Source organism: Cavia porcellus, unplaced genomic scaffold, assembly GCF_034190915.1.
Source record: "Cavia porcellus strain 051 isolate PalLab524CR breed Dunkin Hartley unplaced genomic scaffold, mCavPor4.1 scaffold_10, whole genome shotgun sequence".
NCBI lineage: Eukaryota > Metazoa > Chordata > Mammalia > Rodentia > Caviidae > Cavia > Cavia porcellus.
This window is the reverse complement of record NW_026947493.1, coordinates 44,201,796-44,778,511: the sequence shown is the minus strand read 5'-3', so window position 1 is coordinate 44,778,511 and position 576,716 is coordinate 44,201,796. Positions and strand designations below refer to the sequence as shown.

The window sequence follows — 576,716 nt, the reverse complement described above, 5'->3', positions numbered from 1 at the left end:
TTTGAACACCTTTTTCTCTGAAAACCACAGATAAAGATGGGCACAGACCAGGAGACAGCTGTTTTTTTTCTATTATGAGTCTCAGAAAACTATGTGACTAAATAGTAGATAAAAAATAAAATTTAATATGCAGAATATTAAATAATGGCATTACTCAAATGACTGTTGAGAAAACTTATTCCTCTAGCTCAAATTCTTATCATAAAATATAATACTGTTTTTCTTTATGGGAGTTATTATGGAAAAGTTATGCCTATTAGCCAGAAACTTGTAAGTATTTAAGTGAAGCAATATAAACTTTCTAGTATACGATTGTTTTTGAGTACTAATTTTTTTTTACATAAAGAGAAACTGGTTTTTTGAGTGAAGAGTAATGTATGTAGAATAAAAGAAGTGTATCAATAACCATGAGAGAAATTTTATGGGGTATTGAATTTATGGATAAGCAATAAATTGCAAGATTTTCTTTATTGTGTTATGTACAGGCCCAACAAAATATATCAAAGATATCAGTTGTTACATAACTCATATCTACAAGACACAGGCCTGGGTAGGTCGCCATGCACCCAAAACATTGCTTTTCTCTCATTGCCTGCAAAATGAAGGGTAAACTCTTCGCCCTGTCATATGGCACTGCATGAGCGCTCACCCTAAGGAATTCCACAACTCATTCATGCTCATCCCTCCATGAGAGTCAAACTGAGCTTCCAGAAGTTTGCCATAATCAATTCTTTAATTTTCTTTTTTGGCATTTCTTTTGCTATTGATTTTTAAGATTTTTCTTCTTGTTCTTTAAATTACATAATTTCATATTTTATATCAATATGTATAAATCATTAAATTAAGCTTTAATAAACCTTTAATAATTTAATAATTTTAATAATATTCATTTTTATTTTTTTGTATAAGGATTGAACTCACCATCTCATGCAGGCCAGGCAGATTCTGTACTGCTGAGCAAAATTATCTTAAAATTATTTTATTTTAAAAATGAAAGGGAATTAAAAACTAGTAATTTTGTATTTCCTCCTGGCCATAATCTAATTTAGCTTCTATTATTTATAAATATCTTCTTGAAAGGACTGAAAGATATTTACTGGATAAAATTAAGAGGCTACCTTAACAAAAATAATGTCAGTGGAATGCTAGGACATTATAGAGATAAGGGTAGATAAATAAGGAATCAGAAGAAAAAACGGAGCTATCTCTAGTCTAACAGAGAGCAATACAGATGTTAGGTCTCTGTCTATCTGTCTGTTTCTCTGTCACTGTTTGTCTCTGTCTCTATCTCTCTGACATTCTATCTCTTTTACAATTGCTCATCTATGCCAGTGTAGAGATCACGCTCAGCACACAGGTGTCACTATCTTCCAATAAAACTTGAATTTGGCCAAGAGACACAAAGTTTGCTGATTTCAATTTTATACTTTCTTTTTTTTTTTTTTTTCTGTCTTTTTCGTTTTTATCGGTACCAGAGATCGAACTCACGACCACACACTTGCAAGGAAGGCGCTTATGCCGCTGAGCTAAATCCCCGGCCCCAATTTTATACTTTCTAATGTTACATCATAAACTTTTTCAAGAAGTCACCTCATTATAGCATAAGAGTCTTCTTCCAGAAGAAAGGGGCATAAAGCAAAACAAAATCTGGTAACTGAGGCAGCAATGAAAACACTTTTGAGCTCCTGAACTAAAACAATAAAACACAAAATAGCAGAACACTACTCTCTGTTAAGATTATGAAATTAGGGGCTGGGGATTTAGCTCAGTGGCATAAGCGCCTGCCTTGCAAGCAGGCAGTTGTGAGTTCGATTCCTGGTACCAGTAAAAAAAAAAAAAAAGAAAAAGAAAAAGATTATGAAATTAAAATTCTAGTCAGTCTAATTTTATAGTTACTAAGAGCAAAGTCTTGAAAGCAGTAAGACAAAGGTATACCTGGAACACGGTAAGCGTCCGACTGATGACTTGTTGACTTGCTCAAAGGGTAGCATAACTGGGAACACAGTGTAGCTTTTAAAGTCATATTCAGGGAAAAAATAGTTACATTAGGATGTATTTCCACTCCTTCTTGTTAATATCATGAGGACAATGTTTCCCACATATGTGAACTGGCATGATTATCAAACAGAATATGCCACTTCTGATTTAATTTGCATCCATTTGAGAAGGGTGAACTCTTCTCTCATCTAGTCTTTCAGGGATGCAGATGATGAAGGCTTATCTCTACTTTTCCATCCACAGTCATCCAAACAGACAAAGAGCAGAATTCAAAGGCCTGGTAACAACCAACCACAATCAAATGATTCAATCAGGCATTAACACATTGCACGTCTGCTCCAAGCCACTGGCCAGAGCTAGCCATAGGACCAGGCCTCATTTTAAAAAGCCAGGAAATAAAATGTTAATTTACACCCAGAATAAGAATGAAATGGTGTTTCTGAGTTGAGAATGATGTTTGGTAGGAAAACTAGAGAAAAAATTGTTGACAAATTTAGTATATAAAGATTTTCTTTATGTTTGAAATAGAGGAACACTGCAACCCCCACCCTGCAAAATTATAAGCAAGGTCCAAGAGTTTGAAAGAGTAAAATGTGGGGTTACAAACATAATGCAAACAAATTTTTGTCAGCTTTCCAGTTATGGTATAACTGGACAGAAACAGTGACTTTTTAGATGTGAGAAAATAATTATATATTGTAGACTATATGTCTTTCTGTACATGATAAAGTAAAAGACAGTCATGATGTAATAATAATTTTGTCCCCTCACATCCCAGAAGAGAACTAAACCTTGTCAGACTTGAATGAGAATGGGCACTACACAAAGGAAACAGCTAAGTGATTATCGTAGAAAAACAAAGTCGCATTACTATGGGGCATCATTGTCAGGTGTGCTGCTTAGGTAATAAAATGACTCTTAGCTTATTTCCACTCAAGAGAAGTATACAATATACTTACTAAGTGCAAAATATTGTAATGTGGATATAGCATGAAAGGTTACATTAAATGAAATTTGGGGGAGGCCATTGTTTTGCAGTGAACTTCTGTACCAGAGCCTACTAGACTAGACCAAATCCAAATGGGATCACCATGCTAGGTACCAAGGTGTCAAATTGTATTTTAAAACTGCTCAGTCTTTCCCCACAAAGGAAGAGTCATGTCAATGAATGAGAAAGGGCCTAAACTGCCGAGTCAATATTAAAAGGAAGGCCACTCTGCTTTAACACTATTAAGAAGCAACCAAAGTACTTTCATGGCCAGTTTCTGCTTTCTTCAGCTCTTTCCTTTCTAGAAAGCCAGCCCCCTTTTTTGAGCACACTGGAGCACTCTTCCTGTCTCTTATGTGGGTGCTATTCCATGCATGAACTGCTTATAAAAGTCAGGTAAATCATTCAGCTAAATTTCTTAATTTTTTTTAACAAGAAGTAAGATGATAAAAACAGTACACAATACACTAGCAGAATAAGTAGTGTCATTTTCTTCTTATGTGCCATTTTTACTAAGGGTCAATCTTCGGGACATGAATTTTCACAGCATGGGTATGCTAGGACATGGAAATTAGCTATTGTGATTAAAAGAAATCCTTCTGCAGTATTTTTTCCTCTTTGGTCAGACTAATAACTTTTCTTCACATAAAATTAAAAAAACACTGAGGGAGAGGCAAGAAGATGGCAGCTTGATAGGTAGCTGGGTGGAGAGCCTCTCTGGGAAAAACAACTCAGAGGCTGGAAATTGACAATATGGAGAGGGGCAGATGAGGCAGGAGGGATTCTCGTGACCTAGGAGGAAACTGAGGAAAAAGAAAAAGGGAAAGGGCAGAGGAGGAGCTGGGCAGATCTGGGGTGCCCTCACTGGCCTCTCTGCGTGTCTGGAGGACTCTGGATTTCTGCGCCCAGACTGCTGGAGTTCCCTCAGGCTTCCAGGTGCAGTGAAGGAGAGAGGTGGGTTTGAGGCTTCCACATCAGCCTCCCCATTCCCGGATTCATTTGGAGACCTGCTGAGCGCCCGATAGGTGGGCTGGCCCACACTACCAGCCTAGCCCAGCCTGTTTAGCAGCCGCGCCTGGCCATAGGTCTGCAGAGGAGGAGCTGGGCAGATCTGGGGTGCCCTCACTGGCCTCTCTGCGTGTCTGGAGGACTCTGGATTTCTGCGCCCAGACTGCTGGAGTTCCCTCAGGCTTCCAGGTGCAGTGAAGGGGAGAGGTGGGTTTGAGGCTTCCACATCAGCCTCCCCATTCCCGGCTTCATTTGGAGACCTGCTGAGCTTCCGATAGGTGGGCTGGCCCACACTACCAGCCTAGCCTAGCCTGTTTAGCTGCCGCGCCTGGCCACAGGTCTGCAGAGGAGGAGCTGGGCAGATCTGGGGTGCCCTCACTGGCCTCTCTGCGTGTCTGGAGGACTCTGGATTTCTGCGCCCAGACTGCTGGAGTTCCCTCAGGCTTCCAGGTGCAGTGAAGGGGAGAGGTGGGTTTGAGGCTTCCACATCAGCCTCCCCATTCCCGGCTTCATTTGGAGACCTGCTGAGCTTCCGATAGGTGGGCTGGCCCACACTACCAGCCTAGCCTAGCCTGTTTAGCTGCCGCGCCTGGCCATAGGTCTGCAGAGGAGGAGCTGGGCAGATCTGGGGTGCCCTCACTGGCCTCTCTGCGTGTCTGGAGGACTCTGGATTTCTGCGCCCAGACTGCTGGAGTTCCCTCAGGCTTCCAGGTACAGTGAAGGAGAGAGGTGGGTTTGAGGCTTCCACATCAGCCTCCCCATTCCCGGCTTCATTTGGAGACCTGCTGAGCTCCCGATAGGTGGGCTGGCCCACACTACCAGCCTAGCCCAGCCTGTTTAGCTGCCGCGCCTGGCCATGTCTGCAGAGGAGGAGCTGGGCAGATCTGGGGTGCCCTCACTGGCCTCTCTGCGTGTCTGGAGGACTCTGGATTTCTGCGCCCAGACTGCTGGAGTTCCCTCAGGCTTCCAGGTGCAGTGAAGGAGAGAGGTGGGTTTGAGGCTTCCACATCAGCCTCCCCATTCCCGGATTCATTTGGAGACCTGCTGAGCGCCCGATAGGTGGGCTGGCCCACACTACCAGCCTAGCCCAGCCTGTTTAGCAGCCGCGCCTGGCCATAGGTCTGCAGAGGAGGAGCTGGGCAGATCTGGGGTGCCCTCACTGGCCTCTCTGCGTGTCTGGAGGACTGTGGATATCTCTGCAACCAGGGAGGGTCCACAGGTTCCTGAAGCACTGCGGCCTGTGGTGAGTACCCTAACCTGGCTGCGATTGAAGAACTGTGGAGCTTCCAAGGGGCAGGTGGGCGCACAGTGTCTCTGAGGCCCAGCTTGTCTGGAACTGCGGAGTTCTGAGCAGGCAGAGGAGGGCCACTGGTTCTGTAGGCCTAATGGCTTGGAGTAGCGCGGCGCCAGAGTCCCAGTAGCTCCAAACATAGAAGGGGATTTTCAACAGATCCTGAGGAAGCTTTCAAATAACACTTGAAACACAGAAATATAGGAAAATGACAAAACGAAAGACCAAATTACAACCTCAAACCTCCAGCCCATCTCAAGAAACCCTAGGAGCGATGTATATAGAAGAAAATATATCCCATCCACCTCATATATCGGACACAATAGCCACTGAAATTGACAAGCAACTCCAGGAAGCTTTAAAGAAATTCAAACTCGAAATAATCTCCCAGATAAAAGAAGAAATGATAAAAGAAATGAAAGAGATTCTAAATATATCTAAAGAAAACACAGATAAAAAATTGGAGGAACTAAACAAAAAGATAGAATCCGTAGACGAGCAATATAAGAAACAAACAGAATACATAATGCAGATGCACAGAGATATACAGGAAATAAAAAACTCCACTGAAAGTTGTAAAAACCGCCTTAATGAAAGTGAAGATAGAATTTCAGACCTTGAAGACAGGATTGCAGCTAGTGAACAGGAAAGGAAAGATCTTTTGAAAATAACAAGGAACCAGGAAACAACAATTCAACAACTGCAAGACGATGCAAAGAAGAATAACATAAGAATGATAGGGATTAATGAAAGAGAGGGAGACAACATGAAGGATGTCAGGAGGATATTTAGAGAAGTAATAGCTGAAAATTTCCCAAGCATGAGATCAGAAACTGACATCAGGATCAGTGAAGCATATAGAACTCCAAACAGTCATAACCAAAATAAAACTACACCCAGACATATAATAGTCACCATCCCAGAAATCCAACACAAGAATAGATTATTAAAAGCTGTCAGAGAGAAAAGACAAATCACTTATAAAGGAAAACCTATCAGAATCACAGCAGACTTCTCAGCACAAACAATAAAGTCAAGAAGAGCATGGAGTGAAGTATTCCAGATCCTAAAGCAAAATGATTTCCAACCAAGACTGATATATCCTGCAAAACTATCATTCAAAATAGATGGTGCAATACGATACTTCCATGACAAAGAACAGCTGAAGAACTTCATGAACACCAAACCAACCCTGCAAAAAATATTGAAAGACAGTTTAGATACACAAAGGAAAAAACCACTAAGCAAAGCAAATAATTAAACAGAACCGAAAGATAAAGATGCAACAGCAGAGAGATAACATTCCTACAATTAACCAGCATTTAACAGTAATAACCATTAATGTAAATGGTCTCAATGCACCAATCAAAAGAAACAGACTAGCAGAATGGATCAAGAAACAAAATCCAACCATATGCTGTTTACAGGAAACCCATCTAACCCAGAAAGATACTCACAGACTGAAAGTCAAAGGATGGAAAACAATTCTTCATGCAGCAGGAATCCAAAAAAAGGCAGGAGTAGCCATTCTGTTTGCAGACAACGTGAACTTTAAACCAACAATGACCATAAAGGACAAAGAAGGTCACTACATACTCGTAAGGGGAAAACTCCAAGAGGAAGAGATAACTATCTTAAATATATACGCACCAAACTCCAGAGCACCCAGTTATATAAAACAATTATTAACAGAAATGAAAACTCAAATTATCAGTAACACAATTGTAACAGGAGACCTTAATACACCACTGACACCAAGGGACAGATCAACCAGACAGAAAATGAGCAAAGAAATAACAGAACTGAATCACACCTGTGAACAAATGGGTTTGATAGACATATACAGAATGTTCCACCCAACAACATCAGAATACACATTCTTCTCAGCAGTACATGGATCATTTTCTAAAATAGACCATATATTAGCTCTCAGAATATATTTAAGCAAATGCAAAAGAGTTGAAATCATCCCTTGCATATTATCGGATCATAGCGCTCTGAAATTAGAAATTAATGACAAAGGATACTGCAAAAATTCCGCAAACACATGGAAACTAAATAACACACTCTTGAGTAATCAGTGGGTCACAGAAGAAATTAAAGAAGAAATTAAACAATACCTAAAAGAAAATGAAAATGCAGATACAACTTACCGGAATCTGTGGGATGCAATGAAAGCCGTTCTGAGAGGAAAATTTATTGCACTGAGTACCCACATCAGGAAAACAGAACGAATACAAATAAATAACTTGATGCTACACCTCAAACAGCTAGAAAAAGAAGAGCAAGTCAAGCCCAAAGCCAAAAGAAGAGAGGAAATTATAAAAATCAGAGCAGAAATCAATGCAATAGAGACTAAGAAAACAATCCAAAGAATCAACGAATCAAAGAGTTGGTTCTTTGAAAGAATAAATAAAATCGATAAGCCCCTAGCCAACCTTATTAAAAAAAGGAAAGAAAAAGCTCAAATTCATGCAATAAGAAATGAAAAAGGAGAAATCACTACAGACCCAATAGAAATACAGAGGATCATCAACACCTATTTCGAAAACCTCTACTCTCAAAAGTTTGATAAAACAGAAGAAATAGACAGATTCTTAGAAGCATATGAAGTACCAAAGCTAGATCAAGAGGATATAAAACTGTTGAATAACCCAATCTCTGCTAATGAAATTGAGAATGTAATTGGGTCCTTGCCCACCAAGAAGAGCCCAGGCCCAGATGGATTCACTGCAGAATTCTACAAGAAATATAAAGAAGACCTAATGCCGACACTCCTCAAACGATTCAATGAAATTGAAAGGGAAGCAATCCTTCCTAAGTCATTCCTGGAAGCAAATATTACTCTAGTACCAAAACCTGAGAAAGACCCAACTATAAAAGAGAACTATAGACCGATCTCCCTAATGAACACAGATGCAAAAATCCTCAATAAAATATTGGCAAATAGGATCCAGCAAATCATCAAGAAGATTATACACCATGACCAGGTGGGATTCATCCCAGGAATGCAAGGATGGTTCAACATATGCAAATCAATAAATGTAATCCACCATATCAATAAAGCCAAAAATAAGAATCACATGATCATCTCTATAGATGCAGAAAAAGCCTTCGATAAGGTCCAACACTTATTCATGATAAGAACTTTACAGAAAATTGGAATAAATGGTCTTTACCTCAATATAATAAAGGCCATTTATGACAAACCAACAGCCAGCATCATACTAAATGGCCAAAAATTGAAAGCCTTTACTTTAAAATCGGGTACAAGACAAGGATGTCCTTTATCACCACTCCTATTTAATATAGTACTGGAAGTACTAGCCAGAGCAATTAGGCAAGAAAGAGAAATAAAAGGGGTAAAGATAGGAAAAGAAGAAGTTAAATTATCATTGTTTGCAGATGACATGATACTCTACATAGAAGACCCCCTAAACTCCATTGAAATACTCTTAGATACAATAAATAAATTCAGTAATGTGGCTGGATACAAAATCAATACTCAGAAATCAATAGCATTCCTATACACGAACAACAAAATTACAGAGAGGGAAATAAGAGAAACTGGACTATTCACATTAGCAAGCAAAAAAATGAAATATTTAGGAATTACTCTTACGAAAGAAGTGAAAGACTTATACAGTGAAAATTATAATACACTGAAAAAGGAAATTGAAGATGGTCTCAGAAAATGGAAAGACATCCCTTGCTCATGGATAGGAAGAACAAACATTGTGAAAATGGCCATTCTCCCAAAACTGTTATACAGATTCAATGCAATCCCAATAGAAATACCATCAACATACCTTATAGATCTAGAGAAATCACTCCTAAATTTCATCTGGAACCAGAAGAGACTTAGAATCGCAAAGGCAATTCTAAGCAGCAAAGACAAAGCAGGAGGCATCACAATCCCTGACTTGAAGTTATACTACAAAGCAACAGTAGTAAAATCAACATGGTACTGGAATCAAAACAGAGCTGAAGATCAGTGGAATAGATTAGAAGATACAACCACAACTACGAACACACTCAACCACCTTATTTTTGATAAAGGAGCCAAGCAGGTTCACTGGAAGAACGACAGTCTCTTTAATAAATGGTGCTGGAAAAACTGGCTCTCCATTTGCCGAAAACTAAAGCTAGACCCATGTCTATCACCATGTACTAAATTAAAATCTAAATGGGTCAAAGATCTGAATATTAAAACAGAAACACTAAATCTATTGGAAGACAAAATAGGTAGAAACCTTGGAGACATAGGAGTAGGTAAAGAATTCATGAACAGGACTCAAACCGCACGGGAAATACTTCCCAGAATCAATAACTGGGACCACTTCTTATTAAAAAGTTTCTGCATGTCAAAAGAAATCTCCAGCATAGTGAAAAGAAAACCCACAAACTGGGAAAAGATTTTAGTGAACTCTCTCTCAGACAAGGGCCTCTTGTCTAAAACATACAAAGAATTAAAGAAACTCAGACCTCCGAAATTCAAAGATCCAATCCAAAAATGGGCATCTGAGATGAATATGCAATTCTCAGATGAAGAAATGCAAATGGCAAATAAATACATGAAAAAATGCTCATCATCATTGGTCATTAGAGAAATGCAAATTAAAACCACACTGAGATACCATCTCACTCCTGAAAGAATGGCCAGGATCAAGAAAACCGACAACAAATGCTGGAGAGGCTGTGGGGAAAAAGGAACTCTCCTGCACTGCTGGTGGGAGTGTAGACTGGTACAACCTTTGTGGAGATCTGTCTGGAGATTTCTCAAAAAGTTGGGACTGGAAATCCCATTTATTCCAGCTATTCCACTTCTAGGCATATTCCCAGAAGAACTGAAAGCATCATACCACAGTGATATATGTGCACCTATGTTTATAGCAGCACAATTTGTAATCGCCAGATCTTGGAAACAACCCAAGTGCCCATCAACTGAGGAATGGATAAAAAAGTTGTGGTATTTCTATACAATGGAGTATTATTCAGCTATAAAGAAGGATCACATTGAGATATTTATCAATAAATGGGCACAGCTTGAGACCATACTCATAAGTGAAATCAATCAATCTCGCATGTGTGAATACCGAATAGTTTCCCTAATGTAAGTAATGATTCAAATATATAAAAATATGTGGTAATCATGATTCCCCATTAGGTGGCCTTGAAGCCTTATAAAGTTTTCACTCATTAATTAGAAAGGCTTTATTCTGGGCTTCTTGATATGAAAATATTTGAAGTTAGAGTATATGAAGTTTTACCCAAATATTTCAAGAAAAAGACACTATGGTAACTACTATTAAGTCAGGTTATAAGGTGGTGAAGTACTAGGTTATTGAAACAGTCATGCTGTGACCTCTATTGTTATATTGTTATGTCCTGCTTTATCTCAATCTCCCCCTTATTGTTTCAAAAAAAAGTATTTAGTCATTTCTTATGTTTGTCTTAATTAAAGAAAAAATTCAAAAAAAATTAGGATATATAAATAGTAACTCTTTTCGATTTCCTATTAACTTGTTTTGAAGTCCTGTAGTACTCCCACGATCTTGTTTTGACTGATTAGACTCTGTTCCATTCTATATGATAGTATCAAGTTTGAAGACATAGGCAACTACTTTGAAGACAATAAGATTCACTAAGATACCCATTCTGGTTTGACTATTGTCTTCTTTGGAAGTCCTGTAATGTTTACAATGCCTAAGTTTTATTGGTCTTGTTCTCTACTGTTTTGTCCAACTTTATAATATCTAATAAGATAGACAATTCTTTTTAAGGAAACAAGGGACAACGTTGATAACCATTGTTGATAAACTTGTACTCTGTTCTACACCATGTGCTATGTCTATCCTTGGTATTGACTGACAGCTTTGTTTTGCCATATTTGACTGTATTCTTCCCCCCCCCCCCAAAGAAAGTAATAAGCACTAAGGAGTAATAAAATCCAAGATGTGTAAATTTTGTTGTAAAAAAGAGAGGGAAAAAAAAAAAAAGAAAAAGAGCTCTAACGGATATAACAGCAAGTGTGTTTGGGGGTGTTAAATAGCTGACTTTATCAATGTTTTTGGAACATTGAACACAGCTGTTTGCAGTCTCCCTGTTTGAATGTCCACCTTGTGTTCTTTGATACTGTGATTTGAGGAACTATTTTCAAGAAAATAGTGTGTAATCTACTAGCAGGTAATTTCTTACTGTTATGGTTTTTTGTTTTGTTTTGTTTTGTTTTGTTTTGTAGTTCTGTATTGCGTGTACCCTTACGCCGCTTTGGTTTGTTTTGTGTTTTTCTCTTTTTCCTCTTAAATAAAAAAAAAATATATATATATATATATATAAAAAAAGAAATTAGTAGGATCTATATAATTTCAAGGTTTTCCTGAATGTCTTTTGATTTCTAGTTTAATTCTATTATGATAGAGAATATATTCTGTATGTTTTCAACCTTTTAAACTTATTAAGATTTGCTGGAAGATCCAAGATACAATACATTTCAGTGAACATATCATGTTTATGTGAAAAAAAATGCTTATTCTGGGATGGGGATTTAGCTCAGAGGCATAAGCACCTGCTAGGCAAGTGTGAGGTTACAAGTTCAATCCTCAGTACCAAAAAGTAAAATGAAATAAAAAAAGAATGCTTATTCTGAAGTTGTTGAGTGTTCTTTATATGTAGTTTGATGTAGTTTTGGGCAAAGTAATGGTGATTTGTTCAGTTCTATCTGTTTAATTGATTTTTATCTAGTTTTATCAATTGCTGAATTATGTTAAAAATCAACTATGGTTATATAATTATTTATTACTCCCATTAATCCTTTCTTTATTGTTTCATGAATTTTTAAATTGGTGAGAGAAACTATGAATACTGCCTTCTTAATGAACTGACACTGTTAGTATTATGAAATGTTCATTTTTATTCCTGCATTCTTAATTACTTCCTGAAAATCTGAATTTTGATGTGGTTTCATTTTCCTACATCTGAAGACTTCCTATTAACATTTCTCAAGAGGCTTGACTGATGGTAATAATTCTTTTTTCTTATTTAAAAATATCTTTACTTTTCCTTTTTTGCTGGATATAGAATTTTGAGTTCAAAGATTTTTTGCTATTCTTTCACAATCCTAAATGTGTTGCTTTGTTCTCTTATTCATCTATTTAGAATGGGCTGTTTTCTCTTAAATCTTTCATTATTTATATCTATTTTGATATTTGCCTTATGATGCAGAGTCAAAATTTGATTTTATTTTCTTTTTTCATTTTGGAATTCATTAACTTTAAGAAGAGTCCTGCACAACTGTCCCTAGAAATTGATGGAAAAACAAGGTGCTTCCAGGATAAAAAGGAACTAGGGGAATTTGCAACCACCAATTCAACTCTACAGAGATTACTGCAGGATATTCTAAAAAAGGAAAATACCAAGATTCCAGAAACAGTGGCAGAGAGGCCACAATGAATGGAGCAGAAAGCAAAATGAAGAGGACAAACTGACAACTAATGACAGAAAAAGAGCTCAACAGAAATGAGGCAGAGAAGGTTGGATGGTAGGAACAGCCATTTTGGAGAAAATAAGACATCATAATAGGTAGTGCTGATTTAATATCCTCTTGTTTTGAAGTCCCATCAAGCTTTTGTTCTTCTGTCTCCATTGGTTTTAACGTGTTGTATCTTATTGGATTTTATTATATGTGATAATATAAGCAAAAACTTTTATAGACAAGGAGATTATATAGAAACCATTGTTCATTTTCTGTTAGTTGATTCTAAATACCCTGTAATACTGTCATTCTCTTGAACGGTTTTACATTGTCTTGATATGTTTGATGCTACAGTATACGAAGTTATACCCAAAGATTTTATGGGAAGAGACACTATGGTAACTACTATTATGTCGAGATTATCTTGTGGTGAAACACTGTTTTGCTTAAATGGCTATGTTTTGACTTGCGCTGTTTTGTTGTTATGCCCTCTTTTTTATCTCAATCTCCTTTTTATTATCTACTTTTTCATTTTTATCCTTTTAATTAAGTGAAAAATAAATAAAAAATAGCAGGATATATTATAGTAACCCACTTTGATTTCCTATTAACTTGATTTGAAACTCTGTATTGCTCTCACCATCTTGTTTTGACTGATTTTCCTCTATTCTGTTATGCTTGATAGTACCAAGTTTGAAAGTATAGGCAACAACTATGAAGACAATAAGATTCATTGTGATGCTCATTCTGGTTGACTATTATCTTCTTTTGAAGTCCTCTAATGTCTCCAGTGTTTTGGTTTTACTGGTCTTAGTCTTTACTGTTTTGCTTAATTTTATTATAACTGATGATTTAGGCAATTATTCTTAAGATAGCAAGTATGGTAACCGTTGTTGATCACCTTGTATTTTGTTTTTACATTATGTATTATGTTCATCCTTTTGATTTGACTGACTCTGTCATGGTATGTCACATTTGGTTTTACTTTCTTCAAAAAAAAAAAAAAGTAATAAAAACTGTGGGAATAATAAAACCCAAAATGCATCTAATTGTCATTGTACAAAAGAAAGGAAAAGAAAGTTCTCTAAAAGATATAACTGCATATATATTTAAGTGTATAAGATAGATAACCATATTACTGAGTTTTGTTGGATCATCGAACAAAACTGTTTGCAGTCTCACTATTTGAAAGTCCCCTCTATATGCTTTAATTTTGTAGCTTCAACAACTATTTCTAAGATGACAATATGTAATTAACTAGTGATTTCCTACTGTTTATTTTTTCTGAAAGTCTGTATAACTTGTACCCTTTTTCTGCTTTTTTTTCTTTTGTCTCCTTAAATAAAATTTAAAAAAAATAAAAAAGAAAAAAAATTTTAAAAAGAGTCTATTACAGTGTAATTCACATATGATAATACCATATATTCAAATGTATAGTTGAGTAGATTTTTCCATAAATATAAATTCAGAAAACCATCATTATTATCAAAACATTAAACTTGTCTATTCAGAAAGTATTTTTCTGAACCTTATAAATTCCACAGTTTTCTACTCAATTCGTGAACTACCACTGATATTTCTGATACTCTATGTTAGTTTTCACTTCCTAAGATTTTACATGTATAAGCTCATACACTTTTGCTTAATTACTTTTAATTATCAACTAATTGTTCTGCAGTTCATACCTTATGATGTGCATCATTAGTTCATTGCTGAGTAGTACTCTGCAGTGTGACTATATCACAACATGTCCATTCATTCTTCAGGTAATGGACCTTAGGGTTGTTTCTACTTTGAATTCATTGCAAATAAAGTAGCCAGGAACATTTATACACATTCTTTTTTTATCTTTCAAGTAATTTTCTAGGAGTGGAATGGCTGGCTCATATGCAGATGGTTGTTTAACTTGTTTGTGATTTTGTTTTATTTTTTTTTTTTTTATTTTTAAAGATGAGGTCTTGCTCTTTATCTCAGGATGGTCTTAAACTCACTCTGTTAGTCCTGGATGACCTGATATTCAAGCTCTTCTTGCCTCTGCTTCTTAGTGCTGGGATTACAAACTTGGGCCATCATACTTGGTTTGAATGTTTAACATTTTTACCAATCCACTTCCCAAGAAGATAGTAGCATTTTATTCCTCTTTGAAGTATTTAAGAGTTCTAGTTTTTCTACATCACCACCAAAATTTGGTTTAGGTAAATTTTCTCAGCTTAGTAATGAATAAAGAATTCAATAGTTCATACAGTTTTGTCACCAGTGTACTTTCATTTATCAAAATGGTTACTAATAGATTAAATATATAATGAAAATAATATGTAAGATAAAAATTTTCAGAAATACAGGCCTATGCAAGAAAAGTTATCAGTAACTATGTCAGCTATAAGGTAAAACTAAAATTCTTACCCTCACTTAAAAACAACTCTCCATATTCCTTTCCTCTTCCCCATTGAAAACTGTCAAAATACTTGCTGATTTTTAAAAAGATCATACCTTTGAGTTCTTATCTTAGAAATACTTGTTTATCTGAAATGAAATACGCTTTTTCTTTTAGGTTTTTTTTCCCTGAAAGTTTTATAAGTTCAAGTTTTGCATTTATGTTTATGACCCATTTGAGTGAATTTTTCTATGTGGTTCTCTTAGGTACTTTTTCTCATTGCTTAGACAAAATACCTGACACCTAAAGTTAAAGAAGGAAATGTTTATCTGGTTCACAGTGCATAGAGGTTCAGCCCATAGTTGACTAGTTCCTAAGGAGGTTGACATGGTGGGGGTATCTCAGAAGACAAGCAATCCGTGGCAGGTCAGTGCAGGCAGAAGGGAGCAAGCAACAAGCAAGTGACATTCAGCAGCACTCTTTCTGTCCCTTATCTTATTCAGGCTACTGGCTGTTAGCTAGGGCAGAACTCATAGCCCTAATCCTAGTATCACACCATGAGTCAATTACAGCATCACATCCTTGCTCCAAGAATCACACACTCTAGGCCCAGCCACCTCTGAAAAACCACATGTATGACTACATGAGGCTTTGGGGGAACATCTAGATACAAGCCATAACAATGGTAGAATATATGGCTAAATGTTATTTTAAGTAGCATATATAATTTTATTCTTAAATGACATATAATCTTTCCACATATTTATGGGATATAAAAATTTTATACATATGTTGGATATGTAATGATTAAATCAGTATAACCAACATTTCCATTTGTTCAAGAATTTATCATTTCTATGTGTTTGGAAACCTTTGGAATCTTTCTAATTATTTAGAAATACTGTATATTATAAACTGTAGTGGACTATAGTCACTCTACTGTACTATAAAATACTAGGAAATATCTAAGTAAGTCTTTATTTTTTATCAATATTTACTACCTCATTGTCACGCTAAATTTTCTAAAAAGTATGCACAATGTAATCTCACTCCTGTAATTTCAGATACTCAGGGGACCGAGGTAGAAGGAGCAACTTGAGGCCAGGAGTTTGATTCCAGTCTAGGCAACATTATGAGATCCTGTCTAAAAAACATCAGTTTTGGGGACTGGGATTTAGCTCAGCAGCATAAGTGCCTTCCTTGCAAGTGTGTGGTCGTGAGTTTGATCCCTGGTACCGATAAAAATGAAAAAAGACCCAAAAAAAAAAAAAAAAACCACATCAGTTTTTGTCCTTTGAATGGTTTTTGTAAAAAGTGAGCTTTCCATTTGCTGTATATATGCATATATTTCTGAATTCTCTTAACTATTCACTTGATCTCATTCTAGTACCACACAGCTTTGATTACTGTAACTTCACCCTCAGTATTAAAGTCAAATGACAGTCTTTTCACTTTCTTCCTTTGCTAATTTCTTAAATGCCTGCTGACATTAGGTACTGCTTTTATTTTTAAAACTAATGTACTAAAAGAAAGATTACAAATTACTCATAGAGGACTGTAGAATTCTCTAACATACAACCTTGCTGACATTTTCTGGTCATTTTGGTATAAAATGGTCTTTCTTCAGGGCCTAGATAAGTACCCCTGATAATCATATTGATACTGAAAATAAATCTACAGTTGGTGACTACACATATGTCTTGAATGAAAATCATTTATCCACTCACTTCACTTGTATTCTTCCATGTTTTTCTCAGTGATTCTTGCCTATGGACTGAATTTGATATATTAGGTTAGCTATGAAAACCAAAAACAATCAAGCAGAAATCGCTTGAAACCTTAACTGTTGCTTTAAGTGCTGGGTGATAGCATGATATGCAAATGACCATTATATTTTTACTGGAACTTGATTTTATCCTCAGGAAAAGTTTTCTTTCTCCCATCATTCTGTACTACTGTCATACTGAAGTACCTCTATTTTGTCAAAGAGAGCTTGATCTTTTACATTTCCATAAATATTTCACAAAATATTTTTTTTCTGTAATGCCACTGCAAATATGTGTCTCTGTTTGAATTGTAGTACATTCTGCTAGGGTTATTTCCAAAAGATGAAAAATATTAACAAAAGATGAGAAATATAAAATAAAAAGCCGCTTTTATTCTGAGAACACGGAGAGAGATGATCGGCACCCTCACCGCTGGCATCCAGTGATCTCTCCAGCGGACACGTGGCCTGGCGTGGGGGCCTGTAAATAGCCTCGGTTTGGGGTGGAACCTAAGGCGGGCATTAGGGATACACAGGTAGCCCATTGGTCCTAGGTTTGGCGCCATATGTAAATTTCCAGGGGCGGGAAGATGGCGTCACAGGTAACTTCCTAGGGACAGGGGAGATGGGGCTTCCTGCTTCCGGTTGTGGCTTTCCTGGCTACAGTGTCCTTTCTGGGCCAAAACCCTTTCACATTCATATTATAATAGAAAAACCCTCCCTCTCCCCAGGGACAAGTTGTTGGTTCCCAGCAATGTAAACGCCAGGATACTTCAGTTTCTGTTAGTTTCTTTTGCCCAAGTAACCTCCAGCTTACTGCAGTTTCTGTCATTTCTGTTTCCCAGAAACAGCTGGTTGCTATGACACATGGCTGGTCACTATGATGCACATTGTAAGAACCAATCCCCAGCGATGAGCGACTCTGCTTCTGTACTTCCACTTTGCAACCTCAAAAAATCCTCCCTGCCTGAGCCTTTAGGGGTTGATTTCTTTAGGAAAGATCCCAACCAGAACTGCAAGGGTAATAAATGCTGATTCTTGGTTCAAACCTTCCACTTGGTTCTTGGTGAGAACTTCACTGCTACAATATGTGGAGTATCAGCTGGATAAATGTATACAACAGCTTTTAACTAAATTTCAGTTAGCAATAGAGATGAAATGACTACTTGTAATATGTGGAGGCTTATCAATTATAATTGACACACTCTGGACCTGGTACATAAAGTTAGCCCAAATCTTTTCCAGATTTTGTTATTAAACTATTTGAAGGAGAGTTCACCAGCCATTGTGTGAATCTGTTGAAGCATTAGGAAAAAATATTCCAACAAAATTTAGCCCAACAAGCTCGCACTAGCTAGGCAGGCACTTAGGCCACTGAGCTAAATGCCCGGCCCTGTACATAATTCTTCAGAGATTGCAAAAGATGCACCAAGTCAGAGCCATAAAAAACCTGACATGATAAAGATGTACCATTATAAATATCAGAAGATTATGCTTTTCAGCAACTTCAATGATGAAGGAAAAATATGAAAGTGAAATTATAAAGAACTCCATCTTGATTTTATTATGTCTAATGCAAATCTCATAATAGTTAAATGAAATACAATTCTGAAAATAATACTACTACTAGTTTCCTGAGAATCCTTATAAATTTCTTCATATGTAAGTGAAGTAAATGAAAAATTTAACCATGGAGATATTTTCCTAAACCATGTGTGAGACAAGATACCCAACACCCAAAATTAAGGAAGGAAAGGCTTATTTAGCCCACACTTTGTGGAGGTTTCAGCCACACTTGAGTGGCTCCACAGTAGAGTGTCCCATGGCAGAGGGCAACAGTGTATAGTGGTGGAAGACTAGAAAAGCAAAAAGGAGAGGAGAACACCAAGAAGACTCTTTCTGTCCCTTATGTTGTATGATGGCCACATCCACGTGGGTTTAGCACTCACACCCATAATCCCAGCATTGGACCATGTATCAGTCACAAACTCCATGCCTGCATAAGACTTTGGGTGGACACCCAGACACAAACCATAGCAAGCTGGAACCCAGAGAATCAAATGAACACGAAGGATAAAGCATGATCAAATAATATTACTATGCTCAGTGTTTTCATTTGTGACTTTTATAATAATTTAATAGAATTCAAGGCAGAAAGGAAAGGATTGGTACTGTAAAATATCTATAAACCTACAAGTCTGCCCAAGGCTACCAAAATTTCTCTGATGACAAAAATGCTCTAGGCACCTAACCACAATAATTCCCAGAAGTGTTTATTGATTTTAGTTGTTCTTTTTTGACCAGGTCTTTTTTTTTTAAAGGGGTCTAATTTTTTGGAGTTCCTTATGTATTTTAAATATTCATCCTTTCTCCAAAGATTAGCTGAAAAATAGTTTTTCCTATTCTATAGGTTTTCTTTTTCCTCTATTTTTTTTTGCTATTGGGGTTCTGTTCAGAAAGCCTTGCCAGAACCTATTGAAGAAGTATTAATGGCCAATAAATACAGGAAAAGTTGTTCAATGTTGCTGGCCATTAGAGAAATGCAAATGAAAACAATATTAAGATTGCACAGAAAAAGAGGTTATCATCAAGAAATCAAATAATAATGAAAAAAGAAATCAAATAATAACAAATGTTGGCCAGACTGCAGGGAGAAAAAGAAACTCTTCTACACTGCTGGTGGGAATTTAAACTAGTACAACTATTATGAAAATCAAGAATCCTCAAAAAATTAAAAGTAGAAATTCCATTGGACTCATTTATTCATCTTCTGGATATCTTCCCAAAAAGAGTTAAAGTATCAGATTACAGTGATGTATGAATATACACATGTATAGCAGCACAATGTATATTATTTAACTCTTGGAAGTGGTTTATATGCCCAACAAAAGATAAATTAATAAATAATATGTGATCTTTATGTACAATGGTGTGTTCTTCTTTCATAAAGAAGAATAAAAGTGCCATTTGTAACAAAATTGATGACCGCTGAGGCCATAATTTTAAGTGAAATTAACCGGACACACAAGCTTAAATATCACATGGTTTCTCTTATTTGAGAAACTAAAAATATAAATAAACAGCCAACAAGATAAAAGGTAGATATAGGAGATAGATATTTTATAAAAGAGGACTAAAGGATGAAGGGGGGCAAGAAAGAGGGGAAAGGAATGAAAAAAGAATTAAGATATGTTGTATACATGGACTACTCTAATTATTACGACTGAAAAACATGTATTAAAAAAAATTAAAAATTGAAAGAGTAAAACAATCCCCAGCTGTTATGGATTAAAATCTGGTGGTCAACTTAACGCCAGCCGGATTACATCAGCATGGCTTTGAGTAAAGATGCTCCACCTGAGAAAAGTCGCCAAGAAAAATAGGTGGAAAAGAAGGGAGGTGTGAGAGGGTTGAGGCGTTAAGGAAGCATTGTGGGTTCTCCTATGAGTTGCTGTCTGAGCTGTTGGTTCTCCTGGAGAAGCTTTGGTCCTCACATGGAGCATTGCTTCCTGGCTCTGGAGGGGAAGACATGTGCAGCCTGGTCTCCAGGATGAACTCGTCACGCTGCTTCCTGGCATGCACCCGACTGTGCATGTCATTGGAGGAGCTCGGGGCTCCATGTCGCTGAGGACATCTGTGGTGCCTTCACAATAGCCCTGGTCTTTGTTGTGAGTGTGACTTCTCGGTTCCAGTGTAGAACCCTCATCCCACTAGCACAGCTCCTTCGTCCTGCTGGCATAGACTTTCTGGCTTCCACTGCTGACCCTTGGGTCTTCCCAGCACCAACCCATAAAAGAGACTGGCATGAGTCCTTCTTGTGGGCTCTGGACCTCAGTTGGACTCATGGGAGGCATTGTCCTGAGCTGTAGATTTTTATCTGGACTCATGTGGGACATTTGCCGTAGGGTTTAGGTTCTCGACTAAATAATCTATGTCTTTGGTGTTGCGAATAGATTTCCTGCATTTTCCTGTGTTAACCTCCAGTGACCATTATAAAAATATTATAAACTCCATGTCCTAATCCTAGTTGTTCTCTGTGTACAACCCCTAAGTACAACACCAGTCTCTTTTCTTGTAAAGCCTTCAGCTATCTTGGGGTAGCTTCCAGCAATTCAGATAATTCACACTTAGAGAAGTTTAAGAAATACTGAGATGTAGGCCATAGTTATGAGCAAAGCTTAATGGATGCCCATCATTTGCTTTGCATAAGGCCAGCTTTGTTAATGTATTGTAAGTAGCTATGATTGTCATAGCATTACATTTTTGGCTTTAAAATTTGAAATGGTCATTTATTTTCAGATATGGGATTTCAGAGATCTCAGTACGCCCAAAAGCTGTCAAACTGAGATTCCATCTTCAAACCACAACTAATAAGACCCATTGAAATATCTCAGAGAACTAGATATAGATAGAAAGATGGGTGAATGTATGGATATATAAATATCAGAAAGTACATAGTATGTATACACACACTGTATACTCCATTTAATAATTTAACAGTTTTCAAGAAAGAACCATTTTAAAAAAGCTGGTAGAGAGCCATGAGTGTCAGTATCACCCATCGAGACTGTAAATCAAATTGAAAGTAGAAGCAAAGCCTTTATTCACTTACTCTGATAGTGTGAGGAAGAGGCCATAAAGAGAAGGGAGGTACACTGTGTCTCCTCAGTGCTCCCTTTCCCCATGGAGCAGCATCAGAAGAGGGGCATATCTGTTAGCCCACACAGCAGCAGGTGAGTGGTCATCACATTGGCCACAGAGCCCTGAACAAAATATTCTCCTCATTTGAAATTTCCTGAGAGGCAAAAGGGTCAGAAATGCCAGGATATCTTCGAGGCTTCCCCTCTCCTTCCCCAGAAAGGTCTCAGAATGAAGGCAAATGGACTAGAAATGCAAATGTGATACCGTTGTGCTTTATCCTCAGCATTTGAGGTGGGGGTGTGGGGGGGTACTGAAACTCTAACTGCAACTCCCCCCAGAGTCTTCAGTGCACCACTGTGTACAAGGGCTGGTGTGGGGAGAGCAGTTTGCCATTAGTTAAAGCCACTTAAAGCTTTTGTAATTTCCTATAGGTGAATCAAAAATCATACATAAGATTTTGGTATGGAACTTGAATTCCCAAAGGCTAGTATAAATCATTGGCATTTTTCTTAAGTTGAAATATTCTCTTTTTAAGGAATGGGTTGATCTAATCACAATTACAAAATTCAACATGGAGATAAGTGATTTAATGGGCAATAAAGATTGACTTACAGCTTTAGAGTTAATATTGATAATGTCTTAATCATTAATTCACATTCACTTATCTAAATAGTAAAATAATACTGATTCTACCCAAATATACTCAACTTTTTTCTAACAAAAGTGCAAAAGTGATTCAGTGGAAGAAGGGTGAGGTTTTTCAATAATGACTGTTAATACAACTCCATATCTATATCCAAATAAACAAATACAAATAAAGGACCCTCGCCATAGATTTAAAACTTCATCGTAAAAGTTTACTAAAAATGGACCATATATCATAATATAAAATATAAAGACAAAGACTTTCTTGAAAGTACAGAAGAAAATCTTTGAAACTTTGTGTATTAGTTTTTTTACAGATTGTGGAGACAAATATCACAGACTTGGTGGCTCAAATAACAGAAATTTATTTGTACATTGCTCTGGAAGATGAAAGCCCAAATGAGGACAGTTGTCGGCATATTTGTTTCCAGTGGAGGGCTTTCTCTTTGGCTTAAAGATGGCTTCTCCCCGTGAACTCACATGGACTTTTCTCAATGTGTGTGCATCTGACCCTGGCACCCCTCCCTCTTCTGAGGTCATCTGTCATATTCAATTAAGGCGATACCTTAAAATTCAAAAAGTGACCATACAAATTGCTAGGCAAGATCAAACAACAGAAACTCATTCATTGCTGCTAGAAATAAAAAATGATGCCGCCATTTTGAAGATCACTCGGTAGTTTCTTACAAAGTTAAACAGTCTGACCATATGATACAGCAATTGTACTCCCAGGTGTTTATCCAACTGATTTGAAGACTTTGTCCACACAAAATCCTACACACAAATGTTTATAAAAGCTTTGTTTGTAATTGCAAAAAGTAGAAGCAACCAAGATGTTCTTTAGTACATGAAAGACAAACATTGCGGCTCATCCAAACAGTGCAATACTACTTGTTGACAAAAAGAAATGCGTTACCAAGCCACACAAGGATTTGAATGAGCAGAATGAAACTGAAGGGCATAAGAGTATGTGAAATAAGTCGGGCACTGAAAGGCAAATACCATATGATTTTATTTGTATTTGAAATCTTTAAAAGGGTAATTTTTATAGAAATATAGAGTAGAATAATGATTACCTAGGCTAGAAAGTATAGCAGGAAAGGGGATATAAGGAGAGGTTGGTTAACAGTCACAGAGTCATAGATACCTAGGAGAAGTACATTTCTGTGTGCAACTCCACAAATGGGTAATTATAGTTAACAATATTATATTGCATATTTAAAAATAGATAGATGATAAGATTTTTTGAATATTCTCATCCCAAAGAATGATAATGACTATATTAGTCAGGGTTTTACTAGAGAGAACAGATATAACACGAGATATACAGATGTAAAAGAAACAACAAGATTGGCTTACAACGGTCAGCCACAGAGTCCAATGAGGAAACCTGCAGAGGGTGTCTACACACTGGAGGCCGAAGGATTCAACCCAAGGTCTGGAGTTCACCCTAGTATCTTGTGCAAGTCCACACCAGCAGGCTGATGGGTCTGCGACAGAAGACCAAAGGCTCTAGGATGAAAGGTTGAAGAGTCTATGCTGGAAAGCTGGAGAGTCTACACTGGAAGCCAGGAGACGAGGTCCAAACCAAGGGGGAAGACTGGAGCTTCTCCCAAGAATGGAATGCATTTGTCCTTCCTCCTCCCTTGTATACCTCCAGGTGATGAGCCACCCTACAGTGGGTCTTCTACACCCTTGGGTATATAGTTGCTCAACCCATTTAGTTAAGCTTCTAAATGTCTGAAGTTGACATAATCAATCAACCACTACAATGACTGAGCTAGTGAATAAACTCAGTACTCTGTTCCACCATTATACAGTCTAGCAAAACATTACTCTGTGCCTCCCAAATATGTCATATTAATTTTATTTTTTTTAATTTTAAAAGTGTGGATGAATCAAAAGTGCACATTACTAAGTAAAGGAACTAGTCTTAAAAGTTTCAATCATAAGATATTCCGGAGAAGACGAAAATGTAGTAAAAGTAAACACACCATTATTTGAGTTGAATGAGAGTTAGAGAGTGTTACACAGGTACAAAACTATTTCATGCTATAATGGGTACATTTGCATTTGCCAAAACTCACAGAACTTTAAACCCCAAAGAACAAATCTAAATATATATATACTTTTAGAAAATAATTTAGTAGAGTGGACAAGCTCAGAATGAAGTGAAGAATATAACAGTTTAACTGTGTTACACATGTATGAAATAACTGTCCTAAGGGTTAGGGAGATTGGACAATGGTACTGACCTAAATAACTTGGAAAATGACTAGAGCCTCTCAGACTAAAAGCAAAAAAAAAAAAAAAAAAAAAAAAAAACCTCTGCAAAAATACTGTATTCTGATAACATTGTCTCCCACAAAGATACAGGGTACCAGTTCTGTAAGTTCTGTAAGAGGTTTAGATACTTGTCACCAAAAAGGATATATGAAATGGAAATAAACACATGAAATAATAGTCAAGGTCAATCCCCGTGAAGGAAATGCACTATACCACACATGTTATGGTGACTAAGGTAAAATTTGCTCCCCATACCCAAGGCTGCTGAGAGTACAGAACAACTGGCACTCTCACGTGTTTCAGGTGGAAACGTAAAATCACACAGCTACTCCGACAGACAACTCAGCAGTTTTCATAGTTACCAGATGACTCAGCTTTCTAACTCTTAAACCCTGGAGGAATTAAGCAAGTGTCCACAAAGCCCCATATGCAAATATTCACACTGGCAAAGAATGAAAACAGTGTACGCGTGCTTCAGTGGGTGAATGGTTAAACAAGGTGGCAGACTCACTCAATGAGGCACCACTCAGCAGTAACAGAATGAGGATGTTTTATTTGACTTAGTTTTATTTAATGTATCAAACATTTGATTCCAATTTTTGGAAAATATTTAAAAACATATTTTGAATTGAAACACAAAAGCGACCCTCAGAGGGAAAAGATGTGGTGGGGGAATTCTTAGACTCTAATCCGTGACCTGTCACCCACTGATGGGGAAGATAGGTCTTTTCCTTTGACTTCTCTTGCAAATATGTAGAATACACCTTTGCCTAGCTGCCTGTGTTATTGCAAGGACCAGGTACAGTTGTAACAACAAAGGGAATGCCAGGATGTCTCCAATGACAAAAATAGTTGCGGATTTGTATGTTACATTAGGAGACTGTTTAAACAACAGTGGAAAATTAGGAACTCCTAAACCACACCAGCAACTGGAATAAAATTTTCTTTGTTAAAGGAAGCTATCTGATTTTGTATCAGTGTTGTCTCACAAAGTTACCTGTGATTCTGTACTGTAGACTCGGTTTTAGTTTCTATTTTCACTAAGACAAGTTCTTATTTGTCCTGTATCAGAACATCTTGGATATTTGAATCCTCTTTTTCAACTACAAATCTTATAACATCTAAATACAGATTAAGTAGTTCATTTAACAAAATTTAACTTTCAAGTTGAGTGTGCTACAAGGATAAAATTATACACTGGATTTTAAAGAGTCAACTAAAATATAAGATATTGTTTTATTAGCATGTGGAATGTATTTTGAACTGACAATATTATGTATTTATTATTACATAAAATACTTAAATTTGTATTCCATTACATTAAAAAAACCATATGTTTTTTATTCTAGTTGATGGGCATTTGGATGGTTTCCAAAATTTAGCTATTACAAATTGTGCTGCTATAGACATAGGTGCACATAAGTGGTGCAACTTGGGATCATATTCACAAGTGAAATAAATCAGACCCATAGTTGTAACATATCATTTGTTCACTAGTGTGAGAAGCTAAATGAGTAAATAAGACCCCAAAAAAGGAAGGAGCAAAAAAAGGAAAAAAAATATATATATATATACTTATACACACAAAAAATAGTTAAGATAATTATAAAACTACTTTCTCTCAGTTCATTGAAAAGTAAGATATGTGTTAATATTGACTGGACATTGTTTCATGCCTGTATCTTGTATTCTGAGTAACTACTATGAAGATAACAATGTGCAGTGTGTTAATTATTGTTACTCTCCTATTAGTGTGATTTGAAACTATTTTCTTTCTATTTTTTTTCTTCTTTTTTTTATTTTAAAGAGAATAAAACAAAACAGAACAGAACAGAGCAAACCAGAACAGAACAATACAAGCAGCACAAGGTTTCAAAACAAGACAATGGGAAATCAACAGTGACTACCATGTGTCTTGTGTTCTTTGAAATAGTTGTCCACTATACTTTCACACACAATAAAACAAAACAAAATAGTATAAAACCTATCAAAACAAAAGAATGAAAGCATTATGGCACTTCAAAACTAGACAATAGGAAATCAACAATTGCTACTATAATGTCTTGCTGTCTTCAAAATAGATGTCCATATCTTCACACATAATGAAATCGCTGTAAGGCTTGCTTCCCACAGGCAGCCAGCATGGGCAGGGATATGTAGCCAGGTAAGCCTCCTACACCAGCAGGCCACTCTTGGAGACCCTTGCTTCCTTCAGGCAGCCATCATCCATCAGGAGACTCAGACAAACACACCCCTGTGTGTTTGCCACCATTGCAGGGGTCACTTTGTAGACACCCAGGCTGACAGAAGAAGCAGCCTCCCCACCACACACCCCTGGGCCACTGGGGAAGCCCCAGTGTAGTGAAACGGGTCTGGAGAAGCCTGCCCCATGCCCTGCTACCACCCTGGGAATCTGAGTTTAGAGAAATTCAGATGCTTGTTCCATTTCCCTACACTACAGAGGAGCAGCCCACATGGGGAGTGCTTGGGACCCCACAACTGGCTTGTTGGGATGAACCCAGTAGAATGTCAAAATGAAGGAGCAAAAGACAATCTCAGACATCTAGCCCACACAGAACAAGTCTAGGAGATACAGTTACAAAAGAAAAGGTTAAGTCACACCTGAAATTTGCAAGAGGACAGCAACTGAAGTAAAGAAGCAACTTCATGAGGCTGTAAAAATAATCATATCAGAAACAATCTCTCTGGTAAAAGAAGAAATCACAAACATAATGAAAGAATTGCTCATGTAATGTAATGTAATGTAAGTGACATATCTAAAGAAGACACAGATGAAAAAGAGGAGCATACGAAAATGATGGAAACCTTGATTAAACAATATAGAAAGGAATTACAATGCATGAGACCGATTCAGTGAGATACCCAGGAAATTAAAAAGTCAATCGAAAGCTGGAACAACCACTTGAAAGAAACTGAAAACAGACTTTCCAACCTTAACGACAGGATCACAGCTAGCAGTCATGAAAGGAAAGATCTCTTAAAAGTAAAAGGAACCAGAAAAATAACAATTCAGTGGCTGTAAGATGAAGTAAAGGAAAATAATTCTCTTTAAAATAAAAATTATTGTGTAGTGGACATAACAATGAAAGGAAAATTGATAGAGAAAATCACAGAATGCCAGAGAGCTTTGAGAAAATACAAGGAACAAGTAAAAGATTCTAATAATTCAAACTCCACAGCTAAATTGATTAATTCAAGTTCTAAGGTTTCATTCACCAAATATTAGACTGATTTCTCTTTGTAACAAATTAGCCAATGGAGATCATAGAGATTAGTATCATTTTAAAACTAATGAAGAGAAGGAACCCAGACATTGTGTATCATTTCAATAATTATTTCCTTCAGAAGTTAGATAAGAGACAACACGTTGACATTTTAAAAGTATAAAACCAATTCTTAAGGCAGATAAATGCGTTAGCCTACATTGGTTGATCAATTTTGCCATTTTAAGAGGAGAACATTTGAGTTAGTATAATAAAGAACATATTGCATTTGCATTTCAATCTTTAGAAATGCAAAATATGATGTGATGGCATCCCTTTATCTTTCTATTTTCCTAAATAGAAGTAAAGCAGTAAAGCAGTCCTGAATCTTTTCATTGCACTGCTTAAGTCAGAATGTTTATAACTCATCTATTACAGGCACTCCTTGCCAACAAGCACAGTGCATCCAATCAGATTCCAAGTTCAAATTGAGTGATAAAATGTGAGTCGTTTTTTTCACTATTCCCAGAATGATAAGAATAATAGCTCTTTCAGTTTTTAGATGAGTGATTGAATCACTCTCACATTTTTTAGGTTCTGATAGACTAGCTTTCCTTAGTTCAGTGAAATTTTTGTGGTAATATCGATTTGTTTCTTGTTTGTAAGAAAGAATCTTTTCTGTTTGTGTCAGGTACTCTGAGTAAATTCTATGAACATAGCAACATAAGAATACACAGTGTATTAACTTACTATATTGTCATAAAATACAAAAAAAAAAAAAAAAAACAAGACAGAGTGTGTCTCAGCCAATAATACGAGGAAAATAAGGAGAAGAAAGACCCAGCAATCGATTTAGTATTGATTAGCTACTTCCTTCTCTATAATAAAAGACACCTTTGTCTTTCTCTTTTCTTCTATGTCTACAGGATTTGAACAGATCTGAAGAGAGTGTAAACCATGTGATAGAACCTTAATATGATTTATGATCATGTAATGTAATGTGATACTCTTACTCTTAATTACTTATACCATATGAAAAATTTACCAGTTGTCTTTATTTTCTCCTATAGAAAATGACTCATCAAACAGACCCCAAACTGAGCATAGGGGCACATGCCTGTAATCCCCGCACTCAGGAGGCTGAGGCAGGAGGATCATTGCAAGTTAGACCAGGCTGGGCTACAAAGTGAGCTCAAGACCAGCCTGAACTGCCTGGTAGGACCCTGTATCAAAAGGCAAAAAAAAAAAAAAAGAAGAAGAAGGAGACTCCAAAGAAACAGGTCTTGATATATCATTGTCTTTCAGTCTTTTTTTAAATATTAGTAATGCTTCATTTGATTTTATGAGAATATTTTGGCATTGTTACAGTAATTTATTCATACATTTTAACTGTTATTACATGTTAAATGTTATTTGCTAAAGCTTATTGACTCATTTAGTTTTTAAAGCTAAAATTCCAAACTGAATAAATTAATAGCAATGAAAAAGAAAATGACAGAAAATACATTGAGATATTTTTGTTTTATTGTTATTGCTTTGAAACCAAATCATACTGTAGGTAAGAGTACAAAAAGAACAGTTCAGAAGAGCACAAAAGAAGTTCAAATATGAGACTCTGCAGTATCTAGATTCTGATAGCTGCTTGCTGCTCTCAAGAATTCATCCCTTATTTCCTTATTTCCGTAATTACCACACTCTTTCTTCAGTTCCCTTGAAATCCACAAAGCTTTCAAGCCTAACTCACATGGTGACTTTCCAGCTACCCACCCACACACATACACACATACAAGCAAACCTAACTAACACTCAGCGCTGGTACGGCGCACTGGCCGCCTCCTTTCTAACTACTTGGCCATACTTCTCTATTGACTGGAACTCATACTATAACACACACAATTTTTAAATTTTTACTTCTGCTACTCATTATTAATACAATGAATACACGTGGAACTTCTGCTCTAGAAACTTAAGATAGCATAGTACATAAAAATCAATCCACTCTTTGCCATCAGAGTTAATAAGCAAGATTTGGTCACACATTTGACAGTGATTTTATTCTAACTATTGCAAAGTCACATAAAATGCTTATATACATACGTGTCTGTGGTAGGTAAGTAGGTAGACAGATCGATTTTGTGTCTGTAACTGCATTTCAAGCATTTATTTACACCTGACATAATACTCAAAATCAAAGAAAACTGGTAGACTCATTCATTAAAAAATGAATTACAGAATAGGAAGTCGACAAGGAGAAGACTGAAGAGTCAACCTGATGTCACACGGTGAGATATTCTAAATCTCTGGTTCAGATTCTTAGAGAATCTTCTGAACAGTGTCCCTTACTGGCTAGTTTACACTTTTCACATCAGTCATGGTTTGTTTAGTAACATTACAAAGACAGATTTTAAATGAATCTCATTTTACAGATGGGAAAATAAACCAGAGGACAACGTTATTTGTTCAAGCATTTATCAGCAGAATATAGACAAGTAGCCGCCACAGCAGTAGCACAATTTTTTTCTTATAGAATGAAATAAAGGTATCACAGTGAGGGAGATAAGAGGCAAACTTGATGAATCAAAACAGAAGAGTCCTGAAATAAATGCACACAAACAAAAATCATCTGATTTTGAAAAATAACAATATAAGTTATAAAACATAAGCTTTTAGTTAGTTTAGGACTTCTAGCCAAGACAAGGTGGTACTGATGTTTTATTTCTCTCTACTCTTACAGAATAAGTGAAAAATAATGCAGTTCAAAGGGGAATTCTGAAAGGCAGGCAAAGGAAGAATAACTAGTTTGTAACTACAGGTCTAGAGGAATAACACAATTACAAGCCATTTGCTGTCCCAGCTCTCTCCCCACACAAAAGAAAACAACCCAGGCCCTGTGTTTTCTGATGTGCAACCTAGCAACAGCCTAGACAGTTCAGGTAGTATTATTCCTTCTCTGAATCATACCTGAATTCCCCAACAGAAAACAGACAACAGTAACAAACCCATCACCAAGGTAAGGGGGAGCCACTGGGAAGTTTGATTACGTAATTCTACAGGGAAAAGGCTGTCCTCAAGCAGGCCTGACACATTCCTCTCTCACCATGAGATACAGTCAGTAGAGTGCCACCTGGAAGAAGAAGCCCACCTTGAAAGTTACCCCAGACAGCTTCTTTTTTTCCAAATGTCTGAGACTTCCCTTCCTAGCCCAGAATCAGCTGAGGGCACAGGGAAATGACATCCATACAAGAAGCACCTGGCCAACAAAAAACTTCATCATCAAGGGCCTCATACTATACTTGCTTCGCCTGAAAAAAGATACCTGGCACCCTGGTTAAGGGAAACCCATTCTGCTTTATCAGCTAAAACCATCAAAGTAAGCAGTGGTCCTACGGTGCTGTGTAACCAACCAGACCAACACACTGCCACACAGACTCTAAATATTCAGCTGTCACTGAAACCAAAGCCCCCCAAATATGACCATAATCTGCATGCTAAACCAAGCAGAAAAACTATCTGGTAAAAGACTAAGAAACATAGATTTTTCCTAACACAACCAAAATGTCTAGGATACACAGAAATGTTGTTCCTGATACTAAGGAAAACAACCCCTTGAATAAATAAAAATCTAGGTGATATCAACATAGTGCTAAATCAGATGTTAAAATGGTCTGACCAAGGATTTTACAGTAGTCATCATAAAATCTGTATCAAAAAGAAGATGAATAACTTTAAAATATAGGATGTAGAAAAGCTGGCTGGGTGAGCTTAATGGGATAGTAAAGATGGGAAAGCATACAAGGTAATAAAACATACAGTGAATGTTTAAATTTTTAAAAATGGTAAGATACTATTGTACCCCAAAAAACAACGCCCCATGGTGTTATTCAAGAAAAAGTTAAAAAAAAAAAAAAAAAAAAACAGGGCAGCAAGTCATCTTTTTTAAAAAGAAGTGCTTTTATTTAAGCTGGCACCAGCGATACAGTGCAGATGAAGTTTGCAAAGCTGTGCAACTGAGTTAGAATTTTGACAGATTTTTATAGCACATTAACCGAGTGACGTGACAGAGCAGGAATGAGGAAGGCCTTTGTTTCCCTTTGCTTGAGATCAGAGACTTCTCACAGTTGGTGGTTAGCCTTTTTTTCCCCCTTAAGTTACAGCCCTTGGTCTGCTAATTCTAGGAACATTTATGTCTCACAGAGTGAACAAAGGTTGACACAGCATCATTTGTCTCTCACAAAGGGAACAATAGTTGACACTGCAAACAGGTTACTAAGGTGATGATGCATACAGAACAGTATGGCAATGCCTCAGTTAATTTATAACTAATTTATAGCAATGTGGTCGGTGCTCCAGGTACATGGTTAATAGGGTGATAAGCATAGAGCACAACAGATACACTGCCATTTTTATCTATCAAAAACTCCCCCTCGCTTCAAATGCACCTATCCCATCTTTCTTGGCATCTTCTGAAGCTGCCCTGGAAGTCCTCTTTCATGAGTGTGATGGCCTGTATCTAGATTTCCTTCCTGAAGTTTCATGTGTTATAGGGTATGTAATTCTGACAGTAAGGATGTATTACACCCTAAATTGGTCCACTGATTTGAATTAGCATAATTCTGGGGATAGATAATGGGAACCCCCACCTTGCGTGTGAGTGGCACCACCCAAAATGTTTGTAGTAGGTGAGATACAAGATTCTTGCTGCTCTCTGCCTGCCCTGCTGTGTCACTAACAAAGGTTTCTCCTCTGCAGTGCCCCTCTACCACGCCTCCCCATGTGGAGCCAGCCAGCTGTGGCCTAAAACCACTACAAACGATTAGCTGACATAGACTTTTTCTTCTTTAACTTCGGGTATTAGATATTTTGCCTCAGTAATAAGAAAATAACTTAGACAGTGAATGACTGTATTTGCACCCTTGTGGCTGTGTCAGTGTTGTGAATCATTTTAAAGTCTCTATCTTTCCTGGTCATTTTGACTTGGAGGAAGAGCCAGAAATCACATAGCGCCCAATTCATTGAGTAAGGTGAGTGAGAACACATGTAATTTTTTTTTGACAGAGGTTGCCATTACCATTTTAAATTGGTTTCAGACATCCAGGCAGCAGCAGCAACCACAAAAACACTCACAAAAGCAGACTTTCAGGACTCCTTCAGAAAGCAGCAAGAAGGAGAGGTTAAGTGTTCCAAGTGAGGGGTGATTTGATGGAGTTAACAGCAATGTGTTTTTACTGTAATTGTTTTTTTAATTTAAACATTCAGTGGATTTTGTAATCTTACCACATAGAATCAGTAAAGTCAAAAAGAGCAACTGAATTTATTTAATTAGAACCATAACAAGAAATTAGAATAAAAATAAACAAACCAAAACCTCACAACAAGCAGGGCAACATCACATTCAGTGGGGCAACAAAAAAATTAATGATATCAGAAATAGAACAACAAAAAGTCAGTTTTAAAAACTGCTCAGAATAATCACTAAGATTCATAAACCTGATACAAAACTTAAAAAGAAAAGACACAAAACATCAATATCAGGAATGAAATAGAGGCTCTCACTAGAGATGTTACACTTATTATGGTACCAACAGGAAAATACTACAAATAGCTTTACACTTCTGAATTTGACAGTTTAGAAGAAATAAGCTGTTTCTCAAATATCACACCTATCTAGTAGTATGGGGCTAAAATTAACACCCAATGTTATGCATTGCATTAACATCTGATGGGTTTGGGAGGGGCTTGAATGGCTCAACTGCAAATTCCTCTCCAATAGATAAGGTCTCCATTTTGGCTCAGTGGTCTGGGTTTCCTGCCAGCTCACAGGACTATCTAAACAAGCAAATAAACAACCTTTGTTAAAAAGAAAAATATAAATGATGTATTTATTTAAAGCAAGGTAAGGCAGACTTTATCCAGGACTCTTGAAATAAATACAAGGACCATAGCAATGGGATTTTGCAAGGGGAGAAATTAGGCTGAACTTCAAATAAAGGAAGGGCAAGTAATAATTTATACCCAACAAGGAAGATCAATCAATGGAAAATTACTATGGAAAACTTTAGAGATAAGGGATACATTGGCTACACTAATATAATAGAATTCTTGCTGAAGTCAGGCAAGGGTGTTAGACCTAAGATGTCTCCTAAGATGTGGTGGAAGAAGTGGAACCTAGTCAGATACTGTGACAGTTAACTGGAATGTCGACTTGAATGGGTTAAGGAATGCCTAGTGGATTAGTGGAGCACAAAACTGGATGTGTCTGGATTACTGACATGTAAGCTACACACTGAAGACAGAAGACTCACCCTGGATGTAGGTAGCACCAACCAATAGACTTGTAGCTTGAATAGAATAAAGATGGAAAGAAGAAAGTCTGGCTTTTTTTTGTTGTTGTTGTTCTTCTTCTTTAGGGGAAGTCTGGTCTTTGCCTTCACCTTTGGACATTGCCTTCACCTTTGCACTGAAGCCAGTTCCTTCATGCTTCTAGTGCAGACTTCAGTGTTCCAATGCTGACCCTTCAGTCTTCCAGCACATCGGTGAGTTCCAGCCTTTCAGCTTTCAGCGGGATCTTCTGGTGCTCCAGCATGGAGACAGCCATTTTGCATTTCTTCTACCCTTGAGTCTTCAGGAAGCTGTTATAAACCTGCTTCGTAAATATATTATCTATCGTATCTATCTATATCTATATCAACCATAACAGGTATGTATATTCATATAAAATCTGTTCCTCTAGTGACCCCTAAGTGATAAAGATGCCAAGAATAACCAGAAGCCACAGATAGTAGGATTCTTGCTAGCATAGTAAGGTTATTTGCTTAAATTGAGTGTTATAGGAAGGTACTGAAATGACCCTAAGAGATGAGTTAGAAACCTCACTACAGTTGGATCAACCAAAGAATCTTTGTCACCAACTATAGGAGTAAAGGGGCATTCTTCTCTATTAATATTTCAAAGCCTGCCATCTACAACCTCTACAGTCTCCACAGCCTCAGTTTCTTCACTCTGTTCCTGAAGGGAGCCCACTGTCTCTGTGTGGCAAGTGGTCTCCTCCCCTAGGCTGTGAATGTAATAACCAACAAACTCTCAGTTCATCTCATCTGCCCAGTATTGTCCATGTGGTTGGCATAATCTCAAAGCTACTACCAAACATCAACCAAGATGAAATAGACAATTTATACTGTTGAAGGGACAGGCACAACCATCAATGAAACAGGAAGGAAAACCTATAAATAAATCTGCATAAGTATGAAAAATTGACTTCTGAAAAAGTATACATGCAGTTCAATGAGCAAGAATAGCTTTCTCAACAAATATATTGTCACAATTACATACCCATAAGAAAAAAAGAAAGAAAGAGAACTACATCTTATATTTCATACAAAAATTAGTTCATTTAAATGTAAAATGAAAGTATATTAAATTCTTAGAAAATAGGTAAAAATCTTCAGAATTTAGAGCAAGACAGAGTTCAAAGACAAAGCAAAACACAGTGGACCAGACTTCATCAAAATTTAAAACTTTTCAATGAAGACCATGTTATGAGGATAGAAAGCCTGCTAGACTGGAAGAAACTACAGTATTTTCAAACCACATTATTAATAGGCCAGTGTGTAGAACTTAAAAAGGATTCTCAAAACTCAACAGCATAAAAGCAAACAATCCAGATAAGAAACAGAAGATAATAAGAGACAGTTCCCTCAAAAATACATACAGATGATGAATATACAAGTTAAAGATGTTCAGTATATCAGCCATCAAGGAGATGCTAATTAAAACCTCAGTAAGACTGCACTATCTACCTACCATAATGAATGCAATAAAAAATAGTGGTAACACATCAGATGCTGGAGATGATGCAGAGGGAGTGGATCCCTCATGCACTGCCTGTCAAAACGTCAGTGGTACAGCCATGCTGGGACACAGTTTAGGAGTCACAATGTGACCCAGCAATTGCATTCTCAATCACGCATCCCAAAAGAATGAAAGTTTTGGTTAACACAAAAATCTGAATGTGTATGATTCTAACAGCTGTATTCATAATAGTAAAAAACTGGGATCAACCAGATATCCTTCAGGAGATGACTGGCTAAACATTGTATGGCGCCTGTATTATGGAATACTACTCATAAATTCAAATAAACAACCTATCAATGTAAGAAATAATTTGAGAGAATTTCTGAGGAACTGCACTAAGTGAAAAAAGCCAATCCTAAAGTGTTCCAAAATGTATGATTCCACTTATACAAAATGTCTGAAATGACAAAAGTTGAAAATGGAGAAAAGCTTCCTAAGAGGTTAATGAGGTAAAAGTGGAGGGAAATGGCTTTAGAAAGGAAAAGGCTCCAGTAAAGAACCTTGTGGTGATGGAATTATTCTTTATCTTGATTGCAGTGCTGAATACACCAGCCTATGCCTGTGATAAAACTATACAGACAAATGCAAGTGCATCTGCTCATATAGGCCCCTCCACAGACATGCCAATGAGTAGTAGTAAAACTGAACAAGTGAATAAGATCAAAGTGAGTCCTGTTTGTGGTCATGCATCAAAGTTTTATACAAATTTTTGTAAGATGCATTGTGGATTTAGTTCAGTGGCACGAGGGCCTGCCGGGCAAGTACGAGGTCATGAGTTCAATCCCCAGTCCAAAAAAAAAAATTCTTTGCAAGATGCTAACTTTGGAGCAAACAGGGAAAAGTACTAAAGATTGGTGTTTATTATTGTTTTGTAGCTACATGAAAATTTACAAATGACCTCAAAAATATTTTAATTAAAATAAATTTAAGTGCTTTAATCCCAGTACCCTGAGAGGTTAGGATACAAGGATCACAAATTCAAATTCAACTGGGCAACTTGGTGAGTTCCTACCTCAAAATTTAAAAAATAAAGTAAAATAAAAAGCTAGGTATGTAATTCAGTGTGAAAGCGCTAGGTTCAATTCTTTAGTATCACAAAAATAAAAAAAAAAATAAACAGGAATGGCAGATTAAACTAATCTACAAGTGTAAGAGAAATGTTGCAGGGTAGTTATCTTTCTATCACTGTAACAAAGGGCCTGATGCAAAGATCTTAAAAGGAGGAAAATTTTATATCTCAATGTTTCAGAGGTTTCAGTACATGGTGGGCTGGCTCCATTGTTTTGGGGTCAGTGGCAAGACACAATATAATTTCAGATGAAATTCAGACATGATATAATCTGCTCCTGATGGAGAAAATCTGTTCGCCTCATGGGAGCTGGGAAGCAAAGAAAGAGTAGAAAGGTTGGTGCCCTAATATGCTCATGCTGATAGTAACCTAATTCAGCGAAGTCCCAGCCCCAACAGTTTCCACCACTTCCCTGTAGCCCAAGCAGTTGAACATCAAACCTTCAACACAGGGGCTTTGTAGAGGACACAAGATCCAAACCAAAGCTTGGTTTCTTTGGTTGTATAATAATTTCATAATATGAGAATATGAGAATTTTTTTATTCTTAAAACTACAAGCAAAACATGTATGTTTAATAGTTCTTTGTACAGTTTACAAAGCAGAGTCTCATGTATTAGGTCCCGTGATTCTTATTGGTCTTTGAGATAGTGTTATTATTAATTCAGTTCTATAGATAAGGCAGGGGGAAAGTTTTGACAACTGTGGTTTCTTCAAGGGGTCTAGACAGTATAAAACAGTCTTTTGATTCCACATTATATCATCTTTGTCACACTGACTTAATAATTCCCTGGTGATTCAAAAAAATCACATTTTCTGTTGTGTTAGATTATCAATAGTCACATTAGTCAACATAAATAGCATTGCAGATGGTGAGACTCTGAGAGTCTTAATTTGGATTAACGGTGACACGTTTTTTATGTCAGTATTCTCATTCTGAACAGAGCAACAAAATTTTAAATCAGAATAAAGAAAAAAAAGCACTTCTATTATGGTTTATACCTAAATATCCCCCAAAATTCTCACTGGGTTGGGTGATTGGATCATAGACTGCTACACTTACCAGTGGATTTATCCATTAATGAGTTCTAACAATGCTATTAGGAGATGGGTCCCAGTTGGACTCTCCTCTCTCTCTCTCTCTCTCTCTCTCTCTCTCTCTCTCTCTCTCTTTCTCTCAGCTGCCATGGGTTAAATAGCACTTCTGTGAAATGCTTTTCTGCCATGATATTTCTATCTTGGAGGCAGATATACATGAAATAAATCCTCTAAAAGCTGTGAACCAAAAGAAATTTCTTCACCTTTTTTAAGTTACAGGGGTTTGGTATTTTGTTCCCAAAATGGATCAACTTCTTCCCCCTTTGGAGACTTTGAATACCTTTTGCATGTGCCCATTTTCCAAATAAAATACATTAATATAAAAGAAAACATTGATTTTAATTAAAAGGACAGAAACATTAACAATTAGGTATATAGGAATGATCATAGACCAATTGGATGCTTCAAGAACTATCTGATGCAAAATGTTCTTATTCTTAGTAATTCTTACAGTTGGATTTTTGGGTCAAATGTGTTGACTTGCACAAAGCTCACAATACTGTGCGTAATAATGAATTTTCCTTGAGTGTTACTCATTATAAAAATGATAATGGATTTTTGTATTAATAGGCTATGGCTCTGTTTAGACTTTAGTTGAGATAGTTACTAAGAAATGTTATCTAAATTTAACCTTGAACCTATGACTTAATTTGATTTCACTCTGGGATACTGTAGAAACAAAACAAACTTGAATTATAGACTAAAAAAATTATCATCAACAGAAATATGAGTTATTTCATAAAAAACAAAAAACGAATTTTAAAATCTTTGAAATTCTTCAGTAAATTTTATATGTTAACTAAAGGACAAAATGGATATGATCTGTGTTAGAAAATTCCTGTGAAATCAGAACTAAGGAGTGGTTTTCTAAACCAGAAATTGCAGTTCAAAGTATAAGGACTAAATTCTTTCTATACAATCAAATTGAAGTCATTGCAGCTTGACACTCAGCTCCTCCTCAAACCATTTGAAGCTGAGGATGCTATAAAACATCCTCACCTTAAAGCAGGCCTCCATCTGACAGCCTTTTAAACTGAATAAATTTGAGAAGAGAAATCAGTTTAGTAATAATATAAGATCCATGGAATTAATGAATTAATATAGATTTCTTGGCATGAATTCTAGGTACTTATGAACCTAGGCAATTTTAAATATTATATAAGCTTTAGGACTCAGCATTACCACAGTGAGAAACCACAAATATGGAATCTCAGATTATCTCTTTTCTACAGATGACAAAATAAACTGTTCATCTCACGCATACCTTCTTAAGATAAATAACTTCTTGCACAGAGAAGCTCAAATTTATACTCAGCAGCTCTGGATGTGGCTATGTAACGACACTCCTGTCCGTGGTACATGCCCATGACACAAGAGGAGTTGTCTATCCCAACATTACAGATTTGCTTGATAAGCCCATGATACTTAAAAACACTTTTTAGGAGTGAATGACTAGTGACATTTTAAAAGTCAGACTTGGGATAGTAATGAAATATCAGATTTTCCTTCTAAAAAGAATAAAAATGAGAACAATGAATGAGCATTTTTTAAAAAAGCAGTTCAGATAAGGAAACTGAACAGAACACAAAATCATCAAGAATCTAATTTCCAACCTGGGTAGGACAGAGAATGTTAATGCTTTAACATATACGATAGTTTTTTTTAATATTTTAATTTTATTGGTGCATGTTTGCAATACATAGTGATTGTGTTTCTCAGGGACAGTCGGAACATATACATAACACATTTTAATTCTTTTTTCGTCTAGTGCTCTTTCTCAACTCTCTCCATCTTTTGGTTTCCTTCCCTTTTGCAAAATATTCATTTAACTTTTTTGAAAGGCAATCCAACACCATTGTTAAAGTAACTGCTAAAAAGCAATAGTATCTAAAAATATTTGCTAAGATTATATTGTTAATATCCTAAATCTGATAACCAAGTTTATAATTAATTTCAACTGTAGAATTTTTGAGCATGAATGCGAAAAGTAATGTACCTGTTCAAACTCGGTGATCAGGTAGGATCACAAATGCCATCTAAAATGAAATTCTTTTATATTTCCTATAATATATAGTTTAGAGTTGAACATGCAGCAAGGTTGAAATAAATGCAACCTCTACTGTTCTAAGCATTTTTAAAGTAGATATTGCTATCTTAAATGATACCTGAATTTCCCAAATTATAAATATTGTTTCACATGCAATAACCATATGCAATAGAATTATATGTACAAAATAAATAGTCACTGTAAATCAGTGACAATTCCATTTACACTATTACTTCTCATTACAAGGATAAGACATTCCTGGCTGCTTAAAAATAAAATTAATAAAACTGAGCAACAAGCCTACCACTTGGTGGTTGACCTATGAAATTCTAGAAGCAGGAATTTATCTTTTGCATGTATTCCATAGTTTATTATTGTACCTTTAAAATCAAAAGAAAGAATTACGTAAAAGTAAAAAGGCTATGACCTAGTAAATACTTCTTGTGGACAAAAGATAGCTAAATGATTTACTTTTGCAAAAATCAGGGTTTTTTTACATCTAGCTATTGAGTGATCTATGAATTAAATTTTTTCTAAGTATACTTGATGTTTTCTCATTTATTAGGGTTCATATCAACTCATAGAAGTAATATTGATTCTTTTATCTCTTTTTAAAATTTTATTATTAAGGTAATAAAACAATCAAAACAATAAATCCAACCAAAGCAAAGCAGTGAGATTGTACAGAACAACAAAGCAGGATAATAGGGAAACAACAATAACTATAATATATTTGTTGTCTTCACAATAGTTGTCCATTTCATCAGACATAGCAAAATCAAACCAAAACAAAACAGAGTAAAACCAATCAGAACAGAATATTGAGTAAAGCAAAACAATTAATTGAAACAAAGCAAAACAGTGAGAACAATATTGGATTTCAAGAACAAGGTAGAAGGAAATGCTCCCATATTTCCTCCATATTTGCTGTATTGCATACTGTCATCCTCCCAATAGATGCTCAGATCACTGGTCCCTGGTCTGAAAAATCAACCAAACAATATAAGCCTTCAGTTGCTTTTTGTACCTCAATTGCTGTCAACTCAGCCTGTGCTCCAAACCAGCCAGTTGCTTGGGGGGGGGGGGGGACCTTGAGTCTCACTCACTCACTGGATAGGTTCACAGGAGCCTGACTCTTCTCTTCCTGAGCACCTTACAGCTCCAGTGGCTTACCAGAAAGGCTGGCTAGTTGGCTTCTTGGTGGGCTCCTCTCACTCAGCATGGCCGATTCTCAGGAGGCACTATCTGACAAGTAATACTGATTTTAATTACTCATGTGCCTAACTCTTTAGTAAGAGTTCAATGTAATGTAAAAAAAAAATCCTTCAGATAAAACATATTCATATAGCATAAATAGTCTTTTTTTGAAAAATCAGAATTTAATAAATTGATCAGAAGAGTAAAAACCTGGAATATTCTTGAATATTTGAGATGCTAGGTTTGAATATAAATTTCAGTGTTTTTATATAGCACAGCAACAAAAGTTATGGGGAACAAATGGATAAATCAGATGTAGAAATGATTTAATTGAAAATAAGTTCTAATTAAAAGAAAGAAAAAAGATAAAAAATATCTTTAAAAATAATAGTACTAAAAATTAAGTTTGTTTTACCTAGGCCTTATGTAAAAGAGATTTATTGTGTTTATTGACATTTTAACTTATCCTAATGACAGGTATTTCAAGATAATTGTTTAATTATCTCAGAAAATGTAATTTGATTTAATAATTGCCTTTTTTAGGCATCTCAATAAAGGACTTTTTACTTCATTGAGATTTCAAATGTGCATTCTAAATGCTTTATCTTTTGCAGAGAAAATTATGTTTACTTCATCATTGATACCTGATAGAACTGTGGAGGGGAAGGTGGAGGAAGAGGAGGACGGGCGGCGACTGAAAAGATAAGAAGTATGAAATATAAATAACCTTTATTTTGGGAATGCAGGGAGAGACACCCCCGACCCCCTGGGGCGTGGCATCTCCACCCTGGGCGGCAATCTCTCCGTGGAACACTTGGAGTGAGGCACATAAGTAGCCTCGGCCTGGGGTGGAACCTAAGGGGGCATTAGGTATGCACAGGTAGCCCATTGGTCTTAGTTTGGCGCCAGAGGTAATTCCTAAGGGTGGGGGGAGATAGGAGCTCCTTGGCTTTACCCGCTACAGTATCCAGCCTGGGCCAAAACCCTTTCAATACCAAATCTATTTGATGAATGATTTAAAAATAAGTATCACTGGTGAGTATCCATGCACCAGTCCAAGCCCCAGGAGTCTAAGATCATCACTCCCACAGGCCAAGGAACTTTCCAGCTTCCTGCCACACTCGACCAGCCCCGCAAATCTTGGGCCTGCCTGTGCTACCCTCAGTGACCCTCTCTGAATCCAGGGAACTGGGTGGTCAGAAGTCTTGGGCCTGCCTGCATCACCCACAGTGACCCTCTCTCAATCCTGGGAACCGGGCAGCTGGAGGCTCTGCAGGTTTCAGGCCTGCCTAGGGCATGCAGTGAATTTCTCTCAGTCCGGGGAACTGGGTGGCCAGAATCTCAGGAGCTGAAGGCATAGAGGAGGATTTCCACGAGGCCCAGGGGAATCCTTGGAACAACACTTGAAACAGGGAAATACAGGAAAATGACAAAATGAAAGACCAAAATGCAGTCTCAAACTTCTAGCCCATCCCAGAAAAGCTTAGGAGCTATGTACATAGAAGAAAATATATGCCATACACCTGAAATACCTGAAATGATAGCAACTGAAATAAAGAAGCAACTCCAACAAGCGTGAAAAGAATTCAAAATAGAAATAACCTCCCAGGTAAAAGAAGAAATGATAAAAGTAATGAAAGAGATGCTGAACATATCTAAGGAAAGTTAAAAGATTAGAGAAACACAACAAAAAGATAGAATCCCTGGATGAACAATATAAGAAAAAAACAGAAATAAAAGGAGGGGCTGGGGATTTAGCTCAGTGGCATAAGTGCCTGCATGGCACACACAAGGTCATTAGTTCAATTCCCAGTACCACAAAAAAAAAAAAAAAAAAAAAAAAAGAAAACCAGAATACATGAAGCAGATTCAAAGAGATATACAGGAAATCAAAAATTTCATTGAAAGTTGTCAAAACCACCTCAATGAAACTGAAGATAGAATTTCAGATCTTGAAGACAAGATTGCAGCTAGTGAACAAGAAAGGAAAGATCTTTTAAAAATAACAAGGAATCAGGAAATAATTCAACAACTGCAAGATGATGCAAAGAAAAACAACATAAGGCTGATAGAGGGATAAATGAAAAAGAAGGGGACAACACAAATGATATCAAGAGGATATTTAGAGAATAGCTGAAAATTTCCCAAACATGAGAATGGAAACTGTTATCAGGATCAGTGAAGCATGTAGAACTCCAAATAGCCATAACCAAAATAAAACTACACCCAGACATATAAAAATCACCATCTCAGAAATCCAACATAAGAATAGAATATTAAAAGCTGTTAGAGAGAAAAGACAGATCACCAATAAAGGGAAACCTATCAGAGTCATACCAGACGTCTCAGCACAAACAATAAAGTCAAGAAGAGCATGGAGTGAAAATATTTCAGATCCTAAAGCAAAATGATTTCCAGCCTAGACTGATGTACCCTGAAAACTGTCCTTGAAAATCGATGGAGAAATAAGATACTTAAATGACAAAAAACAGCTGATGAACATCATGATCACCAAACCAACCCTGCAAAGAATACTGAGAGACAGTTTAGAAACACTTACGAAAAAACCACTAAGCAAAGCAGACAATTAAACAGAAAGGAAAGATAAAGATGCAACAGCAGAAAGTTAACATGTCAACAATAAACCAATATATAACAGTTATTAATGTAAATGGTCTCAATTCACCAATTAAAGGAAACAGACTGGCAGACTGGATCAAGAAACAACATCCAACCATATGCTGTCTACAAGAAACCCATCTAACCAAAAAGGATACTCACAGACTGAAAGTCAAGGGATGGAAAACAATACTTCATGAAACAGAGACCCTAAAAAAAGCAGGGGTAGCTAATATGTTTGCAGACAATGTGAACTTCAAACCAAGAATGATCAGAAGAGATAAAGAAGGTCATTACATACTGAATAGGGGAAAACTTCAAGAGGAACAGATAACAATCTTAAATATATATGCATCAAATTCCAGAGCACCCAAAGCAAGTATTAATAGAAATGAAAAATCAAATTAGCAATAACACAATTATAACAGGAGACCTTAACACACCACTGACACCAAGGGACAGATCAACCAGACAGAAAATCAGCAAAAAAATAACAGAACTGAATCACACCTGTGAATAAATGGACTTGATAGACACATACAGAGTGTCCCATCCAAGAACATGAGAATACACATTCTTCTCAGCAGTACATGAACATTCTCTAAAATAGGCCATATACTAGTTCACAGAACATAATTAAATAAATGCAAAAGAGTTGAAGTTATCCCATGCATGTTATCAGATCATAGCTCCATGAAAATAGAAATTAATGATAAAAGAAATTGCAAATATCCAAAAAACACATGGAAATTGAATAATACACTCTTGAGCAATCAGTGGATCACAGGGGAAATTAAAGAAGAAATTAAACAATACCTATAAGCAAATGAAAATACAAATACAACTCACCAGAATCTGTGGGATGCAATCAAAGTGGTCCTCAGAGAAAAATTTATTGCACTGAGTCCCCACATCAGAAGAACAGAATCAATACAAATTAATAGCCTGGTGCTACACCTCAAACATCTATAAAAAGAAGAGCAAGTCAAGTCCAAAGCCAAAAGTAGGGAGGATATTATAAAAATCAGAGCTGATATAAATACAATAAAGATTAAGAAAACAAGCCAAAGAATCAATGAATCAAAGAGTTGGTTCTTTGAAAAAGTAAATAAAATTGATAAGCCCCTAGCCAACCTTATTTAAAAAGGGAAGAAAAAGCTCAAATTCGTGCAATAAGGAATGAAAAAGGTGAAATCACTATAGACTCTGTAGAAATACAGAAGATCATCAACACCTATTTTGAAAATCTCTACTCTCATAGGTTTAAAATAAGAAATAGACAGATTCCTAGAAACATATGAAGTATCAAGCTACATCAAGATGTAAAACTTCTGAATAACTCTATTTCTACTAATGAAATTGAAAATGTAATTAAATGCTGACCTACAAAGAAAAGCCCAGGCCCCGATAGATTCACTGCAGAATTCTACAAGAAATACAAAGAAGACTTAATGCCAACACTCCTCAAACTCTTCTGTGAATTGATGGGGAAGCAATCACTCCTAAGTCATTCCTGGAAGCAAATACTGTTCTAGTACTAAAACCTGAGAAAGACCCAACTGAAAAAGAGAACTACTGGCCAATCTCCCTAATGAACACAGATGCAAAAATCCTCAATAAAATATTGGCAAATACGATGCAGCAATCATCAAGAAGATTATACACCACGACCAAGTGGGATTCATCCCAGGCATGCAAAGATGGATGGTTCAACATACATAAATCAATAAATGTAATCCACCATATCAATAAAGCCAAAAGTAAGAATCACATGATCATTTCCATAGATGCAGAAAGAGCTTTTGATACGATCCAACATTCATTCATAAGAACTTTGAAGAAAATTGGAATAGATGGTCTTTACCTCAATATGATAAAGGCCAACTATGCCAAACCAACAGCCAGTATCATACTAAGTTGTCAAAAACTGAAGGTCTTTACCTTAAAATCAGGCACAAGAAAAGGATGTCCCTTATCTCTGCGCCTATTCAATATAGTACTGGAAATACTAGCCAGAGCAATTAGACAAGAGAGAGAAATAAAAAGGGGTAAACATAGGAAAAGAGGAAGTTAAATTATCATTATTTGTAGATGACATGATATTCCACATAGAAGACCCCCAAAACTCCATTGAAAGTCTCCTAGATATAATAAATAAATTCAGCTATGTAGGTAGAGAATTCATGAACAGGATTCAAACTGCATGGGAAATACAAAAATCAATACTCAAAAATCAATTGCATTCCTATACACTAAGAGCAAAATCACTGACAGAGAAATAAGAGAAGCCACACTATGCACACTAGCACCCAAAATTGAAATACTTAGGAATTAATCTCATGAAAGAAGTGAAAGACCTATACATGGTAAATTATAATGCCCTGAAAAAGAAATCAAAGATCTCAGAAAATGGAAAGACATCCCTTGCTCATGGATAGGAAGAATAAATATTGTGAAAATGGCCATTCTCCCAAAGCTGTTATATAGATTCAATGAAATACCAATAAAAATGCCATCAACATACCTCAAAGACAGTTCTAAGCAGCAAAGGCAAACCAGGAGGCATCACAATACCTGAACTGAAGTTATACTACAAAGTAACTATAGTAAAATCAACATGGTATTGGACTTAAAACAGAGCGAAAGATCAATAGAATAGAGTAGAAGATACAACCACAACTACAAACACACTCAACTACCTTATCTTTGATAAAGAGGCCAAACATGTTCACTGGAAGAATGACCGTCTCTTTAATAAATGGTGTTGGAAAAACTGGCTCTCCATATGCCAAAAACTACAACTAGACCCATGCCTATCACCATGTACTAAATTAAAATCTAACTGGATCAAAGATTTAAATGTTAAAGCAGAAAATTATTGGAAGACAAATTGGGTAAAAACCTTGAAAACATAGGGGTAGGTAGAGAATTCATGAACAGGATTCAAACTGCATGGGAAATACTCCCCAGAATCAGTAACTGGGATCACCTCTTATTAAAAAGTTTCTGCATGTCAAAAGAAATCTCCAGAAAAGAAAACCCAGAAAATTGGGGAAAAAATCTTAGTGAACTGTCCCTCAGACAAAGAACTTCTGTCTAAAACATAAAGAATTTTAAAAAATCAAACCCCTAAAATTTGAAGATCCAATCTAAAAATGGGCATCTGAGATGAATGCACAGTTCTCAGATGAAGAAATACAAATTGCAAATAAATACATGAAAAAATGTTCATCTTCATTATTCATTAGAGAAATTCAATTAAAACCACACTGAGGTTCCGTCTTACTCCTGAGAGAATGGCCAGGGTCAAGAAAACTACCAACAACAAATGCTAAAGAGGGTGTGGGGAAACAGGAACTCTCCTGCACTGTTGGTGGGAGTGTAGACTGGTGCAACCATTGTGGAGGTCAGTCTGGAGATTTCTCAAAAAGCTGAGATTGGAATTCCCATTTGTTCTAGCTATTCCACTTCTAGGCATATTCCCAGAAGAACTGAAAACATCATACCACAGTGATATATGTGCACCCATGTTTATAGTAGCACAATTTGTAATCGCTACATCTTGGAAACAACCTAAGTATCCATCAACTGAGGAATGGATAAAGAAGTTGTGATAATTTTATACAATGGAGTACTACTCAGCTATAAAGAATGATCACATTGAGATATTTATAAATAAATGGGCGCAGCTTGAGTCCATACTCATAAGAGAAATAAATCAAATTCACATGTATAAATACCGTATAGTCTCCCTAGTGTAAGAAGTGGTAAGAATACATAAAAGCAAGTAGTAATGATGATTCCCCATTACATTGCTTTGAGGACTTATAACGTTTTCATTCATGAGTTGGGATGGCTTGTTTGATTTTATTGTCTGTGATGGTATGAACAGCTATTTTGAAGAAAACAAGACATTATAATAGCTGGTGCTGATTTAATATCATCTTGTTTTGAAGTCCTACCATGCTTTTGTTCTACTGTCTCCATCAGTTTTATCATGTTCTATCTTATTGGATTTTATTATATGTGATAATATAAAAAAATTTATGGACAAGGAGATAATATAGTAACCGTTGTTTGTTTTCTGTTAGGTGGTTTTGAATGCCCTATAATGCTTTCATTCTCTTGAATGGTTTTTTACTATCTTGTTATGTTTGATACCATAGTGTATGAAGGTATATTCAAATATTTCAAGGAAAGAGACACTATGTTAGCTACTGTTATGTCAGGCTGTCTTGTGGTGAAACACTATGTTGCTTATATTATTGTGTTCTGATTTTTTTTGTTATGTCCTCTTTTATCTTAATCTTTTTAAAATAAAATAAGTCTCACTATAAAAAATTCACATACTTATGTATGAATCTTATAAATTAAAAGTGTGCATAGATGTTGAAACTATAGTGTGAAGAATGTATTTGAGGACTATGCTTGTCAGAGGCCAGATTGTATCTTAATGTCAGAACTGGCTAACTTTGGAGAATACATTCATACTTATTGTTATTCTGCCTCCTCAGTGATGAAAATTCTAATGATAGACAACTTTACAGTGATATCTGTATTATTCACTTAACTCCTTCAGTGTACCAGTCATTTGGCAGGAGTTTGCTTCCTAAATTTAAGGAAGGTACAATTTAATTTCAAGAGTCTGCTGCTCAACAGAACAACTATAACTAAAAATATAATGACAATTAGAAACACAACAGGTGATGTTGTTGACAGTAAGAAGGGACTATGTGAACTTGAATTGTACTCTAAACATCAACTACAAATTACTTCTGGCTTTTTGACTGACCTTGGGGGAGGAAGACTGTTATCTGCATGGAGACAAAGGGAAGGAGACCAGCATTAACCATGTTCACGACTGCCATGGAGGCATTACACCAAGCCTCGGAGGAGGCTTGTATAACTGTAGAACTCTCCCTTTTACCACTATGGCACAAAAACAGAAACTAGAAGAATGTATTTTCCCATGAGAGAAAGCTGGAAGGTTTTGTAAGAATAATATCCATTAAAAGAGATTTAAAAGTCATCATCTAATGCATGCCAGAGATACATATGAGTTAATAAGAGAAGACAGTAAAGTGGCACACAAGGTATAAAGAACAAACTAATGTCATAGGATAATAACAGAATAAAATGACTTAACACAGTAGTGACATACTGTGGAGGGCTGGAAGAAAAATACCAGGATTGAAGAGTTGCTCTGGGATGCTCAACCAGTGTCCTCATTTATTAAGATCCTAGCTCTAAAGACTGAGAAATCCTTCTAAAATTAGTTACTTGATTGGAACACTAATGTAGCATCATTACATTTAGGAGTGGTGATTTATCTTAACTAACCTTTCAAAAATAATAAACCTTGTATTACTTAGAAATTTTGAATTGCCAAGAAAATAAGATATTCCCATTCCTGATTATCATATTTTCTCCCTGCTGAAACATTGTCCTAGAAAGCAAATTAATGGAATATTTCAAGTTTGATGATGGGCAAAAATAATTATTCCTCTGTTTTGAAACTTTACTGGTGTTAGATTTCATTTGATGAACCCATATACGATAAAAGAAAGAATACACAGGTCTGTCAAGTTTTCTTTCTGTTCATCAGTGCTGAGACACATGCGTCATTTGTTTAAGCTCAGAGCTGACTCGCATCCTCTGACAAATTCTATAAACTACAATCAAGTTTACTTCAGTAGTCTTCAACTATGTAAGTCAACACTATCTTTTTAAATTAAGTATTTGTAATACACTATTTATAGATATTTTTAAAATGATATTTTTAAAATTTGTAATACACTATTTATAGATATTTTTTAAAAATTTAAAATATTTTTAAATTTAGATGATTATTCACAATTCCCAGAAGAAGGGGCCGCGACTTATCACAGTGCGGTGTGGGAGAAGCTATAAGAGATGCATCAGAGTGAATCAGAAAGTAAAGATCTAGAGAACTATGGCAAGAGCAACTTTTTGTGGTTTCCACAGGAAGGAACAGGCAAGGCAGAGTAAGCAATTACAGGGCTGGCTACTTGGAATACTTTCCACAGGCTTTTAGACAAAGAGTGTTGTGGTTCATATGTTGTGTCAACTTGAGAAGTCTAAAAGCTTAACTAATCCATTCAGCAGCTCTGCATTCTGGGGTGTAGAGAGCATGCAGTTACCTCTAGGATATTGTTCGTTGTATCAATTTGAGAAAGTCGCAACTTTAGGTGATTCAGCAAGGGGGCAGAGTCCCTAGTCTGTAACATCCTCAGCCTGTGCAGGGCTGACAGATGGTGTGTGTGCTACACCCACCCCAGGGGAGCAGCCTGCACACAAAGGCAAAGGAGGAGGAACTGACTGACTGCTTCTTCTTTGCAGGAGCTCTAGTCTTTGCCTTCAGCTTGGATATTGTCTCCTGGCTTCTGTCACAAACTGTTCGGCTTCTGCCTGAGACTCTTCAGTTCTGCCTGGGACTCTTCAGCCCTGGTCGTAGACTCTTCAGCTTTCCATTGTAGATTCTTCAGTGTTCCATTGTAGACCCATCGGCCTGCTGATGCAGACTTGCACAGGACACCTGCAGTGTGCCTTCAACCTCTAGCATGCAGACATCCTCTGCACGCATTCAGCTTGTGGCTGAACATTGTAAGCCAATCTTGTAATTTCTTATGCAGTTGCATATGTTGTGTTATATCTATTTCTCTAGTAAATCCTGACTGATACAAAGAGGCTATCCCTATTTCTGTAGTCCCCAGCATTCTCACCTGCTCCTTAGGTACTGGTAACACACTTAGCCAGGGATAACCAATGTTTATCAGTAAGCATGAAATAAAAAAGAAATAGCCTAATAAAATTCTTCACAATTTTATATCAATGGCTTAAAATATGTAGACACTAGACTAAATATTGCACTTTGCCTTGCAAAAGACTAAGAGTTTGCCTGAGATGTGTTTGTTGGAAGGACTGAAATTATACCCTATAGCATTATGAAATCAAAGGAAGTCTGCTGAAATCATAGGGAAAGTTGTGACATCAAATGCAAACTGGTATGGCTCATTGTCTTCCTCTTGGTGCTTTTTCTCAGCCTTAAATCCTCAAGCCTGTGTTTTCACCTTTGGGATGTAAATTCTTTGGGACAAATGTTTTAGGTATGTACCTGTGTTAGCGTTCTACTGTTACAACACCACCTTAATGAATTTGTAAAGTGAGAAGCTAAATTCATGGATCATAGTTTTGAAAGTTTCAGTCCAGGATCAGCTGCTCCTGTTGCGCTGGGCCAATGGTTGCAAATTGTGCCCAGAGCAACCCCACCTACCTTAGAGGAAGCAAAAGAAGGTGAGAAGATGACTGGTATCCCATCCCCTTCAAGGGCATGTACCCAGTGACCTAAAGTCCTCCCTTTACCTCCTGCCTCTTAAGTATTGGTCACCTCCCAGCAGGGCCACTCTGGGGACAAAAACTTTGGCAACAGACAGTACCTTGGACATCATTTAAGATCCAAACTATGTCTAGTTCATCAAATTAGAAAAATTTAACCAATACACAATTTTCTTCTTCAAGTAACTTCTCTGTTCTTGGAAATTGTTTTTCAATTTTTCAATTTGCACAAAGACTTTATTTCAATAGCTGAAAACTTTGAAAATTGTGCTGATCATAGGAATACTAATTGTGACACTACTGCCATGAAAACTAACATTAAACAAGTAGTTAAATCATTTACATAATAACCAGACAAGAGTTTCTTTTTGTCGTTGTTGTAGTTTTTCAAGCACTGCTCAGCATTTGAAGCAGGATGCTTAAACAAATTTCGAATGTTTAATAGGTTAAATTCACAGATGGAAAAAAAGGCCACGAAGCATAACCTCATGGGATGGCGCGTGTGGTGGCCTTAGGTAGCTGGTGATAGTTTGAAGTGTGTGTACCATATTCAGTCTGGGTATGCCTAGCATTGACCTGGGTTCACCAGATGTAAATTTTGCACTCAGTTCGCTGGGTTGAAATTTTGCAAAGAAGAAAATTTGGAATGTGCTTATTTTCAAGTTTTTCTCTAGTCTTTTAATTGCCTTGGAACAAACTCACAATTTTAAAAGTAGCTATAAGAAAAGAGGTTGTAAATTTAATCATCATTAAAACAGAAATGCTCCATCAATATTTTAAATATCTTTCTCTCTGGGGGCAACAACTACAACTACTTAGGTGTTGTAGCTCTTCTTGATTCTGGTTGGGAAAATACTACTTTTAGTGTGCCTCTGTGTTTTCATGTTAATCTCTTTCAACTGTTTAACTCTCAGAATACTCATTTGCTTCACTTTCAATCTTGCCTACCCACAAGTAATATGAAAGAATAGAACAGGGAGTGATTAATGTTAATTGTGAAACTCTTGAGAAAACTAAAAATGGCTGATCAGGTGATCAAGATGAGTTGGTGAGTGCTCTCAGCAGTTGGAATAAAGGCCCCAAAGTCTGATGTAACTGTTGAGTTTGTTAGCATATAGGCTACATTGCTGGAGTGGCAAGGAAAGACTTGAGAAACTCTTTGCCATGTGTTGTGATGTGTGTTTTGCTATCTTATAACTCTTGTGAGTCTAAATTGACGTTTTAGTTATAGTTAATGTGAGTATCCTTTGACACCACTAACTCCGTTTTGAGCTTTATCTTGTAACATCAGCTGTCCCTGAGCCGGGTTCCTGGCTGAGAGCAATGTTGACAATTGTGCCCAAATATACAAATACGATAGTTGGTGTCCTGGACGTTTCCCTCCAAAACTGACATGTGGAAGGAGAGTACCATTCTGGAACTGTAACATCAGTGCCTTCTGCGTGGCAATTTGGAGGACATAGCCCTGTGATTCCAGCCTTTGAGTATTCACTCTGCGGTCACATTTGCCAATACAGGCATGAACAGTCCTTTCCTTCAGTGAAGATGACTCTACAGCACTCTAGCCCTGTTCCAGTGTCACCATGTAAGCGCTGACTTCGCAGACCATTTGGACCATTTCTTCCATGGATGCACTGGGTTCGTATCCTTACTAGCACTCTGTACTCATTTTCTTTTTACTTGTTTTTGCATACATTTTCATATTTTCTTTTTGCTTATTTTGCTTATCAAATATTTTGCCATGATATTTTGTAACAAACTGATTAGTTCTATCACTTTGTTTCAACCTACATGTAATTTGATTAGAGAATAAAGAGATTTCCCCTTTCTTAAAAATTATAAGCCCTGAAGTTAAATTGTTACCAGGTATCATGCAACAAGACCAGATTTATCCATTAAGCATGGAACTGTGCTACTAAGTTTGAATTTCATATCTGAGTGACAGTCAATACATAAAAATGTATAGCAGGGTAAAAATGGACTTCATATGTGTTTAGAAAGATTAGTTGTAAAGATAAGTAATTCCCAGCTCATTAAACTTGTAGGATGCTCTTCTTAATTTGCGAACATCAAGAAGTTCTCAGAAAGGCAAAAGATAAACCTGTGTAAGGCAAGCGTCTGTTTATAAAAAAAAAATTAGGAAATTATAATTGCCACTTTGTATTAAGTAGCTAACATATGCCAGACAGCATTTTGTGTCCAATAGAAGTTTTTTTTTTTAAGTTTTCAGTAACATTTATATGAATTTGATCTTACTTGCTCATATTTTTTCCCTGGCTTATTGTGAAATGGATGCTGTGGTTTAATTAATTTTCTAAAATTTATACATTTGGGATGTGTCCCAGTTTATATCAGTTCTCACAATGTAATTATTCACAGTGATCCTTTTCACTCTAAAATATGTCCCAAACTGAGGAGAAGAAAACAAACAGGGAGACATTCTTACATCATTCTGGAATTAGTACAAATATTTACATAAGCCACCGTGCATATTAAAATATCTATTGAAAGGTAATCATTAAAAATCATAAAAATGTAAAACTAAAACATTAACAGAGAAGAAAAAGTACAATAATTAAACATATTTGATTAACCCAAAAGAAGTCAGAAAAGGAAAAATAAAGACTATTCATTAAAAAGTAGATGAAACTAGATGAAAACAAGATTATAGAATTAAATCAAGTAGACCAGTAATTAATTTATATGTAAGTAGATTAAAGCACACAAAAGACAGAATTAACACAATGGATATAAAAAACACCAAGATGCAATTATGTACATTAAATGTCGATTTTAAATATAAGTACACAGATAAGTTATAACTAAATACAAAGACACAAATAAAAGAATGAGCAAGGAAAGAAACATAGGAGATGGTAGAAGGAAAGAAAGGCAAAGTTTGCCAGAAATAGATTTTTATTTAGCTCAAAAGCCATTTTGAACTTATAAGTCATAAATTTCAAAATTTAGACTTCTAATAAGCCTGATACAAAAAATACTATTGTATAGAAAAGAAATTATGAATGCAAAGTTAGGTTAAAGAATAATGAAGTGGATTTGCTAAAATTCAAAAAGTGGAAGCTCAGCCTTTGAACATTAGAAGCAGCTTTTTCAAATATTATGTTGTTTCAACATTTTGCAATTTAAATGCAGCAACATCTGATCGTATTGTCACACAGTCATACTTACTGTTCTTAATGAAACTGTCTTCCCAAGAAAACATAAAACAATAAGCAGTTTATTCAATCCAGTTTTATAACAGCCACATCATAAAACACAAAAAGGTTTTTGCAGTTACTTAATAATAAGGAATTTATGATTTCATAGAGAAAAAATCAATATCTGCTTGACATTTACTTTCTCATGATTTGTTTTATAAACAATAAGAGATAATTGAATTATATTTCAGAAAATATTTCAGTGTAAATTGCATTTTAAATAAAAATTTCATTGCTTGTATATGTAGGTTGCTAAAACATCCACGTATGATATATTACATAATTATAGTCACACAGATTTTCATATTGATCAGAGATAGTAATATGATTACATTTTCTAAAAGCTTTATGTTACACAACTGAAGTGAGTAATTAGAGAATTAAACTAGTTTTCCTAAAGCTTTAAGTAAGTTTTTTGGGGCCTGAGGATTTAGCTCAGTAGCATAAGGGCCTGCCTTACAAGCAGGCAGTCATGAGTTCGATCCCTGGTACCGAATAAGGCAAAAAAAAAAAAAAAAAAAAAAAAGAAAGTAAGTTTTTTGGGTTTTGTTGTTGTTGCTGTTGTTCTTGATTTTTGGATTAGGGATCGAACTCATGACCTTGTGCAGGTGCTTATGCTACCGAGCTAAATCCCTGGCCTTTAAGTATGTTTTATGTGATAAGGTAACAAAGAAAATGTACTACAAAATGTCTTCATGTGAGGTATGCCTTGTGAGCCAGTTACTGTAAACCTTGACCTACCACCAGCTAAACTTCAGTGTAGTAGGAAGACTTGATCATGACCTAGACTATCTGCCATGTAAAAAACAAAAAAGAGTGACTCACTCCATTACTCCAGAGCAGTTACAAATGGGTCTGAAAATGTCTTTTGCCAGTAAAGTAAAAGCAAAACAAAACAAAAACAGCTAAAAGCACTATTTGTACATAGAAACTATCTTTGATTTGTGGCTACTTGTACTTAAAACTATTTTTATTATTTGTGGCTATCTACAGAGCCACAAATATCTGTGTGTTGCCTACCTGTCAGTGTTGAACAAAGGGCACACTTGTTTCTGACACAATCCTGTACTTTGGGATGATCTCCATGCAGTTGTTTTCTATTACGTGACAGTTACAGTTCACTAATTAGTCTCTCTAAGATCCCATCTCATCATATACAAAGTAGAAAGTAATGATTTCAAAGAAAATTCCAAAGACAAAATATATTAGTGTACCTAGAATACCCAGTGAAGATTTGAACTTGGCATATAGAAGAGAATCAATAAAAACCAAGTGATATATTTGTTAAAGATTGTGTTGAAAATGTCTATAAGGTCCATGACCAGTGGACTCTGAGCAGCTGGCAGAGGCCTGAATTGAGTCCTGGGCCCTGAGTGTGCACTGGTTGAAACCCAGCACACAGGGAAGCCTTGGAACTTTGCGCCCAGGCAGTAAGGCCATCCCCCACATCTGAAATCACTGGAGGTCACACCGGAGTTCCCATGGGCCTAACTGGCCCTTGCCCAGCAAACTCCAAGCATCTAGTTGTTGCCTGCTGTCTGCTCCAGGAGCCAAAAGTGGACCAGGTGATTCTCAGAACACAGGAGAAGCCTTGAAACGTAGCTCGAATCCTGGAAATATAGGAAAATGACGAAATGAAAGAGTAAAATGCAATCTCAAACTTCCAACCCAATCCAAGCAAGCCTAGGAGGCATGGACACAGAAGAAAATATAAGCCTGACATTCCTGAAATGCCTGAAACTACTGAAATAAAGAAGTCCAAGAAGCTATAAAAGAACTCAAATCAGAAATAGTCTCCCAGGTAAAAGAAGAAATGATAAATGTAATGAAAGAAATGCTGAACACATCTGAAGAGGATGTAGTTAAAAAATTAGAGGAACAAGCAAAAAGATGGAAACTCTGAATGAAGAATATAAGAAACAAACAGAATGCAGGAAGCAGATTCAAAGAGATATACAGGAAATCAAAAATTCCATCCAGAGTTGGCCAAACCACCTCAATGAAAGTGAAGATAGAATTCAGACTTCAAAGACAAGATTGCAGCTAGTGAACAGTAAAGGAAATATCTGTTAAAAATAACAAGGAATCAGGAAATAACAATTCAACAACTGCACGATGATGCAAAGAAGAACAACATAAGATTGATATGTATAAACAAAAAAGAAGGTGATAACACAAATGATATCAAGAAGCTATTTACAGAAGTAATAGTTGAAAATTTTCCAAACATGAGACTGGAAACTGACAGAGAGATCAGTGAAGCATAGAGAACTCTAAATAATCATACCCAAAATAAAACTACACCCAGACATATAATAATCACCATCTCAGAAATCCAACATAAAAACAGAATATTAAAAGCTGCTAGAGAGAAGACACAGGTCACCTGTAACGGAAAGCATATCAGAATCACAGCAGACTTCTCAACTCAAACAATGAAATCAAGAAAAGCATGGAGTGAAGTCTTTCAGATCCTAAAGGAAAACAACTTCCAACCCAGATTGATGTACCCTGCAAAACTGCCCTTAACAATGCATGGAGAAATAAGATACTTTCATGACAAAGAACAGCTGAAGAAATTCATGACCACCAAACCAACTCTGCAAAAAATACTGAAAGACATTCTAGGCAGACATAGGTAAAAACCACTAAGCAAGGCAAACAATCCAATGGAGTGGAAACATAAAAAATCAATAGCAAAAAGATAACATGCAAAAGTAAACCAATATGTATCAAAATTATAACCATTAGTGTAAATAACCTCAATTCATCAATTAAAAGAAACAGACTGCCAGAATGGATCAAGAAACAACATCCAGCATATGCTATATACAGGAAACCCATCTAACCCAAAAGGAAGCTCATAGACTGAGAGTCAAAGGATGGAAAACAATACACCATGCAACAGGATACAAAAAAAAGGGGGGGGGTAGATAATCTGTTTGCAGACAGTGTAAACCTCAAACCAAGAATGATCCCAAGAGACAAAGAAGGCCACTACATACTAGTTAGAGGAAAACTTCAAGAGAAAGTGATAACAATCTTAAATATCTATGTACCAAATTTGGGAGCACTCAGCTACACAAAATAAATGTTAAAAGAAATGAAAAATCAAATGCAATAATACAATTATAGCGGGAGACCTTAACACCCCATTGACAAAAAGAGACAGATCAACTAGGCAGAAAATCAGCAAAGAAATATCAGAACTGAATCACACGTGTGAACAAATGGACTTAGTAGGTATATAGAGAGAGTTCCACCCAACAACATCGAATACACATTCTTCTCAGCAGTACATGGAACATTCTCTAAAACAGACCATATACTAGCCCACAGAACATGCTCAAGTAAATGCAAATGAATTGAAATTATCCCATGCATCTTATTGTATCATAGTGTCATAAAAGTAGAAATTAATAAAAAAAAGAAACTTCAAAAAGCTCACAAACACAAGGAAATTGAATAATACACCCCTGAGCAATCACTGGGTCACAGAGGAAATTAAAGAAGAAATTAATCAATATTGGCAGGCAAATGAAAATACAAATGCATCTTACCGGAACCTGTGGGACACGATGAAAGCAGTCCTCAGACAAAAATTTATTGCGGTGAACTCCTACATCAGGAAAACAGAACAAACACAAATAAACAACCTGATGCTACACCTCAAACCTCTAGAAAAAGAAGAGCAAGTTAAGCCCAAATCCAAAAGAAGGGAGGAAATTATAAAGGTTAGAGCAGAAATCAATGCAACAGAGACTAAGAAAAACAATCCAAAGAATTAATGAATCAAAAACTTGGTTCTTTGAAAGAATAAATAGAATAAGGCCTCTAACCAACCTTATATTAAAAAGGAAAGAAAAATTTCAAATTTATTCAATAAGGAATGAAAAGGGTGAAATCAATATAGACCCTGTGGAAATACAGAAGATCATCAATACCCATTTGGAAAACCTCCACTCTCATAGGCTTGATAACACAGAAGAAATGGACAGATTCCTAGAAACATGAATTGCCAAAGCTGGGTCAAGAAGATGTAAAGCTGCTGAATAACCCAATTTCAATTAACAAAATTGAAAATGTAGTTAAATTCTGAGCAACAAAGAAAAGTCCAGGTCCAGATGGATTCACTGCTGAATTCTACAAGAAAAAGATTTAACACTGACACTCCTCAAACTCTTCAATGAAATTGAAAGGGAAGCAATTCTCTCTAACTCATTCCTGGAAGCAAACATTACTCTAGTACCAAAACATGAGAAAGACCCAGTCAAAAAAGAGAACTACAAGCCAGTCTCCCTAATGAACACAGATGCAAAAATTCTCAATAAAATTTTGGCAAACAGATTGCAGCAAATCATCAAGAAGACTATACACCATGACCAAGTGGGATTCCTCCCAGGCATGCAGGGATGGTTCAATATATGCAAATCAATAAGTGTACTCCACAGTATTAACAGAGCCAAAAATAAGAACCCATGATGCAGAAAAAGCTTTTGATAAGGTCCAACATTTATTCATGATAAAAATCTTACAGAAAATTAGAATAGATAGTATTTACCTCAATATGATAAAAGCCGTCTATGACAAACCAACAGCCAGAATCCTATTAAATAATGGCTAAAAACTGAAAGCCTTCACTCTAAAATCAGGAACAAGACAAGGATGTCCATTATCACTACTCCTATTCAATATAGTGCTGGAAATACTAGACATAGCAATTAGACAAGAGAGAGAAATGAAAGAAGTAAGAATAGAAAAAGAATAAGTTAAATTATCATTATTTGCAGATGACATGATACTAACTACATAGAAGACACCCTAAACTCCATTGAAAGACTCCTAGGTATAATAAATAAATTCAGCAATGTAGTGGATACAAAGTCAACATTCAAAAATCAATAGTATTCCTATACACTAAAAACAAACTCACTGAGAGAGAAATAAAAGAAACCATACCCTTCATAATGGCATCCAAAAAATGAAACACTTAGGAATCAATCTAACAAAAGAAGTAAAACATCTATTTCAGGGAAAATTATAATACCCTGAAAAATAAATCACAGAGGACCTCAGAAAACGGAAAGACATCCATTCCATGTTCATGGGTAGGAAGAACAAACATTGTGAAAATGGCCACTCTTCCAATATTCTTATACAAATGTAATGCAATTCCAATCAAAATGCCACTAACTTACCTCACAAATCTAGATAAATCACTCCTGAAATTCATCTGGCACCAGAAAAAACCTAGAATAGAAAGGCAATTCTAAGCAATAAAGGCAAGGCAGGAAGCTTCATATTGACTGACTTGAAGTTATACTACAAATCTACTGTAATAAAATCAGCATAGTATTGAAATAAAAACAGACCTGAAGATCAGTGGAATAGATTAAAAGATACAACTACAACTACAAACACACTCAGCCACCTTATCTTTGATAAAGGGGCCAAACATGTCCACTGGAAGAAAGATAGTCTCTTTTATAAAGGTGCTGGAAAAATTGGTTCTTCATATTCTGAAAAATAAAACTAGACTCATGCCTATCACCATGTACTAAACTAAAGTCTAAATGGATCAAAGATCTAAATATTAAAACAGAAACACTAAATTTGTTGAAAGACAAAGTAGAAATCTTGAAGACATAGGAGTAGGTAGAGAATTCATGAACAAGATCAAATTGCATGTGAAATACTTCACAGAATCAGTAACTGGGATCGCTTCCTATTAAAGAGTTTTTGCATATTGAACGAAATCTCCAGCATAGCCAAAAGAAAGCCCATCAATTGGGAAAAAATCTTAGTGAACAGTCCCTCAGACAAAGGACTTCTATCTAGAATATATAAAGAATTAAAAAAGAATCAGATCCCCAAATTCAAAGACCCATTCCAAAAATGGACATCTGAGATGAATACACAGTTCTCAGATGAAGAAATACAAATGGCAAATAAACACATGAAAAATTGTTCGGCATCATTCGTCATTAGATAAATGCAAATTAAAACACTAAGGTTCCATCTCACTCCAGCAAGAATGACCAGTATAAAGAAAACTATCAACAACAAATGCTGGAGAAGCTTCAGGGAAAAAGGAACTCTTCTGCACTGTTGGTGGGAGTGTAGACTTGTGTACTCACTATGGAAGTCAGTCTGGAGAATCCTCAAAAAGCTGGGATTGGAGGTCTCATTTCATCCTGCTATCCCTCTGCTGGGCATATTCCCAGAACTGAAAACATCATATCACAGTGATCCTTGTGTACCCATGTTTATAGCAGCACAATTTGTAATAGCCAGATCTTGGAAACAACCTAAATGCCCATCAACTGAGGAATGAATAAAAAAGTTGTGGTATTTTTATACAATGGAGTACTACTCAGCTATAAAGAATGATCACCCTTGAGATATTTATAAGTAAATTGATACAACTTGAGACTGTACTCATAAGTGAAATAAATCAAACTCACATGTGTAAATGAATACCATATAGTCTCCCTAGTGTAAGAAGAGTACAAGAGAATAAGAATCTGCTTAAAGGGAAAAGGTATCTCAGGGAAAATGAAGAAAAAGAAAAAGGAAAGGAAAATAAAAAACGTAAAATGATAAGCACACATAGAGTAGCTAAGATGATTGCACTACAAACTGTAATTTTTTTTGGAACAAAATAGCTAACATTCATAGGTTTGGAACAATTGTGCATATTATTGTATAGTGATCTGAGGAACTCTTAAAGATCATTATGTAAACTAACAACCCTAGTTATGTTCATACCACCTTGTTTTGAAGACCTACATTGTCAGTGTTCTGGGCTCTTAGCTAGTGTTGTTTATATGGCTTTTTCATTTCATGTTTTTCTAAGAATTTGTTTTATTTTGTGTGTGTTTTTTTTTTTTGTTTTGTTTTTCTCTCTAATACAGAAAAGATAGTTATACATGTAGACTCATGCATACATAGAACTTCCAAAAAGTTTATGAGAATTGATAATATATTGTATGATGACATGAACAGCTACTTTGAAGAAAAAGAAATACTAAGGTACCCAGTGCTGATTCCATATTATCAAAATGTAAAATCCAGCAATACTATTTTTCTTTGTTCAGAGTGATTTTTGTCTGTTTTGTTTTGTTTAATTTCAACATACATGAAGGTATGGACAGCTGTTTTGAGAAAGAGAGACATGATGGTAGCCATTGTTGACTTCCTTATTGTCTAGTCTTGAAGACCTAAAATGCTTCCATCATCTTATTCTGATCAGTTGTATACTATTTTGTTTTGTATGAGTTCATTGTATGTGAAGATATTGACAACTATTTGGAAGAAAACAAGAGACAATATGATAGGCAGGGAAGATCTCTGGTTGTCTTGCTTTGAAATCTATGTCTCTTACATTGTTATCTTATGATCTGTTTTGTTATGTTTAATTTTACCCTCTTTAACAGTAAAAAAATTTAAATTTTTTTTTAAAAATTGAAAAAATGTCTATATGGCTTCTGCCTCTTCATTATCAAATTTGTCATTTCAAGTCTTTCTCTGCATTCATATGAGGTTGAAACATGTTCTTCAGGAGTTAATGCTCCTTAATCCTTGGGAAGAGGCTCTGTATGGCAAATTTCCTCAATGTTCAGGTGTATGTTTGGAAGACTGAAAAGGTGTAATTCTTTTGCTTGCCTTGTAAGAGTCACAACCAACACTTTTGTAAGGATAAGGTTACAAAAGAAAAATATAACAAATTTATTTGGCCAAAATTTACTTGGCAGGAAAGCCTTCAGAGTGAAGACCCTAAGACATTATTTTTATTTTTAGTGTTTATGAAGAAAACGCAGCATGAAGAAATCTAATTGGAAAAAATGTTATGATTTAACCGTAATAGGCTAGAAATTCAATAAGGCTTGTCTACCTAGATTCTTCTGAGCATCTCTGCATAGAATTTCTTCTTCCTCATGTATGAGACCCCTTTTGGAATGAGGGTCTTATGATCTAGCAGACAAGTTGGGTCAGAAGAATTCTGAATTCTACAATTCCCTTGTGGTAAGAATGAGAGTCAGGAGACAAGAGGGCAGGAGGGAGGAGAAACTTTAATTCTAGGGCTGTTTCTTTTCCTTTCCAATGTCCATCATTTGAAAGTGCTCAGCATGCCAAACAATCATATTTTGGGGTATCATTTTCTGAGCCCCAGTGAGTTCACTTACAGGTTAAACCTTAAGAACAACCCCATGGTAATATTCAGTTATACATTCCCTGAGATCTTCTTTCCTGTAGTCCAGACCAAGACAATAGGTGCTGACTTGGCTTTGAGTTTGAACTTGAGCAGATTATGAATCTCTACCAAATTCTAGTGTTTATGTTTCAGAAATGCCTAGAATTCCACTCTATCTCCCCAACGTGTCTTCTGAATCTCATTTTCTACTGAAGTAAATGTCTAGAACCATTTCCTTGTGACTTAAAATAGTTCTGTTTAATATATATGAATAAAATAAAATATCAAAAATAAATATTCAGCAGCAGTAAAGGGAAGAATTTATGTAACAGCTGGTTATTCATAGCAAGAGTTCCAAAATGCTTTTGGAGAAACTGCATTTGTGGATTAGTGACCAAAGCATATGACAGGGTCAGGTGCTACTGGAGCTCCGAAATAAGAAAAATGCCACCAATCCTCCAAGAGCTTGCAGTGTGGTAACACTACTAGGGCAAATGCACTACTGTATCTAAGAGAAGAGTCTGTATGTGCATAAATCTCAAAAAACAAAGCCACATGAATTCAGAGGAAGAAATGACTAAGGGTAATTAGGAAGATGTCATGGAGATTGTGTCATTAGATATAGTTATACTCATATTAGGTAGAATGATTAAGACTCAGACCCTGCTTAGATGGATGAGGATGGGAAAATACACAGCATATCCATCAAACAACAGTTGACTTTGATTTGAACATAGCCTATTAGTAGGGGAGCAGGATTTAAACCAAAGTAAGACCTGCTGAAGATTACAGAATGAAGGAGTTAAATGCCACATAAATATTCTAATTCAAAAGGTAATAAGGAGCAAATACGACTTGTAAATGACCTTATGTGTCATTTTGATAGCAGTGTATAGGAGGATTTGGAAAAAAGAATTTTAGTTTGAATTTGAATTTCAGTAACTTGAACAGGAAGCATAAAGGAACTATAGATGGACTAAGAGTTGAAGAAGGAAAAAATGGCCAAGTTAAAGTCTATCTGAAATTTGAGATTAAGAACACTAGTAATAAGAAGAACAACTGTATCAATTTACTGTTATAAAACTTATGTGACTAGGATATCTTTGCAAATTATTGTGCTATACTGTGTTTACCCTGTTTGTGCTGATGTAAGATGAGATTGGGTGAGTGGCAGAGGCCCTGTAATGTAGTGTTAAGCTACTAAATAAGCTTAGCATACAAGCATGTGATGCTGCAACAGGCTATCTAATAACTGAGAATGCTACAAATTGATTAAGGATAATTTGGCACACAATGCACAAATACACTGGACAAGGAAATGATTTGCACTGTGGGGAGGACAGAGTGCATGAGACTTCATCATGCTATTTAAAACAGTGTATGTTTTAAAATTCTGAATTATTTCTGGAAATTTCCATTGCATATTTTTGGGCCATCATTATTCATGGATAGTTTAACTGCAGAAAGCAACATCTCAGGTTAGGAGAATTACAGAATCTGTTTTTATGCCAGTGGAGTTTGAACTGATAAGAGAAAACAAAGGAATAATTACAGGCCAAAGATTTAGTTCAGAATCTCAAGTGCTTGCCTGGTAAGTGCGAGGTCACAGTACCCCCCACCCCCCACAAAAATTAGACTAGGAAAAAAATCAATCCTGGGAACTGGTTTTGAAACTTTGTCTTATGCAAAAGTTGAAGCCATATACTTGGCAAGATTAGTGACAAATTAATTTAAAAAGAAAATAAGCCATACCACGGTGACCTATCCCATAGAAATCAGGAATAATAAAGACTCAAAAAGACTGATGAAGATATCTTGACAACAGGGAACACTACGTAAAGGTGAACTAATACTGAGTGTGGTACAATATAGAGAACACTGTCCACTGGCCTCATCTTGGTCCAGTTGAGCCCATACTTATAATTCCAGAGAAAAGCTTTGGAATTCCAATGCATAATTCCGATTTACCACTTCCAGAGCAACCTGTGAAGACAATAAAGAAATAAACACATGCCTGTAGTTGTGGGGAGCTAAAGGGATCCTAAATCCAGTTAGAACAATGATCAACCAGCATAAAGGACTCCACCCAGGGCAAACCAGGGCTTTATTAAATCGTGAAGAGGGAGTGGAATGTACGACTGTGAGAATGACGGGAAGCACATGAATGCTATGATCGGGGCTAGGTATGAAGCGTAATAGCACATCTGCAACATACAGAGGGAGGTAGGCAGAAAGAGCAGTCTGATTAGCACAGCTTGAGAAAGGATCTTGTGTTTGGGGTGCGTGAGCCCCAGTGTTTAGCCTTCATGCCTGGACATATCATGAGTTCTTTCTCAAGCCTCAGTCTCAGATCATAGAGCAGTATCCCGTAGACTAGCTCATACAGTAGAGCTAGGAAGCAGAAGGCAGGGCATCACTGACCTGTAGCATTGCTTCAAAGACTGCACATTAGCACCTCAGCTGGACCCATATGCATCACTAAAAGCCAATTGAGGGGGTAAAGAAATATCCTAGCCAGCTCTGTACATATCAATACATGCAGCCAGGGCCAGGTTTAGCCAAATGGAGACAAATACTCTTCTTTCAAGGGAATCCATCCTAGTGGTCCTTTATAGTACAACACTCTGTTGTTCAGGTCTTTTCTAAAGGTTATAGTGTGTTTAGCAATTTGATTTCCAGATCGGAACAACACTGAGCACTTTACTAAGACAATGACAGCAATCAGTGGTTGCTTTTTACTCTGTTGCCAAGGACAGAAGGCATATGAATGACAACAATCAGATCAGCCAGGCTGAAGAATACTACTGGATTAGGCGGAAGCAACAAAATGAACAATGCCATAGATAAGTTCATTAATTCAATGAGTAAATTAAATGAAACATAACTTCAAAATAAGTATGGAAAACCTTCACTGGCACTAACCCTTTATTAAGAAAATCAAATATAATTAACTTTTATTATAACAGGAATAATATATAGTATGTTAGTTTAGCAATTATATTTAAAATGAATCCAAATTATCCTATATTATACACACACACACACACACACACATATATATATATATATATATATATATATATATATATAAAATAAATCAGTTTTCTAGCCAAGAATGCCTAAGGATATCTCTTCATTTTTAATTTGTAATTATATTTTAATGATGATAAACAAGAATTCAGTGTTTGAATTATATACCTAATATAAAACTATATTTTTTTAAAAAAGAAAATCATTTATGAACAAATTAAAAATATTTCTCTCTTTATACAGAAAATTATGATTTTTTATTTTACAGAGACTTAAACCAAACAAAATAAGACAGAATAAAGTCAATCAGAACAGAACAATGAAAGCAATATAGGACTTCAAAATAAGATAAGAGGAAATGAACAATGGCTATTCTTGTTTTCTTCAAAATAGCTGTCCAGACCATTAGACATAATAAAATCAAACAAAACAGAATGTCTGAAGAATAGACAGCTATTTTGAAGATAACAATATATGTTACAGAAAATTACTTTTAAACAACTCAAAAACAAACATCCCTTATGGCTTTTTAAAGGTCTTATTTGATATGAAATTGAGTAGAAAACTACAATAAAAATACACAAACTACGGAATTATAGCATTACCAATTGTCTTTTAAAAAGCTGATATACCCCTCCTAAATATTTCTCAATCATTTGCTAAATTTTCTGAGTAAAGAAGAATGATTTTTTTGAGCGATTTAGTAGTATTATGAGAAATCAGCTTTTGTTTGCATATATCACACAAAATATAAGAACTAGATAATTCTTGTAGAGCATAATGCTAAAAAGCCTGTGTTTGATTATTTGAAGAATATACACATCAAATAATAGCTCTTAGCAGTTTCATAAAACTTATTTGAATATAACGTTCATGATACTTCATGCTTTCAGCACTTTCATACAAATTCTTATTTTAATATAGCGTAGTCATGGTATGTTATGCTTTCAGCACTTTCATACAAATTTTTATTTAGTTCTCATTTTAATCCTGTGTTTCTAGGCATGCCATTAGTTTCTTTTCATTTCATTTCTTTTCTTTTCTTCTTCTTTTTTTTTTTTTTTGTACCGGAAAACACTAAGACTCCAAAGTCACTGACATTTACAAAGCTACAAAGGGGTGGAATTTGCATTCAAGTCTTTTATTAAACTGGAGAGCTCTTCAAGTAAATTCACTGGTATTGAGATTTTTTTTAACCCAAATTTTGCAATATAGTTCAGACATCAATTCATATTCTGATCACTTTGCAAAATGGATAGACATGTACTTGAAGTCATATAAATCTTAATAATGAAATATTTCTCTACAGAAAATTTGAATATTCAGTCTCTATGGTCTTGAATCAGAAATAAACATGTTTTACATTATGTGCACTGTAATTGAGATGGAGCATTCTCACATGTTTAAATTCCACTTTACATGAATCCCTAGATCTTTGTATATAAATGGAGATCCAGATATGATGTAATAGATGCAATTGGTGATTTTTGGATAAAATAATAAAAGATGGCAATGTAAATAAAAATCAGAAAGAAATTCTTTAAAGATTAAATTTATTTGGGACTAAAATAAGATTGTATTGAGAATATGTGTATCATAGTACACTAGGAACACACTCTCTGAGGTTGAATCTGTAGCAGTCTTTTGTGAAGTTAAATTTTTGCCTTGGTTGATTACAGCTGACCCAAACAACACCGTGCTGATTTTTAGAAATCAGCCATGCTCATTTAGAATATAGGTGCAAGTACAGAACATTCTTTATGAAATATAAGGAAAGAAAATTCAGGAAAAGCTCTGGAATAGCTTGACCCACACTCCACCAAATGAACACACAAAATCGTCCCACTATAAACAAAGAAACAGAATCTGAAGCTCTTGCTGCTCCCTCTGCTCTGCTCTGAGGCATCCAAAGGTAAAATAAACAACACATAGCTATTGCTGCTAATAAAAAGGAAAGTTTTCCCAAGAAACAGAAGATTTTATGTAAAATAGTGTTCACAAGGCATTTTAAGTGTCAGGCACTTGGGCTCTGTCACCCAGGAAACAAAGTTTTCCCAGAGGCACTCTTCAGACAATCCCAGGCCACCACCCTTGGGAAGGAGCAAGAAAACAAACACATTCAATGCTTTTAAAGCCACAGTTTGCCTATTTAGGCTGCCCTAGCCAGGCTCTGCTGGCAAAAAAAATTGACACTGCATGTTTGAGAAAGGTGGTTATTTGCTCTCAACCAAAAGAAATCACCATTCAATCAAAATCAATTTCTACTAATGAAGCCTTGATTTTTTTTTTTTTTTTACCTATTTTCATCTCATTTTTCCATTCAGTCAGAAAATAATGTTCTTCATCTCAAAAAGTCTAATAAAGTGCCTGCCTGGCAGGTGTTGAGTTCAATTCCCCAGTACAAAAAAACAAACAAACAACAACAACCACAAAAAAAAAAAAAAAACAAGTATAATAACAATGAATGTGTAAATGAATGAATATATAGTCTCCTGAAACTTGTGATGGTCTACAAGAGAAAATCTAAAATGCTAGAAATTCCACTCCATAACTAGTTTCAGGGCATCTATACCACTGTTGTGAGACACAAAAAGTATTTTCTTGTGTCTCCAGACATGAGGGGAATGAACAGGGAAACTCACCCATGGTCCAGTACCCATGCTACTTACACCTGACAGTGAGGGCACATCCATCAAGGCACCATCTGCAAACATCACAGTCTTCCACAACTGTCACTGTGACCTCAGATGACTGCCTTGGATTTCCTGCCTCAATCCCTCTGCTGGAGGCAGTTAGCTCTTCTAAATTACTAACTTTAAGCAACCTGGAATTCATAGTCCACTTTCCCATGAAACATTAATATTTTTCACTAATTTTAAACCAGCACTCCAAGTCCAAAACCATATGATGTTTGACAAGCCATTATAAATAAGGTCAGAATGGTTACATCTGAATAGGTTACAGATTACATAAATTAGAAACGTAAGATGAGAGCTGATAGGACAGATAACCCTGGGAGTTTAAATGGGAACAAATATCTACAAAAGAGAATGCAAGTGATCCTATCTCTCAGAGGAAAATGCAAAGGATACAGATTGGGGGAGGATGGCATAGTTGAAGTGGCACAGCCTCTTCAGGGTGGAGGCTAATGAATTAGTTAGGTTATTAGGGTTGCGGTCCTCTGAAGAGATGGAAATAGTTCTCATAGAACTTCAGTTGATTCCAACAAGAGTGAATTATTGTACAGAAGTGAGACTGGCCTCTCCTGCTCTCTGGCTTCCTGACTTGCATGTGATCTCTTTCTCTAGCCTACACTCAGCATGATGTCATTTGTCATGATGTGATGTATCCTCTGGAGATCTCACTAGAGACCAAACTAATGGGGCTGTCTGATTAATTAATTGGTCTTCCAGTTTCAAATATGTGAGCTAAATAAACTTCTTTTCCCCAGTGGTATAAAATAAAATAAGATGTTGCCTACTTTATAAAGAAAAAATAAGTACCTAACTGTAAGTATTTTGTTTAGCAGTGAAGAACTAATACAATATTATATTTTTTGATAAAATTGAAACTTTGATGGCAGATACTCATCTTATTTGCTGGCCAAAGACTCTTCATTTCATTTCATGAAGATCCTATAATCTGTTTTTGTGAGAGCTTATATTAAAGGTTGGGGGGAGAGATGTGTGTCATCTAACTCCCAAGCAGTGATACCTGGGGAAATGGTGACATCTCTCTTAAGCCGTTTTTTCTGGAATTTTTCAACTATTACTTTTTAAAAATGTGTAAAGTTCTATGCATATTTATATTTTGAACAAATAAGTTTCATATAGTTTGAACTGAATTCAGATTGAAAATTACAAATCTAGGGGCTTGGGAATTAGCTCAGTGGCATAATTGCCTGCCTTGCAAGTATGTGGTCATGAGTTTGATCCCTGGTACTGATAAAAAAAGAAAAAGACAAAAAAAATTTTAAAAAAAGAAAGTTACAAAGCTACCTTAAGTGAGGAAAATTAACTTTATTCTGATATCAAAAATCAGAGCTTGAGGGAACTTCGTGGATTGCTGTTGCATTGCACCAGCTCTGCCAGTCTTAAGCCGGCCTGCACTGGCCATCCTGCTCCCTGCCATCCTTGGGAGACTCTAGAGTTCCAGGCCTGCCAGTGTCATCGGTTACATAGGCTGGGCAGCCTGGGATGAGTGTCCCCGCACCATACCCCAAGTCCAACTAGTGTGGGATCCTCATTTGGCCCCGCACAGGAAATTTCACAATTTCCTGCTGCACTGGACCAGCTTGGCGGGTCTTGAGCCAGCCTGTCCCACTCCCAGTGACCCTCTCTCAATCCTGGGAACTGGGAGACCAGAGTCCCAGAAGCTGAGTACATAGAAGACAATTTTCAACAGGCCCTGGGGGAGCCTGGGGAATAACACTTGAAACACAGAAACAGAGGAAAATGACAAAACAAAAGACCAAATTATAGTCTCAAACCTGCAGCTCATCCCAAGAAACCTTAGGAGCTATGTACCTAGAACAAAATACATGCCATACACCTGACATACCTGAAATAATAGCAACTGAAATAAAGAAGCAACTCTGAGAAGTTTTAAAGGAATTCAAACTAAAAATAATCTCCCAGGTAAAAGAAGAAATGATAAAAGAAATGAAAGAGATGCTGAATATATCTAAAGAAGACACAATTAAAAAATTGGAGGAACTAAACAAAAAGGTAGGGGCTGGATATTTAGCTAGGCAGCATAAGCACCTGCCTTGCAAGCAGGCAATCATGAGTTCGATCCCTGGTACCGATAAAAAGGATAAAGACAAAAATAATAATAATAATAACAAAAAGGTAGAATCCCTGGATGAAAAAATAAGAAACAAACAGGATACATGAAGTAGATTCAAAGAAATATACAGGAAATCAAAAATTCCATTGAAAGTTGTAAAAACCGCCTCAATGAAAGTGAAGATAGACTTTCAAACCTTGAAGAGAAGCTTGCATCTAGTGAACATGAAAGGAAAGATCTTTTAAAAATAACAAGGAATCAGGGAATAACAATTCAACAGCTGCAAGATGATGTAAAGAAAAACAATGTAATATTGATACAGAAAAATGAAAAAGAAGGGGACAACATAAAGAATGTCAAGAGGATATTTAGAGAAGAAATAGCTGAAAATTTCCCAAACATGAGATTGGAAACTGACATTAGGATCAGTGAAGCATATAGAACTCCAAATACCCATAATCAAAATAAAACTATACCCAGACATACAATAATCACCATCCCAGAAATTCAACATAAGAATAGAATATTAAAAGCTGTCAGAGAAAAGACAAATCCCTATAAAGGAAAACTTATCAGAATCACAGCAGACTTCTCAGCACAAACAATAAAGTCAAGAAGAGGATGGAGTGAAGTATTTCAGATCCTAAAAGAAAATGATTTCCAACCTAGACTGATGTACCCTGAAAAACTGTCCTTCAAAATGGATGGAGAAATAAGATACATCCATGACAAAGAACAGCTGAAGAACTTCATCATCACCAAGCATAACCATGCAAAGAATATTGAAAGACAGTTTAGAAACACTTAGGAAAAAACCACTAAGCAGAGCAGACAGTTAAACAGAACAGAAAGGTAAAGATGCAAGAGCAGAAAGATAAAATGTCAACAATAAACCAACATATAACAGTTATAACCATTAATGTAAATGGTCTCAATTCACCAATTAAAAGAAACAGACTGGCAGAATGGATCAAGAAACAAAATCCAACCATATGTTGTCTACAAGAAACCCATCTAATCCAAAAGGATACTCACAGACTGAAAGTCAAAGGATGGAAAACAATACTTCATGCAACAGGAGCCCTAAAAAAAAAAGCGGGGGTAGCTAATCTGTTTGCAGACAATGTGACCTTCAAGTCAAGAATGATCAGAAGAGATAAAGAAGGTCATTACATACTGGTTAGGGGAAAACTTCTAGAGGAACAGATAACAATCTTAAATATATATGCACCAAATTCCAGAGCACCCAGTTATACAAATTAATTATTAATAGAAATGAAAAATCAAATTAGCACTAACACAATTATAACAGGAGACCTTAACACACCATTGACAGCAAGGGACAGATAAACCAGACAGAAAATCAGCAAAGAAGTAACAGAACTGAATCACACTTGTGGACAAATGGACTTGATAGACATATACAGAGTGTTCCATCCAACAACATCAGAATACACATTCTTCTCAGCAGTACATGAGTCATTCTCTAAAATAGATCATATATTAGCTCACAGAACATATTTAAATAAATGCAAAAGGGTTGAAATTATCCCTTGCATGTTATCATATCACAGCACCATGAAATTAGAAATTAATGATAAAAGAAACTGCAAAAACCCACAAACACAAGGCAAGTGAATAATACATTCTTGAGTAATCAGTGGGGCACAGGGGAAATTAAAGAAGAAATTAAACAATACCTACAAGCAAACAAAAATACAAATACAACTTACCGCAATGTGTGGAATGCAATGAAAGCTGTCCTCAGAAGAAAATTTATTGCACTGAGTTGCTAACCTGATGTTACACCTCAAACATCCAGAAAAAAATGATCAAATCAAGTCCAAGGCCAAAAGGAAGAGGAAATTATAAAAATCAGAGCAGAAATCAATGCATTAGAGACTAAGAAAACAATCCAAAGAATCAGTGAATCAAAGTGTTGGTTCCTTGAAAGAAAAAATAAAATTGATAAGCCCCTAGCCAACTTTATTTTTAAAAAGGGGAAGAAAAAGCTCAAATTCATGCAATAAGAAATGGAAAAGGTGAAATCACTACAGACTCTATAGAAATACAGAAGATCATCAACACCTATTTTGAAAACCTCTACTCTCAAAAGTTTGATAACACAGAAGAAATAGACAGATTCCTAGAAACATATGAAATACCAAAGCTAGGTCAAGAAGATGTAAAACTGCTGAATAACCCAATTTCTATTAATGAAATTGAAAATGTAATTAAGCCCTTACCTACAAAGAAGTGCCCAGGCCCAGACACATTCACTGCAGAATTCTACAAGAAATACAAAGAAGACTTAATGCTGACACTCCTCAAACTCTTTAATGAAATTGAAAGGAAAGCAGTCCTTCCTAAGTCATTCCTGGAAGCAAATATCACTCTAGTACCAAAACCTGAGAAAGACTGAACTAAAAAAAGAGAACTATAGACCAATCTCCCCAATGAACACGATGCAGAAGTCCTCAGTAAAATATTGGCAAGTAGGATGCTGCAAATCATCAAGAAGATTAAACACCACAACCAAGTAGGATTCATCCCAGGCATGCCGGGATGGTTCAACATACGTAAATCAATAAATGCAATCCTCATATCAATAGAGCCAAAAGTAAGAATCACATGATCATTTCTATAGATGCAGAAAAAGCTTTTGATAAGGTCCAACATTTATTTATGATAAGAACCTCACAGAAAATTAGAATAGATGGTCTTTACCTCAATATAATAAAGGCTATCTATGACAAACCAACAGCCAATATCATATTAAATGGCCAAAAATTGAAGGCCTTCACTTTAAAATCAAGCACAAGGCAAGGATGTTCCTTATCACTGCTCCTATTTAATATAGTACTGGAAATATTAGCCAGAGCAATTAGACAAGAGAGAGAAATAAAAGGAGTAAAGATAGAAAAGGAGAAGTTAAATTGTCATTGTTTGCAGATGACATGATACTCTACATAGAAGACCCCCAAAACTCCATTGAAAGACTCTTGGATATGATAAATAAATTCAGCAATGTAGCTGGATACAAAATCAATACTTAAAAATCAATAACCTTCCTATTCTCTAACAACAAAATCACTGACACAGAAATAAGAGAAGCCACACTCTTCACACTAGCAATCAAAAAAATGAAATATGTAGGAATTATTCTCACAAAAGAAGTGAAAGACCTATACATGGAAAATTATAATACACTGAAAAAGAAATTGAAGAGGATCTAGAAAGTGGAAAGACATCCCTTGCTCATGGATAGGAAGAAAAATATTGTGAAAATGGCCATTCTCCCAAAGCTTTTATACAGATTAAGTGCAATCCCAATAAAAATACCATCAGCATACCTCATAGATCTAGAGAAATCACTCCCAAAATTCATCTGGAACCAGAAGAGACCTAGAATAGCAAAGACAGTTCTAAGCAGCAAAGGCAAGGCAGGGGGCATCACAATCCCTGACTTGAAGTTATACTACAAAGCAACAGTAGTAAAATCAACATGGTACTGGAATAAAAACAGAACTGAAGATCAGTGGAATAGATTAGAAGATACAACCACAACTACGAACACACTCAACCACCTTATCTTTGATAAAGGGGCCAAGCAGTTTCACTGGAAGAATGACAGTCTCTTTAATAAATGGTGCTGGAAAAACTGGCTCTCCATTTGCCGAAAACTAAAGCTAGACCCATGCCTATACCATGTACTAAATTAAAATCTAAATGGATCAAAGATCTGAAACACTAACTCTATTGGAAGACAAATTGGGTAAAAACCTTGAAGACATTGGGGTAGGTAGAGATTTCATGAACAGGAATCAAACCACATGGGACATACTCCCCAGAATCAATAACTGGGATCACATCTCATTAAAAAGTTTCTGCACGTCAAAAGAAATCTCCAGCATAGTGAAAAGAAAACCCATAAACTGCGAAAAAATCTTAGTGAACTGTCCCTCAGACAAAGGGCTTCTGTCTAAAACACATAAAGAATTTTTTAAAAAATCAGACCCCCAAAATTCAAAGATCCAATCCAAAAATGGGCGTGTGAGATGAATACACACTTCTCAGATGAAGAAATACAAATGGCAAATAAATACATGAAAAAATGTTCATCATCATTGGTCATTAGAGAAATGCAAATTAAAACCACACTGAGATACCATCTCACTCCTGAAAGAATGGCCAGGATCAAGAAAACTACTAACAATAAATGCTGGAGAGGCTGTGGGGAAAGAGGAACTCTCCTGCACTGTCGGTAGAAGTGTAGACTGGTGCAACCATTGTGAAGATCAATCTGGAGATTTCTCAAAAAGCTGGCATTGGAAGTCCCATTTTTTCCAGCTATTCCACTTCTATGCCTATTCCCACAAGAACTGAAAGCATCATGCCACAGTGATATATGGTGCACCCATGTTTATAGTAGCACAATTTATAATAGCCAGATCTTGGAAACAACCTAAGTGTCCATCAACTGAGGAATGGATAAAAAAGTTGTGGTATTTTTAGACAATGGAGTATTACTCAGCTATAAAGCATGATCACATTGAGATATTTATAAATAAATGGGCACAGCTTGAGATCATCCTTATAAGTGAAATAAATTAAACTCACATGAATAGTTTCCCTGGTGTATGAAATGATAAGAATACATAAAATTATGTTGTAATCATGATTCCCCATTAAATTACTTTGAAGCTTTATAATGTTTTCATTCATTAACTGGAATGTTTTTATTCTGGGTTGTTTGATTATATTATGTGGGATTATATGAACAGCTATTTTGAAGAAAACAAGACATCATAATAGGTAGTGCTGATTTAATATCATATTGTTTTGAAGTCCCATCAAGCTTTTGTTCTTTTGTCTCCATTGTTTTTATCATCTTGTATCTTATTGGATTTTATTATATGTGATAGTATAAACAAAAATTTTTATAGACAAGCAGATAATATAGAAACCATTGTTTGCTTTCTGTTAGTTGGTTCTAAACACCCTGTAATATGTTTATTGTCTTGAATGTTTTTATACTGTCTTGTTATGGTATAGTATATGAAGTTATACTCAAATATTTCAAGAAAAGAGACCCTGTGATAAGTACTGTTATGTTGGGTTATCTTTTGGTGAAACACTATGTTGCTTATATTCTTCTGTTCTGACCTGTGTTGTTATGTTGTTATGTCCTCTTTTATCTCAATATCCTTCCCTTTTTTATTTTTTAATTTTTGAATAAAAAAACTGGAGTTTTACAATCACATTTTGCCTTTTTACTGAAAGTCTTGGTTACTATCATTGGCATCTGACTAAATGTGAAGTTAAATAACTAATTCAGGAAGTAAAGCTACCACAGAGAAGCAGAGCTATGAGCTCATAGTACACTATAAAAGTGAAGAGAAAAGCAGTCATCACAAAGAAAATCTGACCTCTGCTCCAGTTTGTGATGTATGTTATTAATGTCATGATGCCATTGTCCTCTCGAGGGTTGTATTTGGTGACCATTTGCATCAATAGTTTTGAGCCTTCATATAGTGTACTCATCTTTTATTGGGTTTAAAAAATCAAGGGTGATGTAAGATTTTTCTAAGTTCTTCTTTTCTCTAGAACTCAGTGAATTTGATTTGCTACGCTCTGAAGATACACTGAAGACTAAGGAGGCTTCAAGGATTCATGCTTTTTCAACCTGCTGATTTATATGTTGAAAAAGTTTAACTTGCATGCATTCTTAACTAATTCAGGGTGTGCTGGCTGTCTTTTGCTATTTGCCATCAGACTCTTGAGGTTGTTGTCCAAAGCTGATAAGAGGAACACTCTAGACTTCACTTTCCATTGGAGTGAATGAATTAATTCCTCTGTCACTGAAATTCATATATTGTTGAGTAAATAATCTTTAAAGGATTTGCATCAAAATGGCTTATGTTCTCAAACTGAGACAAGGGGTACATATATAGACACAAATGCATTCATCTATGCGCTTCTTTGTTTGCTGGTATAATCATTCTCAGTCATGAAATTAAAGGCAGCTAAATTTGGAAAAGTTTCAGGAGCCCTTGCCAAAAGTATCAAAGTGATACTTTTGATATAGAAAAGGACTCTGTTTCTAATATTATAGTTTTCTACAGGTAGGCAAAATTCTAAGGGCCTATGTAGGCAACAAACTACAAGGAAATTTATCTTTGATTTCTATACATGTCCATTTGGCTCTTCACCACTGACGTGTCTTTTTGGAGTTGATTTTAGCTGCATGCTGAAAATAGGAATCCACCTTGAATTATAGTCCAGGAAAGCTATTGCTTTGGCTTGCATGAGAGTCCACCAAAAGCCTATGTGTTAAAGGATTCTTCAAAATCATGCAGTGTTATTGCACTGAGGGGGAGGAATCCTTTAATAGATGGAAAGAAGTTATGTAAGTAGGGCTAAGTCTTTGAGTAGAATATTAGAATCCATCCCCTTCCTGCTTCTCTCCTTGCTCTCTTTATACCATGAGGAGAACATCTTCCTCCACTACATACTGCTTCCATGATATACTGGCCTGCAACAGGGCTGAGGGCAATGGTACCATCAGACCACAAACTGAAATCTCTGAAAATGAGCCACATAAACCTTTTCTCTGTTTCAGGAGATTGTCTCAGACATTTTGTTACAGTTGTAGAATGCTAACTAATACAGCTATTGATTCTAACAGATCCAGTTAATGCCAACATCCTATCTCGCAGTCATTAAATAAAGAAGACAGTCCTTTGACCACAAAACTTTGGTCTCCACTAAAGAAAGTTACTCCTACTTGGCTACACCTACCTACCCATGTAAGGAAGCTCATCTTTTAAGACAGGAAGTTGTCCACAGGGCAGATGTATTATCAAGCTTCAGATATAACTGTGTGTTTCTGTCCACATCGATAGGGGAGCATCTTTACATTATAATTCTACATAAAGTTTTAAAATAGACCAACACCAAATGTTAATCCCTGTAATTCATCACCATTTTCATTAGCCCAGGCATCCTTATTCTGTTTTTGTGTTTGCATCCTAGTTCCTGGGTTTTTCAAATTGACTTTTGTTCCTTTGAGCCCCTAGCTCTTTCTTTCCATTTAATTCCATCCCATCCCATCTCACATTCTCACCCCCTTTCCCAAAACCTTGCCTTAAGAGCAAGCACTGCTTCCTGGGACTTTGCGTGACTTCACCTCCGCCCCTCGCAGGTTACACCATAAACAGGTCCCTGCACTTCAGCACTCTCCAACATCATTTCTAAACAGCTTCTTGTTCCTCGCTCCCCAAGCATTTGGGCTACTTATCACATCTGATTCTTGCATATCTTCTATTGCTGAGACTGGCTTCCTATTTGGTTACCAGTTGGGGAAATCTGTACACTCCTTATGACTGGAAGATTTAATTGCATCCCTAAGTCCACGACTATCTACCCATATCAGTATTCAGTCACCACCGTAACCTCACAATCTTTTTTTTCTTTCTCTGAGTTACCACTCCCATGACCCCAACCTAGAATTTCCCATCTTCCATATCGTTCCCCTTGCTGAACTCTAGGTTGTATATCCTACTCCTTAGCCACCTGTTCTCCTGATGCCTGAACCTCAGTCTCCTCTTTGCCATCACATTTTTCAGCCTTATTGAAACTGGCAGTTCTCAGGCAACTCGTTTTCTCCCACTCTGTCATCCAGTTATCTGGCCTGGCATCTTTTTCCATTTAGCCTAGACCCCTTCTGACAGTTGCCATCAATTCTACTTCTCTGTAAAACCATAAGGCTTCTCTCATTATATGCTGCAGCTGATAAATCTTGCTAAAGAAATTCATAATTTAAAAAAGCCTCCTACCTGTGGGCTCTCATTAGACACTGAACACATAATTAGAAGCTATTTTACTACTCAAGTGCCATATATTATTTTAAAAATTGAATTAATTATATCGCAATTTAGCTGACTTAAACGATACTTGTTATTGATGCTGTTTGTTGACTTTCACATATATTGTATATGAGATTTTTCAAATCATTAGCATGTTGTTTTGTGATTAAAAATAAAGAGATGCCATATATATCTGGTATATTATCACCTAGACTAGAAATGATAAATGTGCTTTTTCATTATTATTCCATTTTCAATTGGTGTACCAGTGATTTATTTGTATTAGATGTTGGCCACAGAATATATAATTTGATTAACAAGATTTGGATACAAAGGGTTAGATAAGTCAGATACTTCAGAGATTCAAACAGTTTTACGATAGATGCCTGGCTAATACTTATATGTTCTGCAGTTTACACAGACTTTCTTTAGAGATCATCCACCCCTAGGCTTGACTTATATTCCTCCCATACGCTCCTATAGTAACTGCTAACTAGTCACTGTGCCCCAACAGTCTACAAGTTTCCCTAAGGAAATTCCATCATGTTCACCATTATATTCTGTTCTTGGGGTGATGTCTGGCACACAGTAAGTGCTGAATAACTCATAGGCTTTTGACTGCATGTCCAAAGCTCATCTGTGTGTATTCTTCCTCTCTGCCAATCTAGGCCACTTGCTAGTCCTCTAAAGGCCCCATATACACCAATTTTCACTCCTATAGATTTATAATGTATTTAATTGCTCCCCTAGAGCCCAAGCTCAAAATGCTTGATATTGAATATGTATCCTACTGTGTTAGCTACTTTTCTCTTATTAATGGACAAAATACTTGATGCTCAAAATTAAGGATGGAAAGATTTATTTAGCTCACAGTTTGTGGAGGTTTCAGACCATGATCAGCTCCAAGGCAGGGTGGCATGGCACAGGGGCAACCATTCATGGTGGCAGCAAACAGAAAAAGCAACAAGAGCAAAAGGGAAGGAATGCAGAATGAAGATTTTTTTCTTTCCCTTACACTGTATACAGACCTTTCTTTCCCCTACCCTTTCTCTTCCTTATACTTGAACTCAAAATCTCAGGACTGGATCATCATTCATTCACAAATTATAAACAGCATGAGGTTTTGAGGGAACATCTAGACACAAACCATAACATTCTGCCCCTGGCCACTTGCTATTCCTTTAAAGGCCCCATATACACCAACTTTCACTCCAGTAGATTTATAATGGATTGAATTACTCCAGTAGAATCCAAGCTCAAAATGTTCAATGTTAAGTATGTATCCTACAAAAGTTCGTATCTAATTCTTCCTTTTCTAAGAATCGTTTCCTGATCTTTTTCCATTTGGATTCCATGAATATTTTAGTATCATCTTTTTTGTATTTTTAGAATTATAAGGGACCTGAAATTTGACTTGGTTTACTTGTTTAATCCAACATAGGAGAAAGCAGAGTCTCAACGCACCTTGGATTTCCCATAGAGTGACTCTACTCATTGTAGAACATGAGCCTGGAAATCAGCTCTTCTATATTCTTCTCCCTGTGCAAGGCCACCTCCTGCCCTTGGCAGCTGACAGTTCTAACACAGTGTATAGAGGAGACAACATGCTAGTAGACCCACGTAACTGTAGAAAAAATGTTTAAAATTTTTAAAATGCTGTGCAACATCCAGGAAGTGATTTATTTATTCTCAGTATCAGTTGGAGGGGTAAATGAGATATTCATGCATCAGAAATGTTCACGGTGAAATGCACTTATATTAATGAGTATAATACTTGAAGATTTCTCAAAGATTCATGAATATGAACTGAACATATTTGTGAAGATTCTAGGTATTTTTAAAAAGTACTTTAAAGCCAAATATATCATGAAGATATTAATCTCTGAAGAGATGTTTTATATTAGATTTTTAACAAGAATCTAGAATTGAGATGATTTTCTAAACTGAGCTACAGCTTTCTGCTTTCATGGTTGAAGCATTTAGCAGATGCTGAGGTGTTGGCACAGCTGTCTGTCCTTTCCACAGCACTCGAAGAGCTTTAGTTCCATCACCACCCTTCCACTTGCTCTTTTTTGTGTTTAACCCATTAGTGTGTTTTATTTTTTTTTATTGGTATCAGGGACCGAACTCATGACTGCCTGCTTGCAAGGCAGGTGCTTATGCCACTGAGCTAAACCCCCAGCCCCCATTAGTGTGTTTTATTGCCATTGTGGCCATTATTAGCAAAGGTAGATTCAGAGGTCCTCCTAAAAGAGAATGTAAGGATTGTCAGTGTAGCACTGCTCCAACGGGCCCCTGTTTCTCTATCACCTGAACTTTGCATAAACCCCATCCACTCCTCCTTTTTAACACCACCTAGCACAATCATGCTCACTTTTCCAGGTACATCCAAGTTCATGGCCTATATGGAAGATTTCTTGCTCATACCTTCCACAGTGATTTCTCCAGCTGATGGGTCCTAATAGATGAAAGGACCTTCAGACCAGCAGCAGTATAAAAACACAGACACACTCTAAGGTTTGTGAAACTTGTTTTTGCCACTATCTCTTTTACTGAAACACTGGGAAAAAAATGAGAGAAAGTCTGCTCATAATGTGTAGCCTGTGTTCTAAGACGCTAGTCTAGACATTTCTAATAATCATGATGTTAGCCACTAGTTGATATTTTGAATGACATTTGGGCTGAGACTTAAAAACTGATTTTCTTAAAAAATACTTCTGATATACAAACAAATGAGGAAGAGTCTTATTTTTCTAGGAATTGATTTTCACAGAAATGTAATTGTCATGGAAAAAGACAAAGGAAATGTTGATCAGAAAAAGTTAGCATATATTAAATGCTACTATATGCCAGGAATTATTTTAAGCACCTTATGTCATTTTATGTATCATCATTTTGTGAAAGATGGGAACTTGGCTGAAGTGTCTGATTAGTTGATGTTTATGCAGACTGCAGACCAATAACTCTTGTTATATATATATATATATATATATATATATATATATATATATTGTCTTTCCAATTCTCCACACTGCAGGCATGAAGAATCAACAAATAGATGATGTATAAATTATTATAGTCCTGGACAGGGCTTTTCCTATGTGTATGCCCCTGATAAAAAGAATTGGCACCATACAAGCTTGCCATCTGCCTAGAAAGGAAAAATTCAAAGAATTTCACAGATTCTTAGCTGGATATTCAGGCAATACTCACTTGTCTTTGATAATACTTTTTAATTACAACACTATTATTAAGCTAGAATAAACAAAAAAGATAGAATTAATTATAAATTAATTCTAATAGTAAACATGAAGTGTTGGTACTAAGTGAAATAACAAAGCTATCTGTGCATCAGATACAGTTTCATGTCATGTAACTCCAAAAGGTTTGAAAATTTTACATCATATAATAGTTTAGGATAAATGGACATTGAATAAATTTTAGAAATACAAGGCTATATGAGGACTTGTTGGATTATTAAATCCATCTTCTGTTTTGGAGAAGGACTTTATTTAAATATATTCCAATAGATCTCTTTTCTGGATTCTTCAAAAATTTCTTTTAAAAAATGTGACAGAGAAGAAAGCTATATCTCTATTTTTCTTTTTGTAGCAAAATGTTGGTGTACTTGACAAAGACCTAAAAAATGGACTCAGCAATCCGACTTCTGAGTGTTTACTGAACAAATTGAAATTAGTTTATTGAAGAGAATCTGTATCTCCACATTCAGTAAAAGTGTTTTGTTCACAATAGGCTCAGTTATGAGATGAATGTGATTGTTCATCAAGTAAGAATGGATAAGGAAATGTAGTATATATACATAATTGGATGCTACTCAGGTTTAAAAATTAAAGGGGTTCTGTTACTTGCAACAATGTGGATGGAACTGGAGGACTTTATGGTGAGTGGAGCAATTAAGGCACAGAAAGACGGCACTTGTTCTCAGTTGTACATGGAATTTAAAACATTTAAAACAATAGAAGCAGAGAATAGAATGGTGGTTACAAAGGCAAGCGAATTTAATGATCAGCAGATACAAAACCTCAGAAAGGAGAAACCAGTTTTTTTGTGTGTGTGAGATCTATTGCACATTATGGGGAATATCTTGATAATAGTGTGTTGCAATTTTCAAAATAATTGGAAAAAATTGCAAATGTTTTCACTACAAAAATATTTGAGGTGATAGATATCAATTCATTTAACAAAGTTATTCCATATCGTATTCAAATTACTATATTACTTTGTATTCCATAAACATATGCAATTGTTAGGTATGGTGCTGACATCTGTAAGAGAACGCTGGGAGGCTGAGACAGGAGATTCACAATTTCAAGGATAGCTTAGACAACATAGTGACTTAACAAGATCTTGTCTAGGGGTTGGGGATTTAGCTTAGCGGCATAAGCGCCTGCCTTGCAAGCAGGCAGTTGTGAGTTCGATCCCTGGTACCCGTAAAGGAAAAAGACAAAAAAAAAAAAAAAAAGATCTTGTCTTAAAACATACATACATACATTAAAATAAAATAAATATATTAAAATGGGTGAGAAATGTAGCTCAGGGGAAAAGTTCTGAGCCTCCATCATTAAATATACATATGTATGTAATTTATAATAAAACTTTATAATTATATAAATTTAATTTTATATATTGTATAATTATAATTTGTCAATGTACAATAACAATTTAAAAATTACAAATGAAGTAAGTTTTCTCTTACCAATAAAATGATTCAGAAAATATTTTATGCTTTGGACAAGAATGCACTTGTAGGGGATGTTTGCAATCCTAATTTTTTATTACTTTCTGTGTCTTTTAGCACTTGATAACTCTTTACCATTTGACCCATGCAGTGTCATACAGACTGTGGAAACCAGCTGCCCAGAGAGCTTGCTCAACCCTCACCATGTCCCCCATCTTCTCACCCAGCTCTATGGTAAGGATATTGCTCCCAGTCACCCTGTGTTGTTTCCCCAATCATCTTGCTGCTGAGTGAAGAATGCTACAATGCAAGTTGTCCCGGAATGTCTTTGCTGCAGCTAATCCTGGCCCCAGCTCTCAGGAACACCAAACTCCTGCCTTTAGTCCATTCTGCTCCACTAATTTTAGGATTAAATTTATTTCCTGCATTTGCTTTAACAAACTTGGTGGTTTAAAGCCACAAAAATTTATTCTTCCAAAATGCAAGGCTTTGCAAGTCCCAAGTCAAAGTGTTAGCATAGATGCCCTCCCTCTGCTTGCTTCCTCCAGCCCCTGTTGGCCTCGGGTGTTTCTTGGTGGTTGCTAGCCAATCTTTGTTTCTTTGTCTTTCTTGTAACCTGACTGAGGTATTGCTGGCAAATAAAATTTTTATAGATTTGAAATGTACAGTGTAATGTTTGGATATACATTGTGATGTGATTATCATCATCAAACTAATATATACATCACCTCATATAGAACATTTAAAATCTAGTCATAGTAAATTTTTAAGTATTCAAAGCATTATTATTTATATAATTAGCATACTCTATGTAAGTTTCTAGAAATTATACATCTTTAACTGCACACTTGTACTTTTTGGCCAAATTCCCATTTTCTTACCCTTCCCCTTAATCCCATGGATCAGCTTCAATAAATTCTACTCCTTCAAACTTGGTGTGAGAACAGGGAGTACTTGTTTTTCTGTGACAGACTTATTTCATTTAGCATAATGTTCTCTACTTTCATCCATGTGGTCTATATTTACATGAACTTTCAGTGTGTCATATCTCTCTCTGCCTTTTTCTTCTAAAAGAAACTGTCATTGGGTCTAGGGTCCACCCAGGTAATCAAGGTTTTAAACTTAATTCCATCTTCAAAGATGTTTTTTCAAGGTTACAAATTTTAGGGGTGAGTTTACGTACGTTTTAGGGTCTACCCTTCATTCCACTATGCGAATAGCACTTCAGTTATAATTTCTTATTCCTGGATCTTGTTTCTTGAGACTTCAGCATCTTGTTGATACTCCTAGAAATTTATCTCTGATCACTTACACCAAGCACAAGTTTTCCACTACCTAGAAATTTCACTCGCAAGTTCATCCATAGGACAAGTTAGCACCCATTGAGGGGCTTTGAAAGAAGAGGGCCTGGATTTAATACAGATTCTACCACCCTGCTCATTCCTTTGTTCACTCATTCATTCATCAAAATAAATATTTATTGCCGGGTGGTGCCCAAGGAAATGAAGATAAGGCATTTTACCGGGACCAAACTTACCTTCTTAAAGGCAACATTTGAGGGTGGGAGGCAAATGTTATTGTTTATAGGCAATAAATAAACACAGTACATAGTATGATCTCAGATACTAATAGAGCTCTAAGGAATATTATAGTGAGGTAAGAGGACAGAGAGCCTCTCGTCTTATATGGGGTTGATTAGGACTGCTTGCTTGTCCCAGGAGGTAATATTTGAGCAAAGATTTGAGAAGTATCATACTGACTGAGCCAGGAAGTTCTGGGAAATGTCTTCCTGAAAGAACAGTAAGAATGTCTTACAGCACAAAAGATTTTGGTTTAAAACATGCAAGAAAGCCAGTTATTATACTCACTCAAAAGAACATTACTCAAATAGCCAAAGGTTCGTGCAAGTCAAGTGTACATCAGTGAGTGAGTGGGTGCACACACTGTGGTTCATACTTAACAGTGGAATGCCTTTCAGCTTTATAAAGGAGGATGCTATGCCATGTTATCACACTGATGAACCTGAGGGCATGGTGCTAAGTGAAATAGGCCAGTCACAGTAGTACAAGACAGTCACAGAAAGACAAGTTCTGTATCATTTCACTAATATGCCACTCTCAAGAGTGGCCATATTCATAAAACCAGTGGTCTGAAGGAGGAAAAAAGAGGAGTTGTTTAATGGGTACAGAATTACTTTCACAAAAATGTAAGATTTCTGAACATTGATTTCACAGTTTTAATATACTAAAGTATAATCCAATATGTTATATATATTTTACCACAATTAAAAATTGCTCCTAAAACTCCGTAAACTTCAGTTACTTCATGTGTGGAATGGACAACCATAGATGTATCACACGGTTGGTGTAAGACAAGGTTACCCACACAATTCTCTCAATACTGTACAGCCTGTAACTGCCGCCCCTCACACATTAACTGTTCTTATCAGCCAGGTACTGTTCTTGCTGTTCTGGTACCTAACAGCTGTTCTCCAGGCCACTGTCTCCTCAGCCTGTTCTATATTTTCAAAGTGCTAACCTTCTGTCAAGTTATTTTATCTATTTCAGCATTAACTATTTCATTCGCTATCTCTTTCCTGAGAGTAAGAATCCTGATTGTAATGTATCAAGGTGGCCTCACAGCCAGGGGCAGTGCTGGCGTAGAGCAGGCAGTAATACCCCATGTGAACAAATCTGTTCTATTGTTGCTATTATCATTATTTTTTATTTCCTGTAGGCTGGTAAATTCAAATGTGCCCAATGATAAAATTATCTGGAATGATTCCCAGATCCAGTCTAACCCACTGAATCAGGATTTTCAGAAAAATTCCCAGGAATCATTATTTTTAAACAAATACTCTGGGTGAATTTTGTGTAGGGGTTGCTCTTCAAAATGTGATTATTGCACCAGGAAGCTTGCTAAAAATGCAGAGCTACAAGCCTTACTCTGACCCATTGAGGTTTAACAAGATTCCTAGGTATGTTAAAATTTAAGAAGAATTGGCTTAAGTTACATGCTTTTGAAATTCCTAAATCTGGAAGGTCACTAGAATTACTTAATGAAACTGGACTGTGGTCTAAGGAAAGATATATAGCTTTCTTTTTGATTCTCTGAGTGATTCAAATAGTGAGCTGGATTTAGGAACTACCACTACCTTGTCCCCACACATAGAATAGGTCACTAGATGACTTAAGTGGAAAAGAGTCTTTAAGACTGAAAAAAAAAAAAAAAAGTCATCCAGTCCCCTGCTCAATGCTGTGCATATATGATAAACTATTACATCAATTAAGTAAAAATAACGACCTAACCAGCATACCCAGTTAAGGACTCTATGTACAGTAGGGGTTGACCTTAGTGAACCTTATGGAGATGTCTTCAAGCAGTTGAAAATAAGCCTTTACCTCAATTTGTTATTAGCTGGCTTCAGGGATTGACTATCGAAGAGTTTTATTTTCATGTTCTGATGTCCTAAGAAGCAATTTATTCCTGTTCCTTTAACCTTCGTCTACAATTAAAAATAGACTTTATTATTATTCTGGAATGGTGATGTCCAGAGGTCCGGAAACAACTGCTGTTGAAAATGTAATTTGTTATGCTTAGAGAAACCAAGAGAGCAGGACCCTCACACCATGAAAGGTGTGAGGAAGCAGCAGAGTCAGTGAAGAGGCAGAGGAAAAAGGAAGAGACTCCGGGCCAAAACCCTTTAGGATGGTTTCTGTGGGAAGGAACAGGCAAGGCAGCGGATGAAGTTAAGATTGGTTGCTCTGAGTAATCACAGGCTCTGGGGCACCGTGCTGTCCCCTGTGGTCTGTTGTCAGGCTCTGGGTTGCTCAGCAAAGGCTGACAGTAGCCCTGAGTATGAGGGCACATAAAGGAGGTGGCTAGGTGTGTGTGTGTGAATTGACTCACTGATATAATGAGAAGTGCGCTTGTGGGTGAGGTTTTTTCCCCACTTCTATGAATGGACTAGTTCTGCTGGGGTGGTCCCTCCCAGCAGCAATGGCTGGATGTCAAAGCATCAGAAACAAAGAAATAAGAAACGATTGACACAACCTCCCAAGCCTTCCACACTTAAGTTTGCTACAATCAGATCAGGCTTTTCTGGCTAGTCGTAGCATGTGTCCTGACTTAAATGCAGAAAATGTATCTCTTTGATAACATCATCGTCTTCCTCTCCAGCATGCCATGTCCCACCATCTCTATATTTAACAAAATGAGAACTCAGAGCTGTGATTCAACTGTGACATTTCAGATAGTGCTACTCCTGTGAGCACTGGCAGGGGCTGCAATCTAAGTTCCTCTATCTAAAATGTCCCAAACAATTGATTTTTCTCAATCTACTCCCATTAGCAATTGTCAATAACAATGTTAATTTCATGTCACCTGTCACTCTTTTCTAAAGGCTAATCTGGTACATTTGTGTTCCAAGATTGTGTGTTGCCCTGCCATGTACAAACTATTTAGTTTATGTCAAATTGGATGAAATGGTTCTGGGTAAAATGAAACTTTATTACATATCCCTTTTCCCCTCTGGTTGAGGAACTGAGTGACAGTGAGTTAGTCGCTCCAAAAGATGCTTGAAGTGCATCCTAGAAGAAACTCAAGAGAAGCCACTGGCGAGTCTCCTTGGGTCTTTCATGATTTAGAGTGCCAGATGTGAAACACTGTGATGGCTTGTGATTATCTCCTTTACTGAAAGTGAACACAATAACTTGATTTTCAACTCAATTTCAAAGTTGAAGTCTAAAGTCACTGAGGATTATTTTTTAAATTATGCAGTAATTACTACCCTGGTAATGATCATATAGTTTTTTCTGATTTGAGTTTTAATTTTAGCCCAGAAAGAATGCTCAGGAATTAAGTTGAGAATTGTTTAATCCATTGTTTAGATAGAAATTCAAAAAGTGTGCCAAGCACATTTACTCTGCTTACTTTTTAGAGAAAATTTTCATGATCTGTACAATAATGTGAGCCATTTAATATGAAAACTGACACCATTTAGATTATCTGCATTTCAACTCTTGACTGATGTCAGACATGAATTATGAAGCACATGTTGGGACCATCAATCTGCCACATATGCTTTGGGACTCTTAAGCCCATTTTCTCAGAATATATGGTCTCCACCAAGGTTAACATCACAGTGGAAATCCACAGTTGAGTAATGTACCTCTAAGGGCCAAGGCCAAGTAAATCAGGGCAGGAAAAGAAATCCAAAGCAGGAATGTTTAAATATTCTTATGGTGAAAATCCTCTTACCTAATCAGCCACTTGGAAAATAAAGATTTTCATTCTTAACAGAAAAAAATAAACCTTAACCCATCCCTGCATACAAGATAAAACAAAAGAATGAACATTGCTCCCTGCTCAAATGATAGCTTCAGGTCACAGCAACTTTACAAGAAAAGTGATCCATGGTTACTTTGCTCAGTACATAACCTACCATAATCTATTTTGTTAACCAAGAACCTGTGTAAAGATAACAACATTCCTGTTCAATTTTTAGAAGATAGGACATTCAGAGTTTACAGTCAATTTCACATGAGGGATTGGCATGTCAATGCAAGATAAAGCACATAATTAAGGTTGGCAAATGAATACTCCAGCACTGATCTCACAGCCATCTGGTGTTTATGCCTACACAGAATCCATTCCTGCTTGTGGTGAGACAGCCCTGATTTTCTTTTGGTGAATCTGCGATAGCTCTATTCCTCAGCAAGAGCTGGCCAGTGTGATCAAGGTCTGGTCAGTGAGCTGTAGCTTGGCTCTGATTTGTTTAGGTGAACTCATGTGACTCAGATAAAATCAATTGGAAGTAAAGCAGGGTATTGGGGAATCTTTGGGGATGTTATGTTGGAAGTTGGTGTGTGATATACAAGATTGCAAATTCTTAGTGTCCTATTGTGGGGATCGATGATCCAAGCTTAACACTTTACCAACATGCTCTTTTCCATACCCTTTAGATTAACAAATTTTATTTACCTCCTAAATCTTTGTCAAAATGGTCCCTCATCCATGTTTTCTCAATACTCTTTCATCAGGAATTCTACTACGTCTGTTTCAGACTGCAATTCATGAACATGATGTGCAGAAATGAACCATCTAGAGTGTTCACTAAAAATAAAATCTTCAAGTGTAATTTTTCAAGGGATTTTGATGGAGTTTGCCTGAGAATTCCACTCTGAGAAACACTAGTTAGATTATTCCAATAGCCTTCTAACTAGTTGCTAAAAATGCAGCAGTTTCTGATCATTTCATTTGTTTTCCTGCTTGAAACTCCCAACAGTTTAGCTGCCTACAAAGATAAACAACAGCTCTTTAACATGCATCTCACACTTTTAAACTGCACCTAACTCTTCCAAGTGTATTTCCCAATTCAGCAAATAAGCACTGATCTGAAGAAAATGTCTCTGGAGGGTGCATCGACCCGTCTACATCTAACTTTGATCAATTTCATAGGAAAACTTATTATCCTAGCTGGTTACTATAAGATTCTTCTAGCTGTCAGGATCAGAGCTAAATGCTTATCTATATTATCTTATTAATTCATGGCAAAATAAAGGTATTCTTATAATAATATAGTGCAGGAAATCTGAGGCTCAGAAAATAACTTACTTTAGGTCATAAAACTATTAAATTCTGGGATGGGACCCTTAATCAGATTGCTATACTACACATCTGGTTACAAGGTTGCTACTGCTTCTGCAATGTGACTTCCTCGGTCCTCTACAGGGTACCAAACCCCAATATCAAGTCTTTGGCATAGCGGGTGCTCTATTTGTGGAGCTGTCTTTCTGCAGGAATTAGTGCTAGAAGGCAGAAAGAATAAGTAATAGTAAAAATGTCTATTAGCTCCTATTCTGCCTCAAAAAGTGATTTAATTTTCAGGAAGATTTTTTATTAATAAGGCTATCTTTAAAATTACCACATTGGGGCTGGGGATTTAGCTTAGTGGTATAAGTGCCTGCCTGGCAAGCGCATGGTCATGAGTTTCATCCCTGGTACCAAGAAAAAAAAAAAAAAAGAAAGAAAGAAATTACCACATTGAGAGAGTTAAGTTCTTCACATGTGGTTCAGGGACCCCCAAGGCCTCTCTGTACTTAGCACACGCTTTACTACTGAAGTACTTTTGCAGCCCTCCATTGCTATTGAGTTGATTGTAGATGAACATGCAGTTGTAAGAAATAACAGAATGATAGTTCATGCTCTTTATTTAATTGCCCAAAAAGGTAATGATAGAATTCTGGCATGGCTGAAAAGATAAGAAGCATGAAATATAAATGACCTTTATTTTAAGAATCCGGAGTTTGGCATTGTCTCCGGGGACTGGCATTCTCTCCGTCAGAAACTTGGAGTGGGGGGATACATGTAGCTTAGTTTTGGGATGGTGCCTAAGGGGCATTAGTGATGCACAGGTAGCCCATTGGTATTCATTTTGCGCCACAGGTAAATTCCTAGGGGCGGGGAAGATAGAGCCCCTTGGTCCGCCTCCCAGCCTCCTCCCAGCTGCCGTGTCCGGCCTAGGGCAAGATTCTTTCAGGTAACACCTTGAAAATATATAATACAGTTTCACAAGCGGAGGGTATTGACATGAATACCTTTAAGGTTCCCATCGCAATGATTATTCTTGTTGCCCTTACATAGGCACCTGCTTTTCTCTGCTATGTACCCCAAACCATTCTCCATTTCTGTAAGTTTGTTTTTAGAAGAATATTTTATAAGGATGACATAGTAGGTATGAAACATTTTGCATGTTTTCTTTAGTTTATTAGTACATGTATGTGTTACATACTGTCTACATTCTTTGTGTGGCTTTCATACACATAACACATCCTCCTTCCTTTTCTAATCCCCTGTCCTTTCCCTCCCTCCCTCTTCTCTCCTCTCTCCAAGTTTGTTACAGGTTCTACCACACAAGTAATTTATGGCATCAGCCTGTAACTCCCCCAGCCCGTACCTTGTCCTTTCACTATCTTTCAGACAGGTTTCAAAATGGAAGAAAATTTAAATTGTGATAGGATCCAATTTGTCAAGTCTTCCTTTTATGGGTCATGACTTTTTGGTTAAGTCTAAAGATTCTTGCTACCCATAAATTTTGAATTGCTTTTCCATTTTATTTAAAAATGTGAATCAGGCCAGGGATTTAGCTCAGCAGCACAAGAGCTTGTCTGGCAAGCAAGAGGTCATGAGTTTGAGCCTACCAAAAAAGAAAGTGAATCAACAATTGTCTCTAAATAAATTCAATTAAAAAATATGTTTCAGGATAATGGAAACTTTTTTGAGCTAAAGGTGATGATTGCACATTATTATGATTAATCAAATATCAGTAAATTTTATATATACATATAGTTTTATTGAAGGCAAGACAAAAATAGGTTCTACAGAATGAATTTAGGCTAAATAAGAGGGAAAAAAAGTACATACTATAGTGTGAGGGCAGGCCACCATGCAAGAGAGAATAGTGGCCTAAATTGCATATTTTTATTAGGTTAATTTTATGTTGTAAATCTCATCTGAACCAAGGAGTGAAGAAAAATGATATCCAATTGATGGTTTCATTTTGTTTTTTGAGACGGGGTTTTGCTCTGCAGTTCAGGCTGGCCTTGAACTCACAGTGGTTCTCCTGTCTCAGGCTCCTAAGTGCTGGAATAACAGGCATGCACCACCACACCCGGCCCAATCCATGTTTTATACAACTCACATAGGTTTTTCTAAGATTGTGTATTTCATCCTCTAGCCTATTCTTTTTTCAGTATTAGCTTCCAGTTTCCAGATCACTTACTGATAAAGTTAGGTGATTTTCTAATGTCTTGCCTTTGGGTAAATATTTTTTAACAGTGAGGTAACACATGGGCAGTCAGAGCGACAGCAGTTCTTGGTAGATGATATTATTGGCCAATTAATCCCTGTATGTCCTTAGTCATTCTTTGACCATTATTTATATCTTCACTTGTCTTCAGCCCTCCAAATTAAAGTGCCCTTAACAGAACACTCTATTATATCATGTGGTGATTACAGCCTTTTCCTCAGAGCACATCACTCTGGAATAATGTATCACTTGTCTGGCAAGGAGTCCACAGGCTTCTCCTTAGGGAGATCAGCATAGTGAGTCAAAGGCAGGGAGTCAACGAGTCCATGACTTGCTGAATTTCCACATAATCTTGTAGAAACTTCTGTGTATTCACTTTAGTTAACAATGAAATGGCCCCTGTATAATTTACTTTACAGTAGATTTGTAAAACTTCTGAGCTAAAAAGAAAAAAAAAAAAATCATGGATCTGGCTTAGGTGAGAAAAACCTGCTGAGACTTGGGAGGTTTATACCAAGACTTGTCCTAAAGGAGTCAATGTGAAGTTTCTATCACTGCATTTAAATGGCCAATTGATGCAAGCTGGGGAATTCTACACTTTATGTCTTTTAAATATCTTTCATGAATGAAAAAATAACTCTTTTCCACTTTCAGTGTGTGGGCTGCCAAAGCGAGCACGAGAACTCTTTTCACTTTCAGCTCATGACATCCTGGTCTCGGCCATCAGCGATTGCAACGTTAGCTTAGGAATCATGGCAAACTAGAGCTGCATGTAGACAAAATAAAATTCTCTCTAGTTCAGCAGTCCTCAATGTTTTTGACACCATCGGCCAGACTCATGGGAAGGTCCACAAACGGTGTCTTAGTAACTCTTTCGTTACTGAGACAGAATTCCTAATCTCCATGAGTTAAAGGAAGACAGGTGTATTTCAGCTCACAGTTTGTAGAGGTTTCAGGCCATAGTCTGCTGGTCCCAGGCCATGGCAACATGGCACAGAAGCAGAGTCCATGAGACAGCAGGTAGGCAGCAGCAGCAGCAAGCTGCCTTTTCCCTTTTATTCCATCTAGATTATAAACCTTTAGAATGGTACCATCCTCACCAAGGCTGGGCCTTCCCATTAGCCACTCCTAAAACTACACTAAACCTACTTAGTTACCACACATCCTTATACCTCACATCACACATTTTAGACCCAGCCATCTCTGAAAAATACCTATGAACACATGAGTTTGAGAGGACATCTAGATACAAGTCAGATACAAGTTGGGGGAGCTGTTTCAGGATTACATTTATGTAAAGAGTACCTAATCTAGATTCCCCACATGCACAGTTGACAGTAGGGTTCATGCTCCTATCTGCCAGGTGCAGAGCTCAGCGGGTAATGTGAGCCTTGAGGAACAGCTATGAACACAAAGGAAGCCTCACTGACATACCCACTGTTTGCTTCCTGTGGTGTAGCCTGGTTCTTAGGTCATAGACTGGTACTGGTCCAGGGCTTTGAGGGGTTGAGGGCCTACTTTGACATGTCATCCTATTACAAGATTCAAGAGACTAGAAAAGAGCAGAGATATCTGCATTCCTCATTGGAATAACCTCTTCCTGGCCATTCTGACCTGAACAGAATGAATGGTGACAGAATAAAGATCACAATATCACAACTTGCTTTCAATTGTAGTTCATTGTTAATGTTCATTTACTTGTCATGTTTTCCTTTAATCCCAAATGGCATCACATTCAGAGATTCTACCATCTCCCATGCATATATTTACTATTTTTTTCTTCTACATTATGCAGTTTCTAAAAGTTTTCCCACATTGTGCTCTGATGAACATTTGTATTCTGGAAATACAATAACAAGCCTTCAATGAAATACATCTTGCCTTCTAGTGAGTATGAGAAACACAGCGTATCACCTCTATCCTCCTGTCACACTTGTAACTATTACATTAGAAGACTGGGGAGGGGGTCCCATAATAAACCTATTTGTTTTTCTTTATTTTTACCACATAATACTTGCATGGTGTGTGTGTGTGTGTGTGTGTGTGTGTGTGTGTGTGTGTGTGTGTGTGTGTTGGGATCTTACAGCATCTGTAAAACACAGATGTTAGGCAAGGTGTTCTTTTGTTTTGAGACAGGGTCTCACAATGTAGCTCAGGCAGCCCTTGAACTCACTATGTAGCCAGGACTACTATGTAGCCCAGTCCTCCTGCTTCAGCCTCCTGAGTGCTGGGATTACAGGTAGGTGTCCCCAGGTCTGGCTTGGCAAGCTATTCTAAATATGCTTTCAGATTCTGTTTTTATTCTAATAATTGAGTTAAACCTACCATCTTAGAGTATACCAGCAATCTCCAAAAAGCAAGATCCAGTTGTTGATTTTCACTTCCCCTACTTAGTATTAATTTTGACATTTCCGAGCCAGACTTCAAATCAACAACACTGTCATGGTTTATGTCAGTGGCCCCCAAGCCTCATGCAATTATTGACTCAACCACACCTAGCATGACTGGTTTGTTGATTGGTTTGTTGTCTAGCATTTGGATTGGTTTGTTGTCTACCACTTGGATTGGTGGTATGAGTGCCACACCCAACTAGGGGTGGAGCCAGGATAGGATGTAAGTGTGGGAAGAAGGGGTCTCTCTTTCCAGTTCGTGCCTTGCTGTTTGCAGTGGCCATGAATGCCTGTCCCGCCATGCCATGCTGCCTTGGAGTCAACTGAGCATGGACTGAAACCTCCAAGAACTTTAGAAATAAACTTCTCCTTCCCTAATTTTGGCCATCAGGTACTTTGTCTCAGTTATGAGCAAAAAGTAATTAAGACAAACATACACATATTCTTCTAATTCTCTACTTGGAATTCATGATTTTTTAAATCACTGCCACCAAGTATTCATCTCTTTTCTTATGCTTACAATGTCCACTTTCCTGACTTTTTAGCCTGGCATCCAGAGCCCCAAATCATGCAGACCACATCTAACTTACCATACTGCTCTTTCTAACCACATTCACAGCTCTACATCCTCTGCACAGATAAACCTACCCACACACCACTTTACATACCTGGTTCACTTTTTATTTATTACGGTATTTTCATGTTCATCTTGTTAAGGTTAAAAAGAATGCTTTTTGTTTTGCTTAATCTTACTCATGCTGAAAACTGACTACCTTTGCTGACCTAGTATTTTCTGATGATTTTGCATTTTTAAAATATATTTCCCCCTTAGACTGTATATTCCGTAAGGACAATAGTCATGCATGTATTTTTAGTTATAAAATACCCAGCTTAGCTCAGTAGCTGATATTCTATAAATGTCCAATACATTCATGTTTGATTAAATCTAAATTCTTTTGAGTTTCTGTAGTGTATTCTTTTCCTGGCTTTATCTCGTTTGGTGTTAGTACGTGTTATCTCAGGTTGGTAGCTACCATTCTTGCACTTCATGAATCACCTTAAACATGACAAGTTCTTTAACCTTACATTTTGGGAATCACATGCATTTGTAATACACTCTGAAACTGGAGAGTGGCTCTTACGTAAGTACTGAATAAGCCTTGAAGGATCCACTAATTATTGCACAGACTAATACAAGTCTCTCTCCCGTGCAGTTTTCCTGTGTTGGCCCCAGATTAAGCTTCTGTTTTCTGTTTCCTCCTTAGCAGTAAACATGTCTCCAGTTCATATTTGTAGATTTGTTTCACACATGTATTGAGTTTGTGAAATTTTTACTAGTATATATCAGATATACATAATCACATTCATTTTGGGGAACTGGTAACACACACACACACACACACACACACACACACACACACTCATATATATTGTGTTGATCATTTTTATTCCCTCTCCCTCCTTCTCCACATTCACTTCCCATCTTCACAAAGCCCTCAAGGGTGAAAAATCTGTGTTTCATGGTTTCTGTCTTTCCAACAGCTAAGACTGTAAGAGAAATTAGTTAAATATAAATGTAAAGAAACCAAACTGGCCACACTACAATTTATTTTATTATTAACACTTATGATACAATGTTATTACTCTAATTTTTTATGCAGACAAAAATGAATGATATAAAATACATAATTCAGTTTGATAATTTTAACCACACACAAAATATGGAGTGATTGAAACTATGTCACATAGATATTTTACAAAAGAAAAAAGACTAATATCACATTCAGATGAAATTTAATATTAAATTGTGGATGTCAAATTATGTTAAATATAGATTATGTTCAAAACAATTACCATTTAAAGAACCAATTTCATACTCTGCTGTTTAAAATAATGAATATTGAGTACATGAGTACTTATAAAAATATTCTTAAGCAAAAAGCTATGTTCTAACATTTACCTCTCAGTTACAAAAATATATATTCATCTGGAGAACTAATAAATTTTCTTGAAGCATTAGACATTCAAATTCAAATGTATGTTTTCTAAAATGTTTCACCAACTCAGTATACATGTACACAGTATTAGAATAGGTTCATGTTACAAGTAATAGCATTTTAAATAAAAGATACAAGTAATCAATAACACATAAAACATGGCAAATTTTTGATCCAAACATAGTCAACATTTCACCAGATTTCCAGCTGTGCCTTGTGAAAAGTGAATTCTGGGAAGCATTTGTTGAATGAATACAAAGCATTTGCTTTTTCTTTTATTCTAAAATTAACTATTAAAAGCTTCTAATCCTATTAATATAATTTAAGACTTTTTTTTCTTAATCATCTACTTTTGGTGTCAAAGCCAGATCAACTGATTTAGATTGAATAGTGCTACAGCTTGGATGCTGAATGCCCCCTAAAGTCCAGTGAGAGGGCCTCAGGTCATCTGGGGTGTACTCTTGACCCTGTGTGCCCTGGCCCTTCTCTCTCTCTCTCTCTCTCTCTCTCTCTCTCTCTCTCTCTCTCTCTCTCTCTCTCTCTCTCTCTCTCCTCTTGCTTCTTGACCACGAAGTGAGCAGTTTTGCTCTGTCCTGTGCTCCCCAGCCATAATGCACCACTCTGGCACAGTCCTAACTGCTCACAGGCTAGAACCTCCAAAACTGTGAGCCAAATCCAAGTCTTTTCTTTCACACATACCTGGTAATCTCAGGTATTTGTTACAGTGATAGAAAATCGGCCAGCACTAAGAGTAAGCCAGTGATCAAAAGATGTTTAACAGTACTACGCAGACAGCGCTGATGTCTACAGAGCAAACACTGAACAATTCCATCTTTTATCTCTTCATACTGAACAAGACACAAGAATTTAAGTAATTTTAAAAATGTATTATCATAAAAGACAAGCAGACACTGACATACAATGATATAACTGTTTTACTCTATTTAGTAGACTTCAGAAATCTCTGTTGAGTGAGACACACAAACTGTCCTGAGCGAAGAGGGCCTGCTAACAAGTTAACAACTGCTAAACGATGCACAGGCCTTCTTTCCTCATGAGCCAATAGACGTTTGGCAGTATAATACTGAGATCACTCTTCATGGAAAATCTCTAAGGCAGTAACATCCTTCTGAAACCAGAAACTAATCATAGTGACTATTATGGAATTGCAGCACCTAGGAAAATGGTGGCCAATATCCCTGCAAGGAATACCCTGGGGTCATTCATGGCATAGATCCATCTTAAAACTTTCCCTTACCTTTCTAAGAGTAAAGTGTGCTGGGACTCATTGCCCCAATTTCAAATGCTTAATACACCATGGAACATTCTGCTTAACAGAAACTCGGTTCTCCTAAACTATTTCAAAATCTTTTGCCCTCGTATTTAAGCAGCATAACTGACCAGTCTGAAAAATTTGTTTACATATATGTTAATAAAATTATTACTGACTACAGAATACTTTATTAAAGGACAATTTAATGAGTTAATTCACATAAAGTCAGTCAGTAAAAATAAAGTTTCCAAAGATTGAGAAGCAATCCAGTCAAATGTTACAGGTTAGTCAGTATTATTTTTTTTAGCTATGAAGAGCAGAAAGTCTGCAAATTACCTTTAAAGTAAAACATAAAGTTGGAATGACTTGAATAAAGGCTATTCTTTTTAAATTTTCATATCACAATTTTATTAAAATACTTGTGAATAAAAATATGCCTACTATTTTGCATTACATTTTGCTACACAGAAAAAAGACTTTTTAAACTAATAAGATAGTATTTTGAATGAATGTATCAGTTTTAACTACATGGAATAATTTACTTTTAATCAACGCTTCTAAATGAATAAATACTAGCTTACTAACTTTTTCTGGAAGGACTGAAAATTGATTTTAAAAATTAGTTAATATGGCCTTTAGGATTGGTTTACTTATTTATTTTCTTGGCTTGCATACTTAATATTAAAGTCAACTTTATTTCACTATGAATTAAATGATTACACAATTGGAATTCACAGAATCATAACCAATGTCACATACTTTTTAGTCTTAATTCAATATTAGTCTTAATTTAATATTAGTACCATCAATGGACACAAAGGAAATTTGAGTCACTGGAACAAGGAACTTTAAAGACATACAAATAATCTGAGGCTTCAGATTAGGATATTGGTTTATAAAATACAGATTGAACACTAAATTCAATATTACATATCCAATATCAGAAAGACTAGTATAGGAATAATTTTCTCTCTCATTCTGTCTTTCATTCTCTTTCATAATAATTAATGTAAATTTCTAGTTTCAATTTTGTATTTTAAAATTATATATTTGAAATTTATATAAATTATGAATTATAGAAAAGTATATACTTAAAATTAATATTAGGAACATGTAAAGATATTATGGAATGTTGAGGATATATTGGCTATGAATTATGACATTGATTTTTTTAGTGTTCTCATGTTCAGATCTAAAATTTCAATGTAAGACCTGCAATTTATTTAAACAGGGGCAGATGTCCAAACTCAGGACCTGATGAACAGTTAGCAGACTTCAGCAGCATCAGAAGGAACACTAGTTATAAAGAAGCTTGTAGCATTTAGGTAACCATAGTCTAAAGAGTCAAATCCAGTTAAGCATTCAAAGCCACATGGATACAAATTATGGTATTAAAATTCTGTCATCACTCACTGACCCATTAGATATTTTTACTATTACCACTGTTTTACAATTGTAGTCAAGTTTTAACTGATGTACTATTCCACACTTTCAATATCTATCTAAAAGTGTTATCTGTAATTATGAGAAATATGACATAAAATATTTTTTAGGTTAGAGCTGTACTGGGTTATTTCAAAATGTATACACAGAATGTTAAAATTTCCAGGAAATCTTACAGTTTTTATATATTATAGGCATACTATATATTTCCATTTGTTTTTATAAACACAAAATGTATAATTAAGTGGCATTGCATGCATTCTAACTTCAAGTTTAATAAAATAATTGATTCTATTAAATAGTTATATTACTAAAATGTTAATGATATTATATTAAGGAGGCAAAATTTTGGGTTTTAAATTTTGATCTTGGTACTTGTTAGTCATATGAACTTGTTTAAGTCACTGGGCCATTCTTTGTGGGTAATAAAATCTATTATGAAGATATATGAAAGAGTAACAACAAAAGATGAGCAAGACAACCAGAGGTTATGAACAGTATTTAACATACTTCGCTTCAAATCATGAGCAGCCATGTTCTACACAGTGATGTGGTCAACAGTGAATAGCATGTAAGAGTAGCCCCATAATTTAGATAACTGAATGACATTGTCTTAGCTTGTGTAAGTGAACTATAAAATGTTTGCACAAAAATTTGCCTAACAACACATTTATTAGAAATTACTTGTCCTTGTGGATCTTCATAGTTAAGTAAAGCATGGTTTTAATTATTAAAGTCTTTTAAGTCTTTAGAAAATTATTAATTTAAAATCAATGTTACTGTATCCACAATTAAATCAATATAGTGTGATCAACAGTACACATATTTAGAATGAAGATAGAATATACCCTACGGCCATAAATTACCAAGGTTTGTAATGGTTCTTTTAAAGTACAATAAATAAAGCTTTATTTTTCTTATACATATACCTTGATTAAAAAATACTCACTATGGTAGTTTAGAGTCTGACATCTCACAGGAAAGGCTGCCTAACATTAAGAATTTAGGTACCTTTCTAGGTTAAAGTTTTAAACAGATTCATCTTTTCTTTCCTCACTCACTCCGCTTCCTTTTATCTTCCCAGTCTCTACTGCTTTCTGTCCAGGACCACCAAGGCTACAGCACCCAGTATGTGCAGCCTTGGGGAACACGTCCACTGCAAATACCAGAGACGGAGCCAACGCACTGGGACAGTCCGTGGTCCTGAGTACACCAGAAAGCAGCAGAAAAAGTCTTGCTGGAGGTCTCAATATTTCTTCTCTCCTGTGAAGCAGAAAAAGTGAAGCATATTCCTCCACCTCTAAGCATGTGCTTTTCTCTGATGCAAGTGGAGGACAACACACCTGTATCACCGGGCCTAAAGTGTCTTTAACATTTCTGCACCATGATTTGTGTGGCCATCTTTCCTCAGTGATTGACTTCTTCAAGCAAAACCATCCACTGTTACAATGTGTCCAAAACCAATAAAATTAGTAATGAAAGAGGATGCATGGTGGTTATTTTTATCTCTGATATCTTTCCTATAAATTCCAGAGATGAATTTTGCCCTATAGATATAGAGAGGGATCAGTTTTTGGGGGTGAATTTTTTGAATGAACATTTAATGCATACATGTCCAAGTACAAACTGAACATTAGTTATTTACAATATGGCAGGGAAAGCATTACTTCATCTTCAGTGGGAAATGGTGACCTGGCATGTACTTTCTCTAGGCCAGTGTTAAGAAGCTGCTGCTTGCCTGGTTCCTTGGCAATCCTCTTCATTCTTCTCCAGCTGGGGGAGGTGGCTCACAGAGCTTGTATAGCCTAGAAAAGACACAGGAAAGTTTGATTGCTATGCAGAGGTCTGCTCTGATCTGAGAAGCTTTTGTTGGTAGAACAACCACAAAGATAATAATTTCTTAGTTCCATAAATCATGATGACATTGTTTATTTCACTAAAAACACTATGTGAATGAGCAAACTCTAAAATTTTAGACCTCTGATTTAGAAAACGTCCTGTTTCTTTGTATCTCTGGATGGTGACTGATTAAACAATGTTGCATGTTAAAAGCCCTGTTTCTCTCCATTACAGCCCAAGTAAAATCTATTCTCTGAATTCTCCCCTTTTCTGTGTGAAGAATGAAACCCAATTCAGGCAAGCAAGCCAAGTGCTCCATCTCTGAGCCACACCCTTAAACACCTTTTTAAAGAAGCAATCAAAAATGCAAGGCTAGCTGACTTCCTTTTACAGATTAAATTGAACCTAGCTTAAATGAGTTGTTAACCAATTTAGAGAATTATAACCTTCCTCTCCTTTTGACATTTAATCACATGCTAATTCTAAATCAATGGGGGAAGAATGAAAATGATTTAATATTGAGTTGTAAATCTGGTTAACGAATGAACTTTCTTTGTCTGGAAACACATAAATTATTATTGCTGAAGGTTTACAAAATGTACTTCAAGTCTGGAACATGGTTTATGTTTTATATTAGCTCCATAGAAGAGGTGAATACTGAACTAACAACATGTCACATCAAAAAAGTTTATCTCACAGAGAAAAGAATATATGAAGTTAAGCTGATGCACTTGGAAGAAAGCTTTGTAGTTGAAAGATACATACTGCTTCAAGGTGCATTCCCCTGGTTGGAATAATATAATGATCAGAAATTTTTTCCTTTTAATTTTCCACCTCTTATTTTGCTGACAGTGATGCCTAATGAGTGAAATGGCACAATGGCCTTAGACAGTTCAGCAATGAGAATAAATGGTGAGCATCTGAGCAGTGAGCTCTGGGCTGAGCCATCACATGCTATTACCTTGCTCGGTATGTTCCGCAGAATGTAACTAATGCCACCAGTAGATGAGACTTTGAAATGCTTGCCTTACAAACCGGAACAAAGGCTATTCCCTGTGATCATCTAATGAAATAACAACTCTGGGAACAGCAGATCTGGGCAGCTTCTGCTGTTGTGAGGCTTCTTGGAAGACACTCTGGGTTATGTGAGTTCAGACACATTTGTAATGGAAATTGTGGAGCGTTGGGAATTTAGAGCAGGCAGATGAAGTTGGAAAATCAAAGGGAACAGGTAAAGAGCTGGACTCAGACTCTGCACTGAGGCATTTTTATTTTGGCAGCTAAAGTGGTGGGCAGTAGGAGGCCTTTTTTGCCCAACCTTTGGGGCCAGATACTCATGCACACCAGTGATCCTCCCTGAACAAGGTTTATTCTTGGCTTCTTTGTTTCCTATTCCTGTTTGTGCTCAGGCAGTCATTGTGGCGCTGGTATTTTAGCTCAGATCCAAGTCTGCAGAGAACAGATCTATCGAATTCATGCTACAGGCATATCCTTTATCTTTTACGCAGCAAAAATACAGGATGTGTTAAGACAGCCCACAAAGCAAATGTCTCTTTGAAGGTTCAAGTATCAATGATACTGTCGCAAAGGGATTCTCCCCATCCTACAGATAAATAAAACTGAGTCTCACAGAGGAAAAGAAAATACACCTGACTGAATAAGGTCACATAAGAGCTTAGACTCGGAGTTCTAACCAGTTTTTTTTTCCCTTAACCACTGTAGTATGCTGCTTCTCAATTAAACAAATAAAAAAAATCAAACTTTAATAGCATTACAGTTGCAAATTTTGTATAATAACAGAAAATAAGGCCAAAGTGCTGCACTTATAATTCACTGTCCTGTATGTAATATTTTAACTCTTGATGAAGACATGTGTAGGGTCTCTCAGAACCAACACACAGGTGGGAATCAGAAGACAAGAAGGACCGGCTTCTGCCCCAGCTCCTGCCATTCTGTCACAGCACACATTTCCTGATGGCCCACATTTATTTTGTCCTCCTATTCTATTAGGTGGAAGCGCTGTGAACATACGACATATGTGTCATCCACCTTGAGATAGCAATGCCAAAAGCAGTTCTGACACGTATTGTAGAAACCGATTGCTAAACTGTGGCAGAGTCAAGGATGTCCAGCAAACCCGTCACCCAGAACCAATCTGTCTCAGAATCACTGAAGTTCAATATTCTGTTCTCCAGCATTCTGATTCCCTAAATTATCGTATTCACTCTTTCTGGGGTGTAACGCTGGCCACTTCGTCCCTTTGGAATTCAAGTATAATTATCTATTCCTCTCCTTTACTTTCTCTGGTACATTGTCATTCTATAAATCTATTCCTCTGGTTTCTCTTCACTGTTGGTGGTTCCCCTTTTTTTTTTTTTTTTTTTTTTTTTTTTTTGTATCTCTTGCGCACATACTTAATGGTGACAAAATTCTTCTAGGTCTTCACTGAGCCCTGAATGTGTTTCAAGACTATGGCTCTACCTAAACTTCTCAACTTCAAACCAGTGAACTGCACTGCCCTCAAAGGCATCTACAATAGACATCCTCGAATCCTCAGTCTTAATCCAAGCTGAGGTCATCAGTCTTACCCAAATGCACCCCTCCCCCCAGGATCCACTATCTCAGGGGAAATTATCATTAATCCCTTGTTATTTAAGCCAAAGATTTTGCAGTCATCCTAAAATACTCCTTTTCCCCAACTCTTTCCATTTAATTAGTATCCAGAGACTATTAGTTCTGTCTTCTGAGTATCTCTCTAGTGCACTTCCTCATCTTGGTTCTCAATACCACCATAAGCTCTTTTCAAGTCCCTTTCTTCAATCTTAACTTCTGTCCTCAAATGGACCCTCTAATGTAGCTGAAGAATTTCCTACAATTCAAGTATTACAGAGATTAGTGAAGTCTCTTTATTGTCTTCTAGTTACCATGACAACTCTTGAGGATCCCCTATAAATCTCTTCCTGACCTTGTTCCTATCTACACTTTTAGCTTCACTATGCCTTGCTCTTAAATCACATTGAACCCCAGTCACTGAAGTTGAATTCTCAGAGTGCAATTTGTGCTTTGACACCATGTGTCAATATATCTGCTGTATGGCACAAGATCACCATGCTGACAGGACCACAGTATTTTGTGACCTCCCTTCTCCATGGTTAGAATGTGTCACGTACTTTCTCTGTGTTCTCCTGACAGTTTGTATTTATTTCTAGACTTCTGTAAGTGTAACTTCAAGAAACATTAATTATACCAGCTTCACCCACAGATGGCCTGTTCTTGAGAGCCACATATGACCTTCAGCTGCAGTCTTTGGGGCAGGCATGGTGGGTATGCTCCTTGGGGTTACTATCTCCGGCTTCCACAGACTGCATCGGACCCTCTATCTTTTCTTATGTAGTGTTTTCCTCATTTCTCTTTAACTGAAAGTTCCTTGAGGGCCAGGGATACTTTTGTCTCAGGTTCACATTCTTGCTGGGGCACACATTTAGTGTGTTATTACATTTTTCAAATATTTGTAGAATGAAGAAAAGAATAAATAAAATTTTTAAATTTCTCTTGATTTCTGTCTTGGCATTATTACTCTCTTGGAAAAGTGTCACTTTTATAGCTGGTTCATTTTATTGTCTTTTATTTCAAGTACTTTATACATAACCCAATAAAGAAAAAAGTGAGCTCATCAGTTTTTTTCCTTGTGTACAGCTTGCATAATGGTTTATCGATCAGCATGCTAAGAACTCATCCCAATCCACTATTTATTAGTGTTTATAAGCTCTAGCTAAAAACGCCTCGCAGAACTGTTATCTTGTTTTCTTATTGGAATTTTAACGCTTCAGTAGATCTTTTATAAAAATATACCATGTTTGCTCAAGGCACTGGAAAGAGAACGCTTATGTGAAGTTATTCTTTAGCAAAAGTCTTAGGTTCTAATCTAATCAGCTCTGAAAGATAACATTAACAAGACTAGAAGATTACACAGAGTTAGGAGTCAGCACTAAAAATAAATGCAGCAAGCACATGAGTGTTCCATCCATTTTCAGAGGGAAAATATGTTTTCCTTTTTGAAAGCACTTTCACTGCCCACGCAGTTTTTCAGAATGAAATATAACTTCATAAACGCTGCAGTCATCATTCTCACCCTGGTAATGGCGTTGTAAATAGAAACAAATACAGTGTCGTGTCTGAGACAGTGCTTGGAAGAGCCTGCTTTTGGTTAATGCAAATGTATAAAAGCAATCAAACGCAACAGAAATTATTTAGCTTTGACCCATTTTAAGCTAGATGGCTGCCTACCTTAATCACCAAAGAAATCAAACTGAAAATGTTTCTCTATGCCTGTTAACTATATTCATTTATTTTAAAGGTGGATCAAAGTCCTTTCTTTCTTATGATGAAGCGTGAACTGTGAATATTTGGCATAACAAAAAGCTCATTCACTGATTTATTAAGACACATATTCTTAAAAGCAGTTTAAATATTTGATGTCTACTACGTAGGCACCATAATGTAAGCAATAAATAAAACACAAAATACATCCTCAGGCTTCTGAATACTCATATGCAGATTGGGCCAAGAAATATGTTAAGAAATAGTACAACACGACATAGTGAGGGCTATTATAATGCAACATACATGCATGCTAAAGGACCCCAGAAAGGAATAAACTCAAACAAGATTCCAGGCAGAAAATGAGCCGGGTTTTGTGTATTAAGTGGTTTTCCATATAGGCTCAGATGGGAGAGGCAATCACAGCAGAGGAAAGAACACATGTAAATACGGAAGGATAAATGGAAATGCCATTTTGGCAGTTTCACAATATATTCAAAGTATACTTGTACCCAGGTGGATTTCCAATTCCGAATTCATGATAGAAGTAAAATAGAATACTGTCTAGTGAAGTGTGACTGCCTGTGTACTTAATCACCCTTAGCCACTGGGTGTCTAAAGGGACACTCCCCAAGATTATCCTCAGGATGACTCAGGGCATTTCCTGGAACAGGTGTGTTATCCTCTAGTGACAAGGCCTGGGAGACATTGCCACACTCTTTGGGAAAGAGCAGACATGAGTACGCACTTACCTTGGAGCTGACTGAGGGGTCCGGTCTCTGACTCCCAAATTCTTTGCTGTGTTCTGAACTCTTGCTCCCTAAAGGAAAATCACTTTTAGCTCTCCATTGTACCACTTAACATACCATTAAACTCTGAGTGTGAACAGTTATTCCAAAACTATATTTAACAATGAGAGAGACTGGGTGGAGAAGTAGAGAGAAATGACTATCTGAGAATTTTCAAAGTCAACGCTTCTAAGAATCAAAATATACCTTGTTATTTCAGATGATTAACAATTATTTCTGTAGCTACACATATCATTCAAAATCAGGTACGGGCTTCCTGTCACTACCTCATCTTGTCTGTGTTTAGTCTCAGAAACAATTAAAAACTAAAAATACTGAAAGCAGAAAGGAGCAAACTATAAATACCTGGTCTGTGTTATCACTTTCATATTACAAAATCCAAGTGATATCATAGTCTAATACCTTTTCCTTGTTAAGTAGATATTTTAAAATTAATTATATTGGCCAAGAAAATATTTCAAGTAGTTCTACAGTAATTTCTGGATCAGTCATGTCCAGATGACTTTTTGAAATTTAAAAATTTTTCTCTTGAAGGTTATAGTTAAAAACACAATCTTTATCCAAAGTCTCTATAGTCTTCCAAATTCATGAATGAAGTTATAATTATTGCTCAGTTCCTGATAAAATTATTTACTAGAGAGAACTTAAAACCAGGTTTTGTGACTTAGAATAGGTGAAGGAGGATTCCTCAAAATCTCTGAAATTCTTTCAGCTTCCAAATAGTGAACCAAGTTAAAGAAAGAAGAAAAAGAAGAAAGATCAAAGAATATATTCTCTCAATATGAATGCAACAAAAGAAAGCAAATAGAGAAAGAGAAAAGTAGCATAAAGATAGGAAGGAATTTACAACCTGTAAATCTACTTGAGGCAATTTGAGATTTTGAGGAAAGTTGCAAAAGCAGAGCAGGGATTATATAACTTCCCCTAATGTCAACCCTTCACTTAATCACAATACAGTGATCAAAACCAGGAGTTAGCACCGATCCAATATTCTTAACTTCACTGCATGTCTTACTCAGATTCCACCATTTTCCCCACTGATCCTCTTCTTCAATTCTAGGGCCCAATCCAGGATTCTGTATTGCATTTTGCTTTCAAGAATTTTTATTCTTCTGGGACAGTCCCAGCAGATCCTCGTCTTTTGTGACCTTAACACTTCTGATGAGTAGGGATCGTTATTTTGCAGAATGTTACGTTTTGGATTTCTGAGATGTTTTCTCAGGAAAAGAAATACATTTTGGTAAGAAAAACACAGAAATGATGTTGTGCTCCACCTGAGCATCACATAAGGGGGTACATAATATCAACATGTCTTATCACTTGTTACATTAATTTTGATTACCTGGCTAAAATTTTCCCACTATAAAGTTACCACCCTTTCTTTTAGACTTAACAAAGAAGTTGGGCAACATACTATGAGATTATGTGAATAAAAATCCTGTTTCTCTTTAGATTTACCATTTGAGCCTGCATTGGTGCATCTTGTTTGCAATAACAATATTTCTGTGTTTATGAACTAGAATTCTTCTATAAAGCAAATAAAAATTATTTAGTTATTGAGCCACATATTTAACTCAGCACGAACTCATTGATCTTATTCATATGTGATATGATCCAATCATTTTATGCCTCAAATTGTTCTAAATGTGGTCACTGGGTGCTCTTTCTGGTTGCCTCTTGTTCTTCTCGATATAAGCTCCTTCTGTTTTACTGCTTCCTTACTTTCTGTCACCTTGAGATGCTTCAGACTCACCTTTCCTTTCTCATCTGGTAACTCACCACTTCACTGAGGGTGGTGATTCTTTTACTGGAGAATTCTGTTTAGAAGGCAAGATTTTGATATCACCTGTATCCATTACTACTGCTTCTAGGCCTTTCTAGTAAATAGAAATAGTTTACTAATGCAAACATACACATCTATGCTCACATTTACATTTGTCTGCATCTACATGTGTCTTTGGGTGTGCATCTAACAGTTTATACTAGTATCAGTGATTGATGTCCAGTTCAAGGTTCATTCGAGATTCTAATCTTTTTCCCTTTCCTTATTTGTAATCTCTTTCTCTGGCTTCTCATAGAACTTTTTTTTTCCTTTCTTTTCTTTCAATCATACTGTACAGATACATTAGTTTTAGAATTTCTAAGTCATGCCAATAGTGAAAAACATTTACTAGCTAGAATGAAATATTCACATATAATTTGTCTATAATCTTATAAATTCCATTACATAACACAAAGATTTTTGCTTTTTAAAATCCGATGTCTGTCATACTGAACACATATATTGGCACATTTTACTTTGAATTTATCTATATAATCCTTTATATACTAAATATGCTAGATACTTACATTTTTACTCCCTTGTTCATACTGCTATCTCTACCTAAATACCTGTTCTGTCCCTTCCTCCCTGTGTTCATGATATTAATTATTCAAGGCTCACATAAAAAAATCATCTTAGTTTTCTAATAACTGGTCACTCACTATATCTTTTTAAGTGCCTCATGTATACTGATTTATTTAATCCTCACACATTAGAAGTCAAGTAATGTTTAGCAAACCTATTATATTAATGAGGAAACTAAGGAACAGATAAGTTCAATCTTGTTGCAAGGTATACAACTAATAAGCACTGAAGTACCCAAGATTCAAACTAAGTCTGCTTGTCTCTGAGCTCTTAACAAATACTCACTTTGTACACAACAGCTTTTCTCAGTTATACTATTTAAAACCAATTTCATTGAACAAGTACCATTTAGCATTTACACTGTACTAGGTACTATTCTTGGAAACAGGGACAGCAAAATGAGGGGCTCACAGCCCACTATTTGTTCCCTGTTCTATGTCTCGATACACTGAGGGTTACATGTCTTGGAACACTTGCTCATCAGTGGCAATTTCCCCACACAAGTGACTGACTTGAGACTAAGTCAGGACCTCACTGCTCCCATGTCTTCATCCTTAGTGACAGTATGATGCCTTGATAATGAATACTTCGAAAACTTAGTTTTATAAAAAGGTCAAGAAGAAATTTTTGAGTAGACTTCCACCAAAGATCACTTGGAATGCATCATAGATAGGATGGAAAGCTATGTTTATTATTCAATAACAGTTTCTACCTCAATTATTATCTCATCAGCTGGTTATGTTAAAGTGCCACTTCTATTTATAGAAAGTATATACACAAAATCTGCATATGAAAACAATACCACAATTATAAATAAGAACAACAAATAATGCCAAAAGCTTTGTTTTTAAAAACAAACAAAAGTTCATTACATTATTCATCAGCAGTATTCAATTTAATATATAGCAAATAAATTATTATAAATTACAGGAATTGAAATTTAATAATGAAATAATTCAAATATTTAATATATGGTAAACATGGCAAATATTCTGATCACTTAGTCTCTGGAAAGTGGAATATAAATGACTTAATAATTTTCCTGAGGTTGAAAGGCAAAAGGAACATAAAATCTAAGTGAGGTACTTGACTCAGATTTGTATTCCAACTGCTCAGATCCTAAGTGAGTAAGAGTTGGCCTGGGCACTCATCCAGCCACTATTCCTGCTGCAACTGCTGAATACTGAGAAGACTGGCGACAGAAGGACTATTGCAGAAATATTTGCTCTGTACCAGTCTGCTCAGTTTTCCAGAAAAAGGGTCCTACATGCTGTGATCTTTAACAAAGAAGTTATAAATTAGTTCACTGTTTGTCACAACCACGTGGGATGTACAACTTGGACCCAAGAAACTGGTAACAAAAGAAGAAATTACTATTACTAATGTATTTATTATTTAGAAAACAGGGGGAAGAAAATGATAAATACTATAGTTTAGATATAGAGAAAAATTTTTTTAAACAAAAACTGTGATTTTTTTTTAGTCCTTTAAATTATGTACCTCTTTAGTGGGCTATTGTAAGGAAAAGACAATTCTAGTCTATTTTTCTTGTTTCAGGCATAATTTTGAGACGATTCTTCCAAAGTCTTCTTGTGAATTTACTCTGAGGGCAACATGGTAAAACAGAGAAGTGCTTAATCTCTTTCTCTGTCTCAGGAACCCAAATCCCAAATCCACGGTAAATTTAGTTTGATTTATTTTTAAGGCAGAATTTGTACATCTACTCCCCACAAACCCATCCTAAACCCTTGGAAACTTGCACCTGTGTTTACTCTTTGACAAGTGAATGCTTTTGGTTGATCCAAACTTTCCTTAGCAAGTCCTTCCTACATCTTGGCTGTCCAGCCTCAGCTCCTGGGTTCTGACCAGAAGTGTCCATACACTTGTACTCCCTCCCTGTGTTCTTCTCTTCACTGCAGATTCTGGTTTGATGGTGGCATTTTCCCTGATATATTTTCCATTGGCTTGTTCAATAATACATAGTGTAATCTTGTGAGTAAGCCCACAGGGATTTATGTTTGCTTGAGAATTGAACATTATGGGGCGAGGAAGATAGTGGCTTGATAGGTAGCAGAGTAGAGAGCCTCGCTGAGAAAAACAACACAAACACTAGAATTTAACACCATGGAGAAGACCAGATGAAAGGAGAGGGATTCTCATGACCCAGGAAGAAACTGGGGAAAAAGAGAAAGAAAAAAAAAAAGGAAGAAAGGAAAAACGTGGACAAAAGGCTGGAACTAGATGCTCTCACTGGAGCTGGTCTTGTGCTATTCTGGGCATGCCTTGGAGTCTGACAATTCATGGTAGCGCTGAAGTCCTCAAAATTGAGAGTTGGTGAGTCCAGGGCCCTTGGTGGGAGGATGAGGTGCAAGGGAACCAATGTGGAGAGCTACATTAATCCATGGTGAGTGCTAGGAATTGGGTCCCGTGGAGGAAGTGACTGGCTGGATGACATATTGGAGTTGGGCAGGACAGGCCTGAATCCGGAACTGCAATGGTGTCAGTCAGCTGCTCCTGGCCCAAAGAGGATTGGTGGGATCTGCTTGGGTTGGGTCACGCCCCTGGTCAGGACCCAATACCCTGGGTCAAAACTGTCCCAAACTTGTGATGTCCACATGGCACAGACTAACATGTTGAAGACACTCGCCAGTTGACTGGCTCAGAGGAGAGGGGCCAGCCCACATCATCCCTGGGTGCATCTCAAATAACAGTAAAGTGGAGAAGGCAGAAATCCCTCAGCCAGCACACTTTAGCAAAATCATAAGCAATACGGAGAATGCCTGAGACCTCCACCATACACCTGTTTGAAAAAAAACAGAAACATGTTAAGAGAAAGAAATAAGAAAAAGCCTCCAGCTGCTGACCCTGGGAGAATAAGTCCAGGAGAGTAAATACAGAAGAGAGCGAGGATAGCAATCATGCAATATTGGCCACAGTATCAGCAGAAATAAAGAAATACTTTCATGACCTCATAGACAAACTTAAAACTGAAATTCTAATTCAAGTGAGGCAAGATACAAAAAGATTAATAAAAGAAATACTAAGCACCTTTAAGAAGATGCAGATGGAAGAATGGAGGAACCCAGAAAAAGGAGAGAAACCTTTGATGAAGAATATAAACATAATCTAGAATACAGGAAACAGAATCCAAAGAGATTACCAGGAAATTAAAAACTTCATTGAAAGCTGGCAAAATTCCTTGACAGAAACTAAAGATAGACTTTCAAAACTTGAAGATAGATTTGCAATGTGTGATTGTGAAAGAAAAGACCTCTTAAAAATAACAACGAACCAGAAGTAACAATACAAAGGCTAGAAGACAACAAGAAAATTTATAACTTAAGAATAAAACATATGAGCGAAGAAGCAGGAGTAAACACAAATGAATTACAAAGGCTATTCATAGAAATATTTAAGGAAAACTTCCCAATCATAGGAAAAAGAAATGATATTCAGATAAATGAGGTATACAGAACTCCAACCAACTACAACCAAAACAGATCTACACCCAGATATATAATAATCAAGATCCCAGAAATTAATCACAAGAACAGAGTATTAAAACTGGTCAGAGAAATGAAACAGTTCACCTGTAAAGGAAAATCCATCAAAATCACAATAGACTTCTCAACACAAACTATCAAATCAAAAAGAGCTTGGAGCAAAGTATTCCAAGCCCTGAAAGAAAATAACCTCCAACCCAAATTGATGTACTCTGAAAAACTGTCTCTCAAAATAAATGGAGAAACAAGATGTTTCCATGACAAAGAACTGTGGGAGTTCATGACCATCAATCCAACCCTACAAAAAATACTGAAGTACATTCCAGAAAGAGAGAAAAAAATACCAGGATTCCAGCAACAGTCGCAGAGAGGCCTCAATGAATGGGGCAGACAGTGGAATGAAGGAAAAAAGTAGACAATCAACAGCAGAAAAATAGCATAGCAGAGATGAGGCAGATAAGACTGGCTATAATCCCTAACACAGATGGCCTTGATACACTAACAAAAAGAAACACAGGCAGAGTACATCACGAGATAGGGTCCACTCAAGATGCTCCAAATAGGAAATATACTCAACCTAAAAGAGGGTTAATAAACCAAAAGTCAAAGACGAGAAAATGATGCTCCACGTGACAGGGAACCAGAAAGGAAAAGAGACAGCTGCAGATAGGTTGGAAGGTCATGACACTTTTGGGCAGTGGAGACTCAGCTAAGGAAGGAAAACCTTGAGGCTTTAGTCGGTGTTCAGCTCAAGATCAAGCTCAGGGATAAAAAGGTTCAGCACCACTTAGGTAGATAACGGGTTGCCCCCTAATCTAAAAACTAAAGGAGTTAGTGGGACCCAAAATGTACAAAGCACCCTGAGAAAGGGAAAGGGGAGGAATTGTTTAAAAAAAAGAAGGCAGAGGACATTATTAATAGTGTATCCAGATTTAAAAACCACATTAGTCTTACTGCTCTGTTTAGTTTGATTTTATTCTGTTCCAGTGTCTCTACTCATAGTAGATTTGAGGGCTCAGATGGCTATCCCCAAAATAGCAGGATATACTACAGGAACTATTCTTAATTTCCTATTAACTTAAACTGAAGCTCTGTATTATTTACATTCTTATTATGACTGATCTTATTTGAATCTGGTTTATTAGATCATTGTTTTAGCCTGATTTTATTCAAATTTGGTATGCTTAATAGTATCAGGTCTAAGAGTAGAGGCAACTACTCTGAAGATGACAAGATGCAACAGGATACCCATTCTGGTTTGAGTATTAACTGCTTTTGAAGTCCTACAATGTCTCCAGTGTTGTGTTTTTATTAATATTGCTATGTACCGCTATCTTCAATTATATTATGCCTGATGATATAGACAATTCTATTGAAAAAACAACAGACATCATAGTAACTACTGTAGATCACCTAGTATTGTGGTTTTTACATGTGTTTTTTATTTCATGTTTTTCTAAAAATTTGTTTGGTTGTCTTGTTTTGATCTGTTTTTCCCTATAATACAGAAAGGATGTGTATACACGTAGTGATTCATGCATGTGTAGAATAGTTTACAAGAATAGATTATATAATGCATGATTAATGAACAGATGCTCTGAAGAGACACTAAGATAACCACTGCTAATTCTGTAGCATTATGATATAAAATCTAGCAATACTATTATTCTCTTTTCAGAGTGACATTTCTTTTGTTTAATTTCAACATACATAAAGATATGGGCAGCTATTTCGAAGACAATGAGACATTATGGCAGCCATTATTGATTCCCCTATTGTCTGGTTTTGAAGACCTAAAATGACTTCATCATCCTATTCTGATCAATTTAGTACTATTGTTCAGTATGTATTCACTGTGTGTGAAGATATGGACAACTATTTGGAAGAAAACAAGAGACATTATGATAGTGAAGATCTCTGGTGGTCTTGCTTTGAAACTGTGTTTCTTAAATTGTTTTCTTATGATCTGCTTTATTCTGTTTAATTTTACTATTTAAAAAAAATTTAAAAAGAGAATTAAACACTATGCTGGCCTCTAATAAATAAAGTAATCATAATTATAATCAATCCAAGCCAGCAAATAGATGGAATAAAACACAAAATTAATACCTTTCAATTTTTATACACTGTGTTTTTTACTAGATTAAATCCATTTATGAATCAGCAATTTGTACATTTTTGGTACACAAAAGCATTGTAAGGATAAAGTGTAAGCTGTTGCACTTAAAATGCTCTTGTGTTACAGTACAGAAATTCTACTTTTGTAGAATTCTACTTACAGTAAAGAAATTCTCTCATTCTCCTTGTGAAGGCATAGTCTCATCTATAAGTATTTCAGTATACTAAAGACAGTCCAGAGCCTGCTATCCTTCCTCTGAAGGAGAACTTGAGGTCAGTGCTTTATCCTCAGAACAATGTGCGCACTTAGCCTGGGATAGGGCAGACTGCAGCAACAAAGCTCTCAATTCCTTCTCCTTCCTTGCCACTGCCCTTCTCCCAGTCTACTTATAGAACTTACTAAATCATTTACAGTTCCCAGAAAACACACATGACCTTCATCTTGTGTCTTACAAATCCATTTCTGTCCCATGTGCCTGTCTTGTCCCCTTTACTCTTTTAGGTTACTGATATCTTTTTTTCAGGGTTGTACAAGATCTTTGGGGAAAAATAAACATACAAACACAACAAAAAACCCAAACAAAAAAACATGATCCTTGGAGAATGCTCCTGTATGCGTCCATTTATGTTGTCATTGGGCACGCTTCTCTTCATGACTTACCTGGCAGTCATGTGCCTAAAACAGTGCCCATCACATTTTGGCACCTTTCAGATACCTGATAAATAAACAAAAGAACCTTTAACAGCTCCTTTAAAATAACTCCCCTAAAGTATACAGGAGACTTACCTGTTTCCTCATGACATCGGTGGCCTGCATAATATAGCGGGGCGGCAGCCCGTGGCTTCTGGCTAGAATGATGGCCTGCTCCAGCGTCACACTCAGGGTGCACCTGTGTGGCAAGGCAAAGGCGAGTCAGACCCCACTGGTTTCCAGCAATGCCCGCTGAGATTGTTTGGCTTACTCATTTCAAAATCCAAAATCAGCCCCAAATCAGCCTTGTCTACAGTGGTTAGACAAGGATCCGCTGACTTTTCTACATAGAATACTTGGTTAAGGTTATAGAGGAAAGTTACTGAAACTGTAAATTAAGAATTTAAATTTAAGAGTAACCTATAATAAGCTAGATTCATAAGAAATATTTTCCATAGAAAATTAAATAAGTGGAATCAATAAATTGTATTAAATATTATTTATTGATACTTCATACAGTTTAGAAGGAATAACTTAAAAATATTTATTTCTATACATGGATAGTCAGACTTTTACTTTTGTATGTATTCTTAGAAAAATAAACAATGAAATTACTGTTACAAAACTGAGATTTCATTTTAAAAATATGATTCTTGGATCTGATCTAAAAAACTTTCTGTAAAGTTTCAGAAAAAAAAAAGCCTGGCTATTAGTTGTACGGCGATGTTGCTATGGTTTGTGTCTGGATGGTCTCCCCAAAGCCTCAGAGGTCAGAGCTGAGGCGTTTGGAAGGTGACGGGATCCTGGGCGCTGTGCCTGCAGGGATTCATCTGCTGAGGAATCTGCAGCTGAATGTGCTGCAGGGATGTGGGCTCTGGTTGGAAGACGTGGGTCCCTGGGATGTGTGTGACCACAGAAAGTCCATCTCTCTCCCCGGTTCCTTCCTTTGCTCTCTGCTTCCTGGCTGCCAAGACATGAGCAGTTTTTCGCCACCGGTTCCTTCTATCATACCTTGGAGCCAGCCAACAATGAGCTAAAAATGTGAGTCAAAATAAGCCTCTCCTCCTTTTGGGTGTGGTTCAGGTGTGTCATCCAGCTATGGAACAGGGGCTAAAACCAATGTGGTACCCTGAAAGGTATGTTCTAACCAGCAGTAAAGGACTCGTCTTTATTCTTGCCCTTCCCTCTAAGGCATTTCTTTTATGTTCTGCCACGTTTTTCTCCATAGCATCTCTTAGGCCCTATTTTTAGTTGTTAATATTTTTAGGCAATGATCTCTGAATTGGATTTTTATGGGTAGTTTTTGCATATATTTCAAATGCTCATCAATCTTAAATGTTTTTCTGAAAAATTTTATTAAGTTTTGTTATTCTTCCTTATTTTGAGTTACTGTAGTTTGATGTCTTGTCTCTGTTTGTGCACTGACCTCCCTATGGTTTGGTGTTCTTATATATTTTTCTAGATCTACTTACTATGTCCTTTTACAAATAAAGAGAATGAATAACAAAAACAATACCATTACTCTTAGGTTAGGATTATTTAACTCATAATCCATACTTTATGAGGCTGTAACATACAAGTGTAATAATTCAGTAGATTGTAGTGAATTATGATAAAGAGAAACATTTAAAAATTATGGTTATAATATTAGAAAGAAATTGGAAAGTTAGGACCATTTTACAACACCTAATTTATATAGCTACATTCTGAGGAGAAACATGTTAAATGATTTGAAAAGCAATTTCCTCATTACCATTATAGAAAATTCTTTTGAGAGCTTTAATAACACATGTTCATACAGACTAAAATTTTGTAATTCATTTTAGATTTACATGATGTTCACAAGTATTTCACATACGAGTAGGCTTATATGTATGCCGCACAACACTATGCCAGTGAAGACCAAGTAGCACAATTGACAGTTCATGCATAAAAAAAAAAAAAAAATCAATCTTCTACAAAGCATTTAATTGCCTCCTGATTACTCAACAGACCATAACCTTTTCCCTCCATTAGGTCTCCCCTACTCCAATTTTAAATCTTTATTGATATTAACATTTTAATCTATAATGCTTATTATACCAGTTGAACTAAGAAAAAAAATCTCTGTTTTGTTCTAACCAGGCTGGAATATGCCTGTGTTTTCTTGATCAAGTACAACTTGCCCTACTCTATTTATAACAAATACACTCTGTGGGTTTTTTTGTTTTCTTTCTTTTTTTTTTTTTACAGGCAACATATAATTTTTATTCATTTTCTTAATCTTTTTAAACTGATTTATTCTCCCTTTGTTCAAGTTTTGGTAAACAGCAGCACAACACCAAATTAACTGCGAGAGACATTAAAAGACCTTTATAACAATTGGAAAATCATAGAGCCATATCAGTATCATGCTTGCTGAGACAGTGCCTCAAAGTGTCACTTTTAAAGAACCAATCACATATCACTTAGAAAACTACCTGCAAACAGATATGGATTTTTTTTTCTCAACATATTCAAAAAGGATGGCTCTGCATATATTTATTTCTTCATACTAACTACTATTATATATAACCCAATTAGATCCAACACTGATTTAAAAGTTTTATAACGTGACAAATTTTGAACAAGAAAATCATGGAAATATTTGAAACACTGCCTCTATTTAATTCATGGCTAATGGATTCAGTAGAGGCTTAGAATCACAGAATTCCACCATCCTAAATGGGCCTATGAAAGAAAACCAGCGCTAAGTCCACAACTTTGCTATCACATGCTTCATAATTTTAGCTCCTTTCAACTATCTCAATCTCAATGCCAAGCGGAAAATTCGAGTATTCACAGGAAGCATTTTGATTTTTGGCACTGTCTAAAAGACTTCAGGTCCAGAATGCGGCATATATTTTTCGACAGGACATAAATGTATGCTCAGAGTTAGGATCCATGAGAGATGATTTGATTTTATAGGTACTTTTACTTACCAGAGTGACTGGTCCTATAACTTTAGGCCAAGAAAGTGAAAGGAGCATTCTAAGATCAGGAAATATAAGGAATTTCTACTCAGTATGTTTCCTGCCTCATCACCCAATATCTTTTCTAGAAAGGACACGTAAATTGAAATTTAAATCGGTTTACATTTTCATCCTATCTGAAAAATATGGGCTTTCAAAATGTTCAGCTCCTTGTAGCTGTTACATCATTAGTGCTTTTAGACAACTTCCCCAGAGGTCATAAAAAACATATTCATTGAGCAAAGTGATTCCATAATTTCAGTGATGAGACATTCCAATTACTGACTTGTGAGGAAATGCACTTTTGGAGTGTCACAAAGAACTGTTAAATTCCGCAAAGAAAGCCAATAGGAGGAGCCAATATATCTGTACTTATGGTTAATAAATCTCCTTGACACATTTTGTATTGAGAACAGATAACTCAGACAATTAGCACAGATTTAATATGATAAATATAACCTATAAGCTAATGGGTCCAATTTAATTAGAACGATACTTAGCAATTCTCTGGAAGAAACAAAAAGAAGTATTTTTCCATTCATTCATTCATTCATTCAATTATTTGACACATTTTTTTGATATTTATTTTGCACCTACAGATACCACTTGGGGCTGGCAGAATGTATTCACTGCCAAGCTGAAAAAGCTTGAATTTCAGGACTCTTTGCTTGTATAGATCTTTTTTAAGGTTCTGAAAGGGGCCTTAGCAATGTGTTCACACAGTAGCATGTGTTTACAAATCTGCAAAAGCAAAATGCCTCAACTGAAAAATATTAGAGTTATGGTCTTTTTTATATTCTAGTGTCTTCTGTCTTGATGGGTAGTACAACTATTTCTGGAATTGAGCTGAAGGAAATTCAGTTAGAAACACATTCAGAATACGTTTGTTGAGATCTGTGTAAAGGATATACAGTTACTGTCAATTATAGTTAGGTTACTGTGAGTTCTGGTGTAGTAATGGCTCCCAGAATGTCCCTACTCCCCACTGCACAATCCCATGTTAAGAAGGAAGGCTGGGCCAGAGATTATGATGCGATATGCCCACCTGCTGGGATTCCCAGGCCTGGAGGTGGGCCTGGTGAAGAAACACATTTGAAATGCATAAAGCAGAAGTTTCTATGGAGAATAATCTTCTAAACATTATGGTCCATATGTTAAAGAATCTCACAGGCATTTTTTTTTTGTATTTGAGTATAATTTAAAAACACACAAGCCATTAGCAATAATGCATTTTGAGGTTGAAAGGGTTTTCTCAACTTTCAGTGATTTAAATTTGATCACTCATGCTAGAGAAAAGATAGAATAATTTTCTTATTATCTTTAATAGAAAGTTATGTTTCAAAACTGTTATAATTTGAAGAAGCAATCAAAGGCAATGTTACTAAAAATGTTAGGAGAGTCAGGCAGTAATAAAATACTGTTATAGATTTTATGCTTGAAATTATTAGCATTATAAACCTTACAATTTATGTTTTGGCATTCTGGATAAATACTAGTTTGAGTTTCCATTTTTTTGGTAATTTTCTATTCTTCTTTTTAAAGAGGGCACTTAATTTCTGATTCTAGTCTCCATTTTTCCAGTGAGTTAGGTTTGTACCCGTGAACAAAGCCAGGTCCCACTCCTTTTCGTAATCAAATTTTTGTGAGAAGAAAAAGAAAATAAAGAAGCAAAATAGTGCATGAAGTGGACATAAATTATCCAGGAAAGTTAATTTTGTATATAAGATGGAACAGTGTTAAAATGGGGGAGGAATGTAGAGGGTGGTGCTGTTTTTAAGAAAATTATTTCATGAAGAGGAAGTTTCAAGAGCCTGAGATTAATACTTGTTTGATTTGCTCACAAATATGGAATTCAACACACTGATGCACACAGAGAAGAAGGTAATGCGGTTTGGGAAATAACTTGAGCCACAATATTTGTGACTTTGGAGGTCAGAGTGTAGGAGTAAGCAGTCTTCTTGTTTATTTCTTTGGTTGATACAAAAAAGAATTTTGACCTTTATATCACATGATATAAAGGAGAAATTTGTTATGCAACTTATTAAATAAATTTACTAAGTCAACTTTAAAATCTTACCAATATTATATTCAAAATGCTTTCACTTGCATTCCAGTGGCATCATTTGCAAAAACAAACTGTTCATCATGATGCTTAAGATACCATCTTCCACCAATCCCTTGTGTATGTATACTTTAGTTTCTCCACCCACCCTAGAACTTCTTTCTGTTCCATGACAAAATACTTTCCCTAACTTGGAAAGCTCATCCAATTTTATTAGTCTTTCAGTGCTTTTAAAATACCTTGGAACCTCTTCCCCAATATAGAATGGCTGCTGACAACAGCGTTCTCACAATAGAGATTGCTTTGTTGGGCTTTGGGTGGGTGAATTCTAGTTTCTTTCTCCACTTGCAACTATAAGCAGCAAACCAGGTATACTGTCTTCATAAAGTGCCACAGGAATGGCCTGCAATGAGTGCGTGAGGCTCAGCAACGTCTGTGGTAATGCCACTGCCACCTCTCCTCACTACTGAGCTCACGCTGTATGTTTCTGTATGAGCTTCTCATTACAGGTGACACATTATTTGGAAAAGGTGAGGAACATGAGCTTTTCTAAATCCCACTTTCTCAAATTTCACTATATTTTAACTACTTTAAAATGCTAATATTTAATAATCCTATGTATTTTAAAAAGCTATTGGTTAAAGTAGCCCTGAGATAATTTATGTCATAAGGTCATGATAATTGCATAAACTACTAACAAACTTCTTTTATATCTTTTTATAAATTAAAATCCAACAAAGTAGAGTTCACCTGAGTATAATGTCATGCTTGATGATAAAATTCTTTGTGCTTTTTCTTTCATGTGTTTGTTCCAAATGATCTATCATCAGGCTTCAATTTTACATGTCAAACTATAGGGATAAGTGTCAAGAAATAACATGAAATGATCTGTGTGCCAATTCTATTTGCAGATACTAGGGGTACAAAATAATCAAGATATAACCCCCATCCCAGTCTCTCCTCAACTAAGTCTTACTGCAGAGACAAAGCTTGGTTTTTTAAATTGGCTTAAATTTCAAATATTGGATCTTAACATCTACTAACAAAGCTCTAGGCATCTATTGACCCATGTAAGGTTGATTCAAATTGTATTAAAGGAGACCAATCTCCTTGTAGCACCTCTTTCCATCCACTAGGGTGATGCAGAGCTTACAGTGAAATAGACACGGGAACTGGAGTGATTGAGGCTCAGGGCTTTGTTTCTCTACTGTGGATTTATCTGTCAATTCAGGAACTCTGAGGTTTTGCTAGGAAGTTAATTGTTATATTGCCATCTCTTGGGGGCAATCTCAAAAGTTTATACTAGTGGAGGAGGGTTACTCAGTCAGAAGCTGACACAAACTAGGGTGATAAGGCTCTGTGAATTTGTAGCCACAATTTATCATAGATGATATTATGTACATACAGAGGTAAAACAAAATTAGAGCAATCAAAAATAGAAAATGTCACTTTTAATCAGAGATATTTTATTTTTTATTTCCCTATATTTTATAAATTAATTGAGATTAAAGATTAGTTTGAACATTTCTACTGTTTTCCTCAATAAGCTTATATATTCAACCAGAAAAAAGCTATTATTAGAAATGATTGTAATTACTGAATTTACTTGACTTGAGCAGTAACCTAACTTGAGCATTTGGATATGATCTTTTTAAAGTGGTATTTATTATTAGCAGAATAATTTACTGTTAGAAAAACATGGCATTTGATAAAGGAACACCCCAAGTTGAAAGGCATCTGCCTAAGTTATCCGAGTTCAAAGGACTACATGCTAAACAATACTTTTCTCATGGAAGTACACTAGATGTGACCCCTTAACAGTCTGTATAAATTGGCTAACAGTGAAACTTGTGTTGATTCACTTTCAAAAACAAGATTAATTTGATTTTGTAAATATAAAGAGAAATACATATTGAGAGTTTTGAAATTATTCTGATTTTTGACGTGTATCCCACGATCACAGCCCAATTTTGTATAGTTCTAGACTTCCACATGCATTACCTCCTTTTCATCATCCTTTATAACTATGGTGTTGCCTTTAGTAATGGAAACAAGAGGGAGAAAATTCCTTCGGGAATATGCATCCTGCAAACTTCAGGAATAAAGCCAGTCCGAGATCGCTTCATATGAATTATAATAGAATTAGTTCTCAATTTAAATCCATCCATTATAAGAGAAATATGCTTTGATAATATGCTTCATATGAATTATGACTTTACATAGCTATATATTTACATTTAGTTCATACAGATTTAGAACTTAGAATCCAAAGTCATTTTCTTCATTCCGTAAGACTCTTCACTATTTCTCCTTCAAATAAGGCCACATCTTTATCTTTGTTCACAGGACTATCCTGAACAAACTGTTAGGAATCTAGTCAGGTGTGGTCTCTGTGATACTCTATCAGCCTGAAGTTACCTATGTGGCATTCAGATTTTAGAAGAGAAAAATAACCACTCATTCCTACCCAGGGGAACGATGATGGCGGTAAGGAGGGACATTGGCAGCTACTGCTGTTTGCACACACTGCTGTGTGTACAGGAGCTTCTTGCAGCCAATGCCCAGTACTGCTGAGCACCTGATTTTATGCAGTCCAAAGCATCATCTGAAATTCTGTCCTGGAAAGTCTAAGGCAGATTAGTTTTAATAGACTCTGAACTAAAGATGCTGGGTAAATGTTAATGACTGCTCCACTTCTAACTGTGTTCACCTTTTGCTTTTCTTGTAGTCACAGAAAAGCATCGTTTAAAACAGGTTGTGTTAAGAGATTCACTGACCCTGGAAAGAATAAGGTTAAGAGAGATGAGCCATATTCACTGACCCTGGTGAGAGAGAAGAAAAATGATGTACATTCACTGACCTTGATGTGACAGAAAATAAATGAGGCACAGAACTTACTTAATTTATTGTACCATAATTTTTTTTTGTGACTTTAACCTCATTTTTACAAAACCTTTCAGTGTAGGTGTGATCAGGACTAAAGTTATAGGGTTCCAAAAATCCTTATCTAGAAATTTACAACTAGCTATTACACTTTATCTCTCAAGTAAGGACTTTTATAATGTCCCAAGTTATCAAGTTAAACCCATCCTTTATAAGAGTCTAATTATGTATGCATTTCTATATGTTAATGCATCACTGCAATATATTTTGTACTTGCTAATATCGTATTTCTTACAATTGCTCAGAGCTCTTTTCTCTAGCTGTACTGCTAAAGCCATCACCTCCTGCCTACACTGACAGAACTTCATTCCGACCTTTCCTTTCTGGTTTCTTCCCACTGATCTTCCTCTACAACAGAGGTGAGTTTTTGAAAGTGAAGGAAAATGCCAACACTTGAATGGGTTCCCACTGCTTAACATAAACATCAAGGCCTTCGCAATCTGGGCCCTTATTTTCCTGACTTGTACTCTATGCTTTAACTGCAGTGTTTGCAGCTCTCCGCAAATCTCAACTCTCACTGCTCTCATGTGTTGCTCCTTGTCTCTATACGTAGAGACCGCCTTAATACGTACCAGGTTAAGTCACACACCACACCTCCAGTCACACTGTATCATACTCATCTGAAAAGTGCAGAGACTAACAATATGAACACTGGCCTGGCACACGCCGGTAATCCTAACATTTGGAGACAGAGGTAGGAGAATAGGTGCGAGTTCAAGACTGCTCTGGGGTACATAGTGAATCCAAGACCATCCCGAACTACACAGCGAGTCTCTGTCTTATAAAAGAACATTGGAGAAAACTTCCTGAGAAAGACCCTGCCCTGGCTAATAGTTCTGTAACTGTGGGCAAGTTATTTAAATTCTGCTTCTTCCTCTGTAAGTTGAAGTTAATAATAGAATATTACTATTCTGTAATAATAGTGTTTTCAGTGTTACGTGAAATGATTCATGTTCAGTTCTTAGCACAGGACATACAAATATAGTATACTTACAATGAAAGTTAGCAATTTTCATTAATATCACCACTACCGCTACCAGGCTAGACTGCCTACACTGACCGTGGCCTTTCTAGAATGCAGCAGACTTCCTGAGCCTTAACTAGTATTCAATATGTCTTTGGCAAAATTCACGAATTCCTAACGTATCAATAATACTATAGGTGTGTTCCTAGAAGACAAGATTCATTTCCTTTTATTCTATATTTGCCAATATCATTTAATAAAATGATAATACTGAGGGGACAGTCATAGATTCCCTTGTGGCTCATAACTGTAATATTGTTTTTCTTTGTAACTGATGGCTTACATTTATCTTTCTCTGGATTTAATCACTGTTCCTATCACACTTGCTAATTAACAATTCTGAATGAGTTTTGCTAATACTTGATTAATCTTCTATTAACTATTAATTACTATTCCATAAATTATCTACTCATTATTTATCAACATTTTTGAGGAACAATACAGTTGAAACCTCAAGAAAACTAGTTCTTTCATACTGCCAAAATTACAAGCTATATTAATCTATCATGGTTTGAGAAGTATCTGCTTCTTTGGGTCACTTTACTTTAAAAACCCTATGCTCACTTAAAAATATACTCTTCTCATTATTTTTCTTTTATTCTCATTATTCACTTGGTACTCTCTGGTTTGGTTGTGTGTCGCTCCAGCGTGGTTCCTTTAGTTAGGGAAGTGCAGGAAGCATTGTGACCCTCCTGTTTTCCTAGCTGGAGCACAGCACTTGGCACATAGCAGTGCTCCACAAGTAGGCATATTTTTGTTGTGCTGGTTGTGTTTTATGTTTTATTTCTCCCTCAACAAATGAAAGAATAAACAAATGCTAGTCCTTGACTCTTTCAAGTTCTAAATATTATTATAACATATATTCTTGGTTCTTTATTCTGAGAAAAAATTTCCTTATTCTTAATTTAAGGATACCTGTTCTGATGCTCTTGAATGATTTTCTATGAGCTATGAAATAAAAATTGTAGAAATAAGCTCTACTAGGTCCCAGGTTTTCTGTATCCTACTTCTTATAGATCAGAAGAATCAACTGTTGTTTTTATCCTGTGGTGACCCCAACTCTGGTTTGTAATGATGCTTCACAGATTTTTCTCTATGCTAGTAGGTATGATTTAGTGATTTTTAAAAACATGTGTCTTGTGGACCAGGGGGTGTAGCTGAGTGTGACTGAGCTTGTCTAGCATGTATTAGGCCTGGGTTTAATAGGTGATGCTATAAAAAATAATTAAAAGCCAAATACATTTTATATTTCTAACTCTGTAAGTGCGCCTTTGTGCAAGATCATTTTCTTGCTTGTTTAATTTTTCACTCCAGCTTTGTGAAAAAGATTCCATTATTTCCATCTCATCCATGTATCTCTGAGAGATCAGGTGATGTGATCATGTGCTTACATAACAGGATTTATAAAACCATTTTCTGATCCAAAATACAGGACTTCACTACACCAAATTCGTATCATATTATCACAGAATTCTAGGTCTCTGCATCTATAATTCAACCATCACAGTGTTGGGCTCATTATTTATATTATAAAGGCATTGTTGGTAGAAATGAACTCAGGCAGCCCACATTCCTTCACCACGATGTAGAGCTCATGGTACTAAAAACGTGTATACAATTAAAAAGAAACTAGATTAGACACACACTAAATACATCAAGTGTAAAATGGTCAAGTAGTAAAAGAAAAGTGAAGGGAGAATGTGTTCTTTTCCTCTATAGAGATCACCATTTTTCCTATATAAAATGTGCTGTTGTGTGCAAAAGTGTATTCATTTCTACAATGTTCACATTTATTCTGGCTTCTAATTATTTTTAACTACATAACACAGAGTGTCACTGTGAAAAGTCTACTGACAATGGGAATGAAGCACGTGATTAAAAAACAAATTCTTTCACTTTGGTTATATTTTCTCTGCTCCCTTTGACTATCTTACACAGAAGAGAACCGAACATCTGCAGGATAATGCAGTATGTTAAACACCTACCATTCCCCAAGTAGCTGTCCAGGTCCTGCACAGGTGCAGCTCCTGCAAAACTAATGTGGAAAGGCCAGCTGATGACCTATTGATCATTCCCAGATTATGTACTCACACTGATGCTTTGGTGACAAATGAAAATCTTGAGAAAACTGCCACACATCAATGGGAATTTCAGAAACCCAATACTCAGGCTCTCATTCCTCTGTAACAGAGAAGCCCTTTTCTTAATGCAACATATACATTTTTTGTGAAACAAAAGAGCAAACTATTTGTCTTAATGAACTACCTTACACAGACTCTCACATACAGTATATTAAACATTTGTACTTTTCCTTTAGGAATATTTGAATATCAATATATTGATAGCTGTGATCCAAAAGCCAGTAATCATATGGTCTATTTTTCAGAATAATTTATGGGAACAACCTCCAGATATCTCTCAACATTATTAATTATATAGGTCTTGTCAAATAGACTACACTGATGCAATCTCCCCATACATGTACTGTGGTCCTATATTTTATAGTTGGAGAGCTGGAAGGCAAGGGTAAAGGGGTATTTGGAAAAAAGTGAAGACATGACAGGCAGAGAGGAGCCTTGGAGAAACAGTAGAACTAAATGTACAAGTGATGGCTAACAGTTGGAGAGAGATTCTAGAGGCAGAAGCAGAGTTAAATTGAATACTCCACTCACTCCATCTATCTTAAGGCAAAAAAAGCAATTGCATTTAAAGAGCACATTTTCAGCACTGCACAGGGAATTAGCCATGAAATTCTCATTAAAGATAATGGAAATTTCTATTACAACTTTCAATACATTTTCTGAATGTTCTTGGTGTACGTTTTAAACCTAGGCTTATTAAAAACCAACTGCTGGGCAACAACATTCCATAGCCCTCCCATCTTTCATTAGAGGATGGTAAAGTTCAATTTTCCTTGAACTCTTTTCTTGTACAGGTTAGCAGACACGGAATCGCTGACCTTTTTGATTGGCAAATGAGCACACAGACACTTGTAAAAGTATTTACTGTGCCGAGAATGTGTGTGAATAAGGAGCCACTATGTGTAAGTTAGGAAGTTCAATACCCTAAATCACCAGGTTTCAATCTGCTTCTTCGTATTTCAAACGTTTCAGCCTGCAGTTTTTTCATCAGTTTACCTCCTTTCTATTTTGCTCTTCAGGATTTAACTGAATAGACTAAGTATACTCCCAGATGGCTGAGGTTCTTTAATATCACCTCTCTAGTCCTGTGTCCTTCCACTTACCACTAGACTTCTGTTTTTACCCCTCACCGGTTCTCTGATGATATCAGTACTTAAGGAGGTATCTAGTATGTAGTTTTCATCTGTCAGTCCAATTCTCTGGTGCTGTACCATAATTGTTTTTCACTGAGCTGTTTGCCCAAGATATTAAATAGAACTCTATTTCCATACATTTCTAGTTAGAAATCCTTCTGTTTTATTTTGAGGCACTCGATCTTTGGGCTCTACAGTGGATGGGGAGGTACAGGAAATATTAGTATTATATATGCTGTTATACATTGTCTCTTTTCTCAACTTCTACAGCCAGTAGCTGTGTGCATCAGCTTTCTGCTACTGACAATAACAATTTGAAGCAGAAAAGGTTAGTCTGGGCTCGTGAGTTCAGTGTACGTTCAGCTGCCTCCATCGCTTTTAGGCTGTGGTCAGGCAGGAATATCATGTTGGAAGTCATGGCAGAGGAAAGCTTTGTGATGGCCAACAAGAAGGAAGAGAGGCAGAAAGAGAGAGACAGGAAAAAAGAAAGAGAGGGAGCTAGCCACGGGACATGATATTGCCTTCAAAGGTCTGCTTCCATGACCTACAATCTTCCAACTCCTACCTCATAATATTTCCATGGTATCCAATACCATCAGAATCCAATGCTATCAGAAGCATCACAATTCAATTACTTTTGCAAAACCCCTCTCCATATATATTGCTGCATTAGACATCAAACCTTCAACAGATTAGCTTTTGGGTGTCAAATCAGATCTAAACCATAAAACCAGCTGATTACACTTTCTTCTCCATTTCTTCTCTTAGAATGTCTCTCAATCCTAATACCCAAACTATATTCGCCAAAAAGTCTTAGCAATGTTTTAAATCCAAATCAACTATAACTCTGGAAAGCCTTCTCTGACAGGGTGCCCTCCATTCACGGGGCATCCCCATGTCTGTTTTTCCACAGCCCTTTGACTTGATATTTATATATTTGCAGCATCTTTAGTCTTCACTGACTGTGAATCCACCTGAAGACAGTGAAAATCCAACATGTAATAGTGTAAGAGATGTCACCTGAAAATGTGAATGTCTTTAAAATAAAGAGTTGTTATAAAAGGTAACAGACAAAAGTAAAAGAATTAAACTGAAATATACTTAAAATATTTGATTTTTTCCTATTAACATAATAAGAACTCTTGTATTATTTGTCTCACCTAAATTAGCATAAATTTTAGTGCTTATTTGCCTATTTCACAATTCAGCAAAATCTACAAACCTGGATTCATTTCTACTTAAAAGAATGTATGGAGTAATTTACATTTCCACTTATGGAAAAGAGAATGCTACAAATCTACCATGAGTAGGTTATACTTTTTCTTTCAGAACCCCATACGTCAGTATTTTATACTTTTTATCTTAAAAGACTACAATATACCCTTAGAACAACTTCTTACTAGAAATGTACAACACTCTTGGATCATGAGCTGCAAAAAACATCTATTTGGTTCCTTTTGTCATCTTCATAGGGATTTAGAGTGCAAATGCCTCTCTAATCTTATAACTGCATCTTTTAAAAGATGTTTGTGTACAAAACTAAGTGGATACATTAGAAACTTTCATTTATTTATTAAAGTAATTTATTCTTTGTGTCCCATACGTAAATCTAACCCACACACAGATCCCCAGAGTAAACCAACTCCTGTTAATGTATTCATCTTCACACTGTAGAAAAGATGCAGCCCTATTATTTGCTCTGTTGGAATTCTGATTACCTAAGTCAGGCTGCCTTGAATGTGCTCCTGTTACAAGGTTCTCTATTACCTAATCGGAGTCTACTTGTCCAATTTGTCCTTTGCTGTCATGGTGACGACAGAATAAAATATGAAGAAATAGTCTTTTAAAAATTCAAAGTAGCTTCTAAATTTGTTAATCAATATTAACTGAGTAAAGGTTTTATAATTGCTTATACGAACCAAGAGGTACTATACTGTTATCTTCATTTGAAATAAAAACTATTCTGTTAGCCATATTGACAGATAAATTTCTTTCCAGTTACATTTGTTTTGTTTTGTTGGTACCAGGAATCAAACTCAGGACTTTGTCCTTGACAGGCAGGTGCTTATGCTGCTGAGCTATATTCCCAATCTCCTCTAGTTGTATTTGTATAGTAACTTTTTAATTTCACTTCCTTAAGAAATGTTTCATGTTATACTGTGGTTACATGATGAGTTCTAAAGCTTCTGGAGGGCAAAGGGCAGGCAGGAAGGCCCTGGGAACTCACTACCACTGGTAACCTTGTTAAATGTGAAAATATACCTTAATTTCCAAATAATCTACTAATAAGTGCATTTTGCAAAAAGACCAGTTTTAATTTGGTTTCTAAAACTTTACGTATGGTAAAAATAATTTTCTCAACACATTAAATACAGCCTCACACTGGATTAGGCAGACAATGGCTAGCCAGATGTCATCACTATTGTTTGTCAGATGTGGCAGGCTGGCTTTGCAGATGGTTTCCTTCTCTTACCCACTGGGCTCTATGCACAGGAGGGTTATGATGCCAAGGAGCTTGGTGCTGTATGCAGATGCAGTGAAGAATCCTGATGATGCCACTAATAACCTCTAGATAATGGAAGGCAAGGTATGGTCATTAAAAATGCAGGGCCTTATGTTATAGTAGAGACTCAATCTCACAAGAAATCATGAAACAGAAAGTAATTCACATATACAGATCTATAATCATTGATACATTGTATCAACTTGGTAAGTTTAGAAGCTTAACTTGGCAGTGCTACAGCCTAGGATGTAGAGGACATGCGGGAGGCTGTTTACACCTCAGGATTCCATGATAGGTGACTCATTGTGTCAGCCTGAGAAGTTTTAGAAGTTTAAGGGACTCAGCAGGGGGCCAGGGTATTCACTCTGTAAACAACCTCTAAAAGAGGGGAGCACAGAAATGCTGTGAGTGCTACACCTAGGGTGGGTAACCTCATACAATAAAAGGGAAGTGAAGAAGGACTGATTGCTGGTTGAGAGCTCCACTCTTCACCTTCAGCTAGGACCATGTCTCATGGCTTCTAGTATTGATCATTCAGCTTCTGCCTTGATTCTTCAGCCTTCTGTCCCAGACCCATCAGCCTCCTGATACAGACTTCATGGAACATGCTGTGAGCTACAGACTTTGGATTAAACCCTTTAGATATCCTCTGCATGCTTCCTCATCCAAATCTGTGGCTGACCATCCTAGGCCCATCTTGTAATGTCTTACATATTTGTATGCCTTGTGTTGTATTTGTGTCCCTAGTAAACCCTTACTGAAACAAGGTCTCCACTGTTAAAGATGTTACAGACCAGGCTGCATCTTAGCACCTGCACTCAAGTCAGTCACCTGCCTACCAGGCCACATGAAGGCTTGGACACTCCTGATAACTCATTACCAAAAAGTATAGAGTAAAAAAATGAGGACAAAACTGTTAGGAACAAGTCCTTAGAAGGGAAAGCACTTTGATTCCAGATTTCTTGCCTTTTCTAAAAATTTCTTTGCTATATCCTTTACCCATTCAGGTAGGACTGCAACTTTCTACTCACTCGTTTCCACTAGGGAAGGAGGCAGAAAACAACATAGTAGATGAAAAATACTGTCTTCATTTTTTTATTCTGTAAGTTGAATGCTTTTGGTTTTATAACCTACACAGTACACTGATCCATACTGGTTAAAGTAAAAGAGGCTGGCTATTAAACAGGAGCTGGAATAAAGAACCAAAGCAAAATACCAGACTCAATAGGAAGATGCTACAGGAAGAAACGGAAATTTAGAATTCCCTGTAGCAAGCTTTTTGATTGCCTGCAATAAATAACTGGCATGGGTACAAAAGAGAACGTGAAAGTGACAGTGCTGATTCAACGCTTTAAAAAGATTCAGTTTGGCAAAAAATGACTGCCAATAAACTAGGTATATACACAATGTAAGTCTTTGTAGGAAAAGATACAAAATGCTTTCATTTGTCAATAAAGAGGTATAAATTGAAATAGTATGATAATGTAATTGTGTATCTAGTGAAGAAAAACAATACACAAATGAATTCTTATATCCTGTGCAGACAAAGTAAGGGTACAAATGCTACCTACAAAGCTTTCCACTTTCCTGGTTGTACGGCACAATAAAGTGATCCTTTCAGGAGTCTAAACAGTACATTAGCCAAAGCTTTAAATTCTTTGATGCAGTAGTTCTAATTGGAGATATTTGGTTTTAGCCTAAGAAAATAAAACTGATGTTAAACAGGAACATATAGAAAGATTCCCCTCTGCCAGCATTATGTACAACGGAAAAAGAGATTATATGACTTTAATAAATTGTGGCATATGCAACAGTTGGCATATTAAGTAGTAAATAAGCTATGTAGGTAAGGAAAAAGTCTGTGTTAGACCCCGTGGTTCTGCCATCTGAGAATCCCCGAGACTGAGTAACTCATACGTGAAGCTGAGGCATTTAAGGTGGACAGTCCTGCACGTGGTGAGGCCTTCTTGCTACCATATCCCGGGATGAAAAGGAGATGGACAAGAGGGTACAAGATAGCACAAGACAAGAGTCCAACTCACTATTTAGCAACTCATTCTTGTGATAAGTAACCCATTCCCACGATGATGACATTAACTTACTATGTCTTCATGACCTAATTACCTCTTAACTAAGTTCTACTTCCCAATACTATTTCTTTGGGGGTTAAATTTTCAACACGAACTTTTGGGAACACCTTTAAAGTCCACCTGCACATTTTGAAAATACATATACAACTGCTCTAGCACAAAACATTACTAACCACACACTGTTGATATGTCCTCCAAAATTCACATATTGAAGCTAAACTCTCAGTGGGGTAACAGAAGAGCGGAGAAATTTAGGAGGTGAATAAACCATGAGGTTAGAGCTCTTGGACATACTACCCAGGGTGCCACCTGAGAAGCAGACAGGGTCAGGGTCGCTGAGTCTGCCAGTGCCTTGACTGTACACGTACAGCCTCCCAAACTGTGAGGAAGTAGATTTCTATTCTTTTAAAATCATCTGGTCTTGAGTATCTTGTTATAGCAATACCAGCAGTCTCACATACTACATACTCTAAATAAATAATGCTTCAAATGAGTATTATTTGATAGAAGTTGTAAGAGGAGGCAAAATGAAAAAAGGTACATGTAAACAGAAAAATCTGAAATTTTTTCCCTTTATTAAATCACCTTTCAGTTGTGTTTAGGTTGCTTAAAAAGTAAAAACTTGATTTAAAAAAGAGACCATCCCATTCTTCTAAAATTGAGTAGCAACTGAGAACTTAAACAAAAGTGAATGGCTGAAGAGGATACTATCTAGAGAGTTCATCAGCTGCCTTATGTAGCGTGCACAGGATTATCTAAGAAAGAGAATTTAGCAAAAGCCAGGCTAAGTGCTATGAGATGATTTTAATAATTTATCAGTAATTCTCTTCCCACTAATGGTATATTCACTACTGTTTGCAGTTCTAGCATTGGATTCAAAATGGCATTAAAATATCTAGACATTAATGCTAATTAAATCTGCCTTTTTGTTCCAAAACTCACATTCTTCCTTTTAGTATCAAATGTATACAGTATAATTCAGTAGTTTAAAAATATTTTAGATCACTTTTGACCAATAAAATTAGAAAAGACAAGAAATAGATTAATGTGGATACTGTATGTTCTGGCTTGTGTCTAGATGCTCCCCCAAAGCCTCATGCAGTCAGAGGTGAGGATTTTTCAGAGGTTCCTGAATCTACAGTATGTAACCAACTCATGGTGCTATGCTAGGATTAAGAGTAGGTGATTACTAAATCAGTACATGTACTGGTTTTATACCACCTAATCCTGGTAACCTGGAAACAATAAACAGGACAGACAGAAGCTTGTCTTGTGCCTTGCTTCCTTGCTTTTGCTCTCTTTTCCTTCCCATGATCTGGTTCTACTTTGAGATGGGCCTCAGCCATGCCACCGTCCTTTGGAGCCAAGTGATTATGGACCGAAAGGTCTACAAACTGAGATAAATAATTTTTTCTCCTTTTAGCTTTGGGTGTTGGGTATTTTGGATCAGCACTGAGATAAAAGTAAGTAAGACACAATATTGTTGATTATTTCTTGTCTTGACTTGAAAAGTAAATGATAAAAATAACGTGTAATATTCATTCCAATTAATACTGTGATTCCTCCCTTCTGTTGGAAGATGAAGGCAAACCTCCCTGATTAATGTTTCAGGCAGGTGTGGATCAGCTTGGGTTCTTTTCTTGCTACCTGAATTATTAAAGGATTATTTTAGGAACAGCCTTCCTTGGGATTTTGAATTCCAAAATAAATTAGCACACATTTTATCTTCATAAAAAATCTAAGTGAAGACTTTACTGAAACATTAAGATTATGTTAAATTTCCCATTTATTCTCCATAACAGAAAAAATAAAGATACATTATTTTCAAACAAAGTTTAAATTTAGCACCTATCTTGGATGTATTAGGGCCAACATCTTAATAAGTGTCTCCTGAAGTTAACTAAAACTCTATTAATTTTGAATTAGAAATGGAGTTTATTTTAAAATTTCAGTGCTTCTTATAATTCTAACATAATTCTAACTGCAATGAAAGCAGTACTTATAAAATAGTTCTATAAAATCAACCTGTTTCTCTTATACAACACCTGTCAAATTCTAAAAATGTGCATGGTGACAGTAATCTGGACAACTTGGTCATGGTACTCAGTGCTAAACAGCAGATTTCACTGCATTAATTTTCAGTAAATTAATGTAGAGGCAGAAAGTACATGTTTGTAAATTAAGTTGTAAGGGTTTCTTGGTTGTCCCATTGCATCTGGTCCTCTCACACCTATGTGCTGAGGCTACAACGAACCCCTTGCAGGTTCCTTGAACCCTACTGGCACACTCCCATCTTAGGACATTTGTGCTCAAGACATCTTCCATGAAACATGAGCATAACCTACTCCATTTCACACAGGTGTCCAATGAAGTCTTTCCACCCCACGAGAGGAGGTGCCTCTTATTCCTGTCCTCTTACTCCTATGACTCCTATTCATTTGTGTATTTCTTCCACCTGCCACATAGCACATTGTTTACTCTATCATCCAATTCCATCTAACAGTGCACATTATAGAAAATCAAAGACTTTAAAACTTTCTAATGCAAAAAGCCAAGCATCTAGAACACTGCTGGTGCCTAATTAGTGTTCAAGGGACATAAATGGAAATAATGAATGGGTAAGTGGTAACAGACTGAAGAAATACAGGTCTTTCAAAAAGGAAAGATCCCCAATAGTAAAAAGTTTGTAAAGTAACATTTAGACATCAATCGAGCCGTCAGTAAAATTGTGAAAGAGCACAAACCACATAGCAATTAGAATGAAGGCTTTCCATACATTTTTGTCAACCACAAAAAATGTTCACTTCAGTGAAACAGACTTGCCACATTACATAAGCAAGATCATATTGTGTGGGGCTTTAAAACTAGTTAAAATGGGATTTCACAGATGAGAAGCTGCTGCCTTGAATGGCTCTCTCCTGTTTTTACTTCTACAACCTGATCCATCAAACCTCAGTCTGAACATCACCTTCTCCACGGAAAGTTCCCAGATCTAACCACCTCCAGGAATGGGAATGAATCTCAGACTTTAGCTGTAACTTTCCTAGTCACTGATAGTTTTCTGTGTGTTATTATTCATCATTGTGTGATTTTTATCTTACGTTGTTTCATAATTGTCGGTATTGCTAGCTTTTTGTTATTTGCTATTCATGCTTTATGTCTTCATCACCAATGACCCTGACTTCTAATGAAAGAGAACATAATCTGCAGCATCAACTGCGATTCTTTCCCTGGTTTAAGAACCACACAAATTTGAACGAATGCATGCATGAAAAAATACCATCTTCAAAATCTAGCTGGCATAGAACTAAGAAGAGCTATGTCTCTGAAAGAAGGCGATCTCCCTACTCGAATTAAAAGGATGATTTAAAGTCTATTGTATTATTTTCATCCACAAGATTTTACCTGCTCGTGAAAATGAGAGACGGTAGAAAGGGATGACTGTGGGGAGGAATCTGACTTGAGGATGCTGGCTCTCGTCCCCTACATGAGTCCATGTAGCTGGATGAACTCGTAAACCTGAGTGTGACGGTGGAGCGACTGTGTCAATTTGAGGAAGAGAAGTTTAACTGAACTGGCTCGGCAATTCCTCACCCATGGGTAAGGAAGACTCACCCTGGGGTGCCTGTTGCCTGGATGGTATAAAGGAGAAATAAAAAAGGGGGGATCTGCTTCTGTTTCTTCAGAGGGCTTCAGTATCCAGCTTCACCTTGGACATCATCTCCTGGCTTCCAGCACAGGCTCCTTGGCTTTTGTGGCATAGTCTTCAGCCTCCATCACAGATCCACTGGCCTCCGGAAACGGACTTGCATGGGACACTGTAGTGAGCACCATACCTTCAACTGATCCCTTTGGTCTCCAGCGCGCATACAGATCCTCTGCACTCTTCCTCATCCAATTCTGTGAGTAGCCATTGTAACCCATTCTTATAAATTCTTATATATCTGTGTATCTTTTATTATATCTGTTTTTGTAGTATACATTGAGTGACACACTACTGAATGTAGTATACATTGCTGCCTCAGAAAGAATACAGTTGCCTAGGACAAATGTCTGAATAGGACCTGGCAAATATTTTTCCTTGAGTTCTCTAGAAGAATGTTAAGTGACCTCTTGGGCCATCATTGTTTCTGATATAGGGTGAAGCACCAAACCCAGAACATGTACCTCATAGCACTTGGGTTACAAGGATGTGAGCCACTGGTGGCTGTGAGAAAAGTTTATTAAGCTAGTTAGGTTCAGCTCCTATCAAGACATTCCTAGAGCAAGGAAGGATACATATTTTGTACCTAAAATCTACTGTGGTAATATAAATGCAAAAAGGATAAGATTCCAGGCCACCATGATAAAAATGTGAAAGTGCATTCACTTGTATGACTAAATGATCACTAAAAATACAAGAACCAAAATTAGAAAACATCCAGAATCTTATTACAGATGCATCTGGGTCCTTTAATTGCTTGCACCTTTAATTTCATTTAGACAAAATGTAGACGAGAGCCACCACACAAACTGTGAACTAACAAGGATGGGAAAGGTGGGGACGTTCACTTACCGGTGCACGCCATTGCTGCACATGATGATGTGGCAGGCACCGAGCCTGTCGCACAGCTCAGAGGAAACTGACAGCAGGCCAACCCCAGACGCGCTGCATGCTGTGTTTGCACAGGCAGCTGTGCGTTTGGATCTGATGAATGAGGCTACCAGGCGATAAAGCTCATCCAAAGCATTGAGAGGCCTCATTAGCTGCAGAAAAAGTGAGGAACAGAAAGTTCAACATGTTGAGCAGAAATCCTTTTAGCTGGGTTGTATCACAGTTGTGGTAGCTTTTAATGAATAGTTTTATTATTTTGTTATGGGACTAACAGGACTGGAGACTAAATATAATTACATACCAAGCAAGAACAAGAGTAGAAAACTATGGGAGGTTTGTGACTAAGAAAGTATCAATATGTGTAATCATCTGTTTTTACCTTATCTACATAGGCAGCTTTGGATGTGGAGTTCGGGGGGGAGTTTGATTTGTCCAGGTAGAATGCCCTGTAGGAATACAAAGAATATTTGTTTATTGGTAAACAAAATTTAAAATGCATAAACATGTTCAATTTTCATTAAATTTCTTCTATAGAACTGAATAAAGCTATAAACACTAGGATCAGCGGGGGGATGCACAAACGTCACAAGGCATCCATCCATTCAAACAAACAAACAAACAATTAAAGCTACCACTATCTCCATTACATAGCATTTGGCTTTAGAGCAGAGTTGTCCTTGCTCAGTTTTCTCATCTGTAAGTGGACAGCAGCGTCCATTTGTATCAGAAGATTGTCTAGTAGAATCAAAGATTTATTCAGAAAAAAATGCTTAGAACAGGGCACAGCACAAAATGTGTTTTTCAATAATTGTGATAATATCACAAAAGCTGAAGAAATATGACTATTAGAAAACACTATCCAATTTTCATTTATTGTAAGAATGTCAAATTATAAAATACATACACATGTTCACTTTAATAAATGGTGCTAGAAAAATTGACTTTCCATGGCAAAGATTAAAATTAGACCCTTATCTATCATAATGCACTAAACTAAAGTCAAAATGGATCAAAGATCTAAATATTAAAACAGAAACACTAAATCTACTGGAAGACAAGGTAGGTAGAAATCTTGAAGACATAAGGGTAGGCAGAGAGTTCATAAACAAAATGCAAACCATATGGGAAGTGCTTCAAAGAATCCACTACTAGACTCTCCTCTTATTAAAAAGCTTTGTGCTTAAAAAAAATTATCAACAGAGTGAAAAGAAAACCCACAGAATGGGAAAGAATTTTAGCCAGCTGTCCCTCTGACAAAGGATTTATATTTAGAACATATGAAGAATTAAAAAACATCAGGCCATCAAATTCAAAGACCCAGTCCAAAAATGTACATCTGAGATGAACACGCACTTCTCAAATGAAGAAATACAAATGACAAATAAAGACACGAAGAAATGTTCAGTAACACTGGTCATTCGAGAAATGCAAATTAAAACAACATGGAGATTCCATCTCATGCCAGAAAGCATGGCTGGCATCGAGAAGTCAACTGATAACAAATGTTCGTAAGGCTGCAGGGAAAACAGAAATGCTTCTCCACTGTTGGTAGGAGTGCAGACTGGTGCAGCCACGGTGGAAACCAGTGTGAAGACTCCTCAGAAAACTAGAATTGGAAGTCCCATTCATTCTAGTTGCTCCTCTTCTGGGTATTTTCCCAGAAAAACTGACAACGTCACGCCCCAGCAATATATGTGCACCTATGTACAACACATATTGTGATAATGAAAGGGAAAGAAAGTGCTCAAAGGGAAAGAACAATTGAGATAGGGAAAAGGAGAAAGTTCACATGTATATAGGGGTATGTACATGTATGTGTGTGTATGCATATATATACAAAATAGATAACTATACTACTAACCTGTTAGTTCATCAAAAAGAAGTTTGAGCTTTCACCATTTGATCATTTTTTCACACCTAAATCTTGTAACCTGAACAACTACTTCTAAGATAACAATATGCAATATATTAACTAGTGTTAATTTCCTACTATTTTGTTTTGAAATTCTGTATCATTTCTATCCTTTTTTGTTTTGCTTTTTAAAATAAAAAATTAATACAAAAAACCCTTCTAATTTTAAACAGATTAAAAAACTGACTTTTCAGTTGGTAAAGTTTCAGATTGGAAGTTAAACTTTGAGGAAGCCTTGGCCCTTATTTTCACCAGGATAAAACATGCAATGCCTATTAAGTCAAATCTAATAGCTTGCAATAATCCCAAGAACTGCCTTATTGCTTAGCTTCTGACTGCATATTAACAAAATTTAGAGAGTGATCCTTGAAGATAGGATACATTTAAGTTTTTAACCTTCCATTCTTAAAGTTATGTTAAAATGCATATAACATAAAATGTACCATTTTATACATTCTTAAGTATAGATTTCAATGGCATTAAATACTTCCACAAAAACCGTTACTTATTTGTTATTGCTGAAGGGAAATTATTTCTAAGATATGAACATGTAATGACAATATAACAAAGTAAGTCCCAATGTATCAGGATGAATTAGAATTTAAACAAAAATTGATTAGATTGACATTTAAGAGCATCTTTCAAGAATTCAAAATATGCTGAGTGTGGTAGTACACACCTATAATCTCAGCATTGGGGAGACTGAGATACAAGGATTGTTCCATGGTCAGCCTGTACTAAAGGCAGGCCCTGTCCCAAACAAACAACAAAAACAAAAAAGAATTCAAAATATTGGCCAATTATCAAAAATTACTTTTTTCTTCCTTAAAATACACATTAAACACCCTTTTCAAAAAAACTGCAAAAAACTTGGCATCTAAATTTTGGTATTACTCATTAGAATTCACTCTGGATCCTAAGAGATTTGTTTCTAGGTACCATCTGTTGTTCCTCAGCCTGAATCTATAAGTCATTGCCTCAGGGTACATATACTGCCAGAAGCATGGGACTCTAGCAATGCCAGGCTGCACCCAACTCACAATGACTAGGCTATAGTGACATGCATCAGGAATGCTACCAGGTTCCAAGCAAAGACAGCTCCTTCACTGTAATTACTACATCACAAGAAAAATCAGAGAGATTTGAGGCATCATCATCACCATCATATCATCATCATCATATTTTGTGGTACTGGGACCTGAAGCCAGAGCCTTCACACTGAGCTACATCCCAGCCCTTTTTAAATTTTTATTTATGATAGAGTCTTGTTAATTGGTAAGTTTCCTGAGCTAAGCTTGAACTAATGATTCTGAAATATTTCTACCTAGGTACAGTGGTACATGCCTGTACTCTTAACTACTCAGAAGGCTGAGGTAGGAGGATTACAAGTTCAAGGTCAGTCTGGGCAACCTAGTGAGACCTTGTCTCACAAATACAACAAAAAAAATTTGAAAAAAATAGTTCAGTGGTTGCATACCTGGCTTCCATCTTTGCAATGCAAAACCACAAACATCAAAAAGCTCATCAAATCTAGACTTTCTTCAGTACCAAAAAACGACAGCAGAAATCCAAGAAAAATACTGTCATCCAAAAAAGCAAATGTATGCATAGACCGCACGAGGAACAAAAACATGCAATAGAGCTGAGCTGGGTAATGTATGGGCAACCTTGCGAGTCAGCCGCGGTAAACGGTGTAGGGATTTAAGGGCCCTGAAAGGGAGTTCGGGTCTTCTTTTGAGGGAATTTGGGAGTCACTGAAGAGAAAGGACCATCTGACTTGCCCCACTGCGAGAAAACTTGCTAATTTTTAAACTTTATCACTAGGTCTCAAAATTAATGTTCTTCTGAAAGCTCTCTAGGTCTTCTCATCTCTATACAGATATACTTAAGATAGAACTATGAAAATTCATGCTTATATCACCATACTTTAACAAATCTTAGCAATTTATCTTCTGCATATTTTCCCCCCTCAGTACTGAGAAAAGCACCCCACTGCTGCGTACACACCCACCCCCTTTTCACCAGTTACGGGCAGAGCTGACTCCCTGTTCCTGCGGTCCCCATGTTGCCTATTCTTCCCCCTCCCCGTTCTTGCTCCAAGGTGATCATTTTCCTCCCTCCCAGAATGGTCACCTGGAGGTGGATGTTTCTCACTTCCAGGCTGCAGACTGTCACCCATACCATGAGCACAAGTGGAGGCACAAAAGAATAGCTGTGACCATCCTTCTGCATCTTTGTTTACTTTGATTCTCTTAGATTTCCAACTTTGGCCTTTTTACCTTTGATTTGTGTTGTTGGGGCACAATTATAATGCAAGGACACATTTGTAAAATAGCAAATTTATAGGTATTTGATGATACAAATTAGAGGTCTCTGACCAAGTTTCTGCTTGGGAATTCAATTGACCTTGACATTGTCTAAAGCTCAGCTGCACATCTCTGATAAGCACTAAGTCAGAGTAAAGGTCTATACTTTAAGGCACCATGGGCTAATCAGACACCTTTAATTATGCTCGCCCTGTAAATCCCCTCCCCTTGTTACCAGTACATTTCTATATCATGATAAATAACTCATTTCAACAAATCTGTTTAAGACTAGTCAGTCTGTCAAGTATGACTCAAAGCATGTAACCAAATATGTAATGTTTTGTCACTTGTTTTGTCTTAACGCTATATAAACTAAGCTCTGTAAACTCAGGGCTATTGCCTTTGGGAATGATCCCACAACAGTCCACTAGTGCGAAGATTTTTACCACTGTCATAAAGATTAAATGATGCCTTCGTATCTCCTTGGTGAGGAGAGTCTGCCTTTTGGTTTGACTTGGGAATTTTCTTGCAACAGTGTATTTCTGCTGGTCAACATTCTTTCTCTTTCTTTCATTTGCTTGCTCATATGTCTTACCTTTTCTTTTTAAACATAAATTAGTTACAACTTCTGATAGCAAGAGTTAATGACTTTTAAAAGTTTCTGTTTCTCCCTTTTCATCTTTTGTTTTTTAAATGCCATACTTTCTTTCTGGCTTACTTTCTCAAGAATAGTTCTGTTTCTTAAGTAAATTATTCAATTTGCATTTTTGGTTAGCATCTATAAGTAGAATATGAGGGCATGAAATTGTAAAACCTAGACAGACTATATTGTTCTCCCTCAGTATGGTCCTTTACATCTGATTTCAATGTAATGGTATCTGAAGCTAGTCTGTATTTTTTCTTCTGCTAGTGTGTATTCTTTTTAAATTTTACTTCATAAAGTTTAACCACAAAGTGTTTACCACAGATTTTTTATTTATCCAGATACTTCTCAGATTGTACATTAACAAAGAAGCTTGTCTAATCACCTGAAAAATAATCCTATCTATTCTTTCGCCTAATTTTATCTTTCCAACATCATTTCTACTTTTTCCCTTCTGTAATATCCATTACACATATGCTCACATGTTTTTATCTCTTTCTCCCTCTTTCTACTATCCCAAACCCCCTTTGATGTCTTGTTTACAATTACTCCATTTTAGGTAATCTCCTCAGTAACATCTTCCAAATGATTAACTTTGACTGTGTGTCAAGTGCAGAATTTATCCTTTCTATCAGAAAGTTATTCTAATGATTATTGTTTTCATTTCCAATGTTTCTACTTTTTATTACTTTATTTTTGCCATTAAAAAGTAAATGCCCCACTAGAATATTAACCCTAACCGAATATAGATTTTATTCACTTTTGATCATGACTGTGTTAGTCACTTTTCCATAGCTAAGACAAAATACCTGACATCCGCAATTTAATGAAAGGAAGGTTTATTTGTCTCACTTTTTTAGTGAGTGTAGTCTGTAGCTGGCTGACTCCAAAGCAGAAACAGCATAGTGGAAGAGACTGGGAGAAAACAGCAGTTCCCTCCATTGTATCCAGGAAGCAGAGAGAGAGAAAGGAGGAGCCAGTGACACAAATATACCTTTCCAAGTCACATGCTCTGACGTGCCCCTGTGAGCAGGTCTCACCTTAAACAAGAGACTTTGGGAAGCATTTTAGATCTAAACCATAATAATGGCTTATCATTTGTAATGTTGTACAGAACATAGGATGATTTGAATAAATATCTGCAAAAAAATAATTGTAGAATTGACTTATTCTGAGATTTCTTGTCTTTGTTTATGGGTGGAATTTTATAGCTTGCTTTTTAACCTTTATCTCTATCAATACATCAGATTCCCTGGCACACACTGAATTTTAATGACCAGCTTTTCCTCAGTTTTTCTCAATGTTAGGTCTTCTCTTTACAATTACATTTTTGGGCCTTTTTTTTTTTTTTCTATTTTCTTTTTTGGTACTGGGAATCTAACTCAGGGCCTTGCACTTGCCAGGCAGGCGCTGTGCTGCTGAGCTACACTCCTGGCCCTACAATTACATTTTTAAGTTCATCTGAACTAAAAAATTTATTTAGTTTTTTACACAGTTTCATTATTACCTCTATTACCATCCTCCTCTTAATTTGCTTTTTCACTCATTTTATGCCTACATTCAGAGAATGCTAACTTCTTTTCCACTAGTGATTTGAGTATTACACTGTGATTGCATCCAGATTATTAACAGTCCCTTCTTTAACCCAGTGAATGATTTGCTCAAGTTGATAGCTCACCGGCTGGGTTGGGCTTCCGTCTTGATAACAAAGCTATGATCTCAACCAGTGGTCGGGAGCAGAGTTTTCATCCTTCACTCAGAAGTAGACAAGTCTCCATGCTCTGTTTTCAAACAGTGATGTGGGCTCTAGTTTTCCACTTATTACATGGATTGTCCATTATTCAGTAAAAGCTACCCTGGCTCTCTGTGTCCAACCTGTGGAGCTCAGCAAGTCAGAGGCCTCAGCACAGCCTACAACTCATCACTTGCATTTATTTCATTCATGGGCCACAAAGATGATAAATTATTATTTGATCTCAGCTATAACTTTTACATTTGTCTTAGCATTTTACGTATGAAAAGGCAGTGCCATAATGTTAGAATCATCAGAGATATCCCTATCGGGGCTGGGGATTTAGCTCAGCGGCATAAGCACCTGCCTTGCAAGCAGGCAGTTGTGAGTTCAATCTCCGGTACCAATAAAAAGAGAGAAAAAAAAATCTGCACAGAGATACCCCTATCAAACATGCCTGTCCTCAATTATACTTGCAGACAAAGCAAGATGTTGAAAAATAGTACAGAAGTCCTCAATGAATTAGTGTCTCAGCATCTAAGTTTCCTCATTTAAAAACTGTGCTAGAATTTCCTAGAATACAGATGCCATAATATGGACAAGGAAGTCAACGCATATGAAGCACTGTGTCCTGTATTAGCAAGGAAGACTCATCCAACAAGCAATAAAAACTGTTATTAAAATGAATATAGTCTTCAAGAAAACATGTCTTGAGTAATTTTATCCATATAATAAATTAAAGCTGTAGAGTTCCTGTTCTTCTTTGAGGCTGCCTAAAATGTTATGTAACAGGTATTTAAAAATGAAAATTAAGTTAGATTTTTAGTGTCTAGCTAATTTCACAATTAGTGCATAAGTAGATGTTTAACTTTAAATAGAAAAGTACCATTTTAGGTTAAAGAAAAAAGACTGTCACTTAAATAGCTTAGTCAGGTATGTTGACTGTGGAAACCAGCTCTTATAAACTTTGAATCATCTAGGGAGAAAAATATTCTGTAAAAGCAGCCCACGGATCATTAGTACAACCTAAAAAAAGCATCAGTACAGACATCTGTCACCACCTCTGGCCGTAGTCTTTCTTCTTTCAGAAAGACATATTACTTTTTTTTTTTTTTTTAAGTCGCTGATTCAGCTAGTTATGAGCAGTTTAGATCATGTTGATCTGATTCTGCTGTATTCATTTACAACTGACTTGACAAAAATCTTCAAATATTCAAAGGGACAAAGTCTTTCAAAATACAGAAACATAGATGATGAACAGAAAATAAATTAGAAAAAAACTTTCATAGGTTGAAAATACAGTCCACATCAAGTGAAACTTTATTTAGAAATAATCTTTTTCTTAACCCCTATACAGCTAACCATAGAAATATGGCTAATGAAATAATTTAAACATTCAAGAATATACTTAGAAGAGAAAGACTTACTGTAAGTTCGGAGTGAAATATGTTAATTCATCCAAATTTGTGTGAGTAGCTAGTATTTGTTAATTCAAGGGTGGAAAATTAATAAATATTAACAAAATATGGTAAGATATATCAATGAACTGATGAACTTGAGAAAAATACCCAGGAACTGCAGTAACTTCGGTTTTCATATAATATATATATATATATATATATATATATATATATATATATATATATCCAACAAATCTTTAAATTCAATTACTTGATAAAATAACAATTTGGTCTTGGGACTGAAACTAATTTTAGTTAAAATAAAGGTTTATTGGCTACAAGGTTTACAGGTATTCACAGTGCAGTATCACTCATAATATGACAAATTGTGGATAAGAAATAAATTCCTAATACACTATCTTTAATTACAAAAATCTTTCAATGCCCTTTCATCAAATTTTATGGGAAAAGTTAATGGCAAAATTGGATTAAAGCCAAAACTGATGATAGTTTATTATGCTTCTGAGGTTAGCAAAAATGATGTCATGGTTCTTTGTTTGAATATAGAAAATCTTATTAACCATTTTGAAAGTGCTCCTGCTATTTTAAAAGGGGTGAACAGTGAGTTCCTCTTCATGCTGTTGCACATTAGGCTTTATTATGACACTTTGCAAATTATTTTTGCCATGTAAAATGAATATATTATGACACTATTTTTCATTCAATCCATAATGATTGAATAAAACACCAATGAAGAAGTTCGTACATCCTAAGTTTCAACAAGTAGAAGTATAAATATATTCAAGCCAAATAATTACAATGAAACTAATCTTGTCATGTTCTGATTACCATCTGAAAGTGAAGATGAGTACACAAATATTTGCAATGTAAGGTAGAAAGCAATAAGTAAGCTGAAAGGTACAGAGTTCCTGGGTACACAGGGCGGTTACGTAAGAGTACAGGCATTGACTTTGATGCATGGATAGGAAGCAGGCAGGTCAAAGTGGAGGAGCTACAGTTTAAGTGGTGGTAATGTCATGAATACAGCAGGCCTAGAACAAACAGAGCCCACAGGACTAAAGAGTGTGCGCTCATGAGGCAGGGAGATGGACTGCTGGGTGAGGTCGCCTCAATTTAAATACTTAACTAAAAATTATAATTAATTTGTTAAGAGTGGAAAAAATGGCTGCAAAACACATGCTTAAATATTGCCTATGATAAGAATGAACAGAAAGAAATACATTATTCAAACAAAAATTCTGGCATTTCAAGCTGCAAGAAATATTAGAAATGGAAAGAATCATTTAACAACCATAACAAAACCATGGTAATGTAAATAAGGAATTCATACTTGCCATGAGAGAAAGAAAACATGTTTGGAGCATACTGAGATCATACACAGAGTTATGCAAGTTAATGTAATAATTTAAGAAATAGACAATGCTTTCTTGAATTGAGTAAATAGAATTCTGTTTCAACAAAGTCGGGCTGGTGCTCCAGGAATGATTAGTTTTTCAAAACACTCTTATTTAAAATATTGAAACCAATTAACTTTGTCATGCGAGATAAACAGAGGTCAAATTAATGACAAATGTAACATTTTTTTCCCTCCTACCCCCTCTCAGCCTTTTGGGGGATATTCAATTTCTAAAAGAGATGATTAAGGCAGAGAGCTTCTAGTGTTTTGTAAATAAAGAGAAACTACAGTTTTTCCAGGTCAGGTATCTGTTACACTCTTGGCTTCTTCATCAGATCTCTGCTTGTAAGATCATCTCCATATTTTTTAATTATTTACAGAAATTTCTCCTTTGGACAGACACATATATACTTTTCCTAACACAGTATTATATAGAATCCCAAAATATTCTAAACTGTATCAGGTTGTTTTGGGGCATTTTACAAGTGTATTAGATTCCAGTAGTTACTTTGCATTTCAAAAAGAACTGTAATAGTAGGTGAGTTGTGGCTATCAGTCATGGATATGATTGTGACATCACTATTACAATGGTATAGCAGCTGACTACTAGTGTGATGGGTGATGTAACTACTATGGTTAAACCGCATTTAAGTACCATGGCACTTAAATTAAGGGAAACAATTCAATAGAACATATTACTGAAAATCACCAGTCTCTTATATACATAAAAATCATGAGAGATTTAATCTGTGGCCACACAGGACTAAACAGAATACATTCTGAGTGGAAAAGTCAGAGAACTTTACTGTTCACCTTCATTACGCCCGTCTTCCATGCCCATAAGCATTAGTCTTGACTTCTCTGAAACACATTTCAGTTAAAGAGAAATTATAAATATAAGAGAAATTGTAAATATAAAGGGAAATTTAAAATATAAGATCATCTAGGTTTCCCTGTATGTCATATTGCATTTGCAAACTGTCAGAGAACTGCCTATCAGTGTTCAGCTTCATTTCTATTCGACCACTGAAAAGACAAGCACAATAAAGTCAACAGATCGTACGTGATACCACAGCAAGAAAACAGACAAGTATAATTCCTATGACTCCTTTTGTGTCCTGAAGACACAGATGTGGTATGGGAGGTGACTGAGATGCGCTTCACTACCTCTTGTCATGGCTGGGAACCTCACTGTTCTCCTCCCTGAGAACCTACTATGAGTAACCTGACTGAATCAAAATCCATTCTCGAATTTGCATTTTTTTTTTTTTACTTCACTTTGAATTTTGCTTGTCTCTTCATGGGTCATTTAAGGCAACCGTTCTTTACCCACATGTGGAATATGTACAAGTTACTTCAGAAGCCACCTACTGTTAAAAGACCCTTACCTACTTATTTTACAATGGCAGAAATATGCCTTCCCTGAAACATATTACGTGGAAATGAAATGGAAAGGAATAACCATGAAAATCTTTTAAAGTAGGAAAAACTGTCCAAATAATTACCTATATCACATAAAGGTATCTCATTATAAGCTGGAAAACAATGAAGGCAAGTGGTATTTTACTATTAAAATGTTCTATTGAATTTAAAAGTTATAGTGTTACAGTTTGAGCCTGGATGTCTCCCCAAAGCCTCATGTGGTCATAAGTAGGGCTTTTTGGAGATGGCTGGATCTGGTATGCGTAGGGTTGGAATGAAGGGTGTATGATTACTAAATGAGTCCACTGATTGGTTTGGCATAGTTCTGGGTAAGATTAGGGGTGTAAGTGCTACCTGTCCAAAAGGTGGGAGGACTAGATAAGATATAAGGGACAGAAATAGGGTCACTGATGGTTCCTTGTCTCTTGCTGCTTCACTGCTGGCTGCTTTCTTACCCATCCTGGTTTGCCACTGACTGCTCCTTCTCTGTGATGCCCTCTGCCATGCTAACCTGCCTTGGAGTCAGCTGAATATGGACTGAACCCTCTACAAACCGTGTTCCAAATAAACCTTTCCTCCTTAACTTTTGAGTGTTGAGTAATTTTTTTCAGTCACAAGAAAAGTAACTAAGACATGTATTTTAAGAGAATTTGCCATTTTCATACCAGAGAAAAACTTTTTGTTTTAAAATTATAAAAATCTTATAAAGACATTCTTAGCAGTCAGTTGATTAGTCTCCTTTCCAAAATGTTTTTCTCTGTATAACCCATTTAACTCCAGTCTGTCCTTAGGATTAACTATGGAAAGCATGAATACTATTGTTTTATTATCTTAATTTAAAAGTGGTTAAAGGAAGACACACATTTGGGAGTTTCCCTCATCTCTGACCAACAGGCTTTGCCATCCTGTCTCTCATCACTGTGTCCTGTCTTGGTCATGCTCAACTTCCCTGGTACACTACCCATGGAGAAGCTTCCCCACTTTCTTACATATTATTCTCTCCTGCTGGGAATTCTCTGTCACCTCCTTCTGCTTGAAAAAATTCTACTGACCCTACAAACGCAGCTCAAATATGACATCTTGAGAACGTTTCCACTGAAACAAATTTATCTCACTCTATTATATTGAGTTGCACTCATTCTGTTGCTTGTGCTCAACTAGAAGGCAGAAACTTGATTTTCTAAATTTGAAACTCCCTAATCTAAGGAAGTGCCTGATGCATACTATATATCTAATATTTGATGTACTGTTTAACACAAATGAACATTATTCATGAGAATTAAAAAATAACTGATTAGGCTACTATGCTACAAATAAACTAAGTATTTATGTGACCTAAAGATGAAAAGAAACTTGAAAAGTTAATTAAAATTTGAAAGTTAATTAAAACAATCCTTATGCATATTTTAAAAAGAATTCTTTGTAAAGAATGTTAGGAATATTAACATTGAAACATAATACTTAAGTACATCAGTACTTAAAATTAGATAATTACCATTAAGAGAAAAAATTTTTAGTGTTCTTTGCAATCTACAGCACTGCTGTTTTACTTACAAAGTACTCTGGCAAGAAATGATACAGAGAAATTCTTGTGCAGTTATAAATAAAATAAACATGATTATCTACTATTACACTGAGATTGTAATGGTCAAACCTTAGCTTGTATGATTCTGCATTAGAATCTATAGAAAGGCAAGTTTTCACTTATTTGGAAAAAACCAAGGTCCTTAAGTACAGTACCTATCACAGTACTGGTTGTTCTTATTGCTCTTTCTTCAAGACTCATCTTCAATATCATCTCCTGTCTTAAGCTTTCACAGTATCCTTAGTCAGTAGCTCTCCTCTATGCCCTGTTCATCTCTGAACTTCAGGATACACAGTTTTGTTTCTTAAGGATTAGTGTCTCTCCACATTAAAATACCAGTACTCTGAATAGACACAATGTATAGTTTATCTTTATTACCTCATCATGTTACACAGTGCTAGGCACACAGTGAGTATTCCAAAACATTTTATCAGAGTAAGTAAATTGATAATTAATTTTCAAAATGTAGTGATAGATGACATGTTAAAATTGTTTCCAAGAAGAATGTGTCTTCTTTCAAGTTGAGATTCTGTGTCAAAAATATTGAGAATTGGGGCTGGGGATTTAGCTCAGTGGCTTAAGCACTTGCCTGGCAAGTGCAAGGTTCTGAGTTCAATGCCTGGTACCAAAAAAAAAAAAAAAAAAAAAAAAAAATTGAGAATTGTCTATTATACATGGAAACTGTGGGGAAAACTGTAAAGCATAACAAATTTTCTCCATCACAAACTATACATAAATTTTCATTAATTCTCTTATGAACCATACTTACAACAGGAAAAAGATAAATGATGGAAAAAGACAATCCAGGTTTCTGCCCTATCTTAAACTTCCAAAGAGCTTAATTAAAGTCAGCTGAAGCAGCATGAAACTGTCACCAAATCCTAAGACATTAAAGTTGACAACAATCAGGAATGCATCTCATCTTGTAAATAGTTGGGGACATCTGCTTCCGAGGTAAGGGCAGGGAAAATGTAATATGGCCAAAATTATGCATATGCAGACATGAGAAAGACGTCATCAGCAGAATTTAAAGACACAGTGGATAAGGCAAGGGAAGACTACTAAGTAACCCACAAGACTCTTTTGGGGTAACTGCACTTTTCAGATGAGCAGAGAGTAAGTCTTAAAGACGTATTTGGAATAGAACATAATCTGCACAAAGGCTGTGTGTTCAACACTTAGAAAACTGTGCAATAGTAGTTGTTTACTAAGTATTCACTAAATGAATCAAGAGTTAGTAATTTAAGGACAAAATTTAAATAATGACTAACAAGGGAAAGTCTCATTCAATACTGAGACCTTCCTGCAAAAAACTGCAAGTTTCACCAAGTTCCTTCTGTGAAAAATAAATAAATCTTCACTAACTCCATCCCTCTTCCAGACACTCTCCAATAATTTCTAATAAAAAGGTCTTCAAAGGAAGCCAATCAGTAACCCCACTTCCAGCACACTGTCACACCAACTTCCAGAACAGTCCCTCATGATGTCAAGGTACTTACAGTGGCCAAATGTGGGAGACACTCAGAAATTAGGTTCTGAATTTACATAGAGTGCCACGCATTCCTCAAGTGCTCTGATGCCTTAACCGTGTGACTCTCAATCTCAGATACTTTCCTTATTTATCTGTTTTGCATCCTCCATGGAGTCCTCTCCATTGCCTCTCCCTTCCACATCTGTTTCCTAAGACTCTGCCTTACTCACTATTCTCCTTCTCAACAGTCTCTGAGGACACCCTTCTCCTTTCAGAGGAACCCAAATGTCTCTAAACTCCAGATTTGTGTATTAGTTATTTATTTTACAGGCAAATAGTTCATAAGTCAGGCACAGAGCTAGGTATTATGAAAATGAAACAATTTTTACCTGCAGAAAATTACAGTGTAATTGGGGAAAGAAGAAAGTAAATAGATAATTACAATTCAGCGAGATGAATGATCCATAAAGGTTTACCAGAGTGCTAGAAAAGCACATTAGTGAGCACATTTGGACAAGAAGGTATTTGTAGGAAAAGGGAATGAAAGCTCTTTGAGGCATACGAAAAGGAGTGTCCCAACAGATCACATAATTTAAGTCTATGGAAAGCTATTTAATGCCCTGAAAAAGGGGTACGTATGGGAAATAGCAGTTGAGGAGGTTCTTTGTAGATATGATCAGCAACGGAAGACAGTGTGGGAACAATAAGAAAACGGGCAAGGAGCGGGCCTGCCTGTAATCCAGCACTCTGAGACAGCAGGCAGGAGGAGCACAAGTTTGAGTACAACCCGGGCAGCTGGACTGTGTCTCAAAACATTTTTTCTTTAAAAAGGGCCGAGGAGTAGTTAAGTGAAAAGGCCCTTTGTTAATTACAGTAATACAAAGCAAAAGAAGGGAAGGGAGGTTCTGGGGCGGGGGAGAAGGAAGAAAAGGCAAAGGAAATAGTGACAGAAGGAGACACAAAGACATTGAAAGAAATCCCTTACTTACCATGGATTCTATTTGTGTTGTAACGGAAGTGAAGAGCTAAATGATGTGAAATTTAAAAGATTTTTCCCATCCGCTTAAAGTTGATACACTACTGCAAAATGTGTTCAACTCTCCCGAAATCCTTGTGGTATTCAACAACATGGACTGGAAAGTAAAACCATATACCAATCCCACAACTGTGATTTCTGGATATAAGAGCATGTTCTTAATACTTTCACTGAACTACTTCAGAAAGTACTTTTGAACATCAACTTAGGTGCAAAACAACACTCTATATTTAGAATACAGCAGTGAACAAGCACAAAAGGTCCCCGCATTGTGGGGCATATGAGATGGGGTGCGCTCTTCCCTTCCTGGCCAGTCAGAAAAACAGGACTCCTGCAGCCTTATGGGAAAACTGCAGCTCTTCCTGCATCTGTATTTTTGCTATAATGTGCCTCTCTCCAATCACCTTGGGGACATTTCTTCACCTGGACAAGGCTAAGTCTTTCTCCCTCAGAATCTGCTCCCAGTTCACTCTCCAATTCTTGCCTGTTTAGAGATCACACACACAGCCATGCCCCTCAGTAGCAACTGTTTATTGCTTTCTTAAAAATTTTAGCCTATGTGCTGTAGTTCAGTGCCACTCAAAATGTGGCTTGCAGACTAAAGAGACTTGAGGGAGAATGCAGAAATGGAATAATAATTTACACTGATCTTAACTGCAGAATTTCAAAAGCACTTATCTTACTGAACAAGATAGAGACCAGTACAGCAAGTTAAGTGTGGTGTGAGCTGCATAATAATCAAATTCAGTAGGGCCACATCACAGTAATTGATGCTTCAAAGTGAATTTCTCACCTGTAAACCAAAACATGTATAAAAACTGAACACAAATATAAGCATTTATTGTCAACGTGTCACCTGTTATTATTTTGGTGTTTTATTATATTGTATTAGTGCACATTACTATTCCATGATTGATGGAGTTTGGTTTTGGAAACAGATACATGCATTTAATATATTTTAACCAACTTCAGTCCTATTAATCTCTTTTCTCCTGCTTGCATCCTTACAGAAGTTTATCTCCTAGTTTCCTGTCACCTGTAAGTACATATGTAAGTGTATGTATGTATGTATGCATGTTATGTATTTATGTACATGTATGCCTGCACTTGCATGCATATTTTTTAGTTCATCATATACTAGAAAATGTGATAATTAACTAAGTCTAATTAATCTCACTTAGCATAATGGTTACTAGTTCTATCCATTTTTCTGCAAATAACACGAGTTTATTCTTCGTGGCTTAGTAATACTCCACTGTACATATGCTCCACATTTCCTTTATACCATATTTCCTATTCAGCAGATGACAGGCAACTAAGCTATTTCCATGCTTAACTATTGTAAATTGTGTTGGCATAAACATGAGTAAGCATACATCACTATACTACGTAGTCCTTGATTCTTTCAGGAATATACCCAAATGTGGCACCCCTAGGTCAAATGATATTGTTGCGTTTGGTCTTTAGAATCTCTATTCTGACAGACACAGTGTTTGTACTAATTTACATTCCCACCAGCAATGTAGGAGGGCTTCTTTTCCTCTCATCTTAATAAGCATTCATTGTTTTCTGTATTCTTGATCTTATCTGCCAGCTGTTTCAATGTTTCTATATTTTGATTTTAGAACAGAGTGATATATAAGAGATCTTGTTTCAATTTCCTGCATGTAAATATCCAGTTTTCCCAGCATCACTCCATAAAGAGAGACTGTCTTCTCTTAAGCATATGATTTTGGTTCCTTTGTCAAAAATCGGATGACTATAAATGCCTGGGTTTCTGTGTCTACTGTCCTGTCCTGTCCTGTCCTATCCCAGACTATCCTATCTTCAATCTTCTATTCTATCCTATTTTATGCATTTACATTTGTTTTTGTGTCAGAATGATGTTTTTGTTATCAAGGCTTGACAGTATGGCTTGAAATCCAGTACAGTCGATCTGTCAACATTTCCTTTTACTCTTTTTTCTGATTCATATTGCCTACAGTCTAGACTTCCAATTGTTCTTCTTATCACTGTTTCATGTATAGGATTTCTGCTTGGTTCTTTTCAGAGCTTCTGTCTCTTACTAACACAGTCTAAATATCCTGCATTGTTGTGATCGTTTATTTATTTAATTTGATCACTTGTTAACTGTATCCTCCTTGAGCTCTGATCATCCTAAATGTCAGTTTTTTAAATTCTTTGGAATTTCATCCACTTCAGTATCTGCAAGATCAGCTTTTGGGGAGTTATGTATCTTTAGAAGCATCTCGTTGCCTTGTTTCTGACATTAGTTGTGTTTCTGTGTTAAGGTTTATAGAACAGCCTCATGGAGTATGTCTTATGTTTTCTATTGAGGATCATTTTTGCAAGTGACTTTCTCTTTGTGGACTGAACTGAGTTGTAGGTAGGTCTCTATGTGAGAGTTTCCACTCAGTCTGTTCTGGATTCTGAGTGCTAGGTTCAGACCCTAGTACTGCTTTGGGAGAACAGAGCAACTACCAGTGGCATCCACATTTAAGATCTTTAACTTGGATTATACTTATGAACTAATGAGAATGGTCTCTATCTTTTCCTGAACCTAAGAGAGATAGCATAAAATATATGGCTAGAGAAAAATTAAACATTAATGATAACCAAAGTATTTAAAATAGTATATAAATAAAATGAGACGAAGAGATAGGTAGAAAGAAAACAAAGGGAAACAGAAGGGAAGTAGAAACACCGAGCAGATATGTGGAAGGAAGTAAAGATAGTAGAAAGGGAATATAAGAACAGCAAACTTCACCCAGTTGATAATGAAACAAGTTACCCAAGTTGTTCTACCATAGGCCTATTGAAATGAACACAAGGTGAGTTTACAGTTTTCCTGTAAACCCCACTGTCATCCAATCTAGATGACAAACTTTAAGAAGCAAGAACACAGCCTATTTCTCATGTTAAACACTTTAAATACTGGTACATGCAATATCTGACCAAAGCACATGAAGAGATGTTAAAAATAGGAATCTCTTATTTATAACTTTATTTTTGACTGTTCAACAAAAATGACTTTAATAGCAACATTTTATTGACTACCTGGGTTTCAAGGTCTAAACTGTACAGACCTGCATGTGATTTTATGGTTAAAAAGACATTTAACCATAAAATATGAAAGCCTATGGCCCTCTCTAGTTAAAAATCTAGCTTTTTAACTAGATTGCAATTACACGTTGCCTAAAAAGTCCTTTTTCCAGTATTTCAATTAGGGGTGGCTACAAGGCCTCTGCAATGTTGTTCTTAGCAGATCTAGGAAAACATCTTTCCAGTCTGTGATAAATCCAGGCTCAGAAGCGCATCCTTCTAAACAGTTCATCAGACCCTCTACTTTTGTGTGGCTTTCCAGTGTGACATTAAATGCAGCATCTGTATCCTCAGCAGATGTCTGAGTACCAATAAGGCGCTTCCAGGTAATACATAGCTGTTTTATGAGAGCTCCTTTTATATCTTTCCTACTTGGCAGTGACACCAGCTACCCCAACACGTAGTAGTGCCTTGAAGAAACTCCTGATATTAATTTTTCTCTCCAATTATATGCTCTGCAGGAAGCCTATGAAATGCATTTTCAGATACACATCAGCTATTCAGTGTGATAAGAAAACACTGGAGACTGGACTTCTCAGACAAAACTCAGGACAATCATGACAATCTAGCTCAAATGGACAGACAAGGAAACAGGATTGGAGGTATTAAGAACTTTCCCCCATTCATACAGGTAGTCATTGGAAAAATGAGGACTGGAATCCAATTTTGATAGACTGTCCATTCTCTGATAGATAAAAGCAGCAAGTAATTTCCTATCATTATCCTGTTTCTTCTCATTCATGTCACTACATACTTTCTTATTTACCTTAAACTCCCTCTACCATGACCTAAATGCCATTAGCCTGCTAAGCATATTTACTTCATTTTTCTTTCTACTGGCTCAGACAAAAGGTAATGAATGTCATAAGAAATTAACTGAAAACATCTTTCCTTATAACTAGTGAGAGATTTTTTAATCTATTATCTTCCATTGTGTTTTCTGAATGCAGATTAGGATTTTTATATATGAGTTCATTGATGTCTCAAATAGATTAAATTCCAAGTCTACACAAACAAGCACATCAAAGAAATTTTTAAATTATTAATGTGTGTACCCAACTGTATGAAACATGCTATGAATGAGAGAGGGCCATAGGCTTTCATATTTTATGGTTAAATGTCTTAATATTTGAACAGACTTAAATGAAAATTTTCTACTGTTATGTTTTATTCTATCAAAACATTTTATATGCAATCATAGCATAAAGTTACTTTCTGCATATAATTATTACATGTTATTACATATAATATTATATAGTATATATTTTAACACTTTATTTTAGAATCTGATGCCAAGAATAGAGTGATAATGCATTTGGTTGGCATTTAAAATTGATGTAGATGCGTCCTTCTCTGACAACATGTAAGATTCCATGAGTACATTCATTCATGGAAATATAATAGTGGGCTTGACTCAGAATCAGATTCCCAGATACTTCTTATTTTTAAGTAGTAGTAGGATTTCATGTATTTCAGTCCCTCTTCTCCTCTTCCACTGTATCTCTACTTCTCTCAAGTTAGGGTCCTGGTAGCTACTTGTCTGAACTGTATTAATAGCTTCATAACCTGTGTCTCTGACCCTGTGTTTCTGTTCTTAACACTAATTTGTCCTCAATGGAACCAAAAGGGTACACCGTTTAAAATATATCACCCCTGCTCATCATCTTTCTGCTTAGAAGTCATGTAAACTTCATTTATAGGTATCTTGGCATCTGAGGCTTACTGTGGCCTGATCCTGCAAACCTCTTCTGGTTTACTTTCTGCTCTATAGTTCTGTGCTACACTGAAACAGCATCTCTTCCCTCCTCCAATTGGCCTAAGAGTATCACCTGTCAGAACTGTCCTGGCCTCTGAATTCCTCAGTCTTCCCTACATGCTCCTTTTGTATGGTTTCTGGGTACATTTTCACTTTTGCCATGGTGTGCAGCAGAGTATTTCAAAGTGGCTTGTTACATTTACTTTCCTTCCCCTTCAATTTTTTCTGTATCTCCAGGGTTCTACACATTAAGTGCATATAGTACAAAATAAATATTGATGAATCATAAGGAATCATTCCCAAAACAGGATGGGGGTGGATCAGAAGACCCATCAAGTAATGACATCAAAGTTCACAGTATTCTCTAGGTGTCTACCGAAGCTATCAGTACATTGGAAAGGAGGCTGTCACTATTTATATTGTGCATCTTGGTTTGGGTGTCCTAACTTTTGGGCATTTATATACATAAAGACATGTATTAATGATCTATACTTTCTCACCAATGAGTAAACAAGAAAAAGAAAGAGAAAAGGAGAAACACAAGACACTAACATAAAACATGATGTGATAAATTCTACGCAATACACATAAGAGAATGCTAAGAAAAACACTCATTTTGGGGAAGTAGAACGACCTCGTGGTGGTGAGATGAATTCTGAGATGTGTCCAAAAAGATGAGCAGGAATTGGCCAGGCAACAAAAATTTGACTCATTCCTGCTGAACATTCCAAAAACCCAGAAAAAAGTTATTTTTTTCCTAAGTGACTGACAGAACTTCACAAAGTTGGAACTACATAAGCTAGAACTCTGCCCTCAGGCCAACTGGTCTATCTGAACAGGCAGCTATCTTCACAAAATAGTGCTCTATTATTCATTTAAATCATGAGTTTGCATATATTCACATTAATTTCTTATAAGTTGAAATCATATCTTTTGTACTGAAAGCTTTAAAAACAAGTTAAAGTTCCAGACTGGTATAGAGGTAAAGCTCTCAAAAGATAATTTATAATCATTCATTCATCTTCCATGGTACATTCACAAAAGAAGTTTGAAATGTCAGCAAAAAGAACTGAACAAAAGCAATAAAAAAACTCACCAAAAAGCTTTACTAAGATGCCATGAATACATTTTTTTAAGACTGATTGTCCTTGTGATCACATAGAAAAGTCAGCAGAGTTAAAAATAAAAATCAATCTTGCTTCTATAAGCACTAAGAATTTTTCCTCACAGAATATATTTCCCTAACTCATTCTTTGGGGTGTGCTTATTTTCCATTTGATAATTCCAGCTCTTCTTTATTTAAAAAGAAATTCTGAGCACACAGTACTTTGATCTTCTTTAGCTTTGGTAAAAACAGCATCTTTTCTTAGCTTGGAGATAAAAAACAATAGCTTTTCTTAGCATCCAGCTAGAGATGACTCTTTTCAAAGGATGCTTTGAACAAAAGCATGATTTTATCTGCTTCTATTTGTCAGTTTATCTGTTCATCCTTATAAACACTGTCACTATTCAGGACCTACATTTAAAAAGCCAAAACTTAGTGAAGTGATGCTAATTTCCTGTGCTGATCTTATCTAATAACTGCATTATAATTTATTTAAGGTAAAATTAAAATGAATATTAGTTATAATAACTGTCAGAGAAAATCAATTATTCTGAATTCAAATAAGAGTAAGTACAGCCCAGATGAATTAACAGATTACATGCATAACATATATGCAGCTATATTTTATTCTTAGTAAACCAAAGGTGGAGACATTTAATAGAATTATAGTACTTTTTAAATAAAAAGGAGATATGTTGCTCTCAATGTGTCGCTACAACTTCAACTTATCTGATTTGGTCTCATGTGAAATTTATGAACGTTGGCTCTGCTGATGAATTTTCTGAAGAGGTCTCCAGCAGAGTCAGCATCTGTACTTTTAAAATAGCCTGAAAATTTTTGGATATAAAACAAACTGGATTGAATATTTGAATAAATTCCAGAAAACTGATAATATCACAAAATATGATCATGTGTTGTAATTAACATGATTTCCAACTATTTATATAATACTATGTACTAAGTACAATGTACAGCTAGGACCTGGTTGCCTTCCTACTATAGAAATAGGTATGTAAATAACATATAAGCCAAAAGAAAAGGAACCAAAGAGATTGTTAAGTTTCAAAGAAAATGATTAATTTCAGCTGAAGTTGTAATTGAAGGCACCCTGCAGGAAGATAAATTTGAGATGAGTCCTTAGTACTTATGTTCTTCAGCAAATGGTAATGGTGCTAAAGTATGTCCTAGGTGAAGGTTAGGGTAAAAGAAATTTAGAAACAGCCAAATGGTAAAGGGGGTAAACACGAGCATATGAATTCTAGTTACAGAGAGTTTCTTTTCCCCTTTCACTTGAACTCAAGCCTGTGTATATCTTACAATTTTTCCTTCCCCTTTTAGGATTTCACACATGTTCTATCTGCTACAAAATAATTGCCTTCCTCACAAGTTTATCTTCCATGCCCTCTCTCCTGAGCACCATAAGCTCAATTTTACTTTCAGATCTCAGCTCCAAAGTCATTTCTTCAGTAATTCATTCCTGAAGCCATCAACCATCATTCCATTCCCAATCAAGATACATCGCCTTCTTAAACACATGAATAGTACCCAATGTCTTTACATAATTAGTCTCATATGTTTATAAATTATTGAATTTTTTCATATTTATCATAAGCTACAGATTGATTTTTAATTTTCTTTATTTTAAAGAGATTAAGACAAAAGAGGACAGAACAAAGCAGATCAGAACAATGTAAACAACACAGTACTTCACCACAAGACAACCCGATATTAACAGTAGCTACCATAATGTCTCTTTTTTTGAAATAGTTGAGAATATCTTCACATACAATAGTATGAAACATAGTAAAAGTATAAAACCATTCAAGAGAATGAAAGTATTATAGGGCATTCAGAATCAAATAACTGAAAATGAACAATGGCTACTGTATTATCTCATTTTCCATAAAAAATTTGTTTATACTATCATACATATTAAAATCCAATAAAATACAACATGATAGAACCAATGGAATTAGAAGAACAAAAGCATGGTAAAACTTCAAAGCAAGATGATATTAAATCAGCAGTGGTTGTCATAATGTCTTATTTCTTCAAAATAGCTGTTCATACCATCACAAATAATAAAATCAAACAAACCAGAATCAAACCATTCCAACTAATGAATGAAAACATTATAAGGCTTCAAAGCAATGTAATGGGGAATCATGATTACCATAAAATCTTATGTACTCTTACCATTTCTTACACTAGGGAAACTATATGGTATTTAACTACAGATTGTTCTTAGCAGGCAGCTATTGCAGTGCCTTGAATATGCAGTGATGTCCTTGATACAGAAAAGGCAAGCAGTATTTGCTGAACTAATGTTAGTATCCAGGATTTCATTTAATTTTACTTAGTACAAGAACTTGGCATTTAAGCATAACTCGTATTTTGTATATGGTAGATCATTCCTATATTTCATATATAGAAAAGAAGGCTACAAAACCTCTTAAGCATTACAACTAATTCAAATTCTTCACAGACTCCTGTCATGGGAGAATCATTTCTTAGAGAAAACAAAATGTACAAGCTTAAAAATTCTGCATTCTCAATTTGGCAGGAATTGGATGTTCATTAAAAAAAAAAACAGTTTAGAGAAACCAAAACATGGAAGCATCTAAAACCAAACAAAAACCAACTTCAATGAAAGATAATGTGGGAAAAATACAGAAATGCAATGGAGGAGACAAAGTGTCATGGAGTACTCTGTTTAATTTTTTTAAAAAATCATATCAGCTAACTTTAAAGCTGAAGCTTTGTATAGAAAAATAATTTAAGAAAAAAGAAATTTAAGAATATAAGAAAAAAATTTCTGTATGCTAATTAATATTCTCTTATATTCTGCCATTTACTTGTCCCCCAATTTTAAAGTTATATACTCTCATTGATTTAAAGCAATTTTCACAGATGTTCATCAGCAGTACACAAACATTTCTATTTCAAGCCTGGATATACTGCCTGCTATCAGATCAAGGAACAGGAAACAGTATTTTGTGTGCTGACAATGAAGGGAGAAAAGAAGAGGATGCTACAAGCATAGGGCCACGGACAGGGCATAAAGGCACAGAAGCTGAAGTTCTACTCTCCTTTCATCTTCCCCTGCCATTTGAAAGTGGCACTTAAATATGTGAAGTGGCACTAAATCCATGCCATCTTTCATATCTGCCCATGTCAGGAGTGCATACACATGGGTGCATACACACCCAAACAGATGGAGAGAACTGATATATTCATGGAGGAGTAATCATGGAAACAGTCAAAACACTTATTTCTGGTTGACATTTTTAAGCTGAAAAAACTGTCCAAAATATGTAGCACTTAGATTAGATTCTGTGTAGTAGACCGTGTTAACAAAATAAATTCCTTTCACCTCTTATAGAAAATATATGTGGGTTTTAAAAAAACATTTAAAGAAAATGTTCTATTTATTTCCCCAAAGACATACTTGAAAAGAATACTTGCTTTGAATAATTTTATTTTCATCCTGAAAATATGATTAATTTACATGTAGATACACCAAATCAGAAGTAGAAAACTGTAACTTTATGAAAATAATAAATGATGTCAACAGTTAATATAGAATGTTTTCTTTTGATTCTTTTTTCTATTTTCTGTATAACAAAAATAGTATTTAAAAATAATAATGTAGGCTCATGAAGCTTCAAGGACGACTTTGACACATGGAAAACTGTTCACATTTACAATTTATCTCATCAGTCACAACATAGTGGTGCCTTTTGTCAATAGAAAGCATGCGTTAAAATGAAAGGATTTGGTAATGATAAATTACCCATAAGTTGGGCAGGGAAAATGATGCTAATGGAGATGATGGCTCATGGCCAGAGGGAATAAAAATGAAAGTTTTAAGTACTAAAAAAGGAAAAAAACACTAGAGTATCTTCAAGAAACTCGGGTTGGGGTCACCACACATATGGCAGGGCTCCCCAGAAGCTCTCAGTCTTTATTTCTACAGAAGACTGGAGGCAAATGGGAGCCGGCTGGTCTCAGCTCACTTCATTAATGACTTACTGCCCTTGTGAAAACTTTAACCATTTTGAATATTATTTGCATTTGATACGTGAAATACAAAAGGTCAGTATTAATTCAATGAAAATTTTCTACTGGCTTCTCCACTGCCTTACAATTAAATCCAAAACTCTCACAAGGGCTATCTATATCCATGCATAATCAGGCTCTGGTCATATCTCTCACCAAGTATCATTCTTTTTGTGCTAGAATCCACTGGCTTTTTTTTTTTTCCTTTACTCTACTATGATCAGCCTGTTCCTGTTATGTGCAGACATCATCAACTCACTGTTTTTGGAAAAAAACTTCTCTCATATTTTGGCAAGGCTTTCTCCTCATGATTCAGTCTCATGTTCAAATACCATCTAATCATTAGTCATCCTTAATGTCTCCCAAATTAACAACTTCTTGGTATCAATTTGTTTTATATGTTCTTCACTGTAATTTTCATGATCTTAAATACTGTGTCTATAATTTACTTTATTTCCTATATTATATATTCTCACAAAAGTGGCAACTTTTGCTACACTGCATGAATGGATGACTGCTGGTCCAGAATCAGACTAATTGGGGTTATATCTGACACCAGCATACAGTAAAAGAGAATTTGTTGTCTGTGCATGCTTTCTGTGCAAAATATGCATTCATTCTGTCACTGGGATTGCCTTATATAGCATAAAATATAGACATTAAAGAGAAAAAGATGTCTTTGATTTAAATCCCAGTTTCATCACTTATGATTCAGGTAACATTAAGCTCCTCTTTAAATGGGGATGCTAACACGGAGCTCAGTAGGCTTTTAAGAATTCCACACATTTCACTTAGTACAGTGTTGTGACTGCCTCTTGATTTATTCATAAGATTGTGATTATCATTTCCTTTTAAGTAGGAAATTACTTCTATCTATCCGTGGCTGTTCTGAAGCAATCTCTCTGTCAAGCATAGAACCCTTGGTTTTGGCTTATTCAGTATCTTTCACTGATCAGTGGTGTTGCGCCCATTCAGAAATGAACAGATGCCCTGACTTTGGCTAATAAACACTTCCCAGTCCTTTGCCAATGCTGGTGGGGCTGGGAGCACCTTGTCTTTTGAAAACATAACATCAGTTTGTAGTAACCATCTTTACACAAACAAAGAGGCTAAAAGGGAGTTGAAAAGGAAGCCCACACAGAGGAAAGGAGTGTCAATAAATGAACAGAGGAACGGTATTGCTAAGGAACTTGTATCTATCTATGCCAATGCATTATTTTTGCTTATGCTAGTTTTGAGTTTGGCTTCTAAAATTTATAATCTAAAATATGTTTCCTAGTCAAACAGCTTTGTTGTAAGTCTAAGGAGGATTTTCAAAATGGATTTTTCTGTGTTCCAATTAGTAAATAAGTTAATGTCTAGGCTAAAACAGTTTTAAGTCCAAGTGTGAAAAAGGCCTCTAGTGTCATGAGGAAAGATGATGGGGCTAGTTTTTAAGAGGAGCAGTAAGTGTCTCTTGAAATGGCAATGTTGGCTGTGCAAACCATGAAGAGATTGTGCATGAGCAATTTAGAAGTTTTTGAGCTTATACAATAACCAAAACCATTAAGGGTTAATGAATATCTATCTCATTCAAGAAACAAGCAGGAAGAGAATGCAGTATTGGACAAAAGAAGGAAGATAATTGCCTTCCAGTGTAAATGAAATCTGATACACAACAGGGGGTCATTGCTGGGAAGGACACTCAATTTATACTAAGAATTTATAAGTTTAAAAATGCTTTTTTCAAGGAAAGTGACATTAAAGTGTTTTATTACTGAAATAAAATAGCATGTTATTAATCATGTGCTATTTTATTCCTAAAGAATCACTAACAAATAGCTTATTAAGTATTACATTTACACAAATATACATTCCTGTTGATAAAAGAAGATCCTTGGGGTAAGAATAGCTTCTGCCAATTATACCTAAGTACTTTAATGTAACTAAACATGCATTTCTGGAGTTATTTATACAGAAGCACCTTGATAAACACAATGGCACACCAAGATAAATTTATCCCTCATCTCAAAAATCTTACATTGCAATAAAGATGAGAAAGCTGTACACATAACTGTATTACCAAGAAGAAGAAGAAGTGAATCTGATGTTAATCATAAAGCAAAATGAACGGCTTGGAGATGGATGAGATACTCACCTAGGTGTGAGACAGTGGCTCGGAAATTTGACTATGTGAAAGAATAATCAGGAAAGCTTGTTACAACTCAGATTTCTGGGCCCACCCCAGAGTTTCTGGCACATTTGCAGATGATATTGGTACTTGGATTATCCTTTGAGAACTGTGAATCTAGTACTCATCTTCAGTTCTGGCTCACCATTCTAATCTTGTAGGGAGCGCTAGTGCTCAGATTCACTCCAGCACCAAAATTTTTCAAAGTTATTTTACGTATGTGAATCTACAAGAGTAGAACATTGAATCCTACATGTAGTTGATCAACAGTTGGAGACAGAGAAAAGCAAGTGCTGGTGAAGGACAAGGAGTCATCAAAAAGGACAGCTACACTGCACATGCTTAGGAAAGAAAGTTGGCCCACAGAGAAAAGACGTGTAGGGTGAAGCCATGAAAGATAATCACTAAGGAGCTTGAGACTCCTTTGATGGGCAGTTAGAAATCCTTAAAGCCCTGAGGGCAGAAAGGTCATGAAATGGAAGCACAATCCTGAGATTAATGTGACGTCAGTGCTCAGAGACTAGGAGATTAGTCAGGATGCTGTAGCAGTTCTCTATTTTCTCAAACTGGTGTTTAGGGATGTATGCTCAGGCTCATGCACTCTGCACATATACCCTATGATTTTGGATTCTCCATTGAAAGATAACTGAAAAACAGATTTTATTAGTTATGAAGGCAACTTCTCTTCTATGACAAAAATTGTCACGATTTTCAAAGATTGAACTTAAGGTGCGTAAGTCACTGTTACTCAGGAGGCGTATTTGTTAGAATTAAAGGTTATTATTTTCTTTCTCATGAAAAGAGTCAGTTTATTACATGACTTTGAGAAATAATATCTAAAAATGAAACAGGGCAGTCAGAATCATCAGTATCCTCAATCACATTTAAAGAGGAAGAGAAAATTAATCAGAAAAGATCTTCAGTATTTGAGTCTGAGAGCTTTAGAAAATGATAGGATGGTGGATGAAGTAGAGGACCTAACAGACAGGACAGGTTTGTGATATGGGAAAGAGGCAAACCATTTTTAGTGGAAGAAAGGCCTACACACTGGTCAGAAGCAACATACGCACTGTTGGGCATTTTACAAAGAAATTTATCTTCATAATTTGGTCATGGTATAAACAAAAATTTAAAACTGCCACAAGATTATTCTTAATTATTAGAATTCAAGGTAGAATAAAAATATGCTTTAAAAAATATAAGTCTTATAGCTTGGGATATAACACAGTGATAAAGTGCATTCCTGGCATGCATGAAGTCTTGGACTGGTACTTACAACTGTAAAAAATAATTAAGTGTCCAGTAATTTCAAATATGGATGTCAGTAAAATAATTTGTAAGAGACATGTACTAATAAATATAAAAATTTAAAGCTTCTGAATTAATTTCCCCTTTACTGTCTGAGATTAATTTTCCCTACTAGTCATCATTCACTATTATTAGAAGATATTAAGTGAAATCCATATATCTATTTGAAAGAGCCTATTTTTCCAATACCAATGACATGTCTTGTCCTGTCTTCATGTGAAGCATACTCTTTTCCTTGGGAGAAGATACTGGCTTTCAACAGTTCAGGAGGGAATCTACTCTCCTTTAATTTACCAAGCTTCCTTTTGAACTCTAAAATGTCAAGATGTTTTCACTGGAAATAGTCTTATTATATATTTAATCCTCTCATTTTATGTTCAATAGAAGCAAAATAACATGAAAAATTCAAAAAGCTTTTAATTATTTTTGTTTTTTATTTTAAAGAGGAAAAATAAAATAAAACAAGAGTTTTTAAAACAGGCTAGTACGAGAGTAACAATGATTAATACATTGGACATTGTTATCTTTATAGTAGTTACTCAGAGTACAAGATACAGGAATGAAATACTGTCTAAACAATATTAGCACAAATCTTTCTTTTCAATGAACTAAGAGAAACTAGCCCAATAAGTATCTTTGCTTATTGTATGTATACATATATTTTGCTTTTCCCTAACATCTTTTCTCTTTTACCCATCAGAGTAGTTCTTTTCTTTTGAACAGTTTCTTTCTAAGTCACAATAAATACTGTACATTTTGGATCTTGTTTATGCATTCAGATTCTCACACTAGTGAGGCAATATGATGTTCACACATGCAAGTCTGATTTATTTCACCTGTAAGTATGGTCTTCAGTTGTATCCATTTACCTATTTACCATTTACCTCAAGTGTATTCTTCTTGAAGGCTCCATCATATAAAAGAAATATCTCTTTTATACATTCCTTGGTTGATGGGCATTTGGGTTGTCTCCAAGACGTACGTATTACAAATTGTGCTGTTATATACACAAGTGCACACATATTGTTGTGGTATGATGTTTTCAATTCTCCTGGGAGATACTCAGAAGGGGAATATCTCAGTTGAATGGCATCTCTAATCCTACATTTTTAAAAGGAATCTCCACATTGATTTCTACAGTGGTTGTACTAGTCTACACTCCCACCAACAGTAAAGAAGGATTCCTTTTTCCCTTATTAGGCTCTTTTAAAAACTCTTGTTTTATTTTTTCTCTTTAAAATAAAAAAAATAATTGAGAGAACTTTTTTGGATTTTTCATGTTATTTTGCTTCTAATGAACATAAAATGAGAGGATTAAATATATAATAAGCATTTGTTATTGGTTGATTTCTTGATAGACATTCTTTCTGGAGTGAGACAGAATCTCAGAGATGTTATAATTTGCATCTCTTGGATGATCAATGATGTTGAACATTTTTTCATGTATTTATTTGCCACTTGTATATCTTCATCTGAGAAGTATGCGTTCATCTCAGATGCCGTATTTTGGACTGGGTCTTCGAATTTGAGGAGTCTGATTTTTTTTCAATTCTTTGTATGTCTAGATATACGACTTTTGTCTGAGGGACAACTAGCTATAATTGTTTTCCCATTCTGTGAGCTGTCTTTTTACTCTATTGGTGATTTATTTGATTGTGCAAAAGCTTTTTAGTAAGGTGTGATCCCATTTGTTGATTCTTTGTATTTCTTGTGCAGTCTGAGTCTTGCTCATGATGTCTCTTCCCACGCGTATGTCTCCAAGATTTCTACCTAGTTTCTCTTCTAGGAGACTGAGTGCTTCTGTTCTAACATTTCAATCTCTGAACTATTTTGATTTCAGTTTACTGCATGATGAAAGAGGTGGGTTTGGCATGTGGAGTGCCGATTTTTACAGCACCATTTACTAAAGAGACTTTTTTCTTCCAGTGAACATACATCTATTCTGTTCCAATGATCCTCAGGTCAATTTTTTTGCCACAATACCATACTAATTTTATCAAAGTAGCTTTGTAGTAGAATTTAAGTTTCAGGTTGTGATGCTGTTGGCTTGTTTTTGTTGCCCATAATTGCTTTTGCTATTCTAGGTCTTTTATGGTTCCAAATGAATTTTAGGAATGTTTTCTCTAGTTCTGTGAGATACGGTAATGCTATTTTGATTGGGGTTGCATTAAATCTGTATACAATTTTTGGAAATAGGTCCATTTTCACTACATTGGTTCTTCCTATTCATAAGTAAGAAATATTTTCCCATTTCTGATATCCTTTTCAATCTCCTGGGTTGTTTTATTTTGTTTTGTTTTGTTTTGTTTTGTTTTGTTTTAGAGCACTGTAGTTTTCAAGGTCTTTTATTTCCTTTGTTAGACTGATTTCTAAGTATTTCATTTTTCTAGATGTTACTGTGAAGGACATGGCTTCCCTAATTTCCCTCTCTGTGAGTTTGCTGCATGTGTATAGGAATTTTATTCATTTTTGAGTATTGACTTTCTCTAGGGCTACATTACTGAATTTGGCTATTAAATCTACAAGTCTTTTGGTAGACTTTTTGGGATCATCTATGTAATAGAGTATCATGTCATGAGAAAATAATGATAATTTAAATTCTTCCTTTTTTTTTTTTTCGTTTTCATTTTGAAAGTATACAACAGAAGAAGTCAGAATAAAGCCAACTAAGATTGTACAGTGAAATTGGTACAGAAGTTCACAGCAGGTTACCAGGATAACAGTAATAGGTATCACAGTATATTTTGTTACCTTTATAATAGTTGTTCTTTCAATCATGTATATCAAAATAAGATGACATATAGAACGTTATAGAACTTATCAAAACAGAATATTGAATAGAGCAGTAACATTAATCAGAAAAGAGCAAAACAGTAATAAAAATATTTGCCTTCAAAGAAATGGTAGAAGGAAGTCCCCCTTATTTGCTATGGTCAACCTCCCAGGAGATACTCAGGTTTCTGGTTTCCATTTGCTAATGGGTGGGGGGTGGGAAGGAGAAGGAGGATAGGGGAAGTGGGATATTTGACTCTAGGCCATGTAGCAGTAGGTTCACTATTGCTAAGCAGGGAGGCAGGATGGTCATTTGCTTTCACAGCATCCTCGGTTCCAACATGGCATGGATTTCCGGAGATACTGCTAGTTCTCCCCCTGGAAGGGCTGCAGTCTGCCACCCTGCCTCCACTTACCAGGGAGGGGAGGTGCTTGCTTGGCTTCCCAGAGTCCTAAGTTCCAACATGGCGTGGATTTCAGGAGACACTCAATTCTTTCTTTCCTATCCTTATTCCTTTTATTTCTTTCTCTTCTCTAATTACTCTGGCTAATGTTTCTAGAATGATATTGAATAAGAGTGGTGACAGAATGTGTCTTGTTCCTGATTTTAAAGTTTTCAGTTATTGATTGGTTAGTATATTAGCTGTTGCTTTGTCATAAATGACTTTTATTGGATTGAGGTAAAGACCATCTATGTCAATTTTTTGTAGGGTTTTTTACTATGAATGGTTTTAGTCTTTGTCAAATGCTTTTTCTGCATCTATTGAGATGATCATGTGATTTTTATCTTTGGTTCTGTTAATATGGTGTGTTACATTTATTGATTTGTGTATGTCAAATCATTCCTGCATCTCTGGGATGAATCCTACTTGGTCACAGTGCCCGATCTTCATATTGGTTTGCTGCATTATGTTTGCCATTATCTTATTTAGGATTTTTGGATCTATGTTCATAAAGGAGATTACCCTGTAGTTTTCTATTTTGATTGGGTTCTTCTCTGGCTTTTTAATTGGGGTAATACTTGGTTCCAGGAAATGATTCTGGAAGTATACCTATTCTTTTGATTTTCTTAAAGAGTTTCAGCATTACTGGCATCAGTTCTTTTCTAAATTTCTTGTACAATTCAGCAGTGAATCTACTAGGGCCTGGACTTTTCTTTGTTGGTAAATTTTAAATTATACTTTCAATTTCACTGGCTGGTATAGAGTTATTTAGAATTTTTATATCTTCTTGCTTTAGTTTTGACTGTTGGATTGTGTCTAGGAATCTGTCCATTTCTTCTGTGTTTCCCATCTTATTACAATATAAGTTCTAGTAGTAGGTATTGGTGATATTCTGAATTTCTGTAGGATCTGTTGTGATTTCCCCCTTTGCATTCCTAATTACTTAAATTTATGTTTTTTCTTTCCTCTCTTTGGTGAAGTTTGCTAGTGGCTTTTTTCAATTCTATTCTTTCAAGTAACCAATTTCTTGATACATTCTTTGTACAGTTTTCGTAGTCTCAGTTGCATTAATTTCTGCTCATCTTTATAATTTCCTCATTTGTGCTTTGAAGTTGATTTGTTCTTTTTTCTAGAAGTTTGAGGTACAATACTACATTGTTTATTTGAGCTTTTTATTTTCCTGATGTGATAGTTCATTGTTATAAATTTCCTTCACAGGACTGCTTTGACTGTATCCCATAAGTTCTGGTATTATGGGCATTATCATTTAATTATATATAGTTTAATTTCATATTTAATTTCCTCTGTGACTCATCGGTTGCTTAGAAGGGTACTGTTCGATTTCCATGTGTTTGTATAATTTTTGTGATTTCTTTTTGTTGTTGTTGATTTCCACTTTCATTGTGCTATGGTCAGATAGTATGCATGGGATGATTTCAGTTCCTCTACATTTACATAAGCATGTTTTGTGAGTTAATAAGCAAATGGTTTTAACTCATTAATCAAAAGAAACCATGATTTGCAAAAGAAACCATCTCCTTGATTTGAGGGTTTGTGTTGAGAACTCTGCTGTTAATTCTAATGGGCTTTCCCTTATAGGTGATTTGTTTCTTTTTTCTAGATGCTTTTAATATTTTGGTTTTTGTGCTGAATTTCTGGACTCTTTATTATTACATGCATGGTTTATTTTGGAGAATGTTCCATATGAGAAGTTTTTGAGTGGGACACTGTAAACATCTACCAAGTCCGTATGTTTACACACTTTGTTTAATTCTGATATATCTTTGCTAATTTTTTGTCTAGTTCATCTATCTGTGAAAGTGGGGTATTAATGTTCTCTAGTGTAACTGTGTTAGTGTGTATTTGGTTTTCCAGGTCTATTAATATTTGTTTTATGTAATGGGGTATACATACCAGTGTTTGGTGTGTGTGTGCGCACACACACACACACACACACACACACACACTTTTTCTTAGAGTTTTCCCTTAACAAGCATATAGTGACCTTCTTTGTCTCTTTTGATCAGTTTTGGCTAAAGTTAAAAATAGGATAACTATCCTTGTTTTTTCTGGGTTTCTGAGGTGTGGAGAATTGTTTTCATCCTTTGACTTTTAGTCTATGAATTTTGTTATGGGTTAATTGTGTTTCTTGAATATGAGATACTGCTACATCTTGTTTCTTGATCCATTCTGCCAGGAGGTTTCTTTTGATTAATGAGTTCAAACTATTTGCATTGAGGGTTATAACTGTTAAGGTACTGGCTTATCTTTTTCATATTATATTCCTGTTTCTGGTTCCCTATCTTTCGCCTATGCTAAATTACTTGCCCTGCGTGGCATCTTTTTTCTATTGGTGCTCTTGTATTTGTGGTTTTTGAATCTTTCTAATAACACCCTTCAGAGAATTCTGTACAGCTGGCCTGGTGGCCATGAATCTTCAGTTGTTCTTGTCTTATTTCTCCACCAAGTTTGAAAAATAGCTTTCCAGGCAGGGTACATCAGTCCATATTGAAGATTGTGTTTTGTTATAGCTTAAATTACCTCACTCCAAGCTCTCCTTGATTTGAGGGTTTGTGTTGAGAAGTCTGCTGTTAATTCTAATGGGCTTTCCCTTATAGGTGATGTTTCTTTTTTCTAGATGCTTTTAATATTTTGTTCTTGTGCTGAATTTCTGGACTCTTTATTATTACATGCATTGGTATCAACTTATTTTGATGATAGCTATTTAGAGTTCTATATGCTTTATTTATTTGTATGTCAAATTCTTTATCCGTGTTTGGTAAGTTTTCTGCCATTATTTCTGTGAAGAGATTCTGAATGGCTTTTGCACTGACTTTGGCTTTCTCACTGACTCTAGTTAACGGTGCTTTTCTTTGTTTCATATTTTAACGGTTAGATTATTTTTTGTGTGTGATCTCTTGCTGTTTCTTTTTATGGTCACTTACTGCAAGCTTGTCTTCTAGATCAGACATTCTATTCTTACCTTCTTTCAACCTGTGGCTTATACTTTCAATGGAGTTTTTAATCCCCTGTATTTCTGTTTTTGACCTGTTTCAATGATTGCATTTCCATTGTTTTCCCAAGCTCTATTTTTCATGTGTCTGTTTTTATGTCTTTCATTGTCATTGTTATTTCTTTTCTGTATCTTTGAGAATGTTTTTCCTTCTTTAATCTAAATTTCCTTTATTTAAATATAAAAATCTGTTTCGAAATTGGCTGAAATAAAAATCACATTTTTTCATATGTCAGCTCATGGCCACACACAGTACAAGTCTTGAGGAACATGTCATCTTCTAAGTTTTCTTCTGGTCCATACATGTGTTGATGAGCAACTGTTTCTCTTTTCCACACACTGTTGCTTACTTCTCATTGCAATTCTTTCTCTTTAATCAAACTTCTTCTGCTTCATTTTTCCTCGGTTTTCTTGTCTCACTTCCTTTGCTTCTTCTAGTCCTTCCTGACTAGAGTTTCATATCTCCCCACTGTGAATGATGAGGATTCTTCTTCACTATAAATTTAAGAGCTGGTGCTCTTTTTTTCTAAATCACAATTTTTAAAAAGGTATTCTTATCTTGCTTCTGTTTTGATAATAAGCTTATGTTTCTCATCAGGATCTCTGCAGTTACCACAACTTGTCAAACCAAAGTGATTCAGAAGATAGGAATCCATAAATTCTCACATTTTTCACATATTGTGTAATTAAATCCCATAACTGGTCCTGGTTGATGAACACTGTTTCCAACTTTATGTTCTTCTTCTTCCAGTTCCAAAATAAAGCCCCCTTTGGTGTCAATGATTTTGGGGGTTGCTTTTACATTTGTCATCCTTCCAGCAGCTACAGCAGCTCTGTCGCTGGATAGGGCCTGGTCGCCAACTGGGCCTCGCATAGCACCAGCGCCCTGCAGCTTCTGCTGGCTGCTTGGTGCAGTTTCGGGGAGGAAGGCAGCTCCACTGGCTGCTCTGAAGCCACAGGCTCCAGAGATGCCACCTCAATCTCCCCCCGTCTCCAGCCTGTCCCTGCGCGCTAGACGGGCCCACAGCTTGGCCAACGTGCTGGCACAGTCCATGGTGGAGGGTATTTTTTCCTATAGCCTCTTCTATTTGTTTTTTCACTTCTGTTTGGGTGGTTGGCTTCTGATTTTCTCTATCTCTTTGTACTCTGCACTTGTCCTGAATGGGCTTTGCATTTGCGGTTACATTTTGCTTTTTTGTCTTATCATTTCTATTTTCTATTTTTTAATGTTACTTTGTTTTCTGTGTTGATGTATGTAGATTTCTTATGTTAGATAGCTTCCTCTCTGGGACTGAGGCTTTCCTAGGAAATGTCTTCAGGATATATAAGTGGTTCTTGGTATATATGTCTATCCCAAGAACTTACCTTCCCAGTATAGTAAGCATGTGAAGTTTCCTTCTACTTGACTCAGGGTCTATTCCTTTGGTACTGGATTATGGTGACGATTATGAACCCTTATAATCCAAATGTTGTCATATGGAGGAGAAAAACTAAATATAACAGGTAACATCCTATTAAAGTAGTACAGTTAGCAGTAACAACAGGCTCAAGCACAACCTGGTTACTGACAAACTGTAGTAACTATTAGCCTGATATTAACCACAGGAGCAAAACTATGGAACGCTTCACGAATTTGTGAGTCATCCTTGCACAGGTGCCATTCGAATCTTCTCTGCATCATTTTAACTTTAGTATACGTGCTGCTGAAGTGAGCACAGTTATTTTTATTTGGAATATGTGTAGCCACTAGGATATTTGAAACTGAAACATTATATAAGAATTTGTATCAAAATAAATATGATTACCAATAATCATGCAATAAAAATATCACAAATACTTTTCACATGTTAATAATACAGAAACTTACCTAAAAACAAACAAACAAACTCAGGATCACATACCTGAGCTTCTGGTTGTACTGTTTGACCTTTTCCAATGAAGCTGCGTTTATCTGGGCTTGAAATTCTTCCACTGAAACATTGTCTCTGTAGTAATATCCTTCCATGCTCTCCAATGCTGTGTAAACAGGATAATATCCTTTTTATGCAATTATATAACTCAATTTTTCCATATTTAGTCAAATTGTATTGATTATTGGACTATTCATGAAATAGCACCAAGATTATTACATATCTGTGAAAGAAACTGTATTTAATTAGTCCAAAAATGAACAAACACTGTTCTTCTGCTCTCAAAATAAACATCAAACAGCAAAATGTCATCAAATTTTTCTGTTAAGTATGCAAAGAAAATTTCTAGTTTAGACTGTCTTCTATTTTTAAAACATTTGTATGCACTGTAGAAGACTGGAATATGCCACCCCAAAATATTCTTCTTTGGCAGAAGGATTATTTTGAGCTCATTATTTTGAGAAACTGCAAACACAGGAGAAACTCTGAAAACAATGTGGAGGTCACCTTTTGTAGAAAAATTTTGTACCTACAAAGAAATTTTCACTTGGAAGTGTATCTCCCTCTTGGTATCAAGAAAGAAAGATGACTAAATCCTAAGAGACTGATCAATGGAGATGTTGACTTAAATCAGCAGAACAAACATTATTCTCTTTATTCTGTGCTCTTCCTAGTAACCTTATAATTGAGTCTTCTTTCTATTCTGTCTTTATTTCAATAGTTAATAAAGGAATATAAGGTAGGTAGATCTCTTCTCTGAAGGGATACTTTCCAAAACCTCCAGAGGTTGGCTGAAACTATGCACAGTGTAGAACCCTACATACACTGGGTTTTTCCTGTGCACACATACACAATATAATGCCATTTCCATCCTCTTTATCACATTGCAGATGTAACTTTACTGTTTGAAAATTAGCACCAATTTTTTTCTTTATAATTTCATAGGTAGAAGAATTATTCTCACTTTAGATCTCACTAAATTAAGAAGTTTCATCTTATTTAAAGGAAGCCCTTTTGGATTTCCCTTTGTCAGCATCACTATTCTTGTGCTCTAGAGCCATTATTAAGTAAAATGAGGATTATGTAAACACAAGCACAAGTCTGCAGAAATCAACTAAGTGACTAACCAGCAGGTGCTCCATGCAAGCCTGGATATGCTGGACAAAAGGAGGATTCATGTCCTAGCTGGGTTAAAACACACTGCAGTACTATCGATGATGTTTAATTCAGAAGTCATGAATTATTTCTAGAATTTTTGATTTAATATTTAAAGACCACAGCTGACTACGTAGCTGAAACCATAGAAAGCAAAAACACAGATTAGAGGGACCACCTTAATTTTGAAGTTACCTCCTTAAAAATCTTCTCAATTTTGGGGGCTATCTTTCAATATATGCATGAGGTATGTCATTAAACATCCATTTGTTTGCTCTTGTTAATCTATTTTTAAAGGGTATACCCTTACTAAGAACTGTCACGTTATTATAGGCAGTTAAGTTAGAAATTAACACACAGTCAGAGAGAAACTTGGCCCTCAACGAAGTCAGCATCAAACAAAAACAAAAACATAAAACAAAACAAAACAAAACACGAGGGTTGTGATTAAAGGTACATCTGAAGAAAACCAGGCCTCAAGATGAAGATGGAATGAGCATGGATACATGACTCCCTCAGGGATACTTTAATTAGCATCACCTTATCCACCAACTTATCCTGAAAATCTAGGCGCTTTTCTCCCCTTATTTCAAATAAAACTCTCCTAACCTCTTCCTTTGGTTCAGTCTTTCACTCCTTGATGTTGTGGAACCTGACTGGCACATTTGGCATATAATTGGTCAGGAGTTACTTTTCTCCTATGTCATTTTAGATGTCCCATAAAGATAACTGGAAAGAGGTAAGAGTTTGCTTTTGTTCTTGGCACCCCTAAATATTTTGGCTGGATTCTGGACTGTGACTCTCTAGATAATCAAACTTGTCACCTCTCATTTGCTAGTTGCATATGCATTTTGTTGGTTGTGTACACCTTGTTTTTTTGTCCAAATGATAAAAGGTTTAAGCTATGATGGTTTTTATTTGTGTTTCAGGCTTATTTGGTAGTTACAAGATGCCTTTGGCCCTTATTATGTACAGATATCTTCTGGGAATGATTTTTGCCTAATGGCCTGCCCAGTGTGTCTGCACTCAGCCAGAGGCTATGGGACAGGTTTTGCACGTTCACCTCTGTAGGGATGTTATCAGTATACTCTTCCTTTCCAACTGAAGGCTCCTGAAACTTAGAAAGTGATGTCTCATGTATAAGGGCACTGAAGATAGGCATGCCTTTATAGACTACATAATTCCCAATCACCGGTTGGATGGGAATTTGAATCCATGCTTTTCCAGGGAGGCACACCTGAGGGTTTTGGGAGATTTGGTGCCTGGGTAAAGATTTCTCCTAAGATTGGCAAGACAGACTCATCCTGAGACACAAGTGGGACATAAATGATCTCTGGGTGATACTACAATGAGCTACTTTCAAAAGGACACATGTTTATGAGACCAAAACAATACAGTTTAAAGGTACCGCTTCGATATGTTCTTTAATTTCCTTTTTCTCTCTTTCTCTCTCTCAGAAAATGGAACAGTCATTCAGCTTCTTTGATTACTAGAGCTCAGTCTTGGAAAGGGTTTGGTTTTGAACAGGTGAATGGTAAAGATTGGGTATGTGTGCCGTGCAGATGGTCACTCTTCTATTCTGCCCCTGCTCTAAGAAATACAATATATAGAAGTAGCGCTCCGTCCACAGTAGTTCTCTTCTGTAGCTGCTGGATTCCAGGACCAGGCTTCCCAAATGGTGATTTCCCCCGTCTCCGCAACCTTTCCAGAAGAAAGCTGGCCTTTACTGTTAACTCTGACTTCTCCCTGGGCCATATTTTTAAAAACTGGTCTAGATGTAATCTTCAAACGCAAAAGTTTTATCCCAAGTTTATCATCCCTCCTGCCCTTAGGCAGAACTGGAAATTAACTCTCCTCACTTCGCTCTCCCCTCAAGAATGCTGCTACACAGGGCAGACTGGTTTACAGCAAAAGATGAGTTCACTGATAGAACAAAAAACATTTGGAGGGCCTCTTAGAGTTAATAACTGCAAGTGTTAAGGGACGGCCACAACCTTCAGTTCCAAGAGGACTGCCTCTCTCGCCATGATTTCTCTCCAGAACATGTCCCCAGGCTGGCTCTCAGCTAATTTAAATTCACTGGTAAAGAATAGAAATGTCTTTAGAGTTGGTAACATATTTCCATTTGGGACTTCCGGTGTCATGGCTGCCCTGACCACAACGTAGTGCTGAGAATTTCTGTCCCGGCTAGACTGCTTACTGAGACTTCTATGGCCTACAGGCCTCATGGAAGGACTCTTACAGACCGGAAAGACACACAGTATTGTAAGAAGCAGGAGAAAGTCTCTCAAGGAGACGAGTGGGGATCTTCAGAGTTGAGTCACCAACAAATCTGGATGTAGTACCATTTTGCGTGGCAGAGATAACATCCGCACCCCCTCTCACGGTCACTGTGCTGACGCGATTCTAGGATCTTTTAATATATTATGGAGGATGTCAAAGATGTAAGATCTAGCCAATTGCTCAGTACACACAATTAAGTTGCCATTTGACTCTTCCGGGAGAACATGGCGGACAGATAACAGCAACTACCTGCGGCTCTCTGAAAGACTCGGCTCAGAAGCCAGGAATGGTGCGGACTAAGGAGACATAAGCAGGTGGAGATATGCTCTGCTGACTCAGGAACGAACTGGGCTGAGAGAAGCCAACTTGGAATGCAGTCCTGGTGCTAAAACAGGAACAGAAAAGACTCGGTGTGGAGGCTGGAACCGCGCCATTGTAAGCCGCGATTTGGGTTTCCCGCCGCGCAGTGGCTGGCTGCCTCTACAGCGGCTCGGCAAGGGGAGAGACGTGCAGAAGCTCTGAGAACGGCAATCTGCGAACGGCAGGGAGGCGTGCACTGACTTATGGTGAGGTGAGTGAGAGAAACTGACACTCTACCACAGTTTGACTCCAGCAGAGGACTTTCTGGGCCCGAGCAGTCCTGCGGGAGCAGGGCGCGGTGGCGACTCCAGCCACACATCCCCCTCTCGGGCGGGATTGGTGAAAAGTGCCTGGCCTGCGTGACGCTGCCGGCGGACCTGGTAGACTGTCCCAACCCAGATCCCAGAGCCTGACGGTGGCCGGGAGGGGAGACGCGTAGGCTGCCTGGTCCGTAACTCCCTGGTGCGCAGCGGTGAGCAGGAACACCTAACTGGCGCAATTCGATAAGGCTGTGGCTGACTGGGAGAGAAGCTGGGCCTCTTATATAAGCTTGCATATATAAGGAACAGAGAAGAAGAGGCAGCATGGGAAGAGGCAGCAACAAGAAAGTCTCCTCGGCCCCCAATTCTGAGAAACAGGCAATAGCAGACACCGCACCAATACACATAAGGCACCATATAGAGAGCCTCATAGACCAATTCAGGAATGAAGTTATCAACGACCTGAAGCTAGAAGTATGCAGAATAGTTAGAGAAATGCTAAGCACCACCCAAGAAAAAACAGGTGATGGAATGGAAGAACAGAAAAAAAGGGGAGAATTGTTTGATGGAGAAAACAGAGAAAGCATAGAATACGTGAAGCAGGTTCAAAGGGACTACCAAGATACTAAGAAGTCTATCGAAGACTGGCATAACAGCTTGAAAGAAACTAAGGACAGACTATCTGAACTGGAGGGCAGACTTGTAATATGGGAGAATGAAATGAAAAACTTCTTAAAAATAACAAAGAAACAAACAGCAATAATACAAAGACAAGAAGATGATAAGAGGATCCATAACTTAAGGATTAAGAACATAAAAGAAGAAGTAGGGATGCAAACAAGTGAACTACAAAAGCTACTCACAGAAATAATCCAGGAGAATTTTCCTAATTTAGCAAAAGGTAAAGATACTCAGATGTATGAGGCATACAGGACCCCAGCTACCTACAACCCAAACAGAGCAACACCCAGGCATATAATAATAAAAATTCCAGAAATTCAATACAAGAACAGAATATTAAAAGCTGTAAGAGACAAGAAACAGACCACTTACAAGGGAACACCCATCAGAATTACAGCAGATTTCTCTGCACAAACCATCAAATCACGAAGAGCGTGGGGGGAAATAATTCAAGCATTGAAAGATAATAATCTCCAGCCAAGATTGAGATATCCTGCACAACTGTCCCTGGAAATTGATGGAAAAACAAGGTGCTTCCAGGATAAAGAGGAACTGGGGGAATTTGCAACCACCAATTCAACTCTACAGAAAGTATTGCAGGATATTCTAAAAAAAGAAAAATACAAAGAACCCAGAAATAGTGGCGGGGAGGCCACAACAAATGGAGCAGAGAACAAAATGAAGAAGACAAACTGACAGCTACTGACAGAAAAAGAGCTTAACAGAAATGAGGCAGAGAAGATTGGATGATAGGAACAGCTATTTTGGAGAAAATGACATCTTAATAGGTAATACTGATTTAGTATCATCTTGTTTTGAAGTCTCATCTAGCTTTTGTCCTTCTGTCTCCAATGGTCTAAATAGGCTGTCTCTTATTGGATTTTATTATGTACGATAGTATAAGCAAAAACCTTTTAAAGACAAGGAGATTATACAGAAACCATTGTTCATTTTCTGTTAGTCGATTCTAAATACTCTGTAATGCTGTCATTCTCTTGAATGGTTTTACATTGTTTTGATATACTTAATGCTACAGTATACGAAGTTGTACTCAAGGATTTCAAAGAAAGAAACAATATGGTAACTACTTTTAGGTTAGGATTATCTGGTGGTGAAGCACTATTCTGCTTAAATGGTTATGTTTTGATCTGCGCTGTTTCGTTGTTATGCCCTCTTTTATCTCAATCTCCACTCCATTATTTACTTTTTTATCTTTATCCTTTTAATTAAAGGAAAAAAATAGCAGGATATATTATAGTAACCCATTTTGACTTTTCATTACCTTGATTCAAAGCCCTGTATTACTCTCACCATCTGGTTTTTAACTGATGTTCCCCTATTCTGTTTTGCTGGATAGTATCAGGTTCGAAAGTTTAGGCATCAGCTGTGAAGATAATGAGATTCATTATGACGCCCATTCTTGTTGACTTTTAGCTACTTTTGAAGACCTACAATGTCTCCAATGTTTTGGTTTTGTCGGTTTTATTCTTTACTGTTTTGTTCAATTGTATTATAACTAATGATATAGGCAATTCTATTAGAGATAGCGGGAGACATTATGGTAACCATTGTTGATCACCTGTATTATGTTTTTACATTATCTATTATGTCCACCCTTTTGACTTGACCGATTCTGTTCTGTTATGTCACATTTGGTTTTACTCTCTTCCAAAAAAGTAATAAGAACCGTGGGAGCAATGAAACCCAAAATGTGTAATAGTCATGGTACAAAAGAGAGGAAAAGAAAGTACTCTAAACTATATAACTGCATGTATATTTAAGTGTATAAGATAGAAAATGATATCACAGAGTTTTGTTGGATCATTGAACAGAACTGTTTGCAGTATCATTGATGGAATGTCCACTTTACAAGCTTTAATTTTGTGACTTGAACAATTATTTCTAAGATGACAATATGTAATCCATTAACTAGTGATTTCCTACTGTTCATTTTTTTTCTGTAAATCTGTATAACTTGTACCCTTTCCCTGCCTTTTTTTTTTTCTTTTCTCCTTAAATAAAATTAAAAAAAAAAAAAAAAAAACATATTTCCATTTGGGTTGTCAGATAATGCAAGATAATATAAAAAACAGTTTTATAAATGGAATGTCTATCATTGTCAGTGGATAGTACAAAAGAGCTTTCCTTGGTCAAATTTTATATATATATACACACATATACATATATGTACTTTAAAAACTGTTAACCTTTGTGATGAGTCATGTAATGCAACTATTTTGGCTTTATAATTTAAAATTTAAGCTTTCTGTGTCTAAAACAATGTGGTTCTTAAAGATACTGAGATGCTCTTGATTAAACTTACAAAACTAGATTTAAAAGTTAAGGTGCTATATTTTACTAAAATACTTTTCTTTTTTTTCTTTGGTACCAGGAATCAAACTTACAACATTGCGTTTACCAGGCAGGTGCTGTGTCACTGAGGTATATCCCCAACTAAAATACTTTCTTGTGTTTTCATTGTTATGCTTTTGGTTACTAAAAAGTAAGCTTTAAGAGTTAAGAGTATTTGAATGTTAACCTATAAAATGTTTTCAATAATCAGTTCACAAATAGTTTAATAAACAGTATATTTGATTTTATAACAACATATATTTGGGGGACATACATATATACACACATATACATATATATTTATATGCTGTAAGTCTAAGCTTTGAAGTTGTTTATAGAGTTAAGACTAGACTACACGATTTTAATAGATATGAAGTAATGAACAAGTACTCTTTCATATAATATACATTTAGACCTTAAACATATAAAATGATCAAAGTTTGACATTTATTTATATTTGTTCCTGACATCTACACTTGATCTAGATCTATAAGTATTTCGTTATTGTATAAAAGATATATGCATATATTGAGTAGTAAGTCTTTTTTCTGGTAATTAACACTGCTTCCTAAAGTTATAAGAACTCTAAAGATATTCTAATTCCTGTTAGTAAAATTACACACTATAAAAAACTGTTCCTTAAGAATAGAAACTAAATATAGAAATATAGGTAAATATTTCTATATAGCTGTGATACTAATTATTGCCAATTTCATAGTTAGGATTTACTGGTTGGAAATCTAAGGGTGAAAACCTCTATATGAAAGTAAAAACTATGGACAAGTTAATTAATATTTGAGATCCTCAGGTTCTTCATTTTTCACATGGAAAACAGGAGTACCTATTAATTATTATTATGGGAGAAAGAATTTGATTAAATACTGTAATTGTATTAAGACATCCCATGAATAGTTTTATCTATTGAATATGAGTTTTGTGCTCCAGGCAACATGCCAAACACTCTACAGGCATTACTCAAATTTAATTTCCATGAAATATAGATTATGCATTGTTGTGCTTAGCTAAACAGGAAATGTGGAGAACTAAGGGGAGGATTCATGCAAGAACAGTTCCACTGTGAGTTAAGACCAGAAGAACTAGAAAAAGAACAACGGAATGGAGCAACGGTGAAACTGTCCAATGAAAATCTAGTTTTTACAAAGGTTCTGATGGTTCGACTTTAGCCAGAATGGCCAGTCCTGCTCTAAAACCTTGTTACAGCATAGTAACAATTACATAAAACAATTGAGGATAATTTTGATAGATAACTTCTGTATTACCGTAAACTACCATTTTCATTACATCTCTTGACAATATTATCTAATTAGTAAGGTAGTAAAAATTTATAATACATGAAGTTTTGAAAAAAAAAAAAAACAGGAAAAGTATCTAATGGTTTTGCCAAGAAGCTTAGCAAGGATTTTATGGCATATAAATAGAATTGTGACTGGGGGGGAATAAACCAAAAAAGATGAGTTTTCTGTTTAAAAACTGTAATTTGTATGGCCAAGGGACCATATTCCTTATTCCAGCTGAAAAACTTATTGTTATTAAAAAAAAAAAAACAGAATGGTATTCTACCAAATTAAATTTCTATTCTCCAGTAAAAATATATCAGAAAGTATAACAATGTCATGGTAATTTCAAACCTTGGTCCCTTAGCATTTTCTTATCCAGTTTTTTAGTTCGCATCCTTACAGTATATTGTAACATACGTGCTTGAATAAATATTTAATTTATTTAGTAGCATTTACTGATCATGAAGTAGAAAAACAATGAAAATTATTAAAAAAAAAAAAAAAAACCATTACAAGTATGAGAGTGAGCCCCCTCTGCATTCGCTAAAAAAGAAAGGTATTCATGAAGAAAAGCATAGAAACGCTAAAAAGTAAGTTTTAAAATAGTTTCAACTGGGGCTGGGGATTTAGCTCAGCGGCATAAGTGCCTGCCTTGCAAGCAGGCAGTCGTGAGTTTGATCCCTGGTACCAATAAAAAGGAAAAAGAAATAGTTTCAACTGACTGGCTTTCTCTTTTGATAGGCTAATGACACTGTACCTTGTAAATGACATGTGGTTCACCTACTGCTGCAGCTTACAGGAACTGGTGGCAACTGGGCAGAATGGCTCAGAACTGGCTACCGTTAGTGCAAGGAAAGCAAGCTTCGTGGGTGCCGCCATGAGCAACAGAGATGTGGGTTTAGATATTCAAACTCTAACAGTTTGCAAAACTCAATTCTGGGAATAGTTCCTGCATTTTTAAAAAGTTATATATTGTTTCAATTATAACTACTGTATAAAATCCAGAAAGAAAACTAAAGGGCTTAATTTTTAATAAAAAATACTTGAATGAAAGTAACTTAGAAAAAGATTATATTTGAAACAAAATGCTCTTTTGTTTAACGGAGAAAATATTGAATAGTCTAAGAAATTTTAATTAAACTCTAAATAGAGAAAGGCACCATTTATTTTCTTATTTTCCTAGTTATTTGTGGTACTGGGGATGGAGCCCAAGGTATTTGCGTTAAGCTCCATTCCTACTCTTTTTTATTTTTCGAAGCAGAGTCTTTCTAAGTTACCTAGATTGGTCTGGAATTTGCAATCTCTTACCTCCTCAGTAGCTGTGATTTCAGGTGTGTCACCATGCCTGGCAGAAAGACACCTTCCCCCCCCTTCCTCCCCTTTCCCCCCTACCCTTCCCCTTTCCTTCCCTCTTCCTCTTCTTCTTACTCTTTTTTAAAATCAGCATTGTGGGTTGAACCCAGTGGCTCAGTTATACTCAATCAGAGCCACATTTGCAGCCAAAAGATACCTCTTAAAGTAATGAGATTTAAGGGTAGAATATTTTTTATTTTGGTGGCAGCTTTTTATTTTTCCACAAGAGGAAACCACCCCCAACCACCAAGGGAAGAATACCAGGGACCGGGGGAGCCTCTCTCAGGCCTTATACAAAGACAAAATTCTGAAGAACACAAAACATGGACCACAGAGGATCCCCTGGAAGCCACATGATAGAATCCCCCTTTCAGAAGTGAGGGATTCACTGATCAGCTGCTGTGATTGCTGCAGAAGACACTCCTGAGCTGTCCACTCTCCAGACCACCTTCAGCTTTGGATTAAAACACACACACACACACACACACACACACACACACACACAAAACCTCAAGAACTGTCCCACCTAAGGTCATGTCTCCTTTTAGGGCCAAGTTATATTCTAATAATCTTAAGAGTATAAAAAACGGTTTGCATTGCTCCTAACCTCTTTGCCTCATCTTCCCTGAATTTAGATATACTGAACACTTGTGATATAAATTCTTGTAATTAAGGATTAACTGGATAATTTTATAGTATCTCATAATTCACATACACTTGTGAAAGCTGGAAATTTGCTGAAATATCCTGGCATCACCTACTGCTCACACCCAGCAACTCCATCTAATTGATTTGGTGGGTGTTTGGTGTGGTGTAGGGGGGCCAACTTGTGAGCTAGTACCTGACTTAGAGGCAACAGAGAGGATACACAGAATTAGGTTAAAATGCGGGGGGGGGGGGCTTTTCTTTCCCTTTGACAAATAGCCCAGAATGACTGGTGCACCTTGGCTTTCTTCACTAAGACACAGGCACAAGCAATTAGAGTAAAACAGGATTCATCTGTCTCCCACCATCCATGGTACATACCCGCATAAACAACAGAATCTTAGCTGTATTACTTTTCTTGCAGCATGACAGCACACACTCATGCCCTGTCTTTCTCTCTCGTGCTCACAGAAGAGGCCAGTTAGGCCTTAATCTTCCCATCTGATCTCCCATGCTATGGAGCCGAGCACAGGTATTTACCAAAACCATTCTGAAACGATTAATGTGCAGCGGGTTTTGAGAGCCACTGACAGACCCATGGAAATAAATCATTGAGGAGCAGGTGGAAGAAAAGACCTTAAATATTTACCCCTCTTGTTTGGATTCCATTTAAAATTATTTAATTTCAGTAGGTGCTTAGGGATTTGCATCAGCTTGAATACCCTGACCTGTAGGAAGTATGTTCAGGGCAGAGTTTGTGATTTTCATATTCTAGCATTCAGGTAGGCTTTGTGCCAGTTTTCCTGTCTGGTTATTTCCATGTGTCTTACTTTGAAAATCTGTGTCACTTTTGTCTGCCTACATTTCTGTTCTCTCAAAGCCCTGGTTTCCAGCAACATACATTCATACAGAGCCCCCATTCAATTCCCACTCTCAATTTCCTGGTGTAACAGCTGGTCCTGTCTCAGCAAGATACTTCCTCAAGCACTGGATCCATCTCCAGAACTTCATGGAGGTGAGAAAAACAGAAGAGGATAATACATTTGCTCCTTTTATGCTATACGGTATTACAGACAGCTTTGGGGAGGCTGATTTTAATAAATTTTCCATGAAATTTTCAATTCATCTAACTTTTCTATTTTTAAAGACATTTTCTAGCAAAAAAAAAAAAAAACATGCATACACGCATTCACAAAAACTAAAACTCTTAAAACAAACTTTCATCCCAGGAATAGACCCTGATCCCAATCTCTTCCATTTGCCACCACTTTCATTACTAGACGGCAGTATCTATTCAGATCCGGTCCGGATTTCCAGGCTTCACGCAATATGACAAATCCCATGAGTAACCAATGATTCTTCCGGGGGCCTTTATGACTGCAAAGAAATCGGTGTGGCCCTTTTAAATACACCACTTTAGCCTGGCAAATATGTAATGAGACCAACTGCCCTCCATGCTTTTTAATCTTCTGTAACCTCAACTACAAAAATATTTCCCGTGCTTCCTATTCAAATCATACGTATGTTTTAATTCTATGAGAACTGGAAAACCTAAAGTTTACTATAGTTTTTCTTGTGTTATTATATTCAGTGAACTATATTTAGGGGTTATTTTAAAATTGGTTTTGCCAAAATTCTAAATGGAGGATCCTTGCAAAGATAATCTTTCTCCTAGGCATGTCGGCTGCTGAACATGATTACTTAGATATTTAAGGTAGAGGGTCATAAATGGAACAATTATTTTAAAGGAAGATACTAGGTTCCATCTGTCCTATCAGTAAAGATTCTTAAGACAGTTTAAAAATGAGACATAAAGGAAAATAAATGAAGAAACTGGAAACAACTGCAATCCCTAATGAAGCCCTATAAAAGTTAACATTTTAGATCAGAACCTTCCCATCTTCTCAAACTGTGTATTTCTATAAGGACTTTGATACACTTTTGGCTAAACTATTGTCCTGTTATCTTGAAAGGTCTATTTTTGTTCAATGTTTTTTGACTTTACTCTTTTTCTTACAGAATCTTTATTACCTACAATGACACAACCCATAAATCATAGTCCTCCAAACAGAAATTAAAACGCCTTCTAAATCACTCCTACAGTCATAATTTCACTGAAAGTTCCCTCAACATAAATGCAGTATTGTCAAGAATATATCTGAGGTAGTCATAGTTTTCAAACTACAGCAATGTAAGAAAATGATCTATCTTTTTGAATTCAGTTTTTAAAAATAATATGGAAATGTACAAAGCAAAATTTTTACTTAAATTTAAATTTCAAATGCCTGCCTATTCTTCAGTTATATAGAAAGCTTGATTTTATTTTCCTACTCTTCTCATTTTTTATTAGAACATAAAAGTCCACAGCAACACCAATGCAGACCTAGAAAACTCTAAAGAAAAAAACCAAAACTCATGGTATTATTCAGAGAAGTTGATACAATCTTGTGATACATGCTATGCTCACTTTAGGAGCTTCAGGAGGGGCCCTTACTACTTCTGCTCTTTTCAGGGCAGCATAAATAACCTCGGAAATAAAAAAGATCAATGATCTTCCCTGGGAAACCTAGCTCATGGCAAGAATCTTCTTACTCATGTTACTCTTAATTTTATCACCCCTACCACTTACTAAAAAAAATAAGATCAGTAATATATATTTCCTGACAAAAATTTGATGTATAAAATGTTTTTAAAAGCATCAGTTTAACCACTCAAAGATGCAGAAAACATTGCACATACCTAAATTTATATACATATATACAACATAATTGAGATTACAACACAATCAAAAATAATCTGCATGTGTACACTATCACACTTTTTCTATTTCATAAAATATGTTAACCATACATTTTTAATGGTTTTACTATGATTTAACTAATAGCAAGTTCATTTAGCCCTTTTAAATTTATCATTATTTAAGCTACTGATATCATATTTCACCCTTATAAATAATGCTATAAGCCTGTTAGATAAATATTTAAATCATAGGTCATTCTTTCCTTACTACATATCCTCAGAACAAAATATATTCCCTAAAAGCCAAAGAGAATCTTCCAATTAACAAAAAACACTTGATTGTTAAAATTCTGTGTTTAAAATTTTGAGTATTTGAAGTATAGAAAGGAAAAGTTTACCTTGTGCAAAAAGAACAGGATGAATTTTAAACCCTCCTCCATTTTTCAACCGCTGAGGCAGTTGATCAAAATGATAACTATCAATGTAGAAGTAAATTTTTAGAGCTTGCCGGGTTCCTTCTGCTTGGTACGTAAGAGGCACATCTAAAATGACATTAAAGGTTTCATTACTCTCTGAAATCAGGATGTCATACACTGTACATGTATAGATTATCTAAGGTAGTCTTTCAGTCTTTACAAAGAATCCTGAAAATTCCTAGAAAATTATATATTTAAAGTGCTCATGTGTATCACGTTCAGGTATACATAAAGTGCTATTCAGTGAAAGAACATTAAATCAGGTTCTCATTAGCTAAAGCAACAGATTTATTACTGTACTGCACACGAAATTCTGTAATAGGAAACATAGTTATACTTGGACATACCAGATGCCTCCCTTAACAAAATGAGTTCAGCTACACATGGCTTGGATTCAGAATATCCTAGGGTAGCTGCCTTGTTCATATTTTAGACAAAATGAGGCCTTGGGGTACACTTCTTAAGTAATACACAAGAAATTAAATACACAGCAAACAGTAACAAAATTAGCATGGGCTTTGTATACTCCATTCCCTGAGCACCAAATCAAAAATGAATCACCCTCTGTTGATGCCCTACAGTCATTAGAAATTACCTGTCCAAAGTCATGTAGCAATTTTCAAAGATGCCAAGTTTAATTACTTAAAAAATCAAATATTTGAAAAGGTGAAATACTGTATTGTAGAAGTATTTCACAATGATATCCCAAATCCATTCCCTTTTATGATACATAGCTATGGTAAATATTTCTACCCCTTTACAAAAGAATGAAAAATTTTCCTAAAAAGCTAAAATAGTCACCCTAACTAGATAAAAATTAAGGATAAAACACAGTTAGAATTTAATACAAATCTTAGTTTAATATTTATTACTTCTATATCTAGAAATAAACTGATAAAACTAGTGTTCAAGGTCAAGTATCATTTAAGGATCATAGATTTTAGGTTCCAAATGTATAGATTAAAAAAAAATATATATATAATATACACATTTTCATTTATATAAATATACACAGATCAAATATGTATGAAATTCTGCATATCAATAATGAAGATATTGTATTAACACTTATAAATCTCTTTTTTACATGAAATAATGTTTTTTGGTACTGTATTTTTGAAATGGAAAATATGAAGAGATTAATTTAAGAAAGAGCAAAAGCAAGTTTCTTAGTCAAAGGATTAAATATTAATTGAATCTTCATGATCTGGCAAATCCTTTTTTTGTTTTCTAAATTGAAAAAGATGCATGGAAACTGTAGAAATGATAGATTCACACATACTAAGTATTTGCATCTTGTTCTTTTCAACCTGTCATAATACATATTTTAATTTTTTGTTAAGTTCTGTTACAGTTCGAATGTTACATGACTCCAAAGGCCTATGGCGTGGTCACCACCCTAAGGTACTCCTGGAAGGCGGTGGGACCATGAGGAGAGGGCCTATCTGGAGGAAGTAAGGTCACTGGAGTAAGGTCACCCTTGAAGAGGACCCTGGAATCTGATTCTCTCCTCTCCCTCTCTGCTTCCCAGCCACCATGAGGCCAGCAGCTTCCTCTACCATGTGATCGTTGCTCTGATATACTTTCTGTCACAGGCCCAAAGCCAACAGGGAGCTTAACCATGGAGTGAAATCTCTTAATCAGGGGTCAAAATAATTATTTTCTCCTTTTAAATTGTTTACCTCTGGTATTTGTTGAAATAAGGAAAAGCTAAGTAACACAAATTCCACACTCTTACTCTTTACTATCAAGGTAATCAATTTTAACAAAGGATTAATGCTATAGAAAGAAACACAGTAATATAGGAGGTGGAGTCTCACGGGACTAACATAGAAGAAATGAAGGTATACTAAGAACACAACAGCTAAAGCTTACTTAAAAACTAGCAAGTATATATTTTAAAGTGTTGATCACTATGAGTACTATGTTAAAGAATGCAAGTTATTTGCCTCAAAGTACATGCTGTACCCGTAAAAGTGCATAACAATGAATATATGTAAAAATTTTTTTCAAAAACATTTAACAAACCCAATCTAATAATGTATTAAGAAGTCCAGATCAAATGGAATTTATCCCAAGTATGCAAGCAAGGCTGGCTCAGTATCTGAAAATCAATTAGTGTAATCCACCAAAATGAAACTAAAGAAAAATTCCATGATCACAACAATACAGAAAAAATTTGACAAAATCTAGCACTTAATGGTAATAAAATACTCAGTAAACAAGTAAAAGAGGGCTTTCTCAGTTTGATAAAGAGTATCTACAAAACCTCCAGTAACATCATATGTAATGATGAGAAGTCAGCCTTCCCACTAAAATCAGGAAGGTGCAAGATGTCTTCTTTCAACACCATGCTGGAAATCTTAGCTTTTACAATAAGAAAAACACAGTACATTTATTTAAGCTCCCTATATAAAAATGAAATACTTGTGTATTTTAAAAGTTATACATTTCCGATTAAAAATATCAAAATAAATGAAGAACTACCCTATATTCAATACTATTGAGATACCCTCCTCTCTAGGATGAATTCTCTAGTTAGAAAACTTTTCCCAACTTGACCTGCAGCTTTAACATAAAATTCCATCAAAATTCCAAATTATTTCATGATGTAAACAAAATGATTCTAAAGTTTACATGGAGAGAGAAAAGCCAGAATAAAGCTTGGGATGAGGCTCAGCAGTAGAGTACTTACCTAGCATGTACAAGTACCGCACAAAGAGAAAAGGGAATGGAGGAGAAGGAAAGAGAGGAAAGGAAGGGAAAAGTAAGGGAGGAAGGAAAGGAAGACCTAGCCAATATGGCCAACTTAATACTAGGGAAAAAAAAATTGGAGGGCAGACATTACCTTCAAGGATTACTGTAAAAAGCTGTAGTACCCAGAACGTGTGATATGGTACAAAATATAGACAGATAAAAAATGAAACCCAGAAGCTGACCCTCATGAATATATTTCTGATACAGAAGTAAAGGCACACAGTGCAGCAAAGGTAGGCTCTTCAACAAATGGTGCTGGAACACCTGATAGTCGCTTTTAATGTGAAAGTTTTTTAAATCCTACAAGATAACAGGAGAAACCTGTATGACTTTGAATGTGGTAATGACTTTCTAGAAATAACACTAAGAATGCAACCAGCAAAAAAGAATTAATTAGCAGGACTTCATTAAAATTTAAAACTTCAGCCCTGTGAAGGATTATGTCAATAGACTGAGAAAACAAACAACAGATTCAGAGGAAATGCCTGCAAATGACACATCTAATAAAATAGTCATCTAAATTGTACAAAGGACTCTCAACAACATGAAAAATGTAAAAGCTTTTTGAAAATGTGCATAATAATAATGAAGTTGAAAACGTTGCCTTTCTCTCGTGGAAATTTATCTGCTAAGAACAATAAAGTTGATTATAACTGTACAAAGATTAAATGCTTCAGAACCATTATTCTTCGAGGAAAAGCTCTCTGGCAGCAGTACTTGGGACTGAACCTAGGCCTTGTAAGTACTCTCTCTACAGCTGAGCCTCATGTCTAGCTTTATTCTGGCTTTTCTTTCTCCATGTAAACTTTAGAATCATTTTGTTGACATCCATGAAATAATCTGGAATTTTGATTGTAATTTTATATTAAAGCTGCAGGTCAAGTTGGGAAAAGTTTTCTAACTAGAGGATTCACCCTAGATAGGAGTTTCAGTGGTACCTTCCAGTTCCTCCAACATGGCAGCTGGCTACAGAATGAGGCCAATGAGTGTGGCCTCTGTCTGAAGTGAGGTTCACAGGTTGGGGTCTGGTTGAGCTTATCTGTAGTTCACATCTTAGCTTAAAAGCTATTTCCACAAAGAGCCTTCTCTGGACACCCCTTAAGTGGCCACATCACTCTTTTTCTTCATGCATCTGCTCACATGCTTCATAGGATCTATCATGCCCCAACTACCTTTATAGTACTTAATTTCTTATTGTTGTCTCCATTTAAGTTGTCAGCCCCTATTGGTCTCATCCATGTTGCCATTCACTGTTTAGGCACTATGCTTAAGAAATGCTGGGGACACAAATATATATATATTCTTCTAATAATTATAAAACTACCAGTGTCACCACTGAAAAGGACAAGATCTACTGTCACAGGATTCTCTAAAAAATATTTTCCACAAAATAAATTTATTCTACACAGTCTAATCATTTAGACAATTTACTCCTTTTTCACTATACAATGGGACATAGAATGTTCTCTGTAACTTTCATATCAGAAAAGTAGTCAAATTGGCCACTTACTCTTTAATATCTTTCTCTACAATCTAAGCTTCATACTAACAGGGAATTTATTTTATATACATACCATAATGTTCCTAGAATTTATCTCAGCACTTAGTGTGCTACAAATATTTAACAATTATTTCTTTAGTAAAAATGTAATGTCTTCAATTCAGACAATTAAGTTCAGTGTTCTCGACAAACCATAATTGTCCAGAATATCTTGATTGTTTACTGCAAAAATAAGACTATGGGAAATACTATTAATACAGGTTACTAAAAAGAATGTAAAGTAATAAAGTAAGGAGTAGGGACACAAACATTTATTAAGTGACAGATCTCTGAACCAGATTCCCACACAGATAGGAGACAGAAACTCCCCAAGCAGATCTTACTGCTATGAGTGCACAGTGGTAATAAGAATCTACCAGCTTCCCCACACAGCTCCACCAACTAGTAGCTGCCCTGCCCAGCTCCACCTGCAGAGAGCTGATTCCTTGAAAAAACACAAGAGACATGCTGTGCCTGCTACACCACCTCCACCATACCCAATACTGCCCTATCAGCCAGCCCCCGGCTCCCTACTCAAAGATCCAAAATTTTGCACCCCCTTCAGTAAGGTCCCCCTTGCAAACCTAAACTCCCCTATAAAACATGCTCTTGCCCCTTGCTGGGGGCCAATGGTCTTTTCACTTTTGGCTTGACTGCAGTCAGTCTGCAATAATCCCTTGCATATTGCTTAAACTTTGCTTGTCTCGGGGGTCTCAACTGTGCCCCAGTTTACCCTAACACTAAATGCTACAATGAGCCACACATAATGTTAGAGAATTTCCAATGTATTATCTTATATAATTCATGCAACACTGAGCTTACAGCTGAGAATGTGGTCTGAAATTGAACTCTGGTACCTTGAGGTCAGTGATCTCTTTACACTAGTGATAACCAAGGAGGTTGGCTGGCACACTTCCTGGTGTGTCGAGCTGCTGCTCCTTGCTGTGCTTCCTGGCTACCTCGAGATAGGCTTCCTGGCTCTACCATGCTCTGGGGCCCTGATGTTTTTGCCTTGAAGCCAGATGACCATGGGTTGAATCGCTTGACACATGAAACAAAATAAAGCTCTTCTCTTTTAAATGGTGCCTATCAGTTCCTGGGTCCCAGTAACAAAATGCTAACTAATATACACCACATACTTCAAGTCCTTTGTGCTCAGACCTTGCTTCATAGACCGACAGGTAACCAGTCTCATTCCACTGGTGCAGAATTCATTAGCTAATCTGATTTTCCTGCTTCTACACATACAGAAAGATGAAATTACTCACAATGAATAATAAAGCTCCAGTTTTCTTATAGCATTTAAGACATGATGACCCTGAGTAACTATGTAATTCTCTTCTTTCCTGAGCATCTTAAAGTGAGAGCTACATTCCTATCATTACTGTTTTTAATTTGCCAGAATATGTAATTATAAAGCATTGAAACTGCTGCTTCACTATTTTCAGAAGTCAAAGCTATGCCTTGAAGAAATACCCAAAAATATACTGCCATATGCATATCCCAATGTGTATTTGTTACATGCATGGTTACATTTGCATACTAACATTACTTACATGATCTCAGTTACCTTTATATTTAGTTTAGGTTCCAATGTGCCAGTGAAATTTCTTAGAGTGGATAGATAATAAGGAAATATATTACAAAGCTTAATTTTGGCTCTACTTGTTCTACAGATCATTTGCCAAAATATTGCATTGGAACCATGGGAAAGAGATCTCCTGTGAGCCTATATTTTCCCAGGTGAAACTTTAAAAATATATTAAGTTTTATCACAAAATAGTGTTTTCCCTGCCTTCAACAAAACCGTGCCTACACTATTCAAGTAAATGAAAATACATCTTATTCTATCTGTAGACAAAGAAGATCACATAATTTTTTCAAATATTATACTGATCAAATAATACCACTGCCAGGAAAATAAAATCTATCTTGAATATAACCTATATTTCTGGCTGGGGATTTAGCTCAGCGGCATAAGTGCCTCCCTGGCAAGCATGAGGTTGTGAGTTTGATCCCCTGTACCAAAACAAACAAACAAGAGTCCATATTTCTATCTCTGTACCTCATGTTCTTGTTCTCTTTCTTGTTCCCTACAGAAAACAAAGTTTTAATAAAATCCTGTTCTCTTTCCTTGTGTAAATTAATAGAAAATGCATAGACTTTTTAAAAAACAATCTTCACAGCTATCCTTAAGACAAAGTCACTATGATCTCTGACCCAGGTCACTCTGGGGCTTTCCACCTGGTTTCCAGGCCTCTGTTTTTGGCCCTTGAATGGTGTATTCAACACAGCAGCCAGATACAGCCTTCTAGCACACAAGGTAGACTCCCCTGTTAATCTTCTCAATGGCTTGGGTAGGAAAGCATAGTGCTCGCCTGGGCCAGCAAGTCCTGCACAGTCTGACCTTGACTTTGCCCTTGTCTTCTCCACTTGGTCTAATATAGCCAAGTAGACCTGCTTGTTGCCTGAGAGAATGCCACATGTCTTCCTACCTTGGAGTCCAAAGAATCCAGGGCACCTCCTCCAATATCTGCATGAGTCGCTCCCTTAGTCCCTTCTGTGATCTGGGCTCCCTAGTGAGGCTTCCCTCCCTGCCCTGTTATGTCCAACCTCTCACTTGCCCTTTCATCTTTAGGTTACAGTCTCTTTCATTAGTACTTTCTAATTTACTATAAAATTCACTTATTCATCTGACTTACTATTTCCTCTCCCCACTTAAATGTAAGCTCCATGAGAAATTCCAGTCCATAGAGTTCTCTTTTGATGCTGACAAACTAAAACAGTCTTGGCAAGAAGTAGCATTCAAGAAATTTTTGATGAACAAATTATACCATGATCACCTTCAGAGCATGGGTTATAGTATACAGTACATGTATGCTGCTAGACACTGGAAAGATGAAAAGTCCCCTCTCCCAGCCAAGAGGAAACTTCTGCCTTCTACCACCATCACAGGATTCTCACACGTATGAAAAATGAGTGACATATAAAAATAACAGAAAACTCCTGAAAATTTTTTTCTATTGACAGAAATCATTTTAAGAGTATTTATGAAAATACTAAACTAGTAGATGAATAACTTAAAGAACTATAAAACATGATACTGAACTGTAGGTAGCACTACTCTGAATGTGAAAGTTCTAATGCTCTCTAGGTCAGGTTTAGAAGTGGAAAATTAAGTGAAAAGGTTACTTTCTGGTCTTTCAATTTGTAAGTTATGAGGTATAAATTATTTATATCAAAGTTATACCACATTTTATTATGTGATGCTGAAAAATTCTGTAACACATAAATTACTCACTTGCAACAAGTGGTTCCTTTTCTGATGGTTTAAAGTAAAAGGAAACCTTTTCCAAATCAAATAGTGCAACCAGTGTATCTTCTAGCATGGCTTGTTCATCTGTCTACAAAGAAGGAAAAATAAAATATAGCATATTATGTTATAAAGTGTCAAAATATTATGTGAATCTGCAATAAATTATGACATGTACATACAAAACAACAGTATCAACAAACCCCAAGGAATTTCCTGTGTAAAATTAACGATTCTTAAAAATTACATAGCTTTTAATTTTATATATTCCCTTTTCTGTATTTTTAGGTGTTCATACATACCATTTTGTCACTGTTGTACAGTTAGATTATAATTATGGTGACTTCACTTGGAAACAAATCTAAAAAAGCTATTAATTTCTGAAATCTCATGAAAGTAACAGCCATAAAAAAATAAGTAGGTATGAAATATTAATAACAAAGTTATACTACACTTTATTGTCTGAGGCTGAAAAAAATCTATAAACACATAAAACATATTTCGTAACAGGTATCCTATTATACAAAAGATCATTTATTTACTGTTCAGTTTGCCCACTATCAGAACTGTGATAAATGCAATTTCCATGTACATATGTATTGGTCTTCTGAAGACCTTGGTGGCAAGAATGATTTTCACCTCACTTAAAATCTGGTAAATATGGGAAGCAGTTTATTTTAGCCATTTGTTACTTTCTTACAACACATGTCTGTCCAGATGTGACGGGTACGGCTCAGAGGTAGGAACAAATTCATGCAATATCATCTTTTCTGCTACAAGAATCTGGCCTTTCTATCAGCATTTTAATGCATTTTCCTAAGTATCCTTTATCAGTCTCATAAAGAAAGTAGAATTAAGGTTACCACACATAGTTTACCTATTAAAGATAGAATTTATTTCATTTTTTTAAATTCAACATGCATCATATATGTAACAAGTTGCTCTAAATTTTTACTATACTTAAGGATAGTGTAAATAGTCTTTAGGAAGTGTGAAGAATTTTCATTATGTGAAAAAGAAATAGTAACACAGCCCTGGACATCACAGCAGGACACAGCATGGAAACAAATAGGTTGAGCTGTCTGTCCCCTTTGTACCTTGGCATGGAGCTTAATATAGCGCATGGTATATGATAAGTGCTGTATAAATGTTTATTATACTGTTATTTCTAAAAATCCTTTTTAAACACCAGAATGTCTTGAAGCTAAAAGGGAGTAACATGACTGAAGAATCAGTGTTTTTCTGATTGAGAAGAATCCTACATAGGAAAAAACATTTCAAACATTCTGGCCTCTGAGTATTACAGAACAAGTCATGTTTGCCCAGTAGTCATGGACAAAGGCATACTTATATGACAACCAGATGTGCCCAGAGCTCAGGGACACCCAGACGCCAGTGGCTACAGTCCCAGAGAGTCATTTACATTCCCAGGTAGGTTTTATATTCTTAATATAGAGGCAAACTGACCATATACACCTTTGATTAATTTTGTTTTTTGATAACCTTTGGATATTTTAAAGCAATATAAGCTTTTATTTCTGTTAGAGTAGAATTTCTTAGTTACATGGAAATGCTGTATTTAACATTTTGATGAAGTGTTAAACTTTTCCAAAATGGTTGCAATGATTTATCTTCCTGTAACTAACTTATGAGGCTTATAATTTTTTATAATTTCCCCAGGTCCTCAGCAACACTTGTCATTACCTCTCTTTTGGATTGTAGCCATCCATATGACATGCACTGCAGCCTTTCTTTAAGTTACAGTTCTCTAACGGCTAATGATATTCATCATCTTTTTATGGCTTATTGGCCATTTTTTGTCTTCTCTGAAAAAATACCGACTGAAATCCTTTGTTAACTTTAAATTGGGGCATTTGTCTACTGTTGGGTTTTAAGGATGCTTCATATATTGTCAATATTTTCTTTTATGTCTAAGAATGCAAATAAAATCAAGTTTAAAGTAAAAGTAGTAGCACTTGATTAGACCACAGCAGTTTTAAAGTAAAGCCTCATTTATTTACCTACTCGTTCAAGAAATAAGTAAGGCTTACCATATTGTTGAGAAGTGGGCTCCCTAATGAGATATAATTTACATTTGATAATACTTCTGAAAATTCCTTCTTTCAAACTAAACAAATGAATTGATCACACACAATTATGGTGTACATAGTTTTTTTTTTCCTTAAAGAATCAACTTCTATTTCTTTAAAGTACACTGAGATTGACTTCCTTAACTAATCATTCCAGAATGTTCTCAAGCTATAAGGCAGTGCAGAAATCATCTCTCTACCCTAAACATCAGTGGACAAAACTATTATTTAGATATAAAATTATATATAATATATGTAAACAAATATGTATTTGTTATATATATACATATGTACTTGTTTAACATCTCAGCTGCACTACTTAGTAGCTCTATTTTCTAAGTATACTTTAACAAATGAAATAGCTTACATTTAGTCAGATTTCTATTAGTTCTGTTTAATGAGCACCTAAAACTTCTATGTAAAAGTGAACAACTGTAACTTTACATATCATGAAGCATATCACAGCCACAGAAATTGTTTGTGAAAAACTATAAATTCACCATAGTTTCATTTTCAAATATTTTAAAATGTTCTCTTCATATGCATTCTAGATACATAAACATGGCATATTTTACTTAGTACAGTACTCTTAGATGCAACAGAACAAACATGCACATAAAGGAAAGAACTAAAAATTATTTAACACATGCAAATTTCAAGCAGACTGTTAGACAGTACAGTATGGGAGCTGTCTGAACTCATCTGTCAAGTATTATCCAGATTATCAACCTATCAGGAGCAGGGTTTTAGGGAAGGCTGCTTCTTCTGGATCCCACAAAAGAATAGCAACAAAGAGACCCTCTTTCTTCTGATGACTTTGTTCAGTCAGAGCTTAGTGCTACAAGAAATAGTGACAGGTGGGGCTATCTCAGCTTTTAGCAGCCACAGAGAAATAAAAACCAGGGAAGAAGGAACAAATTCTATGTAATTATTAAAACTTGAAAGACCATGGAAAAATACATTCTCTCAAATAGTTAACACGTACAGTAACAATAATTAAGGAAAGCATGAGGGGGAAAAGCCCAACTATTTCATTTTGGCAGCATGTAACGATGTAAGTTACAGTTGATGCAGACACTGGGAGTCATGTGATTCCTTACCAAGTTTGGTGACAGAAGTGACTGAAAGTGAAAAAGAACACCAGCATTCGCTATCTGGTCAAGCCACCTTCTGCTGGCTTCCCACGTTTCCATCTCATTTTCCTTGCTGTTATCAAACATCTGGTTCAAGGCAGCCATGAGCTGTTCAGAGAATGCACAGACGGTGGCCACGAGACTCTGACAGAAAACCATGTCTCTCCGGAGCTGCGTTTCACTGTCTGTGATAAGTAAGAACATCACAGCTTTGAACAGTGTCACAACCATCTGCTAAGCATTTACATTCACTGCAATTTCATCTTTCCCTCAATCCATGCCATGTGAAAAATATAGCATATTAAGGAGCACACATATTTTAGTAATTATACATTCTAGCAAACATTGAACACCAAAAAATTTAGGAATACTATAATTTTTTTCTTAATTCATAATTTAACTCTCATTTGTAATCATTAGATTGCTTTATAAAAATGAGAGAAATAACACTTCACTTATGTATATTTTCTTTACTGATGAGATACAATTTGTATTTGCTACACTGCCTCAAATTCTAGTTGAGTCAGTTTGTGCTAACAAATGAAAGTCAGTATCACTAACACTTTTAAAAAGTATCTACTAAACCGATCCAAATATTGATGTGAAATGCACAGGAAGAAAGAGTATGCTGTTCAGTTGTTTATAATAATTAGCCATTCTATGTCTCCCAAATTGAGACATCTGAATTAATGAGCAATTAATACATCAAATTTATAGGAATTTGAATTCTGATGAGTGCTTTGACATAAGTAATGGATTCATAGTTTTAGTACATATTGATTTTTAAGTATTTACTAAAAGTCTCATCCAGCAGTTAGTTGGAGTTTTAATAGACTCACTTTGAAGATGTGTTTGCCTTGTGAGCTACCATTTCTGAGACAGTTTTTTTCAAATAAAAAGAAACTTACATGCTGTGTTAACTTCTGTCAGTGGCTGGATGTGTACAAATTGCATAAAATGCATGAATACTAGGCCACACATTCTGCACACTAAAAATCATGTGCACTAGAAGAACAACATATAAGAAAAACAATCATGTTTGAAAAGTAGTTCAATATTTTAAAGGTTTTAGTATCCTCTAGAAAAAAACACTGTCAATATTAACGAAAAATGGAGATAAATGTTACTTTTTCTGGGTTGAATACTTCGATTTATCGACCATAATACATAGTTTTTATTATGTTTACTACAAACACTGAACATCTGTTTTCAGTGGCCTTCAAAAACATGTATACATCACATAGTTGCTGTGCATCAGTTTCACTGTTAGTAGAGCTTCTCTCAAAAATTTTATTGGAAAGTATAGTATGCATTAAGATATTTAATTTAATATAGAAAATCTTTATTTGTTAGGTTGAGCAATATGAACTTGCTGCTTTGGTAGGTCCAAATGATGAACTAAACAGTTCAACTAAAGTAATACGCTAAGACTTTTCTCTTAAGCAGTTCTTTGCCATGTGTCCTGTGCTACTTACTAGACAGGAAAGAGTGTTACACAGGAAACACTAAAACCTCTAAACTTGTAATAAACTTTTCTCAAGAAAAAATTTATAACAGAGAATATAAATTCTATATCGTTTCACAAACGAACAAAATTAATAGGCTAGCAGAGCTAAAAATGCATTGTGAATAAATGTATGACAGCATTCTCAGGCTTCTTATGATCTTTGCATTTAGCTTGACTTAAGAGGGTGCTTCAGATAGGTTAGGCTCCCGTGTAGAGATGAAGTATTGAGACAGAAACTAAATTTTAAAAAGTTGTTTTAAACTTCCTGTTATATTTTTACTTTGTTTTTCAGTTATCTTATAGTCAACCTGGGTGAAATTTTAAAAATACTTCAGGGGCTTCAGGATGAATACACCCACTTATAACTCAAGAATAACTTCATAAAGTCTAATTTGAAAAAAACTAACGATATTAAGAATGAGAAACAAAAGCACAGAGAGGCAAGGCTTTGGTTCTACTTCAAGCTTCAGAAGAGATTACAAGAGTCCATCACCTTGCTACTTGTAAAAATAATTCTGGCTGCAATGCTTTAGATATGAAATCTGAATTTTTTCCTTTTTTATTCTAAAAAAATAGATATAAAAAAAATCAAATACCAAGGCAGTTCAAAAAAAAAATAGATGTTTAATCTACTCTGTACTACTGTATATATTCTGCATGCATTAAAACTGAGATTTTCATTCATTCTCATTAACAAATCAAAATATTCACCAGTGTTTCCACTGCACAAAACCTATTGATAAATACAACTGCCACATAAAAGTTACATTCATTCATTAATTCAAAGTTTTAGCAATGAATGTCCATGGACACTAAAAAGCTTACATCAATTAATGAATGAATTCCAAATTGGAGACTCAGGCATGACTGCTCACAATAAAGTGACAGAGATACACATGATGCCTTGGATCACATTCTCATTTAAATTTTAAACCAACATATTTTTAAATGGAAGACAATAAAGCCTCAAGACTTCATGAGGTGATATGCTGCTGCTACTTCCCTATTTTCAACATACAGCTGAAGACTTGGTGCACAGACTTCAGCATACACCTATCTCAAGAGCTTTTCAAGAACTTTTAACAAGTTACATCTCGTAGTGAACGACAAAGCTAGAAAACTGTAGAATAAGCAAGGTCTTGGATATACATCCCTGCTTTGTGTTACAGCTTCTCAGTGTACCCCTTCCCTCCACTCATCTCACAATTCAGCAATAATCTTCATTGCAGTGAGAATATAGTACGAAAACAGAACTGAAAGCAACCGGAACAAAGGATGCACACACCTACCCTCTAAACTACACACCGCTCAGCAGCAGTGAAATATCAGATGCCCTGACAACCCACATTTGTTTCTGAGTTCTGTCAGCAGGCCTATCCTTCCCTCTCCATCTAGCAAACTTTAAACCATTGTTCAATAGTCCATTCCTTGAACCACTGAAGCTTACTGAAGTAATGGAATTTCTACCCATGCCCTTGAGAAATTATTTCTCTCAGCAAGTACCAAAAACTGCTTTCTCTCACCACAGACGTGGGGCATCCTTCAAGGAGGAAGATAATTACATAGTATTGTGCGAGCTCCTTTAAGCATTTATGGTCCGCAAGGGACCATCTGCGCACTAGAGCCAGGAGAAGAGTATAAATTACAAGTTACGCTCGGGGGCAGTGCAGTCATGTGATCATCATTTAGCTCCCCATCACAAACCTCATATTAGGCAACAGACCCCCACCTGTAAAATGGGGTTCACTCCTACTTTTTAGGTGTGCCATTAAGACAAATGAGATTAAAAGAAAACATTTAAAGCAATTATCTTACTGTCTCATCCTGGGACAAAACACCTAACACAACCTGATGGAGGAGAACTTATTTTGGTTCATTGTTGCAGTCCATGGCTCCAAGGCAAGAATGAGCTTGCAGAGGGGCATGACAGAGAAATGGGCTTAACCTATGGCAAAAAGACAGCCAAGAGAAAAGGGAGGAACTGGAAACAAGTACACACATTTCCAGGTATTACCCCAGTGACTCACCTCTAACTTTGCTCCATTTCCTAATAGCACATTCAGCTACTGAACTCATCAATGAATGAATCTACTATTGAGTCTAGTGCCCCCATGATCCAGTCGCCCTCCAAACGTGTGACCTTTTGGGGGGAAATTTTATATTTAAACCATAACAGCATGTGATACTTCTTTTCTAGCCTCTAGCAGTTCCTGGCACTGAGTGAGTGACTGCTCAGTTTTCCTGCTGAACAGAGAAGGAACACCACGACAAATAAAGAAACCAAAATCTGCTTACTCACAGAAAAACATCCAGTCTTTCCCTTTTAATTACGAACTCATTTAAAATTCACCAGGGTCCACCTTTTTCTAAAAATCTTCTCACTCTTTATTTTTATCAAGGTTACAGCAAGAAGTACAGTGGCTGCCTCCAGCTTCTAGCAAAGAAGCAAAGCAAGGCGTTCTGGGGTTCTGTGATAGTTTGCTTGCTGTTCTCAGAAAGTAAGATTTGCCTTGCACTGGGAATATACGCAAAAATAAATCATTTTTGTACTTATCAAAGATTTCAGTTTCATTTTAGTAATTCAGCACCTAAAACTTCATCTACAAATATATTTAAAAATACTAACACTTCATTTCCTCTCAGCTTTTTTAACAAGTTCAAATACTGTAATTAGCTAACTGGTCAAAAGAGAGTGACTTAATTTCTAGATACAATGAATCCTAGATACTGTTCTGATGTGGAAACTGTGGGGAAAAGAAAGAAAAATGAACAACAAATAATAGCAAAAGGTTATTTGAGAAGAAGAAATGAATGAAAGGGGTGAAGAAATGCACAGTATTTAGTAGTGTCTCATTAAGCTTGGTAATGAGGTTGGCTTGGGAGCTGCCAGGCGATAAATAAGGTCCATTTCTGGCAGTATGAGTGGACAACGGACATGACCGGAGTCTGTATCAGGTCCCTGTCCCCCTTCCTCTCTGACAACTTTCCCTGTCTGCTTCCTGGCAGCCACACAGTGAGCAGCTTTGTTCTGCTACAGCACCCACCATGAGATTTGTGCTATGCAGCCAAGAGACCATGGACTAAATCCCCTAAACAGTGAAGTGCACAAGGTTAAATTGTAGGTCTCAGGTATTTTGTCCAGCAACGTAAAGGTGACTAATACTAATACAATATATCCTTTTCAAGTGAAGAACATAACTGCACAGCCAAATACACGGATACCTTGGTTACTGCTTTGGTATAAATGGGAAAAGAAATAAGCAAAGAAATAGGAAAAAAATCATGGTAGGGAAAAAAAAGAAAAGAAAAGCAAAGTAACTACTTGCCAGAACACTGAAATATTAATGAATAAAGAAAACTAAGATTTACAAAGGAATAGATTTAATACAGGACATAATTTATAGAATTATGTTATAATATTCACCTTTAAAAAGTCAAAATCAGCACTAGGGACCCAAAGAATCCAGCTGAAGACCTGGATCCCACACCAATGTATTCTATCCAGGCTATACACCCTAAGGGTAGGTAGCACTCACATCCAGGGTGAGGTTACCTTAATCCCAGCCTTACACAGTTTAGATCCAGCCACCTCCAAAACAAACCTCTTCTATGATTGCATGAGATTTGGGGGGAATATCAAGACACAACCCACAACACCAGCTCTTATTAATCTGTCTGAAGAGTGACTTATTTACCTTTTAAACTGTGAAAACAATATTCTCCTCTAGGGTTTGTAAGAACCCAAGGAAAGCCATGAAAATGGGTTCTTTGAAGTGTACTATTAGCAAAGTTTAAAAACGGTGAGAGACTTTTATTATCATTACTATAGAGCACAAAGCAAGGCAGAAACTTGTTTAATTAAAGCAAAAACCAACCAACCAGCCAAAAAGTCCTCTTGGTTAACTTGGCTTGTTTATCCATTTATAACTGAAAATTTCCAAGTATAGTAGATTGTAAAAGTACTCATACATTCTTCTGTCTCTATGCAGATCCTTGCAATATAAGTTTGAGAATCTTCCCATCAAAGTCAGAATCCTAAGACAGACAAGTGGTATATACCTACAGACTTAGATACTTAGAACGCTGAGGCAGGAAGAACTGCAGTCCAGTCTAGACAACATAGTGAGATCTCATTTCACAAGACACAGCAGAGTCCCGGCCTTATCAACTTCCATTTAATTCTACCAGTCATACACCTTGGCCAACAGAAGCTGACGAGCTCGTGTGCACTCAATCTACCACATGACTACGCCCAGGCTAGCCACACTGATGACGATAGGCCTGAGCCCAAGTCAGCCGTGTACCTCAACCATCATCAGTATCCAATCACTGCACATGTCAGTGAGGTCGCCCTAGGTCACCTGTGCCTAGCACCTGGCTGCAGACACATGGATAAACCCAATCAGTATTAACGTAAGAACAAGTCAGATTGACACTAGACACATGAGGAACGTAAAATCTTGTTGTTTTGAGACACAAAGACTAGAAGCACTTTTTAAACATAACAAAAGCTAACTGATATAACAGGTTATTGTTCAGCTTATACTTTTAGTTACAGACTCTTAGCAAAATATAAAGGAACTATAATGTGCTTATTTCTGTATTTATACACACACACTTGACAAACAGGTTACAGTAAAAATATGCATATATATATATATATATATATATATATATGTCTTTAAATCTAGATGAAAAAGATACATAGTTACATAATAGTAAATTATCCACTCCTATTGGATGGTATGGTTTTGTTTTGTTTTTTGTCTTTTTCCTTTTTATCGGTACCAGAACTCACAACTGCCTGCTTGCAAGGCAGGCACTTATGCCACTGAGCTAAATCCCCAGCCTCCTGGATGGCATGTTTTTAAGTCTTCCCAATTTTATGATCCATATCCTTTTGAAATGCATCTTGCAAAAAGATCTTGTTGAAATACATCATAGTTTTCTCCTTTTTCACTGAAATCAATTTTATTTCATTCTTACAACAGATATTTGTTGAACACTGTGAAAACTATTATTTTAGATATTTCTTGATGATCAAAACAGCCAGGAATGGTGGCACATGCTTGTAATTTCAGCACTCAGGAGGTTGAAGCAAGAGGGAGGGTAACAGCAAGTTTGAGGCCAGCCTGCACTACAAAGAAAGACCCTGTGTTAGGGAGGGAAGGAGGGAGGGAGGGAGGGAGGAAAGGAGGAAAGAAGGAAGGAAGGAAGGAAAGAAAGAAAGAAAGAAAGAAAGAAAGAGAGAGAGAAAGAAAGAAAGACAAAAAAAGGGAAAGTACATTCCTGCCTTTAAAGGCTAACAGCCTATCATCTATTACATAGTGTTTGATCAAGTATTTAATTACTTTTTAGTGTAATTTTCCACTAATATTTTTGCATATTAGAAATGCTATTATATGATTAAGATTTACAAATTTTTTTCCTATACTTTTACTCATTAAAAAATTAAGTATATTGCAGCAAGTTTTATTTGCACAATTAATTTTATCTAAGTTTATAACAGCTTATTTTCATATTTTTACTAATAATCAAAAGTGAATGTATATTAAGTTTTTGTGAAAACTATGTAAGTAGTTTTTAAAATCTTCAAGCCTTTAGAAAAGGCAGAGATCATATACACCCATTTATCTTTGAGAACAGTTGAAGGTATTAGCTTTATATTATTAGACTTCAAAGATTCAAGGCCATGCTTGCTTCAAAATGTTACCTGAATATTCAAGAAGAGCCAGGAGTATTCTACACTTTACCTCTGCAACAAAAGAAAAAGAAACACTTCAGTTAATTTTTTTACCCTTTTTCTGCAATCAATATCACATTCTAATTGGGTGAAAAATGAGAATGATGTTAGTATACTGAGTAATAAAAATCTGTTTATTTGACATACTACTCTTGCCTGTGTGTAGAAATCGTATCTATACTTAAGCCCTAAAACATCTTTCATTTCTGAATTAAATGAGATAATGAAACACCATTAAATATTACTAACTTTGTAGGTCATCTTTAGATGTTCAGCCTGTATGGTGTTCTCTACAGCTATTGCAGTCTATGTCAATAAACTGTCAAATAAATATAAATATATTTTTTCCATTCTCTTTTCCATCTGATCTCACACAGAGCCAATCAAAAATATTTAATAAATATATTAACTTTACACTCATTGCTCTGTTCAATGAGCCAGACATCCATTTGCTTCCAAATGGTAGAGTTCATTTTTAATAGGTAAATTTACAAACTTACAAATGTTCTTCTGTGAGTCCAGTATTATAGATAATATAAGAGGCAAAAATATTTAAGCTGCATCCTAGTCTAGACAGGTTCACAAAAGAGAGAGAAAAAATTAACTGACAAGAAATGCTGGTAATACTTCAAAGGACATTATATTTTACAAGTGAGGCTGTACGAATAACAATCTTTCAGAACCGGGAAGGCATCGTGAACTAAGAGAAAAACCAATCTGCTACATTATTACTTTGTGACCTTTATTTGCTAAATTGCTTTGAGTCTCAACTAGCTCATTCATAAATGAGGTCAACATTGATATTAGCAACTTTATAGGTCTGAGTAGGAAAAATAAATGGGAATATACATTAAAAATCTTTAAAAAGCATTGTTACTACAATATAAGCCTACCTGAAGCTGGGGTAGACTTTTAAGACAAGAAAACATTTCATAAAAATTTGAAAATGTAGAGTATTAGGGGAGGCGTACGTAATGTAACAGTGGGACGTAGTACTAGCAAAGGAATATACTGGAGAATGAATAACAAATACTAAATGATGTAGCACTGATTTTATGATGTCATCAAGAGGCTAAGGTTGGGACACAATTAGAAAGACTACTGAAAAGTAGTTTCTAACATCAGAATAATGAGTCCAGACATTAACAGAAAGCACTGCAAGGTTCTGAGGCAGAGTACGGAAATCATGAACATATTTTAGGAAGATTAACCTATTAGTGGCATATATGGATCAGAAAAAATGAAGACAGGGAGATGACCCAGAAAATCATCATTATTACTGCAGCATAATGAAAAATGCAGAAAATGAGATATGTTTTAGAACACTAGAACAAAATGCAGAAAAAGAAAATGAGAAACTCTATAGCTGAAAAAAATAAGCGATTTTGAAAACACTGTTAATTTTTATATGGAACAAAGAATTGAATGTGTGTTTACTAATGCTGATGGCAGGTACTCAAGTAAAAATGTCTCCCCCAGTTATAATACTCTCACCACACTCAACCACAGTCAATCAACTGCTGGGCTCCCCTGAGCTAGGGGGCACCAATATTCACAACCCATACCAATCAGTATGGACGGACAGTTATCACTGGCAGCTGCTAATTCCAATCTGAGGTACAAAGAGTGTAAAACCAGGACCTGAGTTGAAAATGTAAGGTTCTTAAATTAAGTATGTTTTAAAATATTGTTTTCTATCCTGAATCAGAAATTTACATTTTAAAAATAAAGTTCTTCACATATGATAAAAAAAGTTCATGATTTTGCCCATTCCAAATTGATACATTTAGTCTAAAAACAAATTAATTTATTTCACAATTAACAAGAAAAAATATGATAAGAACAACTGTATAGTTTACAGCCACTGGGAGCATTATGCTACTAGCATCTATTCAAGAATACCTATCTTTTCATACTTTGTAAGGAATATGCTTCAATTCTCTAAACTTACCTCTTTTAAAACTAAATTTATCATTTTTGATATCTGTGATTCTGGAAGAGGATAATTCAGAATTTTCACTAAATGTAATGTTACAAAGCTCAAGAGGTAACCACGATATTAAGCCATAAAGTAAAAAGACAGCCAAGAAACCCAGTTGTGAAGGATAAAAGATTTCGTCACATAATAGAACTGCTGTGATTTGTTTGGGAAAATGTTCCATATTTATACAATCTTTCTTTCTATCAATCTGAAATGATATCTTGAACATTATTCTTGGGGATTTTTAAAATACTAAAGACGTAGTAATCACCAAATAGGGATCATCAAATAGGAATTTGAACCTTCCCTTTTTAATAAACGAGGAAGCTGAGGATAAAAGACTTGAGTGACTCATTCAGACTCCATCAGATACAAGGAACTGTCTTTGCTCAGTGTAGTATGTAGCTCTCTATTCGGCCCTAAAAACATAGTTACTAGAGTTGCTAATACCCAAATATCACACAACTGACTGAAGAATAAAAATGTAAACAAAGCATCATATTTATCATTCTTGTTTCTCAACCTTAGTAACATCAACAGTGGGGGCCAAATAATTATTTGCTGTGAATGACTGCTATCACATTACAGAATGTTCAGCAGCATCCCCTGGTTTTTGCTCAGCAGACGTCAGTGGCACACACAGAACTGTGACAACTAAAATATTTCCAGACATTGCCAATCGCTAGCCTGATCACTGAATACGGAATAGCTAAATGAGACAATTTTTAAATTAGCCAAGTTTCTCGTTTCATATTTTATATCATAATCACTGGATACTCTCAGAGTTTTCTACTAATAACTCTGACCACAAATAGCATGCATTCAGACCAAGTGGAGTTGTCTCCATGTTTTACGTATCCAATTTACAGGCTGCATCAATTATAGAGTGTCATGTAAGCAATGTCATGATGATAATCATCTGAGGCAAAGACTTACAAAAAAGAAACTTAAAAGCTAATGTTGGAAACTGCAATTATTTTCATTCTCATAATGATTCACAATTGATTTTAGACTTCCCATAGCATTAGGATTCGTGCCTTTTGTGAATCCTTTGAGACTCTTCTGTATCAGAAAAATATTAAAAGTCTCAGTGTTCCATTTGTTTTCCTAGGTATCAGCTTTATTTTATTCATTGAGAATGTTCACGACGCTCTCTACAATGTTCTGATCCTTGGAACACAAGGTTCTGCAATGCTACTTCTTTCTCTCTTCCTCCCTCACCTATTTCATTCCTTTTATTTCCTTGCAAAATGAAACGCTGCAAAAAGAAATGAGGCATTACCAGACTTTTAGTTTTAATGAGTCTAAAATGCTTATTGCTGATACTATACAATGTTCTTTGCTGTTCAGACTGACCTTCAACAAATTTTCTGATGTTCTGAGCAAGAGCACGGGTGCTGCTGGGAAGATTCCAGGGATCTTGCTTGATGTGAAGCCTTAATCTTTTCGGACCACTCAGTTTTGGTTCCATTTCTTGTTGAAACTCTGAATTAAAACAGAATGATGTCTCTTTAGTCTCAGCCAAGTCCCAAACAGTTAAGCCTATGGATTTTAGAATTTTCTTTTTTTACTGTCATACTAAAATAATATTATGATGGAAATGTTTAGCTAAACTACAGCAGAAAATTTGCTAAATTAAAAGCTAAATCTTAATAGTAAATGTTTCAACAATGAAGCAAATTTATAGGAACACTCTAAATATCCTAAAGTAGATGTCAGAAAGTATTAGTTATGTATCTTATTCTGTTTGGCCATTCTGTATGGAAATTCATATTTTGTAGGGTTTGTTGGTTCATTTGTTTATTCTTTTTTCTCATCCGGGGAAATAAGTAAGCATCATGTTTAGTTTTAGTAAAAGGAACTTAACATTTATGTAACTTTAATTAACACACTTGTTGGGTCCGCTCCATTGTACATACTAGACATTTTAAACTCTCAAATAAAACTAAAACTAAAAGGTTTCTAGTGATCTATAATAAAAACCTGTATTTTTTTTGTGTCCTACTGTTAGAGATTGAATGCATGGCCTAACATATGCTAAGCAGGCTCTCTAACCTTGAGCTACAACCTCAACCTTTTTTTCCTTGTAATTTCACTTTGAAGTAAGGTCTCATACTACGTTGCACAGCCTGACTTCAAACTTGTAATTCTCCTTCCCAGCAGCCAGAATTATAGGCATGGACCACTCAGCTACTAATTCTTTAACATATTCAAAGATTATTAATACAGAAGTAATAGTGAATTATGAAATATGAACAATCAATTTCTTATGTGATAATTTTGCTTCCTGACTATTATCTATTACTTTTTGTTTCCTAATTTATTTAATTGGTGTTTTTAAACCTTACCTTGTAATCCTCGACCTGGTGTGAGATGCTTGGTCTGCTCAAAGGCTCTTACAACAGCCTGGCCTTTTAGGAGATTGGTAATTGAATCCACCTATCAACAGCAGATATATGAGAATTATACACTTTTCATAGTATGCAATACACATTTTTAATAAATCTCATCAAATACTTTTTGTTTAAAGAAATAATTATTTTTGAAACTCCATACTCACAAAATCTATATTTAAATACATTGTAATAAACTTACCTGCCTGTCATTTACAATGATGATCTTTATTATACACTAATACAAAATATCAATTTACCTGATGAAAGAAATGAAAGACTAGACTAGGAGCTATTTCATAAGTTAAGCTAAAACTTACTAGGATCCTTTTAAAGCAGTTAAACATTTCTATACTGCAAATTTGATTATTTTTTAAACATCCAAAACACCAATATGAACACAAAGACAATCTTGTACTTTTTGAAATTAGGGTGGAGGAAGAAAGGTTATAAAGTATTCTGAAAGTCCCTCCAACAAAACTCCAAATAATAAAAATTATCTTTGTGTATAATGCTTTTTAATTTTCCAAGGATGGTAAAACAGTTGACATTTGCAACAATCCTTTGAGTTGTTTGATTGACCAAAGGAATTTTTATTTTCCTTGTAAACATAAGAGGGTGGAACCATACACAACTTGAGACCTTTTCATTCTACCATCAAGCTCTTTGGTTGTGTCTGCAAAAGGAATTCCTGACTGTTTAGTTGGTGAAAATAAGATCCACAACTTCTCCCACATACCTGGCTGAAAAGATGCTCAAGGCAACTATGTATCTTGTCCTGCTTCTCATGAGAAATGCGAACGCTCAGGGGAAGTTCATCACCTAGATGCAAAATGAAAAAACAAAAGACTATTCACTTCATGTTATGGTTAACATTCCAAAAAGGTTCACGTTAAATAAAATAAACGTAAGCCCTTATTTCATACTAATTCCTATGTTCAGAATAAGAACTTCAGAAGGTTGAATAGCGTCTAAGCTGCTGAAAGCCATGTCACACAAGAATACTGTGCTACCCCATGCTAAGGATTCCTCCAAACGGTCGGGTTCCCTAACAGCTCAACCATTAACATACGCTGCATATTTAACATGTACTATGCTTTACATGCAAACACATTTGTAAACTATTTAGATTACCAGTGTTTCTCCAAACTCTCTTTCCGTTCTTCCATATATAAGGATTGCTCTGCTATCTTTAAAAAAATCCAGTCTGAAACTTCACTGTGCTGAATGTTTTTAACGAAATTTACTTCCTTGATACCTATAATTCTGCAGAATATCGCAGAAAGATTATAATACACATATGATAAAAATTAGTTTTCCTTTCTTACGAATTCATTCTCTTTATAATTGAGATTGGGAAATGGACATCATCAGGCACATTACACTGAGATGTACTAGGTGTGTCCACCAAAAGTGATAAAAGGTAGGAGTACACACAGATCAAAGGAATAATCCTCTAATGGTATCTCTGCTTGGAACAACGTCAAAAGGTGCGTAAGCCGCCACCCCACGCACCCGAGTCCATTTCATCGCTGTGGAAATACGAGCTGCACTGGCTGCTGCAGATGCTGGTGAAGGAGGCGATGGAGTTCCGGTTGCTGTTACAGTCGCTGGAAAGAACACACTGTACGTTACTTGAGGAAGGAATTTACCCAAGACCCCTGTTCTTTCTTATTCTGTGTGTCTAAGTCCAAGCTCTACTTATTAATATGTTTCATAGAAAATTCTGAGGCAGACAAACTCAGGTTATCTCATTTTTAAAAATGTATTATTTTAAACTCAATCATTCCAAATGTTCTTCTGTAATTTATTTATAAGTGATTATTTTAAAAGGGTGATTATAAAACTAGGATTCATATCAAACAACGTTTTTCATGACAATAAACAGTTTTCTAATAGAGACGGTGTTTCTATTCCCACTCTTTCTAGTAGCTTAAATTGTAACACTGGTTCCATTCTGGGCTCCCTTAGGGAGCTACCTTGTCCACCCCACCTGAGACCTCTGCACAGGTAAGAGCTCAATCTGGTGAATATCCAAGAAAAGATATTTAAAATATTTGTGTATGAATATGGACATAATTCTTATTTTAGAAATGGCATAGGAGATAAATTATTTTTTACCCTCAGAATAACTAAAAAGGACTTAACTATAAATTTGAATTTAATATTTTTATCTTAGCCTGGTGGGGAACTGAGGGTAACTGTAATTATCTGATTAATTACAACGTGAAGTAGAAAGTATTTTTAGACATATAATTTCCCACTGGAGAAAAACCATAGATTTCAATTAAAGAGCACACTGCTATCTTTAGATGCTAAAAGGAAATGAAATGGTCAAGGTAGTTAATCTGTGGGATACATTATTAAATATCTAGGAATGATTAACTTTTATGTATTTGTTAAAATCTTTCTTGGAAACAGAAATTGGGATACCAGAATGACTCAGTTACAAACTGTGAAACCAGACCACCTGGATCTAAAGGTAAACTATGTCTCCACTTCTTTGTATGTAGCATCAAATTACTATCAAAATCCACATGTAGTGGGGATTATTCGAAATCATCCTTCTCCCTCACCTTTCATGTAAAACTATATTTTAATGGTAGAGTGTATGCTTAAAAACACTCAAGTAAAATATTTCTAATGCTGTTAGTTTGTAACAAACATCTCTGTTGGAGTTAACATAGTTAATATTTATACAACATCATCTCATTGTAAAATACTATGGAAAATGAGTGACTAAGGTAATTTTGCGTTTGATTAAGTTAAAATGAAACAGGCAACACTGACACTGCACACACTGTGTCTGTGGCTGGTCAGGAAACTCCTCAATGAGCTTTCAGTGATGCAAGGATTCAAGAGGGAAAAAGCAGTTTTAATTAAAGAAATTCAGCAGAGGAGAGCTCACCTGAGGGCCTAGTGGGAAGATGACAACAGTTTGGAGTGAAGAATGTACCCCTCTACCCCCTTCATACGTTGAGGTCTCACATTCAGATATGAACTTATTTGGGGATACAGTCTTGAGGCTCTCAGAAGTAACCAATATTGTCTACCCATTGGATCAGATTTCTGGCCTCCAGAATTATGATAATCAATTTCTGTTGTCTGTACCATCCAGTTTGTGATGCTTTGTTATAGTAACTATATGCAACTAATACAGAAGGCAAGCAAGAGAAGAAACAAACACAAAGACAGGGAAGTGGGCAAATGAAATTAACCCAATTAGCTAGGGAACACGAACTAGAAAAAGAAATGGAGACATAAAGCAAAAACAATCCAACGGAACAACAATCTGAACATGGTGTTGGTAAAGCAGTGGTAAGGATTTTCTTATCTGCTCTACGTGTCGTACATCTGCCTAAGAACAAATCTCCCAGGTTAGCTCTATGGGGGGGGGGATACCTTTTCCAAGCTACTCATTATAAAAGGGAAGAATTTGAAAGATGATGCTGTTCTACTCTGCTTTGTCTGATGTGGGTAATAACAGATAATTATTTTGAAAGAACAATAAACAAAACCAACAACTGAAAAACTTTTCAAGATCTTTAAGGAAAATACAGAATCACATTTGACTTTGTTGACAAAATGCGGTTGAGAAAACTAATGAATTACCTGTAAGAGTCTCTGTTGCTGATGGTGTCATGACCTGAATCCTCCTGCTCATCTCCTGCCACATTAAAACACACACGTTTGCTGTTTCTTTCCCCCTTCTCACTGTCACTGTCTAGTGATGCTACACACTCTGACGTCTTATGCTCCAATTTGGGAGAATTTGTTATGGAAGATAAAAGGCTGTTATGGAAGATAAAAGGCAATACGATGTTAAAAAAACAGTAAGAGCGTATTTTCAAACTGTTTCCTATAGACAACTACCTTTGCTGTTTAATGTGATAAACCTATAATACCTCGAGTCCTCTCGTGTTTCACGTCTAATAAATATTCTCTAGCATAAAAAGCACAAGAGAAAGCTCACTTGTTCTACTTTGAATAATTAACAATAGCAATAGTACACAATTCAAATCAGAAAACTGTTTAAAGCCTGGTTCTACCATGTAGTAGCTCTGTTATCAGGAAAATGGTACAGTAGTTCTTTCGACACATAAAATGAGGATAGTAAAAATATGCAGTCCACTTAATTGCTGTGATGATGTTACATCTGTCCTCTCATTATACCACCACCATTGCCATTATATTAAATAATTGATGTTTGGTTTTATTTTTTAAATTTTTTTAAAATGCAAAACAGAAAAAAATAAATAATACAGAATTTCAACAAAAACAACAGTAAGAATTCAACCCTAGTTAATATATTACACATTACTATCTTAGAAATAGTTGCTCAAGTTACAAAATCAAAGCATAAAAAACGAACAGGCAATCAAGCAATGACAGCACAAAGTTTTAAAGAGCTAATCGAATATTAAATGCCAACACTAGATATCCCTTAGTATCTTGAGTGGCTTACTCTCTGTTAGGGTGGCTACACTGTGCCAACTTGAGAAGTGTATTAGTTTATCTAAGAGACTCAGCAGGGAACCAGGATTCTTGTTTTGTAAATATCCTCATTCTGTGCAAGAGGAGGGCAGAGATTTTGTCAGTGTTACACTGGCCCTGGAGTCAGGGGAGGGATTGGCCTGTGTACAATATAAAGGAGAAGAAGGCTTGTTCCCCTCTTCTTCTCTGGCTGCTTCCTTGAAGTGTTGCCCAGTGCCACATCATCCTCTTTGGAGCCAGCTGATTATGCACTGAAACCTCTACACACAGTGAAGTAAATAAACCTTCCCTTCCTTCATTTTGGATATCAGTGTTCTGTCCCAGCAATGAAAGAAAAGTAACCAAGACACTCTCTAAATGCTAAACACCCAACTATCCACTAATCCATACATATGGTTTTTCCAGAAGTTCTCTATTTAATAGGAAGTATGTCATTTGTCATCCCCTTGACCCTACTCACACAAAAAGGAATCTTGGCCTTACTGATTGTAAGGTGTTAGGCATAGTCACATTCAGCGCAAGGATAGGAGGAGGCAAGGGCTCCTCCAGTGTCACTTGAAACCTAGCCAGAACAAACAGCCACAAATCTGTCCAAAGGAAGTGCTCTTCCACTGGACTCGAGGCTAAAATGTCACATTCAGACTGGATTGGAAGGAAACCTGAGGAAACTGATGACTTTGAGGAGTTTGGACTCTGTCACTGTAGAGCTTGAATATTTGAGTGTTAGAACTTTTATGAGAACTGTCTAATTCAAAATGAGGCAAAATTAGATATAAGCTTTCTTACCAAATTGCATGCTATAAAACTTGCAAAATGAATTAAACCGTATCTAAACCAAGGGCCTATGTGTGCTTTTAAAGCCAATAATAATCTTCTCATTTACTTAATACTTGACATTCAGTTCCAACCAATAGCCCAAATCTTGACATTCAATTTTCCACCGCAATAGTATGATCATTTTGTTATTATAAGGGTAAGAAAATAGTTTATATGCCTTATATATATCCTATGTTATAACCAATGTTGTATATTAGGTAAATTCTCAGTAAGTAATTTCAACACATTTATTGTTCAATATGTTGTTCTTGATGGTCTGAAATAGTAGTGTACAAAACACGCAAGTTCCCACTACTTTGGAACATTCCTCTAGAACGAGACACAAAAATAAACTTTATACAGTGATCCTTTGGCTCACAAACTTAATGCCTTCCACAATTCTGTTCACAGAATTTGCTCTACAAGTATGCTTAAAATTTGGTTGCAACAAAAATCACAGAATGAGTTCTGAGATGAGTTCTCGGATCATGGAAAGAATTAAATTCATGAGCTGAGGTAGCACTCTACTAAATCAGATGGTGACTAATGTCAAGGAGAAAATGGAAAGAAAGCATGGAACTGGGCCAGGGATTGGGGCTCAGTGAGTAGAGCACCTGTGTAGTAGCCCAAGACCCTGGGTTCAATCTCTAGTACTGAACAAGAAAACAAAAAGCACAGAGCTTCAGTTTTATATAATGTTGTCAGAGAAGGTGTTGTTGTGAGGTGATGTTGTACAATGTTTTGGCATTTCATACTTTTAGATACCAATAAAAACTGGAGGAGCTATGTTACGTTGCTCAAGGCTCTGTGAACATTTTTAGTAAGTAAATGCTATGAATTATTTTGAACACACATATTCTATTTGGAAAGATACTTCTATGTCTTGTGAGACAGACTGCATATTTATTCCTTCCTCCCACTCAAAAAATTAAAATATTAGGCTAACCCCAATTATTCAAGCTCCATACTGTACAGACTGTGAACTCCAAAAACCAAGAAGGAAAGATATGCAAGAGTTCCCATTTTGCAAGGAGTCCTCTGTGCTTACGTATATTTTAAATTAGAAGTCACGGGGCTAGGTATAAATAGTTTTTCAAAGTTATAAAAATTGTATTCACAGGTTTGCTTTTCCTCTTAAACAGCTGCAATCATGCTTACAACGACCCTGTGGGAATATGTGTAAGCATACACTATTTTAGCAATAGTGAGACCTCACTGTAATATTTGATTTCTTCATGCAAAAACATCTTCTACTGCTTGTTCTCACATGTAATATTAAGCTACCTACTAATTATCTATTAACCAAAATCCTGAGTAGCATGCTATTCCACATCTGTTTCCTCCTAAGGGCATTAATTAACATTTTTGTGCCTAATTTATCATATATTTATTTGTGTTTAAGGTATCATCATCTTCATCACCTTACATTTACTGAGATCCTATGCCAGTCACTATGCTAAGTACATAACAGGTAAAAATTCATTTAGTCCCCAACCCCATTTTATAGGTGGGATAAGTGAGACACACTGTTGCATATGAATTCTTTGCTAATTAAGCAGGACCTCCTCTCCTTGCACACATCTCACATGTTCTGGTGGGAGCATAGTGGTCATTAACATAGACACATGATTGGGAGGCTTTTCTGGGCATGGCTGTGTGATCTGCTTTAGTCAGTGCAACATGAGTGCACACAACATAGGTCACTTCTCGGTAGAAGCCTCTGTGGCACTGCAGTTTGCCATGTGTCCTTCTCTTGTCACCATCGTCAGAGATATTTCAGCTGAAGGGAGACATATCTGGAACTCTGAGTGAGCATAATGTGGAGCAGAGATTCCATGGCCCAAGACAGACAAGGAAAATAATCTTGAAAGAAATGTATGCTGCTTTATGTCTCGGAGGCTTTCTGAGTTTTTGTGAATGATGAATGGGGGAAAACTAGATATTGTAGAGAAACCAGGAGATGTCTAGAAAAGAAAACTTTAAGTAACCTGGGGGAGTAGCTATTTTAAGGGACAGCTGGGCAAAGCTTCTCTATGGATATCCATCGGCTGACAAGTGCCTAAGAGGCTGCCAGCCACACAGAACCAGGAGGCAGAACCTCCCAAGTGGACAACCCTCAGATGGCACTGAGGTGGTCCCTTTCCAGGAACCTCCAGATGAGAGTCTGGAGGTGGTCAAGGGGAGATCACACAGGAATGTGTAGACACATGAACATTACATTCATGTTATAGTCAGCCCTCCAATCTGTCGGTTCAAACAACTGTACATTACATACTCAGAAAAACAAATTACACCTGTACTGAATATGTCCAACTTTAAATTTTAATTATTTCCCAAACGATACAATAAACCACTATCTCTATAGCACTCATATTAATTAGGTTTTATTAGTAATCTAAGGATGATATATAGAAGCATATGTGGCATAACAATGAACGTGTGTAGGTTATGTACCAACACTACATTGCTTTAGTTAAGGGATTTGAGCCTCCTGGGACTTTATTATCTGTGGGGTGTCCTGCAAACCAGTCTCTTGTAGACATCAAAGAACAACTGTAGTCTAACAGCAATATAATACAATTTAATGGTTTTAAGCAGGGAACTAGAATAATTCACCTTTATAGATCCTTATGGCATCTGTTGAATACAGAATGTGTCAGAGAAAGACACAGGTTGGCAACTCCGTTGGTACTAGTGAAGGATAATGATGACTCAGTCTAGAGAGACAGACCTGAATACATTCTGAAGCGTAACTGGCAGAACCTCATGCAGTACTACAAATGGGAGGGAAGGAAAGAAAAAGACCAAAGAATGATACCTGCTTTCTGGCTTGATAAATCAGAAGAGATGGCGAATAGTTTACAGAGAGGGAGAACCCTAAGGATGGGGCAGAAGCAGTTTGAGTACATAATAAATATAACTCAGTTTTGGAAACATATTTAAATTTGTGATACAACCCAGTGTTTTATAATTCAAACTGTGGAGCTTTGAGAATTAAGTAAGTCAATGCTACCTGGCACAGGAAAACCTTTTTCAGATGCTGGTTCTTGAAAAACTGTGTCCTCTCTTTGTACATTTATCAGCAATATGCTTGAAGAAACTTCACAGCTAATTCCACCACCAACACCACCATTTCTATCTCTATCCCTCAAGTCACAAGCTGTCGTATGCCGCAGTTTGCTCATTACTCAACTCTGGGGCATCTAGCACTTGCAAAGTTAAATCTGTTTCCAAATTTCCTATCTTCACTAGCCCTCATTATTCTCTGATTCCTTCCTGGGAGAATATACACATCCTCTATTTTAAAGCCCTATCAAAGGTTTTGGACTACACATGAATTACTTATCCTTTTACTTATTTCTAGTATCTAAGTGTTAGCCAGAAAGTAACACATTCAAGGACAGATGTACTTAGCTTCTCAAAGTGAAACAGAAATCATAAAGCCTTGGTTATATTCATAGCATCACTTTATGTCAGGCTGGACAGCAAATTTATCTCAGTTCCATCTTTGAATTTGAAGTTAAGTAGGTAGATTTAGCAAAATGCCTCTTTGTTAGGGGAAATTTTATTTCTAGAAGAGTTCCCAAGTCTCCAGACTTCATGGTAAGACAAGCTCCACACTAAGCCTTTCATAAGAATGAATCACTTCAATAAAGGCTAGCAATGAGATCTTATAAAGCAATTTCTCTTAAAACTGGGAAATATTCCACTCTGACCAAGAATAATTAATGTGTGGTAAAGGAAATTGTTTGTAACTAGCTTTTTAGATAATTAGTTAAGCTTGACTGCACTGCAGCATCTCTGAATACTAAGGGCAGTGGCAAATCCAGGCACTTGCATAACTACAATGTTTTAAAGTGACTACACTGCAGATTGAATTATGTGTAACATGTATATATTTAGAATTAAATTATATGTACACAGAAAAAAAACAAGTTAGTTTTTCAACTAGTTGCTTGTTTTGTGTCACTTTTCTAACAAACATGCAGAGTTGTGTAAGGCTTTTAGAGTAACAATAGGGAAATCTTATGTGAAAAAAGAATCATTTTAAGGAGTTTTAGTTAATGAAAATATCCAATCCTTTATGCAATTAGGACTTTAAATATAAACATTTTAAGCCAATTAAAGGGACCTTCTCAGCTCAAATTTTCTCCTCCAAAGCATGACTTTGTACTTGAAAATTAAAACAAACAAACAAAAAAGGGAAAGTCAATAAATTAATGCTGACCAAATCTGGATAATAACCAAGGAAGGCAGGACAGTTGATGCCCTAGAGCGGTGACAACGAACTTCTTAAGAGCTTTCAATGATACAAGCAGTCCTGTGCGGCATGCATGCCACAGGTTTGCTACCACTGCGCTAGAGGCTTAGTCTCTGAAGCAGCTTCAGCAGGGCCACTGACACAGGACTCAGCTGAACAGAGATGTAACTGTGCCTGATCAGAAGTACAAGAATGGTCCAGATGTCCTCCTAAAATTGCTTTAAGAGATGAAATCTATAATTCAACTCTATTTATGGCCTTACTAATAAAGACTCTTCTATATACTTCCAAACTACCTCAAAGGCAAAGAACTGGTTTTTAAAATAGAACATATCATATAATAGGATACCACCTACTGGGTGGCCCTGTGGCCCAGCAGTAGGGTGCTTGCCCAGCATGTGCAAGGCCCTGGGTTCAATCCAAAGTTTCCTAAACAACAATAACAAAAAACACAAAACCTTCCAATTTATTACATAAATCACAACAAAATGCCCTAAAATAATCAACTTTTATGTCACAAGGTTCCAAGATAATTCAAAGTATCATACCACTGCTCTTTCAGCAACTTCAGACTGTTTAATTCTTCTGTAAAGGGGAAGTCTCAGTTTAATGTATAAAAGTTCATAAATAACTTAAAAACCAACTCCCCATTAGGAATGTAATCATTATGAGTTGCAGACATATACTGTATAAAATAAAAGTCTGAAGGAACTAGTTCATTAGACAGAGGAAAATAGAATTTTCATTCTAAATTATCCATAAAACAATAAAACATGTAAGTATATATAATTGGAATTTTTTAAATATCATGCCTTTAATATGGCAATTTTGAACCCTGAATTTCAAAGACATATAAAATTAGAGTATGTCAATTATAACTTCGTTAGTATTAATGAAGTTTAAGCTAATGACAATAAAACTGTGGAAGAGATTCTAAATACTTTGTATCTCAATCAAATTATTCATGAAAATGTGGGATATGTGTGTGAGTCAAACAATAGCTGTCTGCTATGAATGCAAATCCAACATCAAGAAAGTAAACAATAAAAACAAGATAATAGTATTTATATCATTTTCAGAATCTACTAATTTTGAATATATTCAGTAATTCTTATCTCATGAGGAAGCATAATATCAGATACTATGCTGATTATTTTATGTGTTAACTTGTATAATTTCCATGACAAAACTTAAAGTTCATAAGCCAGGTGTAGTGGCAAACGCCTGAAATCCCAGCACACAAGAGGCTGAGGCATAATCCTGTCTCAAAAAAAAAATTGAATAAGTACACAGACATTCAGTATTATTATTATTATTATTATTATTATTATTATTATCATTTACCTACTTCAACAAATGTGAACAAATGTGAAACAGGTGCCTCAAAGTCATGATTTTTGATTGTACAAACTTTTCTAATGTGAAGGAAGCATAATCACATACCAGGATATGACAAATCATTCCACAGAGATCAGGCAATTCTCCAACTTTCAAATTCTTAAATAAGAATTAGAGGTGATCTGGCTAGAAATGTATTCATTAACTGCTTTCATTCTTAACTTGGTTAAAACTTCCAAATTATTGGTCATGCTATTTGGCATATTGCTTAGTAGGTAATTCATTCATCCAAAACAGAACAAAGTACTGGTTGTGGATATGTATCTTTTCCTATTTACTCATTTAACAAGTATGTATCTATTATGTTTCGTGTCTTTCATAGTATCTCTTGAAAGCATGTGTATACTACAATAATGCGCTAAGCCAAATGATGACAAGGACATCCCATACACAGTACACCTTTAAACATATTTTAAATGTAATATTTTCACACTGAATCTTACTATTCTATAAAACAGAATTTGATCATTCTCGTCCCTCATATTAAATGTTTGTTTAAAATATCTATCCATCCATCTCCATCCCATTTTCATCATTTTAACATGTTAGAATGATGAAGATCCATATGCTCAGCACAAATTTCCTACATTTCCTAAAACTAAAGAAAGAATGCATAGATTTTTTTCAAAAGTCACCCTTTCTATTGTTATTTTATTAGATAAATGTAAAGGTACAACACCAAATACTCACTCATCTATTTGACAAACACAGATCTCCACTTCTTTCAGTGCAGTCTGCAGTTTTCCCAACAGTTTCTGGTAGATATCTTGAGTCTCTAAATCTTCTTCTTTTAACAAATACCGGAGACCATGGCCATCCTTCTGTCCCAGAGACAGCCCCGAGGGGGCTGCCATGGTGGTAATTGTATGCTGGATGTATACCATAGGGCTCAGTTTCCCTGAGGAATTAAAATCACTTCATAGCAACGTTTAGCAGTACACCAGCTGCTCACTCCAATACACTTTAGATGTACACGCTGACATAAAATAGAATCCCATTCCAATGCTGAACTTAATTCAGAATTAAAGCTTGTGGAAAATTGTGATTAAAAGGTATAAAGAGTTCAATCCTTTGTCCTACTGCAATAGTGAGGAATTGCTGTATGTATCCCTCATCTGCTGCTTTGGTATTTTTGTCTAAATTACAGAGTCACTTCAGATTATTAGTTTTCACAGCATATTAGTTGGTCCTATCATACATAGGTACATACAATAACGAGGGTCAAATAATCTCCCTTCCGAAAGGGAACATAATGAAAATGCTCAACTCCATTTCCACCCTGCAGATGCTCATGCACAGTTATCTACGTGTTTCTAGAAAGAGGAAGCCTTTATGAAAGGTAGGCTTGTTGCACACCTGAAATCCATCAAATTTTAAGGTATAGGAATAGCTGAAATTGCCTAAGTGCCTTTCTATGATCCAATAAAAATTCAAAAGCTAACATACCTTGCTCAGAAGATTTATTTTCTTTATCATGAGAATTATGTTTCCTACTATCCAACTGCACCCCAAAGGCACTCCCCAGGGAGGTTGATGTTTTAGGATAAGAAACTTCCATCACATTGACGTGGCAGTTGGTAGGGCAGAAGTCACTGCTGTGCAGTGGAGAGATTTTAGATTTGGCTTGCTTAAAGGTGGGCCAGGCTCGATTCCTCAGAAAACGAGAGAACTGCAAATTAAAGAAGAAATAAAAAGTACTTAAACCCACAATAATTACCAACATTTCACTTGGATTATGCACAACTAAATCAATAGGAAATTAAACCAGGTCAAGTGACATAAGTGAAACAAATTATAATTTTAGGAATTAAATTATTTCAAAAACCAGACTTTTTTATTTTCATGGTACTAGATCGAAACCAGGTCCTTTGCATTGAGCTGTATCATCATCCCCCACCTCCATACACATCATTTTTTAAACTTTTATTTTCGGACAAAGTCTTTCTAAGTTGCCCAGGTTTGGCTCAAACATTTGCCTCTTGGCCTGACCTCCCAGAGTTCTGAGATTACTGATCTCCGCCTCCACATCCAACTACTCCAACTATTCCCTTTAAATTCTAATTACAAGTGAGGTATTAAAAAAACTGAACCTCGGTGATCAATACAACTTACTAAGACACAGGCTCCAAGTAACGACAGAGTCTAATAAGGAAAACAGCTTCCCAAACTACTAGGATAGAAAACAGATCTTAAAAGTAAGACAAGACTGGGGCTGGAGATTTAGCTCAGCAGCATGAGCGCCTGCCTTGCAAGCAAGCAGTCGTGAGTTCGATCCCCGGTACCGATAAAAAGGAAAAAGACCAAAAAAAAAAAAAAAAAAAAAAAAAAAAAAGTAAGACAAGACAACAAAACAATACAGGTATCAGGTCAAGGAAAACAGAGGAAGGCACTACTTGAAATATTAAAGAGCCGACCTAAAGCATACTTCTGCATAAAGACCAGAGAGCACAGTGTGGTGATGTTAATGCATAATGGCAGGATAATTGTACCTCCCATGCCTCCTGCTAGTCACAAATGAGATTTGGGGTCAGAATTAACTCAAAGACTACTTTCCAGTCTGATTTGATAACACAGACGATAAAGTGATATTCAAATGATTCATGACTTCCGAGGGTGGCCGCTCCACTGGTTCAAGCGTTTTCCAGTATAATAGTTTTCCATTCAAATCCTTCAGTTTTTGTCATGAACTATATAGTTGTCCAAAATTTGATCTTCCCCTAGTTTATCTACATAAAACTCTCTTCTTTTAATCTCTGAAATCCATATGGCTTTCTCATAGTTTCTCTCAAGTACTATCTAAAGAATAGTTCTTGCAATCTCTCAGTGGGATCATAATTTTCTTCTTCCCTCACTGCCAAACATTTTCCTGTGCATCTTCAGATCCTAATAAATCACCAAGAGGCCTTGCCTGAATCCTAAACCAAGTTCTACCTTCCTGGTTATATGCTACATTACAGCACACTGTAACTTTCTTTATCATTATAATTTGTTTCTTGTCTTTTGCTTACCTGGTAAGATGGAAAACATCCCGAGGGTAATAACTACATCTATCTGTGTATTACAAACAGGTTTCTCATAGAGTTCCACTGAACCTTAGTCTCAAAAGCAAAGGATTGAGAATCCCTGACTATCTGGGAGTGAGGTATTGCTACGAGAGTAACAAACAGAATATTGAGGAAATCTGTATCTTTTACCATTCTTACTAAGAGAGGAGAGAATGCAGTAAGTCAACTGTATAATGTGAGAAATGGAAAATATAACTGAAACAAAATAAAGCAGAGTGAGAGGCTTGGGAGTTTCAGAGGTGAAGCAAAGATTGAATGGTCAGTTCTAATCAGAGTAGTCAGGGGAAACCTCACTGAAGGGTTATCATTTAAGCAAAAACTCAAAGGAAGAGGAGAGTAGTGTATGTGTATATCTAGGCAGAAGCATCTGATTGAGGGAAGAGCTCAGCTGGGTGTGTTCAAGGAATATTAAAAAGACAGAGTAGATCGTAAATGGAACAGCAAAAGGTCACAGCACTGAGCACTGAGAGGTTCACAGTTAAGGAGGCATTCTGTGGCATGCTGTGGGGTCTGGTAGGCCTTAACAAACCAGGTGGGCACAGGTGGGAGCAGGGGACCACTTACAGGAGAAAGATGAAAGTGGCTTGCCCTGGACCGCGAGTGGTAAGAAGCCACAAGGAAAGAGTACAGAGTCTGCAGGCTGAGACAAAAGATTGATGAGAGGGGCAGGGTAATGAACGTATTCAGTGGCAGAATGGATATAATCCTGAGATAGACAAGACAACTAGCAGAACACACTGCAGAGGACAGAACCAGGAACTTATTTCAAACATGAATTAAGCTCAGATGGTGGAAAGTGGTTCAGAAGATCACCACAAGAGAGAGAATGAAGACAGAAAATGAGAAGACCAAGACCTTAGCACCAGGACTCTCTCCAAGGAAGAAAAAGGAAAGAACAGTACTCCTCAAAACAGGATACAGTTTTACATCTGAATGTATCCTCCTCCAGAGAGAGTAAAGGCCTGCTTAAGATTATTCAGGTCTGAATTCAATAAGGTCCAACCTTCTTCATGCATGAACTGAAAAACATCTGTGGGCTCTAAAATTGGCCAGGAAATCTATTATGATCATAGCAGCCTGGCTATACAAACTATAGAAATCAACCAGTTTCTATTTTTAAAATCTAAAACTTTCAGAGTCAAAATAAAGTCAAGCCAGCCTTTTTAAGAGTTTAGTTTCTATGGATACATGTTATTGCACACAAAAAAAGGAGCGCTGAAGCTTTCATCTGGAAGAAAAATATGTTAATAATAGTTTAAAAATAAACATGTCGAAATTAAAAACCACAAAAGCCACAGTTTGTGTTAACATGCATTTGATACATGAATGGGGCTAACTTTATACAGCCTATTAGGGTTACCATCTTACATCTTATTCAAATTGAGATGATCCCTGAAATGTTCTTGTCAATATTGCTTTTCCAATTAGGAAGACAGCCAATTATTTTAAGTATATTTATGACCAAATACTATGATGACAAGGACAGATTTTATAGCATTTAGACTCTCCTTTGCTAGACATGTCTCTTTCATTTCTACATTAAAAATAAAAATTAAAATTAATGACAGAGTACTTCAAACAACTGATAGCTATGTAAGAGAATGCTGGTGTGACTGAGGCAAATTCGTATCTGCAAGGAGGGATTAACAAAGAGTCAGCACACATCACTGTGTGGAGACTCAACAATAATGTACATAAAAGGTCTTTTCTGTAACCCAGTAGTGTTATTTTTATCGTCTAAATTCACTGCCCATCACCCTGCCCCTCTCTATTATAAAGGTTTTCAGAATCTCAATGCTTCATGAGTCAGTGGGTCACATTGCACATTCACCAGGGTGATGATTTTAAGAATCTACAACATTTGAGAACAAACTCTACAGTACTTTCTTCTAACCCCCTGCACAAACACCCCAGTTAACTGAAAATTCTGTCTGTGGTAATTCATCAAGAAATTACAGTGTTTTCATCCATCATAACTAATTCATCATACACTGTATACTTTGTAGAGCTTGCATTGATTTTTTGTCTCCATCTCCAACGCTTCTATGCTACTCCAAGTTACATCCACTTACACCTCTACAGGTAGCAAAGATTGTGTATTAACCTCCTTACCATCGTGACTTTAAACTAGAGGTCCCCAACACTGTGCTACGGAATTGGACCACATATCACAAGGTGAAGAGCAGGCAAGCAAGCAAAGTTTATCTCTATGTATATCTACTCCTCACTGCTCACATCCATTCTTAAGCTCCTCCTGTCCTCAGATTCACAGGGCTTCAGGTTCTCACAGGAGTACAAATGCCAGTATAACCTGCATGTACAAAGAATCTAAGTTGTGCCTCCTTTGAATCATCCCAAAACCATCCACCACACACCTGTCCACATAAAAGCTGTCTTCTACAAAACCAAAACATCTGGAGATCGTTGCTTTATACTATGGCAAAAGATTTTCTTACAAACAAACCTGATTATTATGTGACTTCAGAGTATCACTGGAAAAACTGAATTTTTCAGTTTTGTCTGTTTAATTACTTTCAATTCACATTTTCTTTTCTAGTCCAGGTGGTATACCAATATTTTTTTTACCAAAAAAGTCAATTTAATTTCCATATCTTTGTCTGAACTGATAATAATTCTCTTTACTTGAATGTCATCTTTCCTCCCTTTCACTGTGACAAACACTACCATCTTACAGGAACTACTATATTGCTGACTATTCAATCCACGCTAATTTTTCCTCTTCTAAAATTCTTTTGCTCTAGTAGTCAGAATCATATTCAGTAATACATAAGCTGTGCTATACAACGTCAAATGGAGGGAAAGCAACAACCACATTAGAATAAAAGGGAACAAGGTTCAAATTCCACTGCTGTTACATTTGGGGAAGTTACTTGACCACTCTGAACTTTAGTTAATCAATCAATAAGATGGGGAATGAGTAGTGTGTATCTCATATTACCATTTTGCTAAGTGTATACAATGTAGGAAAATTAAGTATCTCACGCAATGACTATGCCTTGCTCTACATTGCTCCAAACAGTTGCACGCCACATAACTCTATTGCCAGTACGTCAAGTAGCCAATATTACCCCTCACTTTATATATTTTGACTTTTCCTCTCAACTAGACTTTAAGAAGGCAGGTATGATGAGTAACTCTTACTTAAGCCCCTACTTCATAGAAGTTATATATTAGTATTTCCCTATTCTTCCTGTCCCATCCTAGGATAAAACAGCTGTTACAAAATTGAGTCTTTGAATATACTATGAACTCTAATTAGAGACAATTTTTAAAATATCTGCTACATAAAGTAAATCCTTTATCATTTTACCTCTTATGCAGCAGTATGCTTATGGATACTATCTACGGCATTTCTTGGATTTGCTTCTGTGATATCTAGAGTGATATATTTCTTTTAGAACTCAGTCCAAAAAATGCAGTGTTACTTTTAAGAAAAAAATGCATTTTTCACAGGAATACTGATAAATATGTAACAGGTTATATTCTTTTTTATTTTGACTACCAGATAGATGAAGGCCAACTTTGGCAAAGTCTTTGAACCTGTTTACACAGAACCCTTTCCCTGAGAGTCTATAAACTCTATTCTAATACAGCGTTAGCATGTATTAGACATGGATAATTTCCTCCGATATATATTCTCTTCTTTTTCCTTTTAGTAATAAAACTTCCTGAATTTTAACTAGGCACTCACACCAGCTGGTGAGAACATTTCCTCAGCCTCTCTGTTGCTGAATAACTAATGAGGTGTGCACAGGAGTGACAGGATAGCTTCTGAATCACGCTCTCACACAGAAAATCTTACACTCTGCCTTTCCTTTCTTCCCCTTCTGGGGGTCATACATCTGACATATTGATGAGCCAATTTTGACCGTAGAGAAGAGGACAATATGCTAGAAAAAGACAGAAAAATACAAACTGGAGAAGACTCCTACCAAGCTGTCACTGTCAAACACTGCCCTGTAAACTCCAGGTTGAACGTCCATATGAATGAGAAACAGATCTCTCTTGTTTCATTCTTTGTTATTGTTATTTTTCACTAAAGAAGCTTCATCTACTTTGATTCCAGTTTTTAAATGAAGTTTAGCTTTTCCATACATTACTTCCAGTGATTTGTTGGATGAAATGATGGCGGTAAGTAAGAAGAAAAGCCGAGAAATAAAAGTAAATGGCACAGACACAGTGACCAGTTCAACACCTGGAGTCCCTGAGTCCTTACACTTCCTATACAGGTCTATCTTGAAGCAGAACAATCCTGTTTCAAATGTGTTCAATAGAAGACTACTAATTTGCATTTGTTTAGAGCCTATTTTACTTCAAAACTGTCACATCTTACATAGGAAGAAATGAAAGGCGAATTTTCTCTATTTCAGGTTCCAAAAAAAGGCAGGTTTCTGGACTCTAGCCAAATTGAAGGAGGTAAGCTATGGAAAGGCATGGAAAGAGGCCATGCATACATGGCAGTGATCTTAGATCACTGTTGGTCATGTGACTGGACTTTCAAAAAATTAAAACAGCAATGAACAATTAATAAGTCAAATATTACAGGAAGAGCTGTAAGAAAAAATAATGATCCCTCTTTTCCCCTCATGTCGCTCTGCCAACTTGACTTTTTCTTGGGTTTTTACCCACGTACACTGTTATTCTCATTTGCACAAATATGGCTTTATTCTTAGACTATCAAGAACAAAAAATACAGTCAAATAATATTCAGATACTGTAGAGCATAATATTCTTTAGTGTAGATGTACAAAATTTTAAGCATCCATACTCTTTAACTGAGAAAAAGTTTAACTAGTCTACTGATATAAGTAAAATAAAATTTATACTTGTTATATATGTGGAGATCAATTTTCATTAGTTTTAATTTCACAGTGTATCCCCAAATCCTTCTAATTTTCTCTGTCACCACCATCTTCACTGCAGTCCAAATTATCATCACTGCTCCCCTGGAGGATCAGAATTTCTTCTAACTATTCTTGACTTTTCCCCTTTGTACTCTTTAAAACCTATCTTTACAAAAACATGGCCTTTCAAACCCTAAATTTGGATGATATCATTCAAAATCTCCCAATTGGTTTTTATTGATTTAAGAATGAAGTCCAACTTCTTCCAAAGCATCACAATGTACAATGCTTCCACGGCTCTTCCTGACAAGCTCCTGCTGATGTCTCTGACTCATCTGGCCACCTGGCCTTTTCTTTTTCCTTTGGGACCTCACAATCACTTCCTTTTAACCAGATGTTTCCCATCATTTTCAAATGGAAGCATCTACCTGTTATTCAGAAACAAGCTTTCTTAAAAGAGGCTTTTTCTGACCACCCGGTCGAAAGGCACCACCCTGGCACTGCCTATCACACCTATTTTGAGTTCTCTGTAACTCTTTTCAAAGTTTGAGTACACTACTTTTTAGAGATTTATTTACTTCTTTGCTGTCTCCTCCACACGAATATGAACATCATGAGAGGAAAAATCTTGTCTGCCTTGCTCCTGGCTATATTCCTGGTACCTAGGACAGTGTTTGGCACATAGAAAGCACCTGACAAACAAATGGCAAATGAATATACCAAATGATCAAGTTAGAATGCATATTTTCCATATGCATTCTGATTAAAGCCTTCTGTTCCTTTTGCTGGAAGAAAAGGGGAAAAGGGCTATCATGTAATTTTAAAATCTGACTTCAGAATTAGATACTCTGCATTTAAAACAACTCTTTAACTACAAAGTGGTTATTTTTCTGAAAATTTTGGAAATAACAGTTTATTGGCTTGCAAAAGTTCAAATGAGAAAGTAAGACACTAAAAAAATATTTATATGGTTAGAATGTGTTGCCTCAAAACTTATTTGCTGCAAACTTACTCCCCAAATTCACATATAAATGAAGAGTATTTGAAGTGCGGCTTTCAGGAAGTAATTCACATTAATAATTAAATCATGGGGTAGAACCCCATGATGCTGTTAGTGTTTTTCAAACAAGAGGAAGTGAGAACTGAGCTAGTAGGCTTGCTCTGTGCACCGCGTCACACCCTCCTACATGGAAATGCAGTAAGCAGGCACGGAACCCATTCCAGCTCCTTGATGCTGGAATTTCTAGCATCCAGACCAGGAAATAATAACTTCTAGATAAAGTACAGCACTTAATCTCAGGAGTTTTCTCATAGTAACATTAAACATACTATACCATTTATATAAATACTACCATTATTTCAAATATCCTAACATATAAATGAAGAAAATAATTTTAATTTTACATCTGAATAATATTTTCAGTAGTAATTATATGTAAATTTATACGAACTCTACCTTTTTATAACTGAGTATTCTCTGACATATGCGCTCAATTCTTTCACTGCAAATGGCATGGAATTTACTCTGAAGGTCAGCAGGAATCACTTCATTTAGAGAATTAAGGCTGGAGCAGTTTTGTATGAAATGATCATCACTTTTAGCCAGGGCTTCAAGAATCTGTAGTGATAAAACACACACAAAACAAGGTAAACTTCAAAAGTAGACACACATATAATTTTCACAAGTTTACACTACAGTGTGACTTTTCTATATGCTTTTGTTGTTGTCGTTCTGTATGGTTTTGTTGTTGTCATTCTGTATGCTTTTCTTGTTGTCCTGCTGTTGTTAGAAGCTCCCCAGGAATTCCATGTTCAGGGAGACACTGTCAGTGAAGTGGTTTGACGTGTCTGGCTAGAATCTCAGGTTTCACCTTCTGCTGACTATAAAAGCCTTCCTGGGGATGCAAAGGGACTTCAAAGGCTCCCTGTTGCATAAATCAGTACATTCTGATGTGGGAACACATCTCTGATTTACTCAGAGTGACTCAGAACATTATTTTTCTCAACTGGGTAGTAGAACAAAAAAGCTAAGGAAATGCAATAATATCTTTACTTGTAACTGAGAGCCAAACACATACTATGTAATTAAAAAATGCTTGCTAAAGGGATGGATAAATGAAACATTGCCTTGGTAAAGACTAAATTGATATTTATGCAATGTCTGAGCTCTAGATAGTTGATAAAGTATCAGACCATATCCATGAGATGTTTGCAACTAGCAAATATTCTTGCATATTTGAATGTCGTAAATCCATGTGTGAGCGTACATTAGATCATTAGATCAATGAGAATTTCAAATAAATTGAAAATTAAGCACTATATTAACTTTTACTTTAAAAATCAGAAATCACAATGATGAATTATACCTTTAAACAATACTTTTTATAACATTCTATAAGACAAAATGTGTCAAGGTTGTATTTTCTTCAGCTCTCTTACCACCTCCACTTCTCTGTTAAGCCAGAGAATAGCTGCCTTGATCCTCAGCAGTGTGGTCCTGGCTACATTTCTTAGCTTCTTTGACTCTTTTCATGTGTAAAATGGAAATGCTATCTACAGTACTAGTTTATACAGTTATTGCATAAAGAATAATGCATATATTTTTAAAAACTTGAAATAGCTGGAAAATAAGATAAAATGATTATAATAAGCTGGCTCTGGACTCTTACATGGATCCTATTCATTGTGTAACACAGTTGAAAAGAGATGTTGTTTTGAAATTATGTACTTTGTCTCAATAGTGGCAAAAAGAAGAGATACTTTAAATAGACTTTCAAAATATAAAACAAAAAAGGATAAAATATTTATTTTTAAAATAGTTCATTTGGATTTCTGTATTAATTTCTCACATTACATATTTTTTTTAAAAAAATACATGGGAAAATGGTAACTACCTGAACTGAAGATTATTTGAAACAAGAATTTAAGAAATACAGTCTGGGAATCTATATCTCGTTTTCTTACTTGTAATAGCTGACTTCTCTCAGGATGATATAAAAGTAGAATGAAATGCTAAAGCCCAGGACTTTAGATGATATAGTAATATGGCTATTCAAAAGCCCAGGAAAAGAAGCACAGAGCGACTTCTTTATACATATTTAATCCACTGAATATCAACTACCTTCTTCTCTCCTCATATTGGCTTTCCCCTAAGGACCATATGATGATATTCTTCAAAATGAGAATTATACAAATGTTGTGGACCTATTCATAAACTGATCTCTAACTTCCTCTAATTTTTGACAAAACGTTTGAAATTTCTTACAATATATGTATTTTGTAGCTTCAAATATTCATCAGAGTGTAATGTACATTAAGAAAAAAAGTCCTATAAAAACCATCTGAAACATATTCACAATACTTCACTAACAGAACAAACTTAACCAATACAATGATCTTTGATACAGTAACACTTTACTGAAGAGTCCCATTGAAACGCTGTGCTCAAGAAAGATCAAAAAGAGGAAGACAGCACATAATAATGGGAGCAAAGAGTAAGTTGCATGATCTCTCAGCCACAGCGTGTATAGCCATTCTCTTTTTTAACAGTGGGAGGGTGGAAAAGATTAATTGCTTTGTAAATAAAAAACGAAGACCCCCGTAGCCACGGGCCACTCATACCTTGGCAGTTAAGCTGAAGAAGCCTTTGGGCTCGATCATCTTCTCCACCACGTTGCACTTGATCCCAGCTGTGCTGTCGTACTCGTACACCACCCCATACTCCAGGTGGACGTTGTCCACCGTCAGACTCACGTGCTCCTTCTTCCCATCAATGATGGCCATGGTGTTGAACTTATCAATCACCTCTGGAATACAGAGGATTTGAAATCAGCAAATTCATGAAGGGTTGGTTCACTCCCTCATAAATTGTGAGTCTCTAGGTAATTTTTAAAGAACAGTTAAACCGGGGCTGGGGATTTAGCTCAGCGGCGTAAGCACCTGGCCTTGCAAGCAGGCGGTTGTGAGTTTGATCCCCGGTACCAGAAAAAAGAAAAAGAAAAAGAATAGTTAAACCCGGTGTGCTAAATGAAGCACCAATTCTTAACAGTTTGAAAAACAAAAACAATTTTTTCAAAAAAACAACTGTGAATAGTCAATATCTCACTATCTTAATATGACCAGTAGAATCTGTATAATTCACTTTGCACTGTGGACCATTTCCAAGATTATTTATACTAACACAAACACTATAGATATAATTATACATTTCCTGATTATTAACAGAACGTGTGATTTTCTCAAAGCAGCAAAAACCACTAAAAATATTGCCAAATTGAAGAAGTAGAAAGGATATGAAGGAATCATTTTTTCAGCAGAGAAAATACCTAAATTGCATCCTGAAGACAGAGGTCATTGAGAAAATTTGTCACTGATTCCTACACTAGAATTTCTATCTGGATGTCAGCCTATATGCTTTTTAAGCTTATAATCAGTCAGCTGATGAAAAAATACCTAACATCTCCAGTGAGAAACTATTGGGAGACCTAAATGTAAACATTAAAAAAAATATTACTTTATTTAAAACAAAAAGTCTTATAATGGGACAGCAAGCCATAAAAATTAAATAGACCAAAACAGCATATCAGTTTACCTTAAGGTGAGTAAGACCCACAATAGGCAGAAATGAATTTCTATCACATCATCCAATCTACCTTTCAATTTACTCCAGATAAAGAATAAAACCTCAAGATAAGACATCTGAGTCTCCCCTATTTGGAACAAAAGAAACTATATATTATCACAACAACTTAATTGCTCAAAGAGGATGAGATATTTCTGACATTGCTAAAAGGATGATAGTATCCAACTATGAAGCCTCTAGAAATGAGGAAAAAACAAGTTTCCTAGGTAACCTCTAGTCGGACAGTGTATACAGATATTATGCAATAAAAATGTATACTTGTTCCTTGGCCCATGTTCTGGAAAAGAGGCTTCTAAAATTCTTATAATTCACTGAGCAATAGAAATGACAAGGATATCTTTGTGTCTCCCTTCGGGCATACTCAAGTTTATAAGGATGAGGTGCTTCTTGGAGTGCTTCTAAATGCTTCAACTGGTTGTAAGAGTGATCAGCTATGTGATTATGCTCTGGAACTTTTAGGATCCCCAGCTCCTCTGTTCAATCACCCACAGTCAGAAATAAAGTCACTCTTGTCATATAATGGACTTCCATAAAATTCCCAAAATGAACAGAGATAGGAGAGCTTCCAAACAGGAGAACACATCCACATACCAGGAGGAAGGCACTCATGGAGACAGAGCTCCCGGGCTCGGGAGCCTTCCAGGCCCTAAGTATTCTCATTTGCTGTTCGTTTTGTACCCTTTGTAATAGGGAAATTTGTACTTAAAGTCCAGTTGGCCAGAAATAAGGTAGAAACCTGGGACTTGCAAAAGGTATATAAAGTGAGGGCAGTCTTGTCAGACTGATCCCTTCACCCTGAGGCCTGTGCCAACTCCTGGCCATCACTGTGAAAATGGTACCGTGGAATGCCCAGCTGGTGTCTGGAGAGTAGGAAAATGGCTTGGTGTGGGGAAAAAAAATCTCCACATATATGGTGTCAGAAATGTTGGCAGTAATATCTGCTCAAATAGAAGATTAACTGGCTGCAATGGTTTGGAAGAATATAGTGGTATAATAAAAATTGATAGACACCTATAAATAATACAAATGGAAAGGGACTAGGAAAACGCAAGCGAGGGCTCAAGGACTTCTGTTTAAAAAGTTCTGAAACATAACTCAAGGTACTTGTCAAATGCAGACATAATGTAATTGCCTCAGTTGCCCTTGGCAAAGAAGCCACTGACTATGGCCATTTGTTGCTGGATGGCTCCACTGAGGAAACAGAAATGTCAAGATCTTTCTTTTTTTTTTTCTTTTTGAGATGCAGTTTCACTATGCAGTTCAGGGTGGCCTTGAACTCAATTTTGCAGCCCAGGCTTGCTTCAAACTCACAGCGATCCTCCTGCCTCAGCCTCCCAAGTGCTGGAATTACAGGTGTGAGCTAACACACCTGGCTAACAAGATCTTTAATAAAAGTGTGTTCTCTCTCTCTCTCTCTCTTTCCTCACCCCCACTGTTTGTCTCTTTTCTGTCCATGTTAGAATACAGAAAAAGTTCCTTAAATCAAAACATATTTTTACAGGAACTATGGACCTTCCAGACTAGGTTTTCTCAAATTTTAATAAGCACCCAGATTAGATCTTGCCACAACAGGAATTCTGATTCCACAGCTTCAGGGCAGAGGCCCTGCACAGCTGTCACGTACAGTGATGCTCCTACTGATGCTGCTCTGCTGGTCGTTGTGCCACATGGGAAAAGCAGAGTCCAACAACCTTCGACTCCAAACAAAGAAACGGCATAATCTGAGTCTGAATCTCCACTCTATCACTTATTTAGTCTAGCCCTCGAACTTTGTAGGCCTTAATTTACAAAAGAAATAGTAATGATCAGACCTACTTGATGAAATTTTCTGATTTGATGACTAAGTGAAATATGCACATAAACCACTTAAAATTTACTACTAAACAAGATCTGGCTATTTTGTGATAGCTACCAGAAATTACTACTTACATATTTGACATGACATCTACTTGGTGATAATCACTTAAGATTTAAAAACATAGCTTGAGCATAGACCTTTAAGATTTGGAAGCAGACACAGAGAATAAAATGACACTATAGTTAGGGATTTAGCTCAGTGGCATAAGTGCCTGCCTGGCAAGCACAAAGTCACGAGTTCGATCCCCAGTACAAAAAACAAAATAAAACAAAAAATGACACTATCAGCAGCTGAGAATAAAAAGAAGGCACCCACCTTCTACTTTGCAGTCAAAAGCATCCCCTGATTCCTCTCCAGGAGCTTTGGAGTTAGATTTCTGGAGGTCCTCCTGAGCACTCTCAATGCTATTATAAACCCACTGTATGGAATCTTGCTAAAAAAGAGGGGGAAAGGAACCTCAGAGGAATTAGTGTTTCCTACAATGCATATCCATTTCATAAACCTGCTTTAGAAGCTGACCATCTTATTACTCTAACTTGTGTAAAATTAATAAAATTTAAAAGAGAAAAAATCCTCACAGGGGAAATTCAATGGCAATTTAATAAAATGACTTTCTTCAAGTTTAAATTTTCTCCCAAAGATATGTTTTATGTAAATTTATTTTCCAAAGATGTGTTCCAAAATACTGCCTAGTTTAAATGTCTCAAGTATATCTTTAAACTGATATAAATCATATTTTAAAGTAAGCATATTTTGGATGGACAATATTTTGATGAATCAATTATCTGTAACTATATGAATAGTTAGATATCCTAAAAACCACATATATTTTAATATATTTAACACTGTTTTAAATTAAATCAATATGAAAACTATAACATCTCATTTGTTTCCAAGTCATGTAACTATCTTTTTCATTTTTCCATGTCATAAATCATCCTTTTTAAATGAAATGCCAGTTCCAATCTAATTTTGAGAATGAACAGAGATCAAACGGCTACCAAATAAATACCTCAAGGATTGTATTACTTTAAGGTTTATAGGTTTCCCAGAAAACATAACAAACTATTGTGTCACTGAATTGACACAATATGTAGTACGAGTATCCATTTTTTCTCTTATATTAGCTTTACAATTATATTTAATTATAACACTTCCATAAATCATTAAACAGCAGTTAAGAAGTTCAGAGTATAGTGTAGTCTGGTGGTAGACCACGTGCTTAGAAGGCACAGGACTTTGGTTCAACCCACGGCACAAAAAATAAATAAATAAACAAAAGTGCTTGCTAACTTAATCACTGGTGTGTTCACTAATGTGCTAAATCCAAAGTATCCACAGAATACTTCTGTTTTGCCTTCCTACAGAACCCTGGGCCTGGCATTGTGACCCAATTTTTCCAAAGAGACACTAGCAAGTACCAATCATGTAGAGGGATTATTGCTGGTAATATTCCTTTCTAAAGTCCAGACACCATGCAGAAAGGGAAATTCTGGTAGAGACTCAAAAGGGAAGCCATACGAGGATTTATGAAGGACAGCTCAACATATAAAGTAGGATACCAGGAAGAGAGGAACCAGGTACTCAGGAGCTCCAGAAAAAGTCACATCAGCACCTTCACTGAAATCATCACATAGTCAAATACAGAAAAATAACTGCTGCCATATTAGGTCACCAAGATGTGGGGTCACCTGTTTTGCTGCAATAGATACCTGAGAGAGAGCACATTACTCAATGAATTTTTCTACCTTCTTTATTGCTCTTTTTAATCATCTCACTGATCAACATCTCTCCCAGAGGCAGCAAAGAGAGTGACAAAGAATAAAATACAAATATTTCAGCTTGGAAACTTATTAAAATTCTGGTGGAAGGGAAAACTAGAAAACTTAGAAGATTCTTGAAAAATACATGCAATCACGTAGTTCAACAAATATTTATTGAGCTGTTATCAGAGAAACCTAGACTTTATGTGTAAGTTCCAATTTGTTACACTAGTTTTGACCTTATTAGAAAGCAGAACTGTTAAGCAAGTTTCATGTAAATTCACTATTTTGCAGGGTATCAGGCCTATGACAAAACATTTGTCCCTCTTCCTGGTTTGGACACAAAATCGTATTCTCAAATCCAAAAGAGTATGTCCCATTCACAACAAGAAAAATACAAAATGCCTTGAAAAATCCCTGCTGCATCTAGTTGACACATCGAGAGAAATTTTTGTTGCAGTCTATTTCTTGTTTTTTGTCATGAGATAAACCCGGCTTTTCTGTTGCACTTAGGCATCAAAGGATAAAGCTTAAAATTTTAAACATTGGCAAGCACATGTTGATAGCTTCTGTTAAAAGCTAAATCCTGTTACCAAAATGAGTATATACAAAAAGATCAGATTATCAAGTCCACAATTTTTACTTTTTCATAGAAATTTTATAATGAAGTATAATTTATATTTTATATTTATTTTTATTTTTATATTTAATTTTATATTGAAGTATAACTTATATATTCAGATAGATATACAATGATTATCATATATTCTAAAGTGACCACAAGAAACAGCTCAAACCTTTGAATTTCAATTTGATAGTTCTTTCTTCTGTTGAGACATAATCTCACTATGTAGTTTAGGATAGCTTTGAGCTCACTATGTGGCCCAGGCCTGTCTCAAACTTGCAGCAATCTTCCTGCTTGGCCTCCTGAGAGCCAGCCAGGATTGCAGGCTTAAGAGTGTGTACCACCATATCTGGCAGTGTGATACAGTCTTGTCAAAGTGAATACGAAAATACCCCAGATCACTTTTTTTGTTTGTTTGTTTTTTGGCACCGGGGATCGAACTCATGACTTGCCAGGCAGACACTTATACTGCTGAGCGAAATCCTGGACTCCCAAATCACTTTTTAAACAAGTAGTAACACTGAAACAAAATGCAACCATTTAAACACAACTTTAAGTAACTATGCAGGTAGAACTCATGACATTTACAACTCTGTGTTCCAATTTGAAATTAGAATTGGAAAACCCACAAACATCTCGGGGGCTATCTTATCCAGTCTCTTAGGCCTTCCTAGCAAGTTTGAAATTAGATCCAGATAAACTGAAGAGCAGTTTACCTTCATTGGACGCCTGTATTTCCTGCAAGCTGTCAAGTGTGCGATGACGCTGTCATGTGACTCTTTGCTGACATTGATACCATTTACTTTGATAATACACTGTCCAGGGTGAAGGCCAGCTGCTGCAGCCACGGTGCCTTTAAACACAAATGGGAATGTTGCCAAAACAGAATTTCAGGATAAGATTCATCTTTATCATATACAGAACAATGGAAGTAATTTTAAAACACAATAAAGGTCTGGTTAGTATGTCCCTGGTAAAGTTGGGTCTGATAGCATTGTCCTCTCCACTTTTTCTGGCTTTTTTCTCAGTTCATTCAAATTATGATTAACCCAATATTGTCCCACCTCCCCAAGAGCTAGTTTGAAGGAATACAGCAAAGTGACCTTTACAATGCTAATCAGTTATTTTTCCTTTTAATTGCCTAATCGATCTAATTTTCTAAATATACATATGTAGTAAGGAAATGTGAAAACACTAACTGCACAGGAAGTCTTCAAAGAATCAACAACTGGGAACTCATACTATTGAAAATTTTTTGCGCTTCAAAAGAAATCACCAACAAAGTGAAAAAAAAAAAAAAAAACCCTACAGAATGGGAAAGAATTTTAGCCAGCAACCCCTCAGACAAAGGACTTATATCCAGAACATATAAAGAATTGAAAAACATCAAGCCCCCAAATTCAAAGACCCTCTCCAAAAATGAGTATTTGAGATGAACACACAGTTCTCAGATGAAGATATACAAATGGCAAATAAATATATGAAGAAATGTTCACCATCACTGGGCAGTCAAGAAATACAAATTAAAGCAGCACTGAGATTTCATCTCACTCCAGAAAGAATAGCTGCCATCAAAAAATCAACTGATAACAGATGCTGGTGAGGCGGGGGGGGGGGGGGGGGGGCGCTGTTGGTGGGAGTGTAGACCGGTGTAGCCACTATGGAAATCAGTGTGGAGATTTCTCAGAAGTCTAGGATTGGAAGTTCAAATCAATCCAGCTATTCACCCCTGGGTATTTTCCCAGAAAAACTGAAAAAGTCATTATCACAGTAATATATGTGCACCCACATTCATATCACTACAATTTGTAATAGCTAAACCTTGGAAACAACCAAAATGCCCATCAACCGCAGAGTGGATGAAAAAGATGAGGTATTTTTATACCATGGAATACCACTCAGCTATAAAAAGGATGATCTTGAGGCCTTCATAGGCAAATGGAGATAACTTGAAGCTATTCTCATTAGTGAAATAAATAAGAATCATATTTATAAATATCACATTGTGTCTTTAGTGTAAAAAGTAGTAAGAACTGTAGGAGTAATAAAACCCAAAATGCATAATTGCTATTGTAAAAAAAAAGAGGAAAAGAAAGTGCTCTAAAGGATATAACTACATGTATATTTAAATGTATAAGATAGATAACCATATTACTAAGTTTTTGTTGGATCATTGAACAGAACTGTTTGCAGTCTCACTGTTTGTCCACTTTGTATGCTTTAATATTGTAACTTGAAAAACTATTTCTAAGAGGACAATATATAATTTATCAATAGTGATTTCTTACTGTTTATTGTTTTTGAAATTCTGTATTATTTCTACCTTTTTTCTGTGTTCCTTTTTTTCTTTAAATAAATTTTTTTTAAATGTGAAAGCCAAAAAGATGCCTTATTTCGCTTTACAAAACTCCTAAGTATTAAAATGCTACTTACTTTTTAAAATGCTTAATGTATAATATGCAAATAAAAATAAACTCTAAAACAAATCTAGTCAATTTACAACTATAAGTAGACTGGAGGATTTAAGAAAAATAAGAGTTTAAGAACCAGAGAATATGTGGTGAACAGAGTTAAGCAATAATAACAATGCCCAGTCATTCTGTTTGGTAAGTACAGATTTCAGTACAGGGCTGGGATATCCTAACTAGTGAGTTATCATTTGTATGAATCTTCCAATCACTGTTATTAGTCTGACCAAATCAGTATTAACAAAGAACCATTAATAAATAAAATGTATAGAATTCATATAAACGGCAAAACACTATTATTTATATATTAGAAATGACTACGATTTCTCCCATAAAGGAATAATTAAATACATTTAAGAAAACATTTATATTTAAGAATATACTTTTTCTTTTCTTCCTAATCCCCACTAAAATTCACTCCAAGACATGTTGAGTGCTTTTCTTGCATTAAACTGAGTCCTGAGGGAAGGAGAAAAAGAGAGAAGGACGGAGAGAGGAAGGGACATTCTCAGGGGAGAGAACAGCCTGAAAAAAGGCATAGGAAATCTCCTGGCTATCTGGGAACATTCAAGCAAGTCTGCTGGTGTGACTTCATCATTCAGGAAGGAGACAGCAAAGAGACAGGAGCGCTGAAGGGCTCCATGAAGGAGCCTGTGCCCTTGGTGGGAGGCCCTTACCGTCTGCACCTTACCATGCACAGGAGGCTGAGAAACTCGCCTGAGAGAATTTATCTGGGGATAGGACAAAAGGGATCTAGCTTAAAAGCAGGAGGTGAGTTCAGGAAGAAAGAGCTAGCAGATGAGGGACACAAGGAAAGATTGCTGAATAACAACAGAGGCTGTAAAAGACAATACAGTGAATCAGTAAACACTCATTCCTTAACCAGACAAGTTTATTCCAGCTAGGAGACAGAGCAAAGAAGGTGCTTAGACAGGGATCCAATATGGCAGCAAGGCTGGGAAGAAATGTATTTTCCTTATGGCTTAATTTTAGTGTGAAAGGAAACCACTGGAAAACATTCTTTCACTGAATATACTTCTGAGAGGATAAGCACATAAGCATTTCTGTCTCCTACACTTCAGAAACAAAAAAGCACAAGAATCAGACATAGACTACCTTCTTCACTAAATCCCTTTTTTAGATGCTTTTTAGATGACTTCCTAACAGGGTAATAGGTGTAACCTGATTTGCACAGGTTTTCAGTTACTGTCTAGCACTGACAATGGAAAATGTATCTTTTTTTGCCTTAGTGAAAATGAAAACCATTTGATGTCATATTATTCCATTTGTTTTGTAACAGTTAATGAGTTATTGGCAAGGTTTATATGTCTATCCTTCTATATGGTTAGAAACTTTGAAAAGATAAATTTATAAAGATTCATTTTTATCATGCATATGAACAATCATTTTATAATTAGTAAAGGTCTAGTATGCTCTTGATAATTTAATTATGAAAGCAATACCTTCTCAACAATTTTCTGTCTAATGCCTGAAAGACTGTAGTAAGATTCTTCACATACTTTAGTGACTTCCAGTTTCATAAATACATGGCTTATGTTAATACAGACTTTTGTTGTTATAACCACCAGTTGTTTACAACAATTGACAATGTGTGGTTGTTATTCCCTTCAATCATTACCAGTGTATAATATGTATCAAGAATGTCAAAATATATGTATCAAGAGATGTCAATAGCTGACTTCCTTTTCAAACAAAAAGAGAACACAAAAAAAGAGGTTTTAGTCCCTAAAACCAATTTTTAAAAATTTTACACTAAGATAGGAACACTTGAAGAAATTATGTAACAATCAAAAACTCACACCTTTGAAACTGACTCCCCCAATACAATTATTTGCAGTCAAGAAAAATACAAAGACCACCTTAAAATAATTACATCATTGGCTAAACTGAAGCACAGACAAAAATGAAATTGAGGTGCCATTCTCTTATCAAATTTTTAACAATCACAAACATGTCTTAGACTTAAGATATTTTTAAAATATTGGAACCAGAATATACTACCCTTACCTTAGCACAGTGGAAATAATATAAATGAGAAAAATTCATAGCAAAATGATCATGCATATTTTAAAGACCTTCCAGCCCTAAAAGTATATGCAAAATACACAGGAAAGCTGTTTACCATGTACGACAAATTTCTTACCTCTGCCTACGGCATGCACAACAGAAGGGCCAAAACCTCGGATCTGAAAGCCAAGCCCATCAGCTGAGTCGGGGATTTTCACTGTCCTAAAATCAATCCAAAAACACGGCAAGATTAATTGCAAATGCCACAAATGACAGTCATCTATATCTTTGCTTGTTCAATCAACAAAGACTACTAGTGAATGACACTAGGTCAAGAAGCCCTTGGAGACAAACACGGTCTTTACCTTTACCAAGCACATAGCAGGCACAACACAGCTTCTCTACTGAACACAGTTATTGCCGAGTATACTCTAAAAAAGAAACTGGCTCTGAGGTAGACAAACTTAGTTCTGAATCCTCAGTAAGACAGTTTGAACTCAGATAACCTGGATAAGCTCCTTCACATCTCTGACACAGAAACTGTCCACAGAATGACAATGCTTTTAAACTCATTTTTCAGGGTACCAGTGGGAATGAAGCGAGACACTCTTAGTAAATTACCCTGCATGAGCTATGAGCTAAGTAGCTACTTTATGAAATGGAAGCATCTCTCATATATTGTTAAAAAATGAGTTATCGTACAAAAAATTTTATAAACATTAAAATGAAATAAACCCAAAGTTAATGCATTTCTCCCTGTTAAGGAACTTTTATCCCAAAGCACCGCCAGTTATAAAAAACAGTTGTCAAACACTATATCAAAATAATTCAAGAATGTGATTAACTTCAGTATTTACATAGTGAGATTCTAAAGAGTATCACATCAGAGTAAACCTGAGTAAGAACAGGAATATTTGTGATGCACTCACATGGCAAAGAATGTGAGGATGTTTAATCTGTCACTAACAAATGAGATACTCTGAAGAAGGAAGCCAGAAATCAGAAAGCAACAATAACAAATAGAAAACACTAGATATGATGGGACATCTTGACAATAAAATGGAGTATAGTAAATTTCAGTAGAGACCAAAACCAAGTAAATATAACATAATAAATTTTGAAGGACAGCACTTGATGCCCCAGAAACAAAATTGAATTAATTATGAACTAAATGCTGGTAGGTCTTCAAGAGGAAGTCTGAGGGAATCTGAAGTTAGGCCTCACTGTGGGGGGCAATCTCAGCAGGAGTATGAGAAAGGAAGTGACAAGCCTAAGGCCCAAAGGCAGAGGCTGGTAGTGCCAGTCAAATACAACCTGGGAATACACTGTGTGATCAAAATGCAAATTGTGTGCCCTAGGGAGATGTGAAAGCATTAGTATACATCAGGTTATACACTAGGAAGCAACCTGCATATTTATGAGACAGAGGTCAGATAATCAATACATGCTCTATCCTTAATTACTTTTTAGTATATAGCGATGTATCCATTTCCTTTGACTACCACACAGTTATTAATGTCTGTCAAGATACACAGTTAATTTTCATTTCACCTAAAATGAAAGAAAACTAAGAGAAAAGAAGATAAATATTCTGGTAAGCATGAAACAGAAATACTTTTTTATATTACAGATGAGAGTTAGCTTTTGCTGAAATAACTTAAAGCTTTCAAGTTTGGTGAATTATTGTTGCTTTCAGGCTATGAATAATTCATTGTGGCCTTTCAACCCTTTCTCAGTAAGTTCTTTCTATTTTACTAATAGTACTGTGTGCAGGTGACCTTCCTCTAATATTCAAGAAGATTGCTATACTTTTATCCACAAAAATTATTAAAAACACCATGAGATCCATTTGTGGGAAAATGTGGGGTTTTCCCTAATAAGATGATTCCTGGAGAAAATGCCTGCCTGCTGGGAATACTATACTGCCTATTAACCGAAGAATTAAATTGACAGAAGGGGAATATTCTTCCTGTAGAAAATAAGTATGCAAAAGTATCTGCTAAAAAGCTTTTGGAAAAATTTCTTGATGTTATTAAGTGTAAAATACACAATAAAATTCTGTTACATTTATTTTTTGTATTTTCCCTTCCAAGAATAATACTATTTAAATTCAAGAAGACATTTAAGAAAATATGAGGACCCAAGCAAAACTTTCCATGCAATTCTTCCTAGGATATAATGACCCCAGGCCTGAAGTGCTGATCTCACCTCCCAAGATTGCCTTAGGAATCACAAATAAGAGACTATTACTGAGATTTAGGACAAAGAAATTGATTGGAGAGAATAATTATCTTCTCATCTCTATCCAAAAACCTTTTATTTGTGCTTTATATGAATGAGAAATATTCTGTTAAACTATCACATATGATCTGTTTGTGCCAAGACACAGACAGCCCACAGAGTTAATCTACTTTATCTGTCCTACGATGTTAGCAGATTTACACAGGAGAGAACTCTATGCTGTCACCTTTTATGATCAAGGTAATATATGCAAAAATGAAAAAGAGAATGAAAAGAAATTACAGAAATTGGGAATGCTTTCTCAGAAAGGGACACATTAAACTCTGAGAATATAATAAATATAAGTGTTTTGAATATGTCAAAGCTGTCAACAAATCTAACTTTTATGTCTGAAACTTGTAATGAAAACTATCAACTTATGTAATTTGAGTGTTATCTTTCAAACAGAAATGTTAAATTTAGTATTGAAAATATCTTCAGTGTACTTATCTAAATGTGAACAGATTAAATATTAATGATAATATTGCCAGCAGGACACAATATTATGATTTTGAACATTTTTGCTTGCCATAGCTGTATGTTGAGTTTTTACTGGTATTTAGTTGGGAAGTTAGGGATGCTGACAAACATCAGAGAAAGAGAGACAGACAGAGAGATATAGAAAGAGAGAGACAGAGACAGAGATAGAGATGGAGGAGAGGAGAGACAATCTGGAATAGTGGTCACAGAAAATTACATATACTAAGATAAGAGGAAAAAGTATGTAGTACAATATTTTAAACAATGTTTAACAAAACATAAATAGGCCAGATATAACTCATGATAGAGGAAGGATGTACAAGCAAAGTTATAAATTTCCAAGAAAAATCTAAGTAAAAGTTTCTAAATCTGTGGAATATACTTTTCATGTGATAAAGCAATGGAATAAAATAAAACAAGACAACAAGAGCACTGTGTACAATGTCACTAGATTACCTATTCCCTGATGAACACTTCACTAAGTTCTTTACACACCTAGCCTTGTCTAGTGTCTTGCCAGCTCCATGAAAGAGGCATCTTACACCCATCTTAGAGGTGAGGACATGGAAGTGCCTCACTTAGCTGGCAACTGGAGGGAGAGGGCTTTGACTCTCAACTTCCAGGCACTGCAACTGAGGAAGGGTCAGAAGACACAGATACCAACTCTGCTCACCAGCATTACTTCTAGGTTTGAGTATTTTCTCCTGTCTTTATTTTTGAAGTTGTCGGCCTCAGTCTCCTAACTGTTGGAATGCCCACATCAATGTGCTGGTAGTTCCAAGGTAAATCGGGGAATTGGGAGCGCCTTTTTACTTACTAACATTTGCTGTGGAATATGACTCTCTTAGTCCTTTCCAGACTGTCCTCTTCCCCTTTATCTGTCCTCAGAGTGCCAGGAGATAGGCAGCCAGGAAACCCTTATCCCAGATAAGGTTAGTCACAGGCAGAAAAATGGGTCAGAATTAGGTTTAGTGGAAAGACAATGTTGGGGGTGGGTTTTTGCTGCCCTCTGGCCCAGTCTTCCTACATTAGTAATTAATCAATGAGTCATACGCAATCTCTCGGGCCACTCAGTAAATTACTGGTAGGAACTAAAGCACCCATTCAACCTACAACTTAACTTTGTTGGGAAGAGACCTACTAGGGAGGGCACAGTTCATAGGATGCACTTTAACTCAAGGTGAAGTCATTCACCTTGAATATGCATGTCTACACAGCTTTTTCCACATGCAAGTACATTATTATGTACAATTAGAAGTACATTTTATACATTTATACATATTTGTAATATTTCATAAGTAGTTAATTTTTTGTTACAAAAGATACAGGTAAATGTCAAGCAGTAATTTTGATGTAATGTTAGTACCTTAAGACATTCCATTATAAACTTACTTAATATGTGCCCTCTAAATTAACTGGTGAAACAACCCATGCCAAATCTGATAAGGGAATACAAGAGCAGTGATGAAGATGATTTGCTGAAAAATGGCCACTTTGAGGTACAAGTATAACCATAACATGTTTCCAACTAAAAAACCAAACAGAACATATGGAGAGCACAGGCTCAATGTGTATGTATACAGTTGTGATTATGTGCGATAAGAAAGAAATGAACTAACACTGAGTTTCTAAAATATAACCACTAGTTATAGATGATAAGATTATAATAACAATGCATTCTTTTGTACATTTCGAATATTCTATAGTGAAGACAAAAACTTTTCTAATCACAGGTAGACACATTATAGAGAGATTGAAAAAAGTTGTAAAGGCATGATCATGTCATCAAGGACACACAAGTAAGAAGTGTTTTTCAGGTTTAATGCCAACTATAAATTCTTTCCAATAGTATCGGAAATTCTTATAGCTCAGTGTGTAGTTCTTTATTCTGAAGTTTCTACTAATTTTCTCACTCATGGTCAAACCCAACACAGAATAGGAATATTTGGGCACCAAAGAAAGCCATTACTTCTACTGAAATAATGGGATTCAAGCAGCAAACACGTTATCACTATAACAATGGAGTTTCTGCTATCATCTAAATACCAGTATTTTTGATGCCAGTGCAGTTTCAATGTTTCTTAACTTTCTTATTTCATTAATCCATGTGTATTTTTTTTAAATCCCATAAAAGGCATACAACTTACTCCCTTGGTTTTGTGCTCACAAGAACTCTTAGAGGCTTTCTGCTGTTTAAACATGATTTTAGGAAGCAATCCACTTCATTGAAAGGTCTCATAAAAACTAAGTCACCATTAATGGCAAAAATCTTTTTCCCAACTTCCATGCCAGCCATCTAAGAAAGAAATGGAAAAATTATTCAAATGATAATTTAATAAAGAATCTAAGTTTTTCACAAAATTAGAATCTCAAAAGGTTTAGAGCTTATAGATTTTTTTTCTTTTTTTGACATTTCAAACATAACTGCCACGATTTTATATAAATCCACACAACAGAACTATGAAAGAAATAATGCAGTTCTTATTTTCTTTGGCCTAGGTTCAGATTTGATTACACGGCTTTAATGAAATTCCCCCTTTCTCTTTGACTAGACATTGTATTCTTCCTTTAATTTTTTTCTGTTGTGCCTTTTAATCCCCGCATATACATGAGATGTAATCAAAATATTCAGTGAACATTTACATTTTAAAATATTTATTACAGTAAAAGATGCACTGCCTTTAATCCTCTTCAAAATACTCCCCTTCATTTCAAAGTTACTCCACTTTCTTGGCACTTTCTGAAGCAGTTCTGTTTCATGAGTGACTTTAATTGCACCATCACGGCAGCCTCAATGTCCTGAGTCACTTCAAAATATTCATTTTTCATCGTCATTTTGACTCTGAGAAAGAGCCAGAAGTCATATGGTGCCAGATCCATCCAGTGAATGACCTAACACAAGCCTGCCTTTTTTTTAACAAGCATGCCTTCCTATTGGCTGTCACTCGGCAGAGGCATTCACCTTTTTTTTATCACACCTCATAAAGATACTCATGAATATTTTCCTCCTTGGTTAACAGAAAGTGAATGCAGGGCCTCTCTACTCCTTTGTTTTGAGACAGGGTCTAGCTAGGTTACTAACCTGCCTAGGCTCCTAGACTTCAGCGACTGCAGGTGTGCACCACCATGCCCAACTCTGGACTCTTTTTTTCTAAGTACTGAGGATCCAACCAAGGAGCACTCTACACTGAGCTACAAACCCAGCTCTTTTTATTTTTTTTATTTTGAGACAAGGTCTCACTAAGGTGTCTTATAGGACTCACATCTGTGATTCTCCTGCTGCAGTCTCCCTTAGTGCTAGGATTACAGGCATGCACCACTGCATCCAGCTCAGACATTTTTTAACCAGCCTTATTTCCTACAAACTCTCTGCTCTTTTGGCTGCTAGCTAAATGATGAACACTGGTAGGAGACACTTTATCAGTCTCATAGCAGCCTAAAGAGGTGCTCTAAGAGGATCTTCTGAAAATTTCTGGAAGAAACATCTCCTTCTTATAGAAAATTACTACCTATGTATGGTCATTTATTGACCAGGTCCAACAACAGAATATGAGTCAAGCAGAATTATTTTGTTTGAATTGAGTGTACTTTTAAAGCTTTGTCTTGCATAAATGTGTGTCTTAGTAAAAGACAGAAACCTTGGGCATTAATAGGAGGATGAGTGACAATTTACCATGAACTCTAAATAGATTCAAACTTCTCCCATTTTTTATTAAAGATCTGAATACCAAGCTGTGTGGCTGAGAGTAACCTATTCTGCAAGTCAGAAAGCAAGACAATGATATTTTAGACCTGTTATACTTGGCTACAACACTGAAAAATAGTCTCTACTAGATTAGAGAATTTTGTGTATTTTGCTTGTTGCTGTGTTCTGAGAACCTAGAACGCTGCTTGGTATAAAATAGCTATTAAATGAAGATTTTGAATAAATGAGTGAATGATCAGGAGATATTTCTGTTTAAAAGTCCAGTGAAGTGAGACTATGTCAATCAGCAATAATCCAATGAGAATATAAATCAAAGTATGTGCTTTACTAATGGAAGTTACAGTCACAGGAAAGACAAAGGCACTAGGAAAATAGAAGACAAGAGACCTTGACTGAACAGAAGAGCCATATGACATACACAGCACAGCCGGTCACATCCCCAGCACCCCCACAGGGTTCCAGTTGGGATCTGTGCCCAAGGAATCAAAGGAACAAAGACTGAGCTACTTAGATTCCCAACAGGTCAAAAGGTTCACAGCTGTAGAGCTCTGACTGCCACCTTCTCCTCACTTACCCCTGATCTCCCAACAAAGCAGTAGTTGCCACAAACTGCAGAGTAAAATTATCCAGAGGAACTGTCTTAAATAAAGATATTCAGTGGCTGACTTCAGATTTTTTTTATAACTTTTATATTTGTATATCATGACAACAAATTTGAGTAAAAACTAATTTGCATTACCTCAGCATTAGACCCCCTTTCTACCAACTTTATTATTGGGACTTTATTTTTGTCTTCTAGTCCAAAGCCATAGCTGCCTTCATTAGATTTAATCTGAAAAGAAAAACATTAACATTACTGACAAACCAACTACAGAAAACTTACAAATAGAATGAAGTATATTCATCACCATCAAATACACAGTCTCCTGTTCATTTCTAATTAAGAAGAAAACTTCTATAATAAATTAACAAACTTACCAGGAGAGATTTAGCTATAACATTTTCCACAACTTTTAAATCATGTTTCATGAGTCGATGCTTCATATTTGACCCTTCCATTTCCTCATCCGCAAAAAAACGGAAAAGTAGGGGTTCATCTTTGAATTCACTTTTTTCAAGGACTACAAAAACAAAGAGATTCAACTGGTTTCAGTTGAATTGAAAATCAAACTCATTTTTCCATGCCAATAGATATAAACAGCTGGCCATAATCTTGACTTTGTACTCTTGGGATACATCAGTCACAACTTCTATCAGTTTCTTTAAGGGCAAGACAGTAATTCCTTTAAAAGATTGTTACTTAAAGGATTGTGCAAATTTATTTGTTTATTTTGGTATCGAGGATCAAACCCATTACCTTGCGCTTGGCAGGCAGGCGCCTGTGGCACTGAGCTAAATCCCTAGCCCTATTTTGGGGTTTTGAAATAAATAATATTCTCTAGTGATAACTATTCTGTTCTTAAGCAATTCTCCCTTTGTCCAGATTAAAATCCAAATTTAAGTAAATAATTACGATATATTCTAAAGTGCATGCAATCCTAACATAAAACCCTATCATGTTTTCAACTTGCAGTGAAAATTTTAGCCTCATTTTTAATACCTACACAATTATAGGAAAATTAAAATAGGTTAAATGTAATCCTTCTAGAATATGTGAACAATTCCCATTGGGATCACTTTGGCTCTAATATCAAACCAGAGACGTCCTCTGGGTGAAACGTGACCTTCAGTTTCCGCGAACTCCTACTTCTTTTCTGCTTAAACACAATATTCTTAAACAATGTTATCTAGTATTTTTCTTCAAATTCCTTAAGATTCCTGACATGCACTGATGACCAAAGGCTTATGCGTTATTTGTCTGGTGCACACTAAGGTTAAATACCAATAGGAAGAATTTATGTTGAGTGAGATCTTGGCAGCTGTCAAAATGCTTTACAAGGGGAATCTTCTCCATTTCTAATTCCCACGTCCTCAGAACCTTAATGAGCACTTGTTGGGATATGTTGACTCATGCAGCCAAGAGCTACAAGGAAAGCAGTGATTCCAGGGCAGAGAAGAAGGAGTCAGGTCTGGGACTGATTTTTGGGTGAGGAAATTATCTAAACTTTAGTTTCTCATCTATAAAATGAAGGTAAAAAAAACCTTCATAAAGCTGCATTAAACAAAAATGAGGTATGACATGTAAATAACTTGAATATAGTAACTAATAAAAATAGCTATTTTATTACATTTTATTACATTTACAGAATTCCCACAAGATAGATGGTCCAGACCAGATAGATGGTCGGGCTGGCAACATGAGTTACCCAATAAAACTATCAATCTCAAAGGAAAAGGAAACATAAGCCATGACTGACAAGTCTAAAAAAATGAGAATACGCTTTGGTTTGAGCTGTCTTACATAAAAGATCTAAGCAGTTTCCTAAGCTCACAAGATGTTTGTGCTACAGCTGTTTTTCTCCTCCAAATAATCCATCAAAAGGGCAGGAGAGGACATCGATGAAGCCAGGCAGGAACTAATGGGTTGCACTTTTACCAATAGACTTTGCAGAAATAATTTTTACTGTTACTCAATTTTTCATAATAAACACTTAGATAAAATTATTATTCATTGATGCTATATGTTAGAGAGAAAAATAACTGAAGCTTTTGAGGGTTTTTAGCTTGAATTAGTTTTAAGATCCTAAAATGCTTCTGTTTCTTCCATTCAATAGCTCGGTCTTCAGGGCTGGGTATTTTCTTATCACACAGCAGCCTAGACAGAGTGAGATGGTATGAAATTCCCCAAGAAATATACATAACAGCCAAAGATGCTTTCAAACTACTGTAGCTTTTGCTCTCCTATCTTTCAAAATAAAGATATCTTCTGAAAGTAACTGACAATTGGATACTAGGACCATCTAACAGTTGCAAAAAGAACGGTTTTAGCTTATGGACTATGAATAGAAAGGAAAAACCACATCTTGTTACTTTCATAAATCCAAGAATTGTACTGCAAAAACAAAACAAAACAAATGGAAAACTCTTGCTTGATGACTTATTCAAAGTCATCAAATAAAAGAAAGAAATGATTTCCATTGGCTAAAAAAATATTTCTCCAGTCTATAGTTCGATTTTCTAAGATAAAACATTTCCCTAAAAAAACAGAATTGAGCCACATACATTCTCATTTAATCATTCTACCACATACTGTCATTCTGCAAACCATGAATGCAATCTCAAATCAATTCAAAGAGGTACATGAACTTTTACAAAACAAAACTTTAGTTCAAGGTGTTTCTCTTCTGAAATCAGCATAAAAGAGACAGGTTGAGCAATGGGTAAATAATAAAGCTGCAATAAAATCAATAGCAGGTAATTAATAAGGTCCAATGACAAGACCTACACAGGCTTGCTGGCTCCTCTGGACTTCCCAGGAGAACCAAGACATTAGCAAATCCTAAGAAGAACCAGAACAATGAAACGCATCAATCCCTACCATGGTGCATAAATCCACTGTCACACAGCCCCATGCCAAATATCATTGCCTCTTCTCTGGTGCGGCAATCCCCCTGTTAACCAGAAAAGCACCACGTCAGTTTACCGCAGACAGAAGGCTGCTGCACCTTGAATTTTTTTTTTTTTTTTTTTTTTTTACATCTTAAAGAAATCATGTATTATTTATATAATACTCCAAGGAGAATTTATTATGGTTTACTAAATCAACATAATGTTGAAGAAATATATTGTGATTCTAGTATCCATATCACACAATAACATAGTCTCATAGTCTCGGTGTGTTTGGGGTTTTTTTTGATGTTTGTTTTTTGGTACTGAGGATTGAACTTAGGACCTTAACACCAAGCTATATGCCAGATGCTTTCAGTTTGTTTGTTTTTTGAGATAGGGTCTCAGTGAGTCACTAAGTTGCACAGTCTGAGCTTGAACTTGTGATCCTTCGGTCTCAGCCTCCCAGAGTGCCAGACAACTGGCGTGCATCACTGCCTCTGCTCACTGCATCTTTAATATATTTGACTTTATCAACACTATATTTAAACAAAAGCCATATTCTTATATACCAGCATCAACTGTTACATAAGACAGGAAGCTTCTAATTCATGAAATGAATTACATTCACTAAGGAAAACATCCATTTAGTATGAAAATATCACCTGAAAAATAATATTTCTTGAGAAAAACATTTTATTAAATATGAAAATGTACAACTAAAAATACTTTTTGGTATTTCTGAAATAGAGTCTCACTCCAGAGTTCAGGCTGGCCTTGAAGTCACATTGTAGCCTAGGCTGGCCTTGAACTCAGCAATCCTTCTTCAACCTCCCAAGTGCTGGGATTATAGGCCTGGGCCACCATGCCCAGTTGCAAAAATATACTTGCTATTATAAATTAGCCTTCTTGTCATCTCTTAGGTTTATATTCCAATTATACAACAGGAAAATAGCCTGTAAATTGATCATACAGTGAATTAAGGTAAGTAAAAATCATAGTGTCTGATCTTGGCCACTTAATCCTCCTCTCCACTAACTGTTCTTGTCCTGAGAGGTCCCTAGAGCAACCTATTAATCTACAGTGACTTGTAAAACCTTAGCATTAAATTATTTGGCTGAACAGCAAAATGCACGAAGCAGCAAATGCAAGCTTCTCTTTCATTATCTTGTTTAAAAAAAATAAGCAGACTGTGCAACTGAATCTAACACAATAGCTCAAAGCAGCTCTTCTGAAAGGTTTTCATCTAGAAAACACCAACTTTATTCCCTAGTCCTATTTTTTAATATTTAGATATACTCTACTGTCATTGCTCTAAACCATTTTTAATTCCTTGTCTAAATTACCATATTTTTCCTGTACTCTCCCTAGTATATGAATTATAGAATCAAAGTTTTTAACATAGAAATTCCATCTTCAAAAACTTTAAAAAGATCTTATATTTAAAGTAGTCACAGTATCTCAAAATATTCTGTTGGTCTTGCAAGACCATCCTTATCCTTTTTTATCCTCCCTCTCTATCTTTATTTTCTAACCTTAAAACTTAACACCTTTTGCTCTAGTCAACAGTCACCACTTGCTTGAACAATGCCATTGTCACCATGGTCACTCAGGTAATTTTCATTCGTACAATGCTGGTCTCTTTAACCCGCCATGTATCTAAATTCTACCTATCTGTCTACAAACCATCAAGATAAATTCCAGTTCACACTGTGAAAACCACAACCCTAATAACTCCCCAAACCCTTATAAACTGCAACTTCAGACTAGGCATCATACCCTCTTCAAATATCCAGCAGTATTTTATTTTGATGTATTCATTCAAAAATATTTCTATTTTCTACACATTGTGCTAAGTGCTACAGATCAAACATTGGAACATTAAAACTTAAAAAATTTTCTGATTTCCTATTAATTTGAATCTAGTAAAGGATTTTGGTCACATAAAACATGGTACATAGTATCATTAATATTTTACTCAATACTCCCAACCAGACAAATATAATGAGAGAAGGAAGACCTGAACCTAGGATTGTGAAGCGTGTAAGGCTTCCTGGGGAGACGATGTGTAAGCAGGACTTGGCAGGAAGTATAAAAAACTAGGCCAACTGACCAACAGCCCCTTGAAGACAGAAACCATTCCTGCTTTATGTTTGATTGCTTTGTTTTATTTTAACCATCAAAGCATTTAAACGTTAAGCTTACAGTAAGAGCTTGCTCAGTACTTATTGACATTTGATTGCATTCGTTGAGTGATTAAATGTTACACTCTAAATATTAGCATTATAAAAACATGTAAAAACTATGATTTAAAATATTCTGTTACCTTTGTGTATTTTAAATTCTTATTGGTGCCACCCAGCTTGGATGGGAATTAGAAAAAAAAAAAAAGGTTCAACAAAAATAGGTTTGGTGGAATGAAGCAAGACATCACCAAATTAAAAAGTACAAGTGCTGTATCTACAAATCGCTATTTACACAAATGATATTTACAAGGATAACTGCACTTATCCAAGAAAAAATTAACCCATCGAACACATTATTTTATTATAAATCATTGTAGTAGAAGTAGCACAAGAACAAGTCAAAAATGCATAATGAAGAAAATATATCATTGCATTTTTCAAGGTGCTATCATCTCATATATACTTAGAAAACTACAGGATCCAAACTGTACCCCAAAACAACAATATAGACTATTAGACTGGAACCTGATCTTTATTCTTGTCCTATAAATCTATCAAAATAATTGAGTCAATACTAATTAAAATTGACAATTAAGTTATCATTTGAGATTCTTGGAGGAAAGAAAGCCTCTTTATATTAGATTAAGCCCTTTAAATTTGTTATTTTATCATTCCATTGCCATATCTTCCTCTTCCAAGACAACCCATGCTGTTCTAATTTGAAAGTAAGCAGTAAAAGTTGAGTATGTTTGACACTTAATCTGGATATATTTTATAATTTGACAGCCATAAAGTTTCAGCAATCAATAAAAGATGGCTCGTACAGCTATTCCAGTAAGTAGCCAACAGCTATTAAAACTACAATTGAAGAGAAGTGCATGACTTGCCTAAGTTTGCATAACTAGTTATTAGCAGAGCTGGCAGCTGATACTAGTTAACTGGAAGCTCAGTCAAGTGCAATAACTACCACATACAATTTTTACAGGAATTGCCATAATGGACCAGTAAGAAAACAGGAAGAAAAAGTTTCAACTTAGACTAGATTTTGTGCAACTTTCTCAATTCTTCTACTTGGAAAACAAAAATACTAAAGAAAATTACTGAGTTCCACAGTTAGAATTTAAATGTTTATTCAGCACTAGTTTTTGCTGCAAATAAACTTTTTCGAATTTTCTAACATAATTATGTGATGTACAATACAGTTCTACATTAGCACAATAACTGTCAAACATCAACTCTGGTACTGAATACAGAACTGATTTCAGTGACATGTGATGACCACAGTATTACAAAAGGTTCTTGTATTAGTAAAGCTACTGAGTACATGAATTAGGGTTTTACCTCAAAGTAACTATTGGGTTTCATTTAAATCAGTAACTTCTGAGTGTAAAAATTTAGGTTTCACAAAATACAAAAATAAAAGGTCTTGAAGCATTCTATAAATCAATACTAAAAAACAAAAACTTGAAACTGTATGTTTCAAACCCAGCAGTATTTAAATATTAATAATTAAAATATTTTATGATGAAAAAGCAACAGCTACTGTGTATTTACAACCAAGTACAATGTACATGTTTAAAAACAGGAGTAAAACTGCTTAAGAAACCAATTAAATATCCAAGTGTAATGTCTCACATCTCAACCAAGCAATATCCTATCTCCCAAATAGTATGTTTAGTTAAAGTGAGTATCAGTCTTTAGCTTTTTTTTTAATCAAAGGAATGTAGTAATTCATTTATTAGTTGACCTAGTAGAAGAAAAGTATCTCAGGAAATTTCTATTTGGGTAGCTACTATGATGAACTATATACCTTAATTTGTTTTACTTATAAAGAAATTATATTTTCTCAATACCAGTTGTCAGCATCCATGCTCGAAGGACAGCAACAATAGCAATAATGAAATCCATACTACCCCACTTAAAGTAAATATTAAAGCTCATATTATCAAAGCACAATTGCTTTCTAACACGGACAAAGGCACAGGAAAAATTTTAATTTTGTGAGAACTAATAAACATATTTTGAAACAAAGTAAATGAAATAAATTTAGTATCTGAAAAGAATAACTATTCAGTGACAGTCGAATTACGCTTAATGTTTTTTGGTAAATATCAGTTGTTATTTTACAAATAAGTACATCCCACTTTTTAAAGACAGAATATAAAAAGTTAGTTTTAGGACTGTGAAATTAAGACATTCTAAATTCAATCCTAAATTTATACGAACCCAGGCAAATTACTTCACTCTGTTTCATCCTTAAAATGTTAAAGAGGGAAAGCCTAAATCACATGAACATACTCAAAGTTCAAAGCAGTAGTAAATACAATTAGCAACTTTTCTATTTACCTGTGCAATTAACCAGTCTATCAATTTGTTGGCCATGACCACAGATTTGTAGGTCCTTAAATGGTAATCTTTATCCCTATAAAAGAAAAGGAAATAAAAAATGTTATACATAGGATATGTGAACACAAGAAAATATTTGAATCCCAATTAACAACAGAAAAGTTGACTAACTGCCTGGGTTGTGTGCAAATAGTGTGGTTTGTGACTCATGCACACCTAAAATATATTACCATCAGTTCAAACAAGATGAAGACATGCAACCACACTAAAACAGGACATGTCTTTCAGTTTCCTGTATACAAACAGATACATGAATATTTACTGGAATATTTGGAAATAATTTAAATATAAATATAATATATTATGAAAAAATAATAAAACAGTTTTATCCCCTGAATTGTGGAAGATTGTGCTATAAATCCTCTAAAAATGTGGAGGATAAAGCAATGCCCTATTTCTGCTTCTACATTCTCCAGAAAGGAAGAAGTTGCACTAGAGTATTCACACAGCTGTCACAGGAGTATTCTGCTTCTGTCATGGGAAACTGCAAGCTTGTCATGAAATAGACACCCTGGAAGCTTGTCATTCATTTTGCATGATGAGATCAAGGACATAATGAAACTACATCCCCAGGGGACTGGCTCTCCATGTCAAACTCCCTGTGCATCAGACTTCCCAGAACTGAGAAATCATTCAAAGTACAGTTAGATACCAACAAAGTCTCACAACCAGTTCTGGGCCTAAGGGAAGAAATCTATAATGCATCCATTTTCTAGGCATGGATCAAAAGGGAATGAGAAAATCATGGTCATTTGAAAATGTCAAACTACACAAGATGTAAAATACTTGAAGTGATTAGCAATTAGTAGCAGACATCTCTTGTCTGTTATCCCTTGTCAGTAATGTAACATTAATATTTACATCCTTTTATTCACTTGAATAAAAAATCTTAAAGTATGGTTGAAATTTATGAGATTTCAATAAGTGAATAATCTTAGCCAATAATCAGTGATAGATTTTTTTGTCCTTTAAATCTATTTCCATGTTTCTGATATGTTATCACCCATTTCATATTAGTTTTCATAAGCATCATTAAGAAAGAAGAGGGTAGTCTATTACAGATCATGTGTGCACCTGAGGCTCTTCACACCACATAAGGTTTTTGTTTTTTTTTTTTTTTTCGTATAAGTTGAGGTCACCCCTACTAAAGGCATGACTATCATATATCCCATCTGTTTTACAGGTTTTTTTTCCCTTAATTATTCCCTTGACAACTTGTAAACAATTGCATTTCTAGCCAAAGGACAATTCCTTCTTCTCAGCTCTTTGAGAATCTAACTTTTGGTAAGAAATTCTGTGAGGATAAAACATATTTTCAGAGCACATGTTTACATATAAAAACAATCTACATATATACAGTTGACTTGGAGAGCAAATGTTAACTAAACAGTAAATAAATTACTGTTTTATATTCACTTAGCAGAAAAAATACTCAGTTGCTATTAGTATTATTTTTAAATTGTTACAAAGTATTGCTATTATTTGTATTAAATTATTCAAAATATTTGAAGGTGATCTCTTCTCTAAGAGAATGGGATAACATTATAAATATTCACTTTTTCCACACATTTCTACTTTGGGAAGCCTACTTATAAAATTAGACATTTCAAGAGTAATGGGTAGGATTCTATGTTCTCCTCCAGGACCTGCACACAATGTGTTCATGCAGAGTGACGGTGGATACCAAAATGCTTAGCAACTTCTGAATCTCTGTTACTCTCCCTTCTAAATTCAGCATTTCCTTGGACTTGAAAACCAAAATGAAAAACAGAGACACTGCACACGTCAAACATTTAGCTTTCATAACCAATCCTGAAAAGACTTGTTTCTTCATTTCAGAAATGATAATGTAATTTTGTTCTGACAATATAATTAGCTTACAAATAAGATTCTAAGAATATCTGCTTATCTGAAATAAATTTAACCTTTACCAATTAATGTTAGTGTATCTGTATGTATTACAAAATTATATTCCTAACAATTTTCTCTATTGGTAATCATAATATAAAACTCAAAAATCTTCTTTTGTCTAAAAATATAAATTAAAAATTGATCTTTATTGTTTTAAAAAGTCATTTCTCTTCATAAGAAAAAAAATATACAGAATATAAATCATATTTTTTTTCTTTTTTTTGGGGGGGGGGGTCTTTTTCATTTTTATCAGTACCGAGGATCGAACTCACAACTGCCTGCTTGCAAGGCAGGCACTTATGCCACTGAGCTAAATCCCCAGCCCCTATAAATCATATTTAATAACTAAATTAATCTCTTAATTTTCAATTACAATATATTTTCTCTACATAAATACTCCTAGAAGGAAATACTGCAAAAGTATATATCTAAAAAAACCTAATAAAAGGTTAATACAAGGTTTCTTAATGATAAAGAATGGGAGTAAACAGTATTTTCAAATTTTTCTTGGTCAACTAAACTATTTGACTGAATATGGATTATTTCACTCTCAAGTCCTTAAATGACTGTGAATGAATAACAAAATAATATATTAATTAATATATATACATATAATATTTGAAAGTAAAAGGTTTACTTTCAAAGATAAATCAATTTCTAATATGTAAAACAAATATTTCCATTTGAAATTCCTGGAATTTAGAAACCAGACTCACCTTACTACTGGAGTAAACAGACTATGAAGGCGACAATATAATCTTACACCCTGTAAAATAAAGATGTATCAAAAACAGGTAAAAACACCAAATGTCAACAAAATTTTGAAATAATAAATGAATCTACTTGCAATATCCTGGAGTCATTACATAGTCTTAAATAATTTAAAAGTTACTCAAATGTTATAAAACATTATAGAAATCAAGAATAAAATTCTTTTTTTAAATATTAAATTTTGCAATGAATTTGTCATATACGTATGACAAATAATGAATTTTCTAAATTACTTAAAATATAAAATTTCAAGACATAATGAAAGCAAAAGAACATCTATATAGCAACAACTCTAGGATATGTGTTCATTATGTCAATATACATTTTCTCAAGTGCACATTCACATTTGATATTGTATTTCTATTTTGTATTTTAAATTTTTATTCGATTGGCCAGAGATTTAGCTCAGTGGCATAAGCACCTGCCTGGCAAGCAGGTCGTGAGTTTGATCCCTGAAATAAAATAAATTTTATTCAATTGTGATTGTATGTTGCTATATGTGAAAGTTTTCAGTGAATATAATCTCCTGTTGAGGTAAGAAATAGTTTGATTTCCATTTAGAACTTGTTAAGACAATGATGAAATGATTCAATATTGAAGTTGTTGAAATACCAAAAGAAAAAATGGAAGAGGCTTGCTTGTATATGTAATTTAAGAATTTTCTATACTATGACAATTTTTTTAATCCCACTATACCTATTTATCCTTCTCAAGTATGACAACATGAATTTTGAAGAAATGCTAAGAGAAGCCATTACCTTTGAAATCACATCCTGCATCTCATTTCTTGGGTAAAAGGTACCATCATCATAGCGGAATCTATATAACATTTGCTCTGGCTTAAATTGATGTTTATCAGTAACTAAGAACACAGAAAAAACATATTAAAATATTGACAATCTGAAAAGTGGCAGATAAAACTCAAATAAATGTAGATAGTACATATTTCCAAATATTAGAGCTCTTAATTTTACAAAATGCTTTCATTTTTCTAACACAGTAATGCCAATTCTGCCTTTTCACAGTAAAATTCCTAAGTTTTGTCATTTAACATACTTACAATTTTCTCATGATTTGAGGACTAAATTCAGGTTACCAATATTCACCTCTCATTAAGTACATGTGTAAATATACAAAGTTATGTTTTCAGTTTCTTCAAAATACCATAAAACTGAACAAAATTCCACTTTGTAAAGCAGACAATTCTTTTAGTGAGCCATAGTTTTTTTTCCTTAGCTTTGGAAACAAATTTTAGTATCTAGCAACTCAATCTCACTATGATCAAGTCAAAACCAAACATATACCAATCTTGACCACTTATCTTGTGTTTAGACCTCCGGAATAGATTAAATAATTTCAATATGTAGGAATTCCAAAATTTTAACAGTTCTTAGGCTGAAAAATGCTTTTATAAAATGTCTTTTTTCTCAGTGGAATATAAGAATGATCATGTTTTATTATCATCCCCAGGATAAAACTTTAAAGACAGTTTTAATGGTTTCACTAGTAAAGTCTAACAAACTGCTAAAAACAAAACAAAAAGGAAAAAAAGAAAATTTGATGAAAATCTTCTCAATCCCTCTCCAAAAAAATTGAAAAGAAAGGAGTACTTCTAAACTCATTTTCCCAGATCAGACAAGGGCACTACACGGAAACAAAATGGTAAGCCCATACCCCTGATGATCACACATGTAAAATCCTCGACAAAATCCTATCAAATCAGATTCAACAGGATATATTAAAAAATCACAACCATGATAAGAGTGGGATTTGTCTATGGGATACAAGGATGTTAACACTGACACATCAATAAGTAGGATATACTATATTAACAAAACGAAAGATAAAAATTATACAATGAGCTTACCAGAAGTAAAACAGCATTTGACAAACTGCAACATTCTTTCATAATAAAAGTTCTCGATAAATTCAGCACAAAAGGAATATCCCTCAACACCATATATAAAGACCATATATAACAAGGTCGCAGCTAACACCACCTTCTACACAGGAAGCTAAAAGTTTTAGCTCTAAGATCAAGAATAAGACAAGGATGCCTACTCTCATTACTCTATTAGCTTCTAGGCCGCCACTTTTAGCAGCAAGTTCCTACAATGACATGGGGGAAAGCTGCTGCCCTCTTAAATTACGAGTAATGTCCACTGTCTTTCAGTGGTGGTATTTTGTTTTGGAGAAGTCCCTCCAGAGGAAAACACCAGGAGTCTTTTTACATCACCCAGTTCCTCGGTAAATTTACAATTTTAACATAATACTAAATTGTCGGCCCAAGAGGTATCCTGTTGGCCATTTTTAAAACATCCAAGGTATGAAAGGGTATGCCTCAACTGTAGAATTGTGTATGCTCAAGAATGTGCTGCTGCTACATGTGATGGTAAGCCTTTCCTATACTGATATGCGTACGATTCCCCAATAAAACCCTGTTATGGATTAAAAACTGGTGGTCAACCTAACACCAGCTGAATTAAATCAGCATGGTGCTGAGTGTGGATGTTCCACCTGAGGAAGGTTGTCAGCGTATATAGAGACATGGAGAAGACGAGTGAGGCATGGTTTCTCTAAGTGTTGCTGTTTTGAGCAGTTCTCCTGGATGAGCTCATCATGACTAGTCTTCCCAGAGTGAAGTCAACCACTGTGGAGACCTTGTTGGTAAGAGTGGCTGTGGTTCACTTTGGGGGAGCTTTACTCCTTAAATCGAGCATCACTTTCTGGCTCCGCAGGGGAAGATGTGTACCGTTTAATCTCCAGGAGAAACTCATCACACTGGCTTTCTGGCATGTACTCAACTGTTCTTATGTCAGAGGAGCTTGGGACCTCCATGTCGCCGAGGATGGCTATAGTGCTTTTCAGGACATCCCTGGTCTAATAAGGACATATAAATGACTTCTCAGCTCCAATGTAGAACCCCCAACCTATCAGCACAGCTCCTTCACCCTGTCAGCATACTCTCTGGCTTCCACCGCTGACCTTTGAACCTTCCCAGCGCAGATCCATAAAATAGACTGGTGTGAGTGCTTCTCATGGGCTCTAGACCTCAGCTGGACTCGTGGGAGGCATTGTCATGGGCTCTAGGTTGTCATCTGGATTCATGGAGGACATTGCTGTGGGATCCAGGCCTTTGGCTGAATATTCTGTGTCCTGATTGTAATTGTTCTCACAACTCCTGACTAAACAAGGCCCTTGCCTTCTTTATGGGGCGAGGTCTTGCTTTAAGAATTACCACTAGCATACAACCCATTGCATTTGCTATTATTTCTATTACACATATACTAAAGTATTATCCAGAATAACTAGGTAAGGAAAATAAATAAAAGGCATCTAAACTGAAAAGCATAAAAACTTAATTCTTTTTGCATATGGCATAGTCTATACATAGAAAACCTTAAAAACTATCAGAACTAATAATTGTAATAAACTATTAAAACTTTTCCATAGATGAGCAGAACATAGAAATCAAACTACAAAATTTAGTAGCATTTCTACCTAGTAATAATGAACTACTCAAAAAAGAAGAAAATTATCTTATTTATAATAGCATTAAATATCAAAGAATAAATTTGATCAAGGCAGTAAGATCTATACATTGAAAACTATAAAACATCAATGAAAGAAACAAGACATAAATAAATTGAAGTATATCTTATGCTCATGAATTGTCTCATTTCTAACAAGTGACCCAGGATAAACAATCTCTATCAAAATTAAAATGGCATGTTTCAAAGAAATTTAAAAAGAATCCTAAAGTTCTCCTGAAATCACAAAAGACTCTGAATAACCATAGCAATCATGAGCAAAAAAAAAAAAAAAAAGCTGAGGCATTACATACTTCACTTCAAAATATACCACAAAGCTATACTATACCATGATCCCAGAGTAAAAACACATAGACTAATGGAGCACAACAGAGATTCTAGAAATAATCCCATTAATTCAATATCAACTGATCTTTGACAGAGTTGCCAGAAATACACAATAAGAAAAGATAGTCTCTTCAATAAACACATCTGGTAACCCTGACATGTAGGAGAAAAAAACAGACCTTTATCTTACACTATATATAAAATCAACCCAACACGGATATAAAGACTTAAATATAAGATGTGAAACTGTAAACTACTCCAAGAAAGAACAGAGAGAAAGTGTGATACTAGTCTGGGCAATGACACTAAAATTGCAGGTAACCAAAGCAAAAATAGACTAATTATGCACAGTAAACAAAATACTCAACAAAATAACTTATGGAATAAGAAAATATATTACAAACTGTACCCCAGATAAAAATTAATATCTAAAACATATGACTGATTCACTCCATGTCAAAAATACAAATAACCCAAATGAAAATGGATAAATGACATAAATAGGTAATTCTTAAAAGGAGAAATTCAGAAAGTCAACAGGTGTGTGAAAGGTGTTCAGCATCTCTAATCACCAGACAGCTGCAAAGCAAAACATGAGTTATAACCTCACAAAGGATGACAGCTATCCACAGGGGAAAAGCTACGTGATGAAGAAGATGGAGAAATAAAGGGATGACAGTACAGTTTTAGTGAGAATATTAGTGGAGGTACTATGGACTATAAAATGGAAGTTCTCAAAAAATTAAAAACAGAACAATTGTTTGATCCAGCAATCTCACTTCAGGGCTGATGCCCAAAGAAAATGAAATCAGCATGCAAAGAGCAGTCTGTACTCTCATATTCACAACAGCATTATTCTCAAAAGACAATATACATAATCAACCTAAGTGTCCATTGATGGATGAACAGATGGAGAAAATGTAGCTAATATACTGTACCCTTGAAAACTGTCAAGTGGGAATAACTTAAATGTTCTCTAATTAAAAAAAAAAAAGAGGGGGCTGGGGATTTAGCTCAGCAGCATAAGCGCCAAGCGCCTGCCTGCAAGCAGGCAGTCATGAGTTCAATCCCCGGTACCGGTAAAAAAAAATGTTCTCACCACCCCCCTTCAAAACAACTCCATGGAATATCAATAGCATGTTAATTATCTTATTGTGCTCATCATTTCACAATTGAAAACATCATGCTTCATCAGGCATGGGGGTGCACACCTACAATCCCAGAATCTGGGAGGCTGAAGCAGGAGGATTGCTATGAGTTCGAGGCCAATCTGGGCTACACAGTGAGTTCAAGGCCTGCCTGAAATACATCACAAGACACTGCCTCAAAAAACTATAACTAAGTAAATAAATAAAACATGTTTTACACTATACATATATATGTAAGTACACATACATGTACAATATTATATATAATATTATGATCAATTACACCTCAATGAAGCCAGATTAAATAGGACTCTGATCAAAATCTCCTCCCATTTTTTTTCTTTTCCAAGATGTTCTTACTTTATATACAGTGGAACAGAAGATGACTGTTCCAGAGGGTAAAAACTTCAAGATAAAGCTCAAACATTGATTTAAATATTTTCTCTACAGCAAAACACATTTGCAGAGAACATACTTTATACTTCAATGAGCTATACTTTCATGATGAGGTAGAGGATTTTGACCTTTACCTTTCCCTAGAAATGTTGAAAAGGGAAGAAAAAAAGCTATCAGAATTAATTTTCTTACACACATTTGAAGAACCTAGAAGAATAATTAAAGACTTTAGTAAGACTGGGTATACACACAAATACATGAAGCTTTGGCTCTTTTACTGAGCCCAAGATTCTTGTTTTCCATACCTCCTCAAAAAACAGACAACAAAGCCTTCTGGCATTTTTTGTCCTAGGCCAACCCATCAGCAAAAACAACATGTGAAAGAACTAAAATTAATAGAAATACTTTGAAATTATTTTGCATGCTTTAAGGTTAGTAATCTATTTCTCTAATGAAATTTACCTAATCCCATTTTATCATTTAATATTATTTGAAATTATTGTCTTCATATTTCAAAATTCAAGGACACTTTGGGTGTCCTTTGGTTTCTTATCACAGTAAAACAAATGGTAGTTTCACCTATTCAAAAGGCAATTTTTGCCACAAGACAAACTCCTGTAACTTTGAAAATTACAGCTTTTCAGGCCACTCTGCATCCCTTGGCTATGTTGCACTGAAAAATGTGAACAGGTCTGCATTCAAATCTACTGCTCCAATGGATGCTTTCTCTAGCATGAACAATGGACTACCTAACCTAACAAGAGTCAAGTTGTCTTATGAATATTCTAGATCACTCTGTGAGAGAATCATGAACCTGCAAGAGTGGCAGAGGAAGCACTGATTTGCAGTATTTGTTAATTTCTGTGTTATAAATACTCCTGCCCAGGTCAATTTTAAATTAACAATTCAATACTGAACATGGGAGTTAATTATGTGGGTTACACCATTACAGAGTAGTTCCACAACAGATATAATTTCCAGAGACCACAAGTGTTGTAGTCAGGGATTGTGAGAACAGTTAGAATCAGGACATGAAGTTTTATAATGGTCACCCAGAGTTAACACAAGAAAATCCAGGAAATCTATCCACAACACCAAAGACATGGAATATTCAGCCAATGGCCTGAATCCCACAGCAATGTACCACCTGAGTGCAGATGAAGACCCAGAGCTCATGACAGTGCCTCCCACAAGTCCAACCGGAGGTCTACAGCCCACAAGAAGAACTCATGCCAGTCTCTTTTATGGATCTTTGTTGGGAACGGCCAAAGGTCAGCGGTGGAAGCTAGAAAGTCTTTGCCAGCAGGGTGAAGGAGCCTGCTGGTAGGTTGAGGTTTCTACGCTGGAGCCAAGAAGTCACACTCACAGCAAAGACCAGGGCTGTCCTAAAAAGCACCACAGCCATTCTCAGCGACATGGAGGCCTCGAGCTCCTCTGATGACAAGCACGTTCAAATACATGCTAGGAAGCCAGCATGAGGAGCTCATCCTGGAGACCAAGCAGCGCATGTCTTCCCCTCTGGAGCCAGGAAGCAGTGCTCGATGTGAGGACCATAGCTTTTCCAGGAGAACCTAATGGCTCAACAGCAACATGTAGATGAACCCACAATACCTCAACACCTCAATGCACTAATGCCTTTTCTTTATCCACATCTCGATTTATGCTGGCAACTTTCCTCAGGTGAAACACCTGCACTCAGCAGCATGGTGATTTAATTCCACTGGCATTAAATTGACCACCAGTTTTTAATCCACAACAACAGGTAACAGTAAAATTTAGTAAAATAATTATGAATATGAAATTTTATGAATATGTTATCTGTGTTTATCATGAGTAATCTATGTATATGTGTATACAGTTTCAATGTTAATAATAATTATGTTTAACAACCAACGAGCTTGTAAAGTGTTTTTATTGTCAGCTCTCAAGAGCTTGTACAATATGAGCCAACATCAGCACACTGCAGGACATAACAAATTAGGACTCTGAATTCTCACATGAGCATTTAAACAATAAACAGTGAAGAAGAGCATCAGCAGCACACCACCAAGGAAGCATATGCTGCTTCAACCCAAGATCTCCTACTATAAGCAAGGTACTGCCTCCTGTGAAGTTCTTAACAATAGTCACAGTGTTTACACAAAAACAGTCCTTTTTTTTCCACTTGCAGTTTTTAAGCAGATAGTTCATTAAACTTTATTTTAGGAATTCTGTTTTCACTAAAATGCAACTGGAATGGTATAAAGCTGGCAGACCTGGTTCATGTATTTTCATTGTAATGGAATTGCTTTATTAACGTGAAATTGTATATATTCTCTTATCCCCAGTTTGGGACCATCAGAGATTGTGTGTGAAGGTGTGCTCAAATATTTTGAAGAAAAGAGACATTATGGAAGTTACTGTTGATGTCCAGTTGTCTGGCTGTGAAGTGCTGTGTTGCTTGCTTTGTTCTGTTCTGATTTGCTTTGTTCTGTTCTCTTTCATTTTATTCTCTTTAAAATAAAATTTTTTTAAAAGTCTATTTCTCATGATAAAAATTTATTCCATAAATCTAACATTACAACTGACCAAATCCTGTTAACACTAAAATCCTAGTACACTAAACTCAAATTGTAACACACGGAACATTATGAAAAAGAAAGTGCTACATATTTCTCAGGAAATACGTTAATCAGATTATAAACATTGTTCAAAAAAAGTTTTTAATTTTCATAATTTGAATGCCTGAACAGTTCTGTAATTTAAAATTTTAAAATAAATTTTATTTCAAAATATACTTTCTACTTTTATTTCTTATATTATTTGAGACTGGTGACTAAGTTTACAATGATAAATTGGTTAAGACTGAATTTTTTCCATTCTCCTACACTTTCAAAATTTTGTTTCATTTCCTTTTTGAAGGAGAATATTAAAACTATCATGAGAAATACATAAGAAGAATAGCCAAGATGGTTATCTCCAGAGGTAGAACTTTGTGGCTCCTTCTTAATATTGCAGCACTCATGAAACAAACTATAGGTCAGCCTTTAACAGACTATGACCATGAAGTTAATATTATTCCGACTGAATCTGGTACTAACTACAAATTAATTTAAATGCACCTGATGACTAGTCAGGTCTTTAGACAAAATACGAGTTTTGCTGTTGTAAAGTAAGTAGAATTCCACCCCATAATAACTGGCTCTAGAACCCAATTCATTAGGCAAAGAGGCAATAAATCTTCATAAAATCCTTAGATTCCTTTTGACAGAACATGAGAGCAGAAATGGAAAGGTGACCTGAAAATACTTGGAAGCTCCCATGAAAGAATAGAATTTCCTCCACTACCTACCCCCTGACCATTTCTGGCTCTGGCACCCTAAGTCACTATAATATATCTGATCTTACCAGGTGCTGCACAGTCAAAAAAGGAAATAACTGCCCCCAAATTCACTGTCACTCGAGAATACAGATAACGTCACACAACTCCAAAAAGATGTAATCCCTTTTTTAAACAGTTTAAATAGCACATCTACTGTTGATAGATTTAACATCTTTTTATTGCTAGTTTTAATTCATAACTATTTTCAGTTCAAGTTGATACCAAAAGTTACAAAAATCTCGATTGAAAATAGAAATACTGAAAGTTTATTTTGTGATTTAGTATGCTGACACACTACAGAAGAACTACATGTGTATGTTTGTATGTATAAAATATACAGTGTTTAATTTTTTAAAATTTATTACAGTAAAAAAACATTGTGGTTAATCCCTCTCAAAATACTTTTCTTATGTAAAATCCCTTATATATAAGTGATGATTACTCAATCTTTCATATAACTCTATATACATTTTGTATTAGCCCAGGAAATATGTCTCAGTGACAGGATTTAGTTAACTGTTTGTCAAATAGATTTAGCTTTATTTTTCATATAAATGTGTATACTACATTTTCCTGTTTCCCATGTAGTCACAGATAGCCTTGTAACTGTGTTGTGACCAATATACGTGCAGAAAAATGACACACAATGGGAATGTACAGGATAATTTGAAAAAACATTCAAGCCAGGTGTGATGGCACATGCCTATAAGCCCACCACTTTGGTGGCTGACACAGGAAGGAACCAAGTTCAATCCCAGCCTGAGTGAGTTAGTGAGATCCTGTCTCAAAAAATTTTTTTAAACCTTGGAATGTAGATATATAGCTCACTGAGTAAGTTGACTTCAGTACTCAGTACCAGAAAAAAAAATTAAAGTGTCTTTTGGAAGCCATGCATTCAGGATCCAAACATACACACACCCCTCACATGACAAGGAACACCACAACCTCATGTTCCGCCATGGACTGGACTTGCCATGAGTGAAAGTTAGCGGTAAGCTACTGTACTGAGAAAGTGTATCACAGAAACTAGTGTTTTCCTTCCCAACATTCCCTGTAAAAAATTAGTTCTCCCACTCTAAAAGATTTCTTCCTTTAAGGAAATTATAGCATTAGAATTCCTTGATGGACAAGACAAAATAATGACCATAAGAAATAAAGGTTGATAGAACCTAGCTTATATTATGAAAGAGTAAGCAAGAAAAGGAATAAACAAATATTGCACAGATATTTATATATATACATATATATATATACATATATATATATACATATATATATATACATATATATATATATACATATATATATACATATATGTATATATATATACATACATACATTGGTAACCCACATTCCCTAAGTAAGTACATGATAAGGAAGCACCATATATGAAGGTTAATTATACACAAATATTCTGCATGCTATTTACTTATGCATTAGTGGAGCACAAACAAATTATAACCCGGATTTGATCATATATATTAAAAACCTGTTATAAAGTTACTACATTGTATTTCATAAATGTATTTAATTATTACATGACAATTTAAACATAATGAGTGCAGGGGGCTGGGGATTTAGCTCAGCGGCATAAGCGCCTGCCTTGCAAGCAGGCAGTCGTGAGTTTGATCCCTGGTACCAATAAAAATGAAAAAGACAAAAAAAAAAAAATAATGAGTGCAGTCCACTTTTATTAGCAAATATATTGTTGGACTTATGAGTTAGAAGAAAGGAAAAAGGAGCAAAAAGAGGAAAGCCATCTTGCACAACACTATTTCTAGTTTGTTAACTGGCACCTTAGCCTACCAAATAGTAAAAGTATTTATATAATGCTTTAGAAGTTTCAATGATGCTTAGGAACCAAATATAACATCATATATAATTTATAAATATTATTAACTCATTCAAAATATAATAATTCACTTATTCATTCAGCAAATGTTTATTAACAACTTGTTAAGCACTGGGGCCTCCAGGAATATACTATATAAAATCAAAAAAAAACATTTCCTTCTGATGGGGCTTATGTTGTGATTGGAGGGTAGGAGGTGGGATATAGAAAAAACAGAAATAAAACAACATAGTAATTTCAGACAATGAGAGAAGTATATGAAGAAAACTTCAACAGTTAACCAATTAGGATGTAAAATGATGGGTACTAGAAGGCCTTCTAAAAGTCAAAATGTCATGTAAAACATGACTTACGAAAACAAGGATTTTTTTCAATTCATTTACTGCTATATGACAGGAACTCAGAAAATTCCTTGCTTGTATTAGGAATTAATAAGTAATTACCAAATGAGAATAGCAAGATCCTAAACAGGAGGTCACCTTGGAACGTTGAAGGAAGAGACAAAAGGCTAAGGTGATTGTGTTGTACCAATTTAGGTAAAATCTAGGTGCCAAGTTCAGGATGGGAGTCAGGCTCCCTATCATGTAAGCTTTCATGGCCATTGGAAAAAAGTTTTGCGCTTTCATTTAAGTTTGATGACAAATCATTAGAAAATTGTAAACCAGTGAATCTTTTGATCTTTTGCCTATATTAAAAGGAATTGTCACCCGTTTCCTAGAAAGTGGACTACGGAGGTAGAGAGTAAAATGGAAGCAAGAGAACTGAGAGGAAGTGGGGATTCTAGCAGGGAGAGAACTGAATTAGGGAGGTGACTCCTGACCAGGTAGCCGGTGACACAAATCACATAGGCAATACTTAGCGATGGTGGAAAAGGGAAGGGAGGGATTCATTCCGTTTGCATCCACATATCTTAAAAAAGACATGAACACAAAGATTCCATAGGTAAGTATCTACCTTATATAATTCTTTTTGTCTTTCCTCCAATTTTACACTAGAAAGTTTTTTCAGTTTTATTCTTAGTCTTGTTACCACTGCTTTCTTATTTTTTTTTTTTGCATTGCTGTTAATGTTCTCAGGGATCTAGTACTCTTCATACAATTCTGAAATAGTCACTTTATTTCTGTCCTGAGCTGTCTATTTGTTACAGCCTCTTGATGGTACTACCATCCTCTTGTCTCGCCCAGAGCATAGCAAATCCTTCATCTCTTTCAAGCCCATTCCCTTTCCTAAATTAACAATCTTAAACATCTAAGTCAGAAAATTTAGACAACATACAGTCTGACCTTTCTCTTCATTCTTCATCCTCCACTATCAAATATTCCATTTGGCCAGAATCTCTTTTCATGGCCATCAGTACAGCTCTGCCAAGGCCCTTGCCCTTCAGCTGTAGGAAAGGAGGACCTGCTGATGGGTTTGGTGCTCTGTAGTCCCTGTATTTTCCACTGCATTCACCAGGCTGTGTGAAAGCTCCACAATGAAAGTTTGATCAATCACTGCTTAAAGTATTCATCAGCTCCTGACCTCAGAATGATCCCACACAGCACAGCTAGAGGGTTTAGATCCTCTGGGATCAGATGCAGGTCTTCTCCCTTCTCCAGTCATACTGCCTTCCCAGTACCCTGGTCTATAGAAAATATCATCTGGTCACGTGAGACTCTATTGCTAGTTCCTGTGAAGGCCATCATGAATATTCCCATTACTATGCCTGAATATTATCATCTCCTCAGAAAAGAAATACGGCCCAAGTACGTCAAGAAAAAAACATGGTAATTATTGTGTTCTGTAGACGTGTAATAATAAACACACCTTTAAAAAGCTTGTCCCTACCACGCTTCTGTCTGTAACACAGTTCCATTCATTCTACAATGCACAGCACTAAAGCTACTGCCCCCACAAAGCACTCGCACACACCCCAAGGACAAGTCATCTCTGCCTTCACAACCCCACAACCCTTATCTGTATTCCTAACTCCTGCCTGTGCTGTGGCACCTCATTTTAATGTTAAAAACTGGGTCATGATAAGCCCACACTTCTTGAAACACTATTCTATATACATTATGTACTAAAATTGCCAGAGGGGGGAAAAAAATCTTGTAATGGAGAAAGTTATAAACTAAACAGATCAATGGAATTAGGATACAGACAGGTAGATAGCAAAGTAACTTAGTAGATTAAGACACAGGCAATTTGAAAATATCTAGATTACTTTAATAAATAATTAAAGTAATAAAACTATTACCATGGTGAATAATTCCATTTTCTAACAATGCTTGCCCCAGGTGAACACCTTCCTCAGGTCTGTGAATTTCTCCAATTTCCAACAGCCAGGACACAAATTCACTACAACAGAAAACCAATGAAAATAGTAAATCTTACCCTGCTGCTATCTCACCTAAGAAGATTATCTGTACCATTTAGTCATGAATGAACTATGAGGCAAGACTCAAAACATAAAGGAATATTTTCAATGCATTACAGTAGGTGATCTCTCACCTACATTGAGAGCACACGTAAAGAAGTTGGACTGTATTCTAGAAAATCCATGTCTGTATACTGAAACTTTTAATATACTGAAACATTTAATATGCTACTCAACTTGTTGAGGCCTCTAATAAGCACACAATGAAAATGTCATTGTCACTTTAATTATAAATGTACTCTCCATATAAAGGCAAATGATCATACAGTATCATTTAGAGGACACTAAATACAAAGAGGTTTTACAAATAAAATATGCTATGCTCATGTTTTTATACATCTAACATTTGAACTTTTATATAATCTGATGAATTTGTCTTAGACTGGTTTTCTTTTTTGCATGGAGCCCAGGGAGTCAATGTTATATAAAGCACTGGAAATTAGTCTAAATTCTGAACTAAATTTGGTTTCCTTCAAAACCAAAGATAAGACAAATGTCTGAAGTCAAATAAACAAGGGACATGACATTCTACAACTGGATTAGTAGCCTAAGAAATACATTTTGTCAGGTGTGGTGGTACATATACCTAATCTCAGCATTCTAGAATTTAGGCCAGCCTGGATTGCACAAGCAGTTCAAGGCCAGCCTGAACTACCCAGAAAGACCCTGTCTCAAAAAAAAAAAAAAAAAAAAAAAAAAAAAAACACCTTGAAAAGCCTGAAAGATTGATAAAGGGGCTAAAGAAGCTTTATACTTTATTAAATAAGAATCATCCAAAAGAAAGACACATAATAAAGGAAAAATACAAGAGAAACAAAAGATAAACAGGACATGATAAGTAAAGTAAAACAGAGTATAAAATAAAGTATCTTAATGGTTAAGATCACGTACTATGCAGTAAGACAACCCAGATTCAAATTCTGTTTCTTCTACTAGCTGTGTGACCTCTGTCTCAACCTCAATTTTTTCATCAACAAAATAGAGATACTACCAGAGTAACAGGGCTGTCAAGAGATTAAATGAGGTGATGTATAGTGGGAACTTAACACAAAACCTTCCTTGCTCACACTGAGCTCTTAATAATTCTCGGCAGTTGACAAGTGGGCTGAGACAGCTGATGTCTAGCTAAATCATAGTTTCACATTCTGATTTTACAAAATTTCTAAAAATGTTAAATGCAAGTAAGTAAATCTATTTAAATATTACTATAAATTGGGATTTTTTTTAAGTGGGTGAGAAAGTAGGAAAGGAAGTTAAAGAGGGGCTTTATCAGGGGACCTATTAAATAATGGAGATTTCAGAAAGATCAGAAAAGATCTCAAACTTGGGCTCTCATGCAGCACTGGCATGGCGTTAGAGATAAGCCACAGCTAACACTTCCTAGGCTTAGCTGATGTGTCAGGTCCTCTGGAAAAAGCTTTACAAGTACTAGCTAGCATTGTGATCATATGAGATACTATGAGGAAAAGGTTAGCAAAACCCCTTTTTATACAATTAGGATAAATTCAACCCAGGTGATAACCTGGTAGCTTTGTTCCCCTAGGTATGTGACCACCTGATGAAAGTAAGATATCAGCATTGCTATAGTAAAAATGATCCCTGATGGCTATATTACAGGACTGTAGACTCTTGAGGAAGCCATAGTGTGAAGTGACTCTCTCCAATGTGGGTATATTCCAGTGGGGATCTGGGAAGTTATAGCCATGGACTCCTTACAGCAACACTGTCCTTCTGTTGCACACAGCATCTGTGACAAGCGGATCTGGATCTGTGCTTTTCTCTGCGTAAGAGCTATCAGCTGGCAGACTACCAGAAGCTACACTGCTGGGCAGCTGCGGTGCACATTGCAAGAGCCATTCCCTTAGAAGACAGCTCAAGCTGCCCTGCAGGCAGAGGCTTTTCTGGCCCAATTTTTAGTATTGGGGTTAGAGGCCAACATGGCTATGGTCATGCTGCAACTACCCATAGCTACTTAAGAAGGCACCCTGATAGACATTACAAATAAGCACTGCAATCATCTCTCCATCTCTTGAGAGAAAACAAAAATTTAGTATCTCCAAATCACACAAGTTTAACTTTCCCAACAAAAGCTAGTGGGAGAACCAAGATCTGAGCCAGAGACAGTCTGATTAAAAGTCTGGCTTTAACTACAACTCCAGCCTACTCTTACAGAACTGACATGGACATTCACTGACTGTATGAACTTATAATACTTCCTGTATTCCTGATCCACATTTCCTGTTCCTTTAAAAGAAAGAGGCACTTAACTCCTAAGTACATATTACAGGATCAGAAGTTATGCACAGAAGGAGGTTAACACAGAGCCTTGCTAGGAAGGGTTACCTGAAGCAGCTACCCTTCCTGGCGGCTCAGCACTACTTAAACCAGACGGGGGTCCCACTTAGGGCTGTAATACAGAAACCAGATGATTCATATTCTATGGCATCCTGCCATTCACACGACTCACTTTCTCAGATTTTTTCATCTATACCTCTTCATCTTCAGTCCCATTGTCTAAATTCTGAACTATTTGGCAGACTGGACAGTTTGCCTTCAATTTTCCAATAACCTCTAACTTCGTGGATCCCCTGTCATCTTTGACTTTTAAGCCTTGTGTGTATTTCCATGCTAGATACATCATTCTGTCCTCTACAGGTACTGAATGACTTAGTGCCTAACCTCAACCTCTGCTTCACCCTCAGAACATGATACATCATTTAAGTCATGGCTAAATGATGGGAGTCGTAAGTTACCTGGTCAGGATCCTAGCTCTCTGTTCAGTCTCTCATCCTACAAAGGTCCGGGAAATATAAACCATAAATAATTACTCAAAAATGCTTAGGAAGATATTTTTAAAGGAGAAAGAAACAATTAAATAGAGTCAACATGTGAGATAATAAATATCCTACCTTCCAAGGAAGCATTTAGGGAATGTTGTCAGTTTTCTTTTTCTGTCTTTGATTAGATTTCCTTGCTTGCACATCATTTTATAAAGCTTCTCACCCTGTTCAGAGATCATTACCCAGGTGTCTTGCTCCATTCCTAATTTTAAACCTATCAAAAATTAGAGAAACGGTCAATAATGGGAAAAGTCTCCTCATTGATGTGCTTATGCTTTAAACAAACATTAACTGTGTGTCTACCACATGCTAAAGCTTGTGGATACAGAGCTCTGTAAGACTGAACTCATATTCAAGAAGTTCATGACATACCAGAGACTTAGCCAAGGCAAGATCCCCAGGGCTTAAAACACTCTGTGTTACTGTGCCCCAAAGGTACACGGTTTAGCCAATGGAGTAGGAGCAGCAGATAGTTAGCATAATTGGACAAAGCAGCCCCAGAGACAATCCTGCAGACATGGAGGAAACTGTGATACAATAAAGGCATATTCAGGGCACCACTTCCTAAAAAATGTTAAGAAATCTTACTCAGAAGGGCCATGTTCAAATACGAATCATAAATAGCTATTTTTACAGAAAGAGAAAGTAGTCACAGGAGCTTGACTAAAGACAAGCAATACAGAAATATGGAGCCCTGGGTGTCTTACACTTTTAACTTAAATTCTAGAGAAACATCTAAATGTTTTAATCCATAAAAGGGGAAAGGAAGGGTAGTGTAGAAAAAAGCTTGGTGCTTTAAAAACTAAGCTCAGAGGACAGTAGGAAAGGGAAAGAGTTTTCACAGGACAGACCATTAGGAAGGACCTGTGGAATCTCAGGCAACTTCAAACTGCAAAAGAAGGCTCTGAGACAAAAAAGATAAAACTGAGAAGGAGCTAGGAGGTTGTGTTGGTAGGACACGGCTATTGGTTATACACAGACATGAAACAGAAGAAATCAGGATGCTTCCCAAGGTATGCTGAGAGTGACAGAAGGAAGCCAGGGCCACTTGCTGGGTAAAGCAACTCATCAGTCCTGAGAACTCTGAGTAGATTCCAGGGGTCAATAAAGCATGACTACGAAGCCCAGGAGAGAAGACAGAGCTGCACACAAAAATTGAAAAGTTGGTGGTACACAAGTGGACATTAATGTGATGGATAGAGACAACCTAAGCAAGGAATCCACTTAGAACCCTGTGCCAAAGCTAAAATCCTGCAACTCTGAGCAATCAACTGCTGCAGAAGAAGAAATACTCTGATTAGTTTTAGTCATCTAAGCTACAAACTTTCCTGCTAAAATTTTATGTATTACAATGCAGGAACCATAACATTTATCAGCAACACTGAAAAATCTCACAAGAATATAGCTTGAGAAGGATAAATATCATAAATGATTTATAGCATCTGCTTTCTTCATTGTTATTCTATCAAATTTTTTGTGTTGTGTGGATCATAGCTATTCTGGGAGACTAAAAGGTTTGACTTAATGAAACATTTAATTCACTTTTTAATTTACTTTGCTACTTGAATTGATTGCTAGATCTCAGAGTCAGTTATGCATTCATAATTTTGTTTTAAAAATTTCTATCTGGTTCTTTCCCCAAGAAGAATCAAAGAAATAAGTATTTGAAAATGCTTGGAAATTCTTATACAAATGTATACTGTGAATACTTTAATAACAATAGATACTTCGTATATTCTTCAAGGAAAAGCATCTGAAGAAAGAGAAAGGTTCTTTGTGTTCTGAAATTTCATTACCAATTAGGTGTTTTACTTCTGAAACTCAGCCAAAATAATCAACAGTGCCATGCTTCCCAATAATCAAAAAAATTCACTGGTAAATAAACACAGGCATTCCTATTTCAGAGCCAAAGTACAAAATACGTCTTCTTACAGATATGTCTCATACATCTGAATATTGCCAGTACAAACATTTTCGTAAAACCTTTTTAAAAGCATGTAGCAAATTTTTATCTTGGGCCCCTCCTATGGAATATATAATGTGTAATTAGGAAATTAACATTTTTGGTCCACAAATTTTCAGAGTATTTTCGAATGTATAGAAAATAATTGCTGGAGGTCTTATGATACTGTAATGTATCACTGAAGTTTGTTTCTTAAGGCAAGACTTTGTGACACTGCTTTAGAGATGGTAAGAATAATATGCGAAGAAAATCTTACACACTTTAAAGCAAGTGAAATGAAGACATTGCCAGCCATACTTAATTATGTTACCAACTATACAAAATTTACACAGCCTCTTTAGTATGATGCTTACATCCTATAGTAAATCGAAGTGAACACCATCCACCAATCCAGTTCTCATAACTCCATCATCTGATCTTGTGCCGAGTTAGAAACTCCACAAAGAGTAACAGTGCCAAATTCAAGTACCCACCTTTTCGTCGTTCTCTTTCTTTCAAAATTGCTTCAAACCATTCGTGCTTTTCTTCTGGTGTTTTTGTCATGCACACAAACCATTTATTTTTTGCTGTATTATGTATCTTCCACCCATTAACAACAATATGTCCACTGCTATGGAAATCCGCTGAGTAAAGACCAATGAAGAAAATGCAATATAACGTCAACATGATTATTTAATCTGTGAAGTCCCCAAGTAACTGAAAAATATCTTTTCTTTTGTATAAAAAAATATAAAAGTTGAAAAATTAAAGAAACTTTTATATATTGAATGCAGTTAGCATTCAATGAAACATTTCTAACACACATTAATACTATACATGAAAATAAAAGTCATTACCACAAAGTAATTAATACTTATTTTCTCTATGTCCAAAAATATCATTCAACTTTCCGTAGCAACACAGAATGACATTTTAGGAATTTTCTTTTCAATCACACATTCACAATCTCCAATTTATTTTGCTATTCTAATATTTCATGTAAGTAATTTTCCAGGTTTCAGAGACAGCCTTTGCCACACAGAACATTTCTCTAATCTTTAACGATCAACACAATAAAAATAAAAACAAGTCAATGGAGCACATTACGTGTATTTACCTAAGCTGCAATGAATGGAAAGATGCAGATGCCAAGCCATCATCAAGGCCCATGGTTAAAACACACACTCACTGATAGCGTTTTGGTTCTACACTGCAACTAACCTTGAAGAAACTTGTCACACTTTGATGCAGTATCAGAGAAAAAAATTCTACAATTATCTGAAAGGCATCAAAATGCTCCTTTCTTTTCCCATTGCATACTCTTGAGGTCAGATTTTATTTGTTTTTCAAATCAGACAACATACAATGACAGATCCAGCAGAAGTGGATTTGAGAATACAGTTGTCTTCTATTAAGTTACACATAGAAAAGACTTACCAACATGTAAGACGTTCTTTCTTTTGTTGCTGTATTTTTGTTTCAGAATGAAGTTAATTTCCATTAAAATATATTTATGTTATTAAATCCTGCCATTCCTTATAATTTACAGGAACAAAAACACAGAAAAATATTTTCTTGGAGAGGTGACATTTAACTGTCTTACTCGATTCCTCACCGTAACGTTCACATGGATTCGCAAATGCCACCAGCAAATACTTCACAGCTGTCTGCCTAACAGCAGGTAGAAAATAATGACATAACTTGTAAGCAACCTTTACAGGCAGGACAGTTCGTGCCAGCCAAAGATTCCAAGATAGAAAAAGGGACGACAGAGGCCAAGGTCAGCACCAATCACAGTGATGGCTTTCATTTGTCTCCCCTGAATGTCATCAAATAGCAACAGCCAGTACAACAAGGGAAAGACACAAAAATATTCAAGGTGGTCAGGAGACTCTGAAACTTTACCCAATGTGGTGTTTTCTCTCTCAAATGATTTATTTTATTAAGTTCTGAGCGGACATAGATGACTTGGCATTCATTTTTCCGTAATCTGGTTCCCATAGTCTTTCCATTAGTGTCCAAATAACCACATATTAAGTGTTATTAGACTTTAATCTTTGAACACATTACCAAATAGCGCTGCTTTGCACTGGGGTCTGTAAAACTTTCAGTTTACAATAAAATTAGAATTACGTTCAATATTATTCTAACATGTTCCAACCACTGTGCTCTTTTCCACTTCCCTGGCTGTCTGGTAACTTCTGATGTATTCCACAGGCTGAAGTTCTCACCGGGATACCCACTGTCCTGTTTGCGGCACAGACCTTCTGAAGCCTTTCCTAGCCACTCATGCTGGGGATTCAACTTCCTTTGGAAATCGTACAAACTGAGAGCCAGACAAGTGAGCGTGGGGTCATTTGCATGGGCTATCCTTTCAGTGTCCAGAAACCAAGATCTTTAGCTGACTCTCAAATCTATCTCAAACAACAGCTAAATGGCAACAACTGTACAATCTGAAAGGTCGGCTTGTGCCTAACAATAACTGAAAGTGAAGAAACAATGTTCCTTTTACAAAGTTTGCATGATGACTGGTTTCTCTCATAATAAATTTTAAAATCAAATGTAATTTTTTACATATACATATATTTTTACATTAGGTATATACATATAACATGCTTCAAATGTAGCAGATGTACTTAAAAGTGTAATTGTCGAACCTTTTACAAAATAAGCTATTACTTCTTATTTACTTTAAAAGATCTAACATACAAATAGATTCATAATGTAAGTAGAGCTTATTGTCCAATATATTCAAAATAAGAATTAAACTTATACATAATGGAGAGTCTCACCAAGATCTGCAAAAATTCAGTAATCTTTCAACCTTAACATCTGTGTGTGTGTGTGTGTGTGTGTGTGTGTGTGTGTGTGTCTGTCTGTCTGTCTGTCTGTGTGTTGACTGCTTTCGTTTGTTTGGATTCTGGGACTGAACCTAGAGCCTCATACATACTAAGCATGCATTCTATCATTAAGCTACAATCGAGCCCCTCTGTCCTTCATACAACTTAAAACACAATATAATGAAAAATAATTTATTAAATGAAAAACATAGAAATTCGCAGGCTTTGCTAGAACTAAAGTATTAATTTAATAAGAAGTATCTAAAAATGAACTAAAATAGCCATTCATTAAATGAAGCATATGCAAACACAAGATTTCTCCTAAAACCAGGAAACTCCAAGGAGAGACCTGAATAAGTTACTAATTACTTTAAACCTCCATGGTTCACAAATTGCTTATTTTTAATTCAATGGGTTTACTTAATGAGACTGGATTTAGCCAAGACTGATACATTATAATCTCAGTGGATACACTGGTAACTATTCAATAGTTTTTATATTATAATAAGATGGATTATATCCAAGTAATGTATGCACAGGCTAAGAATCAGAAGAAACTGCCAAAATGATTACTCAAACTATCAAGTATGTGATGCCAAAATAGTGTATTCAGTCCTCATTCTGGTGATCAATAATGTGAATGTATAAATTTCTATAAGAACATTTTAAAATTATAATTTATTCACATAAATATTTGATTCTAAGAAAATTGTATTTTAATAGTAAGTCTTTTGAGTTTTCAAATAATAGAACAAAATGTTTTGCCATCCAAATAGTGTAGGATATAATTTGTGGAAAGCAAAAAAAGAGGGGATCTAACTTCCTTTTAAACCTCTAGAAATAGCACTTCTTGTGGTCCTTTTGAATTTTCAAATAAATTTCCTTAAATTAATAACATATTCAAAACTTCATTGTATCAGAACAGATTATATTCTTACTCCTCCTCTTAACAATATAAAGATATTAATTTTTAATTAAGAATGTAATAATATTACAGTGATTAAGATAGCCATGGTCTTCCAACTGTTTATTATTCAGTAATTAAAAATTAAGTTTATTTGGAGATAAGAGGGAAAGATAAAAATTATTATTGAGATTATTATTAAGACAATATTTGTATTTAAGTTAAAGATACAAAATTATCACAACCCAACATATGATCATCTGAATAGATGCAGAAATCCTTATACAAAATCCAAGGTCCATTGATGATAAAAACATTGATGATAAAATAAGTATGGAAAGATCCTACTCTTAACTAATAAAAGCCATTTATAACAAACTCACTGGCAACATCATACTTATCAGGGAAAAATTGAAAATATTTCCTCTGAAATGAGAATCAGGACAAGGGTGTTCACTATCATCACTACTGTTCACCACAGTACTCAAAACTTTTGCAAGCAATCAGGCAAGAAAAAGCATACAAAACAAACAAAACAAAAGGAAGAATTCAAACGATCCTTATTCACAGAAAACAAGATCTTTTACACGGAAGACACAAGAAATTCTAGCAGAAGACTTAGAATGAATAAATTCAGCAAACTGGCAGGTTACAAGAGAAAAACACACCAAAAAAATCAATAGTATTTCAGTACATCGACAATGAATCCATCAAGTAAGAAATCACGAAAATAACCTCATTCACAATAGCTTTAAAAAGAGAATTAAATACCTGGGCATAAACCTAACCAAGGAAATGAAAACTGCTATAATAAAATCTACAATACTCTGAAAAAGGATATTGAAAAACCATTTGTACACGGAAAGATACTGTGAGAACATATACCAATAAAAAGGCAGAAAAATCTCATGCCTATGTTTTAAAACATGTCTAAAATATATAAATAAAAAGCAAAATCAAAGGAAGTATTTTAACTCACATGGAAGCAAAATTTAACTTCCTAAATTCAATAACTTATGATGGTTTCAAATATTTTATTAAAAATGAAAGATATTATTTTTCTTTAGAAGGGTCTTATAATGATTACCTTAAGAATAAAAATATTCAAAGCTAGACCCATGTCTATCACCATGTACTAAATTAAAATCTAAATGAGTCAAAGATCTGAATATTAAAACAGAAACACTAAATCTATTGGAAGACAAATTAGGTAGAAACCTTGGAGATATAGGAGTAGGTAAAGAATTCATGAACAGGACTCAAACCGCACGGGAAATACTTCCCAGAATCAATAACTGGGACCACTTCTTATTAAAAAGTTTCTGCATGTCAAAAGAAATCTCCAGCATAGTGAAAAGAAAACCCACAAACTGGGAAAAGATTTTAGTGAACTCTCTCTCAGACAAGGGCCTCTTGTCTAAAACATATAAAGAATTAAAAAAACTCAGACCTCCAAAATTCAAAGATCCAATCCAAAAATGGGCATCTGAGATGAATACGCAATTCTCAGATGAAGAAATGCAAATGGCAAATAAATACATGAAAAAATGCTCATCATCATTGGTCATTAGAGAAATGCAAATTAAAACCACACTGAGATACCATCTCACTCCTGAAAGAATGGCCAGGATCAAGAAAACCAACAACAAATGCTGGAGAGGTTGTGGGGAAAAAGGAACTCTCCTGCACTGTTGGTGGGAGTGCAGACTGGTACAGCCTTTGTGGAGATCTGTCTGGAGATTTCTCAAAAAGTTGGGATTGGAAATCCCATTTATTCCAGCTATTCCACTTCTAGGCATATTCCCAGAAGAACTGAAAGCATCATACCACAGTGATATATGTGCACCTATGTTTATAGCAGCACAATTTGTAATCGCCAGATCTTGGAAACAACCCAAGTGTCCATCAACTGAGGAATTGATAAAAAAGTTGTGTTATTTCTATACAATGGAGTATTATTCAGCTATAAAGAAGGATCACATTGAGATATTTATCAATAAATGGGCGCAGCTTGAGACCATACTCATAAGTGAAATAAATCAATCTCGCATGTGTGAATACCGAATAGTTTCCCTAATGTAAGTAATGATTCAAATATATAAAAATATGTGGTAATCATGATTCCCCATTAGGTGGCCTTGAAGCCTTATAAAGTTTTCACTCATTAATTAGAAAGGCTTTATTCTGGGCTTCTTGATATGGAAATATTTGAAGCTAGAGTATATTAAGTTTTATCCAAATATTTCAAGGAAAAAGACAGACACTATGGTAACTACTATTAAATCGGGTTATATGGTGGTGAAGTACTAGGTTGCTGAAACAGTCATGCTTTGACCGCTATTGTTATATTGTTATGTCTTGTTTTATCTCAATCCCCCCCTTATTGTTTTAAAAAAATTATTTAGTCATTTCTTATGTTTGTCTTAATTAAGGGAAAAAATTTAAAAAATTAGGATATATAAATAGTTAACTCTTTTTGATTTCCTATTAACTTGTTTTGAAGTCCTGTAATACTCCCACGATCTTGTTTTGACTGATTAGACTCTGTTCCATCCTGTGCGATAGTATCAAGTTTGAGGATATAGGCAACTACTTTGAAGGCAATAAGATTCACTAAGATGCCCATTCTGGTTTAACTATTGTCTCCTTTGGAAGTCCTGTAATGTTTATAATGCCTAAGTTTTATTGGTCTTGTTCTTTAGTGTTTTGTCCAACTTTATAATATCTTATGAGATAGACAATTCTTTTTAAGGAAACAAGAGACAACGATGATAACCATTGTTGATAACCTTGTACTCTGTTCTACATCATGTGCTATGTCTATCCTTGGTTTTGACTGACAGCTTTGTTTTGCCATATTTGACTGTATTCTCTCCCCCCCAAAAAAAGTAATAAGCACTAAGGAGTAATAAAATCCAAAATGTGTAAATTTTGTTGTAAAAAAGAGAGGGAAAAAAAAAAGAGCTCTAACGGATATAACAGCAAGTGTGTTTAGGGGTGTTAAATAGCTGACTATATCAATGTTTTTGGATCATTGAACACAGCTGTTTGCAGTCTCCCTGTTTGAATGTCCACCTTGTATTCTCTGATACTGTGATTTGAGCAACTATTTTCAAGATGATAATATGTAATCTATTAACAGGTGATTTCTTACTGTTATTTTTTTTGTAGTTCTGTATTACGTGTACCCTTACACCGCTTTGTTTTGTTTTGTGTTTTTCTCTTTTTCCTCTTAAATAAAATAAAAAAAAGAATAAAAATATTCACCTTATTCAATTTGAATTCAACTACTGAAATACGTAATTTGCCCAACACTGAAATACAGACCCCATTTTCTGAAGGTCAACATTCTTGCTCCTTGCCCAATCATACAAATAAACAAGCTGTTACAAGACAATACAAATTATCTAGTACAACTTTTTATATGGCATTCCAAGTATACACCATGAATATTACCATGGAAATTGAATCTAGGAAGTTTAATAGCATTCTTCCTATTGCTTGAAGTTTGACGTTTAAAATAGCATCATAATCAAATTGATATCTGCAGAAAAGATCTTCAAAGAGCAATGAAATGAGAATTGAAATTTATAAAGAATGATGGAAAGAAAGTCTGACTACAAAGTCAACAGTTAACATCTTCTTTGAACACAACAAATAGAATATTGTTGCACTTCAACATGCCAAATCATCCTTATAATCTTAGAATAATATATAACTGCAGCATGATACAACTCAGAAAGCATTATAAATGAAATTACACTTATATTAATTTCTCAAAAGATTTGAATTATTTATGTCAGCTGAAAACAGTCTGATCTCAAATGTATTTATTTCTTCTGCAAGTTTTGATCTAATTCAATGTAATTAGTTGTCTAATAAAGCTTCTCCCTTAGAAAAGAAATAGCATTTTACTTATATCCATAGTATATACAAACACTCAGTATTTTCATAACTCAAATAAAAGGAAAACTTTTCCATTTTCCAACAATTTTCCATTTCCAATTTCCATTCAATTTTCCAACAAAATTCCAAGTATGCTTAAAAATGTATCTCAACTTATTCATATTTATCATTTTTTGGTATCTAAATATGGTATTTTTATGCATTTGAGAATGGCAGATAAGCCTGATACTATTTGCCCATCCCTTAACTCCAGCTGAGGGAGTATCTGGTAGGCAGACATTGATCAGCTGTGGTGAGCTCTATTACATCAGCACAGAATCTAAAGTAAGCAGATTTAAAATCTGAGCTCTTAAAAACACAACCAAGCTCCCATGATGGAAATGACCAAGGAAATAAGAACAGCATTCAGACTGGTTCTTAGATGAAATAAACAATCACAACCATTCCTGACATATTCTTTACTGCTTTTAACTTGTTTCCTATGGATTTAAAACCTATATGAAGCTTCTGTTCCATTTCGCAAGGCATGAACATGGAAGCCTAATGAACTGAACATTAGCACCAACTCTGTTAAAACAACTGGGTGAATTTCAATGAGTCAGTACTTTAATCTGGCCTCATTACCATCATCTGAACGTTAAAGGAGTATATTATTTGATCTTCAAGACCCTATTCATCTTCAGAAACTCTATTTTTTTAATTTTCAAGCCTGGCAGAAAAATGTAACTTTCCTCCAGAAGCCCATAAGGAAACAAGTTTCCTTGTAGCTAGAAAGCCTGATGAAGGTATCCAATTGCTGCCTGAAAAGTCTTGGGGTGACCTTGTAGCAACTATTTGCAACCAACTCTTTCAGTGTGCCCTTGTGTATGTTCAAAGAAGACAATGGACTTTCCTAGCTAAATTCATCTTGTCTAGTAATTCTTAATCTTATTTCAATGAAAGTTGAGCCTTGCAAAATTTCATAAAGAGGCTCCATCAGACAACTAACTTATGATGACAAGATAACTTACGATCTCCTGTCTTCCCTCTGACTCGTACATACAAGAGTGCTATATGTTCCTCCCTCCAGATCTGAGGCCCTTATGGCTGGAATATACAAGTACCACAGAACTTTCTCATGGGACTAAATCAAATTTATGTAAACTCTGCTCAAGTCATGCCCCTTTGGGTCTTTCTCTCCCCACCTAAACATGCCTCCAAAGTCTATAGGGTCTTAGAGTTCTTTACCTAGTGACCTAATTCCCCAGAGGCAGAGAATCACAATTACTTCACTGAATACCACAGATGGTACCAATGGTGGAAATCACATCATCTGAGGAAGGAGGCAGAAAGTGGGAAACAAGGATAAAATGATCAATCCCTCAGGAAGTAATACCCAGCATTCTAAGCTAACAAAAGACACAAAGGAAAAAAAATAATGGAAGTTATTAAGTAAAAGGAGAGAATGGTTCCCTTAGGGAAAGACAGGGTCAGTACACACCAGGGTGGGGGTCTGAGTGTCCATCTGTTCAAGTGTAAAGCAAGCTTCCAGGCATCCTTTTGAATGCTCCGATAACTGAAGCAACACAGTTCCTAACATTTTTGGACATAATATTCCTAAATATCATTATGTTGCATTCATGCATAAAATGAAATTAGCCACTTACAAAGAATAAGTTATGTACATCCTGCTATAGAAGAATACCCTGCAGGATCTACCTGTTAGCGTAAAAGTATTTGCCACTGTGTTAAGAGTTTGCCACACATAAGGGGATTTAAAATATGACAGCTACCTGCATTAGCTTTTTAAGAGTTCCAGACCTCCTCTCTCCCACTATTAGCCACTGTACAACCTATCCACACAATCATGTGGAGGCTCCACTGAGTGCCCCGTCTCAGGCACCAACATTAGTTTTGTTCATCGTATTCCATTTTCCCTGAGCTGCTGCAATCACAGTTCACTAGTCTACAAATGTTGACTATGTGTTTTGATGCTAACAATGGAATAGAAGAATGGTATATATTTAAGGACTTGAAAATCTGTGCCCTTGACAGATAATAAAAACATCCTTCTTCCTTCTGGGATTCCAGAATGATGATGAAGGTGTGTGGGAGGTAGGGAGTTTATTTGTACCATGATCTCATGTGTACACTGCATACTATAAACACATGTATCCACATGAAATAAAAGTCATTTAGAAAACATACACTTTATTTCAACTTATCATTTTCCCAGTACACCTCTGAAACTACAATTACTAGTGAAAACTGAATTTACTTCAATTTACTAAATACCCAATTTATAGATGTTTCTCCTTCCTTCTTTTCTTCCTTCCTTCCTTCCTTCCTTCCTTCCATCTGTCCTTTCTTTCTTTTCCCCCCAAACTCAAAATCTCACACTTGCCAGGTAAACACTTGCACCTCTGAGCTAAATCCCCAGCCCTATTGCTTTTTTCAAGTAGAAAACCAAATTTATTTTAACTTCATTTTACTTAATATGTGTGGCTAATCATAATTTCATGAATTCACCTGTAAAAAAGTTCATACCTTCACATTTACAAGACAAAAACTGATTCTTTGTATAAGGAAGGACAGTACTTAAAATGAGCACTTAAAATTAAGCAAATCATCTCTACCCACAACTTTTCTCTACAAGCAAATTGATGATCTATTCATATTAATTCAAACTGTATAGCCAAAAAAGATGGTTAGTAATATCTACAGTAAATATACTATAGGACTAAAACTATATATCATACATATAAGTTATATGAATGCAAATTAAAGAGAATTAATGCATTCATTGGATATTTTCTGCACACACAATCTATATATCAGAAATTCACATCCTCAGAATACTACTCAGCTATTTTTCAGCACTTTTTGTTTCATAATAGTGTGCATCAAACATAATTTCCCATTTTCACAACAGTCTTGTACTCCAGCTAACATTTCTCCTCTTTCTACCTGACTGCTTGCTCCATCTAACAAAAATATTTCTAAGATATACAGCACTACAGAAAAATCATGAAAATGGAATTCGACCTTATGAGGGTGGAGGCCACGAGCATTCCATTTCAAAGTCACTCGTCACTCACCTGTGCCATCATCCACATTCTCTACTTCCATCACTTCCGTATTTATCCGGCCACGAAAAAGATACCGATGTCCATCTGCGGAACCCTTGCTGTTCTTCAACCGTCTTAATGTGAATAAAATCACAAAGACTTTATTACAAAACTCAATGCAAATCATCATTAAAATAACATATTTTATACTGGACACAGTGGCATACATCTATAACTCCAGTTACTGCAGAAACTAAGGCAGGTGATCACAAGTTCTTGGAAAATTTAGCAAGATCTTGTCTGGAAATTAAAGTACCTAAAAGGCCAGGTGATGCAGGTGAGTTGTATGATGCTCATAGACTCAATCCCCAGTATCAAAAACAAAATTAAGAAATTTTATTAATAGAAAAAGATACCAATCAACATTATCAAAAGTTTTTGGCACTTGGTGATTTTATTTGTATCACCCCCATTCACAACAGCACTATTTGCTTTACAAGATGGAGAGACTACGAGGTTTTTCTTTAATAAACTGAAGCTTGTTATGAACAGGTGAAAGAGTAAGTATGTATTTTGCTCAGCACAGGCCGTCAGCATCTTTCAATCAATCAGACATTGAAGGTTGGTTATTTTAATGTCACATTTGAGTTTTTCCACCTTCATTTCTCATTTTTCACTACCAGATAATTCCTTTTTTCAAGGGCTGGTTGATAAATAAATTCAGTTAGTTTTTCCAATCCTTTTTCAAAACAATTGGCTGTGAAGAGATTAAAATGAGCAATATCTAGCTTTAAAATATTTTTCTATATTGGTTTTATGGTATGACTATAATCATTAAACAAGTCTTATAACACATGTATAATCCTTCTTAAAAGTCTTAGTTATTTTTTAAATAAGTAAAGTGTATTTTTAAACGACAAGATTTTAATTTTGTAAAACCTTCCTAATTTGTGAGGTGTGATCCAAAACATTTTAAAATTATTGTATATATACTGCCAGCCTTTAAGCTCTGAGAGTGTGTAACAGGAAGTAAAAATGTCAGGTTTACCAATGATATTTGTAACAATGAATTAAGTAACGTATTAGAAGAATTAATGCTTCAAGAAGTTTTCTTTAAAACATTTTATTAACTAAACAGGTAAGAGTCTTAGAAATGATTCAAGAGATTTCTACTGACCTAGACTCTTCAACTGACAAAAATATATCTAATAATTTAAGATATGGAAATGATTAATTTATTATGCTATACAGACACATCTAGCACAAGTTGAACCTGCCCACTACCTGTATACCCCTCTCATCCCCTCCTCTGCGGGTACAGAGGCATCCTTAAGCAAACCTAAAAAAACGGTGGACTTGGAACGTGTCTCAAGTTGCTGTTAACCTTCAGGGTTCCTTGGAGAAGACTGCATATTCCCAGTTGACTGTCCTATATTCTTATCAGAACTGAGTACTACAGCCCTTTATCACTAATTAAAAAAACTAACGATTAATTATTTGACTAGAGAGTCTTCAGTCCCAAAATTTCACCACCCTGCATTTGCCATGTTTATTTTTAGAGCAATTTCTAAATCTCTTTTGTTAATAAGCCTAAATACATGCTGTAAACCAGGAATTTAGGCCAAGGAGCTATGAAAATTGGTATCATGGGAGAACGAAATGTGTGTGTGTGTGTGTGTGTGTGTGTGTACACGTGGGTGCGCATGTGTATTTAACCTACATTACTTGTTCATTCAGTGTATTTTTAAACGACAAGATTTTAATTTTGTAAAACCTCCCTAATTTGTGAGGTGTGATTAAAAACATGGTGAATGTTATTTGGCTTGTTTTCATTTATTACAGTAAATGACACTTCACCATTAACCTGCCTCAAAACACTCTCCCTCATTTATTCCACATTTACTCCGTCATTCCTGTCACTTTCTGAAGCAGTTCTGGAAGTCCTTCTTGGAGAATATTATGGTTTGTATCTAAAATGCCCCGAACAGCCTCATGTGCTCATAGGTGAGATTCTGGGAAGGTACAGAACTATGGGGGCTTACAGCTGACTTAACCTTAGGAGGTGGGATCCAGCTGAAAGAGGTAAGTCACAGGAGACATGGCCTGAAACTCTCTTCCTTACTCTTCCCTTAATCCTCCCGTCTGTCTGTCTGTCTGTCTGTCTGTCTCGCTCTCTCTCTCTCTCTCTCTCTCTCTCTCTCTCTCTCTCTCTCTCTCTCGCTCTCTCTCTCTCTCTATCTATCTCTCCCCTGCAACACCACCCTGCTTTGAAAGCAGAGATCTATGGATTAAAACTTCTGCAAACTGTGAACCAGAATACATCTTTCCTTCCCTAAAATGTGGGTTTCAAATACTATTTGCAAGTCTTGTGCTTAAGACAGGGTATGTCTTCAGTTGTACTGTGAAGGCTCCCTCAGGGTCCTACATTTATTCACAATGCTGTCTCAGGAGTTTCATGGTGCTAGATCTGGTGAGTAAGGTGGAAACACACACACTATGATGTTTTTTACAAGCCTGAATTTCTGTTAGATGCACTTGGCAGCAACATTCACTGTATTTGCATTTTTCAAAAATCACACCTGGGAAAGACATGGAATGAGACTTCCATAACTGCTGCATAAGTGGAAAGAATAATGAGTTAAGTGTATTCACAGGAAAGGGGAATATTTAAAGACGAATTAATGGAAATGTGTCTTTTACTTTAATAATTTTTTTAAATTTAAACACCTAATATTTTGATTTATGTCATATTTAACAGTTATAATCATGGGATCATATATCATCATGTGTACATTTATATTAAGTAGATTCAAATGCAAGTAATTCTGTAGTCTACTACATAGGAAATAGTACAATATCATGGTATGTTAAAACAAAGAACTTCTTGCAAATAAGTACATTATTCTTAAAATGAATCATATTTATAAGGTCCAACATCCTTGATAATAGTGTTAGTCATAGTCAAAATAATCACAGATAAGAATCCATCTCTGAGTCCTATTTTCCAAAGTATTAATTTTCTTCACATTCATGCTCCGAACTCTGTACAAGCTTTGGGTATTTCTCCTGGGATATCTGACTGGCAGTTATAAATATTCAATAGAAATGTAATAGTGCCTGATATTTTTGATTCCTTAAGAAAACTGAAAATTCTATAGTTTAAAAATATTTTTCTCTACATAACAATGCTGATATTGTAATATTTTCATTCTATCAGGTTTTTTTTCTAATTTTGTGTTTTACAGTTATCAAGATACACTTGCAATAGTAGAAAACTAGAAACAACCCTAAAGTTCATGATTAAAAGAGAGTAAATTGTCATTATTTTTACATCAAACCAAAGAGATGTTATACATCACTTAAAATGAATAAATTATTGTTACATACAAATTGACATTATTTTAGTAACTACTGAATATAAAATATGCATTGCAAAAACTAAATACACTAAGTAACTACCTCATAAAGTATATAAATAAGGCAAACTAAGTAATATCATATTAATATGTCAAATACTACTTCATAATTTTTTTTCTTAACCTATATCTCCTAAGATTAATATCATTAGAAAGATCCAAAGGTATGATGCCTAATCTACCATGCCTTTCTTTTTAAAGAATGTAACTCTAGAAATAGAATAAATGCACTGGTGTCTGATTATCATATTACAATATTGTGGCAATTTGGAAGAGAGTCCATCTACTCATACTTTCTGAAGCATCTCTAGAATCTTAAAAGTTTTTTTTAAGGTGCAGTTCCTGGAGGAGATAACTTTCGGTAAATGAAGGGGAAAAGATGGTTAATTCACAGGGCTTCAGCAATATGCAAGGGGATGAATATATCAAACTATACAGTTACTTCCATTTCTAACCATTAGGCATTTGGGGTGTACTACAGATTTATTAAGGACTATTTCTTAAACTGTAGGAATTTGTTTTTATGAAGCTTTTCCTATTGCTTGACTTATTTAACAATTACAATCATCAGATATCATAATTTGTACACTGATATTCAAATTTTGCAAATGCTCTGGACTTGATAATTCTACCAAAAATATATTAACTCACATTACAATTTAAAATGGGTTAAACACAAAAACAAATTAATGACTTCTTCTAAATCTTCCTAAATCCTATTTCTATTTACTCAATTTTGCTATAAAACACAAAGAATCTAGAAGACCATGATAAAGTAAATAGAGGTTCATTTTCACATCTGGTAAAAGGGAATTTTTACCTGAGCACAATATGAGCCTTGACTCTTAGCTACGCAGGAGGTTGAGGCAGGAAAATCACTTAAGCCCAGGATTCAAAACCAAATTAGGCAATATAGTGAGATTCCATCTCAGAAAAAATGTTTTTAAACCTCATTAACACAGAGATGAAAATTAGTCATGAGGTGTGATAAAAAAATATGATGAATATTAAAATTTTCAAACGTATTACTGAAAAAGATACATTGCCATTAATCCTCCCAAAACACATCTTCTTCTTTTGAACACTCTTATCCTAGCATTCCTGTCCCTTTATGAAGCAGTTCTGGAAATTCTTTCATGTCTTTATTGAGCTGTCTCGGCTGCCTTGATACCTTGAATTGATTGAAAACATTTACCTTTCAATGTCATTTTGACTTTGGAGAAGAGCCAAAAGTCCTATGGTTCAAGAGTCAGTGAATACAGTGCAGAAGGACTCACTGCATGTTTTTATTTGACAGAAACTGCCCTAAATATTGGAGCAACACGGGATGACCAACAATTATGGCAAAGGTTTAAATCTTAAAATTTTACTACAATAAAAGATATTCTGCCAATAATCCCCATCAAAATATAGGTCCTTGCCTTGTAAACATTTATCCTATCATTTGTAGTACTATGTCTTTTACTTTAATAAAGATTTATGTTTTTTGAAATTTGACATTCACTGTATTTTTTGATCACCCCTTACACCTTTTGGTTCTGCTCCTACCTTGTTCCTTTTCATGAAGGTACATATTATAGTCCCATGTTTTCTCACTTTGTGTTATTTCATTTTTGAATTAACATCTCTTTCCAGAAAATTCTAACACTGCAATCCACATGGATGAATTATTATGTATCATCAATATAGCTGCCAAATTTTCACAAACTTGATCTGGGCATCTTGCTGACTTAGAAAAACTCTTTTCAGTGCATAAAAATTATGTTCCTCCATTCTGCCTAATAAATCGGTTTTGAGTCTCTCATTCTCAGTCTACCAGAAAATGTTTGGTTATACTTTCCTGGCTTCTGAATTTAACGCTCAAAATCCTGCACTTTCAACCACATGCCTTCCCTGCCAATGAAGTGAAGTCTATTGGTACCATCTCACTAAAACAAACATGCCCAGGCTACAGTTAGTGTCTTCAGAAGTAGATACTGATTATCTAAAAAAAGAAGTAGCCTCTAAAAGAGTAGAAAAAATGATTTGAACTAGAGAACACAGACGTTCCTTTGATGTGAGCAGTTTAGGTGAGTACAGTGAATGAAAGATTTACTGAGAAGAAAATAAGTTTAGGAAGTAGAAAAATGATGACACAAAGTTCTTTCCAGAAAGTTTACTATGAAAAAAGCAGACAGGACAGAATCACATCAGTGACATCTCTTTCTAAACAAAAAGCTTTAGACAGTATTTGGAGCCACGATGATGGGGTCAAAGTCAAAAAGAAGCTTAAGTGGGAATTTCAGAGAAAGAGAGCCAGCAGGAAGAGGATGATACACAGAATAGTATGCTCAAAATGCAAACTGCAATTTCATAACTTCTGATATTGACAAGATAAAGATACAACCCAACATATAGGATTTCCACAGTCTCTGGATAAATCATGCTTAAATCATGTGAGCTTTGAGCAAGAGCGCAGACAGGAGTAAAGTGGAAAATTAGTGACCTAAGAGCTGCAACAATCACTGAATTTGTGCACAGCAGGGAGGTATTATTCTCTGTAAAATGGAATCCACAGAGGAAGTAGGTGGATAGGAAAGAAAATGGCACAAACATTCTGTGTGCTAGTAGTCTGGAGGAATGAGCAAGAAGTGGCTGGGACACAAGATTAGGGATAAGGAAAGCCACTCCAGCCCCTCCTCAAGGCCTGGGGTACAAGAGTCAGGAGCCAGGGGATCTAGGGAGGCAGTATCATGAGATGAGAGTGACACTGCTGTGTGGTCCAACAGGAAGATGAGAAAAGCAGTGGGAACAGGCTAGGATCCAAAGCAGGTTACTGACAGAGGCAAAATTCTGGCAAGTAGAGGAAAATGTGAGAAGCAACACAACATTTCTAAACTGTGACTCCTGAGCTGGGGCATGGTGGCTGAGGCAGGAGGATCACTGCAAGTTCGAGACCAGCCTGGGCTATAAAGTGAGCTCAAGACCAGAACTGCATGGCAACACCCTGTCCCAAAAAGACTAATTAATTAATTAATTAATTAAACAAACTGTGACTCCTTTTTAAACTTACCTGTGTTTTCTTTTGCAGTACACCAAAAGATTGTCAAAAAGAAAAAATACCCGCTCTTGAATGTTTCCAGAAGAAATTTTCAGCAAAACTCCACACATTAACATTTCAGTGCAGGTGTCAGTAATATTGGACCCCTGAATCAAGGAAAACAAAGTGGCAATGTCTGATTACTTGGCTGAAACTTACAAAGGTAATTATTCTTCTTAAAATCATACTTGCTTTTACTAAAAACCAATAAATCTATAGGACAAAATTCAAACAGGACAAGTGACGATACTAAATGTAGATCACCTCGCATTTCCAGTAATCCGATCAGTCTCAGCAGACACTGGGTCTGCTTTCAAATGGTTTATGTACGTATGCAGACATAGTACAGGTTATCTGTGCTATGCAGAACAGAGATAATTCCAAAAGAATTCATAATGTTCATATTCATATTTTTCCTTGTTTACCCAAACAAAGGCTCCAAGGACACAAAGAAATGATATAAAACCGTGTAAATTTCCAACAGGTACCATGTTATATATTCATTTCTAGGATAAAGATGACAAAATAAATAAAAACAAAAATTACTTAAAGGGAGCAACTTTCAAAAGAGGATTTCACATGATATACTAAGTGCCCTCCAAGATTCCATGACTGAAGGATAAATCTGATTCTTAACCCAAACCTAACTGAGAGAGAAAGAGGCTGGGCCCTTGAATCAACAGCAGAAACTAGAATATAAATGTTTTGAATCATTGTCTTGAACTCCTGTATTGTTTTTGAATCATTATAAAAATTATGGTCTATTTGTTTCTAAATATTGTACTTACATGGTTTAAATAAAAGAATTGTCAGTAGAGACATGCAGGTGCTCTCCACAAGAGAATTTAAACTTAAATGGGCATGATTGCTTTCATTTTATATATATTTTATTTTCAAAGTTCCTCTAAATCCCTAAGATGTCCCGTATAGGCTCCAACTTGTGATGCTCCTGCCTCACAACTGCTGCTCAGTCTCCAGGGGTGTCTGGTTTCACTTAATGTAGAGGCTAATTTCTCATTCTGTTTGAATCAAGGTTTCTATTTTTATTTTCATATTAAAAATTCAAGTCATAAATTTTAAATTCATATTCTCACAAAAATCACATTGTTTATATGATCAATTTTAAAACTTTAAACACTTCATACCTATGATAAGAAACTTCCAAAAGTTAAAAAAAACAAAATGCTATTATTTTTAATCTAGTTGTTTATGTTATGAACACATTTTATATTTTAGACGGTTCCCTTTTTTATTTCTTTTTATCCAATGGTAAATATATAAATGGAGATTTGGCAAAAACCTACACAGCAGCTGCATAAATATAATTGGACTATACAAAAATAAATGAGTTTCCATTTTACATTTTAGTCCTATTATAATTTTTTCCAACATAAGGTTATTGTTCCATAAAATAAATTATGATAAATTATTGTCCCTGGCGTTGAATTTGTATCTGTATTTCATCTTTGAAGGTGTGTAAGTTTTAACTTTTTTTATACTACTATATATTTCATAATTACTGAATATTCATTTAAATATGCATAATGTTGTATTTATTTGGTCAGTGTTTTTTCATCATTTTGAAAATCAATTCTAATTTCCAACTCCAAATATCTACCTTTATTAAATATGGTCACTGAAAAACCATTTATAACAAACAACTTATCTAGATAAATACTAAACATCTATTATATTTCTTTTAATTTTTTAAAGAGAATAAAACAAAAAGATACAAAACAAAACAGAACAAAGCAAACAGAACACAACAATGCAAGCAACACAGCACTTCACAACAGGACCACAGAACATCAACAGTGGCTACCATAATGTCTCTTGCTTTCTTTGAAATAGTTGACCATGCCTTCACACACAATAATATAAAACATAACAGACTAGTATAAAACAAATCAAAAGAATGAAATCACTATAGGACTTCAAAACCAGGAACAGGAAATGAACAATGGCTACTATATTATCTCATTTTCCTCAAAAATGTTGTCCATACCATAACACATAATAAAATCAAATAAAACACAACAGAATAGAACCAAACAAAACAAAACAAAAGAACAAAAGCATGATAGGACTTCAAAACAAGATGATAGGAAATCAGCAATGGCTACCATAATGTCTTGTTTCTTCAAAATTGCTGTTCATGCCATCACACATAACAAAATCAAGCAAAAGAAAACCAATCAAATAAAAGAATGAAAGCATTATAAGACTTCAAAACAATATAATAGGAAACAAATCATGATTACCATAATATATCCCATTATGTTCAAAATAGCTGCCCATACCATCAGACAAAGTAAAATCTAACAAAACAAGACAGAACAAAGGCAAACCTAACAAAATTGTGAAAACAATACAGGAGTTCAAGACAAGACAATAAGAAATTAACAGTACTTTTCCCTCCCAGGTATTTCCTCCCCTATCACTCTTACAATAACTATTTTGCTTTCAGATTCCACTAACTGCTTCTATTTCTTATGCTAGGGTTCACGCATATGAGTTCAAAGTGTTTTGCCCATGATCATGATCTCCAGTTGCATCCATTTACCTATAAGAACCTCAAGATTATTCTACTTTGTAGCTTGGTAGCTTTCCACTGCATGAAAATACCGTATCTTTCTAATCCATTCTGCAGGTGATAGGCAAGTTACTCTTGCTTTTTTTTTCTGGTCTCCTGTCACATAGAACAACTGTTTTCTCTTCTTTGGTTTTCAGGCTATAAATTTCCATTCCAGTTAAATGTGTTTCTTGTATACATTGTATGGATACATCTTGTTTCTTGATCCACTCTCCCTGTGTTTCTTTTTATTGCTGATATGAGGCCATCTACATTAATGGTTACAATCAGCATATATGGGTTTGTCTCTGCCATGTTATTCTCCTGCTGTTGGCCCTCCATTTTTCCCCTTCATTCAATCTTGTTGGGCAATTCTCCTCTGTTGCTGTTCCCAGAACCATGATCATTTTTATTTCTCTCTAGAATATCCTTTAACACTCTCTGGAAGGTTGGTTTGGTAGTCATGAATTCCTTTAGCTGTTCTTTATCATAGAAGTATCTTATTTTTCCATAAACTTTGAAAGATAGTTTTGCAGCCTGTATCAATTTGGGTTGGAAGTTGTTTTCTTTCAAGGTTTGAACCACTTTACTCCAAATTCTTCTTGACATGATGGTTTGTGTTGATAAGTCTGCCATGATTCTGATTGGTTTTCCTTTATAGGTAATCTGTTTCTTTTCTATAACAGCTTTTAATATTCTATTTTGTGCTGAATTTCTGGGATCTTAAATATCATATGTCTGGGTATAGATTTACTTTGGATATAGCTAGATGGAATTCTACGTACCTGATTTATCTGCATGCCACATCAATTTCCCATATTTGGAAAGTTTTCTGCTATTACTTCTCTAAATAGTCTTTTCATTTCATTTGGTTTGACCTCTGCTTCTTCACCAACACCTATCACTCTTAAATTATGCTTCTTTGCATCATCATGCAGCCATTGAATTATTTCCTGATTCTGTGTTATTTTTAAGAGATCTTTCTTTACATGATTGCTAGTTGCAATCCTGTCTTCAAAGTTTGAAAGTCTATCTTCAGTCTCTTTCAAGGGATTTTTCCAGCTTTCAATTGACTGTTTAGTTTCCTGGATCTCTCTCTGAATCTGTTTCATGCATGATAATTCCTTTCTACCTTCATTCAAGGTTTCTATCATTTTCCAATGCTCCTCTTTTTATCTATGTCTTCTTCAAATATTCTGAGCAATTCTTTCATTGTGTTTATAATTTCTTCTTTTATCTGAGACATTATTTCTGATTTGACTGTTTTTACAGCCTCATAAAGTTGTTTCCTTACTTCAGTTGCTATCCTCTCGAGAGATTTCAGGTGTGTAACTTCCATTTTCTTCCATTACTGTATCTCCCAGACTTGTTCTGTGTGGGCGGAGGTCTGAGAATGACTTTTGTTCCTTTGTCTTGACACTCTCCTGGGTTCCTCCCAACAAGCTGGTTTAGGGCCTCAGGCACTTTCCACAGGCTGCTCCTCCATGGTGTAGAGAAACGGGACAAGCAGCTGGGTTCCCCTGATCCCAGATTTACAGGGAGGTAGCAAGGTGTGGGTTAGGTGTCTCCAAACCTGTGCAGCTACACTGGGGCTTCCCTGATGATCAGCGACACATGGAGGTAAGGCTGCTTCTCTCAGCCTGTGTGTCTACACTGGGACTCCCACAATAGTGGCAGGCACACAGGGGTATGTTTGTCTGATTATCCTGGTGGGTGATGGCTGCCTGAATGAACCAAGGACCTCCAGAGGTGGCCTACAGGTGCACAGTGCTTACCTGTCTGTGTGTCTCTGCTCCTGCTGGCTGCTTGCAGGAAGGAGCCTTCGGTGGCAACACCCAACAAGCAAAGGTGGACCTGTCTGGTTCTCCCTGCCCACACTGACTGCCTGCTGGAAAGGGCCTTTCGGTGGCGGGGGCCAGCAGGCAGAGGGGGATTTGCTTGCTTTCTCTGCCCGTACTGGCTGCCCGCAGAAAGGGGCCATCCTGTGGCAATGGCCAGCAGGCAGAGGCAGATCTGGTTGTCTCTGTCCACACTGGCTCTCCACAGGAACCATTTATTACATTTCTACATTTCAGGCAATGTTTTAAATATGTTCTCCCATGATAAATCTCTACCAAATTCACTTTATAAGAATAGAAGCTATTAGTTAGGTAACTATATTTATAATTAGAACCCATTAAGATCACAGTCTATCCTGTTCATCTCATCAACTGAATGTTGCAAGTCAGTCAGAAAAGCACAAACTGATTGCAAGGAAAAACCTCAATATTGGAAAGATGAAGGATAACATAAAGCCTTGAAGTTTCCCACTCACATGCAATACACTGACAAAGATCTAACAAGCCCAGACTCATTTATGGTGGAAGAAAGAAAAACTGACAAGAAGGACAACTTGATGGGCATTTCAAAAGAGAATAGTTTCAATATCAAAATGGTCTCTTGAGAAAACTGATGAATCATTTGAATATTCTTAACAAGAGAAATCATTTTAAAACACCATGAAATCAAACATGAAATGAAAAGTATCAGTTTTATAATACGTTTTCATAAAATATTTAACTTACACCCCAAAAAAGAAAGAAAAACAGCATTTGACTTGCTCTTTCTGAAGTTCAAATTACTAAATAATATAACATCAATTCTATCTCATATAAGTCAAACTAATAATATAAACATCCATTTAGCAAGATAAAGTCAGTATCAAATTTTCTTCTCTCCTTCTTATGAAATTTCTTCCTCTAAGTAGATTCACTCTCTGTACGCTTTTTCCAGAATTGCTAATCTGCTACTAGGGATATCAATTCCATTTTAAGACAGTAAATAAATTTGTATACAAGTCACCTGATACATATGAAAAAAGACAAAAAAAATTTTAAAAACTGACTTGTCCACAAACTCTAGAAGACTCTAAATCAAGAATTAACACAGCATGACTGAAAATCAACAGACTATTGGTCACAATCTCAACTATAAACAAAAATACATTCCAACACCAGAGGTAACTTCAGAATGGCTTTATAGTACAGTATTTCTCATGTAAATAGATAATCAAGAACTTTCAGGAAGATGATGAGACAGTAAGCAGTAATAAATCAACATCTCCAAGATTCTGAATCCAGACACTGGAAAATAACAACTTAAGGAAAAAAAGAAAGAAGTCAACCTATGAGACCAAGGATAGATCTAATGGAAAAACTGGAGTCTACAAAGAAACTGAAGAGGCAGGACACAATCCAGAAAAAGGAAGGGAACTTTGTCCCTGACTCCTGGCTCATGGCTCCTGAGAAAGGAAGACCAAAATCTACAAAGGCACAGTGAAACAAGGTGATTTCAGAGGTCTTCAGGAACAAATGCACCAGTGGAATGGACCAGTTGATGTTGTAACAGCTGGTGAGTGACACCAGTCCAAGCATCTGCCATATACAGTGGCAACAGTTCTTAGACATTATTCTAGCAAGGGGCCATGAGAATATGGAACTCTGCAGTCCCAGGTTAGCTTCATTTCATGGATTCCTGTATCTGGTGAATGGAAGGAACACCCACAGGAGAAGTCCATGATCAAGGATCCAAGGTCAGGATGGAAAGATATACCCAGTGCTATGGATTGAGAACTGGTGGTCAACTTAACGCCAGCTGGATTACATCAGCATGCATTGAGCAAAGATGCTCTCCTGAGGAGGGTTGCCAGGATAAATAGGTGGGGAAGAAGGGAGGTTTTGAGGGTTGAGGTATTAAGGAGGCATTGTGGACTCTCCTATGAGTTGCTGTCTGAGCTGTTGGTTCTCCTGGAGAAACTTTGGTCCTCACGTCGAGCATTGCTTCCTGGTTCCGGAGAGGAAGACATGTGCTGCTTGGTCTCCAGGATGAACTCATCACGTTGCTTCCTGGCATGTACCCGACTGTGCTTGTCGTCAGAGGAGCTCGGGGCCTCCGTATTGCTGAGGACAGCTGTGGTGCCTTTCAGGATAGCCCTGGTCTTTGTGAGTGTGACTTCTCAGCTCCAGCATAGAACCCTCATCCCACTAGCACAGCTCCTTCATCCTGCTGACACAGACTTTCTGGCTTCCACCTCGGACTCTTGGGTCTTCCCGGCACAGATCCGTAAAAGAGACTGGCATGAGTCCTTCTTGTGGGCTCTGGACCTCCAGTTGGACTCGTGGGAGGCACTGTCCTGAACTCTGGGTTTTTATCTAGACTCATGTGGGACACTGCTCTGGGGTTTAGGCACTTGACTAAATAATCTATGTCTTTGGTGTTGCAGATAGATTTGCTGCATTTTCCTGTGTTAACTTCTGGTGACTATTATAAAAATATTATAAACTCCATGTCCTAATCCTAGTTGTTCTCTGTGTACAACCCCTGACTACAACACCCAGAGTGTTATAATTCAAACAAGACTAGCCCACAATTACAACCAGAGGCCAGGTTCCGCCTGAATTTGCATGACTGGAAGTCCCAGAATGGGCACCCTGCCTTAATCATACTGCTAGCTTTCAGCATAGATCTGGGATCTGACTGCCTCTTCTGCCTATCAGCAAGACAGGAATGTATCAAAACTGTAGCTTCTGGAAGGCGAACACAGGCTTGAAATCACAGAGAAACTTTTATTTTTAAGAGAATAAAACTAAACTAAATTAAACAGAATAAAGCAAATCAGAACAGAACAACGCAAGCGATACAAGACTTCAAAACAAAACAACGGAAAGTCAACAATGGCTACCATAATGTCTCTCATTTTTATCAAAATAGCTGTCCATACTATCACACAATATAAAACAGAACAAAATCAATCAAAACAAAAGAATTACTTCAAAACAAGTGAATAGGAAACAATTGTTACCATAATGTCTCTTTTCTTCAAAATAGCTGTCCATACCTTCACACATAATAAACAATAGCAAACAGACTAAAATCAATCAAAACAAAAGAATGAAAGCTGTATAGGACTTCAAAATAAGATAACAGGACAGGCAACTGAATGAAGGGGAAAAGGGAGGGCCAACAGCAGGAGGATATCATGTCAGAGATGAACCAATGCATGCCACTTATAGTCATTAATGTAGATGGCCTCAATTCACCAATAAAAAGAAACACAGAAGAGTGATCAAGAAAAAATATCCATCAATATACTATATACAAGAAACATATTTAACTCAAAAGGAAATTCATGGGCTGAAAATCAAAGGAGAGAAAACAATTGTTTCATGTGACAGGAGACCAGAAAAAAAGCAAGAGTAACTTGCCTATGAACTGCAGAATAGATAAGAAACACATGGTATTTTCAAGCTACCCAGCTATAAAGTAAGACAGACTCAAAGCTTTTGTAGGTAAATAGATGCAACCTGAGATCATGCTCATGGGTGAAATGATTTGGACTCCTACATCGAACACACCGTTATCTCCCTAGCATAAAAAACTGAAGGAGTCGGTGGGATCCTAACAGCACAATAGATATTATTAAAGAGATAGGGGAGGAAACCTCTAAAAAGGGAAAGTTGTAACCATTGTTAATTTTCTATTATTTTGTTTTGAATTCTTGTATCATCTTCATAATTTTGTTAGGTTTGGTTTTATTCTGTGTTGTTTTGTTAGATTTACTGTGTCTTGATGGTATGGGTCGCTATTCTGAAGATAATGGGATGTATTATAGTAACCATTATTGATTCCTTCTTATATTGTTTTAAAGTTCTTTCTTTTCTCTCTCTTTTTTTTCCCTTGCTTTTTGGATTTGGTTTTGTTCATTGGGGGTTTGTTGCTTGTTGTGTGTGTGTGTGTGTGTGTGTGTGTGTGAGCATTGTTTTTAGTTTGATTTGGTTCTTGTCTTTGCTTTCTTCTTTCCTCCCCTCTGGTCTTCTTCATCGTTTCCCAGGCCTTCAGTAATCTTTCTTTGTTCTTCAGCCTTACTCTAATTGCCTTCTCTACTTTTCTCTCTATTCTTTCATCTTATCCTTTTTAAATTTTCTCTCTTCAATTATTTCTCCTACATTTACTCTGTATAATTTCTTTTTCTCCCTTTTTAATCTTCTATTTCTTTTCAGTTGTTTGTCCTATATTTACCCACTTATACATTTATCCTTCTACGCCCCCAATAAGTTCCTCTGTAATATTTCTCTCTCCTCCTCATATCATAGAGTTTAAAGTTTCAAAGTTTTCCTTTTGTACCCCACCATTCTCAACCCTAAATCCTTAATAGATCTTTGGCATTTGGTTCTATAAAATTACTGTTAAAATCTTTTCTAACATTAGCAGAGATATAGCTGTTGTATTTACTCCATATTAGCTATAAGTCAATACGTAAGTTGCATAAATGTTTACATCAAAATTGGTGATTTTTCTTTAGAATTACTTAATCCTAAAGTGGTTCTTATGGCATGTAATATCTAATTTGTCTTGGACAACACTACTGTAGTTGTTTTGGTTGGTATTAAGAAGGTTACATAGTTGTCACTATTTCTCTGTAATTCAACACTCAGATTTATTTTGTGACATTAAAAACACAAGAGTATATTCTCAGAGAATTTAGTTGCTGGGTTACCTACACTGACTCCTTCTCTCCCAAAATAACCAAGGTGGTTGAATCTTGGAGTGTGGCCAAGGATTACAGTTAGCCATGACCAAAGTACATTACTGAGAAGAAACTAAAGAGATTTCTGTGCGAGCAACAAAGTCATTAGGCTATAAAAATCCACAAACCTCAGCATAAAACAAAAGGGACAAACAGAAACCTGGGAAGTAAAGGCAACAAAATCCCTCCTAAAACTCCCATTTTCCAGAAACCAATCCAGGGTCACCAAGGTCAGTATAGTATAAGCCACACACTGAATTACTCAAAAGAATAGCAGATTTGGATAATAAACAGCTCACAAAGATACCAGGTTTAGAGAAGATACACTTAACAGATAATGGAAATAATAACCAAAAAGATCTAGGAACTCTAATAAGGCACTGATAAAAAACTAGTTGAGCTAAATAAAATCACACAGAAGCCTCTCTCTCTGAGTCAGCACCATTCACAGAGAGCTGAGGGAGAGAACCACAACCTACAGGGAGATTATCTTCCCCACCCTGGAACCATATCATTTTCATTGTTTTTTCTTTTGCTTGGGGTTTATTCTCTTTTGCTGTGTTTATGTTAACTCTGATGGTATGAGCAGCTATTTGAAAGAGCAAGGCGTGCTATGGAAGCCATTATGTATTTACTACTTGGCTTGTTTTGATGCTCTTTATTATATTCATTATTTTGTTTTTATTGTTGCTATTCTGCTCTGTTATGATCGATTTTTATATATCCAAAGATGGTATCTTCAGCTATTTTGAAGATAACAAAGACACTGTGGTACCTATTGTTGATTTGAAAAGGTTTAGAAGCCTTGTATCACTTATTCTGGTTTATTTTGATTGATTTTATTGTTTTATTTTCCTTGGTTTTTTCCTCTTTTTTTTTTTATTTAAGAGGAAAAAGAGAAAAACACAAAACAAACCAAAGCAGTGTAAGGTTACACATAATACAGAACTACAAAAAAAAAAAAAAAAAAAAAAACCGTAACAGTAAGAAATCACCTGTTAATAGATTACATATTATCATCTTGGAAATAGTTGCTCAAATCACAGTATCAAAGAATACAAAGTAGACATTCAAACAGAGAGACTGCAAACAGCTGTGTTCAATGATCCAAAAACATTAATATAGTCAGCTATTTAACACCCCTAAACACACTTGCTGTTATATCCGTTAGAGCTCTTTTTTTCTTTTTTTTTTTCTCCCTCTCTTTTTTACAACAAAATTTACACATTTTGGATTTTATTACTCCTTAGTTCTTATTACTTTTTTTGGGGGGGGGGAGAGAATAAAGTCAAATGTGGCAAAACAAAGCTGTCAGTCAAAACCAAGGATAGACATAGCACATGATGTAGAACAGAGTACAAGGTTATTAACTATGGTTATCAACGTTGTCTCTTGTTTCCTTAAAAAGAATTGTCTATTTCATTAGAAATTATAAAGTTGGACAAAACAGTAGAGAACAAGACCAATAAAACTTAGGCATTGTAAACATTACAGGACTTCCAAAGGAGACAATAGTCAAACCAGAATGGGCATCTTTGTGAATCTTACTGCCTTCAAAGTAGTTGCCTATACCCTCAGACTTGATACTATCGCATAGAATGGAACAGAGTCTAATCAGTCAAAACAAGATCGTGGGAGTATTACAGGACTTCAAAACAAGTTAATAGGAAATCGAAAAGAGTTACTATTATATATCCTAATTTTTTTTAATTTTTCCCTTAATTAAAATAAACATAAGAAATAATAATTTTTTTAAAGAATAGTAGTTACCATAGTGTCTGTCTTTTTCCTTGAAATATTTGGATAAAACTTCATATACTATAGCTTCAAATATTTCCATATCAAGAAGCCCAGAGTAAAGCCTTTCTAATTATTAAGTGAAAATTTTATAAGGCTTCAAGGCCACATAATGGGGAATCATGATTACCACATATTTTTATATATTTGAATCATTACGTACATTAGGGAAACTATTCGGTATTCATACATGCGAGATTGATTTATTTCACTTATGAGTATGGTCTCAAGCTGCGCCCATTTATTGATAAATATCTCAATGTGATCTTTCTTTATAGCTGAATAATACTCCATTGTATAGAAATACCACAACTTTTTTATCCATTCCTCAGTTGATGGACACTTGGGTTGTTTCCAAGATCTGGCGATTACAAATTGTGCTGCTATAAACATAGGTGCACATATATCACTGTGGTATGATGCTTTCAGTTCTTCTGGGAATATGCCTAGAAGTGGAATAGCTGGAATAAATGGGATTTCCAGTCCCAATTTTTTGAGAAACCTCCAGACAGACCTCCACAAAGGCTGTACCAGTCTACACTCCAACCAACAGTGCAGGAGAGTTCCTTTTTCCCCACAGCCTCTCCAGCATTTGTTGTTGTTGGTTTTCTTGATCCTGGCCATTCTTTCAGGAGTGAGATGGTATCTCAGTGTGGTTTTAATTTGCATCTCTCTAATGAACAATGATGAGGAACATTTTTTCGTGTATTTATTTGCCATTTGCATTTCTTCATCTGAGAAGTGCGTATTCATCTCAGATGCCCATTTTTGGATTGGATCTTTAAATTTTGGAGGTCTGAGTTTTTTTAATTCTTTATATGTTTTAGACAAGAGTCCCTTGTCTGAGAGAGAGTTCACTAAAATCTTTTCCCAGTTTGTGGGTTTTCTTTTCACTATGCTGGAGATTTCTTTTGACATGCAGAAACTTTTTAATAAGAAGTGGTCCCAGTTATTGATTCTGGGAAGTATTTCCCGTGCGGTTTGAGTCCTGTTCATGAATTCTCTACCTACTCCTATGTCTCCAAGGTTTCTACCCAATTTGTGTTCCAATAGATTTAGTGTTTCTGTTTTAATATTCAGATCTTTGACCCATTTAGATTTCAATTTAGTACATGGTGATAGACATGGGTCTAGCTTTAGTTTTCGGCAAATGGAGAGCCAGTTTTTCCAGCACCATTTATTAAAGAGACTGTCCTTCTTCCAGTGAACCTGCTTAGCTCCTTTATCAAAGATAAGGTGGTTGAATGTGTTTGTAGTTGTGGTTGTATCTTCTAATCTATTCCATTGATCTTCAGCTCTGTTTTGATTCCAATACCATGTTGATTTTACTACTGTTGCTTTGTAGTATAATTTCAAGTCAGGGATTGTGATGGCTCCTGCTTTGTCTTTGCTGCTTAGAATTGCCTTTGCGATTCTAGGTCTCTTCTGGTTCCAGATGAAATTTAGGATTTCTCTAGATCTATAAGGTATGTTGATGGTATTTCTATTGGGATTGCATTGAATCTGTATAAGAGTTTTGGGAGAATGGCCATCTTCACAATGTTTGTTCTTCCTATCCATGAGCAAGGGATGTCTTTCCATTTTCTGAGATCATTTTCAATTTCCTTTTTCAGTGTATTATAGTTTTCACTGTATAAGCCTTTCACTTCTTTCGTAAGAGTAATTCCTAAATATTTCATTTTTTTGCTTGCTAATGTGAATAGCCCAGTTTCTCTTATTTCCCTCTCTGTGATTTTGTTGTTTGTGTACAGGAATGCTATTGATTTCTGAGTATTGATTTTGTATCCAGCCACATTACTGAATTTATTTATTGTATCTAAGAGTCTTTCAATGGAGCTTAGGGGGTCTTCTATGTAGAGTATCATGTCATCTGCAAACAATGACAACTTAACTTCTTCTTTTCCTATCTTTACCCCTTTTATTTCTCTTTCTTGCCTAATTGCTCTGGCTAGTACTTCCAGTACTATATTAAATAGGAGTGGTGATAAAGGACATCCCTGTCTTGTGCCTGATTTTAAAGTAAAGGCTTTCAATTTTTGGCCATTTAGTATGATGCTGGCTGTTGGTTTGTCATAAATGGCCTTTATTATATTGAGGTAGAGACCATCTATTCCAATTTTCTGTAGAGTTTTTATCATGAATAAATGTTGGACCTTATCGAAGGCTTTTTCTGCATCTATAGAAATGATAATGTGATTCTTATTTTTGGCTTTATTGATATGGTGGATTACATTTATTGATTTGCGTATGTTGAACCATCCTTGCATTCCTGGGATGAATCCCACTTGGTCATGGTGTATAATCTTCTTGATGATTTGCTGGATCCTATTTGCCAATATTTTATTGAGGATTTTTGCATCTGTGTTCATTAGGGAGATCGGTCTATAGTTCTCTTTTTTAGTTGGGTCTTTCTCAGGTTTTGGTACTAGAGTAATATTTGCTTCCAGGAATGACTTAGGAAGGATTGCTTCCCTTTCAATTTCATTGAATAGTTTGAGGAGTGTCGGCATTAGGTCTTCTTTGTACTTCTTGTAGAATTCTGCAGTGAATCCATCTGGGCCTGGGCTCTTCTTGGTGGGTAAGGACTTAATTACATTTTCAATTTCAGTGACAGAGATTGGGTTATTCAACAGTTTTATATCCTCTTGATCTAGCTTTGGCACTTTATATGCTTCTAAGAATCTGTCTATTTCTTCTGTGTTATCAAACTTTTGAGAGTAGAGGTTTTCGAAATAGGTGTTGATGATCTTCTGTATTTCTATTGGGTCTGTAGTGATTTCTCCTTTTTCGTTTCTTATTGCATGAATTTGAGCTTTTTCTTCCCTTTTTTTAATAAGGTTGGCTAGGGGCTTATCGATTTTATTTATTCTTTCAAAGAACCAACTCTTTGATTTGTTGATTCTTTGGATTGTTTTCTTAGTCTCTATTGCATTGATTTCTGCTCTGATTTTTATAATTTCCTCTCTTCTTTTGGCTTTGGGCTTGACTTGCTCTTCCTTTCTAGCTGTTTGATGTGTAGCATCAAGTTATTTATTTGTATTCGTTCTGTTTTCCTGATGTGGGAACTCAGTGCAATAAATTTTCCTCTCAGGACGGCTTTCATTGCATCCCACAGATTCCGGTAAGTTGTACCTGCATTTTCATTTTCTTTTAGGTATTGTTTGATTTCTTCTTTAATTTCTTCTGTGACCCACTGATTACTCAAGAGTGTGTTATTCAGTTTCCATGTGTTTGTGGGATTTTTGCAGTATCTTTTAGCATTAATTTCTAATTTCAGAGCGCTATGATCCGATAACATGCAAGGGATGATTTCAGCTCTTTTGCACTTGTTTCAATATGTTCTGTGAGCTAATATATGGTCTATTTTAGAAAATGATCCATGTACTGCTGAGAAGAATGTGTATTCTGATGTTGTTGGGTGGAACATTCTGTATATGTCTATCAAACCCATTTGTTCACAGGTGTGATTCAGTTCTGTTATTTCTTTGCTCATTTTCTGTCTGGTTGATCTGTCCCTTGGTGTCAATGGCGTATTAAGGTCTCCTGTTACAATTGTGTTACTGATAATTTGAGTTTTCATTTCTGTTAATAATTGTTTTATATAACTGGGTGCTCTGGAGTTTGGTGCGTATATATTTAAGATAGTTATCTCTTCCTCTTGGAGTTTTCCCCTTACAAGTATGTAGTGACCTTCTTTATCCTTTATGGTCATTGTTGGTTTAAAGTTCACGTTGTCTGCAAACAGAATGGCTACTCCTGCCTTTTTTTGGATTCCTGCTGCATGAAGAATTGTTTTCCATCCTTTGACTTTCAGTCTGTGAGTATCCTTCTGGGTTAGATGGGTTTCCTGTAAACAGCATATGGTTGGATTTTGTTTCTTGATCCATTCTGCTAGTCTGTTTCTTTTGGTTGGTGCATTGAGACCATTTACATTAATGGTTATTACTGTTAAATGTTGGTTAATTGTAGGAATCTTATCTCTCTGCTGTTGCATCTTTATCTTTCTGTTCTGTTTAATTATTTGCTTTGCTTAGTGGTTTTTTCCTTTGTGTATCTAAACTGTCTTTCAATATTTTTTGCAGGGTTGGTTTGGTGTTCATGAAGTTCTTCAGCTGTTCTTTGTCATGGAAGTATCGTATTTCACCATCTATTTTAAATGATAGTTTTGCAGGATATATCAGTCTAGGTTGGAAATCATTTTGCTTTAGGATCTGGAATACTTCACTCCATGCTCTTCTTGACTTTATTGTTTGTGATGAGAAGTCTGCTGTGATTCTGATAGGTTTTCCTTTATAAGTGATCTATCTTTTCTCTCTGACAGCTTTTAATAGTCTATTCTTGTGTTGGATTTCTGGGATGGTGATTATTATATGTCTGGGTATAGTTTTATTTTGGTTATGACTATTTGGAGTTCTATATGCTTCACTGATCCTGATGTCAGTTTCTGATCTCATGCTTGGGAAATTTTCAGCTATTACTTCTCTAAATATCCTCTTGATATCCTTTATGTTGTCTCCTTCTTTTTCATTAATACCTATCATTCTTATGTTATTCTTCTTTGCATCGTCTTGCAGTTGTTGAATTGTTGTTTCCTGATTCCTTGTTATTTTCAAAAGAACTTTCCTTTCCTGTTCACTAGCTGCGATCCTGTCTTCAAGGTCTGAAATTCTATCTTCACTTTCATTAAGGCGGTTTTTACAACTTTCAGTGGAGTTTTTTATTTCCTGTATATCTCTGTGCATCTGCATTATGTATTCTGTTTGTTTCTTATATTGCTCGTCTAGGGATTCTATCTTTTTGTTTAGTTCCTCCAATTTTTTATCTGTGTTTTCTTTAGATATATTTAGAATCTCTTTCATTTCTTTTATCATTTCTTCTTTTATCTGGGATATTATTTCGAGTTTGAATTTCTTTAAAGCTTCCTGGAGTTGCTTGTCAACTTCAGTAGCTATTGTGTCTGATATATGAGGTGGATGGGATATATTTTCTTCTAAATACATTCCTCCTAGGGTTTCCTGAGATGGGCTGGAGGTTTGAGGTTGTAATTTGGTCTTTCGTTTTGTCATTTTCCTATATTTCTGTGTTTCAAGTGTTATTTGAAAGCTTCCTCAGGATCTGTTGAAAATCCCCTTCTATGTTTGCAGCTACTGAGACTCTGGCACCATGCTACCCCAAGCCATTGGGCCTTCAGAACCAATGACCCTCCTCTGCTTGTTCAGAACTCCACAGTTCCAGACAAGCCGGGCCTCAGGGACACTGTGCGCCCACCTGCCCCTTGGAAGATCCACAGCTCTTCAATCGCAGCCGGGTTTAAAATTTTTAAAAAATGATACAAAATATGAACCACCAGCTTACCAAAGAATTACAGTCCATGAAAATGTTTGAATTAGAAATCCAAGTACTACCACTTAAAAATATTGAAAATATTCACACTGAAAATATAGGCAGCAGGACAGATCATTGTGAGGACAGAATTTTAGAAGACAATGTTGCCCTCAAAGACACCGTAAAAAGAAGAGAAAATGTAAAATGAATCCAACAACTGATAATACAAAGAATAATCTAAGAATAATCAAATATGTGAAAAATCAGGACAACCCAAATAGCATGTTCACAGAAATAATGGCAAAAATAAACATACTAAATGAGGCATATACAACACCAAACAGCCATCACCAAAAGAGAACCTTTCTTAGACATACTATCTTCAAAATTCCAGAAGTCCATCACAGGGACAAAATCTTAAAAGCTGTTAGAGAAAGGCAACAAATCACATACAAAGCTAAGCTCATTAGAACCAGAACAGACACCTCCACACTAACCTTAAAAGCCACTAGGGCTTGGAGTAAAGTGTTTCAAATCTAAAAGATAGTAGCTTCCAACACTGACTTATGTATCCTGCAAAACTTCCCTGTAAAATTGATGAAGATACGCCAGGTGAAGTGGTACATGCCTGTAATCCCAGCCCTCAGGAGACTGAGGTAGGAGGATCACTGCAAGTTCAAGAGCAGTCCTGGGCTACATAGTAAGCTCAAGACCAGCATGAACTGCATAACGAGATGTGTCTTAAAAAAATAATGGAGAAATAAGGTATTTCAACAGTGTGTGTCAAGAGAATCATGACCACCAAACCAGTATTACAAAATATTCTCCTGAGTCTCCTAGAAAAAGGATAAAGACAACAATGACACCAACAATGTCAGCAAGTCAAAAAGAATGAATACACCTAGCAGGATGAGCAGCTAAGCAAAAGGGGAAACCAATGAAGAAATTAGCAAGAAGAGCACAATGCAATGACAGGATTAAGTCAATATTTCTCAGTACTCTCAGTGTGAATGGTCTCAGTTCTTCAGTCAAAAGACAGATATTGGCAAAATGTATCAAGGGAACACCCATCAATATACAGTATATAAGAAATACATTTAATTCAAAAAGATTCTGATTAAAAATGAAAGAATGGAAAACAATATTCCATGGAATGGGAACCCAGCAAAAAGTGGGAGTTTCTATCCTAATTTTGGACAAAGTGAAGTAAAAAGGATGGTTAAGAGCCATATTGGTCAAGAGAATAATTCAACAGGAACAGTTAACAGTTACAAATATATATGCACCAAATTGGCACATCCAACTTTATAAAATGAACAGAAACAGACATAACAAATCAGATAAATACCAAATAACTATAATGGGGGACCTCAATACCCCACTGTCACAAATGGACAGATCAACTCAAAATCAACAAAGAAGTATCAGAGTTGAACCAAACCTTGAGCAAAGGAATTTAAAAATATATACAAAGTGTTCTATTCAACAATGAATACACACTCTTTTTTAGCAGCAAATGGGGCTTTCTCCAAAATCTCCACATACTAACCAATAAAGCATGTCTAAGGAAGTACAAAACAATTAAAATTATCCCATGCATAATATCAGACTGGTGTGCTAAAACTAGAAATCAATGGCAAACACAATGGAAACTAGGCAAATACATGGAAATTACACAATACCTCTTGACTAATCAATGAATCACAGATCAAATTACAGAAAAAATTAGGCAGTTTCTACAATCAATCAATAATGTCAATATAACACACTAAAATCTATGGGATGCAATGAAAGCAGTCCTAAAAGAAAAATTTATAGCAGTGAATTCCCACATCACAAAAACGGAAGGAGCTCAAATAAATAATCTACCATTATACTTCATAGCCCTAGACAAACAAGAACAATTCAAACTCAAAGCTAATGTGATGAAGGAAATTAAAAAGATCTGGGCAAAAATTAATAAAATTGAGACTAAAAAATACAAAGAATCAACGAATCAGAGCTGATTCTTTGAAAGATTAAACAAGATGGACAAACACTTAGCCAATACTACCAAAATAGGGAAAGGAAAGATCCAAATCCATGGAATTAGAAATTAAAAAGGTGAAATCAAAACATATTCTGCTGAAACCCAGAAGATTATCAGTAACTACTTTGAAAACCAGTACTCTACTAAAGTGGAAAATTCAGAGAAAATATATAAATTTCTAGTTATGTATAAACCACCATAACTGAATCAAGATAATGAAAAACTCCTAAATAAGCCAATTTTACTCAGTGAAACTGAAAAAGTAATAAAGAAACTATCAACTAAGAAAAGTCCATGCTCTGAAAAATTCACTGCCCGGTTCTACAAGAATTTTAGAGATCTAACACCAGACTCCTCAAATTCATTAATAAAATTGAAAGAGAAACAATACTCCCAACAACTTTCCTAAAAGCAAATATTACCTTGATTCCAAAACCAGAACAGGACCCCATCAATAAAAGAGAACTACAGACCAATCTCTTTAACGAGCACAGATGCAAAAATCTTCAGAAATACCCTGGGAAACAGATGTAGCAAATCATCAAAAAGAGCATAAATTATGACCAAGTAGGATTCATTTTAGGGATGTAGGGATGGTTCAACATTTTACACAGATCAGAAAATGTATTACGACATAAATAGAAGCAAGGACAAAAATCTCATGATCATCTCAATAGACACAGAAAAATCATTTGACAAAATCCAAGACTCATTCATGATTTTAAAAAACTCTGAAGAAAATAAAAACAGATGGTCTTTATCTCAACCTGATAAATTTCATCTAAGATAAATCAACAGCCAACAGTGCAAAGAAGCTGAAAGCTATCTCTAAAATCAGGAGCAAGACAAGGATGTTCACTATCATTACTTCTATTCAATATAGCAACCAGGACATTATCTAGAATAATAAGACAAGGGAAAGAAACAAAAAGGATATGGATAGGGAAGGAAGGAGCTAAATTATTATTATTTGCTAATGACATGGTCCTTTACCTAGAAGACCCCAAAAACTCCACCAAAGCACCCCTAGAACTTATATCCAAATTTAGTAGTAGAACAGGATACAAAGTCAACATTCAAATATCAGTAGTGTTCCTTACACCAATAACAAACTCACCAAGAGGGAAACTGAGAAAAGACTATTCCTCACAATACCATCAAGAAAAATGAAATAGGAATTAACCTAAAGACATGAAAGACCTCTATCATGAAAACTATAGTACTTTGAAAAGAGAGACTGAAGGAGATATCACAAAAAGGAACTATATATCCTCTGCTCCTGGCAGGATGAATCAATACAGTAAAAATGGCCACATTTACAAAACTTTTATATAGCTTTAATGCAATCACAATCAAAATACCAATATACCAAAATACCAAAATACCAATACTCTTTACATAACTGGAAAAAGCAATCCTAAAGTTTACGTAGAACCAAAACAGAGCTATTACAAAAGCAATTCTGGGCTCAAAAGCACAGTCTCAGATTTTAAATTATACTACAAATCTACAGTGATAAAAAGAGCATTGCACTCTCAAAAAACAAACTTCTGGATCAACAGAGTAGAAGAGAAGATACAGTAGCAGCTTCAGGAATGTACATCTATGTCTTCTTTGACAAAGTGGTCAAATCCCTTCACTGAAGGAAAGACAGACTCTTTTAACAAGGAACCTAGACTCAAATCTGTCACCCTGCACTGAACTAAAATCAAAATGGGTCAAAGATCTAAATATCAGAACAAAAGCTCTAAATCTGCTGAAAGATAAAATAGGCAAAACTCTCTAAAAGACAAAGTTGTAAACGATTTTCTGAACCAAACCCAGTCGTATAAAAACTAATACCAAAAATCAACAAATGGGATCACATCATATTAAAAAGCTCTGCACAGAAAAAATCACCAATAAAGTGAAGAGACAACCTATAAAATGATTTAAAATTTTGACAGCTACTCCTCAGAAAAGGATTAATATCTAAAATGCTTTACATTTGTATTTTATTTCTCTTTACCTTCTAAAACAATAATTACTGTGAATATCATTTCTTCCAATCTTTAAATCTCAATAATTCTTTCCCTTATCTTTTATTCTGATGTTTCTCAGATTTGAAAGACTAGCTCCAAACAGACATTATCCATGATTTAAAGCTGAAATACTAAACAATATTAGTGTTTATTGATACTCCCTGTCAAAATACGAATGTATAATTCTAAAATTTGCAGTATTTCATACAAATGATCAACCAAGAAGCAAGCTGAAACTTAGGACAGTCCTGCTATACTGAGCAAATTGGCAACTCCACTGGTCAGCTTTCCTGTTGCTGACATGCACAAGTTTAAGGAGGAAATGGCTTTTTCTTTCTTTTTTTTAGGGTTCAAAGGCTTCAGTTTGTGCTTGACCAGCTCTAACGCAGGAACATCATGACAGAGGATCTGCTCACTCCATGGCTTATAGGAAGCAGAGCACAGAGTCAAAGAACCAGGCACAGATACACCCTTCAAAGCCTGAACTCCAGTGACCCACCTCCAATGAACACGGGAGATGACTCCACAGATGAAAATAGCACCCACGTGATCCAATCACCTCTCCAGGAGTCTCTTAATCCACTCCTATTGATAATTAAGATTTACTGGCTCAGCAAGTCTGATTAAACAGCTAATAAACATACTGCTCAAACATACTAATCACAGCTATACAATTACCTTGAGTAGAATATCTTGTAAAATGTTATGAGTGTTGGACAAGGTAATGAAGATACAGTATATTATAAAAGCCATAATTCAAAAATGAACAACTGAAACAAACTACAGACCTTCTATACTACGGTTACAACATAAATGCTGATAAAAACCTAATATCTACATTCCCCATACTGTTAAAGGAAATATAGGAAAACACTAAAATTTTTCTCTGAGTGTTATATCACAAGGTAACAAAAATAAACCTTTGAAGCAGGCTACCAATTTTCAAATCTAAACTTTTCTACCTACTAATTGTAAGAATTCAGATAAGTTAAATAGCCTTATCTGAACTTACGAAACTTCTTAAAGTTTGGATAATGGGGGTTATACCCTCAGCAAACTGAAAATAGTCACTGCTATAGTTTAGATACGGTTCATCTTTACAGGTTCACGTGTTGGAGAACTGGGACTCAATACGGTAGAAGCCTTAAGAGGTGGAGACTAGTGGAAGGATATGAGGTCATAAGGTACTGCCTTCACAAGGTATTAACCAGACCTGTGGAACTGGATTGTTTCCTGTGAGAATGGCTTGTTATTGAGGGCCCGGGAGATCTCACGAGTCCCTCTTCCCCATGAATGAACCACATCACTGGTCTCTTCCAACTTTGACAATTACACTTCTTCCATTGATTCTGTGACCCATCCAATTGATTTTTCTTTTAGTTTTCATTACTTTGAACCATATAACTTCAAGTAATATTACAACCACTGAATGCATGTAATAGAAAAGTGAGAAATTCTCAAGGGCAAAATTCAACTACTGAACTAGTTTTAAAATGCTACTTTAGAGCATCTTAGTTTAAAGCATTTTTACTTACTTTTTTGATCACTACACTAATCCATTCTATAAATGAAAGATGTGTGACATATTATCCCCAAACAAAAGGCTGACTAAAAGCCAAGTCTTCTCAAAAGCATTCTTCACTGTGGCATATGATTCGGGAACAATAAATTTCAATTACTAATTTACTTAAACTGAGCATACAGGAATATAAATAATAATTTAGTAGCACAAAATTCCACATAGGAAAATTATCTATGAGAACTTATTGTTTTGGAAAAAAATACTTCATTTGATTAATTAGGAAATGATATTCTGGATAATTAAATGATTTACATAACTGAAATTACACCTAAAGTAAAAATAACGCACATCTAGAGTACTTCACATTTGGATGTCAAATTGGCTAGTTGTGGTGGTGCACACCTACAATCCCAGCACTCTGGGAGTCTGAGGCAGAAGGCTCTCAAGTTCCAGCCCAACCTAGGCAATTTAAGAACTTTGCAAGACCCTATATCCAAAAAAAAAAAAAAAAAAAAAAAAACCAAAATTAGAAACAGGGCAGGGGACTTAGGGCAGTTAGATTCAGAGAAACTAAGTTCAATTCTCAATTCAGGAAGTGGCTGAGAGAATATGAGAATTTTAATTCCTGAAGAAAGAGAGTCATTTATGGAATAGTCCTAAAATATCTGTAGAGCTTGACAGGACCTGTTTCCAAACATTTGCCCTGGGCTCCTAACCTTGAAAAGTCTTCCAGGAACTCTAGTATATATAAACTGTCCTGGCGGATACATCTGAGCCACTTCCATGTAAACGCTGCCCAAAAGAGCCCCCTACATACACACAAAGCTGTCTATTGGCTGAATGATAATCACTCTTAGCAATTCAAAAATAGCTCTAAAATCCCTTTCATTGTATCTCGGGAACAGAATTCTTCCTGTCTAATTGTGTACAGAGTCCTACCAGACTAGCAACTTCCCCTAAACTCCCTAGAATGGAAAATGGCCCCTTCGTCTCTCCAGCATAGTACAGTAGGGTGGATAATTAGATTCTGATCACAAATCGCCCACCGACTGATTGAATTCTGCTCCAAGCCATAACCTCCAAAGTCCCCAAATTCCCACATATCTGCATAGCTGATTCTCAAAAACTCAATGTTAAAATCCACTAAAATGAGATTCACGTCATCACCCTCCTTGGAACCCAGAATTGATATTATCTGCTTGTTAGAGCTGTACACCCTGAGCACGCCACAGAATTTCCTAAATTCCACTAGCTTTCTTCTGTCTTGATGCTCTATTTTTTTCTCTTGCACTTAGTACTGTAAAACCATGCAGGTCTAAGAAATTGAGCCACCCTCTGCTATGGGTTATGTACAACACAGCACACTCCACATACATTTTGCCTTTGAGTATGTTGATGTTGAAAACAACATCAATAGTATCTAAGAACTCTCTGATTTCTTCAGTAGATTCAAATTTTAGAATATATACCAAAAAGAAACAAAATTATGACAGATTCCATTTTCCTAGAGTAGTGCAAAGAGTCTCTGAAGTTCTTGTTTAGCAAAAGGCCTGGCAGATTTCACTGAAACATCTGCAATTTAAAGCAAGCTCAGTTTTGGTACCAATGTTTGAACAACAAGAGTACTGCAAAAGCAAACTTCACTTCATTTTTCTCATCCCAGCAAGACAACAGTTCCCCAGGAAAGGAATTATCATCATGAATCAACTGTACAACACACAATCATTCTAACTCACTGGAAGAGGGGGCCTTCATGCTGAAATGGGAGGTCACCCTACACACTTTAGAAGTAGAACATACACAAAGAGGAAGTGAGGTCAGACCCCAGTTAGCATTTTAAAAGATTCATAGCACAGTATTCAAAGAGGAAAATTCCCTCAGGTTAGTATTTGAGCTTTCTTTGCGTATCTGGTTGGACACAACTTTAGGTCTAAATGAAAGCCAACATCTCCAGGATAGGAAACAAATTAGTTCACTGCAAGTCCTTAATGATCTAAACACTTCATTTGGCTTTATATGATACAGCATTTAGCTGGGGACAATTTCAATCTTACTTCTTCTACTTTTTAAAAATTAACCTAATTCCTTCTTTATAACATGTGTAGCATGAAAAAAAATGCTGGCTCACAGTTCAAATTCCTTTAAATTATGGCACTTTAAATACAAGAATTTCAAATTGTTTTGTATAGCACTAAAACAATGTAGGATTTCAATCTCATGAAAAAACTGATTCAAAATTATCATGGTTGAAAATGATTCCCATTCTTCTCTCTCATTCTTTAGTTTCTTACTCTCTTGAAGATGTAGGTGAAATACTTGTTGATCAAAGTTAATACAGAAATAAGAGGTAATTCATGAGGCACAAATTATGAAATATCAAAGCTCAAGGCTCACATGATTATCTACTGGCTCCATAATAAAACATCTCAGGTCAAGATTAATTGAACTAACCGCCACCTTAAAAAGTATTTTAAAATAATAATGAAAGCAATTTTCAGTGTTGACTATAGTAGTCCTTTCACAATATCTGGAAAAACAACCGCTTATCAACCCCAATAATTTTGCTCCTAACATGTAACTTCACAGAACAGTCTTAAACTCTACATTAAGCAAAGTAAATGTACCTCCCAGCCTTCAATGTGAGACTGCCATTCCTCCAGCGCTTCTAACTTCTCCATTTGCCTTTTGGCCTCATTTATGTTGGAACAGACGCCTTTCATAGCTTGGAGGGCTTCGGTCACTGCCGCATAGTCGCTGTGTTTCCGTGGAGTTCGCTTCAGTAGCTCCTGTTCACACACATACACACACACACACACACACACACACACACACACAAATTGCTCTTTGATCATCAGTTTTCTGGTACAGCATGCTAAGACTGACCAGGAAATGAAAACTACAAAGATCATGACAGCCCCTTTCTCAGTGACATCACAAATTCCACTAAGATAAGGATCAGAAAAGAAAGGTTGAATCAATGAATGAGTGTTACTCCAAGGCATATTTTGCAGTTACACTAACTTTTCACATACATTTTATTTTGCTTTTAAAAATAAGGTTACATGTCTTCTTTGAAACCATCAGATATATCTCATGGGCATGGAATTTATTTAATTTTGATTTTTCTTCTAACAGAACCATTAACAATGTTAATGTGGTCATTTCATTTTCCTGGAGTCTTTAACAGAATATATATTTAAATAAATGTGTCCAAAATTTCTTAACAATATTAATCCCTGTTTCCTAACATTTTTTGAGAAGCTATAAAAATATAAGTTAAACAAAGCAAAATCTGTAGATGTCTTATTCTCCAGCAAAATAGATACTTTATTACAATTTTCACAATACTTCATTGTTAAAGGGGCAATTTATACTTTTCCATCATTCTCTGTGATGAATAAACTACTATAAATCTAATGCTTCCCTTTTTTGTTTTTGATGTTCCAGATTTTAAGAAGCTTTTTATTTATATTTTTTCTATCCAGAATATCAAAATTACAGTAATCTTTAATCTCTTAACAAAGTCTTGCTAGCTGTTGTTTAGAAGCACAAAATTAAACATCTTCACCCACTGTCTAGACAGTTGTGACCACATTACTTTTTAATTAGTCATTTGTTTCTTTATTACGGTTGCCAACATCATAGAACTAATACAATTACAGAGACCCTGAGGCCTCTCTTCAAAAGAATGCTCTTAATTCTCAAAAATAAAGTGGAAACTTAGGCCATTTTTGTTTTTTGCTTTTTGGATTTTTTTTTTTTTTTTTTGACAGGGTTTCATCACGCACTTCAACTTTGAAGTGCTTTGAACTCACTATGTAGCCCAGGTTGGCCCCAAACTCATGATGATTCTCCCGCCTCATCTTCCTGAGTGCTGGTTGTGTCTCACCATGCCTGGCTTGGCTTTGATTCAGCCAGTTCTTGTATCCTCCCAAATTTCCTTATTGTGGAAAATTTTCCCATAAACTTTAACCCTGCATTTAATATGTTCATACTCGGCTCTGCAGAGTTACACCACAAGAATACATAAAACACCACTCCAAAGGCAAGGTTTAAAATGTTATGGTGGCCCACAAATTCATAAAAGATATATGCAGGCTTCTCTAGAAATTCTGAATAGTAGAACCATTTGTAACCTAAGTGAAGTAACCAAGTCATTCCCAAGGCTAGGAAGTCGAGCCTTTAATATTCAGTGAGTACTTGTGCAATAAATTTAGGTAATATAAAATACAAAGAGAAATAATCATTAAAAATCTAGTAACTACTTGCTGTAAAGCTGGCATTGACCGGCCAAATTAGTATCAAGTTTCACAAGTAAGACCAATATATTTTTTAATAATATAACTCAATCTCTAATGTTTTTATCTGAATAATAAACCCATCTCAAGTTTAAGAGAACTGAGCATGGCAGTACATGTCTGTAATCCTAGCACTTGGCAGGCTAAGGCAGGAGGATCACTGTGTGTTTAAGACAAGCCTGAGCTACATAAGCAAGTTCAAGGCTAGCTTGCACTACATAGTGAGATCCTATCTGAAGAAAAAATAAAAATTAAATTAAATTAAAGAAAATCCCAGAGCAACTCTTCAACTGATGGTATAAAACATATTTTTATGGTCATAAAATTATTTCTGAAGGTAGAAAAAATGTATTTCTAGTTCAAATTTATAATACATCTTAAAAAGTAAATCAGTAACTCAATTATTATAGCAATAGCATTTCTTTTTTGTTTGTTGTTTTATTTTGTTGAGACAGGGTCTCACTATGTACTTCAGGCTGACCTTAAACTCACTATATAGCCCAGCCTGGCCTTGAACTTGTAAAGATCCCCCAGCTTAACCTACCAAGGGCTGAAATTATAGGCAAGAGCCACCATGCCTAGTTAGCAATGGCATTTCTAAGTATTTTTAAGAATTAAGATGCCAATTAGTAATTAATATGTTAAAATAAATCAAATAGACATAAGCATGAATGTCTAATACAGAGTACATACCATGCTAAATGACTCATGTAAAATATTTAATCATTTTATACTTCTATATATACATGCAAATATATATTTACACATATAAATGCTTATATATTTATTGATATATACACTCCTATAGATACATGCTGAATTTTGTCATTTTTCTATTTTACAAATTAAGAAAAAGACTTTTTAGGCTTAGATTACATATCCCACTCAGAGAGCTGGTAAGGAGAATACCAGGGACTTCAACTCAGAGTTCATATGCTCAACTAACACCTCAAATTGTCTATTCTGATGTTATATCCCAAAAAGTATAATTTCAAAAACTGGCATGCTGACCTAGTCATAAAACTTCACATCAATGCCAAAAGGTAGTAAATTAAATATTAAAATATTGATTATTGTAATAAGGAGACAGACTGACAAGTGTTAGTGAGTCATTTCGCCTTTAAGACATGGTGTTTTCTTAGCAATCTCAGTGCTCATGCCATTATAATAATGATTCAGAAACCAGGCCCTGAAATTATGTAATTTTGACCTTAACTTTATTAGCATCATAAATTTACCGAAGTTTGGGTAATGAAAACAGACACCAACAGTGAATTTACTTAAAATAAAGGGCCCTATAGCTAACGTGGTACATAAAACAGTCATAATGGACTTAATGGGAGCTCTCTTAAACTAATGCATTTATTCTGAATGAAACTCAGGCAAGTATGTTTTTCCACAAAGAGCACTAAAAGCTCATTTTAATGGCTTTTCCACTAAAGTTCTGCCTTCTGCTCCACAGATAAATGTATGATAAAGTAGCTATTTTTCCAATAATTGTGATCTGCCTTTTTTTAGAATGTCAAACTCTTTAAAAAGATCATCAGAAAACTATTCAGTTTCAACGAAATACTAAAATGAGGCATTACATAAAATACCTTCAGAAGGAGGGGGTACTTGCATATCCTTTGTATGGGTGTCACCAAATAGCCTTCCAGGGGAACATCTGTGTTTTTTCGTCCTCCAAGCAGCATACAGTTCTGGGTCAAAATAAACATAGTCAAGCACAGTACATTTTTTCAAATGTGAGACTGTTAAATTTTCTTTCTATCACAAAAGTTTATACTGAAAATTTGTGAAAAGAAATATCCTTATGTACTTTAAGAAGAGCATATTATTTTCAGTTATGAATAACACAGAGTCTTTCATATCGGTTACAGAATGCAAAAATACATGTTGGATCTGAAAAAGTTACTTCACAAATATTCCCTGAAACCTGATGTGACAGGGAAAATGTAAATATAGAAACAAATAGTAATGCTAAAGAGATGGAGAATGGAGGAGAGAGACAGAAGCAGAGAAACAAGAGACGGAGAGATTTTGTTTATAAAAACAAGTATCTTACATTGTGTAAGATCAAGGATAAAGAAATATAAAGACAATGAACTTCTGACTAAGCTCTGCCACTGACCAGTGATATGCCTTTGGCTGACTTCAGAATTCTACTTTTCATCTCTGTAAAACCAGTATGTTTTACCCAAGTGATCTCTAAATCACACTCCACCAAAGCCCTCAGGAAGTCAAGATCAGAAAAGATCTCCACAGAGACAAAATGGTTAGAGAAATATAAAAACCAGCAATACAAACTGGTGAGATGAAGGAGCACCTACTGACCATAAAATAGTGATCAAGAGAAAAGTAACCCAGATAAGTAAAGCTGTCATCTTCCTTAACAATACAAAGAAAAACTTGAAACTTCCTCAAATCTTATTTTTATAGTGCTTTTCAGAGTGACTTCCATAGAAGGAATCCTTAAAATCTAATGAAGCAAACTAATACACTAGCTTCTTCTATACCACTGTATTAAAATATTGTTGTACACTGAGAAGAGAGCCGAAGTGCTGAGTAGGATAGGATGTAAAAGAAAGAGCAACAGTCTCCTCCACTCTGCTGGGAAACTTGTCTTCAGTCTCAAGTCAGCAAAGCAAAAGCCACAAGAGTAACTTTACCAGCCACCCTGGAAGGCAGAGCAGCAAAGGCCGTGTTCTTACAGAGCATGTGCTTTGGGAATGCCTCTCCATGCTGCAATCAGTTTATCAAAAGGTTTTCAAGGTATGTATGGCATTTTTCCCCCCAGAGAAATCTTTAAAAACACAATTATTTAGATAGTGTCTACATATTTCCAGTAATATTTCAGGATCCAAACACGACTTAGCAACCCTATCAATATGATCACTCACTACCTAGCTCTGGGCTATAGAGCCATAAAAGAACATACAACAACCCAAACCATTTTTGTATAATATGGATTACAAACTCTCTTCACAATGGCAAAGGTTGGTCACTGTCCAGGACTGACTTAGAATCACAAGCTATACTAATTATACATTCATTTAAAGTATGTTTTTTAATAAGCTTCCAGAGATTTTACGGATCATAAAACTTACTATGGTCACAACATAAACAAAGACCTACCATCATGTACAACCTGAAAACTAAATAGAATGATCACCACACCACACTTGGTCAGTCTGGAGAAACTTGGCTGTGTGCACCTGTACAAAGGACCTAAGAGAGTCCCATGGGATACGAAACTTGAATCAACCTGCAAACTATCTGACTTCTAACTCATACTCAGATCCATGGACAAGACAGATAACAATATTTGATCACTTTTGATGAATCCTTGGCTGACTATTAAGAAAAGTAGCCACAGGAATGATTCCTACCAAACAAAGCTAAATTATAAAAACAAAACTGTAGAAATAAATAAGGAGTGTTATTAAGAATTGCACATATGAAACAGAGAGCTTCTTAGATTAAGTTTTAGCAATTTACTAAAACACAACTAAGTATACAAACAAAAAATAGTAACTAATCTCAGGTTGAAAATATAAAATCCAGAACTGCTACAGTGTCTTAGTTGCTTTTCTTTCATTGCTGGAAAAATACTCAACACCCAAAGTTACAGGGGAAAACATTTATTTAGCTCACAGTTTGGAGAGGTTTCAGTTTAAAACCAGCTGGCTCCAAGACAGGGTGGCACATGGTAGAAGGGCGGCAATTCATAGCAGCAGAACACAGCAAAAGCAACAGCTGAGCTTAATAGTGTCTTTTTGCCCCTTTTTACATTCTATCTAGGCCACTGGGACTAGGGCAGTGCTTAATCAGTCAGTGAGCTGATCACATACCCTTAATCATAGCATCAGATTCAGCCACTTCTGAAAACCCCTATAACTGCATAAGGCTTTAAGGGACATCTGGACACAAACATATGATAATTTGTTTAAATAGTTAGCTTATGATAAAAAATTATGATGCACACAAAGGAACAGAAAAATACGATTCACACAGTAAAAAAAACCTGAATTTACCCAGTTGTTGGATTTAGAAAACAAAGAATTCAAAATAGCTGTTATAAATATGTCCAAGAAATCCACTGAACCTTGTTTGTAAAACTTCAGGACAATACATTGATAGTACATAAACAAATAGTAAATCTCAATAGAGAATCAGAAATTTAGTCAAAGCAAACACACATGAGATGAAAAAGTAATTCACCAGAGAGGCTAAATAGCATATTTGAGATGGCAGAAAAAATACTCAAAGGAATTGAATGTAAACCAATGGAAACTGTCTTATTTCCATTGAAAATATTAAAAACAAGGCCAAGGAGTCAGCTCAGTAGCATTAGCACGTGCCTTGCAAGTGCACAATCGTGAGTTTGATCCTTGGTACCAAAAAAATAAATAAATAAATAGTATTAAAAACTGAGATAGAAAAATATGCATTATGTAAAATATAAAAAGTATAACAAATGTCTTCTCATCATTCAGAAGCAATGGGTTAAGTAGTAGAATGGCATACTTAATTTGCTGAAAGGAAAAAATCTACAAGCAAGTGTTTATAGCCAATAAAATTATCCTTCAAAAATGAAGGCAAAGTAAAGACTTTCTCAGATAAAGTGTCAGAGAAGCCAATGCTAGTAGAATTTTCTTGTAAAAAATTGGAATCATTCTTCAGACTAAAAGGTTGTAACAGTGGAGTAAAATATAATGGAAAAATAGAAGATAGAAATGGTAAATAGGCTATTATGAAAGACTATAAATATATAATAAATCTATAATGAGCAAAGTTATATCACTGTGTTGCAGGGTTCATAACATACAATGTGATATGTTTGGCCATAAGAACACCTTGGAGGAAAGAGGAAATGAAACATTTTTATATTTATGTAGGAAATGCCATAACAAAGTACCATCAATATTTTACTAGAATTAAGTCAATAGTAACAAAATGAACTTGATAAGATATATATTATAGTTTACAAAAACATTATTTTCAATATCTTTAAAATATAGTTCACAGGATCAATAGAGGAATAAAATGGTACAATAGAAGTATCTGTCTAGCACGTAAGTAGATCAGAAAAGAGGAATAGATGACCAAACAAATGCAACACACGATAAAAATTACAGAATGGTCCAATATAAATACAACTGAATCAATAATGACATTAAAGGCTTTAGTCAAAAGGCATAGATTGTAAGATTAGATAAAAAGCAAGATCTAACTTAGGCTGTCTATGAAAAATATTTCAAAGATCATCATGCGTTTCTAAGAAAAATACAGAATAAAGACGAAATTACAGTATTAAGAGGGCTATAACTGCCGTATAATATCAGAAAAAGAGACACTAACAGAACAAATACCACCAGAGACAAAGAAGGGCATTTCACAATGATAAATAGAAATAGGAATACACAAGTATCAATGTATACATATCTAAAAAAAAAAAAGCCCAACAATATATAAAGCAAAATCTGACAAAACTGAAGGGTGAAAAAAACAATTATACATGGGCCCTGCTTTGCCCACCCCTGGACCTTAGAGGGACCACAGAGCTTCAACTTCCCTCCCCTGCCTCACCTTCCCCTCCCCTCCCTAGCCCTCCTACCCCCTGGAAGGACTTCCATTGCCTGCCCTACCTCACCCCCCTGGACCTCAGAGGGACCATGGAGTGTTGGTTGCCTCTCACCACCTCGACCTCTGGACCTATTACTGCTGTGGATCTTTGGCCTTCCCTCCTCCTCCCAGGATCTTTTACCACAGTGGATTAACCTTGCTGGTCTGATTAGAAACTCACTAACCCCTCATCCAAACAGAGGACCTCAGCAGGCTTGCATCAGTGTGTTGAGTTTAACCCTAAAATAGAGAACTTCAATGGGTAAACAGGAGCAGTAGGGAAGTGCTCCCAGCTGTAGGACCTTGGTGAGCCTAAAAAGAGTGTGGGTGAGTCCTTCCTTCATACAGAGAATACCAGGTGGGTTGAAGAGAGTGCCAATAAGGCTTCCCCCAACCTGGACGAAATCAAAAAGGGCTTATGAGACACCCAGTGACACAGCAGGGTCCTAGCAAAGGCAAACACTATAGACAGGCAGATTTGGTAGCCTGGGAACAACTGAAGACACAGTAACAGCAGGGACTAAAGGTTGACTTAAATCAATACAGGCCGTTTAGGAGAAATTCAGGTGACTGGCCCTCCTCTTCATTGTGGTACCCAGCAATCAGAAAAAACATCAACCACACAGTAGGACCCTAAAATATGCAACTATCAACAGTTGAAACTAGTGAGATTGAAAGCCCAAATATTAGCCTGAAAGGCAAAAATGACAAAACAAAAAAGCAAAATGCAATCTCAAACATCTAATACCTCAGGAACAAGTACAGGAGACCCTGAAGTAAAGGATATTAAAATTCATACACTTGAAATTTCTGAAAAGATAGCAAGTGAAATAAAGAAACAAATCCATGCGGCAATGGAGGAAACGAGATAAGAAATAATCCCCCATATAAAGAAAGAATTGACAATCTTAATAAAGGAGTTGCTCAGCATAGCTAGAGAAGACATAGATAAAAAGTACAGAAGCATGGGAAAAATGATGGAAACCTTAAATGAACAATATAGAAAAGAAGTAGAATACATGAAACAAATTCAAAGAGATATACAAGAAATAAAAAATTCTGTTGAAAGCTGAGGATCCCAGACATACAGCATAAAAACAGAATACTAAAAGCTGTTAGAGAAAAGACACAATTCACCTTTCAAGGAAAGCCCATGAGAATCACTGCAGACTTTTCAACACAAACCCTAAAATTAAAATGAGCTTGGAGTGAAGTATTTCAAACCCTGAAAGTAAACAACCCAGATGGATGTACCCTGCAAAACTTCCTCTGAAATTTAATGGAGAAATAAGATACCTCCATGACAAAGAACAACTAAAAAATTTCATGTCTAGGAAACCAACCCTAGAAGAGTACTATAAAGCATAAAAGATAAGAGATAAGAGTGACTACAAATTCCACAACAACAACAAAAAGAAACCACCACGTAGAGCAAACAAGAGGGAAAAGCAGAAAACAACAGCAGGAAAATAACATGACAAAGTTGAGACAGTACATATCAGTTATACCTATCAATGAAAATGGCCTCAATTCACTTATTAAAAGAAATAGATTGAGAGAATCGATCAATAAACAGGATCCATCAACATGCTGTATACAAGAAACATATCTGACTCAAAAGGAAACTCATAGACTAAAACTCAAAGGATGGAAAAAAATATTCCATGCAGTAGGAACATAGAAAAAAGCAGGTGTAGCTATTCTATTTGCAGACAAGGTGAACTTCAAGCCAAAAATGATCAAAAGAGATAAAGAAGGTCACCACATACTTGTTAGTGGAATAATTCAAAAAGAAGAGCTAACAATCATGAACATATATGCACCAAATACAGGAGTACCCAGCTATAAAAGACATACTAATAGATATGAAAAACCAAACAATGAACAACACAATTGTAATAGAGGACCCTGTCACAAAGAGATCAACTAGACAAAAGTCAGCAAAGAAATAACAGAACTGAATCAAACCTGTGAGCAAATGGACTTAATAGATGTTTACAGAATGTTCCACTCAACCACATCAGAATACACATTCTTCTCAGCTGTGCACGGGACAGTCTCCAAAATAGACCATATATTAGCCCAAAGAACATTCTTAAGTAAATGTAAAGCAAGTGAAATAACCCCATGCATATTATCTGACCATAGTGCACTGAAATTGGAAATTAATGGCAAAAGAAATTATAAAACCTGCATAAATACATGGAAATTAAATAACCTCTTAAACAAGCAATGGGTTACAGGTGAAATTTAAGATGAAATTAAGCAATACCTACCATTCAATGAAAATGCAGATACAACAAATGAAACCTGTGGGACACAATGAAATCAGTGCTACGAGGGAAATGTATAGCAATAAACTGTCACATCCAGAAAACAGAAAGAGCACAAGTAAGCAATCTAATGTGGCGTCTAAACCTTCTAGAAAAAGAAGAATAAGTAAAATACAAAGCTCACAGAGCAGTAAAAATCAGAGCAGAAATTAATCCAATTGAGACTAAAAAAAATGCAAAGGATTAATGAATAAAAGAGCTGGTTTTTTGAGAGAATAAACAAAATTAATAAACCTCTAGTAACCCTATCAACAAAAGAAAGAAAAAACTCAAATTCATGCAATAAGGAATCAAAGAAGAGAAATTATTAGAGATCACATGGAAACTCAAAAGATCAAGAATACCTACTTTGAAAATCTTTACTCATATAGGGTGGAAAACACAGAGGAAATGGACAGATTTCTAGAAATGTATGAACTACCAAAGCTCAATCAAGAAGATATAACAATTTTGAATAACAATATCAGCTACTGAAATTGACAACGTGATTAAAAGCTTACCAACAAAGAAAAGTCCAGGACCTAATGGATTCACAGCTGAATTCTATAAGACATTTAGAGAAAATTTAATGCCAATACTTCTCAAACTCTTCAATGAAATTGAAAGGGAAGCAATTCTCCCTAATTCATTCCTGGAGGCAAGTAATACTCTGATACCAAAACCAGAGAAAGACTTAACCAAAAAGGAGAACTACAAGCCAATCTCATTAATGAACATTGATGCAAAAATGCTCAGTAAAATACTGGCAAATAGAATGCAGCAAATCATCAAGACGATTATACATAATGACCAAGTGGAATCCATTCCAGGAATGCAGGGATGGTTTAACATATGCAAATCAATAAATACATCACATCAACAGAGCCAAAGACAAGACTCACACAATCAGCTCAATAGATGCATAAAAAGCTTCTGATAAAGTCCAACACTTGTTCATGATAAAAACCCTACCGAAACTCGGAATAGATGGTATTTATCTCAATCTGACAAAGGGCATCTATGAAAAACTAACAGCCAACATTATACTAAATGGATAAAAACTGAAAGCTTTCACTCTAAAATCAGATACAAAACAAGGATGTCCACTATCACCATTTCTATTCAATATATTTCTGGAAACATTATGCAGAGCAATCAGAAAAGAAAGTAAAATAGAAGGAGTAAGAATAGGAAAGGAAGAAGTTAAATTATCACTATTTGTAGATGATATGATACTCTATATAGAAGACCCCAAAACTCCATCAAAAGGCTACTAGAGTTAATAAACAAATTCATCAGTGTAGCTGGATCCAAAGTCAACACTCAAAAATTAATAGCATTTCTGTACACAAACAAAAAAAAATCACTGAGAGAGAAATTAAGGAAATAATGCCTTTTACAAGAATATCCAACAAAATGAAATACTTAGGAATCAACCAAGAATGTAAAAGACCTATACACTGAAAATTATACCACTCTAAAATGGAAGAATGAAGAGGATATTAGAAAATGGAATGATACCCCTTGGTGAGAAAGAACCAACACTGTGAAAATGGCCATACTCCCAAAACTATTATACAGATTTAATGCAATCCCAGTCAAAATACCATTGACATATCTCACAGATGTAGAGAAAACATTCCTAAAATTCATTTGGAAACAGAAGAAACCTAGAATAGCAAAGGCAGTTCTGGGCAATCAAGGCAAGACAGGTGGCATCTCAATTCCTGACTTGAAATCACACTGCAAAGCTACAGTGATAAAATCAGCATAGTACTGGCAAAGAAACAGATCTGAGGATCAGTGGAACAGATTAGAAGATGCAAATGCAAAGACACTCACCCTCCTTATATCTGACAAAGGGGCTAAACTGGAAGCAAGATGGCCTCTTTAATAAATAAAGGTTGGAAAAACTGGCTTTCCACATGCCAAAGACTGAAACTAGACCCATATCTATCATCATGCACTAAACTAATGTCAAAATGTATCAAAGATCTAAATATTAAAACAGAAACACTAAATCTACTGAAAGACAAGGTAGGTAGAAATGTTGGACAGATAGGGGTAGGCAAAGAGTTCATGAACAAAACACAAACTGCATGGGAAATACTTCAAAGAATCAACAACTGGGATCTCATCTTATTAAAACGTTTTTGAACATCAAAAGAAATCAGCAACAAAGTGAAAAGAAAAACCACAGAATGGGAAAGAATTTTAACCAACAATCCCTCAGACAAAGGACTTACATCCAAAACACAGCAAGCCTCCAAATTCAAAGACCTACTCCAAAATGAGCATTTGAGATGAACACACATTTCTCAGATGAAGATATACAAATGGTAAATAAATACATGAAGAAATGCTCACCATCACTCTTCATTCGAGAAATGCAAATTAAAACAGCATTGAGATTTCATCTCACTCCAGAAAAAATGGCTGCCATCAAGAAATCAACTGGTAACAAAAGTTGGCAGGGCTGTGGAGAAAAAGAAACACTGCTCCACTGTTGGTAGAAGTGTAGACTGGTGCAGCCACAATATAAATCAATATGGAGATTCCTCAAACAACTAGGATAAGAAGTTCCATTCAATCTAGCTATGGCCCTCCGGGGTATGTTTCCAGAAAAATTGAAAAGGTCATGTCACAGTGATGTATGTGCACCCATGTTTATAGTAGGACAATTTGTGATAGCTAAATCTTGATAACAACCAAAATGCTCCTCAACTGCAGAATAGATAAAAAAAGATGTGGTATTTTTATACAATGGGATATTACTCAACTATAAAAAGGATGACCTTGAGGCTTTTCTAGGTAAATGGAGGCAAGTTGAGAGTATCTTCATAAGTGAAATAAATCTGACTCACATTTATAAATATCATATTGTCTCTCTAGTGTAAAACATTAATAGTAATAATAATGAACTGAAAAGAGTAATAAGATCCAAGACATATAATAGATATTGTAATAATTAAAGGGAAAGAAAGTGCTTGAAAGGAAAGAACAACCTGCAGGTATACACATACAACTGAATATATGTTTAAGTGTGCAAGACTGATAGCCATGCTACTAAGTTTTTGATAGTTCATCTAACATAACAGTTTGTGCTACCATTGTTCAATTCTCTGTTCATTTTTATGTTTTGATTTTATAACTTAAGTAAGTACTTCTGATATAGCAATATGTAATATATCAACTAGTGATAATTTCTTAATGTTTTTTCTCTTAATGTTTTGTAAATTCTGTATCATTTCTGCCCTTTTTTCTGTTTTGCTTTTTTTCAATTAAATAAAACAATTATACATGGACACTATCTCTCTTTCAATAATGTGATAGTTGACAAGTACAGCTAGTACAGTTTTCTTAATTCATTTGAATAATATTCACATTGTATAGTATACAATGACTAGTTAATGACTAGTACAACTTTCTTAATTCATTTGAATAATATTCACATTATATACTATACATGTCACAAATTCAAAACATTTAGAAAAGAAAAAAGTAATAAAACTCTCAATATGACTTTCAAAAACTAGCAATATAATAAAAACTTTAAAAAGATGTCTACAAAGAAAACCCTATGATTTACAAGGACTGATTGTTTTTCTCCTAAGACTGAAACAAGGCAACACATAGTCTGAAGACTTCTAGTCAACACTTCACCAAAGCTTCTAACTAGTTCAAAAATGTAGGGAAAATAATTATGAAATTCACAGTGGAAAAAAAAGACATAATTTTTTTTTATTTTCAGATATGATCCTATACATAAATATTCCAAAAACTATAAAAGAATTACTGGAACTAATACTTGAAATTAGATTACAGGATAAGCAGTCAGTATATAAAAGTCAACTAAATTTCTCTACATAACAATAAACAACCAAAAAATGACATTAACATAACTCTAAACACAACAGTACCAAAGTAGTTAAACATTTTTTTAAAAAGTATAATATCTGAATACAGACTTATTAAGTATGAGTTTTAAAAAACATGGTCATAATGGAAAAAATTTAATAGATTTCATCAAATTGTAAAACTCAATTTTCAAAGAGCATTATTTTAAATGAAAAGATAAACTGCAGTGGGAAGAAGTATCTGAAAACTGTATTTTTTAAATTTTATTTTAAAGAGGGTAAAACTAAACTTAACAGAACAAAGCAGATCAGAAGAAAACACTGCAAGACACAGATTTTAAAGCAAGACAGCAGGAGATCAACACTGTCTATCATATTGTCTCTTGTTTTCTTCTAAATAGCTGTCCATATCCTCACACACATTCATACAAAACAAAATAATATTAAACTGATCAGAACAGGATGATCAAGGCATTTTAGGCCTTCAAAACCAGACAATAGGGAAATCAACAATGGCTGCCATAATGTCTCTTGTTCTCTTCAAAATAGCTGTCCATATCTTCACGTATGTTGAAATGAAACAAAATAAAAGAGACTAAAATCACTCTGAACAAAGAATAATAGTATTGCTGGATTTCACAGCATGACACTATTGGGTACCACAGTGTCTCTTTTTCTTCAAAGTAGCTGTTCATTTCATCATGAATTATATAATTGATTCTCATAAACTGTTTAGGAGAAGTTCTACACATGTATAAGCCTCTACATGTATAACTACATTAGAGTGAAAAGCAAAACAAAACACATTCCTAGAAAAGCATGAAACAAAAAATACAAATAAGTAACAATAGCAAAGAGCCCAAAAGAATGACAAAACAAGGTGATAGGAGCATAACTAGGATTGTTATTTTACATAATGATCTTCAAGAGTTCCTCAGATCACCATACAATAACATGCACAGTTGTTCCAATTCTATGAATGTTAACTATTTTGTTCCAAGAACTTACAGAATTTAAAGCACAATCATCTTAGCTATCCTAAGTGTTTATACAATTTTAAATATTTTTCTTTTCCCTTACTTTTCTTCCCCTCATTTTCCCTGAGATATTACTTTTTCCCTTTTAAGCAGCTTCTCATCCTTTCATTATATTTATTGAGTTTTTTGTATCTTATGTACACTTACCATTTTTTTACATTAGGGAGACTATATGGTACTTATATATGTGAATTTATTTCACTTATGAATATGGTCTCAAGTTGCATCCATTTACTTATAAATGTTTCAATATGATCCTTCTTTATAGCTGAGTAGTACTCCATTGTATAAAAGTAGCATATGTTTTTTATCCATTTCTCAGTTGATGGGCATTTAGGTTGTTTCCAAGATCTGGCTATTACAAATTGTGCTGCTATAAACATGGGTGCACATACATTACTGTGGTATGATGTTTTCAGTTCTTCTGGGAATATGCCCAGAAGTGGAATAGCTGGGTCAAAGAGCACTTCCAAACCCAGCTTTTTGATAAATTTCCAGACTGACCTCCACAGCGGTTACACCAGTCTACATTCCCGCCAACAGTGTAGAAGATTTCCTTTTTTTCCCTCCAGCCTTTCCAGCATTTGTTGTTGGTAGTTTTCTTTATCCTGGCCATTGTTTCTAGAGTGAAATGGAATCTCAGTGTTGTTTTAATTTGCATTTCTCTAATGAGTAATGATGATGAATATTTTTTCATGTATTTATTTGCCATTTGTATTTCTTCAGATGCCCATTTTTGGAATGAGTCTTTGAATATTGGAGATCTGATTTTTTTCTGATTCTTTGTATGTTCTAGATAGGAATCCTTTGTCTGAGGGGCAGTTCACTAAGATTTTTTTCCCAATTTGTGTGTTTTCTTTTCACTATGCTGGAGATTTCTTTTGACATGCAAAAACTCTTTAATAAGACGTGATCCCAGTTATTGATTCTGTGAAGTATTTCGCGTGCAGTTTGATTCTTGTTCATGAATTCTCTACCTACCCTTGTGTCTTCAAGATTTCTACCTACTTTGTCTTCCAACAGATTTAGTGTTTCTGTTTTAATATTTAGATCTTTGATCTATTTAGACTTTAGTTTAGTACACAGTGAAGACATGGGTCTAGTTTTAGTTTTTGGCATATGGGAAAGCCAATTTTTCCAGCACCATTTATTAAAGGGACTATTTTTCATCCACTGTATGTATGAAACCTGTATTTTAGATACATAATTTTATCCAAAACAATGAACGGAGACCTCAGTATAAGATAAACATTTCAATTAAAATAGTCAAAAGATTTGAATAAGTATTTCAATAAAAAACATGTATGCTTGGCTAATAAACACATGAAAGTATGCTTAATATCACTGGCCATCAGAAAAATGCAAATTTAGACCTCTATGTTATGCCACTACACACTCACTATGGCTATGATCAGAAAAACCGGTAACATTAAATCTTGGCAGAGATATGTAGCAATTAGAATCTTCCTACAGAGCTGGTAGATACAGAACAGCTATATTGGCTAAAGAAAACTTAGAATATGACCCAGTAATTTCACTCTTAGCATCTACTCAAGAGAACTTTACATGTACCCAGGACTTATCGCATGAATGTTCACAACAGTATTATTTATGTAAATACTATAAGCTAGGCTTATGAATTGAAAAAGAAATAAACAAAATACGCTACACACACAATGAAACAGTATTGAGGTATAAAAATGAATGGAAATGGAATCATGCTCTAATGATGAACCTTAGAAATATTTTACTAAACGAAATCAGGCCCCTAAATAATATTGTATGGCTTCATTTATATAAAATATCCAGAAAGGGAAAATGTACAGAGATGAGAGCAAACCATCATTTGCCTAGAGCAAACAGTAGGAGGAGATACAGGGTATAAAGAGATTTGAGTGATTTTTTCAGGTTACAGAAATGTTCTAAAATTACATTAGGAAAATGCTTGTGCAACTCCAGAAACAACACAGAACTGCACACTTAGGTTGTGGTCCTCACGGTCAGTTAGCTTGTCCGAGTAATTGCCAAAATTTGTGAGTATTTGTATTACCTCAAAAATTTAAATATATTTTCATGAAATTGCATAAGGAATGTGTGAATGTGTGTAGAAGAAAGTTCAAACTTTCTATTTATTTTTCTCCCATATCGATGATTCACATTCTTCCTGTATGTGCCATACTTACAGCTCACTGAGCAGCAGTAAATGGAGCCCTGGGGAGCCGAGGATATAAAGCAAGGATGAACTCTAGCATGAGTTCTTCACTCCTAGAAACCTGTGAGATCTCACAAGCAATTCATAACAACCAGGAGAGGGCATGAGCAGTATTTCCCCGTACACAAGCCTATCCCAACGCTCCCTTCTCATTTATCCAAGGACTGCGCCTGCATTCACCAAAGTCTGCATGTGCTGAAATTTAACAGTACTTCGCAAACAGCTTTTTCAGATACACTGATGCTACACCTTGATTTTTACAAAGCCTATCAACAAATATCAGCATACAGTAACATATAAACATGTACTTACCAACAGAAATGTCCGAATTGTTCTGATTTTGTTAAGTTCAAGAAGCAATTTTTGTGCTTTTTCATGGTTACTACAATATTCATCGTAGATGCGAAACTTGTCTTTCTGTGAATTCAAGACAAAATAGAATGACTTTATTCATTTTGAAATTTTAACCTGTCTGTATATATAAACTTTACTGTTTTCTATGTCTCCTGAGCTATACTGTGATATATCCTGATACATAAAGAATTGTCTAGAAAAAGAGAAAGACATAAATTGCACTCCCATATGATGAATAAATTGCACTCCAATATGATGAATGCAATAATAGATAAATTAAACACATGGGAGCCAAGAATAGAGAACACTGAACTGTTCAGGAAGACTACACATACGGCTTTTAAAAAACTGTTACTTCTGCACAAAGGGGGATAAACCCATGATTCCCAGGCAGGAAGAGGGGAGAAAGTCATGTTAGATAAAGAGAAATTCATTTGCCAGATCATCAAAGAAGAGCGAAACACAGTACCCTGCAGTTCACAGGCATCAATTTGGATGGTACCCTTAAGAGGGACATTGACAAATAACAATATAAGGCAAATGGCTGAGAGAAAGACAGCTCTTGAGGACATAGTAAGTGACAGGTCACTTTAAGAGACAGATAATTCTTAGTATAGAAAAACCAAAGAATAGTAGCTACTTTCAAACAGCTATTATATTGCCAAAGTTGATGAATCTATAAAACTGCAAAATGTAACACTAACATCATTAGGTGAGAATTGTAAAGGTAGTGATGGACAGATTTTGAATCAATACAGAGATCTTCTAATCATTATTAGAGTTATCACTAAGAGTGACAAAGTAGGATCAAATTAAATGGTTTTCATAGATAAGAGGGAATTATTTCCAAAGGAAATCAGCTTTATTATCATTATCTCTAAGATTTCTTCCATTTGTAAGCTTTCTTAAATTGGTTATGATTAATAACTAGCAGAGCAGTATGAAAAAAAGACAGAATATTGATCAGATATTAAAAGTCTATCCTATAAAATTTCAAAAGCATGTGTTTAGAACATTAAGTACTATTGCATATAGGCAGCAGAGAATATATTGAATTAGTCAAGGATAAGTATGTATGAGCCAGATAAAAGCAATCTTCAGAAAAAGTTTAGCTAAATTCTAAATATTCATGACGTGTTACTAAGGAAATGGCTGTCAGATTACAGGACTCCCACAGGCAACCCGTGGCCGAAGATAGCAACTACTTCAGCTGGCAGAGGATTCTGATTCTTCTCTAAAAAGGAACAGGATTGGATAAATGGACACAAACACCCATGGCTTCCAACCACACCCAAGAAAGCACAGTTTGACCTTCCTACACCCAAGAAAACTCTCCCTTTATTATAATTATCTTTCTAGAACATTTTCTGCTATTAAAAGAACGTAAGCTGAGCCTGCTCATCATATATAAATAGGCTGAGAAACTACATAAGAAAGCCTGTATGGAAGACAAACTGGAAAATAAATATATACAGAGTTTGGTTGCCATGATGTAATACATATTTTCAAGGAAATGCGCATTGTATTACATTTTGCTAAATACACGGATTCAAAATGGTATTCTGAAAATTAGCACTAAGGGAGTGACACAAATAGCAGCATTCATTTTCATTTTCTTTTTTTAGTATGAATGCCCTTCAGCTCTGGAAATAATGTTGACTGTACAGGTGGCTTTTTACTTTGCAACTCAATTGCATAAATAATTTCAGCTATAATATGTAAATGACATGAAAATGATCACACAGGTCTGGGCCACATAATTTAGGACCACTGAACACCACTCCTACGCCTTCTGAACTGCTCTGCACAACCTTCTGAGAGGCCACCATTGAGAAAAATCCAACCACAGCCATACTTAATTTGTTCACCTCCAAATCTGTCACAAGCTGATTAACAGGAGCACATTCTGACTAAGAAAAGCTTGTAGGGCCATTTTGAGAGTGAGGATTTTCTGCTTCAAAAGAAAAATGCTCTATGTTTGAGAGAAACATAAAAATCCATTCATTACAAACAGCCTGAATATTCATTAAAATTCAAAGCTACAGAGGATGCGAAGAACAAACTTGTTGGGAAAGAGAAAAGGCTGTTCATTCTTCACTGAGTAAAATGGATGATGTGAGGCACTCCCCCCTTTCTGTTCTGGAGTACAAGATCTTACTGGCCTTAAAAGACCCCAAACTTTTCATGTCAGAGTTTACTTCTAGCACTGAATTCACACATTTTACTATGCCAAGAGCTAAATCGTAAAATCAAGGGAGAAAGAACTTTTCAAATAAACAGAAATTTATCCTACAAAGTGAAGAAAGCAGGTTCCCACTTCTTGTTGCGCATTAGGTTCCGGATGTAAGCATTCTTCTACAACTTTTAAGAATTCTTTATGTACTGCGAGGATATCTTCGATGTTTGAAAATAACATCTGTGAAAAAGATAAACACACGTGTAAGTGCAGTAGTGAAGCAAGTAAAATAAAATTTTAAACTGTCTATGAGGGTTCCATATTCTTTCTCCAAACTGAAAGTTTCAGAGGGTAGCCATGCTGCATCCAGTCCTTCCTCTCACCTTGCTGATAGAACCCAAATTCTATCCACTCCCATACAATTTTGGGGACCAGAACACTCTGCCTGTCTTCTAAGACAAAGCCTGACTGGCCAAATCCAAGCATGACAGTCTCACCCCTTTCCAGGATGCTCTGAAGGTCAAACTGCACACAGATTTTCTGGCAGGCTTTTGGAGAGGGGTATCTACCCCTGGGGAGGAGCAACTTCTGTCCTCCTGAAAAGTCCTGGGAGTGTGGGAGTGACAACTGGAACAACTATGTGGTAACTTTGCAGCCAGGCGAGAAGCCAGCTCAGATACAAAATGATGCCCTGGAAGGCAGAATGAATCACTGGAGAGGAACTAGCAACCTGTTAGCCTCCCAAATCACCTGTAGGGAACCTCCTTCATCCAAAGTTCTAATATGTGACTCGAATCATTTTCAAGTCTATTTGGATCATAAATTGCTTTTGCTTCTATCCTTAAACTCAGCAACTAAAATATTCCCATAGTAGGAATGTGTGAAAGATGAATATTTAACTTATAAGGAAATAGAGTCAAACAAACCTAAAATATTTTTATTTGCAGTAAAGGATAACAGGAAGCCAGCAATATCAGTATCAAGGATGATTTATACAACTTAAATAAGCACTATGCATAATTTTTTATCGTCCTTTGTTTTTTCCAAACTCTTTAAAATTTTCCCTAGGTTGTGTCGTGTGCGTGAATGCATGCGTGTGTGTGTGTGTGTGTGTGTGTGTGTGTGTGTGTGTGTGTTGCTGGGGATCAAATCCAGTACCCTCCCCCATAGTGAGTGGGAAGCTCCCCTCTACCACTAACCATTCCCCTTCCCTTACAGTAAAAGAAATGTTACATATTTGGTTCTGAGTTGAAGATATATGCACATTTTTCCTGCATTGATGAGTTATCCAAGTCTTGTTCTTTAGCAACCACAGAGACTGGAAGTCCAGATTTGTCCATCTCCTGTGGCTCTGTCAACCATCTGGCACCTCATTCAACTTCCTCCCTCTCATAAGGTCAAAGCTAGGTCTTGCTTTTTAAGTTTATTTTTCCTCTTCTTTTCAAATATTTCCAAGACCTTAGCTAAAAAGTCCTCCACCGTTATATGCCTCCTCTAACCTCCCTTCTTTCCCCGAACCTCGGCCCCTTTTTCACATTATCACTGACACAAGTGACTGGCTGAGCGACTTATAGTGGCACTGAAGAGCAACGGCAGGTTCCTGCAGGGCTGTCTCCCAGGCAGGGTGTCACCTCTGGGAACTCACGCTTGGGACAGGGTGCCCTTACACGCCCTCACCTTCACGGTTTCCTCTGTTACATTCTTGTCAACTTTTGCTGCTGCACACTGGTTCATTCGGTGTAAGAATGCCTGTGTAAAACAAGAAAAGCCATTATAAAAGTGGTATCAGGCTCATAAAATGACTGGGTGTTGATCAGAATTTCATTAATTTTTTTTAAAAAACCAATTTAATTCAATATCTATGTAAAATAGTTATGCTGTAATATGGGAGCTCCTGCGCATAGCTGCCCCTCCCTAGAATTGTACTTTCTTACAATGTAAGGCAGAGTCAAAAGTCATCTATATAAAGTAAAATTTATTCACCAGGCTTTCAAAGTTCTGGGGCAAACATTTAAAGGTAGGTGTTTACTAAACTTTTAAGCATTATGAAGCACAGGAACACCAGAATCTAATAAAATGCCATTTCTAATAGAAATATAAAATGGCAGAAATTGTGAAGTAACTTTCTTAGATTAAGATAGTCAGAAAGAGAGACAGAGAGAAAGAGAGAGAGAGAGACTATGTACATATATAGATACACACACAAGGTATGTCAACAAACACAGGACTTTTTAAATTTTTTTTTAAAAAAATTATGCCACACAATTTCCTCAAAGTACTCCCGCTCACTTCAAACACACTTGAACTTTGTACACCTTATTTTCAGAGCATTTAGCTATGAGCAAGCTATAACCTTTATTAAAAACAGTTGAAAGCTTCAGACTTATTTAAAAGAAATCACACATATGAACCACAAGACCTCATTTCTAACTTGAGCTTCACCACTATATTTATTCCTAATTAATCAATTTGTTTCAGATTCCATAACTACAAAGCCAAAGTCAAAGTTAACACCCTCACTCTTTACCACTAAGTCGACTTAAATAAAATGAATAAGAATGTTAGATGTAACCTTAATTTTTATTGGAATCATGCTCCAAATTTTAAGTATTATCTGAAGTTATGTATAATTGGATAAGAAAAGGACTTTGAGCATTCTTATTTTTATTTTAGTGTTGTTATTCTTGAGTATTATCCAAATATTCATACCACAGATACTTTTTAGACCTTTCTATTTAGTTTTAAAATAACAAGGATGGTTTACTTGACTAGTTTACATTTTATGTTGACCACATAGTAAACAGGTAATATCTTGGGCAAGCAAAACTTTAAACTTCATTTCTAGAATTATAAACCTTCTCATTATAAACAGAATTCAGTCACATTCTTCAACCAATAAATTAAAGCCAGGATGTAGTAAGACTGATTTCAAATGAGTTAAAAAGGAACATAATGCCAGTGAAGTATATACTACATCTTTATCTGACTTTTTTTACCTTCTTAAGCTCCATAATAATACTGAACATTTTGCCTAACTGTATACAAAAGAAAACCTGGAATAAAATCTGACCAGGTATTTCTTTTCATTTATACCATAATGAAGGAGGACTTCTAGATGCTTTCCTCTAAGTACCCAATCATGAAAACTGCTTAACTTTTTTTTAAATAAACATGTAAGTCTTCCTTCTTGAAGATAAAAACAAGCACATTCTCAGAATTATCCAAGATCTACAGACTCCTTTCAGACTTTAGCAATTGAGCATTTAATACTTTTCCTATCAGTCAAGGAAGTATTAGTAACTGAGTCACAAAAACGTTATCAGAGATTTCATTCAATTTTAACTCTACATTCATTATTCCCAGTAGTCCACAGTTTTACAATAGATAATCTTCATCTTGACACAAATGTATTTGAAAATAAGCACTAGAAAATAGCTTTTAATGATAGTGGATCTCAGAGTTGTTACTCCATGTGAGACTTGGAGAGAAATAGGCTTTTAACCCTATTTCTCAAATGTTGATTCAGCCAGTTGGTTTAGGGTTCACAAATTCACATTCTAAACCCAACTACTAGGTGACTTGGATATAACTTTGAGACAATTCTCTGATGGTCATTTCTTCATATTTATTCTCCCAAATCTTGAAAAAAATCTTAGAGATTTACTGGGAAAACAAATTCATTTATTTCTCTCTGACTTTCGACTCGAAGTCAAATAACAATCATCTCTGTATATAACCCTCCTACACAGTCATTTGGAGTTTTGGTACCCAGCCAGAGGATCTACCCTCGCTCCATAAAAATCACTGATTATGATGGTTTCTCAAGTCCAAGTTGATGCAGACAGGCAGGACAGGTAAGACAGGTTAAGTTTGATTGGGAGAAAGTGAGGCTGACAGATGCCCTTCTGAGAACCTTTCTGCTCACACATGTATCAACATGTACTCAATTCACCACCACTGCCCCACCAAGGGTTGCAAAGGACATAGTATTCTTGGATAGCACTCTTGTCATTGGCTACTTTTTTCCCACTTGGAGAGCAGAACCTTTTATTTTCTCTTTAACTTGATCCATATTGCTTTTCTTGTATGAAAAAGAATGTCAAATATCATACAGTAAAGTTTTATAACATTAAAAATGTCATTGAATTCTGGAAACTGGGTGGCCGGAGGTAAGTGTTCCCGCACCATCCTGAGCCCCTAGAGTTTAAGATCCTTACTCCCATCAGCCAAGGAACTTCACAGCTTCCTGCCATGCTTGGCTGGCTCCAGGATCTTGGACCTGCCTGTACTCTCAATTCTGGAGACTGGGAGTGCGGAGGTGGGTGTTCCTACACCACCCCAAGCCCGGGGAGTTTAAGATCATTGCTCACACTGGCCAAAGCTTCCTATCATACTCGACTGTCTCCACAGGTCTCTGGCGTGCCTGCCCCACCCTCAGTGACCCTCTCTCAATCCGGGGAACTGAGCAGCCAGAGCCCCAGGAGCTGAGGGCATAGAAGATTTCCAACAGGCCCAGGGGAAGCCTTGCAATAACACTTCAAACACGGAAATACAGGGAAATGACAAAACGAAAGAACAAAATACAATCTCAAACCTTCAGCCGATGGCAAGAAACCTAAGGAGCTATGCAAACAAAAGAAAATACATGCCATATACCTGAAATACCAGAAATAATAGCAACTAAAATAAAGAAGCAAGTCCGAGAAGCTTGAAAGGAATTAAAACTAGAAATAATCTCCTAGCTAAAAGAAGAAATGATAAAAGAAAGGAAAGAGATGCTGAACGTATCTAAAGAAGACACAGTTAAAAAATTAGAAGAACAAAACAAAAAAGATAAAATCTCTGGATAAACAATATAAGAAACAAACAGAATACATGAAGCACATTCAAAGACATATACAAGAAATAAAAAATTCCATTGAAAGTTGTCAAAACCGCCTCAACGAAAGTGAAGATAGAATTTCAGATCTCGAAGACAGGATTGCAGCTAGTGAACAGGAAAGGAAAGATCTTTCAAAAATAACAAGGAATCAGGAAATAACAATTCGATAGCTGCAAGATCACGCAAAAAAAAAAAAAAAAACATAAGATTGACAGGGATAAATGAAAAAGAAGGGGACAACACAAAGGATGTCAAGAGGATATTTAGAGAAGTAATCGCTGAAAATTTCCCAAAGGTGAGAATGTAAACTGTCATCAGTATCAGTGAAGCATAGAGAACTCCAAATAGGCATAATGAAAATAAAACTACACCCAGACATATAATAATCACCATTCCAGAAATCCAACACATGAATAGAATATTAAAAGCTGTCAGAGAGAAAAGAAAGATCACTTATAAAGGAAAACCTATCAGAATTACAGCAGACATCTCAGCACAAACAAAAAAGTCAAGAAGAGGATGGAATAAACTATTTCAGATCCTAAAGGAAAATGATTTCCAACCTAGACTGATGTACCCTGCAAAACTTTCCTTTAAAATGGATAGAGAATTAAGATACTTCCATGACAAACAACAGCTGAAGAACTTCATGATCACTAAGCCAATCCTGCAAAGAAAACTCAAAGACAGTTTAGATACATTTAGGAAAAAACCACTAAACAAAGCAGACAATTAAACAGAATGGAAAGATAAAGATGCAACAGCAGAAAGATAACATGTCAACAATAAGCCAATATATAACAGTTATAACAAATAATGTAAATGGTCTGAATTCACCAATTAAAAGAAACAGACTGGCAGAATGGATCAAGAAACAACATCCAACCATATGCTGTCTGCAGGAAACCTGTCTAGCCCAAAAGGATACTCACAGACTGAAAGTCAAAGGATGGAAAACAATACTTCAAGCAACAGGAATCAAAAAAAAAAAAAACCTGGGGTAGCTATTCTGTTGGCAGACAATGTGAACTTCAAACCAAGAATGATCAGAAGACATAAAGAAGGCCATTACATACTGGTTAGTGGAAAACTTCAAGAGGAAGAGATAACTATCTTAAATATATATGCACCAAATTCTAGAGCACTCAGTTATATAAATCAAATATTTACAAAAATGAAAAACTAAATTAGCAATAACACAATTATAACAGGAAACCTTAACACACCACTGACATCAAGGGTCAGATCAACCAGATAAAAAAATCAGTGAAGAAATAACAGAACTGAATCGTACTTGTGAACCAACTGACTTGATAGACATATAGAGTCTATCAGATATCTCTATACACATTCTTCTTATAATTACATGGGACATTCTCTAAAATATACCATATACTAGGCCACAGAACGTATTTAAATAAATGCAAAAGAGTTGAAATTAACCCATGCATGTTAACAGATCATAGCACCATGAAACTAGAAATCAATGACAAAAGAAACTGCAAAATCCCAGGAACACATGGAAATTGAATAACACACTCTTGAGCAATCAGTGAGTCACAGGGGAAATTAAAGAAGAAATTAAACAATGAAAAACAAATGAAAATACAAATACAACTCACCGGAATGTGTGGGATATAATAAAAGCTGTCATCAGAGGAAAATTTATTGCATTGAGTTCCCACATCAGGAAAACAGAATGAATACAAATTAACAACCTGATGCTACACCTATAACATCTAGAAAAAGAAAAGCAAGTCAAGCCCAAAAGCCAAAAGAAGGGAGGAAATTATAAAAATCAGAGCAAAAATTAATGCAATAGAGATTAAGAAAACAATTCAAAGAATCAATGAATCAAAGAGTTGGTTCTTTGAAAGAATAAATAAAACTGATAAGCCCCTAGCCAACCTTATTTTAAAAAGGGAAGAAAAAGCTCAAATTCACGCTGTAAGGAATGAAAAAGGTGAAATAACTACAGACTGTAGAAATACAGAAGATCATCAACACCTATTTCAAAAACCTCTACTCTCATAGGTTTGATAACACAGAAGAAATAGACAGATTCCTAGAAACATATGAAGTACCAAAGCTAGGTCAAGAAGATGTAAAACTGCTGAATAACCCAATTTCTATTAATGAAATTGAAAATGTAATTTAAGTCCTTACCTACAAAAAAGAGCCCAGGCCCAGACACATTCACTGTGGAATTCTACAAGAAATACAAAGAAGACTTAATGCTGACACTCCTCAAAGTCTTCAATGAAATCAAAATGGAAGCAATCCTTCCTAAGTCATTCCTGGAAGCAAATATTATTCTAGTACCAAAACCTGAGAAAGACTCAACTGAAAAAGTGAACCACATGCCAATCTCCCTAATGAACACAGATGCAAAAATCCTCAATAAAATATTGGCAAATAGAATTCAGCAAATCATCAAGAAGATTATACACCACGACCAAGTGGGATTCATCCCAGGAATGCAGGGATGGTTCAACATATGTAAATCAATAAATGTAATCCACCATATCAATAAAACCAAAAGTAAGAATCACCTGATCATTTCTATAGATGTAAAAAATGCTTTTGATAAAGTCCAACATTCATTCATGATAATAACCTTACAGAAAATTAGAATAGATGGTCTTTACCTCAATATGATAAAGGCCATCTACGACAAACCAACAGCCAGTATCATACTAAATGTCCAAAAACTGAAGGCCTTTACCATAAAATCAGACACAAGACAAGGATGTCCCTGATCACTGCTCCTATTTAATATAGTACTGCAAATATTAGCCAGAGCAATTAGACAAGAGAGAGAAATTAAAGGGGTAAAAATAGCAAAAAAGGAAGTTAAATTATCATTATTTGAGGATGACATGATATTCTACATAGAAGACTCCAAAACTCCATTGAAATACTCATAAATATAATAAATAAATTCGGCAATTTAGCTGGATAAAAAAAACCAATGCTCAAAAATCAATAGCATTTCAATACACTAACAACAAAATCACAGAGAGAGAAAGAAGAGAAGCCATACCCTTCACACTAGCAACCAAAAAAATGAAATATTTAGGAATTACTCTCACAAAAGAAGTGAAAGACCTATATAGGGAAAATTACAATACACTGAAAAAAGAAATTAAAGAGGATCTCAGAAAACGAAAAGACATCCCTTGCTCATGGATAAGAAGAATAAATATTGTGAAAATGTCCATTCTCCCAAAACTGCTATATAGATTCAATGCAATTCCAATGAAAATACCATCAACATACTTCATAGATCTAGAGAAATCACTCCCAAAATTCATCTGGAAAGAGAAGAGACCTAGAGAATAGCAAAGGCAATTCTAAGCAGCAAAGGCAAGGCAGGAGGCATCACAATCCCTGACTTGAAGTTATACTACAAAGCAACTGTAGTAAAATCAACATGGTACTGGAATCAAAACAGAGTCGAAGATCAATGGAATAGATTCAAAGATACAACCACAACTACAAACACACTCAACCACCTTATCTTTGATAAAGGGGCCAAATGCATTCACTGGAAGAACAACAGTCTCTTTAATAAATGGTGTTAGAAAAACTGGCTCTCCATATATTGAAAACTAAAACTAGACTCATGCCTATCACCATGTACTAAAATGAAATCTAAATGGATCAAAGATCTAAATATTAAAACAAAAACACTAACTCTATTGGAAGACAAATTGGGTAGAAATCTTGAACACATAGGAGTAGGTAGAGAATTCATGAACAGGAATCAAACCGCACAGGAAATACTTCCTAGAATCAATAACTGGGATTATGTCTTATTAAAAAGTTTCTGCATGTCCAAAGAAATCTCCAGCATAGTGAAAAGAAAACCCACAAACTGGGAAAAAATCTTAGTTAACTCTCCCTCAGACAAAGGACTTCTGTCTAAAACATATAAAGAATTTTAGAACATCAGACCCCCAAAATTCAAAGATCCAATCCAAAAATGGGCAGCTGAGATGAATACACAATTTTCAGATGACAAAATACAAATGGCAAATAAATACATGAAAAAATGTTCATCATCATTAATCATTAGAAAAATGCATATTAAAACCACATTGAAATTCTATCTCACTCCTGAAAGAATGGCCAGGATCAAGAAAACTACCAACAACAAATGCTGGAGACGCTGTGGAGAAAAGCAACTCTCCTGCACTGTTGGTGGGAGTGTAGACTGCTGCAACCTCTGTGGAGGTCAGTCTGGAGATTTCTCAAAAAGCTGGGATCAGAAGTCCCATTTGTTCCAGCTATTCCATTTCTAGGACTGTTCCCAGAAGAACTGAAAACATCATACCACAGTGATATATATGCACCCATGTTTATAGTAGCACAATTTGCGATAGCCAGATCTTGGAAACAACCTAAGTGTCCATCAACTGAGGAATGGATAAAAAAGATGTGGTATTTTTATACAGTGGAGTACTACTTAGCTATAAAGAATGATCACACTGAGATATTTATAAATAGACACAGCTTGAGACTCTACTCATAACGAAATAAGTCAAACTCTCATGTATACATACTGAGTAGTTTCCCTAGGGTAAGAAATGGTAAGAATACATAAAAGTATGTCATAATCATGATTCCCCTTTATATTGCTTTAAAGTCTTATAATGTTTTCATTTCATTAAATGGAATGGTTTTATTCTGGGTTGATTTTATTGTCTGTGATGGTATGAACAGCTATTTTAAAGAAAACAAGACATTATAATAGCTAGTGCTGATTTAATATCATTTTGTTTTGAGGTCCTACCAAGCTTTTATTCTTCTGTCTCGATCGGTTTTATCATGTTGTCTCTTATTGGATTTTATCAGATGTGATACTATAAACAAAATTTTTTATGGACAAGGAGATAATATAGTAACCATTGTTCATTTTCTGTTAGTTGGTTCTCAATACCCTGTAATACTTTCATCCTCTTGAATGGTTTTACACTGTCTTGTTATGTTTGATACTATGGTGTATGAAGGTATTCTCAAATATTTCAAGGAAAGAGACACTATGGTAGCTACTGTTATGTCAGGTTGGCTGGTGGTGAACACTATGTTGCTTAAATTGTTCTGTTCTGACCTGTTTTATTATGTCCTCTTTTAAATTTTGTATCAAGAGATCAAAATAAGGAATTCATTAAAACAAGAGAAAGATGACAGCAATCTCATCTGCCCATTTTGTGATGCTGTTAATTTATCTGTAAAGCAGAGCTTACTATGAGTTTGATTTTTGAAATACATTTTATTTTATAATTTAATTTTATAAATCGATGATTTCCCTCTACTTGAGTGTGTGTGTGTGTGTGTCCTTCCTACTCTTTTCATCAGTCAGTTGCACAAACAATACATCATTCTCACATAGAGTTTAATAGTTTACACTTTCAGTTCTTGACATCTGATACCACTGTGAATGTCATATTATATGAGCGCTAAGCTTTATTACTTCTACTAATATTTTACATTAGCAGCACTCTGTCATTGGGAAAACGTAACTATATATAATATGTATATTGTGCAAAGAAAAAATTTCAAGAGAGGCTGCCCTTTTGGAGGAAAAGTTATATTCATTTTACACAGGTTATATACCTAAGCTTAACCTGGAGAGTTACAGCTTTCTTCCAAACACTGATATATTTAATTATAAAATATTAAACACACAAACACATTATGCTTATCAATATTAGCACCCAGCTCACTGGAAAAGTCTTTAAGTATTAGGAAGCTGTCAAGTTCACAGAGATGGAAACAAATTTTCCAGAACTGCAAATTCACCTGAAAGCTGAAGTCTGTCATAGAAAACAAATAGTGTAGGCTATTTCCTTAAAGTGACAGGCTCATTTCATTTTTTGGAGTAAATGCCTGCCAAATACTCTGAAACAGAAACCATTCTTTGTCCCACAGTCATTATTTCAAGTAAATATGATCTTCCATAGCAACTGAAACAATGACACAAGGTCTTTTCCTGGAGACAACTATACTACTTGGGTTTGCCAGAGAAGCACTTATGTATGCACAGGACATTAGAAAAGAAATGTTCAATAATGATTATTTCATAAAATTAATTTTTACTCGCTTGTAAAGAAGATTCTTAAGCAAAACTGTCATAGTTCTCCATGAGTGGGTGGTAGTAAAGTCCATAGTGACTGTAAGTACACAGTAACCACCAAGAGCATCAGCAGTTTTTTGCACCATTGCCTTCACACCATCTCACCATAGGAACCAAAAAGGAAAAAGAAAGCCTCATGCAAAAATTTTTGAGCTTGTGTATCAACTGAAAGATTTTCACAAAATGCCAAATGTTTTCAGATTTCTCCTTGAAAAGCCTTGTTCCATGTATATAAGATGAGCCAATATACATCATAGTCAAGTCTTTGCTTATACCCCACAAGGAGGAGGCAAGTAAATTGAAATACATAATAAGTACATTTTTTTAGTACATTAAAAAGTAAAGAGGTGGGCATTTTGCTCAGTGGTAAAGTTCTCATGGCGTGTGTGAAGCCGAGCGTGATCCCAGGCACTGGGGAGAAAAGTTGAAGGTAAATGCAGAAAATAACCAATAAGTTTATTGTAATAATAAAAATATAAAATATTTTAAAAGCTATATAATACCTTGTGATAATTTCAAGGGTTTTTCAAGATCCAATGCCCAATATATGTCACCATAAATCTATACTAGTCAAACCTGCTAATGGATTAAGCGCGATCTTTTTCTTTCTACATTTCCAGCATCATTTGGGCACCTTGGGCAACTCCACTTGCTCTCCTTTCTCCCTCACACGTCTCTCCATGTCTGGCATCTACTCTGAGACAGGAAGAATAGGTCCCCTCTCAATCTCCCAATTAGTTTTCAACTCATGTTTTGAGGGGACACATAAACCCCAACCACAAGAGTTTTACTCCTCTCCCCCCTCCTGCTTTGATTCTTTCTTCTCTTCTCCTCCTCCTCCTCTTCTTCCTGCTCCCTTTTCTCCTCCCTCATCCCCCATCCTAGTTTCGTCACTCTGGATCACTGCCTAACCCACACCAGCCTTCCTATTCCTCCCAAGTACTGTACTTCTAGGTTTATTTCTACCTAAGCACATTTCTCCAAACTCCTTCCTCTGCCCAGAATACTTTTTATTGGTGTATCTCGTCTTCATTCACTTTTTAGTGTAAATGCCACTTCTTCAGATCTCTCCTAGGCACCCGGAAGAATGTTCCACTGCCCAACCCCAATCATGCCCGACTCCTACATGATTTTACTTTGTTTGCTCAACAACCCTTAATATTCCACACCTCAGTGTACCAGTGCCTGTTTTCTGGCTCCTCCTTGTAGATGTGAGAACCATGAAGGCAGAGACTATTAATTTTCTTCATAAGGGTATGCCCAGCTCCTATTGCAATACTTGGCACCTGATAAATATTCAATTAACTTCTGAGGAACGAGTAAAGAATTATGATCTTAATGAGACAGTTTTCCTTTCTGACTGTGCAGTATTAATTTCTCTAGTTTATTATTGTATTAGTCACTTTCTCATCACTGGGAGAATATAACGGATGCTCACAGTTAAAAGGAGGAGAAATTTGCTTAGCTGAGGTTCCAGTGAATTCACTCCATGCTGGGAGCTCTACAGCAGAAACAGTGTGGCGGAAGCATGTGATGGAGGAAAGCCGCTTACCTCACGGCACCAGGAAGCAGAGAGAAAGGAAAAGCCAGGGATAAGAATACATTCTTCCACGCATGCCCCCAGTGACCCCTTTCTTCTGAACTAGGACCATCTCCAAACACACAAGACTTCTGGGAGACATTTTAGACCTAAACCATAACATTCTGCCCCAGGCTACCAAAAACCCTCACAACCATCTCATTATGAAAAATGAATTAATCCATATCTGAGAGTTGCCAAAGTCTTAACAATTCTACCTTGGCTGAAAGGTTCAAATCCAAAGTCTCCTCTGAAACTAAAGCTAAATTCTTAGCTGTTAGCCCTGGTGGAAATAATTGTTTTTAAAAAGTTAAATATATCCAACAATGGTACAGAGTCAACATTCCAATTTAAGAGAAAACAAGCCGATAGAAAAAAAATTGAGCCAAAGCAAGACCCAAAACAAGCAGGGCAAACATGAAATCCTGTTACTTTATGCCGAGCTCATAGGGCAAGTTATGCCAAGATGTGAAGCTCAGAGGGCTTGGCAACCCTGCACCCAATCCTTGATGGTTGCAGCCAGTATGATCTTTCTCTTGGACAGGCCCCGCTTACTGCTCACAGTTTTCCTCAGTAGATGTCCTTTTACATTACTGTCACCTTCAACTTCCTGGAGTCTCCACAGAGGCATACTGCCGGGACTTGGTGGACTCCCTTTGAAATCTGGTGGACATCTTCATGAGTCCACAGCTCTTGCAATCTCCATGCCTGAAAAAATCAGTGTCATGTATAGAATGCCAAAGTCTGTCTCCAACTCACGTGGTAACTGGTCCCCACTGGACCATGGCTTCAGCCACCTCTGAGTGCCCAGATAGCTGAAGCTGAGAATACACGTCCCTAGGCTGCCCTAAATGAACAAGATGGCTTGGGGGTTCTCTTTTCAAAGCAAAGTCTTTCCAAAGAGTTAAGCCATTAAACCTGCAAGCCTGTGATGGGTAGAATCTTAGTTACTTTCTTGTCACTGAGATGCAATACCCAACCACCCATAACTCTAAAGTAGAAAATGTTTATTTTGGCCCACAGTTTTAGGGGTTCAGTTCATATCTGGCTAGCTCAAGGTACGGTGACATGGCAGAGAAGCATAACAGACGAAAATAGTTCATGGCATGACAGCAAACCAGACAGAGATCAAGGGAAGCGAGAAAAATATATACCCTTTCCAGGCAACTCATGGCATGGCAATGAAACAGAGGGAAAATGGGTGGGGTGAAGATGAGAGACATTCATCCAGGTCACACACCAATGGCCATCTCTTCTGACAGGACTTCTACAGTATCATTTTTCTGTACCAGTCACTTTACCATCATTGTCCCAAAATGCACAAAACCCAAAATTTAAAAAGAGAAGTGATTTATTTGGCCTATAGTTTCCAATAGGTGAGGTCCATAATAACCAACTCCAAGGCAACAACAGCATGGTGGAAGGGCATAGTACAGCAAAGGTGTTCATTCTGTTGCAGCTAGGAAGCAGAGAGAGGATATCTAGAGACATGAATATACCCTGCCAGGTCATGCCCTTGGAAATCCACCTCTTGAGCAAGCCCTATCTCAGAAAACAAGATTTTTTTAAAGATATTTTAAATCTAAACCATAGCAAATATCTTTCTAAATGTTTGCGAGCAACTTGAGATAAAAGATACCATGTAATCACCATGAGGCAGTTTCTCAATCTTGACAACACTGATATTTAGAACAGATAATTCTTCTGTTGTAAGGTAGGTATACTCCTGGGCACTACAGGGAGTTTACTAATGTCTTCACACTCACATACACTGAATAATCATAAAGTAGTGTTGGCTCGTTTGTCTAGCTTCCCAGCAGACCACAAGACTTGACAGAATATGATCAGCATCTTTTCATCTTTGAAACAGTTTTTCCCTCCTTTACCATAATATTCCATAAATAAAAAAGCTGCAAAAACTTTCAGAATATTTATCATTTGTTAGTAGTTCAGTACCATTTAAGACTCATCCATAAAGGGATTTATCAGTCTATAAGTCATTAAAATAGAATTCACCATATCTGGATTTATATAAATAAATGTCCAACATGATGGTAGTAACACCAAAATAACATGCTAACACCCCAGTGAAAGCCTTTTGATTAATAATATTTTTTATAATCCAGGGATAGGAGGATTCCTTGTATCACAAAAATTAAGAGACTTAATATTGGTTCAGTTTTCCACTAAAAAATGTTTTACTGTTTTTCAGATTAATTATTTAATTAATTTGAGTGGACCTCATTATTATCAAGAGCTAGGTGAAAATTTTTTCATCACACTTTCTATATTAAAAAAATAAACTCTTTTGGCCAAGGTTTTAAAACATTTTTTAGTGTGTTCTAAATTCGATCTCAACAAACCAAAAGATGAATATGACAAAACTATGCTCTCCAAGAGTTTTCAGGGGGAAAAAATTCATCGTTTATCAGCATAAAATTGGAACATTAAATACAGAGCACAGGGTTTTCAAGACGTTTAATTCTTGGGGGCTAAAAACTCAGTTTTGAAGCTGACTAAAAAAGAAAATAAAAACATTTTAAATGGAAGTACAGTTATATAAAACTCAGTTGCACTGGTACACTACTATACTTGCAGTTACTCAGAAGCTGAGCTAGGAGAATGATCAAGTTCAAACCAAACCTGGTAACTTAGTGAGACTATCTCTAAAACTAAAAAAGATCACAAGAACTGGGGATGTATACTGCGGTAAACCACAGGCTCAAGCCTCTGAGTTCAATTCCTAGTACAGTAATTAACCAATCAATCAATATATAAGTAGGAAAACACAAAAGCTGTGGAGTTGACGATAGTAAAATATGACAATAAATGTACACTTTTCTTAAGACTGACTTTTCTTAACTGTGGGAAGCCCTGTATTTGGCTGCCACCTTATATCTGCAGGCCGTACCACCTTAACAGCTCCAGGCCGCTCCACCTTAATTCCTTCTAGGAGTTAAGTTTGGTTAGTTAAGCAGCACCTTGCCTACCTAGCTTGTTAGGCCAATTCAAGGAATTACATTAATCAGCCCGCCTTATGAGCCCAGGCCCTGGAAATTTGATTTGACCTATAACCCTCAGTCTTGCCACTGTTGCTAAGTTACCTGCTGACATCTCAGAACCCAAATCCCTCCTCCCCAATACCCTATATATTTGATACTCCTTCCTTGAATAAACAAGACTTGATTGGACTTCTTCATCTTGTCTCCGTTCTTTGTGTCTCTTGTCCCCTCTTCATCCCCACTCCCCCTCTAGGGTCTCTGTGGACTTACCTGCAGGCCGCGTCAGTTAACTTTCTTGCCTTTAATTTTTAATTTGTTTTAGGAGACTGTTTGTTTCTGCAGTTTCAACTCCCATAAAAGCATCTCACAGCTCAACCTGTAAAAGTATCATTTTACCAGGATATTTAACTACCATTGGCCTAAGGCAATGAGTTGGTCTACTGTAAAGATCAAAAGCAGTACAAGTATGTTTTAACATTGCACAACATAATTGAAAGACTGATTCAATTGTTACCATTTAAAAAAAAATATTCACGCAAAAGTCAGAAATTCCAGCCTTTCTCCAAACACATGGAGAAAATAAAATACTGTCTGTGTTTTTCAGCAATGCGAACATACTAAGTCTCAGGGAGCCGCATGTCACTTCCTTTTGCCAGAGTCACCATTATTCCATTTTGTACCCAATTCCAAAGCTGAATATTATTGTCAGTTACTCCCACATTTTTAAAAATAAAAATTCCATTTTTCTTATTTCTAACACATGGAAATTTCTGTAGCCACAATCATAAGTTGTTTTTCAATGTCCTTTTGACCTTTATAAATTTTTAGTACTGACCACTCCAGATTCCTAAGTTTTAAAATAGTTTTTGATCTTAAGATCTTGAGTGAAGGAGTCTTCCCTTTTCAAAGAAGGGAAAAAACAATTTAAAAATAAATCTAATAAAAGTGGTACCTAGTTTATTTAACTCATTCATTTAACAAAATTGAATGAGATGTTAACTCTCTCCTATGTGCTAGAGACAGCTTAGTCATGCATGCATTTAGTTTTTACAAGGATGAACTTCATATTCTTAATTTTAAACTATTACGGTTGTAATAAACTTTTGTAAACAAACTCTTCATAGCATATTCATTCCAAGTATAATTTGATTTATGAAGATCTTGTGTTCCTTGCATTGTTTTGAATAATGGATTTTTTTTTTCAGAACAGTCAGAGATGCACCAAAGTCCAGAGACAAGTCAGTTAAAGAAAGTAAAAAAAAAAAAAAAAGTTAGTGAATGGTGTTTACAGTGGATGTTAGTGGACCTGATAATTAATCCTCCACATTCTTTCAACAACACATGTAGAAATATCCATCAAACATATCTGTAACTACAGGACATCTCCTGAAATGAAAGTCACCGCTGTGCACAGAGCGTCCATCAGACGCTAGCAGCTCAAGTCTGTTTCATCACAAGTAATGTCAACTGGCACTATGCCCAGGGAAAACACAATAAATACCAGCTGATAGTTCCACGAAGGCCACTGTTATCACTATCCACTATTACTACATCCACAGCTCTAGTTCTATTACTTGTATGGGTTACAATTATTATTAAACCCCAAGAAAACAGAACTGAAGGATAAACCCTCTGCCTTCTCTTCTTGACCTATTAAGAGTAAATCAACCTGACTTACTTTTGAAGAATTCCATTATATTAAGACAATACTGTGATAGACCAGTGGTAAGAGCTCAGTGACACAGCACCCACCCGGCAAGCATAAGGTCCTGAGTTAAGTTCCCAGCATTAAAACAAAAAGACAATATTGTAATTTAGTGCACTGAGGGAAAAAACATTCTATAATGTTGACAGATGATCCTCAACTTATAATGGGAGTTGTGTGTTGACAAACCCTATGAAGCTGACAATATCATAAGTCAAAAATGTATTTAATCCTCTAACCTAGAGAACATCCTAGTTTACACTGCAGAGAACCCTTTCCCCTTGCAATCACATGGCTGCATTCATGGTCTCTGCCCAGCGTCATGACAGGGTATGGCATGTCTTTCACTGCATGTCAAACTGAAAAATCATTAAGTAAAACCATCCTAAGTTGTGATCTCTCTTTATTTTTAAAATACGTTTTCTACACTTTACCCTATCTTTCTGCTCAGCATTCTACCCTAATCCTCAAATATTATACATACATGTCAATGTCTCTATTCACATATTCACATTCAAACATTTTAGGAATTTAGAAATCCACCAAGAACAGAAGATAGGGGGAAAATTCACTCTGATGATAAAACTGTAAGATCTAGTAGAGACTGTTGTCTATTTCATCAATTCTCAACAGGACCAAGAGAACAAGGCATTAATAAAAATGGGACCGTATGTGTAAAGCATAACCAAAGTACAGCCTTAATGTCAATGAGATGGCACAAGATCTGAGTGTGTGAGAATGACACAGATTGACAAAGCGACAGGGAATGTGAGAAGGTCTCTAAAGAAACGGCAGGAGACTTACACCCTTGGAGTCACCTTACTTCTCCACACTAGCAGCCCTCTGCATCATCAAGAGAACTATTAAACAGTGACAATTTATCAGGCTGGTTTACAAAAGTTAAAGTAAAACGTATCCTTTCATGTATGACAAATCATGATTTTTGTTTTTCTAAATTTTTAAACTAAATTTATTCATACAATTTAGATACACATAATGACCACATTCATCATAAGGAATTTGTACCTATATGTGATTTATCTTAATTTTTTATCCCATTTCCCTTTTCTCTCTTCAAACAAAACATTATTTTTGTAAAGAAGTTTAATCTCAGAAGAAAATAACAAAACTTTAATGAAAGAAGAAGAAAAAGAAAGAAACAAAAAGATATTTCAATATTTCTTAATTTTGCTGGTGGCATTTTACATGAAAGTATGTTTCAGAGTGACACATGATGATCACTGCAGAAGAAATGGTTTCTTAAGCAATTTGTAAGCTTACATGAACAGACTTGTTCCAGAATAAGATATTGGCTAAATTGTCTTATTTTCAATATTATACAAATATTTATACTGAAATATCTGTAAGCTATTGTGTCTCTGGTATAATACTTTGTATTGTGTTGGTCAGGAATTTACATTGATAGCAGATAACTCAAGTAACAGCACAATGAAAGAAAAGGCAGAGCGGGAAGTACAAAGTACATTATATAGATAATATTCTCAAGCCCAGATTTTTTTCCCTAGCACAGGAAACTGGCCATTTCCCGAAATTAAAGTGCAGAACACTATTCCTGTTAAGCCGTTATTTAAGAATTCAGTTCCCATGAAAAGGAAATGGAGGCTGTGGGAGAAGGAAAAGCATCTGACGCTGGAAAACAACCCAGAGAAACAAATCAAGATCTCAGCACAAAGCTCTGTTCCTGCCTGGCACCCAGAGCCCCCTTTTTTTCCTCACATAGGTGATTTTACTTACTGCACAATCCTATGAGACACAGGGAAAAGACTTTAAACTGACTTCTAATAGCTATTTAGTTTAACTAATACCAAAAAAGAAAAGTTTTATTTCTTTACACTTACTTACACTGGCTTCTAGTGTTATACCTATGAAATGTAGGTACCTGTGAGCACCAGGCCTGTTGTTTAAAACTGACATCTAGTACGAAGGGTGCAACTTAGTGGTCAAGCTACACTTGCTTAACATACTGAAGGGCCTGTGTTTGATTCCTAGCACAAGAAAGAAAGAACAAACAAACAAAAATTACTGACAGTTAACATTTTCCACCCTTTACCTAAAAATATCTGTGACTTATAACAACTTGCAATACCTGATCGCCCCTATTATTGTACTTTCTCCCCTTTCTCCCTACAAAATAGTATCGTTACTCTCTTCACTCAATGTACCACCTGTTCCTTAGTTTGTAATTTGTTTCCCTTTCCTTTTAATTCTTCTCATTCTGTATTCCTAAAAGGAATGAATATATAGTCATGGAAATGATTAATGCTGCTTTAACTTATGGAAAAATAGATCAATGGCACAGAGAGAATGTAAGAAACACTTCCAGTATGTACGAATTTAGTATTTAAACAGGGGGATCTTCAAATCCTTCTGGAAATAATGCCAGGTGTTGGCACAATCAGCTATAGGCGAATCTGTAGACTATACTAAAATATAAAAGGACAGCAGTATAAAGTGGTTTTTATAGCTTAAATTCTGGAGTCACTGTCTGGGTTCAAATTTCGAGTTTGCCAGCTACTAGATTACTAACCTTTCCCCTCTGAGATAGAGTTTCCACATTTGTTTAAAACTAAACAAATGTTTCTCTACCCCTAAGGACTTGCTCTCAGGCAAAAATAAATATATGTAAAGCAACTGGCACATTCAAGACCATATGTAAATATTTTCTGTTATTGTTTTTATTTTATGGCCAAATATACTTCTTGGATGATATTTTCATTATTTTTGTTAGTAACACAACCTCTGAAGGAAGGAGAATCATACTTTTAACAATGTACACACAGCAAGTTATAATCAATGCCATGAATTATCAACTAATAGGAACAAATAATGTACATGCATAAATAGGTAAAGCACTTTAAAACTGTTCTTAAGTTCTTCATGTTTTTTACTCATCATTTGCCTTGCAAAAATTACCTTAACCTGTAGAAGGCATTCAATTATACATTTAAGAAATGAAAAAAAGGCTAAATGATAAACTCGACTTTAAAATTTTGGCATAACAATTATCAAAATCCTTTTACATTTCAAAAGTCAAGAAAATAAAATATGAAATATCACAAATATTTCTACATACTTCATGAATCAAAGAGAAACCAGCAAAATGTTACTTAAAGAGTTCATTTCCATGGATATTGACTCGTAGCTCTGTTGACAGCTGAATATTCATGAGGCAAATTGAGTATAAGTAAACAAGGAAACTTTCTGGGGAAAAAAGCTAGAATGAATAAAAAATATTTATGCATTTTTCTCTGGCTTGGATTATGCAAAACACAAAAAGTAATATCTAATTTCTGCTCAAGGTTTTTCTAAGTTTAGCTACCTCACCACAAAGATACAACAAATTTGCTCAATTGTAACAAAAAGGCAAATCTCTCCTAAAAAAGATCGGCATCATTTTAAGTCAAGTAGTAAACATCTGGGGATAAAACGAAACAATACATGGGAGATGTGTAATGATTATTCTGCTTTAGGGCAGTTATTTGCAGAGTTTGAAGCCTAAATGAAATATAGTAATATGTAAAAGAATAAGCAAAACTGAAACTGAATCCACACAAGCCCATCACCTGAAAGTGTGGTTGGGGGCCCTAAGCCCCTGAGCACGTGGGCTCCAGGCAAGAGTGACAGTATTCAGAGAGAAACACATCACACCTGGTCACTGACCAGGGAGACACCAAATGGATGCTGCTTTTTTTAAAATCTATTATGAAAGCACAGATTTGAGTAGACAAGAAATGGAGGCTATGGGAGAAGGAAAAGTATCTGACGCTGGAAAACAACCCAGAGAAACAAATCAAGATCTCAGCACAAAGCTCTGCTCCTGCCTGGCACCCAGAGCCCCCTTTTTTTCGTCACCTATGATTTCCTCACCTATGACTACCCCTATGGAATACCACATGGTACTACATTTGTTTGTACAAACCTTATGTTTTTATGTATTACTTATAAATACAAAAGAGAAAAGAAATACTATTATCAATATTAGAAAAAGAAAAAAGGCTACAAAACAATGTCACCATTTAATCTTACTCTATATAACTAATTACAGTGAAGGTAACAGAACATTTATCCTTTCATCAACTACACAAATTATCAGCTAACATTTCAGTAATGCTATGAGACTAAGAGTAATCTTGTCTCCATTTTTGCTCAATGGAGACCTTGAGTTTCAGAGAGTTTAAGCAACTTCTACTAGGTGGCACTGCCAGGAAATGAATAAAGGGCCTGGGTTCAATGGCTCAGCACCAGCTCCCTCATGGCAGGATTAAATTCACACTGCCCCACAGGTAAACAGCAGGAGGTCAGAGGATCTATATAGATGCCGAAATAAAAACCAAATTACCCTGCTTCTAAATGCAATTTCTGAAGTTCCTATTTCTGCGTTGGCAAAGAATGGAAAATGGCATCAATATTTTCATATTTTTAGCAGAGAAATTGAACAAATCCCTTCCTTAAAGCCAGCTTGACTGGTTGTACTTTTTCCTAACTAAATAAAAATCACACAAATTAAAAATCTTTACATTTCTGTAACAGAATATTGCTTATTAAGGAAAATTCTCCAGAAACTCTCTCACCCTGATACAGCACCTGAGTTAAGAAGACCACGTTGAATCTATGGGTGTCTACTTTCAGTTAACAAGTTGCAGCTGTTTGTTACCAGGCTCACCAGTTCCTCTAAAGAAAGGTGTTCTCCTCACCACCCTGTATCTTTCACCACTGTAGGAATTTAGATATTTAAATATGCACATTATTTCAATCAGAAATTACTGCATTTAAAATATTACATAAAATAATCTAGGAACATGGGATGGGGGGCTTGTAAGAGTTTAAGACAGAGTTAGGATAAAATCCAAACCATGAGTCTGCAAAAATTTGAAAAACAATGTAAGTAATTAAAAACAACATCAAAATCTCTTCTGAAATGGACCAGTATGGCAATAACAACAATTTGAGTCACGTTCTCTACTGTCATCACCTCAAAGTTCATACTTCAGACATCCGTATAACTAACTGTGACCAGCCATCAAACTGCAACATCTACTATTTTTCTCAAGTCAGTAGTTCAACAACTCATTTTTGCACTGGGCAACTGGCACTACGATTCCCAATGAGGAACATTTTTCAAATCTATTAAATTTGACAAGTTACATATCCACATGGCAGCATATTTTCAGGAAATGGTGCTCTTGAAGAGATCAATTAAAAAGTAAAATAAAATGAATTAGAATGCTATAAAAGTCTATCTAAAGATACTGACTGAATTGCCTAACTTCGCATATTACAAATACGTTACCAATATGTTTATATATTATAAATATGCCAAATACCTCCACTAAGTCAACGATCCATGTGGACAGTCATATTAAGAACATCAATCTCTTCTCCATGCATTTTAAGTGAATATTCTTTAAAGCTTTACATGGAATGTCTATTATTTCAGTTGAGATGGAAAAAGTTGAAAGAGATTATTGCTTTTATCCTAACAAGCAGAACAAACTATAAAGGTGCAAAACATACATTTTCAGAGAGCAGATGAGACAAAGAAAGACAGCTAAATGAAATAAATTCTGAAAAATGATGAGCCCTTTACAAATGAAATAAGATCTATGGCTGCTCTCACACCTCGAAGAGCAGCAGCAGGAGTAAATCTCCAATAGACCAGAGCAGAGAACGATCTGATAAACTGCACTTAAAACTGGGACTCCAAGGAGTCCCAACCACAGGTGGAGTTTACATGCACCAGCCAAGAAGCCTTCACCACGTGCTGAAACGTGGTGGAAAAAAGACAGAAAAACTAAGGAAGACGTGACTTTTCCCAGCGCAAGGCAAGAACCCGCTGAAAACTGGACCTAGACAAGAGTTGACAGAAATCCTGAGGGCCTTCAGGCCTTCGTGACCTGCACTACAATTTCTCACTTGAGTAATCATATCTTTCCACTTTCCACATCTTTGTTGAGACATAGCAGTGCTATGCAATTTAAAGAAAGAAGCAAAAATATCTACGTTGACAATTATAAAACATAATTTTCCAAATAAATGAGAATTTTAAAAGACATGAAGAAGACCCAAATAAACGGAGATATAAAAAGAGCCAATAAAGATGATCAAAAAATGGAGAAATAGACCACATTCATGGATTAGAAAGCTTAATATTCTTAAGATATCAGTTCTTCAAAATCTATAGATTTACTATGACCCAAATCAACACACTAGTGCGTTATTTTGAAGAAAGTGACAAGTTGTTTCTAATTTTTTAGTTTCTACTTTATTTTTATATATTTGTGACACATAATAATTACATTCACCCTGAGGAGTTGGTATATATATAATCTTAATCACTTTTACTTCTCCTCCTTTTCTCGCTCCCATCTTCCCCCACCCCTCGATCCCTTTCCAAGTTCTACCTCAAAACACTGTTTCAAATTTCATTTGGAAAAAGAAAAATTCTAGACTGGTCAAAACAATCTTGAAAAAATGAGAATATTAAAACACATTTCAAAACATAATGTAAAGCTACCATAATAAAAACATTATACTGCACGCAAATCTATAGAACAGAATAGAGAAAAATAAATCTATATAAAAGAATACCCCTCAAACACAATCTGTCAGATGATTCCTGGGCTCAACTAATATACTTTTTTCTTTACATGTTATTAAATAATAACATATTACTTGATCTACTGTTAATATAATAATAACTCAGTCATTGGAGAAAAACACACATAAATACTGACTTACATTAATGTGTCAATTGACTTCAATGAGAAAGAAATATCTTTTGAGTTTATGTATATTCACATTTATAAAAAACCCTCAACTTCTATTTTACTCTTCCCATAAAAAATTAATCATAGTTTAGTCATAGATGTAAATGTGTAAGTTGGAAATACAGAATTTATAGAAAAAATATGAAACTATAATATAATCTTGGGATAGTCAAACATTTTTAGGATTAAAAATGTACTAACGGGGGATGGAGGGTTTAGCTCAGCAGCATAAGCGCCTGCCTTGCAAGCAGGCAGTCGTGAGTTTGATCCGCAGTACCGATAAAAAGGAAAAAGACGGACCAAAAAAAAAGTACTAACGATAAAAGAGAAAAATATATGCTAGATTTTATCATAATTGAAAACTTTTCATAAATTAAGGAAACTAACAGGCAAGCCACAGGATGAGAAACAATATCTGCAGTACTTATACCTGACAGGAGACTGGTATATGTAGAATATATTTTCAAATACCTAAAAGTCAATGATAAAAAATTATGCAACTTATAAATGTGCAAAAAATAATAGTTAGAGATGTCATTAAGTATAAGAAAGGTTATTTCAGATCTTCAGTTATGCAGAAAATGCAAGTTAAAATTAGAATAAGACAACGCTAAATATAACAATCTAAACTACCATGCATTAAAATTATAAACACTGACAAAACCAAATGTTGGAAAGAGCTTGAAACAACTGGAAACTCTTAGGCATTGCTAGTGAGAATACAAAATAGTAAACAAAACAGCTTTGAAAAAACAGTTTCTTATAAAGTCAAACATACAGTTGCCATATGATAGATCCATCTCGCACCTTGGAATTTACCCAAGAAAACTTGAAACATATGTCAACCCAAAGACTCCTGTTGGAAAGTTCATGGCAACTTTACTTGTAATAGATAAAAACTGGAAATAACCTAAACATTTCATTATAGTCTCTACTACATGTTATCATACCAATTTTTAACATAAATAGTATCCATTGTGATGCATTTTAAGATATAATTGATGAAGTAAATATTTATGTATCTAACAAAACAACTCATCAGTTTTTCATTCATGTTAACAATATTGAAAGTTTTCCATGAAAATATAGTTTTATCAAAATAACTTTTCATTTTAAAATTAAATAAATAGGTTCAATATGGTGTCGCATTAAGACCAGTGAAAGAACACACTAGTTCTATGTATCTGCATTTTCAAACTGCAGTATTACATAGTTAATAACACATAATACTTATTTAGGTCTACAGGTAATATTTTAAAATTACTTAAACTGTCAATGATCTATTACTGTGAAGTTGGGAGTAATATATTCTGTTTGTGATACAGAGTATAAATAGAAAACTAAAACCAATAATAAAAGGTATCATAAAATGTTATACAATATATTCAGTAAAAATGTAATCATGCAAAGCTACGTAAATTCTATTCTGTGACTTTACAAAACTCTGAAATATACTCTGTCATTATTTATAATAATTTATTTATAAAATACTTTACATGTCGTTTTATGTAAAGAGGGCACTGGATATAAAGGCTGCACCCAGTAATTAGTTAAAATAAAACAAGCAGAGTTTCAAAAGACTGTGGAAAGAAAAGAAGGGAAAAGAAGTATGAAAAGGAAACAGAACTGCTCCCATTACAGTGCTTACATTCCAGTGCTAGGATATAACTATACATATACTGCATTATACTAAACTCTACAGAGTTCCTTAGCATTCAGTGTCTTTTCAGATCTAACTGCTGCCTTCTCTCCAGGTGTATTTCCTGTTTGTTTGGTTGAGATTTTTGTTTCTCTTTGTTTGTTTGGTACCAGAGATTGAACTCACAACCTTGTGCTTGCCAGGCAGGTGCTTATGCCGCTGAGCTAAATCCCTGGCTTTTTTTTTTTTTTTTTCCTCTCAACCTCACTGGATTTTACACAGCCTGGTACATAGCACAGATTCAATAAATATGTGTTAACTCACTATCGGAACCCCATGGTGAAGCTGATCTGAAAATTTAATCAAAAATACTGTTTACTTGAGGCTGGGGATTTAGCTCAGCAGCATAAGTGTCTGCCTTGCAAGCGTGTGGCTGTGAGTTTGATCCCTGGTACCGATAAAAAATAAAAATTTGGGGGGCTGGGGATTTAGTTCAGCGGCATAAGTGCCTGCCTTGCAAGCAGGCAGTCCTGAGTTCGATCCCTGGTACCGATAAAAACAAAAAAGACCAAAAAAATATATAAATAAATAAATTAAATAAAAATTTTTTTAAATGCTGGTTACTGATAAAATTCTTGTACAGTACAATCAAGCCTTCTTAGGGTTGTCCACAAAACTAGATCATAGCAAAACAAAGGCTTCACTAAGCCAGGTTAAATTCATATTGTTAACTATTTCCTGTCTCCAGTGTTCTTTCTTGAATTAGTCAAATTTTCAAACAATTGTTTTACATGCAATTAATGTGAGAATAACAATTGGCTTTATTATCTTCAAGTATTTGAAGATACTTAATATATTTTATATTTCTTTTCTATTTCTAAGAGAATAAAACCAAATGAGACAGAATAAAATACAATCAATCAAAACAAAAGGATCAACATGGTACATGACTTCAAAACAAAATACAAGATCAATAATGGCTACCATAATACCTCTTGCTATCTTCAAAAGAATTGCCCATATCAACAAGCATAATAAAATTGAACAAAACAGTACAGAACAAAACCAATAAAAACAGAACATTGGCATTATAGGACTTCAAAAGAAGATACTAGTCAAACCAGAATGTGTATCATAGTGAATCTTATTGTCTTCCAAGGAGTTGCCTCTTCCATCAGACTTGATACTATCAAGCAAAACAGAATAGAATAAAATCAGCCAAAACAAAACAATGAAAGCAATACAGGGCTTCAAATCAAGCTAACAGGAAATCAAAAATGGTTACCATAATACATCCTGCTATCTTTGGAATAGCTATCCATGCTATCAAATCTAATACAAGTAGAAAAACTGAAACAGAATAAAACCAGACTAAACAGAACAATGAAAACAATGTGGGTTTCAAATCATGATACAAGATTAATAATGGCCACTGCCTTCCTTTTTTAGATAATTCCTCCCCCTTTCACTTTCACAGGATGTATTGTACATTTTGAATCCCACTAACTCCTTTAGTTTTTAAATTAATTAGGGAGGCAACCTTCTATTCACCTAAGTGATTCTGAACCTTTTTACCCCGAACATGATCTCAAGTTGTACATGATCTCAAGTTGTATCCATTTACCTATAAGAGCCTCAAGGTTTCCCTTCTTTATAGCTGAGTATTTTCTGTTGTACAGAAGTGTCATGGCTTTCTAACCAATCTGCAGCTGATGGGCAAGCTACTTCCACTCTTTTCTGGTTCCCTGTTACACAGAACATTGCTTTCTCATCTTTGACTTCCAGTCTATAAACCGCCTTTCGGGTTAAATGTATTTCTTATATAAAGCACACTGATGGACCCTGTCTCCTGATCCACTCTGCCTGTTTCTTTTTATTGGTGAATCTAGGCCGTTTATATTAGTGATTATGGACAACCTTCTCTGCCTCATCTCTACCATGCTATTTTTCTGCCACTGGTTGTCTACTTTTCCCCTTCACTCCACTGTCTGCCCCGTTTAGTGAGCTCCCTCTGCTGCTGTTCCTGAAAGCATGGTCTTTTTTCTCTCCCTCTAGAATGTCGTTCAGTACTTTTTTGTAGGGTTGGTTTGGTGGTCATGAACTCTCCCAACTCCTCTTTGTCATGGAAGCATTAATTTTGGAAGATAGTTTTGCAGGGTACATCAATCTGGATTGGAGGTTATTTTCTTTCAGGACTTAGAATACTTCAGTCCAAGCTCTTCTTGATTGGATGGTTTGTGTCAAGAAGTCTGCTGTGATTCTAATGGGTTTTCCTTTATAGGTGATTGGTTTCTTTTGTCTGACAGCTTTTAAAACTCTGTTCTTGTGTTAAATTTCTTGGATCTTGATTATTGTATGTCTGGATGTGGATCTATTTTGGTTATAGCTGGCTGGAGTTCTCTATGCCTCACTTATCTGAATATCATTTCTTTTTCCTATGTTTTCTTTAATTATTTCTGTAAATAGCCTTTGTGTTTCATTTGTATTTACCCCTGCTTCTTCACTCACTTTTTTTTTTATTCTTGAATTATACTTCCTCTTGTCATCTTCTAGCCTTTGTATTGTTATTTCCTGGTTCCTTGTTATTTTTAAAAGATCTTTTCTTTTGCAATCACACATTGCAAACTTGTCTTCAAGGTTTGATAGTCTACCTTTAGTTTCTTTCAAGCAGATTTTCCAGCCTTCAATGGAGTTTTTAATTTCCTGGTAATCTCTCTGAATCTGCTTCATGTATTCTAAATCTTTTTTATAGTCTTCATTGAAGGTTTCCCTCATTTTTCTATGCTCCTCTATTCTTCCATCTGTGTCTTCTTTAGAGGTGCTTAGCAATTCTTTGTTTCTCATTTCTTCTTTTACCTGAGATAGTATTTCTGTTCTAAGTTCTTTTATAGTCCCTTGAAGTTGTCCCTTTATTTCAGTTATGTTGCTTCAGAAACTTCAGGTGTGTGACACCCAGTCTCTTCTGTGTTTACCTCTCCTGGACCAGTACTGCTTGGGTCGGAGGCCACAGAGTGCTTCTGGCTTCTTCCTCTTGTCATGTTCCTGGTTTCTTCCAGACAACTGGGTAGTGGGGTCCCCAGCACTTCCTGTGTTGGTTATAATTTCTCTGAAGCGTGCTGGCTAGGGATGTCTGATGGTGACCACTGGGTGCACTGGTGTAGGGTTATCGGTGGCTGGTGGAGTGCAAGCAGGGGTTGGGCAGGCTGGCACCTCCCTCCTGAGTTGGTTAACTGCAAGGTGCCCTCACCACACTGGTATGTACATTGGTTTGGGGAACCTCGGCAGTGGCTATTGGATTGCACACAGCGGCAGGACTTGGTCCAAACAATTTCCACCAGTCTGCTCTGAGCTAGGAATGGCTGAATGAAGCTGGCTGCAGTTCTGGTTCCTAGATTATCCTGCTCCAAAATGGCCCCTGGCCAATCATCCACTCCGCAGGAGGACCGAGTTCCCCATACTCACCACCAGCCAGTGCAGTTCTCTGATCCGCTGCTCCCCTCTGCCGCCATGTCTTCCCACAGAGGCCTTCAGGCTTGACAACCACCAGCTTCACAGTGGCCATGCTTCCCCTGGCTCCAACAGTGCTTCTCGCACAGTGGTTTTGGCTCCAGGTCAAAGTGCTGCCAGCTACCACCTTCTTCTGTTTAGGTTTTTTTTTTTTTTTTTTTTTTTTTTTTTTTTTAATTCTCTTTGGGGGTTTCAATTCTCACTCTAGGTTCTGCCTGGGTCAAGGCCATCTCCTTCCTTTTTGTCTTCTCCAGAATGCTATATTCCAGCATCTGGATTGTTTCTCCCAGAGAGGCTGTTTACTCTGCTGCTTACTCTTCTGCCATCTTCCATCGGAATCCCCATACTTTATATTTCAAAATATAAGAAAATGAACTAATTGGCATCAAGAATCTACAACCGATGAAAGAATTTCCTCTCTTTACTATCCTTAAACTTACAATAATATGTTCTGTGACATTAAGGTTTGTCTAAAAATTGACTTTTTGTTATTCTATGTCACTATGAAATACATCAAATGCCAACACTATGACTCCAGCTGATGACCTGTGGGGCATATTTCTTAGACAGTGTGTGTAGTCTATGGACTTGAACTAGAACAAAACACAGACTGGCTTCCAGTAGACATACTCTTTATTGAATGGACTCACAGAGAATAATCAAACAATTGATAACCATTTTAAAGATATATACAATTGTTATGCATTATTCTTGCATGATTTAACTTAGTTCTATTATCTAATGTAATATCATCTTAAATATTATCTTCCTACAGTCACTTCAATGACTGTAGCATTGATTTCAATCATTTCTTCCTCAATAGTCAGTGTTACTGATAAAAACCATGTCTACTTGCCTGTGTACATTCAACCTACGCTTTTATTGACTTTTTTGTGTGTGTGCTGGGGATTGAACTCATGACCTCATGCTTGCCAGGAAGATGCTTATGGTGCTGAGCTAAATCCCCAGCCCTCAAGCTACATTTTTACACACTACATCAAAATCCACTTTCTCCATGCTGATTTCTCCCTGTTCTTTAGCTCATGTATTTTTTTTCTTAATTAAACTGCCAACAGAACATATTGGATAAAACCCTCATAGGCATTTAATCATATATTTGGTATGCTGATGTTGACTGGTACTGAAAACTATAGCAACTCAGCTGCAAGATGTAGCATTCTTCCCATAAAATTGGAATTATGCTACAAATTTAGACATTTCACACTCAATCATGTATTCCAAATAGATGTTACTATATGGAAAAGGGACACAGGTCAATAAAATACCCCATGAGGGTAGTCAGAAAATATAGTGAATGAAAGACTTTGAGAAATTACCTGTATTTAAGAAAAACAGCTATTAAACAGAATTCCACTTATAAATATTTGTAAATCTAGAACCCATTTTAAATAATTGTTACATCATTTTTTAAAAACTGAGAACATTCTGAAATTTTCTTCTAAATATAAGTGAAGGATAGTTTTAAATAATTCAGATTTCAAAATAAACATTTCAGATCATCAAATATCTATTTCTTACCTTGTAAACACTGCAACTTTAAGTTCAGAATTCCCAACTGAAATGTGTTTAGCTGAGTAGTCTCCTTAAGAATAACTAATTACACTACCCCTGTTTTTCTAGAGTACCAATTATGACCTCTTATACCCTCTGAAAGAATAAAGTTTGGTTCTTCTAACAAGAAGACAGCTCCTATTATGTTCAGATGAATACACAAACTAAAGGAATCTGGACCGTTGCTATAGCAGCTATGGAAAATGAGCTTTTTGTCTCCTAAATCAAAATGTCAACATTCAGATCCTATAGTTACATTGCTATTAACAATCATGGTTTTTGGAACTTAGTGCATTGCTTTATTAATGCTTAATGCATATTATGTTGTTAAGTGTTCAAACACTTAAGAAGAAATTTGTATATTAAAAGTTGCTCTCATAAAATTATAAAAGGCTATATTTTCCGAGTTTTAAAATGTTTCTCAGCCTAAATGCTGAATGAATACTGAAGAAATGTTAATCATGCTTCTCAGTTGAGACTAATTAATATACACATATTAGAAACATCCATAAAAATAGAGCAAAACCAGGATGTCGAGTTGACTCAGAGATCTGTACCTGCCTGTAACATCTTAACACCTGTCATTGGCATTAAAATAACCCTCATCTGTGCTCACGTTCACAGCACATATACTAAACCACCCTTATCCCTGCTGAACCATAGTCAGCATAGAAACTGGGCAAATGCGCTCAATACAATCTCAGACCAATATGGCATTTTGGCACTCACAGATTAACTTTGGCTTCCCAGAACACTAGTCCATACCAGATCCAGAGAAAGTTAAGAGGAAGAGCAAGTGTAGGTCAATATACCCTTTCTCTGTGGGAAAGTTCCTCATCAAGGGAATCTACCACTCCCTTTTCAGAGCTTAACACATGGCTTGTGTTACCTTTACAATATATATCTTTGCAAGGACTTTCCTTAATAAGAATGAACAACAATAAAATAGCACAATATGGGGCTGAGGATTTAGCTCGGCAGCCTAAGTGCCTGCCTTGCAAGCAGGCAGTCGTGAGTTCGATCCCAGGTACCAATAAAAAGGAAAAAGACAAAAAAAAAAAAAAATAGTGCAATATGTAATAAAATTTAAATGATTGCATTGCCTTAAAAGTTAAGAAAGATTCATGCTGGAATTTTAATTTCTTAGAAAGTTATACATGCTAACTATACTGGAGATGACACTTCTGTCTGGCAGCAACTGTCTAGGGCTGAGTAGCAGTGGCCTTTTTCCCAGTCCCCATCAATCCCTAATGGTTACCCCTGAACAATTTTTTTCACATGTTCCCCGTCTCACTTCATGAGTGTTCTACCTAGCAGTAGTAAGAAAAATACACCAACATTCATAAATGCAATTTGGTGCAATTCTCTAGTCCAAGGCATGAGGGGCACTGGCAATAACCTCTAGGAGGCTTTGGGTTTTAGGCAAGTGAATGGCCCAGAGTTTGGTCTAGGCAGGCTGCAGCAAACCTCAGGGCAGGTGAGCTCAGGGCTAAAACCCAGAGATCAGTTATGCCTAACATTCTCTTCTAAGGCCAATATGGTATTATCCCTGGCTGCACATTAAAACTACCTAAAGAGTGTTTAAAAAGAAAAGAGTCCCCAAGCCCTATATCACACCATATAAATCAGACTACTGAAATGGATCGAGGTATTCCTTTAAAGTTTCTATGATAAATATAATGTATAGAAGGCACAGATAGTACCAGCTCTAATCAGTAACAGTGGGGTTTTCAAGATTCATTGCAGAAAGTCACATGTTTATAGACAAGCAGTTTAGAAAACTTTAAAACTCAGAAACTGTTAGTACACAATATTTAGCTTACAAATATATCCACATTTTGGTTATATCAGTTACTTATTTAGAGAACTATAGAGACAACTGTATATGGTATATAGGTAATATTTCTTAAAAGTGTGTCTGTTTAGGTGCACTGAATTCAACAATATCATATTGAGTGATTAAGGAATGATAGATAAAGCTATTTGTGTTTAATACTAAGACAAGTTTATAAAGTGCCTTATGGTGAACTGATAAGCTTTCTATTTAAAAATAGCAAAATTTTCAATTATTTTGCAAGAAATGTACTGCAACATTATCAAACCAACACTAGTACATCATTAATCTCCATTCTAATTTGACAAACCAGTTCAAATCTTACCAGACTATAGTAATGTACCCAAAATGATAAAGTATGTAAGTTTATCAATATATCAATGTTTATACTGATAATTTTTATACTTTCTCCATTAGTATCTACTTGTACTACATTAAAATAATTCATACTGATAAAATATTATTGTTCTTTATATCCTCATTAGGTAAACAGATATGGAAATGTTTAATTCTTAGAGTATGTAAGGTTTTTAAATTTTAAAAACACCTTCAAAAAACAATCTTAAACCAGGCATGGTGGTGCCTGCCTGCAACCCAGCACTCAGGAGATTAAGACAGGAGGGTCACCATGAGTTTGAGCCCAGCCTAGTAAGTCCAAGGCCAGTATACATAGCAAGACTCCATCTCTAAAAACCAAAAATATATAAATAAATAATTTTTTTAAAAACCCACTCTTGGGGGCTGGGGATTTAGCTCAGCGGCATAAGCGCCTGCCTTGCAAGCAGGCAGTCGTGAGTTCAATCCCTGGTACCGATAAAAATGAAAAAGACAAAAAAAAAAAAAAAAAAAGACAAAAACCCACTCTTAAGCAAAATTTAGGTAGATAACTAATTTTGAAAAAATAACTATTTTTAGGAAATTTACTATCCTTATTAGTCATTAATTAGAATGTCACATGTATTTGAATTTAGATCCGCTCTACCCACTTTAGCATTACTCTTTTCCATTATATATTAGTTTTTATTTTTTTTCCTTTTTTTATATCCACATTTTATTTATTTAGTTTGCTGTCCTTCCCTAAAGCTGTACCCAGATGTCTATGAAGTAGGTAAACCACACAAACAAAATGAAGCATAGATAAGCGTCCAGACAGGTTATAAAACAGTGCCTAATGTACCTGCTTCACACACATGCTTAGTTTTCTGGCTCTGTATCTTAAAAGTCTGGAAAACCCAGATATAAACCCAAAGCTCAAGCTTCCTGTGGACAAGCGGGACCTCCAGGAATGCTTGGGTCATTCTGCCTTCTAGCAATCGTTGGTTAGGACTAAGTCTCACTGACACCAAGGGAAGCAAGGCAAAAAATGTACTTGAAAACACAGGTGTAAAGCAACTGTGGGTGCCTTTCAATGCCAGTCTAAAACTTTGTTCATAATAAATTTGATATGAGAGGCTGCAGGAAAAAAAAAAAACCTGAGACTGAACAGTCTATAAAAAGAAAAGAGACTTATCTGGCTCACTTTTGGAAGGTGAAAAGTTGCTGATCAGGAGCTCCACTGATTCAGTCTCTGGTGACAGTTCCCTTGGTTTTACCACATCACAACAGATGGCATCATGACAGGAGCATGAGTAACAAGGTGAGATCACATGATGAGACAGGAAGCCAGAAACGGGAGCAGACTCACTGTTTCACAATTATATTCTTGCACGTCTCAAGTGTACAATACCATTTCCTTCTGAGGGCAGCATCGTCAATGGCCTCCCACTAGCTCTACATCTGTAAGGTCTCACCACCTCCTCATATTGCTACACTGAGGACCAAACTTCTAACACAAGAATCCTGGTGGACAAGCCAAATCCAAACCACAGCACTTGGTCACAGAAACTGAACCTTGTGTAATTCTCCCCACAGAAAGACAGTGTTGTGGATTAAGAACTGGTGGTCAACTTAACGCCAGCTGGATTACATCAGCATGCATTGAGCGAAGATGCTCCATCTGAGGAAAGTTGCCAGGATAAATAGGTGGAGAAGAAGAGAAGTGTTGAGGGTTGAGGCGTTAAGGAGGCATTGTGGGTTCTCCTACGAGTTGCTGTCTGAGTTGTTGGTTCTCCCGGACAAGCTTTGGTCCTCATATCGAGCATCGCTTCCTGGCTCCGGAGGGGAAGACATGTGCTACTTGCTATCCAGGATGAACTCGTCACGCTGCTTCCTGGCATGTACCCGACTATGCTTGTCATAGGAGGAGCTTGGGGCCTCCATGTCTCTGAGGACAGTTGTGGTGCCTTTCAGGATAGCCCTGGTCTTTGTTGTGAGTGTGACTTCTAGGCTGCAGCGTAGAACCCTCATCCCACTAGCACAGCTCCTCTATCCTGCTGGCACAGACCTTCTAGCTTCCACCACTGATCCTTGGGTCTTCCCGGCACAGATCCGCATGAGACTGGTGTGAGACCTTGTGGGCTCTGGACCTCCAGTTGGACTCGTGGGAGGCATTGTCCTGAGCTCTGGGTTTTTATCTGGACTCATGTGGGACATGTGCTGTGGGATTTGGGCTCTTAACTAAATAATCTATGTCTTTGGTGTTGTGGATAGATTTCCTGCATTTTGCTGTGTTAACTCCTGGTTATAAAAATATTTATATAAAATATAAAATATAAAATATTTATATAAAATACCATTATAAAAATACTATAAACTCCATGTCCTGAACCTAATTTATCTCTGTGTAAAACCCCTGACTACAACAGACAGCTTCAGAACCCATGCAGAAATCCAGCAGATTAGAGAGAAATAATGAGTGTCCCAAAGTTGCCCAGATAGTACAAAAGAACCAAGCTTTAAGATGACAAGGATGGCTCTGAGTTGATTTATGTGGGGTTGATAGCCAAATGTCTTGCCAGTTTGACTTTTAAGGGAAGTGACTGTCTTTACTTCACTCCAGGAGAGAAAGGTAAACATTAGTCATAGGAGAAGAGGGGGGTAAAAAACACATCAGAAATGAGTGTCTTTCTTTTTTCTTAGCATCTTTACCTTTAGTTTTGTGAATGCAAAACTCAGATTTGCAAAGTGTTTTTCTATTCATCCTGACAAAAGTTGAGAAGTGTCACAGACACCACTTGAAGTTCTCCCTCTTGCTGTCTGTCTCTGTCCCACGTTGCTGGCACCTCATTCCACAATTCAGTGAAACTTCTGAAAGGTAGGTACCATATGTGGTGCCACAGGAACAAAATCAAAGCCCTGCCTTTCGAAGTTCACAGTAAAATGAAACAGATGTAAATTTATGACCTAAATCCTAGAAGAGAAATACTTCACAAAAGATGCAGGCAGAGGGGCTGGGGATTTAGCTCAATGGCATAAGTGCCTGCCTTGCAAGCAGGCAGTCGTGGGTTCGATCCCTGGTACCGATAAAAACGAAAAAGACAAAAAAAAAAAAAAAAAAAAAAAGATGCAGGCAGCAGTTTACTGGCCAAGACCAGGGACTCTTATCACCAGCGTCCTCCGGTTCAGATTCTACTCCACCATTTGCCAGCTAGGTGGTCCTGGGCAGTGGCCCAGTGTCTCTGCCTCCCAATTCCCCTTCCATAACAAGGGGAGAATAATGGTGCTTACCTTCTGAGATCATCATGAAGATTAAAAGAATTTATATATATAATGCACCTCATGTTGTCCTTTGCACACTAAATCATCTTCATCAGTACAACCTAATTAGTACAAAAGGGACAACAGACAAGCATGATCATCTTTTCCCCATTTCTTCTGTTTCTAGCCAAAAGAAACATTACGAAAATAAACGTTTCCCTCAAAACTCTTTTGCCAACCAAGTGAATTAACCTTGACCTGCTATTTCCTCTGTGACAGCTGGTTACTACATGTGGCTCCCGAGTCGCAAAGTTTCTTAAAAGCTTCCATCAGAGTTGTGCTCCATGTTAGAAACCTCCTTGCTCTGATGACAGAATTGAAAGGATATCACTCTGTACAGCACTAGTTAGGACCCCGATTACTTGCAGAACCACTAGTTGCTGACAGCTGTCCCCAGAACCACCTAAGCCCTAAGGACACACTCAAACTATTCCCTGAAAATCTATCTAGCCATCCAGAGAAGAGGATCCTCATCCTAATTTCCTCCCAGCTTTACAAGCTTTGGCCTTCCGAGTGGGTCTTCAGCCTCTGACTTCAGGAGGCTGTCTTGCTTATGAAAGTACTGGTACTCCAGAGAAAACAGCTGTTTACCTAGTTCTGACAATAAGAGAAATTAAGTTTTCTGCGTCCATAGTAAGTCATCACACAGATAAACTGCTCTGCTATTGACATTTAGATCCAAAGCAGACTACCTGTTCAATAATTTACCAAAATTTTTGAAAGAAAACCTGAATAATGCTCACTGGAGCTACATTAGCATCAATATTAAATATAATCTATAAAGTGCAGGAGTTAAGATTGAAACATAGCCAAGGGAATGAATATTTATAACATTATCACACAAAATTAGAAATAATCCTTAAATTAAAAAATCAAATTTCCCACAAAGCTACTTCTTGATCAAAAGCATTCCTTTTATTCTCAATCTTCTACATTGCAATCTGTTAATTAGTTTGGCGGCAAAGCCTACCAAATGCTGGTAAATGTTCACAATACTATTGTGCTTGGCTTTGAAAGCCAGTCATGATTAGGAAATCAATGTGGGAAGCATATTTCAAACACTCATACACATTTAAATGCTCAGCCTAGCAACTGGCAGGAACTTGGTGTGTTTGTCTGCTTCTATGTCATGTTTCTCTGGTCACTGGAACAACACGGTCACTACAAAAGGAAAAGCTGCATTTCGGCACAGCCTGAGAGCCTGCATGGGGACTGTGACACTGGCTGGGTGCCTGTCCTATTACTCACCAAGGAAAAGAGAGGCAGGACGGCCCTTCCTCCTTTCCATCCTTGCTTCTTCCTCACCCCATTGGCAGCTAGGGACCTTCAGGGAAGGCTGGGAATTGGCTGTTTTTATAAAATGAACATGACCCAGAAAAGTATTTACTTGTATACTTGAAAGAGTCCTCAGCTGGACTTCTCATCATAAAGTGTCTGAGCTCCTGTTTATTAAAGCACAGCTTGAACCACATCAGTGGACATGTAGTCTTCCAGGCAGACAGTAACAGATCTTTGGCACTGAATCACCACAACTCTACATAGAAGTCAGAGAAATCCATTTCTTATAAACTATCAGAAGTTGCTGAATAAATGAACAACTCACGGGAATTATTTAACCATGCATATACAGATATCATGACATATGCAAACACATATACATATATACATATACACACTGCAAACATATCAGTATGACATAGTGATAAAGTGCTCTGAATTTGAGTTCTATCACTGGAAATTCAATATCATTATCATTTAAAGTCATAAAATACTTTACAGTCAATTCAAAAAAAGGACAGTTCAACAGCTATTTATTGAATACCAGTTTCAGCCCTGAGCTAGCTTCCAAGAAATCAATGATGCATAAATTGTAGCCTTTGTTCTTGTGAGTTCATAATCTAGCAAGAGTTACAGTGTACAAACATAAATACTCAAATTAAAGTATATGGCATATATATTTATTTTCAAGGTTCAGAAGCAAGACAGAAAATGAAGTGACCGGCTTTTCACAAGGTGGAAAGATGATAGGCAAAGGCTTCACTAAGAAGCCAGCACTTTAGAAAGATTACTTTAAAATATTTAGAAATTTTTCAGGTTAACAAAGAAGAGCAATCAACACAGAGAGAAGAGCAGAAAGCACAAAGACACCAATGTCCAGTGTTGTCCCAACAACACAGCAAAATGATGTACACTTTGCATGTGCCAGGCTCCAATCTGTGCTCTTCCTAGGAATTGACTCCAACGGCAGAGTAACCCTGTGATGTGGGCACTAATACATCTGTGAAAATTGAAAGGAAAAAGAGATTAAGAACACTTCTAGGACTACACAGCTTTGGTGCAAGTCACACAGATCCAGAGTTGGTATCCATAATCATGACTGATGAGACACTTCATGTATAATCAAAGACTGATTAAACAAATGAAAAACAAAATAACTTGGAATTCTGGAACAAAAAGTTCAAAGAGTCTGGCAGAAGAAAGAAGGCAGGGAAAGGATGCTATACAAAATTGAACAGATTAGGGACATTGGAGGGCCTCAAGGCCAGCTTCACAACCTAGAATTTAACTGTGAACAGTCTAGTTGATAGAACATGGTTATCAGTATAGAAATTGCACCATCACCACACAGTAAAGGACCTGGATTGAATCCTGAGTGGGGGGGGGGATGAAGACAGGAGCCTCAATTATGGAACTTCTGCACTAACTCAGAATTAAAGTGTGCAAACTAAGTGACAACAGGATGGGGAAATGACAGAGTCACAAGGTGCCTGAATTTTGGAACATCATAGAGCCACTACTACTGAGGGAATAATTCATATATAGCAGGTCAATTAGCAGGAGTATTTAATCATTTAATTCTTTTGCCTCAAAGTGTTTGGGGCAAGGCCAGAGTAAAACCAGGTTTCTTTCTTCCATCATTCATCCACAATTATCACTAGGCAGATAGCAAATAAAGATTCAGAATTTGATTTTATTAAAAGTAATGTTTGTTTCTGAGGAAGTATACAAAATTAAAATTTTATATTTAGTATATCTTTTTAAAAAATACCACTATGGTCTATGTACAGAAACTGTTCTGCAGATGTCTTCCTGATTATCTAAAGGGATCAGGAAAAGGAACAAAAATTAAAGCTTAATAATATGACTCAATTCAATCAAAAAAAACAAAAACAATTTGAGTTCTTACATGCTAAAACTGAAGCACCACAAGAAACATCACAAAGAGAATGCTGAAGAGCATGTCAAAACCTAGTTTTAGGTCTAGTAGAGAGGGTAACACCATTATATAAGTAAATATAATGTAAGCCAAGAAATAATATTCTAGGAGGGGTTAAAGGAAAAGTAATTCCTCTCTATTTTGAAGGTCAGAAAAAATTATAAAAATGGGTAGCATCTTAGATTGACAGAAGTTGGATGTGTAAATAAGGAAATGCAAAGGCAAAATATGATAAACCTTTATTACATAAAAATGCAACTGTCCACATATTCATCAACTCCTACTGGGATGTCTACTAAGTTCCTAAATGCAATGCGTATGTTTTTAAATATATTTCCTGTAAAGAATAACTATTTTAATACTTGTCAATATTTCTTTTGTCAATAATCATACCCTCTTCCACTCAGTGGGAATCAAGGTCTTGCAGTGAAAACAGTATGAATTTCAAAGACATAATAAAAATCTCATCATAATAGTAAACCTCCATTAAGCCTCCACTATGCATCAAACACATTTAAACTATACAGCGTACCTGTGACAAGTCTTACAATGATTCATACTTCTAAACTGGGGTGCAGAGGCATTGAGATATTATGAAACGTTCCCAAAGTCACATATCTAGTATATACCGTAACTGGATCAAGTAATTTAATCTCTATTTTTCACTGATAAAAAGAAGGGAGGCTTTTTGCTTGTGTTTTAGAAGTCTCATTGTCCAAAACTATTGTCATGATTAATCCAGATGACATGTGCAGAGCATCTAGCCAAGCATCAGGCACTCACAGGCTCTCAATCCAATCCCCAGGAGCTGTAATTATTGCAGAAGCATCAGAGTTCAGCACCTACATTAATTTCTCATCCAAAACCTCCATAATACCTTTCAGCACATAGCCCTCCTCAGCCCTGGTCTTGTCTCAGGTTTCCTCATCCAGCTGAGGCCATCTGGTTCTCACACACCTTAAAGATATCAAGAATGCACTTTACATTCTCAGACATCTTCCAGTGGCACTGATGGTCATCTACATAAAACTATCACAGCTCATAGCATCTGTGACAAGCTGGCCTCCATCCTCAGCTGGATTCTGCCAGTTCCGGGAACTCACCATCTCAGAGGTATTTATTCCAACATTATTCAGTTTCTAGTTCACTATTAAAAGCATTAGAAAGACTGAACCTCGCCCCTCTTGTATGTAGTGGTTGTTGTCTTCCCTCCAGACAATTCTTGTTCTCAACAACTGTCTGGTGTTTTGTTTTGGTTTGGTTTGGTTTTGTCTTTTTCATTTTTACCGGTACTAGGGATCGAACTCATGACCGCCTGCTTGCAAGGCAGGTGCTTATGCCGCTGAGCTAAATCCCCAGCCTCTGTCTAGTGTTTTAACTCAGAGAGTAAAGGGCTTCAGTTTTAGGATTACCTGTTTTGCCAGGATTATTGTTCCTAACCCTTTCACTACAGGTTACATTCCTAGTTAACCAAAAGACAGCATCTAATAGAGTAAATGAAGTGCCTCGATTGAGGTTAGAGAGCCACTATCATCTTCCTTTATTCAAATCTTACTGGTAAGATGGCAGCTTTTTCCTCACATTTCAAAATACTCTCCCCTTATCTCAGCACTTATACAAAACACCCAATATGTTTCTGCCAATAATGAGAACTGAAGAACATCAAATCTGTCTTTACATTTTATATTCTTACTTTCAAACCATCATAGCTTCCCATTAAAAATAATTTGTTTCTTGATCTTGTGATTTACATCAACAGCTGCATTGTACAATTTCACCCAGATCAATGAGTAGAGAAATAAATATACAAAAGCCAGGTGCAACGATCTGTAGAACTCTTCTACCGTTAAGGACTCCTTTCAAATCTAGCACTCATTCATACTGTAGCAGTTCTCCTTCAGGAAAGATCAACTATCTGCTCACTGTTTCAAAACACACAAGATCTACACCCTATTCTTCATATTCAAATCATGTTTTTTTCTTTTCTGGAATACCCAGTATTATTTTCTGCTCAAAAGCCTACCTTTCCTTCAACTCATTTCAATTCCACCAATGGTTACCTGTTCCCAAATTATTACAATGTTCCAAATTAAAGGACAGAGGTGAGATACTGGGGCATGATGGGTTCTTGATTTGTGGCAGTGAGAATGGTAAATGCCTCAACCCCATCTTCCCTCTTCTCTTTAACCCAACATCCCTAAACTCAGAACAAAGAGAACTTACCATGTCTGAGCACATGAAGTCTTTTTCAGCTCTGCGTCACGGCATCATGCTACTCCCCTTGCTTAGTAAACTTTCTTTTACATTCCTAAACTTCCTTCAAGACCCACCTCAAGTTTCTGCACTCTATAAAACTTCTAGAATCCTCTGCACTAAATGAATTGCTGATCTTATTTTGTTATTATGCTAGGAGATGTCACATTGTGAGTATGTGTCTATGTATCTAGTATTCCCAGACAACCACAAGCTCGCCAGCAAAGAGCCCTGTTTCTGGAAACTGGATGACCTGGAGTGGCATTTGCTCCCTGAAAAACACTCAATAAATGTTTATTTATAAATTAATGAATGGGAAGATGTAAGAAACATCACAGTATTAAAAAATACTAGCAACTAAGCAAAATATGAAGTGCAGTTGAAACATCACAGTATTAAAAAATACTAGCAACTAAGCAAAATATGAATGGCAGTTGTTTATAAATATATGTATTTTAAGCCTGATAGATGAAAAAACTCTTTAATCTTTTTATATATCCTCAGTCTTCAGAGTTAACAACCACAAACACAAACCACAAGCTATAAAACCATCTGCCATTAATTTCAATCTCTATGTCACTCATTTTTTTTTTTTTCTCACAGCTACACATTACAGAAAACTTTGTTTTGGCATTTATGAGTCAAACTCTTCCATATGGTATTGGCATGTAAGTAAGTGTGCTAGGATTGAAAATAATCAGACCTGGCTTATTTGGAATAGTTTTATCATTGCAATTTTTTAAAGTAACTAGTGTAAATGTTACACCAAAAAAGCAAAGAACAAGAGAATTCCTCAAGCTGATTAGATGTGAAGAAAAAACTGTAATATTTGTATTCATTAATTTTTCTTACAGAAATGATATGACAAATCTTTAAAAGCCACTCAGAAAAGTAGAGTATATATGCTTAAAGACTCTTTTTGATTATTCATAAAGCATACTTTACCAGTTCTATCCTAACAAATGTTTTGTCAAAGCTAAATCCCTTAAGTATGATCATAATATATAGAATCTTCAGTGGATTTTTAGTATCCTTTTCATTATAAGAAACAAAATAATTTTCTTTCTCACAGTATTTGCAAAACAAAAACAATAGCTCAAAGATGAAATATTTCCCATCATCTGTTATTAATTTTAAAATAATGTCTAAATGAAAGGACATTTCCTTTCTTTTTTGTGTTAACTCATTGATTAATTCAGAAATTTTTTCAGGGAACCAGGCACATAAAAACTTCTAAAGGATTAGTAGACATATATTTCTTAAATAACTACTCTAAGCTATGAAATCTGCTAGCGGGCATACTGCTTATAGATAGATAGATGGAATCATTATAGTCTACAGATAGATTTAATCATTATAGTCTATAAATATATATCCATTATAGTCAGTCTAGACTGGTTTAAAGCATAAGTATAAAATAGTCATAAAACAATAAAAGACCACCCCACATAAGAAGTATAAATGTTTATTAAAACTATCAAGAATGTTAGTAGCAGGATATTCGAAATGGTCAACTACTGGAAATGTTCAAATAGCCATCAACAGTCGAGGAAACAAACTGTGTAAAATCCATCTGATGTATAATATAGCAATGACAATGGTTTAACAACAGCTATACCCAATGACAGATAAGTCTCATAAACTTTAAGTGAAATACAGTATAATAAACTGCTGGAGTGTCAGTAGGAGACTTGTCCTGCATAAGCTGGATTCAATCTCCAGCACTGAAAACAAGAAGTATAAAACGATTAAGCCTATTTACATGAAATTCAAAGCCAGACAAAACTAATACTGTAATTCTGAATGCCAGTAAGGTCCTTACCCTCAGAGAAGGCCTCTAACGGAAGGAGACATCAGAATAGCTTCTAAGGCACAGGCAATATTCTGATCCTTGATCTGTTAGTTACACAGGTTTGTTCAATTTGTGAAGTTTATTGATAATTTATACATGTTTTATATGCTATGTGTCAGCTATCTATTGCTGCATGTCATGGTTCAGGCTACTACAACAAATTATCATACACTGAGTCACTTAAAAACAGAAATTGCGGGGGCTGGGCATTTAGCTCAGCAGCATAAGCGCCTGCCTTGCAAGCAGGCAGTTGTGAGTTCGATCCCTGGTACCGATAAAAAGGAAAAAGACCAAAAGAAAAAAAAAAAAAAGAACAGAAATTGCTTTCTCACATTTCTGGAAGGTTCAAGAACAGGATGCCAGCATGGTAGGGCTTCTGTAACAGCTCCATTCTGGATTGCATACTGCTCAGTTCTGGTTGCATCCTCACGTAGCGGGAAAAGGGTGAGGCAGCTTTCTTAGGTCTCTCTCACCGGGGCACCAGTCCAAGTCATTATCTAATTACTTTCCAAAGCCCTCTGACTCCTCAACTATCCAGTGGGAGTTAAGATTTCAAAATATGAATTTGGAGCAGGGCAAACATTCAATGCATTACAACGCAAAAGAAAAAAGAAACAAAACACACCAAACACTATGCCAAAATTTAGTAGTTAAAATAATCATTATTTTGCTTATGAATTTTGTGGGTTCGGAACCTGAAGAGTTCAGCTAGACACTTCATCACTGCTGCATGTGGCATCAGCTGGCATGGCTGGAGGATGCATTCCTAAGATGGCTTTATCTTGTCCCTCTCATGTATGGCACCTTGGTGCACTTGGCCTCTCCCCAGCTACCCAATGATGTTTCATACCTCAGGGCCTCTCCGCGCGGCTCATGCTTCTCCCATTATAGTAATATTGCTTACAAAGCAGACTCAAGAGGCAGCAGTCCAAAAGCAGATCTCACCTAACACCTAGATAAAAGCTTTAATAGGTCCTATGAAACATCCTTGGGAGTCACTTGAAAACCACAACTGCAAGCAGCCCTGAATCAAAGAAAGGGTGATTATACAAGGATTGTCTACTGGGAGACTTGGTTCATTGGGAAGACGACTTTGAAGATCAACTGCAACAATGTATAGTAATTTAATCAAGAGCTTAAAATAGAAGTTCATGTACTTGTTCAATCAAAAATGAGTTATTGAATTTCTAGTAAATATTAAATATATGGGATGAATAAGGTATGGTTGAAAAGATATAACTGCATGCTGAAATATAATTTCAAGGTATTGCTTTCCTGATATACCATCTTTTCATAGTAATATCTGTTCAGCTGTTTGCTGACTTCTGTTTCTCTCATTTTTCCAATGTTCAATTTACATAGAGATTGCAATGAGCTAGGAAATGTAGAATACAGGCAACATTTATTTGTTTCACCTTAAAAAAACGTGTTTATTCATCCATTCTTCAGTTACCTAAGGATTTGGCACTCCATTAAGAATTAACTACAGAGAATAAAAAATGGGGAAAAGTCACAGTTTTCACTTATAGGTTCTTGAATAAAAACAAAATAAGCAAAACACAGACAGAAATACAGAGACTATGTAGAAGTAACATCAAACAGATTCACCGGTTCAGAATATTTTGTAACACTAGGAAGCCTTGCTGTAACACGGCTGTGACTTCGAATTAGTTTTCAGTAGGTCAGGGTGAGTCATGTTATGGTTTTGAGAAAGAGAGAGATGAAGTAAAGTTATGCATTCATTAGGAAAACTACTTCCTTGGCAGTGCAGGAAGGATCAAGAAGGTGGAAAATAAAGTCACAATCCAGTTCAGAGTTCTTTAGACAGAGATGATAAAAGAAAACCAGCAAGAATGAATTTAGGAGCTGATTCAGTCACAGTTGTCAAGATGTAGTCAAGACTGGACATAAAGACAAAGACCATCCTATTTTTCCTTCCTATTCTTGTAACTAACTGAATGTGCAATACATGAAATGCATTGAATATCCTCATATGAGAAAAAAGTAAGACTGAAAAATACCAGTGTAATCAATAGATTTGAGAATGCCATCACTATCATCCACAGGTTAGGAAAACAACCTGCTATAACTCTTCACTGCAATAAAATTAAGTAACTTCTCTGTATTAGTTCTGTACAATGAGTTCCAAGCAAATTCTTAGAATTTGCATGATAAATAACAGAAAATTTTCTCACACTCTTACTTGGCCAAACCTCACTATTTTAATCTACCAAAAGCAATAAAAAAGTCAACTCTTTTTCATTCACCCTTTTGTTACCCTTTCATGGGAAAATTAACTTCAAAACTTAACAAACTGGGTCACTTCTAGGTAGCATTTTAGTTAACTGACTAGGACCAATGTTATAAAATATAATACCTATTAAAATATGTTTCCAGAACATGAAAGTGTTTACTTTTACAATTCATTATGGAAAAATGATTTTAAAAACTGTACAAACTCTGGGGGTATAGCTCAGGATAGAGCATTTGTCTAGTATTCACAAAGATGTGGGCTTGAATTCTAGCACTGCCCCACCAAAAAACCTACAGATAGATTTTCTTCTCTTTCTCTTTTTTTTAAATCTAGCAATCATGCTATTTTTTCTTAATCTAAATACTGACAAAATTATATTTTGTCAATTAAATCTGAAGCAGTGTCACCAAAACACTATTGAGAGAGACAAACATGTCTGCCTATACTTTATCTTGAGAAAACTTTTTTTGCCAGGAGCCACACATCTACAATTTCAGTACTCATGAGGCTGAGACAGTAATATGATTTTGAGACCAGCCTGGGCTCACTGAGTTTAAGACCAATCTGAATTATATAGGAAGACTATGTTCAGGAGAGGCAAAGAGAAAAAGAGAAAGGAAGAAAAAGAAAACCATTATCAGAGTATAGCAAAGCAAGTTTTTGGCACTAATTCATTTTTAGCCCAATTTTCAACCAGTTCTAAAGGCATAAAGTTAATTACAAGTATAGTTTCACAATCTGAGAAAGTATTTGCTTGCTTATTTATAGCAAAGACTATTCTGTATATTTTAATCATTTACAAAATAGTTCACCTTACTTTGTACAATACATATGCTAACTTATGTGGAAAAAATCAAGAAAAATATGAACTATATTTTACAGTAAATAAACGCATTAATATTTAACTTCAACTTCTACATTTTCCACATTTCACCTTTAATTCTTTGTGTATATTCTGACTCTTAGTAATATTAATTCTTCTATATGGCTGGATCAGTAGTACTTCAGTGTACATAAATACCACATTTTCTTTATGTATTTATCTGTTGATGCTCATACAAGCCACTTCCGAGATTTAGCAATTGTAAGTTGTGCAACTGTAAAGCACAGGAGATAAACCATGTAAAGTGAAGTCATGAGTAAAGGCAGACTACAAGAAGATTAATCTAGAGATGTTTGTTGGATGGGTATCACTCTTCCCCCTCCTTTCTTGTCATACTTCCTCTAGAAACAGAATAATTCAAGAATATACAGTGGAGGCCAATGGAAAAAGAAGTTAATCTAGAGATATTTAGAAAGGAAAACCAAAGGCCAGGGATTTAGCTCAGTGATATAAGCACCTGCCTGGCAAGCGTGAGGACATGAGTTTGATCCCCAGTACCGAAAGAAAAAAGAAAAGAAAATCAATAGGGCATTAAAACTAGTTGAGTAAGCAGATGAAATATAAGGAGAAAAATATTATACCAAGCCTGCCAGTCTAGGAGACCTGAGAATGTGAATTACAGAAATGGAATAGGGAGTAAAAGATGTTCAATGCTTCCTATGGGAAAGTGATTGATTCAGTTTTGCACATTTTGAGTCAGGAACAAAAGTGACAAAGACAATTCAATGTCTTACATCTACAAGACAAGACATTACCTTGGGACTGCAGATCTTAAGTGAGCTGACTGACTGAATTTTATTCATGTAAAAGTAATTACAGAGGCCACAATGAATCGATAAGCTTTTTAAAAAAACCAAAAAGTTGTGTGAAAAGGGAATCCAAGCGATGAAAATTGTGGGGAGGGTGTAAGTAGTTTATTCAGTGAACCCAAGGCCAATCCCACAAGGAGAGAATTTGAAAAAGGTTATGTTAATGAACAAAGCCAAACTGCAGAGAAGCAAAAGGAGGTCAAAATCAGTATACAGTTAAGAAACATAATTAAGTGATGGTCACCGAAAGACTTCAGGAGTCTTTTTTATAAAAGGAAAGGTCAGGAAGGAAGGCTGGGAAATGGCTAAAACATGGTGAGGATGAATTTTAAAAATGATGTGGTCACGGAGCTAGAGAGCTTCAAGAGAGAGTTTACAAAGGAGCTACGAGAGACAAGGAGATTCAGGAGAGATCTTATGCTTACTTTTTAACACAAAACATTTCATGATATCTGATGATACAGCCACAAAGAAATTAAAGCTATACTTTTGTTCATAATACATACATATATGCACAATGGGTTTAATGGATATTGCCATTGGAATTAATTTATTGCAAGAATTACTTCAATTGGAAATCTTACAGTAAAAGCATCTGAACCTTTCACAAAAAGAACTTTAATTATACCCTTAGAAAAAAGGGATGAGATGAAAACAAAACTATTAAGGACACAGAACAAAACAAGTGGCTTTGTGCACATTTCTTGCATTTCAAATTCCCTTTGGTATGCACATCCTTATGTTCACAAATTGGCACTTTAAAAGAATCCTCCACATCTCCTCACAACAAAGAACCTTGGAAAATACATCTGTCCCCTCTGAGAATTCTCAGACAACTTTAGAATATTAATTTCTACAACATTCATATTTCCCGAAGTAGCTTACTTCCTTTCCCACATAAGAGTTCTTTCCAATAATCACTGTTGTTTCACTGTTTTACTCAGATACACAGGAAACAATCTGCTAACTTCTTTAGACAGAAAGTTATATTAAACTTTAACAATATATTTTTCACTACTAAAATTTCTCATTACTATTGAAAAATACTGTATTTTTGGGTAATCACTGGATTTACCATCCTTTTAAACACAGTCTCCTATTTAATTCCATTTTTCTATAGCTTCCTTTTCAATGCTTAATTACTTCTTATTCGTATGTTAGCTTTGTCAATCTATCTCTTAACATCCATTCATTAACAATACTATCCAATTTATTAAATCATTAACTCAAATATTTGTTGAACACATACTAGATGCTAGGCATAGGTCTATAGTCTGAGCAAAGAGCAATTTAGACAAGAGTCCCTTCCCTTCCCTAAAGAACTCACTTTCTAGGAAGGGGAAACTAACATAAACAAAATGATTGTAATAATTAGTACGTTAGAAAGTATGATAAAGAAATCAAAGCAGGAAAGGGAATGTTAAGCTGAAGATAAAGTGGTTAGAATTTAGAATACGGTGGTCAGCAAAGGCCTCCTGAGAGGAGTCATCTTTAGCAAAGGCATAAATGAATTGGCCATGAAGGCATCTAGAAAGAGAGCAGTACAAGCAAAAAGAGCAACAATGCAAAGGCCCTTAGGAGGAGCCTTAGGAAGACTGTGGGTAGCTGAAGGTAAGTGGCAGAGTTGTCAGATAAACGAGGATCAAAAAACTAACTTTAAGATTTAGCAGTGTCAATAAATATCCTTGGTGACTTTGACAAAGGCATTTTTGGAGAATTGGTAGAAAAAAAGATGAAAAAAGTAAGTAAGAAGGGTGTCAATCATCTAGTCTGAAAGACCACCAGAAGAGCTTTGGCCTTTACTCGCAAAAATAAGAAGTACAGTCAGTGTCACATATCTGAGAGTTTTGCATCCACAGATTGTCACAGGTTTAAAATACTTTTAAAAATGTGTCTTTACTATACATATACAGACACTTTTGTCATTTACTACATAATACAGTAAAACAACTATTTAGATAGTTATTACACTGTATTAGGTATCAAAAATAATTTAGAGATGACTTAAAATATATGGGAAGAAGCACATAAGGCATACAAAAATGCTTCACCAATTTATATGAGATTTGAGCATCTGCGATTTTGCTATCTGTGGGAGGTCCTGGACCAAACCCTTGTGAACACCAAGAGATGACTGTATTTTGAGTTTAGAGCAAAGTGAAATAGTGTGACATGTTTTTAAAGAATTCAAGTTACTGGGTTAATCTATAATCACAGGGATACAAGAAAGAAGACAGAGAAACTAGCTTAGAAACAACTACATCAGGATAACAATAGAGGTCAAAGTGGTGAAAAGTGGTCAAAACCTGAATACTTTTTAAAGACAATAGCAGGAGGATTTCCTGGTAATCAGTGTAGAGTATGTTAAAAAAAAAAAAAAAAATTCCATGCAGTATGTATTTTTTAAAAAGATTAAGTTGTCTGAGTAAGAGCTCAGGAAGACATGATTTGAGGGATGTTGGGGGGATACTAATGTTGGCCATAGTAAGTTAGTGCGACCTTTGAGACCTCCATGGAGAGAGGTAGATAGAGGAGACAGATTTTCACAACAAAGGGAGGAATGTAGGCAGAGAAAAGAAGAAAGAAATTTTGGGCATTCGAATCTTGGGCATTCGGACAGCCACAACAGTAAAAGGAGAAAATAACAACCAGGTAAGAAACAGCAAAGATGGAACATGGGTAAGAAGAGTATCAGAACAGTGTTGTACCTAGAAGGAAGTGTCGCAGTTGAATACGCCATTAGGTCAAATAAACCAGGAGCAAGAAACCAACTTCAGGATTTAGCAGTATCAATACTTTTGGTGACTGACAAAGGCATTTTTGAAGAGTAGTGGAACAAAAGCAATGGGTTAGACTAAAACAGTCCATGTAAAAAGAGGTACAGTGGCACCACCTGAGGTCCCAGCTACTTAGGAGGTTAAAGCATAGGACCGTAAGTTTGAGCTCAGAACCTGGACAATTAGTGAGAGCTCATAAAAAAAAAAAAAAAAAAAAAAAAAAAAAAAAAAAAAGAAAAGAAAAAGAAAAACACACCCATCTGAGGAGAACATTGTGAATTCCTATCTCTCAGCCCAATGCCTCTCTATCTTTGCCTTATGATAGGGGAATACTGCTTCCTTCTGCACAACTCCTTTGTCACCTACCTTCATGGTATATGCATGGGCCATTCATCTAGGTTATCACCACAACAGCTAATAAAGGCAGCAATTACCTGTGTTCTCCATTATGACAAAACACTCCAAGTTTACCTCCTCTATTTCTTACCCATGCTGAGACAGGCTTTGGTGCAAAAAGAAATGTGTACTATGAAATAGGGAGGATAGTTCCTGCATCATAAAACAGTCGTACAAGTTAATATTGTAGATAAAGTCTCATCATATGGTAGTTACATAATGTGACCCAGCTACTTTCTCCCCTCCCTAATAACAGTGGAATAACCAGAACTCAGAGGTCACTGTACCAAATAGCTGGTAGCCACTCCAGAGTACTTTTTTTAAAAAAAGAAGAAAAAAGAAAAGCATGAGATGTGATCAAAATATATAGTAAATATTTACATTTTTAAATGTTTATTTCAGTAAAAGACTCATTGCCATTAATCCCTGCGCTTAGAACCTATTTATACCATCACCTTACTATCTTCGGAAGCAATTTTGGAAGTCCTCTTTTGTGTGTTTACAAATTTGATTTAAAAAGATGGTAAATGCTCCTGCCAAGTGCCACCCAACAGAAATACAGGCTTGTAAGACCACTGTGGTGTGTCTTCATCTACTTTTATTCACTGGCTCTACCAGCAAGCAACCGGCTCTTCCCAAAGTCAAAATGACCACACAAAGTAAGCATTTTAACTTGATTCAGGACACTGAGGCAGCCATGTCCATGCAACTAAAACATTCACAAAAAAGGACTTCTCCAATTGCTTCAAAGTGTGGCAAAAAAGATAGAAAAGGTGTGTTATCCCCAGGTCCTTTCATCCTGAGACTGTAACTAAGGTGGCCTGGAATGGCCCAGACATCATCATACTCCCCACTGTGTTGGTCTTTCTGACACTTGTTAGGTTTCCTAAGTTGCTTCCTCTCTAGTCTTAACTGTGCCCATCAGAGTCATTCCTAAACTCTTTTACTAAAATCCTCCCTAAGGGATGACTTTTTAATTAAGGCTCAATTTGGAAAGTCCCGTGCTCAAAAACCTTACCTCACTCCCCACTTCCTACTAAAACAGTTCTAAACTGCCAGTTCTAGCATTCAAGGCCATTTTCCCTCTGGCCATAGTCTAGCTTGGTCACCTCCATCCCACTCCACACATGTCTCCCCTACAGGGTTCAGTCAGACAATTTAAACCACTCTTCTACAAAAGCAAAACTATGAGATGAGACATATTTCCAACAATTCCTATCAGAAGTATAATCTACTCAAAAATCAAAGGGCATCACTTTGTGTTAGACTAGCAGACAAAAGAGAATGTTTCCACTAGGTAAATGAGTCAAAAAGTAGTAACTGCATGATGGTACTGGTGAGGACGGCCCTGATGTTTCAGCAAGGAGAAGTGAGCTCCAAGGCCACTTAACATCGAGCTCCTGACACATACTCACACTAGGCTCATGGATGACATCAACTGTACCACAATTGCACAAGGGGAGAATCGTTTTTACCTAATCTACTTTAAATTAGCGTGAAGTCAAATAAGGATTACCTTTGGACCAAGAAAACACAAGCTCTACTGCTGTGAGAACTTCAGCTCCAACAGTTATGGGTGTATTTTCTCAAACTGGTAGCCCAGTCCAAACTCAGTAGGAGGTTGGTGGGGCTGAGAACTGCAAAGTACAATATCAAGCTTTATTTGTAAATTGGTTCCATCAGAGACACAGAACCATGAAAATAGATTAGAGGTATTGTTATTTTTGCTGGAATAATTAATCCCATGTTGTTGAAGGCCTGATGGCCATTAGAGTATTTCTTCCTATAAATAAAAATAGCTCTCATTTGGGATTTTGGAGGTTGGAGTTTTCTGTTTATTTTTCTTTTTAGTATGGGGTGGAAATTTGATGACTAAAGTATATCTAGGCTTTATACCACTTTACATGAAAATTTAGGGGCCATGGTTCCAAGAAATGGATCTTTTTTTTTTTTTTTTTTTTTTGGTCTTTTTCCTTTTTTATCGGTACCGGGGATCGAACTCATGACTGCCTGCTTGCAAGACAGGTGCTTATGCCACTGAGCTAAATCCCCAGCCCCAAGAAATGGATCTTAACCTCACCAGCAACAACTGTCACACAAACACACAACCATCCAGGTAATGAACAAAACCACTTTGCACTTAGGTTTTCTAAAAGAGAGATAACTGGTTTCCCTCATACTACTTTTTCTTTACTTATAGAATCTCTAAATAAATCATAACAAGAGTATAAACAATCAAAAAGAAGAAATAGTCAAAGTGCTGGGAATTAAAACAGGCTATAAAAATTTTAATCACAGAGGAAGATTAGAGTCAGGCTCAGATACTGGGAAAAAAGATCTAATTCTAGCCTAACCCATCTCACCTGTGCACACCTGGGTATGCTCCTGAGCGGAAGGGAAACTTCTCCATGTGTACACAATAGGAGCAAAATAGAAAACCAATCTAAGGACCAAAATAATTAGCAACTTCCCACAAGCTACTGGGAAGATTTCAAGCTTTCCTAATGGCTCTATCTCCAAGTGAGACCAGTCTTGACTTATTAAAGGTTCTAGTGGCTGGTAAGTATTCTAAATTTTATAATAGTCATAAAATACTAAGAAACCTTCCTGGATGGAAAGCATACTGGGAGAAAAACTACAAACCAACTCACTCAAATAATCATCTAAGGATATAAGGGAAACAAAAGCAGTGAAACTATACCGCTATTTGGTTACATTTGTTAGTCTGAGTGCTTATTATTACAGACTCACCCTTCAGAAGTTATCAGAAGCCTAAAGCCCATACTCGAGGCTACACGATCATTTCAGAAGTGTCTCTGCCAGAGGATCCTTTAAGTCAGAGGGTACAGAGGATGTCCAAGCCAGAGGACAGAGGGCAGAGTGGAACTGAACAGCAGGAAAACTGTTTCTCAATTCTGAAAGTGACAGAGATCCTCTGAAGCTGCTTCTTTGGCTCTGGTAGTCACAGGCTGCAGACTTCAGCTGGCTGAACCACTGCCCCCAGTTCTTTTGTGACCTTTTGCCATGTCCAGACAATATGTTAGACCAAACTCTAAACAGCCTTGCTAGCACTGACAACCCCATCAAACCCCCTGAACTCTTGATTTAACAAGAACCTCCGCAATCTCTGCCTCTTCACCAGGCTTTAGCAAGAGTCATACCACAGGCTGATGACCAGGGAGAGCACACTGAAGCATGAAAACTCCAAAGCCTGCAAGTACTCACTACAGATAGAATTGAAAGTTTTGTTACAGAATTGAAAGGACATTAGATATTTTATTTCCCTCATAGGCACCATATTTTGCTTTATTTCATTCAGCAAATCTCACCTTTAAAGCTCCCCCATATAATCTATGCCAATCTAACTGCATCTGTGGTTTATTTGGCCTTTAGACTGATTTTTGTTCCCATTTTGTCAGATTCACACCACAATTAAAATTGGTCCCACCAATAAAGAATAGATATCTAAATTTATCCTCGCTATGAAAAAATCAAGCACGCAAATCTAGCATGAAGAAGTGCACAGCAAAGATTCCACCTTTGTGTGGTAAGTGTGTTTCTACCTCCTTTTAACTTTAATTATGTAATTAGCCATAGAAAGGTTTCCTTAAACAAAAAAAAAAAAAAAAAAGGAAGAAGAAAGTATATAACCTACCAAAAGAATAGGCTGCTAAATCCCCTTTGGTTAGGCTATTTAAAAGACCAATTAAAAGTATAAGGATTCACAAGTTCTAGTCTGACGTTGGTCATGATAATAGTAATATATCAATTAACTATCTTTTGTACCAGAAATTCAGGGAACTGAAGAATGACACCCCACAAAAGCCTGCTTTAAAAATATCATTTGTAGAATTAACTAACCTTCAAAAGAATTTCAGCACCAAACCTTCTAGACTCTATTAAACAATAAAGCAAGAGAGTAGGCCCCAGCAGCTGAGGAAATGGGAATGTTTTCCACAGTCCTTAAGTGACCTTTCCCCTTCTCACAGTCCCTGACAGCGGCCCTGCATGACACTTTATTACAGGCCCCAAAGGGGCAGAATCCAGCTGTTCACAGACTCTAGGGAGTTGCTTCCACAGGGCCATCAACAGAACAATACATTAGGAAGAAAGGGGATGGGGGGTGCAAGTGACTTTCTAATCCTTCTGTTCCCTCTCAGGAAAAGGCTTTTAACAACATGCAAATGTATGAAAAATGTAGCTTATAACTCATGCCTGTGATGAACTAAGGAAAACTGCGTTTATGTTCTGTGCACTCAAGATTTCCAAATCCATTCTCATGCTATTTGTTCAAGGCTGTAGTCCACTCACTGCTACAGGTCACTTTCCTTGCAGCAGCTTACTAGCCAGACTGCTGGTTCCCAGTGGTGGTGAATTTGAACATGGATTGCAGTTCCTACTAGGCACTGCACATCCCACTGCTGGGACATGCAGTCTACAAAACAGGCTCCTTTGTGATATAAACACAACTATGAGATAGTGTATTTTTAGTTTGCACCTCCAAAAAACACAAATATTCCATTTAGGTTGAAGTCAATACACTGAAAACTGACAGCTGAAGAATTAATTTGGTAGATGGTTGTGTCCCAAGTATTAGGGACACACACACAGGTAAGGCCAGGAATTTGAGGCCTAGGTGACACATCTCGAAAAAAAAAAGAATTAACAAAGTAGAACTTTAAGTCTTAGCATTACCAAGCTTTCTACAATCTATGAACTTTACAAGCAAGACACATGTTGGTTCAAGTCATCTAGGAATTTTAATCAAACTGAAGAATTAAACAAGCGACTTGATTAGCATTTCCACACAGATATGACCTAAGGTTAGCAGTGAAAATACAAGGTATTTTCACGTATTTTTAGAGGTTTACAGAAAAGAGCATGACAGAAAGGAGTAAATGTTTGCTTTCTCATCCTACATACAATGCCAAAATATACACACATACACATACACACATGCACACGTTCCGTTCTCTTCTTTCTGAACACTTAGACTGGCTAAACAGTATCATCTATTTCACTCATTTGTATCTCTTAGATTCGAGATGAACACTATGAAATAGAGATTTTTAATCCTTGTCAGTCTTATTTATGTCTTCTGAGCCTAGAACAATAACTAGCACACACAGAGTAGGTGCTCAATAAATATGCCTCAGAAAATTGAAAATCAAAATATATGGACTACACGTTTTTAAAAACAGTGGCTAGAGACCATGTTACTTTGACTGCCTTAACCATAAATGGTACAATTGGGTTTTTCATGTATTAATAAAGTTGGTTTGGGACATGAACAAAAAACATTTCGGTTCTGTTTTGTGGTGAGGTTCTTTTTATTACAGATTTTTTGGTTATGTATTATTTAATGAAAAATACTCTAAATTTCAGTTAACACGTGTTAAATACTAAGGAAAAGTACAGAATGTCACAGAGAGTTGGAGCCTTAAAATTCTGACAAGCTTCAGGAGCAATAATTTTAGGGAAGATATTTAGCATAGTGTAGAAAACCCATATGCAATTTTTTTTTCTTTAAACCTAATTAGCAGGCTTTCAAAAAAAATGTATTCAAATATCTTGGTGGGCTTTCTTTTTTCTTTTTCTTCATCTCCCAGTAAAAAAGTTCACTTATATTTCCACAATGCCATTAAAGTTGAATATGATCCAAATTCTCAACTATAGAAATACATTTTTAAAACTGAGGATCTATGATTGCTAATCCTGTCAACTTCATTGGCCTGAGACATGCCCAGGGGATTGGCAAGCACATTTCTGGAGGTCTCAGAGTAGACTTATGGATGAAGGGCTGTCCTTGGGAATAGAGGTGCTCCCTGCCTCTGTTTCTCTGGGGCTCTTTCTCCACCTCTTTGCTTCCTGGGGCCTCCACGATGTGATCTTTCTTCTACCATGCCCTTCCACTATTAGTTTGGTGCTTTGAACTAGCCTACCTGGGATTGAGTTGCTGAGCCAAAATTAATCTTTTCTGTTTTAAGTTACAAATGTCAGGTGTTTGATCACAGTGACATAAAGCTAATACAGAATGCATTCAAGTATTGACTAAGTTTTCAAGTTTTCTGACAGCCCTAATAACTGAGTCAACTATATCATCTAAATTTTTAAAACTCTTAAATTCAGTCAGACATTTTAGTGCATATTTATAATCTCAGATACTGATGAGACTAAAGCAAGAGGACCCCAAATTTCAAGCTAGCCTTGGCAATTTAACAAAACCCTGTGTCAACATAAAATGTTTAAAGGGCTGGGAGTATGGCTCAGTGGTGGACCATCTGAGTTCATCTGAGAATCACATTAAAAAAAAAAAAAAAAACGCTTATAACCACAAAAGATATTTGCTATCATCAAAAATTTTAACCATACAAAGGTGACCAAAATTAATTCAGGAGAAACATGAACTTCTCACACTGTAAGTAAAACCCAGGCTAGGCTCACCTATCCATAACAGGACCTTCATTTGGTCACTAACATTATACAGTTGTGCTGTCTGACTTAGTTAGAAACTGGGGAAATGTTCCTACTATATAACACAGTTTACTCAAACTTCATTCTGTGACTATCACAATGCTACATACTTTCCCTCACCTGTCCTATCAAAAGAAGAAATCTTGGCAAAATAAACTGAGCATAATAATTAACAATAGACTTATTTCACGTTTAAATTACATTCAACATATTACAAACAATTTATGACATATTCATTGAATGTAGAACGATACACACAGTTGAAAGACAGTAGGGTATGGTGGTATATACCTATAATTCCAGGACTCAGGAGGCTGAAGCAGGAGGATTGCCATGAGTACAATACCAACATGGGCTACATAGTGAGTTCGAGGCCAGCGTCCAGCCTGAATTGCAGTGTGACAGTGTCAAAAAAAAAAATTCTCAGTTTATGTATTCTGAGTTTATATATTTTGAGTTTATATATTTTTAATTATATATGTATATGATTAGGTCATGTCTCAAATATCTTGATTTAATCACATACTGGATAAACACATGGGCTTTATTTAAACATAAAACAAAGGATTTGATCCTATTATCAAATTCTAAGTACACAGACATCCAAAATGATCCAAGATTTAAGTTCAAATGAAACCAGTAGCTAGCTGTAAGGAACTTCATCAACAGATATACCAAGAGAAAAAAGTAGGATGCCTAATTTTAAAAGATTCTTTGTGCTGCCTTACTTCCAAGAAGGAAATTTAGACTCTGGCATGAAGGTGACATCCGGTTCTGATCCTGTCTTGAATTGACCATGCTCTCTTGCTTTACATGGTTTGCTTGAAATAAACTAGTGTTCCCTCCTGACTTCTAGTTTCTGTGTACTTCCAGAGTCAACAATTTCTGTGTTCAGTTCTAACATCTGCCTTGCTTTTCCTAGTCCTGATAAATCACACCATTTCCACAACCCACAAAGATCCATCCGGTCCAGTGATTTACGAGAAGAATGTCCTGAAAGACACCCACAAAACATCTACTCAGAATCCTCAGTCTCCCACTCAGACATCCTCAGGTGTGAGTTACGATGACACAAAGGAATAGTGAGCTGTGAATGACCATATACAAATATTCAGTACTAACATATAATAAACATGTACTATATGATGATCACTATTTTTTTCTAAAGATGTCAGAAATGTGTAAAGTTAAATAAGACCTCCAAATCCTCCCAGGCTTTCCTGTATGTAGTATAAGCTTGGGAAAGGGGAGCTCTTGCAAATTTTATGATAGGAGATAGATAAATACTAGATGTATTTCCATGTCAACAAAAACACATGTGGGACTTAATCTTCAATATGTTTTGAATATAATGGAATCTTACAGGAAAGGAATCTAAGAATTAATATAAATAATCTTCTGAGAACATAAGTAAGTTTCTGTACTTATTTAGTTTGTTCACAACCCCTCCAGTCTTCAGCTGGGCACATGGATGTCCTCCTAGTCAGCATAGTCACATCTACCGTAGAGTGGGTTTAGACATGTTACTAAGATCTGACCACAAAGACAGTCAAAGAGAGACTACGGCCCTTCCAGGGGGAGAACCACCAGTGTCTCCTGAGATCCATGCCATGTTGGAACTATTAGGATCCTGGGAAACCAAGCAAGCAGCTCCCCTCCCTGGTAAGTGGCTACGGTGTGGCAGACTGCGGCCCTTCCAGGAGGGAACCACCAGTGTCTCCTGAGATCCATGCCATGTTGGAACTATTAGGATCCTGGGAAACCAAGCAAGCAGCTCCCCTCCCTGGTAAGTGGCTACGGTGTGGCAGACTGTGGCCCTTCCAGGAGGGAACCACCAGTGTCTTCTGAGATCCACACCATGTTGGAACTTATGAAGCTGGGAAACCAAGCAACCAGCCGGCCTCCCTGCTAAGCAATAGTGAACCTACTGGTGCACGGCCTAGAGTCAAACATCCCACTTCCCCTAACTCCCTTCTTTTGTCTCCCCTGTTAGCAAATGGGAACCAGAAATCTAAGCATCTCTGAGAAGTTGACCATAGCAAATAAGGGGGATTTCCTTCTACAATCTCTTTGAAGGCAAATATTTTTATTACTGTTTTGCTCTATTCTGATTAATGGTACTGCTTTATTCAATATTCTCTTTTAATAAGTTCTATAGTGTTCTGCATTTCATTTTATTTTGATATACGTGATTGAAAGAACAACTATTGTAAAGATAACGAAATATACTGTGATACCTATTACTGTTATCCCGGTGACCTGCTGTGAAGTTCTGTACCAATTTCACTGTACGATCTTAGCTGGCTTTATTCTGTCTTGTTCTGTTGTGTTTTACTACTTTCAAAATAAAATTTAAAAAGAAAAAGAAAAAAAGACAGTCAAGAGATAAGTATAATTTCCAGGTCACATCTTTAAAGGAAGTGTTCACCTTGGACTTTCCCACCTTCCCCCATGCCAATCACCCCAGGGCTGTACTGTGAAAGTGCTACCAGCAAGCCAGCTTCAAGCACACATCCAAGAGCCCCTCTCTCCTGCATATCAGGATCACCTGCAGAAACGATGCAAAGTGTCAGGCTTCCACCCCCACAGACACTGATTGAGTTTGTCCTAAGGGATGGTGGAGCCATAAAATAGTAGGAAAAAAGGTATCTGAATACTGATGCAGCTGCACTCCGTCAGAAGGAGTAATCCCCTGGAACACCACTGTGCAAGAGTCTAAAAAAATTACATAACCAGGACTTCACAAAAGGATGCCAAAAATGCCCTGTTGATTACTCAGGTCTACTTTATTCCCAACAGTCCTGTATTTTATGCAGTGAAAGCTGCCTAACAAATATCCTTATGAATACATATAATGAACAAAAAACATATAGCCTTTAAAAATATATATATTAAAAAAAACCACTGTCCTTTTCCTAAAGGTAAAACTAACATGTAGGGGGAAAGAGTACAGTTTTGGCATGATCCAAGGAAATAATGCCAGAGCTAGACAAGATTCATTAAAGAGAAGATAACAGTATTAAAGAATATTCAATTTAGGGCTGGGGATTTAGCTCAGCGGTTGTGAGTTCAACCTCCAGTGTCAAAAAAAGAAAAGAAAAGAGTATTCAATTTGACAGGACAAAAGTGCAAAAAAAAAAAATCAAAGTTTGCCAATTCATTAGAGATTTGCATACGTTAATAAAAACTTGGAATTACAATATGATTTTAGGACCAAGTTAATTAATATTGGCTTCTCTTATCAGCCATTTTTAATAGACCATAGATGAGACTGTTTATTAAGGAAGAGTCTTCCATTTTCTTGCTCTTCTGTGTTCAATATATAATTTTTATTTTAGCGTCCAAAGCGACTATCCCATCACCTACCACTATATCTTCATACAAAGGATGAAGAGGAGAAGGGATAACAGAAAGAAAGGAGATTAAAAAAAGGAAAGGGAAGGAGGAGGGAAAGGGGAAGGAAAGAAAACGGAGGAAGAGAGAGAGAGAAGTGCATACACTTCATTATTAAGGGCACACTTTAGACACTACCTAGGCCACTTCTGCTCACATTCCCCCGGCCAAAACCTACACATATGCTCATACTTCTCCACAAGAAAAGCTAGGAAATGAAATATTCTCTTAAGCTGTATAATCACGTATAGAGCTAAAACTTTTATTATTATAGGAAAGAATAGCAAAATAAGCCTTTCTTTGTACACTATATTTAGCTGTACAGTAAAGCTAGAAAAAAGCAAAATTATTCTAGGAATCAAAATCTGAAATCATCTAGACTATCTAAAATTGTTTCAAAATCATAATCTCAATTCAATTTATCAGCTGGAGGGGAACTGGAAATTTCTGTCAGAAATTTTATGGTTAAGATTTACAGGAAAAATAAAGTTGTATCTAGCTATTCAAAATAAACTGTAAAAATATGGAAATATAAATATATTTCTACATAATTTAAAAAACACATTAAGCTACACAAAGTCAAGTATGACACAGATATACCATGCAATAAGTGAAAACTCTCTTCATTGTTTTCTGAGACAATAATGAATTATTACAGTGCTCTTAAAATGTGTAGATAGGAAACCAATATTTCAGTGAACTAATAGAGTATAATAATGTCTTTCCATAGGTCCTATTCTTATGCCACTGACAATAACAACAACAAAAAAGAAAGCTTTGAAAGAAGAGATATTATTTCTGCAATCTTAAGATCTCTTTCTTTAGAGAAACAGTCACAAATAAGAAAATGCAGGACTTCCAAGGGTGTATGAAACAAGGCCAAATTGAAGCATTATAAGGCATTAAAGAAAACATCAATGTTTGTTGCACAATCTCTGAAAATTTGTCACCATCCACAAAGCTTCTCCTACTAGCAAGATGACCTCAAAAGATCACTGAAAGCTAAAATAGAAAAGCCAAACAGATATCGATCTTTGAGTCTCTCAGAAAAAGAAATGAATATGTATTCATACATATTCTATATTATTATATTTTTGCTTAAAATCCAGAAAGTACTTTTATAACAATATTGTAAATTTAATCAGCTGGAGTCATTGTTAAGTTTTATATAAATTAACCATTTTAAATAGAAGGACTTGTCTTTTAATAGAAAATACATATTTCAAATGAGAGAACACAATGTCCATAGCTTAGCTACTCTTTGCAAAAACAGATTCCTTATTGTACACTATATTTAACTACATGGTAATGCTAGAAGACAGCAAAGTTATTCAAGAAATCAAAATCTGAAATCATCTATATTATCTAGAATGGTTTAAAGCCATAAGTTGAATTCATCAATTTTCTTATAACTACAATCACTGAAATCTTGGATGAAAGCAATAGGTTCATGAAAAACGAAGAAAAAGGAAATATATTTTTATTAGAGTGCCAAAAGTCAAATGATTATGCTCTCAGAAAAAGGGATCCAACTATAATTTTCAGCAATAAACATCCCCTAAGGATATCTTTCCTGGATTTATGATTATTCAAAGTAACTATAATATTGTAAATCAAATATGATCTTGATTTTTATAAAACTAATAACTTTAATAAATTAAAATTCAAGTAATTTTAAACACATAAATCTTGCAATAAAGAATAATAAAAACCTGTTTATGAAAATTAAGTATTATGAATAAGCTTTTATGAGAAATAAAAATAATTGTTAGGTCAAATTAATGTACTCAAAATACAGATATAACAAGTATTGGTATTAATACCCGGTATAAGGTAAAAGAACACTCAGAAAGACAGTGTAAAAAGACAAATTTCGAAAGAAAAATCACATCAAAGTGCTGTAAGATAAACACATGGTTCTTTTTTTTAAATATGTACAATAAATATAAAATGAGTTTCATATAATTTACACTGTAGTTCAAATGACTGTAATTGTATCAAAATTCAGACCTACTCATACGTAATAAATAAGAGCTTAGTTCTCTAATTTGACTTCTAAATATATATTTTGCATTTAAGAAAATCATATTTGAAAAGAATAATTGTACAAAGATTGTTATACATTTGATCTCAACTATTCACATACAATTCACTTTTCTATGCCTTGAAATCACATGTTTGAAATATTTATGAAACCTCACTGCCAGCAAAAACAAACAAAACAAAAACAAAAGCAACACAAGACAGAAAACCAGAGATCAACATCGCAGGGAAATAAAAGTCATCAGGTAGGAACTTTCAACTTCACTCTCCCCTAACCTCCCTTTTCCTAAAGTGGTCACTGACCTTACAACTTTACAGGTGTACTCTTCTTCCCAGGCTCTAAGGCCATGCCTTCTTTACCATTCCCCACGCCCCCTGGCCATCTCAGGACCTTTCTCTACCTATTAAAGTCTCCTTATCCTTCCAGACTTGGAAGAGAAAGGGGTCAGGCACAAGCTAGATGATTATTCTGCAGACTTTAGCAAATGCTGGTTCGTTCTCTGAGGTCAAGGGAAAGGAGATAAACAGAGTCTGAGGAAGAGAAAAGTGAGGAAATGTTTACTACCTGCCCACCCTTTACCTACATTAGCTGATCTGAATGTCAAGCCAGCCCTGTGAAATATTTCTAGGTGTGCTTTCCAGACATGAAACTGAGACATAACAAGGTTATATAGTTCACCGAAAGTAACATAGTTTATAAGTTTCAATGCCAGGATTTGAAACCAGGTCATGAGATTCCCTAACTCATGCTCTGCTACCTCCAATGTCACTTTATTGTCACACTGTGGAGACCAATACCCCAGTGAGTGGTTATAAAGAGGAAAACAGGCCACTCAGCAGGTCTAAAAGCTACAGACTCTGCATCTCTATTGCCTAAGGTAACACAGGAGACCGCCTGCTTGTTCTTAGTCTATGCAATACTTTGTGTTGAGTATATTCTCTGGCAGGATGGCAAATCCCCATCATCTCCAGTGAGCATGGAGGCCCTCACATTGCTTACATGATGATGCCATTTGCCCTCTACTATGTCCTGTTGTAGTTGCTTCAGTTACCTTTATTGTCTCTTTTCTGTGGCCATTCTCATCTTCCTTAAATCGTCCCTTTCAGGTACTAAGCCTTTCCTTTTGCCACCCAGATCCTCCAACAGTCTTTCCACTGGTCCTCAGCTTGTATTACATCTCAAGCCATTGTTACAGTCCAGCCTCTGCTCATATATACTACTAAAACCAAACTCTCAAAGGTGTTCCAATCACTAAATCTAGAAACCTCTTCAGTCTTCATACGATCTACTCTTTAAAGTTCTGAACTTTACAAAATCCTCTGTTGAAAACTAGATCCTTGGCTCCCACTTGTTCCTGGTATTCCAATCTTTGAAAGCTTCTAAAAATCATAAAACTAAACACACATCTCTCTATGAGTAGAGTAGTCTAGCCATATTCCAAAAACCAGAATCAAGAAAGAATCCTATTTCGTTCACAGTACATTCACTACAAAAGAGAGTCATTTCATTCTAAAAGCAGTTTCCTGATGCCATCCTGCTTGGACACATATTGAAACTAATGGCGAAAAAACAAGCAATCCAGCCAAAGCCAGTCAGGAGTATCCAGCCAAGTGTATCAAAGGAAAGTGTCCGAAAGCTTAGGAGAAAAACAAGGCAGGTTTGCACCCTGAGAGCAGGATCGTTTTGGTAGGGGCAGAAATCTATCACACAGAAGCTAGACTGTATTTATGTTTTATGTAGTTTCCATTATTACTGGCATCTGTACTGCCTTAGTAAATAGCAAGGACTTTTCAAAGGTAATATCCTGTCCCAGATTGAGAGGAACAAGGAGAAGTTTTTTCCGTATGCTGTGCAGCTGGTTAAAGGGGTATCTGTAATGAGGACAGAGAGACACAGGAGGCAGTGAGCCATGAGAAGGATCTCAAGATGAAACTCAGAGATGGACGCAAGAAATCTTGGCCTGAACCTCAGGACATCCCATTTCAGCTGTAGACATCTGAGGCTTTCTTATTATTGAGAGCAAGTATTCCCTCACAACAGACTTTCTACTCCCTAGAGTTAAAGGCAGAATTCTCAGGAATGGAACTTTCCTCAAACTGGATTATACTTACTTCATCTCCTACCAATATCCAAAAAGCACAGGACTTTTTATTTCCAACCATGAACAATGTGCTGGCACCCTCAGAGGGCAAGCTCTACCATTCCACATGCTGCGTTTTGAGGGGTGGACAGTGCTCCTTCCTATCTGCCACATTTCTCCTGCCCCTTCATCAGCTCTGTGCTAAGCCTCTCAAAACTCCCCTCACTCCTAGATTGAAAGACTCCCTTAATGTCTCCAAACCATTTGGCTTTTGACACCTGTGGTATTTCCCACATGGCCTTGTGACTACCTATGTACTTTTCTTAGCCCCTCAATAAATTATGAGCTTAATATGGACAAGACTTCTCTTCGCATCTCCATTGTCTAACATAAGTTGTCTGTCTGCTTAGGCTGCCATAACAAAACAGTGAATTTAATAGGAATTAATTCCCTCATAGTTCTAAAGGCTGGAAGTTAAAGATCATGATGGTGTCAGTATTTTGGCTTTTCCAGAGACCTTTCTCTTTGGCTTGACTTCCATGGCCTTGCCTCTGTGTGCATGCATCCCTAGTATCTCTCTGTGGACTCAAGTTTCTTCTTTTAAACAAACCAGTGTATCTGCACATTCAGTCCCACTCTGAAGTACTGGAGGTTAGGACTTCAGCATATGAATTGGTGCGTCAGTAACATAAATCACAGGCACAATGCTGAGTGGAGCCTAAGTCTTGCACACAATGCACTGTATCAATTCATCTTTGCCTGAAAAGGTCTTGACTGAAAAGAGATTGTTTTCAAATTCATTCAAACTCTGCTTTGTTTGCACTCGCTTTGTTTGCCTGTTTGTTTATTTTCATGAACACCTGCTATTTACAAAGCACCATGTTCCGGCCAAGAAAAGTGCACACAGGAAGCAAACACACAATCCGTATTCTGGGAATTTACCATCTAGGTAAGTTGTTTTTCTAACTGTTTTTGCAAAAGCACAAATCTGAGAAAGAGAAAAGCTGTAGTGGAGAGTCCAAAGCTATAAAATTTAGCTCACCACCTGGGGTCCCTTGAAGCCCCATCAACATTTAAAGCATCCAGAGACACAATCACATTAAAGCAATCAGAGAATAAACATGCAAATCCTTAAGGCTTCATAATAACCATAGTGTTCATTACATCTAAAGTTTCCTAACTGTCTTAAAAGTCAACTGAGTATTTTAAGAATACCATGTAAAAGACTACACGACTTGGGAAATAAGAGGCTCAGTTTCAGACAAAACTGCAGACTTACGAATATAACAAAAATTAAAGGTATCTAATGAGGACCAGTATTCCTGGTTCTTTGTAACATCAAAATAAATAAAAGTAACTATTTGCACAGTCCTATTATGTGTCAGAAACTAAGCAGAGGCCCAAATACATGATTTCCGCCTTGTAGCAATCTTGAGAAAGACTGTTATTTCCCCTTTTCACAGATGAGGAAAATGGGACTCTTTTAAGTTACACCAAGAACTAGGGGCAAGACTCTAATTCGAGAATATCTGAAATCAGAGCCCAGATAGATAACAACTTTCAAAATCTTTTATGCAAAAGCATATAGCTCAAAATGTTTGTCTTAAAGGGCCTATGACATGGAAAAACCATGACTGCAGGTGTTCTAGGAACAAACCAGTTTACATCTGTTTCTCAGTGTAATTAGTAACAGCATTTCCTTTCTCTGTCAGGAGTGTCCCAGTTTAAACAGTACATGCTGCCTGCCATGCTGCCTCATTGGCACTGGCCCACAGTGAAAGCTGTCTGTGAAGTTTCCCAGGCCTGGGCTATATAAGTGAGTTCAAGGCCAGCCTACGTTACATAGCAAGACCCTTTCTCAAAAAAATAATAATATAATAATAATAACATGTATAGAAAAAAAATGGCAATGCTTATGGACCGACTAGGGTCTGGAGGTAAGATGTTCTTTCCTTAAAAGGTAGAATTGAGAGGAGGGAACTGCAAATAAAATATGAGTAAAAAATTTTCCTTTTGATCCTGCTTTTTTTTCAATAAAGCAAAATAATGTTTCAAAATATGTTCTTAGTAGAGCAAAAATATTTTTATCTCTTCTTCCTCTTTCTACAGTCACCCTTCATTTGTAACAGTGGCTTAACCCAATGGCAGAAATCGAAAACAATGACCAATATAACAAACATTTAAATTTGACTTACGTATGCATATCAACTTATTGCCAATAAATTTCTCACTCAACTTTATTAATATACCTGATTTTTAAAAAATATTTTTTATTATTTGTGTCTATTTCTGATCATTCCCTCAGAATAAGTTCTTAGAAGGGAAATTATCAGATCAAGGGGCATAAATACTTTTAGGCTCTTGTATTAGCATAGTCTCCTATGAAAACTTTACATACTACATCAACTATAGGCCATCAAGTAGAACTCTGAAGGGATTGTTTCTCTAATTCCGAAAGAAAATATTCTATAATGGGTTATAAATGGTTATAAATAGACTTTACACTTTTGTGGTTTTGACCAAAAAGAAGCCAGAGTAAATCTTTGTCTACAGGCCATTCAGGCCAATAAGTGCATTTATATGTATAAGCAAATACAGCACAATGAACACAGGAAAAGTGGAAAAGCTCATAGTTTTTGAAAATAGCACAAACAAAATCATAAGATGATTTTCTACTTGTAAAAAGGAAAATACAATTTTTAAACCTCCTACATGCTCATTCCTTACTCTACATAGTATGAACAGTTTTCAGTTATGATATTCTGATGTTCAGATGAAAAGAAACTAATATTTTAAACAAAGATCAGCAAATTAGTTGTTCAGGTAATTATGTTTGTGGCCTACTTCAGCAATTAAGCATTTTGCACTGCACCTTTTTCTTCTATTTTCAGAAAGCAGTAACTAACAAATTACTCCAATCCTTCAAAACTCAAAGGACTTTCGTCAACCACAAAGTTTCATGATACTCTCATCTGAAGCTACTAAAAATTAAATCTCCTTTAAAGTATGCTCTTCTTAGCCAGATGTGATGATACAGGCTTGTAATCCCAGCAGTTTGGGAGACAGAGGCAAAAGGCTCACAAGTTCAATGACAGGCTGGGCAATTTAGGTAGAACAGGTCTCAAAATTAGAAATCAGTTAATTAATTAAAAGGCCTGAGAATATAGCCCAGTTTGAAGGCTCTGGATTCAATCTCCAGTACACCAATAAATAAATAAATAAATAAGCAAGCAAGCTCTTTTCAGTCACTGCTGCCTGGACATATTCAATTAATTCTATATATCACCAATTACTAGAATATTCTAAAATACTTGCACCTTTCCAAAGAAGGACTTGGTCCCTGAGAGCTCAAGTATATTGGAAAAGGCAACCTGTGCATTTTGGTGCAATTTTTAGAACTCCAAGACATTGTTCTTCCCTTCTTGACACAGCCAAGAATTTCCTCCATCCTGACTGTCAGCAGAAACTTTTTAGATTTCACAAAACTGAGCAGGAAGTTTGGCATTTGAAACATTTCCCTTCCGACCAGAGGAACACAGCGATGGAAGGAGAAGCTTAGAAGAGTTGTGCCAGGCTTTTTTTAAATGATGTTTTCCCACGCATCTGGGTAGACAGGAGCCAATCTTCAAATTATTTGTCTTTTCAGCAGTGAACAGCGAAAAAGTCAAAGAGTTTGAGTGATGTCTCATAAGTTATTTGCTTCTACTTCTGTAAATGTCTCGTAAGTTACTTGCCCCCTACTTCTGTAAAGTTCATGCCCAGTTCTAGGAAACCCCAATGTTGTTAGGCATGAGTTTCATACACCACTTTCATGGTCTCCGTGCACACAAGTTAAGCCGGGAGGAAGGAGATTGTGGGGCTAGGTCGGAGCCAGCACACATGTGTCTTCAATACCCAACAGCTGGTAAAGATCACAACCCTGACGCTCTTTCTGTGCACCCCCCCCAAACACACCCCATGTTTCAAAAATGATTATGACTAAAGAATTTCACTGCCATGTTATCTGAGTAAAACTCCAGCTCCAACAGACTCAGTGGTTTTTTTTTTAAGCTACACAGACCCACATGTAGCAGACTGCATCCTTGTCCACCACATCAACGCTTTAAGACAACATACTCTGGAGAGGGGGAGAAGGCACGGACACCACGCACGAGAGGGAGACGGAAAAGTGAGGGGAGATGGGGCAGCCAGGATCCCCGGGCAGGAGCGCGCTCCCTTTGCACCTAACTTTCCCGACTCAGAGCTCTCCGGGCCGCCCACCGCGCCTACAGCCTTTTAAAAATCCCCGCGAGTCGCGGCGACCGCGAACGGCGTCCCCCAGCGCACTCGGCGCCCGCGACGCCCCCTCCGGCCCGGCGGACAATGCCGCGCGCCCCCCGAGCCCCGCGGGACCCGCAGAGGCGCGGCCCTCACCGACACCAGGAACTCCAGCGTGCCCACATAGTCCCGCTCGGTCTTCTGCAGCTCGCTGAGCACGCACACGCGCAGGCGAAGCTGCTTCTCCGCGTCCTTGGCGCCCTCGGCGCGGCCGTCCCCGCGGCTCTCCTCGCTCATGGTGGGCGGCGGGGCGCGGGCCGAGCGGCCGGGCTGCGCGCTGCGGGGCGCGCCTGCTGCTGCTGCTGCGCGGTCCCCGGCGGCGCGGAGCGGAGCGGAGCGGAGGCGGCCGCCTCTGAAAAGTCCCGGGAGGGGCGGGTGGCTTCACATGCTGAGGAGGAGAGCCCGGGCGGAGGGCAGAGGAGGGCGCGGGGCTCCGCTCGGCAGACTCCCTGGAGAGGCGGCTCTGGCCTCTGCCCCGCGGGCCGAGCCCCGCCGCTCCTGCCTCACGCGGCCTGAGCCGGAGGGAGCGGCCCCTGCTGCCACCGCGGTGACTTGGACATGAATCAAATGCTTTCTGTCCATGTGACTCCGACCCTTTACCCTTCGCCAAATCTCAGGAAAAAGGAAACACAACCCTGGGGAAGTGTGTCGTGCCAGCAAACTAAACACACACACACACACACACACACACACACACACACACACACACACACACACACACAATCGGCCCTTGTGATGGAACTAATTGGAGGTTCCCAAACCTAGAGGACACACTCCGGGACAGCTCCAGAATTGCTCCTGAGACTCCCGTCTATTGTTTAGTATTAATGGGTTTTGCACAAATCCTGAAAGCAAAGAAAAAAGTCCCCACGGTTATATAACTCGATGGGAACAAAAACAACCACAGTATTGACCCTCCTGTCTTTGAAAAGAAGCACATTGATTTCTTTGGTTTTATTCAGGCACAAAACAGGTTTGCTTTCGAACCCCTCCCCCCTCCAACCAAGACTTTCACAAGACACCTCCTGTCTGCTCTTCGAAAGTCAATTACCATAATAAACGAGGATACAATACGAAAGTGACCATTCCAGTCTATACAATAAACTCCAGAAACAATAACCATCACCATGGCACTGGACTATTTAGACATCTTTGCATTGCTGTAACTTTTTTCCAACATCTTTGTGGTATGTAAATTCAAGGAGAGGCAAGGATATTTGTGCCAGTTTTGTTTTAGGAACTGTAGGGGTTTCAAAACATAAACGTGTTACTGGTTGCTAATCAAAAAATAGACTAGTAGACAGGTCGTCTTAAATTTTTTAAATGGACAGACAACAGAATTCCTGGATTTAATGCTTATTGCCTTTTCTTGTAAAGAAAGTCAAGACTTACTAAATACTGATTATTTCCAATAAATTCAACAAAAACAGTAATCCATGTACGTTTTTATGTAAATGTCATCCACATATACTTTACTTCAAACAAATTGTAACAGTCCACAACTAATGACATTTAAATAAACTGAATGTATAGTTTTGATGCAAGAAAGTGGCATGTTAACTTGTTCCAGGAATGCTATAATAGATTCTTTCTTCAGTATTTACAAGAAAACTATTGGTTTGCTAGATAAGGTATGTTTCAAAGCATGGTTGTTACAATCATGTGTAATGAAACAAAAAAGGATTGTACTTTTCTTCTTACATTAAAAATACAACTTTTGAATGATGTAAAAGTTGTGATTTTCCTCTTTTGTATATGGTTATTTAGATACAGCCAAGAACAAAGAACAAATAATGTACATGGCTTCACAAGGAGTGACCAAGTAACAAAGGGCAACACACATTAAAGAATAAAAGCAATAGCACCTGATAAACAGAAAAGGAAGACATAAGAAGCACATATTCAGTAATGACTGGGAAACTCAAACATGACTGAACCTTCTCTCCAAACACTACAGGCAACAAGGAATGAAGGCTTTTCTTCCTCCAGGGTCTGCCTATTCCCAAGTGGGGGGAAAAATAAGAAAATAAAGCAGTTTTCCATCAAATACAATAAATAAAACAGAACTTTTGTTTTACCAGTTGTTTCCAGTGAAAAAATTACTTATGCATTTCCCTTTATCAAAACAGTCTATGTACAATCCTCTAGGCCTGCCATCTCACTTCTGAGAGCACTGTACTTCAGTTTGAATCATCAGTAGGGTTTTACCCCTCCAAAGAATTTGGCTCAGCTCCACATACGTGTCTGAGAGACAGCTAAGAAAATGGCACAGTGGTGAGGCTGAAAACCATAGAACTCTGATCTCTTGATAAATATTTCTTAAGGCGGGACAGGGATGATTGTATTAAAATCACCTGAAAGCTTTCTAAAATGAACCTCCCTGAGCTCCACCCCAAGTTTATTGAGCCCGTTACACACTAAATTCTTTTAACAAGGTCTTCATTTAAGAACCAAGGGCTTACTATTCAGAGGATCGAAAGTGTATGCCATGCTATTAAAAGACAAACCGTTGGGAGCCATTGAAACTGGCTGCATGCATGGCTGCTGCATGTCCTGGGTAAGATAACAACGGAGAATACCTGGTTCCAACTCCAATTAAGTAAATAAAGACTGTAGCTGCAGGCATTTCACGCCTGTAGTGAAATGCAACATGGAGATCTTCTAAGATACTTCTCCTTGTTAACATAATTTGTTTCTTGCAAAATCTTTGAACCACTCCCAAGTTCTGTTCAATTTCCTGCATTTTCCACTATAACCCCCCAAATAAATATGGGTGATACAGAAGTATTCCCTGTCTTAGCCACCAGAGTCCCCGAACTCTGAAGAGGGTTTTGATCCTCCTGGAGCCCTAAAATCATACCATTTATCTCATTTATTTAAGCCTTCCATTTACACTTGTTTGGGAGATTGAGATCTAGGCCAGATCCAGATAACTAAAATCCTTGGATTAGGAATTTTAGCCTCAAGGAACAAGTGTGCCGAGAGTGGAAAGTCTGGATATGGAAAATCAGGATAAGGAGGGGGTCTTCACAGGATGAAAAACCTCACCAGAAACGCCAGAAAACAGGCAAGAACAAGAGTGAGTCTTCCCACTGTGGACAAGCCATTTTATCTGGTAGTAAAAATAAGGCTGGAGATATAGCTCCCTGGCACAATTGCCTGCCTGGCAAGCACAAGGTCCTGAGTTTGATTCCTAGAAACAACAACAACAATAACAAGCAAAAACTTTCAGCTGAGGAGCAAAGGTATTTATGGCCACTCCAAGGCTTTCTTAAATGCTCAGAGGCTTATATGCCAAAGAAAGACCTAGCAAGAATGTTAAAAGAAGTAACCAAATATAAAACATGATTTCCTCAGACAGGCACTGTAGATATTGGTAACTGGAAAAAAAGTTGGAAAGAATCATAAAAAGGCACATAGTGCAAAAAAAATTATTTCCTCTGAAACATTCTCAACTTGGAATCTGATTCCTTCATTTTCGAGTCCATTACAAAGCTTGCAGTCAATAGCTTTTGGTTTGGACACAGACTATAGAATCTTTGGCAACCCACTTGGGACCTCTTTTATCTCTTTCTCAGACAGAAGCTTTCTTTCTCTTAACAAATATTTCTTTTCTTAACCTCCATCGTTCCTAGAATTCCTTCTTTGATTATAGAGAACACGAACTCACACCGGACATAAGATAGGCCAGGATTTCATTCCCCTATACCATTTGGAGGTTCCACCAAGATCATTGGACAGAGGTAAGAAAGAGTTTGCCTTTTGTTTCATAGACTCTGGACTGGGACTTGTTTAGGTAACAAATTTTTATGCTTCAAATTTTGCTTTGTCTTTGTCAGTTGCTTATAATTATTAGTGATATTTGCTTGCTATTTGCCCATTGTTTTTAATTGCTTTGTCTCTTAAAATAATGATAAACCTAGGTATAAAAATGGGAGTTATAAGTTCATGATATTTCTTTAATGGAACATTTTTATTATTTTGTTTTTCTACATGTTGCATTTAAATTAGCTGCTAAATTTATTAGTACTCCTTGCTTGGCTGTATTTTAGGTAATAGCACAGAATAATATTAGAATACTCCAGCAGACTTTAATGTAAACTGCTGTAAAATGAATCTTCTTAAATGCAGTCTAGCTCAGACTTAGAAAATATATATGCCTACAGTAAAACTGGGACTCCTTCCACCATTTAAGCAGCACTAGACTGGTGCCAGGTCTCCAAGACTGGGAGGCCAGGTTTCACTGAGACAGACTGGCTTTGATCCTCCGCTATACTTTAAGGAAATGTCAGCCCTGTTCTCCTTCAGTTTCCTTTCTTTGACTTTACTTCTACTTATTTCCCAATTTTGTACTTTCCTTATAGAGGCGTGTAAAATCAGAAAGAACTCTAGATTGTTCCAACCTTTTCCTTCTAAGTTAAGCCCATAGAAAAATGAGCATTTGTTAATGCCAAAGACAGGGAAGTCATCTTAGATAAGGGACATATATCCTATCTCTGGATCAGAGACATTGGACTTGTGCCCAACCAGGAGAACATACTTAAAAACCATGTCCCAACCTAACGTTCTGGGCCACGATCTCTTCCAGAAATCAAACCTGAGACACAGTGGAGAGAGTCAACTTCCATGTGACAATGGAAGGAGTTATTCCCAAAAGCAGCACACATATAAGACCTAAACACACTTTAGACTAAGGAGGCTCTCCAATCTTTCATGTGGACTTTAAAACCTTTATTGTACATTTACAGAGCACTAGGTAGTGATATTGCTCAGGTTTTTACTATCCCTTTTAGAACTTTGGTGAAACCTGGTTACTCTACCAGCTGATTAATTGCTTCTATAGCAGTGGCCACCCTTAAAAGCAGAGGACAGTTTTCCCCAGTATCTGTTTGGTAAATCCCCGTTGAAGCCAATGGCCAATGGAATCAATGTAATGTTGACTAGACAGCTAGATTCCTTTCTGGAGACTGACTTTTGGTTATTTGGATGAATGGAAACTGAGAACAACTGAGGGTTCCTGGCCAGGGCAAGTCTTAGGTGACACCCAAAAGTTCCTTAGTGGACATTTGCTCCTGACCACTTAAAATCTCCACTTACCTATCATTTTTTATTTCTCTGCTAGTAGAATAGAAACTCTTACTAAATCTTTCAGTAGATTTTTAGATTACTTAGACTCCCCCTCTCTTCAGAGATTAAACTGAAGTAGTTTGCAACAATTGTTTACATTCCACAGTAGCTAATAGGGCAAGGATTTACATTTGTGCCTTACATATGTTAATTAAGAGTAAATAGTCCTTTTCTGTGTGCCTAGAAGACTGGTAAAATGTGTATTGCTTGATGATAATAAGTTTAACCTGTGAGCTTCAAAGATCTAGAAATTTAAATAAAGCATAGCCATGCCCCTCCACTAGAAAAGATTGCCAGGTAATTAGAAGACTCAAATACCTTGCAGACTTTGCCCAAGGGCCTAGAGTGGATTTTTTCAAGTTTATTTGCTGTCTCTATTTCCCACAAAATCTCCTTCACAGAACAGAGAAATGCTTTAGTCCATCTTTTTTTTTACAATAAACAAAAAGCAATAATTTATTATAAAGTTATACTTCCTTTTTTAACCATTCCTTATGGAAACAAAGCTCATGACCTATCTGGGAAGATAAAGTTATGCACCATTTCAAGGGTGGATAGGCTGACTGAATCTATCTTCTACTCTCTCTAGAGGGCATCCTGCCCTGGAGCAGAATCAAACCAAGGCACGCCTTGAGGACATTTAAGAAATAGGAATAATAAAGGAAGCCTTAGTTATCTACTTTTTGCATAGTCAGATAACTTGATATCAAAGTCTCTTGCACTACAGGGCCAGAGACACAGCTCAGAGGAAGTTTCTGAGTTCAATTCCTGGTTCAAAAAAGGTTTCATAGCCTTAAATATTGCTTTTACATTGCAAACACTGAAGCTTAGTGCCAAAGCCTCTTACTTCGCTGGAATGCATTCTTCAGCACTGGAAGATATTCAACCTTTCCATGTTAAAAAAGAGCCAATTTGTATTTCTCTGCACGTGTGCATGTCCTACATACCCCCTAGAGTCAAAATGGAATACAGAGGGAAGTATGTATTAATTATGATGTTCTTTTACAACTAAAGTCTTACTGTAAAAAAAGAAAAAATGGTTAGAATTGCTGTATGTTCAGTCTTTCTTTGTATGAAGAGATAAATAATTCTTATCTATGCTCCAGGTATAATTATAATCCTTATGAGAGCACTCCCATTCATAAGTCTCTTTCTCTCGGTGATTTAAAGCAAATTAAACTAGAACTAGAAAAACTTTCAGATGATCTTGATAAATACATATGTGTCTCTAGAAGATTTACTCAGAGATATAAGCTAGGCTGAAAAGATGTATTGTTACTCTTAAATCAAACATTGACGTCTAGTGAGAGACAAACAGCATTACAAGCTGCTATTATCTTCGGAGATGAATACCATATTGTTAACTTGAAAAGGCCAGAAGATAGACAGCTGGGAGCACTACCAGTTCCTACTGGGCCCAAGACCCCCAGTGGCCAGACAACAATAGAGGAAATTGGAACGGGAGACATTTTCAAGTGTGTATTCTCCAAAGTCTAAGAAGGACAAAAACTAAGCTTTCTAGTTATTTTAAATTGTCAGCTGTTTCTCAGGAGAAAGGAAATACCCCTCTGACTTCTTAGATTGCTTGTCAGAGGCACTAATAAAACATATGTCCATAGATCCTGATTCAATAGAGGGACAGATTTTCCTTAAAGACATGTTTGTAACCCAGTCAACTGCAGACATTAGAAAAAAAGCTACAAAAGATAACCTATGATCCAGATAGTTCTTTTGATTCTTTAGTAAAAACTGCTTCCTTAGTATTCTATAATCAGGACTGGGAGAAAACCAAAGGGAGAAAACAAAGAGACAAAAAAATGGCTCCCTTTATTGTGGCCTTAAAAACATACCTTAAGTCTGATTCTTGGGACTCTAAAAAGAACATGAAGACTACACTAACCTGTTATCACTGCCACAAGCCAGGCCACTTGAAGAGTGACTGCCTTAAGAGGTACCCTAAGCCATGCCCTAACTGCAAAATGACCACTGGAGGTCACACTGCCCTCTGAGGCCAAGGCCCAGAGTTCAGAAACAACCTATCAGCTGGTCCAGCAGAACTGAAGGGCCGTGGGGCACTACTCTCCTCCCTCTGGCCAGACTGCCATTCTGCCTGTCATCTCCAAGGAGGAGCTCTGAGTAATTATGACAAGAGGTAAGAAGAACCAGCTGATTACTGGACATTGGCACATGTTTCTTTGTCCTTCTCAACTCTGGTCTTCTTTCCAGGCACTGTACCTCAATACAGTCACCAAAATATAGGTTGGTTAAACTGTAAGTGGGGTAACTTTCTCTTCACTCATTCCTTTTAGTTATGCCTAAAAGCCTGACTCCAATCTTGGAAACATTTTGTCCTGTTTAAATGCTGTAATATATATCCAGGTTGCCAACTAATCAAAATGATGTTGAGACTGATTTTTACAAATACAGTACATATTGTTGTTCATAAATAAAAACTTAAGAGAGTTTCACCTGTGAAAATGATCACATTTTCAATAATTTAGAGATAACTTTAACTAAAGCTAGAGGGATTTATGACAAAATGTCAAACTCCACCAATAAAAGGTCCTAAGAGTCAATGGGTTACAATTGCTCTAACTTAGAAACATTTTTAAACCTTCTTGTCAATTATAATGCTAATGATTTGATCATATATGTCCTTGTATATATTCTTTGATTATACATGCTTTGACTAAAATTTGTTCTTGTGTAGAAGATGCCAAACCCCATGGCATCATACAGATGAAACCAATAACAAATATGTTAGATTTCTTTCACTGGGATCCACTAGATCTCATCCAGAAAAAAGTTATATAATGCATATTGAGGCCTTAATTAACTGTACTCAACAGACCTTAAATGACATTGAAGCTGATATCTCTCATAAATAAAAAGATAAAATTAATAAAACAGGCCATCCTCAAATCAGATGGCATTAGACATTCTAACAGCACAGGAGGTATTTATACAATTATAAAGACTTTTGCTAAATCTCACTTAACTCTTCAAGATATTAGATGACAAATCAATGGCATGTCAGATTCTAAAATTTCCTGGGCCTTGTCTTTATCCTCCTAATGGGAAGCCATTACCAGCTCCTCTTGGTTTAAAAAAAAAAAAAAAATTGTTAATTGCACTCATAATAATCCTGTTGAGTCTAGTATTTGGCCCATGCATACTTAATTCTTTCTTTGACTTTGTCCCTTTCATACTTAAAGCTGTACACCCACCCAAGATGAATGTGTTTTGTATCTACTGAGGGCCATAATTTAGAAGCTCTGTAGAGTATCTCTGACTGCCAATCAACAATTACAAACCCTTTCAGCCTGAAGAAGCCAGATCAGTCACTATCCATTTCTCCCTCACAGCAGTTCGGAATACTTCTCCAGAGGAAGGAATGTTGGAGGCATCTGAACTAGTTAGAAATATTATAGGCAGTCAGACAGGGTTAGACCCTCAAGGAAGCCAGCATAGGGGAATAAATGTTTTGTGACCTTAGAGAAGACACACACCTCTGGCAAAACAAATGCAACCACATCCTTAAGTATAAACCTTAGGGATCAGGTATGGATCACCTTGAGAAGCCAGGAGTCACCATCCCAGTCCCCTACAGGGAGAGTCACTGATCTGTAAGAATTCCTACTTGCTACATTACTCACTTCGCCATTTGTCCCTAATTTGGTCAGTTCTACTTGAACAATAATCTGATTGGTTGATCATAGTCCTGTCCCGCCTCATGCCTGACTGCCTTGTGAGTTCCCAGTTTTCCCACCTTAGACCCACCTCACCTTATGGTTTTACTGTATAAAAATCCCTAGAAAATACAGTGTCTCTGGCAACCTACTTGGGACCTCTTCTGTCTCTCTCTCAGACAGAAGCTTTCCTTCTCTTAATAAATATTTCTACTCTTAACCTCTATTGTTCCTAAAATTCATTAGTCGATTTTAAAGAACATGAACTCATACCAGACATGGTAGGACAGGAATTTCATTCTCTTACATCAAGGGACGCTTCTCATTTGCATGCAACAGGGGAAAAGAAGTTACTAGGTAGTGAAAGACAGATAGGCTTGAGAGAAGCTGAAGAGACAAATAGGCTTAAGAAAATTCAAAAGGAAAATCGGGTTACCGCAAACCAAAAGGAAAAAAAAATGTATGAATTTTACCATTTGTTAGGCATGAGACAAATACATCCTTAAGAATCACACGAATGTATATGGAACTATTTGTTGTATGCTTGATTTCAATATTTACGCTTCTTTTGTGGATTTTGATTAAGAAATGTCTTGATGGTTGTGGGCTTGTTGAGATGGACACAAAGAAATTGGCTTGGAGTAGTATTTTAAAATCAAATCCTGAGTAGGGGAGAAAACCAAGAGTTGCCACTGGGCCTAGAGTTTGGCCCAGACAAGGGAGGTAAAGAAACAATGTTGCTTGTTTTAGTTGCAAGAGGATGTCAAGGTTACAGCTCAATCTACTCACAACACTGAATCTCCCCAGAGATTGGTTGCTCAATTGGTTATTCTTCCCTTGACAAAATTTAGAAATTTAGAAATTTAGAAAATCTATAAATAAAGAAAAGGGCACCTAAAAATTTTGGTTCTTCTGATACTTACTGAGTTCAGATTAAGCAGGATCACGCAGAGATAGAATTGATAATGAAAAAGCATTTAAAGGGCTTTTAGACACAGGAACAAATGCTTGAGTTATTGCCTAACACCATCGGCCTATGCCATGGCCTCTGCATGTGACAACTATAGATTTACAGGTGTGAGTAATGTTTCTCACCCTAGTAAAAGTGCTAAATTGATTTAACCTGGAAGGATACAAAGAGTGCCTTTGCTGCCACATGCAATTGACTTGCTTTTGAGTTACCAATTTATGATCAATTTAGAATAGTAGCCACAAGAATATGGAGGAGACTTCCTTCAGTGGGTGAGAGAGACATCTCAAGATTTGGTTTCTAGCCATCGGCACCTAAAACCATTCCAGACTTTTGCCTTTAAAAGTACATATAAATGGTATAAGCACAGAGAACTTTCCCTGGGCCTGGCCTGGCTTAGAGAGGCGGGACCTACACTGTGGAGTTAAGGTTTGCAGCCCTGACTCCTGTATGCTGAAAAGCCAACTCCACTAGGGCCTGCCAAACCTCTCAGTGACTGGCCCCCCACCAGCAATGCTGTAACCTGAGCCAGAGCCAGAAAGGGAAGATGAGGTTCTGAGAGGCAGGACATGACTCTGGCGTGCCTGAGCCACCTTGGTTTTCTCACAGCACCTGTGCAAGTGCCTTATGCATTAAAAGTTTACACTGTACCAGTGCTTGGATCCCCAACAATAATGGGGTCTCCAGGTCAGAGCAAGAGCACAATCTGTGTATTGCCACAGCAAGAGAGCCCAAGGTGCATAAATACAAAATGCAGTTTTCTTCTTTCCTCTATATTTTACCACAAAATTCCTTACAATCTTCAGATCTAAATATAGCTAACTGTGCTCACAATTTAAAGTTCAGAAAACAGAGTTCACCTCATAATGGATTTCACTTAGCAATATATACTTTTTAAGCATTTAAAAATTCTAATAAAGATGAAACTACCATAGGAGAATGATAATGCAATCAAATAAAGGCTAAAAACATAGTCTGTTGGAAAGAGCTTCATACTGGACAATAAAAGGACCCAGTCCAGTGCTAATGTGGGGTCAGGGATATGCTTGTGTTTTTCCAGGAAATGCTAAATGGCATACCTGGGTGCCAGAACACGTGATATCCAACTGTATCATGGAACCAAACCCAGATAAGGAGTTGATTCTACCTCTCCAGAATTTGCTATTCAGTCCTATAATATTGATGCCTCAGAAACTACACAACTGACAGAAAAAGAAACTAAAACCAGCCTTAATTGACCAAGGATGCCCAGGTAACCAAAAACAAAACCAAAGGTCTAAATAGGTAATGAGTATGTAAAGACAATCAAACTGAAAGTTTAATGAAAGAAAGGTGCACACAAGTTACCAGTATTCTTAACATAAAATATGAAAATATATGTCAATTATAGATAAAATTTTGTCTTTACTAAATCCTTTTACACAAGATCTCTGCTAATTGACCTATAACAAATCTGACTAGTTAGTTTATAGTTATAAATTCTAAATTTGTAAAAAATTATTGTAATTCAATTTGGCTAAAAATATATTTGAGTACACGCTGAGTTGTAAGATGTTTGTCAGTCTGTCTGTGTATCTGTTTGTGTTTGTCCAGTCTGTTTGTAAGCAGTTGTTGGGAATCAAAAGAGTTAGTGATCTTTCACACACATGGAGTCAAAAACACAAGTGCCCATACAGGAGTGTCCAGTTGGCATGGAGCACCTGAGAAACGGCCTGAGGGGATGGGGTACTGGAGGTGAACAGATACTTCAACCCCCAAAACATGGAATGTAGGAAGTGAGCTAGTTCAGCAAAGGGGTATAATAAATAACCCCTCAGAAATTTAGAGAGTTCTTTTTCTTTTTCTTTTTTTCTTTTTTTTTTTTTTTTTTTTTTGTCTTTTTCCCTTTTATCAGTACCAGGGATTGAACTCACAACTGCCGGCTTGTAAGGTAGGCACTTATGCCACTGAGCTAAATCCCTAGCCCCATTTAGAGAGTTCTTTACAAACCCAGACAAACTGTGTGCTTGTTTGAATCTATACAGATCATCTATCAGATCATCTGTCCATGTATATCTATTTTTCTGCTCTGTAAACAACTGTTCTTTTATTTTTGAACTCAACAATTTTTTATCTTTTTATATTACATTTATGGATCATTTGATCAAAAGTTTATTTGGGTTATAAAACTGTAAAACACGCTTCTACTTGGTCCAAATGCCAGGTGGGTGGCCAGATGGTCCAAATGACCCAAAGGCTGGATATATAAATGTAATATATATTGTTGGTATTATGGCCTTGAGAGTCTCATTGCTTAAAAACTTAATGGGTTAAATGTTATGATTTTTTATCAGTTATCGAAAAATTAAAATATATATATTTTATGAAGATAAGTAAACAAAAATCCCTTGGGGTTAGGATTATTGGACAGGACTCTGATTGATAAATAAGAAAGCAGCTGCCTGGTAACATTTTTAACCAGCTCTTGTTTATTGATTGGAGGACCCAGTGATCTCTATAGCCTTATGGGAGACACCTCAACTAAAGTTACAAAATATATTATTGTAACATGTTCACACTGGTCATCATCAAAAGAGATAATACAATAAAGATGCCTATACAAAGGTTTCATGTGACTATGACAAATGATTGTTAACTTCATGGTGTATTAATGTACTCATGCTTCCAGATATACTAGTTTTCCAAATTGTAAAATGGGGATTATTTAAGGTAATAGACTTCTGATTCATATTCAGACCTCTGCTGGTACCAAAAACTTATGGGATTCACATTCCACTAATGGTCAATAAGTTAGATAAAAGTTTTTATGTATTATATAGGGATGAATGGCTAAAAGGGGTATTTTATGTCAAAACAGAAATTTAGATTGTTATCAAAATGTCATGACTGTCATGCTATAATGTTACATATGGTTTTGATTTTTTGTGTAATATATGTAACTGTTAACACTTTATGTATTCAAAAGTTAAAATATCCATGGATAATAGAAAACAAGTTTCATTTAATGTTCTAAGGGTTTTTACATTTAGCTAAGATAGTAATGTTAACCGTACTGCCTCTAATACACTGTATTGTTATTAATATTTTATTCTGGATGTTCAAAAACAGAGGTTTAGAGACCAAAAATTAGAGAGACAGATGAGCTAAGAACATAGCCAATATTTTGGCTCCAGCCCTTCAAGGTCAGTAAGGACCCAGGACATAAAAGAACCTCGGCTTGCATCATCCATGGATAGTGGGTCCCTGGTCTTCTGATCAAGAAGATTATGGACCACAGAGGAAAACAATCTTTAATGAATGGTGTGCCTAAGGAGAGTCACCAAGAGAAAAAAGTCTTCCAAGCTTTCATGGAAATCAACTTGGTCAAGCAATGGCTGCGATTCATTCCGATGGCTGACATTTACTGTAGAACCAAGAGGTGTTATTCATGGTTCCAAGGCAATTCCTGAGGAGACATAACTGACCTTGATAGATAACAACAAAAAAAAAATTGTATTTAATACAGATCTCATCTTAACTTGGTCTTGAACTTCCTATAGAAAAGTATAATTTCAAAAGGTATAATGCAATAGTATAGTAAAATGTTAGCTGCAAAAAGGGCTCAAATCACTAACACCTTCTGACAACTGCTGGCTATATTGGTAACTGATTATTGTTATAGATTGATGGACTGTACAGGGTTTAAATTATGAGATTTTTTTCCAACACAGCTTCTCCAAGCTTCAACTGACTACCCATTCCCATGCAACAACTAAACAAAAGGGAGGAATATGTTGGGAGCCATTGAAACTGGTAATTGAAAACCCTTGCAGGGCTGCTGCATGAAACGTAGGGGCAAGATAAGATAATAACTGAGGACACTTGGCTCCAACACCAATTAACTAAATAAAGATTGTAGCTGCAGGTATTTCACCCCTGTATTAAAATGCAACATGGAGATCTTCTCCTGACATACTTCTCCTTGTTAACATAATTTGTTACTTGCAAAGTCCTTAAAACACTCCCAAGGTCTGTTCAATTTCCTGCATTTTCCTCTGTAACCCCCAAATAAATTCAGAAGCATTTCCTGTCTTAGCCATCAGAGTCATCAAACTTTGCAGAGGGGTTTGATCTTCCTGGAGCCCTAAAATCATACTGCTTATCTCATTTATTTAAGGCTTCATCATACATTTGGGAGATTCGAGATCTAGGCCAGATCTCAAATAACAAACCACCATGAATACTTTGTAAAAAAAAAAAAAAAAGATAAATGAAAGCTGTCAGAAAATATTTATTTTAATTTCTCTGAAATACCTGTGTCAATACTATTGATATTTATTATTTGTGACAACTCTTCAGCTCCTCAGTCTACTCCTCAATATCATTTGTAATTAATTAACAACTCCAGGACACCATGTAACATTTGTTGCCAGACACCTCTCAGTGTTTCTGTGGCCCTGGCTAAAATTTTTAATTCCTCATCAAAGACCATAAGAGCATAAGAGCATAAGAGCATAAGAAAACAGGGCTAGAATATCTGGAAACTTTCACTTTAATGATAAATAAGGTCTTTCATAAACTCTGAATGTGTTGTACCCTTCCCACTTCCTCTATTGAAAAGTTAGGTTCTGCCTGCCAGAAAAAGAAAAGCAAAATCCAAAATGATGGACAAGATCCAGTTTTTTTCTGAAATACTAATGAGGTTGAAGCTTTCAATAAAAAAAGAGATGGAAGAAAGAAGATAGAGTGAAATGGCTGAGTACTAAACTAGCTCACCCATTAAATATATTTCATATGCATGAATTTGGTGTGGTTAGAATCTATTATCACAAGTTCAAAGAGCCACAGTTCAGTGCACAGTAGGCTTCATTTGGTCAGTCCCAGGGGAGGACAACTACTAGATTAAAAGCCTGAAAAATCCAAGGCTGCCTTTTTACAAAACAAACAAACAAACAAACAAACTAACAACAACCACAAAAACAAAACAAAACAAAAAACAAAAACAAAAACAAAAAACCCACTTCCTGGACATATTACAGAGTGAAAGGTCATTTTAACCTCTTTACCATTTCAATATTATTATTTCCCCAAAAGAGTAATTGTTGGTAAAACTTTATGCTGAAGATAAGTAGAAGATTTAGCTCAAAAGTTTCCATGACCACTTTGTTAGAGAACTATGAGTCAAACTTTTTTATCCACAAATAAAACTGACTCTGTCATTTTCTTTATTGTTCTGGCCTGCTATGGACAATCCTACATTATATTGATATAGAAAAATATTACAAATACATTGAAAATATAATAACACACATTTAAGAGTCTTAAGAAAAGTAGTTTGGAGAATATGTCTTAATTTAGTTTATAATTCGTGTTTAATCCCTCAATTATTTGAGCTTGATTTTGTTGGCTATTTAGTCATAACAAGGAGAGTGGGTTCTGGACCATTAATTAATTCTATCCTATGATGACTATAAGGATTTTAGAACTGTAGTGCTTAAAGGAGTATAACATACATTTCATAAATAACAGATTTGAAAAAGAAGGAAGGGGCCCATAAATCAAGGTTCCTAGGCAGGCTATCGGAGCTGCAAAAGGTAAAGGATCTGTTACTTAGAAACCCTAGGAGAAATTCAGCCCTGTGAACTGTTTATTTTAACCCATTAAACCCACAATGGACTTCTAACTTTCAGAACTATATGATAAATAACTTTCAGAACTATATAATAAATAAATATGTGTTGCATAAAACACCAAATTTGTAATAATAAAAAACTAATATATTTTCTTTACTACCTTATCTCCTAATCTTTCTTTACATGTCCAATATAAGACTACTGTTCCATGACTTCAATGACATTGATCTTGTCACTAATATCCTTATATTTCTATTTATAAAGGATGCTTTCTATGCCTAAGTCTATATGAACTTCCTACAGAATATGACAGAGGTGACTATTTTTGATCCAAGCAAAGCTTTCTTGTTCTGCTTCCTGTGACATCATTTTTATAATTTTCTCTTGATATCTCTGGCCTTTCCTTGCATCTTTCTAATCTTTTTCTAAGAGGTGATGTTCTTTGGAGTTTAAACTTAGGCCTTCTTTTAACTCATTTTTCTTGGTGTCCATTCATCATCTCCTACTCCCAAGTGATCAAGGATTGTCCCACTAGGCATTAATTTGTCCCCATATTTCCATGTTGCTCATCCATAAGTGCCTAGAAGTTTTACATAGATAAGATTTCAACCAGGAGGGAAGAAGGATATTCACTCCTAGGCTCTATGAGGTTAGTCTAAGCATTTGTAGAACTGTTTCTATCGTCATCAAGAAAAAGAAAACACATTAAGAGAATTTTTTCTAAAATATACAAGGAATCTGGTCCTACTTTAAAAAATTCTTCAGGAAAAAGCAAATATTATCTATGACCCAAGCTTCCTGGCTTCATTCTGTATTACTCCACCAGCCTGACTAGGGCACTTAACAAAATTCTTAAAATGCCAAACTTCATAGTGTATAACAGTTCTTTCCATATCAAAATACCAATTATACTTCATCATAATTGCAGATCAATTGACTAGATTCTCTCTAGACTGTAATATATTGAATAAAGACATATCCTCTCTAGAACTTGATGTGCAATTACAGTTCAACATTCAAAGACAGTATGTAAATGAATGGGTAGAAGAATAGAAAGTACTAGAATTCTGTTGGTGTCCCAGAGCTTAATTATTGCATTTTTAAATAAGGGTAAGTCTGATTTGACTTTTTGTTCCTCCTGTATTCATTCATAGAATTAGAGAAGCCAGTGTAAATTACTTTTAGTTGCCTCAGAGAACAGAGTTCTTTATGTAAAATATCAACAGAAAAATGTGAACCTATTTAGAACAAAGGAACAAATAAAAATATCATAGTTATTTAATTGTGTTGTCAAAGAAGTATCACTCATTTCACCTAAACTATGCTGATCACTTAATCAAACCCATCTATTCTATTCTGAAATCAATTATGAAAACCAAAGTGAAAGAAAGACAAGATAATAAATTCAGGAAGATATCACAGCTACCAAACTACAAAAATAGGTTTAGTATCAATATTTTACGTATTAGATCTTCCTTCTGTAAGTAAGATCTCTTTTTCTCAAATATTTCAGATATTATGCAATTATGAAATCAAACTACATGAAATAGCTTTTATATGTTTTACAAAGTATTAAATTTTATTGTTTGAGAAATTTTAAGCTTGCAGAACAACTGAGTGGAAAAATCATGCATCTATATATCCTCCATATAACTCACCTTACAGTTCCTATTACTAACATTTTGCATGAGTGTGGTTTGCTAGAAATGATGAGTTTATTAGTCAGCTTTGTGTTATTACAACAAAATACTCCAAACTAATTTATAAAAAATCTCTTTTGATTTATAGTTTTGGAGGGTACAAGTTCAAAAAACATGCAGATTCTGAAGAGGGATCCCTTTTGGTTTTATCATATCATGGCAGGAATACATATGTATCTTTGTGTGTGTTCTCTCTCCCTCTACTTATAGAAGCGCCAAGATTTAATTAGGCGGATTTAATCCTAATGACATAATTTGTGTACTCACTCCCTAAATGCCCTACCTCTAAATACCACCATACTGGGATTGAGTGCCTTCCTTCTTAATACTATTAACATGATTTTGGGTGTTAAACTACTAAATTAATTTGGAAGGACAAACTGTTTTTAAGCCATCACAATGAACTAATACTGCTGCACTACATTACTAACTAAAGTCCATAGTTTATATTAGAATTTTTGTGTTGTACATTCTGTGAGTTTTGACAACTGTGTAATGAAATGTATCATTAGATTACTTCCACACTGGCTGCACTGCCCTAAACATCTCCTGCTCCATTTTTCATTCTTCCCTTCTTGCCTCTCTCCAAACCTCTTACAACCACTGATCTTTTTATGACTCCCTTTTTATGACTCCTTTGTTTTTTTAGAATGTCATATAATTGAAATTAGGTGGTTGAAAGCCTTTTCATACGTGAAAGGTATATCTAGACTTTTTTCTCTTTCTTTCCTGTCCTTTTCTCTCCTTTTCTTGTCAATTGCTATTGCACTATCTGTTGACTATATTTGGGTTTATTTCTGGATCTCTACTCTGTTCTTCGATCTATTTTCCATTCTTTTGTAAATAACACACTGTTTTTAACTATTGTTCACCTGTATGGGAAGCCTAATGGTAAGTCTTGAAGTCAGGTACTATTAGCACTCCAACACCGTTCTTTTTCCATAGTGTGTTAGCTGTAATGAGTCTGTTGCCACTGCATGTAAGCTTTCGATCAGTTTGTTGACATGTGCAAAATGCTTCACAGTGATTCTGAGATTGCATTGAATCTCAAGTTGGGAAGAACTAATATCTTGACAACAACCTTTCCTAGCCAGTATCATGGAATATTTCTATGTTTATTTAATTTCACTTTCATCCTTTTCATTAGTGTTTTTGTATTTTCCACTTATAGATTTGTGTATTTTGCTAGATTTATATCTGAAGAATTTCTATTTTTCTTTCTTATGGTATGCTACTCCAAATAGACTCATGTTCTTGATTTTAAATTCCAATTGTTCATTGCTAATATAGTAGAAAGAAATTTACTTTTCTGTATTAACCTTCTATACTGCAAACTCACTATCCTTAGTAGTTCTAGAGATTTTATTAGTGTTGGTTTTAGAAGAAATTTTATAGGTAGACAAACATGTCAGCTATTAAAGAAGCTAGTTTTTTTCCTTGCAAACTATATAATTTTTACTTCTTGTTCTTATCTTCTTGCAACTGCTGAGGTTTCCAGTAGGTGTTCAATAGAAAACCTGGGAATGAGCATAGTTGCCTTGTTGCTAATATTGAGGAGAAGGCATATAGTTTCTCACCATCAAACCTTCTAAATGTAGGTTTTTCATAAATGTCAATCAGCAAGTTGAGTGAGGTTGTATCCATTTCTGTATTCATGATTTAAATTCTCACATTAATAATCATGAAGAGTACCAACACATAACATAACTAATACATAATTTAGACAACTTCTTGGGACTACTCACTGTATTACATGAGACCATTAGTAACTCTACCCTCTTTGCCTCTCACCACCTTGTACTTTGACCTTCTGAGCTACCTATTTTTTAGCTTTTTATTGTTAGATTTGACAGTGTTTACCTTGTGTTATTTACTGTGTTTTCCTCAACAGTCAATAGGTTTCTGTTTCATAGCGCACCATCAAGTGTTGAAAAAGCATGCATTACATCCCTTGCTTTCCTTTATTATTGGAAGCATGATTTTAATAACAACAAGCAGGTTGTTTTGTTTTTGTTTTCTATTTTTAGTGGCAATGCTAAATGGAAAAAAATATATCCTTTCTTCTCAAAGTCATAACATTACCTAGCCTCTTAGGCTAGATTTTGTTTTTTGGGTTCACTTGGTCTTTCCTTTCTCTGAGCTTTCTGATTTCACACCCAAGCTAGAATGATTACCTCAGATTATAAGAGTTAACTGTCATTTTAGTATTATTTTCCCAAGGCCTATTAGGAATTTCCATCATTTCTTGTTTCAGAAATAATTTTCTTGATGTATTAATTCCCCCAAGTGGCCATAACAAAGCACTATCATCTCACAATTCTGAAGATTAAAGTAAGATCAAGGTGTCTACCTTTTATTATTTACAGATAGTGATCTCCCTTTGCCTTTACATCATCTTCTCTCTTTTTATGCATGTCTCCAAGTTCAAGTTCTTATTTTTAATTAAGACACTGTCATATTGAATTCACTCTCCCCTATCTGATCTTAACTGAAATTTTGCAAAGACCTTCTTCAAAATAAAATAGCATTCATAGGTAGTGGGGGTTAGGACATCAATATCTTTTGAGGGGACATAATTCAACTAAGAACAATTCATATCTATACTCATTTTGCTGTATTTTATCTCAAATAGCTTCCTTAAAAAGGGTACATGGAACACAAATTATGAATTCTAATGTGCCTAAAATATGATTATTTACTATTGTAATCTAATTGTGTGAGAACGTTAGGTCAAAATCATTACCCATGATAATTTTGAATGCATTGTTCATTTTTTCTACCATTAAGTGTTGGCTATGAAAGTTAATGCTGGCTTGACTATCTTTTGTAGAGCATCTATTTTGTCTGTCCAAAAATGTTTAGTAATTTTCTCTTTCCTTTTGGGTTCTGACAAAAAGGATTTAAAGACTATATTTACACATGAGTCTTCCTTCATTATTTTCTAACAATCTAATAGATTTTTTGGAAAAAATCATTTCTGATCTTTGAGTAAATGTTTTCTATTCTTTTTTTAAAAATTTCTCCCCCTCTGTCACCATATACCCAATTTTCTAGTCCTTTTATTATTAAAGTTGAACTTCCCAAAATTATTGTTTATCTCAAGTGTTCAACCACTTTGTTTTGTTTTGTTTCTGTTACATTTGTTTTGTTCAATTTCTTTTCCGTTTTTTCCTCTATTGCAAAAGACTTAATTCATAGTCTAACCATTCTTTGCATATTTTATTTGATTTACAGTTACACATGTCGCAAATGTTATCATTCAATCCATGTTATCATATGTATCTGGCAAGTCCACCACAGGTCAGTATTAGTAAAGGCTTGGTCATACTGCCACAGGAAATTGGTGGAACCTTTAGAATGTGGGGCCTAGTATGAGTTCTTCGGGTCATTGTGAGCATGTCCTGCAAGGGAACCACAGAAACCTACTCCCTTCTTTTCTCTCTTTGACTTCCTAACCATGAAGTCTTGCTCTATCATGTGCTTCCTACAGTTTACTGGCTTATCACAGACCTAAAAGCAACCAAATCAACAATCATGGACTGGAATCTCCATAACTGTGATAAAGGTAAATCTCTTCTTTTTGTAAACTGGCTAATCTCAGGTATTTGTTGTGGTAATGCAGAGCTGACTGACACAATTCCCAATCTGTCTTTCCTTATAGCATTGTTTTCCTATTTGGGGACCACTACCTACTCAGTTTTTTTTTCTCTCACATGGTGTTTCTTCTGTAGATAGTTGTTCTTGTTTTTAATTGTGTCTTTTTTTTTTTATAATGTTGATCGTCTTTGGACATTGTTCTATTTAAGAAAGGAATAGAATCATTTCTATTTTCTCGTTGGACCTCTTTCCTGCTTGGTCTCTGACATTGACAAAAAGGCTGACTAAGAACACTTTGTGTGTGTGTGTGTGTGTGTGTGTGTGTGTGTGTGTGTGTAGGGCTTCTCTAGTAAAATGAATCTTGTAATAGAAACAGTCAGAGACTGAACTTTAGCCTCAAAGATCGTGGCTTCCATGTTGGGAGAACTTCACTTTGAGATGTTGGCACCAGAAGTTCTAATTCTGCCTATGGAGATACTGGATTTTATTAGAGAAGGATCTTTAGTGTCTATTGGTGATGGATGATTCAGTCAAGCATGTCAGGAAGACTGCACTAAGGTACTCTGCAGATAAGCTTTTCAATTTTGTTACCTTGACATTTCCAACTCTCCCCTGCTTCAGCTTCTTGCTCGCTCTTTCTCTATTCTAGCACTTGCTTTATTTCTTTTCCTAGCTTCCATCCTCTTTTTATCTTGCAAAAATTTGGTGAAGCTTTTCTTTGGCACATTTCTCTTTCACTCTCTTCATGACATCTTTTTCCTTTCACTGTTATCAAATAGGAGCAGTTTGAAGATGTTAAAGAAAAACGTGGAGCCAGCTGTATTGATCATTTTTAACTAGAAGATTCAAATGTATATAATACAGGGGTCAATGAGACATTTATATAAAAGAATTGATAACAGCCAAAAAAAGAAAACTAAAACTGGTGGTATCTTCATACCTTAGTAATGACATGTATAAATATACTTAAACATGTGTCCATATGCATAGATGTGGAGGAACAAGAGAATTAGTTCCATAGAGAAAGTGCAACAACAAAAAGTACAACAGACAGATCAAAGAGTGGAAAAGATTACCTATAAATGGATTACTAGAGTTATTGTCAAAGCAATGCTTTTTCTGAGGAACAAACACATGGAGATTGTATTCAGGGAGCCTACATCATGTATTCTTGTAGGAAAGTGCTTTAGGGGCAGACACATTCCTAAGCATGCTCAGGCATACACTTTTAAAAAAAATTTTATTTAAGAAGAAAAAAAAACCAAAAAGGGTACAAGTTATACAGAATTTCAGAAAGAATAAACAGTAGGAAATCACTAGTTAATATATTACATATTGTTATCTTAGGAATAGTTGTTCAAGTTACAAAATTAAAGCTATATAAAGGGGACTTTCAAACAGTGAGACTGCAAACAATTTTGTTCAGTGATCCAACAAAACTCAGTAATAAGGTTATTATCTTATACACTTAAATATATATGCAGTTATATCCTTTAGAGCACTTTCTTTTCCTTTCTTTTGTATAATGACAATTACACATTTTGGGTTTTATTATTCCCACAGTTCTTATTACTTTTTTTTTGAAGACAGTAAAACCAAATGTGACATAACAGAACAGAGTCAGTCAAATCAAAAGGATGGACATAATAGATAATGTAAAAACAAAATACAAGGTGATCAACAATGGTTACCATACTGCCTCTTGCTACATTAAAAAGAATTGCTTATATCAACAGTTATAATAAAATTGAGCAAAACAGTGAAGATCAAAACCAAAACATTGGAGACATTACAGGACTTTAAAAGAAGGTAATAGTCAACCAGAATGGGCGTCATAATAAATCTTATTGTCTTCACAGTTGTTGCCTATACTTTCGAACTTGGTACTATCAAGCAAAGCAGAATAGGGGAAAATCACTCAAAACAAGATGGTGAGGGCAATACACGGTTTCAAATCAAGTTAATAGAAAATCAAAGTGGGTTACTATAATGTATACTGCTATTTTTCATTTATTTTTTCCTTAATTAAAAAGATAAAAATACAAGAAAACCAACAACAACAAATGCTGGAGAGGCTGTGGGGAAAAAGGAACTCTCCTACACTGTTGGTGGGAGTGTAGATTGGTACAACCTTTGTGGAGGTCAGTCTGGAGATTTCTCAAAAAGCTGGGATTGGAAGTCCCATGTGTTCCCGCTATTCCACTACTAGGCATCTTCCCAGAAGAACTGAAAGCATCATACCAAAGTGATATATGCGCACCTATGTTTATAGCAGTGCAATTTGTAATTGCTAGATCATGGAAACAACCCAAATGTCCATCAACCGAGGAATGGATAAAAAAACTGTGGTACTTCTACATAATGGAGTACTACTCAGCTATAAAGAAGGATCACATTGAGGTATTTATCAATAAATGGGCACAGCTTGAAACCATACTCATAAGTGAACTAAATCAAACTCACATCTGTGAACTCCAAATAGATTCCCTAGTGTAGGAAATGAATCAAATATATAAAAGTATGCAATAACCATGATTCTCCATTATATGGCCTTGAAGCCTTATAAAATTCTCACTCATTACTTGGAATGGCTTTATTCTGGACTGTTTGATATCATGGCCGATGATGCAATGAACAGCCACTTTGAAGAAAATAAGACATAATAACAGCTAGTGCTGATTTAATAACATCTTGTCTTAAAGCCGTACCAAACTATGGTTCTTCTGTCTCCATTGATTTTATTATGTTGTAACTTGGTGGACTTTATCGTATGTGGTAGTATAAACAAAATTGCTATAGGCAAAGAGATAATATTGAAACCATTGATCATTTTTTTTTTCTGTTAGCTGGTTCTAAATACTCTACAATGCTTTCATCCACTTGAATGGTGTTACACAGTCTTGATATATTTGATGCTACAGCATATGAAGTTATATTCAAATATTTCAAAGAAAAAGACTCTATGGTAACTACTATTAAGTCAGGTTATTTGGTGGTGAAGCACTAGATTGCTGAAAGTGTTATGCTTTAACCTGTATTGTTATGTTGTTATGCCCCCTTTTATCTCATCCTCTCCCTTATTCATTAAAAAATCATTTAATTTAAAAAAATATCAACTAATAAAAAATGCTCCTGGTTCTGTAGGGAAAAAGAAACCCTTTACAACTGTTGGTTAGAGAGTAGATTAGTATAAACACTGTGGAAATCAGTGTGGAGATTCCTCAAAAAATTAGGATTAGAGGTCCCATTCAACCCAGGTATTCCCCTTTTGTGTATCTTCCCAGACTGATTGAAAAACATCACACCACAGTGACATGTGTGAAACCGTAAGGTTCAAAATATACAATAGTCACTGTGAAATGGAAGGAAACTATTTAATAAAAAAAAGAAACTAAGATAGGAGAAAAGAGAAAGGATAGAAGGGAAAAGAAAAAAAGTGCAAGTTAGTTATACCATTAGTGTCACTTAGTTCACTGAATAGGAAAGTTTGTGCTAATATTGATTGAAGTAATTTTTATGCCCATATTTTGTACTTGAGTGACTAAAGATAATGTTGTGTAATTTATTAACAATTGTTACTTTTTCATTATTTTGTTGTGAAAATTTGTTTTACCTTTTCTTCTTAATATTAATAAATAAAGTGATAAAAATAAAAAAGTAAATAATTAAAAAAAGGAGATTGAGATAAAAGAGGGCATAACAACAAACCAGTGCAGGTCAAAGCATATCCATTTAAGCAAAATAGTGTTTCACCACAAGATATCCTGACATGAAAGTAGTTACCATAGTGCTTCTTTCCTTGAAATCTTTGAGTATAACTTTGTATACTGTAGCACCAAACATATGAAGACAATGTAAAACCATTCAAGAGAATGACAGTATTACAGGGTATTTAGAACCAAGTATCAGAAAATGAACAATGGTTTCTGTATAATCTCCTTGTCCATAAAATTTTTTTGCTTATATTATCACATATAATAAAATCCAATAAGATGCAACCTGTTAAGACTGATGGAGACAGAAGAATAAAAGCTTGATGGGACTTCAAAACAAGTTGATACTAAATCAGCACTAGCTATTATAATGTCTTGTTTTCTCCAAAATAGCTGTTACTACCATCCAATCTTCTCTGCCTCATTTCTGTTGAGCTCTTTTTCTGTCATTTGTTGTCAGTTTGTCTTCTTCATTTCACTTTCTGCTCCATTCATTATGGCCTCTCTGCCACTGTTTCTGGAATCTTGGTATTTTCCTTTTTTAGAATATCCTGCAGTATTCTCTGTAGAGTTGAATTGGTGGTTGCACATTCCCCTAGTTCCTCTTTATCCTGGAAGCACCTTGTTTTTCCATCAATTTCTAGGTACAGTTGTGCAGGATATATCAATCTTGGCTAGAGGTTATTATCTTTCAAAGCTTGAATTATTTCCCCCATGCTCTTCATGATTTGGTTTGTGTCGAGAAGTCTGCTGTAATTCTTATGAGTGTTCCCTTGTAAGTGATCTGTTTCTTGTGTCTGATGGCTTTTAATATTCTGTTCTTATATTGGATTTCTGGAATTTTGATTATTATATGCCTGGGTGTAGCTCTGTTTGCGTTGTAGGTGACTGGGGTCCTGTATGCCTCATACATCTGAGTATCTTTACCTTTTGCTAAATTAGGGAAATTCTCTTGGATTATTTCTGTGAATAGCTTTTGTAGTCCATTTGTTTGTGTCCCTACTTCTTCTTTTATGTTCTTAATTCTTAAATTATAGATCCTCTTATCATCTTCTAGCCTTTGTATTATTGCTGTTTGTTTTCTTGTTATTTTTAAAAAGTTTTTTATTTCATGCTCCCACATTACAAATCTGCTCTCTAGTTCAGATAACCTATCCTTAGTTTCTTTCAAGCTGTTATGCTAGCTTTTGATAGAGTTTTTAGTTTCCTGGTAATCTTTTTGAACCTGCTTCACATAGTCTATGTTTTCTCTATTTCTCCATCAAACAATTCTCCCCTTTTTTTCTGTTCTTCCATTCCACCATCTGTTTTTTCTTGGGCGGTGCTTAGCATTTCTCTAACTATTCTACTTATATCTTGCGTTATTTCGTAAAATACTTCTCTTTTGAACTCGTCTGTGAGGCTCTGGAGATAACACTTTATGTGTATTGGTGCTATGTCTGATATTGCATGTTTTCTTTCCTCATTCTCCTTTGCATTCACCTTTCCTGGATCAGTGTTCTCAGGATTGGGGACTGAGGACCCTTTCTTGTTGCTTCCTCTTCCCATACTTTTTGTTCCTTCCATACAAGTGAACATAGGATGCCCACTTCTTTTCTCTTTGTCTGTTACAGTTTGTTTGAATTGCACCAGCTAGGTGTTCCCTCCCACTGCAGTGTACTAGGGAGACACAGACCTGGGCAGCTTCTGCTGGGCCCGCCCCTTCAGGTCAACCTACCGAAGGCTTCACTACTAAAGTGCACCTCCAGGCGCTGGGACCTGGTTTGGGATAGCCTACTGTGTCTTAATCAGCAGCAACACCCAGGCCAGGCACTCCCCACCAATCCCACTTGAGAGGGGAATATGCGGCTAATGTCACTGCAGAGTCCTGTTCTGGCAAGTCTGCCCAGTCCCAGTATGTCCTTTGCTGAAGCCTCCTACTCTATGGAAGGATCCCTGTTCCACTCCTTCACCACAGGTCGATGCAGGGCTCCCTACCAGTCCCATTCTCAACTCCGTTCGCCGATTTTCGTGCGTCTCTCTCCCTGCCCTGCCAATTTGGATGCAGCAGCGGTAGCAGGAAATTCCAATCACGGCTTCCAATGGTACAGTTTCCAGCTTTGGTGCTGAGATTTTATCTGTTCCTGTTATAGCACCGAGGTTCCAGTTGGTTTCTCTTAGCTTAGTTCCTTCCTTGGTTGCCAGGGTATATCTCCCCTTGCTTAGAACTCCTCACACCACCCCATTCCTGGATTCTAAGTGAGTTATCTCAGAGAGCCTCCATAGCTGCTGCTATCTATCCACCATGTTCTCCCGGAAGTCCTTAGGCTTACACTTTTCAGCATGCACCTTTTAATCTTATTCAAAGAAAGATGGTGGACATGTTTCAGCATATTGCATTCAGGGTCTAGAGCATATATTCAAAAGATTATGATGACAAATAGAGACATTTCTGGGTATGCTCAGTTCAAGGTTATAAAATGATGGACAGGAACTGTGTGTAATGTATGCCTGTTTTCCTAGCTAGTCAGGAGACTGAGGAAGGGAGGAATCATAAGTTCTTTGACATATCAAAGTCGTGTCTCAAAATAATAAAAGCGGATGGAGACATAACTCATTGTAGAGTTTGCCTATGATGCATAAGGCCCTGGGCTCAGTATCCAGCATTGGGAAGGGTGTTGAGAGCCAGACACTAACACTTATGGGAATGATCAGTTTAACATTATAAAAAATCAAATTTACCCTCGACTCCTAAAATATGAGTTAGAGTAGCTTGATAATCTTGGCCCTTTCTCTGCAAGTTTCTCCAAAGAGTTTTAATTGGAACAAGACAAAAAAAAAAAAAAAAAAAAAAAAAAAGGAAGGAGTAGAATTTTGAAGGGACATTAATGTGGGAGTTTATTCCTGAAGGTACCTGCGTCTTTTAAAGGTTAACATTGCTATTTTAAAACACTAAGTTTTGGAGCATTTGTTCTCAAGCAGTTTTTTGCTGATTAAACATCTAGAAAAAGTTCTGAATTTTGTCTTCATTTGAACCATTCAATGGCATGTGCCAATCACTTTAGTAATCACTGTACTTAAAAGAATTCTACATGCTGATAGGTTTAGAGCTGGGTTTTTACTTATCCTTGGACTTATTGTTATAATAAGAAATTTCCGTGATTGGCTTAGGTCAAATTTGTTCCTGCTCTTAGGGCTGAGAATGAGTCTAATCTCACCCAAGATAATGAGGAGAATAAAGTGAATGGTGGACAAGCACTTTGTATGACAGCTGGGGGAGACTGAAATTGACCATGGAAAAGTTTTCCCCTGACCATCACCCATCTCTACTCATCCCGTCCTTAACACTGTATCTGTGGTAGCAGCTGCCACCTTTGCATCACATGCTCTGTGAAAATTGCTTCCTATGTGTCTGCCATAGTCCCTGCCATGCTCCAAATCCATTGCTATTAACATTATTAAGTTCTCAACAGTTTGAATGACTATGGCTTTCAAGGTGAGCTGCAACTACTGGAAAAGTGCTGGATTGTTTGCCTGATCTGAGCACAGTATATAGAGAATGTCTGAACAAAAACCAAAACCAAAAAAGTAAAGTTAAAAGTCCAATGATGTGAGGCACAAATAAAAGATTGTAAAGAGGAGAGAAATACCCAACTTGCTTATTAAGACGAAGAATTCCTGAGTGGTCTGGAAAAGGCCTCATATTAGAATTAATAGCAGCTTAGGAAGATGATGGAAAAGGAGAGGATGTCATCCCTAAAACAGTTGCAAAAGATACATTATGAGAAAGTTTCTCCGAGTTCTCACATTCTTTCCTTTCATATTTTTATATAGTCAACTCATACTTTATTTTAAATATATGGCACCGATGTGATGAATCTACTTGATATTTTCTTTTCAGTGGTTTGCATTAATATTCATTGGAGTAATAAATGAATAGTTTCCTGTGCTATCTCTAACAAGTGGTGATAGTTTCCAGCTGTTATCAGCTCTTGAGCTTCAACACCTTTTGTGGATTCCAGTAGCCCTATCCACACCACTGTGAACAATCTCTTCACCAAGAAACTCTTTTTTAAAAGCCCCAGGTGATAATAATGAGACAGGAGAGAAGGACTGGTGGTTCCCAAGCCCCAAACATCTTGCTGCTGGCCGTGGCTACATGAAGTATCCCAGAGCCACTCTGGAAGGCATTTGCTTTACCTGTAGAAAGCTTTGGTTGTGAAGCCATCCAAGATGGATCCTGCGATTGTTAATCAGGTCCACAAGGTGCTTCATTCTCGTCCATGACTAAGTAGAAAGTCTGACACTGTGTATGTATAAACTTGCCTTTTTCTTCTATATAAGAAACTTCTTCCATGCCTTAGTGCGTATGGTCACTTAGTCTGTGCACTGGCTCTCTTATTCTACAGTGTAAACCCTGGTAAAGCCTTGTTCAGCTGTGATATCATTGCCCACTCATCATTTCTACCTCAAGTAAGGCAGACTGAGCCGGGAACACTAAGAGTTGGCAACACTGAGCATCAGTAGTCCCAAATGTGTGCTGTGGCCAGGTTAGACAACATCGAATACGGCTAGAAGTCAATGAAAGAGAGCAAGGAACGACTGCTGCGAGCTGCTATCTCTGGTCTCTAGAAGAGTTCCCTTGGGCTGTTGCTTGCCACTGGCTCCTGCTCTCAGGAGAGTAGTAGAAGGCTATTACCAATAAGAACTGATAGCCACTCACATTCAAAACTCAGGGATCCATTAACTAAAAGAGCTATGCTTTGCCTATATATTATTTCCCTCTGAGCTGGGCAAAAGAGCCCTCATCCAACTGGTGGCAATGCCAGCTCTTTTATTCCAAGATCTTAATTGTAGCACAGAGTACAGACATCTTCTTATTAGGGTCATCAAAGTAGATAACACATGTTTGCATTTTTTTGGGGGGGTGTCTTTTTCATTTTTATCAGTACCAGGAATCGAACTCACGACTGCCTGCTTGCAAGGCAGGCGCTTATGCCGCTGAGCTAAATCCCCAGCCCCACCTGTTTGCATTTCTGATGTTTATCCATATGGTAACTGCTGTGGATTTCTTGCCCTCCCCAAGTTCATATTTCATATGCTGAAACTTAACCCTTATTGTGATTTTATTGAGGTGGGGGCTTTGGTAGGCCATCAGGTCATGAGAGCTCAGCCTTTGTGATTAGTGCCCTTAACCAAAAAGCCTGAGGGAGCTTGGTTACTCCTTCAACTGTGTGAGAATACAGCGAAAAGTTGCTGGCTATGAGGAATGCGTCCTCACCAGACACCAAATCCATTGACTTTTGATCTTGGGTTCCAGAATAGGGATCAATAAATTCTTACTCTTTATATTTTACCCAGGTTAAGGTGATTTGTTATGACAACTCAAAAGGATTAAGAAACAAAATATTAGTATATATTGGATAAGAAGAGATACAGAAATTAAACTACCTTTTGTCACTATGATTGTATGGTTTAATTAAGGATATTTGGATACTTTTTAAAAAGTAAATATATGGAGTTTAGCATTATTGTGTATTAGCAATGATGAAAAAACCTAAATACAAAATGTACCTTATTCATAATATGGTTAAAATTGTAATATACATGAATTTATTGTAAGTAAAGTACTTACTTGAATACAACCCTCAACTATTATTAAAGGTCATAGAGAAAAATCTAAAAATTGAAAAACTTGTGAACAAGGCAAGAGCTATTCACTTTGCAAACACCACAGCTTAATGCAAAGCCACTGGAATCAAAATAGTATATTAGCACTAGAACAGGAAAATATACCAGAGTAACAGAATAAGCAGCAAATATATAACAATCAGTATTCAAGCATAGAGAGGAAATGGTACTTTCACTTCAGGCTATGATAGAATAATATGGACTGGGTTTAGCTCTCATTTATCTTGAACAATCAGAAAAGCAGACCTGATATATATAACAACAATTTGCAGATCTTAGACTACAAGGAGTTTGTAGCAGTTATTCCTGGGACAAGGGAAATAAGCAAGATCAGCCCTATGAGCTGAGGAAGCTGGGGCCTCGGATGTCAGTAATAATTTAGGAAAGTTTGCTTAGATGACTCCTGTGACCAAACAATCTGAACATCCTGACTTTTGTGTTAAATGGTAAGAGGGAGCTAAGCACAGAGGGCTGTGAATATTCCTGCTTGACAGCTCACCCAGAGTGAGAAGACATCAAAGGCGTCATGAAAGAAATTTCTGCACCATACCCAAATGATAAGAAAGTTCTAACAAATGATAGGTTGAGAGTGGGAGGGAAGAGGGACTCAACCAGGGACAACATCCTGAAAAAAGAGTAAAGGAGAAGAGGGTGGACAAAAGGAGGGTGGAAAATGGGTTCCAAAGCTCAGTTAAGTAGGAGGAGTAAGTTTTTGTGCTCTGCAGCACAGTGGTACAACTGAGGTTTACAATAACCTGTTATGCATTTTATGAAAATCTGTAAGAGAGGAGCTTGAGGGTCCAAACAAAGAAATGATAAGGAAAGAGGAATGCTAATTACTTGATTTGATTAGCGCAGAGTGTGTGCATGTGTAACAATATCACAGTAACTCCTTTCTTGTGTGTTAAAAAGGGATGGGAATGTGTGTCTCAGCAGTAAAGTACTTTCCTGGAGTGCTCATGGCCCTGAGTTTGAACTCTAAGACAGTAAAATTAATTAATTAAATACACATATGCAGGGGGAATGTCTCTTATTTTGAGCAACTTGCGTATGTAAACTTTAATTCTTTTATCTTTTCAGAAACCAATGATAGACACTTGATTTAAAATAAAAAAAGGAAACAAAATTGTGCCATGTATTAGGTTAAAACTAAAGATTGCAGTATATTGGGAAAGGGACTTAGAGGAAGGAAAGTTAAAAGATGTTGAAATAGCACAGTGAGATATGCATACCCATGTTTATAGTGGCAGAGACTGTAATAGCTAAATCTTGGGAACAGCCCAAATGCCCATCTGATGAATAGCTAAAGAAGATGTGGGATTTTTTTTATACAATAGAGTACTACTATGCCATAAAGAAGGATACACATGAGACATTTATAGCTAAATGGATGCATCTTGAAGCTGTACTCTTAAGTGAAATATATCGAACATACATGTAAATACTGCAATGTTTTCCTGCATGAGAAGCTGAAAGCATAAATAAGGACCAAAATGTAAAATAAATATTGATAAACAGGAAAAAATGTTCAAGTGGGAAAGAGAACAAGGCATGGTGTGGGGGGAAAGGAAGGAAAGGAAAAGAAAAATATGAGAAAAGAAGGAAACAATGGAAACAAAGCTTTTGTAAATAAGGAGGGAAAGGAGGTTGAGAAGAGGCGATGGGGATAGGGAAAAAAGAATCATGTACAGGTCAAATTCCTGATAATGAATGTAATCATTATGGATATCTAAAGTGTCCCAATAAACTTAATTAATTAAAAAATGACAGAAGGAAAATGACAGAAGAGAAAAAGAAAAAGTGATTTTAAAAAATTCGCTGGGGAGAAATGAGGCATGGAATACAACACACAGATGGAGGAATCCGCAGACCGTGAATACTTTTTAAGTTGCAACAGAAAATAGTACACAGAAACATGTTGAAGATGAAATTGGATGAATCTGGGTGAGAAAGCATCTCCCAATGCCAGGCTTTATCTATGAAGTGGAAAATGAATTCATATGTTGAGATGCAGAATCAGATTGATGACAAAACACTGACAGCCCCGTTGAGAGCTGACCTGTCTGGCTCATGTATGATTTCCTCCAGGAAAATCCTGAACTCCAGAAATCACACCGACAGAACAGAAACTATATTCTCTGTCCTACAGTCAGTCTCACGTGTCAAGCAACAGTTATTGAGTTTTGATGTTCTCTGAGTACTGCAGAAAAAGAAACAGAGAAATCAGTAACTCCTAAGATTTCCCCATGAAAAAAACCCACACACCCATTTACAGCAGTGGGCAGTTCTGGCTCAGGACGCTTCAGCTAGCTTTACCTCCTCCCCTTCTCTTATCCATCCCTCTGTCATAGAAAGGGATCAGGTTGATTTAATCAAGTGGGTTCTTTTTTAGGCCATATTAATTTTCTGCTATTTAATACATCCTATAGGACTTTCACTCTTCTGTGTGTTTTCAATTTTATAACTTTTAGGATGTCTATAAGTACAAAAGTTAATTATATGCATATTCCCAGAGCCAACACCTCATAGTGTGACTCATAAAAAAGATCTACATGACTTACTTAGCAGAATCAGATGCAAAGATTATATTGACCTAAAACTCCTATTTTATAGAAGCATCAGATGGCAGGCAGATTCTAGTGAGATTCCAAAACAAAATTACTTAAACAAAGGAACAAAAAAGAATTGAGGTGGCTGTGGGCTTTTTCTGAGCATTTCATCAAATAAATTAAACCAAAGAAAAATAAATTATCCAGAAGAGGTAGATGGTTAGTTCGCATCTTATCATTCACATTTTACTTCCAAACTGAAGAGAAGTGCACAGTGATTAGAAAACACATGATCAAGGAGCTGGGGATTTAGCTCAGTGGCATAAGTGCCTGCCTTGTAAGCAGGCAGTCGTGAGTTCGATCCCTGGTACCAATAAAAATAAAAAAGACCAAAAAAAAAAAAAAAAACCCCACATGATCAGATAAGAAAAATGTTAAAAAGGAAATCTTTAATCCTTGATGCAAATATTTTCAGCAAAAATTTTGAATAAATACTTGAAGGGAAAATTACAGTATGGAGGGAGAATAGTCTTCTGAATTCTAATCAGAATAACACCATCTTGTAGTGGGCACTGTTTAGCTGTCTGGGGGGCCCTTGGCAAGGGCTGAGGCTGTATGCCAGACTGCAGCACAACAAGACCACCCACCGCTATGGCTTGACAGAGCTTGCTGAGACCAGCAGAAGTTGGGAACAGATTACTCACAACTTTTCCCAAGGATTCTTGTCTTTTACTTCTGTTTCTCTGCTATTCACCTTAGAACCACATACAAATTGTAGACTAGCAAAAGGGTCTCCCCTGCCTTTAGCAGTGTTGCAGCCTGCCAGGGGTCCACCACTCTGTAAGTAATCCCCGGTCAACACATTCGCTCACCATGCTGGGCTTCTCAAAGTCATTCTCTGGATGACCTCTCACTTCGTAGGTTGACATTTCTTTTACATCTCTCTGGGAAATTTACAGATTATGGCAGATTCTTGAGTGCTTAACTGCGTTTTAAATTATCTTAGGAAGCAGACTCAGAAGTTATCCCTGCCGATGGACAGAGGATGTGCACTAATGCTCTGAAATCAGAACTGATGAGATAACATGGAGAGTCAAACAGGAATTCTTGAAATCTGGAAAATTCTGAATACTTTGGAATCTATATCAATTAGGAAACATGGTGGGTGGTCACCCAGCACTTACATCTGTTGAGAATCTGTGAAGGTTCTATGGAATTTTCAGTGGTAATTTTTTTTTTTATTAGAAGTAATGAACAAATTGAAAACTCTCATTAGAGTTAACTTATGGTTTTCTTAATTGAAAGGCTTATTCTTATTCTTCCCTAAAGAACCATGATTATTGACTTCCCAGTTAAAAAGGATAGTTAAGCAAAAGGAAATATTGTATTTTATTTGCATACTTGTGCAACTTCTTTGCAAATCTGTAATTTAGAAGATACCGCTAAGTCACTACTATTCCTGAAAAGAATATACATTATCCATAAAATTTGTTTCAAGATCCTCCCCTAGAACAGTATTATATTTTCTCAAAGTTTAAAGTTATATAATTAGAACAGCATTCAACACATATTTTAGGACTGTATAATGGTTGTCAAGAAAAGTAAAATAACATAGACAGTTTGGTGTTTTATCAGCACTAAGTACTCTTTGATTTTATTCTTATGCATCCTCAACCACAGATTCTAAAGATCAAATATTAGTCTGTTACGTAAAATGTTCTAATTGTGCTTTAAAATCATAATATGCCATCCTACTTATGAAAAGATACTTATTCATATTAATTTTAAAACTTACTATTAAAGGAATATATTTTCATTTTAAATTTTTTTTCTGGAATTCAAAATAATCTGTTAAAAAGACAAGGGCTGGGGCTGGGGATTTAGCTCAGCGGCATAAATGCCTGCCTTGCAAGCAGGCAGTCGTGAGTTCGATCCCTGGTACTGATAAAAACGGGAAAAAAAAAAAAAAAAAAAAAAAAACAAGAGCTAGTTTCCATGTGATTCACAGCCTCTAAAAATTTAGTTTCTTTAAAGCATTACAAAATATGTCTGAGAGCTTCTTTTTAAATGTTTGTGGAATAGCTATATCCTCATGCAGATTTTCTTTTCTTTTTAAAAAATCAGATGCCATGAAAAATTTGTCTTTGATTATAATCAGAAATTTTCTGTACATTAATTTTCATATGAGCTATTATTCATGTCATATAAAGATTTTTAAAGTCTCTTCTAAAATGCTATTTTTTAAAGTGGTTCTTGTGTTTTTAACTAAAAATGAAAATGACTTATGAAGTTGCTCTAGGCCTTTTTCCTGTGCTTCTCACTAAAGCAGAGATGAAAGCACACTTGAGAAGTCCAGATGATTCTTATTTTTCAAAAATTTGAGTCACTTGACATACAAACCTCCTAGCTAACGAAAAAAATATTTTTAACAGTAAAACTTAGCATTTCATTTATATCTCCTACCTTTCTCTATATCAACCTGACCATAATCATGTTTATCATTCTACAATCACCCCACTGTTTAGTATTTGCAGTTGACTTTTCCTTTATTTTATGGAATGAATGCTCTGTGTTTTCAAAAAATGACCTCAAGTTTTTTTTGCCTTACCTGATTCACATTCTACAAACTTGACACAAACATAACAGTAGCTAAGTTCTCAAGGGACTTCACCTAACTTATGTTATCTGCTATAGTGTTTCTTACCTTGAATCTCTCTTTGTATCAAAGAAAGTACTATTCATTACTTATAGATATTTCATTCACACTAGGTTGATGATATCAACACATCAACTTGACAATATGTAGTGACTGTGTCTTAATAAACTATATTTAAAATATCTTTTATTTAATAAATATAGTTAATTCAGAAGATCGTTTCCTAAAGAATGTCTTTTTATTTGGACTTTTATGACTCTATGTGTGTGTGTAAAACCATGTTTGTGTTTTATATATAAAACTATGACCAAAGTTGTATACCATGTTTCTGAGTTATGGCTTGGGTAAGTGAGCCCAGACAAATAATCTAATATTCTAACTGGGGTAAGCAATGAACCAATTATAGCAACGGTTTAATATCAACTTTGAACACTATCATTCACCTATCTTAAATGGCCACTCTTGCATTCACCTGTGTCGGATTTCCATAATGGTCAAATCTTCATTTTAAGATGACTGCAGTTTATTCAAACCTCAAGTGAGTGGGATTATTTAGGAAAGCCAAATTTAGAAGTATTGTTTTTTTTTTTCCTACTAGTCTGATGTTTTCACACCCAGAATTAACGTTAGCGGGAATTCTCAGACCTCTTAGGTGGAGAACACCCTCTTGTAGAGATGCCAAAAGGCTAACCCCAAAAAAGCCCATCCATAGTAACTTATATTGTTTTCTCCAATTAAAGGCTAAAACTGCATCTCTAAAATGATGAGTTTTATAAATAAAAACATTTGTGTAGAATAGCTTAAGACAAGTTACCTAATTACAGAGTATAATAAATAGGACTAAGAATAAAATTATATCTTTATGGATATATAAAATTAAAGGGAAATAAATGAATTAAATATTGTTCCATGGAAGTAAGTTTTTGGTACTAGTAAGTAGATGGTTCAAAGAAAATATTTCAAGTTGTGACTCCCTACATGATTAAGATTCTTTACAAATAAAAACCTCTGTTTTAAAATATTCTTTAGCTTCAAAGACATTTCCAGCAGGAAATCCTGGATTCCTTGGTGACACTTCTCTTTTTTCATAGGAAATTACAATACCAAAATGCAACAGTTCCCCACATGGCAACCACTTTTGCTGTAAGAACTCAATTAATGCAAGATGTGCCTTTTGATACATGGGGAAAGGGCCACAAAGAAAGGGATGCAACCTACAAACGGAAAGCACCTATAGGCAAAATGATAGGAGAAAGGAAGAAAATTGAAACAATTTCTAGCCCCTTTATATGTATATTTGAGTGTGTGTTTGTATAGATGCATTTTGTCTTGTACAAAGGTTCTCCTTAAATATCGGTTGACTAGGTTTCATTTTGCAAAATAAGAATCCCTCTGGAGAGAGAGAATTAATCAAAATGCTCATATTTCATTCTTTTGACCTAGTCAAGATCAAAATATAAAACCTATTAACTTAGTTTGTTCAATATGTGCGAGGTTATAAAGTGGTGTATTGGAAGCTGTGAAACACATTTGATGATACCTTCAATATCAGATATTCCACATAGTACCAGCAACTCCATTCCAGTCACTGTGATGAGCACTTCTTGGGATTCCACTAAGAATTTCACTTGTAGTTGTTACTCTTATAAGAGTTAGATTTCCAGGAACTTAGGACGCTGGGAAACGAAGCAAGCAGCTCTCCTCCCTGGTAAGTGGCTATGGTGTGGCCAGCTGGGTGCCCTCCAGGGGGAGAACCACCAGTGTCTCCTGAGATCCACGCTATGTTGGAACTTAGGATCCTGGGAAACCAAGCAAGCAGCTCCCCTCCCTGGTAAGGGGCTGTGGTGTGGCAGACTGCGGCCCTTCCAGGGGGAGAACCACCAGCATTTCCTGAGATCCACACCATGTTGGAACTTAGAATACTGGGAAACCAAGCAACCAGCCTGCCTCCCTGTTAAGCAATAGTGAACCTACTGGTGCACAGCCCACTTCCCTTACCCCCTGTCCCCTGTCCCCCCATTAGCAAATGGGAACCAGAAATCTGAGCATCTCTTGAGAGGTTGACCATAACAAATAAGGGGGATTTCCTTCTACCATCTCTTTGAAGGCAAATATTTTCATTACTGTTTTGCTCTATTCTGATTAATGGTACTGCTCTATTCAATATTCTATTTTGGTAAGTTCTATAATGTTCTATATTTCATTTTATTTTGATATATGTGATTGAAAGAACAACTATTGTAAAAATAGTGAAATATACTGTGATACCTATTACTGTTATCCTGGTAAACAGCTGTGAAGTTCTGTACCAATTTCACTACACGGTCTCAGTTGGCTTTATTCTGTCTTGTTCTGTTGTATTTTACTACTTTCAAAAAAAAGAGTTAGATTTCCATTTTACCAATTAATAAAGCTAGGCAGAACTGGGTCCTATAACACGCATCTGTAATCCCAGCTACTTGGATAGCTGGGACAGAAGGATCCTTTTGAGCCCAGATATTTGCACCTGGGCAAATATAGTGAGGTGAGCAAAATAGTGAGGTGTTGTTTCAAAAAAAAAGTGATGCCCAAGTTCCAGAGTTGGTAACAGAACTGTTTTTTTTTTTTGACCTAAAAGTATATTTATTCTTCTATATAAGGAGTTTTAAAAGGGTGGTCCCCTAACCTAACATTATGTGGGAATTTTTAAGACATGCAAATTTTCAGATTCTGTGCTAGATCTACTAAATCATAAATACAACAGCAGAGTCCAAATATTTATTTTTTAATAAACCCTCTGGGCAATCCTCATGTCAACTTGAGACTCTCTGTTTAGTCTTCTGCTGTATTCCCATGAAAAGGAGACTGAGTCTTTTAGTAATCTTTGCTCCAAAAGATACAATAGGTCTTACTTTCAGGATATGTCTTATTCTCTCATGTACAAAAATCTACATTTATTTATGTGCAACATTCTACAATAATTCATTTATTCAAGTACAAATCTCCATATTTGTTCATGCACAAAAATCTATATTCAAATATAGTCATGTCATCTTCTTCTGGATCATCATAACATCCAAATCCCAAATTCTGGCCTGAATTTCTTGTCCCTCCATTTCTGTAGAACCATTAGCCCCTGTCTCTCATATCCAGTAATAGATCTGTCTTTAAATAAGCACTTCTTATCTCTACTTGTCATGTATTATTACAATACATGACATAGTGAATTATAAAGATTCATACACTACACAACCACATCCATTTGTTATCAAGTGTACACATTATTCATGTACTGTGTCTGTACTCCAACTGGTCATCCAGAAGTAAGTTTCTCATTTACCTGTTTACTTGGGCATTTACCTCTCCTGAAAGGCGCTGGTTTGGGTAGTTACAAACTCTTAGTTATAATTTATATTAGCATTAAAGTATTAATATCAATATGAATCATTTGTATTTAATTCTATATTAATCTTATTTTATAATTCAATATATCATCGTGTGTTGCAATGAATCTACTAAATGGGATCCATCTGCCTGGCATTCTTAACTGGGGTTAATTTTGGAGGAAGGTTTATATTGCAAGCATCCTAAAAAATGATACTAGGACTTACTTTCCAGCTAGATCTTATCTTCGTGGAAATATGGTATATACACACACACACACACACACACATACATATAGTAGTCTCTCAGTTCACAAACACTCCTGTTTGCACACAAATTGATTCAAGAAACAAAAGCATTCAGCAAAATTTTGCTTCTATTGGCAATCTTTGCATCAGTTGACAAACACAATCACAGCCATATTTCCCACACAAACACAAATGCAGCCATCTAAAAATTGTAAAACAAATTCAAGTTCATAAGCTGAGGTACAACTGTATTATCATCTTATAATTGAGTACACAGAAATCTATTAAACATGATGCAAATTGTCTACTAAAAACTGTTTAGTTAAATCATAACTTTTACAAATATTTGTACATAGTAATACAGTAAGAGTACCAAATCCAGAAGTGATTCCAATAATCTTGGTTAGCATTTCCAAAAGTGAACCAATTGACTATGTATTAAAATTCAATTGGAAAAGCCAAGATTTTTCTTTTAAAATATATTATGAGACAAGAATAATGTTAAAAGATAATGTTAAATAAACATTTCCATAATTGGAATTGTATTTGTTAATCAATTTAACTCTTGATTGCCATCTAACATTATTAACATGTGAACATCAGCTTATGTCTAGATGGTTGAGATTCCGTGGACTCATCGTAATGAATCATAGTCACTCTGTATGGACAATCATTCTAAAATTTCCTCAGTATTCATATTCATCTATTTAAAAGTCTATTTTTATATCACATAGAAATTATCCCCAGGCTGATAGAGAAAGAACAATCTCTTTATTGATCTTTTTAGAAATTAAAGAAATGATCCAGACCAATATCAGCATTTTATGAAAAATAAAAAGTGTAATTACTCCAAATATCATAAGTTTTTCATTGTATGCAATTGATGCCTTTTTGGAACAGATCACAATTTCTTTTCTCCTAAATGCACATGCCACTCCTCCAAGGAAAAAGTGAAATCAACTGTTCTCCCTTTGTGTGAGGAAACCTTTATTTCTCCTCCACAATTTTTATATCTTGGGGTTCAAATAAGGGACCCTGCCCATGCTGGGCAAGACCTGTACCAATGAGCTACTATCTAAACTTTCTCCTCTACTTTTGACCAATATTGGCCATGGGCATAGAATTTTTCTTTAGCATTTTGAAGATGTAATTTATTGGCATTCTTCTTGCATGGTTTCCAATATACTTACTGTTCTTCATCCATAGGTGAATTTTCTCTGATCACTGTTGAAATTTTCTATTTGTTTACTTTTATATGTTCAACAGTTTGAACATGGTAGTATAGGCTTTGATTATTTTGTTTGGAGGATTTTTAAAACAATTGTTTTTGATATTCCCTGAACCACTTAGATCTATGATTTAATGTGTCACTCATCTTGAAAACATTCTAGTCATTATTTCTTCATATTTTTGTTCTATTCTCTTTCTTGTTCTCTCTCTCTCTCTCTCTCTCTCTGATATGAGGGATCAAACTCACAGCCTCGCGTTTGCCAGGTAGGTGCTTATGCTGCTGAGCTAAATCCCCGGCCCTCTCTCTTCTCTTTCTATGATTCCAACTATATATAAATTATGCTACTGATACTATATTGCAGTTATTGAATACTCTAGTTCTTCACCTTTTTTTGTTTTATGTTCAATTTGATTGTGTTACAAGTTATGTCAAGTCTGTCGACAAACCTATGTCAGTTTCATCTCTCATACTGCTTTTTCACTTCTAGTGTTTTCATTTAATTCATTCTGTTTCCATCTTTCTTGCTTATCTAATGCAGTACGTTTTTTTCCGTCAAACTCTTTAAAAGTTAAACATAATTGATTTAAAATTTGTTTAATATTTCCAAAGTCTGCATTATATATGAATCTAGTGATGAGGACTATATTGTCTTTCCAGACAGTTTTCATTTTTGCCATTTTACATGTCACCCGGAGTTAGTGTGAACTGAAAGCTGAGCATATTGTAGAGATACTAGGTACAGAAGTTAAGAATTTTTGAAAGATGAGCATGTCTTTCTTCTGTAGGCTTTTAGGAATTTGTGTTAGTTTAATCAGAAACTGAACTGTGTATAAAATTTGTCATTGTTTTAGTTACTCTGATTGGACTAGAGCTTCAAATTCCTCCAGTGATATTGTATTTATAGTATGAGTTTACTTGCAGGTGGATTTTCTGAACATCTACTCCTTGCTTTGTCTTAGCTGTTCTCTATGTGCTTGCCTTCTACTGTATATTCTGTGGTTCCTTATCTTTAGCACTGGTTAGGAAGGGAGAAGTCATTTTCTGATATCCTGATTAATCCTCAGCGTTAGGCAGACACTATGAACCTGGATCTCAGGAGTATGCTCTTTTCCAGTGACCCTGCACCTTCTTCAGATGTAATGCTAGATCTGACACACACATTCTGCCCTCTTTTACTTTCTTTGTTCTTTCCTGCCACTAACTATAACGATTGTTTTCTCCTGAAAATTGAGGCTTTTGTTCTGAATTGGAAATAGGGAAGAGGTTTTTTTAGCAGAACTGTTCCAGTAGGTGATGTTCCCAACTGCACAAAGCACCTTGGGACATTTTCTCAGGATTCTCTCAGGTCCTGCTTGCGAACACGTACTGAAATTCTTAGAAAGAGAACCTGTGGCACAATGAAATTTCCTGTATACCTGCAGCCTCCAGCAGCTTAGTGTTTTCATTCTAATGCACCCTTGTCTAGAAAGTTTGTAAATAAATACTCATTCCAGATTATATGGCATTTGGTGATATGTATACAAAGTACCTCAGGTTTTATTTCTCCTTGAAGATACAGTTCCCTGACTTATGAACTTTTGAGTTGCAAGCTTTCACACATAGGAACTGACCTCACATTACAAACAATTGTAGAGGTAAACAAATTACAGAAGTAGCTCACTGTAAAGCTAACCTATCACCACTCTAAGCTAATTGTAAAAGTAAGAACAGTGTATTTACAGTATTTTCCACATATGTGTTTGGTTTTCCTCAATGGTTTACACAGTGTATTTGTGTCAAAGGTGTCAGACTCATTTTGTCAGACTTAAAAAATGAATCTGATATACAAAAACTCCTCCAGAAAGGAACTCATTTGCAAGTCAGAGACTTAATGTGCTTATCTCTCTCCAGATTCAGAATTTAGGTCTCTCAAGGTTCATAAAATGCCACTAGTTTCAATTTGATCTACTTTTGTCTTATTGTAATTGTTGGAAGGATATTTATCCAGCTCTCTAATCTTGAACGGAAACTCTTCCTTACCTTCTTTAAAATTATTTGAAAGTGATCTTGTCTTGTGATTATGACGTGTATCCAGAGGTCTTCTCTCAAAGTCTCATGTGGTCATAGGTGGGGAGTTTAGAAAGAGGCTAGATTAGGATGTGCGACTGTGGGTTAAGGGTGTGATACTGGGATTAAAAGCATGATGTTGAGTTGAAGGATGCCCCACCCTGGATATGGTTGATACCAATAGAAAGGCCTGCACCCTAGATAGAATCAAAGAAAGACAGGCTTGCTACTTGCAGCTTTGCTGTCTCCTGTCTGCTTGCCATGGACTGTTTCTCCTCTGTAATTCTCTTCTGCTGTGCCTCCCTGTCTTGGAGCAAGCCAACTATCTGACATCTCTACGAACTGTAAACTACAATAAACCTTTCCTCTTTCAACCTCAAGAGTCAGGTATTTGTTTCAGCAATGAGAAAACTATCTGAGACATCTTGTGATTAGCTTTGAACAATAGAAAATAGTGAAAGTGATATCCTAGGACTTTGAACCAGGCAAGGAAGAGCAACAGCTTCCACTGAGCTGCCTCTTAAGATTCCTGAGTCACTATATAAGAAATCTAGCCAGGCCAAAGGAGACAGAGGCTACATAAAAGAGCCCAAGATGCCCAGTATCTTGGATGATCAGCCTTATCTCCCTCCTAACTATGACTTCATGTGAAATGCCCCAAGCAATCTCAGCTTAACTCTCACTCTGCTGAATACCTGCTAACCCACAGATTCTTTAAAACTAGTAATCGTGTTGTTATCTCGAATTATTAGCATTTGAGGTGGCTTGATATTCAATAATAAGTAACTGAAACAGTGCTCAGTAAATATTTGTTGAATGAATAAATGAAAATGTAACCCCAACTGTAATTCTCTATGAGAATTACCCTCTCTTCTAAGATCATGAGGCAGCCAAACATATAAGGGAAAGTACCATAGAGAGAAAAATTCAACCTAGAGAACCTTGGAACACAAAACTGTTATTTTTCTCCAATGTATCTGTACATAGCTGTAGAGTTAGTTTAGAGATGGGAGAATTAATGTATTAGCTTGTTCAGAACATACACTCTACAACTATCTCATAATCCACTCGACTTAAATTCAATATGGTAAAATCAAAGCCATATTACAATATTACCTGTTAAAAGCCAGGCTACATAGATCATGATTAAAATAATATCTAGAAGATTATTATCCTAAAGAAATTATTCCACAACTATGTACGACAGTTTAAGATATTTCCAAACTTTGTCCAATTGTAAAATTGCCCTACTTCTTTAAAAAAATCACTTGCTTAAAGTTTTAAGTGAGTCAGCTAATGACTAAAAATGGTGAAAGAGACATTTTTACCAACTTAGAAAACAAATTATACCACACTACAATTAGAGTCCTTCTCTAACAATGGCCTCTCTTAAAACTTAATTAAAGTTTAACAAAGAGAATCTAATGAGATAAATGAGTCAAAGGCTAACCAGCACAAAACAAAAATAAATTCCAGGAATTTAGATAAATAGGGCAAGTTCACAATTGGGATAAATTTAGAAATCTGTCTGAAGTATTATATAGTTACCTTATCAAGATTTTTTAAAACAATTCCTTTCACAAATATTTCACTCCTGACAAGAAGAAAAATTACAGGCTTAATACTATTAGTTTTTATTTCATTAAAAAACAAATTTTCATAATCAAATAAGAGAATGACAATAATTATTTCATTGCATATCATTACCTTCAAAGCACTCAGTAGAACACATAAATCAAAAAGAGTTTTACATAAAAGAAACAAATAATGCTATTAATTTTATAAGATGCTAGCCCAGACCTGTATAGATTAAAGTTAGTGAAATATGCCTTCCAACAAGAACTAGTCAGAAATGAAGAACTACATATATACTACGTGGCCCTTGGAAGTTAAAAAAAATGCTCCAGTTTAGATTTATTTGACTTCCTGAATTTAATTTTTGACTTCCCAGTTTTCTTAGCGTAATTCCTCTGGAGAGTTTAGAGAAAGGTCCACAATCATTAAGATCAGTAGGCAGTGTCAGTGCTTTGCTTTAGGGAGGTAAAAATACCATAAAACATATGCCGCTGTTTGAGCCATAGTTAAAACAATGATCAAAGCAGTAAGAGCTAGTGAACAGAGGCAACTGTGAGAATTTGTGCTTGGAATTTCCTGTGGAAGCTGTTTTTCTTTTTTCTTTTCTTCTTAGTGTTAGTCAATGGTTAAGACTTTGTTTATGTGCCATGATTCTTCCTGCACAGGTGTAGTTTGAAATTTAGAGGAATTAAAAAAAAAAAATAGAGCTCTATCTTTTGTTTAATTGTTACAGGGGTTGTGTTGCAGCTGAGATTTTGAATTTCTTCTCAAAGAGAACAATGGAAATATAAATGATCATACAAGTCATTTTAGAGCTGCAAGTGGTTTTGTAAAATATAACATTTAATGAAAGTTTATTCTTTGCTAATTCTTCTAATTTTTATATATCTAAAAAATAATACTGTTCATATTTAGAGATGAGAAGATTGAGTCTCAAAACCACTAAATTTAAGTTCCTAAAGCAAAGTTGATAACCAAATTATAGTAAGATAGCAAATGGTGCAAGCATGATATTTGATTCCAGGACAAGCCGTGATAATTAACATTTGTTTACTCATTCAACTATAAAATAAACATTTACTGCATATTCACTATATTTCAGGTACTTTATAAAGCTCTAAGAAAGCAGGAGAGAATTACTGAGACTTGGTTTTTTCCTCAGGGAGTTTATAGTGCATGATTTTTTATTCTGATGCATCATTTTTCCTTGGTCGGACAACCAACACTCACTCATTCATTTCTTTAGTGAAAATGTACTGAAAATCAATTCTGGTTCAAGCACAGTTTAAAGTACTTTATATAGAGAGAATAAAGCAAAAAATTCAGAAATAACCAGATATCTCCTATAACTCACAGAGTAGTGAAAGAAACTCAGCAATATAAATAAAGCATATAAAATGTTATTTAATAGCGATTATTAGCGAAAAATAAATAAATGAGGAGGGAGGGACAGTAAGCTTCAAATAGGAAAAGGATGTCCATGAAGCCACAGAGAGAGGATGTGATCTCAGGGAGTGCTCTACGGAAGTGTGGAAGAAAGCTGGCCAACAACAACCTTCATGGCAGACAGTAGAGTCAAGGTTAGGGCCCTAGAGTTGGCAGTTGGTCTGGGAAGGTCACAACTGAAGGGCAAGAAGGGCAGTGGATGTGACCAAGGGAAGTGAGGGGTGCCATGCAGCCTGGTGCAGACCCAAGTGAAGATTCCAGTGAGTGAGATACTGAGTGTGCCGCCACCACCTGGTTCAGTTTTACAGCTGACTCAACAGCACTGGCTTGCTCAGTACCCAACACAAAACAGCACATTCCTGTTCACTAAAACCCAAGCAAGGCTGTGTGTGACAAAGACTGTCAAGAATGAAACGGATCAGCACAGGTGGGGCTGCCTGGTGAAATGCTAAATGAACTTGTTTTGAATAAAGTAGTCCCTGTATTGTTTTCAATCTGTGTATAGCAAGTTGGAGGCTCTGGGCTGAGGGTCACAACACTAACCACCATTTTAGGTAACCGCGCCAGGGGGTGCATGTACAGCTATGGAATTGTTTTTCAAGCTTGGTGAAAACTTTGTGAGAATGGATCCTTTCAGCACTTCCTTCTCCTCCCAGGCAACTTATTTTAAAGTAGTTGAATGCAAAAGCATATTTTTCCCAAGGAGAATAGGCCATCTCAAAAATGGTTGATATTCTCAGGCAAAGGCTCTTTCCATCTGCTGAGAACTTCACCATAGTGGTTACTGTGGAGACGTCAGACTCCAGGTTTGTCAACATCAACTTAAATGTCCTTCCTAAAGTGCATCCTGAAGAGCTGGCAGAGGGAGAATCATACTAACGAATAACACTTTTCATGAATAAGACTCATCACCATGACAGGCATTATACCAGGAGCTCTGGTGTGTGAAGGGAGAGAAGAGGGGTGCCCGAGTTCAAGAAGGAGAGGAAATTCACTCCTCTGCCTCTGTGTTCTACTCAGGTCTCAGCTGATTGAATGGTGCTGCCCACACTGGAGAAAGTGAGACTTTTTAACTCATTCTACTAATTCAAGTACTAATCTCTTTCAAGAACACTCCACAGAAAAATCTAGAGGTATTGTTTTACCAGCAATCTGGGCATGTTTTAGCCCAGTCAAGTTGACACATAAAATTAATTGTCATACTATCACTGAAGTAGAGGTTAAGTAACTGTTCCAGAAGATGGGACTCGTCAACTGATTTTGCTAAGCATAAACCTGGAAACTGTAAGGCTTCTCTGCTTACTCTTTCAGTCATCCATGTATGCTATTTGGGGTAGAATTATTTTGGTAGAAATCTTTTACTGATTTCAGAGAATTCACTAGTTCGTGATTAAGTGTCAATATTTTTGGGAGAATTAATACTTTTAGAAACCACTACAAGGTTTGCAATGGGAGAAGATTCCTTCAGATTCCAGACAACTATATAAATAGCTCAGTTTACCTGGCAAACTCCTGAAGAATTTGTATATTGCTCATCAATATGTATTAAGAAAAGTATGAGGTATTATTTGAAACTATAGTGAATCCTTAAATTTTAAAAAATTCATTACAGTAAAAGACTTATTAATTACCCTCAAAATACTACCACTCACTTGAAACCTATTTATCCCGTTACTCTTGTCACTTTCTGAAGAAGTTCTCAAAGTCTTCTTTGAGACTGTTGTAGCTGCCCTCATGTGCTTAATCAGTTCAAAACATTTACCTTTCACAATCATTTTGACTTTACGGAAGAGCTAGAAATAGTATAGTGCCAGGTCCAGTGAATTAAGTGGATAAGGACATAACCATGATGTTTTTATGAGCCTGCCTTTTCACTGGATGGCACTTTGTAGTAGCATTCATCTGTGCTTAGCACATCTTGTAAAGACAGCAAAGAGGATTTCTAGAAGTGCTTTAGCAAGTGGCAAGAACAATATGGTGCGTTTGAAGCAAAGAGGAGTATTTTGAGGGGGAATAATAGCAACGCATTTTTTACTGTAATAAATATTTTTAATTTAAACATTCACTTATATTTTGATCTTCCCTTATATGTAATTAAGATTTATTTTAAAACAGCCTACATATAGACACCATTCTTCCCATTATCCCACACCATTTTCCTGAAGAAAATAAGTGATTATAGTACCAGCGAATGACAAAGAAAATGATAGCTTTTTAGGGGCAAAGACCAGCATGTGGTAGCACATTTCTGATACATTATTTGAAGAAAAGCTTTGAAATAAAATTCCATATTCAGATGGTTTTGCTTTAATAAAGATGAGAAAAAAGGATGTTGGTGAGCAATATACTGAAAAAGATGACCAATGCCCTTGAGGATTTTTTCCAATCTTAAAATCAACTCAGAGAAACATCATGCACATGTATGAATTGTGACTCATTCTAAATAATCAGAAGCTGATGTGAAACAAATTGACAGCATTCATTCAGTAAACATTTGTTTCACACTTACTGGCAGATTTTGCTTCAGGCATTTTGGTCAGCAAAGATAAAAGGATTTGGTGAAATATAAAATATTGCCATACCCCTAAAATATTTAATGTTAGGGGAGGAGATAAAATGTCAGAGAAAAGTGAATCCTTTTAGGGGCAAAGACTAGCATGGGATAGCACACAGTTTGCAGATGGCAGGTCGAGAGGATCTGCATGGAAGCGTGAGAGATGCTCTGGAAGTGGGAAAGAGAAAGCCTCCTTTAGGACTGTCCAAGTTTGCATGACAGCAGTTCCCTCCAGCTTGAGCCTGCACCAGATTCCCTAGAGGACTCGGCTAAACTCAGATTGTTGGGCTGCAGCCCAAGACTTCCGAGTGAGGCCCCAAAGAATCTGCCTTTCTACAAGTTTCCAGGTGCTGTTCAACTGCTGGCCAGCCTCTTCCCTTAATTCCAGGATTGGAGCATAGCTGTGAGATGAGTCATAGTACCAGTGAATCTGGAGCCCTACACTGGGCTCTGTCTCTTTGCCAGGGAGCTGAGAGCAAAGAAGTGGAAGTAGGGTTTGACGAGTTGAAATTTAGATTTTCAAAAACATTATTCCGGACACTGTAAATAATGGGTAGAAGAGCGGAAAGACTACTGAATACTAATTTTGGCCTTTGTAGTAATTGAGGGGGAAATTCAATTACTGGAGCTGGAGAACAGGGACCCTTCAGTTTGACATTTTGAGGAAGAGTAGAGTTAGAGCAGTGTACAAAGCTGAGCCCAGTTGGCCAGAAATGGGACAGCAAATTTGTTTCCAAATTAAGGATCCAAGACTAACAGGACCAATGAGACAAACAAAGGGCAGAGGGCATGCGTGGTCCTGGAAACATATAAGCAGCCATTTTTGTCTTTTTACTCCAACTTTGTAGCAGAGATAGCCATGCTAAAAAGGATAGAAATGATAGTATAAAGTTGGAGAGATGCTTTCCTTCAGTACATCAATAGAATTTGGGTATTTCAAGATTCTATGGGGGATAGAAGTACCAGGGATTGAACTCAGGGTCTTCATATGTGCTATATCCTCAGCTCTTTTTAAAATTTTTCTTTCCAAATAGGATCTTGGCAAGTCACTGAGCTGTTTAGGCTGGGTTTGAGCTTGAGATCTTGCCTCAGCCTCCCAGGTGCTGAAACTACAGGCATGTTCTACCACAGCTGGAGAAGTTCTATCAATTAGAGATTCGTATGTAGGCTCCTTGCAGTTCAAAATAAACTGCAAAACGTCCCTAAGTTAGTAAAACTGAATCTTTTAAAAAAATTAACTAATTTATTGGTACATTTTAGGTATACATAGTGATCACATTCATCATAGGAAATTTGTACCTATACATGATATATCTTGATTTTTCTCCCCATTCCCCTACCCTCCCTTAAATCCCTCTTAGTGAAACAGAATCTTATAGCAATATACCTACTCTGCAAAACTTGTGCTTTCTTTTTTTTTGTCTGATTCCATGGGGATACTGTTATGATCAAAACTACAGTTTCCAAATTCTGCCATAGTCATTGCAAGAACTATCTGTGATACATATTACATGTAGGTAAAGAATTTTAACCATAAGTTGGGAACAAAATGAGGTCTTAAACCAACAGGATATTGTTGTTGAGAATGCCAAGGAACTGGTACTCTCATTAATCATACTAAAATAATTGGAACCTCTAAAAATGAAACAATGGCCAAAGGTCCTTTCCATTTAAAGAATTACTATCAACTACAGGAAATATGCCCTGTTATTTTGAATTGATTTCCAAACAAGGACAATTACAATTTAGACGAAAATAATTCCATGGCTCCACAACAGACCCAGGGAAACACACACCCCAATCACACACTTTTGTACACCTAAATTATGTATACTAAAGGATTTTGCTGCAAATGCATATTTTTTCTTAATGAAGGAGGGATTAATCACTCCACTAAAGAAATTAAATTCTTAATATTTTTATGTGATACTGGGAATACCCAGGGTCTCATGCTAAACATTCTACCACTGACTTACAGCCCCAACCTTTTTAATTATTATTTTAAGACAAGGTGTTGCTAAATTGCCAGATTGACCTTGAACTTGTGATTCTCTTGCCTCAGTCACCTGAGTAGCTAGAATTATTGGCATGTACCATCATGCCTGGGTACTTAATCCAAATCTCAAATCATTCATTTACTTTCATTTATGTAACTCACATAGATAAAAAAGTTTACATATACTTCAATGCTATAAATAGAAGAATAGGCATGAAAACCTATTTGCTTAATGAAAGCTAAATTTGCTTAATGATGAAGGCTAATAAAACTCTGAAAGCAATGAAAAGAAAATATCCATTTTCTAGAAAGAAAAAGACAGTTGGCAAATGGGGAGAAAAGCAATGTGGAATGGTCATTAATGGCAGTAGAAGTTGAGTACTCATCAAGAGAAAAATACAAACTTTATCAGATGCTATAAGGTAAACTATCCAAATAGTAAGACACAAACACAACTTTAAAATCCCTCAAATTAAAACACCAACATTCCTCCACATAACTGTGATGCCCAAATAAATAATCTCCACGTTCCTTTTCCTCCCTTTCTGACAATTTCTTGAGTTGCTCCTGACCTGCAGATGTGAACACCACCTGCTAAGAAGGGTCTTTCCACCAACAGCAAGCATTCCATAGTTTGGGATGTTTCTCCTTATTCCTCTGGCAGATCTACTGATGGATGCTTGTTCTAGGCAGAGCTTTGTTCTCTCCTTAAGCTTCAGGACAAAATTTGACTTCTAGGTGGCAAATAGCAATGAGCGATGTGTAAATTAGAACTTTGTCACAAGTTCACTTCCATGTGTATTAGTTACTTTTTCATTGTTGTGACAAAGTATGACACTCAGTTTATAGAGGTTTACTTTGGATAATAGTTTTAGTGGGTTTAGTGTATGGTTGCCTGGATCCTAGGTAGAAATAGGGTAGTGCTCTTGGCAGAAGAAAGATGTTTAATCCATGGTGGTCAAGAAAAATAAAGAGAAAGAAGAAGCTGGGGACACAAAGACACCATTTTAGATTGCATCTCCAGTGATCTATTGCTTTTAACCAGGCCTCACCTCTTACACAGCACATTTAGCTATGAATTCATCATGGAATCCAATATGAGTATAGCTACTTTCTAAGGTAACACCTCTGAACACAGGAGTGTTTGGGAGGACATGTTAAATCTATACAACATTTTGCATTAGTCTCTAAAAGTCTCATGTCCATTTTATTATATAAAATGTGTTTAGCTCATTTTTAAGAGTAGTCAAAATCTCAACAGTTCTAGCATTGTGGAGAAGTCCAAGGCTAAAATCTCTGAGACTCAAGGCAAACCAATTTGTGAGTCCCAGTAACTCACTTGTTTTAACCAAGCCCCACCTCTCAACTGAATGTTAAACAATGAACTCATCAATGGGCTGACTGATTGCTAAGCATATGGCTCCCATGATCTAATCACATTCCAAAAGTGTTATCTTTGAACACATGAGACTTTTAGGGGACATTTAGGTCTAAACTATAACGCCCTGAAAGAATTAGAACAGTGCCCAACTCAGAGAAACCTGTCACTCATCTTTCTAAGACACTGGTACATTATACTTGAACTAGATTGGGATTTAAAGAAAAATTACTTCTTGTAAGAAACTCTTAGATAAGATAAAACTTAAGTGCATTAAAACGAAAAAGACAAAAAAATTGTAAAAAAAATTTTTGTGAGTTTATTTACATAGACAAAAGTTTGTGAATCAGACATCATCAAGTCACAAGGTTTTCTGGGCTTCACCAAAGTGAGGGGTAAGGAAAATGGTTTACCAAGCAAGAGAAAATATATTTGATTAATTAAAGTAGAAAATCCCTAATTGAAGGTTATATTGGCAGTTTCTGATTGGTTAAACTTATTTGTCCTGGACTTTGATTGTTTATACAGGAATCCAAGGCACTGTAGCCATCTTAACCTCATGGTTTCTTAATGAATTTTTAACAGTGAATTTGGGAGCTACCTAAGAAACTTTCTGATCAGTATCACTATTAAATATATTATATGGCTTTGTCAAGTTGTATGAAACTTTCCTGTGCCTATACTCTCACATCAATACATAATCTCCAGAAATCTTTTTGGTACACAGATTTGTTCTAAGAAGAAGTAAATTATTATTTTTATCTCAATACAAGCTGTACTAAAACTAAAACAGTGATTATTCACAAGCTGACCATAATGTTTCGTTTAGTTCCAAAAACTTTCCATGTGTAAAGAAAAATGAGTATTGTGATGGCAAACTGCACTGTTTAAAGCTTTAGCACACAATCCTGAGGGTTATGTGACTTTAAGTCCTTGGGAACCGTATGATCATCATTGCCTTTGAGCTATTTTGCAACTGTAAATTGTAGAACAATGATAGCATAGCATTAATCATTGCCTATACAAATACAAATAAATAATGTTGAATGGAGTGTCCCCCCTCCCGCAGCTTCTACTCTCGAAAAGGTGGAGGAAGGCTGAGGGAAGAATGTTACATTGCATCTATTTGCACATTTCTTCCACCTTTGTGTTTTTTGTTAAATTAATGAAATAGATAGAATGTTTGACACACACCCATTTTACATTTGTATAAGAATCATACCTAGGGCTGGGTGTGTGTAGCTCAGTAGTAGAGGGTTGAGCCAGGCCCTGGATTTGACACAGTCAGTACACATACAGAGAGGAAAGAAAAGAAAGGAAAAAAGAGAATCAAGCTTTTACCTTTTTAAAACAAAATTATTCTGTAACACAACACTATGATTTTAAAATAATTCCAGATCATAATGATTAAAACTAATCAAATCCATTTCTCCAACTCTTGTATTATTTTCTTCTTATTGCAATAGTGTGATTAAAACAATAAATGTCTATGGCCAAAAATTCTAATTTCTTACATTGTCTATATACAAACAAGCATTTAAAGGACCACCAAGTAGGTTGATGAGAAAGTAAACTGTGTGTGTGTGTGCGTGCGTGTGTGTTAAGGGTAGAAAGAATTAGAAATAGATTTACACTAATATTAAATTTGGAATATTGCAATAAGTCCTAAAGTGCTCTGTCTGAAGTATCAGAAAATGAAAGTTAAATGAAAACATATATCATGAGAGAACAAAGAACTCTTTTTTTTTTTTTTTTTTTTGGTTTTGGTCTTTTTGTTTTTTATTGGTACCGGGGATCGAACTCATGACCACACACTTGCAAGGCAGGCACTCATGCCACTGAGTTAAATCCCCAGCCCCAAAATGCATACAATATTAGATGATTGTATTCTTTTTTTTTTTTTTTTTTTTTTTTGGTACCAAGGATTGAACTCATGACCTTGAGCTTGCCAGGCAGGTGCTTATATCACTGAGCTAAATCTCCAGCCCTGAGAACAAAGAACACTTATAAAAAGTTATTTCTAACTCTAGTAAAGTTGATTCAACACTATTAGCATTATAAATATGTTCAAGATTTCTATCAATTTTTGCTTCAAGTAGGTATATCTAATTACTTTGACTTTTATAAATAAAAAGTATAAGAAGTATTACGTTCTGCTATCATAATGTTCTTAACTCATTTATTTTACAACCACAGATATTTATTATGTGTACAGCATCATGCTAAAAATTATTGATTGTACTTTATCCAAAACCCATTTTGCCTCCATAGTGCTAGCCCAGTGGCACACTGTTTGGTGAGCCCCTGGTCTGGCACTAAACTTGCTGAGCTAAAGGAAGGCCATCCGCAGCTCCCACGCTCCATCTCTTCATCCAAAATAGGGATAAGTTCCACCGAAGCATGTTTATCTCAAGGATAAGACTAGTATATAGAAATATAGATAGAGCTGCAAAATTCTATGAACGTTTCATTTTATCAGTCTACCAAACTGGAAACACATTTATTTTAGAAACACATGGTCATCTACAGGAAGCTTTTGCACATATCCTGAGACTGAGTTATTATTATTATTAATGACAGCCAGATATTATCCATATATTGTCTATGTGAATGCTTATCATAATTCTATGATATGGGAATAACTAAAACCAATTTATAGGTTATTCAATGATGATCAAAAGAATTAAATCACCTCCCACCACATACCAGTTAACAAATGGCCATTTGAATTGGGGCTTAATTAAATAGTTCCAGACACATCTTTCAGCTGTTAACACTATTATTGTTCATTATAATAGGTGATTTTAAGATGGTTTAACTGGAAATTTCAATATTCTGCAAAGCAATTTCTTCTCTGTAAGGATCAACTAAGACCTACAGTTAGTGCATGTACAGGACTTTTGATCGACTCAGTAGCAAACAGTCCCAGTAAACCAGGACTCCATAGTTCAGATATTTTTCAATATTCATACACATGTAAGGTTCTATGAATTGTTCATAAGTAAAAATTTTTTTGAGGTCATTGATGTACTTCGTTGACTGAGGTTGCTTTATTAGTTAATTCAATTTACAAAATACCAAATTACACTAAAAAGTTTTGAGATTTTTCTGGAGTAAATATTTAAACAGTTCTTCCAACAAGAGCTAATCTTGAATAAATAATGCCTGAAGTATAATGCCTGTATAAAACAGACTTTTGAAGCTAAAACAAGAACTTAAAAAAATAAACCAAATATACTTCAAATGCTATCCACATGGAGTTCTAAGGAAGGACAAAATTGTGATTTTATCAACACTCCTTGTTTGAAGAGGATATGGCCTATGAAGGTCTTCATTTTGATTATTCACCCATGCAGAGATGGCAAGACATCAGCTCTTGCCTGCAAATATTTTCCAGAAATAGGAGTCACCAGAACTTTTCTATACCCATTGGCATGTGAATTAATATTTTGGGAAAAGAATGTCAGAAAATCTTACACAAATTTGTGGACTTATAAGCAAGAGACTATAACATAAAAATGAATATAGACCAAGTCCTGGTCACACTACCGTCTATGGTCTAAATTGAGAAGTAAGAGAAGTATCAAGAAGAGGCCTGGAAGGCACAGCCGGAGAAGTAAGAGAACAGTGACAGAACCCATGGGAGCTGTTGCTCCACAGAAGGAGAATGTGACCCACTAGACAGAAGAGCAAGCAGCCAGATAAAAGGAAAGCTGGTGAGGGTGTGTGTCTCTTGATAAAGACCAGTGATGAACTTAAAGTCCCTTTGGTGAAATCACAGGGATGAAAGCCAGATGGAGGTTACAAAGGGGCAGATGGGACATGATGTCAAGAAAACAATGAACATGGGGAACTTTTTGATAAATTTAGTTGTACAAAGTAGGACAAGCATAGGAAGCTTGCAGGAAGGCAGTAGAGGGTCAAGTTTTTTTTTAATGGGAAAGATTAGAATATATCTAAATATTGATCTCTCCGATCAAAACTCAAAATACAGAAGTACAAAACAGTGCGTAGGGTAAACTGTTTAGAAAGTGAGAAGATGGGAATCTCACATACATGTGGAGGCACTGGACACTGGTGAGAACAGGAGCAATTTTGGGAATAAGGAGAGGCTTTTGGCAAAGTCTAGGAAATCTGGAGCTGGGGAAAGGAAATGAGGGAGTTTCTTCTAGGGACTTCAGTTGTTTTTTTTCTTTTTGCTTGTTTGTTTTTTGTCTTTTTCTATTTGTTTTAATCAGCAAAATATAGAGTATCTTTTTCTTTATCATTTGATTATCTTATGTACAGATTCCAATAATTATATATGCTGTTTAACATTAGCTGGTTATGATTTAATGGGATTTTTGTATTCTCTTTTGCAAATGAACAAAATCCTAAAACACAGAGATTAGAAACCGTGTTTGAAATGGCTTCTTCTGCGTAGGACTAGATTTACTAATGTTTAACTTCCGAGTCAGGAAGTCAGACAGACATCTTCAAAACAAATGATGCATCTGATACCTCCAGTGTGTTCTGATAAATGCAGAGAGACGAATGGGTCATTAAAGGAAGATTCTCAAAACTTGAAACCAAACAAAAGTAAAATTATATCTTCTGGTATCTTTTATAGTCAGTTAACTGTAATAGGGATGCATCTAATTACAGAAATCATTTTTTTTTTTTTTGTCTTTTTCGTTTTTATCGGTACCAGGGATCGAACTCACGACTGCCTGCTTGCAAAGCAGGCGCTTATGCCGCTGAGCTAAATCCCCAGCCCCTACAGAAATCATTTTGATCAGAAACACAAGAAAGTGATACTAAAATATGGAAATTTTTAAGATTAACACAGAGAAACCTTTTAAATTAATCTACGACAATGGAAAAGAATCCATTTAGAAAAAAAAAAGAAAAAGAAAGAAAGAAAGAAAAAGACAGTAAAGAACAAGAAGTAGGAAAGGAAATGGGAGAAATCAGTTAAGACATGTTTTTGCTTCTCTGTTAGGAAGACTAGCTGACAACAGATGAAATTTTTAACAATAAAGAAGAGAAATGGAACCAGGCTTGGTGGCACTGTAATTCTAGCTCTCTGGCAGGCTGAGGTAGGGCAATTGAGGTTTGGGCCCAGCCTAGACAATTTAATGACTTCATGAGACTGTATCTCAGAAAGTGAAGAGAGGGCCAGCAATACAGCTCCTTGTAAAGGCCTTGGGTCTGAAGTCCGGTACTGAGAGAAAGAGAGAGAGAGAGAGAGAGAGCAGATCAGACAGAGACAGAGACAGAGAGGAATAAGATAATGAATAGATAGGGAGAAAAAATCATACATACAAATATATATCCATATATATGTACATATAAAATAAAATATAAAATATTCATGATAATATGGAGTAGACTGAGAAAGAAATCTATCACATATGTGTTGCATAATAACATAAACCCTTTAAATGATATTGAGCATCAAAAATAAGGAAACAATACACATTGTACATAATGGAATCAGATTTTTCAAAAGCCTTATTTAATAAGGAACTGGCCTCTTTTTTGAATCATGAGAAACTCTCACACACACAAAAATATCCCTCATTAGATGTAATTAATTTCACACAGGGTTTTCTGAAAATAGCTAAATGAAAACCAAGTTGTAGCTCATACCGAGTAAGCTGTAAGCTAAAATAATGAGAGGGAATCGACCATTGAAAAAAAGGACTTCGTTATGCGAGTGATACATTGCTAGAGCTGGGCTCTCCTACTTTCTTTATTTTTTTTTTAATTTAAAGAAAGACTAAACAAAATAGTAAACAGGTAGATATAATACATTCTTTCAAAGAAAAATTTAAAAAAATAAACTAATAAATCACTAGTTGATGTTTACATATTGTCCTCTTACAAATAATTATTCAAGATACAAAACTGAAACATATAAGTAGGAATTCAAACAGTGAGATTGCAAATAGTTCTATTCAACTATCTAACAAAAACTTAGTAATATGGTATTAATCCTATACACTTAAACATATATGCAGTTCTCCAAACTTCATTTATGTTGAGATTAAACAAACCAAAGCAGACTAAAATCACTCTGAACAAAGAATAATAGTATTGCTGGATTTCACATCATGACACTCCGGGATCAGCACTGGGTACTGTAGTGTCTTTTTTCTTTCAAAGTATTTGTTCATTTTATCGTGTGTCGTAAGATCAGTTCTCGTAAACTGTTTATATATCCTACGATTGCATGAGCCTTAACATGTATTTTTATCCTTTCTAAATTAGAGGGGGAAACAAAGTAGGACAGAACAAAACATTCCTTTAGATACATAAAACGAAAGACATAAAACTGTTGTACAGGAGTGTACCGTGGTTACTGTTATCTCTTGTTATCTTCAATAGACTTGGCTATATCATCAGATATAGTATAATTGAATATATCAGTATATAACAGTATTGATAGAAACACAACTTTGTAGATAGTGTAAAACTGCAAAAACAGGTAGTAATCAAACCAGAATGGGTATTGTAGTGAATTATCATTTTCAGTATAGTTGTCTATACTCTCAGAATTGATATTATTAATTACAACAGTTTTGAATAAAATCTGTGGATAACAGACAGCAATCAAACAAACCAGATTTAACTAAGATCTGTCATGATGTCACAGTATAAGTGATACAGGGCTCCAGATTAAGTTAATAGGAAATTAAAGATGATTACTGTGCTATATCCTGATACTTTTGGGATGGTTTTCCGTGCCCTCAGATCTAGTGCTTGTAGACAGACAGGGACAGAATAAGTTCTACCTAAGCAGTGGGTTCTTCTACTTTCTTGAAATCTCAATAGGTAAAGGTTTGAATCCTCATTTTGCATAGTATGGAAATCCAAATTTTTTTTAAGGATCAATCTGTTTCTCAGTTCATAGTTCTATTGTTTCCATTTAAGACTGAGTTGATTGAGGTATAAAAATCATATCTTTCTTCAGGCCAACTTACACGTTCAATTGTGAGTGTGATGTACTTTAGGGCCACTGTGGAATGGGCCAGTAGCAGTGGAAGCAGTTTCTATAGAGTCTATAGAGTCTTCAGTCATCCTCATAAAATCTTTCAGTCACCTTATCTCCCCCAAACCCATTGGCTCTTTTACTTATTTATAGTATATCATAACATCATTTTCCTAAACACTCCTCTCCTCTCTTCTTGACTTTGTGTTCTCTATTCCTCTTTAGAAACAAAAGAAATTTCTGTATGATGCTCATAAAAATCAATTCAGCCATTCTCTTTCATTAATTTGGCTTTATAAACACTACACCCTTTAGGGCCTCACCTTCTACCCAGTGACTAATAAGGCACTTCCTCAAAGAGAGGTAATTTCCTTGCCAAAAGGCATTGTGGTACCAATTGCTAAGAAAATAAATTCAACACCTAAATTATACAAGTACTTGAAAAGAATGACTTTATTATAAAGGAACTCAGCTAATTGCTTGAGAAGCCAGTTCCATGTAACAGTAATGTATAGTGTTGCCTGCAATTATTTTATTGAATCAGTATTACATACAAGAGAATCTTTCTACTTTAAGAAACTCTCAGTGAGATTGGCGGTTGCATATAAGTATGCTTTAAAAAAAAGAACTAAAACTTGAAAGACTTTCATATACTGTGGTGGTATACATTCTGTATGTATTGTGTACGTCCTCTCCTTGCCGTATACCTGCTGTACAGGGATTTCCCCTTAATCACATGGGAACACTCGGTAGCTCTACGCTCTGTTGAATGTGTTCTACTCTAGGCTCCATGTCTCCCTAATGCCATTCGCACTTTCTCTTATGGCCTAACTTTTATATGTGACCTGATGTTTTAATCTTCTAGAAAATAGCCTGCTCTTTGAATGGGTGATCTAAATCTAAGAACTTACGTATTTCATTTCTAAGAGTACTTTTGGTTTTACTTCTTTTGCATTTTCCTGTTTTTGTTTTCACTCTTATTACTCAGATGTAGACCTTCTACCTGGACCTTGAAAAACTGTTTTAACATTCTTCTCCAATTTTCCATTGATTTTCATCTATTTTGAGAAAGATTTTTCTCAATACTACCATCCAACCCTCCTGTTGATTCTTTAAGTTCTTTTATAAAAATATCTAAGACCCCACTCTTGTGCTTTGATGCATTCTGTTCTTATTTGGTAGGTGTAAAGCCATCTTTTATTTCTTTAAAGAAGTTAAAAATTTTTTAGAATTTCTTGATTTCTTAATTTTTTTTTTGTCTTTTTCCTTTTTATTGGTACCAAGGATCGAACTCACGACTGCCTGCTTGCAAGGCAGGCGCTTATGCTGCTGAGCTAAATCCACAGCCCCAATTTCTTAATTTTTTACTTTCTTAGTTTTGCCTTTAGAGCACAAATGAGACTGGGAATTTTCTCATTATTGTTTGACAGGGTAGAAAATCCAACCTTTCCAGAGCAGAATTCTAGCCTCTGTTAATGTGAGGATGGGATCCACTGACTCAGAATGAAAGGAAAAATGCAAATATTTGCTTCATAATCAACTTTTCAATTAATAATCGAGTCTCCTACATCTCTAATTTTTAAGCCCTTCCAGGTTTTAAAAGTATAAATTCTCTCTCTTTATGTCTACTTTCCCTAACATTACTGCATTCATGTTGACTATTATTTCTAGACTGCTAATTCCCTTATTCTGACTATCTACACATTTTTCAAAAGCTTGTAGAAATTTTTGATTTACTGTTGTCTTCTATTCAATTCTGTGAACCTGTGAATTCAACCCTTTAAAAAAATCTGTTAGTGTCTTTTTAAGTGTTATAAAAGTGGTCCAAAGTAATAATTTTTAATATACCTCATTAATCAGACATACTCTCACTTTTTATAACTTGATTTTAATTTTTATCACTTTAATGTAATTACTCTTGTCAAAGTCCCAACTAAGGTTTGTATGGATAAACACACTGAGAATTGACTTGGTCTTAACTTTCTTGATTTTTTTGATAATTAATCATCCATGAAACTCTCTTTTTTGAGGTTGATTGATAGAACTTTTCTAGTCTTCTCTAACTTCATCACCCAGTCATCAGTCTTCTTTGCCGGAGCTTTCTCTTTTGTCATCTCCAAAACATTCAAGTTCTTGTGTTTGGACACACTTGTCGCATATTTTCTGACACTCTTTTCTCAATAGGCATATTGGTTAAGGTTCTTCAGAGGAATAGAATCAATAGACAATATATGAATAATTATGAAAGGAGATTTATTATGTAGACTTACAGCTTCAGAGGTAGAAGAGTACACAATGGCCATCTGCACTGGAGAGCCACAGGATTCAGAACTTCCTCAGTCCAAGAAGATGGAACACACAGAACAAAGGGAGGAAAAGATGCTGACCAGTCTAACTAAGGTTGAAAGATAAGGGTGAAGAAACTGGATACCACTGTCTAAAGGAGAGGGCAGCAAAAAGTGGACTCAGTCAAACAAAGTGGAACTCTTTAGAATGAACACCCTTCCTTTTTCTTTCCCCTTTTATCCCAGTGCAGGTTACAAGTCTATTGTCTGATGCCATCCGTAACCAGAATGGATCTTGTCCCCTCACTTTGCTTGCCTACTGGTCATTCATCTTTGTAAACAACCCACAGGCATTCTTAGAACTGTGATTTACAAATCAGGCTAGTTTTCCTTACTCTGAGAAAGGTGATCTTTCATGATGAATTATCCCAGCAGGTCTCATGTAACTCTCAGTACCATCTATTAGCTGATGATTTTCAAATGTATTATTTCAGTTCAAGCCTTCTTGTGGGTTCCAACTTTTGTAAAACAGTAAGGGTCACCATAACTACCACCTGTTGTGTACTTATCAGGTACTGAGCTAAGATTTTATTTGTGTTACTTTAATTCATTCTATCAATGACCTGATTTTGAAGTGTTTCGTTCGTAGCAAGATGCCCCAAAGCCTGATGTGCTCAGATGGTGACTTGTGAAAGGTGAGTGGACTATAGGATCACTGTTGCTGACTTGGTATTGGGAGGCAGGGTCAGCCAGAAAAGGCAGGTCACAGTGGATGCGACCTAGAGGGGCATTTCCTCATTTGACTCTCTGCTTCCTGGATGCCATGAAAGATGTTTTCCTCTGCCCAGGTCCTTTTACTTAGCTGTTCTGCCTTGAAACCATGAGCTGAAACCTCTAAAAACTGTGGAAAAATAACTTTCTTCCTTTAAATTGTGGGTTTCATGTATTGTTTATCATTAAAGAATAAAGTGACTAAAATATGAAGCTATTATAAATATCTATATTTTACCGTATGAGACAAATGAGACATAAGAAGGTTAAATATATGCTCAAGATGATACAATCGAATTAACTCCAGATCTGGCTCCAGAATTACTTTCATTACCCTTTCATTTTGCTATCTAACAGTTCTCTCCAATTGGTGCCATTCAACTAGACATTCAAAATTAATCTATTACAAATCAACTTAATCCCACCTCTTTAAACTGCACTCCACCATGTCACAGCAGAACATATCCCAAATCTAAGAACCTTGTCCAATTTCTACTTTTCTTTCATTCATTTCCATTTAATCCAGCATGTAAGTCCAGTTGATCATAACCTTATAAAGATCTTAGGTTTGTCATATTTCTGTGTAATCACAGTCATAATTCTCATCTCATTTCTCTTCTCAGACTCTAAATAATCATCTTTAAAATCCTAAACTAAGTCATGCTTCATCTTCTCAGAGTCTTTCCAGTGATTAGAGTAAAATCCCAGCATCTTGCCTGCTCTACAAGACTCTAAACTGTTCAGTTACTTCCTTATCAGTTACCTGCATTAGAAGATCATTTGATACAATGGTCATTGGGTTCCAGTTACATATTCCTTCTTCAAATAAACTAGCTCCTTTTTGTGTGGCTCCCTTTTGTGCCTTCTCCCCTAAATTAGTTAATCTGAGGTTGCTTCCATTTTATAGTCCCTCTACTTCATTTTTCTTCTTTCTTAGTCTAAATGAAAAATAGTAATTATCTCACTCATTTATGTACTTGCCTTTTTCTGTCTTCTCCCAACAGACTATGAAACCAATTGTTACTCCTAGTCTAAACCAGTGTCTAGAAATATCTCAGAATGTGATGAAACAAGACTTGATGAATTTAATGAATTTCTGTATGAATTATATCCATTCTTGGTTGGTACCTTAGGGTTCTCCAAGGAGCAGATGTGTATAGTATGGTGTATGTAAAGAGATTTGTTATAAAGAATGAATTTATGTTAACTGTGGAGGCTGAGAAGTTCCAAGATCTGTAGTTGGCAAGCTGCAGAATCAAAAGAATTGAGGATGTAGTCCCAGTCCAAACATCACCAGGCTCAAAACACACGGAGAACTGATATGTTGGTTCAACTCCAAAGGTAGGAAAAGTCAATTTCCAGTTCAGAGTCAGGCAGGAGGAATTATCCAGTACTCTCAGGACAGTGAGCCTCTTCGTTTTTTCCAACCTTGGGAGCTTTCCTTTCCAAAAGCTTCCAATATAATTGCTTCCAGGATAACTGTCCTCAAGGACGTTAAACATTAACATCTGTCACCTCAAATTTATTTGGGATTCCTTACAGGACACAGATTATAGTGAAATTCAAAATAAACAAGAGGAGGAAGAGCCACTTCCAGATTTTCTAGATTCCTTTTTGTGACACTTGTCACTTCTTATCTCCATGATTTAGTCATTAAATATACAATGTGAACATTTTAATTTTCACTCTGATCTCTCTAAAATATACACTTTGGTATCCCCAAAGTAAAATCATGTAGTTTTTTTAAACTGATCATTTCTATTCTGACAGCTTTTGTTGAAAAAAATAAAATTTTGCTGTATTACCTTGAATGATAAAATAATCTGTACTGCACAGTGAAATCATACTGTGAAATCCAATAATGCTTTTATTCTTTGTTCAGAGTGGTTTTAGTCTGTTTTGTATTGTTTAATTTCAACATACATGAAGGTATGGACAGCTATTTTGAAGAGAACAAAGAGTCATTATGGCAGCCTCTGTTAATTTTCATATCGGTTTTGAAGGCCTGTAATGCCTTCATTACTCTGTTCTGATAAGTTTTTTACTATTTTTTTGTATGAATTAGTTGTGTGTGAAGATATAGACAACCATTTAGAAGAAAACAGACATTATGGTAGCCACTGTAAATCTTCTGTTGTCTTGCTTTGAAATCTGTGTCACTTTCATTGTTTTGCTTCTGATCTGCTTTGTTCTGTTTTGCTATGTTTAGCTTTACCCTTTTACAAAAGAAAAAAAGAAAAGCAAGAAATGAAGAGAGGGAAGACAGACAGAGAGAGGATCTATTTAGCTTCTTAATTTCAGAATAACTAAAAAGATCACGCTCTGGTATTCAAGTCATCAGAAAGACTTCATTGAAACCTCACATGACTAAGCAGTAATATCAGGGCTTCTCATTTTGGCACTTCTGCCTTTTAAATTATAATCTTGTCCAATGCTGAGCCCTTGAAACTATCCCTGGGATAATCCATTTATAAGGTAAGTCTGAGATTAGTACTTAGTAAGGAACAATATTACTTTGACAATGAATTAGTAGCACCTTGGAGAATAGAGAGCAAAGAAGAAGCTTTTGTGAGGTTTGAGGATTGGGCTTCAGGCAAATTTTTCAGTGTAAGGACCGGATTGGGCAGAGATCTATGATAGAACATGTTAGGGTCGGCAGCAACAATAGAAAAGGGCTCTGAGGTGAGCCTGTGGATATTCTTAGAGAGTAAGTTGTTCAATACTATCTACTGAAAAGTGAAACAGTCCTGAGTCTTTTAAAAATCATTTTTTTCAAGAAGTTCCTGAAAAAACATTAAAGCTATTTTTAAATGTTATCTTCCAGTAAAAGAAATTTCCTGGAATATTAAATTCATAGTGATGAAGACAGTGATAGAATAACATCATAATAATGTGTAATAATCACAATATCCTTGGCTCTGTGTTTGTGGGCCAAGGGGGAAGGATAGATGTTTTTGATTCTCAGTTTTTCTTTTATAAAATTGAAATAATAGTAGTAGGTTTATGATTGATGGTACTAGCTAAATTTATGATTGATGGTATTAACTAACAAATCTTTCAGAAGAAAAGTATATATAGTGAAAGAGTCAAGGATTTAAACTTAGACTTACATCAGATTTGGATTTAAATCTAAATTACTATATGTATGATCCTATTTTATGAGCCTATAATTTTAAAATGAGGATAAATGTCTTCCAAAAGTGTTGTGAAAATTAGACCAAATTATATATGAGAAATAATGTGTAGGAGATATATGTTTCAGGAAGGAATCATCTTTATGGGGAAATGGAAGAGGACTTGATGAAAGACTAATCACAGAAGTTAAGGAACCAATAGAGAGTGTTAAAGCAATGGCAGAAAGAGCTATTATCACTCCAAGGAGCAAAGGATTGAGGTGATCAGGAGTCAGACAGGAACTGGACTGCTAGGACAAAAAGAAACTCTCCACCTGACAAGGGTTGAAGGCATAAGTAAAGTTATGTTCCCACTGCCAAACAAGGTACAACAGTGCAGACAAAGATCCTGGTCTGTTCTTCTTCCCACTATCCAACCTCCTGAATAGCATTGATCAAACACAACTAGAAACTGTGAGGCAGATGGAGAATGAAATCTTTTTAGGAGCTTCTGGAACAGAAATATCAGAAAGAAGACCAAAGAATAAATCAGGAGGTACACACACATGGCCATAATCAGCTCCAGCAAGCACTTCAAATTTTTCACTCTCTTCCTGTGATTAATTTAGGAAGGATACATGGTACAGTTGAAATAGAAGTATACGCCAACATTATATTACAGTCATCTCTATGTGCCTACCAGAGATATTAGAGGGTAGGAAAGTGGACTTTTAAGCACTAACCATGCAATTTTTGCTGTCGTAAATGTTAGCTTATTTAAGAAAGTTTAATTTTTTAAAAATCTGAGTGTTTGAATACTTTCACCATAAATGAATGATAAATATTTGAAAAAATATATATGTTTAATTAGATTCAAACATTACTGTGCATACATGTGTCAAACTATCATGCTGCATGCCATCAATGTGTATGACTTTTACATTTTGTATCAATTAAACAATAAATTTTATTTAGGTTTTTGAAATATGATAAAAAATGTGTCCTTAATGGACCTTTTCTCTCTATAAAGATCCCAATATTGTGATTATTTACTGACATAGCTGGGTTAAGAATATACAGTGTGATGTCTGTTAAGTTCAGAAGTGCAGTGTTATTCATAATGTCAACTCAGTTCTCGAAGTTTATTTAAAGTCTATAAGGTTTGTTTTGTCTTGGAACATACATACTGCAAGTAACACAAATGTGAGTGCTTGTCAAGGCAGTGATAATTACCAACTCATCCTCGTAGAGCATGCTGCAGAGTCTAGCCAGAAGGCAGGCAAGAATGCCTCTCTGACACCTCTTCTTGATATTCTGGTTCTGTCTTATTCTTGGCCTCTCTTATTTTGAATCTTGAGCTGGTGCTCACTTGATGATCACTTGCTTATTGCAGTGCCTGTGGTTGATTGCAGATCCTGCTCAAACATACCGAGGAGATCAGTCCTATTTCTCTTGCCATTTATGTTTCCCTTGAATGTCTTAAAATGCCCATGTATAGCCTCTACATATGCTCATTTCTGTGGTATAGGAAGGTGTTAGACCAATTCTTCCCTTTCACTGTATTCCTCAAATAGTTTTAATTAGAGAATAGAATGTCAGAATGAGTTCTATATTGTAGTCTTTCCCCTGTTATTCAAAGTCACTTTTTTTTGGTGGTTGATTATCATTACAAAAATATCTATATTCTGTGGAATATGAGCTTGACTAGCCTCCTAAAAACTGGGATTTCAGTAGTCACATGCTTCTCTCGTATTAGCTCCTCTAGATTTTGTTGTTTCATATCGAAAATGTTGAAGAGAGGATATTCTTCATTAAGTAGGTAATGGAAAACCTTCTTAATGAATCATCACCTTTTCAAGACAAATTATCTTGTTCAGGGCATTTAACATCTTATTGGTCCTCAGTGACACCATTCCCATTTACCCTATCACTGCAACTCATTTTTTAATCAAGGAAGATTTTGAGATGGGACAGTCTATACTTTTCATGAGGCCTTTTGAAAGTGAAAATAAAAAATAAAAACAAAGAAAACTAAAAGAGATAAGATTGTAATAAAACTACAGGTATGCTGAGTGCTTAAAAAATAGGTCACAGCCCAGGATTTAGCTCAGCAACAGAAGCGCCTGCCTGGCAAGTGCAAGGTCATGAGTTTGATCGCCGGTATAAAAAAAAAAAGTTACATAGTTATTTAGTAAATATGAAGTTTTAACATACTACATGCTCTTATGTACAATCCTACTCATTCTTTCTTCAAAAATTTAAATTTCTTCAAGACTAGGACTATAACCAACTCATCATCTCTTTTATTTTAACAATGTACCGCTTGGCTTATTGATCATAATTAATATGAGACTCTGATGTTTTCCATCAGAGATCAAGATAAACAATTAATTTTCCTAGATAAAAAAACAAGTTTTTCAAAAGAAAAATATATGAATTGAATAAAAATTATTTGTAATATGTAAACATTAAAATAAATTAAAAAGTTTATACCTAAGAGTAATATAATAAAAGATTAATTACCTGCCAAAAAAGAATAAAAGATTTATGATGGATGGTGGGTGGAGGACAGATGTGAGAAAGACATGGTTTAGACAGTTTATTCTTTCTGCATCATTTTCTTCATCTGTCAAACTTTTCTAGTTTTATTCTTGTCCTCTATTCAAATATATAGAAATAGCACAGAGACAAATGTTTAGCGTAAAATAGAGGCTGAACAATCACAAGAGAGTTTCAGAGCACTTTGAAGTAGCCCATGGGAGCAACGGGTTGAAGATATGGATTTTCCATCAGTTTTAACTGCATAAAGAAAAATATTCTGGGTGCATCCACTACAGTGTGCAATGTGCAATTCTTCCATATGCTATCCTCTGACCAAAGTCTTGTTCGGAATGAGTGATGTGTTTTTCCTTGAAATTATAGTACTAAAATACTCCTTTCATAGCATATACAGTGGTTTTGGATATTACTTGGATATTTGGTGGAGATGTTTTCTTGGAAAGAGTCATTGTCTGAAAAATCAATTAACTTTTCAGGGTCTATGATACTAAAAGTCACTCATTCAGCACTCATGGAGTGAGTCAAGCCACAGCATATTGAAGAGCATGTATTCTAATCAATGAGCATGTGCCATTTTATAATACTCTTATTGTAAGTTCATGGAAAGCAGTGGTTAAACTGTTGCATGACTTCTAAGAAAGGAACTGTGTAAATTGTGGCAATTAAGTGTTCCCAGATGTTTAACTTACTACCAAGTATGTTTATCCCCAAGAATCTGAAGCATTTTAGACTTCTTAGGATGTAGGGGAGCTCTCACATTGGTTATAAACAATTTGCAGTAGAAAATGAGGCAACAAAAATATGAATGTCTATAGATTCTGAAGTTTGGGGGAAATCAGAGTAAAAAGATAGACCTCAAGAGCTAAAAACACACATCATCTAACATACCACAATGCTGTGGTCATATGAAATCACATGAGTGGGTACCAGGGCCTCTTCCCCTCTCATTCTATGTGGTTCTTATTAGAACTCCTGATTTTTGGTACTTGTTTATCTTTCTTACCTGTTCTTTCATGCTCATTCTTGCTGGTTTCTTCTTAGTAATAATGAAAGTCATCTTCCTCTGATTATCCTAATACAATTTCTAACACTGAAATACTATATCTTCCTTCGTTTGTCTCTCCTGTTTCTTTTCTTTTTTTTAGGCCCACAACATGCCCCTTCTGTAGGTTTTACCAGGAGTACAAGTCTGTGAGTCTATCTGACATTGAGATATGCCTGTATCTATTATATCTATCTATATCTATACCTATATCTATTAACATATACATTTGTATTATATATATTCTCTATGTATTACGTTTTCTATACATATATATTTATATATTTATCTCTAGCTTTTCACTTCATATTTTTTGAGGGCTTTATGTGATCAGGTAGGTCTGAACTTGTACCTGTTGCATTTATAAGAACATTATTGAAAAGTCGCAAAAAAAGAGTTTGTTTGCATCAAGAAGTGCAGTACTGGGACAAGGATTTGGCTCAGCAGCATAAACACCTGCCTGACCATCACAAGGCCATGAGTTTGATCTCTGGTACAAAAAAAATGTACAGTACTGGAATAGCCTGAACATATTGATCAATCACCATGTCAGCTGATAAAAATTCAGCTACACACTATTTCTATTGGTTATTTTTCTATTTCTTACTATTTCTCCTATTTCTAGCACTTTACTTATCCCCTCCCTCCAGATAAGGTTACAAGACAAAGTAGTAAAGAAAAAAAGCCTAAGATTTCCATTTTCCCTGAAGAGAGAGATTATTAAATTTTAAAATTTTACTCCCTAGTCCAAATAATTATCTAAGTACAAAATAGTTATTTGAGAGCATCAAGAGATCATATTAACCATTTTATACAGAAAGAAATAAGCAATAAAGTGATTCAGAGATTTTTGTCTTTATAAGAATTGTGTTTACACATAGATATTGGCTTGTTAACAAAATAAGATTTAGAAACTAATGCATATGTGTGCATGTGCTTTTTATATGTTTTTTAAGTTTTTATATAAGTTTTTTTTTAAAGTTTCAGTAGAAAAATTTACACTAACATTAGTAGAAATTTCCCCACTCCTGTTACTCTCTGGTGTCTGTTGATCTAGCCAGTTGTCAATCTAAAGGCTCGTGTCTACCTGAGTCTTTTTTCAGAGAGTTTTATTCTAGGAATGGAAAAATGTTGAGTAAATGGTAAGAATACTTCCTTGCTCTCTTGGTTCTTATAAAGCACTGATGTTTCCACTTTATACCTTAGAATCACTCCAAAATTATCTTCCTAGGGAAAAAAAATATGTCCATTTCACTAGTCATATACTAACACTTAAGCCTACATTTTAAATCTTGCTAGTCTATTGATACAGATGAATGAAGTGACTATTTATTATTAACTGCCAATAGTTTTACGTATACAATTCAGTAGCATTAATTACATTCAAATGCTGGGCAAACATACCTATCTATGTCCAAAAATTTTCATCATGTCAAACAGAGATTCTATAACCATGGAGAAATCTCCTTACCCTTTCCTCCCCACAGGCATTGGTAACTTCTAATCTACTTTCTATATCAATAAACTTAACTTTTTTAGCTAATTCACATTAGTGAGTTCATATAATATTTGTCATTTTTTTTAACCAAACCAACCTTAAATTTAAGATTCTCCATATTCAACCTCCCAAGCTCCTGAGACTACAGGTTTAATTCCCATACCTGGAAATTTATCGATTTTATCTAACCTGTTTTGAATCATAGTAAATTCAAGGCAAGGTTCATCCATGTTGTAGTGTATATCAGAATGTTATTGTTTACTATGGCTGAATATTATTGCATTGTATATACATACATATTTTCCTTATTCACTCATTTGTTGATAGAGGTGAGTTGTTTTTCAACTCTTGACTATTGTGAACAGTCATGAACATGAACACACAAATATCTGTTTGAATTCCTATTTTCAATTCTTCTAGACATGTACCTAGTAGTAGAATATGTGGATATCTTAAAGGTAATTCTATGTTTATCTTTTGAGTAACCATCAAACTCTTCCACAGAAGCTGTGTACCATTTTACATTCCCACTAGTAATATAAGAGTATTTCTGTTGTTACACAAGCTTCTCAGTAGTTGTCCTTATGAACTGGTGTTTCAGTGTGGCTCTGATTTGCATTTCCCTAATGACTAGTGATGTTGAGTACTTTATATTTATCATTCGTTTGTATAGATTCTTAGGAGAATTATATACTCATAATTTTGCCTATTTTGAATTGTGTTACCATTTTAAGGAGTTTTGAAATTTCTTTATATATTCAAGGATGTAAAATCCTTATCAGATATGTAATTTGGAAATATCCTTTGTTGTAAGTCATCTCTTCATTTTTCTGACAATGTCCTTTGACACATGGAAATTGTTAAATTTGATGAAGTTAAATGTTTTCTATTTTTGTTTTATTGCTTGTAATTTTGGTGTCAGAATTCAGAGTTCATTGTTAAAATCTGATGTCATCAAGATTTACTTTTCTTCTAAGAGTTGTCTAAATCCTGATCTTATATGTCTACTGTCAACCTCTTTTGAGTTAATTATTGTATGTAGTGTGAATTATAATTTTATTTTTGAAGATTATATCTTAACATAAATTGCAATATGTCATGTGGAGTATTATGAGAACCTCCTAAACACACAAATTTATCTTCACCAAAATAAGCATCCAAGATTGGCCTGAATTCTGGAGACTAATAAGGAAACAGAGAATAAAATTTGCAATGATTTTGGCTTCTTAGTGCAGAACACTAGATTAAGATTTAACAGAAGGAAAAAATGGAAGTTTCCATTAGGTAAAACTTGTATTTCCTGTTATCTACAATACACTATTTTCTGTATTTTATAAAATGCTTCAAATTGAATAGAGGGAGGGAACTAGAAAGAAGAATCTAGATCAGAAAATATCTACAGAAAGGCAATTTCTGCTGGATTCTTAGCAAGGGGAAGAGAGACAGTTTTATATGTATGGGAATCTGTAAGCAGAAGAATAAGTGTTAGATATCCATGGATACCCAGCTATCCATGACAGCTTAAAACCTCATTGAAAGTTTTATCCATTATCATGATGGAAATTCTAAAGGAGATGGTTATACAATGTACCATAGCATAGAGTCCAAAAAGAAACCTCAGAATCATTGGCTAAACCTCCCCATCCACAGAACATGGAAACTTGTCAAACCTCATATATGAATCATTACAGATTTCCTTAATAATATAACGTTTCTAATACAATGGCATCAAAATCAAGTTCAAAGCATATTAAGTTACACCCTATAAAGTTTTATACACCCAACAGAAAGAAAGCTACTATATTTGGAAGTGTAGAGAAGATACAGGGGTGGCCTATGTTTGGCTTCACACTGTGATCAAAAGTTCCTCACAAAATTCACAACTCAGTCATTATTCAATAATTCTACAGTAGTTGACAACTAAATATGGTTAAATACATTTATGGGAAGTTGTATCGTGGTACTTTTTAAAGTATCAATTTTCCATGTGACTTTACAGAGTCATAAAATGATCAGTTGAGATGTTGTATTCAATTACATTCTCTATTTGGCTTCTGTATCTCCAGTGTTATTTAACACACAGATGCAGGCAGCTACTGGAGGCTAATAAAGTTTGGTAGCAGGCATAATTCTCTCTATTCAGATCATAATCTCATAGATATTGGCACTCAGAAAACAATATCCCAAAGTATGATGTTTCAACAAACTGAGCATTTTGAGCTACAAGAAATTGGGAAGTCTAAGAAGATGCCTCAGAACCAAGGCTTCTCTGATATTCCCTTATTCTCCCCACTGAAGAATAATGTGAGGCTCTTCTCTGAAGTTTATTCATCTATCAGAAGACAGGATAGAGCAACAAGCAACACACAATTGCCTTCAATCTTCTGACTGAAATTTCATTATCCAAGGACAATTAAACACATCTCACAGAGGAAGACACTAAAAAATAAGTGTCATATCTAGAGGCCAGAGAATTTTTTCCTAGGCTGATGTCTAGTTGCTGGGCCTGTCCACTTCCTAATCATTTCTACTCTTGTAAATTACCTGCACCTTCCCACCTCATCATCTCATTGCTGGGTACTTAATTCATGATATCAGATAGCAAAATTCTGTTCCCTAACTTCTTTAAGAATTTCCACATTTCCAACAAATTATATTGATAATTTTTAAGTAGATGGCATTAGCCAAGGCTATACAAAAGCAGACATAAAAATAATGGAGATTTTATATTTATTTTTATTTTTTTAGAACAAAAACTTGCAAGAAGAAATGAGAAGGAAACTAGGAAAGCTAACAAAAACATTTGGTCATCACGCAGGTCTACTCCCAGGTAAAGAATACAGGAAAGAGCCTGGTAAGCAGTGATGGTGTGAGAGACTGCGGCCCTTCCAGGGGGAGAGCCAGCAGCAGCTCCTGAGATCCACGCCATGTTGGAACTTAGGACACTGGGAAGCCAAGCAAGCACCTCCCTTCCCTGGTAAGTGGTGGCGGTGTGGCAGACTGCAGCCCTTCCAGGGAGAGAACCAGCAGCAGTTCCTGAGATCTGCACCATGTTGGAGCTTAGGATGCTGTGAAACCAAACAACCAGCCTGCCTGCCTGCTAAGCAATAGTGAACCTATTGATGCATGGCCTAGAGTCAAATATCCCACTTCCCCTACCCCTCTTCTCCTGCCCCCCGCCTTAGCAAATGCGAATCAGAAATCTGAGTGTCTCCTGGAAAGTTGACCATAACAAATAAAGGGGACTTCCTTCCTATCTCTTTGAAGGCAAATATTTTTATTACTGTCTTGCTCTATTTTGATTAATGGTACTGCTCTATTCAATATTCTGTTTTGATAAGTTCTATAATGTTCTGTATTTCATCTCATTTTGATATATGTGATTGAAACAACTATTATAAAGATAACGAAATATACTGTGATACCTATTACTGTTATCCCGGTAACCTGCTGTGAAGTTCTGTACCAATTTCACTGTACTATCTTAGCTGGCTTCATTCTGTTTTGTTCTGTTGTATTTTATCACTTTCAAAATAAAAATTAAAAAAAAAGAATACAGGGAAGAAAGGCTAATAAGTAGAAACATAATACAGTGTTCCAAACACACCTGTTAGAAAAGTTACACCAGCCGCTAATGAGTCTCCCACCAAAATGACCCACCAGAAGAGACGCATATGTCCCAGAAACAGCCTGCTGTGGCATCCCTGCCATACACAGTGCCTGACTGAAAGCAACGTATACAAAGCTTGGCCTCGCTGCAGAAATACTTTATCCCCCCAAAAGATAAAGCAAGTAATTACATGAGAAATTTGTAGTTAATTTGGCTTCTTTAAAAGGTAAAGGATAGCTTTTAGTTAAAAGAATTTTCAATAAATAGTAAGGAGGGAGAAAATGCTTTTATTTTGTCCTAATGTGGTATAGACAAATAAAGCTCTGCTTCCTTTTCCCTCAACTTAAGTTTTTGTTCTTCATGACAAATAATTGCTCAGCTTGAAGATATTTGCCACTATGATGGAGACAGAAGGGTGGACCATGTTTGCAATATTCGCTGTATTTCTTTAGTGCAGTCTAATTCATTACATCTGTCTTCTGTAGAAAAACCTGTGTTCGACATGATGTCATCTACTTCACAATGTAGGATGAGTAAGAAGTGAGTAAGAAGTGGTATTCTGTTATGGCTTTGAAGTTGACAAAGTTTTTCTGGTTTTCTTAATATAAAATGTCACCCCATTGTAGTATATAAGTTAGTCTCATTGCCATAATTGAATATTTATCTTGTTTACCAATGAGAATGCAATTTATACTCCTAAACTCAATGAGTTCATAATCTATTAGAGGAGAAAAAGTTTATGTATTTCCCAGCTAGCGTATACCATTAGATGGAGATATTCTTCAAAGCACTTACAAACTGTGGAATTAACAAAACAGTTTCCTGGATGATTGGCAGAAGATGTGAGATCCTGGGTTAGAAACAAAGGACTTTACTGTAAAAGGCAACAGAGTTTGGGGACTCCACTGCTTTTAGAGCAAGCAGCAAGCTAGTCTGATCTTTGTCTGAGATGGACACATTTTTCACATTACAGGTTACCACCTGCATAGATCAGTGTAAGGAAATGACCTGGGTCACAGGGCCTTGCAATCTCGGCATAGTCAGCAAACTATGGAGGAACTTAAGAAGTCCGAAGAAGATCGCTTCTCCCAGTGCACATAAAAAGCCAAATGACCACATAGGTATCTGTCACTAAAGTTTGGAGATCAGAAATAACAGGACAATTATGAATTAGGTCAGGGTTGATGGTTATGTTAGCCACAAAAAGAAGAAAAGATTACTTATGATAGGAACATGTTTGTTGCCAGCTTACCTCAATAGGCAGCAGCATTTTGGATAAAACGAAGAAAACAACAACAACTCCATAGGAAGATAAAAATAAGTATTTGACAGTTTTAATATTGATTAACAGGATGAGGCTGGAACAATTACACTGAGAAATACAATGTAAAGCTATCATTCTCAGCATTCATTGTCAATGATTTAAAGGCAGCTAGGCTAAACTACAGGAATCTGATTACAGTCAAGTGAGTAGAAATGAAATCTCCATGCATCTGTATGTATGCACATAGTGTCTATTAAACATCCCTCCTGAAGAATATAGAAACAATAGAACAATGCCAGTGTTTTAAGCTTCAATTAGTTATATAGTAGGTGACGTGAGTGTGGGGATTTAAAATGCTTTATGCCTACATGTGATAAAAATCTATGAGCTGTAAGTCATTATTATTCATCAGCATAGAGCCAACTCCTGTTCCACACCCATGTCTGCTTGGCCTAATTCCCTTCATGAGATCCAGAGCCAAACAAGAGGTTCTAGCCCATAATGACCTTTTGTACCAGAAACTTCACTGATGCTAGCAGGAAACTGGGTTTCCTCTACTTGGTTTCAGAGGACACTGTACAGACATTGAAGTATTTCATGATCCTCTGGTGAGGCCAACAGAAATGAAGCAGCATTTCCCAGAACAAAAGTAGATGTCCTTAGGCAGACACAAGAAGACAGTTGTAAGACCGAGAACCCCCTGTTTTGAGGAGGAAAAATGGAGCTGGGATTACTAGCAATCTTTCTAAACTTATCAAGAATGCAAAGACAACATTAAATGTGGAAATTATTGACCTGCACTAAAGTATTATGTAATACAGAAAACAAGGACAGATAAATATCTGAAAATAATTTTCTTCTAAATGAAATGTAACCATTTTCTCATTAATGAGATAAATACAGACTCTTTTATCATGCAGAAAGCTGTGTGTAAAATTATAGAATCTATTTGTACATTTTTAAATTCAAATTCCATTTCAGGAAAAGAAATACTTTTCAATTTGTATGTAGAAGGAAAGCACTTTGGAGTATTTTTTTTGTTATTGTTACTGAAATTGAGGCATTGTTTCCCACTCCCTGAAATTGCTTTTTTCTCCTTATTTTTTCTAATTATCTTGTTTTCTATTTCATAATCTACTCTATTTCGCCTTAACACCTAGTCATTCCTTTCTTCAGCCATTTTTAAGTATATAATAAAGAGACAAACTGAAAACTCTCCATTTAGAAAAGCAAAAATATTTCCCTCTGAAAGTTTGCAGGAATTAACTGATAACAAACAGATAAAGTTGGAAGAAAAAATACATAAATTTATTAATATGCATAGGGAAAAATCATAACACAAGAATCATGTACAGAATATCCACATCCCCAGAGAGCCAGATGGTTGAGACTTAAATAACTTCCTAAGCCATAGAGAATAATAGGGCTTGTCCAGGGAGGGGCATCCTGTGAGGGAGGCACAATGTGGACAAATGTGGTCTTATTCTCCAGAAAAAGTCTCTTAGGTGATCTCATGGAACTGCCCTCAGAAGAATGCATGAAAACTCTGTACAAGTGGAGTGTCCTGGGCATAGTCACTTTCAGTATTTTTGTTCTCTGGTTGTTAATCTTTTCTGGTTAATGAGAGTTCACAACTGGATTCTTTTTTTTTCTGAAAATGGAGTATCAGCGGAAGCCTCTTTCTCTGTGGGAGACAAAGTTTAGGAGTGTGGTAGTGAAGGGGAATGTCCTTTCAATACAAAGCCACCATACTTCAGATTTAGGGATTGGGTTTTTCCCAACCCCAAGAATTATGCAAAATACTATACCTCCCCTAGCCATATTTGAATTTTAAAAGAGAGTATTTGTATTTCAAGAAGGCAAGAGGTCTGTCACCAAATATTTTAAAGAGCTATCTTTTGGGGGATAGGAAGCTCATTTCTAGAGCTACAACATATTTAATAAAGCATCTGGTTGTTCATTCATAAGACTATCTGTGGTTCACTTCACCAAATAGAGATTTCTATGTTCCAACTCAGACTGAATCTCTAGCTTTAGGTTCTTTGGAGAGCAATGCTAAGTATCCAATGAAAAGTTTCTAATCTGAGCAGTCAGCTAAATGTTTTGTCTAATAATAGGCATCCAAATTTTATTTGAGAACACATAGATGTTTGACTGAATTTTTCATTTGTCATCAGATTTCTGGCACCAAATACACACAGTCTTTAGAAATCGCAGAAAGAATTCATTCTCAGCATTTCATGTAACTGCCCTACAATGTTGTCCTTCTGTTTGAAAAGAAAGTTCCACTGTGCATTGGAAGTGTCAGCAGCATGCTGATTTGTCAAGATGGAGAAGTTGGATATTTATGAGGCTGTTTTGTTCTCAAGGAAGCTAGTTCCAGGAAGAGCTGAAGTTGCTAACTATGTCATTCAGTAATAGGTGAGATTATGCTGTGGTAAACCAGTTTAGGTCCCAAATCTCAGTGATGGAAATAGGCAAGGTTTATTTTTCATTGCCTTTGTATGTTGAGCAACATGCCATTGCATGTTGATTGATTGGAAGGAGAAAGGTCTCTGCTTAGTAGTTACTTAGGGACTCAATTAAAAGAATGTCATCTCAATATGTATCGATTTCTGTATTCTCTCCACAGGGAAGAACGGAGCTGGTTGGTCTCCTGCCTACATTTTATAAAATCTCAAGACAGCAAGAATCTGACCAAGGCTGTTGGACAGGAACATATCTAACTTCCTGAAGTCGGGGATGCACAGTCCTCTGATTGTGGCCCAGAAGGGATGTGGGGACCAGCTATCAGGGAACAGAAGCAATATCTGTCACACATTGATTCCAGATACCAGAGGAAAAATTGACCAAGACAGAATTTCCATAAAACTGAGGTTCTTCCCAAGGCAAAATTAAACATTCTTTTGTTCCCTCAGACTAAACAGAGGGTAACAATGTATCAATGCATTATTACATAGTAAGATTACTGAAAGTATGTTTTATTTAGAATTTAAAAGTGTATTCCTCTTTCTTTTTTGAGTACCTAAAATTAAATTTTTTCTGAAACTTTGGTGAATTACACATATGATAAACTTGTACACATAGTTATAAAAGCTCTACTAGAAAAGAGACAGTATTTTAGTCACTTCTGCTTCCCAGATGTTTAATATGTCCACCTCTAATCTCAGCTCAATGCCCATATACAATAAATAATTATTGTATACTATAGACAATACATACCAAATCAAATAGGTATTTTACAAATAAGACAATGATTTGTGTTCCAGGACACAATACAGTAGATAAATTCAACCCAAAAACTGTATGATTTGAGAAAAACAATTTTATAAACATTCTAAAACATTTGCTCACGAATATTTTCTTATACTTTTCAGTCTCAAAGTGTTTCCATGAATTTGATAAAAATAGTGGGAAGGAATTATCTGAATTCTTGTTTGGCTTAAAATATTTATACTAGTTCAGAAAATACATGAAATAATTTCTTTGTGGGTATTGTAGTACACTCCATAATTTATATGGTAATTATTTATGCCATGCACTATTCTGAATATGTATGAACTATTTTGAGACATGACATTTTGAGATATTTTGAGATAAACATTGTTATTATTCTCATTTTAAAGATGAAGAGTCCAAGAAAAGAGAAGTTCTCATGGCTGTCATGTGAGACAGCAGTACATTATGACAGTCTAATCCCAAAATATGGCACTTTCCTAGATACTGTGTGGTGACAGTCAATATGAAAGAGACAGTACTTCAGAGTAAAATAAACTCATCTTGTAGTTTATCTTAGTTACTTTTCTCTTGTTGCTTAGACAAAATACCCATTGCCCCAGATAAGGAAGGAAAGGTTAATGTAGCTCACAGTTTGTGGAGGTTTCAGGCCACACTCAACTGGCTCCAAGGCAGAGTGGCATGTGGCAGAGAGCAACAGTTCATGGTGGCAGAAAACAGTAAAAGCCATAAGAGCAAAATGGGCAAAAGGGGCAAAAGAGAAAGAGACAGAGAGAGTAAGCCTTTCCCCCTACCTTATATTGTATACAGGCTACCTGTCCCAGGGCATGTGTAACATCTCACTCATAATCTCAGCACAGTCCATGATTCAGTTCCAAACACACAAGCCTGCCCCATGACTGCATGAAGTTTTTTTTAGGGGGACATCTAGACACAAAACATAACACAATCATACTGTTAGACAAGACAAGACAAGGATGTCTGCTTTTTCCACACCCATTCAACACACCACTGGACATTCTAGATAGAGTAAATGTCATACTGTCTCTTACACTATATTAATACTGTTTTCCACACAAATCCCACATATCCCCCTCTCTTTTACCCACCTTGTTATCCATAACTTGTGTTCCACACTGCCCTTTACACATATTGTCTCCTGCTCCCCTTACCATATGATACTGCGCTGTCCGCCATGTGGCCCCTTACGCTGTCTCTTACACTGTTCTACACTCCTTTCTGCTATCACTTACATGGTCTCCTATATTGTATAAACACTCTCCAGAACTCTTTTTATTTTGTAAATCTGAAACTCTGTTTCTATTTATTTTTTTAATTTCCATTTTATACTGATATTTTTTGATTTATCATATTAGTATTTTTCTTCTCATGAGCAGATTTGTGATAGCTGCTTTCAAAGATTTGTTTGCTAATTGTGATAACTTGAAAATCTTGAGATTAGTTTCTATTGCCTCCTTTTTGACCTAGTGTATGGATTAATTTTTCTGTTTGTGTGCTTGTTTGTTTTATATATCTCACATTTAAAAAACTGTGAATGATAATTCTAGATAATCCAGATTCTAGAATATTCTTTTAAAGAATATTGATATTTTTCTAGCACTGAATTAACCTGGCTGGACTTGTACTTCAACTTCTATATCCTTATGGGTAAGACAAGTGAATTTCTCATTCAGTTCATTCAGCTTCCAACTTCCTTTTTTACACTGATCCCTTGGGTTCCACATATGTGTAATTCAAAAATCTGTCAACTGTTTGCATGTGTATATTTATAGACATACTTTGAATTTTCCCTTTCATAGTTCTTGTCTTCCAAAATTCCTTCTTGACCTTTCAGGTATGCTGCCAATCCCAAAATATATTCTTTGACACCTAGATGTATTTTAAAAAGGGGGACTCATGGAAGGAATAAAGTGAGATCCTAATGTATGCATAATATTTAGTGTAGTAGAGGGCATTACCACCCTCAGATATAGCAAGGGGATGACCATAATCAGTCAGACACACTGCTGAGCTCATTCACTCATATTCACAGTTTCAAAGATCACATTGATGTGGGAAGGAATTGAGCTAAAGGAGGGCATATGACTTAAATTAAAACCCAATACAATGTAACTAAAATTTTATACCAGGTGCTCAGTTTTTTCTAATTTACCCTAAATTTCTAAATTTAGGGTAAATTAGAAAAAAATTATCTTCTATGAATTTGTTTAAGGTTTGTTGGCAGCCTCTCATTTCATATATAGAAATGTTTCATAGAAACATTTATATACAGTGTTTGAAAATTCCAATTAAATCAAACAAGTAGAGTACACTACAGCTAACTTAAACATATCACCCTATTACCACGAAATCTACTGTTGTAGTTAGAGGAGAACAATTAGAATCAAGATATGGAGTTTATAATATTGTTTTATGATGATCACCCAGAGTTAACACAAGAAAATGCAGGAAATCTTTCCACAATACCAAAGACATAGAGTATTCAGCCAATGGCCTGAATCCCACAGCAATGACTCACATGAGTCCAGATGAAGAGCCAGAGCTCATGACAATGCCTCCCACAGTCCAACTGGAGGTCCAGAGCCCACAAAAAGGACTCACACTAGTCTCTTTTATGGATCGGTGCTGGGAAGGCCCAAAGGTTAGTGGTGGAAGCTAGAAAGTCTACCCAGCAGGGTGAAGGAGCTGTGCTTGTGGGATGAGGGTTCTACCCTGGAGCCGAGAAGCCACACTTACAACAGGACCAGGGCTATCCTGAAAGGCACCACAGCCATCCTCAGCAACACAGAGGCCCCAAGTTCCTCTGGTGACAAGCACAGTTGAGTACATGCCAGGAAGCCAATGTGATGAGTTCATCCTGGAGACCAAGTGGCATATGTCCTCCCCTCCCAAGCCAAGAAGCAATGCTCCAATGTGAGGGCCAGAGCTTCTCCAGAACCAATGTCTCAAACAGCAAACTTGTAGGAGATCCCACAATGTCTTAATGCCTCAATGCAATAACTTCTCCACGTCTCTATTTATACTGGCAACTTTCCTCAGGTGGAACATCTGCGCTCAGTGCTATGCTGATGTAATCCAGCTGGCATTAAATTCTTAATCTATAACATCTACCAATGTCCTAGATCAAACAGGAAAGCTTGGAAAGGTGTATTTTTGCGCTTGAAATACTGACAGGTCTGTTAGACACTTTGCTTTACTTTAATTTCCTACCCAAGGCATTTTTGCTCAAGGTCAAAAGAAGAAATTTCCACTACCTTTTTCCTCCAAAGAAAAATTTGGCTGGTTAAGGTTTATTAGGTCATATCTATGGGGAGTAGTAGGGAAAGAAGGCTTCTTCACCACAGGATTGAACTCATCTTCAATTAGTAAACTTCCTCATTACTGACAGTAAGGTTCACAGTACCAGGTTATATACCCTCGGGCAGCTGTGGAAATTGGGTTCACCTTTTCAGAGGTCTTTAATACAAAGTATTTCTAACTCAATATGGAAATCCAATAAGAATAAAGTAAGAAACAGAAAAACATCATAAATATACTGCCATCAGTTATGATTCAAAAAACAGAAATATGAATACAAACAATAAAAAGATGTAGGCTCAGAATATGTCAGAGTGTAAAGGAACAGACAGGTCACCTTAGAAAATGGAGGAAAAGATTACTCATTGTCATATGGGAATTCTTGGGACCAGAGCTCAGCTAAAAGCTAGGTCTCCTGAATGTCGAGCTATTAATCTTTCATACTATGACATTGTCAGTGAAGAGGCTATTTAAAGCCTCTGAAGGGTTGGGTTTTTTTGTAATAATTTTTTTAAGAAAAGGGTCCTTCTACTAATCTTTTATGTTTTGATAGTTAAACTTCGTTTTCAAGATCAGCCTGAGAGATGCCTAGGAAATTAGTAAAGCACACTTCTGGGTGTGTCTGGGTGCGTCTTGAGGGCACCTTTGGGAATATGTATGATCCCTAACCCTTCCCCTCAGCTACTTCCCCCTGCTCTCTGCTTCCTAGTAGCCATGAATTGAACAGCTTTTCTTCAGTATGGCCTTCTATCATGATCATGGATTGAAACACTGAGTCAAATTAAACACTTTCTCCTTTAAGTTGCACTGGTATTTTGTTCTAGCAATGAAAAGCTAACCAATGTATCTATCAGTCATGCTCACAGTTTACAAGACAACAGGACTGCTCTGTAAGAACACATCATGATTCCCTACACTGTCATTCTTGAATAATTGCGCTCACACTAAGTTAGGGTGGGAGTGAGAGTTGAAAGGGAGGGAGACTGAGAAGTTCTGCTATTATACAGTGAATGTTTATGTTTCCTCAAAGTCATATGTTGAAGTCCTAACTCCCAGTTTTGATGCATTTAGGGATGAATATAATTAAAGTTGAATGAGATCGTAAGTGCAGCACCCTGATCCTGTAGGATTTGTAAAAGGTAAGGATAATGGAATGCAGGACCTATCACTATGAAATAGGAGAACTATGCAGAGCACTGAAGATCTTGATAAATGACAAAGGAGTTTAATAAGATGAACTGGCTTATTAACTCAAATCAAATGCCTATCATCATCCCTTGGAAGCATCTGTGGAAGTGTCCCTTTGGACACAAGTTTTAGCCTTCCAAAAATGACAGACAAGAATAAAAACAAATCAAACAGCAAAGAAAGATTAATCCTTTTTAGGCAGGCACTTGCAGGGAACTAGCACCCATATCTCGTATCTTTTACAGCCCCCCAGGAGGATTTCACCCAGAGCATATTTGCCCCAATCAATGAAGAGAATCCTCAGGAATTTTAATTTTTGTCCTTGCCTCATTAAAACCAAAATTAATGATCAAAAGAAAGAAAGACTGAAGGTTAAAATTCCTCATTTAAAGCATGCAAAAGATCTAATTGTAAATGCGAAAAGTAAAAGAAAAATTTCACTTGCCTCCTGGCGAAAACATTATCCTTCTGAGATCTCTTATGTTTCATAATTTCATCACCAGCAATGATCATTGTTTAATGTGGCATATAATCAGATTTCCTATGCATAGGTAGATGTGGATTTGTTTTTGTAAGTTTGGAATTATACGTTCATAGTACACATTTTAGATACTTAGTATTGTACACACATAATTCTTTGTAATAATTTTATTGACTAGATGATTGAATCAAAAGAACATATAATTCACATCATCATTTTCCTTTTGGATAGTTAACTTGTTTCAATATAAATTTGTGTTTATGCAATTATTTGATGAACGTTTGTTTACCCCACTAGATGGTAAAATCTTGTGTTTGTTTTGGTCACTAGTACTGGATATTGTTATCCAATAGCAGTACCTAAAGTATAGTCAGGGGCTACAGCATCTTTTGAAAGAATGAGTGCTTGACTCAAATCTGCCTCACCCACAAAACAGTTTGCAAATTTTGACTATGCCTAATAATAGTCTTTCTCTCTTCTAAAATTTCATTGTTGTTCTCTCTCTCTCTCTCTCTCTCTCTCTCTCTCTCTCTCTCTCTCTCTGTCTCTCTCTCTCTCCCTCTCTGTCTCTCTTGCTCCATTGCTGGGAAAGAGGAAAAAAATTCTATTTTTTCCATACTGTAATGTTCTAAGCATTGACCTAAATATTTTTAAGAAGCAAGTCCATGTAAAAAAGATTGCATCTCGATCTTTAAGGACATGTTAAATTTTTTTTTTTTATTCAAGGACCATAGAAAAACTGCCCAGTAACCTCACCAAGCAGTCCAACCCTGAAGAGGTCTCAAGGATCCACCCACAAGAAATCTCTATCCCCTTTGCATTGGAGCTGTCTGAGGGGACAGAAGCCTAGAGTGTGCTGCCATTCAGAGAACTTGCCAAGGAAGCCAGCCGATACCTGGGCAGGAACATGGAACTCAGCAGCTCAGAGTCTGGGGCATTAAAGGGAGTTCAGAACAGCTCTGGTCATCAGAATGTCTTGGCAGAGCCCTGTGAGTTCATCTGCAGAAAGAAATTAAAAACATAAAGCAGAAATTTGGAATGGTAGATTGTTATCCAATTCTGGAAAAAGGAAAAAGATAATAACATCCTGAGATTTCTTACATTTTTCATTTTTGTGCTTATACTCAGAAGGACTTGTCCAAAGTAAAAAAAAAAAAAAAAAAAAAGAAAGAAAAAAAGAAATTATTACCCAACTTGCAAATAAGAGTGTATCAGAAATAGATTTGCAAATTTTAGTGAAAATGTGTCACTTACTTAAGTAAACAGAAGTCTGTTCACTTTTTAATGGCACTTAAAAAATCTAGTGAAATTCTTATATTTCTTTTTCTGCCTTACACACAGTAGATAAAAAATTATCACGTTACATCTCTGAAAGTTAATTAAAAATAGTAATTTACTTTCTTTCTATAAATTTTGAATAGATCTATTTTTGTGTATAATAATACATTTAATTACTGATAATGATAAGAAATCTACAGTAAGTCAATATACAAAGGGATTTTATATTAGAGAGTGAGTAAAGGATGGTAGCTGGAGTTTCCAATATTCAGCCATATTTTATTTTACAGTTAATATAATCTTTCAAAAGTTAATGAACTGCTATAGACAATGTAAGAGCATAATCAAACTGAATATAGTATCATTTATGATTTGAAGCAAATTTTCTACATACAAAATTTTAAATATCTATAAAAAGTAAATATAAATAAAGTAACATTGAAATTAATACTTGGATGCTATCAGGAAAGTAACTGGGAAATTATCACTTTGTACAGATGGCTCAGGATGTTTAAGAGTAGGGCAGATCCTCTCTGAGTGACCAGTCCTTCATTGAGAATCTTAAAATTTTAGCTTTGCTAAAACAATTAGCTGCCTCCTTTGATGCTTAAAACCAAAACTATAAGGTACAATTTTCTCAAGTGTCAAAGACCAAAGTAGATCAAATTATGTCTCTTATCCCATTACAAATTCCTATTTTCATCCCAACCAATTGCCATGCTATAAAAGTAGCTGTTAATTTATCTTTATTTAATACTTATGTAAGCCCCTGTATTGTCTCAACAGGAGAGAAGAATGCAAAAAATGAAAGAAATGATTCAGTGCTTTTTAACAACACTGGCTGTTTGGAGAGATTAAAAGTTTAATTTAAGAGAACATGGCAGATAGATAGCAGCAACTATGGAGGCTCTCTGAGATACCCTGCTTAAAATCCAGGAATGGTATGGTATGAGGAGTCCTAAGCAAGGGGAGATGCACCCTGCCGACCCAGGAATGAACTAAGCTAAGAGAAACCAACTGGAAATCCAATCCTGGTGCTATAACAGGAACAGATAAAATCTCAGCGCGGAAACTAGAACCCGTGCCACTGGAAGCCGCAATTTGAATTTCCTGCTGCTGCTGCTGCTGCATCCAAATCTGCAGGGCAGGGAGAGAGACGCGCGAAAACTCTGAGAGTGGGAATCTGTGCACGGAGTTGAGAGCAGGACTAGCAGGGAGCCCTACATTGACTTGTGGTGAGTAAGCAGAATGGGGACCCTTTCATAGAGTAGGAGGCTCCAGCAAGGGCACACTGGGACTGGGCAGACTTGCCGGAACAGGATACTGCAGTGACATTAGCCACATATTCCCCTCTCAAGTGGGATTGGTGGGGAGTGCCTGGCCTGGGTGTTGCTGCTGATTAAGACATAGTAGGCTATCCCAAACCAGGTCCCAGCGCCTGGAGATGCACTTTAGCAGTGAAGCCTTCGGTAGGTTGACCTGAAGGGGCGGGCCCAGCAGAAGCTGCCCAGGTCTGTGTCTCCCTAATACACTGCAGTGGGAGGGAACACCTAGCTGGTGCAATTCAAACAAACTGTAACAGACAAAGAGAAAAAAAGTGGACATCCTATATTCACTTGTATGGAAGGAACAAAAAGTATGGGAAGAGGAAGCAACAAGAAAGGGTCCTCAGTCCCCAATCCTGAGGACACTGATCCAGGAAAGGTGAATACAAAGGAGAATGAGGAAAGAAAACATGCAATATCAGACATAGCACCAATAGACATAAAGTGATATCTCCAGAGCCTCATAGACGAGTTCAAAAGAGAAGTATTTTACAAAATAATGCAAGATATAAGTAGAATAGTTAGAGAAATGCTAAGCACCACCCAAGAAAAAACAGATGGTGGAATGGAAGAACAGAAAAAAAGGGGAGAATTGTTTGATGGAGAAATAGAGAAAACATAGAATATGTGAAGCAGGTTCAAAAAGATTACCAGGAAACTAAAAACTCTATTGAAAGCTGCATAACAGCTTGAAAGAAACTAAGGATAGATTATCTGAACTGGAGGGCAGATTTGTAATATGGGAGCAGGAAATGAAAAACTTCTTAAAAATAACAAGAAAACAAACAGCAATAATACAAAGGCTAGAAGATGATAAGAGGATCTATAATTTAAGAATTAAGAACATAAAAGAAGAAGTAGGGACACAAACAAATTGACTACAAAAGCTATTCACAGAAATAATCCAAGAGAATTTCCCTAATTTAGCAAAAGATAAAGATACTCAGATGTATGAGGCATATAGGACCCCAACCACCTACAACCCAAACAGAGCTACACCCAGGCATATAATAATCAAAATTCCAGAAATCCAATATAAGAACAGAATACTAAAAGCCGTCAGAGACGAGAAACAGATCACTTACAAGGGAACACCCTTCAGAATTACAGCAGACTTCTTGGCACAAACCATCAAATCACGAAGAGCGTAGGGGGAAATAACTCAATCTTTGAAAGATAACAACCTCCAGCCAAGATTGATATATCCTGCACAACTGTCCCTAGAAATTGATAGAGAAACAAGGTGCTTCCAGGATAAAGAGGAACTAGGGGAGTTTGCAACGACCAATTCAACTCTACAGAGAATACTGCAGGGTATTCTAAAAAAGGAAAATACCAAGACTTCAGAAACAGTGGCAGAGAGGCCATAATGAATGGAGTAGAAAGCAAAATGAAGAAGACAAACTGACAACAAATGACAGAAAAAGAGCTCAACAGAAATGAGGCAGAGAAGATTGGATGGTAGGAACAGCTATTTTGGAGAAAACAAGACATCATAATAGCTAGTGCTGATTTAGTATCATCTTGCTTTGAAGTCCCACCAGCTTTTATTCTTCTGTCTCCATCGGTCTTAACAGGTTGTATCTTATTGGATTTTATTATATGTGATAATATAAGCAAAAACTTTTATAGACAAGGAGATTATACAGAAACCATTGTTCATTTTCTGATAGTTGGTTCTAAATATCCTGTAATACTGTCGTTCTCTTGAATGGTTTTACATTGTCTTGATATGTTTGGTGCTATAGTATACAAAATTATACTCAAAAATTTCAAGGAAAGAGACACTATGTTAACTTCTTTTATGTCAGGATATCTTGTGGTAAAACACTATTTTGCTTAAATGGTTTGACCTGCGCTGGTTTGTTGTTATGCCCTCTTTTATCTCAATCTCCTTTTTTAAAAATTATTTATTTTTTTATTATTTTATTATTATTTTTTCTTTTTATCTTTTTAATTAAGGGAAAAATTAAAAAAAGCAGGATACATTATAGTAACCCACTTTGATTTCCTATTAACTTGATTTAAAACCTTGTACAGCCCTCACCATCTTGCTTTGACTGATTTTCCTCTATTCTGCTTTGCTTGATAGTACCAGGTTCGAAAGTATAGGCAAAACTGTGAAGACAATAAGATTCATTATGACACCCATCCTGGTTGACTATTATCTTCTTTTAAAGTCCTGTAGTGTCTCCAATGTTTTGGTTTTATTCTTTACTGTTTTGTTCAATTTTATTATAACTGATGATATAGGCAATTCTTTTTAAGATAGCAAGAGGCAGTATGGTAACCATTGTTGATCACCTAGTATTTTGTTTTTACATTATCTATTACGCCCATCCTTTTGATTTGACTGACTCTGTTCTGTTATGGCACATTTGGATTTACTCTCTTCAAAAAAAGTAATAAGAACTGTGGGAGTAATAAAACCCAAAATGTGTAATTGTCATTGTACAAAAGAAAAGAAGGCACTCTAAAGGTTATAACTGCATATATGTTTAAGTGTATAAGATAGATAAGCATATTACTGAGGTTTGTTGGATCATTGAACAAAACTGTTTCCAGCCTCACTGTTTGAAAGTCCACTTTATTCGATCCCCGGTACCGATAAAAAGGAAAAAGACCAAAAAAAAAAAAAAAAAAAAAGTCCACTTCATATGCTTTAATTTTGTAACTTGGACAACTATTTCTAAGATAACAATATGTAATCTATTAACTAGTGATTTCCTACTGTTTATTTTTTCTGAAATTCTGTATAACTTGTACCCTTTTTCTGTTTTTTTTTTCTTTTTCTCCTTAACTAAAAAAAAGCAAAAAAAAAAAATTAACTTGTGCATTAATAGAAAAGGATTGAGATAGAAAAAGAAAATCTTCCAATTTACTAAGTGAATTAGAAACACACAAAGGATGAGGACATTACTTCCAATTTTCTGTCACCTGACAACAGTATGAAGTTTTATCCTGAGGTAAGACAGAAACCAAAGGATACTTTGCTAGTCACCATCTGATTTAGGTCTAGAACCACTTTCTACTAAATTGCCATGCCACTTTCTACCGTGAGTGCCAATTTAGGCCTAAAAATCTCCATCCTCCAAGCTAAGATTCTTTTTACTCTTAACATTTTTCACATTTTCAAACTCATTTTTCTTACACATTTTTTGAGGCAGAACTTGTATTTCAGAACTGAGATCTACTTACGTAGAGAAGGATTTAGGGAACAACACACAATTAATTTACGAAGGTCATCAAAAAGTACACAGAATGATTGTGTCACCTCTTATAGGACCTTGAATGATCGATTTAAGAGACATAGTATAATCAGTCCCAAAAAGATTCTTAAAAACAGGACTCAAGAGGCACAGAGGCCTTAGCCAAGACAGATTACACAGCCCTGGAGCAGAAAGCACAAGCTCACAAACAAGCTGTGCAATCAACCCCTTCGGTGATTTTAACAGATCCCTCAACCCTCCTCAACATTCCTTTCCCAATCTATAAAGTGACATTTGTGACTAAAATTAAATAGAATGATATAGAAAATCTTTTGTCATTGTTATTTGTTAGTGTTAGTCTCATTGCTCTAACTCAAGAAGTGACAGCCTTATGTTCTCTAAGACAAATGTAAAAAAACCACTCAAATTATTAATAAACAACTCAGAAAGTAAGATACACAATGCTTCCTCATTACATTTTTTGTTGTTTATTTCTACAGCAACATTTCCTTTCCCTAGTAAACATGGAATAAGACAGAAAAGATCAGAGGAGGGAGAAAGTGCCCAGGAAACAGTCTAGACTCTGAAGTTTCACTCCAGCGGAGTTGAGGGGATGATTTGCACCTATTGCCTCTTCTTTCGACTCTAATGTGGTTCCTGATAGCCCTTTTTAAACTTAAACCCGGTTATTTTGGACATAATGCTTTTTAATGTTGTGGGTGTACAATGTTTTGAACCCCATAAAGAGGATGCCTCAGCAGTTTGCACACCTCCATCCTGTACTGCATGAAGTCCTCTTGCTTGTACATGCACAGAAGCATGTGCTTCATGCATAAGTCCTACCTACAGCTATATGTGTCTAGCACTTGACCCCTCTGGACCTGGTGGGATAATCCCAGAGTCTACTTGAATTATTGTGACTCTTAGCAGTAATCTTCACAGTCACTCCTTCTCAGGCCAATTTCACATACTGAAGGTCTTGCTAACAGTCCTGAGGAGCTGGTAATTGCTAATATGAGCCTCCTCCTTAGGAGATAGCCAAGAAATGTTACAGCACAGTACATTTACTGCTCATGCTAGCTGATGATACTAACAAACTAAAGAAATAAGAAGATTAGGAAAATAATAAAGCAAAAAGAGAGTGAAAAAAGAAACTGGAAAAGAATGAAAAAAGGGAAAATGAATATAAAAGAAAATGTTAAAAAGTAGGAAAAAGTGAAAAATATAACAAAAGAAAGCTAAAAAGAATAAAGAAAAGGAGAAAAATAAAATAAAGAATACGACAAACAAAAAAGAAGAAACCAGAATAATCAGACAAAAACAAACAGAAACTAGAAAAAAATTTAGAAAAAAATGAAAATAAATGAAAAATATAGATAAAAAAGCCAAAAGAAAACTATGGTCAAAATTCTTTAGTCCCAACCACATTTTACTGAGCTAGAAAAACTAAAGATTTGGCTCAGCCAAGTTCTCCTATAGGCCCTTGACACTGCATAAGAATGGACCTATCCCAACTGGCCACAACTTACCCCACATTTTAGTCTCAATTCTTTACTTAAAAAAAAAAAAAAAAAAAAAAAAAAGGAAAGGGAACCTGCAAGGATTTTGTGAATTTTGTGCTGCTTTTCCGGAACAGGCTAGAGAAGATAGCTTTCAGTATATAGTGGTACCCTTAGTTTGTGAACTTAATTCATTTCAGGATTCTGTGGAAGATGACCACAGCTGTGTTTGTTATCCAACATGAAGTTCATGAACAGAAGAAAAATTTACCAAACACTTCTGCTTGCAAACAAATTGTTTGCAAACAGAAGCATTTGTGAACTGAGGAATTACTGTACTTTCATTTCTTGTTCACGGTTTTGTTCTATTTTTGCAGTAGATTTCTTCTGCTTAAAGCAGAGAATTCTTTCTATCCACTTTAGTCTTTTTAAATGGAAGTTGTAGCTGTTGGGTGAGAAAACAAGTTAACGTGGAAGTCTTCTGCTGTTTCTACACCTTGCCTCTCTGTAGGTAAAATACTTTTCCCTGCCTCTGGTTTCACTCAATATTTTCTCTGGCTTTGATTTTTCTGTAGTTTGGACACAATATGCACAGGTGTTTTGGTTTTGCTTTTTGGTAGTTGGTTATTTGATGAGCTTCCTAGATCTTTCTTTGGTGTTCATTATAATTTTGAAAAACTCTCAACCATCATTACTTCTAACTTTTTTCTGTTTCTTTATACTACTTTTGAATTTATATTTCCATTATGAATGTGTTACACTTTCTCAAATTGTCTTCCAATTTTCAGATATTTTATTTTCTTTTTCTCTCTTTTTGCTCTGCAGTTTAGCAAGTTTCTGGTGAAATATTGCCAAGCTCACTGATTCTTTCTCGGCTGTGTCCAACCTACTGATGAACTTACCAAAGGCATTCTTCTTTTCTGTTACAGTGTTTTATCTTCTAATATTTTCTTTTGATTGTTTCTCAGAATTTCCATTCCTTTAGTTCTGTTGCTTATCTATTTTTGCCTACTGTCTACTTTTTTCCTTCAGAGGGTTTAGCTATTTTAAATTTCCAGTCTAAGATCTCTGCTTTATCTGTCTTTAATTTCTCTGTCTCTTCAATTGTTGTTTCTGTCTTTCAGTGCACCTTGTATGTTTTTGTGGAAAGTTGGTCATGATGCACTGACTTCTTTGTGGAGAGTTGGTCATGATGCACTGTTGTTGTGGCTTGTGTCTAGATGTCCCCTCACCCCCAAAGACTCATGCATCATAGGTGAGACTTTTCAGAGGTGAGTGAATTTAGGGTGTGTGATGTTGGGATTAAATGTGTGATGCTGAGATGAAGAATGTGTGGTTACTAAATTAGCTCACCAATTGGTTTGGCATAGTTCTGAGTGTGAATAATGGGAAGGTCTACCCTGAGTCTTGGTGACACTATCCAAAGAGTGAGTAGCCTGGAAAGGATAAAAGTGAGAGGCAGGCTGCTGCACCTGCTCTTTGAGACTGTGCTGCCTTGTGGCCTTCTGCTCACCATGATCTGTTTCTCCTCTGTGATGCTCCTTTACCATATCACCTTGCCTTGGAGCCAGCTAACTATGAACTAAATCTTTATAAACTGTAGGCTACAAAAAACTTTCCTTCTTTAACTTTGTGTGTTGGGTATTGTTTTTCAAGGAGAAAAGTAACTATTACAGAAATAAATAGCTCTTTAAGGTGAGGTTTTTATAGTCACCTGGCTGGAAGATAAGCTATATTTGCTCTTTACTAGAGCCATTAGGCTGGAATTCCTGAGGATGTCCTTGCTTTGATTTTTCCTACTATATTTAGGTTTTCCCTTGAAACTTCACCTAGGGCAGTAGTAATTAACTTATGGCTCATGTGTTGCAATGAGCACACAGAGTTCTCTGCTGGCACACAAGCCAAGTCAGCCCAGCTGAGGTTTGTCAAATTATCAGCATGCACACAGCAGCAAAGAACACATTAACTGTGCAAAAACAAGTCAGATGCAAACTTTTACCATTCAATAAAAAGCTGTTTGTATATTGAAAATTCTATTATTGTATTTTTCTTTCAAGATAAAACATAAAGATGTTAATATATGAATTGTTTTCTCTAAACTAAAACCTCAATATTCAGATCTCATGGCAGTACTAGCACTTTGCAAAAAAAAGTAAGTGGGTTTAGGGTTGCAGATTGGTCACTTTGTCTCTAAGAAGTTTACCATCACTGATCTAGAGTAAACATGAGGTTTGCAGTTATTTTTATTATAATCTTTGTTAGAATACAGGAGCCCTATTGATGCAATGATAGGGTTGGGGGAGAGGAGAAACATTTTCCTATTGTGCTGTCTTTTAGGAGGTTTATTTATATGGACTATGACCTTCAAAAGGATCTTTTCATCATGCCCCACTCGCTGATCCTTGAGACAGGAAGGCTAGAGAGGACTAGAGATTGTTGTTTCTTTTCTTCTAGGCTCTTTTAGGCTCTGATGAAAGCCAGGGTGTTTAAGGTCTGCTACATTGGCATCCTTTGAAGGCAAGCTATTATAAAGCAGGATAGAATGCTCTAGATCAGTGGCGACAAAACTATGATGTGTGTTCTGTGGCCAACTCTTTGTTATTATCAAAACTCTAAAAGGTTTCCCATTACTGCTCTAGATGTATTTCAATACCCTTTCAGGTATCAAAAGGGAGTTTTCTCTGAGTTTGTTCTGAATACCTGTAGAGCTCATGGTGGTAAGACTCATAGAAGTGAGGAAGTTAGGAGTCTTCGAAGACTGGAGCACACACTTTTTAAATTTTTAACTCTCAAACTTGCATGTATTTGGCCCCTAGCAATCTGTTGGTTATACTTTACCAACTGGCTCCAGCAATGGTTTCTGCTCCTGGGTTTTTGTACCTCATCATACAATTCTCTGTGTTTACCTGTCTCTGATTCTGCTGGCAGTGGGTTGCCCAGAAACTTCAGATGTAACCAAGAAAAGTTGTTGGTTTTCAGTTTCTTTAGGTGTTTTTCTTTGTGAGGATAAGACTGATGACTGCCAAGATGGACATCAATGGTCTGGTTCACTTTTTTTTCAATTTTTTTTATTTCTTTTCTGTGACAAATGATGACATCACATATGTTCATGTACACTATTTGATACATGTGTGCATGTATTCCTGTTACACCAAGGATGAAACATCTGGGGCCCATCATATGCTAATTTTTATATATATTATGTAATACCAACAGCATAGACTTCCTTCAGTTGTGAGATCCTTTCCATGTTTCACATCCTCACTAACACTTGGCACTGTCAGATTTTTAAAGTTTTAGCTAGTGTGTTTGATGTGTGGTGGTATCTCATTATGACTTTAATTTGTATTAACATGATTATTAATGAAACTGGAAATAATTTGGATATCTTCTTTGTAAATTATCTGTTCAAATCTGTCTCATTTCCATAGGTTATCTCTTTTTCTTATTGATATATATGCCATATTTACATATTCTGGATGTGAGCCCTGAGTAATTATGTCCAAAATTACCATAAAGAAAATCAGAGAATGATATGTAAATTTGCTGGTATATCACAGATTTACCAGAAATCTGTAAGCTCCACTTCATTTTGTTGATGTGAAATATTGATGAGGGCTTTTAGTTGCCCAATGGTTTACATTCATGCATCAATATGTTGTACAATCATTTATCAAAATTTAATAATAATTGACATTCTTTTAATATGTGAGAATAGAGTACTATAGTAGATGTAAAACATGGCTTTAGGAAAAACAATTGCAAATTTTACAAACTAATAATATGACAAATATTCCACGTTCATTTTATAGTAAGTGTGCTCTCCTGAGCCTGAATCCAATATCCACTGTACAAGCAGGCCTGCGCCTATCAATCAGTCAATGGCCAGAGCAGAACCACCCATCAAGGCATATTCTAAGTGAATCTGACTGTGGGTCCATTTGCCATGGGACAAGGGATCAGAAGTATCTTTTTCCAAGTCAAACTGTCCTGCATCACTGAAAATGATGCCTACATTCACTGCTGGGATTATAGTACAATTACCTAAATTGGATCAGACAGGGTGAGGACTGGTGATGTGTGCTACCTACTAATTATGTAGAAAATGATTTTGGGACCAAGGCTGAAAAGACATTTTGTTGAGACAGCCAAGTATATGAATTCTGTCAGAATATGAAAGAAGAGTTGGATGATAGATTTTATTTAAATAAAGTGGTATTTAAAATAAATAGAAATTGTTCAGGCAAGGTTTGACTGGGGCTTAGAAGCCTGTATGGAGAACAATATGGTCTTCATCCATTGGCCCTGATCTGAATTTTGATCCCCTGGGTAACAGGATCTCTCCCCAGGAATCATAGCCATTCCCAGTTCAAGGGTAGGAGAGTAGATATGGGGTCCTATTAGCTCTGCATTCAGAAATCTACTGTCAAGATTGTGCTGCCTTCCTGCTGAAGAGAACAATAACAGGAAAAAGGTCTTTAACCATCAGCCTGTATTTGGGTTGTTTTAATATAATTGCAAGGAACTTATTATGAACAGTGGTGAATTTGTTGCAGGAGAAAGTAAATCTGAATTGGAAATAGGGAGTTGAATAACAACGTGACCACCAGGTTAGAGAATAATTTTGCCACAGAAACAATCACTCAGGACTGTAGGGTCTGAGATTTCATCACATACATGGGTTTATGAAAGGTTAAAATTAATCCAATAATTAAGATGACAACTGCTAGTTTCTGTTGAGATGTTTTTAGTGTTTTTTATTTTGCTGTTTTCTTCTTCATCAAAGGAAATGATAATGGAAGGCAGAGAAAAGAAGAAATCCTAGCGGGCAACAAGGCTATTAATTATTTAAAACATCATTAAGGCATTATTCTGACTCTCAGCTTGTTTGGTGGGGTCAAATTGTACACTTTCATGTAAACAGTTAATTTGGTGTTACAGCTTTCCATTTATACTTGGAAAATTTTGATGCAGGATTTTATTATCTGGTTTTGACCTTTGCTCTAGCCCTTGCCCTACTTTTCGTTGCTTTAAAAATATGGGAAACAAAATCAATCGAACATCTGAGCTTTATGACAGAAGAAAAAATATTTATCTTTTTTACTGATATATTTCCAGGATTTAGTACGTAGCTGGTTCTCAGCAAATATCAATTGAAAAAATTTCATTTTCCTTATTGCCTTATTTCAAACTTCTAAACCAAAAAGCTTATACTAGGCTGCCAATTTCCCTTATAGCAGCAACTCATTATCTTAAATGAAAAAAAACAGATAAAAAATAATGTGTTGAAGATCTGTCACTTTTTCAATATTCCAGTGATATCAGGCCTCATTTTTTAATCACAAATAATTCTAATAATAGACACAGTGGAAATGTGCCCAAACATCCCATAAGCCAGGTTTATCTGTTAATGCAGCCTTTGCAGGTTCAACCTAAACATTTGTAATGGGTCAAAAAGCTACGACTGGGGAGATGATGTGCTTCAGAGACCTGGGTCACAGCGGGATTTGCAAGAAGCTCTCTATAGAATGATGAATTTATTCTTCCCGGTTCAGTTTCTGCTGCCACTAAATCAGGCATGAGCCCCCAGGGGTGTGGTCTGAGCACATTCTACACATACAGGCCCTCTACGAAAAACAGACAGTGCCTTTTTACCACCAGGGCCCAAAGTGAGTGTGCTGGCCTGAAGGGCTGCTGATTTACTGGAGGCAGGGCGCCATCTTAGCTGGCGGTAAGGTCAAGATCTCTGCCTGCCAGAAAGGAGGATAACTGTAGGAGGCATTCAGAACCTGTCTTTGTGGAGACTGAAATTTGAGGCCTGAAAAGACCCTTAGTAGTCTGGTAAAAGCCGGCAGGCAGAATAGCCAGAGAAGAAATGAGTTAAGACAAGGCAAGAACAAGCAGAGTCTGGAGTGGCTGGGCCTCCACAACAGCAACCTCACTTCCAGGTACAGTGGAAGTTTGCTCAGAGGGCTTCACGGGAAGATGTTCAATCAGAGTTGTTAGGAAGCTGAACCCAAGGTTTTCCTGGATGACCTACCTTTCAGGCTCCAAGGGGTCTAGTGAGAGCTGTTTATGTTCTTTCCTCTCCTATCTCTTTAGCTAACTTGGATTTGCCTAATTAACAAAGGTGTAGGTTAAGCTCCCATCTGGCTGTATTATTCTAGAATTATTCTAAGCTCAGTAAAACTTAATTAACTTAGACTGCACAGTCCAAAATCTCTATTAGTTTACTTGGAATAAGGTGAAGTTTATTTTTGTTCAGCAAAATTTTATTATAAATAGTTTAAAATGTAAAGAAAAGGAGTAGAAACAATTGCTTAAAAAAATCTAGGGAAATGGTGCAAATATGTTAATTTAAAACTATTTTATCTACTCATTAAAAGTTTATGACTTGAACTTCAATTGGGTAGAATGAGTAAACATTCTTAAACTATGCATTTTTTCTCAGCAAATATTTACTAACATTTTTCATGGGACTTATACAGTGCCAAGTTGCCAGAAGTTACTGTATAGTAATTTTTAAAATATGCAAAAGTGCAATAGAAGAGATATCACGGAGTACTGGGTTTTAGTGCCCACTTTGTGTGTGTGTACATGTGTGTGTGTGTGTGCACATATGTGTAGTCCAGAAAGCTTTCCTGTGAATGACCAGGGCTGTTGTTTAAAGGATGATTCTAGATGGCTGTGTGAAGAGAAAGCTCCCCCAGCACCTATGCAACACAGGATCTATTAAAAATCCTTTTTCAGCCTCCTGGTTACTTTGGTTTTACTTATTATAGGACTTTACATAGAAAAAGAAACAGTTTTGTATTTAACAATGTTGGAGGTGTTAGCCTGACCAATTAAACAAGAAAAATAAATGTAAGCATCCAGATTGGAAAGGAAGAGGTAAAATTTTTTCTATTCCTCGATGATATGGTTTCATATATGTGGAAAACACTGAAGATTTCATGAAAGAACTAGTTAGAATTAAAAAATTCAGCAAAATTTCAATATATAAAATACACACAAAAATCATTTTTACACACTACCAATGAACAATCTAAAAGAGAAATTTTAAAAATCCACTTATGATGGCATCATAAAAAATGAAATACTTAGATATAAACTTAACTAAGGAGATTAAAGACTTTTACACTGAAAACTACAAAATGTTGCTTAAAAATTAAAGAAGGCATAAATAAGTGGAATAGTATCCTGTGTTCATGAATTAGAAGGCTTAATATTCTAAGATGACAGTAGTATTTATAGTGATCTACAGATTTAATGTAATTCCTATCAAATCACATTGATGAATTTTGAAGAAAAAGAAAAATACATCCTAAATTCATGTGTAATTTCAAAGGACCCTGAATACTCCAAGCAATCTTGGAAAAGAAGAACAATTCCCTAGATTTCCAGCTTCCAGACACACTGCTATAGGACTTCTCATTCTTCATAATCTTGGAAGCAAGTACTTGTAATAATTAATCTCTTTCTCTTTTTCTCTCTTTCTGTCTCTCTCCATATATACAAACACATACATATATTCTATTTCTCTGAAAAACCCTCAAACACTATACAATGCTATTTGCAACATGGAAAAAAGTGTTATGAGATCCAAAATATTATTTTAGAAATTTCTGTTCTCTTATTTAAAAGAACGAATGCTTCATATCTAAGATTTTGTTCTCTCACAAATTCCAAACTTTAGAGAAATTTACTTTTAACCCAATATTAAATTTTTATAAATGATTTAAAAAGTTAAAAAATAGATAGTATGAATAACTTAAAAAGACAAATATTTCTTTTGCCATCATTAACCACAAAATATTTGAAAGATACATTTAAACATCTTTACAATTCTATTAAGCTTATATGTGCCTCATTTGCAAAATCCTAAACACTCCTCCCATTTATTGGAAAAGAAAAAATAATACAATTTTACTTCCTTTTGCTGGGTTAGAATTCATCCTCTTTTTTCTCTAATATGATAGAAAAAACTCAATAGCACAGAAAGCTAAAATAAAAATTCATTGAAATGATAATCTCCTAAGACACCCGAATAAGAAACCAATTTAAAATCCAACTGAAAATCAAAATATCCTGAAGTCAAATCAAAATAAATCTCATTCCAAATCCAAACTATGTCCAGTTAAAAACTCAAATGATGCTTTGTGGTCTTGTTTTGATATCTCTGGATATTGCTATTTTTATCCTGTGATAGAAATTTTTCTGTTCTCCCACACAGGCCAATTTTCAGTGACATTTCTAATCTAACCATATTCAAGACAGAAAACCTTCTAATAAAACCATTATTTTGGGCTTTCATGATAAAATCTAAAACAAAAAAACAGACTAGCATGAAGCTATCTCTAACCTATGCAAGTGAATTAGACATTGATGTATTAGAAATGCTTGCATTGAGTGTGAATGATATACTAAATAACTAATTAGTGGAAAGGGGCAGTTGATTTCATATTCCATATGAAAAATTGAGTCAGAGAAGGTACCACACAACTTTCTAACTACTTCAGTAACACAATAGTAGATGCAACCATCTTTATAAAATGTCTTTAGGTCATCAAAATAAGTTGCTTCTCAGAATTTTTTTTCTTCAGCTTTTTTTAGAGTTCCTAAAAACATTAAGAACATACATTGTAATAAATAAACACTAATTTAAGACAATTTAAGGAAAACATGTGGCTTTTTTCTTATGTCATATAAAATTCATTATTCATAGGTGAGAGATTTAATCCTAAAATGAAATAACAAAGGCAGTATCAACAGAACATAGTCTAGCACGTAAGTATTTAAAGTAGAAAGTAATAATATAAACCAAACAACAAAAATCAGATATTTATTAGTAGTTATTTATAAGTTGAAAACGGTAACTGAGAACAAAATATAAACAATTCTTTTATAAGCTAAGCCAGCAGAGGAAAGAGTACATTGCATGACTTGTCCCAAAAATTCCTGAAGTAGACTTCTGTATATTTACATTAAAATGTTTTTAAATCTTCCTACTCAGAAAATTATTCTTTTATTCAGAAATTTATGCTCAAGACATTTGAGATGTGGAAAGACTATTTCACTTAGCAAGTATTTATGAACTGCTGACTGTGCCAAGCATCTGTGATGGACATGAAGTGGGTCGCTAAGATCACCCTCTGTGAAAGGACCTGTTGCCTTGAGCTATGAGCTCCTGAAAGGATGGCAGCGACAGAACCACCTCTCCCAGGTTGGTCACTTCAAAGACTGATAGAGATAAGGTATAAAGACCAGCCATTCATATAAGATGCCTCTAACAGGTCATTTTGTACAAGAGCTAAGGCAATAGGCCAGCACTGTGGTTCAAGTCCTCTTCATGATGGTCTTATGCTTCCTCCATTCCATATATATTAATAAGGAATCTCCAGGGGGACAGAATCAATGAGGTAGATAAATAGATAGAGATAGATAGGAGGAGATTTATTAGAGGAATTGGCTCACATGTTTGTAAAGATGGAGAAGTCCCATGAGAGGTTATCTGAAAGCTGGAGTTCCTGGGACTGCAGTTGTGGGTCGGTCCAAGTACAAATGCTTCAGAACTAGGAAAACTGATTGTACAATTCTCTAACAGGGTATAAAAGCCTAGGAATTTAGGGAGCTGCTGGTATAAATCTTGGATTCCTCAGGCCAGGGAACACTCTCTTCTATCATCCTTGTGACAAAGATCTTTTCTCACTAAATCTACTGATTCAAAAGTCACTCTCTCTGGAAATAGTGTCATGGACACACCCAGATTCTGGACAAGCTAAATCCAGGTAAATTAACACCTAAAATTAACTATAACAGACACACCTTCCCGAGTAACCTGCAAAAAAGCCCTGTCTCAGTTTTTTTTTTTTTTTTTTTTTTTTTTTTTCCTGAGAACTTTGACTGTGGAAGCTCAGTTCTAAGTACTGGGAACACTGGGATAAGCAAGATGTAGACCTCTGTTTTTAGTACCATAGTAACTGAGGAACTATCAAGAGCTGTAAAGAAAATACCACAGGATAATTTGAGAAAGCAACCAGTACAGTGTAGAAGATACATTTTGATTGATAGGTCACATAAGAAGGTAACATTTGAGCTGGAAGCTAAATGGCCAAAGTCAACCAGGAAGAGATAGAGGCAAAGGTGAGCCAAAATTGCAAAGATAAAGACTGTGGTATAAAAAACAAATTAAAATGTAAATCCATTAAGGAATAATGTCAAAGAATGTCCACCTGACCTTGAAGTTGGGAAAGACTTTTAAAAAATAAATCATAAAAGTTCAAACAACACATACTATTTCATGTCATTAAATTTTATAATATATGTTCTACAAAATGTATTAAAGGAAAAGGCAAACCAAAAACTAGGCAATGCTATTTTGAATGCATGTGTTATATTTTATAACTAGGTGTCTCCCAAGAGCCTCGTGTAATCATAAATAAGGCTTTTGGAAGAGGACTGGACCTTGGGGGTGGTATAGTTGACTTGCTGTTAGGGGGTGGAGTCAGGTTGGAAGAGGTGGGTCTCTTGGGAATAATGTGGAACAGTGGGTCTCCCTCCCTGTCTCTTGTATTTTTGTTTCCTTGTTGTGTGATGACAGTAGTTTTTCCTCTGTCATACCCTTTGCCATGATGCATCTTTTTGGAGCTGGTTGATCATGGACTGAAACGTGAGCCAAAGTAAGCCTGTACTCCTTTAAATTGTGTTTGTCAGGTATTGTCTCAGCCACAAGAAGGTAACCAAGATAGATTTTGGTAATAGAGAAGTGGGGTCATTCATATCTGAACACATAGTTCATAAGCTTTAGAAATACATTTTCAGGAGTTTAGAAAGGTTTGGAGATACTGGCTAAAGAGATCCTAAAATGTTATAAGCTGAACTTGATGAGAGATTTCTGATCAGAACTCAGAAGATCATTTCTCATGAGAGAAATGCATACTGTAAGAGCAGGCTCAAGAAGTTTCAGTTGTTAAGAGGTATTTCTTTGGCAGTTAGACTCCATGCCATGTATGTTACTCTCTGGCAAAAAAAAAAAAAATTATCTACCTTTTGTTCATTCTCTAAGACTTTTTGGGAGAGTGAGATTAAGGAAGGCAGACTAATTAATGTGATTGAGGGAATTTCAAGGGAGCCCAAGGATCAGGCTGTTGGTATGTACAGCTAGGGGTTTTTAGCTACCTCTAGATTGAGAATCAAGAGGAAGTAGCACAACTGAGTGATTTTAAATTTTCAGTTCCAGAGAAAATGAACCTCCTATAAAGTTGGGGCCTATGGTAAAGAAAAGCAGTCATGTAAATTTAAATGTTGCATGAATTTTCTTGTATAACAAACCCAAAGCAAAACAAAGAACATCATAAAGATAGATAAAAAAAATAAGAATTTTTTTTTTTTCAAATTGGAAGAGGAACACGAAATGTAGAAATGTAGGTGGGGAAGAAAAGAGAAAAGGGATACAAACAGATAATTAAAGAAAAACATGGAAATGGAGCTCTTTTGAATGAGAAGAAGAACAAGAATTAGAGCCAGCAGGGAGGAATGGCAGGAGGAGACAAAAAAAAAAAAAAAAAAAAAAAAAAAAAAAAAAAAAAAGAAAAAAAAAAGAATTAAGATGTGTACAAAACTCCCCAAGCAAAATGTAATCATTAAATACTACAAATATGTGTCAATACATTTTTTAAAAAAGCTAACAGTGTTCAGACCTGTAAGGTTTTGATAAAGAGAGCTTGATGGCTCAAAGTATTAGCATTTAAAAGGAGCTAACTTTCAACAAGATAATAGGAAAAATGCCTTGCCAGAATTGAAGGAATCAGCAAGATCTCCCTTTTTCAGGCTCAAGGGTTCAAAGTTCTAAAGCTTTGATTTGAGAAGAGATCCCCAGTGCACTGTGCTCAACAGCAGCTGCCTAGAGAGTTTTTCCTCTGGGATTCAGTTCACAACATTCAGCCATTTAAAGCAGTAAGAGGCCTCTGCAGCCATGATTGAAGGGGCCCACCTACCACCCATGCTGACATCAGATTTTGACATTGTCAATGTGATGCCGAGTTTACATGCATGAAGACTGCATGCATGGAGTTGTGGTTTCCACTCACATTTCAGAGAGTCTAAGAGAGATGCCAGTGTGTAAAGCAGTGGAATTCCCAGGAAATTGAAGATGCTAGGAACATGAAATGCACACTGAGGAAGGGTGAAAGCAGTCCAAGCATTTATGTACAGTCCAAGCCCAAAGTCTTCTCTGAGACTTGAGGCAAACTCTTAGCTGTGAGTACCTATAAAAATGAAAAAGAAAGTTAAACACTGCTGACGTACAGCTGTAGACAGTACATATTCTCATTTCAAAAGGGTGAAACAGGAAGATAGAAACCAATCAGACAAAAGTAAGACCAAAACACAGAAGACATTAAACCCTGAAGTTCCCTCATGCTATGATCAGCCTTTCATCCACAGTGCCCCTCTGCCATGGTGTTTCTTCTTTAATGCTAACCAACCATGGGCTGAAATGCAAACCAAAATAAACCTCTACTCCTTTAAACTGTGAGTGTTGGGTTATTTGTCTCAGTGACAAGTAAATGACTAAGACAGATTCAGAAGTCTGTACAATTTGAGGTTCACTAGAGGGACAGAATCAATACCGAATATATGCATAATAATGAAAGACATTTCTTTAGTAGGCTCAAAGCATCAGAATAGGAAGAGTTGCAGTAGCTGTCCATGGAACTAGTGATAGAAAAATTTAAAATGGCCATCAGTGCAGAGTAGAGCCAGTGGATCTCATAACAGTTGAGATTGAAGTCTGGATGCTCACTGCAGAGTCACTGATGTGAGTGGCATAGTGGGAACTAGGCTTTGAGCATATTGTCCTTTAAGGGACACAAACCATATTCAAACCATATGTATATGGGGTGCAGGCTTTCCATTTGTAGCTCCATTGTTTCATTTCTGTTAAAAACCAGATAGTTTTTGTGAGGGGGGATAGTTAAAATCCAACAAAAGCAACTGAGGAAATTGGTATTGGTTTTAATTGATATTTACAGCTTCTTCATAGCTAAAATATGTCATAATTTAAAAAAAGGATTCCATGAATCTTGGGTTTAGAGAACAATGGAAAGAAATTTCAAGACAGCAATTGAATTGAATTCTAACTATAAAGGGAAGCTAGTGAAGGGTTTTTAAATATGAGTGTTATATAGTGATTTTGAATAACACTCTGGTTGTTATGTGGAGAATGGATTCTATGAACTACACTAGATGAGAAAGGCTCTTATGAGCCTATTTCAGCTGTTTAAATGGTGCTTAATGGTGGCTTCATGAATGATAGCAAATAATTAGACAGATTGGAAGTATTTTTTAACCATTTATTTCAGAATAATTTTTGATTTACAGAAAAATAGTATGGAGAGTCCATATACTATTTTTACCCATATTCCTCTAATATTAACATTTATGTCATTAAGATATAAATGGTCAAAACCATGAAATTGATGTTGGCCCAATCTATTAACTGTAGATCTTAATCAAGTTTCTTCAATTTTTCCACTACTATTCTTTTCTATTCTAAATCCAAGTCCAGAGTCTACATTGTTGTTAGTTGTCATATCTCTTTTTTCCATTCTTTTTTAATATTTTATTTTAAAGAGGGTAAAATTAAACACAAAAAAGAACAAAAAAAGCTATGTAAGAGACACAGATTTCAAAGCAAGACAACCAGAGATCTTCACTATCTATCATACTGTCTCTTGTTTTCTTCCAAATATTGTCCATATCTTCATATAAAGTGAATTCATACCAAAAAACACAGTATAAAACTGATGCAAACAGGGTGATGACAGTATTTTAGGTCTTCAAGGCCAGACAATAAGGAAATCAACAATGGCTGTCATAGTGTCTCTCATTCCCTTCGAAATAGCTGTCCATACCTTTGTGTATGTTGAAATTAAAGAAAACAAAACAAACTGAAATCACTCTGAATAAAGAATAGTAGTATTGCTGAATTTCACATCATGATGTTACAGAATCAGTGATGGGTACCGTAGTGTCTCTTTTTCTTCAAAGTAGTTGTTCATTTCATCATACATTATATAATCAGTTCTCATAAACTGTTCATAAGTTATACACATACACGAGTCTCTACATGTATATCTATCCTTTCTGTATTAGAGGGAAAAACAAGAAAAGCAAGACAAACCAAAACAAATTCCTAAAAAAAAAAAAAAAAAAAAACATGAAATGAAAAAGTCATATAGGTCCACAATACAAGATGATCTATAATGGTTACTATGATGTTTCTTGTTTTCTTCAATATAATTGTCTATATCATCAGACCTAGTATAATTGAACATAGCAGTACATAACAATCTTAATAAAAACAAAAAAATTGGAGATTATGAGACTTCAAAAGCAGGTAATAGTCAAACCAGAGTGGGTATCCTAGTGAATCTTGTCATCTTCAGTATAGTTGCCTATACTCTCAGACTTGATAATATCAATTATAACAGATTTGAATAAAATCTGTCAATACAAAACAGCAATCTAACAACTTGATAATATCAATTATAACAGATTTGAATAAAATCTGTCAATACAAAACAGCAATCTAACAAACCAGATTAAAATAAGATCAGTCATAATAAGACAATGTAAGTTATACAGGGCTTTAGATTAAGTTAATAGGAAATTAAAAATGGTTACCATAATATATCCTGCTATTTTTGGGATAGCTGTGCCCTCAAATCTAGCACAGGTAGACAAACAAACAGAATACAGTCCATCTAAACAGTTCAGTGAAAATAATGCAGATTTTAAATCCTGATACACTATTTCTTTAATCGGTACCAGGGATCGAACTCATGACTGCCTACTTGCAAGGCAGATACTTATGCTGCTGAGCTAAATCCCCAGCTCCTGATACACTATTAACAATATCCTCTGCCTTTCTTTTTTTGACAATTCCTCCACTTTCATTTTCACAGAGTGCATTGTACATTTTGGGTCACACTAACTCCTTTAGTTTTTAGATTGGAGGAGCAACCTGCTATTTATTTCAGTGGTTCTGAACCTTTTTACTCCTGGGCTTGATATTAAGTTGTATTCCTTTATCTACAAAAGCCTCAAGATTTTCCCTTGTTATAGCTGAGTTGTTCTCTACTGTGCAAAAGTATCATGTCTTTCTAACCTATCTGCAGCTGCTGGATGATCTGCCCCTATTTCTCTCCGGTTCCCTGTCACATAGAGCATTGTTTTCTCATATTTGACTTTTGGTCCATAAACCATCTTTCAGATTAATTATATTTCCAATACAGAGCATCTTCATGGACCCTATCTCCTGATCTACTCTGCCTATGTTTCTTTTTGTTAGTATATCAGTGTCATCTATGTTAGAGATTATAGCCAACCTTCTCTGCCTCATTTTTGCTATACTATTTTTCTGCCATTGGTTGTCTACTTTTCTCCTTCATTCCACTGTCTGCCCTGTTCATTGAGATCTCTCTGCCACTGTTCCTGAAATCCTAGTGTTTTTTTTTCTCTCTCTCTCTCTCTCTCTCTAGAATGTCCTTCAGTATTTTTTTAGGATTGGATTAGTGATCATGAACTCCCCCAGTTCCTTTTTGTCATGGAAGCATCTTGTTTCTACATTAATTTTGAGAAACAGTTTTTCAGGGTACATCAACCTGGGTTGAAGGTTATTTTCTTTCAGGACTTGGAATATTTTGTTCCAAGCTCTTCTGGATTTGATGGTTTGTGTCGAGAAGTCTGTCATGATTTTGATGAGTTTTCCTTTATAGGTGACTTGTTTCTTTTCTCTGATGGCTTTTAATATTCTGTTCTTGTGATGAATTTTTGGGATCTTGATTATTATATGTCTGGGATGCTCTGTTTTGATTGTAGGTGGCTGGAGTTCTGTATGCCTCATATATCTGAATATCATTTCATTTTCCTATGCTTGGGAAGTTTTCCTTAATTATTTCTATGAGTATCCTTTGTATTTCCTTTGTGTTTACCCCTGCTTCTTCACTCACATTTTTTATTCTTAAGTTATAGATTCTCTTGTTGTCTTTTAGCCTTTGTATTGTTACTGTCTGTTTCCTTGTTATTTTTAAGAGATCTTTCCTTTCACAATCAGGTAGAGAATTCATGAACAAGAATCAAATAGCATGGGAAATACTTCACAGCATCAATAATTTAGATCACATCTTATTAAGGAGTTTTTGCATGTTGAAAGAAATCTCCAGCATAGTGAAAAGAAAACCCACAAATTGGGAAAAAGTCTTAGTGAACTGTCCCTCAGACAAAGGACTTCTGTCTAGAACATACAAAGTATTAATAAAATCAGACCCCTGTAATTCAAAGACCCAATCCAAAAATAGTAATCTGAGATGAATACACACTTCTCAAATGAAGAAATACAAATGGCAAATAAATACATTAAAAAATGTTCAGCATCATTAATCATTAGAGAAATGCAAATTAAAACCACACTGAGATTCCATCTCATTCCAGAAAGAATGGCCAGGATCAAGAAAACTACCAACAACAAATGCTGGGGAGGTTGCCGGGGAAAAGGAACTCTTTTGCACTGTTCATGCAAGTGCAGACTAGCACAACCACTGTAGAGGTCAGTCTGGAAGTTACTCAAAAAGCTGGGCTTGGAAGTCCCACTGGACCCAGCTATTCCACTTCTGAGCATATTCCTAGAAGAACTGAAAACTTCATATCACCATGATAGATTAAGGTATACCCATGTTTATAGCAGCACAATTTGTAATAGCCAGATATATGGAATCAATCTAAACAACCTAAATGCCCATCAACTGAGGAATGGATAAAAACATCTGCTACTTTTATACAGTGGATTACTACTTAGCTATAAAGAATGATCACATTGAGATATTTATAAGCAAATGGATACAACTTGAGTCCATATTCATAAGTGAAATAAATCAAACCCACATGTGTAAATAGCATATAGACTCCCTAGTGTAAGAAATCACAAGAGTACATAAGATACAAAACCCTCAGTAAATACTATGAAAGGATAAGAATCTGCTCAAATGGAAAAATAGTATCTCGGGGAAAAGGAGGAAAAATGAAAAGGAAGGGAAAAGAAAAGATCTACATTTGTGTACACATGCCATAGCTAAGATGACTGTGCTACAAAGTCTATGAATTCTTGGAACAAAGCAGTTAACATTCATAGGATTGGAACAATCTTACATGTTTGTGTCTGGTGATCTGAAGGACTCTGAAGAACACTATGTAAAATAACCTTAGTTATACTCCTACCCTCTTGTTTTGAAGGCCTATATTATCATTGTTCTGGGCTCTTTGCTGTTCTTATTTATTTGTCTTTTTTGTTTCTTATTTTTCTAGTAATCTGTTTTTTTATGAGAATCAATTATATAATGCATGATGAAATGAACAGCTACTTTGAAGAGAAAGAGACATTATGGTATCCGTTGCTGAGTCCGTATCATCATGCTGTGAATTCCAGTAATGCCATCATTCTTTCTTCAGAGTGATTTTAGTCTGTTTTGTACTGTTTAATTTCAACATGCATGAAGGTATAGACAGCTATTTTGAAGAGAAAGATAGACATTATGGCAGCCATTTTTGATTTTCTTGTTGTCTGGTTTTGAAGGTTTGTAATGCCTTCATCAGTCTGTTCTGATAAGTTTAATACTATTTTGTTTTTATGAATTCATTGTGTGTGAAGATATGGACAGCTATTTAGAAGAAAACAAGAGACATTATGGTAGCCACTATAGATCCCCTGTTGTCTTGCTTTGAAATCTGTGTCATGTGCATTGGTTTTTTTTCTGATTGGCTTTGTTCTGTTTTGTTATGTTTAGTCTTACCCTCTTTAAAATAAAATTTAAAAACAGACTTAATCATCATCAAAAGTCCCAACTCTTAATGCTAATATAACAGCAAGTAAACTTCAATATGATTTTGGAGGGGTTATTCAAAGTAGAACAGTCCTTTGGTTTGGGTTTATTATTAGATTAAGGATAAAGCCCTTTATCATGAATACTACCAGAATCAATGCTGTTTCCCCTGTAGTACATCAGATCAAAGGGCTACATAATGTCTGTTATGGGTAATGTTAACTTTGATCACTTGATTAAGGTTATGTTTGCCATGTTTTTCTACTGTAGTACACAAACACAGTGTAATGTCATTCAGCAACTACAAGTAACTATAAAGTTATCCCTTTCCCTTTAAAATTAATAAATAATTTCAAGAAGATACTTAGAGATTATGCAAATACCATTTTCCTCAAACTCTCAGCTAATAATTTTAATATCTATCATTGGGTCTTGCTCAAAGCATCTTTTATTGTGGTAATTGTGTAATGTTGATTTTTTTTTATCCCATATATATTTAATAATTAAATTATTCTGCAAAAAAGTTGAATTGTCCTCAAGAATAAAAATTATCGCCCATCTATGGTTTGAAAAGATTTTATCTAATTGTGTGTTTTAGAGAATTAAAGATCTAAATTTAGTAATTACTGTCATATAGAGAAAGAATTTAAAACCACGTGACTGAAGTATGTGCTGTAAGGATTTCATTGTGGCACTATAATTGCAAAAATCACAAAAACTCTGAATAACTGCTACAATTTATATGGAGAATGTCCTGAAAGTGCTTCATGTCAGATAGAAGGTGACAGAATCATGAGGACAATAGGCCTGACCTGTTGCTGGGAGATGGAGTCTGTTTGGAAGAGGCAGTCTCTAGAACCATATAGCTCTTCTCCTATCTCCTCCCGTCTTTGTCTGCTTCCTGACTGCCTTGACACAAGCAGCTTTCCTCTTCCTTGTGTGTCAGCCTGTGAAACCTGGACTGAAACTTCTAAACTAAATGCCAAAATAAACCTCTCCTCCTTTACTTTGCAGATGTTGAGTATTTTGTCCCAATGACAAGAAAGTTATGAAGACAATGACCAAGTGCAGAGCTTCTTTATAAAAGCTGTAGTATATCCATGCCTTAAGTTGGGTTGATTTAAAAGCAGAATGAGATGGGAGTCCTTGTGCAAACACTGTATTGAAGGAGTTCTCAGAATAAATATGAACATGCACAAGGAAAAAAGGATAGGACAAGAAACCAGTTACATTAAAGTGTGAATTCCTCTTCAGTCCCACCTCATCTGATCTCATAGGGTTTCTGGGGTAACAATAAAATCACAGAGGCAAGCTCAACTTTTCACATTCTTTTGTTAGTTAGACATTGGTTGTAGGCCACCTCAGGGTGCTGAAGACCACAAAAAGTTCATTTAAAGTCAGGGTTTTCCATAATTTAAGGGTAAATTTTGAGAGTAGAGTGAAGCTATGAATTGCTAACAGGTAAGAATGGTTTCAGGAAAATAAATCAAGCTGGAGATAACTGCAGCTATTTAAAAACCTATCAAAGAAGTGATAATCAGTGATTTCAAAGTATGTATGTATAATATGAAATATATGCAAATTAAATATATACAATCCTTTATATTTTCATGATAGAAAATAGTGATCCTACTTTTACTAAAATATGTATCTAACACAAATGTCTGAGGGAAAAAAGATCAGGAAGAATATAGATCTAGGTTATTAACAATATCTCTAGAAGCTTCTCATAAAGTTAAACAGACAGCTACCATTGACTCCCTTAGTTCAATCCTCAGATATTTACTGCGGAGAACACATGACCACAAAAGACATGCCTAAAATGTTCTGTAACAACTTAACTCAAACTGTATAAAACCAGAAACAGCCCAGATGTATATCTATAGAAGAATGAACAAACAAACTATTATACTGTATATTCCTGCAATGGAATATCACATAATAGACTATTATATAATACTTTTAATGTTCTCTAGAATTGTTTGAAAATATTGACAACAATTACATATTGTCAATTTATAAAATATATAGTATTTTTTATAATATTAGTATATATAGTATTGTATATATATATATACACACACACAAAATATATAGTATTGTATTTATATATACAAAATACTCAGTAAAGACATGACAAATGTTTAAGGTGATGGATATACCTATTACCTATGATTTAACCATTATAAATTATATATATATTTAAATATCACACTATATCTCATAAATGTTACTAAAAATTAAAAAATTAGAATAAGCTATGAATATATATATAATATATAATATATATATATATATATATATATATATATATATATATAAACACTATGAAAACACAGGTGAATCTTAAAAGTATTATGTTGAGGAAATGAATCCAAATATGAAATAATTTGGTATACCTGATTCCATTTTTGTCCTGACCTTAAAAACAGAAAAAATAAAATCTATAGTGAAAAGCAGTCAGAATATCTCTTGCCTTTGGCTGTAAGATGATTTGTAAAAGTATTTATAAGAAAGAAGCCCAAGAGAATTTTCTAGGATAGCAGTATTTTGATATATTGACTAAATAATAGAAGTATCTACATAGAAGTATGCACAACATTAAAATTCCTTGCCTATTTATGGTTCGTGCACTTCATTGTAAATTACATCTTTATAAAACTCTCTAAACATGGAGTGTTAGGAATGTGATGTTGATAACTGAAGCCAATCTCTTCTTAAGCATGTTAGGAATGTGGTGTTGATAATTGAAGCCAATTTCTTCATTGGCTCTGAGGTTAGCTAACTGGTCTCTTTAAATTTTATGTGCTTCAATTTTTAATGTTACCAGCCCCAATGGTAGGTATAATGAGCAAGTGTATACTAGGTTCCTAGCATAGAACTTGGAAGAGCTCAAAATTTGTTAGATAATTTCTATATACATAGACCCTAAATGTAAATCACCCTAGAGATGTAGCACATCAAAATCCTTTTCATGCTTTCAAAGTTTTCAACCTTGGGTAAGCAAAGTATCCACAAGGCTGGCCTCATCAATGGCATGGGGAAGTTAAGTGTTATCTCACTTAATTAGTTAGTGATAGAAGGTAAGTAAGATTCCTGCTTCTATACCCACACACTGAGCCTCTTAGCACTTAGGGTTTTGGAGCAGGCCAACCTGACCACTAAGTATGATGGCAATACATGTCTTACCGTCATGGTTTATATTACCATGTAAAAAGAGAGAAGGGAAAGGAAAGAAGACATTCTGAGCTATCACCCTGCATCTTAATTCTTCTTTTCTCTCTGGCTATCAATTCACATTATCAAAGAGAATAAAAACTTTGATCATATTAGGAGGTATCAAACAGTCATTACTTAGTAAGAAAACCCATGATAATACAAATACAACACTGTCATGCATTTTACCTATTAATGGTTCAAAACAGTTATCACATTAGATTTTGCCTCCATATCATAAGCACCTAATCAAATTGTCCTTATTAAAGGAATCTCTGTAAAATCACCCCAAAGTATTTAAGTCATTCTTCCTAAAATGTATGTTTTTCTAGTATGTCTTTCAATAGGTGAATGCATACACAAAGCAAGACAGCCATACAGTAAAATATTATTCAGTGATAAAACATGAAAGAAAACAGTGCATAATGGTAAGCTAAAGAAGCCAGTCTGGAAAAAGCTGCTATTATGTAATATCAGCTATATGATTTTCTGGGAAAGGCAAAACCACAGAGATGGAGAAATGTCAATGTTTGCAAGGGTTAGGAGGCAGGAAGCAATGAGTAAATAGGTAGAACTTGGGTAAGCGTACACTACAGTGAAAATGTAATGACACATGTATGACATCATTCACTTGTCAAAGCCCACAAAACTATAAAACTCAAAGAGTGAATCCCAATATAGACTATGAACTTTAGTGAATGATAGTGTATCACACTGTTGGCTCATTATCGGGGACCTGGCCAAGATCCCCAAACTCCCAAATGAGTGTATGACAAAGGCTTAAATAAATGAGACAAGTGATATTATTTTAGAGCTCTAAGGGGATTAAATACTCTCTTAGAGTTCAAGACTCTGGGGGGTTGGATAAGGAATGTCTCTGGGCAGCCCATATTTATTTAGTTTTCAAACAAGGAAAGGGTTAGAATGGGAAACACAGGAAACTAAGCAGGACCTTGGGAGTGGTTCAAGGGCTTTTCTAAGTAACAGACTATGTTAATTTAGAAGTATCTTAGGAGAAAGTCTCCAAGGTTAACTTTCACTACAGCAGTGAAAAGCCTGCAGCTACAATCTCTGTCTTGTTAATTGGGGTTGGAGCCAGGTGTTGTCAGCTGTGCCTTATCTTGCCCTTTGAGGCATCTTTTTGTTCTCAGTTTGGCCATGTCCCAGCCATGCTGCAGCCCTGCATGAATGTTCAATTTCCAGCTTGAATGGCTCCCAACAGTTCATCATTTATAACAAGTGAATTATACTGAAGTAAGCTGTTAGTAATGGAGGAAACTCTGTGTGTGTGGGAAGGGTAGGTGTAGAGAAACATGAGAACTCTATAATTTCTGCCTAATTTTTTTTGTAAAGGTCTATCACTTTTTAAAGTTATACTTTCCAAATATAGATAAAGTTACAAAAGTACAGGTAAAATTCTATTGCTGCAGTGACATGTAAGCATTCACTCATTGGTTATAATATAGGTAGATGGCAGCAGGTAACAGAGACTAGTTGAGACCAACCACCTTTCAATGAGCGAAACTTGTCTAAATGTGTCTACTCCATGTGCCACACATGTGAGCTGAAAAGTCATCATGGTAACTCCAGCCTAGTAATTGTCTGCAGTCACTACATGCAGCACCCTTACTAAAGTTTGTCTAGCTAAGTCCAATCAATCACATATCTATGAGAGGCTGAAAGAATAAATGGTCATTATCACACAACACTAAAGTTGGGGTAGTTTGTTTACAGCAATAGGTAATCCAGATGCATACACTTTGAGTATTTCTAATGCAAAAATCCAAAATATTTTGAGCACCAATATTGTACCACAAATGAAAATTCCACATCATGAAACTGTTTATATATAAAATTATTATATAAAATTATACTTAGGATATGTGTATGAAGAATCTCATGTTTAAAGCTGAGTCCCATCTCCAATATTTCATTATGGAAATGAAAACATTCCAAAACCCCTAAAATTTTAAAGTCAGAAACACTGTCCTCACAGAGCTATCCATCCTATAGTAACTGCTACAATTATTCACTCTAAATTTTACTTTTATCTTCTTGTTAATAGGTGGGCTTTTAATATTTACACGAATTATTTAATAAATTTTAAACTTAATCAGATTATCAATAGCAAAAATAAAATGTGTGTATGTGCGTGTACGCACGTGTGTGCATGCATGCCCTGCTGGGGATCAAATCCAGGGCCTTTTACATGCTAGGGAGGTGTTCTGTCATTAAGCTATAGGCCAAGCCCCAGAAATGAAGACAAGGACATTAGGAATTGATTGAGTCATGAGGAAAAAGTCCACATGAGGATGCTATTTTGCCTATTACACTACCACAGGAGGCACAACAAGACATAACAGCTATAAAGCAGAGAGGATCTTCACCAAGCATTGAATCTGTGGCACTTTGACCCTGGATTTCTCAGCCTCTTGTGGGCAGTGGATTTCTGTTACTTACAAATTTTTTAGTCTGCATATTTTCTTATAGCAATAAGAATAGACTAAGACGTAGCCAAAGGTTTTTTATTCCCTAGGCTTTTCATTAGTAGAAGAGACAGAAGAATAGAAGGATGTGCTGATTTACTGAAATTGTAAATTAGTCCACCACTTCTTGACCTTGCTATCCTGGCTCTTATTGGGCTCTTGTTTAGTGCATGATATGGCTTAAATATGAAGCATCCTCCAAATTCTCAGCTGAGGACTTGATTTCCAATGCAGTGATTTTTAGAGGTGGAGCCCAGAGAAGATTTGATCATGCAAGCTTCAGTTTCATTAGTTAATTAATCCACTAATGAAATCATAAATCAGAGGTATTATCGGGAAGTGATGGAAACAGGATACAGGGCCAAGGTGAAGGGGACGGATAATGTGGGGATGACCGTGGGGACTTTAACTGACTCTTGGCCTCTTCCAAGTGGGCCTTATCTTTCTTTCTTGGCTTCTTGGCTGCTATGAAATGGGCAGCTTCCATCAGTCATCCTCTTCTAACATGATATCCCTCCCTTGCTGCAGGCCTAGAAGCAATGGAGCTAGCCAACCACGGACTGAAACCTCTGAAATGGTGAGCTAAAATAAATCCTTCCTTTTTTAGGTTGTTTTTCTGAAAGCTCTTCGCTCCCATGACAAATAGCTAAGATGACAGTAAAATCTAATCTATACTGCCTAAGCGGGGAAATCTAATATTTCCTAGAACTGAAAAAAAATAAATAAATAAAGGGAATTGATGTTGCCAGAACTGGTTTCTGTTTCCCCCTCTCTGGCTTTTCTGTCCACACATCTGACCCCATTCTCATCAGGTCTACTTCTTCAGCACTGCAGTGTAGAAGAATTTTGGCAACGTTGGCTCTATCATCTTCCTCTTCATTCCAGGTATTGCAAGAAAAAAGGCTTTACATCCCTATTACCGAAATCAAAGCTTCAGAATCAAGTTATGTGGGCTCTACATGGACTTTTCCCTAAATTTCTGTGTGGCTCAGTGTTCACCACTGAAATGTGAGACACCAGGGGTGGATTGTACTTCCCAGACCACAAGGGCTATGGGTAGTGGAGATCTTCAACCCAAAATAATACTGTGGGTTGGAACTTAAAGGGCAAGGAGTGGGGATGAGAGACAAATTATAAATGTCTGCTACCGTACTACCATCACTGAAGGCTAGAAAACCATTAATGTTGTGTTTTATATATGTATATAGAAATTAGAGTATTTAAAACTGATTTATACATTGAGTTTTTCACTTTAGAGTGTATGATAACATTGTTCTTTGAAAAGAATCCGCATCTAACAATTAGTAAATGGCCCCCAAACCATAGATTTAATAGAACTAAATTAATGTTAAAAATCAAGCTCAGAAACAAGAAAAACTAAGAAAACAGTTTCTAAAATTGTATTTGTTCATGAATTTTGCACCTGAGAGAGCTTCTTATCTACGAAATATTTTAAATATAGATTCTGAAGAAATTTTTCATGACCACATATCAACCAGTTTTTCTTATTTTATTCAAGGATAAGTATAAGGAAAACTGAAATATTGTTCCATGTATTACCAGAATTAAAAGGCAGTATAAGCATTATGAACTGCATTCATTTTAAATAATTTACATTGAAATTTTTCTCAATCAAAAATCAAATTTTGATGTAATAGTACCATATAGTCAAAGAGAGTGATAATTGATTATCAAATATAGCAGGATCATTTTGGTTAGAAAATTCAGGCTCATATTAAAGTGTCAGTGTGGCAAATATGCATACATCTGTTTAAAATTCATTGCATAATAAAAGTTTCTACCTCTACTACTAATCAAACATATTTTTTTCTTTAGTACCACATCTGCCACACTATCTTTATTACCTGAAGAGTCTCATTATTTTCTCCTATAATCCCTTCTTTTAACTGACTTTTGTGATTTTTTTATCAAGGACATGTAGCACACCCAGCAGACTACAGTGAGCTATATAAGAAACATACACACAAGAGATAATGTCTATGGTCAAGGAACACAGCTATTGCAGTAATGGTCAGTTGACATTGCTCACCTGTTTCTCCTTAAAAACCAGGGAATGTGTACTATTGGCTTTGTTAAATAATCTTTACATGCTGTCCTCTTTCAATGCATTATCTTGACAGAATGGTGTCACCATGCATGTTTTACAAATGGGTGGCCAATGTCAGCAGCAATGTGTTTGTTAAAACCACAAGAGAACCTTTACCCCAGGACAAGAAGTGATGATACTATCCAAGAAAAAGAAAAACAATGTGGAAGTTGAACAGAAGAGAAATCTTTCAGAAGAAAAAGTTATCTTTTAGAGTGATAATTTTAGAAAAATGGCAAGGTGGATCATGTGGAGAAAGGAGGGACATTGTGAGGTGTATTGCAATAATTGCTTGAGGTAATATGTACACGGATTTAGCATTTGCAGGTATAGAAATAAAGCAAACTGGTGAAGAGACACAGTCTCAAGACACCAGTACAGAGAAAGATTTTTCTATGTCCCCCCAGTGAGCCAAAGAAAAACTCATGCTTCAAGTGGAACAATACAATTGTATCAGCATGAAAAAGCAAAGGTTCAGTTTTAAGGAAGAATAAAGAAATAGCACAAATACATCTTTTGGTAGAGTATCTGGAACAGAAAGATCAAGATCTTAAACTAGAAATCCATTTGATGGCCAGACCACCTTTCCAGGTTGTGAGAGCCCATGACCTGTAGAAACAAATAACAGATAGCATTAGGCAGGTCTAATAATTCCCTTTCCATGGAATAGGAATTGGCAAGACTGTGTTGTGATGTACTCCAAGTGACCAGATCACTAACCAGGTATTTGCAGGAGTTCAGCAATGGGAAGACAGGAGGGTTACTAGAGCTCAAAGACAAATAGAGTTGGTTTTTAACTCAGCTTCTAAAATTGAGACCAGAGTCAGTTTGACTTAATACTGAAGCACTTGAGCACTGAAGAATAATGGACAATATTAACCAGCAAGTACAGAGTCAATGGTCAGGTGGCTCTTTCCACAGAGAGAAAATAAAGAGACACTATACCAAGGTGCTTTTTGAAGTATCTAAAGGAGTAGTTGATATCAAGGTTAGTTTAAGCTAGTGTGTAGCTCTTAAGGCACAGTAAAAAGAATTTGATGTGATAGCTGTCTAGAGACTATATAAGGAGAAAATATCTGTCCCATAAAAAAGAAGCTTTTGTTTTCATTCTGCAACATTATAAAAGGCAAACATGAAGAAAGAAAGGAAGGAAGCAAGAAGGGAAGGAAAAATAAAGGAAGAAAGGGAGGAAAAGGAACAGAAAAAAAAAAAACAGAGATCCTCCAAAAAAGAGACTTGAAAAGCTCCACTAATAACATTATCATCATTATTGTTGACATTCTAGTATTATTTGTATCCTATCACGCCTTATCATCAAGATCACCCAGTTTTTTAATTATGCAATTTTTTTCATGTAAAATTACTTGTTTTTTTAAAAAAAGATATTTGTGAAAAATTTCTGTTCTAATTTAGACCAACAAATAATTCCAGGCTTGCTGAATATTAGGTGTCATTCTAGTTTTTTTTTTTTTTTTCCATTTGGAGTTTTGGGTTATACCTGATCATTTGAAATGTTTTTCTTTTTAATAATACACATTTTTAATTTGATAATAGCCAGGATTAATTTAATTGCCAAATTGTCTAGCATTTGTTGTACAAAAGAACCGAGAGAGCAAATTTCCCCCCCTAATATTCTTCTGTGGGAGTTTTGACTTCGTGTGTCAATTTGTCCATATTTTAATGATTAACTATCAATAGTGTCCAATGTCCATTATTATTCCTTTTTTTAAAAAATCCTACATGGAGTTTCTAGCTATTCATTTCCATACTTTATCCTTTCTCTTTGATGTTGGCCTTCCATTGTTTTACAGATTTCTCATTTATGATCACATATAAAAAATTTGTTGTTGAGACTCTCAGGTTGCTCAGACTAAGAATGTCTTTCTTTCTTAGGAATTGAGCTCGCATTCTCCTTATTTGATGTCTTCTCTTTGATCCGTGCTGTGTCACATTCATGTCCATAGAAAAAAGATGTCGCTATCATAATCATACTTTCAAAAGTATGCTAAGGTGAGAGTCTCAATCATGGGAGTTTAGTGCCATCTAAGATTCTGTTTGACTTGTCAGCTCTCTTTTCTTGCATTTCCACTCAAGTGTCACTTAACATGCTTTAAAGGTGAATGAATGGTTCTAAAAGACTCAGTGGGGGAAATGGGGTAAAGTTAATGGGAACTTAGCAAACTTCAGCAAAGTCTTTGCAAAGTTTTAAAAATAATAAGAAAGCATATTTAGCATTTTCCGTTGTTAAGTCTGATTACTATGTCTCTAGAAGTACAATAGAAGATTAAAACTGCAGTCTTCCCTTTCAAGACTATGAAAATTTTATGAAGTTTACTTTATTGAGTCCAGGACCATCTACTCATTGTACTTGTTCTCTATTTTATAAAAGAGTGGTTAAGAAAATAGTTTTTATATTGAGAGGCCAAGTTTTTAATATACCTCTAACACTTGTTGTTTATATGATTTGGAATATATTACTCAATATCACTGAGCTGTTTTCGTAAGGTATGATGTGGTTGCTAAGGATTGGATAAGTGTTGCACAACCAACTGTGCTAAAAAATTAGCAACAGTCTGTGACATTATTAGGCTGTAGCAGAAACTGTTAAGAGCTGGGGACTAGAAGGAAGAAGTTGGGTGTAAAGGGTGTGAAGAGGATGCAGGGATCCCACCCTCTTATACTCTTCTTTGCTTCCTGGCCATCATGAGGTGAGAGGCTCCTCCGTCATGCATTCTCTGCATGATGTACTGCCTTATCACAAGTTCAAAGGCAATAGAGCCAGATGACTATGAACTGGTAATTCCAAAACTATGAGCAAAAATAAGTAAACCTTTTTAAAAAGTTTATTATCTTAGGATTTTTGGTCACAGTGACAGCTGAATAAAACAGGGAGCAGCAATAATAACATACACTTCATGGCATCACTACAATGATTTAGGTATATAATGCTCAACAGAGAAGCTGACATATAGAGAAAGTATTAGTAAATGAAGAAAATACTCATTGAAAAGGATTTCTGCTATTTCAATGACTGCTTTATGAACAGAATTTGTATCCTCCTACAGAGTGACTTCTAAAAAATGCTTAATAGAAAGTATATTTAAATACCTTCTGAAAGATTGTGTAAGCTTGTGAGGAAGTGCAAAAAATATCAGAGATAGAGGAGTAAAGCAGAAGCATGAGATAAGAGAGACTCAGATCCTCACAATGGTGGGAAGTTTCCAGCACTCTGAAACTGAATCTCTGGTGCACAAAGCCTTGGGCCTTCATAGAGAGAGGAAAGGCCAACTCACTTCAAGGCAGGATCTCAGAGGAAAACAATCTTATGAGTAGGAAAAACTAGGGGAAAAATAATCTCTTTGTATAGTTGTTGTCAAGGAAGTTTTTTTGCTTTGGCTCTAAATAGAGGTTTATTTTTTCTTAATTAAAAAGGATTCCTGATGATAAGATAAGACTTTGTATGGTTTATGTCCTAATTTATAGCTCTTTATGGTCCTAAAAACAGAAGCCAGAAGTTAAAGTCTAAAGTGTATGTAAGTTTATAATGTTTGCCAGTGCTTTTAGAAGCAAAAGTGACAGTTTTTCTGAAGGTTCCTTCATGTTCAATCCCAGATTTAAAAGGATTTTCGAGAACACTTCCAACATATCTAAGTTCACCATAAAATAATGGTAGAACACATGAAAAAATAAGCTACTATGAGTGAGGGTCAGAAAAAAAAATCCAACAACAAATCAATTCAGCAAAACCATGAAACACAGGATTTCTACGAAAAAATAAAAAACAAGAAATAATTGTGTTAAATATGGTTTTAAAATAAGGAACAAAACAGCAACAATACTATTAAAAATTAGCAGAGTTTTCAAGAGCCAAAGAGAATGTTTAGAAACAAATATTGTGATCATTGAAATGTTAAAACTGTCTGGAATAATTAAACAGAACACCTGAGATAAGCATTAATACAATTAAAGATATTGGACCATGTTGTCAGAATACAGAGAACATGAACAGCAAAGAGATGTAAAATATTAAAGGTAGACAAACGGGAACTGAGTATTTAGCAAGAAGATATACTATTTATGCCATTGGGACTCCTCTTCCTATTATTCCTGCAATCCCAATAGTGGAAGCAACTGTTGCTCATTTTGACCATTCTTTATAAACTAAAATATTTTCAGTATGCTATGATAAAAATTTTACTTTTTCCAAGAAGAAACAATTTTAAACTCATTAACACATCATAGCCTAATTTTGAAAGTACAAGCAAAAAACCAGGTGAAATGAATGTCTTAGTTACTTTTTACTCGTCGCCAAGACAAAATACCTGATGCTCAAATTTGGGAAAGGTTTATTTATTACAGTTTTTGGAGGTTTCAATCCATACTCAGTTGGCTCCAAGGAAGGGTGGCATGGCGGAGCTGCGAACAGCAAGGCAAAAACCAGCAGGAGAGACACATCTTCTTCCTGCCATTACATTGTATGCTGGATCCACCCCTATGTGGGTGTAACACTGACACCATCAATCCAAGTGTTAGATAATGAACCAATCACAAATGCATAATGCAAATGTGTGAGGCCTGGGGCCACCAACATAAACCATGACAATGAACAAATTAGTTACTGCAGAAAAAATTTTAAACACAACTTTCATAATGGACAGATCAAGCAGATTTAAAGTATAGATTAAAATAATCATGATTACCAATGTGATTTAATAGGTGTACATAAAACCCTAAATCAATAGTTGTAGGTTACCTACTGTCTTCAAACTTACAATGGAATATTTTCCCAAATCCTACTGGTACTGAACACCTTCTTGAGTTATTACGCTGCAAAAGAAGGACCATGCTGGTTCTATCAGCTTGCCAAGCTGTTCTGCTGCTATGCAGACAGAAATGCCACCGCCATCTTGGAGTATCTCTCCCGAAACATTTTCCTAACAGTATCATAGTACACTCCTTGGGTCTTTAGTGTTCCAAAGTTTGCCTCTGCCCTTGATCCCACAAAGATCCTCTTCCAAGTAAGCTAAAATTGCCCATTTGAAGAGATTCCTAGGAAGTCTTGACTAACGATCCTGCCTCAATTTTAGCAGATGCTCCCAGAATATATTTTCTTGTCTTCAAACCACTTTAACAATTCACTTTGAAATTTCAATAGAAAATAACGTTAAAATCTGGTTTTCTGACTACTAATTAACTTCACATTGTCTCTAAAGCTTTTATAAGGAGCAAATATGTTTTTCTTTTTAAAAATCTTCAAATACATGCATGACATAATGTGAAGGCTACAAAACTTTCCATACAGAACTTGATGTTCCAAGACAGGGAAAGGCAACCCTGAGGATAACACCATCTGCATGAGAGTATCAGCCTTCCACAGACATGGAATCGCTAAAGAGCTCCTTATAAAGTGACAAATGTTGAACTTTATCTAATTCCTTTCTTCATAAAAGCAGCAAAAGTAGAGAAATCCTACATTTTTCTTTTGGCACCAGGACCAAGCAGAGAATTCAGGACCTGGTGCTTGCCACACAGGCGAAGTACCACTAAGCTATGTCCCCAGTCTATACTCTCTTTGACTGTTTTATATTATGAGAAAAGGCAAAATGGATAAACAACCAACCAGCTAACTAAAAGGGCCACAATAGCTTTATACATTAAAAGATAAGGACCCATATCATACACTTCCTTGTGACTTTCTTCTATGACATCCCAAATTTTCTCTTTTTTCTTTGAGACAGTCATCACTAATGAATGTTCTTCCTCTTTCAATGGCCTGAATAAAAGTTTCCCTAATTGCCTAGCACATATTGTCCACCAGGGGATGGTGTCATGTGACTCAAATGGAAAAGGTCTTTGGATCCCCCTGTACCCCAACTAGAAACAAATCCTCCCAGCCCCTCATACTTCCTTTCTGAGGGTGACCCACAAACACAAACATAAGATTAGCTCCTGATCTGTGTTCTGGGATGATCTGTGTTCTGGACTTCTGTCCATATGTTGCATGATAAGGATTTGATTTGACACTTTTTAATATTTACTTATACCTTAAGCCAATTTCTTTTGTTTCATGATATAATCATTTAGTGATTTCTGTAAATGGATTAGCCATTTATATAGTGAATTTTTTCATGGTTCAAAGACAACAAAGAATCTGGTATATCAGTTGATTCTGTTTATCTTTTCACCTGTCTTGAATTCAAGTCCATTAAGTATTTATACCCCCTGAGAAAGAACAGATTTTGTTTGTCCTTTGGTTTTATATTAAGCTGATGGTTTAAATTTTTTTTAAATGAAGGCATAAACTCTTTGTGTTTGTCTGTATGTTTATGCTTATAATTCAGAAAATCTTTTGTGCTTCATTGTGTAAGTATGTAATATTTTCTTCCTTTGGTGATATTAATAAATGAGGTTTTAAAATTTGTTTAAGGAAGCCCTATTCTGATTGGCTTTGAGACAAAACCATTTATGTTGAATATTTCAAATACTCTCACAAATTAAGGAGATTCAACCTCAAATATTTTCAGTGTAAAAACAGTGTCAGTCTGGTGAAACCACTGTGGAGGTCCTTCTGGAGGCTCTTCAAAAAACTTGGGATTGGAAGTCCCATTTGACTCTGCTATTCCATTTCTAGGCATATTCCCAGAAGAATTAAAAGCATCATACCACAGTGATATATGTGCACCCATGTTTATAGCAGCACAATTTGTAATAGCCAGATCTTGGAAACAACCTAAATGTCCATCAACTGAGGAATGGATAAAAAGATGTGCTATTTTTATGCAATGGAGTACTACTCAGCTATAAAGAATAATCACACTGAGATATTTATAAGCAAATGGATACAACTGGAGACCATACTCATAAGTGAAATAAATCAAACTCACTTATGTAAATACCATATTGTCTTCCCAGTATAAGAAATGGTAAGAGTACATAAGATACAAAATCCTCAATAAATACTGTGAAAGGGTAAGAATCTACTCAAAGGGTAAAAAATAATATCTCAGGGACAAGGAGGGAAAAAAAGAAAGGGAAAAGAAAAAAATCTAAATTCATATAAACATACTTAGGATAGCTAAGATGATTGTGTTACAAATTTTACTAGTTCTTGGAACAAAACAGTTAACACTCACAGGATTGGAATAATTTTGCATGTTTGTGTCTGGTGATTTGAGGAATGCTTTTGAAGATCACTATGTAAAATAACAACCTTAATTATGTTCCTACTACCTTGTTTTGAAGGTCTATATCGTCACTGTTTTGGGCTCTTTGTTATTGTTATTTATTTGTCTTGTCTCTTGTTTTTCTAGTAATTTGTTTTGTTTTTATTTGTTTTTCCCTCTAATGCAGAAAGGGTAGGTATACATGTAGAGACTTATACATGCTTAGAATCTCTAAACAGTTTATGAGAATCTATTGTATTATGTGTGATGAAATGAACAGTTATGTTGAAGAAAAAGAGACACTTTGGTATCCATTTCTGATTCCCTATCCTCATCCTGTAAAATCCAGTAATGCTTTTATTCTTTATTCAGAATGGTTTTAAGCTGTTTTGTATTAATTTCAACATACATAAAGGTATAGACAGCTATTTTGAAGAGAACAAGAGACATGGTAGCCATTGTTCATTTTCCTATTGTCTGGTTTTGAAGATTTGTAATGCCTTCATTACTGTGTTTTGATCAGTTTTATACTATTTTGTTTTGAATGAATTCATTGTGTGTGATGATACGGGCCACTATTTAGAAGAAAACAAGAGACATAATGGTAGCCACTGTTGATCTCCTGCGGTCTTGCTTTGAAATCTGTATCACTTACGTTGTTTCCTTCTGATCTGCTTTTTCTGTTTTGTTTTACCCTCTCCAAAATAAAGTTATAAACATAATCAGTATAAAATTAACTCACACTTTAACTAGATTTTTAAAAATTCAAGTTAGCATAGTTTACATAAATCTTTGACAAATGAGACTGCTTTAATAACCGTGACTGAGTTAAAGATGTTATTTTTTAGTATGTGAGTTATAAGAATACCTACAGACTTCTGTTTTACTTGGATATAGTTTTCCTAAATATATATAGCCTTATTAGTTAGAAAAGATAGCACGACTTCTACTGAATCTTTAGAATTATGAAATTTTAAGTGTATTTAACTAAAAGGAATCACTATTTTGACAAATTGTGTTTCAACAGTGCTGTGAGCCCTCTGTAAAGAGAAGACAGACACCCACCCAAAATATGGTTCAGGAGGGAGACTGACGGTGACACAGACATGCCAGGAAAATATCAGAAAGTTTATTACTCATATAAAGAGGCTTCTGCTGTGAGTAGGAAAGTCTCCCCAGGTAGATCCAAAATTGTGTAGAAGATAGCAAGGACAGTACCAGCTGAGGTCTTATCAGCAGTTAAGGGATGGGATAAAATTTTCCCCACAAAAGTAGGAGCTTGAATGGTTTGCATTTCCCAGTAATGTCAAAGGAGAAAGCCCCTGGGCTTTTGCATTACTGCCTGAATGTGGAACAGGAGGAAAAAGAAAGAGGTGAGGTTTAAACATGCTGCATCAAAGATCCATGTAAACAGTCTCTTTATTATGAACAGTATTTAATTATACTTTTAGTATGTCAGTTGGAATATCACTTTCAAGACAATTTTTTAAAAAAAATAGTAGAGAGATTTTAATTTATTATTATTTTTTTAACTTTTAAAGAAATTTTATTTAAAGAAAGACTAAACAAAACAGAAAACAGGTAGAAATAATACATAGGTTCAGAGAAAAAAATAAACAACTTATCAGCAGTTAAGGGATGGGATAAAATGCTGATAATAAACAACTAGTAATAAATCACTAGCTGATGTTTACAAGATACAGAAATGGAACTTGTAAAGTGGGAATTCAAACAGTGAGACAGCAAACAGTTCTGTTCAACTGTCCAACAAAAACTTAGTAACATGGTTGTCAATTCTATATACTGAAACATACATGCAGTTATCTGTATCTTCATTTATGTTTAGATTAAACAAACTAAAGCAGGGTAAAATCATTCTGAACAAAGAATAATAGTATTTCTGGATTTCACATCATGACACTCTGTGATCAGCACTGGGTACTGTAGTGTCTTTTTTTAAAATTTAATTTAAAGAAAGACTAAACAAAACAAAATGGGTAGAAATAATACATAATTTCAAAGAAAAAAATAAACAATAAGAAATCACTAGTTGATGATTACAGATTGTCTTCTTACAAATAGTTCATGGCGGCTGCCAACAGCAAACTCGAACCAGGAAAGAGAAAGACACACCTTCTTCCTGCCATTACATCACATCCTGGCTCCACCCATATGTGGGTGGAGCACTGACACCATCAATCCAAGCACTAGATAATGAACCATCACAAATACACAATGCAAACTCATGAGGCCTGGGGGACACAAACATAAACCATGACAAGACCATTGCACAAATCATTCTACCATGATTCCATGGCACTAAAATACCCAGTGCTGATCCATGGAGTGTCATAATGTGTTGTCTCTTGTTATTTCCAGTAGAATTGGCTATATCATCAGATATAGTATAATTGAATATGTCAGTACATAACTGTATTAATAAAAACACAACTTTGTATATAGTACAGAACTTCAAAAACCAGCAGTTATCAAACCAGAATGTGTATCGTAGTCTTGTCTTCAGTGTAGTTGCCTATACTCTCTCAGACTTGATACTGTCAATCATATCAGTTTTGAATAAAATCTTCTCTGCCTCATTTCTGTTATGCTCTTTTTTTTGCCATCAAGTTATCTGCTTATCTTCTTCATTCTGTTTTCTGCTCCATTCACTGAGGCCTCTCTGCCAGTGTTCCTGGAATCCTAGTACTTTTCTCTCTCTCTCTAAGATGCCCTGGAGTAGTCTCTATAGAGTTGGATTGGTGCTTACAAATTTCCCAAGTTCCTCTTTGTCTTGGAAGCATCTTGTTTCTTCATTTATTTCTAGAGACAGTTTAGCAGGGTATATCAATCTGGGCTGGAGGTTATTTTCTTTCAGGGCTTGGAATATTTCACTCCAGCCTCTTCTTGCCTTGATGGTTTGTGTTGAGAAGTCTGCTTTTATTCTTTTTTTTTTTTTTTTTTTTTTTTTTGTCTTTTTCCTGGTACCGGGGATCAAACTCACGACTGCCTGCTTGCAAGGAAGGTGCTTATGCCGCTGAGCTAAATCCCCAACTCCTACTGCTTTTATTCTGATGAGCCTTCCTCTGTAGGTTATCTGTTTCTTGTCTCTAACAGCTTTTAATATTCTGTTCTTATACTGAATTTCTGGAATCTTGATTATTATACGCCTGGGTGTAGCTCTGTTTTGGTTGTAGGTGGCTGGAGTTCTGTATGCCTCATATATCAGAATATTATTTCCTTTTCCTATGTTTGGGAAGTTTTCCTTAATTATTTCTGTGAATAACCTTTGTAGTTCCTTCGTTTGTATCCCAGCTTCTTCATTTATATTCTTTATTCTCAAGTTATAGATCCTTTTGTCATCTTCTAGCCCTTATATTGTTACTGCTTGTTTCCTTGTTATTTTTAAAAAGTTTTCCCTTTCATACTCCCACATTGCAAAATTGTCCTCCAGTTTGGATAATCTATCCTTGGTTTCTTTCAAGCTGCTTTGCCATCTTTCCATAGAGTTTTTAATTTCCTGGTGATCTCTTTGAATCTGCTTCATGCATTCTATATTTTTTATATTCTTCACCAAATGGTTCTCTCCTTTTTTGAGTTCCTCCCTTCTTCCATCTATGTCTGCTTGAGGGGTGCTTAGTATCTCTTTTATTAATCTTGTTATATCTTGCTTTATTTGGCTAAATATTTCACTTTTGAACGCGTCTGTGAGGTCCCAAATACATCTCTTTATGTCCACTGGCACTGTGTCTGATATTGTATGTTTGCTGTTCTCATTCTCCTTTGTATTTACCTGTCCTGGGTCAATGTTAGCAGGGTTGGGGCCTGGGGACTTTTTGTTGTTGATTCCTCTTCCCATCTCTTTTGCTTCTCCCAGGAGGCCCTAGTTTCTTTCTTTATTGGTTACAATTCTTCTGAAATGTGCTGGCTAGATGACCCTTCACACTGCACTGTGCTAGTGAGTTGCAGGCAGGGACAGCATATGCTGGCCCCTCCCCTCCGGATCAGTCAAGCTTTGCACCACCTCCTCTCTGGACCAGCCGAATCCACAGACAATTTTTCATTGATGTTAAATTGAATTCCTCTATGTTCTTTGAATGTCTAGATCCTAAATTAGAAAACAAATACTGAAATGCTGTTAGTTATACTTGAAGTTTATATGTTTTGTTTCTTATTTTTATAATGCAGAGAGGATATGTACTATATTTGGGTCTGCTAAAGAGTTTATTTTTGAAACTTGGAGAAATTTTACTACTAGGGATATATTTATGTAGTTCATTTCAAAAGTAGTTTGTTTCAAAAGAAAATGACTGGTTGTTCTAGAATGAGAAGTGGAAATATAGGAAAAAACCAGAAAGAATATAAAAACATGTGAAAGGTGGCAGCAAGAAGTCTTTTTTTCCCTCATAGTTAAAGCTGACTAAAATTTAATAATTGTTCCAATTGTCACTACAACAGATTAGCAAAGATTAATAGCTTAAGACATTCAAATTCATTATCACAGAGTTCTGGAGGCTGGAAGCCCAAAACAGGTCTCTGTGCTAAAATGAAGCCATCAGCAGACATCACTCCTTCTAGAGGATCTAGAAAAGAACCCATTTCCTTACCTTTTCAACAGTTCGGAGCTTGTCTGAATTCCTTAATTAATGGTGCCCTTCCCACTTCAAAGACAGCCCAATAATCCAACAAGTTTTTTCACATTGCATCACTCTGATATGGACTCTTTTGCCCTTCTTCAATATTTAAATGAGCCTCATGATTACATATAGCTAATCCAGGATAATTTTGTTATTTTAGGGTTTGATGAATAGCAAACCTTAATTCCCTTGTGTTATCTATTCAAATGTTTTAGGGATCAGGACATAGATATAGAGATGAAAAGGGATCATTCTGACTACCACAATAAATTTCTATATATCATATCAAGTATTGTACTACTATGAAAATAAAATTTGGCCTTGTTGCTGTTAACATGGAAAATTTTCTTGGATTATTAGCCCACTCTAGGACATGGTAGTAAAGGGTTTTCTAATCTTCTGTGTGCTCTGCCTAAACAACTGCCTAAATCATTAGTAGTGCTGTGGGTTGCCCAGTACATGGCTCTTTTTCCCAGAACCTGAAGAAGTCACACAAGCAGAGGCCCAATGACTTGATATCCATCTCATAAGATCCACTACTACTGCACATGTCTTACCTCGTAAGATTCACTACTATGGGTTGGATGTCTCTGTGGATACTATGAGAGTCTCATCTGGGCCATACAAATGTATGGCAACATTCTTGATGTGCAGTATTCACTTACGAGAGAGGCAGCCAGCAAGAGCACTGATGTTCCACTCCAGAGCTCCGATGAAGCAAACATGTGGTCCTGATGCCACAAAGAGGTTCTTCCACAAATCTTTGGGAACCTGCTGGTCTGATTACTCTCAGAGTTTAACTTATGAAGATTTATTTTAACCAGACTTTTATATTAATATTTCTCTATTTCATTTTAGGTATCTCTTCTTTTAGATGTTAGATCATCAGCATTTTAAAACAACTGACTTTGCATCATTTGTTCAACTCATCTTGTTAAACTGATTTTGCAAGAAAAATCTGAATGAGATATCTCAAGGAGATGTTTGCTAAATCCTCCTTGTTCCATCCAGGAGGTCTATGATTGCTACTCAGTTCCTCGATGAAGAATAATTCTCATTGTCTTCCACAAAACAAGACAAAAATGTGGAGCATTATCTGATCTTTGTGATCCTGGGAAGTACAGACTCTACTGAGAAATTCTTCTATTCCTTGTGACACTTTTATGTCCTAAGAAATGACCAGTTAGCCAATGACAGCAAAAACCTCATTGCCTTTGCAGATTCAGAGATATGACTGACCTTCACCCTTGCTCCGTGATTTCCTGTTTTGCTTTTTCTTTTTAGTATCCCAAGCTTTCTCTCTTTCTCTCTCTTTCTCTCTCTCTCTCCCTTTCTCTCCCCCTCCCTGTTTCTCTCTTCTCTCTCTCTGTCTCTCCCTTCCTCTCTTCCTCCTTCCCTCCCTCTCTCACTGAGGTATTTATTACTAAGCATGTAAGCATTTCCTGGTCCAATAGGTTAAACAAAGTATTTTCTTATCATCTAGGACATTTTGTTTGTCACAAAAGCAAAGTCATCCTTAAGTCTCAGATTTTCCTTCACTTACACACTCAGCTCTGGAGGAACAGTGTGTCTTGCTTAACAGTTTAGAGCAAAGAGCCCAGAGTAAGTCTCAAACTCTATTTGTACCTTTCACTGTGACCATGATAAAGGAACTTGACCTTTCTGTGTCTCAATGTAGTCACCTGTAAGCGGGGATATGATAAACCCTACACCACAGGGATATGATGTAAAGGGATATGATTATATTTTGAGATTATTTCTGTCTTGCTGATGAATTAAAAAGTGTGAATTCGAGCTTCTACATCCAGAACTGTGGTGCATTTCAATCTGGGTGGAACAAATGCCTAGTTCAGAGAGCTCTATAAGTATTATTTGAGGAATACCTTAGACTCACAATGTCCTGATATCCTGAGAGTTCGTGTCTCTTTCCATACTTCTGAACTGAGATTTGCTCACATTTTGACCATAAATCTTACATAAGGCACAATGTTGTACAGCTAATATTGACCAAATTAATGGATAGATGGAGGAAAGAAGGATGAAAAGAAAGGTAGAAACCATGAGTGAAAAAGCAAGCGTTATTCTAAGTAAAAAAACGTCTGTTTTAAATCAAATGAAGTATTTGTTTCCACAGTTAAATGAACAAGTTGATTTCCAAATTCTGTCTTACAGGTGTCATTAATGCTCCAAAGCCAAGTCAAGCACACACTTCACCGGGGCTACGACACAGGCAGCTGCTACGATCAGAACGTACTTTAATTAACAATCACTGTCTCTGGGAATCTGAGTTTTTTCCTTAGTTAAAATATACCCAGACGGAAATTCATTACTGTTCAAATGAATGTAGAAACTTAAATTCACACTTTTTGATTTGTCAATAAGATAGAAATCCTTTCAACATATAATCAGTTACTTCATTCTTCACACTGAACGGAAACACACAGACTCAGGTACTAAATGTGAAAAATCTTTTTAAGCTTTAAAACAGTCAGTACTATATGTCATTTTTTAAAAATTAAGTCGTAATGTGATATCCAGTTTTATGTTCTGAAATCTATATTCCAGACAAGCAGCCATAATTCTTACTATATACTGCCCTCCAGTGGATTCTTGTCACATATTATAACCTTTGAAAATTTTGTAAATAACCTACATATAAGCTTTCTCATAAATATAATTCACAAGATTCAATAGTTACAGTAAATTTTATAAAAATGCTTTTGTGAACACTAAAGAGTAAACCTCAAACATTTTTTCATGCACTTAAATTATCTAACAAGGAGGAAAAGTACCTTGTTTATTTCCCTGAAGTTTCCCTTAATCACTTGACCTGGTGACTTTATTTCAACTCAGGCCCATCTACCCAGTGGATCTGGATCCTCATAAAATTAACAAAGTCCATGCTGAGTAAGAGAGTAATGACTTCTCATTTGCACTGGCTTTTATTATCAGAAGTTCAAAGAGGTGCTTTAAACACTTCTTGATACTACTAGGGAAGCAAATGACAACAATTTTTTCTGATTTGACAATGAAAATTAAAGGTCAGTAGTAAACCTTGCCACAAAACTTAAACCCTTCCATTTCTAGTAACCTCTGGATGTGTGCGGTTCTGTGAACAGCAGGACTGCCAGTACATCATCTTTCTGACTTGTTCTAGTTGGAAACTGGTTTGCTGAATTATTTTAGTGTTTTTCAGTGTCTACCTGATTTCTTGTCACCTCTATTTTATTTGGACTCTGTAATATTCTTTGTTATTTTAAAATAATCGCTCAGGTCAAGAGCTACCCCTTCTTGGCTAATTATCTTCTCTACTTTTCTTTGATTGACGTTATACTGCAAACGTTCCAATAGGAATTGGGAATTTAGTACATGAAGTTTTCTCATAGCAGGTATTTATAATGAATACTAATGAAGTAGCAGGATTTTCATAGGAGATTAATTAGAAAGAAAAGAAAATGACCAGAAGGGCATCTCTTGAAAGTTACAGTTTTTAAAAAATTAAACATGACTGAAATTAGCCTAAAATTTGCTCTCTTAAATATATTTACAAAGTATTAAAGTGTTCTGTAGAAACCAGTCTTTTTTCAGGTGATAAAAGACGTGTTTAGAAGTGGAGTTTCAAAATACCGCTCCTGTATTAATTCAAAACCGGATTATCAGATACTGAAAATGTGTTGGCTAATAAAATTTTTGAAATAACAGCATGTTGAATCATGCAACTTGAGTTTATCTGAATGTATTTTTATATTTGGTTTGCTTATCAAAATACTTCCCCAACACTCGCAAAACTTAAAATAGGAAATTATCTGTTCAACTTAAAATGACAAACTGAATTACATTTTAATTATGGCATGACCAAAATTGAGATAAATCTTCATTCAAAATTCATTAACAAAAGTGATTATGAGGATTTGGAGAAGTTCTTGAAGGTAACTAGTATGTTATTTCATTAAATTTTTATACATTCTACATGCATTTCCTTATTCATTCTCTTGTTGTAAAATACTCATTGAACATTTTTTATGCACCAGGACATTTCTAGTATACAGAAGATTAACATGAACGTGACATGGTCCTGCTAAGTAATCCACGTTTAGTGAGAAAGTTAGGTGAGTAAATAATATAAATGCATTCTAGGCAAGTGCTATATAACAAAAGCACAGAGAGGCTATGAGAACAAACAGGAAACATATGACGGAGGGAGGAAAGTTTCACAGCAGTAGCATCACTGTGTTTTAAAAGATAAGTGAGTCTACTGAGTGCAAAGCTGCAGTGAAGTTTTTCCAAATGTGGATGGAACCCATATGGTGAAATGGAGACGCAGACACATAAAATGCAGACGATTTGTGAGGGAAACGCCAAATGTACCATTCACAGAGGCACAAGAAGGAGGAGCGTGCAGGGCAGGTGGGGCCAGAATACAGGAGTCTGACTGACCTGAGAAAGAAATGGAAACAGTTAAGACTAAGTAACAGGACGGTGGCACAGTCAGGTTTAAATGTTAGAAAGTGTGCTCTGGTGGTGATGTGGAGAGAAACTGCTGAGATGGCTCATCTGCGGCAGGGAGGCCAGCTGAGGGACAAGTAAGACAGAACGATGCAAAGCCAAGAAGCAATCAAGCCAATGAGTTTTTTAACAATCAGTGCATTAAGCATGTTTCATATCTTAAAACTTTTCCAGAGTGTATGTATAAATCAGATCAAATTGCTTATGAGATGAAAGAATTTAGAAGAGTAAGTTTCTGATCAGAGATATGACCACATTTATCATCAATAGGAACAGCTGTTATTAACATGTGCTTATTTTTGCTTTTTAGGGTATTATCTTGTTTACCTTCTGATCTCTGCTTGAGTTTCTAATTTGCCAAATCTATACTCAGATACAAACTGGCCTTCTTAAATATATTCCATTCATTCCAGATTATTTTAATTATTTAAAGCATTATTCATGGGCCAAAAGAAATCTCTGGCACAGAAGTTAGAGAAGAAAAAGTTGAGAGAAAAAGTGACAAGAGGCAAGACAGACACTGACACTTTCACCTTGACTAAAGAAAGATATTCTAGAACAGAATAACTTTGTCCTTAATCAGAAAGTCCTAATCTAACTGTCATTTATAGAATCACCCCAGTTTGGGGCCAAAAATAAAGTGAAAACTAGCCCAATTTCATAATTAAATGAAATTGTTTTGAAAAAATAAAGGTAGCGCTTTATGAATTACAACAGAACTGAACTCAAGCGGAGCAAAAAGAGACAATTTAGAGGTCTTCATTTAGGGGAAATAAAGAAGCACAAATCTGACTGTGTTATCATGCCCTGGGTGCATGCATGGCCTGTTTCACTGACCTAAGTGAGGAAAGCTGCTATGTCAAGTCCACTGTGTAGCTTGGGTCCTTGCTGGCTGTGGGTCCTTGAACACATTCACTTGTCTGGGACTGATTTCTTAATCTAGTGTCAGTGCAGTTTTTCAGTGACAGTCCTGGTGCCATTTGGGCCTGGCTAATTTTTTATCATGAGACAATTTGGAACAGAATGGTTTGTAAGTAGCCAGAGGTGCTTACTTAGCGTGTTTCCTGCTGCAGCATCAGGTGAAATTCTTGCCTGTGTGCATAAACATCTCCAGGGAATAAGCCTACGATGGTTGATACATTGTGTCAATTTGAGATTTAGAAGTTTATTTATTTATTTTTTTTTTCAATAAGCACAGTAACCAAGTAAGACTTTATAGTATGGCTTTCTTGGGTTTTCACTCAATGTATTACAGCAATCTGAGGTTTTTCAAAGCAAGCAATCAATTACCCTGTCTTGTTTTCCAACAGTTATTCTTATAAAACAGAATACTCCTAAGTTGCTTTGATCTGGGGGACAATAATGATTCCTCATTGGTACCTAACATAAATAGGTTACAAAGGAAGAAGTCGTGGTGTAGAGTCCACAGAAAGTCCTCAAGGGGTGCTAGGAGGTGGTCTGCTTGGATGCAGGTGAGCAAGGCAGTTCAGAGCACAGGCGGTGGGTTAACCACAATGCACTTGGGATCTATGGAACTGTGCCAGTCTTGGAATCTGTGGAAGTGTAGTGGCCCTCTGTGGTGTACAAAATAGAGCTGACATGCCATGGCAGTACTTCCCCCACATCTGACAATCTTTCGCTCCTGGATATCATTGAGACTGTGATATGCTGGTAGGGGCAGTTTCCTGTACTGTGAAAAAAACAGCCAGGGCCTGTTGCCAGCAATATTCCCTGTGTCTAACAGATCCATTCTGGAACATAATGTTGTTTGAGCCTCTCAGTTACAACTGCTCCTTGTCTGTCACCTTTCTCCTTCCACTGATGATAATTTTAGAGCCCAGAGATTTTTAAGTTTAACTGAGAGACTCAGCAGTGAACTAGGATACTTTGTAAATATCCTCATCCTGTGCAAGAGCAGGGCACAGAGATTTTGTGAGTGCTACACTCCTTTTGGGGGTGGGGGCTACATACAATATAAGGGAGGAGAGGAGGCTTGTTACCTCTTTTGCTCTGGCTGCTGCTTTGAAGTGTTGCCCCAGTGCCATGCCACCTTGCTGTGGAACCAGCTGATTATGGACTGAAACCTCTACAAACAGTGAGCTAAATAAATGTTTCCTTCGTTTTAGGTGTTGGGTAGTTTTTTCCCAGAAACCAGAGAAAAGTAACTGAGACAAAGCTGCATATTGTAGACACTGTGTTCTCAGGCTAAACCTTTGTGGAGCAGAGCAATAATCCCTCAAGAATTGAAGTCTGTAAGAATGGTGCTCTGCTTAAAACAGAAAGAATTCAAATTACAAGCAAACTTCTGGGTTTTTACTGTAAAATTCAAGTCATTTTACATTCAAGTCACTTTACAAGACAATGTCAGTCAGGTTTAAATGCTAGAAAGTTTCAGGCTTAAATATTAGAAATGGCGATGTGGAGAGAAATTGCTAAGATGCCTCATCAGTGGCAGCAAGGCACTGTTGGAGGTAACCCAAGTAAGACAGAGAAATACAAAGCCGAGAAAGCAACAAACCCAGTGAGTTTTCTGAAAGAGCAACACATTAAATCTTTTTCATATTTATAACTTTTCCAAAGTGCTTGTATAAATCATATCAAATTGATTATGAGATGAAAAGATTGTAGAGAGAGTTAAATAGGTAGATAGAAAATATATCTAGAGAGAGAGAAAGATATGGATATATAATCAAAGAATCTATTTATTTCTGTTGACGAAACCAGAATTCAAGCTCTTCTCTTTTGCTAGATAGACACTGCCTACCTGTAGGTCTAGCCCTGCCCAGTAGTGTTTCTCTGAGTCATTCATTAGTTGATTTTAGGAACTAATTTTACCTAGCTTGGGATGGCTTAGTTGAGTTAATTTTGAGTGTCAAAGATTTGATATATTTATGAAAAGCAACATAATATTTTGATGTATATACACACTGTGGAGTGGCTAAAGCAAGGTGATTAGTACATTCATTCATTAGTACATCAGTTGTTTCATGCTTGTTTTCTGTGATGAAAATATTTAAAATCCGTTCAGCAAATTTTGAAGACATGATATACTGTTATTAACTATAGAGACTATGTTATGCAATAGGGTTCTATAATTTATACCTCCTATGATTAAAATTTTACATTCTTTGACCAACAATTTTCCTAAATGCCTTCTCTTCTTGATCCTTGGTAATCACCATTCCACTTTGTGCTTCTATGAATTCAACATTTTCAGATTCCACATATGAACAAAGTTGTGTGGCATGCATTTTACTGGATATATTTGTGCTTGGATTATTTACCTTAACTAATGTACCTAGGTTCATCTATGTGGTCACCAATAACAGAGCTTTTTTTTCTTTTTTAAGGCTGAATAGTATTGCAGTATATATACATATTACCTTCTTGTTGACTATTTATTCATTGGAGGATGCTTATGTTGATTACATATCCTAGCTACTGTGGGTGGTGTTGAAATTAACACAGGAATGTGAATATTTCTTTAATATACTAATTTCCTTGCCTTTCATTAAACAAGGAGTGGTCAAAATAAAAGATGAATTCTTATTTTTAAAAATTATCCCAATGAATGACACGTTATTAATCCCTCTCAAAATACTCTCTGTTCCTTTAAACATCATTTTTGCCATTTTATGAATTTGCTCTAGGAATCCTCTTCTGTGTCTTTATAAAATATGATTTTATAAAGTCAGTGAATACAGCTTCTGGGAAAGCTAGGCTTTTAAAAACATTACAGCATTCTTTGTCCATCTACTAACTGGATATGGCATTGTTCCTCTTCTGGCTCTTTCCTACAGTCAAAATAGCCATGAAAAGCAAACATTTTGAATCTGTTCAGAACATTGAGGCAGCCGCAGGAGCACAACTAAAGACATTCATTAAAAAATCGGTTCCTGAAGTGCTTTAGAGAGTGGCAGGAATGATTGGGTCAGTGTATTCAAAATGAAAGTATTTTGAGGGGATTAATGGCAATGTGTATTTTTGTGGTTTTGCTTAGTGTTTTGCTTTAGAACCTTGCCCTTGCCAGAGAGGTGCTGTGCCACTGAACTATATTCCTGGCCTTGGTTTTTTTGTTTTAAGTTTGCAAATGTGATTAGAAATAGCTCTTCCTACTGTTGGCCCCAACACCACTAAAACTTCACATCTGTGAAACTGATAATTTAAAGAAAGGACTCGCCTAAAACCTCAGCTTAAGGGAAGTCTGTCTCCATGGCTGAGATATAAATTTCTTTCAGGCTCAGTGGTTCTTAGCAGAGGCTGATTTTACTCCCACCCCAGGGCAAGTACATGTAGCACTGTGAGAAACACTGAATGGTGTAAGTATCTGTGACCAGCAACCAAAGATGCTGCTAAACGTCCTAAAGTACACAGAACAGCTCTCAAGACTAAAACACCATGGTTCAAACACGCTAAGGGTGAGAAACTCTGGTCTATTTAAACCATGATGGTGTTAGATTTCTATTATAGTAGGAAATCCTTCAAACTATTTCTAATACAATTATATAGCTAAAATCCCTAATACTCTTTATTTTTAGTTTTTATTTTTATTACATGGTTGCAGTGCACAATGCACACATTCATCATGCGGAGTTGGTTCATGTACACAACACATCTAAATTCTCTTTTTTCATCCTCGTTCCCTCCCCTGTCTTTCCCTCCCCTCCATATTTTGGTCCTCTTCCCTTTGGCAAAGCACCTCTCTCCCGATTTTCCGTTATCTTTTATTTTGCTCTTTGTTTATTTATTTTCTGGATTTCAAGAGAAATAATGCAATAGTTAAGTTCCCATATGAGATATCCTGGAAAATGTCTTATGTGCTATGGAGGCAAACATGCTTTCTGTAGCTGTTGAAAAAATGTGTATGTAGATGTCTGTTAGGTCTGCTTGGTCTGGTTCAGCTCTGCTATTTCTTTGTTGATTTTCTGTCTGGATAATCTATCTATTCCTCATTATAGCTTAAGGTTTTATCAGCTGTAAAGTCTTCTGAAGAAAACAAACCACTTTAGTCATTTAAAGTAAAATGAAATTAATGTAGAATTATCATTCCTTCAAATACCTGAAAACTATGAAATTGCTATACCTATGTTTTGGGACTAGGGCTTGTATACCTGATTTATTTCATTTAACATTGTGGTCTTATGGCACATTCAATTTCCCATACATGACTCAAGTTTAATAAATACTCTCATATATATATATATATATATATATATATATATATATATATATATATATTCATGTATATAAAATCTACTTTAGAGATAAAATTTGAAGGGAACCATTATGTTACAGTATTCTTACTATTTTTCTACCTTGAAATATTGAGGCTTTTTTTCTGGCCAATAAAAGACATAATTTATCATGTGACTGAGCCAAAAGACTTCTTATTCTTGCAGGAAATGAGTAGATCACTCTTACCCAGGATCTAATATTGAGAGCAAGAGGTAAGGATGGTAATATTTCCCCTCCAAGACAGTAACTGACCCACTTGTTCCCTGTAATTTCCTCCTAAGGATGTGATTGAACTTGACCAACGGGCTTCCACTGATCAAAAATAAAAATGAATTCTGTAGAAATAAAAATAGTGAAAAAGATAAAGCAGAAGCTCAGGATATCTGCAGAAAATTCAGTTGACTAAAACTGAAAATGCATATTCTGTGAGATCAGAATGATGCTGAGAAAGAAAATGAAGCAGCAAATTCTTTCCATTTTTTTTGTAAGATGAAAATGAATAGTTTTGATCTCTCCAAGATAAATGAAGTACTTTAGGGTTAAGTATAAGCAAATGTGTCTCTCACTCATTTTTTTTTAAAATTTAAGGAGAAAAAGATAAAAACAGAAAAAGGGTACAAGTAATACAAAATTTAAAAAATAAACAGTAAGAAATCACTAGTTAATAGATTACATATTCTCATCTTAGAAATAGTTGTTCAAGTTACAAAATTAAAGCATATAAAGTGGACTTTCAAACAGTGAGAGTGCAAACAGCTTTGTTCAATGATCCAAAAAAACTCAGTAATATGCTTATCTATCTTATACACTCAAATATATATGCAGTTATAACCTTTAGAGTGCTTTCTTCTCTTTTCTTTTGTACAATGATAATTACACATTTTGGGTTTTATTACTCCCACAGTTCTTATTACTTTTTTTGAAGAGAGTAAATCCAAATGTGCCATAACAGAACAGAGTCAGTCAAATCAAAAGGATGGGCATAATAGATAATGTGAAAACAAAATACAAGGTGATCAACAATGGTTACCATACTGCCTCTTGCTATTTTAAGAAGAATTGCCAGTTATAATAAAATTGAACAAAACAGTAAAGAATAAAACCAAAGCATTGGAGACATTACAGAACTTTAAAAGAAGATAATAGTCAACTGGAATGGGTGTCATAATGAATCTTATTTTCTTCACAGTTTTGCCTATACTTTCGAACTTGGTACCATCAAGCAAAGCAGAATAGGGGAAAATCAGTCAAAACAAGATGGTGAGGGCAATACAGGATTTAAAATCAAGTTAATAGGAAATCAAAGTAGGTTACTATAATGTATCCTGCTATTTTTTATTTATTTTTCCCTTAATTAAAAAGATAAAAAGAAAAAAGTAAACAATTAAAAAAAGGGGGGGGGAATTGAGATAAAAGAGGGCATAACAATAGAACAGCGCAGGTCAAAACATAACCATTTAAGCAAAATAGTGTTTCACCACAAGATATCCTGACATAAAAATAGTTACCATAGTGTCTCTTTCCTTGAAATCTTTGAGTATAACATCGTATACTGTAGCACCAAACATATCAAGACACTATAAAACCATTCAAGAGAATGACATTATTACAGGGTATTTAGAACCAATTAACAGAAAATGAACAATGGTTTCTGTATAATCTCCTTGTCTATAAAGGTTTTTACTTATATTATCACATATAATAAAATCCAATAAGATACAACCTGTTAAGACCGATGGAGACAGAAGAATAAAAGCTTGATGGGACTTCAAAGCAAGATGATACTAAATCAGCACTAGCTATTATGATGTCTTGTTTTCTCCAAAATAGCTGTTCCTACCATCCAATCTTCTCTGCCTCATTTCTGTTGAGCTCTTTTTCTGTCATTTGTTGTCAGTTTGTCTTCATTTCGCTTTCTGCTCCATTCATTGTGGCCTCTCTGCACTATTTCTGGAATCTTGGTGTTTTCCTTTTTTAGAATATACTGCAGTATTCTCTGTAGAGTTGAATTGGTGGTTGCAAATTCCCCTAGTTCCTCTTTATTCTGGAAGCATCTTGTTTTTCCATCAATTTCTAGGGACAGTTGTGCAAGATATATCAATCTTGGCTGGAGGTTATTATCTTTCAAAGCTTGAATTACTTCCCCCCACACTTTTTGTGATTTGATGGTTTGTGCCGAGAAGTCTCCTGTAATTCTGAGGGGTGTTCTCTTGTAAGTGATCTGTTTCTTGTCTCTGACAGCTTTTAATATTCCGTTCTTATATTGGATTTCTGGAATTTTGATTATTATATGCCTAGGTATAGCTCTGTTTGGGTTGTAGGTGGCTGGGGTCCTGTATGCCTCATACATCTGAGTATCTTTACCATTTGCTAAATTAGGGAAATTCTCCTAGATTATTTCTGTGAATAGCTTTTGTCGTCCATTTGTTGTGTCCCTACTTCTTCTTTTATGTTCTTAATTCTTAAGTTATAGATCCTCTTATTATCTTCTAGCCTTTGTATTGTTGCTGTTCATTTTTTTGTTATTTTAAGAAGTTTTTTATTTCATGCTCCCATATTACAAATCTGCCCTCCAGTTCAGATAATCTATCCTTAATTTCCTTCAAGCTGTTATGCCAGTTTTCAATAGAGTTTTTGGTTTCCTGGTAATCTCTTTGAACCTACTTCACGTATTCTATGTTTTCTCTATTTTCTCCATGAAACAATTCTTCCATTCCACCATCTGTTTTTTCTTGGATGGTGCTTAGCATTTCTCTATTCTACTTATATCTTGCTTCAGGTCGTTAATAACTTCATTCCTGAACTCGTCTATGAGGCTCTGGAGATATTTCTTTATGTCTATTGGTGCCGTGTCTCATATAGCATGTTTCTCAGGATTGGGTTCGAGGACCCTTTCTTGTTGCTCCCTCTTCCTATGTTTTTTGTTCCTTCCATACAAGCGTATATAGAAGGCCCAATTTCTTTCTTTGTCGGTTACAGTTTGTTTGAATTGCGCCAGCTAGGTGTTCCCATCCACTGCAGTGTACTAGGGAGACACAGACCTGGGCAGCCTGTACTTGGCCCGCCCCTCCAGGTCAGCCTACTGAAGACTTCACTGCTAGGGTGCACCTCAGGCTCTGGGACCTGGTTTGGGCTAGCCTACTGGGTCTTAAGTCAGTGGCGACACCCAGGCCAGGCACTCCCCACCAATTCTGCTTGAGAAGAGAACATGTGACTAAGGACACTGTAGCATCCTGTTCCAGCTAGTCTGCCCGGTCCCAATATGTCCTTTGCTGAAGCCTTCTACTCTATGGAAGGGTCCCCGATCTGCTCACTCACCGCAGGTTGATGCAGGGCTCTTGGCCAGTCCCACTCTCAACTCCATTCGCTGCTTCCCACTCTCAGAGCTTTTACGCCTCTCTCCTTGCTGTGCTGATTGGGACACAGCAGCGGCTGCAGGCAATTGAAATTGCAGCTTCCAGTGGTGCGGGGTTCAGCTTCCGCACTGAGACTTTATCTCTTCTTGTTATATCACCGGGATTGCACTTCCAGTTGGTTTCTCTTAGTTTAGTTCGTTCCTGGGTCGGCAAAGTATATCTCCCCTTGCTTAGGATTTCTCGCCTGGCACCATTCCTGGATTTTAAGTGGGGTTTCTCAGAGAGCCTCCAAAGCTGCTGCTATCTATCCGCCATGTTCTCCCGGAAGTCCAGACATTTATATAATATAAATGTGAACAATGTATTTATAATACAAATTTTAGAGATGTATGTAGATGTACATATAAATATAAACTACATGAATAAATTTTAAAGTTTTATATTTAATCATAATAATCTGTTTAACTTGATTTTAATTCTGGTGTTAAACTCAGAAAACTTTTGCAAATAGCAGTACATTTTCTTTCCTCCATTCCAGATTCACCCTATGATTTTTGTTCTTCAGTTTGTCTGATTTTTTTCCTTTTTTCATTTTTTCTGAAAATTTTCTAGGTTATGACTTTATATCTTGAGCAAAATTACTCCTCATGCTTTTTTGACTCATTCTGATACTTTCCACATATTTTGGGTTCTACTAGATACTCCAAATTCTCAAGTTATACTTTCTTTTCCAAAATGTTTAATATTAGTCACCATAAAAAGTTTTAACCAGGAAATTTCCTTCTTAATGCCTTAATTGAAATGTTTTACTAATTTATCAAGTTTTGAAGCTATCATTAATATAACCACTATAAAACATGCATTTATTGAATAGCTTTTATATTCTAATATTCTAGAGGAAACAAAAATGAGTCCCCATAGACCTATGTCTAAAGAAATTTACAACCCAGTAAGGGAACTTGGACACTTTAAAGAAATTATATATTATTTATGTAATATGTCTAAAAGAAATTACTATGTTTAATAAATAAGTGTAATATTAAAATAATACATTGTGATTCTATTACCCACATCTTATATTAATATATCATTTTTTCCATGGTGCTGGGAGTTGAACCTAGATTCTTCACACTCAGCTATGTCCCTGGCCTTTTTCCTTCTTAATTTTGAGATAGTATCTTGCTGTGTCACTAAATTGCCCAATTTGGACTTCAAATTGTGATCCTCCTGCCTCCGCCTCCCAGAATGATGGAATTACAGGCATATGCTGCCCACTCAGTTTATTCTCTTTTATATTTGAGTTCATTTGTTGGAGAAGTCACTCATTCCTTATCTCCATGTGTGGCTTTTTCTACAAAAACAAACTAACCATGTCCATTCACTATAAAAAATTCCCAACTGTGGCCTCTGTATTATATCATCCTTAGACTAATAAGTGCAATTAAAATGGCGTGGCCACTTAGCATCTTGCATAAAAGTACAACTAGAGGGGCTTTTGTCTAGGGGAGCTCCACTGAAATACATGTATTATATAAATTTTTATAAACTGTCTTTAGAGAACTAACTTCTTTTAAAGCATCTTTTGTTTTTTGCTTCCGTTCTGTATATTCTCCCCCGTGATCTCTAAGAGTGTGATTAACCAGCTGACCCTGAAGCCTACTTTGACAGTCTTGCATTTCTTAATTAAAAAGAAAGTGTACACCTGAATGACAGTAGCTTTTCTCAAAAAAGAATGAAACACACATTATAGCAGTCGTTCCACTCGTGGGAGACACATTCCAGCACCCCTCGTGGATGCCTGAAATCACATAGTATGAAACCCCACAGAAACTATGTTTTGTTCTGTAGAGATGTACCTATGATAAAGTTTAGTTTATAAGTAAGGCACAGTAAGAGATTAATAGCAACCAATAATGGAACGATTATAACAATACACCAGTAAAAGTTATTTGAATATATAGATAACTTCTGGAATTTTCTATTTAGTATTTTCAGATTGCTGTTGATTTTGAGTAAGTGAAACCATGAATAAGGGAGGAATTTCCTGTGTATTTCTTAAATGGCAACAGTCACTGCCTTAAGGCACAAAAAAATGTTCAGATAACTAATTTGTTAGTACTATTTTATCTTCCCAGTATTTTATATATGAAATAGTTCTAGTCCATTACAATGAAAAACTAATTTGGTTTTTGCCCCTTTTCTCCCTTTTATATGAAATCTTAATTGGAATTTAAACGAAGAACAAAGTTTCAGTACCAAAACTGTATGCTAAATATGGCCTGGGGAAAGTCTGAGGAGTCACGAAGAGTGACAAGCAAGGGCAATCCTATCAGAATGGCTGATATCAAGAGGCAGTCAATCGGCCATGCATGCAGTTTTCTTTCTAAACCCTCTGTACTAAAATGTAAATTAGATGCCATCTAGGTATTGTATCTGCTGTGGTTTTTGTAGTTGTACATATGTGTGTGTGATTGTATGAATATAAACTATAACAATTATAATAACTTTTAATCATTGGATAACTGTGAAGTATTTTCTTGCCCTGATTTATAAATAACATTGGCAGGTTTTTAAAGATATCAAGGTAAATATTCACTATTCCCAACTACTAGTAGACTTTGGCTCTCTATAAATCTATAAATGTCAGATTTTACCATTCTTTTAAAGAAACTGAGTTCCAAAGAGTAAGATTTACCTAATCTACTGCAGATAATAAACTGGTATCAGAAGCTCTAATGAATGCAAAACTGTAATGCTGATTTTAAAAAGCACTTTAAAATGTACTATCTTTTTTTGAATCAGAAATTAAACTCAGGACCTTGTGCTTGCCAAGCAGGCACTGTGCTGCTGAGCTATTTCCCCAACTTGATGAAACATACTGCTTTGGAATGTATGCTCTATGTATCACTAATGTGGCTATACATGATGGTAAAGCAATACAAATCATTTTATAAGACATGACTCTTAATTATTATGTGCCATCTTGACTGGGTTAAGAACTGCCCAAAGGATTAGTAAAGCACACTTCTGGGTATGTCTGGGTAGGTTGTGGAAGCATGATCTTCAGTGTTGTATACGGTCCCTGTCCCCTTTCTCTCTGGCACAGTGCTCTGGGTCTACTTTCCAGCTATCTGAACTAAGCATCTGTACTTCACCATGGTGTTTCTGAAGCCTTGGAGCCAGCCAATCAGACTGAATCCCCTGAAACTGTGAGCCAGATAAAGCCTTTGGGTATTGTATCTCAGTGACAGGAAAGCAGAAAATAGAGAAAATCAATACTGGACAACGGGGTTGTTGTTGTGGTTATACATGATGATATGGGTTGGAAGATTTTAGAACTGATTTGCAGTGAGTTTGGAAAGATTTGAGAGACTAAACAGAGATGCTGTACAAACAAAGCCTTAGAAATGATTCTGGTCAGTGTGCAAAGGACCAGAACAGTGACAGGAACATGCCTAGTAGAGGCTAGGCTCATGAGGTTTTAGTAGTGAACAAGGAAATAGGCTAAGACTGTGCACACTATGTTTTGGTACAGTGTGTATAGACTTTGCCCATGACCTGAGTCTTTTTTTGGGAGGATGTGATTAAATGTAGTGGACTAATTGATCTGATAGAGGAAATTTCAAGGCAGCCTAACAGTCAGCATGTGGCACAGACACTGTTGGTTGTTGTTAGCTAAATTCAAAGTGATAAAACATGGGGACAAAAAACAACAGAGAAATTTAAAAATCTTAAATCTTTGCCCCAAAGAGTCATGTGTAAAGTTAGGGTTAAGGGAGATATGAAGAGATTAATGTCGTTTAAAAGAAACTGAGTATTTTGTAGAGGGACAAGACAAATGGTGTTTTGAGGATATCTCAGAAATATGGAAGACACACCCAACAGAAGTCCAAGGGTACAAGAGCATCAAACTAATTGGAGGAGAGACTCAATAGTACTCCTGCTTGAGAAAGGCTGCTTTGGAAATTGCTTCCTGACTGCCATCAAATAAATATGTTTGCTCTGCCACCTTCTTCCACTATCATGTCTTTGCTGTGAAGTCAGCAAATGATGGACTGAATCCTCTAAAACCATGAGCCAATTTAAACCTCACTCCTCCTTGAAGTTGTGGGTGTTGGGTGTTGTGTCCCAGCAACAGGAAAGCTAACTAATGCATATTGTTACTATCATGAACTAATAGTGCATATATAACTTTAATGCATATATGATACATCATTCATGTTTAAGTGCTTTAATTCTTTACATACAATATTCTTTGCTAGCAGTCTTTAACAATTTAACAAGATTACTATATCTAAATAGAAAATTTAATATGGATAAATAACATACAACCATTTTGTGTGGAACCAAGAAAAAAGAAAAAGTTTAAGACAAACTTATTCCTTCAAAAATAAAATGTAACCCATATCCCTTGCATTTTATGTTAACATTCTTCTTGAAAATTTTTAAATTTGATTTTTCTTTTTTCTAAATTTTTTATTTTAAAATGCCAAATATTTTTATGTTTTTATGATGCTCAACATGATGCATGCAGACATTGTGGTGTGATTAAGTCAAGTTAATTAACATATGCATACTTTTGATACTTTTTTTAAAGAATAATTTATCCTGCTGGAAATTCAAAGTATTCTATTTATTTATTATTCAGTCTGGATTTGCACAAAGTAAGGCTTTAGTATCTCTTGTGCAAAATTTCTATTTTCTTCCTGTGTCTCACATTTGAAAAACATTGAGCAAAGAATAAAACGTTTTGAAGAGTGATCGATTCTGCTAGCTTGGGGCTTAGCTCTCTGTGACATGACATCTCCCCAACTTGGCACCAGATTCAGAGAAACAACTCATTTCTCCAATAGTAACTTCTACGTTCTCCTTCTCATTCTAGCGATAAACCTCCTGCTCCCTTTTTGCACATGCACCATGCCCTCTCCAATCCCAGGACTCCACAGCCACCCAAACCTCCACCTTCAGCCCCCAGTAAATCTTTCTGTTTCCTGTTTTACACAGGCAAATGCTCCTTCAAGTCAGCAGTTAATGTATCTATTTTGCCCACCTCCCAAACTCCATCCAGTTCATGTAATACCTGCTGAAGGACTGACTCACCCTCAGTAGTTAATTTAGCACTTGGACACCTGGATAGCAAAACTTATCTCCATCTTACCAAAATAAAACACTATCCTTTCCCCATTGTTTAACATGATGATTCAGAATTTCCTGTCTCAAACTCAGTTTCTCCTGTTTTTAGAAGTTGATGGCATCATACACACTGTAGACCACAGGGACTTTCATATACCTCTCCATTCTCTAATGTCTCCCTGGTTTGTGTCTCCATAAACCTAATGTATCAGTGAATCTCTAGAACCTCTGGTCTCTTGAGAGAAGATATGCATCAAAATATTTTATTCTTTGTTGAGGCATTGGGCTACAAACCCACTGTACTCTCTAAGTGAACTTGGTCTCTGCAAGTTTCCTGGCTGTTTTCTCGTATCAGCCAGGTTTCTGTGGTACAGATGACAACTTTGTCTCTATACCACCTGCTTCCCACTTGTCATTTGTAGACAGGAATAATAATGTGAAAACCTCCTTAGTATAGGATGATGTCTTAATATACTGGGACTGTCCCAAAAGATATGGGGACATGTTAGAAGGTCCCCTTACTTATGAGCCTCCAAAAATATGTGACTTGGAAACTGTTAATTTCTGTTTTCTAACTCCTTCTAGTCAATAACAACTCAAGGCTGTGCTCAAAAATAAAGATATGAAAAAATAAAGATATGACACTTATTACTATGCCCTCTATCAGGGATACAACCCTGGGCATTCAACTCAAGAGTTTTAATGCATGATCCAAACATAAAAAATGTATAACCAAGGCTTTTAGGAATAAGGGGGCCTTCTAACATGTCCCTTTGGCATCAAAAACAAACAAACAAATAAAAAACTCCCATACAGCCAAGTTTAAGAAAATACTACGCAATATATGCTTAGTGTAGAGACATTTAAAACATGTGTCTCATGCTATAATGCCCAACAGCTACAGTGGTAACCTTTGATGTGCGCCATATGGACTTGTGGCTATAATTGACTCCTCTGGGAAGGCTCCCTTAGACTTCTTCCTTAATTAGAATTAACATACACTGAGAAGAAGCAGGGGAGTCCTTTTATTTCAGTCATTACCATTTGTCTGAAGCAAGATTACCATCCAGAAAAAGCTGTGTAGACTCTATAACATTCACAAAGAAGAGCCAACCCATTAAACTAATGTCTCACTTTGTATAATCTTAAAATGACCTCTAGGCATCAAGCTTCAGCAAAAAGCCAATTGTTCATTGTTCCACTAAAGAAAATGCTGGGATCAGTAGTGGTTTGGGGCATTTGTGATAAAAGTGAAAGCACACTTCACTGGGAAGGGCAAACGCAGGACCTAAGAGAAAACATGACAAGTTGTTTTAATGAGATGATATTCTTTCAAATCTCACCCAATGTAGGCAATTATTGTAAATTAATGCACACTGTAGACTTGAAAAATATAACAAAGAGCTACCGGAAACAAAGTATGAAACTAAAAGCAGAATTCATAAGAGGAAAAATAGATCGAACACTAAAATTATAAACCTTCTATGTGACAAAATATCATAATAAAATTTTAAAATCAAACAACAAACCCGTTTAGGGGAGACTGCAGTATATACATAAATGAACCTGAGAGTTGATACTCTTAATGTGCTAAAAGTATCTACCATGTGATAAGAAATACATAAAATACTCCAAATAAAAATTTAGCAAATATAATCCATATACACAATGAAATAATAATCAGCTAAATAAATAAAATTCTATCATTTTCTTCAATATTGGTGAGAATGGAGACATACCAGAGGTAGAAGGTATCTCATGTTCTCACTAATTTATGGAAGCTAAATAAAAGTTTTGACTCATACTACAGGAGAGAAAATATTGGTCACACATGATGGGGAAAGGAAGGAGTGAGGAGACAAAGAAAGGCTAAGTGAGGAATACTAAGCTATAATTAGATGGGAAGACAGTTCTGATATCATGCAGACTAGCAGGGTAATTATGGTCTACAGCAATCTATGATATGCTTCAAAATAACTAGAAAGAAATCTGATCTGAACATTCCCAACACACAGAAATAATTAGTATTTGAGGAAATGGAAGTGCTAATTACCATAATTTAATGATTTCTTATTGGGTACATGTCAAATGATCATACTGTATTCCATAAATATACAAGTATTATATGTCAATTAAAAAATTTTTTTTGTCTTTTTCGTTTTTTATCGGTACCAGGGATGGAACTCATGACCGCCTGCTTGCAAGGCAGGTGCTTATGCTGCTGAGCTAAATCCCTAGCCCCCAATTTAAAATATTTTAAACCAAGCACAGTGGTGCATTCAAGAGCAGGATTACCAGTTCAAGGCCAGGTTGAGCTGTGTAGTGAGATCTTGTTTCAACAAAAAAAAAAAAAAAAAAAAAAGAAAGAAAAAAGAAAAGATGGTACACTAAAGGTAATTTGTACTCATGAATTGCTCCAGAATATTCACCCAAAAGCAACAAATACACAGGTCTGTGAGGGTACATGAATATCGAGTACACCAAGATTTGCAGGGTCACATCTCCAGAGAGAGAGAGAGTGGGTGAAACCCCAAAACACTAACACTTCACAGATAAGTGTGTTGACTACAACAACACATCCTGGCACTGAACTAGTGGTGGCTCAGAGAGGGAGGAGGAGCTTTCTCTCCCATGCAGTGGTAAAAAGAAAGACATAGCAATCTTTTGTAAGTGCCTGATATGATTCAAGATGAAGACATAACCTGTGGAGACAGCAGATCTGACTGGCCAATTGAATAGAGACAGGAGTGATAATTCCCATCCTGTACCCACAGATTTGGTCAGTATCACATCAAGATATCATTATAGAAAAACTAAAAGGGTTGTGAAGGAAACAAAGAATTCAAATTAATTCTACTTGCAGATGATTTAACTGTACAAATAGAAGACCTGAAACAATGCCACCAGAAGACTCTTTGATCTGATAAACTCAGCAAAGTAGCAAGACATAAGATCAATGCACAAAAAATCAATAGCATTTCTGTACATGAAAGAAATAAAGAAGAGAATTCCATCCACAGTAGCTTCAAAAAAATTAATTACCTGGAAACAATATAACCAGGGAGATGAAAGAGCTCTATAATGAAAATTACAGAACTCAAGAAAGAGATAGAAGACGATTGCATTAGCTTTGTTGTTGCAGAGACACAATTCCCAACACCCACATTTCAAATGGGAAAACATTTAATTTGCTCATGATTCCAGCCCATGTTTGGCTGGGTCCAAGGGAGAAACATCTTGGCAGAACGGTGTAGTGGCACAAAGCTTCTCAGTTCATGGCACCTAGGAAACAGAGGAACGAAAAGTGTCAGAAAGGAATGGGCAAGAAACCCTATTTAGTACCTGGTAGCACACTTCCATAACCTTCCCAGCCACGCCTAGGAGCCTGTTGTACTAATTTGCTGGGCATTTCTTAATTCAGTGGAGTTAACATATTAGGGTTAACAGTCAGGAGGATGCAAGAATGTCTGTTATTCCTGGAAGTCAGAATTAATATCATTAAAATGATAACATTCCCAAAAGTGATCTGCAGAGTTAAATACAGTTGCTATTAAAATACCAACAGTATTTTTCAGTGAACTTGAAAACCAATCCTAGAATTTATCCAGAACCATCAGAGACCCAGAATAGCCAAAGCAAGCCCAAGGAGAAAAATAAAACCAGGAGGCATCACAATTCCAAATTTTAAATTATACTACAAAGAAACAGAAACAAACAGCATTGTAGTGGCACCAAAAATAGACATGCAGACCAATGGAACAGAATTCAAGACAAAAACCTCCCAGAACCTTTACCTGTCTGGTCTTTCACAAAGGCCCCAAAGCACACATTGGAGAATAGACAGCCTGTTTAACAAGTGGCCTTGGGAAATTAGCAAAAAAAAAAAAAATTAAACCCATACCTTTTGCCTTATACTAAGAATAAATCAAGATAGATCAAAGACTTAGATATGAAAATACAGACTTTGAATCTATTTCCTGGAGAATAATGTTAGGCACAGATAAAAACTTCCAGTAGCACATAATATTAAGAATCAGAAAATGAGATCACATTTTAAGAGAAAAACCTAAAAATAAGAAAAAATTATTATCAGCTACTCTCTTAATAGAGGACAAGTATCTAATATATATGTATATATATATATATATATATATATATATATATATATATTTTCCAAAAAATACATATCAAAAAGCAAATGATCCAATCAAAATGGGCAAATAAACACTTTTGAAAAGAAAAAGTACAGATGACCAATAAGTACATGAAAAATGATCATCAGTTTTAACCATCAAAGAACTGCAAATCAAAATAATCCTGAAATTCCATCTTTCCTCAGTCAGAATGGTCATCGTTAAGAACACAAGAAGCAACAAATGCTGGTGAGGAACCCCTCTACACTGATGGGAATGTAAACTGGTACAGCGGAAACCAGTGTGGAGAATCCTCAAAACACTAAAGATAGAAATTCCATTTGGCTCAGCTCTACTTTTCCTGGGTATAGTCCCCAAAGAGTGAGAGACATCGTACTATAATGATGCGTAGACACCTGGGTGCACAGCAGTGTAACTCACAACAGTTCTGGAAGCAGCCTAGATGTCCATAAACACATAAATGGATAAGGAAATGTGGTACATATACACAATGGAATTCTATTCAGCCATAAAGAAGAGTGAAACCATGTCATTTGTAGGAAAACGAATTAAACTTGAGATCATAATATTAAGGGAAATAAGACACAGGAAACTAGATGTTGCATGATTTCTTTTATGAGAAACTTAATGACAAATTCATAAAATAGTGAAGTAATAGAGAGATGCTAATAAACAAAAAGGAAGACTGAAGACAGAGGAAGGGATGAGTGGGGGGGGATACAGGGAGCAGAATGAGAGGATTAAGACTGGAAATGATCAAAATACGATATAAACATGTGCCAAGTCCCCAGAATGAGTGTAATTGTATATATACATATATATATACTACTAATAAAAAAGTTTAAAATTCAGCAAAGCCAAGGAACAGAAATTTCATAAAAGAACAAATGCCAACAAATGTAAAAAAGAGTAAACTTCATAACTAACCAAATAACTTCAAATTAAAACATTATCAGTTTTCACTGTTAAAGGCACAGAAATAAGCAATTTTCTAAAGGATGTACTTTGCAGGATTTTTTAAAGATGTATGTTGAGATATTTTTAATAAGTAGTACACTCAGTATGGCAAAAAATCAGGACAAAAGGATAGAGGTAAATTATTAGAAACTTTTTGAAGGAAAATTTGACATTAAATATAAAAAAACTAAAATTATATATCTCCTGGATCAAGCAATATGACATGTAGGAAAAGTGTCATGATTTACTTTTAATTTGGATTTGATGTTTAAATTTAGAACCTAAAGAATCATTAGTACTTTAGTAAATAATACTTCATAATGCTTTAAGTGGATTTAAAACATCTCAATTAGTAATTTCTTATACCCACTGTTCTTGAAAATAAAACTACAATAAACCTCATACACATTCTCTCCTCCTATCTTCATTCTCACGTGCTTTCCAGTCCGCTCTAGCTTCTGCTAGATTGCCTTCAGGGAGAGAGAGGCAGAGACACAGTGGCCCTAGTATCAGGAGGACTTGAGTTGCCACTGCCACCACCTCTTACTGCCTGTGTACCTGGGCCAGTCGGCAGGTCCCTGGGAAATGCTGTTGTCAACTTGCATTAACCATCCAACCTCAGCCTTAAGAGGGTCACAAACACTGTTTAACATCCCACATATGATCACTTACCAAAGGACCTGCCTTCCACTGAACCCTTAATAAAAATTAACTTATGTGACATATTTATAAATAAATATCATAAATGTCCTTATATTTTACTGGCTACTGGTGTCTTAAACATGGGAGGCTAAAATTCCATTTCTACTGACATAATGTTGAAATTTTGATCCATCACATAAAAATAGTACCATCATGGTGTGGTGGTGCAGGCCTCTAATCCCAGTACTTGGAAGCCTGAGGCAGGAGGATTTCTGTGAGTTCAAGACCAGCTTTGGCTACAAGTGAGTTTAAGCCAGCCTGAGCTGCACAGCAAAACCCTGTCTCAAAAAGAAAAAAAGAGGGTGGGGGGAACCCAGCACTATCTTGCCTATTCAGTGATCAGCATTATGGAGAGGGTGCTCTTAAAAAGTAAAAAGTTTGGGAGGAAAATCCTTAACTTCCTACAAGATTGAATTCATTGAATAAATTGGTATGTTTATAAAATGTAGGCTACTACACATCTATTAAATTACTTTATGTAATTATTAAATGGTCCTTCGTGGATGTTTATATGTACTTGTTTCCTCATCTGTAAAGCAAGAGACAGATTAAGGATAATTTTTTATCACTTTAAACTACTTTTTTCTATATTTTTCACTATAATTTTCTGGTTTACTGGCATAGATTTGGGAGTTCAGAGTGGAGTTGAAGGTATTTTGCCCACACCTGAATGAAAAGTAGATGGGTCAGAACAGGACAGCCCATTGTGTTAACCAGATTTATTTTCAGGGAACAGTGGCACGTGAATGCTGCCACAGGAGTCGTGTGAAATGGCAGAATTCAAGTTCTCTATCTGCTTAGTAGGAACCAACATAACACATGCTGACAAATATGGGACCAAGGGACCCGATCAGAAAGAAAATAATAATCAAAGCCTGCGTCAGCACCAGCACAAATCCAACAAACGTTTGCCCATCTGCTTAAAGGAAAAAAAAAAATGCTTTGTTTCAGAAATTTGTACTTAATCTTACCATGGCACTCTAAAATATCTGGAATATCATGTAGAAAAAATACAGAAAAACACACAATTCTATTACAAGCACCTTCAGAATCTAAAGGATAATAAAGCAAATACCAAATAGCCAGCGTTGGCCTCCATATCAGCTGTAGAGAGTTCACCCTAAATTGGCACCCAGCAGTTCCTCCTCCCTGAATCAATCTGTCTCCTTCACACTGTGCTCCTCAGCCTGGTCTCCAGCATTTGAGGTTCATCCCTCCCACAGCTCCATGTGGCGGAGGAAACATCTTAGGTCAGAAGAGAGCAATGTTTTGAAGAATCAACCAGCTAGAAACAAGCAAATTTCTCTCTGAGAAAATGTCATAACCAGAAAACTCTAGATGAAACATTCTGGGTCAGAAACTGGGTAGGACCAAGCAGTGTTGTCACAAACCTCCTGGCATGGTGCTCTTGAATTTGAGGACTGTTGATCTACTGTGTTCTAATTGTTTCTCTATCTTCAATTGAATCTGAGCAGATGAGATCACAGGATATCATCTCTCTTCATACAAAGACCTCCCTGCTTACTTTGTTCTATTATGTCTGTTTATGAGGGCCAGTCTCCCATCTGAATAACAGACTAGAGAAAGTAGTATTTACTCTGCCACAGTAATGCTTGTGTGTGTGTATGGGGTTCATGGATGTATGTGTGACAGAGAGAGAGAGAGAGAGAGAGAGAGAGAGAGAGAGACAGAGAGAGACAGAGACAGAGAGAGACAGAGAGACAGACACAGAGAGACAGACACAGAGAGACAGAGACAGAGAGACAGAGAGACAAAGAGAGAGAGAATAGTCTATCCAACATAAGAAAGTCAACTGAAAAATTGAAGCCTGCAGTCCTTGAGAGTTTAAATGTTCCTTCTATATTAAGAATCTCATTAAGAAATAGAATGCCCACTCTGAAACATCTTGTTTATTTCTTCCCTACAGCTTATTCTTATAGTCACCCTTCATTCCAATATTATAGTCCCTAGTAATAATTAAGTCAGTATCCATTCCTTTACAACTTAAAAAAAAAATAGTACCCTGAATTCATCTGACCACTGTCAGTCAAATTTCAGTGTGGTCTCCCAGTGTTGGAAGATCCCAAGATGTGCTTTAATTTTGAGAGCCTAATAATTAATTCAGAGAGTGAACATTCCTTGGATCTTCATTCTACCATGGTGACAGAGTGACATTTACTAATAAGCCTTCTTCCACATTTCATTATACTATAGTCTTAGATGTCCTGGTCATCCTTCAAGGTATTTTCTTTGCTCAGAGGTAAGGAAATCACACATTTAATAAGAGCTGAAATAGCTTTTTGAAGTGGCTAATGCAGAATGATGCAGCTCCAGGCTGCTGAAATATGCTCTTACGAAATGAATGCCATATGATCTGTGCCATCGTGGTCCCAGAAGATGAATTAATCCATGAGAGTTCTTGTTTCCCTTCCAGTGGCACTCTGTCCAGAGGCAATCTCCAGCTAAGTCCCATACCAACTTGCTAAGGCTGACAAATTTCATGCTGGAGACTGTGGCGGCACTTTGTTCTTAGCAAAGCACATGCTGTTCTTTTGGCATGGGAATCACTTTTTTGTCTCAACCTAGAAGCAAAGTATGTGGTTCTGAGCGCTTCCCTCCCAGACCATGAAAACTTGGAGGCAGAGAACTGCTTTCCAAAGTTTCTCTTGCAGCAAGAACTAAAATATTAGGTTTAAAAAAATTCCTCATGGAGATACATGGCTTAAAATAATAGATTGTTGATAATTTTGAATCAGTAGCTGAAAGATCCAACTCATTTCCATCAATTCAAAGAGTGATAGAGCATTATTTAATAACCAATGTGCCCGCCCTGTTATTGAGACTTAAGACTTTTTCTTAGTGTTCCAAGTTTCTTTGTCTTTTGTATCCCACTTCCTCAATTTTCCAGCCACAACTCCCTGGAATTTTACAGGTTGAAATTTAATGAGATACTGGTCCTTTTCCTCAAGCCTCAGTAGCAGAAATTCCACAGGTGAGAAGCTCCATGGAGAGAGAATACAGAGGCCAGGGCTTATTCTCTTCTGTGATGAAAGGTATCTGGCGATTTTCAGTGTGTCCTGCTGTGCAGGCTGTGCCACACCCCTCCCTTCCTGCCAAATGTGCATTCACATGGCAAACACATACTATGTATCCAATCTGAGGACTTCAAAATCACAATAAACTGGACACGGTGTACTCATGTTATCCCATCATTTGGGGATTTGAGAATTTCTCTGAGCCCAGAAGTTTTGAGACCACCTTGGACACAGCAAGACACCGTCTAAAAAAAAAAAAAAAAAAAGAAAGAAAGAAAGAAAGAAAAAGAAAAAAATCTATATTCACAACAGAACTTTATAAGAAGTATTTGTGCTGTGCTATGACCCACGCTCTGCACTTTCTTGACTTTAAAATAACTTCAGCTTCACTGTTCACTATCTTACAAGGTATCACTATATCCCTGTTTTCAACCTATTCTAAGGCATCCCACAGTTTCATACCACAACAAACATGTAAACTCTCCAGGAGAAACATAAGCTGCAGGAGGGCAGTCCAAGCCCACCTCCTCATAGTCATGCAAAGGTCCCAGCCATCTGTCCCGCCATTTTGCTCCCACCTCCAGTTGCTTTATTTCAGTACATAGAATCACAGGCACCAGCTGTCCTCATCTTCTATAGTTTTAACCAACTATATCCTGAGATAAAATTTGGCGAAGACAAACAGAAGACCAGGCAGAACAGGACCAAATCAAAATTAAATTGTGACGTTGGTGAGGTCTTTGTTGTCTTCCCACTTTGCATATCAGAATCTTCCTCCCAGCACACCCAATCTTCATGCCATTCACTAGCAGATGAAGGTAATCTCTGCAGGGTCCTGAATGCTTTTGCCCTCCTGAAAAGCAGCTGACTATCTGAATCTCTCTTTGTAAAGGGTCTTTGTAAACTCTCCTCTCCCATAAATGCAATCAAATGTTACACATACTGTTTCATTCTTGTCCCTTAGAACCCTGGTATTGCCTGTGTTCTCTGAAAACGAGTTAGTGAAATCATAGGGCAAGTGGGTTAACACTGGCTTTCCCTGGAGAATGTCATCTTGTTTTTTCTTCATTTTGCTCAGTTAACTAATAACTATTAAGTTCTTACTGAGAATAAAGCCTCGAGCTACAAAAAATGAATAAAGTAGGCTTTCGGTACTCAGGGAGATCACATCCTAGCCGAAACATTAAACACCAAACATTAAACAAAAAAATCATGCTAGATCATTAAATGCTATCATAGAAATAGGTAGAATCTGACAGACATTGGACAGGAAATAAGAGAGAGGACAATGAGTAAAAATACTTGGAAGTAAAGCTAAAAATATAACTGAAGGCCAGTCCTAAAAATCTCTGTGTCATTCTGATGAATGAGACTTTGCTGTCTTTCTGCAAGTAGAAAATGTAAGGAATTATATTTGGAGATTCATGGCCAGAAGAAGTGACCAGAGGAGGGTAGTGTTTGGTGTGACCTTGTGGAGGACAGACTTTGGGTCACGGAATTCTTGCAAAAGCAGCCTTGCCTTCTCCCCATGTTATTCTGACACTACGTTTAGGAAATGGGTGCCCCCTCTTCCTCCTCCCCTCCCCCCCGTTCTTTCCTCCCTCCTCAGCTCTGGCCCTTTTCCTTTCCTTCTATCTTTCCTTTTCTCTCCTTTCCTTTCTTCCTCTCTTCCTCTTCCTCTTCTCATCCCTTTCTTTCCTTCCTCTCACTTTCTGATGCTATTTCAAAAATATCTTTCAATCTGCATAACCATAGCAGAATTTTAGGAAAAAGATACACTATTTTGTAAAAGAATAAAAGGCAATATTATTCAAGTGAAATGGTCCAGAAGTACAGTATTCTTATTTGTTTAGAGAAAGAAAATCCATCAATAATAATCCATCAATAAGTTTGCGATTACATTCACAGATTTTGTTGTTGTTGTTGAAAACCGGGATCAAACTATTATGACCTCACACCTGCCAGGCAGATGCTTATGCCACTGAGCTAAATTCCTGGCCCTACATTCACGGATTACTAGCAGGTAACAGGTGAAAATGCATAGAAAAAATATGATGAAAACTAGAATTTAGAAGTTAGCGATTGGTCATATTCTTTTTTAATATAGAAATCCTTCATGTAATTGTGATAAAATAAAGCATTTAATGTTATATGATTTCTTGAGAATTTTTAAAACCACTACACATAATTTTGATATTCATAGGTATGCACTATGGTAAATACTGAGCCTAAGCATACAGGGCTGTGAGCTTATTGCTGGTGGTAGGAGTGTTAGGGCTTATGATGAAAAATGATGCTTTTCCAATTAAATTCAGTTCTATGGTTACATAGTGAAAGTGTTAATTGAAATAGACATGTTATCTAGTGTTCTGAAATTATAAATGGCTTTTCTGCATTATTTTTCATTGAATTAATCCCCTGTAATGGTTAACTCAGAAATAGTAGCCCCTACATATCTATTCTTTTTGATAAAGATCATAACTATACTGTGCACAAATTTCAAATTTTGCTCAATAATTTCCTAAAAGTGCATTCTCAGTATAATTATGTCCACTGGCACACAAAAATGCTAGCAAGCAACTAAATACGCTCCCAATTTAAAATTTGACTAGACTATATTCCAAAAATGAGTCTGAAAGTTGGTCAGTGGAGAGGTATCTTCTTGTGGAAATAACTCTGAGTGACTTCCTGTACTGTTCTCAACAGTAAAGCCAGACCATATTGTACCTAAACCCTAATTCCAATAATATAGCCTAAAATTCTGAATCTTAGAGAAAAGGAAATGTTTGGTAAAGTAGGAAAAATAAGATATAAAGAGATCTGTTTCTCTTTCCTAACATCTTACTTCCTTTGGGCTACTCTAACAAAATACCATAAGTGGGTGACTTACAACAGAAATTTATTTTCGCAGTCTGGAGTGGGGGGAGTCCAAAACTGGGTGCAGGCAGATTCAAGGTTGATAAGAGTACACTTCCTCATAGACAGATACACTTTCTTGGGTTTCTTTTTATTTTTGATGAATTAGTAACAATTTTATTATCTTTAACTTAATTTTATTTCGTATATGTTTGAAGTATACATGACGCTTTGATGTAACCCCATATCAAGGTTGTCTGTGTTTCTATTTATTCAACTCCTTTAATGTTATGATCCCACATATGTGAGATCATAAGGTATTTTTCTTTCTATGTAGATTTACAGTTTCATCATTGTTGTCACAAATGGCAGGATCTTCCTTGTTTTTGAGGCATAATACTGTTGTGGCTATGTGTATGTATGGCTGTATATCACTATTCACTCACCATTGTTCATTCATCTGTCAGTGAACACTTACTGTCTTTTAAGTTATAAGGTTTGTGGTTATTAAATAGTATTAAATACATTCTTTCTCTGCCCTGGCACATTACATTACCCTGCCGTCCATGCAGGCATTCCTAGGGAATGTTAGTAGATAACAGGTTATCTATTGTGAATTGTACTGTCACAAACGTGGGCGTGTACATTTCTCTTCCATGGACTGGTTTCATTTTATTTGAAATATACTTGTCAGTGGGATTACTCAGTCACATGAAAGTTCTAGTTATTTTTCAAAGAAACTCCATACTGCTTTTCATAATGGTTGCATCTATTATGTTCTCACCAGCAGTATAAAAGAACTCCCTGTGTTTACAGCCTCATGAATACTAGTCACCTGACTTTTTAATAATTACCATCCTAAAAGGTATGAAGTGACACCTAATATGGTTTTTATTTGTATTTCTCTGATGATTCAAGATACTGAGCACCTTTTTATAAAAAACAGTGCACTCTAGCTCTTTGATTTTTTTTTTTTTTTTGGATACCAGGAATCAAACTCAGGACCTTGTGCTTTGCCAGGCAGGTGCTGTGCCATTGAGCTGCATCCCTGACCTCCCACTCTTTAACTGGACATTAAATTTTCACATCTCAAAGACTCCATCTCCCAATGCCATCACCCCAGGGGCGAGAATTTCAACATGTGAATTTTGGAGGGACATAAACATTCACACTTGCATCTGGGATTAGGACCCTTCTACAGGAGATACACTGAGAACGTTTTAGTTCTTCTTTCACCTCCCAACTGCTGTTTCCTCCTCCTTGTTAGTTCTCCTCTCCTCGGGGACTTCTCACCCAGCAAAAGTGCTCAGTGTTTCAAAATACCTTCATTACTTCCCCCCCAACGCAAGCCTGCTGTCTTAGCTCCAAACCCCAGCAGAATGGGAATCACCATGGAAAGACATTCAAAGCTAGATAGTTCTGCCACTTACACACTTCATCACTGGCCAAGTGGCCGCAACTCTGCTAATTGCTTCTCTTGTCATTGAGAAATCAAACTGCCATCAAGAAAAAAATCAATAAAATTAACAGATGACCATTTGTTGCAGTGAAGAAGCCCTGAAAACTGTCTGAATGGCAGGAAGTCTCTGTCACTATTATGTCTTGCTCCTGTGCCAGTTTTGAATCTGCTTTTTAAAAGCTGTTTCTGGCTAATCTCTCTTCTTTTGTCTTTCCTTGAGTGACCTCCAGCATGTTTCCTCTAAACATTAAGTTATTTCTTTAACTGAAACCTATTTCTTTTGAACAAGTTGCAATTTGTCACTGTCCTGGTCTAATCATGAGGTCTGTTACATAAAACCATGTTACCCTCCTGGGGTCTGAACTTGGGTCAAGTGGCAGCAGGCAAGGAAGAAGAACGGCAAGGAAGGCTCAGCTCAGTGCAAACTCTGGTTCAATTTGCTGATGCTGCCTGAGAACCGGCCAGCAGGTGGTGACAGACCCCATCCACTTACCCGCATACTCTCAGTCTCTGGTAATGTGCAGTCAGATTTGTGTTCACATATAAGATTTCTCACTTGCTACTTGGGTGACCTTGGACAAGTTATATTAGCTTTACTTTTCTCTGAAATTGAGTTGAATCTCTATCAAAGAATCTCTGTGGTAGACTTAACATTGCAAAGGTATTAACACCCTCAGGGCCCAGGGTTATACTCTGCAGGTGCAGTACCTACCTGGCAAGCGCAAGGTCCTGAGTCTGATTCCAGGTATCAAAAACAAAACAAAACTCCCCAGCTATTTATTGTTATTACCTTCACTAACACTGTCTCCCACTGTCAGTTCATTAGCTGAGTTTATAAATGTGGTCCCAAATGGCTTTCTTGTTATTATCTCTTAAATTAGTAAGGTTTGGGGTTACTTAAATATTATTAAGTCCATTTTTTCTCTATTCTATCACATCACATTACCCTGCCATCTATGCAGTCATTCCTATGGAGTGTTAGCAGACAGCTTTCAAGGGACCATCCTGACTGTGCTTGGTGAAAGGAAACACCATGTCACCACTGTGTTTACCAACAAGAATGACCACAAAAGATTGCATGTCTATCTAGAGGAGTAGTGGTGAACCTGTGGCATGCATGCCGTAGTGGACTGTTTGTGTCATTGAAAGCTCTAAAAGTTTCTCCATCACTGATCCAGACCATCCATCCCCACCAAAATATATATTGTTGGCCTCAGTCTAACTCAGGTGTCCTGTGAAGTAGGGTAAGTGTTTTGAAAGATCTCTGAAAATTAGTGAGTTATTATTCACCTCAAAACTGAGATCCTTTCTAGCAGAAAGCTGGAGCTCCAATAAAGCCTGACAATGTGTGCGTTGAATGAGCTCCTTTACCTCTGAATTCAGTCATGTGCAACCAGCATAGCATTTAGCATGGAGCAGGCAGTCAATAATTTGTTGATGACAAATTAAAGATGCAAGTTCCATGTACTTATAACCATGTATCTTAGTAACGTTCTCATTACTGGAAAAATACCTAATACCTGCAATTTAGAAGAGGAAAGATTTATTTGGTGGATTCAGTCCAAATTCAGCTTGCTCTAAGGCAAAAATGGCACGATAGAAGGACAGGAAAAGGAAAACTGTTCAACTCATGGCAGCCAGGAAGCCGAGCGAAAAGGAAAAGTAGAGGCAAGAATACAGTTTTCCAGGTCACTTCCCCAGTGACCCACATCCAGCAAGGTCCCACCTCCTAACAACACACTCCTCCGCTGCACGCGTTAACACGTTAATCCACTAGCAAGTAGGGTTCCCCAATAAGCCAGTCACCTTTCAAGCACGAGGGAGTTTGGGGGACATTTCAAATCCTGACCCAGGAGCCCCAAAATACTTTGAAAGTAGAAGCAGTGATGCAGTCATAATCAGCCAGAAATATTCAACATCACATTTTACCAAATATGGCAATTATAACAATAAACTAGTATGATTATTTTATTTATGGGTTAAATTAAGTTAGGTTGGTTATCCAGCTATTGTCTAACCTCAAGGATTCACATGAATATAATATTAGGGATCAACTTTTAATTAGTAAGTGACCTTCAGTTATGATATTTAACTTAGGGTAAAGATATTCATCTTTTGTTTATTTTTTATAGTATATACTGCATAACAAAGATATAGGCCATGTGCAGTCAATAAAAGCTTTTATAAGTGCATTGACTTTTAATTAAGTACAACATCACACTTTGGATAAAATAATTCTGAGGCAAAAAATAGTGTATTTTATACCAAAGTTTACAATATTAACAATAGTCAAGCTTTCTCATATTTCCTGTCACCAAATTCTAGAAAATTATTTTATTTTCTGACACTAAAACGTGCAGATTGTATTCAATAGAAAGATGTGAATGCATTATTTTTGTCACTAGAGGTCAGGAAATTAAAATACATTATTTCCAAAACCCATTAAAGGTGAAAATGTTTTTAGGGAATTATAATGATTTCCTAAATGAAGGAAATAGTTCAGTAAGTAAATAATATACTGGTAAAAAATTCATAAGCATTAATAAATACTAAACTCAATTGTTTTGCTTTAATAATTTTATAGGAAAACATGATTTTTAATTGGATGATAATCTTAAGAATGACTATTCCTTCTGACACGTATCTTTTTAAAATAGTTTTCATTTTCTGTGAAAATCCCTTCTTGCTTTTGTTGTGGCAATTCATTACATCATGGGTTCTTAGAAGTTTATTTAACCTGTTAACTCTTCAGTTAATTATTTCAATTTTAAACAATGGACCTACTATTGATTTCTAGACACCTTCTACATGGTTTTCAGATGCCCTTAATAATTCACATGCCGTTTAGTGCCTTCTTGCACAAGATCGTCAAGTAAAGGTTGTGAGAGGTTTATGTATATCTAAAATTTCTAGAAGTAACCACTAGAAGTAACAGAGAAGGCCCAGGCCCTGCCTATATACATTGGATTCAAAATAGAAAGCTACAGTTATAAATTTATAATATAAGAAAAATGATAAAGTATTAATTATGTGGACAAAGAATTCAAATTAAGTGATCTTAGCCATGAACACTCTATGTTTCCCAAAACTGATGTGGCCTGCCAAATAAAGGTCTCTCAGAACCTGTGAAGATATAACCTGTGTGGTAAAGCGACTCCTAGAGGTGATTAAGATTAAGGACCTTGGGGAAAATTTTCTTGACAATTTTCTCTAGGTTGATCTTAAAAATTAGAAGAAAGGGGGACTTTGATATGGCTGATTAGAGAAAGGAGCAAGTTAGAGAGACTCAGAGCTGAGTCACTGAAAAATACAGGTGGGCAGGGAAGGCAACCACATGAAGACATGGAAAAGATGATTTGCGTAGATCACCCAACTGTCTGGATCACTGAAGAGGGGACGTGGAGCTGCTGCTGCACCTCACTTAGCCTGCACACTCTGAGGAATAATATGCCCTTTTAGGAGTAATTCTAATGAAGACATACAAATGGCAACTAAATACATGAAAAAATGTTCATCATCATTGGTCACTAGAGAAATGCAAATTAAAACAACACTGAGATTCCATCTCACTCCTGAAAGAATGGCCAGGATCAAGAAAACCAACAACAACAAATGCTGGAGAGGCTGTGGGGAAAAAGGAACTCTCCTGCACTGTTGGTGGGAGTGTAGACTGGTGCAACCACTGTGGAGGTCAGTCTGGAGATTCCTCAAAAAGCTGGGACTGGAAGTCCCATTCGACCCAGCTATTCCACTTCTAGGCATATTCCCAGAAAAACTGAAAACATCATACCACAGTGATATATGTGCACCTATGTTTATAGCAGCACAATTTATAATAGCCAGATCTGGGAAACAACCTAAGTGTCCATCAACTGAGGAATGGATAAAAAAGTTGTGGTATTTTTATACAATGGAATACTACTCAGCTATAAAGGGTGATCACATTGAGATATTTACTAATAAATGGACGCAACTTGAGACCATATTCATAAGCGAAATAAATCAAACGCACATGTATAAATACCATATAGTCTCCCTAGTATAAGAAATAGTAAGACTACATAAGAGTCTATGGTAATCATAATTCCCCATTACATTGCTTTAAAGCCTTATAATGATTACATTCATTAGTTGGAATGTGTTTATCCTGGTTTGTTTGATTTTTTTTTATCTGTGATGGTATGAGCAGTTATTTTGAAGAAAACAAGTCATTATAATAGCCAGTACTGATATAATGTCATCTTACGCTGAAGTCCCACCATGCTTTTGCTCTTCTGTTTCCATTGGCTCTATCATGTTGTATCTTATTGGATTGTATTATGTATGATAGTATAAACGAATTTTCTATGGAAAATGAGATAACATAACAGCCATGATAGTCATTGTTTTCTGTTATTTGCTTACTCTCATTCTCTTGAATGGTTTTATACTATTTTGTTATGTTTGACACTGTTGTGTATGAAGTTATGCTCGACTATTTCAAAGCAAGAGACATTGTGTTAGTTACTGTTAATTACAGGTTGTCTTCTGGTGAATTATTGTGTTGCTTACATTGTTCTGTTCTGATCTGCTTTGTTATGTCCTGTTTTGTCTTAATCTCTATAAAATAAAAAGAGAAATAATTCTAACGGCTGAAGGAAGGAACCAGAGCTGCAAGGCCAGACTCCTGGATTAGGCCCGTTACATTCACTCCTTCTCGCATGAGAGTCAATTGTGGTTATGGCCCAGTGAAGCCAAGGGCAGCACTCAAAAGAAGAAGGGGCTCCTGAGGTTCTTGGGGTGAAGGACCGCGAGAGGATAAGAAAATAAAGAAGAGAGTAAGCTGGGGTCAGGTGGAGTCCTTATCCTTCTGATGGGAGAAAGGTACTGCTCAACCAATGCAGTATGTTTATTTATATACTGGGAAGGATGATGTCCATTTCAGCCCCTTTGCCTAGTGACCCATTGCTTGGATTGTCTAGGAGCTTGGTGATCTTCTGGGCTGTAGCAATTTCTGCCCAGCAGAAAAGGGAGCAGGAATGATAGTGCATTGCAGAAGAAGATGAAGGGGAGCTCAGTAGTAGGCAAATGATTTCACATCCTCCTCTTCCCAAATTAACTGAGGTGGTTTGATTTTGGGGTAAGGAGAAAAGACCACAATTAACCTCATGCAAAGTACAGCTTGCAGCAAGGAGAAACTGGTACCCCTCACCATTTCTGGGCAGGCATTAAAAAACCTGCAGGTAGGGGGAAAATTGACTTGGCTGCCTGCAAAGAGGCTACAATGTAAGCAGGATGAAATGGTGTTGGCACTGTGGCTGTTTGTGTGTTTTCTTCCTGGAGTGTCTAATCTGGTTTCTCACTGGGGATTTTTTTCCATCTTTTCCTCCCTTATTTCTTTTCTTCAATTTGTATTGCTATATCAATATTTTTCTACTTTTTTCTATTTTTGAAATTTTTGTTTGCAAATGTTTTTGCTTTTTTTCTGTTATCATTTGGCCTTTCTTCTCTTTCCTCTTTTTAACCTTTTCTCTCTATTCTTTTTGTTCTTCCTTATTTTACCTATCTCCCTGTTTTCCTTCACCTCATCTCCATCTTTCAAATAAGAAATTAGAAGTCATGATCAAAGTAATTCAAAGTATGAATGACAAAATTTATTAATGGTATAGACTCCATAAAAGATACCAAGCATATTTCAGAGGTAAAGACTTCTATGGAATTCATAAAGAGTAGAAATGACCAACAAGAAGACACAGTTTCAAAAACTGAGGGCAAAGTGGAAGTTCATGATTATTAATTGGTAGAAACTTTAATAAAGACAAGAGAACAAGAAAAATTTATCTAACAGCTACTAGATGATGCTAAGAGGGCTAACCTGAAGCTAACTGGAATTAGAAATTAGAAGACATGGAATAAAAAATCTATTTACAGAAGTCAAAGCAGAAAAATTTCAAAGTATGAGGAAAGATTGAAATATAAAGATAAGTGAGGTTTACAGAACATCAAATAACTGTGATAAAAAAGAAGCTTCCCATGACACATTACAGTGAAAATCACAGATGTTCAATAAAAATATAGAATCTTAAAATTTGTAAAAGCAAAAAAAAGAGATCATGTATAAAGATAAAGAATTTAGAGTTACAACAGACTTCTTGACACAAACTATAAAGGCCAAGAAATACTGAAATGTTTCAAGCCTTAAAATGAAAGAACTTCCAACCTAGACCAATATATCCTGCAAAATTATCATTCAAAATTGATGGAGAAATAAGAAGATTCTATGGCCAAGAACATCCAAACAGATACATGAATACCAAAAAGCACCTCAAAAAATACTCAAGAACAAAACCAAAAATATTCAAGAATATCCTAGATGAAGGCAACAAAGCCGAAAAATCATATGGACTGCACCAGGAAGAGATAACATTTAAAAATATATGTGCACTGAATATCAAGGCACCTCACTTCTTAAAACAAACTCTCCTGGACATAAAAAATAAAATAAACACCAACACAATCAGTGAGTGACCTCAATGCCCCCCTTTCACAAAGAGACAGATAATTAACAAGGGACTATCAGAACCAAATCATACCTTTGAAAAAATGGAATTAGTGGAAACCTACCCAGTGTTCTACCATACTATACACTATTCTCAGTGGCACAAGGAACTCTTCCCACTTCAGGAGAAGGGGAAAATAAACTCAACCATGGAGGGTAACTGGGAGTCCAGAACACTGAGAGGCAGGGATGACAATGCAGAAGGGAGGGGATCAGAGAGGTTCAGAGGTGGGAAAGTGCACAAGAGCACAGAAACGGTGTGTCTGTGTTTAGTTTTTCTCTGGAAGGATCAACAGTGAGCAATAGAGCTGAAAGGAAGATGAGACCAGAATTTACTAGAAGCTAATTAGGTCTTTTATAAAACACACACACACACACACACACACACACACACACACACACATACACACACACACGGAGGCAGGACCAAGGGATGTTTACCCTGAGGTCACTGCCCCTTCCCCTATGACAACTTCCTTTGCCCTCTACCAGTGGCACAAAAATGTCCCAATCAGCTGCTTGTGCATCACCAATGCCCACCCTAAGTGCAAACCCTAGTCAGAGGTTATATATATGTCTCCACACCCCATGTCCTGATCAGAAGAGGCCTGGCCATCTTTGGTCATGGAGTGCTTCTCTGTGTCCTTAAAATAAAGGCTACTGTTTGTTTCTTTTTTCTCTTTCCTCGTGCCAAAAATCCTATCGTTTGGTTCCCTGATTGGGAAGGCAGAGTGAATGGCTCCTGGGAATCCCTCCCAGTTTGAGTCCCCCTGCCTAAGAACCACCTTTTTCTTCTTCTGGGACTGTTTACTTGCTGCCGCTAATCCTCATGCAACAGCAACCTTCCTCACTGAACACAAGCAAGCTACTGTCTGTCCTGGGTCTTCTGTTTCTGTTCCTTAGCAAGCTTGTGACAGTAAACCCATCCTGCTGTCCCCAAACAGAACAAGGATACCAGTTTTCATGCTCCTGAGGTCATACGGCTTGAAGCAAGACTGATATTTTTGTTCCCTAGGATCCTACTTCGCACTCTTTGGTGACCCAGCAAGGAGAATGGGTGTTGGGACTTTCCATATCACACTTTCAAAATAGGTGACATCTCTTTTGTTACGTGTGAAGGAGGACAGCTTCTGCATTCCTTGGGAGAGAGCTAAAGCTCTTACATGCTGAGGCGAACTTGTTCTCTCAGCTCACTTATAATTCGGTCATGGGGACCACTTCCTGTCCCCTAAAAAACATACCTCTGGGGTGTCTGGTTCATAACCTTGGTGCTCTTGGTCTCTAAAAGGCTATAAAAACCAAAAAGCTGATCTTTTATTTATGCTTTTGTCACAATGACTGCAAGTTGGCAGAAAACCTTCATCTTGAGGCCTTTTTCACTTTTAGGACGTGTCCTTCTCTCACTCTGTCTTCCATGATGGCCCAAATACTTCTGGCTCGCTCTGCTCCACCAGGATCTCTCCCCCTCCCCACCCAACCACTGTAGATGATACAGCTCCTGTCTTTACAGCTTCTCCCCTGTATCTCTCATACCAAACCCTGCAGTCTTCTCAACCAGAGGTTTCTTTGCCCCTTGTGCCGTCCTCCCCCTCCAATGACCTCTAATCCTTCCCTTAGTTTCTCTCCTCAGTCTCCAACTGCTCAATCCCCCGCCACCCGAGCTGTCTGTTCTGTCGGAGGGTTCTTTGTCCCCTTCCCCTGTGTCGACATTTTCTCCGCTGGCCCACCATACATGGTCTCGGGTGCTCCAGCCTTCTGGCAGACCACATGGTTGCCAGCAGCCATGTTGCTGCAGTTCATGTGAAGGACAGCTGCTATCTTGTGCCCTCTGCCATGTGAAAGGGCACCGCCATCTTGCCACAGGTCTCAGGGTCAATGGACACCCCCCTTGTGGTTCCTGGTGTGACCAACAATAGGCATCTTGTTGTGGGTCACATGATGACCAGCCACCATCTTGCCCTCACTCACTGTGCTGCTGACACGGTGACCTGCCAACAGCCTGCGTTTCCTTGTTGCACAGTGATGAGCAGCTGTTTCATAGCCAATCATCAGATAATTGCCCACACACATCTGCTGGATGGTTGGTCACTTGGTGGCCACAGCCTTCTTAGCCTCAGCCTCTGCTCCTGCTTCGGGAATAGGCTGGCCCTATTCCCAAGAGATTAGCTAATAGTTTCATTCTTTTTTTAACTTCCTGAGCTATCTCAGATTATCCGTAAATTAGGTTCCTTATCTGGTATTCTTATTTCAAGAGATCTCTATTAATTGATGTACAAAAAAGTTCACAATAGCCGGTTTATTATAGTTTAAATTGGCCAAATATATTTGAGTGCACTCTAATTTTATAAGATAATTGTCAGCCTGTATATCTGTTTTCTGTTTGTCCATTTGCCTGCTCTGTCTGTAAACAGCTGTTTCTTTTTATTTGAGCTCAATAATTTTTCCTCCTCTTTTATATTTTCAGATCATTTAATCAAGGTTTATTTGGGATAAAGATTTAAAAACATACTTTCACCTAGGTTGCCAGCTAGTCAAAATGATGCTAAAACTGGTTAAACAAAATCCCTTGGGGTGAGGAGACATTGAATAGGACTTCAATTGATAAACAAGAAAGTGGCCATCTGGTAACTTTAACCAGCTCTTGTTCATTAACTGGAGGCCCCAATAATCTCTATAGCCTTGTGGGAGACACCTCAACTAAAATTCAGATGACTAAGACAATACATTGTTGCTGATCTGATGGTATATTCATGCTTTCAAATATAAAACTGGGATTGTTTATGATGACAAGTGTTTTCTTTCAGATCCAGATATCTGCCTTTTTTCTTGTGTTCCATCCAGGAGATTCACGTCAGACCAATGTAAGGTCACCAGTCAAATGATAATTTTTAAACAAAATGTATATAATGTGTAGTTACACTTAGAGATGCTTAAATAGTGAGCAGTCTAAACAATGTCACAAATTTCTTCAGTGCTCAAATGTTAAAACACCCATGGTTAATAGAAAATAATAGTTCCATTTAATGTTCTATGTTAAGCTTACTGCCTCTACTGCACTGTACTGTTATGAGTCTTCTGGATGTTCAACAACTAAAATTAAGAGATAATTATAAATTCCTCTTGAATTCCTTTTGCTGGGATCCACCAGATCTTTTCCAGATAAAAGGTTATATGGTGCAGGAGCAGCAGAGCAACAAGACTGGCGCTGGGGCTGAGGCTGGGGCAGGGGCCAGGTCTGAGCCTTTCCCAGCCTGTCTGCCGGCCCTGGCTTAGCCCTCCACTGACTGGCGGGTGCTGGGCATATTGGGGCCATAATTAACTATACCAAACTGGCATTAAATGACAGTGTAGCTGATCTCTCTCCTAAATAAAAAGGTAAAATTAATAAAACAGGCCATCTTCCAAAAATCAGATGGCATTAGACATTCTGTCAGCATAAAATATACTTATAAAACCTAAACTTGTGTATGACAAATAAATGACATGTCAGTTTCTAAAATTCCCTAGACCTTATCATTATGCTCCTTCTGGGAAGCCATTGCTAAAGTTAAAATCATAAATACCCTGTTGATTGTATTATTTGACTGCTGCATACTTAATTGATTCTTTGCCTTTGTCTCTTTTAGACTTAAAGCTGTACACCTACCCAAGACAAAAACCAGATGTCTTGTGACTGTGGAGGAGACAGATATCTTCCACTGTGGGCCAGATCCCAAGAAAAAAGGCTAAACTTGGCCCTCTAATCCCACAGGGAAACCTTTTTAATATGGCTTTTCATGTTTTCAACAGCAGAGATAAAAATCAAAAGGAAAAATAACAATCTGATCTTTTAGCAGTGACACTTGGAGCTCTGAGACAGGAAACTGACACAAGGTGGAGCTGCCCGAGCCCCTCCCAGACCATGCTTCAAGTGCAACCAAAAAGGATATTGGGCAAGAGAGTGCCCTGACCCTGGGGTTCTTTTGGGGCCTTGCCCCTATTGCAATCTCAAAGGCCACTGGAAGAGCAACTGTCCTAGCTGCCAGAGAGTGGGTAAGCCATCCTCTAACTCCTTGCCCTCACAGGAGATCTCATCACCACTGGATTCATTGCTGACTGATCTACTCGGACTTGCTGCTGAAGACTGATGGGGTTCAGGGTCCACAGCCCTCCATTAAGGTGTCCTTCTCAGACCCCCAAGTCCCACTGGAGGTCTCAGGTAAGACATTCTCTGTACTTGTGAGCATAGAGGCCATGTATAATGTTCTTCCTGAGTTTTCAAGCCATTATATTAAGTCCTCAGTCTCTATAGTGGGTGTTGACAGCCAACCTACGCAATTTTTGCAGAAAGGGCTTATTCCATGCAGGTTCCAGACTCTCTTCTTCTCTGATAGATCCCATAGTTTGAGATACCTCCAGTCCCACCTGCACTACCCATGCCATGCTTATTTTAAATCATCTCAGGGATCCTTAAATTTTTCCTTGCATTCTGTCGATGTCGCTCCCGGCCAGCAGGAAGGACACACGACAAAGTCCGGCAGTGGACAACCTTTTCTTTTATTTTCCTTCTCCGTACAGCCTGCCCTGGGATCGCTCCCAGCCGAAGCCTCCTTTGGTCCGCTCCCCGCGGCTCCTTTTGGGCTTCTACTTCCGGGCTTCTTCTTCCCCCCCCAGGGGTGGCACCAGTATATATACGGATACAGTGTCCAATCATGTTAAAGTAAGCAAGGCAAGCTGATTGGCTAACATCATCAGTTGCCAGGCAGACTATATTGTTGAGCGGGTTGCTTACGCGGTAAGCAGGAAACTAACGTGCTCGATGGGAGGGGTAATCTACCTCAGGCTTTACTCTTTACTACAGGCCTCACGTCCGCCAAGTGAGGCGACCGGGCTCGGGGCTGCGGCTCCCAACATCTCCCCCTTTTTTATTTTTTATGAATGTGCGCATCGTAGCCCTTCCTGGACTGGGTGCAGAGGCTTATGCCCTATGTGTAGGCCCACCGTAGGTCCTTGGCTTAGACCCTGGTCGGCCGTCCCATGGTCCGCCAAGGCCCTGAGGCCCTCGTCCTTTTTCTAGGGCCAGGCACAAACTGGACGGAACCTGGATGCACACAAGCTTGCACTCATTTCCTCTCCGTAAAGAAATCCCCTCGGAGAGAAATTTAGACCTGGGCAGCATCTAACAGTCCAGCGGCTTACGTGCAGGATGGGGTAGGGCCTGGCTTAGGTTGAGTCGCACCGGGGGAGTACGCTCTTACCCGTCATTGACTCTCCTACCCAGCTATGTCATAATTTTTTTAGAGGAGGAGTGTGGGAAGCTCACCGTCCCTAGACTCGGTCGTAGGCTAGGCGAGCGAGCCATGCATATGCCTGAGGATCTTCTTGTCCATTTTGGGCTACCGCTATTTCTATTCATCTTGTTGGTTGGTCTGTGATGGATCTCCGGTAGGGCAGGTCTGATCTTCAGTCGAGGGCTTTGTCGCCCGTGTCAGTCTCTCCGGTACCCACAGTGGTTCTCGTCCCGATTCCTGCAGAAAAACACAAACCGCGCCTCGGTTCCAGCTGATTACCGGATCCGGGCCCATCCATTGTCATGCCATAGATAACCGCGCCTTTGGAGGCAGGCCTTGGCTTACTCCCCCTTTTTGTTTTTTATTTTTTATTTTTTATTTTTATCTTTTTCGTTTTTTTTTTTTTTTTTTTTTTTATTGGTACCAGGGATCGAACTGGCGATTGCCTGCTTACAAGGCAGGCGCTTATGCTGCTGAGCTAAATCCCCAGCCCCCATTTCCTCGACCGGCGTTTTTTTTAGCCTGCTCGGTAGAGAACTCTGTATACCAGGCTCGCCAATCCA

At 36.0% G+C, this 576,716-nt stretch overlaps 1 protein-coding gene, 1 non-coding gene and 1 pseudogene across 2 annotated transcripts; all 3 read right to left on the bottom strand.

Annotated features, from left to right (window-relative positions):
* Nucleotides 1-95,516: 95,516 nt before the first annotated feature.
* Nucleotides 95,517-406,309, bottom strand: Prex2 (phosphatidylinositol-3,4,5-trisphosphate dependent Rac exchange factor 2). The gene is made up of 40 exons (XM_063257426.1): nucleotides 405,794-406,309; nucleotides 338,343-338,414; nucleotides 336,783-336,905; nucleotides 334,448-334,552; nucleotides 320,691-320,792; nucleotides 317,419-317,580; nucleotides 292,937-293,070; nucleotides 286,499-286,602; nucleotides 276,266-276,415; nucleotides 273,899-274,043; nucleotides 270,810-270,910; nucleotides 258,694-258,797; nucleotides 257,881-257,930; nucleotides 255,194-255,269; nucleotides 250,654-250,726; nucleotides 248,154-248,296; nucleotides 247,915-248,007; nucleotides 245,617-245,765; nucleotides 240,846-240,931; nucleotides 236,930-237,066; nucleotides 234,141-234,258; nucleotides 230,947-231,131; nucleotides 228,782-228,943; nucleotides 220,842-221,064; nucleotides 220,086-220,293; nucleotides 212,039-212,218; nucleotides 209,942-210,036; nucleotides 209,166-209,248; nucleotides 208,382-208,472; nucleotides 207,390-207,518; nucleotides 204,023-204,064; nucleotides 196,770-196,987; nucleotides 193,568-193,670; nucleotides 185,892-186,035; nucleotides 172,359-172,473; nucleotides 136,185-136,251; nucleotides 135,767-135,957; nucleotides 114,422-114,524; nucleotides 105,550-105,617; nucleotides 95,517-100,443 (listed from the first exon to the last, which is right to left on the bottom strand). The coding sequence occupies exons 1-40, from the start codon at nucleotides 405,932-405,934 to the stop codon at nucleotides 100,398-100,400; spliced, it is 4,821 nt and encodes a 1,606-aa protein (XP_063113496.1). The 5' UTR covers nucleotides 405,935-406,309; the 3' UTR covers nucleotides 95,517-100,397.
* Nucleotides 166,606-172,350, bottom strand: LOC134477895 (DNA repair protein complementing XP-A cells-like; annotated as a pseudogene).
* Nucleotides 172,067-172,173, bottom strand: LOC111753298 (U6 spliceosomal RNA). Its single transcript, XR_002789389.1, has one exon. It is a non-coding gene; the product is annotated as a U6 spliceosomal RNA (small nuclear RNA).
* Nucleotides 406,310-576,716: the final 170,407 nt, after the last annotated feature.

Bases quoted from the DNA above. Each gene is read 5' to 3' on its own strand.
- Prex2 (XM_063257426.1), bottom strand. From the start codon at position 405,934: ATGAGCGAGGAGAGCCGCGGGGACGGCCGCGCCGAGGGCGCCAAGGAC. The intron at 231,132-234,140 runs GTGGGTGCCTTC...TCTGTATTCCAG, and splicing joins TTTTGACTGCAAAGTAGAAG to AGGTGATTGATAAGTTCAAC. The intron at 212,219-220,085 runs GTGAGTATTTGG...CTTCCATAACAG, and splicing joins TGTGTTTGTCAAATAGATGA to CCTTTTATCTTCCATAACAA.